At 38.9% G+C, this 575076-nt stretch overlaps 7 protein-coding genes and 1 pseudogene across 9 annotated transcripts; 5 read left to right on the forward strand and 3 right to left on the reverse strand.

The window, feature by feature from the left end:
• Nucleotides 1-3769: 3769 nt before the first annotated feature.
• Nucleotides 3770-22827, forward strand: PRDM12 (PR/SET domain 12). The gene is made up of 5 exons (XM_051973914.1): nucleotides 3770-4316; nucleotides 6019-6209; nucleotides 8337-8492; nucleotides 19659-19770; nucleotides 21873-22827. Exons 1-5 carry the CDS (start codon nucleotides 4094-4096, stop codon nucleotides 22256-22258), a joined length of 1068 nt encoding a protein of 355 aa, XP_051829874.1. The 5' UTR covers nucleotides 3770-4093; the 3' UTR covers nucleotides 22259-22827.
• Nucleotides 22828-33467: 10640 nt separating this feature from the next.
• Nucleotides 33468-48094, forward strand: EXOSC2 (exosome component 2). The gene is made up of 9 exons (XM_051980202.1): nucleotides 33468-33602; nucleotides 34380-34481; nucleotides 35553-35598; nucleotides 36694-36783; nucleotides 39131-39196; nucleotides 39759-39827; nucleotides 41170-41346; nucleotides 42713-42841; nucleotides 44402-48094. Exons 1-9 carry the CDS (start codon nucleotides 33481-33483, stop codon nucleotides 44480-44482), a joined length of 882 nt encoding a protein of 293 aa, XP_051836162.1. The 5' UTR covers nucleotides 33468-33480; the 3' UTR covers nucleotides 44483-48094.
• Nucleotides 48095-56359: 8265 nt separating this feature from the next.
• On the forward strand, nucleotides 56360-247193 carry ABL1 (ABL proto-oncogene 1, non-receptor tyrosine kinase). Of its 2 annotated transcripts, none has more exons than XM_051980219.1 (11): nucleotides 56360-58102; nucleotides 203082-203258; nucleotides 203799-204094; nucleotides 213814-214086; nucleotides 233123-233207; nucleotides 233827-234004; nucleotides 235440-235624; nucleotides 236644-236796; nucleotides 237624-237713; nucleotides 237966-238127; nucleotides 241044-247193. In XM_051980219.1, exons 1-11 carry the CDS (start codon nucleotides 57967-57969, stop codon nucleotides 242750-242752), a joined length of 3444 nt encoding a protein of 1147 aa, XP_051836179.1. In that variant the 5' UTR covers nucleotides 56360-57966; the 3' UTR covers nucleotides 242753-247193. The 2 variants fall into 2 exon arrangements, with proteins under 2 accessions (XP_051836179.1, XP_051836180.1); XM_051980220.1 differs by lacking the exon at nucleotides 56360-58102 and adding an exon at nucleotides 190841-191212.
• LOC127550916 (ADP-ribosylation factor-binding protein GGA2-like) lies at nucleotides 153360-157350 on the reverse strand (annotated as a pseudogene).
• Nucleotides 247194-250344: 3151 nt separating the features above from the next.
• On the reverse strand, nucleotides 250345-251877 carry QRFP (pyroglutamylated RFamide peptide). Its single transcript, XM_051980235.1, has one exon. It carries the CDS (start codon nucleotides 251767-251769, stop codon nucleotides 251317-251319), a length of 453 nt encoding a protein of 150 aa, XP_051836195.1. The 5' UTR covers nucleotides 251770-251877; the 3' UTR covers nucleotides 250345-251316.
• A 14588-nt stretch (nucleotides 251878-266465) lies between these two features.
• On the reverse strand, nucleotides 266466-321131 carry FIBCD1 (fibrinogen C domain containing 1). The gene is made up of 7 exons (XM_051980224.1): nucleotides 320882-321131; nucleotides 303091-303570; nucleotides 295918-296077; nucleotides 295010-295146; nucleotides 279856-279952; nucleotides 269673-269852; nucleotides 266466-267029 (listed from the first exon to the last, which is right to left on the reverse strand). Exons 1-7 carry the CDS (start codon nucleotides 320951-320953, stop codon nucleotides 266770-266772), a joined length of 1386 nt encoding a protein of 461 aa, XP_051836184.1. The 5' UTR covers nucleotides 320954-321131; the 3' UTR covers nucleotides 266466-266769.
• A 123251-nt stretch (nucleotides 321132-444382) lies between these two features.
• On the forward strand, nucleotides 444383-523041 carry LAMC3 (laminin subunit gamma 3). The gene is made up of 28 exons (XM_051980216.1): nucleotides 444383-444779; nucleotides 462468-462772; nucleotides 465123-465253; nucleotides 471600-471766; nucleotides 478224-478412; nucleotides 478865-478982; nucleotides 481386-481484; nucleotides 482447-482583; nucleotides 485629-485745; nucleotides 485964-486156; nucleotides 487462-487583; nucleotides 490526-490744; nucleotides 491970-492158; nucleotides 494958-495203; nucleotides 495437-495590; nucleotides 497171-497313; nucleotides 498432-498610; nucleotides 500381-500519; nucleotides 501234-501439; nucleotides 502538-502614; nucleotides 503272-503406; nucleotides 504562-504709; nucleotides 505007-505156; nucleotides 505912-506014; nucleotides 517107-517306; nucleotides 517791-517937; nucleotides 521108-521207; nucleotides 522422-523041. The coding sequence occupies exons 1-28, from the start codon at nucleotides 444407-444409 to the stop codon at nucleotides 522670-522672; spliced, it is 4737 nt and encodes a 1578-aa protein (XP_051836176.1). The 5' UTR covers nucleotides 444383-444406; the 3' UTR covers nucleotides 522673-523041.
• Nucleotides 523042-530360: 7319 nt separating this feature from the next.
• AIF1L (allograft inflammatory factor 1 like) lies at nucleotides 530361-567489 on the forward strand. Of its 2 annotated transcripts, XM_051980233.1 has the most exons (6): nucleotides 530361-530561; nucleotides 530814-530875; nucleotides 547585-547651; nucleotides 551807-551848; nucleotides 562360-562522; nucleotides 564401-567489. In XM_051980233.1, exons 1-6 carry the CDS (start codon nucleotides 530519-530521, stop codon nucleotides 564486-564488), a joined length of 465 nt encoding a protein of 154 aa, XP_051836193.1. In that variant the 5' UTR covers nucleotides 530361-530518; the 3' UTR covers nucleotides 564489-567489. The 2 variants fall into 2 exon arrangements, with proteins under 2 accessions (XP_051836193.1, XP_051836194.1); XM_051980234.1 differs by lacking the exons at nucleotides 562360-562522; nucleotides 564401-567489 and adding an exon at nucleotides 561679-562152 and having other exon boundaries at nucleotides 530408-530561.
• The last annotated feature ends 7587 nt before the right edge of the window (nucleotides 567490-575076 follow it).

Genomic DNA, 575076 nt, shown 5'->3' on the forward strand with positions numbered 1-575076 from the left:
GCCAGCTCGGTTCCTTCTAACTTCCCACCCTCCCTCTCTCCGTTTCTTTCTCTTCTACCTTTCCTTTCCCTGGCCAAATCCTGGCCCCTATGGGTGCGGCAGGGACCAAATAGGTGCCACAGAGGAGACAAGGGGTTCCCTACCCCCATCCACCCAATCTATACAAGGAAACCGGGTATTTCTTCTTCTTTTCATTCTCAAGTATGTTTCAAGTTGTCTCTGGGGCTATAAGCTGGATAATGTGCAAATCTTAATAAGGAGACACAAACAAGTGTCTAACTGTAAGCTCCCTAAGCATTGTGGTTATCTATTTACTTGATAATATTTTAACCTTCCTCCATCTCCCGTATCTACCTGCCGAAGGTACCACCACTACCACCACCCGTGTAGCCTAACAGGAAAGGGTTTCTCATACTTCTCCAGGTCCTAAATTCTTCACTTCTGAAAGATGGAGGAAAAGAGAAAGTATAAAATGACCCGGCGTTGTTCGTTTTTACTGGAAAAAGCAGACGCACAAGCACGCTGATTCGACTCGGCAGGATTAGAACGGATGGTTTCCATCATTTCTCCTTTGCTATCTTTCCCAGTTTTTGCCTCTCTTTTCCCACCCCGTGACTGTCTGCAGGAGAAGTCGGAAGGTTTAGAGACTAGCAAGGGCGTGGCTGTGTACTTAGAGCCTCGCGCCGTTTACTACGCTGACGGGCAAATAGGTAAACACTATAGAGATCCAGACCGAGACTTTCTCCGTGGTGCATTTTTCCCTCGCCTGCATCCTGGGATACAGACAATTTACCCATTGTGTTCCTCTTTCCAGGAAAGTTGGGGCGCTTCCCACGCGGCATCCTTTTTGATGATGGCAATAGTCTATGTTTTCAAAACAAAATAATGGACCAGTTTGAATAACAGGGACAACCACAACCCAGGTCGTGTAAAAATCTTCCAATATCTAGAAAAGAAAAGGTTCCTTAGCCTTAATGCTGGGGTGAGGAGCATAGATGACATTTTTTTTCCGGTGGCAATAACTTGATTGAGAGTGGTGTTGGTGTGAGTGGGGTAGAACTGTAGTCGCTTCCACCTTCACTTCACTCCTGTGTCCCCGAGTACTAAGGATTGTCCCAAGTGGAGATAGTAAATAGTCTCGATGGAAGGAAGGAGTGACTAGGACTTTGGAGATGGCAGAAGAAAGATGACAGGGCCTCCTGATTCTGCTCTGGACAAAATAGTCATTACTTTAAGGGCAACTACTAGTCTAAAGGCTTTCCGAACTGGCCTAATTTTGTGGGGGAGAGTAGAGGGATGTTGTTTTAAATCAGATACTCTTGATCTGAAGAGCAGTATTCAGAAATAATGACATATGGAGACCCTGAGAGCATGGCTTGCTTCGCTCCAACTTCCCATTTGAAAAAGTTATGCTGAAGGAGTTAAAATAATCAGGTTCAGATTCCGTGTTGTACTGCCTTAAGCCAGCACAGAGAGAACTGTTTGGTGTCACTTAACTTTCCCAGGCTCATTGGATCTGCCCTCTCTTCTGTTTCTCCTAGTCCACTTCTATTTGAGGTCCAGTAGCTCCCTAACTAGGAAAGCCAATGGTAAAAGCTTAGGGCTCCCCAAGATCCCGAGAGGCCAGAAACCTTAGATTGAAGGCATTTGAGGCATCAGGAGTCGCTGACCAACTGAACGTCCATAGAGTAAGTTGGTAGTGATGCTCATGACCACCTGTTAGCAAGGACTCGAGCTTGTAACCAAATCTAATGGGGAAGAGAGAGAGGGAGGGGATAAACTGAGAGGTAGTTTATCCTGTTCTTGGCTAATGGGGAAAGGATTTGGGAAGGCTCTTTGGCTCTAGCTTTACTATTCAAATTTAGCAAAGCTTCTTTCTTCTCTTCTTTCCAGGACAGAGGGATCCTTTCCCTATGGGATGTCAGCCCTTATCTGACAGCCTACGGGGATACATACAGTGGTTAGAATTCTTGTTTTACTTTCGGGGTCTCCCGGTAAGCAGAGAGAGATCCAGATCGACAGAAGAGGGAGAAACGGGAGAAAGAAAGAAAAGGGAGAAAAATGAAAGGATAGCGGGAGAGACTGAAAAGGGAAGAAAGGAAGAGGCAGAAAACGAGAATGATAAAAGAATAGGAGGCACAGAAGCTGTAAAGGCAGAAGGGTGATGGGTTGGAGAGACAGAGACAGACGGAGAAAAGGGAGGCAGGCAGAAATAAACGGTGAGAAAATTTCTTTTGGATACGCTGGTCCTAAGTCGGAGCACCTGAAATGGGAGGCTTTCCTTGGCCTCCCAAAACTAAGAGATTTGGAATTAAGGTAGGCCTTAGAGAGCTAAAGATAGTCCAGGGCTTTCCTCAGGTTGGGTGGGATTGCGATCTCGGTCTGCCAGACCGTGGAAGTTCTGTTTTAAGCTTTGGTTTGGGGTTTGGAGCGAGTTAGCAATCCTGCGTACTTGTGTTTTTGGAGAACCACTCTGGATCACACCTGAACGCCTTTCCCCTGGATCTTATCACCAGGACGACAGTCTGGACCCGTGGCAGGGAGGAAGAGAGGGAAGCGAGACCAGCTTGTTCCGGTCCGGTTTGGTTCGGACTCTGACCAAGCCCGCGGCTGAAAGGAAAAGGGACAGAGGTCGACCCTGTAGCTTGGATCCGATTGAGGAGTCTGAAGAAACATCCCGGATTTAGTGTGTAATAACCCCGACAAAACTGGAAGGCAGAGATAGGTCGGGAAAGGGGATTCAATCGGTGAGAAGTATCTCAAGCAGGTGAGATCTCGGGCGCCAACGTCCACAGCTTTCTCCTTGTCCCAGCCCTCCAGCCCTTAGGTCTCCGTCTTGGCTGAAATAGCCCCCGACGGCCTTGCAGCGATTGTGGCTCCACACACTGACTGCAGGCCTGGATTTCGTTTCCCCGGAGGTTCGGATCCTGGCGGCCCGCTTAATTCGAACTACCCGATCAGTGTCCAAAAGAGGAGTTGTACCTCGGCGGCCCCAGAGGGAAGCATTGGGAGAGCTGAACTCTGGCTGGGAACCTGAAGAAGAGGGGAAATGGAATATAGGGCTATATCAGGTCGGGAAACTGAGATTGGAAGACTCCTTAACTAAGATCACAAAGCAGCCGGCTCCCAGTTTCTCAAAATTTCTCAAAACTGAGACATGAGCTGGGGAGAGGAGAAACGGGAGACCCGGGAGTGCAACCCTGTCTAGCCCTGTCAGGTCCCGAGACTAGAAATATTTTGACTGGATAGTGGTAATAGACTTCTGTCATCCGATGCCTACTGGGGCAATCGGAGGCAACAGTCAACCTAGGAAGAGTGTGTGTGTTATCTGTTTGTCTGTCTTCCGGTTTGCCTCTCCGTTTGTACCTATCTCCCACTTCTCATCCCCGCCGCCCCCCCCCCACTCAGTCCCACCTCCCCACTCCCTCGCCTCAACTAAGAAGTGCAGACTTGTAGCAGGTTTCAAGAGCAGTCTCTTTTCTCCAGCCCCTCTCCCAGATTTCTATGCTGGGATAAACCTAGCCTGTGGTCCTGCCTCTCCCTCTGCCCTTCCCACAAGGGGAGGGGGAAGAGGGGAGAGGGAGGAGGACGACGACAACGACGAAGGTGAGGAGGGGGCTCCTTCTCCCCCCCCCTCTCTCCTCGCTCTCTCCCTCTAGGTTTGTCGCTCCCTGGTAGAACAAGTCTATCTTACAACGTCAGGGGGGTCATTAATAACCAATTAGGAGGGTCACTGCGGCTCCTATAAAGGGGCTGAGAATTTGCCAAGTGGCAGACTGTTAGGTGTAGAGTAGCAAAAGACGAAAGCTCGCTTGAAAGCCCATCTCCAAACACTGATAAGCTCCATATATATTTATATCTCTCTCTATATATCATATATTTTACTCAGACTTGGCTATCGACGCTATTTTTTCTTACACACTCTTTTCTTGCCCTCTTTTTTCTCGGCCACCTCCCTCCCTCCTCTTTCTCCTCCTCCTCTTCCTCCACCTCCTTCTTTTCCTCCTCCTCCTTCTCTTCTCTTGCTCTTCCCTCTCTTGCTCTCCCCCGAGCCCATTGCCGTCTCGAGTGGCCAGAGAGGACGGGGTGGTTCATGATGGGCTCGGTGCTCCCCGCGGAAGCCCTGGTGCTGAAGACTGGCCTGAAGCCGCAAGGGCTATCTCTGGCCGAAGTGATCACCTCCGACATCCTGCACAGCTTCCTATATGGTCGCTGGCGGAACGTGCTGGGAGAACAGCTCTTCGAAGAAAAGTCTCACCACGCCAATCCCAAGACTGCCTTCACCGCAGAGGTCCTGGCGCAGTCCTTCTCCGGAGGTGAGTGGGCCCTGCTCCCCGGGGTGGTTTTAAGACTAGACGTCTATCGCCTACGCCCTCACCCCGCTTCAAGCTAGAGGGTCCCCGCTAGCTCGGGCCCTGATACCTACATACCTCGATGCCCTCTTGGACGGCGCTTTGCCCAGCCCACCTCAACCCAACCCATCGCACGCACAGAAGCCCAGGCAGCCGAGGGAACCAGCTCAGGCAGCTCTTTGTCCCGGAGTTCACTCAGAGGTGGGGTGGGAGCGAAGGGGACACTAGCCGTCCTTGGGCGCAGGAGCTGAGGGTGGAATGGGAGGGGGAACAACTTTCTGAAAACCCAGCTCTTGGAGCTCTCCAAAATCCACAATCCTCGGAATTCCTCTTCCATTGACTTCCTCACTCCGGGTCCCACCGTCTCTCCCCGCCTCTCCCCTCTCTCTCTCCCCACTCTGCCATTGATTCCCTTCCACCACCACCCCCTCGGGCTCCCGCCCCTTTTGAGCCCAAGTCCCTGGCGTTTAAGGCCTTACTAGGCGTGTAATAGCAGTTGACTCAAAAAGAAGGGTTTTAAATTCATTTAGTTAACTTGGGCTTGACCTGCGAAAGTTCCCACTTAAACCCAGAAACTTTAAAGGGGGAGAAGAGAGACTGGGGAGGGTTGGGGAGAGGGAGAGAAAAAAAGTTTCTTTTCTTTAAGATGTCTCAAGTTCTTATTCCTCATTCATCAACCCGCAAACAATATCTCTCCCTTTCGCTGGCATTTCTGGGCGTCCCCCTCTCTTTCCCCCCTTTAAGATTTCTGTTCCTCTCTTAATTTACCGTGAAGACTAATTCCAGTTCCATTCACACTATGTCAACCATCTAATCTCCCCATTTTGTAAGGGGAATTCCTCGGCCCCTTTTAAACAAGTCTTCTCCGCAGTGAGGCCGAATTTACTGCTACAGCATTCTTAAAGGGCTAATGAATTTAGAATTAGCAATTTCTTTCTAGTTGATCCTAATGAATGCAGATCACTTTAACAGCGTGACAAATTGCTGGATGGGCTGAAATAGACACCATTTAACCCCCCTTTTCAGGCTCTACGCTCTCATATTTTTTTCCCAGGTAGCTTAGAGGGGAACCTTGTAACACATTGTAGGATCCGGAATGTGCATTAGCAGCTCCCATCCCAGCCGGGGGTCAGGTCCGCCTGAGGCTGGAAGATCGACCCTGAAGAGGCCGCGGCACCATCCATCCCCACCCCTACCCGGGCCTAGTCAGGTTGGGACTTCCCAATCCTGGTGCGCAATGGGGCAGCCTCCGCCCAGGGAAAGGTAGCTGCTGTGTATTGTATGAGAGTGCTGCTGAGGTGTCTTTCTCCCTCTCTTCGTGTCCTGAAATTCCGTTATGGCACCCCCAAAAGTGGTTTCCAAAGATCTGCCTGATCCCTAACCTCTCCTATTTGCAACTGCGTGCAGGAAAAGGCAGCCCTTTGGAAGATGGTTTACTTTTTACTTAATATTCCTTGCCTGACTATACCGGAGCTCTAAGAATAGGATCTCGATTCTGTTTCTTCATTCTGTAATCTAGTTCTTATGTCCTTCGGCAAATCCAATGGGGAGATGAAGGAAATAAGGCTGGGGTCTGGGGAGGGAAGGGGACTGGGAAGTTGTGTTGGGAGCCTGTGCTATCCTCCCTTTTCACTGCCCCGGCTCATCTCCTCTCTCCACCCAGCAGAGGTGCAGAAGCTGTCGAGTCTGGTGCTGCCATCTGAAGTGATCATCGCTCAGAGCTCCATCCCCGGGGAGGGTCTGGGTATCTTCTCCAAGACTTGGATCAAAGCAGGCACTGAGATGGGTCCCTTCACAGGGAGGGTCATTTCTCCGGAGCATGTGGACATCTGCAAGAATAACAACTTGATGTGGGAGGTAAATGGAAAGGGTTTTCACCTGGGGAGGGCCTGGGGTCAATGCTCTACTGGAGAGCAGGTCTACCAGCTTCTGCCCTCCAAGCAACCTACCTCCCTGGGCAGGGACTTTGCAAGAAGAGTCCCAAACTGCTACCAGAGTCATCCTCTTACAAGGCAAGGGTATCTGTGAAGTCAGAACTGGAGGGTTAGTCATTTCCCAGAGCAGGGTACCATCAGGAACTGAAAAGGTTTTGTGCTACAAACTGGACTCCTAGTTCTTCTCCTCTTAGATGGAGAGCAATGGGTGTCCTTCAAATTAATGGTGAGAAATGCATACAGTACTCCACCTGCCCAGTTCAGTGTAAGCAAAAACTGATTCAAAAATTACCATTCTCCACTTTAACTTCTGCTATTTTATAAACATGTAACAGGTAGCCTTAATGGGAATGGAGGGGAGCAAAGAGGACATAACCATGAGGTCAATAACTCACTAAACTTTCCTCCTTTCTCCACCCCCTTCAAGGACACACCTCAGACTGAGCTCATCTCCATCTTTTTTGGAAAATCCATAAAACCTGCCTTCTCTGAAACAAAAGATCTGTCACTTCAGCCTCTCCCTCTTCTTCTTCCACAGGCCTAAAGACAAAATTGTACTAAAAGCCAGGGAAAGATGTACATAGAGGTATTGAGGAACCAAGTGAATCTGTGGCTTTAAATGTCACACACACACACACACACACACACACACACACACTCCTTTGGAGGAGTCTGAAGACCTAAATTCTAGATCTAGTCTACTACTAACTGGATGACCTTGAGACAAATAATTTTCTCTCTCTGGGCCTCATGTTCTTCATCTATAAAATGAGGAAATTGCACTAGATTATTTCTTAGGTTTCTTCCAACTCTAACATTGTGTTCTTAAGGTCTCTTTTATCTCTGGCATTTTATATGCTAAGATCCCTTCTGGTTCTGACAATCTGTGTTCTCTCTCCAAATTTATATAGATGTACATGGTACACAGTTAGTGACAAATGTGTAGTCAAAGAAAGCCATCCTAGGCCTTTTCATCATGGAGCCTCCTGGATTTTTCATCACATTCTTAAATTGAATGAGATCTGTCTAGGAAAACCACTTGCTTTATGGGTACTTTATTTTCTAGATCTCTTTCTCCCAGGGTGATGAAGTTTCTTCTCTAGATTGCTGGCCCAAAACACTATTCAACCTGTCCAAATCAGATGAATTAAGGAAGCTTCTAGTTTTCAGAAGGAGCAGCTAGAATTAAAAACCAGGATTGGCAGCAGAAAGGGAAAGTTTCTTTTTTTCCTTCTCCACTTCCTACACAGGGGGAGGCAAGGCTACATAGTAGCAACCAAGAAATTACTATTGAACATTTTAGAGCATCTTAAGAAAGGAGATTAAAATTACTCTTCTCCGTTTCACAGAGAAGCAAAGATAGGTATCTGGAACCAAGCTCTCTTAGAAAGTCTATAATAAAGCCTGGAAGAGAACTCAGAGGCTTTACTTCTCTAAACTCGTGGAAACTGCCCACTGATTATTTTGGAAAGGAGGAAGAGGAGTTAGTCTTGTTCTACTTTAGTCTAGAGAAAACCAAGAAAGTAGATGAAAGTTGAAGAGAGTTGGGTTATAGCTTTATAAGGAAACAATTCTATTAGAGATGTCCACAAGCTAGCTATCTTAAAAAATAGTGAATTTCCCATCTCTGCAGGTCTTGAAGTAGAAGTTGGATGACTACCTGTTGGAGGTGTTGTGAAGAGGATTCCTATTCATATATAAATCGGGCAAAATGCTTTCTGAAGTTTTTTTCAGCTTCAAGATATGTATGAACCATCACCACTGGCTTTGTTCATTTAGCAGTTATGGAATCACAGTATGGTTGATCAGGAAAGGACATTAGAGGCAGTCCACTTTACCTCATTTCACAGATGAGAAAGTTGAGGCTCAGAGAGGTGATACCTTAGTTGAAGTCACATACTTCATAAGTGGAAAGGCCAGAATTGAATTAAGGTCTTCTGACTTCCAAGTCCCTTGCTTTTCCCACTATGTAATATATGCAACAAGCCTCCAATGCACTGTTTCTCAGGCTTCTTATTTCTTAGCTTGGGTTCCTTTCTTCCCATGCCAGGTATTCAATGAAGATGGCACAGTTAGATATTTCATTGACGCAAGCCAAGAAGATCATCGAAGTTGGATGACTTATATCAAATGTGCCCGAAATGAGCAAGAGCAAAATCTGGAGGTGGTACAAATTGGCAACAGTATCTTCTACAAGGCAATTGAGGTGAGAAGATGTGGGGTGACAGAGCTTCCTGCCCAAGGGGTATGTGTATGCATGTGTGTGTGTGTGTGTGTGTATGTGTATGTGTATGTGTTGGGATGGGGGGTGCCTTTAGGGATTCTGAGTAGCAGAGCTCTTCATGCCTATATTTGGATGTATATGTGTGTACTTTAAGAGAAGACCAAATATAATCTCTCTTTTATAAGAGAGAAAATCAGCAAGAATTTTCTTTATAATTTATTTTTTTAAAATGGTGATCAAAGGAAGTTCAAAAGGGAATGCCTGATATTTATTCCCTCTAGACAAGTAGTCCACAGGATAAATTTGAAGGATGTTCCTTTAGGGATGTAGAGGACTAGAAAAAAAATAACAACTAGGGAGTTTTGAATTTGGAGTCATTTGTTTTTTCATAGTGTATTAAGCTGTGTATTCATATTAATTAAAATTAAAAAAAACAATTTATTCAAACCCTATTCAATGAAGGGCACTGTGCTAAGCATTGAAATGATGAGTAACACATCATCCCTGTCTACTAAGAGTTTCCAGTCTAGGAGAAGAGTCAAATAATTATAATAAAACCAGCAATGACAGGAATGACATGCAAAAAGAGAATTTCATCTAGAATCTATGTTAGGAAGCATCCAAAGCCACAGGCTATGATATTCATTCGTTCAACAAACACTTATTAAGTGCTTAAGTGTACAACATTATGGGAGGTAGGTGCTAGGGGACTCCAAAATTTAAATGCCTCTATTTTTGTTCCTACAGAGCTTATAACTAGTGAAGGTGTGAGTTGTTTGTTTTTGTTTATCTATAAGAAAGCCATTGCTTCTGTGTCACTGATAGTCCTAGAAATCTTTCATATCCAGATACCTCATGAGCAGGACCCAGCAGTTCCCTCAATTGGCAACATATTCCCTCCTGACCAACCAATGCACTCAAAACCCATTTCCTAGAGAGGAAACAGGATTGGCCTTTGCCCTTGACAGATCTTGCCACTAACAGATTCTGGGCGGCTTAAGGGAATGATAAACACCATTGCAATGAGACCTAAGGGAAAAGCTCTTTCTGGGACCCTCAGCTCTGAAGCTTATAGAAGGGAAAAGACTACTGGGCCATTTAAATGCTATGTTTTGAGTGAAGACTAAGGGATAGTATGAAATACTCTCAGTAGAGGGTGGATAATCTGATATTGAGAGAACACTTGCTAGCCAGCCGATGACCCAGTGCAATCTCTATGTATAATTTGAGGACTCTCCCCACCACCAAATGATCTTAAATTAGCTTCAATTTGAAGTTCACTTCATGAATATTCTTATATCTTGACATTCACGAATTTTCTCTTTTAATTTTGAATCCCCATCCTGACTCCCCAGTATGTATCTACTCATCTTATCTTCACAGTATTTTCACTCTCACCAACACATACATGCCCTTACCTCTCTCATTTCTTCTTCCCCATATCTTCACAGATTTTTAATTTTGGGGAGTGGGTGGGAGGAGGATGGAAACTATGATTTTACTGGTATCAGGAGCTCCTAGGAAAGAAATTCTTCAAGCCAAAGCATTTTGGTAATTACTTGGCAATTTATATGGTCTTAGAGAATTATCTGGGAGCACTAAGAGATTAAATGATCTATCCAGGATCACACAGACAAATATGTATCAGAGATGGGCCTTGAACACAGGTCTTTCTGATTCTGAGGCCAGTTCTCTATAAACTATGACTAACTGGCTAAACTCCTCATATACATTTATACCTTCTGCAAGTCTTTTTGTTTTATTTTTGGAAGTTAAGTAGGTTTAAGTGACTTATCCAGAATATACTGCTAATAAGCAAGTTTCTGAGGTTAGATTTGAACTCTGCTCCAGGGCTAGTGCTCTATCCACTGTGCCATCTAACTGCCCTCATATACTTTTATTTAATCTTTTTTTCCCTTTTTTTGTGTGTTTGAGGTAATTGGAGTTAAGTGACTTGCCCAGAGTCATACAGCTAGGAAATATTAAGTGTCTGAGAAACATTTGAACTCAGATCCTCCTGACTCCAGGGCTGGTGCTCTATTCACTATGCCATATAGTTGTTCCCCTCATATATTTTTATACCAAGACACATATACTCTCATTCCCTTCTCCCACTTCTACAAAGTTCCCCTTACATCATATATACTTACATTAGAATACTCAGACATACAGACCCTTAAACTCTCTCTCTTTCAGAAATATCTTAATGCAATCCAATTGAACTCAACAGGTATATTATACCCGCTATTTTCCTGACATTGTGCAAGGCATTGAGGAAGATGAAATATGATATGATTCTTACCCACAAGGAGCTCCTATTTAGTCACAAATTTCACTACAAACACAAACATGTTTTCACATTTAAGTTGGAAATTAGAACCAAAAATATAAATTGTCACTGCGTCTGGGATCTTATCTAAATATTCCTACCTAGAGCCAACTTACAGCTCTAGGTATGTTTCACTGTGTGTGCCAGAGCACTGTAAAGTGGAATAGAGCCAAGGAATGAGCCTGGGAGATTCCAAGGTAAGAATTCAAAGCCTGAAGTTAATACTAGGAATAATTAGAGTGACTAATTTTTCAAAGATTTAAAAATAGAAATCAGCTTGCAGTCTCCTACTCTTGGCCAGAGACTTGAAATTCTAAAAATTGAGAGAAACAAATAATATAATTTCACCAAATTATTATCTTTTCAATAGCACTGTACAAATCAGTACCTATTGTTTTGATTTTATTTTGCAGTGCTTATTATTTTGACTTTATTTTTTCATTTTTTGCTTAAATAAGTTTAGTTTCAAAATATATGCAAAGATAAGTTTTCAGCATTCATCCTTACAAAACCTTGTGTTCCAAATTTTTTCTCCCTTCCTTTTCCTACCCCTTCCCTAGATAGCAAGTAATCCAATATATGTTAAATATGTGTAATTCTTTTGTTTTGACTTTATTCTGCAGTACTTATTGTTTTAGATTGTTATTTGGGGGTGGGGTCAAGATTTGTAAGGCAACTTCCAGAATAGAAATTTCCTCCAACCACATAAATGGGGAATGTATATAGTCTTAGAAAGCTACCTAGAGGCAAAATGTTTAAGTTTTTGGTTAAAGTTAAAATCTATGGTCACACATCAGCTGTTCTTGTTTAAATACTTAAATACTTTAAATACTAAATACTTAGCCCAAATACTTGGTGTTAGAAATGCCATACAGTATTATAACTATCATATTTCAGAATATTACATATCATACCAGCCCTATCCCAATGCGTAAAATGGAAAGGAATTGCTAGTAGGTCCTTTCTTCTTGAAGAGGACCAATGATACCATGAAGCTAGAATCAAGGTACAGTGTGTTTGACTCGCTGATCAGTCCAATATGAGCTTGAAAGGCTCTATTATAGGTTAGGCACAAATAGTCCATTTAAACATTTGGGATGAAGATGTGTCTAGATTTGTGCATCTCATCTTTCCTCTGTGCTACTGCAATTCTGTTTTGCTCTTGGAGAACAGTGCCTTCTTTGATTTGGGCATTCTATGCCTGCCATGACAATATCTTCCATATCTTTCAATTGATGTTAAAGTTGTTAAGAAAGACCTTGAGAGTATATGTGAGAGGAAAGACATGACCCCAAATTTTCTTGACTCCAAGGATTACTCTTTATCAAATTGCTGGCAAAACAAGGAAAAAAGAAAAATTTAAATATCCCAGAGTTTGCTTTAATAAAAGAAGTTTAAGACATTAGAGAAGGCAGCCATTTTCTCAAAATCAACTGAGCAGATTTGAGTTAGGATAGATATAATTGTCATGGGAAAACCTACTATTGGATATTAGAAAATGGATGTATATAGCTCTGACTACACACACACACACACACACACACACACAGAGAGAGAGAGAGAGAGAGAGAGAGAGAGAGAGAGAGAGAGAGAGAGAGAGAGAAGATCCAAACTTCCTTCTTCAAACAACCTATCTGTTATGTGATGATTAGTTGCACATGACTTTTTGCAAGTTATTGTTCTGGATGTCTTTGAAATGAATTGGCTTTTTGTGCTGCCTAAACATAAGCTGGCAAAGGAAAAAATCTTTAAGTCCAATTTTTTTTTAACTTGTTGCCCATCTATATTTTCAACATTTCAATATGTTAAATATAATCTCTGAGAAATTCTGTCAACATTATCTATACAAGCTATTTTGTGAGATTATTCATGCAATCCTAGCCCTACCCCCCATTCTCACAGTATATAAATATCTGGTTCCCAATAATAAACAACTGAATGAATTAGGCTAAAATTCTGTGAGATGCCAAAAAGAGAATTTTATTATCTGAGTAAATCTTGCAGCATTTTCCCCTTCCATACTCATTTTTACCTCAGAAAATAACTTTAGTGGGAATTTTCTCCAGCTTCATGATATACTTAGATATTTTAAAAATACAAACAAAAAATGCCCTGAAGGCTCTGATTTCTGGATTATTCTAATTTCTACTTCTGGATTATTCCAATAGGAATATATCATATACCAACAAACTAGGTAATTGAAAGAAGTGAAAAATCATTTGGACCTAAAAGTGAAAGCTGAAGGAGAATTTATAAATTATTCTATTTTGAGACTTAAGATACAAGTTTTTCCTGAAAATCATTCCTGTAATCATATCTTTGTTGTTTTTTCCTCAATCTCTCTCCTTCCTTTTTCCTGTTTCTATCTCTCTTTTTCTGTCTCTGTCTGCCTGTCTCTCTTTACTCTTTGTCTCTTTTTGTTGCTTTCTTTCTCTGCATGTCTCTTTCCGATCACATAAGTGATTTTCTTCCCCTCTCTACCACTTCCTTTTCTTTTTGGTAATTGCTGAGCTCACTATTAATGGAACTGATCATCACTAGCTCCCTTTCTTTCCCTTCTTTATATGAGTTCTGCGATCATCATTCAAATATGTACACCAGGATATCTGTGATGTTTGTTCTCTTATCCAACAACCTCTTACCCAGAACTTTCCACAGCCAGCTATATATAGATGGCTATGATTCATGGACAACTGATGTTCATAAGAAATCATCAAGTAACAAATGATGCGCATTCAAATTTTAAAGTTTTAAAGTTAAATATACTCTCATTCATCCAAATCATCCATGTTTTAGTTATTCAAGCTCTCAGATATATCAGAAGTCCTTATTCCGTAGACCATATGTAGATGACACAGTGTTTACTTAATGGTGATAATCATAATAATTGCTGACATTTATATAGCACTTTATAACAAACGAACACCATCTCAGACATTATATTTGTAACAGAGGCATGCTGAGATAAAGACGGAAGAGTTCTGAATTTGGCTGAATTCTTCTTTATCAGACAAGATTTGCTAGTGTTGACATGACTTTAAGCTTGAGAAAATAAAATCCTTATGTGAAATGTACAGTGAGGGAAAGAGGAAGAAAAATTCCTATATCAATTCTGAATGCTCATCAATGCATCTCTCCAGTTAGAATATACCATAGGTGATCAGAGTGGAGGAGAGACATTCAGGAAGGATTATGGATACTTCTTCCTTGATTCTGAGATATGCTCAAAATCCTCCTTTTTTATACTGTTTATCTTCTGAAAGCCTGGCCAGAAGCAGTTCCAGGTGATATTTTCAGTTCCTTTCTAAAGACTGATCATGTCTTCTTTGAGAAAAATGTATTGCTTCTCAATTGTGATGTAATTGGTTTTTTTTCCTACTGGCTTTTACATCTGTCTTTCTATATATACACACACACATGCACCCTCCCCCCTCCACCTGTGTATATATACATATGCATATTTGTATTTTTCAAAATGTCAGAGGACTGCCCCTGGCTTCTAGATATTTTCTCTCTAAGATGGTCTTCTATTTCTATTTATTTTATAGATATTGATTTAAGTATGTTGTCTCCACCACTACCATCATCCCCAAAATAATATAAGCTTCTTAAAGAAAAAAGTAGTTTTCCATCTTTTCTCTCTCTTTCTCTTTGCATCCACAGTGACTGGCACATAGGTAGCATTTACTAAATGCTTATTGATCGATTGATGTTAAATATCATAAATCCCATATTTACTTAAAATTTCTTCTAATATAATTGAGATAGGAAATAAAAGATTCATCTGGGAGCCATCTAAAATATCGCCATCATCATCATGGTTATCAATGATAATATTGTGGCTTTCCATGAAAACAGAAAGAGTTAATATTGAATTGGAAATTTTCCCAAAATAAACCCCTCCACTCATAGTTGAAGCCCTGAAGGAATCTAGTAAACTAATAACAGATCCCTGGAACCCATCTCTGTCTCTGAAATAAAGACCTCTTGGGAATGATCCAGGCAGATGTATAGACATCAGAACAGAACTGTGTCTCATTTAGGAACCATGGGCCTTCCTGACTTTGGAGCACACCTAGCTAAATACTCAGCCCAAATACTTGGTCTTAGAAATGCCAGACAGTATTATAACTATCATATTTTAGAACATCACATATTATATCTGTCCTATATCACTGGGTAAAATGGCAAGAGATTGCTGGTAGGAAGCTTAGAAGAGAGAAGAGAGAAAATGTTTTTAACAGGTGATCAGCACAAATCACCTTACAAGGAAAATTATGGGATTTGGACTTGCCTTCTTAGCTACAGGACCAACAGGGATGGACTCACCATTGTTATTTAGAGGATATGGTTGGTTGGTTGGTTGGTTGTTGTCCTTCCTTCTCAAATACATTGCTGGCATTTTATTACTGTTACTGTTACTGTGTCCAGCTGGTTGATCAGACTAATACCAGCTCAGAATGCTTTGTTACTGGTCTGATAAGAATAGTCCATGTGAACATTTAGGGTGGATGGTCTAACTTTGCACATCCTGTGTTTTTTCTGAAATTATTCAAGTCTGCTTTGCTCATAAAACACAGCACCTTGTCTGATAAGGGCACATCATGCTGGGTGGTCTAGGCCAGTATCTCCCATGTCATACAATCAGTTCTAAAATTCTTAAGAGAGACCTTGAGTGTATCCTTATATGGCTTTTTCTGGTCACCTTGTGAGCACTTGCTCTGTGTGAGTTCTCCATAAAATAGTCTTTTTTGGCAAGTGTATATTTGGCATTCAAACAATGGAATTGGCTTAGCGGAGTTGGCTCTCTGAAAGCTAAAAGGAGTTTACATTATATAATAGCTGAGTAGAAAGGGATCTTAGAACATGGAATATTTGAACATAGGATTATAGAATGCTAGAAGATAATGTAACTTTGAGTTATTGAGTTTGATCGATTGATGTTAAATATCATAAATCCCGTATTTCCTTAAAATTTCTTCTAATATAATTGAGATAGGAAATAAAAGATTCATCTGGGAGCCATCTAAAATATCGCCATCATCATGGTTATCAATGATAATATTGTGGCTTTCCATGAAAACAGAAAGAGTTAATATTGAATTGGAAATTTTCCCAAAATAAACCCCTCCACTCATAGTTGAAGCCCTGAAGGAATCTAGTAAACTAATAACAGATCCCTGGAACCCATCTCTGTCTCTGAAATAAAGACCTCTCTTTATCTCTCTCCACTTCCCATTCCCAATACCATATTTTATAGATGAGGAATCTAAAAATTAGAAAGATGAAATTATTTGTAAGTTCACATCACATACATGATAGAATAAAGATCTTGAATATCATTTCTGAGAGAGAAATAATTAAAAGAGAAGGCTTTTATGTCATTTTGAGTTATAATAAGATGCTGAGAAATTTTGTTCCATGTTACAGTGGGAGAAATGAAAAACGGGACTCTTGTTCAAATTCTGGTTCTATCATTTCAATCTTTGTTGACTGATAGATTGACAGCCACATGACCTTGGCAAGTCGTGTTTTCCCTTCCTTATCTGTAAAATGAAAAAAAAAATGGTCTAGATGATTTCTAAGGTCTCTTCTATCACATTCTCTCTTTCTCTCCTCTTCCTCTCTCTCTGTCTCTCTGTCTCTCTCTCTCCATCTGTCTGATTCCTTTTCTCCCTCCTCCCCATCTATCTCTATCTTTCTGCATTCTCCTTTTACCCTGTCCTCCCAACCTGTCCTTCTCCCTCTACTCCCCCATTAGACAACTCTGCTAAAATTTCAGACATAGGAAGGAAGTAGAGGTTAATCATCTCATCTCTTCTATGGCTTCATTTCCCTCCTAATTCCAGTGCTATATACAAAACTTTCAGAACAAATGTCTCCTTTGCTCCAGGAAGGTCTGATAATATCTAGGAAAGAAAGGTGTAGGAGATTCATACTAGGACAAAACTATTTGCCTTCTTTAGTTAAAGTGTTTGTAGGCCCAAGTTAAAGGCCCTTTGTAAAAGCAGAATTAATTTTTTTTTCCTGGCCAGATTGCCTGGCCTTTCGCCTTTGGTTAAATCCAGGCTCTGATACTCCATTCATCTTGCTACTAGGTAGCTATCAAAGGCGACAGAAGAAGATGGCATAGTGAATAGAATGCCAAACTTGGAATTAGGCAGACATGGGTTTGTTTTATGTGACCTTAGTGAAGTCACAATGATTTTATCTTCTATAAAAGAGGTATCATATATTATCTGCCTCAGAGGGCTGTTAAGAAGTTAATAGATAATGGATATAAAGTGCTATGCATCTCATCCTTGAAGTGCTAAAGAAATTCCAGCTATTATTATCTAATCCCAAATCATCTCTCCAAACTAAGCAATAGGACAAATCCATCATTATCCTCAGGTGTCTAAGTATCTGAATCTTCCAGCTTCAGAGCTATCCAACTAGACCAGATCCAAGATTGTCAGTGTTCTGGGAAACAAGATTCTCATAACATCAGCCTTTTCCTTAAGGCAGATTGTTTAATAGGAAAGTACTTGGACCTAGGATATCTGCCTTTCAGACTCCCTTATCTCAAATTCTCAAATTCTATGGGTATGATTAAAATAATTCATTCCTCTCTCAATCAGTCTGCAAATCCAATGGGTTAAAGAGTCCTGCTTCAATGAGACTGATCAAATATTGATAAAGAGCTTGGCACACCTTTTAGGATTATCGGTAAAGTCCAGGGTTTTCTTGTTATTCACAGCCTGAAAGAGCTGCCCGTGGAAAATTCCTCCAGCCCTTCCTTGTTGCATAACTATCCTTTCCCTATTCTCTTGGACAACGTCTTCCTATACTTATGATTCTATTTGGAAAAACACTTCTTTTTCTGTCCTTTCTCCCTCCCTTCCTCTGTTCCTTCCTTCTTTCCTTCCTTCCTTCTTTCTCCCTCATTCTCTCCCCTCTCTCCTTTTCTTCCTTCTCTCCATTCTTTCTCTTTTTTCCTTTCTTTCTTCCATCCTTCTTACTTTTTTTCTTGTACCAATTGGGAACTTTGTGATGATCCTGATTTTCTTCATTCTATTTTTGAACTCTTTTCATTTTTTTCTTGATAATTTGTTCTTCTCATATAGTCTTAAGTCTTGGAAGGCTGCTTTTGGGGGTGTTTTTTTCTTTGCACAATCACAAGAATCATAAATTTTTTCAAGGCCTTGACTTAATTTTGTTGTTGTTGTTGCCACCAAAGTGAATTTGGGATCCTAAGACAAAAATGACATCTGGTGTTGCTGTGTACATTTTGGTCAATTGTTCCTGAGTTTCAGTCTTGAGCACTTCAGTTTTCTTAAGATCTATGACCATCTGTTTACATTGAGTAAATCTGTGTGCCATGAACTCCCAGGCTCTGATGATTGCCTAATTCATAATGGAAGCTCTTTTATCAAGCATCTGGGGAAGAAAAGGTCATTTGCATGATGTATCAGTGTATTTCCTCCCCTTAAATTTTTTGTCACATATATTTTCAATAATTCAAAAAGAACTTGAATTTGTAATTTTTGTTCTTTCTTAGGGAAAGGGTGAATTTCATTGCTTTTCTTGAGATCCATAGAGGATGCCCATCACTATAGCCAGAGATAAAAATTAACTAACCAATCAACAAGTACCTCTCTGAATCTCAGTTTCTCCATTTGTAAAATGAAGGTATTTACCTAGATGATTACTAAAGTCCCTTCTGTTTCTAAATCCTGTGATCCTAGAGGAGAGAGCTACAGAGAACTTGAAAGCAATTGAACAAAAAAGACAAAGAAAGAGTTAAAGAGATTCATATATTATTGAGCCCACTATATATTTTGCTCTGTAAAAGATGATAAATGGCTTAAATTTACATAATATTTTGAAGTCAGTAAAGCACTTTATATATAATAATCTTATTTGAGAGACTAATTCCACTTTATTATTATGTTCATGATATAAATGAGTAAACTGAGTCTCAGCGATATGGAATGATTTGCTCAAGGTCACATATTTATAAGGATTCAGTTCCTAGTCTGAGGAGCAGGAATTCATTAAGAGGAGAGAAATATTAAATATGGGCTTTACATTTGAGAAAAATTTGTTGAAAAACTCAACATCTGGTTGAACAACTCATACATAGGAGAAATGATGAGAGAATACTATAAACAGCCTAAGCTCAACACTTTGATCTACATCATGCGATGCAGTCTTAGGAAACATCTGGATGATTGCAATTTGGGACTGTCCTTCTTTTTGGGCCAGAGTTTGAATGAAGATGATTTTCTTTCATTATATGCCCTATTATTCATGTACTGGGCTGATGAAGCTTTGGAAATCCATTTTATTGATTCTGTTACAGGGCCTCCTGCTTCCCAATCACAACTTTCAGAAATGGAGTTTTCTAGGTCATGGAAAGGAAAACAAGCCCTCTGTTTTTCAGACATCCTTTTTATAAAAGTATCTAAGATTCCCTCTGCATGTTACATATTTAAGGGTTAGGTGAAGAGAATTCCAGAGTGCTACACTGAATCGCCACTGTGGTAGAACTACAGATATGGCCACATTAAAATTCTGAGTCTAGTTCAGATTTTCAGAGAATTTAGAACTAGAAATGACCTAAGAAATCACTTAATTCAACTTCTTCATTTTAAAATGGAGAAAATAGGTTCAGAGAGTGAGTTGCTCAATGCTACACAGCTAGTACAGGGATATGAATCTAGGTCTTCTGACTGAATCTAACAGCCTTTCTCCTATTTGAGGGGATACAGTCAGAAGCTTGATCTTCCTCTCCCCCTCTGATTGCCTAACTACTCGTGGTCTCTTTTTTTCTGCAGATGATTCCTCCGGATCAAGAGCTGCTAGTTTGGTATGGGAACTCCCACAATACTTTCCTGGGAATTCCTGGTGTCCCAGGGTTGGAAGAAGAACAGAAGAAGAACAAACATGGTAGGTAGTCCTTAACCAGCCAGGGCTATCTTTCTTTACAGGTGGCCCTTTGTATTTATCTGCTTCCTTTTTAACCTCAGGGCACTAATAGTCATTAGTTTCTAATTGGAGAGGAAGAAAGAAAACCAAATGGTTCTTCCTGCACAGCTTATGTGATACATCCTTTTCTCATTCTTTCCCCCCTATCCTTCCACCCCCCCCAAAAAAAAAAAAAACGAGAAAGCATCAGGAGTCTCTTTTGATGGATTTTCCACTGTTTCTATGGTTCAAATAGGGGTTTGTTTTGCTTGGTTGATCCTGTAACCCCAAGCTGGGGCTGATCAATAAGATTTAATTTACTCTGCCCCAAGATGCCAGACAATTAGGCAGAGCTTTCAAGGATGATAGTTAGCCAAAAAATATTTGTTAAGGATCTACTACTACATGCCAGATACTGTGCTAAGGGCTCAGGATTGAGAAGAAAAAAACAAAACCAGTTCCTGCTCTCCAGGAACTCAATGTTCAATAAGGGAAACTCTGTTCAAATAGCTAATTACAAATAAGATATAGATGTGATAAGCTGGAGATAGTTTCGTAGGAAGGCACTAAGGAAGGACTGAGAAAGATTTCTTGCTGCAGTAGAACTTTAAGAAGCAGGACTTTACAGAAGCTGAGATTTCAGTGTCAGAGGAGAGAAGGGGGCTCATAAGAAAGATGTTATAAAGGTTAAAATAACAAGATTTGACAGCTGATTTGATATAGGGAACAAAAGAGAGTGAGAAGTTGAGGATTACATTTAGGTTTCCAGTCTGGATGATTGGAAGCATAGTAATGTCCTCAGTAGTAATAAGGAAGTTAGGAAGAGGGGAAAGTTTGGCAGGAGTGGGAGAAGAGATGGGGAGGAGCTGTGGCAGGGGGAGGGGGAAGGGAAGACAATGAGTTCAGTTTTAGACCTATTTAGACCTATCTAAGATGACTAAGGGATACACAGTTTAACATGTCCAATAGATAGTTGAAAATGCAGGATTGGAGGACAGATGTAAAGTTAGGGCAGGCTAATAGATCTTAGAATCATCTTCAGAAAAATAATAATTGCACCAAAAGGTGCTGTTATTAAGGAAAATAGTATAAAGGAAAAGAATAATAGGATAGAGTCTTGGGGAACACCTATGTATGGTTAGCTTCTGCTAAAGTACATAAAGTATAAATTACCTGGAATATTCATTGGCATCTAAGATGGTAGCTCCTCCAAGGGAGGCAGTGACTTGTGGTGGAAACAGTGCTGTGAAAAAATTTTTCTGGCCCTGAATTTCCCTGTCCAAAAAAAAAAAAGCACTGAGCTAGACTAGATCATTATGATGATTCCTTCTGTAATTCTAAATAATTCATAAAAGTCATAGAATCTCAGACATGATTGAGATCTCAAAGGCCACCAAATCCAGCCTGCACCAAACAGGAACTTCCCTTTACAACATCTTTGACAAATGGTCATTTACTTGAAGGCCTACAGTATCCACACACCAGTTTCCCAGGGCTAATGCCCCAGTTCTTTGCAACTCCATCATCCCTTAGAAGTCCAGGGCCCTGGGGAAACGACTCAAAGCCCTTTGAGGTGGTCAGTCTCTAGCTGAGGCAGGATGACAGTGTCTACATTAAAGTGCAAATCAATCGATGAATAAACAAGCATTCGCTTTTACTGTCTAAATTTTAAAATATTTATTGTCGACATCATCGTCATTATCAAATTATCCTCCCACTTCTTCCCAGAATTACCTCTTGTAATAAATAATTTTTAAAAAAGAAAAACAGAGAAAAAAAAACCATCTCAGTAAAACTAACCAACATTATTAGCTGAGTCTTATAGTACCCATAGAGAAAAGGGAGCAGTTTTCTTTCTCTTCGTCAGGCTTCAACAAGCCTATATTTAGGCCACTTTGGATTAGGGATTTTGTTAGGCTCTGGGCACACCAACCATTACCTGGCCTCATGGAGCTTACATTTTATCTACACATAAGAGACTAAGTTGCAGGCTAAAGTCTACTTAGTGACTGAAGCCATCTGTCTAACCCGGCTGCTCCGTTCTTCTTTCCTTGCCCCGCTCTTTGTCCCGCTGCCCTGGCCAGAGGACTTTCATCCAGTGGACACTGCCACCAACACTGCGGGCCGCATGCGCTGCGTCATCTGCCACCGGGGCTTCAACTCCCGCAGCAACCTGCGCTCCCACATGCGCATCCACACCCTGGACAAACCCTTCGTCTGCCGCTTTTGCAACCGGCGCTTCAGCCAGTCCTCTACCCTCCGCAACCACGTCCGCCTGCACACTGGCGAGCGCCCGTACAAGTGCCAGGTGTGCCAGAGCGCCTACTCCCAGCTGGCGGGGTTGCGGGCGCACCAGAAGAGCGCCCGCCATCGACCCCCCAATGCCTCGCTGCAGGCCCACTCCCCCGCTCTGCCCGTGCCCCATCCCACCTCCCTGGCAGCGCACCACATCCCCACCATGGTGCTGTGAGATACCCTGGCTGGCCTGCGGCGGGAGGCATTGGAAACTGGCATCGCGGCGCAGCATTCCCTCCCATCCTCTCCATTCCTTCCTTCCCGAGATCTGTGAAAGCTGACCTCTTGGAATGGGAAGGGGAGTGCAGAGGAGGGGCAGGTTTCGTGATTTGGTTTTAAGGCAGCTGAGTAAGTCCCTTCTCCCACTCAGCTTGCATAGTTTGCATACTGCCTCCTTCTCCGGGGAGCTTGGGGTGGAGGGGCAGAAGGCAGCGCCCTCAGTATATATACATATATGTTTTCTTCTTACATCACCTTGGCCCTTCTTACATCACTTTGGCCCTCGTAAGTCAGTCTGTATCCTCTGCCCCTCACCTACCTATCCCCAGATTGCCAACCTGTAAGCCTTTTCCCTTCTCAGGAAGGGGGTCAGGAAGTGGGTGGGGGAATGAGCGAGGGAACGAAAAGGAGCGGCCTTGCGCAATCAAACTTATCTGTTCCACTTCCCTCGGAACCCCCAGCTCTAAAAAGTTGTGATCCCACGAAAATGGACAGCTTGGTGGCGGGAGGGGGGGCGGGGGCGATAAAGAGGGCGTTCTATGATTTCCCGGTGGCTTATATTCAGTCTGGAGGCCAAAGCAATGCAGGTTGGGATGGAAATGGGGGTGGGAGTGGGTTTGGAATCAGGAATTTCTCCTTTCCCAAAACAAGGGATGCCTCTGGTGTCTTTGAACTAGATCTCTTCCTTCCCCTATTTCTTCCCACCTTCAAGATTATTCTCAGGAAACAGAGATGCAGAGAACAGTTGGTTTTCGTTCAAAAACAGTATACTTGCTAAAACTGCTCCCTGATGAGGCCCAGATCTGGTTGGGGCAAAGATGTTGGGTAGAAGCTGGGGGGGCGGGGAGGGAGGAGACAGGCTTAAGATCATTAGACTTTCTGGACAAGACTGGATTTCAGGGTCCATTGTCAGAACGATCTGATGTTAGGCTGTATTCTCCCCTGACCTGGACTACTAGAAACTGGAAGTCTAAAGGGATTATGGTAGATCAGGCCAACTATGTATGAACAGATTTGGGAGGGGTAAGGTCAAGAGGTGTCCACGCTGCTGAATTTCCTCCTGCCCCCAAAGCCTCATCTGAATTATCCTCGGGAGAGAAACGAGGGGGACTGGCAACAGTGCTTTTGAGTCTCACCCCCTCCCTGGAAACACTTCCAAACAGCTGTGAAATCCCTTGGGAAAACTAGGAGACCACTTCACCTGATTCAGCAGTCCCAGCTCTCCTGAGACCCAACCACATCTTTTCCCCTTTCTGCACCATCCTCCTCCCCAATTGCTCCTAAACTCCAGTAATGAGCGCCCTCTAGTGTCTCCCACCCTACCCATAGTCATTAACAAGTGGCAAGTCCCTTAGGGTGTTTTGTAAAATGAAGAAGCTATAATAATATTAATGAAAAGTATAAAGTGTATAGAATTTTCGCAAACTGTGTTCTACTTCCAGGAAATGGTCACTTTAACTTTGTAAATATTTATCTAAAATGATATTTACAAAACTTTGATATATATTATTTGATTGTATATGTATGACTGTAAATACATTTGTATTCTAAAATAAAAAAAAATTACTTGGAACATTTATCATTTAGCAAATGAATAGTTTGGCATTTTATGTATATGACAGCCTTGGAGAAGTAGAAGTAAAGTTATTCTTTGTTAAGATATGTTTAAAGTCAATGCCTTGCTATGAGGTAGGGAAATTATGTTTATTTCCTGTCCTGTTAAGGCATGTAGATTGTGTTAGATTTCTTGGTCCCTCACTCCAACTCTTTAACATGCTTCACTATAACCATCAAGGATCCACCATACATATATTAAGTGATTAATTCAGTTTGAAAAACATGTACATGCTTCCTAGGCACCTATCACTGTAGTACCACCATTAGCATGGTACATCTATCTATAATCTGTAGTGATATTGCCCCTCACTCTTCCTACTCCTATCTCAGGTCACAGTGGTCCTAGCTCCGCTGCAAAGCAATAGGTGATGTTCAAAAGCTCACAGGACATGTTGCTTCCAGAAGAAGTAATGCCCTTTTCCGTTTGCCCTTTTCCAAAGAGAACCAATGGCACCACTAGGTGATGTCTTGAGCATTGGATTAAATGAGGCAGCCTTGTGCAGTCTCTCTGAGAGGCCTGAGGTCTGCTAGTTTCACTTATTTTACCATTACAGCCTATATCCCTAATCAAGGCCAGAACTCCTCAAAAGTCAGAGGCTAGGTCCTGTATCTATAGCTTCTGTACCTAGCTAGCATTGTGTCTTAAGCCTTGTGTGATCACAGCTCCTGTTTCTATTGTGTTTTAAGACTGAGGATGCTTTGACTCATTAGTCCCATTTTATAAATGAAAAAACTAAAGCTCCAAGAGAATCGAAAAGACATTTGTCCAAAGCCCCATAGTGCGTAAAAGTGAAATTAGAATTGGAAGTCAGGTCTTTTTTTCTGCACCATACTGCTTTTCCAGGTAGTGAGTTGTCAGTAATTTTTTGTTACTATTGATAATGATGATGATGAAATACATTCTTGCAAAAAGGAGCTTGAAGGCAGCTTGGTGATATAATACATAGAGTCAGGAGTACCTGAGTTCAAATAAAGCCTTAGAGTTACCTCTGTGACTCTAGGCAAATCACTTTGCCTTTGTTGGCATCAGTTTACTCAACTGTAAAATGGACATCATAATAATACCTTTCCCCTAGGGTTGTTATGAGGATCAAATGAGATAATATTTGAAAAATGCTTAGAATAGCCAGGGTAGGTGGTACAATAAGTAGAACATTGGGCCTAGAATAAGGCCCAACTTTATGAGTTCAAATCTGGCATCAGAAACTTGTGGCCCTGGGTAAGTCACTTAACCCTGTTTTCCTCCTTATCTGAAAAATGAGCTGAAGAAGAAATGGCAAACCATTCCAATGTCTTTGCCATGAAAATCCCAAATGGGGTCACAAAGAGTCATACATGACTCAAAAATAACACATAACAGGCACTTAATAAATATTTATTTTTTTCCACAAAGGAAAAAAAATTTCCACTGATCAGAAGCAGCATAAATTCTAGCTGAATGACCAATCATCTGTCATGTCACTGTAGTAGCAAGGGATTCCTTTATAGGTTTGGTCAAGGTTAGACTACATGGCCCTAAAGGTTTTTGATTCCACCTGGCTCTGAGAGTCTGTGATTCTATGATCCTAACCTGGGAGATTCCTCCCTTTTTCAGTCTAACTTTATCAGTCAAACATTAATCAATTGACAAACATGTATTTATAATAATATTTTATAGCTGTACTTTTAACTTCCCCAGGTATACCTCTAACAACTTATTTTTTCTTGTTTTTCTAGTTTCTTAGGTGTACGACATGTCTTTGCATGGCTGAAAAAAAATTCATAAATGATCAGGTTTGAGCCTTTATGACCATTGGATATCAGAGATATTCATGGAATGTTAAAACACAAAAAAAGAGAATGTTAAAATTGGAAGGGATATTAGAGATCATCTAGATCAATTTTCACTTGCAGAGGCCAGGAGAGAAGCCTGAGGTCATGCTTGTGACCAAAGCCAGATTCCTCAATCTCAGCAATATTAGTTTCGCTGATGTCTCTTTTTAAAAACAGATTTTATTGCTCTTTTATCTTTAAATGGCATGGGTTTTCCCCTTCATATTTCCCACTACAAGAGAATTATCTCTTATCTTAACAAGAAAGAAAAAAGAACAAATGAAATAAATTCAGCAAAACTGATCACCCCATATTAAAAAAAAAAAAAATCTGACATTATGTGCAAATGTCCACACCTATACACCCAAACCTCCGAAAAGAAGCAAAGGGAATTGTCTTCTAGCTTTTCTTTATGGGGTGGGAGCAACCTTCTGATTGGTATATCCTAGTACCTTGCATTTAATAGTTGTTCAAAATAGCTTGATTGATTTTGAGTGATAGAAAATTCACCCCAGTCAATATGGTATTTACTTATATTCTTGTAAAACCACAAAGGCTATTTTCTATTGACTTTCTAGGGACGCCCTGTTCTCTCTGACTGATATCAGCTGTCACCTGCTTCTCTTCCCACGGCACCACAGAAGTCTATGTTGTACCACTGCCCTCTTTTGGCCATTGATATTCATAAACTTCCTGGTTCAAATCTACCTGATTAAAGATGAAAAGGCACTTTCTGCTCTATTACCTCTAGCAATAAATATAAAATGCTCTTTTTGGCTTTTAAAGTCTTTTTATAACCAAATCCCTTCTTATTTTTCCATTCTTATACTTTATACCTTCCGTGGACTTACTCTATCATGCAATGACTGGTTTCTTCCTTGCTCTTCAAATAACACAATTCATCTCTCAACTCTCTATATTTTTCACCGACTGTCTCCCCATGCCTGGAATTCTCTCCCTTCTCATCTTCTGACTTCCCTTAGCTCCTAATTAAAATTCACCTTCTACAAGAAGCTTTCCCAGTCTTCCTTAATATTAGTGCCTACCCTCTGAGCCAATTTCAATTTATCCTGTGTATATTAAGTTTGAATGTAAGTTTTTTCTTGTCTCTTTCTCCCATCAAATGGTGAGCTCTTTGAGGGTAGAGACTATATATATATATATATATATATATATATATATACAGTATCTTCAGTTTAGTACAGTGCATGGCACATAAGAAGCACTTAAATGCTTATTAATTAGTTTTGATTTCTCCAAACTAACTCTGCAGAAGACAAAGCTCAGTCACACATCCTGGGAAAAGTAAGGTAATCGTATATATGTATGTTTCAATAGGTGCACAAAAATTTAGTTTTCATCCTTCAAAGCCCAACTCAATACCCTCTCTTTTGTGAAGTGCCTCCCTGCTTTTTAAAAAAAATTAAAACAGAGAAAATCTTTACTAAATTAATTTAACATCCGATTATTACTTAATTATTCTGTACTAGGTACAGGAAACTGGGCTCTGCCAGGAGAAATATCACAATTTGGTTCTGACAGTTTCATTTCTCCTTTGTTCTGCTTTCCTAGATAAGTTGCCTCAGAGCTCTTTGTGGTTAGTGGTAATTCAATTCAATCTGATGATCTTTTATTAAATGACTACTATGGACAAGGCTGCAGTTATCTTGGAAACCAGCCATCTACCACAGATACACTGCCATTTCTGATTAACCTTATGGACAGAGCTTAGTGGGTCAGGAATCAGTTTTTATTCCTGGTAATGACTTAATCAATCGACCTTATAGGATGTATTAAGTGTTTAATATGCATCACACATTGTTCTAGGGTCTACAGGACCTGGGAATACAAAGAACCATTTTGAATTGCCTGTTGGACATCTTACTAGATGTCCTGTAGTTATCTTAAATTCAACTTGCTAAAAACTGAACTCTTTACCTTTCCCTCCAAGCCCTTTCCTCTTCCTAGATTGGAAACCTGGATGTCACCCTTGCTCCCTAACTTTTTCTCATCCATCTCTATACTGCAGTCAGGTCTTCTCAATACCACGTTTGCAATAATTTTCAAATAACTCCCTTTTCCTCTCTGACCTTGCCACCACCCTGGTGCAGGCTCCTATCACCTCATGTCTACTGATTATCTTCCCTGTTTGACTTCTCTTCCTTACCAGTCTATAAGCACAGTTCTTACCTATTTAATAAGTCACTCCTCATTTTAATAAACTCTTGTTCTTGATGTTGGTTCAGTCAAATCTGACTCTTCTGGACCCATTTGGGTTTGTGTTTTGTTTTGTTTTGGTTGTTGTTGTTGTTGTTGTTGTTGTTGTTGTTTGTGCAAAGATAAAGAAGTAGTTTGCCATTTCCTTCTCCAGCTTATTTTACAGAAGAGGAAAAACGATGAAGTGACTTGCCCGGGGTCACATAGCTGATAAGTGTCTGAGGTCAGATTTGAACTCAGGAAGAGTTTTCCTAATTCCAAGCCCAGACTTCTATCCAATGAGACCCCTGGCTGCTACAAACTATAGTAATTCCCAGTTACCTCAAGGATCAACTATGAAATCCTTTATTTGGCTTTTCAATTCCTTCATCACCTGGTCCCTCCTACCTTTCCAATTTTCTTACACCCCAGTGATATTGACTTCTTTTTCTAGTCACCTACAAGATACCCCATCTCTCCACTTTGTGTCTAATATGTCTAAAGTGCTCTTCCTCCTTACCTGTCTTCCAGATTCTTTCAAATCTCAATTAAAATACTAAATTCAGCAAGAAGCTTTTTAGTCTCATTTGTATTCTCTCTAAATTACTATTTACATAATATATATATCTTGTACATTCATCCTTGATAGTACATTGTCTCCCCCGTTGCAATGTCAGTTCTTTAAAGACAGGGTCACCATTTTAAGGGTTTAGCATAGTTCTTGATCTTTAGTGAGTGTTTTTAAATACTTATGGATTTGGTAGTCCTTGTCCTTGAGGAGTTTATAAGCTAGCAAGAAGAAACAACATGTAGGAACTTAGTTATAAACAGAATATATACAAAATAGAGATTGAGTACTCTCTTAGCAGCTTCTTCTTCTTTTTTTTTTTTTTCCTTGAAAACCCACTCCCCAGATTCCTGAGAATATGTTTCTCCTGGGAAAGAGCCTAGTGAAGAAAAGAGAGAAAGAAGATTTTAGGTGCTAGATGTAGCTTTGCAAAGATTTAAATTGGATTTTAATTGGTAGGTCCTATTTTAGTTTCTATTAATGGAATGGACAGGAATAGAATCCAATTTTCCCACTGACTTGTCACTTAGGAACCTTTCATCTTTACTCCTGATTGATCTTCAAGTGGCTGTGGTTCTTTGTACTTTGCTACTGATTTTTTCCTCTTTTGGTCTACTTTGTAGGATTCAAAGACTCATAAACAAACACTTAAAGATAGAGGCTGTAATTTAAGAGCACCCTGAGGGGTTGAATCTTTATGTAAATAAGACACTCCTTTTAAAGCTTGAAGAATCCCTCACACTCATTTACCTGTTTTGTAAATTCGGCTCTGTTTTCTTAAGGGAGGGGGGGAGATTGGTGGAGCAGAAATACCTATCTATTTTCTGGCATCTTGTTGCTTTAAAGAACTCTCAGTAGTTTTAACTTAACCAGTCCAATAGAGAATAGTTTCAGGAAAGAGTCTAGCCAGTAGCCATTGGGAGAACTATTTTAAAGAGATTTGGGGATGGTTGACTTTGTAGTGAAGGAATAATTTTGACATTCTAGAAAGAGGAAAGATGGAAAACTGGGCTAAACTTAATATTATGCAACCAAACACTGCTTTCTGAAGAATCTTTTCTTTAGAGTCCATTGGTTTTGGGGTGTGAGCTTTCTCAAAGCCTCCAACCATATAATCATAGAGTTCCTGAACTAGAAAGGGTCTCAGCTCAGAAATCCCTTCTACTAAATTCCTAATATTTAAAAACATTTTCGTGTTCCACTTAAAGCCCTCCAATGATGGGGAACCCTTATTACGCAAATTATATCATTTTTAGACAGCTCTAATCATTAGGAAATTATTCCTTATATTCAGTAGAAATCTTGATCTATTCTTTCCCTTCCCACTTTCTGCCAATTCGTACCAGTTCTTCTCACTTGGAGTAGTCAGAATAAATCTAATCTCTCTCTCAAAAAACAGCCCTTTGTATGTTTGAACTGTCATGTCTTCACCACTATCATCCCCACCCCCTTCTTTTCTTCTCCAGGTTAAATATAATCTCTTATGGTTTTGAGCCCTGTCATTTTCATTACCCTTTTTATGTATGTTAACTTATTAGTATCTTTCCCAAAACATGATGCCAGGCCTGCATCCAGATATGTTTTGAGCTGGGAGTGCCATCTCTCTTGTTTGGAACACCAGTAGCCTAAAATCTCATTTCGCTTTGTTGTTAAAGTACAACTGAATTCAAAGTCTTCTTTACTCCCAGTTAGAAGTTTTAAAGATTGTTAGTTTGTTAGTGTCATAGACCCCCTTGGCAGTAGTCCTGTTATTACAGTTATACTAAAAATATGGTTCAAAAGCTGACTACAAATAGCAGGGTTGGTGTTGTTGATAATAGGTAGCACAGTGGTCCAGTAATTCAGCCCTCATCAGCTGCCAGAACCAGAAATAATTGTTTTGTTGGGTTCAATCAAAATTTATAGAACTGGAACTCCTAGCCATTGATATTGATGCTCTGCATTTAAATAATGGTAACAAAGCCAAGTATAGAAGTTGCTTCCTTCCCAAGTTTCTGTATCTGTAAAGTAAGGATAATGATAATCTCCTCATTGATATCCTCATAAAGATGGAAGCTTGAGCTCTGGATTGGTAGTCAGAAGACTAGGGAACTTTTATTACTTTATAATTTTATTACTTATTTAATGTCAGACTTTGGACTCTCCTTGGATCTCAGTTTTTTCATGTAGAAAATTAAGAAATTAGATTTAAAAGAAATCATTTCCACAAATGTCAGATATGTGCTGCATTCATTTGAAAAAGATTTAAGGATTTTAATGTAATGAAAGCTTAATATGAGTTCACTGTGTAACATAGCTAATGCAGTCTTGGGCTGCATAAGAAAAGGCATAATGTCCAAGTCTAAGGATGTGATAATTCTATTTTACCTTGCCCTAATCAGATATGGAATTTTATGGAATATTATATTTAATTATAAATATATAATCATATTTAATTATATAAATGCATAATCATATTTATATATAATTTATAAATGATAGCTATCACATTTTTAGAAGGCCCTTACTAAGATAGTATTTCTTTTTGTGTGTTTTCTTTCTTCTTTTTTAAACTTTTTGTTTTCAAAATATATGCATAGTTTTTTAACATTCACCTTTGCAAAATCTTGTTTCAAATTTTTTTCTCCCTCCCCCCACCTCCTCCCTTAGATAATAAGTAATCCAATATAGGTTGAACATGTACACTTCTTGTATACATATTTTCACAATTATCATGCTGCATAAGAAAAATCAGATCCAAAAGGGAAAAAAAAATGAGAAAGAAAACAAAGAGCAAGCAAACAACAACAACAAAAACTGAAAATACTATGTTGTGATCTACAACTCTGTACAGTCCTCTCTCTGGGAGCAGATGGCTCTCTCCATCACAAGTCCATTGGAACTGACCTGAATCACCTCATTGTTGAAAAGAGCCACATCAGATAGGTAATATAGATTGGATTCAGGAAGATCTGAGTTTGACTCTGGACAAGTCATCTCACTTACCTCAGCCTCAGTTTCCTCATCTGTAAAATAGGAATAACAATAGCATTTACCTCACAGGATTGTTGTGAGGATCAGATGAAATAACCCAAGTCAAATACTTTGAAAATCTTAAAGGAAAGATAATGCCAACTATTATTGCTCAGAGGAGGCAAAGTAGAGCCATAAAAAGTTTGAAATTTATGTATTATGTATAGCCAATAAAGGAATGAGAGATTTAAGCTTTAAGTAGACTTTGGGGCTACATGACAGCTTTTTTTTCCCAAGTATAGAATGATCAGGCTGATTTATGAGAGCCAGACCTTTGAGTACATAGTGATATTTCTACCTGATTTCAGTCCAAAGGATCATGTTCTTGTGAAAACTTGTGGGGAGCAGTTCTCTGGTTGTAGCCCAGCAAGGGACTGAGGGTGTTTGATAATGGAAAGTTTTATAATTGGCTATAGAATTGAATGTGAATACAAAAGAAGCAATTTACCCATCTTTCATTCTCTTTCTTTTGCAGGTTCTAAGAGACAGGACCATTTTGAAGTTGAATGTCCTTTCTGTTATACTGCTATGGTGCTTGTGAATATATATAACCTCTATTTTTGCTCTTTTCTGATCTTAGGCAAATCTACGTCTAGACCTTGTGAGGGCAGGAGATCTAGAGATCTTAGTGGTAGCACTAAGTAATAGAAGCTTTAAGCATTGTGCTCCTATGTAGTGGATGGGAATGCTCACTAGGAATTATAGAAATGCACTGATTCTTTGAGCTGAGGGGAAAAGCGACATCCAGGGGGAGTTTCATGAAGACTTCATGAGGGGATAAAAAGACTTCTAGGGCCGGAGTGGGGTGGTACTTCACTACTACAAGTATTCTCCTTGAAGAAAGCTGATTTACACTTAGAAGCAGTGGGCTTAAGAAATGGCCACGAAGCAAAGTGTAGACAGAGAACTATTGTGTGTGAATGTATACTTAGTTCCTTTAAAGGAATTGAGTTCTAAATTCTCTCCTTCCTCTCGCCATTCCCCACTATTTGAGAAGGCAAGAAATATGGTATTGCTTATATGTGTGTAGTTGTGCAAAATATATTTCCATATTAGTCGTGTTGCAAAAAAAGTGAACACACACAAAAATCCCAAGAAAAATAAAGTAAGAAAAGTATGCTTCAAACTACACCCAGAATTTGTCAGCTCCCTCTGGAGGTGGATAGCATTTTTCAACATTGTTTTGATCAGGAGTAGCTGAGTCTTTCCCAGTATATTGTTCTTAAACTATTGCCATTACCGTATAGGATGCTCTGTTTTGCTCACTTTACTTTGCATCAGTTCCTAACAGTCTTCCCAGGTTTTTCTTATAGCACACTACAATCACAAATCGTCACTTGTCCAATCATTGATGGGTTTCCCCTCAATTTCCAAACCTTTGCCACCACAAAAAAGCTGCTACAAATACTTTTGCATAAATAGGGTCTTTTCCCTTTTCTTTATTTTCTTTTTCACACAGACCTAATAGTCTAATAATGGCATTACCAGGCCAACGGATTCAAAACAGTCCTAGCGACCCGGGGCAGTTACAAACTGTACTCCGGAATGGTTGGATTAGTTCACCAGCAGTGCTTCGGTGTTCCAATTTCCCCACATTCTCGCCAACATCTGTAACTTTCTTTTTCTGTCATATTAGCTTGAAGATTCTCCATCCATATACCCTTTCACCATTGTAATGAAGTCATTGTACTGAAACCACATTGGTGGGGTAGGGGTCGCCAGTTGTACACAGTGGAACTTTACTTTTCCTTGCCCCTTCATTTTCAGTACTTGAACGATCCCTACTCCTTCACGCCAATAACAAACAGGGCCGTCTAGTAGCGGATCCCCGTTGAGTTACTTAAGTGCCGCCCCCCTCCGTCCCGCCTCCCGCTTTGCTCCGCCCTATTCCGTTTTCTGGCTGCCAGTAGTTATGGAACCGGAAGCAGCTTCTCTAGGGCCAGGCGCGCTTGCGCGGTCCTGTGAGCGTCAAGATGGCGATGGAGATTCGGCTTCCTGTGGCCCGCCAGCGGCTACCTGAGAGCTTGGACAGGGACACGCAAAAGCACTTGGTGGTTCCCGGGGACACGATTACCACAGATACCGGCTTCATGCGGTGCGTGGCAGGGCTGCGGGTGGGCGTTCTTAAAGCTCGCCTTAACTTGCCTCTTGGGCTTTTGCTTTCCCTTCCCTAAGACTCACGAGTCCCCTACTGTCTCCTCCGTTCCTAACTATTCCTCCATATCCCTGGTCCCTTGTGGCTCTTCGTGTGCCAACACATCCTGTATCTTTGGTCTTGTGTGTCTCTACATGTCTGGGGGCCTGTGACATGTCCTTGTGTCTCTGATCCTCCGTGTCCCTCTCCTGCAGGTCCCCACGTGTCCCCACGTATCCCTGTGTGCGCCTACAAGTCCCATTGTTGTTCCTGTGCCACTTCGTATTCCTGCATGTCCCCTTTTCTCTCTTGTCCATTTGGCTCTGTGTGTCCAACATGTCCCTGTGTTCCGGGTCTCTGTTCCTACGGGCCCCTCATGTCCGTGGCTCTCGTGTGCCCCTACGTGTCCCTGTCTTTTTCCGTGTGCCTTTTTTCTCTGAGTGTCCTTGCATGTGCCCAGGTTTCTTCAAACCTGTTCCTGTATAGCCTTGTGTTTCTATTCCTTGACCCTACACGTGCCCTCCTGTCCATCTTCCCAGTGTCCATGCATCTACCACTCAGTCAGCAAACATTTATTAAGCACCTCCTGTGTGCCAGGAACTGTGCTAAATGATATGGGGGCAAAGAAATGCAAAAACAGTTGGTGCCCTCAAATAGCAAGGGCTGTTTTATCCTGATGGAGAGAGTGGAGTGCCCTTGGGTCTTGAATAATAATTATGTTGTGTTTTTTTTCCACAGGGGCCATGGTACCTATATGGGAGATGAGAAGCTTATAGCATCTGTGGCAGGCTCTGTGGAGAGAGTAAACAAGCTGATTTGTGTGAAAGCTTTGAAAACAAGGTGTGTTTACTCATTCTTCCAGCTGGCAGGTTACAGAAGCTGTGCCTTTGGAGGGAGGGCCCATCCATGTAGATTTGTAAGTCATTAGGACCAGAGATACAATTGGAGGAAATGTGGAAATGTGGAGAGAGCCTAAATCTTTTGTTTGAATATAGTTAAGTGCAAATGACATTAGCAGAAACTTCTAGAGAAGTATAATTGTGACAGGAATGGGAATAGACCAAAACTTTTATTTGGTTCTTGAGGTTGTTCTTGGTTTCTTTAACTTCAGATGAACACATCTCTTGTATAGCTATAATTTTCTTTGTTAGGTTATGTAGAGGTTTCACATTTGTGCTTGTTAGTTCTGTAGTAAATTCCAGAAAAAATAAACCACTCTCTAATTGGTATATTTATGGAGCATCCACTGTGTTCAAGGTATTCTTGTTGTTATAGGAAAGTAAAATATACCCAAAGACCTCAAGGGACTTGTAGTCTCATTGGGCTTAAATGCATAAAAAACTCAGTGATACAGAAGAGTTAAATGAAACAATACAAGAGAGGTCATAAAGAAATATGTAGTTAATTATTAGTCAAAATAATTACAAACTTTGATCAATGCATTGAACAATTGTGACTTTAGAAAACTGATGAAGAAATGTGCCATACACTTCTTGTCAAGAAAATGATGGTCTAGAAATACAGGATAAGATATATATTTTCAAATATGGCTAGTATATTGAATTGTTTTGCTTAACTATATTAATTTGTCATGGAGGCTTTTTATTGGTTTTGAGAGTAGGCAATAATAGATTTATAGAAAAAAAGAAAAGAACATTGACAATTTTTTTTTAAAGTGCATAGAAAAAACTTCCAGTTGAGATACCTAGAACAGTTTTGCTACCACCATCTTAAATTTAATATATGCTTTGAAAACCCCAAACTGTTACAGAAATTTAAACTTTTATATAGACCTTGTTTTTAGTCATTTCTATGCTGAAATATACATGTATGTTCATGATTATTAAATTCATAGTAAAGGAAATTGAAAAAATTCAAATTTTCTAATGATTGACTTGTTGTCTCTTTCAGGTATAATGGTGAAGTGGGAGACATTGTGGTGGGGAGAATCACAGAGGTAAAGTTTCAGTGAAGTAGTTTGTCTTTTTTTTCCCCCTATTAATATTATTTTATTTTTAAAATTATATATAAGATAATTTTCAACATTTATTTATGTAAGAAAATCATTTTTTTTTCTCCCTCTCTTTTCAACCTTCTCCTTCTCCAAGACAGTAAGCAATCTGATATAGGTTATATGTGATCAATCATTTTAAACATATTTTCATATTAGTCATGTTGTGAAAGAAAAATCAGAACAGGCAGTTTGCTTTAGAAAAAGATCATTCTAAATTTCACAAGCAAAGTAAGGGAATATATATACATATATATATATAGTAGAAAATGATTATGTGTGAAACCATAAATTTCTTACATATTTCAGTCATCATGTTAACTTTTAAAGCTATTTTGCTTGTGCAAGTAAGTATAGTCAGGGCATTTGCCAAGCCCTAAAATGTATATATGATTCTGTATCTTGGACTTATCACCCTTCTGTCAGGAGGTAGGTATCATGTTTCATTGCTGGTGAACTTCTCTAGACTTGTGTGTGGTTAGTGGTGAAACAAGTCTTTTGAGTTGAATTTTTTTTTTTAAAGTTCACTTCATTCATCCTCAGTTCACACAAGTCTTTCTAACTTGCTCTGAAATATTTTCTTTCATCCTTTCTTACAGTTCAGTCTTCACTACTTTCCTATACTATAGGCTGTTTGGTGGTTCCCCAGTCATTTGAATGCCCCTTTCATTTCCAATTCTTTGCTACAACAGAGAGAACTGCTATAACTATTTTCATACATAGGGATTTTTCTCCTTTTCTTTGATGTCTTTGGTTTATAGGCTTAGACGTGTCATTGGTGGTTCAAATAATATATATAAACAATATGAGTGACATTTGGGGCAAAGATCCAAACTGTTTTTCAGAATGGCTGGACTAGTTCATAGAGATTATGTGCTTTAAAAAAAAGAAAAAATAGTCAAACTTGTGACACAATCTTTGGTAAAGGGCTGTCTTGTATTGTTTAACACATGATGAGTTAAATTATATTTTACTTTGTTTTTGCTGCAGGAATTCAGACTGTAATTTTTGGGGCCACAACCTTACTTTCTTACTTTGTAGGTTCAGCAGAAGCGGTGGAAGGTAGAGACCAATTCTAGGCTGGATTCAGTCTTGCTTCTCTCATCCATGAATCTTCCTGGAGGAGAGCTGGTAAGTGCTTCCAGCTAAATTCCATTTTCCTGCTCACCAACCATAGCTGCCAAAGCTTAGGATTAAAACATTCTGTTTTATATGATCAAAGGAAGGGCTTAATTTTTCCAACAAAGGCATTGTTTATTCTGACTTTAATGTAATAGCAAGGACATCCTTGAGATGGAAGACTAATGGAATATTATCTGGGAGGCTAGGAACAACAGGAACTCAGACCCCTGCTTCTGTTTATTTCCATATTCCAAGTCTATAGTGCTCTACACAGACAAATATGTTTTTGGAAATTAAATTTTAGTATATAGACTCATGATGTAAGTTTATTACGAGAAGCTTTCTTTAAAAGAATCATATAACAAGCCTTTTAAAAAGTTGTTTAAAATCCTAATTTTTCTATCTTTATGTAGCGGGATTTTCATATCTGGGTGCTCTTATGCAGAGTTCCTTTGGATAGTCATTGGCAGTCTTAGGGTAGAGTAGAAGAAAGAGGAGGAGGATTTCAAAATCTCTGTTGCAAGAGAGCTCAGAAATCATCAAATTCATCCTGTATCTGAACAGAAGTACTTTCTACCTCTTCTCTGACAAATGGTCACCTATCCTGTGCTTGATGACTTCCATTAATGGGGAACTAACAAGTTCCTGAGGCAGCCCGTGCCATCACAAGCAGCATGTTCCTATCCTGAGCGCCAGATCTGTGTCTCTGCTACTTTACAGTTACGACAGTGATGGCCACAGCCATTGTGCTCAGGTAGTGGTTACTTGTGACTCAGGCATTTTAAGTCATATTGTCATTTTGTAGATTAGAAAACAAGCTCAAGAGGTGTAGTCTAGATAAGTTAGCATCAGAGATGGAATTCAACCCGACTGCTTCCCTTTTCCATTGAGGCATGATAACTTCAACCTGTTGTTCATGGTGTTCCCCTCTGAGGCTGAATAGGACAAATCTAAATCTTTTTTGTGCCAGTCCAGGCTACAAGTATGTATTAAGTGACTTGTATGTACCACAAACTTGTTAAGTGCTGGTGACAGCCATATGAAGACTGCTGATATGTCTCTTCCCTCAAAGTCTCTTTTCCTTCAGATATTTGCTAGTCATTCAATCCTCTAGCTTCTTCAGCATCTGGGTCTCCCCCCTCTGCCAACTTTGTGTCCTTAAAAATACTTAATAACAAAAAAACTTAATAACAATAATAATTCACTCTTAATATAACCAGCAAAGAATATATCGTGACTATTACCTCCTATTTATTGGACACTGGACCACTCACTTTGTTCAATCCAAAATTAGATTAACTTTTTTGACTTGCTTTGCCTTACTGTAGTTGACTCCTTGAAATTAGAACCTCATTAAAACTTCCCAAACTATTGTCTTTGTAGAATTTTCCCATCCTACACTTGTGAATTTTTTTTGTATAGGATTTTATATTTCTATTAAATTTCCATCCCAAGAAGCCTGGCTGTGACCTTCTTTAAGCCCATCACCTCTTGTTGCTCTATGCCAGGCCTGAGACCAAAAGTTGCAGAACAAATGCTGATCTTTCTTGGTTTAGAGGAGTTTCCTCTAGGAGTTCCCTATACCAACAAAATCCAACATTTGGTTCTCAGCCAAATGAAAACAAGATAAAACAAACATCAGCTTATTAGATGTACCTCTCTGTTCCATCCTGGCTAGATCCTTTTGTGTCCTAATTGTGCTAGGTTTCCCTTCCAACTTTGTGTTATCTGAAAATTGGACATGAAAGGAAGGGGGGTGGAGAAACAAGAGACAGAAAGACAGAGAGGTGGCTACTTTTGATTGATTGAGGTATCATAATTCTGCTGCTGTGCTTAAGAAATGAAAGAGGCCCCTCTGAATAATATAATACAGACCTCTTTATTTTTTATAGATGGGTAGACTAGCATACAGAGAGGGACAAAGCAACAAGATTAGACTAGGATTCTTAAGATCCTTCTGATTCTTCCATTGCCACAGTTATTTTGGGGGATTATAGGATTCTAGATTTAGGGCCGGGAAGGACCTTATAGGCCATCTCATTTTATAGATAAGGAACTGAGAAGCTTGCCCAGGGTCATCCACATAGCCAGTGTCTATTCAAGATTCAAATTTGAATCTTCCAGAATTTTGGATACTGCCATCTTCACTGTGATCCCAAGATGCCTAAGACAGTTCAGGGCATCCTGGCATCTTGGTAGTTGATGTTATTTGATTATTAAGCTACCCTAAGACTTTTGGGATACCTTGTATAGCTCTAGTATATATCTTCAGAAGGAGAAAAAAGAAATAAGATCTGGGGAAATTTGTTTCTGTGAGTTGATGTAAATAATAGTTTTGTTTCTTTGTGTATTTCAGAGAAGAAGATCTGCAGAAGATGAACTTGCAATGAGGGACTTCTTACGGGAAGGGGACCTTATCAGTGTATCCTTAGATTTTGTAGTTTGGCACCTTCCTAGTTCTGTACAGAGTGACAAAAATATAGTTGAAATTGAATTTAAGTGATGTGATAAGCCTAAGAATTTTCACAGTCACGTGTGAACTTAAAACCAAGGTTATGGATGCTGATGAATCATTTCTTCACTTTTCTCATGAATTCTGTCATCTCTTTTATATACCACCTAGTCTGGCTCAGCTATTTCTTTGTGACAAGTTCGTGGTAACCTGAACTTTAGGTTAGATGGGAAAATTCACTTTAACTACAAGGTGGCCATTTATCCCCATGAAAAAGCGTGGTTTTTTCAGAACAAGATGTCAATTATGGCTAAAGGAGAATGGGTAGGTCATAGTATTCCTAATTAGTGTGGTTAGAACCAGAACAAGTTTTCAGGGAGGGAATGTTGAAAATGGAAAATAAATCAAACCAAGGTGAGGTTTGTATATGAGGGAAGGGAATGTGGGATGGGGGTGATGAGAAAGTATTTTAAAATGAGAATGGAGAGGTATAAGTTGCAGACTACAGTTACTTCCTTCATCACTAGGCTAGGCTGAAGTCCAGGCTGTATTTTCTGATGGTGCTGTGTCTCTACATACCCGGAGTCTAAAGTATGGAAAAGTGAGTAGTATTTTTAAAGCCTTCTTACTGCCATTTTCATCCTCTTTATGATAGGGCCTGCAAGACTTTCTGAATCCCTGGTACAATCTGTAACCCTCTGAGCCTTTTAGAAATGGGAATTTGGGCTTGGTACCACACATATCATTTTGACCCCAGTGTTCTGTGGCTTAAGATCAGAAGAGGTCAGAAGCAACATGTGTGGAATATCCTTGAAACTATGATATTGGAGAAACTGAAAAAAATCTTGCTTCTCTGACAGAAGAATGATTCTCCCTTGAACTTGCTTTAGTGAAATTGGAGCCACTGTAGTCCATAAAACATTGTTAATGCCATTCCTTCTTAGGGAAAATAAATTCACAGTGCCACCTAATCTAGGTTGGATAAAATAGAGGGCTTTAAGATAATATAAATATTTAAAAATATAAATAATATTGCTTGTGGTAAGATTAATTTTGTTACTTGAACTCTCAAAATGGTATTCTGTGCAGGAGTAGAGATCTCTAGGAGGTTCAAGTTATTATCAGGCTATATTATTAAAATGTCTTTTTTTTAAAAAAACATTTTCTTTAAAAAAACAAAACCTATGATATAGTAGGGTTTATATGTTTTTAATTTTTTGAAGTAGAACAAAGAAATCTTTCCTTGGGAAAGTTGTTACATCTCCCAGTATTCCAAAATCTTCAAATATGGAACGAAACTCTGTTTTACATTGTGGGCTGCCATCCTCTTTGTTGAAGATAATGCTACCAAAATCTTTGTTGTGAGGGCTGGATTTGCCATTATCTTCTTCCTTGGGCAGGGAATGACAAGGGAATGGGACAAAACCAACTGGTGATAAAAGCCTTAACTTTAGCTGAATTGCATCAGGGATTTAATTGCACTAAAGTGATACAGACTGTTGAATGATTCTGATTTTAAAAAGTTTTCAATAGCCAGCAGATATTAAACATGTATAATGTTTATACAATATATGAACGTGATGTAGAAATTGAATTTTAAGCCATCATATAGATTCTATTGTACAAAAATTTAGCTTTTGATATATATAATATATATAATGTGTATATATATATGCATAATATATATACATACATACACACAAAAATTTACACTTAAATAATCACACATGTTTGTATTTGCATGTATATACATGTGAGATAATAGTTGCTTTTGGGCAGGCAAATCTGGAATGGGAAAGGACTTCCGATTATACCTAGTCTATAATCAACTTCAACTCTGAATGAAATTTTTATTTTAATTTTCACTTGTATATGATATATACAAGGACAACCTCTGCTGATTTATTAATAATAAATTCATTATTTATTTATTTATATCTTAGCTTGGGCAGGGAGTTCTTGTCCAGGTTTCCCCTTCTCTGGTGAAACGACAGAAGACCCATTTCCATGACTTGCCTTGTGGTGCCTCTGTGATTTTGGGCAATAATGGCTTCATCTGGATCTACCCAACTCCTGAGCAGAGAGAAGAAGAAGTAGGGGGTTTTATTGCCAATCTAGAGGTGAGAAGTCAGATTATTACCAGTGTGTAAATAACTGATAACTGAAAGAATTCTGACACAATTAGTTCTTTCTCTGGGTGTGGATAACATTTTTCATTATAAGTTCTTTAGAGTTGTCTTGGATCATTGTATTGCTAAGAATTGCAGTCATTTACAGCTGATCATCTTGTTGCTGTTAATTTGTACATAGTACATTTCACTTTGCATAAGCTCATGGAGGACTTTCCATATTTTTATGAAAGCATCCTGCTCATCATTTCCATAGAACAATAATATTCCATCATAATCACATATCTCAATTTGTTCAGCCATTCCCTAATTGATGGGCATCCCCTCAATTTCTAGTTCTTTGCCCAGAGAAAAGAGCTGTGTAACTATTTTTATACCAAAAGTCCTTTTCCTGTTTTGTTTTGTTTTTAATCTCTTTTGGGATATGTGCCTATTAGTGGCATTGTTAGGTGAAAGGATATGTGTGGTTTATAGCCCTTTGTGCAGAGTTCCAAATTGCTCTCCAGAATGGTTGAAACTGAAAGAATTTTGGGTGTGTGTGGCTTGTTTCTAACCTGCCTATTGATGGATATGTTCTGAATTGCCTTGAGAGCTATATATCCCACATCATTCTTTGTTCAGAAAAGATTTACATTTTTGACCAGTTGATTGTTAGCCAAAAATAATAGGCAGGCCTAGGGTGGTATCCAAATATTTTACTTCATAATGAATGAGATGAACACATCCTTATTCATCTCTTTTGGATCATTCTCTTCAATGTAATTAATTTAGACTCGACTCATTCAGCCATTGTTTATCAAGTGCTTACTATGTACAAAGTCTTGTGGCGAATCTAAATGATAGTTGAGAATAGATTTGACATGTGCTATCTCATTGGATCCCCACAAGAACTCTGTGAGGGGGGTAATGAAAATATTATTCTCACTTTGCAGATAAAGAAATATTTAGGGTGATTAAATGAGCCCTTATGGATCTTATAGTTAAGTTGATAAGATGAGACATTTACATGAATATGTAATGAGATAGATTCTTTGATATGTAGAAATTGCTATGTGAGTGTAAAAGAGAGTATAGCTTCTGCATGGGGGCATTTAGGGAATACTTCATGAACAAGTTGTCTGAGTTGGGGCTTGAATGATGGGTCAGAATTAAAGCTGGTGGGAGTGCAAGATCAGGGGGTAGCATGAGGAAATTGGAACTATCAGATCTGTCCTTTTTTTCTAATGTATGGTTTAAGTTTTGATCTTGTCACTTTTTGGGGGGGTCATTTTTGTCCTGTGTCTTTATGTGGTTGACACTGAGTGCATTTTTCTTTTTTTTTTTTTTTTCCCCCAACTTCTTCTTCCTTTATCTTTAGCCAGTACCACTCTCTGATCGGGAGGTGATTTCTCGACTCCGAAATTGTATTGTTGCCCTGGTGGCTCAGAAGATGATGTTATTTGACACTAGCCTTTTGTACTGCTATGAAGCATCTCTTTCCCATCAGGTATTCAGTTGGGTTGTTCTCCATATTTCACTATCTGCTCTAAACAGTTTTATAGCAAAAATGAGATAAGGTTCTCTCTCTTAATCACATCAAAGGCATTGAGCAGTTTTCCCAAATGTACTTCTGTATATTAGTGTGAAAACATATGGTGAAAATCTGACTCACACAGCTGCCTCCTTATTAAATGTTTTGTATTATCCTCCTTATTTATAAATGAGCAAATTTTTGGGATTTTTTTCATCATCTGGCAATTACAAGATCAGGTAGGATAAATGTTTATTAGTTCCGGGGGGACAGCTTAGTGGCAGAATGTCAGAGTCTGGGCCCGAATCAGGAGATCCCAGTTCAAATCTGGTCTCAAACACTAACTGTGTGTGACCTTGGACAAATCACTTAATTCTGTTTATCTCACTTTCCTCCTCTGTAAAACGTGCCAGAAAGGGAAATGGCAAATCACTTCATTATCTTTGTCAAGAAAAGCCCAAATGGGGTCATAAAGTGTTGGGCATGACTGAAAAATGATTCCATAACAGATTAGTTCCAGGTTTTACTGCTTAGGTTTCTTAATTTCTCATAAAATAGTATCTTTATACTGGTCAACAGAGAGAATCCTTCTGGTTTATTAAGCTAATGCTGTAATTTCAGCAATTTCTGTCCATCCCTTACCCCTCATATCCAGTCAAATACCAAATCTTGCTGTTTCTACCTTACCATATCTCCTGTATTTATCTGATTCTCTCTAGTTCCTGAGCTACCTTCCTAGTTCAGCCGTTTATCATCTTTTACCTGAATTATTGTAACAGTTTCTCAACTGAAAGCTCTGTCTTAAATCTCTGCCTTGTCCAAATCATCCTCCTTCCACACAGCTGCTAATATGACTTTGCTAACATGCAGATTTGACGATCACTCCCTGTGAAACTACAGTTATTCCCTTTTATTTTTAGAATAAAATAAAGTGTTTGATTTTCAAATACTTTCACAACTTGGCCCCAACCTATCTGTTTAACTTTATTTTGCATTATTTTGTTTCAAGTACTCCACAGTCCAAACTGAATGAGAAACTCAGTTTCTCACATATATAACTCCATCTCCCACCTCCACATCTTTGTATCAGCTGTTCCACATACTTAGAATGTAATCCCTTATCATATTTAACTCTTAGGACCCTGTATTTCCTTCAAAACTGCTCAATGTATTACAATGAAACTTTTTGTGTTCTTTTCTATATTCCCAAGGCCTCCTCTCTTCAAAAATTTGCCTTATATTTATATTGTGAATACTTATATTGACTTTCCAGTTCAGAATTCTTTAAGAGCAAGAGATGTTTCATTTTTGTCTTTGTATCTCTGTTTTCAACCACAATGCTTAGTGCATAGTAGGAATTTAATAAAAGTTTGTTATTGTAACTTATAGCCTATTCTGTTTTCTGGGCCAGTTTCTTTTATTTCTTCCTTTTGTATTAGTTTGTTTTCTTTGTGTTAGGTGTAATTTATAAAACTTGATTGTATGCTTCATTTTGGTTTCTTATCTGTATGAGCAATTTTCTCTTTTCTCTTTTAGATCAAGGACATTTTAAAACCAGAGATAATGGAAGAAATTGTAATGGAAACTCGACAGAGACTTTTGGAACAGGAGGGATAAGGAAAGGAATCTGGAGATCAAGAATGCTATATGTTTTTGGCTGATGCAGTTCTTGGGTAGAGCTTAGTTCTGTGTCTGGTTCTTAGTTGGAACATGGCAGTTTTTTAGATAGAAATTTTGATCAATAAATGCAAAGAATACACTGTGATGGACACCTAGCATTAAGCTAAATGAGGAGCCAAGAAAAGAATCATTTCATCAACACTGACAGGCATCCTTCTCTTACCTATAGCTATTCTATCCTTTTTATCAGGGTGTTAAGAACATAAGTGGAAAATTGTGCCTTTGGACTCTTTAGTTATAGTTTGAGTCCAAGCACTAGATGGCAGTTTCAACTGATTAAAATTATGTGATATTCCCTGTCAGACTGTGTTTCACTTCTTGGAATAGTAAAGAGAATCCTTTGTTTTCCACCCACCATCATTCAAACATAACAATGTAAATAAACCCAGTGACCCATGAAATTGGCCCTATAAAAGACATAGCAACTCTGACCCCAAATGTTACTTTTCAGGCTTGCTTTTTTAAGCAAAAACATCACATTCCACTTGTATTTTAATCAGTTTTTTTTATATTTAAATCTAAATAGTGGCAACTTACCCAATTGGAATTTTGCATTCCATTTAATGGACTACTTTAAAAGTATAGATTTAACTTTGATGAACATTGCCTTACAACTCTGAGATTGGATTTTAGATTCATCTTTTAAAGAGTGGAATTCTCTTCATCAAATATCTTAGTTCTGCCCAGAAAGAGATTATTTATATAGACTCTGCTGGATACTTGAATTGCCGTCATTGATTTACAGTCACCTTCGAATGATGTTAGAATGAATTAATTGAGTGATAAAGGGGAACAAAATGAAGCAGAGACAATAATTTTGATACAGCTTTTTGGGGGGACTTAGGAATTCCTGTGCAGTGTTTTTAATGTGCTTTTGGTTACGTTGTTGAAAGCTGTTTTTAAAAGTTTTCTAGGGGCAGCTAGATGGGGCAGTGGATAGAGCACTGGCCTGGAGTCAGGAAGACCTGAGTTCAAATCTGCCCTCAGACACTTAATACTTCCTATCCCTGTGATCCTGGACAAGTCACTTAATACCAATTGCCTCAGCAAAAAAAAAAAAGAAAGAAAGAAAGAAAGAAAAAGTCTATATGTGTACATTATGTTTTGTTACACTGGTGGAAATCCTAGAATTTGGTTTCTGCTTTTTTGTTGGGGGCTAATATGAGTGAAGGGTGGCTGCTGACAGTTTTGTCACATCACACCCTACCTGAATAATTTGAAAGAAAAATGCAATAGCCTTTTATTTGTTCTTTGGGTTACATTTTCCCACACTGAATTTGACTATACATTGGATAAATTTTCTTGGAAGAATACATTAGTTTTCCTTATATAGTTTCTCATGATCTCAAACATGTCACTCTTGTCCCTAGTTTCTGGCACTCAGTCTGTTTTGAGTGAGTTTTCATAGTGAAATGATTTCTGTAGCTGTGTTTTCAACTTCTACTTAATAGTTCTCTGTATTTTTAAAGAATAATTTTCTAAGGGGCAGCTAGGTGGCACAGTAGATAGAACACCAGCCCTGAAGTTAGAAGGACCTGAGTTCAAATGTGAGCTCAGATACTTAACTTTTTCTAGCTGTGTGACCCTGGGCAAGTCACTTAACCTAAATTGCCTCAGGGGGAAAAAAAAGAATTTTCTAGCTCATAATATGAGAGAAATGAAAGGAAGCTTGCTTGTGGTCTAACAGGCCTGATTGAGGGGTTTTGTTTGGGACTAGATTGTAAGCCCCTTAAGGGCAGGGACCATGTTATGTTGCTGTGCATACATTGATATTCAGTAAATATTTGTTGAAAAAAATTTTTTTGCCATTAAAACATGAGATTTTATTAGCACAAAGAACTTCTGATATGGAAACTCACTTCACAAAACAAATTCCTTAAAAATGCAGATTTGTAATGTAACAAGTCTTAAGAGGATTGCTTGAAGTACTAAGAAATTAATTAATTAATACAAATAATATGTTTTAGAGGCAGACCTTGAATCCAAGTCTTTCTCAAATGCCAAATAAATTTTAGTTAACTATTACATAGAAATAGCTGGTAACTTTTTTATTGACATTTATTTTTAGATTATGTTCAGTACGGAACATATCCCTTTCTCCTCCCTTCCCCAGTGAACCATAACAGAATTTTTAAAATGGAAAAAAAAAAAGTACTTTAGCAAAACTAAGATCAAATGAGTCTAACATGATATGTAGTGTCCCACACTCATGGCTTCTGTTTCTGTGAAGAAGCTAGCAAGATACCTTTCTCAACTCTTAAGTCAAAGCATTGTTACTATAATTACAAGCCATATGCTTTATCCTTTTATTCTTTCCTTTTACATTATAATGGAATGTATTTTTTCTTTGATCTTGCTTTCTTTACCTACCTCCTGTCTTTACATGCTCCTCTGAATTCTTCATATTCCTTGTCTCTTGCAATGCAGCACCCCAGTGGTTATCAAGCTTTTTTTGTTCACAGCACAGTATTCTTTGCTTGTGGGTATCTGTAGCTCACTGAACATTTAAGTTGGCAGCACAATGGAAGATTTGAACATGCATAGTTTCCCCTCAATAAGAGTAGTCATTTTTGTTGAATTCTTTGTAAATTCTTCGAAAGGTCTACTGTGTTTTTATTGGGTAAAGCAAGTTTTATTTTGCGAGTACTATATTTATTATACTGTGCTGTGTAAGTAAAATACATATATCAGTAATAACATGACATCCAAAATTTCATGACCCACTCAGTAAATATGAGCCAGTCCCTTTATTTTGCCATTCCTAAATCAGTGGACAGCATTTTATTTTTCTACAATAAAAGTGCTGCTATGAATATTTTGATGTACATGACACCTTTCTAACTGATCTTCTTGGGATATATACATGCCTAGAAGTGGGATCTCTAAGTCAAAAGATATGAACATTTTTGTTACTTTTTAAGTATAATTCCAAATTGCTTTCCAGATGGATCAGTTCACAGTTCTACCAGCAATATATTACCATGCCTGTCTTTCCAGAATGTTTGAGTCTTGATTATCCCCATTTTTATCTTTACCAATTTGTGAGGTGTGAGATAAAACCTCTGAATTGTTTTGATTTACATTCTTCTTATTGGTGGTTTGGAGAAGTCTTTTGTTTGATTACTTTAGTTGAAATTCTTCTTTTGAGAATTGTATATGTCCTTTGGAGGATGGCAGTATTTAATCTATGTTACTAAATCACTATAACCATAATTATTTTACAATTTAGTTACTGTCTGTGGCCACGAGAGGGGGATGTTGTTCAGTGAATCAACTAGATAAGTATTTATTGGGAAAAATCCACAAAGTTTTTGTTTTTGTTTTTTAAAAATATCGACAGTTTTCTATTTTGGATTTGACAATAAACAAATGTGAATGTTTCTATATGCAAAGAGGAAGAAAAAAATCTGAATATTATGTATAGTGTTTTTAAAAAGGTGTACATTAAATTTAACAGTATCAGTACTACTGCCCTTTCTGAACTTTATTCTGTGTATCTTTTTTAAAATAAATTTTTATTGATGTCTTTTGTTTTTTAAAAAAACAGAATTTTCCTTGTGTATCTTATATTTTTTCTCCCAGAGAGCCATTCTACATAGCAAATATTTTTAAATCGGTAAAACTGAGCAGTATATTGCAAAAGTATGACTATATTTTCAACATGTTACATTTGTGGACCTGCTGCCTCTGTAAAGGGGTAAGGTAGGAAATATCTTTAAATCTTTTGTTTGGAGCCATTCTTGTTCTTTGTAATTTTGCTACATTTACTTGTTTTAGTGGTGGTTCCCATTTACATTGTTCAAATTATTGTTTATATTGTTATTTTGGCTTTGTTTACTTCATTCTGCATCATTTCAAATAGATATTTCCATGTATCCCTGCATTCATCTTATTCTTAGTTTTCTTGTTTATCCCCCTTTAAGCTTCTAATGTTTATTTTTGCTTTGTCTTTCAGATAGGGATTACAAATCCTGCTCTTTTAGATTCCGTTGATGCAGTTAATTTTGCTTCAGTCTCTCATTTTTATTCTATGTATATCTTTGTTTTTTAAGATGTGTTTCTTGTAAGCAACAGAATGTGAGGGTTTGTTTTCTCATTCAACCTGTCATTTTTCCATTTTATTGGATTGTTTAATTCATCCACATTTAAAAAGACAGGAGTAGTTTATATTTTCCTCCATTTGTCTCTAATATTTTTCTTCCCCAAGTTAGAATTTTTTTCTCCTTCCTCTATAAGGACAATACTTTATCTCTTAATTTATTTTGGCTTAATTGACTTTATAAGCTACGTAATTTCTGTCAGTTTTTCCCTCACTCTTAAACCTTTCTGCTTTTCTACACGTCACCCTTTTCCCCAGTTTTAGATATTTGCTTTATTACTTTATTTTTCTTTTATCTATTTTTCTGATTTTCCATCTTTTTCCCTAATAAGTACCCAATTCTTCTTTCTCTTCTTCAGCTTGTTTTTGTTTTTCTGTGCCTTTTTTCTAAAAAAAAAAAAAAAAAAATCTCTTGTTCTCTTCATGGTTTCTTTTCCATTTCTATTTATTTATCCTAGACTTTTATTTTTTGATTCATGGACTACACATTGATTTAAACTGGCCTTAAGTCTTTGAGCTCCTCATCTGAACTGTTTCTATGTTATTACCTTGTAGATCTTGACTCCTGGCCCTCTTATGTCGTGCTTCATTCTTAAAAACACTGATTCCTGCAGGTAATAAAAGTATTTCCTGTAGTAGTAATTTTCACTTCCCTGCTTCTGCAGTTTATTATTACCTTTTGTCTTCTTCCACAACAATTTTTTCCCATTTGCTATGAAATCTCTCAAGATCATTGCCCCCCCACTCTTCTGGGTACCACTTTCCCCCCCACTTTGGAGCTGTCATCCTCTTCTCCTGAAATTGGATGAATGGTGTCTCTAAGCACCAAATCCCTGCAAATTATACCTATCATAAGAATTCTATCTCCTATTTCTTGTACAGCATGATAATTGTGGAAATATGTATAGAAGAATTGCACATGTTTAACATATTTCGAATAATTTGCCATCTAGGGGAAGGGGAGGTTAAAAAATTTGGAACACAAGGTTTTGCAAGGGTGAATGTTGAAAATTATGCATATGTTTTGAAAATCAAAAGCTTTAATTTAAAAAAAAGATGATCAGTGGAATGATTTCAGAAAGGTCTAGTGAGACATACATAAACTGATGCTAAGGAAAATGAGCAGAATGAGGAGATCATTGTACATGGTAACAACAAGATTGTATGATGATGATCAATTCTGATGGATGTGGCTCTTCATAGCAAAGATGATTCAGGCCCATTCCAATGATTTTGTGATGAAGAGAGGCATCTACACCCAAAGAGTGGAGCACAACATAGCATTTTACCTTTTTAAAAAACTTGGTTTTTACTTGCTTTTTCTTCTTTTTCACTTTTCCCTTTTTGATCTGAATTTTTTTGTGCAACATGATAATTGTGAAAATATGTTTAGAAGAATTGCATATATTTAACATATATTGGATTGCTTGCTGTCGGGGGAAGGAGATGAGGGAGGGAAGGTAGAAAAAATTTGGAATACAAGATTTTGCAAGTTGAATGTTGATAACTATCTTTGCATATATTTTGAAAATAAAAAGCTATTTAAAAGGGTGTGCTCCTTTCTGTCTCCATTTTGCTTTCTTTAGAGGTCTAAAAGTCTATCATGTCTGATTTTTCTGAGATTTTATTCATTACCTTTATTTGCTATTTTATAGTTAGGTTTATCTAGTTCTGAGAAAAGGATTAAAGCCCCTCACTACATTAGTTTTGTTGTCTATTTTCTCCTATAATTCATTTTTCCTTTGGGAGTTGGGGTGCTTTGCTATTTGGTGTATGTTTGTTTGGTATTGATATTACTTAATTGTCTCTGGTGCCTTTTGGCAAGGCTTAGTTTACCTACTTCTATTTTTAGTATTTTCTTTGTCTGATTTAAAAAAAAAAAATTTCTATCTTCAATCAAAAGAAATCTCCACTGTGTTCTTCAGTGATATTTCCCTCCCAACACTGAAACGACATTGCCTTCTCTCCCTTCGGTCTCCCCTCTCCTTTTTTTTTTTTTTTTTTTTTTTTTTTGCTGAGGCAATTGGGGTAAAGTGACTTCCCAGGGTCACACAGCTAGGAAGTGTTAAGTGTCTGTGACCAGATTTGAACTCAGGTTCTCCTGACTAAAGGGCTAGTGTAATATCCATTGCACCAACTAGCTGCCCCCTTCTCCCCTATTCTTTCCCTCCCACTCCCTTCCCCCAGTTTCAATCCCTCTTTTTGTCTCCTTGCCCATATTCTTCTGAGAGCATATAAAAGTTATTTTCTCTTTACTGTTTATGACTACCTTGATCAGAGTACAGGATTCTCTCTTTATCTTCTTTCCTCCTTTTATCTGACTTTAAGAATATTGATTTACCTATAGATGGTAGTATTGAAGTTTAGTCTATGATGCTTCAAACTTTCTTCACCATCACTATTTGACTTCTAATTTTGCCTTTGTTTTGTTTTGTAATTTTAGACAGTTTTAATGTTATTATTATTTTTGTTATTTTGTTGTTTTGTTAACTCTATTGGTACCTTTATTTTAGTGCTCCTCCGCCTCCCTGGGATAATTTTTTTTTTAACCTGTGCCTTCCTTGGTTGCTACATGTATTTGTCTTTCTTGTATTTTTGTTGCCTGAATGTTTGAAAAACAAACAATCTGCTCAAGTCTGGGTGTTTTTTATTTTCTGCTAGGAATATTTCAGGTGCTTCTAGGTTTTGTAATTTTTTTATAGGAGTAGCTTTAGTAAATGGGTAGGTTGTCTACAATTTATAGGGATGGAAGAGAATTAGGTAGAGTGAACCAAATGGTTGTATTGAGGATTTTACATAAGTTGGCAAAGCATGCTACTTGAGAGAAGTCCTAAGAGCAGCCTTGTTATATGGTTTACAGAAAGTTTAAAAACAAACAAAACCTCCCTCTTCAAACAATTATATCTCCAGGCCCATGTGTGGGTTAATGAGAAATGTGGATTATTTTTAAAAGAGTAAGCATAGCTTGTACATTAGATTTTAGTGTTTGCAATAGGAAGGATCTGATTATACACCACCACACTGTCTTAGGTTCTTCCATAAACTGTCCAAATAGTTCCTTAGTTCCTCTTTTATTACCTGCAGGAATCAGTGTTTCTAAAAATGAAGCACAACATAAATTTATTAAAGAAATTTTACTGCCTGCCTAGGTCCTGGACCACTTAAAATTAGAAAAAGAAAACATGTGTACAAAAAAAATCATAATTACATGATTCAAGATAAGGAATAGAAGGGGAAATGATAACAGATCGGTATTAGAGGAATTAATAGAGACTGAAGGGAACACTGAAGATCAAATGCCACTTATGTATGCACATTGCACATGAGTTCAAAGACAAGTTTATGGGTTGTGATGCTTACTTTGATGATCCTGGACAAAGTAAAAAAAATTTCTGAGTCTTAGTTTCTGGGGTTGTAAGGAAAATGCTACATAATTTTTATAACCCATTTTGTTAGTTTAAAAAGTCCTTTCACATGCATTATCTCATTTATTTCTCACAACCATAATCTCTCAGTTTTACAAAGGAGTTTTACAAAGTTTACACATCTAAACTAGAGGATGTGACCTCTTGATCACATGGAGTTGGAGCCAGAACTAGAGCTGTTGCCTAAGTTGTCACAAAATGGAAAAAGGAGAGTATGCAGGAATGAAGAAGTATTCCAAGGCTGCCACAGCATTACAACTAAGCCAGTGGTGAGATCCAACTGCGCATGTTGGGTTATAGATCTGGAAGAGACAAAAAGCCATGGCCAGTTTTGAAATGGAATTTGAGTTTGAGCTGTTGCAGATTATAGGGAATGAGGTCAGCCTGGTTGTGCATTTTGGAATGAGAGCTGGCCTGACTACAACATTTTTCGTTAAAATAGAGATTGAAGAAGGCTTGCAAAGCAATCGCTGGACTTGAGAGAGGAAGTGATTAAGGCATGAAGAAAAAACAGGAGAAGCAAGGTCAGCCTAAGGATAAGATGGATATTTGACCAGGTTACACAGTTACACTGGAATTTTTATCAAGGTCTTCTGACTACAAGTTCATTTGCTCTTTGGCAATTTAAGGAAACAAGATAGCTGCCAGAACATGAGGGCAGAGAGTTATCAGTCCAACTGTGCAGATTTGGTAACAAGTATAAGGAGTACAGTTGTTATCCCCTCTATACTGGGGGGTTAGGGAGGCAGCACCTCCACAATGTGGAAAATTCTAATTTTTTTGGCCCTCCATATTAGAGAAATCAGATTTTTTTTTCTTTTTCTTTTATGGGATGTTCACAGTGCCTATTTGTAAAATTTGGGTTGATATAATACTGATGAGGTCCTGAATGGTGTTGGACAAAGAAAAACTAAAGAATTGATGTTAGGCAAGGAGGGAGAAAGCTCTGAAAAAGACCAGTTTAGCTTCATGATCTTCCATTACCTGGGAAGTCTAATTTGAAATCCAAGTTATTTCAAACTCCTGAGACCCACCCTCTGTAGAGGTCTTGAACGGTTTCATCTTGCCATGCCCTGTCAGATATACCAGTCATATTCCTCAAGTTAAATTTCCCTATAAAATCTACTTATGAGCCATTGAAGGACTGCTGTCCTCCTTTGGGTCAGTCTGCCAGGGCACTCTGCCTCCCGGTATCTTTCCCCTTCCCCCATGCCACATGTTATCTCTCCTAATCCACTATGCTTCCCAACCCCACTTCTCTTCTTTATAGCTAACTAACTCTTAGGGTGCTAAGTCCCTTTCAGGATTTAGCCGGCCAGTTAAGGGCATGCTTCAACCTCATGGGGGGTGCTCTCTTTCTACTTGGATAATTGTGAGTTCCACTGAGGAACTTGTGCTCTTCCACTCTATTTCATATTTACTATTCCTGGTGTCTATTATATCCCTTCATTTTGTCTGTAACTCTTTCCTAAATAAATCTTATCTTTTGCCAAAGAGAATGGTCACTGTGAATACTTCATATACCCAAACTCCAACTTTTGGTGCCTACTATCTCTGGTGTCTACATCACCCACATTATTTTGGAGTCAAACCCTACATTAATACTATACATATATTTTATGCATTCTGAGTTCCTAAATTTTTTGTGTCATTTGCTAGTCTTCTTGTGTTGTCCACAGCTTCCCCCCAAAAAATCCCATTTATTTTCTTATGACTAGAAAAACAGCAAAATCTCATGGGGAAAATTGTGATGTGGGAAAAAATTTTGGATGCTTTTCAGTTGCATTCTACATCATCACAGAATATATTCTGAACTAAAAGTCTGCCTTGTTTCATAGTCATTGATCATCCCTAAACTACTTGATATGCGACTGTTAAAAATTAAGATGTCCTTTGAGATCCCCAAAAGTCTTGGATTGAAACTGTTCTAGCAAAATTAGAAACCTAATTACTCTTGACGCTTTGCAGATGAATTTGTAAGATGGAGTTTGAAGGGAAGTTAAATAAGTGTTGTAGTAGATTTGAAGTCAGAACACCTGACTCCTATTTATTATCTTGTGTGACATTAAGCAAATCTACTAACTTCAGACCTCAGTTTTCTCATCTATATGAAGAAAGTGAGTTAAATAATTGTGTCTGTTATGGGCCAGAATTCTTACAAGTACTAAGTCAGTGGAATTGATAGAGACAATAGTTATCTGATTTAGCATGGTTCAGTATGATTGATTTAATCCTACAAGGCGATGTTATGGGCCAGAACTTGAAACAAGGTACTAAGTGGAATTGAGAAGACAGTGGTTAAATCTAGTTTAGCATTGATTTTATCCTACAACAATTATTGGTTTCCTAGTGATAAAATGATTGGTGTATACTCAGTGTGGAGCATATAAGGAAGAAACTCTCAGGCCTAGAAAGGACAAGCGTACTAGAAGCTCTCAGAGGCTGAAACTGATTCATTCCATTGCTCACTTTTGTGGAGGCTGGAGGCTGGAGGCTGAAGAGCACAAGCCCTTGGACTCAGACAGATTCATCCCATCTCACACCACTTTGGTGGCAGGCTCTCCTTCTTCACCTCTCTCCTGAAACCAAGACTACAGAAGGCCTCCAGAAAACTAGTGGAGCCCCAAGTGAAGGAGATAAGACTTTTGAAAGAGACAATAAAGGATTTGGACTTTAACACCTAGCTGCACTTGTGGTGATTACTGAACTGAAAGGAAGGCTGCCTCAGAGACCCCAAGAAAATCTCAACAGAGAACATTACATTTTAAAGAGAATATATTAGTGTCCTTCCAGCAACAAATCTGTTATATGTCCATATTTAGAATTGAAGTTTATTCTGCTCCTTTCCCATGTCCCATGTAAACTCCTTGAGAAATATCATAGAATTTTAGGACTGGAAGGAGCTTGGCAATAGGGAAGGAAGCTCAAGACATCCATTTTGATCAATCCATTCATTTTACAAATGGGGAAATGGGCTGTGGAAAAAATGCCATTAAATAATCATTATCTGCCTACTATATGCCTGGCACTTAGATTCTACTGATAGAAAACAATTCTTAAATACATTATTACATGTATGCAAAATAATTATAAGGTATCATTATTATTATTTTGGATAGAAGAATAAAGATTGGGGAAATAGGAAAAGTCTTGTATCAAGTACACTTAAATTGAACTCTGAAGTGAGGTAGGAGGGAAGTGAAGAAGAAATTGTACCAGAGAGGGCACAATTGTGCAAAGGCCCAGATACATCATCCTTCCCATAAATATGTTTAACATGGTGTGTCTCATGATTGATGAGATCTGTTGAACATACCAAGTAATGGATGAGCCCCTCATCCTAAATTGTCTTCCACCTTGTTTCCTTCCGCGATGCACAAGGTCACAAAGTAAAGTGACCTTGTTTCAATCTTTTTCACATGCTCCAGTATTTGTTGTATAAATCACCTAATATAAAGAAGAAAGCAAAATTCCAATACATGCTGTGTTTTAAATTTGGTTAACAAAGGTTAGATTTCCCAGATATATTTTTCCTTCCATAATTCCAATGCTTTAGTTCTTGAGCAGAACTCAACAAAGACTGGAAAGGAAAAGACACTACTATATGGCCAGCGGGAGTGGGGGTGGGGTACAGGTGGATGCGCGAAAGGTATCTCAGGAAAAACATCCTATTCCAGCTCTGAGAAAATCCCGTCCGTGGTTTATGTCTTGTTCCAGACCTTCGCCTGCTAGGGCACTATGGCTGGGAAGACCCATGCTTGCTCTCCAAGGGACCGGGAAGCCCGCAGAATCCTGGAAGGAAGGACTGAAGAACCGGTTGGAACAAGAGGGTACAAAGTCGGGTGGCTTGGAGTAAATCACGGAAAAACTACGGCTCCCAGCAGCCTTCAGGACGGTGCCCAAGGCGAGTGGTTAGAAACTTCAGTACTAAAAGGTTCACCAGCCAATGGAGAAGAAAGATTTGTCCCAGCCTGATTTCTTTGAGACCAATACAGGCGGGCGTTTCCTTCTTGTTTGAAAAAAAAAAAAAAAACCGACAAAAAAGAGGCGGTTTTTAGTTGTTTCTTTTTAAGCTTATTAATGCGCGAGGATTGGGATTGGAAAATACACCTGACTCATAAAAAGGAAATCGTCTTAAAAAAAACAAACAAAAAATCAAAAACCACCTCCCCTCGGATGTACGCCCCTCCTTATTACCCTCTCCTCCTCCCACAGCTTCCGCTACGTCCCGTACGTAGCGGCGGGCGGGGTCATGAGGGGCGGGGCGCAGGGAGCCTGGGGCGGAGCTCAACCTCGTTGTGGAGCGGGTTGTAATCCATCATGGCGGCCGAGGGGGTTGGTGTCTTTGCCTGAGCAGCAACGCCGGACCCTGTGGCCGTGTACCCGCAGCTAAGGCGCCCTCCTCCCCGCCCCGGCCCCCGCCCCAGCCGCTGCAGCCCCGCGCCCCAGCTGGGAGGGGGAGAGACAGAGAGAGTGAGACAGAGAAAGGCAGGCATAAGGGGAGGCAGGTTGGAAAGGAGGGAGCGGGTGGACGCTCGGGAGCTCGGGGGATGTGACTGACTGACCATTGGCTGGGGTGGGAGACCCAAGGGAGGAAGGACCGCCGGGCTGGGGGCGGCGGATGTCTCTGGCCTGAGTTCCTTCCCCCTCCACCCTGAAGACTGGGCAGCGCCTCCCCTCCCCCTCCCCGCCCCAAAGGCTTCTTGCTGACTTCTTCCCGACCTCAGCTTTTGGGGTATCTGGGGAGCTAGGACTCTTCGGCGAAGTTGTGCCTTCATCCCCGGTGCCTGGAGCTCCTCCACCGATCCCTCCCACTGTGAGAGAACCAGCCTCTTTCCCCTGCTGACCCCTCTGCACCCCCAGACTCTCCTGTTCCACTGCTTCAGAGGTTCCCCAACTCTGCCACTCACTTATTCCCCTCCTCCTTTTCTCCCACCTTCTATTCTTTTCCCCAAAGGCTGCCAAGTTTTCCCTTCTGCCCAGGTTCAACTTCTTGGTGCCACCCATTCAAACACTTCCTCGTCCACTTGCTTCGCTCCCCCTTTTCCCCTGCCCCCCACCTTGGCAACCTCTTATGCCCTGAGTCTTTTTCTATGTCACCTAAAGTCTTTTTAGGCTCTCGGCAGCCCCAAACTTTAATGCTTAGGAAAAACCTGGGTTGGTTCCACAGGCCCTTTAAAAAAGCTGACTTGAAATTGCTGGCAATGCATTCCTTGAGTGACTGCTAGTGTAAATCTATTTGTGAAGTCTGGGTGACCCTGCTCAGTTTTCCGGAGAAGTAGCAGCCAGATTGGCAGGAAATTTGTGAAAGATGAAGAAACCAAGATAGGGTTTGGGCAACTTCCACAGGAAAAGTTTCAGAGCAGGGATCCAGATCCTTCTGTCAAAGAGCATTCCTGATTTTTTCTGATAAGCAGAGACCCAGAAACTTCAACACTTTGTCCTTGTTTTGAAATCTTAAATGACACCGGCATACCTGACTCTTTTAGGCTGAAGTAATACTTCATGCAAATACCTTACTCTCAAGAGGGATGCAAAAATTACAGTGGGGAAACTGCATTCTTTGTGAATGTCTTTTAAATGGCTTCACTTTTGGAAAGAAACTAATTCCTGTTCAACAAGTAAAAGACATTCAAGTCAAAGAAGTTGACATTTTGATAACATTGTAGTTGTACTGATCAAACTGATAATTTGTAAAATTGGAGCTCTTCTTTACCTGAGTGTAGAAATCTTGTCTACACTGGGTTTTAGGAGAATTCTCTTCTGATTGGCTTCAATGAGTGATTTTTCTGGGATGTGAATGTGAAACCCAAATTACACTATTGTCATTCTAAGCTATTGGACTACTCTGGAAGATCTGGAACCTTCTTCTGGAAAGGGTTGTCCATTATTCCTTTATGGGGCAGCAGCCTGGAAAAGTCCTTGGGGACCAGAGAAGGCCAAGTTTGCCTGCCCTGCACTTTATCAAAGGAGCAGGAAAGAAGGAGTCATCAAGGCATGGGGGTCCACACTGCAATGTTTTTGTGGAGCATGGTAAGTACTTATTAGTATTGCTCAAATTAATGTTTATTATATGGGCTTTGTTAGAATTAGAGCATAACAGATTTTTCTGATTCAAATTTCACATTTAAAAATTTAGAAAGCTCATGTGTATATATTCCTCTTAATAGATTCTTGGATTCCATATGAGGAAAAGTTTCTTTATGACTTGATGTTATGCAGAAAATCTCATAATTTTATTTATTTCTTATCCCAGTTTTTCAGATAACTTGCTGTGTTAAGCTGGGGAAGTCATTTCCCCAAAATATGGGCCTTAGTTTTTCTATGTAAAATGAGAGGATTGGACGAAGTGATTGTTAAATAAAGTCCAGTTTATTTCTAATAAATTTTTGATTATATAATTGAGCACATACTTTGCACAAATGTGACTTGCAGAGAGTGTTTATTAAGTGCTGGTTGAATGGACAGAAAATATAAATTCTTTTATCTAACACAAGTGCTGATCATTTTCTCTTAAAAATGTTTTTCTAATTTTAATTTTTTGAAATGACATTTATGAAAAGTTGTCATTGAAATTTTTAACATGTTGCTATTTTGTTGTCCTGTTGTCTCTGCTTATAGCTTCTTGTAGTAAAGCTTTTTGGTTAAATTAAAGCAAACAACTTAGACTGATATCTCTCATTAGGGAACATTTATTAACTTAAAGAACTCAGGGTCCTATTCATAGTTCTATTATAAGGAAAAATATTTGTAAAGTCCTATGACCTGATGTGACCTATTAAAATAATTCGGGATCTGGGCTCTAGTCATCAAAATGTGTTCAACTCATACATTTACAAAATTCAAGTAAGGATTTCTCATCTGTAATATTAGGAGGTTTGACTAAATGACTTTTGTGGTCCCATTAGCTTCAAATCTTTAATTGCTGACTTAATTAGGAACTTAAATTTTAATTCTTAAGCGTCTTGAAATTGCCCTGAAATCTAATTAAATTTTAGTTCAGTTTGACAGACAAATTTGGTGATAGTTAAAATAATCACTTATTACGATTTCTCCTTTCTTCTTTTACTTTTTGTACCTTCTCCATCCTTTTAAAAGTTCATTTAAAATACATATGAATTTAAAATTCATATTAAATACATTTATGTAAAATACATTTTACATTTACAGTAAAAATACTGTATTATTACATTAATAAGGGATTACACCTTAGCTGACTAATCACTGTTGTAACAGCTTTTCTTTCTTTCTTTCTTTTTTTTTTTTTTAAATAATTTTTTTTCACTCAACAAAAATCCTCCTTTTCCTTTCCCTTCTTCTCCCCCAGTGGAAAAAGAAAGAAAAGTAATTAAGAAAAACAACTTGACTATAAATATTAAATACATCTGTAATCAAGCAAAACAAATTTCCACTTTAGCCATGTCTAAATCATACACATATATATGTATACATACATACAAATATGCACACACATAGATGTATATATATAAATCTGCACTCTGAATCTGTCACTGTTCAGGAGTAGAGAGCATGTTTCATCATGAGCCCTTTGGAATAATGGTTGGTCATTCTGTTGGTTAGAGTTCCTTTCCTTCAAAGTTGTTTGCCTTTACAATGTGCTGTTTTCATTCTGCCTTTTTGCTGCTTCAGTTCTTCTAAGTCTTTCCAGGTTTTTATGAAACTTATTTCCTTCATTATTTATTAGAAAACAATGGTATTCTATCCTGTTTTGTTTGTGGACTCAATGCAGCCTCTGAGGCTGAAGTGCAACAGAGAGTATGGATTGATTCTCTGCTATTTGTGCTAATTTTAATCCAACAATACCAAGAAAACAGATTCTTCACCAGTCAGCACCACTCCATTTATACGTGGAACCATCAGTTAATGGAAATGGAGAAATTTTTAATGCTATGGATAAGTTTACTTACCTTGGAAGTACAATTTCCAGGGATGTCCAATAGATGATGAGGTTGACACACCCATTGCCAGAGTTAGCTTTGTGTTTGAGTGACTCCAAAGGAAAGCATGTGGCAGAAGTGATATTAGACTGCCCATCAAATTGAAGGTCTATGGAGCCGTGTTCTGACCTCTTATGCCTGTGAAAAGTTGGACAGTCTACCAGCGCCATACCAGGAAACTGAATTGCTTCCATTTGAATTGTCTTAGGAAGATTCTGAAGATCTCCTGGCAAGATAAGGTATGGACACTGAGGTCTTTTCTTGAGTTGAACTGCCAGACATTCAAGCTCTACTTCAGAGAGTGCAGCTCTGATGGGCTAGCCATGTTGTATGAATGCCAAACATATGTTTGCCTAAAAGACTGTTTTATGGACAATTCACACAAGGTAAGTGCTCACATGGAGGTCAGAAGAAGTGACACAAGGACACTCTCAAGGTCTCTCTGCAAAACTTTGTAATCCATTGTGAGATAGAGATACTGTCCTAGGACTGTCCAGCATGAAGTTCTTAAACCAAAGAAGGCGCTGTGTTCTTTAAAACAGAATTGTACTAGTTCACAAGAAATGTGAGGTGTGCAAATTTAGAGACATTTCCATTCCATATGTTCACATGGACTGTTGGTACCTGACCTGTTGCTGAGCCTTCCAAACTCATATTGGTTTGATCAGCTACAATTGGACATAATGTACTTTGATCCAAACATGGTGATATCATTTTAGTTCTATTTGAGAACGGAGGACAACCACCAACCAACCATTTTGTCCTATTTATATAGCTTATTTAATCAGTCCTCATTTGGTTTGTACCCCTCAGTATCTAATTCTTTGTTGCTCCAAGAAGAGCTGCTCCAAATATTTTTGTACATCCTAAGAGTTTGTTTTGCTTAGAACATTTCCCTCTTTTAATTTACCCTCTTTCTTACCCTTCTTTCCCTCCTGTTTCTTTTTTTGAATAAAATATTTCTGTATCCAACTATATGTGTCAGTTAATAAGTAAGCATTTATTAAGGGCTTACTATAAGTTCATAAATGTAGCACAAGGCACTGTGCTAATTACTGAGGACACAAAGAAAGTGTACATTTCCCTTCTCTGAACAGTTCAGATAGTATGAGAATCAAATACCTATTCCTTATTCCCCCCATTCCTTCCTCCTTGTTTGTATAGACTTGTGTGATTATATGAGATTATTTCCCTCATTCTTCCTCTACTCTTTCCCCTACTATCGTATTCTTCTACTTTTACTTTTCCATTCTTTTTTTTTTTTAATTAAAGCTTTTTATTTTCAAAACATGCGTTGATAATTTTTCAACACTGACCCTTGCATAGCCTTCTGTTCCAAATTTCCCCCTTCTTCCCCTCCCCCCCTCCCCTAGATGGCACACAATCCAATATATGTTATAAAGTTAAAATATATGTTAAATCCAATATATGTAAACATGTTTATACAATTATATTGCTGCACAAGAAAAATCAGATCAAAAAGGAAAGAAAATGAGTTAAGAAAACAAAATGTAAGTGAACAACAACAAAAAGAATGAAAATGCTATGTTGTGAATCCACCCTCAGTTCCTACAGTCCTCTCTCTGGGTGTAGATGGTTCTCTTCATCACAAGTTCATTGGAACTGGCCACAATCTCATGTGTTTTTCCATTCTTAAGATCATTAAAACATAGCAAAACAGCCTCCTAGGTCCTCTGTTTAATTAGACTTCTCCATGATGACTTTTGACAGGATTGTGAAGGCACATGTGGTACATTTCTCTATTTCTCTCTTTCCCTCTCCCCCTTAAGAAAGTAAACACTTTATTCCGGGAAGCAGCTGTTTGGTGGACAAGCCCTGGGCCTAGGGTCATGAAGCTGTGAAGTTCAAATATAGCTTGAGACATTTGCTAGTTGTATGACCCTGGGCAAATCACTTAACTGTTATTTGCCTTAGTTTCCCCAACTGTAAAAGTTCAAGTACCTACCTAGCAGGCTTGTTGTGAGAATCAAATAAGATAATATTTGTAAAGTATTTTATATAATGCCTGGCACATGGTAGGTTCTTAATCTTTTCCTTCTCCTTTCTTTCCTTCCCTCCCTCATCATTTGCTTGGTTATGTTTACCTTTTTGTTTCTTTTCATTCTTATTTCTGTACTTCATAATTTCTATGCTGCTTTGGTCGCTTCATCAGGAATGCTAGGAAGCCTTCTATTTCATTAGTGTTTCATTCCCCCCCCCAATATGATACTCGATTTTGTAGGGGAAGTTATCTGGACTATAAACCTATGTATTTCATCTTCTGTTATAATCATATTGCTAAATCATGTATGATTCTTACTGTAGCTCTTCAGTACAGTACTTGAATTCTTTCCAGCTGCTTGTGGTAGTTTTCATTTGACCTGGAAGGTTTGGATTTTAGTTGCCTGTAATGTACTGTGAGTTTTTGTTTTAGGCTTTCAGGAGAAAACCAATAGATTCTTTATGTTTCCATTTTTCTATTTGGTTCCAAGAGATTTGGATAATTTTCTTTTATGACTTTTTGAAGTATAATGTTTAGGCCTTTTTTCTTGGTAGTCATGGCTTTCAGGTGATCCTTAAATTATTTCTATCCAGTCTGTTATCCTGATCAGTTTTTGATATGAACTACCTTAGATTTCTTTTTTCCCAGTCTTTTTATTTTGTTTGAATTTTTCTTGTCTCCTGGCATTTTATCTCTTATTTGGTACATTCTAATTTGCAGGAAATTTGTTTCTTGGTTAATGTTTTCTACCTCTTGTACCAAGATATTCTCTATTCCATTCTTTCTTCCATAGCTTTCACTTCTTTTCCACTTTTTCTTTAGTGTTCTCATTTCATTTATTAAAAAAAAAATTATCTTTTAACTTGCTTCATTTCTTTCAGATCTCCTAGTTAAAATTGTGCATTCTTTTGAGGCTTGTAGATATTTTGGAAATATTCTTTTGTTCTGGATTTGTTTCTTTGAATGTCCCTGTTACCATAAGGTTTTGTTTTTTTTAATAGTGCTACTTTTTTGTTTGTTCATCCTTTCAACCTACTTTTTTACTACATACTTCATATTAAGGCCAAGCTTTGCATACTTTTGGAGGGAAAGATTGGGCTTGTCCTGTTGCTACTTTTTTAGGGTAGTATTAGGCATTGTGTTATTCCAATATCTCAGGGAGAACTTTGGTTGGGCATTTCTAAGTTTTCAGTATTTCCAAAGTATTCTGATCCAAGGCAAAGTCTAATTTCTGTCCTCTGGTTGAGCTTTTCAAGTTCATGATCTGAGCTTAAGTCTGTATAATAGATTTGTAGACTGGCTCTGGTGGTAATTGCAGTAGATTTCTGCTGGACTCAACCAATATCATCTAGCTGGAAAGCTCTTCTTGGACAGAGTGACAGAATGCAGAATTCCTTTTAGGAATTCTGGGATTCCTGCCCTTGTTATTCCATAATAGACTTCAGGAAGCTAGAACTGAGAGCTTGAGGATCTCCAGAATCAGCTGAAACCTGGAACTTTATTCTTGGGATCAGAACCATGCAGAGACTGCTTGCTTCTGTATATGCTCTGAGCAATTATACAGCCTCAGGCCCAAGATTGCTTCTGGAATGCTGTCCCTACACACTGGTCCTATCCTCAGTCGCCCTGGATCTGAGACCCAGAACTTGATAGTGAGTAGTAAAGCTGCCAGTTGGCATCTATTCCTGTACCTTGCACGAGTTTGGATCCCTCTTTGCTGGATTTGAAATGTTTTCTTGCCCTGATGCATAGACTCTTCCTGTGATGGAATGCTCTGTAGGACATTTCCTGGATAGACACTATCCTCCCTGTCTATAGGCTTCTTTGTCTCCTTGTCCCACTTGGGTTAGAAAAATGAGTCATGATTTTTTTTCTCCTTAGATTTCCTGATCAGAATTTGGTCTAGTGCTGTTTTCTAGATCTTTTTGAAGGTGTCAAAGGTGATAGAGCTTGACTACTTCTTTCTATACTGCCATCTTGGCTCTATAGCACTTTTTCTTTAGTACTGTTATTTTGTTGGCCAAAGTTATATTTTCTTTGGGTTGAGATATAGTATTTTTAAAGATTTTTTTCCTGTGATCTTTTAAATGCTACTGTTTGATAGGATAGGCTGGAGTTAGACATCAGCATGTTGAAATAGTGTTACTGAACTAGCTGGAATCTGTGAACTAGAATTAGACAAATGATCATAAAGCAGTAACTGGAAAGGTTAGATGACAATATTTTTAGGATGATTTGGGGTTTGGAATGTTAGTTAAATTTACAAGGATAAATAGAAATCAACAGTGTTATCTTTTTGCTCTATATGTCTACCAGAGAATTCAGCATCTTAACTGTTTTTGAAATATTAGTAAGAATAGTATTTTGTTAGTAGAAATTCATTCTTATTCTCACTTTTGAAAACTCTTTTGGTAAGTGCTTCCTTTACATGTTTAAAATGGTATAAAGTTAGGATTTAACATTTCTTGTTTTATAAAATTGAACTCTTTGTAAGGGCAGTGGTTTAAAAAAGTTATAATTCAAATTTTTTATGAATGAAATCTTACATATTATTATCTTTAAGCTAATGTTCTTCTGGATTTGGGTGAATAATGATATGGGGAAAGAATGATGGATTTGGAATTGAAAAATAGGTTTTAAATTCCAGCTTTGCTTTTTATTATTTGAGACCTTGAAAAAGTCTCGTTAATTTCACCTGGATCTTCATTTCTTTATCTGTATAAGTGAGTGAGTTGTACTAGATAACTTCTGAGGTCTCTTTCACATTTAAAGCTATGAGGCTATGATTCTGTGACTTTTTGTTAATCAGCCAATTAATAAAAAGCAATTGTTATGTGCCAGGCACTGGGCTTGGTAGTGAAAGTTCAAGTACAAAGAGTGATATCATTATTCTTAAGAAACTTATATTGAAATTAAAAATCAACAAGTGCATATGTAAGCATATATAAAATAGATGTTGAAGAAAAAAGACAAATAAGTAGTTTGATAAGAAGGATATTAGTAGTTGGGATAAGCAGGAAAGATGTTCTGTAGAAGTTGGTGCTTGAGCTGAGTCTTGGAGGAGGAAAAATTCTTTCAGCTAAGAGTGATGAGGGAGTATATTCAGAGCATAAGTGGTGGTTAGAAATATCTTGTTATGTGAGGGAGAGGGAACATAAAAGAGGAGAGAGAAAAAGATAGAGGGGAAAGGAAGAGGGAGAGGGAAGATAAAATATTTTGGTTGAGTTGCAGAATGAAGGAGAAATAATCTGTAATGAGGCAGGAAAGACTGATTGAGACCAAGTTGCAAAAGTCTAAATAACCTAATGATTTATATTTTAATCTAGAGGCAATAGGGAGCAAGTGGAGTTGAGAGAGGGTGATTCTATGGAAGAATGAGTTAGGAGAGACTGGAGGCAGGGAGGCCAATTGGGAGGGTTTTACAATATGTGATGCAAGATGTGATGGAAACCTGAGCTAAGGTGGTCTGTATAATTAGACAGAGAGGACCTTATATAACAAAAGTTGTGGAGATAGAAATGGTTTGACTTGGCAATTGATTGAATATATGGTTTGAGAGAGAGTCGAGGATGACATCAAGATTATGGACCAGGCTGACTGAAAGAATGGTGATATTTTTAAGAGAAATAGGGATGTTCAGAAGAGGATGAATTTTGGAAGAAAATAATGAGTTCATTTTTAGGTATGTTGATGTTTTAAATATTCAATATTTAATTGATGTGGGATTGAAGCTCAGGGAAGATATTGTGGCTAGATATGTAAATGCAGAAATTATCTGCAGAAAAAAGATAAGGTTAACAAGTGTAGAGAGAGAAGGGAAGATGATCCAAATCAGAGCCTTTGGGGAGTTATATGGATTATGAACCAGCCAGGGAGACCATTTAAAGGAATGTCAGAAAGGTAAGAGAAGAAGAAGGAGAGAGTAGTAATAGACAAACCAAGAGAGGAAAGAATATTCAGGAAGAGAGGATGATCAACATTGTCACATACAGAAGAGATCAAGAATAGTACTGAGAAAAGACCATTAGATTTGGTCATTGAAGGCTTATTGGTAACTTTGGAGAGCTATTTCAGTTGAGGTTAGAAACCAGATTACAAATTAAGCCAAGTCAGTTAGCAATGATTAAGTCCCTATTATGTGCCAGGAATGATACTAAGTCTTAGGGATAAAAGAAAGGCAAAAAACAATATCTGATCTCAAGTAGTTCATAGTTTAAAGGATTAGACAATGTGTAAAAAGGATTATATATAAGATAAACTGGAATTGATCTCAGAAGGAAGGCACTAGCAGCAAAGATTTGAGGAGTGGGAGGAGAGAAAGATGAGACAATGAATGGAGACAGCTTTTATGCTTGAAAATATTATTCAATGACATTTTCCCCCAATCCTGATGAAATTGTCAGTACAATACTGCGGTGTTTCTTTTTCTTCTTTAAAATAATGGTTCTCTCTGGGGGAGAAGGTTTCTCGAGGAGCTTTTCTTGGAGGCAGCCTTAGTATCAGTTGAAAGTAATAATCACCCAAAACGCAGCCAGGTGATAAAAGTTCAGATCTTTTATTGTCTCTAATATAGCCCGGTTAGCTTAGAGCCCTCCGAATGTCTCCAAATCCAAAGGTCTGGCCTTCAGCCTCTGCCTCTGCTTTCTTCAGCCTCCAGCCAGCACAAAGATGGAATGAATCTCTTGTCTCCTTCACTTGGGGCTCGGCTAGCTTTCTGGTGAGTCTTTCAGACCAGCTTGGTCTTAGTGGGGGAAGTGCAGGAGCCCAGCCACCATAGTGGTGTGAGAGGAAGATGAATCTGGATCTGGTTGTGCCTCTGAGAGAGTCCTCTCAATCTTCCACTGAACTCTCGACTCGTAGCTTCTTCCTCTGAAAACTCTTCTTCCACCACCAGCCGGCCAAGTGGAAAATATTCCAATGAATCTCTCTTGCCTCAGAGAGAAGGCTTCTGTCGTAATTCCGCTGAAAACTGACCGAGAGCCTCTGTCTCTTTTATACAAGAGGGAGGAATTGTGGGATACGAGAGAGAGGGATTATGGGTTTTCTCTCATAGTGCTCTCTGGCCCTAAGAGCTTCAAGGGAGGTGTGAATTCACAAGGTTACAAAGTTTACTTTGTGAAACTCCCATACTTGTGAACTCCAATGAGTAAAGGTGTGAACACAAGCCTTGTATTAATTAGTTCTACTTAGTATATTAATTAGTTCTACTTAGTACCTTGTTTCAGGTTCTGGCCCAAAACATCTTCTTGTAAGATCAGATCAATAATCTATCAACTCTAATGAGTTAGCAGTTTGTAAAGATTCCAACACAATACAGCTCTAACTAAAACATATCTTTTATTTCAACTTAGCAAAATCAATAACTACATTTCTTCTTTTTTTTCTTTTTAAAAATTTTAACAGTATTTTATTTTTTCCAAATACATGAAAAGATCATTTTCAGCATTCACCTTTGTAAATGCTTGTATTCCAAATTTTTCTCTCCCTCCTTCCCCTCTCCACAACAGCAAGCAATTCGATATAGTTGTTATTAAACATGTGCAATTGTCCTAAACATATTTCCATATTCATCATGCTGCTAAAAAAAAAAAAAAAATTAGATCAAAAGGGGAAAAAACCCTCAAGAAAGGAAAAAAAAAAAAGCAAACAAACAGTAACAAAGATAAAAATACTATCCTTTGAACCACATTCAATTTCCATAGTTCTTTCTTTATCTGTGGTTGGCACTTTCCGTCACAGGTCCATTGTAATTGCCTTGAATCACTTCATTGTTGAAAAATAGCCAAGTCCATCATAATTGATCATTACATAGTCTTGTTATTACTGTGTACAGTGTTCTTTTGGTTCTACTCACTTCACTTAGCATCAGTTCCTGTAAATCTTTCCCGGCTTTTCTGAAATCAGCCTGCTCATCATTTCTAATAGAACAATAATATTCCATTACATTAATATACCATATGGAGTTGTGAACGAATCCAACCATTCTGGAGAGCAATCTGGAATTATGCCCAAAAAATTATCAAATTGTGCATACCCTTTGATCCAGCAGTGTTTCTATTGGGCTTATATCCCAAAGAAATACTAAAGAAGGGAAAGGGACCTGTATGTGCCAAAATGTTGTAGCAGCCCTGTTTGTAGTGGCTAGAAACTGGAAAATGAATGGATGCCCATCAATTGGAGAATGGCTGGGTAAATTATGGTATATGAATGTTATGGAATATTATTGTTCTGTAAGAAATGACCAGCAGGATGAATACAGAGAGGACTGGCGAGACTTACATGAACTGATGCTAAGTGAGATGAGCAGAACCAGGAGATCATTATACACTTCGACAACGATATTGTATGAGGACATATTTTGATGGAAGGGGATTTCTTTGACAAAGAGACCTGAGTTTCAATTGATAAATGACGGACAAAAGCAGCTACACCCAAAGAAAGAACACTGGGAAACAAATGTGAACTATCTGCATTTTTGTTTTTCTTCCCGGGTTATTTATACCTTCTGAATCCAATTCTCCCTATGCAACAAGAGAACTGTTCGGTTCTGCAAACATATATTGTATCTAGGATATACTGCAACATATCCAACATATAAAGGACTGCTTGCCATCTAGGGGAGGGGGTGGAGGGAGGAAGGGAAAAAAAATTGGAACAGAAACGAGTGTCAATATAAAGTAATTATTAAATAAAAATTAAAAAAAAAATTAATATACCATACCTTATTCAGCCATTTCCTGACTGATGAGCATCCATTCAATTTCGAGTTTCTTGCCAATACAAAAAGGGCTTCCACAAATATTTTTGCACATGTGGGTCCCTTTCTCTCCTTTAAGATCTCTTTGGGATATAAGCCCAGTAGTAATACTGCTGGATCAAAGAGTATGCGCAGTTTTATTTCCCTTGGACATAGTTCTAAGTTGCTCTCCAGAATGATTGCATCATTTCACAACTCCATCAAGAGTGCATTAGTGTTCCATTTTCTCACATCCGTCCAGCATTTATCATAATCTTTCCTATCATTTCAGCTAATCTGAGAGGTGTAAAGTGGTAGTACACAGTTGTATTACTTTGCATTTCTCTAATTAATAGTGATTTGAATTTTTTTTAATGTGACTAGAAATGATTTTAATTTCTTATCTAAAAATTGTCTGTTTATATCCTTTAACCACTTATTAATTGGGGAATAGCTTGTATTCTTAGAAATTTGAACAATAACTACATTTCTGGCGTAACTGAAAATGATTTTGGGTGTCTTATAGACATTTCAAACTATACATATCCAAAATAAACTATCTCTTCCCAAAACCTAACCTTTTTTTTTTTTTTTGTCTACTGTCCACGTCACCACCATTCTTCTTGTCACTCATTTTGCATCCTTGTTATCATCTTAATTCTTTCTTCCCTCCTAATATTTATTCAATTGCTAAATCTTGTTTCTATTTCAATAGTATCTCATGCATTTATCCCCTTTTTCTTTGAAAATAAAATTGTCAAGCATTTGTTTTTTCTCCTCTTCTTTCTCCCCCAAAGGAAAAAGTATAATGAATAAACATAGTCAAGCAAAATAAATTCCCACATTGGCCATGTCCAAAAATGTGTATCTTATTTCACATATTAGTACATCATCATCTTGTTAGAAGGTAGATAGATAACATTCTTTATCTTTGGTCTTCTAGAATTATGATTGATCATTGTATTTATTAGAGTTCTTAAGTTTTTTAAAATTGTTCATTTTTGCTCTGTATTGTAGTTTATGCCTTGCTGTGGTGGGAACTGAAGCTAGTGAATTTTTCATTTTGGTTTTTGAGTTGCAGTAGGACAGAAGCTGAGCAAATGTCCCTAGTAAGTCTGGAATCAACATAGTGTAGCACTCAGAAGTAGATGACCACCAGGTTGCCTGAGGAGAAGTTAACTGATCTTTGCCAGAAAAAATGGCAATTTAAAATTTCTCTGCTGAACAGTATTAGGATTGAGTTCATTTGTGATCTTTACATTTCCAACCTGAGTGAGATAAGGAGACCTACTTTTTCTCCTCTCTTCCTCAAATTTGTTTTTTACAATTTTGATATAGTATAAATTGTTGTCATTCAGCTGACTTTGCATCAGTTCATACAAATCTTGCCAAGTTTCTTTGAAACCATCCCATTCCTTATTTCTTATTGTATAATACTTTTCATTACATTCATATACCATAATTTATCTAGCCATTGCCCCCTTGATATCGAATACCTTTAATTTCTAATTTTTGCCAATGCAAAAAAAAAAAAGAAAACTGCTATAGATATTTTTGTACATAAGAATCCCTTTTTCCTTTCTTTGATTTCTTTGGGGTATAAACCTAGTAATAATATGACTAGATCAAAAAGTATACAGTTTAGTAATTTTTTGGTCATCATTTAAATTGCTTTCTGGGATGGCTGTATCAGTTCCTAGCTCTCTACCATAGTGTATCAGTTTGCTCTTTTTCATTACAGCTCTTTTGGCATTTGTAATTTTACTTTTTTAGGTCAACTTTGCAAATCTTAACATTGTGAGAATTGCTTTAACTTGCATTTCTCTAACAGTGATTTATAGCAATGATGTCGAATTCAAATAGAAATTAAACTATACCTAAGAATTTTTGTGGGTAGCATTTTGATTTAGAAAACCACATATTATACATTATCTATGTTCTATTGCATTTTTACTTTGTGAAATATTTTCCAGTTACATTTCAGTTTGTTCTAGCTGTGCTCAGTGGCTGGACCATGTTTGACATATCCGATTTAGAGCATTTTTTCATGTGACTTTACATAATTCAGATTTCATTCTCTGAAAACTGCTTCTTTGTATCTTTTGACTATATTAATTGGCAAATGATACTGATTCCTACAAAAGTGAATCAGATTCATATGCATTTTGTAAACAAGAGAAATTTCCCTCAGTTAACTTTCCCTCTCCATCTTAACTATATTGGATTTGTTTATGCAAAAACTTTTAATTGTATGTAGTTTGAATTGTCCTTTTTAATCTTCTCATATCCTCTTCATATCACCTTATTCTCTGCCACATATTCTGTGATCAGTGACACTGATCTTTTTGTTGTTCTTTACACAAAGTACTCATCTCCTGTCTGCATTTTCAGTGTCTGTCCCTGAGAACTGGACCTCTCTTCATCTTATGACTTTTCTAGTTCCCCAAGTCTTTCTTTCTTTTTTAAAAATTATTTTTTTATTATAGCTTTTTATTTACAAGATATATGCATGGGTAATTTTTCAGCAAAACCTTTTATTACAATTTTTCCCCTCCTTCTGCCTCCCTCCTCCCCCAGATGGCAGGTTGACCAATACATGTTATATATGTTAAAGTATATGTTAGATACAATATATGTATACATGTCCATATAGTAATTTTGCTGTACAAAAAGAATCGGACTTTGAAATAGTGTACAATTAACCCATGAAGGAAATCAAAAATTCAACTGGACAAAAATAGAAGGATTGAGAATTCTATGTAATGGTTCATACTCATTTCCTAGAGTTCTTTTGCTGGGTGTAGCTGACTCAATTCATTACTGCTCTATTAGAACTGATTTGGTTGATCTCATTGTTGAAGAGGGCCACATCCATCAGAATTGATCATCATATAGTATTGTTGTTGAAGTATATAATGATCTCCTGGTCCTGCTCATTTCATTCAGCATCACTTCATGTAAGTCTCTCCAGGCCTTTTTGAAATCATGCTGCTGGTTGTTTCTTAACCAAACAATAATATTCCATAATATTCATATACTACAACTTATTCAGCCATTCTCCAACTGATGGGCATCCATTCAGTTTCCAGTTTCTGGCCACTACAACGAGGGCTGCCACAAACATGCTTACACATACGGGTCTCTTTTCCCTCTTTAAGATCTCTTTGGGATATAAGCCCAATAGAAACACTCCTGGATCAAAGGATATAAACAGTTTGATAATTTTTTGAGCATAATTCCAAATTGCTCTCCAGAATGGTTGGATTCATTCACAATTCCAACAACAATGTATCAGTGTCCCAGTTATCCCACATTCCCTCTAACATTTGTCATAATCTTTTTCTGCCATCTTAGCCAATCTGAGAGGTGTGTAGTGGTATCTCAGAGTTGTATTAATTTGCATTTCTCTGATTAATAATGCCAAGTCTTACTTTCTTCAAGAAGCCTTTTCCTCTCCTCCTTAATATCAGTGCCTTCTCTGAAATCATCTCAGGCAATTGGGATTAAGTGACTTGCCCAAGGTCACACAGCTAGGAAGTTTTAAGTATCTGAGGCCAGATTTGAATTCATGTCCTCCTGACTTCAGGGCTGGTGCTCTATCCACTGTACAATCTAGCTGCCCCCCAAAAATATTAAGATTACCTGTGCTCTTTTGGGTTTTTATTTATTTTATTAAGTATTTATGTAATATAAGTATTACATTTAATTGGTTTGAGGTACTAGAAGGTATGGAAAGGTATTTAACACCTCTGCACTACTCCATAATGCTTCTCCTGATCATAATAAATACTACTTTTTTGGATATGATTGTCCTTCTTTTCAGGCTGGGCAGAATAGCCAAAAGAAAGAAGAGGACTGCAAGGTTTCAATTCAATATTTATTAATTATATGTATTAACTTCTTACAAATCTCTTTATTGTCTTACAATTCCTTGTGAAAATAAACATATATAAAGGCAGAAAAACTCTGAACTGTTAAAAAAAATTCTTCCTCTAACAGTCCTTTGTTATGTGATTTTTGACAACTCATTTAACATAAGAACCTTTTCTTACCTGTAAAATAGGAATAATTTACCTGCAGATTTTTTTTTTTAGCATCCAAATTCTTTTTTTAATTAAAGTTTTTTGTTTTCAAAACATATGCATAGATAATTTTCAGCAATCACCCTTGCAAAACCCTGTGTTCCAAATTTGTTTTCCGTTCCCCCTCCCCGACTCCATCCTCTAGATGGCAAGTAATCCGATATATGTTAAACATATTAATTCTTTTATGCATATTTCCACAATTATCATGATGCACAAGAAAAATCAGATCAAAAAGGAAAAAAATTAGAAAGAAAACAAAATGCAAGCAAACAACAATAACAAAAAAGTGAAAATACTCAGTTCCCACAGTCCTCTCTCTTGGTATAGATGGCTCTCTCCATCACAAGACCATTGGAACTGGCCTGAATCACCTCCCTGCCACATCCATCAGAATTGATTATCATATAGTCTTGCTGTTACTATGTACAGTGTTCTCCTGGTTCTACCCATTTCACTTAGCTTCTGTTCATGTAAGTCTCTCTAGGCCTCTCTGAAACCATCCTGCTAATCATTGCTTAAAGAACAATAATATTCTATAACATTCATATACCAAAACTTATTCAGCCTTTCTCCAACCAATGGGTATCCACTCAGTTTCCAGTTTCTTGCTACTACAAAAAGGGTGCAGTTTTTTAAATTGGGTTATTTTTAGGATCAAATGAGATAATGTGGATAAAGTGCTAGGTAAACCTTAAGGTGTTACATGTCAGTCTTTAATATTACTACTCTGGCTGTGGCTCAAGCAGAGAAAGCAACATTAGATGGGATATATACTCCACGACTGAATACCATTGGATGGACTTTTTATGAAGTTTTCTAAGCTTTATTGTACAGTAAAACTGTCTCCATTTTAAATGAAAATTAAACTTTGTGTCAGAGAGCTTATTTCTTAAGTGCATAAACAGTGTTTCACAGTTTTATTTTGAAGTAAATGATTAACTGGGCAAATGCCTCCTTTTTATATATCATTTATCATACTTGTCTTTAAGAGTCTCAACCTGTTTAGCAATGAATGTTAATCATTAAGAATTATGACTGGCACTTGATTGTAAACTTGATCTGTTTACAGAATTGTAAATAGAATTATTGCATGGTAAAATTTTATTGAATATTTTCAGAAACATTTTTTCTCCTTTTTAAAAAACAGCTGAGGTATCATAATGTCAATAAAAATATATCATCACTTTTGCATAAAGACAGTAAATTGTTTTGCCTGAGGTTCAAGTAGCATATAGTTACAAAACATTTTATGAGATCCTCAGGTGAAAAGTTTAAATGAAAAATACTGTATTAATTTAGGATCTGATAATACTTTAGTTTCATCTTTTCTATCCCTTCATATTAGGTTATCTAGCTTTATTTGGTTTGCATCTTGACCTAATTATTAGGTTAATATGAGTTACTATTTTAGGTCCAAATTTGCATCTTTTTAACTTTATAAACATTTCTTGATTTTTTTTTTTTTTGCTGAGGCAATTGGGGTTAAGTGACTTGCCCAGGGTCACACACCTAGGAAGTGTTAAGTGTCTGAGTTAAGTGAACAAAGGTCCTCCTGACTTTAGGGCTGGGACTCTATCCCCTGTGTTACTTAGCTGCCCCTGGTAATTTTTTTATTTTTATTTCTTTCTGTTATATAATTGGGGAAAAGTTTCTGTTCATTTATGGTGCATCAACTAATTGCACATTGTTCCCCTTTAAAATAATTGTGTAAAATTAGAATGGAGCAAATAATATGTGATTCAGTGGAATGAGGCATAGAATCAGGAGACCTGGGTGTTATAGTTCTGGCCCTGCCACTAACTAAATGGTCTGATTTGGGGGGATGTATTTATCCTCTTTGGGCTTCAGTTTCTCCATCAGGAAGTTGTAAACAGCCCTAGAATCCTTATAACAATATAAGATGCTATGATTTTCTTTTATTATATAAATTATTTTACTTTTTTAAATAGCATAGTATTAGATATTAATACATTATAATGTGCCATTTTACAAAATAGTATTCGAGAAGTTTTAGAATTGGAACAGATCTTTACAAATGAGCACATTAAGGTTTAGAAGAAAAATTTAAACAAGGTCACGTAGATTGTGACATTGCCAGGACTAGAACTAGTTTCTTGATCTTTAGGCTAGGGCTTTGGGATTTTTTTGTTTAAGAAAAAAAAAGAGCAAGCTATCTGAAAATGCATAATATGAAGACAATCTTCTTCATGGATTCTTTTCAGACCATAAAATCCCATGCTATAACATTTCACCCAAAGCAATAGTAGGGATAGCTCAATTGTAGGAGCTTTGGAATGTATCAAGGGAGTGAAGTTTCATGCTCAGTAACTGTATAGCTATTTATCTAAATGTATACAAATGAAGGTTTTAGAAGATGGTTTCTAAAAGATGAAATTTCAGGCTACTATAACAAGTTGTAATTCAAATCTCTGTGAACTTTTAACAGCTGAAAGACTAGAATAAATTACAATATTCTTTCATGTTAGTTAATTGCTGCTAGAAGACAGAATTGAAATAGGCTTTTTCTGCTGGCACAAAAATGGAATATAGCACACTGATACAGTCAGTGTTATTTATTATTGTTAGACATAAGCTCTTTGAAGATTGTTTCATTCTTTGTATTTCTACTTCCTAGAACAGTGCCTGATACCTAATAAGTGCTTAATAAGTGCTTGTTGATTTTTTTTAATAGTTTACAATAATTATTCACATACAACAAGATAGCCCTGAACATCAAATTTAATCCAAATAATTTATATGTTAGAATTTAAATAAGACTGAACTAGAGCTTAACAGTAGCCAGCAAATAACCTTATATGAGAATAAAAATACAAAAATATATATCCTAATATTGTTGCATTATTTGCTTCTGTTTTCATAAGTTCTTTATTATTATTATTATTACTATTATTATTATTATTTTGCTTTGCCTGTACATCAGTTATAGCTGCAAACAAGGTAAAGATGTTCTAACATGCTTGCTGATTTATTGAAAGTCAATATAACTGATCTCCTTTAGTGTCAAGTCATAGATGAAGAATCTATGGAGCTCTTGACCAATTGTCAGGTATATAATCAGCTGGAAAAAATATAGATTCTCTTTATAAAGACAATTTCAGTTACTCTATTACATATGGTAATAAAATAAAAATATCTATTCTAATAGGCAACTAATAATTTAAAAAAATGCCATTCCAACATCTGTACTATATTCTCATCTACTTTCATGACCCTCGATAAGAACATTAATTTGAAAAAGAAAGCTTTGATGTTTTCTGTTTTTTTTTTCCTCAGAAATTTTGAGTGGAAAGAGTACTGGGTTTCTAGTCAGAAGACCTGGGTTCAAGTTCCTTTTCTACCATTTACTAGCTAGTGACCTTGGGTTAATCACTTAACTTCTCAATTTGAGTTTTCTTATTTGTAAAATGAGCATGATATTTGCACTATTCACAGAGTTGCTATAAGAAACAAAAGAGACAATGTATGTAAAGTCACTGGTAAGCTGAATAAAAATAATTTTATTTTCTTATTATGTCCTAATGAAGTTCTAAAGTTTGTGTCCTTGTACTGAATGAAGACATAGATGAATCCTCTTTGAAATAAATTCATATTTTGGAACTCCAATAAGTTACTTTATCTTAAAATCTCCCCAAAACTATTGTCTTACTCTGATTTTTAGTTTACTTCCTTTACATTGAAGGCAAATAATGGACAGGGGTAGATTCTTATGGATGGATTTTAGTGGTACCTTATTTCCTGACTATTGATAATAAAGGTTTTTTTGTGTGTGTGATTTTCAGGATAGCAAAACATACTCATATTTGCCAAGATTCTTTTTTCTTTGACCTGCTTTTAATTTTCTCTTCTGTCTTTTTGTCATATCAGATGAAATAACTGCTTCTAAGGTTCTTGATATTAGCCACTGGTTCAATTTGTGACATCTAACTGCTTATATAATTTACTATATAGTATACTTCTAACTCTAGATCTTTATTCTCTGTTTTCTCTCTAAACTCATAGCTACTGATCGATTCCTTCCAGACTATGGCTTGAATGTTTCTGTTTCTTAGTGTTCCTTGTAACTTATTTCTTGACCTTTCCCTTTCCTTATAGTATTTTCTGGTCCTGAAAACCCATAGCCAAAATGCAACAAAATCCCAGGAGTCTCTGGAATGTTACAATAGGGAAATTTTCTTTAGCCTATCCATCTGTTATCCAGAGTCACAAAGTTCAAATTGGTCATTAAACTTGTGGCAAAACTGCCGGAGGTTAAACCTGCTTCTAATATATAACAAGTAAAGAAAAAGAATTAGATAAACTGGTATTGACATTATTAGGAATCATTTTGGAAAGACCTCAGTTAAAGAATTCTTAGAGTTTGATTTTTGAAGATGAAAAAAAGATGTAGAAAAATTAATAGGAAAATTATATTAGAATAATAAAATAAGCCAATGCTTTGGAAAGGTTTTTGGTTGCTGTTTAGGTGAGAAGACCTGTCTGTATTGGTATGATAATCTTTTAAGTTGTTATAAATTGTAAGTAAATGAAGTCCAGATTATAATAAAATATAATGATAAAATTCTAATCTTAAAATTCTAAGCTAGAATTTCTCTTTGGTATTCTGCTTTTGTAATATGATTGGTAAGGCTTCCTTTCTCCCCTCCTCCTTCCCTCCCTTCTTTCCTCCCTTCCTTTTTTCTTTCCTTTTTCTCTTCCTCCTTCTTTTTCCTCCCTCCCTCCCTTCTTTCTTTCTTTTTTCCTTTCTTCCTTCCTCCCTCCCACAATTGGGGTTAAATGACTTGCCCAGAGTCACACAGAGCTAGGAAATGTTTGAGGCCAGATTTGAATAGGGTTTTCTTTTCATCAATGCAGATTGCCACCCCTTGATCTTGAATAGATCATTCATTAAAATCCTGTTCTAAAGCTCATTTCGGTATGCAGTTGATCCTCTTCTCAATATGTTTGCTAGCAGTATACAAAGCTCTGGCTAGTCCTACAGAGCTAGAAAATATGAGCTGATGATGGACTCTATCTGTTTATGGATCAGTTTAGTTTTGTTTGTAGAGGTACATTAGTAGAAATTTGTCAATAACAAGTCAAGGTAAAAAAAAAGCATAAAATTTATAGAACAGAAGTATCATACTCATCTCTATGCTGAAATCAGAAATATATTCTGAAAATGTTTAAAAAATAAATTAAAATACAATATAAATAGAATATTAATTTATAGTTGTCTATATCAGTATGTGTCCCAAGATTGACTTCTGTTTGAGTTTGACACCACTGTTGTAAAGTATGGCCTGCAATAGGTTCAACCAATATCCTATATTTTATACAACTGTGGTTTGTAATGATCATCAGTATTAATTGTGATGGCCCTGAGATACTGAAATACTAAGACTCAATAAGTATTTATACTTATTACAGAGCTTTATGTCATTTAAAAACTTTCCATGTTCAATACCTCAGTTCTTACACCTCAATTCAATTCTGTGAGATAATAAAATAATAATGATGATACTGGTAATAATACAGTTAATATTTATATAGCACTTTAAGATTTCCAAATTTGCTTACACATATCCCTTTTGATGGAGGAGACATTGTAATAATACAGTTAATATTAATTAATATAATATACTATTAATATAACACTTTAAGGTTTCCAAATTTGCTTACACATATCCCTTTTGAAGGAGGAGACATTTTAATTTCTATTTTATAGATGGAGAAACTGAAGCTTAAAGAAAATATGTATAGGATGAATTTTAGAGGGGGAAGATTGAAAACGAGGGAAAAAGATCAGTTTGGGGGCTACTGTCTTAGTCAGCTAAGGGCTCAGATAAAGGCCTGAACCTAGTTGGAGAGCAAAAGACTGGTAGAGATAAACTGTAGTAGCTGCAATAGTCCTTTTTGTGGAATCATATCAACAGGATAAGTACGAATCTTATGACTGAGTCTTAGAGTCCAGGGTCTCCAGCATTCACTAGAGTGTACTCACAGTTGGTCAGATATTGATTTGTCATTTTTGAATCCTCTGCTTCCATATGATACTTTTATCATAAATCCTGTTATCCCTATGCCATTTCTTAATGATGCAACTGCAAGCTGTATTACAAGCTCCCAGTGGGAATTGGGAAATGAAAAAAGTCCTTAAAATATATTTTGAATCTTTAACATCAGTTGTAAGCTTAAGACTACTACCACTAATATTTTAATAGATAGTTACATATGCAATAATGATAGATTTTCAGGATGTAGGAAGGTATTAGTTTTAATCAAGTATTTCTATTTGGTTCTAGAGGATAGAACGAAGAGTAAAGTGTTGATATTGCTAATGGATAAATTTAGATTTCATGTATGAAAAAAAACTTCTTAAAAATTAGAACTACTTAGAATTGGAAAGGTCTGCTTCAGGAAGCAATGAAGGATTCCCCTTCATTGGAGGTTTTTAAGCAGAGGGTATCATAGCATAAAAGCTCTAGAGCTAGAAATAACCTTTGAGGTTATCTTTCATTCTGCTGCTGACAAAACAAGATACTATATTAGACATTGTAGCTTGGGTATGAGCTAAATGAGCATTTGGATCTCTTCCATTTCTGAGATTCTGTGATTCTTCATAAGCCATGGCCACATAGGTTTGTTAACAGGTGTTCAGAAATTCTAGTGTACTGGAAAGAGTATGGACCCTGTTCACCCTGTGTTCAAATCCTGGCTCTGTCATTTAATAGTTGTTACCTCCGACTCATTATATCTTGCTCTTTGAACCTCAGTTACATACTATTAAAATGAGTATAATAATAGTTGTATTTCCTGCCTCACAAAATGTGAGTAAGGTGCTTTATAAATAGTCTAGTGCTTACATAAATGTGAACTACTGTATTGTTTGAATATAGGCCATACTTTTGTACTCCTTTGCTGTCTCTTTCTCCTCCATTATATCTAATTTGTATGAAATTTGAGTGAAGACTATATTTGTGTTCCTTACCACCTATTATAGGAAACTAATGATAAAGAGAAAGAAAATGAAAGTAGAGAAATTAATGTAGGCGCAATGATTAACCAGTAAGTTTTTATTAAATGCCTACTCTGCTAGCTGCTATGAGACATTGTCCAAAGACAAAGATAAAACAGTTCCTACCCCTCAAGGTAAGCTCCTCAAGGAGCTTATATTATTTCATGAGATAAAATATATCTAAGTAAATATATACAAAGGCATTTTGGGGGATGGGACAGAGTTAGCAACTGGGGAAATTAGAAAGATAGTGCTTGAGCAGAGTTTTAAAAGAAACAAATAATTCTAAGAGGCAGAAATGAAGTAGGAGTTACATTCCAGGCATGTGTGATATAGCCATTATTAGCAAGGAGGCAGGAGATATAGTTGTTGTGAGAAGAAGACTAATTTGACTGTAAGACTACAGAGTGTCGAAGGGAAGTAATGTACAATAAGAAGTTGATGTGAATAATAAAAATATCATTTGAATTGAAAGAAATTAAAATTTTTCATAGTAAATATTTTATATAGTATTATATGTTATAAGCAATAGACATTGCTCCTGATTATAATCCAATTATTCTTTTAAAAGAATCTCACTTTAGGAATGTAGTCTATGTTCAGGTGAAAATAAATACATTATAAAAGATCATAATATTATTTGTGCATCAAATGAAGGACATTAAATCTTTTCATTTTCTCTTTGAAACACTACCACCAGCATCACTATTCCAGAATTAGTTTAGGATGGAATGAATCACCACCAGTAGGTTTGATTCAACAAGTTTTTAGGTTGGCCAGTGGGTGATAAATTGACTTGTCCAGTATCGCACAAGCTGGGAAGTGTCTGAGGTCATTTTTGAACTTAGGAAGATGAATCTTCTTGACTCTATGCCTAGCATTCTATCCACTGTGCCATAGCTGCCAGCATATTTAATAATTTCTCTAAATCTTGGCACTTCAATGAAATATTTATTAAACACTGATCTCAGCCTTGTTTTCCTCATCTGTAAGATGGACTATCACCCAACCCTCAGGGTTGTTGTGAGAATAAAACTAAATAACTTATATAAAATTTTATAAACCTTAACATTCAATATAAATATTAGCTGCTATAGTTGTTGTTATTATTACTATTATTATCATTACCTATTTATGTTCAAGGCACTATACTGGGTGCTTCAAACTTAAAAGAAATTTATAGATCTTGTTAGACATTGCTCCTGATTATAATCCAATCACTGTCTAATAGTAAAAATGAGTAAGTTCACACTGAGGACAGTTATAATTTGTGTACTGAATCATAAGGTCACATGACACCTGAACATTTTAAAATTCTATTGCCATTCCATTTATAGATGTCAGCAAAAAATAAAATGCCTAAGATTCTAAGTACACATTTGTGGGAGTTTCTGAAAAGCAAATTTGAGATGGTGACTCAAAATGAGGTGGCATGTGAATAAAAATTTTTGTGAGATGCATAAGGGAATAGGATTGTAAACAGTAGTAACAATCTTAAAAGTGTTTTTATTTTTTGCTTTTCAAAACTCTTTCATTGCCTAATGAATAAGGTTTTAAGGTGGTAAGTTTTCTCAGGAAAATTTTGTGATATCTGAGCCTTTTCAGTGTAACAGTGAGATTTTAAAATATAGAAATTTATTGCTTATTAGTTTTTATTGGTTGTAAATTAGTTTAATTGGTTATAACTAACTTGCATAAGATTTGTTTAAATGGCTGAGAAATAGCATTTGTTTGATTATGTAGCATTTTAGTAAGCAGCTATTATTCTCCAGGTTAACTATCTTAACCCTTCAGCTGAGTTTCGCATAACAAAATCTTTTTTTCCTTCATTTAATAAAATTTGTTTTCCAATTACATGTAAAGATCGTTTTCAACTTTCATTTTTGTAAGATTTTGAGTTCCAATTTTTTCCCCATTTTCTTTTCCCTCCCTCCTCTCCAAGACAGCAAGTAATATGATAAGTTATGCCTTTATGGTCATATTAAACATATTTCCATATTATTCATGTTGTGAAAAAACAAACCAGAACAAAAGGAAAAAACTACAAGGAAGAAAAAAACAAAATAAAACCCAACAAAATAGTGTGATTTGATCCACATTCAGTTTCCAGAGTTCTTTCTCTGGATGTGGATGGCATTTTCCATCACAAGTCTATTGGAATTGTCTTGAGTCATTGTATTGCTGAGAAGAGACAAATCTATCGTAGATAGTTATCACACGATGTTGCTGTTACTGTGTACAATATTCTGGTTCTGGTCATTTCACTTAACATTAGTTCATGTAAATCTTTCAGGCTTTTCTGAAATCTGCTTATCATTTCTTATAGAACAATAATATTCCTTACATTCATTTACCAACAACTTTGCATGGCAAAATTTTGATGCTTTTCATGTACTGAGGAGGATAATAAGAATGGGAAAGGACATCAAGATTTTATTAATATACTTCCTGATAGGTTGTGCCCAGAACACAACATATTATTGCATTTGGGATCTGACAGGATAGACTGCAGTGGGACTATGACCTTCTTAGTCCTGGAACATTATACCTCTCAGTATAGCTTAAGGCTGCAGATGCTTTTTTGGCTGTTAAAGCATTCCAAGAGAGTTCAGTAATAGCTTGCATTCATTAATACACATATTCCTGATAGAGCTTTTTTTAGATTGGCAGCCGTTACCCAACCACGTCTTTTCCATCTTGTAATTGCAACATGAATTTTTTTTTTACCCAAATTTTAAACTTCACATTGACCCTTTTAAATTTTATCTTCATAGCTTTGGCTCAATATTATAGGTTTTCTGGATCTTTTGGGGGACCAGAACAGGAGGTAGGAGACTTGGATTTCCATAGAACTAGAGTCCTTCACTAATGCATTGTTGGTGAAGTTGTGAAATGATCCAACCATTCTGGAAAACTATCTGGACCTATGGCCAAAGAGCTCTAAAACTGCATATCCTTTGACCCAGCAGTGCTGTTACTGAATATGTATCCCAAGGAAATCATAAAGGAGGGAAAAGGACCCACATGTTCAAAAATGTTTGTAGTAGCTCTTTTTGTGGTAGCAAAGAATTTGAAAAGGATTGGATGCCCATCAATTGGGGAATGGCTGAACAAGTTGTGGTATAATGAAGGCAATGGAATATCATTATTATATAAAAAATGGTGAACGAGCTGGTTATAGAAAGGCCTGGAAAGATTTACATGAACGGATGCTGAGCGAAACAAGTGAATCAGGAATTCGTTGCACACAGTAACAGCAAGAATATGCAATGATCAACTATGAAAGACTTGGTTCTCAGTATTTCAATCCCAATGAACTTTGGACAGAAAATGCCATCTGTAGTCACAGAAAGAACTAAGGAGACTGAATGTAAATTAACATGATGGGATTCTAGTGGCAGTCAGAGAGTTGTGGAAATCTCCTTTTGGTCAATGCAAGTCCTTTGTGAAAGAATTCATGAACCTGAAGAGTTAGTGTTAACTAAAGTGAGTGCTAAACTAAACTAAACTAAACTAAAAATGAAAGTTTATTGTTGGATGAAAAGTCAGCTTTGCTAGGAGACTGATTCTGATTCTGTAGTATACTCTTTTAGGGGGTGGGGATGGGGAAATCAATCAGGCTTAAGTTATTTACCCAGGATCATACAGCTAGTAGGACTGTATTTGAACTCAGATCTCCTGACTTCAGGGTCACTGCTCTCCACTGTGTTTTTGTAGTCATTAAAAAAAATATATATATATATATATATATATATGTATATGTATATGTGTATGTATATATATATATAATATATATATAGTCAATAAAAAGTTATTAAAAATATATATGTATATAATTTATATAAATATATATAAATATAATTTATATAAAATATAAATAATAATATATATTATGTAAGGAATTATGTAAGGAAATATGTAAGGAATATATATATTATATATATAATATAAATAAAAAAATAATATATATATATATATATATATATTATATATATATATATATATATATATATATTATATATATATATATCTCCTCAGGAATAGTATGATGAGTATTAACAAGTATGTATCCAGGTTTTTTAAAAAGTAAATTTTGTATTTTAAAGTTATAGCAATTGATAACCTCTAGGATTGCTTTCCCCAGATCCACGAATTTCTAGTACTTGTACTTTAGTTACTGAAGGCAATACATGTTTTTCTAGATTTGCCTCTTTGGAACTTGTCATGCCAAATATAACATAATTTGAGGTTTCAAAAGGTTTTTTAGCTTTAGTCTAGATCAGATTTACTCTAAATATAAAAGGCTTATTTTTTTTCCCTCAAGACATATTGATCTTTTTTTTTTTTAAAACATATAATGCTGGCTTAATGTTAAATAATTACTTAAATTCTGGTTATGGCAGAGTGTTGAATTCTGTTGTCTCGTTTGACCAGAAAAATATTCTTAGTAGGAATCTGTATCAAACAAGTAAGAAGGAGAAAGTAAGATAGTGAAAGGTATTTGTGTAGGATTTTGGTTTTTTTCCCAAAACTTTTCTCAGTTTTTGCATTGTGTGTGTGACTATGCATAGGTCTGTATGACAGGGTTCCCAATTAATTTGATTCTCAGTGTTCCATAGATTAAAAAAAAAAAAAAATTAGCAAGGTCTTTGGTGCCTTCTTCACACAGAATCCCCACCCCCTATCCGGTTCTGCTCATGCTTTCTAAACTATGATAGGAAATGGAAACTGCCGGGAGAGGGGAAAATAAAACAACCCAGCAACATGTCACTTTCACATTTAGATCTCATTCTTAGATCTCTTTCCCCTGATTTTAGACTGAGTTCTGCTTAATAATGTTGTTATGACTTTTTTATTCTTTTGATTTATGACGTAAAAAAATATATCCTTTATGTCCTTTGCCATTGTTATTACCCTTATATTGTCTCATATCTGGACTGTTGGCAGTAGCCTGCTGGTGGGTTTACTTGCCTCTAGTCTTTCCTTACTTTGGTCAGTTCTCCACTCAGTTCTCTAATTTATCTTCCTATAGCATAAGTCTGACCATGTCACCCTTGAAACCCCTTGTGCCATATGGTGGTTCCTTGACATATTCAGAATTAAATATTAAATTCTCTAACATTTAAACTATTTTGTAATTTCTCTCCTCCTATATTTCTAGTCTTGTTCACTAATCTTGGCCGCCTTGTTTTTTGAGCAAGACACTATAGTCTCTTGACTCTGGACACTTTCATTAGCTGTCCTTTATCTCTGGCACATAATAGAGTGCTTAGCATGTAGCTAGTACTTAATTGATGCTTTCTGAATTGAATTGCTCTAAAGGGGAGATGTACCACACTGTTCCCAAACTGGAAAAGGTAAAGGTAAAACGAACAAGAGAAAGAAGATAAAAGTAATTCAAGAAACTTTGGATTGGGTGGGGAAGTGGGTGCAGATCTCCGTCTCCTGTGCTCACTTAATCTCCAGACTGGTACCATCTATTAATATACCCTTCATTGCCTACTGTTTGCATGTTCCCTGACACAAGAGGAAAAGGAAAGACTGTATGGGGTGGGGCGTCTGTCTCTGACCTGATCTCCAGCCTTCAGAAAGAAGACAAAATGAAGCCTTTCCATCTTACTGACTAAAAAATTCAGTAAATTGGAGATTTTAAAGTGCCTATTAAGTGTCTAGATAATAGGCAAGTGTTGGGAGCACAAAGCAAAAAAAGAAAAATAGTCTCTGCCTCAAAGAACTTGTATTTTACTTGTAGGATATAACATATAAACAGATGAAAACATACATAATGATTTAAGAAGGAAAAAAGCACTAATAATAAAGAGTGAATAATCAGTAAATAATTATTAAGCACCTACTGTGTGTCAAACACCATGATAAATGCTGGAGGTACAAAGAAAGGCAAAAGACTATTCCTGTTCTCAAGAGGAACAATCTAATGTGTGAAAATAATACCAAAAAAGTATCTGAAAAAGTAGGGCAGAGAAGGTACCTTACTATACTGGGGAAGATGAGCATAGAATATGAAGTGACTGCTCTAGTAACCTCTTTAAGAAAATGGAGCATTTGGGAGGAAGTTTCTAATGTCTTTACTCTCTCCTCTCCAAACAGAGGATCAGGTTTATGCTAAAGAGGGGTTAGTTTTATGGTTGAGAAAGTATCAGGAGTTTACAGTATCAAAAAAGGTGGTAAGGAACTGGAAATTGAATGGATGCCCATGAATTGCAGAATGACTGAATGAGTTGTAGTATTAGATTTAATGCATTACTTTTGTTCTATAAGAAATGGAGAGCAGGCAGATTTCAGAAAAGCCTGAAAAGACTTACATGAACTGATGCTGTAAGACGTGCATGTAGGTTGAACTTTGAAGCTTAGGGATTTTAAGAAAATGTATTCTGGTCATGAGAGTCTATATAAAGTACTTGATTTTGGGAATCAGCAAATAAATCCATTTGGCATTGGTGTTGAGTACATGAAGAGAAATTATATATATCTATGTATGTGTATATATATACATATGTGAGTACATGAAGAGAAATTATATATATGTGTGTGTATGTATATATGCAGAAAGGTTAGAAAGGCTGGTTAGAGCCAGACTTTGAAAGGTTTTAAAAGCCAAATTAAGAATTGATATTTTATAGCACCATAATCATAAATGTGAATATAATGAACTTATAAAATGGAAGAGGATAACAGGATAGATTAGAAAGCAGAATCCAATAAGATATTATTTACAAGATATACATTTGAAACATAAAGACTTGCACAGAGTTAAAATAATGGGCTTGAGCAAAATTTATTATGCTTCACCTGAATTTAAAGATGCTCAGGTGATAATAATTATGATCTCAGACAAAACAGTAAAAATAGACTTGATTAAAAGGTGTAAACAGGGAAATTGCGTTTTTCTAAAAGGTATCATAGATAGTGCATTAGCATTAATACATAAAGTGTTCTAAAAATCTTAATACAGTTTTGAGTTTTAATAGATTAACACTATATATTAAAACACTCAGTGGTATATAGAGTTAATAAGATGCAGGTCCTGGGTAGTGATTAAGAAGATTTAACAAACATTTTTTTCTGGTTATACATGTTTATTAATTTTTTACAATACACATTTCTTTGTAAATCATGTTGGGAGAGAAATCAGAACAAAAGGGAAAAACCACGAGAGAGAAAAAAAAGCAAGGGAACATAGCATGTATTGATTTGCATTCAGTCTCCATAGTTCTTTCTTGGGATGCAGAAGATTATTTTTAAAATTATTTTTTGTAACACAATTTATTTTTTAAATTAATAGTATTTTATTTTTCCAAATGCATACAAAGATAGTTTTTAATATTCTCCTTTGCAAAACCTTTTGTTCTATATTTTTCTCCCTCATTCCATCCCCTTGACAGCAAGCAGTCTGATATAGGTTAAACATGTGCAGTTCTTCTAAACATATTTATATGTTAATCATACTGTGCAAGAAAAATCAGATAAAAAGGGAAGATACAAGAAGGAAAAAAACAACAACAAGCAAACAATAATAACAACAAAAGGTGAAAATACGATGCTTTGATCCATATTCAGTCTCCATAGTTCTCTCTGGATACAGATGGTTCTTTCTATCACAAATCTATTGAAATCACTTCATTGTTGAAAAGAGTCAAGTTCATCATTGTTGATCATAGGAAGATTATTTTTGCAGCATCATAAAAGCTAATTGGGGAGAGGGAGAGAGACTTAACTTGGTGAGGGCTCTAAGTAGGAGGCCATTGCAATAATCTAAGCAAAAACTGGGACACTTTTAATGCTTTGTGAACAGATTTAGCTATTTTGGAGAGTGATTTAGAACTATGCCCAAAGGGCTATAAAACTGTGCTCTTTTTTTTTCCTTAAGTCTTTTTATTTATGTTAAACATAGAAATATATGTTAAATCCAATATATGCATACGTATTTATACAATTATTGTGCTGCACAAGAAAAATCAAATCAAACTAGTTAAAAAAAAAAAAGAAGCAGCAGCAGAATAAAATGTAAGCAAGCAACAACAAAAAGAGTGAAAATGCTATATTGTGAACCACATTCAGTTTCCATGGTCGTCTCTCTGGGTGTAGATGGCTCTCTTCATCACTGAACAATTGGAAGTGGTTTGATCCACGTCCATCAGAATTGATTATTGTAAAGTCTTGTTGTTGCTGTGTATAATGATCTCCTGGTTCTGCTCACTTCATTTAGTATCACTTCGTGTAAGTCTGTCTAAGCCTCTCTGAAGTCATCCTGCTGGTCGTTTCTTACAGAACAATAATATTCCATAGCATTCATATACCATAACTTATTCAGCCATTCCCCAACTGATGGATATCTACTCAGTTTCCAGTTCCTTGCCACTACAAAAAGGGCTGCCACAAACATTTTTGCACATGGGGTCCTTTAATATCTCCCTCCTTTAATATCTCTTTGGGGTATAAGCCCAGTAGAAACACTGATGGGTCAAAGGGTATGCACAGTTTGATAGCCCTTTGGGCATACTTCTAAATTGCTCTCCAGAATAGTTGGATCTGTTCATAGTTCCATCAACAATGTATCAGTGTCCCAGTTTTCCCACATCCCCTCCAACATTCATCATTATCTTTTCCTGTCATCTAAGCCAATCTGACAGGTATGTAGTCATATCTTAGAGTTGTCTTAATTTGCATTTTTCTGATCAGTAGTGATTTGAAGCATCTTTTCATATGACTAGAAATAAAAACTATTCTCTTCTTAGCAATACAGTGATTTAAGACAATTCCAGTAAACTTTTGATGGAAAATGCCATCCTTATCCAAAGAAGAGAACTATGAAGATGGATAAAAGCATAGTTTTCATTTTTTTTTCATTTCTCATATTTTTTTCCCTTTTCAGATTTTTCTTTCAGAACATAACTAATATGAAACTATGTTTAAAATGTTTGAACATGCTTAACATCAGATTGCTTGCTGTTTGGGAGAGGGGAGAGGTAAGGGAAAGAGGGAGAAAAAAATTTGGAACTCAAAATCTTACAAAAATGAATCTTGAAAACTATCTTTACATGTAATAACTACTAAGTGAAATAGTACTAAGTGAAAAAAAATAAGGTAGACAAGAGTTTTTGAAGGCCTGAAATAGGGTGGTATTTGTGTGAAAGGAGAGAAGGGAGAAGAGGTAAGAGAGATGTAGTATAGGCAAAATTAACAAGACCTAGTAGTATTACCCTCAAGTAGTGTTCCCCTCAACAGAAATAGAGAAGTTAAAAAGGGAAATGAATTTATGAGGAAAAATAGTGATTTCTGTTTTGGATATGTTGAATTTGCGATACTGGATGGTACTTTTATTAAGTTCTATATGCTCAAGCTTTTATGAAATTAACAAGAATTAATTGAGTGCTGGTGATCATTAACAATAAATATTTTTAGAAAATTATAGTGGAATGGAATAAAATAAATGAAATAGCAAATTTTTGTAATAATTTTCACCTATTTTTAAATGGCTTTCGTTGGTGTTAATAAAAGTAAAAAGTACTTACTAAGAAATTTGTGGAGTTTAATGTTCTACCCTCCAGCATCCAGTGGGCAATTAGGGATATGGGACCAGGAATTCAGGACAGAGACTAGGGTGTTAGTTTTTAGTACTTTGCTTAATTTATAGTAAGTGCTTAATAAATGGCATTGAGTTGAATTGAGAGTTACCCTTATAAAGATGAGCATTAAAAATAATAATAGAAAAAATAATAGAAAAATTAGAATGATAGAAAAACAAAAGACATGATTTTATAAGATAAAAATTATATGAAATTATAAGAATATTATTTCTGATTAGTTTGAAAGATTTTTAAAAAAATTATTCTAGTCCTTGTTCTTTCTTCTTTTCTAGAAGACTTAGACTTATGGTTTGTTAGGAATGGAAAGGGTCCTTAGAGGTCTTTTAGTCCAAATTTATTTTATCAATGAGGAAGTTGAAGCCTAGGGAAAGTTGCATGCTTAAAATTATACAAGCTGATGTTAAATCTGGAATTTGAAACCAAGCCTTCTGATTCCTGGTTCAGTGCTTTTTTTTTTACTATTTCTTGTCAACTTGTCAACAGAATCTCTTCATTTATAATTGTCTTCCTGTTCTACTCAGTTTTCTCTGGCAGCCTACTCTCTTTACCATCCCTATCCTTTCACTTACTTTCAATCTCTCCCTATCACCTGCATCTTTCCTATGGCCTACGGTGATGTCCAAAAGTGAATTAATTATATTTATTCCCAAAACTATCTCTACTTCCTAACTTCTTCTTAGGTGGAGAGTATCATCTTCTCAGTCATCAAAACTCTTGATCTAGGTTTTATCCTTAATTTCTGACTTTGATTCCCATAGAAGCATTAAATTTGAAATTGACCCTCAGGAGATCACTACTCACCAGTTTTTATTGGTTCCATGAGGGATAGGGTCAGTAAGTAAACAAGGAGTTTGGAGACAAAACAGAAAAGTCTTTTTTTTTTTTTTTTTTTTTTGTCTTAGCCAGATGATCATTCAAAGCATGTCTCATGAGCATAAGGTAAAAGCATATTTTTATATACCTATTTTAAGGCAATATTCTGTAATGTTAGCAAGAATAATTTAAATCAATCATGACAAAAATTAGCTTTAACATCAGTTGGATATCACAAAGACATGGATACAATTTATCTCAGGGACATATTTTCAGAACAAAATATCCTACCCCATCAATGGAATTGGATGTGTGCATATTTCAACTTATAGAATAAAATAACAAAAATTATTTCTTTAACTGTGATTTATAATGTTGCATTTTTTCCTAGACTCCCTATAGCCAATCAGCTGCCCAAATCTACCGTTTTTTCTTTCATAATATCTTTTGTTTGTCCCTTAACCATTTTTAAACACTGCCATGGTATAAGCAAAACTTCATCTTTTGCCTGGACTACTACAATAGATTTCTGGTTATTCTCTCTGCCTCAAGTTTCTCCTTAAAAACAGGGTGTTGGAGTTCAAATGTTGGAGTTCTTGTTCTTCTCAAAACACAGCCGGTTTAGCTTAGAGCCCTCCGAATATCTCCAAATCCAAAGGTTCTGATCCTTCAGCCTCTGCCTCTGCTTTCTTCAGCTTTCAACCAGCACAGAGATGGAATAAATCTCTTGTTTCCTTCTCTTGGGGCTTGGCTAGCTTTCTGGTGAGTCTTTCAGACCAGCTTGGTCTCAGTGGGGGGCGTGCAGGAGCCTAGCCACCTACCACAGTGGTGTGAGGTGAAGATGAATCTGGTTGTCCACTGAACTCTCACTCGTAGCTTTATCCTCTGAAAACTCTTCGTCTGCCACCAGAGTCACTCCTCTCCAGTCCAGCTGAACTCTCCTCTGCGACCAGCCAGCCAAGTGGAAAATGTATTCTGCCTTGCCTCGGAGAGAGGGCTTCTGGCGTAATTCCGCTGAAATTTCAACTTGTAGCTTCTTCACTCTGAAGAACTTCTTTGACTGGCCCATTGAAGCTCTATTTATGCTCCTTCAACAGAGGGATTGTGGGTTTTCTCCCATAGTGCTCTCTGGCCCAAAGAGCTTCAAGGGAGGTGTGAACTCATAAAGTTACAAAGTTTACTTTGTGAAACTCCCATACTTGTGAACTCCAATGAGTAAAGGTGTGAACACAAGCCTTGTATTAATTAGTTCTACTTAGTACCTTGTTTCAGGTTCTGGCCCAAAACATCTTCTTGTAAGATTAGATCAACTCTAATTAGTTAGCAGTTTGTAAAGATTCCAACAACAGGGTTTGTCTCTACCTGGCTTTTAGATTGATTTTCCTAAAGCACAACTCTTAAACCATTATACCCTTTTTATTCTGTTAACTCCAGTGGCTCCCAGTTGCCTTTAGGATCAAATAAAAATTTTGATTGGCTTTTAGTTTTTCATAATCTGATCTATTCCTACTTTTCCAGTCTTTTTACACCTTACTCACTTCCATGTATCCTATAATTCAGTGACTACTGATCTTGCTGTTCTTTGTTCTGAACACTCCATTTCCTAACTGCATATTTGCTGGCTACGCTCATTCACAAAATGCCCTCCCACCTAATCTCTACCTCCTAGCTTTCCTGGCTTCCTTCAAGACTCAGCTAAAGTCTCACTTTCTTCAAGAAGCCTTTTCTGATTCCCTTAAATACTAATGATTTTCTTCTGAAATTATTTCCAATTAATCTTGTATATATCTTGGTTCTAGGTAGTTGTTTGTATATTGCCTGTCCAGTTACACTGTGAATTCTTTGATAGTAGCACTGTTTTTTGCCTTTTTTTTTTTTTTTTTTGTATTTTCTAGGATTTGACACATTGCCTGATACATTTTTTGTCAGTCAGCCAACAAGATTTATTTAACACTTACTGTGTGCCAAGTCCTGTACTAAATACTGGAAGTATAAATATAAGCAAAAAGGAAGATAGTCTCAGTTTTCAAGGAGCTTCTTCTAATGGGAGGACAACATAAAAAAAGCTAAAATAGGGAATAGGAATACTGATGGAATTCCTTAAATACAAGTTCTTTGAAGAGCAGATCAGAGGAAAGAGCCCTAGGATATGTATGAGAATGCATGTGAAGTAAGTGGTTTTTAAGGCTTTGATGAATAGGCTTCTTCAGCTGTGATAAAGAAGTCCATAGGAGGAACAGCTTAATGGCGGAAAAGAAACCGCTTAGTAGTAGGTATTTAAAGGCTTGTTGACTGACAAATAATATGATTCAGTCTTCAGAAGATATATATATAATATTTTTATGAGATTTAAAAAAATTTGAGATCATAGTTATTTTCTGGTAAATATTAAAACTTTTTTTTTCTTTTAAATTTCCCCCTTAAACACAAAGAGGGTTTGCCATTTTGTTGTTGTGAACTTTTAATTCATAGTGGTTTAATGTTGTATATCACATTTAGGAACATTTAATCATCTTGCATGTGATATTCTAAGTAGTAGACACTTATTTTATCTTTAGGAAGCCACCCATAGTAATATATTTTATTAATCCTCCCTATTCCCCTTTTATTAAATTCTACATGCTCAAGCTTTTATGGGATTAAGAATTAATTGAGTGCTGGTGGCCCATTAGCAATGAATAAATAATCTGTTCAGAAAAGTACAGCAGAGTGGAATAAATGAACAGAAATTTGAAAAAGGAAACATATAATTATGTAATAATTAATTTTCACATCTTAAAATGGATTTTTTTTAGTTTTTAATAAAAGTAAAAAAAAGTTTTAAAAAATTTCTAGTATTTGATGTACCCCACCTTACTCTCCCCCATCCTTTAATCATAAAGTGATACAGTGAGCAGAGCATTATATTTGAAATCAAAACTCAGAAGAGCTGCATTTTTAAGTTCTGGTTCTGATACTTATTAGTTGTTTTGGAACCTTAGTTTTATATCCTCAAAATGAAGAGGTTTAATTAGGTAATCTCTGGGATGTTTTCTAGCTTTATCTACTGTGTGAGAAGATAGTCATAGCTCAGACAAGTATATTGCACATCTTTTCTACATTCACCCTTTTTCTGTTCATCTTACTTTATAAAGACCAGAGGAAATTTGAATTTTTGATCATATCAGTCCAGCTTATTGTTCTCCAGAGAGTCCAGTAATAGGTTAATCATACTCATCATCCCAAATGCATTTTTAACTACTTGAATTTTATTAAAATTTCCTTGATTATATCAGTGATTGCTTAATAAATTATACGAAACTGCTGGTAAGTCCAAATTTTTTGGAACGACAAGAACTCTTTGTACTAATGTAGCATTCTGTATCTTTTCATCCAACTTGAAAATATTGACATGAAAAATTTAACATCTCTGATTGGTTTATCAAGTTTTTTAGTGTTCACCTTTTAGTAACCCTTCTCTTTCCCTCTTCTCCATTTTTTTTTTTTTTTTTGGTAGAAAAGCATTGTAGATGCCAGGAACTTAATAATATTGTTATATCTTTTCTTCCTCTGTAGATTTAGGGTTGAGATAAAAATAGTATTTTTGTAGAAATTGCAAATTCACATAGTATGATGATTTCTATAAGACAAGAATATGCATTTTTAATTATTCATGTTAGAGAGTTTGCAAAAAAGAAAATAAAATTAAAAACCAAAAAACAAATTAGCAGTCATTTATTTCAGAAGGTAATTGATTTTTAAAACAATGCACTATGTTCCTAAATATTTGCTTAGTTATGGGAATGTATTCCATGTAAAATTAGTTGCATTATCATATCACTTAATCTATTGAGGACTTAAAAATGGGACTGATTTTAGGGTTCATATTTTAATTAAACAAATATTTGACATGTTAATGTTTATCTAAAAGAGGGCAGCCAGAATGGTGAAATATCTGGAGTCCATATTTAAAGGAACTTTTAAAGAATGTAGAAATGAAGAGTGGTATTTGGCTCTGGAAAAATAAGACTACCTTCAAATATTTAGTGACTAATGTCATGTTGAACTTGAAATAGGCTGATTTTGTGGTACTCTAGAAGGCAGACTTAAGAGCAAATGGATAGAAATTATGAGGAGACAGACTTTAGATTAATTCAATAAACATTTATTAATGGGGAAAAGGTGCTGTGATATGTACAAAGTATAAAAACAAAAGAAAACGAGGCAGAGTCTCTGCCCTCAAGAAATTTACAATTTATTCTGTGTGAGAATTTGATGGTGGTAAGAACTTGCCACTAGTAGAGTTGTTTATCTCTGCTTGTTTAAATAAATGAATCAAAAAGCATTGATTAAGCCTTTATGCAGTATGTCAAAATGTGAGGCTACAAATAGAAAAAAAAACAAGGCAGGTTCCACTCTCAAGAAGCTCACATTCTAATTGGGAAACAATTTGACATGTTTGGCTACAAGATTTATGGAATGACCAGATAGTCTGGATAGTACAATAGTAGGGCATATGGAAATGCTTGAAGGGCCTGTAGGTTGCAATTGCAGGGCAGATGGTATGGTGCCATAGCAGGGATGGTGCTAAGATTTGCCATTTTACAAGGAAGTTGGTGACTTCTATTTCTTGCAAGCAATTTGAGGCGCTTGACCCATAGCCCAGGGCTGGAAGATCCCAAGTGAGTGAATCTGATACCAGTGTAGGAAGGATACCCAAGCTTCTTCCCATGGGAGTATGGATGATAAATGACTAAAAGAGTGAAAAAAGAGATTTTATTAATTTGTTAACAACTTAGATACAAAAAAAGCAAGAGACTCCCAGCTCAGATGCTCATGGGGAGATAGTACTCAACTGCAGAGTAAATGGGAAAATGCCATTCTCCCTGTAGTTGAAATTTCTTTTATGTGTTCAAAGGATGCAACGTTGGGATAGCCAAGTTTTTAATGAAGTGAAGAATAGCACTGCAGAAGCTAAAAAAGATAATTTTGATTATGGAAAATTAAAGTTTTTGCATTGACAAATCTAATAAAGATAAAATCAAAAAGAAAACAAATAGGGAAAAACTTTGCAGCAAATTTCTCTAATGTTTAATTTCCAAGATATATGAGAACCTGATTCAAACTTATAATAAAAAAAGCCATTTTCCAATTGATAAATGACCTTAGCATATGAACATAGAGTTCTCAAGGGAGAAACTTCTCCAAATTATTATGCCAAATCACTACTAATTAGAGAAATGCAAATTAAGGCAATTCTGAGATTCCTCTTCACACTTATCATACTAACAAAGATGACCAAAAAAAAAAAAAAAAAAAGAAAATAATAAATGTTAGAAGAATTATGGGAAAATAGTACACATTGGTATACTTTTGTTGGACCTGTTAATAGGTACAACATGATGGAAAAGCATTTTGGAATTAGGAACAAAAAATTACTGAATAGTATATGCCTTTTGGTTCAGCTAAAACCACGGTTAGGCTTAAATCCAAGAGAGAGATCCATGAAAAGGAAAACATCTTTTATGTAAAAAATATTTGTAGCACTTTTTTTTTTTTTTTTTTTTTTGGTGGTAGACTGGAAAATAATGGAACATGCATCAATTGGAAAATGACTGAATAAGTTGTAGCAGAAGAATGTATTGTAGTACTGTTGTTCTTTAAGGAATAAGTAAATAGATGATTTTAAAAAGACATGAAAAACATGAATTGATACAAAGTGAAGTAAGCAGACCAGAAGAACAATTTATTTTATGACATAAAATTTATAAAACTGAACAATTTTGTAGATTTTTATAAACTGATGAAGGATAAAATAAGCAGAACCCGGAGAACAATTTTTATAATAACCACCACAGTATAAAAATAAACTTTGAAAGTTGTAAGAACTATAATCAGTACGCGACCATTCATGATTCCAGACAATTGATGTAAAACATGGAGAAGTAATGGGTTTAGGGTGTAGAATGAAACATATATGTGTTTTTGTATAAACCATTAAAGTAATTTTTTTTCCTCTCTCTACACAAATATAGTGTTGCAAGAATTTTTTTTTTTTGTGGCAATTAAAAAAGTTTCAAGAGACATAGTTTCTAGATAATTTAGACATTTTATTGCTAAAAATAAGGCTGGCATGTTATTAATAAAAGGATGGTCATTTGGCTCTTAGACCAAAGACTATCATGCCTTATATATAGTCTTTATTTTTTCCTGTTTTAAAAATTTTTCCCATCATATTATCTTTTATGCAAAGGCTTTGACAGTACTAGAAGAAGAAAGAGCACTTAGTAATTACAAATAATTATTTTAGAAATAAAAATACATTCCCAATGAGCTTACATGACAAAAGGAAGATTTAGCAGCAACAGATATATACCATCTGGTATTCCAATCTCTTTGAGGAAAAAAATAATGTGTGTAGTAGTATGAATTCTCCTAGGATTTCACTGGATGAGAAATAGAGATATAGGAGACCACAACCTTGAAGAAAATATAATCTCTTTCAGTATTGCATTTTCTTGTGTGTTATCTTCCATTTAGAAGAGTCTTCCAACATTAACCTGATCTTGGATAGAAATGCATCATTTGTTTTTGTTTTTTTTAATAACTTTTTATTGATAGAACCCATGCCATTATCCCTTGCATTCACTTCTGTTCCGATTTTTCCCCTCCTTTCCTCCACCCCCTCCCCCAGATGGCAAGCAGTCCTTTACATGTTGAATAGGTTATAGTATATCCTAGATACAATATATGTGTGCAGAATATATAGTCTTTTAAAAGAGAAGTGCCAATCAACTCTGATTGGTTAACACAGTGGCTGATAATGACATCATGTCACTCTTAGACTGAGAAAATATCTCTTTATTCAGACTACCTCCCTTTTGTTTAGACAAAAAGATGTCTCCCTCCATTTAAACTAGATTGAGTGGAATTTACCTGAGATTAGAGATTCCTTGTAGGATTGGGTTGGGTTGGGTGGGATAGAGAAGTTTAACTGAGAGGTTTTGGGAATAGAAAAGAAATCGTTCCGAATTAGTTACCAATAATAATTTCCCTCATTTTTCTTTCTTTCTTTTTTTTTTTTTTAAATCAAAAGGAGGGTGAAAGAAAGTGAAAATAGGTTTTTCTTAATTGAAAAAAAAAGATGTAGGGGAGTGACACAATTGTGAAATGTTACTTGCACTTTCAAATGATGTCACTGTGTTAGTAATTTTATTTTAAGTTATATTTTATTAAAAGAAACCTTTTGGAAAATGGAAATAATATGTATTTGTAATGTAAAAATAAAACACATTAATAAAACTTAATAAAGGGTCACAAGGATAGGGAATAGGTGTCTATCTGGAAGTAGGAAAGGGGAAGGAGATATGAAACAGAAGGTGTGGGGAAAGGCAAGAAACCAGAGGTGAGCTTGAGTAGGGAAGGATTCCAAAGTCTTAACTCCTTTCATTCCTCTAGATTAGGAAAAGTATTCAACTAGAGGCTTACTGACCACCTATTAGAGATGCAATGGAGGGAATTTTTGAGGTAGTAAGTTAAAGAGGTTGGACCATATGATCTCAAAAGAGTTTTTAATTCTAATATTCTAACATTTAATTTTAATTTTTCTGATCCTGCAGCTTGATTATTGTATATACATCATAATGTAAACTTGTAGGAAACATATATAAGACATAACTAAAGGAAAATTCATATAATGTGACAACCTTTAATTAAATGGTACTGTGGTATAGATTTGAGGAGGCTTATCACCAAAATATTTATGATGAAGCGACAAGTTTTCTGGACAGAGCAACTTATAAAACTTTTTCTAAATGTGGAGGAGAGCTTATTTTCACAGTTGTCTCATCATAATGCTTGGTATAGCCTAAGTTTTTAATAAATGACCGACTGCAGCTGTAGTAATAAAATCACAGATATTTGAAATATAGAAATATAAATACTATCACAATAAAGGTTTTGGGAGTTGAATGGGAGAAATCAAAATGGGCTCAAGTAGTTTGGGGGACTGACCTTTGGCTTACACACACATACACACAAACACACACACACACACACACACACACACACCCACATACACATACACATACCTCTTGCATGCATATATGTGTATCTTTGACAATCTGATTAACTGAATAAAATATGAGTGAAATACAGCTATCTTTCTGTTAAGATAGAAGGTGATTTATGTTAAAAGACAAGGGAATTTTGTGAGAATGTTAAAAGTACAGTCATCTAATTTTTGCTTTAAAATGAAAATACCACATTGGTTCAGCTCTCCCATTAACTTCAAGTCTGCAGCAAAAATAATTTGAATGTTTGTAGCTTCCTGGGTGAACTCTCCTTTATTCCTTTTTTCGATTCTTTAAGATGTACCCCCTTTTTGTGTACATTTCTTTTCATAGGTTTTTATGATGAATTGGCTATAAAAGTTAGTAATTTTTAAACCCTTCCTATTAATTAATTTTCATTTTAAAAAAAATATTATAGCTTTCTATTTACAAGAAATATACATGGATAATTTTTCAGCATTGACCCTTGCAAAACCTTTTGTTCCAATTTTCCCCCTCTTTTTCCCTCCCCCAGAGGGCAGTTAGACTAATACATGTTAAATATGTTAAAATATATGTTAAATACAATATATGTATACATATCCATACAGTTATTTTGCTGCACAAGAAGAATCAGACTTTGAAATAATGTACAATTAACCTGTGAAGGAAATGAAAAATGCAAGTGGATAAAAACAGAGGGATTGGAAATGCTATGTAGTGGTTCACACTCATTTCCCAGAGTTCTTTTGCTGGGTGTAGCTGGTTCTATTCATTATTGAACAAATGGTACTGATTTGGTTCATCTCATTGTTGAGAGGGCCACGTCCATCAGAATTGATCATCATATAGTATTGTTGTTGAAGTATATAATGATCTCCTGGTCCTGCTCATTTCACTCAACATCAGTTCATTTAAGTCTCTCCAGGCTTTTCTGAAATCATCCTGCCAGCCATTAATACTAAAAGCTGCTGTGAGTTTGTTGCAGCACAGTGATGCAGAGTTTGGGAACCTTGTTCTTTTGGGCAAAATAGATACACAGAAAACTAAATGTCTGGAAAGAAAGTACTGGCATCTAGAGAAGATGAGGATTGATTTCCTATTGAAGGTGACATGTGTACTGATCTTTAAAGGTGAAAGGGAGGAAGGGAGTATCCTGTAGGCTGGGGGACAGTGTGCAAAAGGTACAATTTACTAGGCCTCAGTATCTTAGTAAAATGAGAGTATTAAAGCAGCTGACCCCAAGAGCTTTTTCCTATGTATTTGGAGATTTGGAATCCTTTGAATAGGTTGGGCTGCTATAGGTATTTTTGTGATCTTAATAGTGAAGGGAAGGGGGACCACTTGGAAGAGGGAGAATTATAAGAGGATTATGAGGGGGAATGTGATCAGAGTATTTTATATCCTTTTCAAAAAAAAAAAAAGCTTCATCTAACTTTTCTTTTTGCAAATGCTTTGATTTGATTTGATATTTTTAGAAATCAGATTCTTTGTTACTAACTTGACAAAAAAGACAAGGGAAGGATTTATTAAGCAGTAATTATTATCATTATCAGTGATTTAAGCTTCAGACCAGGGAGGACTTTTTTTTAAAGTGATATAAACGACAATAATAATTAACAATATTATTGAAATATAGGATTCATTACCTCAAGACAGCTATATATAGATTTAATAATTCCTGTTCAAAAAGAGAAAAAGTATTTGTAGATGTTCTTAAAGTATAGAATAAGCAGATTAAAAATGTAAAGAAATACTTTGAGAATAAACAGAATTTACTTTAGAAAGCATTAATAAAGGCATTTGCAACAAAAACTGTAACAATAGGATCTAGCATTTATATGATATCATAAAGTTTGCAAAGTGCTTTACAGTGTTACCTTATTTGATCTCTGTAACAACTTTGTAAAGTGGAAAACTGACTTAAAGGCTGTTGTTTCATTATAGATGGTTTTATTCTTGACTCTCAGTTATGCCTTTCTTGACTGACTGTGCTTCTACTACTGCCTTTACTTTTCTGAGTTTGCTAATTTGCTGTTTAAATTCTACAAGGATATGGCAGATTTTTTTCAAACAAGCCAGTTATTTTAATTATTATGGCAATGTTATGTAAAAATTGTGAGCAACAGTTCTATCTATAATGATGCTCCAATTTTAATACAATTTAGTTACTTGGTTCTCTAAGATATTTTGGCGTTAATTTGTATTTGGTTTATAAATGTTTTTATAAGGTTTATCATTCTAGTCACCTATGGTGCCTTTCTAGTTATCCCTGTAGAGGATAGTTTATGTGAGAGGCCATCAAGAGATCACTGTTCAACTGAATATTCCAGTAACACAGACAATGATTTGACAGAAAGTTTTACTTCCTTTCTGACTTTCAATGAATAAATTCACTTACATAAGATGTGAAACTTTAAGTCTCATAGACAAAATAATCTATTTGAAAATTAAGCTTTATAACTTGTAAATTAAATATAAAGGAGTATTTATAATTCTTTGCTCCATTAGGAGAAGGAAGTTCTTCAATCATAACTTGATGGAATTATAACCCTCTACCCACTGGCTTGTTTGAAAAAAATCTGCCATACCCTTGTCCTTGTTAAGTTTCAGGTTTCTGATTTACGTTTCATTTCTCCAGTTTAATTTTCATAACTGAAAAAACAAATGCCCACCCATTCCTCACAAAGGAAAAAAAAATCAGCAAAATTAATCTATACATTGAAAAAGCTTGAAAATATTTAATGTTTTATACTTATACTTACCATCTCTGCAAAGGATTCATATGGGATCATTTTCTCATATCTCTTCTCTGGGGCCATGTTTGTTTTCGGTAATTTTATAACATTCACTTTTAATTGTTTCATCTTTTTTCTTCTCCATTTACATTTGTAGTCATTATGTATGTTGGGTTTGTTGTTGTAATTTTTTTTTTTTTTTTTTGCTCTGCTTACTTTACTTTTTATCAGTTCATGTAAATGTTTCCATGCTTTTCTGTATTCTTACAGCATTAGCATTCTATTTCATCTGTATATTTATTTGACTGTTTGCAATTGGGAGACATATGCTTACTTTGTTTGCTCTTACAAATGATTACTACAAATATTTTGCTATCTCTGGGAACTTTCTTATCAGTAGTATTTACTCTTTGCATATTTTATCGTTTTGTCATTTTGTTGTGAATTCTTTTCATTTACATTTTTCTTAATTTGATTAGAAGCATCTTTTCCTATTTTTAGTAGTTTACAAATATTGAGAAATATATCAAATAACAAAGAGTGGACATTCTTGCTTTATTTCTGTGTGTATTGGGAAAGGTTCTAGAATATTTTAGTTGCATATGATGTTTGTTGTTGGTTTTAGATACTTTTTAGTATGATTAAAGGATACTTTTTAATATGATAAAAGGTCTCTCAGTTTCTATACTTCTCAGGGCTTTTAGAATAAATGGATGTTGGGCTTCTGTTGTCTAGATTGTTTTCCAGGTATAATATACTTATGCCTGTTTATATTGACTCACAATTTCTCCAACAATACACTGAAGATGAGATTTTTACTTGGGATTTAAAGGAAGTCAGGAAGCAGAGATAAAGAAGTAGAACATTCCAGACATGAAGGATTGTAATGTCCTTCTCTAAAATGTAATATTCTTTGGGAGCAGGTTTCTTGGGGAGCTTCTGGGAGCAGCCTTAGTTTCAGTTCAATGTAATCACCCTGAATGCAGCCAGAAGTTAAAAGTCCAAATCCTTTATTGTCTCCTTCAAAGTCTTATCTCCTTCACTTGAGGCTCAGCTAGTTTTCTGGAGGCCTTCCAGATTTTGGTTTCAGTGTTCTCCACAGGACAGCTTGCCACCACTTCTCTGTCTTCCTTAGTTCTGCCCGACTGCCTTCTCTGGCTTCTGAATCTCCTTAACTTCCAAAGGTTTGTGCTTGAGCCTCCAGCCACAACAAAGGTGGATGATGGAATTAATCTGTTTCAGCCTCAGAAAGCTTCTAGTGCGCTTGTCCTTTCTGGCTTGACAGCTCCTCCTTATATGTTCTACACTGAGTATACATCAATCATTATATCACTAGGAAACCATTATTTGTTGTAGGATTAAATCAATGCTAAGCTAGATTTAACCACTGTCTCCTTAATTCCACTTACTTAGCACCTTGTAAGAATCCTAACAAAGGATAGTTAGAGAAAATTTCCAGAGCCAAGATATGGACTGTCTTCTTTGTGGACCAGGAAGGAAGATGATATCACTGCATCAAAGAGTACAAGTTGGGAAATAAGATATAAAAAACTGGAAAGGTAGAGTGACTACTAGATTATGAAGGGCTTTGAATGTGAAATAGAGGAATTTGTATTTTTTTTTAATTATAGCTTTTTATTTACAAGTTATATGCATGGGTAATTTTACAGCATTAACAATTGCCAAACCTTTTGTTCCAATTTTCCCCTCCCTCTCCCAGATGGCAGGTTGACCAATACATGTTAAATATGTTAAAGTATAAATTAAATACAATATAAGTATACATGTCCAGTTATTTTGTTTTAAAAAAAGAATATGACTTTGAAATAGTGTAGTGTGAAGGAAATAAAAAATGTAGGCAGACAAAAATATAGGGATTAGGAATTCTATGTAATGGTTCATAGTCATCTCCCAGAGTTCTTTTGCTCAGAACTCTTTACAGAGTTCTGTAGCTGATTCAATTCATTACTGCTCTATTGGAACTGATTTGGTTCATCTCATTGTTGGAGATGGCCACGTCCATCAGAATTGATCATCATATAGTATTGTTGTTGAAGTATGCAATGATCTCCTGGTCCTGCTCATTTCACTCAGCATCAGTTCATGTAAGTCTCTCCAGGCCTTTCTGAAATCATCCTGTTAGTCATTTCTTACTGAACAACAATATTCCATAATATTCATATACCATAATTTATTCAGCCATTCTCCAATTGATGGGCATCCACTCAGTTTTCAGTTTCTGGCCACTACAAAGAGGGCTGCCACAAACATTCTTGCATATACAGGTCCCTTTCCCCTCTTTAAAATCTCTTTGGGATATAAGCCAATACTGCTGGATCGAAGGATATGCACAGTTTGATAACTTTTTGAACATAGTTTCAAATTGCTCTCCATAATGGCTGGATGTATTCACAATTCCCCTAACAATGTATTAGTGTCCCTGTTTTCCCACATCCTCTCCAACATTCTGCATTATCTTTCCCTATCATTCTAGCCAATCTGACAGGTGTATAGTAGTATCTCAGAGTTGTCTTAATTTGCATTTCTCTGATTAATAATGACTTGGAGCATCTTTTCATATGGCTACAAATAGTTTCATTTTCTTCGTCTGAGAATTGTCTGTTCATAGAGGAATTTGTATTTGATCCTAGAAATGATATCCTTTGAATAGAGGGAGGGTGATATAGTTGGAGCAGCATTTTAGGAAAATCATTTTGGTGATTATATGGGGGATAGAGTGAAGAGACAGGAGACTTGAAAGCAGGTCAATTCACCAGCAGGCTAAGGCCTGTCTATGCCAGGATAGGGGCAGTGCCAGAGGAGAAAAAGGGGCATATTAGATGTTGCAGAGGTGAGATTGACAGGTCTTAATAATAGATTGGTTATGATGAAGGATGAGAGGGTGATAGATAGTGTGAGGACTTGCGGATGACATCTAAGTTGAAGTGTGAGAAACTAGGAGGATGGTATTGCTTTTTAGTAATAGGGAAGTAACAAGCAGAAGTTTTATGGGGAAAGATGATGAATTTAGTTTCTGACACTGAGTTTAAGCTGTCTATTGGACATATAGTTTGAGCTATCCAAAAAGCCATTGCAAGTGAGTGAGTAGAGGTCAGCAGAGATGTTAGGTCAGGATAGGTAAATTTGAGAATCATCAGCATGGGGGAGGGGGGAAATCAGATTTATGAAAACTGATGAGGTCATCAAAAGAAAGTAATATAAAAGGAGAAGAAAAGAGGCTTCAGGACAAAACTGTGAGATGCCTATACTTAGAGAGCATAACCTGGATGAGAATCCAACAAAAGAAACAAAAGAAGGGTCTGATAAGTAGGAGGAGAACCAGGAGAAAAGGCTATTCCAAAAACTATAGAGAGGAGAGTATAAAGAAGAGGATGATCATCAATGTCAAAGGCCTCAGTAAGGTCAAGAAAGATGAGAATTGAGAAAAGGCCATTAAATTTGGCAGCTAAAAGATCATTGGTAACTTTAGATAAAGTGGAATGTTGAGGTTTAGATTGTAATAAGAGATTAAGAAGTAAATGAGAGGAATGTGTAGATACCTATTGTAAATGGCCTTTTCAAGGAGTTTGGCCACAAAGCTCAGAAGAGATAGTAGGGTGATAATTAGCAGAGAAGTGAAGGTTTTCTGAGGATGGGGGAGATAAAATATGTTTATAAGAAAGTGCTGAAGAAGCCATTAAATAGTAAGAGATCAAAGATAAATGATTGAGGATGATAGCGGAGGCAACCTATTGGAGGAGATGGAGTGGAATAGGATCACAAGTGCTGGTGGAAAAGTGGATTTTGGTGATGAGCAAGGCCACCTCTTTCTGTGACTGAGGAAGGAAGAAGGAGTTAGTGGCAGAAAACATGTGAGTAGTAGGAGTTGAGGAAGTGGGGAAAAGAGGGAGCTCATGGTGAATGGCCTCAGTAGCATATGAGGCAAGATAACCAGATAGTTAGAATGTTGAGTTGAGCGTCAGGTAGACCTGAATTCTGATGCCCTCTCAAACACTTACTAGCTGTTTGATTCCGAGCAATTGTTATCTCTAGTGCTTAACTTAGAATCTGGCATAGTAGGTGCAGCCAGTACTAGATAAGGGTATCTAGGAAGTCTGTGTCAGCAAGAAGGATCCAGGTTTTAATAATTCCTAGAAGATGAAAAAAATGGAAGAGGAAAAATTTTAGGATGAAGGGAAGTTTATTGTCTATGGAATAGACATTCCTAAGTGGAAAGAGTGGATGGCATTTAATTGGGATTTTGGGTCCGGTAGTTGAATGGAGTGGGAATGAGGAATTGAGAGGTGGGGGAGTTGAGCAGTGTGCTTTGACTGATGACTTATAGAAAATGTAAAATCATTGGCATGTATAAGGTATTACCAAGTGTAAGAATATTTGTTATTGAGTAGAAGTTACCACTCCTTTTACCATGCTGGTGATCAGGCAGGAGACAAGTTTAGCACAAAATACCCTTTTGAGAATTTACTGTGGTTCTCTTCTCTTTTGGAACTCCATAGGATCCTCTGCCTCATTATATGTTGATTCATTTTCCTGTGCCTTAAAATATTTATTGAGGGGGAGTATGGCCAAGATGACAAAGAGCAGACAGGACATTGCCTGAGCTCTCCATAGCTTCCTCAGAATCAATACTAAATCAAGTTTCTGAAGCCTCTGAATGAATTTTAGAGTGACTGAACCCACAAATATTCGGAATGTAATAATTTTCCAGTTTAAAATATTTTGGAAAGTCTCATTGGGCAGGGGGCAACATGGCCCAGAGCAAGCTTGATGTGGGGAGGCCCAGCATGGAGAATCTAGCAGAAGGCTCTTAGCCAAAATATAGCCGTGTGGATTACTCAGTTTTGGTTTGGAAGGCCGGATCAGCAGACAAGCTATGAGACCTTCAATGCAACCACAGACGACAAATTATAGCCCATGAGCCCCAGCATAACAGGCAGGACTTTACCAGGCCACTCAGTGCAGTGGAGAAGCCTGTAGCCCCAGCCCCAGCCCCAGCCCCAGCATAATAAGTGTGAAGCCTCTGTCACCCTGCAGAGAAAGCTTGGGACAATCTTCCCTGGACCCTAAGAGCAGACCTCAACTTTTAAAAATGAACAAAAAAGCAAAAAGAACTCTTGACCAAAGAGAGCTACTATGGAGACAAAAAAACAGAACACAAACCCAGAAGATCAGCAAAGGCAAAATGCCTTGAAGTGAAATATCAAAGGCGGTGAATATGAATTTTATGTTCAATTCAAAAGCCTCAATGAGAACTCAAGAATCAGTCTAACAAATTTTTTTTTAAATGAAAAAAAAAATAGAAGAAAATGTAAAATATCTCATTGGAAAAACAACTGACATGGAAAATAGATCTAGGAGAGAGAATTTAAGAATTATTGGAGTAGGGGCAGCTAGATAGCACAGTGGATAGAGCACTGGCCCTGAAGTCAGGAGGACCTGAGTTCAAATTCGACCTCAGACACTTAATACTTCCTAGCTGTATGACCCTGGGCAAGTCACTTAACTCCAATTGCCTTCCGGGGGGAAAAGGGGGAGATTTATTGGACTCCCTGAAAACCACAATGAAAAAAAGAGCTTAGACAGCATCTTTCAAAAAATCATCAAAGAAAACTGCCCTGATATCCTAGAATCAGGGATTAAAATAGTCATTGAAATGATCCACTAATCTATTCCTGAAAGAGATCCCAAAATGAAAACTCCAAAGAATATTGTAGCTAAATTCCAGAATTACTGAAAATACTTCAAGCAGCCAGAAAAAAGCAATTTATATATCAAGGAACCAGAATCAGGATTACCCAGGACACTAGCAGCTTCTCCATTAAAAGATCAGAAGCTTGAAATACGATATTTCAAAAGGGAAAGGAGCTTGTATTACAACCTGTAATAATCAACTACCCAGCACAATTAAGTATTGTCTTTCAGGGGAAAAGATGGACAGTCAATGAAATAGGGCATTTTCAATAATTTCTGATGAAAAGACCAGAGTTGAACATAAAATTTGATCTCCAAATACAAGACTCAACTGAAGCATAAAAAGGTAAATGGAAGAAAAAAATGTTTTTTTAAAGATTAAAATGTTTACATCTCAGTACAGGAAGAAAATATGTGTTAACTCTTGAGAATTGTATCTCTGTCAGGGCAATTAGAAGGAGTATATTTAGAGGGTGTAGTTATAAGTTCACTTTAATGTGATTAATGTGTAATTAATTTCTTTAATAAAAAAGAAATTAGGAGTGGAAAAGGAAATGTACTGGGAGAAGAGGAAAGGGGAAGTAAAAGGGTAAATTATGTCACATAAAGAGGCACAAAAGGCCTATTGTAGTTGAGGGAAAGAAGGGAGGGGGATGAGCATTGTTTGAAACTTAATCTCTTCAGATTTGACTCAAAGAAGGGATAACACACATACATTACTTACTTACATACTTAGTTTGGTATAGAAATTTGTCTCACCCTATAGGAAGAAGGAGGAGGAAGGGGAAAGAAAAGAGGTGGCCAATAGAAGGGAGGACAGAAGTAAACTGGGGGGGGGGGGAGAGGAGGGAGAAGAATAAGAAAGGTGGGGTTGAAAAAAGGGAGAGCAGAATGAGGGAAATGGTAGGCACAAGCAATACATTGGTGAGGAGGGAAAGAGTGAAAGGAGAGAGAAAAGTATAATTTGGGAAAAATAGAATGATGGGAAATACAGAATTAGTAATCTTAATTGTGAATGTCAATGAGATGAACTCTCCCATAAAAGGGAAGTAGATAGTAGAGTGGATGAAAAGCCAGAATTCTACAATTATGTTATTTACAAGAAACACATTTAAAGCAGAGAGATGCATGCAGAGTAAAAGGTAAAAGGATAGAACAGAATCTATTATGCTTCAGCTGAAGTACAAAAAATCATGGGTAGCAATCCTGATCTCAGATCAAACAAAAGCAAAAATAGATCTAATTTAAAAAGATAAGGAAAGAAGTGACATCTTGCTAAAGGATACATAGATAATGAAAGAATATCAATACTAAACATATGTGCAGCAAGTGGTTTGGCATCCATATTCTTAGAAGAGAAGTTAAATGAATTGCAAGAAGAAATAGATAACAAAAGAATACTAGTGGGAGATTTCAGATGCCATCTTTCAGAACTAGATAAATCTAACCACAATATAATCAAGAACTAAGTTAAGGAAGTAAATAAAATTTTAGAAAAGTTAGGTATGATAGACCTTTGAATAAAATTGAATGGGGATAGAAAGAAATATACTGTTTTCTCAGTAATACATGGCACCTATACAAAAATTAATCTCATATTAGGGCATAAAAACTTCATAATCAAATGCAGAAAGACAGAAATAGTAAATGTATCCTTTTCAGATCATGATGCAATAAAAATTACATATAATAAAGGGCCATGGAAAAATTGACGTAAAATTCATTGGAAATGAAATAATCTAAGAATGAGTGGTTAAATAACAAACCACAATCAATAATTTCATCCAAGAGAATGACAATGATGAGACAACATAACCAAATTTATGGGATGCAGCCAAAGCAGGTCATAGGGGACATTTTATATCACTAGATGTTTATTTGAATAAGATAAAGAGAAGATCAATGAATTGGGTATGCAATTAAAAAAGCTAGGAAAAAAACAAATTAAAGACCTTCAATTAAATACCAAATTAGAAATTCTGAAAACCAAAGGACAGATTAATAAAATTAAAAGAAAACTATTGAACTAACAAACAAAACTAAGAATTATTTTTTAATGGAAAAACCAACAAAATAGATAAATCTTTTGTTAATTTGATTAGAAAAAAGAAAGATAAAAACCAAATTACCAATATAAAAAATGGAAAGGGTGAATTTACCGCCAATGAACAGGAAATTAAAGTAATGATTAGAAGCTATTTTGCCCAATTGAATACCCATAAGTCTGATAATCTTAAATGAAATGATAAATTCTTACAAAAATATAGATTGCCTAGATTAAAAAATGAGGAAATAAATTACTTAAGTATTCCCATTTTAGAAAAATAATTTGAACAAGCCATTAATAAACTCCCTAAGAATATGTCCAGGGCCAGATGAATTTACAAGTGAATTCTACCAAACATTTGAAGAGTGATTAATTCCAATACTACATAAACTATTTGGAAAAATAGGGGAAGAAGGAATCCTACTAAATTCTTTTTGTGACACAGATATGGATCAGATATGGAATCAGAAAGGATCAAAACAGAGATGGATCAGTTTCCCTAATGGAAATTGATGCAAAAAAAATTTTTCCCCCTAGATTTTTATTTTTAAATAACTTTTTATTGACAAAACCCATGCCAGGGTAATTTTTTTCAACATTATCCCTTACACTCACTTCTATTCCGATTTTTCCCCTCTGTCCCTCCACCCCTTCCCCCAGATGGCAAGCAGATGCAAAAATCTTAAATAAAATATTAGAAAAGAGATTATAACAACTTATCTCCAGGATTATTCACTATGGCTAAATAGGATTTATACAGGAATGCAGGACTGGTTCAACATCAGGAAAACTATCAGCATAATTGACTATATCAACAACTAAACCAAGAGAAATCACACGATTATCTTAATTGATGCAGAAAAAGCATTTGGCAAAATATGTCACCTATTCCTGTTAAAAAGAGAGCACAGGAATAAATGGAGTTTTCCTTAAAATCTTAAGTAGGATCTATTCTAAAACTATCTGCAAGCATTATATGGAATGGAGATAAACTAGAAATATTCCTAATAAGATCAGGGATGAAACAAGGTTGTCCATTATCACTATTATCCAGTATTGTACTAGAAATGTTAGCTTTAACAATGAGAAGAAAAAGAAATTCCTTCCTTCACAGAGAAATGCAAATTAAGACAACTCTGAGGTACTACTACAACCTCTCAGATTGGCAAAGATGACAGGAAAAGATAATGATAAATGTTGAAGGGGATGTGGGAAAACTGGAACACTAATACATTGTGAGTGGAGTTGTGAAATGATCTAGCCACTTTGGAGACAATTTGGAACCATGTCCAAAGGACTATATCCTTTGATCTAGCAGTGTTTCTACATTAAAAAGGGGAAAGGACCCAAATGTGCAAAATGTTTGTAGCAACCCTTTTTGTAATGGCAAAGAACTGGAAATTGAATGGATGCCCATCCGTTGGGGAATGGCTGAATAAGTTATGATACATGAATGTAGAGGAATATTATTCTATAAGAAATGATGAGCAGGTTGATTTCAAAAAAGCCTGGAAAGAAGATGTACCTGAATTGATACAAGAGAACATTTGTACACAGCAATAAGATTACATGATAATCAACTATGATAATCAACAAATAGACTTGTGATGGAAAGAACCAGCTGGATCTAAAGACAAAACTATGCAGACTGAGTGTGAATCAAAGCATAATATTTTCACTTTTTTTTTTTTTTGGTTGTTGCTGTTTGCTTATTTTTTCCCTCATTTTTTTTTCTTTCATCTTTTGATCTGATTTTCCCGGTGCAGCTTGATGAATATGGAAATATATTTATTTCCCCCCAATTTTATTTTGTTTAAAGAAACTAATAAAAAAGAAAAACAGAAAAGAAATACAAAACAAAATGAAACAAAACAAAAGAGAACATTGTCATGTGCCCAGCAGAACATCATGGAGGATTCAAAATATATAACAACAAATACCAGTTCAAGGAAGTATATATGTATATATATTAGTAGAAAAAACTATATTCATAAATGTCCATCTTTTCTTTTCTTCCTTGTAAATTGTTCTTTGTTCTCTGCTGTGCGTTTTACTTTATTTTTTTTTCCTCTTTAATCCTCATCTTCGCCCCCAAGTAGGCTATAGTTAAGAAAGGATATGTTTATATATATCTATGTAGATATATACATATACATACATACAGATACACACATACTTCCACTCATAGACACACACATATCTTTCCTATCTCTGCTGTCCTTTTGCTTTAATTCTGCTTCTAACTTGCCTTTTTATTACTTAACCTCACCCGCCCATGAATCCCTCCCTTGTCTTCTCTCACCCTTTGCTTCCCTGTCTGAATATGATATTTTTGGCTATAGGCTGTTCTTTTGATTGTTGGTAGATATGATTCCAGGACCTGTGGTTTCTTATTGTGGCTGCTGATAAATCCTTTACAACTCTAATTGTAGCTTCAGTGTATTTGAATTGTTTTTTTTTTTTTTTTCCTTGTTTCCTATAAAATGTTCTCTTTGATCTGGGGTTTTCAGAATTTGGCAGTAATGTTCCTATATGTTTTCCACAAAGGATCTTGTTAGGGTAGATTTTTTTTTTTCCTCTATTTCTACTTTCCCCTCATGTGTTTTCACTCCAGAACAATTTTTTTGGATTATTTCTTGAATTATTCTTTCAAGGTCCTTTTTTTGGTCACAACTTTCAGACAGTCCAGTTATTCTTACATTTTCTCTTCTTGATCTGTTTTCCAGATCTGTCGGTTTGTCTTATAAGATGTTTCACATCCGTTCTATTTTTTCATTCTTTATAATCTGTTTTGTTATTTCTTGGTTTCTCATGGTTTCACTGGCTTCCCCTTGCCCAATTCTAACTTTCAAAGAGTTATTTTCATTTTTGAGACTCTGTATCTCTTTTTCTAGCTGATTAACTTTTTTTCATAATCTTGTTTTTATTGGATGGTTTTTATTTTTATTTTTAAAATTTTTTCCTCAGTGTCTCTCATTTGGCTTTTAAACTCTCTTTTGAGTTTTTTGATGAATTCTCTTTGATAAATACTAGATAAATGAAAATGGCAGGAAGCCATTTCATGTTACTCTTTGGGATGGAAGCTTTTTTAACTTTGGGTCCTCCTCTGAAGATTAACCCTACTCTTCCATGTTTCCATAGTGTATTTCTATGATGTGATTGTTTCTTCTTTACAGGCTCATTTTTTTCAATAAGAGTTATTAGTGTAAGCATCTCTAATTCTGGGGTAATGGGAGTGATGGTGTATGGCTTCACTTCAGCTCTCTTCTCTGACCAGGAACCCCAAACTGTAAAGCTCCACTCTCTAGCAAGTTCTGGCAGCCAGCAGGGTCCTTACCGATTGCCCTTGCACTCATGGCTGTGCTGGTTCCTTGTTGCCCAGGGTCTGGCATTGTTAATCAGCTGAGATTCACTCAGGTTTCCCAGATTCAAGCCAACCATCCTGGAGGTGAAAGTTTCTTTGGTTCCTGCAGAGGTTTCATCTTTACTCTACACCGGGAGGCTCCCTGCTTAGTGTTTCTGTGGAGCTAGCCTGGAGGTGTTTGCACTTCACAAGGTTTAATCCTGACACCAAGTCTTTTTTTCAAATCTTCTTGGGTTGTATTTAGAGTTCTATCTGAGTTTTGATTTTTCACGTGTCTGTTTCCCTTGAGGCACAAATTTGTTCGGATTTGTGGAAGAAATCAGGAGAGCTTGAAATTTACCAATCTACTCCACCATTTTCTTAGAATCCTTCCCCTCTGGAAATATATCAAGAAGAATTGCATGTGTTTAACCAAAAAAAATATAATTGCTCAGGGATATCTGAACTAATTTAGATTTTTCCGGAGGCCAGCTATTTGTTTTCTAATATTTCAATCTTTTTGTTCTCTGGTTTTTAAACTTTTTCTTAAAAAAATTTTTTTTTTTAGTATTTCCCCCAATTACAAAACAGATTTTTACATTTGTTTTTTAAAACTTTTGAGTTCTGGATTCTCTCCCATATCCCCATTTTCAACCCCATTAAGAAACTACTTGTGAAGTTATGCAAAACATTTCCACAACCCCATTAAGAAACTACTTGTGAAGTTATGCAAAACATTTCCATAAGTCATGTTATGAAAGAAAACATAGATCTCCCACTCTAAAAAACTCTCAAGAAAAAGAGAGACAGAGAGACAGACAGAGACACAGACACAGAAAGACACACAGAGACAGAGAGAGAGATAGAGGGAGGGAGAGACAGAGAGAGAAAATATGAGATTGCCTAGAACATTGCAATTGCTTTGTATATAGTACATTTCACTTTGCTTGAGTTCAGGTTTTTTCTGAGAGCATTCTGTTCATCATTTCCCATAGTACAATAATATTCCATCATAATACCATACCATAATTTATTCAGCCATTCCCCAGTTGATGGGCATTTCCTTGATTTCTGATTTTTTGCTTTGAGAAGAGAGCTGCTATAAATATTTTTGTAAATATAGGTCCTTTTCCTTTTTTATATATTTCTTTTGGGAATCATGCCTAGTATAATCTTTTTCTATTTGAGATCTTTGTTCATTTTAGCCTTTTGTCCTTATGTTTTCTTTTCTCCCCATTGCTCACTTCTTTCTGTCTTCTTTGTTGGCAGCTTTCCCAGGACTATACCTCAAAGTTGTCTCGGTATCCTCTAACAAAAGAGAGTTTACTGTTCTCCAACTTTGATTTTGTCATCAAGTAACTTTTCGGGAGACAGAATTCATCTTAGATGTATGCTGGTCATCTTTCCCTTAGGCATAATGTAACCACTCCCATCTACTATCCCCAATTCTCTCCACATTAGCACTTTGCTTCATTTTGTTTGGGGCAATTGCACTTACCCAAACTGACTATTCAGGAGTTGCTCCAAATGATGTACAGAAATAATTTATTAGAATCTCTAGAAGCGGACCGTCCTGGCCTGTGGGCCCAAAAGGATAGCAAGGATACCTACAGGAGGAGAGTCATTCACTTGAAGATGCTTACAATTTTTATACATTTCAGACAAAGAACCCCCAAAATCCCCTCCTTTACAGGCTGTGATTGGTTACATAAACCTTTATCCCCCTATTTAGTCAGTGGAGTGCAGTGAAAAAGGTGATGTACAGTTTCGGCCACTTAATTCCTTCTTTGGACAATGGAATGCAGTCCAGGTCTCATCTAAAATCACGTGACTGGGGCATATAGGCCTGATCCACTTTAGTTAACAGTCTCTGATCAATATGTGCTTAATCTGTAAGTTCTTCACCTTTCCACACAATTTTCTTTTTTAGTTTTTAATTTGGGTTAGCCCAATGCAAGAATACTGTTGCTCCAGACAGAGCAGAATTTTGTTTTTTTGTGCTTCCAACCTACCAGATGAGATTGGGCAGAATTTAGACATGGTGAGGTGAGGTGAAATGGTGAGGTGAAAACCAGAGTAGATTATGCTGGCAGAGACTGCAGCTGCAGCAAGTGAATTGCTGAGTGAATCCCAGACCATAAATAAGCCCATGGGGTCCTGTTTATCTTCTCTTCCACAGTTTGGCAGAGGAGGGAGGGGCTGATAGGTAAGGGATGTTAAATAAGTATTTTAGGAATTAGGAATTTAGGAATTTTCAGTTATTAATTCACTAGGTTGTTATTCCATTAGATTTCTTGGTGCATTAGGCTGTGGAATCGGCTATAGTTACTTTCTCTCTTGTGTGTAATTTTTATTTTGAGAAGTTTTAAGAGATTGTAAGGATTATAGAAAATTTCTGCTGCTTCATTTTTTGGTCATTTGACTGGGAAGTCTACTTTTATTAAATTATTAAAAAAGTCATCTTATCCACATGTCTAGTATCCTATAGAAGGTTGATTATGTAAATATAACATGACCTTAGACCATTTCTATTAAAAAAAAAAAAAAGATGAGAACTATGAGATAAAAGGGATGATGATAATGTCATGTTTTACTAATTATATAGAGTTTAAAAGTGCAAAGCACTTTGTACATATGATAATTAGTTGTCTGTTCATTTACCCTTTAGAAAGAATCCTAGAGGCAAGAGGGAGTTGTTGCAGTTTATTGAGTAGAAGAGTAGTTTGATTAGCTCTGCAATTTAGGAAATTACTTTAGCAACTGTATGGAAGAGGAATAAAAAGGAGAGACACTTGAGTAGAGAGATCAGTTAGGAGGCTACTGTATAGAGCAGGCAATAAGTAAGGAAGACCTAAACTGGAGTGATTTATGTGTAGAGAAGAGAAAAATGTAAGATATTGTGGAGGTAAAAATAACGAAGATTTGGTGATTGACAGGTGATGTTGAGTAAAGAAAGTGAGAAATGAAGTAATGCTAAGTTTGTAAAGATCATTTCTGCTTCTTTGTGTATGTATCACACATGATTTCTTATGGCACAGCAAATATTGCATCCACATTTTATTTAGCCATTCCCCAGTTGATGGGCATCTTCTTTGATTCCACTATGTTTTTGTTTGGTTTTTTGCTGTCACAAAAAATGCTGGTATAGTTTGTGAACATGGGAATTTTCTTTATCAGTGGCATTCTTGGGGTATAAGTCCGATAATGGAATCTATGAACCAAAGGATATGGGTATTTTGTTAATTGCTTTTCTGTTGTGAGCTTGTTCATTTAAAATAAGTAGAATAGTTCTCTCTGGGGAGAAGGTAGGTTTCTTGGGGGAGGTTTTCTTGGAGGCAGTCTTAGTATCAGTTCAGATCAATAATTACCCCAAAACGCAGCCAGGTGATAAAAGTTCAGATCTTTTATTGTCTTCAATATAGCCCGGTTAGCTTAAAGTCCTCTCTCTCTGCTTGGTTCCAAGAGCTCCCTCCGAATGTCTCCAAATCCAAAGGTTTTATCCTTCAGCCTCTGTCTCTGCTTTCTTCAGCCTCCAGCCAGCACAAAGATGGAATGAATCTCTTGTTTCCTTGCCTGGGGCTGGGCGGCTTTCTGGCCAGTCTTTCAGACCAGCTTGGTCTCAGTGGGGAAAGTGCAGGAGCCCAGCCACCACAGTGGTGTGAGATGAAGATGAATCTGGTTGTGCCTCTGAGAGAGCCTTCTCAGTCTTCAGTTCAGCTCCAACTCGTGTCTTCTTCTGACTTGACACTCTTCTATTCATGTAATTTGGCTGAATTCTGTCTGAAAGCCTCTGTCTGTATCTTATATATGAGAGAGAGGAATTGTGGGATATGAGAGAGAGGGATTATGGGTTTGCTCCCAAAGTGCTCTCTGGCCCTAAGAGCTTCAAGGGAGGTGTGAATTCACAAAGTTAAAAAGTTTACTTTGTGAATCCCCCATACTTGTGAACTCCAATGAGTAAAGGTGTGAACACAAGCATTGTATCAGTTAGTTCTACTTAGTACCTTGTTTCAGGTTCTGGTCCAAAACATCTTCTTGTAAGATCAGATCAATAATCTATCAACTCTAATGAGTTAGCAGTTTGTAAAGATTCCAAAACTTTTCAAAATATTTGTACCATTTCATAGCTCCACTAATAATGCATTAGTGTGTCTATTATTTTACAACTACCCACATACCCACATTGAACATTGCCAGTTTTTTATCATTTTGGCCAATATGCAGGATATGAGGTTTTGATCAGGATTATTTTGATGGGCATTTGTTTTATTATTAATGATTGGGAGCATTTTTTTCATATGGTTGGGAGCATTTTTTTCATGTGGTTGTGAATACTTGGCAATTTTTTGAGAAATGTTCATATCCTTTGACCACTTATCTTTTTTATATATAGTTATATAGATATAGACGTATATGTATATATAATAATATTGTTTTTATATCTTAAATATCAAACCCTTGTCAGAGAAATTTGATAACAAAGATTATTTTCCCCCTATTCATCTACTTCTCTTTTTATCCTAAGTACATTTTTTTTTCCTATGCAGAAGCATTTGTTTTATTTTTTGTAATTGCCTCTATCTCTTGGTTGGTTAAAAATACATCAATTAACTATAGATGTGAGAGATTAGATTAATTTTTCATAAATGGTTATTTTTAATAGACTTCCCATTCTTTTTTTCTCCTTTTTTTTCAAAAAGAATATCTCAAACTTTAAAGAGGAAACTTTTTTCTTTTTAAAAATTAAAAAACATATTTAAAGTTTTGCGTTCCAAATTTTATCCCTTCTTCTCTTTTTTCCCTTCCCCCTTTCCCTGAGAAAGTATCTGAGATAGGTTATACATGTGCAATCATGTAAAACATTTCTATATATATATATAGTGATGACTTGTAAATCTTGTGTGATCTTGACTTGTATGATCAGTATTTGATTTTTTTGTTTTTGGATGCTTGTAGTATTTTTTCTTTTGACTTGGACTTGGTTGTAATATTTTTGGATGTTTTCATTTTTAGGTTTTCTTGCAAGAAATGAATGGTGAATTCTTTCAATTTCTATTTCCCTTTTGGTTTTAAGGTATCTGGGCAGTTTTTCTTTAAGGTATATTGAAATATGATGTCTAGGGCTTTTATTATTATTGTTCATGACTTTCAGGTAATCTAGTGTTTTTTAAGTTATTTATCTTTGATCTGTTTTCCTGATCAGTTGTTTTTACTAAGAGCTATTTTAATTTTCTTCTTTTTTTCCTTTTAGTCTCTTGACTTTGTCTTAATATTTCTTGATTTCTCATGGAGTCATTAACTTATACTTAATCTATTCTGATTTCCAAATGGTTATTAACTTGTATGAACTTTTTTGTACCTATTGCTCCAAGCTTTTAATTCTCTTATATCTTTCTTCCATTGCTCTCAATCCTTTTGATCTCTAAAATCTTTTTTAAAGCTCTTTTTAAAACTCTTGCATTAGCTTTTCAGAAATTCTAGTTGTATTTATGCCCAAGCTGCATTTTTCTTTGAGGCTTTGATTATATATATTTTCTAAATCATTCTTTTCATCTAAGTTGCCTTGAAATTTCCTGTTGGGATAATAGCTCTTTATGGTGCAGTTTCTTTTATTTGTTTGCTTACTCTTCTAACCTGCTTTTTGACTTTGACCTTTGTAGTAAGACTGGATTCTATGTGTTTCTCTGTGGAAAGGGCTGAGCCTTTAAGGTCTTCGTGAGTCTTTCTGCTGCTTTCTTGAAGAATTGAATATTCTATTATTTTAGGATCTCAAGGACAGCTCAGGCTGTTAATCCACAAAATTTCATTACTTCCCAGAGGGATGTGATCAGGAGTAGTCTTCTCACTAACGTCCTGGTTTGAGTTTTACTAATTTCTGATTCAGATTTGGATTTGAACAGAAACTTTGTTAACTCGTTCTAAATTGGAAGTTTTAGTAGATTACTGTTTCATTCAGCCACTGTTAACCCACTAGAAGTTTCTGTTGGTTCAGAGTGACTGAAAACTGCACATACTCCTTTGGTTTGGGATTCCTATCCTGGTTCTTCCACTGGAAGTTTTAGTTTAGGCTAGATGCTTCAATTGAATCCTGTTCTACTTCTGAGATCAAGAAACACAATTACTTTTTACTTCTGAACTTGTTCCTTGCTAATAAGAGTCCCAGCCATTTTTCTTCATCATTTCTGAGAACACATACTCTCCTTAGCCTGTTTTGGTCTGTGGTCTGAGACTGCATAGTGAATGACAGAGCTTCCATATAGTACCCATTTCTGTATCCTGCACTGATTCAGGGATATCTTGGGACCTCTTATTGTTCTTGTACTTTCTGCTTTAGTACCCAATCTTGTCCCTGTTTCTGTCCCTGAGTGTTAGAATGCTCTGTGCATGATGTATTTCTGGGTAGACACCATCTCTAGTGTTCACAGACTTCTCTGTTTTCCGAAGCTGACCTACCTGAGCAGAAAAAATAACTTATGATTTTTTTTCCCCTTGGATTTTCTGATAAATTCTTTCTAGTCTTCTAGATATATGTAGAGAAGATGTAACTGGAGGAGGGGAGGGTCAAGCTGTACTTTTTGTTGTTCCACCAGCTTGACTTTTCCTCTTGCAATTGTTACATTTAGCCACTAGATTTCTTGGAGTTTGCAGTATAAAGTTTTTTCTCCTCTAGAATTCTTTCTGGAGGTGATCTATGGATTCTTTTGATTGGTACTTTATTTTCTGTGTTCAGAAGTTCTCCCAATCATTTGTTCTTCCTTTGTATCTTTAGTGAGACTTGTCATTATAGATTCTAGTTTTTCCATTCTGTCAATTATTATTGTTGTAAAGGTTCTAAGTTCTCCTTTCACAGTTCTTTTCTTTCCCTTGAATTATTTGGGAACAACCTGCTGTAGTTCCATAGTCTCATGGGAAGTCATGGGTTTTCTGCCTCATTAGACACTGATTTGTTTTCATTTTCTTACAATATTTATTTGTAGATGTCTGGACTCAGATGATCTGGAGGCCATATTTCCTTTTTTTATAAATATCTTATTGTTTTATTTGCTTTTGCTCAGGGTCTTTAATTGAATTTCCTTCCGTATGAAATCTTTGGTAATTTTTTTTTCTTCTTCTCCTTCACATTCACTTTTAAAATAAATTTTATTTTTATTCACTTTTTAACTTCTTCTCTTTTGGTAGCCAGTTTCCTAAGGCTGTACATCAAAGCTATCTCAGTCTCTTCCCAACTAGTCAGTTTATAATTCACCGGCTTCAGTTTTCTGTCCTAGGTGACTGGGTGGGGACAAGACTGAACTGAGCTGGATGCCAGTCCCCTTTGCTTCAGATGTGATGAAACCTCATAAAACTTCCTATTTCATTTCCCTCTATAATTCAATTCCTGCATTATTAGTGCCACAGTATCAAATGCTTCAATATTGCCATTCTAGATAGAGCAAACCTCTGATTTTTGATTTTCCACAGAGGAAGATAGCAGAGTTGAATTGTTTTAAGTCCTGCTTAGATCAACTTGTACATCCCTTTTGGAGAGGGACAAGTGGTATGGAAGAAGTGGCTGATTGAGTGAATCAGTTCAGAAGTAGGGCTTAGTTTTTTCTGCTGTTAGTTTATCATGATGTCTTAAATCAATCGTGTTCTACTCAAAAAGAAAATGGGGCCTACTAAGTCAAACATAAGGATGCTATTGTATTTGTATTTATTTTGTTAAATATTTCCCAATTATATTTTAATCTGGTTTAGCCATATTTGGGGATTTTGTGGGCTATGTGTTTGACACGTCTGTCTTATACCACAGAACTAGCTGAAAATGCTTTATCCCTTGTGCATAATTCCTTTCTTGGGGATGTTTGCAATATTAAAGAATTGAGTAAAATGTTTAATTCTCCATCTCAATGGTTCTATGACCAGTGTCACTAAAGATTAGGGGGATAATGGCTTAGCAACTTGTCAGAATATTTGTATTAATTGCTAATTTTGTTTCTACTAGAGTCACAGAAAAACTGTTTGCCAGTAGAATTACATAAAAAGAGTCACAAGCATGGGATGCCATTGACATTGTAAGGCTTTTGTTGTTGTTGTTGCAGGAAAAAAAATAGGTATAACAAATAATTGGATTAATTCATCTACTTATATTTGGCAGAATGAGAACTAAGTGGGTGTGGGTCATCGCCTACTCCAAGTTTCCCAGGGTTTGGGAAGAACCTAACTTCAGGAGTTTTAGAATGTGAAGGAACTGGAACGTGTGGCATGTGTTGGTGCTCACTAAGGAATGTGACCTCTCTTGCATTCTTTAGACACATAACAAATACCCATGGCTTTTCTCTTTTTGCCCAGTTTGCTCTTATATTCATGCTTCAGAACAGCAGCAACCTGTATTACTATAACATGTAAAATGATTACTAGTGTGATAGAACAGATGTTTTACTTATTTCCTAAGTAGGATATAATTGATGAGTTTCTGAGTAGGACCCCGAGGAGAAAAACATTTAAATAAGTAGCTAAACCCATAAAAAATAATGACTAGTTTTGACTGATCATTGTAAAGTTTTGAGGGCATTAGGGATGCTGCATGGTACATTGGAAAGAGAATTGGTTCTGAAGGCAGAAGACCTAAGTTCAAATATTGCCTCTGATATGTATTTCTTATTTTGTCTTGGAAAAGTTACAGCTTCTTTGGGTCTCAGTTTTCTCATCTGTAAAATGAAGATGTTAGACTAGTGGGCTTCTGAAGTTTCTTTCTATTCTAGATTTATTATTCTGAGAAAAATCTCTGGAGTCCAGTCAGAATTCACTCTGTAGATATAGAATTCTAAAAATGGTAATGCTGTACTTATAGCTTTATTGGCCTACCATTGATAAGCCATGTGCTTCCTTCTTCCCTCCCTCCTTCCTTCCCTCCTTTTTTTCCTTCCCTTCCTCTTTCCCTCCTTCTTTCCCTTTCTCCCTTCTTCCCTTCCTCCCTTCTTTCCCTCTATTTTTCTCCCTCCTTCCTTCTTTTCTTCCTCCCTCCCTTCTTTCTCCCTCCCTCCTTTTCTTCTACCTCTCATTCTCTCTTTTTTCCTCCCTCTGTCCCTCCCTCCTTTCCTTTCTCCCTCTCTCCTTCTCTTCTACCTCTCATTCTCCCTTTTTTCCTCCCTCTTTCCCTCCTTCCTTCCTTCCATTTCTCCCTCTCCACCTTCTTTCCTCCCTCCTTTCCTTCTTTCATTTTATTTTATTTTTATCTCCTTTCCATTTCTCTGTTCTTTTTTCCTTCCATCCTTCTCTCCTTTTCTTTCTTTTTTTTTCTTTTTTGAATTTTTAATTAACATTTGCAAGATGACTTTTTTAGATTAAGGTTATAAGCAATGACTGAAGAAAGCTAAAAGGTTATAGACCAATGATACTCAGTTCTATGAATGTGGGACTACCTTTTTGATCATCATTGACCAAGAGTTACTTGACTCTTGTCCTGTGGAGTCTAGCATAATAGAATACTCCAATACAGAAAATAGAAGCTTGGAAGAGCCAATTTTCTGAAGAACAGTGACCTGAGTATAACCACATATTTATAGCATTGTGACCTGAGCTAACTAGCCACAGATCTTCAAGATAAAATAGAAACAAATTAGGACAATTATTTGAAAATTTATAAGTTTTAAAAAACACTTTCTGAACCAAAGGTGTTCAGAAACAATGGACAATTTAAGGAAGTTTTTCAAATTAAAGACATTGAAATTTATATTAAAAGTGATGATTTTATGTTTTAGCAAGTGTTTGACTTGAAATTGGGACCATTCAAGTTTTTAGCATATTATTTTTACTCTATAGTAATGATAATTTGAAGAATCTGCATTTTTGTTAAGAAAAAAATCAGAGGGCTAAAATGGGTCTCAAAGCACCCATTATGTATTCCTCTACTTTCACCCAGGACTCTGTTTAAATTAAGACAGGCAGATGGTTGTCTTCCTACTTTGTAAATATTTCCATGGAAAAGATTTCTCTAACTTTCCTTGAACAGCTGGGGATACTATTATGTGGTAAGTGAAATGCCTTATACAATTATGTAATGATAGTACTACATTTTTCTGTGTCTTCCATACTGGAAGATTGGGCAGGGAAGAATATAGTCATTAGGATTCTTCATGATAAGGTTTAATAGGGATTGACATTTATTAACATCCTTAGGAAGATTAGGAAGTACAATTTAGTGAATGGAAAAAAAAAGCCTTGGAACTGTTTTGATGCCTGGACTAAGCCATTGATTCTCTCATTTGGTTGTCTTTGGGTATGTTCTCTGCATTCTAGAAAAGTATATAATGGGTAGCAAATGCTTAAACAGTCAAAGTTATAATGAGAGTAGGCATATTATGGTGCTTTATGCTATTTTTGTCTGAAATTAAAAGTAAATCACTTGGCTAATATCTCTTTGAAAATGATAGCAAACTTCTATTGGAAAACACAAATTGTTGATTCAGTCATTTTTGCAAATTGACTGTTATTATTTGGTTTACCCTCTGCAAAGCAAAAGTGTCCTTATCTCCTTCCTATCCCCAAATATTTTGAATGTTGAAGTAATATATAATACTTCAGAATTCTCATAGAAAAGCTTATGTGAATATAGAAATTTGAAGGCAGAAGCAGAATGGTGTGCTGAAAAGAGCATGATATAGGAGTCAAGAGATGAGTTCCTCAGATCTTTACATCTTGTGATTTCATGCTCAAGTTCTTTAACCTCCTTGCTTCATTTGTTTTATCTGTAAAATGGAATTACAATAATAGCTATTTACACTTATATATAATTTTAAACTTTGTGAATTTTTTATAATATAAAAAATGTGTTAAATACCTTTAATGTTCACAATGCTGTACTAGATGCCAAGGAAGATATCAAAATTTAACTAAGTATGGTAACTGCTTTCAAGGAACTTCGTCTTGACTTAGTTTAATACAGATAGCTATAATACTCATTGTTAAATAGGCTCATTCAGTAATTATGAAACAAAATAATATGTGAAAATGAAAAATAACTTTAGTTAAAACAATTCCTAGTCATTTTTTACTTGAATTAAATGCAAGGGCCTAGAATAGTTGATCTCTTATAATCTTTTTCATTTCTAAAAACTATATTCTAAGAATTAATAGGATGCAGCAGAAAGACTACTGAAATTAGAGACATAAGAACTGGCCTTTGATCTTGGCTTTATCTTTTATTAATTGTGTAAAGTAGGACAATGATGTAGAATTGTGGAATGTTAGAACTGAAAGGGACTTTAAAAGATCATCAGGTCAATGTTATATGCAGTATTTAAATAGATCTTAACAGTATTGGTACTCCTTCCAAAAATGCAGATCATAATTTACTTTTGACTGCCTATCCTATGTGTTTCTTGTCTTTGCTCTCCATAAGTTATATCTGGGGTTTTTCCTCACTTTCTCCTAATATCATAAGGATTGGATACTAGTAGAGTACAGGGCGTTTACATTGACTGTACATCTATTATCCCTTGTTCTTTTCATGTGACTATCCCCTATTTTTTTTGCTTATATGCATCTTGATGATATCTTTTAGTCACGTTTTCCATTGTAATTGCTTGCTTTTCATAGAATTTCTCCACTTTTTTATCCTTTGCAATATTTGTTGATGCATTAAATTGAAACTATTTTTGTCATAGTCTTTATTGCAAACATTTATGAGTAGTTTAACATGAGAAGATTAAAAGCCAATCATTCAGTTCTTTAGCATTTGTTACATTCCTATTGTGTTTCAGGTATAGTGCTAAGCACTGGATAAAAAAGCAAAGCAAAACAAAACCATAGTGAAAAAGGTAGTCCCTACTGTCAAGAAGCTCACAGTCTAAGGGGAGAACATGCAACCAGCTGTACATGAACTAGGTATATACAGTATAAATTGAGTGTAATCTCAGAGGAAACACACTAAGAACAAAAAAATCTGGAAAGGCTTCTTGCAGAAGATGAGAATTTAGTTGATACTTAAATAAAGCCAGAAGGATAACATAGTATTATTACTTAGTATATAGTATAGTCAAGACTATGGTTTATCCCACTAGCAGTATATGGCTATGAGAGCTGGACTATATGTAAACTGAATGCCACAGAAATGACACTTTCAGATTGTGTTGGAGAAGACTTTTTAGAGTTCCTTGGACAGCAAGAAGATAATTAATTTCTTTAAATTATTTCAGGCTGTTCACTGGAAGGTCATATACTGAAGCTGAAGCTTTGAATATTTTGGCTACATAATGAAAATATCAGACTCATTGGAGAAGACCCTGATGCTGGGAAAGACTGAAGGCACAAGGAGAAAGGGAAGGCAGAGGATGGGAGGGATAGATAGTGTCATGGAAACAATGAATGTGAACTTGGACAGACTTTGAGAGAGAGTGCAGGATAGAAGAGCCTGATGGGTTTTGATCCTTGGGATTACAACTGAACTACCAATAGTGCTAACACAAAAGAAGTAAGTGGTAGAGTTCTAGGCACTGTGAACAGCCAGTGAAAATTCCTGAAGTTGGGAGATTGAGTAGCTGAAGGAACAGCAAAGAGATTATTGTAAACTGGATTGTAGAGTATTTGGAGGGTAAATTAAGGTATAAAAGACCAGAAAGGTAGGAAGGGCACAAGTTATGAAAGTTTTAAAAAGCCAAACCAAGGATTTTCTATTTGATCCTGGAGGTAATAGGAGCCATAAGAGTGTGTGTCTATATGTGTGTAGTCGGGGGAAGTGGGAAAAAGGAGAGATGGTTAAATCTGTGCTTCAGGATGATCAATTTGGGATCTCAGTGGAGTGGGGGGAAAACCTGAGGCAGGGAAACCAGCCAAAAAACTATAGTAATAGTCCAGATATGACATGATGAAGGCCTGTACCAGCAATATGATTGGAAAGAAGGGGGCATTTGTGATGTATGAGGTAAAGTTAGAAATCATAGGACTTATCGATTGATTGGATATAGAGGAAAAGAGAGGAGGGAGTCAAGGATGATAGCTAGTTTTGGAGACTGGTTGTCTGTGAGGATGGTGGCACCCTTGACAGTAATGGAGAAGTTAGCTAGAGGGGAAGATTTGGGGAGGAAAGATAAGAATTCAGTTTTGAACAGGTTGAGTTTAAGATGTCTGTAGAACATTTAGTTCTTGAAATGATTTATTTGTTGTCTTTGGGTGCAGGAGAGGACCAATTCTTCTTTTTTTTAAATAGCTTTTTATTTACAAATAAATGCATAGGTAATTTTTCAGCATTGGCAGCTGCAAATCCTTTTGTTACAACTTTTTCCCTCTTTCCCCCCACCACTTCCCCCAGATGGCAGGTTGACCAATACATGTTAAATATATTAAGGTATAAGTTAAATATATATATACACACACACACACACACACACACATACATATATATCCAAACAGTTATTTTGCTGTATAAAAAGAGTCAAACTTTGAAATAGTGTACAATTAGCCTGTGAAGGAAATCAAAAATGCAGGCGGACAAAAATAGAGGGATTGGGAATTCTATGTAGTGGTTCATAGTCATCTCCCAGAGTTCTTTCACTGGTTCAGTTCATTACTGCTCTGTTGAACTGATTTGGTTCATCTCATTGTTGAAGATGGCCAGGTCCATCAAAATTGATCATCATATAGTATTGTTGTTGAAGTAAATATCTGGTCTTGCTCATTTCACTCAGCATCAGTTCATGTAAGTCTCTCCAGGCCTTTCTGAAATCGATAGGACCAATTCTGCAAAGTCCTTTATTTGCCTCTTTCCTGACAATCTGTGATCAATCTTTTAATTTAGTTATGGCTTCCTTCTATATTTAAAGCAAGAATGTCAAGATTGACAAAATGTAATTCCTCCAGCAGTATATCTACTCATCGGTCATTGGATAAGAATCTTATATGTAGAATGTCAGCCCCTAAGTTAAATTTTATAGACTAGCAAAAAATACCCTTTGATCCTTACCACTCTTTGCTCCTTTTTCTTCACTTTACCACCATCAATCAAGACACATAGTAAATATTGAGTATTGAGGAGACAAATGTTTTTTGCCATAACCAAAGAATTTATCAGTTTGCTGCTGATAAATCTCTCTGTTTTCACCTAGATTGCTCTTCAGAAAACAGACAAGGAGGAATCATACTAGAACCTTTTCAGATGACATTGCCATCAAAAACTCAGGGTCCCCTTCATCTCAGGATAAGGTCAGAAACAATACTCTGTGGTCAGTTCAGTTAAACAATTATTAAGTGCCACCGATGTGCAATGAACTGAGATAGGTTCTAGGAATACAAAGAAAAAGTTAAACATTTTCTACCTTCAAGGATCTTACTTTTTGAAAAATGATAGCATGAAGTCTGAGAAATAAATTAACTTTGTCCAGTACCACAAACAAGTTAGGAGTAGAGAACATGTTTTCTATAAGTTCCTGCTGTGGATTGGGGGTGGTCATGGTAGTAGAAAGTCTTCTTCACTTATTCTAAAATTACTAAAGATTAGGTGCTAATGGAGCATAGGTGCTAACTAATCAGTTCTTTTACTATTTTTCCTTGCTTATTCTTGGAGGATGTCTCATCCCCTTTCTGATAGTTTTCCTTATAAGTAAAATAGAGCACCTACTTCAGAGGCTTCTGTTGACTCAAATGAGAAAATTTATGGAAACTGAAGTAGTGAGGGAGAAGGGACTAGGCATTTATTAATTGCCTACTATATGCTAGGCATTATACTAAGTGCTTTACAAATATTATTTCATTTGATCCTCACAGTAGCTCTGTGAGATAGCTATTATTTCTGTCCCACTTTACAGTTGAAGAAACTGAGGCAAGCAGAATCAACCAGTCAGTATCTCAGATCAAATTTGAACTTATTTCTTTTTCCAAGCCCACCTAGCTACCTATAGCTGTGAAATATACTATACAAATTAAAGTACTGCTATTATAAAAAACAATTTGTGGAATAAAATGTTTCATATTAGTTGTTTATATGGATTATACATTATATTAAGATAAACAAATTTTTAAAAAATTATCTTCTTTGCTGTAAACTCCCTGGATTATTTAGTATCTTTCTCTGTTTTGCAAAGAATAAATTCTTCTCATTTATTTATTTGCTAATTTATTTCTTTTTATTTTAGAGGAATTGTTAACAAAATTTCTCTGCTGATTATCAACTGCTTATAAAGAGACTTAGGAACATTAGACTTTATATAAATACAGCAGTAGTATATCATAGAGAGAATATCATCAGAATATCATAGAGATAATAAGCATGTACCTGGACTCAGGAAAAGTAAGTCTGAAAGCTCTTTCTAGTGCTCATTTGCTCTGGGAAATCTTGGAAAATCCTTTTGAATCTTATTTAGTTTCCTTTTTTTTTTTTTTTTTTAAGGAAAACAATAATAATTGAACGGTCATGAGACTTTTTGTTGGGCACCCAAGTGGTATAGTTCATAGAGTGTAGACATGGCTCACAGGAATATGAGAAAACATGGACAATATACAATTTTAAGGTTTATATTTAAAATTGCAATTCTACCACCAGATGGCGCTTGTAGAAAAAAATGAAAGTGAAAATCACAGATCAACATTGAATGTTACATAATGCTTGATTGAATTATGTCAGCTGCCTTCTATGTTTAAGTGCTTTGAGTATTGTGGGAAAAGTAGCGAAAATAAGTTGTCATAAATTCATAGATCCAAGACCTGGTAAATAATATGACTATACTTCTTAGTGATCATGAAAAGTTCATGGTTGAACTTTGAAAAAGTTTATTTTAAATATTTTTCTCTTCAGAAACAAGATATTTCTAGTCATAGTTAACATACCTTAAAATCAGGATTTGATACCTGAGATATATTGCGATAATTGTGAATTACTATAAGGTATTTTTAAATGTTCATTTGAATTTCATTTATGAAGAAGAGATGAAGTAAAACTGTGATTTCATTAGTGTACAAAGGAGCTTCATATGAAAAGACCCTCTATTGATGCAAATGGACATTAAGAATAACTTAAAATCTTAGAGAATTGCCTGGGCACTAGAAAATTAAATGCTTTATCATGATCAGTCAGGACAGATCTTCCCAACATTGATGTTGGTCCATTATTTACTATTGCTACCTGTTGTCTCTGTTTATTAGATGTGAAATTCATAATTTTGAGCAGGCATATATTCTAATTTGAAATAATTTTTATCAAAATTTATTTAATCAGTCTTTTGGTCCCCAATTTATCATCCTCCCCCAAAAAATTACTGCTTCAAGAACCTCTTAATTTTGCTAGTCATATTAATAGCAGCAGTATCATGTCATTCATCAAGGCTCCAAACCTGGTCTCATCCTATGATCCCTCTTTCCATCAGTAAACACATGAGTTAATTAACAAACATTTATTAAACATTTTTGTCGTAGGTACTGTAGTAGATGCTGGAAGCCATGAAAACAACAAATCAGTATGTATCTTCAAATTTTCATTCTCTTAGGGAAAAATAATTAGATATAAAATACAGAGAGAATAGATACAAGGTAATTAATGCCCATGTACTTTACAAGAACTTTCAGCTCATGGGATTGGGAAGTAGTTTTTGAATTGAACTTTGAAAAAAATTAAAGAATCTAAGAGGAAAAAGTGAGGAGAAAGAATAATCCAGACAAAAGAGAGACAGATGTGTTAATAAGTATTGTTGGTTTTGACCTCAATTTTTACAGTGACTTCCTTCAATAATAGAGATCTACATCTTATATTTATCTTTCTTTCACCTATGTCAGTCAATTTTTCCTTGTAGTAGGTATCTGGTAAAATGTTGAATAAATGTGTTGAATGATTAGCTATTCAGGGTGGGAAAGATCACTTCTGATTGAAGGGAGGGAACCTAGAAAGGAAAGTCTTATGGAAGAAATGACATTTAATCTAGGTCTTGAAGGATGGGTAAATTATAGTTTCATATAGCTTCTCCTTAGAGAGAAGGGGAAATCTTGGTGCATAAAGGTGGAAGGGTGCAAAGGAAGAAATTGGAGTTTTCTAGGTATGAAATAAGAACTTGGACTACCTTATTGTAGAAATAGGAAAGAGTAAGGATCTTTCATCTCCAAATTTTTAAAATATTTTGGAACTATTTATATTTTTAGCTTCTACCACTTTCTTAAATGAAGGTGTCAACCTCTTAAGGAGATCGACATCAAAGTAAAGGAATGTTACTTCAAGATACATAAATAGGAAATCTTGCTTCATGCTTTTGCTTGACATGTTCCTTGTACCTCTTCTCAACTTTTGTAATTTGCTATAATGTTGAGAAGAAAAATCAGTTCTGTGAACTACAGACTGCTGTTTTGTGGTAATGGCAGTGACTGCTAGAGATAAATCATGGTCTAGTCTTTTATGTCACTATAGAGTAGAAGTCATAAGATGTTTTCAGTGGGTACAGAATCATGAAAAGACTGACAAGTCACTAATCTAGAGTTTGTTTTCTTTTTCACATAGATAGTAATCTTCTCCAGGTTCCTCAAAATATACTAGACTCTGGATTCTAATGTAACTTGTCTAAAAGTTCAGGGTACAAAATATTTCTCCATCCTTAACCACTTTTACCAGCTAGAAAATACTCTTTCTTTCTTGATAGCTACATTAACTCTGTCGTGTTCTTCTATGAGAGAACATAGATACCGATGGACAGCCATCTTTCTTTTCAAATGCAAAAAGCTAACATAAATGCTAAGTTTTAATGTTTCTTTTTGATAGGTTGCCTGGTTTTCTTTTTGTTGCTAGTATGCATTGATTTGTATAACAGCCTCCTTCTTATAATAGGCTAATAGAGATATTTAATGTTTATTGAGTTCTAGTTCATAGAATATTTAAGCAGTAAGGAACTTTGAAATCATCTAGTAAACTATTAATTTTTTGTTCAAAGTTACACAGTTCATTAGTGGCAATCTGGACTTGAATCATATCTTCTGACTACTTTTCATTTCCTTGCCTGTAGTTAAAAAGAGTTTGTGCCTAAATGACAATAGCTGTAATCCGTATATTATAAATCTCAAAAAAAAAAAAAAAAAAAAGATCACATTGAGAAACATATCTTAATTCAGATTTCCTTTTCTCTTTGCTATTTTTTAAGTGGGATTCACAGAAACTAATTAAATTCCATCATTATAATTTCTTCTTCATAATTACTCCCAACTTGAAATAGCATTGTATTCTTTTGGTATTGTATTTATTGTCTATTATCACATAGTGAATGTGAGTAATAGCTAACAGATTAATTTGTTCTGATAATTTCAATCTTTGAAATGTCAAGAGAATATGAGAAATTCTCATAGCACAGATCCAGATCCAGTGGATCCTTAAATATTAGAATTCTGGTTAATTGCCTTAGGAGTGATGTAGGTAAGCAACAGTCAATTTTTTTGTAAGTGAAAACTCTTCCTAATTTAATTTTTTTAATGGTTGATACATGTGCAAAATTTGGAGGAAGTATTTGAGTTTGAAATTCCATGGGCCTCAGTTTCCCATCTGTAAAATTCAGGGTTGAAATTAGATTATCCCTTAGTTTCCTTCATACTCTGAATTATCATCTTATGATTATTATGTTGGGAAGAGGGAAGACATCTAGTTAATTAAATAATCAGTTTTAAAATATTGTCAAATATCCAGAGAGATCCTTAAAATGTCATATCAGAATAGATTTCTAATTATTTTGTTCATAAAACAGTCCTCATTGTCAAGACATGATGACGGCATTTGGCCTGAGCAGCTGCCAGGTGAATGAAAACTGATCTGGAGTCACTGAGTGGAAATAACATTGCTGGAGATGTGTGTATGCAATTTATTAAGATGATTCAAATGGTAGCTATGGTAACAGAGATAAACAGAAAAAGATACTGGAAAAGCAGCAGTCCATTTTAATAACATAATCATTATTCACAACAGCAAAGCTGTTTACTATAAAATTCCATTTTTCTTTTACCTCTCTACTATATGTGTGTTAGAGTTGGTTGGTTTATGGGATATACTCTGTTTTCACCTTTTAGACAAATTCTGTGAAATTTTGTAATGTTTTTAAGACCTTAGTCCTCAATTTAAGGCATGAAAGGACTTCATATGATTTGGCATCATTTCCTCCTAGTACTCAGAAGAGAACCAGAAGACTGTTAATAATGGAGAGTATGGCATTTATGTATTGGAGAAAGTTTTTTTTTTTTTTTTTTAAAGCTAGTCCTTTAGCCAAAATGATTAAGAAAGCCAAAATTTATTTATTCATTCATTCAGCCAGCATTTAAATGCTTATTGAGTGCTAGATATTGTTTTGAACACTGGGGATATTAGGACAAAGACCTAACAGTCCTTTTCTTTCTGGAATTTGCTTTCTTGGGAGTGATGATGAAGAGCAGTGGTAATGAACTTAAACACAGACAAATAAATATAAAATATATACAAAGTAAATGCAAATTAATTTCTGAAAGAATGTGATGCTATAGGTCTTGTAGGAGTGACATGTGATCTGAAGCCTGAGGAAGTTAGAGATTCTCTCAGGCAGAAGCCAGGAGAGAATTCATTTTGGAGATGAAGGACATTGTGTACAAAGGTATAGAGAAATGAGATGGGATGTTGTGTACCAGGAACTACAAGTAGGCCAGCTTGGTTGGAACAGAGTGAGAGTAAATACATAGTAACTTAAAAGTGTCAGCTTGAAGCAGGTTGTGCAAGTTTTAAATGAAAAAATAAGTTTGGGTTTTTTATTAAAGGTAAGTGGAACTACTAGAGCTTCTTTAGCAGGAGAAAAGACATCACATTTCTGTTAGAAATATACATTTGGCAGCTTTTGGAAGATGTATTGCAGAGGCAAGATGGAGATAGTTTTCTAGAAGAGAGATGATAAAAACCTGAACAAGGCTCAGTAAGTAAAGGAAGAGGAAGTGAGAGATTGTGGAGAATTGATAAGTATCTAATAGTATGAGGATAAAGGAGAGGGAAGAGTTGAAAATAATCTATGGTTACCACCCTGATTAAATAGAAAAATGGTGGTAACTGCAACACAAATAGGATAATTAGGAAGAGGGAAAGTGAATATGGAAAAAGATGATGAGTTTTGTTTTTGACTTGTTGAATCTCAGCTGCTTAAGGGACAGTTAGTTGGAACTGTCCAGTAGGCATTTGATGATGGAGAAAGATTGATTGGCCAGATAGAGAACTATGAGTGAGCAATGTCAACAAAACTAAGGAAGAAATTGAGCATCTAGAAATTTTCAATGTGTCACATGCTGCAGAGAATTAAAAAGCATGAAAAGATCATTGGATTTGGCAATTATGAAATCCTCCTGGGTAATTTTTTTTTCTTTTCTATATCATGGCTTGCCTTTTTTTTTTTTTAATCTTTTTATTTTCAAAACATATACACAGATAATTTGACAACATTGACCCTTGCATAGCCTTGTGTTTCAGATTTTCTCCTTCACCCTCATCCCTTCCCCTAGATGGCAAGCAATCCAATATATGTTAAACATGTTAAAGTATCTATAAATCCAATATGTATAAACATTTATACAATTCTCTTGCTGCACGAGAGAAATCAGATTTAAAAAAAAAGAAAATAAATGAGTAAGGAAACAAAATGCAAGGGAACAACAACAAAAAGAGTGAGAATGTTATGTTGTGATCCAATTCAGTTCCCATAGTCCTCTCTGTGTGTAGATGGCTCTCATCATCACTAGATCATTGGAACTGGCCTCAGTTATCTCATTGTTGAAAAGAGTCACGTTGATCGGAATTGATCATTGTATAATATTGATGTTGTCATGTACAATGATCTCCTGGTTCTGCTCATTTCACTTAGCATCAGTTCATGTAAGTCTCTCCAGATCTTTCTAAAATCATCCTCCTGATAATTTCTTATAGAACAATAATATTCCATAACTCATATACCATAAATTATTCAGCCATTCTCCAACTGATGGGCATTCACTCAGTTTCTAGTTTCTTGCTACTACAAAAAGGGCTGCCACAAACATTTTTGCACATGTGTGTCCCTTTCCCTCCTTTAAGATCTCTTTGGGGTATAAGCCCAATAGAAACACTGCTGGATCAAAGGGTATGCACAATATGATAACTTTTTGAGCATAGTTCCAAATTGCTCTCCAGAATGACTAGATCCATTCACAACACCAACAATGGATTACTGTCCCAGTTTTCTCACATACCCTCCAGCATTCATCCTTGTCTTTTCCTGTCATTTTAGCCAATCTGAGAAGTGTGTAATGGTATCTCAGAGTTGTCTTAATTTGCATTTCTCTGAGCAATATTGATTTAAAGCACCTTCTTATATAATTAGAAATAGTTTTAATTTCTTCATCTGAAAATTGTTCATATCCTTTGATCATTTATCAATTGGGGAATGGCTTGAATTCTTATAAATTTGAGTCAGTTCTCTATATATTTTAGAAATGAGGCCTTTATCAGAACTCTTAAATGTAAAAATGTTTTCCCAGTTTATTACTTTTTCTGATCTTTTCTGTATTAGTTTTGTTTGTACAAAAAATTTTTAACTTAATATAATCAAAATTATCTGGTGTTCAATTATGAGTTCCAATTCTTCTTTGGACACAAATTCCTTCCTTCTCCACAGATCTGAGAGGTAAAACTATCCTATGTTCCTCTAATTTGCTTATAATATCACTCTTTATGTCTACTCATGAACCCATTTAGATCTTATCTTGATATGTGGTGTTAAGTGTGGGTTGAGCCCTAATTTCTTTCATACTAGTTTCTAATTTTCCCAGTAGTTTTTGTCAAATAGTGAATTCTTATCCCCAAAGCTGGGGTCTTTGGGTTTGTCAAACACTAGATTGCTATAGTTATTGCCTGTTTTGTCTTGTGAACTTAACCTATTCCACTGATCAACTAGTCTATTTCTTAGCCAATACCAAATGGTTTTGATGACTGCTGCTTTATAATATAGTTTTAGATGTTACAACTAGGCCACGTTCATTTGCATTTTTTTCATTAATTCCTCCTGGGTAACTTTGGAGAGAATGATTTAAATTGAGTTCAATTCATTGAGCCTTAATTGACTACCTTGTATAAAGCTCTGTACTAAGTGCTGGGGATAGAAAAACAAAAGTCTTTACTCTTAGCTCGTATTCTGCTGGGCAACACAACATGTGAACAGGTAATGATGCAATAATATAATGATATGAGATAATTTGAAGAAGGAGAGAGCATAACAATTTGGAGGATCAGAAAATAATTTCCTGGAGTGAAGTAGGAGGTAAGGTCTAAAGTCAGAGTTTGAAGAGATTGAGGATTGAAAGGACCCAAGGAGGGGATGTGGGAAAACATTATCTTCCTCATTCCCACCGTTCTCATTTTCAGCCTCTCTGTAAGTGATGGTTCATTCCATGTTGACTACAAACATGGCAAGTCTTCTCTATCATAGAAACCCTTCCTAATATCCTTTCAGTATTCTTGGCCCCTCCTCCGTTTTACTATCAGAAAAACAACAACAAAAACCTGTCATACAACCTGTATCTTGGGTCCTTCCTTTTTTTTTTTTTTTTAAATAACTTTTTATTGACAGAAATACTGTCAATAAACTGATACATTATTGGTGGAATTGTGAACACATCCAGCCATTCTGGAGAACAATTTGGAATTATGCTCAAAAAGTTATCAAACTGAGCATACCCTTTGATCCAGCAGTATTTCTACTGGGCTTATACCCCAAAGAGATACTAAAGAAGAGAATGGGACCTGTATGTGCCAAAATGTTTGTGGCAGCCCTGTTTATAGTGGCTAGAAGCTGGAAAATGAATGGATGCCCATCAATTGGAGAATGGTTGAGTAAATTGTGGTATATGAACATTATGGAATATTATTGTTCTGTAAGGAATGACCAGCAGGATGAATACAGAGAGGACTGGCGAGACTTACATGAACTGATGCTAAGTGAAATGAGCAGAACCAGGAGATCATTATATACCTCAACAACGATATTGTTTGAGGATGTATTCTGATGGAAGTGGATCTCTTCGATAAAGAGAGCTAATTTAGTTTCAGTTGATCAAGGATGGACAGAAGCAGCTACACCCAAAGAAAGAACACTGGGAAATGAATATAAACTGCTTGCATTTTTGTTTTTCTTCCCTGGTTATTTATACCTTCTGAATCCAATTCTCCCTGTGCAACAAGAAAACTGTTCGGTTCTGCACACATATGTTGTATCTAGAATATACTGTAACCTATTCAACATGTAAAGGACTGCTTGCCATCTGGGGGAGGGGGTGGAGGGAGGGAGGGGAAAAATCGGAACAGAAGTGAATGCAAGGGATAATGTTGTAAAAAAAAATTACCCTGGCATGGGTTCTGTCAATAAAAAGTTATTTAAAAAAAAAAAAAAAAGGAAGGACCCAAGATACAGGTTGTATGACAGGTTTTTGTTGTTGTTTTTCTGATAGTAAAACGGAGGAGGGGCCAAGAATACTGAAAGGATATTAGGAAGGGTTTCTATGATAGAGAAGACTTGCCATGTTTGTAGTCAACATGGAATGAACCATCACTTATAGAGAGGCTGAAAATGAGAATGGTGGGAATGAGGAAGATAATGTGATTATATCTTAGAGGAGATGGGAGGAAGATTACAAAAAGAGGAGTTGGCCTTGGTAAGGAGAAAGACCACTTCTTCATCAGAAACTGGTGTAAAGGAGGAATTGATAGAAGGGGATTTTGAGATATAGAAGAGAATAGAAAAGTGAGCTCAAGGTGAATAGCCTGCCTTTATTTGCTCTATGAAGTTTAGTGCCATATCCTCTGCTGATAAGGGAGTGTGATTGTTAGTTATACCCTGTTATACAGATTTACCGATTTTTAATAAATTTAGGTGTTTAATAAATTTGATGGTGATGAAATACTAAACAGATTTGATAAATTTTTAGAAAAGTTTTTTGTTGACATGTTGAAGATATGCTTTTGACTTAAAATATCTGTATCTTGGGCACAAAATAGCTGCCTTGCAGTAACTTTATAGGAGTGGATGGAAAATGTATTGGACTTAATCTTGAAGGACAAACTACAAAGCATGACATATAATTTGATGGCTAAATATTTAATTATCCATAGTTGTTCATTGTATTCATAATTTTCTAATGCTGTAGTTCTAAAAATTTTGAAATTGATCAACTCCAATTTCTACTTGTCTTTAAAAAATACACTTTATTTTCAGTTTTGTCACTTGCTTATTATTCCTTCTTAGTAAGGAAGCTCAGAAATTTTTTTTGGATAAGTGGCTTAGTTTGTTATGTGGACATATCTCATAGAGAAAGAAAAGAAGATTAAAAGGCATCCCGAGTTAGTTTCATTTCAGTGAGCTCTTTATCTCTGTTGTGGTATTAGAATTCTAGTTTTTTGAAAATTCTTTGCAACTTGAGATCATAGATTTAGATCAGGTAGGCTGGGTAAATCCCATGCCCTCATTTAACAGCTGGGGCAACTAGCTAAGATGTCAGATGACTTACTCAAGATTCCATAGGTAGTAAATTGAAGAGAGATAGAACTTAGGCCCTTTGATCAGCTCCTTTCCTCTGTATCATGTTAGTTTTTTTTGTTCCTTGTAGGTCTATGAAATTTAATGATATAGGCTGATAGAAATGTAGTGTATGCCAATTCTGATGTGATAGCTGGAATTTATTAATGTGTAAACTAGTTTGACTATTATGAATATACATGAATATATATCTAAAGTATACATATATACATATAATATCTCAGTGAATTCAAAGAAACATATGTAAATATTTTGCAAATGTGAAAATTTTTAATCAGCATTTGATTGTATTATTAATGTTCTGTGCATGGCATTACCTGTTGACAGTGTTTTTTACTTCCACTGAGGATTAGAATAGATTTAACCTTTAAGTTTCTGATCATTACTCATTTCTGCAGTTTACAAAGGAAGATTATTCACTCCTGGAAAAAAATAATGTGCTACAGCCAGCTTTCAGTTATTTCTGGTAATGGAGTAGAAGAATAGCATGGTAATTGAAATTGATTTACTCACTCCCTTTAAGCAGTGCTGCCTGTGTTCATACTTTTGAACAACCAGATAATAGAGCAGTGCTCCAGATGTGTGGGATATTCATCACAAATGAAACTTGAACTAAATTCCTTTTTCTTTCCTTGCCATATGACTGAATTTGAGAAAGATGATTAGACCTTGAACATTGAAATAGACTCTGGAATAGGTAGATGTGAGGTCACAAGAGGAAGATGGAACAAGTTATTCAAGGTATTGGAAAAGTTGGTAAAACAACTTTGAAATTAAGTTAGCCTCTAAAAGTCCCTAAAAAGTCCTGATGTATTTGAAGAACAGAAAAATATTTCTTGCCACCTGTCCTGATATTGAGCCTATTTGCTAATGTTGGTTTGGTTTATCCAGGTTGCTCAGTAGCCAACTTTTGCCTGGAAATGTTCATAGCTTGTTTTGAAGCTGTGCAGAAGAGCACACTTGCGTCATTCTGAAAATGCAGTGAGTCAACTCAGTCCCAAGGGAGCAGTAACGGCCTCAAACAGAAACTTGGAATGGAAAATAGTATGAATTTAAAGACATAGTACTTTTAGTGTAGGAATTTATTTAGTAATATGATGAATTCACAGAAAGCAGTACCATTAATCACGAACCTAAAAAATACTTAGGGAATGATACTTTTGCTCTTTCCAGTTGTTATTCAGTAAGCATTTATTAAGCTTCTACTGTTTGTCAGTACTATGTTAAGCACTAGGGATACAGATTAAAAAAACAAAAACAAAACCAAGACAGTCTCTTCCCTTAAAGAGTTTTTGCACTTGATGGAAGATGTTTGTCCTTAGTTCTTGAAGAAGACCGTGACCATGATGTTATGGCTTGTAAGTGAATTGGATTTAAATTTGGCAGAGTTGTGCAAAATCACCAGCCTCAATCTCTCTTCCAGAGCCATCTGAATCCAGAGGCAAGCTGTAGATCAGGATAACTGAAGATGGTCTCCTGATACAGGGAGATCTTCAGAGGTATGGGAGACCCTGGCCTTTTTAAGTGAAGATCATTTCCAGGTTTCAGTTTGTCTGAAGCAACATCCCTTCAGTGATTAAATTTAGGTAAGAAGAAATGAGGCAAAAATGGCCTCTTACCTAATCAAAAAAAAAAAAAAATCATTCTGGAAAAGGAAGAAATCTCAAGGTTTCTGGCCAAAACAGCAACAGTTTTGCTATTTATACTCATTATACTCATTCTGAGCCATCAATGCCCAAACAGTGATCAAATGAGGCTTGGGCTGGAACCTGTTGTAAGCTCAGTCAATAAGAGCAAGAGTGATTTGGGTTTAAGGCATGGTCCCTAAAAAAGAAATTTAGCCTGACCTGATGATATCTTGTGAGGTTTCAGTGATCTAAATTAATAATCTTTTGGGCAGAACACTCACAGATAATTATGATTCCTTAGGTGCACAGAAGGAGAAAAGGGGGGGAAGGAAAAGAAGGAAGGAAGGAAAGAGTGAGTGAGTTGTGTTGCCTAACCGAAACTGCCAATTGGATCCCCAATGGGGCAGTTGCCATTACTCATTACTTTTTGTCCTTCATTCTCAAAGAGGATCATGACATCAAGAAAGTGATATCAAGGCTTGCAAGTGCAAAGTCACCAGCCTCACTCTCTCCTCCAGAGCTATCAGGGTCCAAAGGCAAGATATAGATTGGGATGACTAGAAAAAAATGGAAGAAGATATATACACAAAAGGAAGCTGAAAAGGGTAGGGGAGGATAAAAAGGCGTTCATTGTGGTGGTATGATGGAAAATTACAAAGAAGACCTGTTAGAGCTATGTGGGAAATGAGGCCATGTGGTTGGTTTCAGCATCCTATTTCTGAGGTTTTAAGAGTTCCTGGTGTCATCTTCCAGTGAGAAGAGCGGGGATTAATGTTGAAGTTTGAGTACTGAGTCTGATTGGATTTTGTAGGATGATAAGAATGAAATTCTTGGGGGCATGATAGAAGAATTCAAAGAAATGTAGTAAAGCTTTCTTGTTTGACATATGTTGTTAAATGGCAGAATATAGAAAGAATATTCTTTAAGTTAATTGTTTTTTCATTATTGTTCTAATTGCTGCAATAATTGGACTTTACAGATGGTTCTCCTTAGGACCTTTAGTGTAGATATTGGTATTGTTGCATTTTGCCGAAGTTTGATGTAATCAAGAAAACATTTTAGATTTTTAGTAGAATCCTGTTTGGGAAAGATTTTTCTCTTTTATTTTTAATTACTGACCACTTTACTGCCTATTCTTAGTTTTAATTCTCAGTTGTATCTGTTAGTAGAATTACATGTCATATCTTTGCTTTATTAATATTATTTTCCAAATTGCATGTCCAAGTTTATCTTTCATGTTAGATGCTGCTTGTGACAGGTATTAATAATTCTTCATATTATATATGTTGATACGCTGTTTGGTTTTATTCTAGAATTAGGGTGGGAGATATTCTTAGTGGAATTTAGTGACTCAGTTTCCAAATTGTATTGCAGTTTTTGTACTAGACTTTTAGTTATTGAGTTTCTTGCCAAGAATATATCAGAAATTTGTAGAAGGTTCTGATGGCCTCACAGTCTTTCTAGATAAAAAGAAGAACCTGCTGATGGAATAATTTTGAGAAACTTCAGCCTGAGAGTTTGAAGCATCTCTTTCCCTGAATTTACTCATTCATCCATTGTTCATCCACTCAGTCAATAAGCACTCATGAACTAAACAGTGTACTAGGCTCTGGGGTTAAAAAATACAAAAATGAAATAGTTTTTCCTAGCTAGGACAGATTGTGGGTATTATCAATTGTTTAGAAGTAAACTTTCTTACACATTTTAGGATGGATTAAATGATTTGTGGAATTCCCAATAATTCAAGGCTTCTGGAACTCTAAAATGTCTACAAAATCAGGTCTTAAAACTGTGATATATTTATTGATAATAGAATCATAGATGCCTTGATAATAGAATCACAGAGTTGGAAAAGACCTGAGAGATCATTTCATCCAGGTGTTCTTTTTAAAAAATAATTAGTTCTGTTTGTTTCAAATGATAAAAATTTGCTTTCTTACCTTGCCCCTTCTCCATATTGGGGAAAAAATACACTCTCCCTTTCCCATATAAACATGTATGTTCAAGCAAAATAAATTCCTAGTGTCCAATGTCCAAAAAATTGCCTCAGTTTGCATTTGAGTCCATTACTCTCTCAAGAGGTGGATAGTATTTCATTATTGCTTTTCTATAACTGTGGTTTGTAATTCTGTTGACCAGAACTCTGTTTGTCTTTACATCATTGTTATTGTATAAATTGTTCTCTCTGTATTACTTTATACAAGTCTTCAAATGATTTCGCTTGAAACAATCCTATCATCATTTCTTATAGTAAATATGCTTCATCACAGTCATGCTGTAACTTGTTTAACTATTCTCCAATTAATGGATAATCTCTTAATTTTCTATTTCTTAATCACCCCCACTCCCACACATCTATAAAATATTTTTGTGCAGATGAGTCCTTATCTTCTTTTGTCTCCTTGTACTATAGTATTGCTGGGTCAAGGAGTACATACAGTTTAATAACTTTTGGGGGCATAGTTCCAAGTTGATTTCTGGAATGGCAAAGGTCCAAGGGATCTTAACTTTTTTTAAAAATTGTTTTGGGCATGGAAACTTTGTGGCAGTCTGGTGAAGTCTATGGATTCCATCTCACAATAATGTTAAAAAATGAAGCTGTTACTTTTTCTTAAATTCAAGTTCATAAAATCCCTGAAAGCTCTCTAAAGATCTCTTGAGGGCTGTGAGGTCTGTGGACTACAGATTAAGAACTCCATCTTTAGTCAACCAATCAATAGATCAATAGACATTTATTAAATGCCTACTGTGTGTACTAAATACTAGAGAGATAAAAAAAGGCAAGACAGTTCTTGTCCTTAAGAAAATGTTACAATCCCCTTTCCATCTCTAGTTTCTTTTTTATATTATAACAGTAAAGTCAGATTATATATGTACTCTCAATGTGTACCCATAACAGAAATACAGTTTTCAAGATTTTTTTTCCTTTTTACCTTTTTATGCTTCTCTTGAGTTCTATATTTGGAGGTCAAATTTTTTGTTTAATTCTAGTCTTTTCATCAAAAATAAATGGAATTCACCAGTTTCATTGAATGTCCATCTTCTTTCCTGAAAGAAACAGTTTAGCGGGTAATTTATTCTTGGCTACTGGCTTGAAATCAGGGCAGAGTGGCCAACACTGCTGTAGCTTCCTGTGGATTCCTCCCTGTAGATTCTCTGCTATGCAGAGTGAGCAGTGCTCTGGGGCTCTGTGCTGTCTGCACTGGCATTTGTGGTCAGTTGTTTGTATTAGGCTGCTTCCCTCCTGTTTCCAATTGAAACAGAACTTCTAATCTATTTCCTCCCTGTAGATTCTCCGCCCTGTAGAGTCTGCACCACCCTGTGGTACAGTGGAGTCCACACTGTCTGTGTTGGCGTTTGTGCTCAGCTGCTTGTGTTGGCTACCTCCCTCCCATTTCCAGTTGAAACAGACCTTTTCTGATGATCTTTGAAATTATCTTCTGCTGATAATTTGTTGCACTCCCAATATTTGTGGGTTCTGCCCATCCAGAGGCTGGATTTTGTAATTAGTGTGAGGATTGTAGAGAAGGTCAGAGAGAAATGTTTTCTCTGCCATCTTGGCTCCGCCCCTAGAAGTTCTGCCTTTAAGGAAATTATAATCTAATTTAATTCTTTTGCAGATGGGAAAATTGAGACTGAGAAAAGGAAAGTCACTTGCTAATGGTCTACATTTGGGAGTTTGATCCACTTGACATATCTATGGAAATTATAGATAGAAGTACTACAACTAACTCATGAGATTAAGGATGTAAATTTATTGCAGTTAGCACTTTGTTAAAATATCCTTGCACAAACTACACTCTTTACTAGTGGTCTCATAGACATATTATTTTAATAAGATGAACCAGAAGATCATGTAGAAATGTATCTCTTGCCGTTATTATAGATTAAAACTACATATTACATAGGTCCCAATCAGTAACGATAAATCATTAGTTTCCTTTGTATTTGATTGGATGCCTTTTCTTTCTTAGCAGAAAAAGTTACCTCTGTGTTGAGTAAATCCATCTATAATCTATAATCCATCCTTTTTTATGTTGTTCTAGTTTCAGAGAAACTAATTTCATATTGCTATCCTCTTCTATTTTCTTCTGGAACTTATTCCAGTAATACTTAGACTTTCTTTCCTGTCATCAATTTCTTCTGGTCTGTAGGCTCATTCCTTATTGCCAAGAAACATATATAAGTATCCTTATCCTTAAAACAGCTTACTTGATCTTACTATCTCCTCAATCTTGTCATAGTTTTTTTTTCCTCCCATAATTGGTTAGTTTATTGATTTGGGGGTGATCAGAAGATACACCCTCAAGGATCAAATATCTGAATGTAGACTTTAGACATGCCATTTCCCCAGTTATTAAGAAGGTAGCCACACATAATGGGGAAGCATGGTTAAGGCCTGCCTGAAATAGTTATATTAGACAAGGCACATGTTATTCAGGGCAGCATGACTTCTTATTTATTAAATAATGAGTCCTTTCCCCAATTTTTATTTTCTATAGAGTAACCTATCAATGATACAATCTGTGTCTCTTTATTTTGCCCAGTACCCGATATTTTTAAATGATAATTGCTTTGTTATAAGTTTTAAAGTTTTTTATTGCAGGATCACTTCCACTGACTTTGTTTCATAATACTCTTTTTTTTTCAGATTGTTCTTTAATATGAATGTTATTATAATTTTAATCGATTAATTGAAGAAACCTTTCTGTTCTTTTGATTGTTACAATATATGTGTAAATTAATTTAAATAGTATGTATTAACATTTTTATTGTGTCAGTTTGACCCCTCTAAATAATGTTTAAGATGTCTTTTATTTCACTTGTAGTTTTATAGTTGTCCCTATATAGAATGTGTTTACTTAGGTTATTTTCCAAATATCTAATAATTTTTTTTTGTTATTTTAAGTAGTTTCTTTTAAAATCATATTTTCTTAGTCTTTATTTTTAGCAAGTTAAGAATAAAAATGGGTTTTTGCAGATTAACCTTGAATTCTGTCACCTTATTAAGCTCATTGTCTAATTTTTTATTGCAACAATTGAATTTTATAAATAGACTATCATAAGTAAATTTTTTTTTGAAATAAATATTATCTTAGCCTCTTCATTTCCATTGTTAGCTTTTCCAGTATTTTTTCTCATTGTTGTAATTGCTAGAATGTATATTAAATAAAAGCAGAAAACTGGACATCTTTGTCGTCATTTTTTAAAAATACAAACATTGCCTTAACTATTAAATCCCAAAGTGTTTTTTTGACTTTTGTGCTGGTTTTGCATTATTGATCAGTGCCTGCTGGATACTCTTTGTCTTCCAGTGACTTTCATGACAGCATTATCTCCTGACTTACCTGTTTGACTGGTCTTTCTTAATCTTTTTAAAAAAAATTTGTCAGCTTATCAGCTTTTTTCCATCTTCTGAGTTTAAGTCCAATTTCAGACTCTTAGGATTCTGGGTAAGTCACTCACTCTCCATTTGCCTCAGTTTCATCATGTGGAAAACAGGGATAATAATAGTATTTCTAAGAATGTTGTAAGGATTAAATGAGATAATATTGTAAAATACTTAGCACAGTGGCAGGCACACAATAAATGCTATATATGTGTTAGTTAATTGTTTTATTAAGTATAGATTTTCCCTAAAACTCTAGTTATTGTCTCTTTTGCCCTTTTTAATGAGATTTTCTAATTATAATTTATATGAAAATCTTTCCAATATCCTTAATCCTTCTCCAAACTTGAATCACCACCACTTCTGCATCTTGAACATCACTACATGGAATTTTCTGTTGGTGTTTAATTCAAACTCAGCATGTCCAAATTAAAACCAATATTCTTCCTTCTTAAACTCAGTTTTTCTCTAGACCTTATTTCTAATGATAGGGCCACTGATCTTTTAAGTAACTCAAATATAACTCAAGTTATTTTTCCTTTATGCCCCCTCCCTCTGAAATCATTTTCCAAAACTTGTTGATTCTTCCTTTGCAACATCTGTCTATTCCTTCCGATTCACATGGCTACTCCTTTATTTCAGCCCTCATCATTTTTCACCAATTTGATTGCAATAGCATTCTTATTGGTCTCTTAGTTTGCAGTCTTCTCTTTAATCCAAATTTTCTCCACAGCAGCTAAAATAAACTTCCTAAAACACAGGTCTGATGATATCATTCCTTTCTCAAAAGCCTTTGGGATTTACTGTTGGTTGCTTCTAGGACAAAATGCAAATTCCTCAGAAGAGTAGTAAAGTCTCTACACATTCTGGCCTCTGCCTACCTATTTGTTTTTGAGTTCATAGGATTCTTGGCTAAGAATGAATGCACTAGATCAGAGATATCAAAATAGATTGCTTGTGACATTTCTATGGTAGCTATGTGGATAGAGTGCTGCCTTATTTCTCACTACTCCCTTTCATGCAGATATTGTATACATACTGGACTACTTGCTGTTCACAGAATTTCACATTCCATTCTCCACTTGTCTTTTTGTCCCCTGCGACATGCAGAAACATATAGCTCCTTAGACCTTAGACACCTCATTTTGCTTTAAGTCTTGGGTTTGTTCCTCCAGGTAGGCTGCTTCAGTGAGCGTTCAGGTTGTTAGTATTCTCTCTACCTTTTAACTTACTTTATTTATTTATTTGTCCTTGAGGTCAGGGACTAATTTTTTTTTTTTGGGGGGGGGGGGTCTTTGTAGCTTTGTATTTTTCTTCTAGACTAGACTAGAACTGTGCCTTTTCTGTGGTAGATATTTAATAAATACTTTTTTGAATTGAATGTTGTGGCCCTCAGTAAAACTGAAAACTCCTTGAGGTATGAGGACTTTCATTTTTGTCTTTACATTCCTTAATGTTCTGCAGGACAAACTTGATAGTTAGCACTTAGATAAATGTTGAAGAGCATGAAATTATCTCTTCAATCATGAGTAGTATGGGTAAAAGGAAAAAATACTTAACAAAAATAAGTTATTAAATGAAATTGATAGAAGTTCAAAACATTGGAATTTATGTACTAATTTCATAAATAGATTTTTTTTTTTAAATAACCTTACTAAGTAAGACCAATTTGTGCAGAAAGGAAGGAAGTGTCCTGTTGGAATAACAACATTTGCAAACACAAAATCCCTTTTCTTCAGTTTCCTTCTTTCAAATATATGGATTAGTTATGTAATTTTTAGATTCTATGTGGACCTATGAAATTTGCTAATGTAAACTTTTAAATACTAAATATAATAGGGGAAACTACTTCCCAGGAACTAGACCTTCTTTACATGTTTGATATAGAAGATTTTTTAAAATAGAGTATTCTTCAACTGATATCTAAATTATCATGGATTTGAACTTACTGTAATTCACATTAATTTTTGTTATATGCCACTTTCCCATCTAGATTGATATATTGTTTTAATGCTAGAACTTGAAATTTTTCTTCTGAGAAAGCTTTCAAAGCCCATTTAAAAAACTAATAATTTTAATTCAAATTTACCATTGACATCTGTATGCCTCTAATTTTGATAGCCTTGAACGTAAATCATCTATAGATGACATTGATTCATTGGCAAGTTGCCATCTTGTTAGTAGAAGTTCCTTAAATTGGGACTGTAACTTCCTTTTGGCTTTCTCTCACCTATGATCTCATGTCCATAAAATTATGAGAATGTGCTCTTGCCAAGAGATTTTGATCTGTGAACCAGCTGATGTATTTATTCGAGTGAGTTCATGCAGATACTTTTAAAAATGATTAAGTTTGAGATCCCTTAGACTATAAAAAATATGGGTGTTTTCTGACCAGATTTGCCCTCGAGAAGCAAAATTTCATGAAAACATTGTTTTTCTTTAATAATTTTCCCTTAATTGATTTCCAAAATAAAATGATAAATAACTTTGGCATTCTTTCTTTCATTTTCATAGCTGATAGTGTTTTAATTATATCCCTGTTGCCTATACTAGTGATCTAATATTCAGATATTCAGAAATGTCCCCAGAGATAATTGACCATATCTGGAAAGATTCACCAGATAATTGATATCTGTAGGAAATGATCCTCAAAGGAAAAACAAAATTGCCTCAACTCACTAATCTTATTAAATAAATGATGTTAACTTAGGTCCTTTGTAGCTATTGAAAGACACAGCATATCTTGGTGAAAAAAGAATTAGAAATTTTGGATTCAGAGCCTGCTTTATTATATATTATTTGTGACTCTGTGACTAACAGTTTTCCTATCTATAAAATGAGGTAGTTTTGCAAAATCAGGAAATCTTAAATTTCTCCATGTCTCAGATATTTGATGAGGATATCTGGTAAAGCCTATGAATCCTTTATCAGAGTATGTTTTTAAATGCATAAAATGGAATACATAGAATTACAAAACTAATTATATTGAAATAGATATTTTAAAATTTGTTTTTGAGTTCATACATTCTTGATTAAGAATGAATGCACTAGATCAGAGATCAAAATAGATTATTTGTGACATTCCTATGGCAGCTATGTGGTACAGTGGATAGAGTGCTGGGCCTGAAGTATGGAAGACTCATTTTCTTAAGCCATCTTTGCCAAGACAGCCCCAGATAGGGTCACAAAGAATGAGACACAACTGCAAAATACTGAACAAAAAAAAAAAAAATTACATTTCTGAGGGTAGCCAGAACCAAATTAAGATGTAATTGGGAAATACTTAACAAAATGAATGCAACTACAGTAAAACATAGAAAACATTATATTTTAAATGTTATTCTATGGCTTACCAAGATCTTTAGGTCTGGATTAGTGGTCCTTCTTTTTATTTGAGTTTGAATTGTTTAGTCATTTCAATCATGTCTGACTTTTCCTGACCCCATATCTTGGTGAACATACTAGAGTGGTTTGCTATTTCCTTTTCCAGCTCATTTTACAGATGAAGAAACTGGGGCAAACAGAGCTAGGTGATTTGCCCAGGGTTATACAGTTAGTGTCTGAGACTGAATTTGAATTTATGTCTTTCTGATTCTAGGCCTGGTATTCCATCCACTAAACCACCTGGCTGTCCTTATTTGAGTTTGATACTACTTAATTAAATGATGGATTTTAAAATTCTTTTATTCCAAAATTTTATGATTTTATAATTTTAAAAATTATAATAGTTGCTATAAAGACCTTACAGGTATGGAACCTCATTTTACTAAGAGAGATCGACAATATTAAAGTTGCCTGGGTTACTTGAGAATTTAACTGATTTGTCCCTGGCCACATAGCTAGTGTGTCAGGCAGGACTTGAATTGATTTAATTCTGATTCTAAAGTTGATCGTTTTTCTAGTTTCCTCCCATCAGAATGTGAGTTTTTTGAAATGCTATAATTATTGAAGGCAGATAACTACTTTCATTTTGATCATCTTACCTCAGTGGTTAAGCATGGGTCTTTATGGCATCAATCATAATAGATGTATAATAATTGCTATTTCAATTGAATTGATTAGTGTTATGGTATCCAAATTAAATATTACAAATAAGGGTCTTTAAATTTGAGTTGCTTCTTTGAGTTTCCTTTTTCTCCTTTTTCCTTCCTTCTCTCTTTCTCCCCTGCTATCTTTTTCTTTTCCCTTTTTCTTCCAAACTTTTTGTTCCTTTTCCTCCTCATCCTCCCCTTGCCCCTCTTCCTTCTCTTCCTCTTCCCCCTTTCTTCTTTCTTCTCCTCCTTTTTCTCCCCTTATTTTTTATAAACTAAGTTAAGAAGCATTCAGTTTTTCAGAGCTTCCCACTCCCCTTGAGTATATTTTTAATTACTAGAGTTTTCTATGCCAGCAACTCTTATGAAAGTGTCATCCACATGATGCATATCAACTGACCTTCTGGCAGAATATGTTGATTGTCCCCTCTGTGGGGACTACCCCTCCCACTATTCTGGCCAGAAAACTAGCAAATATCTGATTAACTTCCATCCTGTTCCTAGGAACTTTTGTAGATTGCTTGATAGATGGAATATGAAAAGCATAAACAAGCTGGTAGTCTTCATAACAATATAACATTCTTGAGTAGTTTTATTTGAACAGTGACTAGCTGAACAATTAGATTTTTGTACCTCAGGAAAAAATTAAATGTCATGCTATATCTTATAGCCATTCTTCCACAGAGTTTATGCTTCATGCTACACAGAAGGAGTGATATTATGAAGTGGGTGGTTTTTAGTGTTCTGCTTCAAATGGCATTGGCCCTTAATGCAGCTGGTTTCACTTAATTTATTTTGTTTAAACAAACCCTGTTCCTGGAAATGGCTTCAGCATAGTGTGTTCCTTGTAGCTATTCATTTGCCTTTTTTTTTAAAAAAATGATACTGCAAAGTATAAGTGCATGGCAGAAGCCAAAGTATGCACTCTGAGGTTGCTATCATCATTTAGGAAAAAATATGGTGTTTCCAGATAAACTTCTATTGGGTAGTTTTAAAGGAAGAAGTTGATGTTTTTATTTATAGCATAAAATTAGCCAAGGTCCTTTGTTGTTTAGATGTACTCCTATTTTCAGAAAAGTTAATTTAAAAAAAATCCAGCTTAAATAAGGTGAAATTAGGAGATGATTAGGTTTTTCTTTGAAAATATGAAGTACTCTTTACTTTATAGAAAGTTATGGCTGGTTTTAAAAAAAATACATTTGTATTGATATCTTTTGTTTTTATATTACTTATATTTCCTCCTGTATCTCTTCCATAAATTCTCTCCCAGAGAGTCATCTCATAAAGCAAAAAAATATTTTTAAAGAAAAAAAAAATCAGCAAAACTATTCAATACATTGAAAATCTGAAAATAAATAACAGTATTTCAAAACTATAGGCCTAAAGAGTTGTGGGGAGGTGTCTTCACATATCTCTTTCTTTGGGGCCATGATTGGTTTTTTTTTTTTTTTTTTGACAATTTTGCAGCATTTACTTCTTTTTTCAGTGCATCTTTTCATTTATGTTGTAATCATTGTCTATATTGTCTATATTTCCTTGGCTCTACTTTACTCTGTATCAGTTCATATAATTCTTTTCATGCTTCTCTGTGTTCATCTTACTTTTCATTTCTAACAGCACAGTACTATTTCAATACATTTGTATACATTAGTGTACCACAATTTGTTTAGACATTCTCTACTCAGTAGAAATGCATTTAGTTTCCTGTTCTTTGATAATGTAAACCACAAACTAGGTTCAGGAAATGCTAAAATGAATCCATCCCGCTCCCTATTATCAACCATAATCAGTACAAAAAGTTCAGCTTTCCCAGACTATCTCATTACCATAGTTAAGACAGTCATAATGTGATTGCATACAATAAGGAAATGAACTTTCCTAGACTGTCTTGATTGGCATATCTTTAGAGAGATCTGAGGCCTGATCAGCTACTTGGCTTCTCCTTGATCTCTCCCAGGCCTATCCTCAACTCTTCTCTGATTTCTTCCTTTACTTCCTAGATCCTGCCCCTGATCCCCTGAAACTTTTAACCTCAAAAGCAAGTTGCTTATTCATTTATGACACTGCCTTGTTTAGTCATATTTGTATCCATGTACTATTCACATAATAAATAGAAAATCTGTTATGTGTGATAGATGTTTCTGACATAATTTCTTTATGCCACAAACAAAATCTTTGTTAAACTATTTTTATGATATTCTTTTTACACTTATATTCTTCCAAATTTACTTCATATTTCTATTCCATATTGCCACTTATAGTAATTTTATTAACACTTGAAATTCAGATAGAAATATGTTGCTGAAGCAGAAAAACACAGGGTTTTATTTTTTTTCCCCCAGCTCCTTATCTCTACCATTCAGATTCTCTTCAATAGCTAATTTTAAATCTTTGGTGTTGTAGTAGTGGTGGTGATGGTGTACTTCTAATACAACTCAAGATTGATCTCATGGGAGTAGATAAGCTATTATCAAAAGACCCCATAGAAATTAGCAAGCTTGGGGAGTAAGCCTAGGATGGAGGAGCTACCACTGTCCACTACTTTCCCATTTGCAAGCTTATCTAGGAGTAATGTTATAACTAAAGCTCTTTTAGAGTGAGAAGAATCCTTTATTCCGCCCTTCTTTTGAGAAATGGGTGTGCTCACTTGAAAAACACACCCCAAATGATAAACTTTATACTGTAAGTTTGGTTCCTTACCCCTCCCTTCAAGGTTCGGATTGGTCAGATTTACAATCAGAGTTAGTTACAATTGATTGGATTTACAATCAGAGTTACAATTGATCAGATTTATAATTCTCTTTATTTGTCCATTCCATATGTCAAAAAGCTTGTGCCTTGTCATTGATCATAGCCATTTTGGGCCAATTTCAGCTTGGACTCTTTTGTCAGGAACTTTGTTGTTTATCCAGTTGATTCACACGGTAATTGGTTGGAGATATAACAAGTTATTTCACCCCTCCCTTCATTCTGTTTTGACAATATCTGTGGAAACCTAACTTCTTATACTTTTCACATGAGCTTTATATTCTGAAATTCTGGCCTATTTTGACAGATTTTTTAAAAAAGCAACTGCCTCCTTTAGTTGATTTCATCTAGTAATCTTTACATTTGAATTTTTTGAACCTCTTTTTGACACTGAAAAAGCATCCTTTTTCATCTAGGAAAATATGGACAGAAAAGAACAGATTCTTGTTAGAAGGGAAGAGGAAGAAATCACAAATGCATTTATTTATAGTTTACGGTTTGTCATGCACGGTTCAGTATTTTTACAAAGACTGTATCATTTGATCTATTGATGATGTTTGTGTCTAGCCTATACTCAAAGATTTGTCTCTGATTCTTTCTGTCTCTCACTATCTGTCTCTCTGTCTCTTCCTCTCTCTATTTCCCTTCTCTTCCCTCCACCCCTACCCCCTCTGATCCTGAATAATGATTTAGAGCATTTTTTAATATGACTACATGGCTTTAATTTCTTCACCCGAAAATGGTTTGTCATATCCTTTAATCATTAAATCAAACAAGATTTTCCAAACATCTGAAACTCAACATGTCTAAAACTGAACTTATTATCTTTCACCCCAAACCCTACTCATTTCCACTATAATCGCTTTCTGTGGAAAGTACCACTTGGGCATTATTCTCTGTTCTTCTTTTTACTCTATTCCTCACCCAGCATATCCATTCAGTTATAGGATCTTGCTGTTGACACTTTTACAACATCTCTCATACTCAGTCTTTTCTCTCCCCTCACAGAATTGTCACTTTAGTTCAAAATCTCACCAACTCTAGCTTCGATTATTACAATGATTTTGTAATTGGCTTTCCAACTTTAAATTTCTCCATGACTGCCAAACTAATTTTTTTCTCTTTTGTATTTGTTTATTAAATGAATTTATTAAAACTAAATACAAAATAAGAAAAAAATTAGGAAAAAAAACAAAAAAGGGGAAAAAATAATCATGTGCCCAATCCTCCCATCAAGGAGGATTTAAAATATGTAATAGTAAATTTCCATTTCAAGAAAGCTTATATAATAATAGTAGACATTATATTCATGACCGTCTAACTTTCCTTTGCTTCCTTGTAGGATATTCTTTTGTTTTCTGCTGTATACTTTTTACTTTATTCTTTTTTTTCCCTTTTTATTTTCCCCATTTTCCCTAAGCAAGCTACACTTAACACATAGATATTTTATATTTATATATACATGTGTGTATATGTATGTATGTGTACACATATCCCATATATATCTATGTACACAAAGGCATACATTTATATGCATACACATAACATACACACATAAACACATGCATCTTGCAAGTTCATTGAATGCCCTTTTTTTCCTATTCAATATTATGTTTAGTTTTGTTGGGTATGATATTTTTGGCTGCAGACCTAGTTATTTTGATTGTTCATATGAAATATTCCAGGACCTGAGATCTTTTATTGTACCTGCTGATAAGTTCTGTACAATTCTAATTGTAACTCTGGCATATTCGATTTTGTTTTGTTTGTTTCCTGTACAATTTTCTCTTTGATCTGGGGTTTTGAAATTTAGCAATAATGTTTCTATGTTTCCAAGTAGGATCTCTTTGAGGTAGTTATTTGTGAATTTTTTGTATTGCAACTTTTCTCTCTTCTATCACTTTAAAACTTTTTTCTTTTTTGATTATTTCTTGTATTATTGTAGTACATTTCTTTCTGTTTTTTGGGTCACAGTTTTCTAGTAGTCCAATTCTTATAGTTTTTCTTTTTAATCTATTTTCCAAGTCTGTTGTTTTTCTTATTTTTTTCCTATTTTATTTATTTAATGTAAATGATTTACATATCAGTCAAAGCTTTTCGTTAAGTATCTTTTATGTCTTTCTGCATCAATAAACCATCTAAAAAACGAGAATCAAGTTTATCTTAATTGTGTTGTACAATGAAGAGAATGGTACGCTCAAGTAAGCAAGTAAAAAAAAGCTTTCAATGAGGATAAAAAGGAAAGTGGAAGTATTAGGAAACTAATTTCTTCTTCTCCTTTACCTGAAGACCGTCTACCTAGAGAAGGTATAAGGCATAATGGTGGAAAATACTGTGGGTAGAAGCTAGCTACTGTGTTCCTCTAATCTACAGGTATGTGCAATGAACATTCCATTTGGAACATTTCTTCAATAAATTGTAAGCTGTCTATATAAAAAGAGACAAGGATTCTCTTTAAAGATGTCAGTTGGGCAGAGATCTTCTAAACAAAGAGGTATCCAAGACCAAACAAGACTTCTGAAAAAGGAGCAGCCTGGGTGCCCTAACAAACACATTTGAGGGATGACAAGACACAAAAGTGAGAACAATGAGGCAACATTCATAAAAGATCATTCCACTTTGAAATGATTCCCTGAAACATGGGCCTCTGCTGTGAGCTTTGGCTTATAAAATTCCAGTGACACCAGAGAATCCGTCACCATACAGATAGCAGAGATGATGGCAGACTGTCATGTTGAAGAGTGATGTCAGGTGCATTTCACAAATGGCTCATAATGCTATTCAAACAGCAGTACCCACCCATACATTTCATATCAAAACCCCTAGTCAGTCCTGGGCAAAAATGAGCAACAGAGATAGGCTCAGGCTTGATGGTAAAGTCCAGAAGAGTGCATCATGAGGTTAGACAGTAGTCCAGAGAGCTGGATCTGGAAAATCACTCACTTCTCCTACTTCACTGAAGGGCTTCCCACCTTGAGTGAATGTCAACTTCTACTTTAGCCTGACAGGCTCTTTGTGTGGATTTGCAAGCAGCAGAACCTGAGAGATCACAGCGGGTGGCAGCGTGGACTAAATGCAGGAAACTTAGAACTAGAGACTGGTTGCAATTTCACTTTCATTGCCTTTGGCCAGCCACCTGAAACACAATATCCCAGACAGATTGTGGCGCTGTGCTCAGCATGGACAGCAACAGTACCTGTACCTCTGGGAAACCAGGGGGCCCAGCCTGGGGAAAATGGAGCAAGACTTTGAAACCATTTCATTCATACATGGTGATAGGAAGCAAGTCATTGGGCTTAATTGATTCTAGTGGAACAAAAACTTGAGCTAGAGATTTATTCAGGGGTGTTGACAGGAAAGAAGTGTCTCCTGATTTTCTCTCCCAAGACTGTTCCGGGAAGGAATCGTTGCTCATTGGTGAATCTTTGGGAAGTGTTTTCTGATGAAGGAAATTCATTGTGCTCGATGGGTCAGGGAGTAGAGATGTCTAGGGAGCAGATAAGTCCAATAACAATTTCTTCTCCTAAGAGCTTCTTTGGGAGCCATTAATCTGGTCAGTCCTGCCAGGCAAGGGCTTCTTGGCCACTGCATTGGGAGAGAAATTCCCTTCCTCCAGGCAACCATTCTCTGGGACAGTCTAAAGAGAATCAAAGTCTAAGGATGTCTTGTATATTTCTGGGGCATCATTGAGACACTGCTGGGAAGGGACGCCAGATCCAGAGTCCAGTTCAGAAAAGTCCATCAAGGAGTAGGTTTTGATGCTGGCTTCTTTATCCTTTAAGGCTTCGGAGGCAAGCAGCTCTCCCTAGGTACTTCAGGTGACTGTGCTGGGCACTACGTTCCCAGCATTGACTTGCCCCTCCACCACCTACTTATAGAGGAGAACACCCTGAGTAAGAATGTCATTGGCCTGGAGAATCTCTGCTAGTGCCTCATCACCATCCACAGTGTCACTGGCAAGCCGGAATAGAGCGGGCCTCAGCTTTTCACACTTCTTGTACAGGCCCTGTAGGCTTTTCAGGTCCAGTTGCTTCTGCTTTGGCCCTTGATGGTTGCTTAGCATCTCCTTTATCAGTTTTACATTACTGTAGACTTGCTATATGGTGTTGATTCTTTTTTTTATTTTTAATATTTTATTTTATTTTATAATAACTTTATATTGACAGAATCCATGCCAGGGTTATTTTTTTTTACATTATCCGTTGCACTCGTTTCTGTTCCGATTTTTCCCCTCCCTCCCCTAGATGGCAAACAGTCCTATATATATTAGATATGTTGCAGTATATCCTAGATACAGCATATGTTTGCAGAACCAAACAGTTCTCTTGTTGCACAGGGAGAATTGGATTCAGAAGGTAAAAATAATCCGGGAAGAAAAACAAAAATGCAAATAGTTCACATTCATTTCCCAGGGTTCTTTCTTTGGGTGTAGCTGCTTCTGTCCATCATTTATCAATTGAAACTCAGTTAGGTCTCTTTGTCAAAGAAATCCACTTCCATCAGAATACATCCTCATACAGTATCGTTGTCGAAGTGTATAATGATCACCTGATTCTGCTCATTTCACTTAGCATCAGTTCATGTAAGTCTCTCCAAGCCTCTCTGTATTCATCCTGCTGGTCATTTCTTACAGAACAATACTATTCCATAACATTCATATACTACAATTTACCCAGCCATTCTCCAATGGATGGGCATCCGTTCAATTTCCAGTTTCTAGCCACTACAAACAGGGCTGCCACAAACATTTTGGCACATACAGGTCCCTTTCCCTTCTTTAGTATCTCTTTGGGGTATAAGCCTAATAGTAGCACTGCTGGATCAAAGGGTATGCACAATTTGATAACTTTTTGGGCATAATTCCAGATTGCTCTCCAGAATGGTTGGATTCGTTCACAACTCCACCAACAATGCATCAGTGTCCCAGTTTTCCCGCACCCCCTCCAACATTCATCATTATTTTTTCCTGTCATCTTAGCCAATCTGACAGGTGTGTAGTGGTATCTCAGAGTTGTCTTAATTTGCATTTCTCTGATCAATAATGATTTGGAATACTCTTTCATATGAGTGGTAATAGTTTCAATTTCATCATCTGAAGACTGTTCATATCCTTTGACCATTTATCAATTGGAGAATGGTTTGATTTCTTATAAATTAGAGTCAGTTCTCTATATATTTTGGAAATGAGGCCTTTATCAGAACCTTTAACTGTAAAGATGTTTTTCCAGTTTGTTGCTTCCCTTCTAATCTTGTTTGCATTAGTTTTGTTTGTACAAAGGCTTTTTAATTTGATATAGTCAAAATTTTCTATTTTGTGATCGGTAATAGTCTCTAGTTCATCTTTGGTCACAAATTTCTTTCTCCTCCACAAGTCTGAGAGATAAACTATCCTATGTTCTTCTAATTTATTTATAATCTCGTTCTTTATGCCTAGGTCATGGACCCATTTTGATCTTATCTTGGTATATGGTGTTAAGTGTGGGTCCATGCCTAATTTCTGCCATACTAATTTCCAGTTATCCCAGCAGTTTTTATCAAATAATGAATTCTTATCCCAAAAGTTAGGACCTTTAGGTTTGTCAAACACCAGATTGCTATAGTTGACTATTCTGTCTTGTGAACCTATCCTTTTCCACTGATCAATTAATCTATTTCTTAGCCAATACCAAATGGTTTTGGTGACTGCTGCTTTATGATATAATTTTAGATCAGGTACAGCTAGGCCACCTTCATTTGATTTTTTTTTTCATTAATTCCCTTGAGATTCTTGACTTTTTATTGTTCCATATGAATTTTGTTGTTATTTTTTCTAGATCATTAAAATATTTTCTTGGAAGTCTGATTGGTATAGCACTAAATAAATAGATTAGTTTAGGGAGTATTGTCATCTTTATTATATTCGCTCGGCCTATCCAAGAGCACTTAATATTTTTCCAATTATTTAAGTCTGACTTTGTGTGAAAATTTTTTTGTAATTTTGCTCATATAATTCCTGACTTTCCTTTGGCAGATAGATTCCCAAATATTTTATGCTATCAGCAGTTATTTTGAATGGAATTTCTCTTTGTATCTCTTGCTGTTGGATTTTGTTGGTGATGTGTAAAAATGCTGAGGATTTATGGGGATTTATTTTGTATCCAGCTACTTTGCTAAAATTATGAATTATTTCTAATATCTTTTTAGTAGAATCTCTGGCATTCTCTAGGTATACCATCATAATGGTGTTGATTTTCTTGGAGATCTTCTCAGATTTCTCTTGTTCCTCCTTGATAAGGGTCTTGATCAATCTGTTGGCTGCCTGTAAATCTTCAGGATGGTTACTTTTCAGAAGCCTTGTCAAGAGCTTTGATTTTTTTTCATCGGCATCAAAGATGGAGCTCTTGGGCCTGGTAGAAGGTGGGGGTAAGATTTTGTCCACTGGTAATTTGGGTTCTTGTTTAATGATTCCTTGTTTCTTCAGCATCTGATAAGCATCTCATATTTTGATATCCTCAGGAAACCAAACTGTCCAATTGAACATTATTTCAATAATTCTTGATTTGACTTTGTCTGTGGTCCAGGATCCAAGATACTTTGGAGAAAGCACTTTGATCAGCTCTTTCAGAAAGCGGAACTTGGCCACCTCATCATGGAATTTCTCTCCACAATAGTTCATGCACCCCTCCAGTACTGTTAAGGCATGAAGAGCTTCCCTCTCCTGTGGGGATTGGATCTTGTGGGCCAACAGCCAAGTTGCATGGGATGGGCCATCGGGGTCAGTGTTCACCTGATCGCAGAAACATTGGATACAAGACCAGTTCTCCTCAGACATGCTTGAATCTGTGGCTTTATTGAGCCATAGCTCCAGCGCTGCCACCTCTTTGGGCCCCGATGTAGCCTCGGCCACCGCCATGTAGCTGTGCTCCTCGGGTTCATCCTGTTGTTTTTCTTATAAGATGTTATATATTCTATTCTATTTTTTCACTCTTCATATTTTGTCTTGTTATTTCTTGGTCTTTTATAGCTTCACTGGCTTCTCCTTACCCAATTCTAATTTTCAAAGAATTGTTTTCTTCTTTAAGACTCTGGATCTCTTTTTCTAATTGGTTGACATTGCTTTTCATAATATTTTTTTGGATGGTTCTTATTTATTTGCTCATTTATTCATTCATTTTAGTTATTTTTCCTCATCTCTCATTTGATTTTTAAAGTCTTTTTCATTGTTCAATAAATTCTTTACTTTATGTTTTCTTATCAAGATGAATCCTGGTCTTCCCTAATCCCATAGTAAGTTTCTGTGGTTGGGTTCTTTCTTCTTTGCTGGCTCATTTTTTTATTTTTAATGAGAACTATAGTACAAGCCCCTCTAACTTTGGAGTGAGGGAGATGATGCCTCTAGGTTCACTTCAGCTCTTTCCTCTGACTTGGAATCCTAAACCAAGACCTCTAATGTTCAAGTGCCCACAATCAGCAACGTCCCTGCTCTGCTGCTTCTGCACTCATTAGGTGTGTACTGGTTTCTTCTCACCCAGGGCCACATCTCAGCAGCACAATTGGACCTGGTCCTCCTTATCAACAGAGGTTTTTTCAATACTTCCTGGACTTAGATCCCTGACTTCTCAGAGTATCTGGGAGGCAAAAGTTCTGTGGTTCAGGCTGAGACTACCTTGGAACCCAGCTTCTCCTGGGTTCCCCACTTGTTTCTGTGGAGTTAATCTTGAGATGTTTACATTCCATACTGGTTAAAGTTCAGCCCTGGGGTCTTTCTTATGATCTTCTCTGATTATTCCTAGAGGACCTCTGTTTTGACCCAAGTCTTAGTTATTTTTCGAAGTCTGCATTCTACCTGAGGTGTAATTTTGTTTCGTTTGTGGTAGAAATCTGGAGAGCTTGAAATTTTCTGATGCACTCAGTCATCTTCCTAAAGTTCTCCCCCAAATCCAAAGAAAATTTCATTGGTACAGATCTAAGTTTATGACTCTTCTGCTCAGCCAAATTCAATGACTTCTTGTTGCCACTAGGATAAAATATGAGCTCCTCTGTTTAGCTTTTAAAATCTTTTACCACCTAGCCCTAGGTCTTTCCAGCATCATTGTAAATTATTCCCCCTTTCTGTACTTTGATTCACTAAAACTGATGAGTTTTCTCTGTCCTCAGAAAGGATATTCCACATCCCATCTCTTTGCTTCTGCACTGGCCATCCCCTATATCTGAAAAGAACTCACTCCTTACCTCTGATTCAGTTCTTCTCTCTCTCTTTTTTTTTTTTTCCCATTATATCCAAGTACATTCTTCTGAATGAAATCTTTGTTCAACCTTTGACTTTTTGTGTCCTTTCTTCCAAACTAAATTTTGTATGGATTTGTATATACTTATATACTTTATTTATTGCTAAACTTCTTGTGAGGAAATATCATTTAATGCTTTGTACTTGTATGCCTAGGGTCTAGCAAAGTTCCTGGCACATAGTAGATCCTCAACAAATACTTATTGATTGATTGTGATGTTGGCCAAGTAAATTAATTCCTTTGAGCCATACTTTTCTCCTTTGCAAAATAATATTTGTCCAGATGATGTCAAAACTTTGTACATTTTGAACATTTTCATATTCTTTGACCTTTGCAATTAAAATCTAATTAATCCTTCTAGAATATGATTAAATGCTTTTGAAATTGCACTGGAAATTCATTAGTTGCTTTAGAATGGAATTCCTTCTATGGTATTAGATCCTATCAAAAGGTTTTAGTTATTGAAGGATGAAAAAAAAAAAGATTATAAGATGACCTTTACGTATAAAGCCTGAACCTTTAGTAAGATTCTTACTAGTAAGAACCTTAGTAAGATAATAGCAGTTTTCAAACTTTTGATTTAAACCATGCAAACCATTGCTGTATATGCATTTGTATATCCTCTTTCCCTTATGGTGTGAGTGTGCAGATATGTGTACACATATGCACATGTGTGCATGTTCATACCTGCATTTTAATGCAAAGGATACTGGGTTGTATAGATGTGTATAATATATAGATATTTAATATATAGTATTCTGATATGTATAATACAAAGTTTAAAACCACTTTGTAATTTTAAACATTCATCTAGGGAGTTAATTGGGTTGCCTTTTCTTTTCTTAAATCCTGGAAAAGCTTGAGAAAACTGACATTCTCTTTTTAATTTAGTGGCAAAAACATAGCCATATAGTATAGTATATTTTCCACAATGTTTTATGTCTTGTTCATCTTGAAGGGATGAGATATGAGTCAAAATTCAAAAGCAGCAATGTTCTTTATGGAAGCCAGTGTTTATTTTCCATTTTCTTGTTGTGGTTTAACTGAACCCTGCTTGTTGGACTCTTGTGGCCTAAACTTTCCTAAGCTATATTGTGAACATTTCAGATGCTTGGCAGTGGACAAGAACTTGATAAGAAGAATCCAATACTTCTGTATTTTTTTGGTGTAGAATGGCTAATTTGTAGGCTTGAAAGCTTGTTCTTTCCAGTCAAGAAGATTTCAGTAAAGATTCTGTTTTTAATTCCTGACAGTGAAAAGTTTAAAATATTTTGCATGAAACTTAGAATATGTTAGAAACTGAGATCTAGAAAGGCAAATAATTTAACTTATATTAGGATTGTACCCAGGTTTCCTAATTCTCATCCTGTTTTTCTCTGATTCTGTTAAACTTTCCATCTTTATGACTTTAATTGGAAAATACATATGCTTTCTTTCTTTGTGGATAGAGTTTTACCTAATATAGTATAATTAAAATAAACAGTGGAGAGGGCCCAGTAATTCGCATGAGATATTATTTGGGAAGACCTATAGTACTTAAGGGTCCAGAAGTCTATGTACAAAGGCTTAGTATGAGTGAGGTAGATCTTAACACAAAAGAAGTAACTTTGCCATGAAGTACTGTTGAGACCTATGGGATATAGCTAGTGACTAGGATGTAGAAATAGAAGATTTTACCATATTTGAGAAGAACTTTGAGACACCAGTGATCTCGTTTATGTGGGTGCTATTTCTAGTGAATCTAGAGATTGCAACTTATTAATCATGCTTGTCCATTCTGTGCAATTCTTCTCTGTATTCTCCGATACAGTCTGGTCAACATTCTTCAAAGAACCTTTCTTTGAATTTCTTGGCATGTGCGGATAGTTCTGGAGCCCATAGTTCTGCTATGTAACTGGCTTATCTTTTTTTCTGGTCATATAGTTTCTGGATGACATCCTTTACAACGATTATAAAATATCCCAGTTGTATTTTAATCTGGTGTAGAGGCTGGCTTGGTCCAAGAGTTTGCATTCTGGCCCGAATATCAAGCATTCTTTTTTTTTTTTTTTTTTAAAATTTTTTTTATTATAGCTTTTTATTTACAAATTATATGCATGGGTAATTTTACAGTATTGACAATTGCCAAACCTTTTTTTCCAATTTTTCCCCTCCTTCCCCTCATCCCCTCCCGTGGATGGCAGGCTGACCAATACATGTTAAATATGTTAAAGTATAAATTAAATACAATATATGTATACATGTCCAAACTTATTTTGCTGTACAAAAAGAATCGGACTTTGAAATAGTGTACTATTAGCCTGTGAAGGAAATAAAAATGCAGGTGGGCAAAAATATAGGGATTGGAATTCTATATAATGATTCCTAGTCATCTCCCAGAATTTTTTTTGCTGGGCATAGCTGGTTTAGTTTATTACTGCTCTATTAGAACTGATTTGGTTCATCTCATTGCTGGAGATGGCCACGGCCATCAGAATTGATATCATATAATATTGTTGTTGAAGTATATAATGTCAAGCATTCTTTAACCACCTTATTATTCCTATTGTGATATAGTATGATTAAATTATTTTGTGTAATTGTTGATCTCATTTAGTAGTCTCTGTAGTGTTCCAGAGCTTGAGGCAATCTGCATAATTCAAAAGGAGCATATTAGATAGAAAGGATAATAGCATTTCATTTTTTGTCAAGGTAGCATAGTGTAGTACAATGGCATCAAATTCAAATAGAAGTGGTATTAATTTAGAAAACTTCAACTTAACAATTTCTGTGTTGTATTTTTATTTATTTTGTTAAATATTTCCCAATTACATTTTAATCTTGTTTAGAGTGCACTGAAAAGTTTTTCTGGATTTTAAGTTTGACACCTCTCACACAGTGAATGAGGTACTGGATTTGGATTCAAATTCTACTTCAGACACTCACTGTGTGATTCTAGACAAGTCACTTAACCTCTCTGTACTTTAATCAACTTATCTGTAAAATGAGAGGATTGGATTCAATGGCTTCTAAATCCTCTTCTATTTCTAAATCCAATGATATACTTCTGTGATTGATGAACCAGAGTGGAAAGTTACTTGAGTAAAGACCAATGGAGAGAGAAAACAAGGTATAGTGTGGTAGAAATATATAGATCAGTGGTTCTCAAAGTGTGGTTCTGGGACCCCTAAGATCTTGAGACTATGAAGTTAAAATTATTTTCATAATAATACAAAGGAAGACATTTTAGTTTTTAATACAATAGCTACAACCCATATAAACAAAAATGCCTTGAGGAGATCTCAGTAATTTTTTAAGAGTGTAAAAGGCTTACAACATTGCAAAGTTTGAGAACTTTGCTGCTATAGATTATCTAGTCAAAAGGAGAAAATGAATAACGAGTTCTGAGTCCCCAAATTGATAAAGCCTCTTTCCTTTCCACTCTTCTTTTTTTTCTCTCTCCTCTTTTCTCTTTCCTTTCTTCTTCTTCTCTCATCTCTTTTTACAAAAAGTAAAATGGCTAATAAATCCTGGACTTGCCTTGATAATAATCTTATTTTTTAAAAGGTAAAGAATGAAGCAGAACTTTCTTGGCACCTAATTCTGCCCAATTGTGAGGAACTGGTTGTTTAGTACAAATATTGAGAACTTTGGGAGGAAGTGACTATGCCATTTTAAATTTTATAGTAAACAAGAGAGGTATGTCTAGATTTTAGAAACATTTTTCAAAAAGTTCAGAGAAAGGATAAATAGAAGAGAGGACTGGTGAAACTTACATGAACTAATGCTAAGTGAAATGAGCAGAACCAGGAGATCATTATATACCTCAACAATGATACTGTTTGAGGATTTATTCTGATGGAAGTGGATCTCTTCGATAAAGAGAGCTAATTCAGTTTCAATTGATCAAGGATGGATAGAAGCAGCTACACTCAAAGAAAGAACACTGGGAAATGAATATAAACTGCTTGCATTTCTGTTTTTCTTCTTGGGCTATTTATACTTTCTGAATCCAATTCTCCCTGTGCAACAAGAAAACTGTTTGGTTCTGCACACATATGTTGTATCTAGGATATACTGTAACCTATTTAACATATAAAGGACTGTTTGCCATCTGGGGGAGGGGATAGAGGGAGGGAGGGGAAAAATCGGAACAGGAGTGCAAGGGATAATGCTATAAAAAATTACCCTGGCATGGATTCTGTCAATAGAAAGTTTAAAAAAAAAAAAAAAAAAGATAGGTAGAATCATAGAGAACTTGGCTGAAAAATCTAATGATACACAAATGGGTGCCATTTGTCACAGTTCCACTGCTTTTGAACTTCTTCAGACCTTTCCATTCTTCCTTTCTTCCTCAGTAAAATTATCATTAAGAAGTCTCATTATGCTTTAAGTCTGAATCTGCCTGGTCCTCACATCTCATCAGTATCCTCTGCTCCTGGACCTCTATTTAATGAGTGGCCCAGCCCAAGTTTCCCCCTTGCCCCCCATCAGCTACACTGCTTTTGTTCTTTCTTGGAATTTTCTATCATGTCCCTATCAAGTACCTTCTTTCCTTTTTCTCTCTACCCCCTTCTCCCACTCCATCAGCAACCTTTTACATGTTGTCTTCCCCAACTAGATTGTAAGCTCCTTGAGGGCGAAATCCATTTTTGTTTTTGTGTTCACACCCCCAGTGCTTTTATTATGCGTGGCACCTAATCAGGGCTATAGCATGGGTTCTTCAAAAACATGTGCATATGACATATGCTATCAGACATATGCTGAATCCCATCTATTTACCAAGAGGAGTGGACTAACTCATTAAAAATGTGAAATTAGAACAAGGGCAGAATTAAGGATGAATATGAGAATTTTATGGTCACATAAGAATGATTTTAGTGCAACAAACCTAGACTGACCTAAGGATTCTGATGAATGCTAATGACAATAAAAGCCTTTTTAGATCAGAGAAAGTATAGAAACTATCAAGTTGGAGTATAACAGGGTGATAAGATAGTTGAATTCTCACCCCCCTCCCCCATATCCAATTCACTGCCAAGGCCTGTCAGTTTCATCTTTTTTTTTTTTTCCCTTTGAGGCAATTGGGGTTAAGTGACTTGCCCAGGGTCACACAGGAAGTGTCTGAGGCCAGATTTGAACTCAGGTCCTCCTGACTTCAGGATTGGTGCTCTATCCACTGTGCTACCTAGCTGCCTCTGTCAATTTCATCTTTGCAACATCTTTTGAATACATCCCTTTCTTTTCTGACACTGTGACTACTCTGATGCAGGCCATCATCATCTCATCCTTATATTATTGCAATAGCCAGTTGGTAGAACTGTCTGCGTCGAGTCTCCATTCAGGCACCAGGGTGATCTTCCCAGAGTGTACATCTGACAACATTATCTGCCTTTTCAGTAAACTTTAATTACCCTCTATTACCTTCAGGATCAACTACAAAATCCTTCATAATGTAGCTCCTTCCTCCGTTTCCAATCTTCTTGTATCTTAATCTTTTGTTATGTACTCTTCAATCAGTGACACTGACTTTCATCTCTGTTCCTAATATTTTCTCTGGCTGTTCCTATCCCCAGAATTTACTCCTTCCTCAAATCTGTCTATTGGCTTCCTTCAAGTCCCAACAAAAATTTCATCTTCTTTGGGAAACCTTTTCAACCTCTGATTTCTAGAACCTTCTTTTTTGTAATTATATTATTATTGGTTCTAATTATTAATTATTATTTCTTTTAATTATGTCTTATTTATCCTATATGCAGTTTGTTTATAAATTTTTATTTGCTTATTTTCTCCCCTGCTATATTGTGAATTTTTCAGAGTCACCTTCTGTCTTTTGTCTCATTTGGTATCTTTAGCACTTAGTCTAGTTCCTATGTTTAATAAATATTTATTGACCATCTGGTTATTGAAATAATTTGTTTTTATTTACTATACCAGGAGGAAAGCTATAACAAAAATGATTAACAGGAATAAACACAAGATAAGTGGAAAAGATGACAAGAAAGCGTCTAACTGCCAGAAAGGTCCTCTTTGTCACCTTCACCTCTTAGATTCCCATGTTTCTTTGAATATTCATCTCAAGTACCATTTTCTACATGAAACCTTCTATGGTCGTTCAAGGTGATAGTACTCAGCCTTCCAAAACTATATTTTATATATTCTTTATGGACACTGAGATATATATCTATTCTCCTTCAATGAACTATTGAGTTCCTTGTTATGCCTCATATGCAGCTAGCATAGGGCTTAACAGTGGCCATTTAATAAAAACTTATTGGTTGATTCTGTTCATATGTAATGACCGTTTAGTAACTTTAAGGAGGGGAGAATGTTTTTGCCTTTTTTTAATCCCAAGAAAAAAACCTGGCAAAATATGATTAGTAACTTCTTTTAAGTTTTTCCACAGAATCTTTTAATGCCATTTAGGAGGTAATTTGTGACAATACTTTGGGTATCCATTTGAGTTTGTGAACCTATAAAGAGATCATATGTCAAGACCTGAGTTTTGTGCCTGGATCTGTCATTAAACTGACATTGTTACCTTAGGTAAGAAAGGCACTTAACTTTCCAATGCCTGTTTCATCATCTGTAAAATGACAGAATTGGACCAAATGACTTCTAAGGCCCCTTCGTGATAAAATATTTTATAATACTTTGTTCTGATATAATCCTTTGTTTTATACGTAACATATTGGTTTTTCTTTGCTTGAAATCTGAAAATTGGTTTGATCTTTAAATTTGAGCAGTGGCTCTTGATCCAAAGAAAATATGTTGAGCCCATTTTAAAGAAGGATTCATGGAGAATAACTAAATGCAAATGTTCATTTAGGCTGTTAGTATTTCCTACTCAGCCTAATCATTTAAAATCATGTAGTACTCTGGTATCCTGTTTCTCCCACTGGAAATTCCCAGGCGTTGTTGTCTATCCGGAAATGCAAAGACTGATTACTGGCACTTGTAGCCTTCTAGAATTAAGTTTTCAGGAAGGCAAACTCAGTGTTCCATTTGTACTCTTAATTTATTTGCAAATCAGGAAAGGAGGATAGTGAAGAGGAAAAATCTTCCACTGATCTGTGTATTATAATCCCTAAACATGTAATTAAAATATCATGGATTCTTAACAAAATAACATGGATTCACACTATAGACAAAATGGGGAGAGAATGAAAAAAAGAATGAATAGATGTCCTTTTCATGATAGGAATCATGAATATTTTTGCATTTTAAATTTCCATTGTGCCTGGTACAGTATGAACACTCAGTGATTTTTACAATTGTTAACTTGGTTTATTGAACTAGAACTTTTGAAATTTCCTTGTTTTTATGAAGCTTTTTTTTTTCTCTTAAAAAATTAAATTTTATTTTTTTCACTCCACAAAAATCTATCTTCTCTCCTTCCCACATCCTCCATCTCCCTAGGGGAGGGCTGAACTCTTGTAACAAATATGAATAATCAAGCAAAACTAATTTCGTATTGGCCATGTCCAAAAAATATATATGCCTCTGAGTCCATTGCTTCTTTGTCAGGAAGGAAGCAAATAATATTTTTTATTGAATCCTTTAAAAATTGTTTTAGTTATTGTGTTGATCAGAGTTCTTAAGAAAAACTCTTAAGAGTTTCTTAATTGTTTTTTCAAAATTGTTTTTCTTTACAATATTGTTATAAATTGTACTACTTCTCACTTTACTCTGCACCAATTTGATGCTTATAATTCACCAACTGTGGTTATTGATAAACAAGTTATCTAGGTTATTTTCTTTAAGTGTTATCTTAGATCTTAACTCTAAGCACCTGAAAATTATAGAAATTGAAAGATTCTAAAAATTCTATCATACCTTAAATATATCTCTTGCTAAAATTCAGTCCTGATTTAGGACTGCCAACTGCCTCCTTGGCTATTATTCATTGTTGAGTTGGAGCTGCATTCATTTAATCAATTAACATTTATTAAGCACTTACTATGTACCAGTCATTGTGCTAAGCACTGAAGAAAGTCATACAACTTTACTGACTGGGTTACATTATAAATTCATATTATCCAACTTCATCTGAGCCCTTTCGGCTATAAAGTAGTCCAAACTAATTGGTTTCCTATTTCACGTCCCACAGAAAATTTTCAACGCTTTTCTTCCCTCCTGAAGTCTGTTCTATCCTTTTTCTTGCAGCTAAGAACTCTACCTCTTTATTCTGAAAAAATGAAAGTTATATTGGTGAACTTTTCTCTTCTCTTTATCTTAAAATCCCTTGACATTTTGTTTCACTCTTGCTTTTCTAGTGATTGTCAAAATGTTGGCCCTTCTTTTCATGGCCAACTCTTCTACATCTTCATTTGATGCCATTCCCTCAAGTTTTCTTGAGGAGATTAATTGTTTACTCAGTCATCATTCCCTCTCAAATTTTCACTCTTTCCCCATCTGCTGGTTCCTTTTCTGTTGCTTTCAAAGGCAAATTCATCCTTTTACCACCATCCATTTAAAAAAAAAAAAAAAAAAAGAAAGGAAAAAAAAAAAAAACAACTTCACCAGACCTTCCCATTTATTCAAGTTCAGTATCTTTCTTTCCTTTCTCAAATTCTAAGGAAAAAAACTGCATATATCTGCTGTCTCTATTCAATCTTCTGTCCTTTGCTGTCTGCCTTTTGACTTCGTCACTTAACTGAAAATGCTCTCTCCAAAGTTATCTATGATTTTTTGATAGGCAAGTTTTGTAAGCTTTTCTTCATTCTTAACATCTCTCCTTATTTGCTATATTTAACCTTGGTGACCACTTTCTTCCTCTGGATACTCTGTTCTCTCTGAGGGCCATACATAATATACTACTTTCTCTGGTTCCCCTCTCACCTGTTTAACTCTTGAGTCTCTTTTGTTTCTCTGTCACCCACATTCTACCTCATTGCTGTAATTGTTTTCTAGTTGTCCTTGAGTGTCCTAGCTCTTCTTTCCTCTTTCTACAGATTGTCTCAGAAACTTCATTAGCTCCCATGGAATTAATAACCATCTCTTTTGCAGATGGCTCATATATATGTATGTGTGTCCGTATAAATGCACACACACATATATATCTGTACATATTGATACATAAATATTCATGTCAAGTCTCTCTCTAGACCTTCATTCTTGACTCACTAATTGCATACTGTATATTTCAAACTAGGTATTTAGGAAGCATTTTAAACTCAAAATGAACAAAATCTCCTCTTTATCTTCCCCCTCCCCCCAAAACCTCCTACTTCCAAAATTCTTCATTTCTGTTGAAGGAACCACCATCCTTCAGTCTTTCAAGTTAATCCAGACATCATTCTCCATGATTCAGATCTTCACCCAGTATATACAATTAGTTGCCAAAGCGTGCCATTTTCAACCACCACAACATCTGTCACATTGGCCTCTTATTTGTATGCTTAACACCTTAGTTCAGGCCTTCATCACCTCTCATAAAAATCATTAGATCATTTCAAAAGTGTCATAATTTCTCTGTCTCAGGTCTTTCCTCATTCCAGCCCCTGTTACTTCCCAGCATAGATTTAATCATGTGACTCTCCTACTCTCCTATTCAGTCAATTCTAGTGACTTCTCCTGGATCTAGGAAAATATGTAAACTCCTCTGTTTCGTTTTAAAAACCCTTCATAACCTGATCTCAAACTATCTTTCTAGCCACATTGAGCATTACTTTCTCATCTGTACTTTACAATCCAGACAAACTGGCCATCTTTGAGTTCCTCACCTAAGATTCCCCTTCCTTGATTCTCTATCCCCTAAGCCTTCACCTCCTCCTTAAAAAATCCCTCTTTTCAGACCATAGGGACATCTTTAGGACACTTTCCTCCTAAAACCTTTCCCCATTTCCTCCAGCTGCAAGTACTTTTCCACCTAAATATCTTTCTTTGGGTGTAACTATTTTATACTTATTAGCTTTATGTATATCCTGTGTTTATACTTACATAGATACCATTTTTCCCTTTAAAATGTGAGTTGCTTGCAAGTAGGAATAATTTTATTCTTGTATATCTTATTAAATATTTGTTGATTGTTAGGTCTCCCTACCATTTGAATCCTACCATTCTGTTTCACTACTATTCATTAATATTGTAACAACATTGATCTCACCTCACATTAAATTAGAAAACATAAAAAACCATAAACCAGTATTATTGAATGAGTTATAGAAGACAGGAAGTAATGTTTTTAATAATAGCTTTTTATTTTCAAAATACATACAAAGGGGCAGTTATAGAAGACAGGAAGTAATGTTTTTAATAATAGCTTTTTATTTTCAAAATACATACAAAGGGGTGCAGTGGATAGAGCACCAGCACTGAAGTCAGGAGGACCTGAGTTCAAATTTGGCTTTAGATACTTAACACTTCCTAGCTATGTGACTCTAGACAAGTCACTTAATCCCAGTTGCCTTACTAAAACAACAATAACAATATATATATATATATATATATATATATATGCAAAGATAATTTTCAATACTTACCCCTGCAAAACTTTGTGTTTTAAATTTTTCTCCCTTTCTCCCCACCTCTCCCTCTCTTAGACAGCAAATAATCCAATATAGGTTAAACATGTGCAATTCTTCTACACATATTTCCACATTTATCATGATGGACAAGAAAAATCAGATCAAAAAGGGAAAAAAATTAGAAAAAAAAAAGCAAGCAAGCAAATCAACAAGAAAAGTGAAAATACTATGTTGTAAACCACATTCAATTCCCATAGTCCTCTTTCTGGATACAATGGCTCTTTCCATCCCAAATCTTTGGAATTGTCCTGAGTCACCTCATTATTGAAAAGAACCAAGTTCATCACAGTTGATCATAACATGATCTTGTTGCCTTGACAGTGTTCTTTTGATTCTACTCACTTCGCTTAGCATCAGTTCATGCAAGTCTACCCATACCTTTCTGAAATCATCCTGCTGATCATTTCTTAGAGAACAATAATATTTCATCACATTCATATAACATAACTTACTTAGCCATTCTCCAATTGATGGTCATCCACTCAGTTTCTTGCCATTATAAAAAGTTCTGCTATAAACATTTTTGCACATGTAGATTCTTTCCCCTTTTTTATGATCCCTTTGGAATACAGACCCAGTAGAAACACTGCTGGATCAAAGGGCATACAGAGTTTGATAGTCCTTTAGGTATAATTCCAAACTGCTTTCCAAAATGGTTGAGTCAGTTCACAACTCTACCAACAATGTCTTAGAAGACAGGAATTTTTTTTTTTTTAATTAAAGCTTTTTATTTACAAAGCACATGCATGGGTAATTTTTTTTTTAACATTGACCCTTGCAAAACCTTTTGTTCCAAATTTTCCCCTCCTTTCCCCCATCTCCTCCTCTAGCTGGCAGGTAGTCCAATACATGTTAAATATATTGAAATACATGTTAGATCCAATATATGTATATATATTTATATAGTTATTTTGTTGCACAAGAAAAATCAGATCAAAAAGGAAGAAAAAGAAAAACTGAGAAAAAACATAATACAAGCAAATAACAGCAGAAAGTGTGAGAATGCTATGTTGTGTTCCACATTCAGTTCCCACAGTCCTCTCTCTGGGTATAGATAGCTTTCTTCTTTGCTGAGCAAGCGGAACGGGTTTGAATCATCTCATTGTTGAAGAGAGCCACGGAATACAGGAATTCTTAATGCATATTGGTGGTAGAACTTTGCACTGGTCCAACTTATCCAACAATTTGGAATTTTTCAAGAAAAGTTATTAAACTGTGTGAATCCTTTGACCTAGCTGTCCATCTACACAAGGCATATAACAAAAATGAGGTCAAAGAGGGATTGAGTTGAAGGTGAGTTCTGTATTACTAATTATACTTTTTGTGAAAGAAACAACAAATCTGAGAAAAACTAGGGAAGATTTGTATGAGCTTATGTAAAGAAAGCAGAATCAAGCAACACATTTATTGGAAAGAAAATACTAAAAAATAAAAATTCAGGTTAAGGTAGATAATAATCAGAAGACTGATTCATGTTTTCATTGATTTTTTTTTGGGGGGGAGGGTAGGATAGAATAGTGTGTCAACATAAAAATTTAGGTTAAGGTAGATAATAATCAGAACACTGATTAATGTTTTCATTGATTTTTTGGAGGGGTGATAGTGTTTCAACAGTGTGTCAATTTCAGTTATTTATGTATAAATTTTTTTAAAGCAATACATTAAAAATAAGAATGCTTGATTTGGTCAATTTTTAGCTGTGCCATTTATTAGTTTGTGATCTTTAGTAAGACATTTCATTCACTTCTCTGTGCCTCAGTTTCTTTTTCTATAAAACAAGGGAATTGGATTTAGGTTAAAATGATGTTTTAGGACATGTTTTATTAAGTTGTGTTATAGAAACCACTTGTAGTTATTATCAACAAGGAAAGAAAGATCTTTAGACTATTGGATAGATCATCTAGATTAGAGAGGATGAAATATTGAAATAAGTGAAGATTTGTAGTTAGGTCCTTTAAAGCTTGGACTCCTTTCTTAATGACAAAAAGAAAATTGAGTCACACTCATATCAGGCTCCCTGGACTTTGTAGAAATAGGCATTGGACATTTTTATATTTGTTTTGCAAAGTTTCTATTTTCTGATATTTTTTCTTTTTAGTCAGATACTTTTTAGACTGAAAACCATATTTCTTGTCTCTGCAATATATATTCTCAATATATGGAATATATATTCTCAGCTTGAATTTTGTTAGATATTTATATAGTTAATATATTTATTATATTATATATAATTATATAGTTAATATTTAAGTGTTAACTTATGTTAGTAACTCAGTGAGAGCTTTGAAGGTCAAAATTTGAATGAAGACATTGTAGATGTTCTTAACCAGATAGGTAGGTACTTTTGCAAACGATATTCTTTTGACAATTTCAAGAATTATCCATTGGCCAAAAACAGTTTTTCTTTAACACTTACTTATCTGTTGCCTGTTTTAGAAAATCATTTTGAAAATGTTTTGAACTAACTTATAAGAATTTTATTGTATGCCTGTTCTTTTTGGTACTTGATTTTTTATCTTCTTCATTTTATCTATATCACTATTAGGTGATGGTTCAACACCAGAAAATTTGAAGAACAAGGAAACTAATTTCAATTTATCTACAAAGGATAATGATAGATATTTTTCCAATAAAGATTTGCCAAAATTTTTTAATGAAAGTTACTTATGATGATAACCTTAATTCAGAATAAACAACAAGAGAACACTTTCAGCATTAGATAGATAGAAGGGAAAATAGTAGAAGAGAGAAGAAAAGGAGACAGATGAAAAGAGAGGGACAAAGGAAAGAGACATTGATACAAGAAATAGTTGTTGGTGAAACAAGAAAAGGACAGTAATAGGAGAGGATGATGGGATTTTACAAGTCACTATTATGACAACAAGGGATTAATTTATTATCCTTGGATTAATTTAGCATGTCACAGATCCTAGCACCTTCAAGAAGGAAAATTTCCTTCAAGAATAAAAATTCTTGAAGAGCAGCATTCTAGGTAAATAGTTCATTTGTACTTTGATGCCATGGCAATAGATGACTTTCATTATTGTTGAAACCCAAACATTGGAAATGAGCAGAAAATAAACTTACTGTTAGACAGTGGTGTGGGACAATATATGTTTCTTGTACTAAACCAAGAAAAACCATGAAGGAAAGTTTGAGATCTTCCTGAATAGCAAATCCAAAGTTCAAATGTTTTTCTGAGATGCTTTTCTCAAAATTTCACCCTTCTTCTTTTTTTTTTTTTAAATAACTTTTTATTGATAGAACCCATGCCAGGGTAATTTTTTACAGCATTATTCCATGCACTCACTTCTGTTCCGATTTTTCCCCTTCCTCCCTCCACCTCCTCCCAAGATGGCAAGCAGTCCTTTACATGTTGAATAGGTTACAGTATATCCTAGATACAATATATATGTGCAAAACTGAACAGTTTTCTTGTTGCACAGGGAGAATTGGATTCAGAAGATATAAATAACCCGGGAAGAAAAACAAAAATGCAAGCAGTTTATATTCATTTCCCAGTGTTCTTTCTTTGGGTGTAGCTGCTTCTGTCTGTCATTTATCAATTGAAACTCAGTTAGGTCTCTTTATCGAAGAGATCCACTTCCATCAGAATACATCCTCAAACAGTATCGTTGTTGAGGTATATAATGATCTCCTGGTTCTGCTCATTTCACTTAGCATCAGTTCATGTAAGTCTCTCCAAGCCTCTCTATATTCATCCTGCTGGTCATTCCTTACAGAACAATAATATTCTATAACGTTCATATACCACAATTTACTCAACCATTCTCCAATTGATGGGCATCCATTCATTTTCCAGCTTCTAGCCACTACAAACAGGGCTGCCACAAACATTTTGGCACATACAGGTCCCTTTCCCTTCTTTAATATCTCTTTGGGGTATAAGCTGAGTAGAAACACTGCTGGATCAAAGGGTATGCACAGTTTGATAACTTTTTGAGCATAGTTCCAAATTGTTCTCCAGAATGGCTGAATATGTTCACAATTCCACCAACAATGTATCAGTGTCCCTGTTTTCCCACATCCCCTCCAACATTCATCATTATTTTTTCCTGTCATCTTAGCCAATCTGACAGGTGTGTAGTGGTATCTCAGAGTTGTCTTAATTTGCATTTCTCTGATTAATAATGATTTGGAGCATATTTTCATATGTCTATAAATAGTTTCAATTTCTTCATCTGAGAATAAAATTTCACACTTCCAGTAGACTCTTGAATAATGAGAAATACAAGAATAAAATTAGGGATTAGGGTTTGAATTCTGGCTCTGTGGCTGTTACCTGTGGCCAAGTTCTGGGAATCTGTGAGTTGATTAGTACTCAGCTTAATACTCATAAACATGTAAACAATGAAAATGTTGATTTTTATATTCTCTCATTTGAATTTTTTCTGGCTAAAATGACTGGTTTCCCAATTCTGGTGATTATGAACATGAAACAATTTCAGATTCATCTCTGAGTTCTATTAATATCATTTGTTTTTACACCATAATAGCTTTCTGATATCTATTGCTGTCCCTTTATCCTCTCAGAACAAAGCTAGCTTTCCCTTGTAACAAAGCAAAACAGGTAAAATTAAACCATAAAGTTTAATTTTACCAGACAATTTCACTTGCATTTCACAATCATAGACTCTCCTCCTCTACCGCCTAATCTCCAGTGAAAAGAGGAGTGTTTTCTTATGTATTCTCCTGGATCAAGATTGCTCATTACGAACTGTTCAGTTCTGCACACATATATTGTATCTAGAATATACTGTGACATATTTAACATATATAGGACTGCTTGCCATCTGGGGGAGGAGGTGGAGGGAGGGAGGAGAAGAGTCAGAACAGAAGGGAGTGCAAGGGATAATGTTGTAAAAAATTACCCAGACATGGGTTCTGTCAATAAAAAGTTATAATTAAAAATAAAGAAATAAAAGTAACAGCAATATTGTAAGAAAAAAGATTGCTCATTACATTTTATTGGAATTGATACTTTTCACTGTTGTTTTAGACATTGTGTATGTTCTCAATTAGTTTAATTCATGATATATTATTAGTTCACTTTGTATTGAGCAATAATATTCCATTATATTCACATGCCATAATTTATTCAAGCATTTCTCAATTGGTAAGTACCCTCTTATTCTAGTTCATATTTTTGGAGGTGACACTGCAACGATGCCTTACATATTTTGGTGAATGTGAAGACTTTGTGTTTTTGTCCTCCTTGGAGACATAATGCCCAATAGAGGGGATAGTGATTACCCTGAGTCAAAAAATATGATTTAGTGATTCTTCCCTTCTCCCCCTCCCCAATTAAAAATTGCTTTTCCAGAACAGACCCCCAGCAGTGTTAGTATCATTCATTATTTGTTTTTTGTTTTTTCAACTTTACCAATTTGATAATTGTCAGGTAAAGCTTCAGAATAGTTTTAATGTTCATTTCTCTTATTAGAGATTTGGAGAAATACTTCAAATGGTGATTGATAATTTGCAATTCATCTTTTGAAAAATTTTTATTCTTATCCTTTTAGTACTTGTCTATTAAAGAATGACTTTAAATAGGTTTATCCTTCTTGATTGTGGAAACTCTCTACAACTGGTTGAGGTGTTTGGTCCTTGGCTCATACTTGTAAAAGAAAAAATTCTTAATGTGATGGAACAGATTACATGAATTATTGTAGGAACATAGATTTTGGTTTCCTTTCCCCAGCTCTCAGGAGATTTTCTGTTTGTTCTTATCAAAGAAAGTGTAATTGAGATGAAATTGCTTACCTAGCACTTACTAAGTTCATTTTAATTCTGCATTAAAGTTGCACTAGATTATTTTTAGATGATACAGCTTTAAATAGTAATCATTACTGCTTTAAGGAATGTAAAATATGCCTTAAATTAGATTAAATCCTATTTTGTGATTGTTGTGTTAGATGAGTATATTGTATACCACAGTTGATGATGAAGAGTACCAATTGAGAAGATTGTTTTTGCTAAAGTATTAGTAATAAATGCTACAAGTATGTATTGTGTTTACTATATGCCAGGCAACGAGCTAAGCTCTAGGGAAACAGAAAAGCAAAAACAGTTCCTTTTTTTAGTAGCTACAATCTAGTAGAGATGACAATATGCAATCAACTCTGTAGAAGTGTGACATATGCAAGACAAACTGGAGATCATTCTCAGAGAGAAATCACTAATACCAAAGAGGACCAGAAAAAGTTTCTTGCAGTTCTTAATTATGTAGTTTTTTCCTAAGTCGCTCAAGGACTGTTTCCTCCCTTAACTAAAGTTAAACCTAATAAACAATTTCTCTTAATGGTAAGCATATCATGCTCATTGTAGTGTTATGAAGCCAGATATCTCATTTTAAACTTAAAATATAGCAGCCTGTTGTCATCTGTGACATTGCTTCTCTTAGGCTAATACTACTGTTGAACATGTTAAGGGCAGACCAACGAGGTCTTTTGCCTTATGTGTATTTGTTTTAAATCTTGACAACAAAAACAAATTCGGATTGAATATTTTGAAGATACAGATCTTTTTTAAAAAATCTGTAAAATTGTCATGCTTTATTTCTCAAAATCTTTTACAGTTAATCAAGATACTTATTTAATTCTGTTGCTGAGAATATTTGAATAAAAAAAGAACATGCATAGATACTTTTTCAGGCCATTTCAATTGCCCTGGAGATAACTTGGATAAATATTGGCTCCTCCATGTCCCTCCTAATCCCTGCTGGGTCTTTCAGTGTGCTGAGGTTCAGAATACTTGTTTTCTTTTCCTTTTCAGACCTTCTCCCTGCACCCCATTCCCCTCCTCCAGTGTAATGTGATCTCTTAGGCCTGGTCTTCTGCTTTGGCAGATTCTTTTAGTATTGAATGGAAAAAAAAATTAACCATTTTCTTACCAGTTCTAAGTCAACTGAACTTTAAAAGTCAGATACCATAAATTTATATGCTAGGGTTTTAGGGGGTTGTTGTGGAGGGAGGATTCTAATGAGATATTTGTTTTGAAAAATATGCCTTTTCACCATTTTTCCTTTTGAAGTCCTTTACAATGTGACTTTTCTTTCTTTCTTTCTTTTTTTCTTTCTTTTCTTCCTCCCTTCCTTCCTCTTTTCTTTCCTCCCTCCCTTCGTCTCTCCTCCCTCCCTCCCTCCCTTTCTTCCTCCCTTCCTCCCTCCCTTTCTTCCTCCCTTCCTCTCTCCCTTCCTCCCTTTCTTCCCTTTCCCACCCCTATATTCTACAGTCTTACTATACTAATCTTCTTACATTTTTTTTTTTTTTTTTTGCACAGGACACTTCATCTTTTTATTCTGCCTTTTCCTTTACTGTCTCCCATGCCCAAAATGTTTTCTCTTTTTACCTGAACCGCTTGACATCTTTTAAGACTAAGATTAAATACCACCTTCTACAAAATAGCTTTTCTATCCATTTCCTCTCTTATGTTCCCCAAGTGCTTTTCCTGTGAAATTATCTTTTATTTGCACTGTTTTTGGCATGTTGTTTCCCATTAGAATATGAACTTTTGAGGGCAAGGATTGTATTTTTTAACCTTTTTTTCTGTATTTCATAGTGCTTAGCATACTACCTGTCACAGAGTAAGTACATAATAAATACTTGTTGACTCTTGTTGACTACTTAGCTTTTTTAAAATATCAGTTTTGTTGCTAAAATTATGTATTTCATTTTCTAGGTTTTTCCAAGTAACAGTGTAATAAAAAATTCTTTATTTTGTGGACTTTGGGGTCTTAATTTAACAACAACAACAAAAATCATTTCACAGATTTCTTGAAATTCTTTGACATACATTTCAAAATTTGCTTGAAGTGAAAAGATCAAGAAACTAGATGTATACATGACCCATCTCCTTATTTTTACATTGCTTTAATGTGGATATTATAATGACCATTAAAAAGTTACCACTTTATATCTTTTCTAATTTCATGCCATATTAGGGTGATTTTATTTAGAAGGTAGAGGCTAGTTATGACTTCCTTTACCACTACGAATGTCAGGATTTGGGACCTGTACTATTTTACAAATATTAGAGTGCATTCTGTAATATCTAGAAAAGACTTAGGAAAACATAGATATGATACCTTTAAGAAATTTTGCAATTTAGTAGTAGTCTCAGTGATTGCAAGGCAAAGAAATGTACTTTAGCTACATAGTACAAAAATCAACCCTAGAGATGAAATTTATTAAAGATAAATGTAAAGTCCTGGTTAAATTTTTTTTTAAAAGATCAATTTAGCAAATACACACTAGCAGAGTTGTATCTGGATGAAAGTTTGTATCAGGTAATTCAAGGACATTTTGTAGAATGAAAGCTAATTATGAGTCAGTGCTATATATGACACCAGTCAGAAAAAGCCAGAGCATAACCCAGCAATTAGCATTAATAGCATAGACCTATATCTTAATAGCATCTATATCTTTTTTTTTATTTAATTTTTTTTATAATAACTTTTTATTGACAGAACCCATGCCAGGGTAATTTTTTTACAACATTATTCCTTGCACTCACTTCTGTTCCGATTTTTCCCCTCCCTCCCTCCACCCCCTCCCCTAGATTGCAAGCAGTCCTATATATGTTAAATATGTTGCAGTATATCCTAGATACAATATATGTTTGCAGAACCGAACAGTTCTCTTGTTGCACAGGGAGAATTGGATTCAGAAGGTAAAAATAACCCAGGAAGAAAAACAAAAATAGCATCTACATCTTAATTAATAGCATTAGACCTACATCTCCAAGAGATTAAAGATGGAAGTAAGGAATTCCATCTTTTTATACCACAGGTATAAAAATATAGCAGCTCTTTTTATAGTGACAAAATTAATCAGGTTTTCCATTTATTGGAGAATGACTAAACAATTTGTAGTATATAAATTCAATGAAATACTATTATTCTGTCAAAAAAAAAAAAGAAATGATTTTAGAGAACTTGGAAAGATTTGTGTGAACTAATCAGGCAGAACCAAGAGAACTATTTATATAACAATACTGTACAATTTTGAAAGACTTAAGAATCTGATTGACCAATTATGATTCTAGATAACTGGTCTTGAAGAATGCCACCCATCCTCTAACAGAGAGGTAATGGACTTAAGGTGCAGAATGAGATATTTTTTGGCTCTATCCAATGTGAGAATTTATTTCTCTTGACCATGCATATTTATTTAAAGGAATTTGTTTTTCTTTTCAATTTGAGTGGAATTTAGGAATGAAAGAAAATAGATTTTTGTTAGTGAAATTTTTTATCTTTATTTTTTAGAAATTATCATTTGTGAGGTGTCTATAAGAAAACTGGAAGTTTAAATGTCATTCCTGTTAACTGATAGTTGGAGTGACACTATGTGAGAATACAGAGAACTAAGAAAACTTATCTAAAAAGTAAACTTATCTAAAAGAATAAAAATAATAATAACTAACATTTATGTAGTACTTATATAGCATAGTGTGCTAAGCACTTTGCAGTTATGTCATTTGATCCTCACAAAACCCTAATGTACATGCTATTATCCCCATTTTACAGATTAGGAAATTGAGGCAGACAGCAGTCAAGTGACTTGCCCAGGGTCATACACCTGGTAAGTGTCTGAGGCTGGATTTAAATTCAGGTAGAGGAATCCTTTGTACTGGTGGAAGTAAAATGTTACCCAATTGCATATTTGCATATTGAGTAACTCTGTAGTAAAATGCATTGTAATAAAAGAACGTTGTTCAAATTTCGACTCTTTTTTTTAACATTAGCAATAATTCACTTGAAATTCAACTTGTTATCTTGCTTGTCATGTTAGGGCTGGCAAAGACAGGGCACAGAAAAAATAGAGAAATACCAGCTAAGCTTGTAGATAGCAGGGGTTAACGTTTTATGTTTTGAGATTGTTAGGTAGCTGTGAAAGCATGGCAGGAGGCCTGAAATGCCATCAAATTAGACTTCAGTGAAGCCACCAATTGGGCTAATTTCTATTCACAATAGTATCTCTGTTTCTGAGAGTCAGAGAAGGAGGAGAGGTGACATAGTGCTGCAGGCTAGCCCTATAAAGACTGCTGTGATAATTAGCTTGAAGAACAGGTGCTGCTACTTTATGTATTTATATCATAAGAAGGCAAAATACACTGGAACAAATCAGATATATCAATACCCTGATTGATATAAATGTTTTCATGCCAATGGAGCTGAATACTAAAGAAGACAGATCATGAATTCACATGAAATGGACTGAGGCTATGAGGACTAAGGGCTTATATTTCAAGTATTTTATCATAATAAAATGGATACAAACATTAACAGTTATGATCAGTGCTTCCTCTTGTAGTTTGTCAGGGAAATAGACAATAAAGTATTTTTAACCAAATAAGGTTAATCATAAAAAATCATAAAAAAATTTCCCTAAGATCAGATTAAATGAAAGATTAAATTGAACTAGAATCTGAAGAAAGAAAAATTGAGGAACCTGAGATAATTGAAAATCTTTTCCTAATACAGAACTTCAAAAACCATTCTTAATAATAAACTAGATAACAAAATAGTATCTTTCTCTCACATGATTGAAAAGGAGATGGACACGTTTGTACTAGGATTTATTAAATGCCTTTTTAAATTTGATAGCACCAACTGTGCCAAAAGAAGATTAAAAAAAAAAAAACTTCAATAGTATTTTATTTTTCCAAGTGTATGCAAAAATATTTTTCAACAACCACTTTTGTAAAAACTTTGTTCCAGATTTTTCTTTCTCCTCCCTCCCCAACAACAAGCACAAATTGATTTGTAAAAGCTGATATTGCTATAACCATTAGGAACAAATGTATTATCCCATAATTCTCCCATAATATTTGACACAGAGTATGAAAATATTCAGGACATGCTCTCAGAAGTCTATGCTGTGATTTCCATATGCCATGGAAAGAACCATAAAAGATGTTGGTGCGATCAAGGAATAGTCTTAAGAACAGGTATCAGATATTACTATGGCAAAAACTAATTGAAAGATCTATTGAAGATCTGTGGAAAGGTGTTAGAACAATACCTCAATATCTTTCTGGAACATGCAGGAGAAAATGTGAATGTATATTGGCTCAATTAAAGGAAACAAAAGAAGAAATATGTGGAATAGAATTTGGAAAATAAAAATATATGAGAAATTATTGATTCCTTTTATCAGCAATTGAAAGCAAAAATCAGAAAGTTATGGCAACACTGGAAGTCAAAACAATGCAAACAACAATAAATTAAACACTTCGCTTAAAAAGCAAAGAGATTCAGTTAAGACAGAAAATTCTCAAGGAGGAGGATATGGAAATTCTTGTCATCCATATGCTTGTAAGAATTCTAATATAACAAAAATGCAAGTTGGATCAAACAAAAAACAGGAGTGTGTGCCATTAATATAATGAACCACAAACCATTTTTGTCAAGGGAAGTAACTGAAGAACTACTTTGTAAAGTAGCTTCTCTGTAAAACTAAAAAGGGGTGAGTCTGAATAAGATCCAGAATTATTACCATGAGTTCATGGTATCCTGTTAATTATTAGCAAAGCACTTACCATCTTCCTTTCAAATGCAATGCTAATCTCATCTTTTCCTTACTGAAGATAGCATATATCTATACTAAACGATGAGAATGCCAGTGATCTTCCAAATATGGATGAAAGTACATGTTTATATACTTTTTACAAAACATTTACAACTTTTTTTAAAGTCTGTAAATATAAGAAAGCAATATATTGACTGAAGAGGAGAAAGACTGTGCCAAAAAGTCCCTGGGTTACTTATAAAGGACAACTTATTAATAATTTGGTGATCATTGAACAAGCTACTGAAAGGCATCATAATATTTACATTATTTATTGATGACATTTTATTACATTGCAACATTATTACAACATTTATTAATTGCTGCTTTGACTCAATTCCACATTCCTGGCTTAGTTACATACCACAGATATATTAACTAGAGCTAAGAATTAGTGTATTTAATATCCATATTGGAAATTGTTGTAGATTTTAAAATTGCCACCAACACAACATCAGGAACAGTTCATATAAAATGAAGCCGAATAGTACAATGGAAAGTGCTATGAGTTCAAATGTTGGAGTTCTTGTTCTTCTCAAAGCACAGGGCTTAGAGGCTTAGAGCCCTCCGAATATCTCCAAATCCAAAGGTTCTGTCCTTCAGCCTCTGCCTCTGCTTTCTTCAGCCTCCAACCAACACAGAGATGGAATGTCTCTCTTGTCTCCTTCTGGGGAGCCCAGCCACCAACTTGCCGCGGAGAGAGGGCTTCTGGAGTAGCTCCACTGAAATCCGTCAAAGTGTTCTCTGCACCAGAGTCGCTCCTCTCGAGTCCAGCTGAACTCTCTTCTGCGACCAGCCAGCCAAGAGGAAAAAATGTATTCTGGAATGGCTGTCTCGCCTTATATGTGAATCTTCTGAGAGAATGGGATTGTGGGTTTTCTCCCATAGTGCTCTCTGGCCCAAAGAGCTTTAAGGGAGGTGTGGACTCCCTTGAAGTTAGAAAGTGTACTTTGTGAAGCTAGCATACTTGTGGACTCCAATGAGTAAAGGTATGAACACAAGCCTTGTATTAATTAGTTCTTCTTAGTACCTTGTTTCAGGTTCTGGCCAAAATCTTCTTGTAAGATTAGATCAACTCTAATTAGTTAGCAGTTAGTAAGGATTCCAACAGAAAGAGCTTCGGCATCAAAGGACCTGAGTTCAGTTCTTATCTCTGACACTTGCTAACTGTATGATCCTGGGCAGATTACTTCACCAGCCAGATATTTCTTTATCTGTAAAATTAGCTTATTGGAATAAATAGCCATTGAGGTCCCTTCATGGAGTAAATCTGTGATCCTGTCATCTTCCACGGAAACCATTTAAATCCAGTGAGATTCTGCCTAACTTTAAATCCATCATCATTATGATTTCTGAATAAAACTAAGTATGGCTTTCAAGTCAAAGAGGGATCTCTAGAAAATAGCATATTAGTCACCTCGTGTAATTTCACTGATGTCAAGTTATACACATTTCTGAAAAGCACATTAAAGTTACTGCATTTCAAAGAAACTTTTAAAAACATTATCAAAATATTATTTGGACTCAATAAATAAAAAATTCTTAATGTGTAGCAAAGGAAAACAAAACTAAAAAGCTTTGAGTTTAAATCTGAAGGTCAAATTAAACCATAAGTGAAAATGGTTACAGATACCTTGGTCTTCTCCAGATAAAATACATTAAGCATGAAACTTTCTAGGAGAAAACTAAGGTTTTTTGTGTTGAGATACTGACATTCTGAAAAAAAGCTTTTATAGAAGGAAGACATTTAGCACAATTAACCTTTATCAAAAAATAATCTTGACCATTTATTTTTGGCACAATAAAAAAGGCTCATTGGATCTAGATGTCTGAGCAAAAACCCATGAAATTTTAATGAAACCCAGGGCTCATTACTTTACATTACTTTAGGGCTATAATAGAGTAACAGTTCATCAGAAAGGAAGAAAAGGATTAAAGGATGCTCTCAGAACATGTAATAAATAGGTTAAAATATTTTTACAGAAGTTGGTTTTGGGACCAACAGATCTCACTTCATAAAAGAATAATAAAGACAGATAATAGATGTATGCCATTGGGTTTGTGAAATGGAACCAAAAGTGAATTATCTTTGGATAGCATCTTGAAAAGACTAAGTTCCATGAATGTTACATAGTAACATTCACATAAATGCAACCCACGGTATATTGGGAAAAAAGTATTGAATGACTATCTAAGTCATACATATTTGTTAACGATATGAAAGATAACTTTCCGTTGTCATTCTTTTCTCTGATACTGCCACCACTTTGGTGCAGGCCTTCATCAGTTCATGCCTGGACCATTGCAATAACCTGCTGGTTGTTCTGCCTATCACAAGTTTCTCCCCACTCCAGTCCATCTTCCATTCATCTGCCAAAAGCTCAGGTCCAGCTACTTCACTCTCTTTGTTCAGTAAAGTCATTTGACTCCCTATTACCTCCAGGATTAAACGTAAACTCCTCTACTTTGCTTTCAAAGACCTTTATAGTCGTATCCTCCCACCCCTTCTTGTCTTCTAAAACCTTAATCTTTACTATGCTCTTGAGTTTTCCTAATCACCAATGGAGTAGAACAAGGTCGTGTGCTTGTTCCCATGCTTTTTGTTTGTTTTGTTCCCCATTCTTTGTTCCCATGATGTTTTTACCTATGTTGTCAAATGCCTTCAATGAGGACAAATATGGAATCAGTCAGCTACTGTCCTGATAGTAAATTTTTTAACTTGAAAAGGTGACAGCCCAAAATTAAAGTGGAGGGAGTGTTGGTGCATGATTTTTTGTTTGCAGATAATCGTGTACTCAATGCAGTCTCCAAAGCATAAATGTAACAAAATATGGATCAGTTCTCTCCTTCTTGTACTAATTTTGGTCTAACAATTAACACCAAGAAAACACAGATCCTCCATCAGCCAGTACTATACCATGCATAAGTGGAACCATCAGTTACAGTAAATGGAGAAGTTTTGAATGCTGTGGGCAAGCTTTTTTACCTTGACAGTACACTTTCTAGGGGTGTCCACATTGATAATGAGATTGACACATGCATTGCCAGAGTTAGCTCAGTGTTTAGGAGGCTCAGAAGGAAGATATGGGAGAGGAGAAGCATTAGAGTGATTCCCAAATTGAAGGTCTGCAGAACTGTTGTGCTGATTTCATGGTTGTACGCCTGTGTAACCTGGACAGTGTGTATCAGCACCATCACAGGAAATGGAATCACTTCCATTTGAAATGTCTTAGGAAGATCCTGAAGATCACCCTGCAGGATAAAATACCAAACACTGAAGTCCTTTCTCAAACTAAACTACCAAGCATTCCAACTCTACTGCCACATGCTTTTCAGCTCAGTGATACCGGCCTTCATTTTGTCTGAATGTCCCTCATATCTGAAATATTCTTCTTCCTCATTTCTGCTTACTGGCTTCCCTGCCTTCCTTCAAAATTCTATCTTCTACAAGAAGTCTTTCCCAATTCCTTTTAATTTCAGTGTTTTCTTTCTGTTAATCATTTTTATATATCTTGTACATACTTATCCCTTAAATTTGTATAGATAATACTGTAGTTACTTAGAGCCCTAACAATTCTTATCTCAGTTGATACTCAAAAAATCCTGTGAGATTTGTAGTGCAATTATAATTGTGCCCATTTTACAGATGAATGAGTGAATCATTCAACAAAAATCAGTTAAGTACTAAGGTGTCAGGCTCTGTACCAGATGCTGGTGATACAAAGACAAAAATGAAACAATTCCTACCCAAAGGGGCTTATATTAAGTGATGTAAAATGTATATTATACAAAGATAATAGTTGTGCCAGGAGCAGGTAGGTGATACAGTGGATAGAGTGCCATGCCTAGAGTGAGGAAGACTCATCTTCCTGAGTTGAAATCTGATATCAGACATGAATTATCTGTGAGACCCTGGGCCAGTCACTAAACCTTCTTTGCTTCAGTTCTTCATCTGTAAAATGAGCTGAAGATGGAAATGGCAAGCTACTTCATTGAATTTGCCAAGAAAACCCCAAATAGGGTCACAAAAAGTCAAATACAACTGAAAAAAAATGTTCTAGATTCTATGCTAAGCACTTCACAATTATTATCTCACTTGATCCTCCCAATAACCCTGAGAAATAAGCTCTAATATTACCCTCATTTTACAGGTGGGGAAACTGAAACAAAACAGGATTAAGTGATTGCCTAGGCTTACGTAGCTAGTAAGTGTTTAAAACTGAATTTACACTCAAGTCTTCCTCACTCCAATCTTGGCATTCTATTTACTCTGTACCATATGCTTTTGGGTTACTCTGTAAAAATCATGCAGAATATATATAAAATACAAAGTGTATGTAAAATACAGTGCATTTTAAGGAAAGGAGAGCAGTGAGATAGAGGTGGGGGAAGAAGAGGAGTACCTTGTGTCCCTTGTGCCATGATATGCATCTAGATATTGCATATCTCCATTTCCATATCTCCTGGATCCTTTTCCATTGATTTTTCTACTGCACTGCATAATTCTTCATTAAACTGGGGGAGGCTATAAATGGGATTTCTCTTTGAACCATATTGGAATAGATGACCTCTGTGCTTTAAGTTCAGATTAGGACTCTGTTATCTAGAGTGGTATACATCTGTAAGTTTCTCCTAAATCTTCTTATCCCTAGATCCGGTAGTCTCAGTTCTTCCAGTCTTTTCTCTGAAAGCCTATTTTCCTACTCTTCATTAATTTTGATGCCTTTCTCTGGGCTCCTTTTGAATTATCCATATATTATTTAAAGTTATTATTTAAGTTATTATTATTATTATTATTTAAGTTATTATTTAAAATAATGGAATTCAGTAACCCGGTATTTGATAAGGTTGAAAAGATAAGTTACGAAAGTATGAACACCTTATTTGATAAGAACTGCTTTGATAAGAATTCTGTATTGTTGGTCTATCACTATTCTGTTAGATGGGTAGCCTGCCTCATTAGCAGTCTTCTAGAACTGTGGTTGCTCATTGCTCTCATCATAGTTCTCAAGTCTTTCAAAGTTATTTTTTTAATAGTGTTCTGGTTACATTATTCTCTGCTTCTGCACACTTCACACTGTGTCAGTTCATACATGTCTTTAGGGGATAAACTATCAAACAAGTGATAGAAGTTATTGTAAAATAGATAGTTTGATTACCTGGCATTGAAAATCTTTTGTATGAATAAAATTCAATTAGGAAAGAAGGAAAGTAGTCTACTTGGAGAAACGGGATGACATCTGATATTCAAGATATAGAGACACTTAACAGAAAAATGCAAGAACAAAAAAAGCCTTTACCTTTATGTCAGTGGTCAAAGGATATGAACAAATTGTTCTCAAAATGATTGTAAACTATTAACAACTATATGAAAGAATACGCTAAAGAAGCAGCATGGATTAGTAGAGAAAATTCTGGACCTAGAATGGGAAACCTGAGTTCAAAATCCACCTCAGATAATTTGAATGCTATTATCAGTAGGGGCAAATCACTTAATGTTTCTGTGCTTTTGTAAAATGAGGGGTTGGACTTCATGGACTTTAAGGTCTCTTCTAGCTCCAAATCCATGATCTTATGAATCTATGAAATTATTAACAATTTTTTAAAAAAACGGAAACCAAAACAACCCTGAGATCTCAACAAATATGTATCAGATTGTCAAGGATATAAAAAAAATGGATAGTCTTTGTTGTGGAATCATAGAAATACAAACAATTCTAGTGCATTACTGGTGAAAGTGAATTTACACAATTGTATGGAAAGCAGTTTATAATTGTGTAAAAAAAGAAAATGGTTGCAGTGTTCGTAAGCTTTGACTGAGAGACTGTTAGGCATCTACTCCAAAGAAATCAGTGGCAAAAAGGGGAAAATCCTGCAAACACCAAAGGTTTATTTTTTGTTTTTTTAAATAACAGTGTTCTTTGTGGTTACAAAGAACTAGAAAAAGTAGATGACCTATTGGGGAATTGTTAAACCAATTGTGATACATGAATATTATGGAATATCACTTTGTAGTAAGAAACTATGAACCTAGTCAATGCAGAATATGGGAAGACTTATGAATGAAGGCAAAGAGAAGTAAGTAGAACCAGGAAAGATAGATGTGTCTGTCTGTCTGTCTGTCTATCTGTTCTTGTGAGAGAATAGATAGTAAATTGAAAAAACAAAGCAATTCAAACTGAATATAATAAAATTGTAATGACCCAATTTGGCTCTAAAGAAGAAAGATAACATTTCTGCCCACTTCCTTTGCAGAAATGTATGGAGCTAGAGGGGGATGGGTTGGAATAGTAGGTTGAGTTGAGGAGGTGGAATTCAGCATTAAAAAAAATCAGATTTTTAAATATGTTGGTTTGTTTTGTCAAACTTTTTTTCTTCCTTTTAAAAAATTATTTATTATAAGCAATGACTCTTTGAGAGAGGGTTTGGGAATATATAGCCAAAAAATGCTATATAAAAAGAAATGATATAAATAAAAATTTATTTTTAAAAGTGGCTTCTCCATATGTTATGGTATCAAGATATTATTAATGTATAAAAACAAAAGATTTAATAAAATTTACTTTTAAAGAAAATGTAGCTTCCAAACTAGATACAGCATAACATCAGCAGGATATTCATGATGGTCCATGACAATTTTGTCTGGCTTTATTTGAAAGAAATCCTTTTTAGATGTGCCTTCATACTTAGGAAGAGATTAGAGGTAGCTGTTTGCCTTCAGTTCATCAGTGATTTGTAGATGACCTGCAGAAGATCAAAATAGTTAGACCTGGAGTGGAATGTGTTGGCTTGATTTGGTAGTGGGAAGTATGTGAAGAGTTTGAATATTTCTTGACAGTACATTGAATGATTTTTCAGACTAATTAATCAGATAAGCAACAAACATGTATTTTGTGCCCTGATGTGTGCTAAGTGCTAGGGAATACAAAGAAAGGCAGTTGATAGTTTTATGACTTAACCTGAAAAGATCCGAGCATAAAGATACATAAGTATTCGTTTGAATAATAGAATATTGACTATAGCTTTTCATATTAGGCATTGAAGACTGGATTTTAGTAATTTAAGTTATTTTTTGTTACTAGAAATAATAGCTAGCATCCATTTAGTGATTTAAGGTTTACAGAGCATTTTACATATTTTATATCAGTTGATCCTTAAACCAACCCTGGAAGGGAGGTACTATTTTTTGTCCCCATTTTTCAGATGAGGAAACTAGAGCCTTGAAAGAGATAAAGTGAATTGCCAGCTATACAGCCAGGAAGTATCTGAGGCAAGATTCAAACTCAGTTGTTTTGGATTCTAAGTCTAGCACTTTCTCTGCTTCCCTGAGGGGTGTCATATACAGGGTTCATGAGCCAATGCCAAATGGCAAGTTATAAAGGCCCCAAATCAAATTAAAATATTATTGTGAAATCTTTAACAAAATAAATAAAAATTCAGAATAACATAGATGATGTTAATATGTGGTTTTCTCAGGCAGCATATACCACATGCTGGAATCCTTAAATAGTTTAGTGGCTCCAATTTCTATTTGAGTTTGACACGTCTGCACTATACTATCTGCCCATATCTGCAAGTGTAATATGTAATATGTCAGCAGAACATTTAGGTCCATTTTTTGTATCTTCAAAGATATGCATTAATATTGTAATGAATGCCATTAATGAGCACTATCAGCATTAGCCCTATGATTTGAGATATAGCACTTTAAATCTAAAATGGTATGTAATAATAGGTTACATGATATACACTAGTGTTAACCCTCCAAACCATATCCAGTCCAATCTTGAATTCTTGTGTGCTTTTTTTGGCAGGCATAACTGAAGATCTTGTTACTTAATATACACGATGCCCTGAAGATTTATCCAAGTTTGAGTCATTACAAGATAGGCTAAAAAATGCACTCAGCAGCAAGCATTACTTTGCTTCATGAGACTAGTGCTGCTGTCAATTTTTCTTGACCCTGGTAGCTGTTGAAAAGCTACCCCCTTTCCTCATCCCTGGTATCTAACCAGAGTAATTAATGGAATTTACCAAAAGAGAAGGGTATGATGAGCTTTTTGTTCTGATATATAGTGAATGGCATTTAGAAAGAAAAATATATTATTAGAGAAAAGGAAATTTGAAGTCTATCAAGAATTTTGCTGTTGTTAATGTTAATATTTCTATCTATACTCTTTATAATCGCAAATTTTTTTTGCATGTATACTACTGCTGTACATTATCTTTTTTTAGTTTTTTATGAAAGCTTTTTATTTTCAAAACATATGCATAGATAATTTTCAACATTCACCCTTGAAAAATCTTGTGTTCCAAATTTTTTCCCTGTCTTTCCCCATCCCCCTCCCTTAAACGGCAAGTAATCCAGTATGTGTTAAACATGTGCATTTCTTCTATATTTCTATAATGATCACAGCATTATCTTTTAACACAAAAATTCCCCAAAGAGTTAGAATGAGGAGGCAGCTTATTGTTGTGACAAGGCCACTATAAATGGAATTGTGAGATTTGGGCTTAAGTCTTGACTCCCACTTGTGTAGCTGTGTGATCTTAAACAAGTCATTAATCTTTCTGAACCTCAGTTTCAGATGAATTAATCAGACAAATAAATAAAACTCAGTGCATCTGTAAAATGGGGATATATAACTATATCCCTTCCTAGGTGGTTGTTTATGTGTGTAATTATTTTTAAATTTTATTCTGCAGAATAGAAATTACATTATTTATTATTTGATGCTGATGGTTGTGTTGATAGTAGCAGTAATATTGGGGCAAATTTTTATCCATTTGACCATACAAAAATCCAAAATGTGATAAAAGTACTCAAAAATCTGACATCATATGATGGCAGATTCCTTCTCATGTGTCTTATTACTGTTTTGAATAGTATATAAACCTATCGTAGGTATGAGAAGAATAAAATAATTTAGTGCCTAGATGTAAAGTATTAAAGCATTGTTCCTTTAATAAAATAAGCATAAATAGAATAAACATGTTTATTCATTCCTCTGATATTCATTGAATTAGCTTTTGTTGATGGCACTAGTAGAGGTAATTCCACTGGAATTTCTACATTATTCAACAGCATTCTTGAGACATAGGATGTATCTTGGCATAAGATTTTGAGTGGAATTCTTTCTTATGCAGCAGCATTCCCAAGCCAGAGATTTGGAGAAACCTCAAGATGACATGAAGACAATTTAAGAAGTAAAGTGTTTCAGATTTATTGAGAAAGCAGACACTCCACAGCATGAATTACTGCATTAATGAGAATGCTATGATCAGTATTTTTAAACTAAAGAATTGGTTTTCATTTTTAAGTTAACAGATTGCCATTTTAGCTTTAAGTTTTCATAAAAGGGAAATATTCTAACATATGCTAGAAATCTGTTACATCAGAGATGAGGCAAACGAGAGGCACTGGATTAGTGGAAGGAATTTGGGATTTGAAATCAGAATGCTTGAGTTAAAATCCTGGCTAAGATAGTACTTACCTGTGTGATCTTTTTGGCCCTCAAGTTCTTTATAAAATGAAGAATTTGGACTAAATTATAAATATTGGTATTACTTACTGGCCTGAAGTCATTCAGCATATTTCTCACAAAAGCAAGCACAACATATCAAGTTTTAGGGCAAGCATATGGTTAGAAAATCTAGGTTTGATTTTTTTAGAATTGTTGGTTTTGGAGTGTGGTCTTCTTAAGGTACTAAGACAATTTTGATTGCTTCATTTTGTCTTAGAAGTTTGTCTCTAATTACAACTGAATATTTCACCATGGGAAAAATAACACTGGGCAGCAAATTTTGAGAAGTTGGAGGACAGCTGGAAAGCTAAGCAAAGTCTGGTGGTTTTCTGACTTTCCCTATGTGTTAGGTAATGAAGGAGTTAAGAATCCATCCACTTGAGCTTCTGTGGGCGTTGCTAGCCTGCCTGATGTCATGAAGTCAGACAGCCCCAGCCTGAAGGGGGCCCTTTGTTGGCAGTTTAACCCAGCACTTCTTTCTGGCTTTACTGAGTGCTCAACGGCTTGAGAATGAGGGGCGGATGGCAGTTTGGGAGCTGCCATAAGGAATAACTGCCTTAACTTTGTTAGAGTGTTTTTTTTTTTTCCTCCCGCCAAAAGAGGGACCGCAAAGGAACAAGAAGCTGTTCCACTTAAATTACAGGCAACATGGGCACAATGGAGGAAGAGTGCTGGATTGTTTAGCCTTCTCAAAAGGATTTTTATGTGAGAGACTAGTCCAAGAAAAAGGACAGGGAGGGGAGGGAGGAAAAACACATACCAAGGACGCTCTCTAACAAATGAAAATGTTGGAGATCTGTTTGAAGTTGGTGGGTTGCAAGTCAAAGAAGGGACTTTCCTCTTCCTCCAGCTGTTATTTGGAAGGTAAGTTCAAGGCTCTAACAGCTTTTAATTGTGTTCAAAAGACAGGCTCAGGTCCTGAAGGCCTTGGGGGCTGGATTCCTGAAGTCTGGAATCCGTTTGCTTAGGCCTCTCCCTAGGCAGTCCATGCTTTGTGAGAAGAGCAACTTCATTGTGTGGATATAGCCTCTCAGGATATAAAGTAAGAAGGGATTTTAGTTCCTATAATCGTTTCAGTTAAATAAGAATTGTAATTTGTGATGTGATAGCTGTTTTAGAGGAGTTTCTGGCAAAGATTTTTAAATTTCGAAAGAAAGTTTTGCTAACGTATACATGATAATCGACTTGTCAAATTGCCAAACTTGAGTGATTTTAACTATTCATAGAGAATTGCCTGTTAAAAGTGTGAATCCATGTTTGTGAAAACATGTGATTTGCATTAAGCTTCCTCTACCAGGAAGACATGGCTATACCATTTATGGTTGCAGAATTTGAAGTGCTCTTTCTGATCATTCAAGAGTAGATGAGGAAAACCTCATCCTAATCTTATCTACAGGCTGTGAATTTGGTTGGAAGAATAACTTTCTTATGCTAGAAAGGAATTCTAAATGAGTCAAAGTACTTGGGGGAAAATATTTGTTCATATTTCTTTCAATAACAAGGCCTAGTAGCAGGAACATTTCACTTTTGTCTTTCTCTCACCTTTGTTTCTCCCCTCCTTCCCCAATTATCCCTTGCTCACTTCTTTTCACTTTCTTTTTTGTCTTTTAGCTTTAAAAAGCCATAGTAAATATTAGCTAGTATGGTGTTAACATTTGTGTGAAACTTGATGACCATATTATGACCGTTAGTAATCATTTCATTATCACAGGATTTTGGAAATAACAATACTGTATCATCCATTAAGTCAGGAGTTTGGATAGAGAATGTATTTATTTGAGGTGTCTTTCAGCTCTTAGACGTAATCTTAGGATTTTAATTTTGTTGAGTGTTAATGATCTGTGGAGGTGGAATTTTTCATCTTTGTATCTCCAAAGAATATTACAATGTCCAGAATATATTGTTTAATAAATGATTATTGATTAAAACAGAATTAAGTAGCAAAGAAAACAGCTTTTTGTAAAAGTGGAATTTTGTTAGAGCCTATGAAGTTTTCTAATTTTTAGATGTATTTGTATTAAATTTCTGATGAAAATTAAGGCTTCATTTATTTGCTAGACCTAGTTTTTTTTTTTTTTTCTTAATGCTTGCCTTCCGGAGGTCTATTCTATGGAGTCTAGGTATATTGTTTCAGATTCTAAATACTGATGAAATAGGTGAAAAATGTTTATTTTTATTTAAAAAAAAATAAAAGATGAGCATAGCTGTTTCATTTATTAGGTTGATGTTTTTGTAAGCATGCTATATTATAAGAAGGAGTTTGCAGATCAGACAAATAGAAAAATCACAGCATTTTAAGATGATGATCTATTTGGGTCTAAGAGTTTGTTCTGAGTGATTATGGTTATTCTCAATAAAGTTAGATGAAGCTTAGAATTAAAATCGTATTTGTATTCCAAATAGCAGGAAACTTTTTTACTCATTCTTATTTACTCAATAATCTTTTGAGACAGTATTATTTCATCAAAAAAAAATTTTCATAGATGAGCCAGAAGTTCATTTATTTATCAATGAACTTATAAATGGAAATGAAGTAAAACTGAAGTCTTCTGACACTCATCTTCTGTATAACTTGAAAATTTCTCTGTATAATAATTAAACAATGCTGTCCAGATTTCCTGATTTGGAAATTTTAGTATCATAGAAATTCTCATTTATAGAAACTTTGGAATTTGAAAATATCTTACTGATATTCAATAAGTACCATAATTTAAAAAAGAAAAAAGAAAAGAAAAACATTCTCTCAAAAAAAAAAAAAAAAACACAAAACATCTTATGGGTGACATATTGCTTTAGACCTAAGTAAATATTAAGTTTGTGATGTGGGAAAGATTCCTTTCTAGATTCCCATCCTCTCCTAATTAATAATGTAAATTGCCTTTAACTCACAAATCCTGGTGCCTTTGAATTCCAATAGAAGATCCGGACCTGTCCCAGCCCCACCCGGATCTCAGTCAACTTTGGGGTTACACCTAAAAGCCCCTTGAGCTAAATCTCCCATTATAAAAGGGAGACACTGGGACCCCCTCTTTGCAGAGATTCCAAACATGGCTGCCATGTGAGGACCCTTTGTCCAGTGCCCTCCTTATCTCTATCTTCACCTAATAATAAACCTCTTTTATCAATCTAGCTCTCCGGACCAATAAATGCTTTTATTGGGAACTCACGCGCTACTAGATCCCATTTGCGCCGAATCCTAGGGGGTTGCAGGGGAGTTTTGCTTGACTCCCTGTACCCCAAACCTGCCACTAGACCTTAATTAAACCCTAATCTCATTTAGGTACCCCAACTCTAGACCTCAACATTTGCTTCATCTGTAATTCAGGTATCTAAAAATTGATTCTCAAGAGATACTCATATTTTAGTACTGTGTTTAGATAGGGAACTGGAACTCATGTCTTTGTAGTTGATTTGAGACTTTAAATTTCAGTGATAATAAGTTAAGAAATGTTAAGGTCATTAGTTACTTTGAAAAAACAGTTGCCAACAGCTAAGTAAGTATTTTACCTTTGCATTTTCACCAGTCAGTCATATAATTATTCTTACAGTGAATATGTTTTCATGCATGTTCAAACAGTGAACAAGTATTGGTTGAACTTTTTATTCTCTGCTTGGCCCAGAAGTATTTTTAAGTTTACTGATTGATAAAGTTGAGCATAATCAAATCTTTCACTTCTTCTCTGTGACAGGTAAAGCAAATACCACCTATCGAAACAAAATATTTTTTCCAAAATAAAAATGTTCTTTTGAGCTATTATTATTATTATTATTGTCAATCACTTTTCCTCAGAAATGGACTGATGCCAAAAAATGCCACCTTTAGCAATTGATTTGTGTTGCTCAACTTCATGGCATCTAGGATTGGTTTTATCTTTGTGTCATTTAAGCCTTGTTAAGTTCTGGCCACTTTTCTAGTGAAATTTAGAGATTTTTTCTTTTCACACTTTGAATAATTTTCACCATTTAAATTTGTTAAATTTGTTGAACATGAACTTGAGTGGCTATTGTGATATATTTATATTATGTAAATCAGTAATTAATAGCAATTCAACTAACTGAGAACATAGCAAACACTTTTACAAAGCACCACTTTAAACTCAACTTTTTTTACAAGTAACTGCTATTGTCATATTGCAGCAGCATAATCACATTTCTCAAAATAAAACAAGAACTTACTAAGTATTTACTGTTTGCTAAACACTGCTTAGTATCTCTTTCTAAATTATGTTGTCTTTTTAATTAAAGGAAATTCCCATATAATATCAGAGAAAATTAGGGAAATTGCCTGATTTTGCTAGTGAAAAAACCAGTTGTTGATCTGTCAGTCAGTCAACAAACATTTGTTAAGTCTCTGCTATTTGCTAGGAATTCTTGACATCATCACAAGGATATGAAGTCTTAGAATATTAAAGCTCGAATGGTTCTTAGAACTGTTGGAGATCTGTAGAGAACATTTAGCCTAGTCCTATCACTTTTTAGATGAGAAAATAGTCCCCAAAGGGGAAATGCTCAAGGTTTCTTGACTAGCTAGTTTGTTGGTAAACTGGGACCTAAACCCAGGCTTCCTTATGCTTCTCACTGTTCCTTCCACCCACATGGTCCTGGAACACTTGGATTTCTTTTCCCAAGAACACACCATCTCCCTGGGAGCGTTAAGGAGAGTGGAAGGAGTGCTTGAGTTGGAAGTGAGCAAGCTGTGTTCCCCCACTTCTCCTTTACTTACTGTCACTGTTATCTTGGACAAATCATTTCCCCTTTGGGGGTCTCAGTTTCCTTATCTGTCAAATCTTGATATTATCTGTTCTGTTTCCCAAATTAGGCTGTTGAGGATATCAAACATTGCTTGTGAAAATGTTTTTTAAAACCATAAAGCTATACAGATTTTAAGGTGATATATAGTATTGTAGCTCCTCGGGTTTTTAAACATATAGTAGGATTTTTTTTTTTTTAACTTTTTATTTAGCCAGTATTGACATTAAAATTTTCACTTTTCAAGTTACTCAGAATTGAGCTAAATTGTTCATATGGCATTCAATAGAAATGATTTCAGACTAGTTTTGATGTATATAATTAACACTTCCTGTCCTTGCTTTTAAGCTGGAAAGTTTCCTACCTTTCCTGATCCTCACTTTTCCCCATGGTAAATATTTTAGTTGGGGATGGGAAAAATATCACATCGGTCTACATTTCACATTTTAGATACTCCCTTCTTCCTTACTTAAGACACTTCCACAAACCTCAAACATTTGAAAGGGTAATTCAAACAAACTGCTTTCCTAGTATGAAATTAAAGCACTCCAATGTGGAAAATGCAGCCTTTAAAATTGGAATAAGCAGAAGGGGGGAAAAAATTTCAATCCCTGAGTTAAACAATAAATTGAGTGTCCTTGAATTAATAAATTGCATTTTTAATCCTAAACCTTTAGGAATAACAGACTGAAGAGCTTAAGGTCTATTTTTTTGGACTAGAGAAGAATGAGTCTTTTCTGAGTTGTTACTGTTATTCAAATTACTTTAAAATTTTATTTTCTCAACTCAAAAAGTAAAATATTTTTGTTGTTCTCTATGTGAGAGAGAGAGAGTCTTTCTTCCCTCCCTCTCTTCTGACCTCTGGTCTGGTTCTTTGCCTTTTAATATGCCTTAGCTGGTGTTTATGTTCAGGCTCTGTGATGGTCTGCTCTTTAAAATGAAGCCACTAAAACCATAGTTACTGCCTGTTGGCTTTTCTTTTTAGGATTGTGATAAAGGAAAGTTGTGTGGTTTCAATCTAAGTGCAGATCTTAGTCCACAAGTCAGATGGGGGCTAACAATCTTCTATATAACCAGAAATCATGGATTTTCTTTTCCCTTTATCATTGTATTGCATTTATGGTTGTCCCATTACTTAAAAGACTGGGTCCTCACCAGAGTCAAGGCCAAAATCTAAGAAACAAAACTTATATTGAGCATCATGGCATTTTATAATTGTATTTCAAAGTGGATTTTGAGACAGTTTTGCCTAATATAAATAGAGAATCCAGAAGACCTGGTTCAGGTTTCACCTGTAACAGACTGACTGTGTGAACCTGAACAAGTTACTTAACCAGTATCTCAGGTAACCCCCTAAGAGTAGAGGCTGAAGAACAGTTACTCATTCTCACTGTTTCCTGTCTCCTGAGGTAGGAACTTCACATGGTTGAAGTTGCAGTTTCTGGTTTTTTGTTGTTGTAGTTTTATTTTAAAGCAAAACCATGTATTGACAAGTTGTCAATTTGACAAGTTGTTCATTTGTGTCAGACTCTTGATCACCCTGTGGACCATACCAAAACCATGGAGTTTTCTTGACAAAGAGAGCGGAGTGGTTTTGTCATTTCCTTTTCTAGCAGATTAAGGCAACTAGAGGTTAAGTGACTCACCCAGGATCACATGGTTAGTAAAGGTCAGAGGTCAGATTTGAACTTGAATATTCCTGGTTACAGGCCTAGTACTCTAGTCACTAAGCTACTCTGCTGCCCCAATTGACAAGTTACAGTGTCTGAAATGCTTACTACTATGGAAATTTAGTTGAATTAGGCAAATGAGTCTAACTGAGTATTAATAAGTAACAGCACACACTAGAAATTGAAAACAAGGTAATCACTGACTTTGGTACCCCAGTGTATAAAATCCCAAATGACTACAGTCCACATTGAAAGAGCAGGAAATATGTAATACATGCTTTCAAACTATCATATGGCTAACATAAGGGAGAACTGACTTTAATCCTTTGCAAATGGTTTATGGCAGAATGAAAATATTTTCATATATTTCATGAAATAACAGCCAGAATTTACAAACTGGTGGCTAGATAAGGACTATTTCAACTTGACTCCAGCTCAAGCTCTAATTGGGTCATCTCAATAAAATAGTCATGTTTTAAGGGTCTTTTCTCACATCCTGCATTATGTCCTCCATAGAGCAGCTAAAGATCACAGCTGGAATGGATGAACCCAAAATGTCATTTAATCTCCTTTCTTCACATTACAGATGAAGAACTGAGGTTAGGAGAGGTTACATCACTTGGTGAGGATCACACAGATATTAAATGGCAGAGCCAGGATTTCAACTCTGTCTTCATATCCACTGCTTTTTCTGATGTTTATATATAAGTACCTAACTTAAAAGCATATTAGAATGGGTTTACATAGTGTGGTTTAGTTTTAGTTTTATGGTAAAATATTGGGAATTTTTTGAATAACTGCATAATCTTTTTGAAACAAGTGAAAATTTATTTTTCTTTTACAAGTCTCATTTTTAAGTGTTTTATTGTGGTACCAAAGATAACTTTAGAGTTCCCTTCACATATTCAGTAGATATTTGGTGACGTACCGTTCTGTCTTTTGTTTTTGTTTATAGCTCCTAGTAATTATTGACTGCTTTACTAGTGAGTTTTATGCTGTGGTGGATGGGTAGCTTGGCTAGTTTTAGAAATGATTTTTAAAGATTATGTTATAATTGTATATCACTTTTCTTATGTTGTTTTATTTCATCTTCACAATGGAATTAGGCAAGGATTATTATCTCTGTTTAGCAGATGAGGAAACTTGAATTTCATTGAGTGACTCACCTAAAGTCATAGAGCTAATAAGTAGCAGAGTAGAGAGACATGATGACCTGGTTTGATGCTCTTTCTAATACATGGCATTGTGTTATCTTGATTAAGTATACTAATTGCTCCTGAATAAACATAGTACATTATCATCTCCATCTCTAATAATACAGATTTATTTTTTCCATGGAACTAGGATGATATGTAAGCCAAAAAGTTTAATTTAATTAATAAATACAGTAAACAAAACTCCTGGGTTAAGTTAATCTGCTTAAGGAAGGAGAAATTTAAAGGTTTTAACAAGTATTGGTTTATATACCAAAAAAGAAGAGGCTAATTTGAAATAATTAAATCTTTTACATCGAAGCAGATTTGTCAAACCCTCTGCCTCATAAAGTATTTTTCAGCCAGGTGTAATTATTACATGTATTAGAGAAAAACAAACTATATCTCTTAAACGTTCTGTAGGTTTTCATATTCAATATGGCTTATTTTCTCTTTCCTAATTTCCCATTCTCACCCCAAAAAATCAAGGTTAGATATTATTGTTCTAAATACTTCTGACTATTTTAGATTGCTAAGTGCTGTTTGAACCAATCTTAGAATCCTTTTCTCTATCCGAAAAAAAAAAAAAAGTGAAATTTGTTTTTCAAGCTCAAGTTCTTAAATCCTTCATGAAGTCTTCTCAGTTCTCAGTGTACTTCCTTCTTCCCTTCTCCCTTTTAACTTTTTATGGCTATACCACTCATGTCCTACCTTGTGACTTCCTTGTTACTGTTGTATTGTTATTTAGTTTTTTTATACTAATCTTATCTTCCTAATATCTAGATTTCAGGCTCCAGAACTGGAATTATACCATCTTTTTTCCTTTCCTTCTAACACTCAGCAAAATGCCTTATATGTTTAGGAAGGAATCAGCCAAGTAATAGTTTTAAAAGAGTAGTTAAGGATATGACTAGGTTTAGTTAGGAGTATTTAGTTTGAGACACTTTAGATATGTTTGCCGTTTTAAAAAATGTAAAATTAATTGACTGGACAGAATGTACATAAATGATCTCTTCATATGGTCCAGGCATAAAGAGATTGGCTAAATAAATTCAAATGATGGAAAATGCTGTTTTTACTCTAAGCTCATATTATAAAAATTTATACAGATACTTATAAACTGATTTGAGAATAGTCTAAGCATGATCTCACCGACTGGAACAGAGTATTAAATAAAACACAAAACCTTCTTCCTTTTGGAAGGATCTGTTTTATAGATTTTAAAATACAGATATTTGATGAAGTGAAGGAAAACAGTGAGCTGCCCATGAGGAACTAACAAGGGCAAAGTGGTGTTTAAATAACTGAATGTGAGCAAAACTAAAGGGAATGTGACCTTATTCATTCAGTGCTTGTATCTTCCTTACTCCCATGCTGAAATGTTGCAAGGAGTAATCAGATGGATAACATGAGAATAGGTACGAAGTACAGCTGACAAGTCCCATTATTTAGCAGAAACTGACTTTGCATAAAGTGCCAGTAGAAAATTTGGAGCTTTTCTAGGATATTTTTCCTGCAGTTAGAGGACTTTTCTCCCTCCTGGGATTGTGAAGTAGCTAGCCATTGATGTTTATAAGAAGGTTACTTCCCTTGTTGTTCTTTAGTATTTGCTTAAATAGCAAGTCTTGGAAGTCTAGACCAAAAGTATTCTTCTGAGAACTTTTTATAAACATCTCTGATCACTGACTGACTCACAAAACAACCTTAGAGAAGCATTTATTATGTCGTATGGGAGGATTGCTTTTAAAAAGAAAAAAAAACTCCAAACCCAACCAACATGTTCTTTTAGAATGGGACTCAGATTGTCCACCTCCAGAAATAGTCAATTGATGGGATACTTACGAATAGCAAGAAGAAGTACAGTTGGATTCATTGAACTATTAGAGGGCTTTGGGACTATTTTGTCACAGATATAGTTTGTGTGTCTTTGATGATTCAGGTTTATAGTTTTGTTGGCAGATGAAAGCCATTATACTGCAAGAATGAAAATTTGAAAATAATTTTAAATGTGATTAGAGAAATCTAACTTTTTTTAAAACCTGCAACTTCTCAGAGGAACACAGATGAGAAATTTCTTTTCTTGTAGCTGGTGTCTTTGCATTTTAAAGGCTTAAAGGGTTGTCTGGTGCCACTGAGAGGCCCATTGTATGCCAGAGGCAGAACTTGAACCCAGGTTTTTCTGATTCATTTAGGCTGTCTATCCACTTTGCTGTTCTGCCCTCAAAGTCAGGCTCCTTGAAAAATATGATAATGATGTACATGAAAATATGGGGTTCAAGGAGACTGCAAACTATTTATTAACTAGAAATCATTAATAAATGTGTTGTTCACTCCTTTTAGTTACTTCTGACTCTGTGACCCAATTTGGGATTTTTTTGACAATGATTCAGAAGTGCTTTGCCATTTTCTTCTCCAGCTCATTGTACAGATGAGGAAACTAAGGCAAACAAGGTTAAGTGATTTGTCTAGGGTCACACTGCTAGTAAGTGTCTGAGGCCAGATTTGAACTTGAGCAGATGAATCTTCATGACTCCAGGACTGGTACTATAAGCACTGTCCTACCTAGCTACCCTTTTTGTTCTTAGGGACTTCCACAATATTTCAACATCTAGTAGAAGAAGAAAAGAGAAAATTTTTTTCTGTTTCTGCTGTTTTCTCAAATGTACAAGGGTAATAATGAACATTTAAAGACTTTTTTTTGTGGTATAGTAACTTACCAGCTATACTAACATATTAGTATTAATAAGCAAGCAACAAGGTTTCTGTATATTTTGTTTAACTTTTATTTTGTAAGTGGTGATCATTTTTAAGCTTTCACAATGGAGTTTGTTATGAAATGAAGCAAGAAACTTGGCGTTTGTACATTGTGAGTCAGTTTTGACATCAGTCTGGACTGGGAATTAAATGGAGGATTCTTGTGTTGGATTATGGCTCTATTCCAGTATTCTGATTCAAAGGCAGTCAAAAGCTTTCCCACTAGGTTTCAGTCATTAATTTGTGGATTAAGGAAGAATCTGAGAAGGAAAATTGGGGGACTGCCTTGGATTTCCTGTTTTCCTGTTGAATCAGAAAGCAGTGGGAGGCTCTTTCCTTCCTATGAAATGCCATATCCTATTGCCTAAAATTCTCAGCATCTCTCTCCATTTTGGGGGTAGCCCCTCAGAGCACTTCTCTCTTCAGCACTTTGAAGTGTCAGCTGTTCTCTGGCTATCATTTACATTTTGCTGACTCCAGGTGTTTTTCAATCATTTCCTTATCTGCCCCTCCCCCCTTATGGAATTTCTTTTATAAAATCCAGACACCTTCAGTGTTGTGTAAAGAGGTTACTAGTATCATTTGAGGAAAACAAAAATATAAACAAAAGCCATTTCTCCTGTCAGGGTTTTAGTTTGATTTCAATAGAATACACAAGTCTTCCTAGACTGAATCTATATGTATGTTCCACCCACGATGCTATGGGGGTGCCAGGATCATAAATTTAGATCTGGAAAGGATTTGAGAGTCATTTAATTCATCACCATATTCTACAAAGGAGGGGTCTGAGGTCTGGGATCTTTCCTAGGATCACCCAGAGAACACATGTTTTGAACCCAGGTCTACCTGACTGTAAATGTTCTGCAATTCTGCAATAGTGATGTTTGTGTTTCTTAAAATAGGAAATGAGACTTTGTGTATGTTTATCTTTTTATCAACTTCAGGAGCAAACTTTTCTATTTCATTGCTTATATTTTCTCTAATATAAATATCTAATTTTGGCTAACATTTATCTTTTAATATAAATATTACTTAGTTAACTTTGTATTTAATATTTCAAATCCTATAACATATATTAAAGGAACAATTACTTCATAGTCATTGGGACTATTCTGTAATTTAGAAAATGTTTCTTTTCAACTTCTCATCTTCATGATTTATAAAGTGAGATGACAAAATCTGGGGAGAATATAAACTGAGAATTTTTTTATTCTTAAAAAAAAAAAAAGCCATCTTTGAAGATTCGCTTAATAGAAGAGTCCAGAATCCAAAACTAAGACTTCCCTTCCCATGTCCCCACCCCCATCTCTGTTCCTTTGCATTCTAAAGAGTCCCAACTTGTTTCAGAGTAATGGGTGTGAAGGTTTAGTCCTATTCTGAAATAAGCTTGGGTCAGAGTTGAGCATATCCAGCAGTCTGTAGAATAAAATATAAAAATTAGAATTATTCCTCAGCAGGTGATATTTTGGTGCAAAGAAACGAAAAATTTGAATATGGTTTCTTTTTTATGACAAAAGAAATATTTTGTTTCTGTATAGGATCCTAGAAATGTATAGCGCTAGAGCTGAAAGCACTCAGAAGCCATCATTTTGCAGATGATAAGACTAAAGCCCTGAGCAGGAAAGAGATTTGCCTGTGGGATATACCAATAATGAGTATCAGAGGGGAAATTTGAACTGAAACTCTCTAACTCCAGAATCAAGAAGTTCTCTGTTCATGGTGTCACACTGCCTTTTGTCCTTGATTCTGGCAGGATTCCTTCTGCTTCTTTAGATTCAGATGTACATTTCAGATTTTGTTGGTGTTGGTTTGAATTTATAAAAACTTCTCATAGAGCAATCAAAAGATTGCAAATGTCAATGGAGAGGAAATGATCAATATATATTACAGGGAGCTATGCTGATGTTTCTTTGGAAGCATCTTGGAGTATAAGCAGGATATCTTTCTCAGACAGATGGCCTCACTCTATGTAAGTGATAGCAGAGGCTTATGAGGATCGATTATTTGGATTTTGAACTAATTAATTTTGAAATTGTGAATTTGAAAATAAACTATTTCAGAAATAGAATCTAAATAGTTTCACCAAAGCATCTAGGAATGAAAGTACTTAGTATTTTACTATAAAAATAAATTAAGGGATTTTTTTTTTTTTTTTACCATCTTACTCCAAATGCATAAGGAACACAGATGTTGAGAGAGGAGATCTTATTTGAACTCAAATGTGTTGGAAAAGTAAATGATTTTTATTTTCACACCTGAGGGTAACACTAGCTTTGTTTTCCCTCTATTTTCCAATTTTTCTGCTTCTCATCTTTTCTTTCCTCTCTTTTTCTTTCCTTCCCCACCTCCTCCCCTTTTCTCTTTCAGAAGCTCTTCAGAGGCCAGTAACTGCATCCGATTTTGAGCCACAAGGTCTGAGTGAAGCAGCTCGTTGGAACTCCAAAGAAAACCTTCTTGCTGGTCCCAGTGAAAATGACCCTAACCTTTTTGTTGCACTGTATGATTTTGTGGCCAGTGGGGATAACACTCTAAGTATAACTAAAGGTAAGAGAACGTGAGTTGCTAAATGTGATTTTAAGAGACAAAATTCAGAGAAATTTCAGCTTTTAAATTTAAATAATAGATTTAAAGTTTGGAATAGTAGAAACTATTAGGGAAAAAAATAAAGGAAATCATTTTAGTAAAAGCCTTCTTTAAAAAATTCATGCCACATTAATGCTTAAAAAATACAACTGTTAATATGCAAAGTGAAGTTTCTTTTATAATACACAAAGTAAAACTGGTCTAGCTATAGAGTTTTTTTATGTCTGTATTCCAATGTTTTCTCCATATCTATGATAAAAACATTTTGAATAAATGGGTAATATTAGAAATGGACCATATTAGTCATGTTTCTATACATGTTTCTATAAATATATGCACATATGTACCTAAGAGTAGATTTTGCACAAGTGAAATAAGATATATATTTTGGAAACTAAAGAAATCATCATAGTAACTGCATAAGATTAATTAGATATAAAATAGAATACTGATGTGAAATCCTATAGATGATGACATATCTAACTTGTTTTTCTTCTAAAGGTGAAAAGCTCCGTGTCTTGGGCTATAATCACAATGGAGAATGGTGTGAAGCACAAACCAAAAATGGACAAGGGTGGGTTCCGAGCAACTATATCACCCCAGTCAACAGTTTGGAGAAACATTCCTGGTACCATGGGCCTGTGTCACGAAATGCTGCTGAATACCTGCTGAGCAGTGGAATCAATGGCAGCTTTCTTGTTCGAGAGAGTGAGAGCAGCCCAGGCCAGCGGTCCATTTCACTAAGATATGAAGGAAGGGTGTACCACTACAGGATAAATACAGCATCTGATGGAAAGGTAGGATTTCCAGAGAAGATTGAGATGGAGCCATAGGAACAAAAAGTGTTTAAAAGTTCAAATCTGGCCTCATATACTTACTATCTGTATGACTCTAGACAAAGTACTTAACCTTTTTCTGCCTCAGTTTTCTTGTCTATGAGATGGAAATAATAATAGCACACACATCCCCATCCCCACCCTCAGTGTTGTTAAGAGTGGTTCCATGACTTACTGGATAGAGCTCTGGACTTGGAGGAAGACCTGAATTCAGATCTAGCCTCAGATACTTACTAATAAGTATGTGATTCTGGGCACATCACTTAACCACTGTTTGTCTTAATCCATTGGAGAAGAAAATGGCAAACCACTCTAGTATATTTGTCAAACCCTCTTCCTACCCTTCTTCCCTCCAAAAAAAAACCCCCAAACCCCTTCAAACAGACCCATATATAGTATGTTCTACAAAGTCATAAAGGGTTGGGCACAACTAAACAATGGCAATAGCCTAGTGTTGTTGTACCTTAAAAATTTTAATGTGTATTTATACATGTAATATGCATGCATATGTGTGCATATGTATGAGAATGTATGCATATATATGTTTTTATGATAGGATAATAAATTTATCATAGCTACAAAGAAACTAGAGACTTTACATAGGCATCTCCCTCAGTTTACAGATAAAGAAAACAAAGTCAGAGAAGGAGTGCCTTGTCTGAGGTCTCACAGTTAGTTTTTAACAAATTTAGAATTCAGTCTCAGGTCTCTTGTCAGGTCAAAGCAATGTCTTCACCAGACTGAAGGACAGAAATAGGGTAAAAGCCCTAAACTAGAGAAATCCTCTTTTTTGCATCATACATAATGTCCAGTTAGGAGTACATTTCAGCTTTCATTTTGTGGATGGTAGCAAAAATTTCCATTCTTTTTAAAAATTAATTTATATTTTTAATCTGAATTTAAACATCAAATAAAATGGACATCCAGATAGATAGGTAGGACTATGTATATGTAGTCTGTTAGATACTATAATTGACAGAGTACTGGGCTAGAATCTGGAAAAACTGAGTTCAAGTGCAGTCTCAGACTCTTATTAGCTGTATGACTCTGGGCAAATTTCCTAAGCCCAGTTTCCTCAATTGTAAAATGAGAATAATTATAGCACTTATCCTGTAGGTTTCCTGTGAAAATCAAATGATAATGTTTGTGAAAATGCTTAGCACAATGCCTGGTACAAAGTAGATTCTATATAAATGTTAACTATGATTTTAGAGATAGTTATTTCTCCCTCTCTTTCTTTCCTCTTTCTCTTCCTCTCTCTCCCTTCCTCCCTCCCTCCATATACATAGACACACACACACACACACACACACACCCCATACCCCACACAGAAAAAGAGGGGTTGTACATGAAACTCTAGGCTTCTGTTTTTATAGGCTGCTTTTCTTTTTGAATATATAATGAGAACAACCTGCAACTTTCACAGTGATTCTGTTAGTCTGGACTTCTTTCTGACGTTCCTTTTATTCTTTTCACTTAATTTAGGAAGCCAAAAAAAAAAATACTCTGCAATGACAGTCTTTTTTTCTTTTCTCTTCCTCCTCTAGTCATCCTCTTTTTCCTCCTTTGTCCTCTTTTCTATTCCCTTTTCTGTTCCCTTATCCTTACATCATCTTGCTCCATCTCCACACATTCCAGTCCCATGGGGGAAGGGAAAGAATAACAAAGCCCTTTTAACTCATATCCGTAGTCAAGCAAAACAAATTCTTACATTGGCTGTATAGCTGAAAATTTATAATTTATTCTTCATCTTTAGTCCTCCGTCTTTCTATTAAATTTCATCACCACCTCTCTGGAATCATGTTTACTCATTACATTGGTCAGCATTCTTAAGTCTTTTAAAGTTTTTTTCTTTATAATGTTATTAGATATAAATCATTGTCCTAGCTTTGCTGATTTCATTCTGTATCACTTCACTTAGGCCTTCCCAAGTATTTTTGAAACTGTCAATTTCATAGTTTCTTACAGAGTAGTACTCTATTCTAGGGTCTGACCCATGGGCCAGGTCCATCACATTGCTTGTTTTTGTATGACCTATGATCTAGGAATCTTTTTCATATTTTTAACTTAGCTTGTATGCCATATGCCATATAAAAATAGATTTGTCCAGATTTGCTGACTCCTGCTATATTCTGTTATATTTATATAACATAGAAGCATACCCATTTATTTTCCATTTCTCTGCTACTATTAAAAAAAATCTGCTATGAATATTTTTATACAAAAGGATCTTTTTCCTCTTTAATTTTTTTAGGCAATAGGTCTAGTAGGGGAATATTTTGATAAAAGGATAGATTGTTTAATAACTTTAGGGACATTGTTCTAAATTATTTTCTAGAATTTTACAACCATTCATAGTTCCACAAACAATGCATTAATGTGCCTTTTCTCCCACAATCAATTGTAATTTTTCTTTCTTTTTTTTTTTTTTTTTTTGGTCAACTTCACCAATCTGTTGGCTTTGAGGTGGAATATCAGCTGTTTTAATTTGTGTTTTTCTAATTATCTGTTATTTGGAGCATTTTTTTTCACATGGTTGTTGACAGTTCATATTTCTTCCTTTGGAAAAGTGACAGTTCATTTATTAGAAAAGGATTTTCATTCTTTATGAAAGTGCTGACTACAATCATTATCTCATTACAGTTCCCAAAAAATTGTACTAATGCTCTGCTATATTGGACTTTTGTTCATTTAGATAATTCTTGAAATATATGGTTTATTATCTGGGTCTCTAAAACTGCTTTTATGTATTTACTTTTATCCCAGTGGTTTATTTGTAAGAGATTTGGACCTGGAAAACTTAACTGGGATAATTAAAACCTCAAGAGTCAGTGTATAATTTCTCTAGGCTAACCTAACTAGTATTTTATTTTTTAACAACTTGCTAATTTGAAATGTTAGGCTGGAGTCCTGCTTTTTTTTTTTTAAACTAAGAGATGATGAATAAATTCCTTAAGTTCTTCTCTTTCCAGTTTTCAGCCTCATTTAATACAGTTCCTTTGTGCACTAGACTTTGGTGAATTTTAATACATGATATGATTCTATATAGTAGTCCTTAACTCATCACTTTCTGAAATGTAGAGCTAGGCTTTTCTATCTAGGTGCTCCTTTGGAGGTGTTGACACTTTGGGAAATATATCCAATTTCTTTGTAGAGTTTACTAGCCAAGAAACCAACTAAGATAAAAAGTACAGCAATGTACAATAGAAAATCATCAGTTTAAAAATATAATAATAACAAAAACTAAGATGAAACCATAAGGGAAAATGCATCAAAAATAACTATAAACTGCAAAGATATGTGGTAGTTAACCAGTCAACACACAGAAAGTTTATATGAATGCAATGATAAAACATTCTGCAGAAAGAAAGACAAATAATTGACGAAACATTCACTCTCTTTTGGGCAATGTCAATGTAGTAAAAATGGCAATACTGCCCACTTGAAGGGTTAATGTTACACCACTCAAATTACTGACATCAAAATGATAAAATTCACATGGAAGAACTGCTGGGTATGAGAGGAATCTTCAGAGTCATTTTGATTTATATTTCTCTCAGTGATTTGGAGCAGTCTTTCCAAAGTATAATAGTTTACAATTCTTTTAAGGTCATTTTATTCCTCTCTTTTGATCAATTGGGAAATGACTCTTCATTTTACATATAAGCAATTATCTTCCATAAATTACATTCTACATGGGGCCAGATCAGTGGTAGGGGGTCACGCTCTGGGCACTGAAGCCTCTGATTGAGGGTTTCCAGAGCTGCCAGGCGCTGTGAAATGGCTACTTACGCAAAGCAAGTACAGGCTGTATTTGTGTTCATTCCTTGTAAATCTTGGATCACAGATTCCTTGTGCAACCATAGTTTTCCCATTCAGCAGTTTCTCTTCACATCCATATTGCATTGATTTTGTTCACTCAAAAGCTTTTCTGTTTCATAGAATAGAAACTGCCTATCTTATCTTTTATGGCCTCTGCTTCCCTCCTAGCCTAAAATGCAAAAGGCATTTTATTTCATCTTCTTACAGTTTTCTTAGTGGTTTGATTTTGTATATTCAGTTCAGGCCTCCATTCTGAGCTTTGTTTCGGCAAGTGGATATTAGTCTAATTACTATCAGACTATTTCAGTTGGCCATTCTTCCCAAGGCAGGGCCATTTCCATTGGTCCTGATCTATATCTGGCCACTGGACCCAGGTGGCTTTGGAAGAGAAAGAAAGCTTTACACAGCCCTCCCTCACTTAAATCTAGTTCACTTGCATGTCATGGTATTACCTCGCTGATATTATGGTCCTTTTGGAGAAGGAAGAATAAACAACAAGGATTTACTGCTCCAAGGAGCACTAGCTTTGAGTTGTTCTGACTCATCCACCTCAGGGTAACTTTCTGAAGGGGAATATCTAGATCCCATTACTGATATTTATCCAGGGCAGCACTCAGTTTGGGTTTGTCCTAAGCAAACTTGCATATTAGTTTAGGAAATTAGGAAAGAAAATGTTCTGCATCACCACTACCCTTAACCATCCTCCTCTACCCCGAAATGTTTGATTAGCATTGTTAAGAATGGATGCAAAAAATTGTGACATATTATGACAATCTATTATTTGATGGGTGATTTAAAATATTGGTCAGAGAAAAAAGAATTTAAAAAATAACTGCCAAAGACTGAGAATCATAGAAGATGGTACCTAATTCCGTGGCCTCCTCCATATAAAAGCTAGTAGTATTCCAAGCAGATTCCTTTTGTTCCAGACTCCTTACAGGGGATTACTTTTGTCTGATTATATTCACCCCTGTGTAACAGATTGAATTTCTAGGTACTCATCTTTGCCCTTCTTCCCCCAAATAAGGATTTTTTCCCCTCATCTGTCTGAGCACCTGGAAACACCTCAGCCTTTAGTGTCATTAGTTAGCTCCTCTGCGGAATTTAGTAACCACAGTTGGGATGAATGGCTTTGGTAGAATCACATCCTGTGAGTGAGTGAAAACAGCATAGAAAGGGAGAGGTATTACAAAAATGTGTGGAACTGCTGCTTGGCATTAAAAGTATGCCTAACATAGCAGAGCTTTGATACAGTCTTTTGCAAGTTTCCAAAGGGAAATTTTTAAGGGTGATTAGGAAGGATAGGCTGAGTTTGACTATGCTTAATTATTCTTTTTTTTCATATTAGCTAATCTTTTAAAAATGTTTTAGGGTAAAGCAAATTTGCAATTAAGTTCCCTAAGGATTTTTCTTTTTGCCTCCACCCTCTTGGCTCATCTCTCTCTGTGTTCCTGGGCTTTCATAAAGTAGTTTATAAATTTCCATTTCCAACCATCTGATCCAAAGCTGCCAGTCCTGGGCCACTAGTCTATTCCAAAAAAGCTTTTTGTTGTTTTGAATTAGAAGCTTTTATTCTTCTGTTCACTAACCAAGTTGAGCAATCATTATTTCTGGCTGGCATTAAAATATCTTCAGTTTTCATAACAAAGATTACTGAGATTTTATCACAGTTCTTAGGATGTTTTTGAAGTTTAGGACCAGCATGAGAATAATCTTGAAACTTGTGTTTTGATTGGTTTGTTCATTTTTTTAAATATTCTGGTTCCTCTGTACTATATTTTCACTTATTCAAGTTCATTATAGTTCTCAATTTTTCAGCACTTCCTTGTAGTGTTAATTTAGAATTTTTATTCCTCTTTCCTAGGAATTGAATTTCTGAACTTTACCTATCTTAAAATTCTTAGCAGATGTAGTAGAACTAGAGCAAAGCTTACTAAAGTACAATTGAATCTTCCCATGCAGAAAAACCTGGAAAATTAGTGTAAGAATTGAATTTATAACATTGATATGCTGGTAAATTTTAACAACTGTCTCTCTTGGGAGGGCAAATGTATATATGTTACACTTTAAAAGTTAATTCTAGTCCTGATTTGTTCTTTGCCAATTTTTGAGGTGAAAATGTTCTCATTGAAAATTTAACAGTTGACTTTTTTTTTTTTCCCCCCGTGGGTTCTCGTTTATTGTAAATATATCAACAAATATTTCCATGCATAGACATATGCATATATAAACATACACATGTTTAAAATATAACAGTTGACTCTTAAGAACTGTCCACTGGCTTCAGTACACCATTAGAGCTTTCCTAATAGTATATAGAAGATCCCAAGGGAGCATTAGCTCTGGGACAAAGCAGCCTATAAACTTTGTATGGAAAAAGTGTGACAGCAGTATTCTGTTTTGCACAATACTGCACAAGTTAAGCTCATTTAAGCTTCTGGATCTGGTTGTAAAGTGTAGTTTTGATTTTTTTTTTTTTTTTTACAAGGACAGCTTTTAGATTACTGGAATGATTAGAAAGAAATAGTCCTGAAAATGTGTTGTATGTATGGAATATTCAAAGTCAAAGAAACAGGTCATTCATAGTTGCTAATTTCACTTCCTTCTCTGAATATACCATGAATTACTATTACAGATAGCAGATCATCAGCAAAATTCTTCCCCAGAGAGCATAATACGAATTGAAGAAGGGGAGGATACCAGACTGGAGTATTAGGAAATGGTCATGAACAGAATATACAATGTAAGACGGTAGTTTTAATATTTAATGAGTTTTAGGATATCAATTTTATAGTGGAAGAGGAAATAAGTCACAGAAACTATAAATTTAATTATTGAAAAGGATAATGTTGATCTTCTCTGTGGAACTTGCCGTAACTCAGAAATCTCTTAAACAAAGTAGCCTATGAGGAAAGAAAAGAGGTCTAAGAACAAAATCTGTATATACATATAAGGATTTAAGGGAACTATAAAAAGGATTCTGTGCCACAGAAAGAATGTATTAGGTAGAATTTCTTGTATATAGATTCTGTGCTCCATACTATAACCAGGAGAAACTAGACAATGAGCATTCTTCCCATCTCTTATAGCCATATGCATGCATGTTCTGTCCCCTGTGGTTCCATGTAGCTTACTACCAGGGATTTGTTTATTCTAAAGAATATCTTGTGGAATTTGTATATCCTTGCCTTTTCTCCATAATGTTGAAAATTACAATATGAGCTAACTGAAGAGGAAGAATTGGGAGTATTATTAGCCCTTTCGTGAAATAATTAGATGTTTCTTGGTTTTTTCTGAGAGAAGAAGGGATTATAAATGTCCATTATCTTTCACTTAATTTTCTGCATAAACCATGGTAATATTGTTAGTACCTAATATGGAAGGGAACATTATATGTCTGTCTGTATGTGTCTGTGTGTGTGCACGTTAATCAAACTACAAATTTCAGAAATCCAACATATCAATTTTTTCTCTTTCAGATTGTCAGGTTTTGGATGTCTGTGTTTATATGTGATTCATGTTATCACTAGAACAATTCACTTTGTGGTTTCTTTTTATGTGCTTTGAAGAAATCTAGTGGTATATATGCTTGGGTTTCACTTCCCCCTTCTAAGCAATTCAAAGAGTATTATCATTTAACAGAAATAGCATGTTAGAATGGTATATTCATGTCTATAAATGTTATTTAGTGACTTATGTCTGTAAATGTTAGTGACTTGTTCCTGTCTTTTTTTGAGAAACATACTTTCTGGCCGAAAATTTTATGTTTTGGAATTTAGACGGATTGATTCAAAAAAGACACTGAAGTCTATAATTCATTTGTAATTCATTTAACTTGAACAAAAGCATAAAACTATCCTTGCCATCATAACTAATTTTTATCTTCTTGTGGTTTTAAGTCTAGATTGACTCGAACATTTTGCTGTTACTTCTTTTTGAATATTATGCAAGCCTTGCCACCTTCTACTTATTGTAAAGTTAATTGCTATCAGTAAGCAGGTAGTCAAAAGTAGTTAGATATATCTTTGGTCTTGTATATATATTATGAGGAATTTTTAAATAGTCATTTTTTTCTTAAATTAGGAAGCAATACTTTTACTCATTTTAAATTAAGAGACACAGAACTATCATCACTCAAGTAATTGCTTTTCTTAACCCCTTGCCTTCTTTCTTCCTTCTTCTTTTCTTTTCATTCTTTTTCCTTTCCATCCCCCACACCCTGTTTTTCCTTCTAATCTGCATAGACTTTTTTTTTACCCTATAGCAGTCTTATAATGTTAGAGATTCTAAATAGAGAAAGTGATATGAGTTTTGCATTATAAATTTCTGTGCTTTCCCATGATCAGTTTAATTGGAAGGGAACTTAATACTTCTCCCACTTTCTTTATAGAAATACTTTTGATTCCTGGACAATCCTGTTTCTTATTGCTTTATTTTTTGAGGGTCCAGACCTCTGGGATTTGTAAACTTTGGAGCCATACTGTTTGATGTATGACCCAAAGAGCAAAAAAAAATGAGTCATTGGGGATTTCATATATTTCATAACTCTTAGCATTATTATCTTTTCTTGCCATTTTAGCCAATCTGAATGATGTGAAGAGTCATATCAGAGTTGTCTTAATTTACATTTCTCTAATCAGTAGTGATTTCAGGTATTTTTAAATATGGCTAGAAACAGCTTTAATTTCTTTATTTGAAAATTGTCTGTTCATATCCTTTGACCATTTATCAATTGGGAAATGATTTGCATTCTTATACATTTGAATCAGTTCTCAGTATATTTTAGAAATGAGGTCTTTATCAGAAACACTGGCTATAAAAATTATTTCCCAACTTTCTGCTTCCCTTCTAATCTTGATTGCACTGGCTTTGTGAAAAACTTTTTTAATTTAATGTAATCAGAATTATCCATGTTACATTTCATAATGTTCTCTAGTTCTTCTTTGGCCATAAATTTCTCTAGAAAGTGGAATTTTAGTTAGGACTTGAAGGAAGCCAGAAGATAGAGTTAAGGAGGGAGTATATATCTGATGTAGGGAATGGCTACTGAAAATGCCTGGAGATGGGAGGTGTGGAGTATCTTGTTTGAGAAACAACTAGGAAGCCAATATCACAGCACATGAAGGAGATGGGAAATGTAAGAAGACTGGCAAGGTGGGGGTGGGAGTAGTATCTGTTGTAAAGGCTTTGAACCCCAGGCAGAGGATTTTCTATTTGCATACCTCTTTATGTTACCCATAATGCAATTTGAACTCTTCAGGGTAAGACAAGATAGTTGTTTTTGTGGATCTCTCATTTATGGGTGTATTCTCCATCATTATCCTCCTCTCATAAACTTTGCATCCTATACAATATCTTTTTCAACTATTCTTCAGTAGAGATATACCCATCTGTATACTCATTGTGATAAAGATAGAAGACTGAGTATTTATTAAGTGATTACTATGTTCAAGGCATTGGGAATACAGTACAAGCAAGTATCCTTAACCTTAAGGAACTTAACACATAGAAGGGAGCTTTAAGGAGCAGGAAACATCCTGGTAGTTTAGGTCCCAGTAAGGCAAGGCAAAAATTTACTTCTCTGATCTGAGGGACCAGGAATCTTTGCCCATACAAATGAGAAGAAAGCTACAGCAAAGGTTTTAGTAAAAGAGGCATGGTGGGCTTGTGAAAGTGGGGTAGGAAGTGATACTCCCCCAAATACACACACACACACACACACACACACACACACACACACACACACACACACACACCAGCCTGATCGTAAAAGTAATAGTATTAAATTGAGGCTTATTAGGATCTTTTTATTTTGTGTCTATGTTGTCTGACAGACTGCCATTTTCTGCTTGCTTTAGCTATACGTCTCTTCAGAAAGCCGCTTTAATACTTTGGCAGAGTTGGTTCATCACCATTCAACGGTGGCAGATGGATTGATCACTACTCTGCATTACCCAGCTCCCAAAAGAAACAAACCCACCATATATGGAGTGTCTCCTAACTACGATAAGTGGGAAATTGAGCGGACAGACATCACCATGAAACACAAACTTGGAGGAGGGCAGTATGGAGAAGTGTATGAAGGTGTATGGAAAAAATATAGCTTAACTGTAGCTGTGAAAACCCTGAAGGTAAGTACAAAAAATACTTTTATTATATGTTTTATACTTATTGTGAGTAGAATGGCTGCTGATGTGTAACTTAAACATAGTTACTTTATTAAATAATGAAAAACAGCACAGCCAGAAATTGTCCCATCTTGAATAAGCCCAAACTTTAAGTTAAGTCTGTGCCAGTTTATTCATTTCAGTTCTTCTAGTTATTATGTTTCTTTCTAAGGATTGAATTATCCAATTTTAATGTGTTGGCACACATGGGTAGAGGTAAGAATGGCTAAGATTCTTGGGTATAATAGGATTAATCATTTCAGGCAGTTGGTTAGCAAACATTAAACTTCTACCATTCTCATTATTGTGCTAAATGCTGGGAATTTAAAGAAAGATAAAAAGGAAAAATCTGTCCTGCTCTCAAGGAATTGACAGTCTTGTGGGAAAACAAAATATAAACAAGATGTAGACAGGATAATTTGGAGGTATTCTCTAAGGTAAGGTAGACACTAATGTTGAGGAGGACTGGGAAAAACTTCTTGCAAGTGAGCTTTTAGCTGAAACTTGGAGGAAGCAATGGAAGCCAAGAGGCAGAGATAAGAAAGGAAAATGTTTCAGACATGGACACATCCAGTGAAAACAATCAGAGTTGGATAGTATCATGTTTGAGGAGCAGGAAGAAGGTCAGTGTCACTGGATTACAGATTGCAGAGAACTCGCAATAGTTAAACTGTGACATGATGAGGGCCTGCACCAGGATGTTTTTTGTGTCAGAGACTACCAGGATAGCAGGGGCATCAGGATGGATCCAGACTCTAGTTAAGTGCAAGAAGATGAAAGGAGCAAGAAAGGAAAAGCTTTAAGAATAGTTATCTTTTGACCAGGTAGTCTAGAGAGCTATGCTTTAAACTGGGAATTTAAAGTTGGGGTTTGGGTTGAGAAAGGAATAAGGAGGTCAGTGAAAATTGGAGAATGGAGTTTGAACAGTAGCAATCAGAAGTTCAGATATTCTGGGACTGGATAATTTTACAGGGTGAAAGTATGTTAATCACTGAGGAATAAGTTTGGGTGTTTATCTTTATCCATAGAGGTTTGGCTTTCAGTGGAGTTTTACCAGGTCTTAAGTTTGCAACTGTGTGTTTGTCAGTCAACCTTAAAAAGTTTTTAGAAAGACATATTTACTAAGGTGGTACAATAATAACTATTAGTATAAAATATACCCCCCAGAAGTCTGTGGCATATTCTCTCACAAGTATATATAGAGTCCAGGGGAAAGGGAGCTAAGGTTAGAGAACACTTACAGCAGAGAGGTCACAACTCTTAGTTGATGAATGCCCTTTTCTCTTATTTGTGGCGGGACTGAGAATTTCCCCATTAAGCATGGGGAATCTTCATTGTATTCTTGGCTACAAGTTCTGCCACTGCTATCAATTGGTACTGGAGACTATCAAGTTTTGAAAAGTTCTTTAGCAGTTATAAATTTCAGTTAAATGCAGGTATTAGGTAACTGGTTTTTATGCTTGAGATTTCAAAGAAGGAAAAACTTTTCAGAGTTAGGATCTTTTAAGAGTTATTCCAAGTGGCTTGTGTTACCTTCTTTGAAAGTGAGCTGCATAAGATATCTCCAAATATTGTCTCTCTTCCTTAGAGACACGGCAAGATTATATTAAAGCCATGTGATACAAGAGACTTTGTGACTGATCCTCACACTTTATTACTGGCCATGATTTCAACTTATTAGAAAAATGCTCTGCATTTGTGATTTTCAGAGAGTAATGCTTTCTTTTGAAGTTCTTTTAACTGTCAGGCCCTCAAGGAAAGGTTTTTAATTTTCAATTTAACTCCTTAAAAGTGTGGAACTCTGAAGTCCTTTCCACTTCTAAATCTTGTGATTATATGGCTTTATTTGGGAGTAGAGTGTCCCCTAGTGTCCGCCAACATTATTTTCTGATTCCTTTAGCTGAATTGTGATTATGTTGAATTGCCAAGAAAATGGAGATTCAGTTCTTTTTATAGAAAACTACAAGTGGAAAAAAGAAGAAATATCTTACTACTCACTCATGAAAAAGAAAGAAATTAAAGTAGAAGTTAGAGTCATTGAAAATCAGAATTAAAAGAACCACATATATAATCTAAACCTTTTTATATGAGGAAACTGAGACTTTGTGGGCAAGAAAACTTGGAAATAGAATGTAGGTTTCTTGACTGGAACTACCACACTCTGTGCCTCCCAGGGTTGTTAATCCTTTTCAAAAGAATTTTTGACCCATTCTCTATAATTAGCAATTCAGATATTTTTCTTTCTAGAGATTATGCTAATGTAACTGGAATTTTCCTTTAATAGCATCACTAGAAAGCTGGGAAACTGTTATTCCTACTGGTTAAAATGAGTAGTAGATGTACCGGAAAGAAATCATTGAGTTCAACCCCTTCAATTTATAATGAGGAAACCAAGGCCCAGAAAGATTAAATAACTTGCCCAAGTTGATAGCAGCAGGGAGTAGTAGATCAGAATTTTAACCCAGGCCCTCTGACTCATGCTCTTGAGGGAAGCTTCCATTTTATTAGACTATCACAGACTAAACAACAGAGTACAGGTTATCAAGGGAGACTAGGTTTTAGAATAGAAGTAGAAGCTCTTGGATGTTGCCCCTCTTTCTGGAAATGGACACAATAATGTATCACCTACACAGTGAAATTGGCTTTTATGTTATCAGCAGGAAATTTCAACAGGGAATTTCCTAACTAACTTCAGCTGACAAATCCAAAGTAGGAGATAATACTATTCTGCTATTCCTCTTTACTTTTCATGAACCTCAGTTTACTAAACTAAATTGGAGGCTGCCAGAGGTATATAACAAGAATAATGGGAGGACCATACCACATGAGAATCATCTCAAGGAACTGAGGAAAACTAGAGTAGAAAAGATTGGGGAGTATGAGTCCTTGAAATAAGATTATTATTGTTGTTTGTCCTTTTTTGCAAAGGACCAATGACATTAAAAAGATGTTGCCTTGACTTAGAAGTGAACTGGATTTAAATGAGATAGAACCATGTAAAATTAGAAGCCTTACTCTCCTCCGGAGTCATTGGAATCCAGTCATAAGACATAAATCAGGGCCACTGGCAATATCCCTGGGTGCAATGAAATAGAAGAGATGGGGTGGAGGCAGTTAGAATTCTTTGTCCCTGTCCCTGACAGGGGATTTGAGGTATGTCTATCCTGAAAAAGTGGTTTTCAATAGAGAGATAATGTTAGACAATGATGTGCTAAGGTAGAGTAGCAGACTATGCGTAGAATCATGTTGGGATGAAGAGATGAAAAGATGTATGACTTTTCAGGAGGGGAATGATCTTGGTAACAAGGATTGATTCTTATGTAGAAGGCATCTTAAGATGAAAATTCTCTGGGCTTGGTTTAAGAATGACGTCCCCTTAGGGCAGGGTTGACTTAATGCCAGTTTATAGTCTCTGTTTATCCACTGTACTTATATATCTTTCCCACTGAAAAACTAGTCTTTGATTTTGGGTGGTCAATCTTAAATCCTAAATCATGATCTTAAATTTTGGCTGTCTTAAGATATAGAAGGAAGCTGGGAAATCTTACTAACAAGGAATTCTCAGAGAAAGGGGTGTTCTGTGTTGTACAGGGTGGGGACCGCTGTTGAGGCAGTGGGGTAGGGCAGTTACTAAGCAGGAGTGGGTCTTGGAAAACCCACTTGGTCCACAAATCCCATTATGAGAAATGGGGACATCTAATGTATACATTCCTATGTGTAATGACATATACTCCTGTGTATAGTTGAAGAAAACTGGAGATGAGGAATGGTGGGAGACTTAAGATCTTTAAAAGGGCCAGGAATTGGAATAAAAGGGGAAGGAGACAAGCATTTATTTAGCATTTAATATGTGCCAGGCCTTGTGCTAAGTGCTTTACAAAATATCTCATTTGATCTTCACAACTTCATAATGCAGGTGTCACTATGATCTCCATTTTAGTTGGAGAACCAGAAGCAGACAAATTGACTTACTTAGGATCACACATCTAATAAGTATATAAGGCAGGATTTGAACCCGGGTCTTCTTGGGTTCAGGCCTAGTGTTTTCTCCACTGAGCCACCTGGCTGCTTGTAATAGCCAGGTACTAAATTTATTGTGGATAAGAAAGAGTGAGTTAGAAGTCCTTAGACAATAGTGACAAGGATTTTGTAGGAAAGATGAAAGTATGAAACAACTTAACCTGGTGGGTAGATTATGAATAAATGAGTGAATGAGCATTTATTAAATTTCCTGTGTTCTAGTTTCTATGCTAGAAACACCAGGGATAAAAATACGAACAAGGAAAACAGTCTTTGCCCTCTAGATTATAATTCTTCTTACATTCTAATAGAGAAAGAAAGCATGTACTAGACAATGGTAGCTCTGGAGTAGGATTTGGGACAGGAAGTCCTGGAGAATTGTAACTGTAGCAACAGAGAATTAATTGACATAGACTTACTAGGAACTGTAGTATTAATTTTATTACCATTAACAGTTAGAATTAGAAGGGAGGGGAGGATAGAAGGAGAGGACCTCTGTGTTTGCAGCATAGCATGGAGATGGTCAGAAAGTATCATTAAGAATCTGATCCCAGGTAGGATAAGGTAAGATGCTGGCTCATCAGAGCTCAGAGTCGCAGGAGTGGGATCTTCAGTCTCAAATGAGTATGGAGTACTGGACATAGATTCTAGAAGGCTTCAACCCTCAGACATTGGTTGTATGAACACAGATAAAACATTTAGCCCTTCTGAGGCCCTCAGACTCCTCATCTGTAAAAGGAGGATAATAATTGTACCATCTTTACAGAGTTATAAAGATCAAATAGAAAGCACTCTGAAAAGCTTAAATTGCTATATAAAAGTTATCATCTTTGTGTCATTGCTGAGTGATGCTATCGGCGGGGAGGGGGAGGTCGGGTTCCTGAAAGTGGTAAAGACTATACTCACCTCCTTTTTAATATCTTTTGTCAGTATAAGAGAAAAACACTCTACCTTGTGAGGGTACCAAAAATGTGGTTACTTCAGGGAAAAAAAGCTGAGTTTCAGTGAAGAGCAGAGAGTGGATGTAATGTGAGAATAGAGCTATGATAAATGGGAATTTAGTAGTAGAAGACACATTGTGGAAAAAGAGACCAGAGACAATAGGGATGGAGAGTGCAAAGGCTGAATTAAGTAGGATTGAAAGAGTGGGGAGAGGTAAGAGGAAAAGAGATTGTTCAGTTTGGTAAAAGGCAGTTCTAAAAATAACAGGAATTAAAGAAATAAGAGTTAGGACTTATTAGCCATATCATATAGGATGTAGTTCCAAATGTGGAGAAGCTAACTCGTTCAGGACTCTAATTAGAATGATATGTAAACATTTCTACTGATTGGAAACCCTTTCAGTTCCAAAGGGTATAAGAGTGGGAAATGAAGGAAACAGGCATTTATTAAGTGTCTATAAGGTACCAGGCACTATAAACATTTTTATAAATATTATCTTGTTTGTACCTCATAATCCTGGGAGATAGGTATTATTATTACCTACATTTTGCAGTTGAGGGAACTGAAAACAAATAGAATTTGTTTTTTAAGTGACTTGTCAGCAGTCACACAGCTAGTAAGATTCCATCTTCCTGACTCCAGGCCCAGAAAACTTTTCCTTTCTACCACCTAACTATCTCAGTATATTGTTAGGAAATATAGCAAGTTATAATCATGGATAAAGCTTTATTGAGTGCTTAATCTATACAATATTATCACATAATCTTCTTGTTACTGTGTTCTTTTGGTTTCACTCACTTCACTTAGTATTAGTTCCTGTAAATCTTTCTATTCTTTTTTGAAATCAGTCTGCTCATTGTTTCTATATATAGAACAATAATATTCTGTTACATTCATATAACATAACTTATTCAGCTACGTCCCAATTGATTGGCATCACTCATTTTCCAGTTCCTTGCCATTACCAAAAAAAACTGTTACCAACATTTTTGCACAAATAGTCTTTTTCCCTCTTTTATAATCTCTTTGAGATACAGATCCAGTCAACAGAAAAACAGTACTGTTTTTCTACAGAAAACAGTAGACTGTTTTCCAATCTATTTCTTGATTTTAACTTCATGTTAAAATTGTTCTTTGTTCTTGGGGTAGAAGGTGCACTGTCCCAAGTTTCAGGTTTTTCATGCTATGTTTTCAGAGCTAATTCAATGAGTGTCTAAGTTTTTAGTTCTTTGAAAGTGGTATGTTCTAAAAAGATATGTGATCATTGCTCTCCTGGACTGTGTTCTGGTCTGTGAGTGATCATAAGCACTCTTTTTTTTGCCCTAGAACCATGTCCAAGGACCCCACTCCTGTTACCACTGCTCTTCCTTACCTTGGGACTGTGATCCTATACCCAGTGCCAGAAATATATCCCCTATAATATCCTTTTGACCAGTTTTATTTAACTCTTTTACAGTCTGTGAGTTGAGAGTTCTGGACATTATTGTTGTTGCTGTTGCTGCTGTTGATTCAATCTCTTTTTCTCCCCAACTCCCAACCAAATCACTGCTGTTTTGTCAGGGCTTGAGCCTGTATTAGACAATGCTCCACTTTCACCTCAATGAGATCTTTCTTTTTAACCTGCTAAGTTGTTTTGGACTGGAAAATTTCTTCATTTCATCTTTTTGTTGGTTCTACTGGTCCAGAATTCACTTTGAGGTATTATTTTGAAGTTTTTTGAAGGGAATTTGGGAGAGTTCTGAGGAATTTATGCTTTAAGATCCCTAAGAGATGGATCCTTATCCAAAAAAGAGATAGCTGCAATTATAAAAGATAAATATGAATATTTATATGAGATATAATATATAATAAATTATTATGTGAAATATGCTACATATAGTTATATGAAATATAATATATAATAAATTAACTTTGGTTAGATGAAATTTAAAAACTTATGTATAGAAAAAAATTAATGTACCTTTTATAAGAAGGGGAGTGTTCAAAAGGGCAAAAGTCTTTATATCGAATTTATTTGATAAGCTCTATCTTAATTATAGTAATTAATTATGAATACACACAAGACAAACAATTTCAGAGTCTTTTAATGTTAAAAAATTTGTTTTTATTTTTTATTTTCAGTTCCAAGTTCTTTTTCTTCTTTTTTACCCTTCTTCCTACCCACTAGAAGGCAAGAAATGTAATATTCATTTATATATATATACACACACACACATATACACGAAGTCATGAGAAATATATTTTTACTCACCAACCATTTTATAAAGCAATTTGCAATTATACAAATAAAGTGACAAAAATGTCTATACCCTGTTACTGCCTTTTACCCCAAAGAAGCCATGGATAAGAAGAAAATCTTCACATGCTTCATTTCATTCAAACACTTTTTCCAGTGATAAAACTTAGTGATTAAGTTCTTAGGCTGGCTTATGAAAGTCTAGTTAGCATAAAATGTAACGAAACTGTACATTTATAGTGAATAATGGTGGAAAATACTATTGTTATAGGATTAGTAATTGAACAAAATAGAAAAAACAGTGAGATTGAATAAATAATTTTAAAATGTATCTTGAATGGAAAGATAGGCTTAGAGGAGGAATTAAGGAGTCATTAGAATAATAAAAGTTCTTTCCAGGGGCAGCTAGATGGTCCTAAAATCAGGAAGACCTGAGTTCAAATGTGGCCTCAGACACTTACCACTTCCTAGCTGTGTGACTCTAGCAAGTCACTTCCCTAGTTCTGTTCTCACATGCTACTTTCAAATGAATGTCTTTCCTTTTTATTTAAAAAAAATTATTGATACTTTTTATTTTTATATTACATTTATTTCTGAATATATCCCTCTAGTACTTTGTGAGATTTTGAGACAAAAAACTGAATTCAGAAATACCAGCACATGCAATATAGCTGATAATATATGCAGAATTTCACATCTATTTTTTAAAGCATCTCTCCATTATTACTACCTTTGTGTTCTTGAGCAAGTTATTTATATCTTCTGAGCCTCAGTATCCTCATCTGTAAAATGAGGTGATTGCATTATGTGATCTTTAAGGTTCCTTAATCCACAAAGAGAATGAAAAGGAGAAGAAAGGGAAAATGTTAAAGAAGAGTTCTTTAGTGAGAAAGAGATTGTCTGAAGTATAATAATTTGAATAGTAAAAAAAGAAGAAGGTTGGGGGTAGAAGTGAAAACATGACAGATAGACTTTTTCTTCCTTTCTTTTCCAAAAGGACAATAGAGTTTGAGATCAGGCAATTCTACACATTGAACATCAGGTGGCACCATCAGGTTAGGACATCTTGGTTTCAGGCAAAGAGGAAAAAGGGTTTGGATATGGCTATTTAGCACATTCTGAACATGGTGTTTTTATATCTTTTTGAAGACTCAAATTTTCATTCAAATGAACATGCTAAAGCAGATAATTATTTTCTTTTTGTTTTTGTTTTTTCTTTTTTTTTTATTAGAGCTTTTTATTTACAAGTTATATGCATGGGTAATTTTACAGTATTGACAATTGCCAAACCTTTTGTTCCAGTTTTTCCCCTCCTTCCCCCCATGCCCTCCCCCAGATGGCAGGTTGACCAATACATGTTAAATATGTTAAAGTATAAATTAAATACAATATATGTATACCTGTCCAAACAGTTATTTTGTTGGACAAAAAGAATCGGGCTTTGAAATAGTGTACTATTAGCCTGTGAAGGAAATCAAAAATGTAGGCGGACAAAAATAGAGGGATTGGGAATTCTATGTAATGGTTTATAGTCACCTCCCAGAGTTTAAAGTAGATAATTCTCATGTGTTCATAGGATCATAGATTTAAAATTGGAAGGAATATTAGTAGTTACTAAGCTCCTCACTTTATAGAAGAAACTGAAGTCCAGAGAAGTTGTGACTTCTCAGAATCACACAGGTTGGAAGTAATAGAGTTATAGCACCAGGATTCTCTAATTCCAAATCCTTTGTTCTTTCCACAGCATCACAATATCTTATCATTAACAGATTCCTTTCTGTTCCTTACTTTGATATCATTTTTTAAATCCACTTCATCTATGTAATGAATTGTGGCCCTTAGTAGAAATTATCCTGTTCACAGACTGTTCAAATAGGAGGTAATATGATAGGAGTATCATTAAGAGCTATTCAAAAACAGCTGAAATACCACACCACTTTGAAATAGATCTGTTATGATAAAGTAAGAAAAGAAACCTATTAAAAGATACTTGTGAAACACTTAATAGTTGGTCAATAACCATTTATTAATCATCTAATATGTATCAGGCATTGTACAAAGTCCCAGAGATTCAGAGAGGCAAAAACTAGTCCTGCTTTAAGGAGTTTAAAGTCTAAAGAGGGAAATAATATGTAAACATTACATACAAGTAAGATATATACAGGATAAATTGGAAATAATTATTGGAAGGTACTAACATTAAGAGAACTCTTATAGAAAATGAGAGTTTATAAATCCAGAGGGCCAAACTTTGGGAGTAAAAACTCAACATTTGACAAAATTGCTGAGAAAATGAGAAAGCACTTTGGCAGAAACTAGGCATAGACCAACTTCTTATACGATATACAGATAACGATCAAAATGAATAAATGATTTAGAGATAAAGGATAATATAAAAAGGAAATTAAGGAAGTAAAAAAAAGGTACCTATCAAATCTGTGGGTAAGGGAAAACAAAAGATAGAAAATATCTTGGGATGTAAAATAGATAATTTTGATTGCATGAATTTAAAAGAGTTTTGTGTAAATAAAAAACGAATGCAAATAAAATTAGAACAAAAACAAAGATGGAGGAAATTTTTTCAGCAAATTTCTTTGATGATGGCTTTAATTCTCAAATATTTAGGGAACTGAGCAAAATTTATTTATTTAAAATAAACAAACAAAAAAATCCAAAACTCATTCCCTAATAGATTAAATGGTCAAAGGGTATGAACAGGAAGTTTTCAGAAAAAGAAATTAGTCCTATCAATAGCTACATTAAAAAAGTAGTCTCAGTCACTAATGATTAGAGAAATGTATATTAAAGCAACTCTGAGAGATTAGCTCACACCTGTCATATTAGTTAACATGACTGAAAAGAAAAATGACAAATGCTGGAGGAATATAGAAAGATTGGGTCTCTGTTGGTGGAGTTGTGAATTAGTCCAACCATTTTAGAGAACAATTTGGAACTATGCCTCAAAGGCCATATATACTTTTTGATTTAGCAATACCAGTAGTAGGTCTGTATTCCTTATTTTTTTGTTCCCGAGCCAGATTTTTTTTTTTTAATTTAAGAGAACATATATTGAATATAGGGGATTTATTTTAAAACTTATTTTAAGTTTTAAGTAATCATTCCAACTTTCTCTCTTGAAGTTCAAAACCAGTTTTGGTTTTTTTTTTTTTTATTAAAGCTGTTCATTTTCAAAACATGCATAGATTATTTTTAATAATCATTTTTTTCCCCTTCCTTTCCCCTCCTCCCCAGATGGCAAGTTATCCAACATGTTAAACATGTGCAATTCTTCTATACATATTTCCTCAATTATCATGATATACAAGAAAAATCAGATCAAAAATGAAAAAAATGAGAAAGAAAACAAAATGCAAGCAAACAACAATAAAAAAGGTGAAAATACTATGTTGTGATCCACAGTCAGTCCCCACAGTCCTCTCTCAGGATGGAGATGACTCTCTTCATCACAAGACCATTGGAACTGGTCTGAATCAGTAGGTCTATATTCCAAAGAGATCAAAGGAAAAGGAAAAAGATCTATTTGTGCAAAAATATTTATAATGATTGTTTTTTTTGTGGTGACAAAGAATTAAAAATTGAGATGATGCCTTTTAATTGAGGAATGGCTGAACAAGTAGTAGTATAATTATCATGATGAAATAGATACATTGTGCTATAAGAAAAGATGAGCAGCAAAAAGTTATCAAATTGTGCATACCCTTTGATCCAGTAGTGTTACTACTGAGCTTATATCCCAAAGAGATTTTTAAAAAGGGAAAGGGACCTGTATGTGCAAAAATGTTTGTGGCAGTCCTTTTGTAGTGGCTAGAAACTGGAAATTGAATGGATGCCCATCAATTGGAGAATGGCTGGAATAAATTGTGGTATATGAATGTTATAGAATATTATTGTTCGGTAAGAAATGGCCAGCAGGAAGATTTCAGAAAGGCCTGGAGAAACTCACATGAATGGATGCTAAGTAAAATGAGCAGGACCAGGGGATCATTATGTACTTTAACAACAATACTATATGATGATCAATTCTGATGAATGTGGTACTTTTTAACAATGAGATGACCCAAATCAGTTCCATTTGTTCAATAGTGAATAGAACCAGCCACACCCAGAGATAGAACTCTGGGAAATGAGTGTGAACCATTACATAGCATCTCCAATCCCTCTGTTTTTATCCGCTTGCAGTTTTTATTTCTTTCTCAGGTTAATCTTACCTTATTTAAAAGTCCTATTCTTCTTGTGCAGCAAAATAACTGTATGGATATGTATACATATATTGTATTTAACATGTATTGGTCTATCTGCCATCTTGGGGAGGGGTTGAGGGGAAGGAGGGTGAAAGTTGGAACAGAAGGTTTTGCAAAGGTCAATACTGAAAAATTACCCATGCATATATCTTGTGAATAAAAAGCTATTTAAAAAAAAAAAGAAAGAAAGAAATGATGAGCAGAATGGTTTCAGAAAAATTTGAAAAGATATATGAATTCATGGAAAGTGATGTGAATAGAACCAGGAAAACATTGTACATAGTAATAGCAATATTGTTAGTATGAATAGCTGTAAAAGAGTTAGCTACTCTGATCAATGCACTTCCAAAGAATTCATGATGGAAAGTGCTATCCACCTCTAGATAGAGAATTGATGAACTCTGAATGCAGATTGAAACATACTTTTTCAAAATTCTCTTTATTTTTATTGTTTTATTTTATATTTTCTTATATAAAATGGTTAATATGGAAATATGTTTTGTATGACTTCCCATGTATAATTGATATTAAATTGCTTGCCTTCTCAAAGGGAGAAAGGACAGGAAGGAGGGAGAGATTTTTGAACTCAAAATTTTAAAAATATAAATTTTTTACATGTAATTGGGAAATATTTAATGAAATAAAATATTTATTTTTCAAAAGGTGAGATTTTAGCTGGGACTTGAATAAAGTTAGAGAATAGAAGTGAGGGGGGAGAGAATTCTAGACATGGAGACAATTGTTGAAAATGCTCAGTTTGAAGTTGGAAGGAAAAGCAAGGAGGCCAGCTAGGGTCACTGGATCACAGAGGACATGGAGGAGAATAAGATGTAATAAGACTAGAATGGGATGAGGGTTCTAGGGGTTTTGAAATGCTTTGAATGCCTGAATGCCAGATAGAGAATTTTATATTTATTGACAATGTTTATAGGGAATTATTGGATTTATTGAATAGGGGAGGTGATGTGCTCAGTCCTGTACTTTAAGATCAGTTTAAGAATTGAGTGGAGGGTGAGCTGGAGTGGGGAGTAACTGGAAGTAGATAACAAGAAGATATGAGGTGATGAGGGCCTGTGTGGTAGTAATGTCAGAAGAGAAATGCCATGAAGATAGAATTAATAGAACTTTAGGTGATTGGTGATAAGAGTCAGAGAGAGTAAGTAGTCAGAAAACTTCACTCTGGTCTCAAAAGGGAGAAAACTAGATCTTAACTGAAGGACTACTATTTCTTTCCTTTTTAGATGGGTATTTATGTTGCTTAATTGAAATCCAAGTTTTTAATAGACACATAGAACTTTACACATAAATTATCTCATTTAATTCTTGCTACATAAAATCAGGCTTGTGTACGTACTGCAGAAATTATTAATCCCTTTTTGTAAATGGGGACTTGGAAAGATTCAGTGATTTAGTCATGGTCACTTAGCTAGTAGGTATTGGCAGGATTCAAACTCAGGTCTCCTGACTCCCAAGACAAATACTCTTTCCACAGCATCATGCTGTCCTTTTTTTAAGTCAGTATCAACTTTAGCATTGTAGTACCAGCACTGCCTATATCACCTTTGCCCCCTTTGGAATATCTTTCTGCACTTTTGGGTACTTTTTTTTCCTTTTTTATATTTTATTAACTTTTTTCTGCATTATTATCATTCTCCTCCACTACCTGCATCATATTCCCTCCTCCCTCATTAAGAAGCCTCCCTTAGAACAAAGATAGTAAAACAGAAGAAATTTTCATTGCATTGGTCTTGTCCAAAAACTTATGCCTTATTCTATACCTGTAATCCATCACCAAGAGATGCTTTATCATCAGTCTTCTAGAATTATGTTTGGTCATTGTATTGATCAGGTTTCTTTGAATCTTCACCTTTCTTTTCTTATAGCACAGTAATATTTTATTGATGTAACATAGTTTATTCAACCATACCCCAATTTTGGGGTACTCACTTTGTGTTTTATTTTTTCGCTATTAAAAAAAAAAAAACTACTTCTGTAAATATCTTTCTGCATCTGAGTCCTTTCCATCTCTTTGATCTCTGTTGGGGTATAATCTTTGTAAGTGGTATTGCTGTTTCAGCGGCTATGTATAGTTTAGTTTATTTTCAGTGTAATTCCAAATTGCTTTCCAGAACTGTTGAACTTCTTAACAAGTTTAACTTAACCAACTTTACCAATCAACATTCCTATCTTCCTCTTTACATTCCTACAGTCAATAATTGTCATTTTTCTTTTTTGTCCTCTGCCAGTCTGATGTGCCTGAGTTGTGATCTCATAAGTGGTTTTTTTCCCCAGATACTTGTTAATAAGCTTGCACTTCTTCTTTTAAAAACAATGTTTGCATCTTTTAACCATTTTCTATATATCTATCTACTTATTTACATACATATTTAATAAATATGTGTTAAAGCATCAAAGCTTAAAACTGCACTAAGATTTTTTGGAACACCTTGTATCTTGGATAGCATATCTTTATCAGAAGAATATCCTAGAAATATTTTTTCCCAGTTAACTGTTTAAATTCTACTTTTTACTTTACTGATTTTGTTTGTACTAAAAGTCTCCAACTTTATGTAATTAAGATTGTCTTAATTATCTCTTGTGGGCCTCTCTTCCTTATTTGATCAGGAACTCTTTACATGACCATAGTTGTAAAAGATAATGTCTATAAAAGTATCTATATTTCAGCTTTGTATCCATTTGGAATATGTTTTGGTACATAATATGAAACATTGATCTAAACCTAATTTCTCCTAGATTGTTTTCTGATTTTCCTAACAGTTTTTGTCGGACTTTTGTTTCATGTTTGACATGAAGACAGTTTGACAAAAGTTTTGACAAACTTTGTCAAACAGTAGTTGGTGTTCTTGGGTTTATCAAACATAATATTATTATTTATGGTTGTTTCTGGATGGAGTGTGTGCATGTGTGTGTGTGCACATGTGCACTTGTGTCATTGTTCAAGTCTTCTCTAGTAACAAATAATTTTGATTATTTTTGCATTGTTATGTATATATTGCCAAGGCCAGGCCCCCTTTCTTCATACTTTTCATTATTTCCCAAAAGATTCTTGACCCTTTGTGCTGCAAATGAATTTTGTTAATGTTTTGTCTAGTTCTTGAAAGTAGTTTGGTATGTCACTGAATTTAGATAGCATTATAATTTTCATCATAGTAATATAGGCCAACTATGAGTGATTAATTTTTCTCCAATTATTAGAATTTAACTTTGTTTCTATTTTTATAGTTTTTCTTCCAGATACTTTATGGAGTCTGTGGTTATTTTGAGTGGAAATTTATTTTTCAGCTGGATTTATTTAATTATACTGACTAATATGTACTTGAAAAGGATAAAATGACATTCCTTTAAAATACTCTATGATACAAAGATTTTATTCAGATTATTTTCCCTTAATGAGTTTGAATTGCTAGTTTTACTTTATGAATGAACAATTTCTTCAAAAGGATTAAATAATTTTAAAAAATGAATATTGATAAAAATAATTAAACAAAAACAAAGGTGTCTCCAATACAAAATGAAGTTTGCTGTCTTACAAGTTTAAAATACTAAGTGAACTTATTCTGACTCCAGAAGGGGGAGACAAGTTCACATTGATTTAAACAAAGGATCACTTTAATTTTTTAATGAATGGAATTACTTGTCATAGTATGCTCTTTATCTTTCTCAAATCTGTGTTATAGATGTTTAAGAAAGGAAAGGAATTAGAAGAAGTAATGATGTACATGAAATTATTACACTGTAGCCTATTATTTTGTTTTTTAAAGGAATAGAAATGTTTCATTTCAGAATCACTTTTAGAGCGTAATGTTGACCTAGCAAGATTTTTAAATCCCCACTTCATTTCGTGAATAGCATTAACTTCCAGAATTGCAGCAAGCATTAGCTCTTATGCCTTTGACATTAGTGTCACCCTGGTAAATCAAAGCACTCTGGGCCAAAAACTATATGGTCTACTGAGCATTTTAAGGAACATAAAGGACTCAGAAGAATTAAACAGCCAGTGGTATTGAGCCTGGAAATAATTCTTTCCCATTGTGATCTGACACAGAGACTACCAACTATGTCTAATTGACATTAGGTATATAGCACCATTTTTTACAGAGTAATAAGTTGTTTTTAAGTTTTAGTCTCTCAGTGTCCTCCACTAAGTTACAGAAGATTGACAAGTCTCTAGTTATGCTTCACTTTTAAGCACAATTAAAGTTAATGTAATTTTGTAGAAGAAAGAAGTGTCATTAATAATAAAGGAAAAGAAGAGTATCTAGAGGGGATGAGAATCAACCGTGTCAAAAACAGCAGAGAGGTCATAGAAATTGAAGAATTTGCTTACCTTGGAGAAAATTTTAAGTGGCCAGGACTTGAGAAATGAATGGAAAGTAAGGAAATGGAAATGATAATAAACATTTTCTAGAAGTCTAGTTGTGAAAGGAAAGAGATTGAAGATGATAGCCTGAGGGAATGGCAGTGTCGAGAGATTTTTTTTCCTTAATAAATGGAAAGATTTAGGCTTATTTTTCCCCAAGAAAGAACCTAGTGGATAAGGCCAGTGAAAATTACAAAGAGGGCGAAGATACTTGAAGGGAACAAGCATCCAAAAGAGATGAAGGGTATGGGATTAGGGACACAAGTAAAAGGATTGGCCTTGGCAAGGAGAACCATTTCCTCATCAGAAAATAGAATAAAAGAGAGAATGAAAAATGATGGTGAAAGGATCTCTGGGCATAAAATAGGGGAGGAGAAGTAATTTTCATGGATAGTATTTTTCAAGGTAAAGTCCTCTGTTAAAAGGATTGGGGGGGGGGTTTGGGAGGTGGAGGGGATTGTGCAGGTGAGTTGATAGAAGGAAAGTTTTGGGACAGTCATAGTGGGGTTGAGGGTTTGAAACTGAAAAGAATCAAAGAATTGCCTTATACAATGAGTATATATTTGAAATTACTATTAAGTTAAGCAAGATAATTATATAAAATACTTTGTAAATGTTAAAGTGCTCGGTAAATGTGAGCTGCTCTCATTATTGTCATCAAAAATGTATAATAGCTCCACTGACTTGTTCATGTGACTTCTTCCAGGCGTGTTCTGTAGCATGAAAATAGAAACAGATAAAGTAGAGAGTCGGGGTAATCCAGAAATTGACTTTACAAAAGTAGAGGACTGGCAACTGTAATATCTTGGGATAGAGCAAGTGGGGTCAGAATCAGATTGATGGGATTGCAAAGTGAATGATGAGATAGGGATAGAGACAGAAGGAAGAAAAGAGAGGAAAAGGAAGGTGAGAAGGAGGAGAAGAAATGATATATTAAGGAAGTTGAACTGCTACCCCAAATTATTTGGAGGGACTTCAGCATGGGGAGGGACCCCAGCTGTGAGGACAGCAGCTTGAGGTAGAAAGACTATCAACCAAATAATAAAGTGCTTGAGAAAGAAGGAAGACTGACTGAGGTAACCATTCACAATTGTGACAGAGGTCAGGATAGGATGGAAACAGAAATGTGGAGTAAACCTCAAAGGAAGGAAAAGTGCTGATTGGCAGTAGAGAAAAAGACCCAATGACATTGATAATAAGAAGCATGAAGTGAGTCTCTTTTTAGTTGCAGCTTGATGGTGCAAGTGAATAGAGTGCTAAGCTAAATCAGGAAAACCTGACTTCAGATTCAGCCTCTGATACTTCCAAGCTGATGTGTGATCATGCCAAGTTACTTAGCCCCTGTCCACCCCAGTTTCCTCGACCATGAAATAGGGATGATGCTAATAGCACCTATCTCACAGAGTTATTATGAGTTTCAACTGAGATGTTTGTAATATGCTTAGCACAACACTTAGTACATAGTAGGCACTTAATAAAGATTTATTCCTTCCTTCATGGACAGTATGTTAATTGAATGAGAGAATTATACTAGTACTATTGAAAACAGTCAGGGATGCAGCATCTTCCAAAGCTAACCCAAACTCCATGAGGAAAAGAAGGTCAAAGGAACATAAGAAGAAGGGTTTAAAGTGAAGAAAAGTTTGTTAATGATACAATCAAGGATTCCAAAGGTACAATGTAAGGGAAAGGCACAGCAGAATAGGAGCACAGAGAAAGAAGGGCTGAATAATGATGAAGGTTTGAGAGAATAGGAATGTGGTAATGGGAAAATAGTTTCTTCTAGGAAGCTTATAACTCTGTAGCACAGGTATTCAAAGAGGAAGAGAAAGAAGTTTGTGAATATAGAATGGTTGGTGTTCTGGCTTTTCCCAATAAGAGTATCAGCTCCTCAGTCCAGGGTAGGCTTGGAAGTGGAGGAGCCTATGACATCATTGCCTTATTCATTGTATCCACAGCTATTTTTAGTTCTATGCAAGTTCAAGGGAGGCTTCATGTCCTAGGCCCTGGTGTTTAGAGGAGGGCCCTTGTTGATTTTGGAGGCTTGAGGCATTGTCACCTTTTCTCATCCTCCTTGGTGGCTGAGTCTCTGATCCTGGCCTGAATCTGGTTTGTTAGAGACTTGGTATCTGGGCTGGAAGACTGAGGCAAAGATCTCTGTTATACTCATGAACTGTCTATGTGCTTTCTCAAGCACATCATTATTTGTTTCAAAGTGTTTCTCTCTACCTCAACCTACTGTAATAACCTGCTGGACTTCCCTCATATAATTTAGATGACTGGTCCATCTTCTTCAGCATATCTCCTCTCTGTGTCAGTAAGCAATGGCTAGCATGCCCTCGGCCCTCTGTTCTGTAGCTAACCTCACTTCTTTGAGGAAATGTAGGAATGAGGAAGCATCCTGAACTTGGAAGAAAAGGGCTGGGCTTCAGTCCCAGAGCTGCTCCTTCCCACTTAACTCTATCTTAGGTTAGCTGTCTCCCTACTCCGGTCTCTGTTTTCCACATCTGTAAAATGAGGAAGTTGGACTTTCACATTCCTTCCAGTTTTCAGTCCTGTGACAGATGATTGTGGCTTCTTCGTTAAGAATCCCGTGATGCATCCTAGCACGTTCCGTGTATGTCATCTTTTCCTTTTGTATGCAGTACCACTTTGTGTCCCTGAGAATAGACTGCTTTTTTCCCTTCAAGGGAATTGCATGTCAGATTCTTTCAATTGATTTTTATTTTAAGTCCATTATTTCTTGGTTGATTTGATCTTGTATCTGATTCCATTTTTACCATGACCTTACATCTTAGCAAAATGCCATACAGTTGTGGAAACATTTTGCATAGTGGTCATAGAAAGCAAGTCACCAAGCATGCAGACACTAACTTGTATTTGTTGCATAGGTGAATAGGGGAAACTCAGTGTCACAGGGAGGGAGGGGGAAGCATTCATGCTAAGAGTGAGCCCTGGGAAAGGAAGTAAAATAGATTGGCAGGCACAGTGCACATCTAGTAGCAAATCAATGTAATGTGCTTGTGAAGAATAGAAGTCCCAGGACAGCTGCAACTCAGAGCTCCAATTTACACTAACTGTGAAGCTAGCTCAGATTCCCAACCCCTTTTCTCTCCTGTACATTTTCCTTGTTGAAACTTTTTCTCTTTGTCTCTGCAGGAAGATACTATGGAGGTGGAAGAGTTCTTGAAAGAAGCTGCAGTAATGAAAGAGATCAAACACCCTAACTTAGTACAATTACTAGGTAAGTGAGAGAAGTACCAAGCAGAGGAACTTTTAATTAAACCCTCTGGGGTGATACAGGTGCCATAAAAGAAGAGATAAGCTGCTTACCGTGTTAAGGTTTCAGATCCAGACAGCTATTCTCTACCAACATTCAACACTTGAAAGCAAGGGGTATTTTTTTGGTTGCTAATCTGTTATTACTTGCGCTAGTATCTGAAAGTAATCAGGGAATGCAAATCTAAAAATTGACTGTTGAAAAATTAGAGTTTTTCAGTTCTCTCCTCTCTTACAAAGTGATTCTGAGGGTCAAAGCAATCTTCTGATAAAAGTAATTATGGTTTCTATCCTTATGTGGGGAGGCTTGAGTTAAGGTTAGCTTTTTACTGCTGTTTCTTTTTTTTTTTTTTAATGCTACTTCTTCCATTCTGAACTTTGTGGTATCTTTCATTTCCAAGATCTTTTAGAGAAAGAAAGAAGGTAGAAACACTCATCTCATTAGAGATGAACTTGCAGTCACAATATGGATATGACGTGAAAAAGTTTCTCAGAAGTCAGTTTCCCTAAAGCCAGGCATTTTTTATGTTTTCTAAGAAGTAGATAAAGCAATAGCCTGAAGTACTTCATGTCTTACTTCACAGGGGTTTGTACTCGGGAACCCCCATTTTATATAATCACAGAGTTCATGACCTATGGGAATCTGTTAGATTATCTACGAGAGTGTAATCGGCAGGAGGTGAATGCAGTTGTGCTGCTATACATGGCCACTCAGATCTCATCAGCTATGGAGTACCTGGAGAAGAAAAACTTCATCCACAGGTAGGAGCTGGACCACTTAGAATCTCATCATGAGAGCCAGAACTTTCCTTTCCAAAGCTTCTCACTCTCTTGGTGTTAAGAATCAGGCTCTAACTTTGTCACTGGCAGATTATTGAACCTTGAAATAAAGGCATATGGAAATTTTTTGATTTTACAATCTTTAGGGGCACATAACCAGGATTTAGTACAGAAAAGGAGTGGATCCTAGTGGTTAGTCACAGGGGCATAGATAATTCAATCTGAGCCATTTTGGATTAAGTGGTATGCTAAGTAAGATTCATAAAAAGCTTGACTCCTAATAATCATAGTTCTCTATGAAATAAAGTACACGTTGTTCCTTTGCATAGCTTTCATCAGTAATGACTTCTTCTTGGGAGCTACCAGCATTGCTTTTAAACAAACTCATGTTAGTGGCCAGTGTTTATGTTTTTTCCCTTTTATTATAAATCCAATCACCTTACTCTCATCTAGTTCAGGAGTGTTTTGCTGTGGTCTGAATTGTATGTATCTTTGAATTAAGCTTCTTTGCTGTTTTAAAGGCTGGAGTGTTTTGACCTTCAAATGTGCTGTAATTATGTTAGTGCTTTGCATTCTTTCCCAGTAGAAATGACTTCCTAGCAAAGTGATGACACAACCTGAATTGGGGCCTGATGGGCTTTGCTAGCTCTGTTTTATTCAAGATGTTCTTCCCGCCACATTTTCAACCGCTCTTATCCAATTAACTCAAGTATGAAAATTACATGAGATTCATAGTGAGGAATAAGAGTATCATGTGTGAAATACTAGCATTCCTTATAAGACATATTTTCTATGCTACGTGGGAATTTGATTCAAATGCTTCTGTCATTCAGGAAAGTGAACTCTCTGATGCTGCAAATTGAGATTTCTTGACTTTTGATTTTGCTTGCACTGCTAAGTTTGTACCCTCTGCATTCAGGCACACCTAAAATGTTTTACCAAAATCCTATTAAACTAAACTATTCTGCATTTAATTTCTCTGTGATTGCTGATGACCATGCTATCTTAAACAGTTATCTTCATAAGCTGCTGCTTTTCATCCCTCTATTTTGATAGCTGTATGATTTTGTGGCTAATGTCTATAAACCACCATGTTAGACTGAAATTTCTCTGGTTGAATCAGGAGGCAAGATGAGACAGATTGCAAATGAGAAAGATTTTGAGATTACCTGGGCAAGCATTACTGAAGAAGAGAAAATTGACAAATGCAGTTTGAATAAAATATATTTAAAATGTATAGGGCAAGGGAAGTCTCAACAGGAATTTTCTCTAATATTAGTCAGAGTTAATAAGATAATACAGGTTTCAAAGAAAACAAATGGTTTTTGATCACCATTATTAAACTTTTTTATTCAACTGTTACCAAAACTGAAATTATGTTCAGGACTTCTAATGGATTGATTTTGGTATTCTCTAGGGATCTTGCTGCTCGAAACTGCCTTGTAGGAGAAAACCACTTGGTGAAGGTGGCTGATTTTGGCTTGAGCAGGTTAATGACAGGAGATACCTATACAGCCCATGCTGGAGCTAAGTTCCCAATCAAATGGACAGCACCTGAAAGCCTGGCTTATAATAAATTTTCCATTAAGTCAGATGTCTGGGGTAAGAACTCATATATTTACTTTAAAAATAAATCCATTCTTATTCTTTCCATCTTACCTTCTGGATGGCATTCTCTTTCTTACTACCTCATTTCTTTTCTATTACATACCTTGTATTCTTCCTTTCCCTCTCTTTATTCTTCATTCTTTTTTTTCCCTTTCTCTTTTCTTCCAAAGAGAAGTTCTTCCTGTTATTTGATATCAATGAATTTATTTTCCCAAAGTAATTTGAACATAAATTGCATTCTTTTCTCTTACCAGCTTTTTGTTTTTATTCAAAATATGGTATTCAGACTAGGCGTGATAGTTGTGACATGCATGACTTTAGGCCTCATGACCAGTGCGTCTGTGCTTGTCAGTGTTTTTCTTGGATGTTGCTTTTCAGCTTGTCATGTGGCAGATCTTGACTGGCTTATCTATAAGTTGCCACTAATAGGAGGTTTGATTTGCAGCTTCTTATTTTATGTAGGCATAGATGTCCATAGGATAGAGTGATCTCCACTACTTTCTTTGACTAAGTCTTGGACTTAAATATTTCAGAACTTGATCTTGGAATTTTTTAACTAGACAGAACCTTAAGAGGTTTCAATTGAAATCTAGAGCCTGCTTTGCCCAGGATCACAAAGGTCCTTGACTTGTTTGTAGAAATAAGACTAGAACACTGATTCCCAGTGCAGGTGAATATCCACTGTAGTGTAGTGCCAAAATGATTATATTTATATAGACTATATAATGGTTAATCCATTGTGACTTTCCTTAATTATGTCTTTAATAAAACTTGAAAGATCCTAATTCTTTCAGAGCATTCAAGTCTGAGATGTTGAGTAAATTGAAAAGTAGTCTGATTTTATCCTGTTGTGTCACAGGTCTTAGTTAACAAAGAAGCTTATTAAAGTTTGTTAAGCATCTGAACTGCTTTTGAGCATAGTCCTTGCCTCTCCTGTACAGTTTTAATGTACAGATTATAGTCACAGCTAACTCTTAAGAATTTTAGCTTGTTTTCCTTTTTCTGTCTTTTAGCATTTGGTGTTTTGCTTTGGGAAATTGCTACATATGGTATGTCCCCTTATCCTGGAATTGATCTGTCACAAGTATATGAATTATTGGAAAAAAACTATCGCATGGAGCGTCCCGAAGGCTGTCCAGAAAAAGTCTATGAACTCATGAGAGCATGTGAGTTTTCTACAAACTTAGCAAGAAAGATTTTGTTTAACCAAACAGACAAACTGAAATTTTTTCTTGAAGGGATATATGTGAAAGGTTAGAAGCAGAGTCCTTTGGCCATGTTATTTCCAGGGAATTTTGTTCTTAGTAATAAAAATATTTCTATTTTTATATATTAATATATCTTTATTGTATATGTATTACATGTGAATCACAAATTATCAAGCACTATCTGAGATCTTAAAAGTATATATTTCTCCCTATTTATATCAGTTTCAAGTTTTCAATTAATGTGGCAACATAAAATTAGTCCTTTTTTTTTTTTTTTTTTTTTTTTTAAAGAAACTAGTCTTAGCAATTAGAGCTAAAAACAATCCAGAGATCCTCTAGTTTAATCCTTTCTTTTTATGAGTGAGGAAGTTTTCCAGAAAGGAAGTGACTTGTCCAAGGTATCTCAGTGAGTTTTTGGCAGAGTCAGGACAACATCCCTCTCCTGTGACATTGTGCTAAATAGGGCTCGACTCTTCACAAACCCATCTGGGATTTTCTTCTCAGAGATTCTGGAGGGTCTGCCACTTCCTTTTCCAGCTCATTTTACAGATGAGGGAACTGAGGCAAATGGGGTCATAAACTAGGAAGTGTCTGAGGCAGGATTCGAACTTAGAGGAGTCTTCCTGACTCCAGGTCTGACCCCCCTATGCAGTTCAGCGCCCTCTGGGTGCCTGAAAATGGGAATAGACTATTCCTTTCAAGTTCCCACTCTTCATTTAGAATGCTCAGTAATAGGCTAGAGTTTGCTTCTTAAAGTTTATTTAACTTGGGGTTTGTTTGTCCAGGTTGGCAGTGGAGTCCTTCTGACCGGCCCTCCTTTGCTGAAATCCACCAAGCCTTTGAAACGATGTTTCAGGAGTCTAGCATCTCAGATGGTAACGGGTGGCGCTGTGCCAGGGTCACTGGGAGGCTGGGGGGCAGTGCGCAGGCTGGGGGTGTGTGGCAGCGTTCTCTGTGTGCCCTGTGGTGATGCTGTCTGAGACCTACAAGGGCACTTGAGTTTTACTGGGCAGTGTGAGAGATTAAGTTCTTCAGCGTTCAGTTTTTTCCATAATAATTCATAAGTAAACACTGCTGATTTAAAAAACAAAAATAAGACCAATAACAGTTCTTTCATGTATTTTTAGAGGTGGAAAAAGAGTTGGGGAAGAAAGTTGTGCGAAATGTTATCAGTACGTTACTCCAGGCACCAGAATTGCCAACTAAGACCAGAACATCTAGGAGAGCTGCTGAAAATAAAGATGCCAGCGAGCTGCTTGACACTTCTCATCTGAGGAGTCAGGGAGAAGGTAGTATGTGTTATGAGCCTTTGTACCTTTCCTGGTGTGTGCTGATCCCAAGCTCCTAGAAGCTTCCAAAGTCACATGTTTAGAGATGAAAAGTAAAAGGGGGAATCTGTTCTTCTCTTTTAAATTTCCAGTAGGTGCTGGAGAGAGAAGCAAGTCCTGAAATATAGAGAGTCTACTCTTTTTGAAAGTGGAAGGATCCCCATTGAAAACAGAAAGCTAATCACCCCACAGCACCCCTATCTCCCTTTGGGAATCATTAAAGAGCAATTGGCTTTGGCAGTTAGTTCGGTCAAAGAGGCAGAGATGCTTATAAAATCTGCTGAGAAACTAATCCACCTTTTCATCTATTATTCAAAGCATTTGTGGTTCCCATTCCAGGGCAGATAAAACAATAATAAATATTGAACCCAAATGAAAGGGGGATTGTAGGTAGAACATTGACATGAAAAGCTCACTCAAAGAAAACCAAATCAACTCCCTACTCCTTTTCCAGCCCCCCCCCAAAAAAAAAAAAAAAAAAAACATTCTAGTACAGAACTAGTGATGTGAAAAAACTCATTTGTATAGTGTTTTGTGGTTTATGGAGGGCTTTCCCCATGACAGCCTTTTGAAATAGGTAGTGTAAGTAACAGTAGTCCCCGTTTAATAGGTGAGAAAACAAGTTGGGGGGGGGGGGAATTAAATAATTTGCCAGTGTTACAAAGCTAGTAAATGTCAGACCTGTGATTTGAGCTTGGTTCCCCAGAATCATTGTCCTTTCCACTACATCAGGGCTCTCAGTACTGTACCATTCTGCCCCTCATAGTATTTTGTGGTTCCTGGAAAAAAGTACCTTTCTGTTGTAATTCCTTAGGGCATTATAGGAGGTTGGATTGGGATATTAGAGAGTCTCATGATTTTGAGTATGTCTGTGATTTAAATCACTAGAGTAGATAAGGAATTTTCTGTCTGAATATTAATAAGCAAAGCAGATCTTGAATGGTCATTCTTAGCATCCCTCACTGCCAGCTTTTATCCTTTTAGGATCATGATATGAGGTGTTAAGCAAAATGCATGTATTTAGTAGGAACCTAATAAATATGTGTTTATTTATTAATTTTGAATTTGATTGAGAATGGCTTTTGGAAAAAAAATTAATGAAAACTCTTAACCAATTACTATGTCAAGGATTTCAGATTTTGTTGATATGAATATTTGTGGATATACATTATCTCCAAGTCATAGTAGACAATTTAATAAATGAGTATAACCAAAAATTATATATCTCTTAGTGACCATCCCTTTGGACAGTAACTTAGCCAAGTTGATCCTCCCATTGACAGATCTACAAGCCTTCAAGAAACCCAAACATACTCAAGCCTTTTTAACTTGACACTGGATCTGTGTTCTATTGACATCAGTTGAGCTTCCTCCATGCCATGATGAAACAATGTATTAGAACTTTAGTTCAAGATGAAAAGCAACATAATAAGAAATGTGGTTCATTAAAGTGGTGCACTTAAAGATAAAGGTCAAATGGAAGGATAGTGTGAAAGCCAAGCACATCAAGTATCAGCATTGAAAATATTTTATTTGAATTTTTCCCTTCTTCATTGATTCTATGTCAGACTAAAGTTAATTAGATTCTCCACTTAGATTCTCCTGATTCTTTTCCTGACATGCTGCCTGGCTTATGGTAAATGAGTATATAAGCAACTCCATTTAGATTTAGCAAGTGCTAGCAGTTGGGCTATTCTAGTAGTTGACCTGTTGGTTGAGTATATCTGTATTCAAAATGGAGGACACTGAAAACTCCAGATACATCTATTATAAACCATTATTCATATTTAAAGCATGCCAATTTGAAGATTTAAAAAGGTCATCCTCTCTGTCTTTAGAGCATAATAGCTCATTGTCAGTGTGTTTCTATGGCAAGAAGCACCTTCCCTTCCAAATTATGCCACTTAGAACATTCGGATGGTTGACTGATCTGAGGGTAATAGGTTCTGAGTTTCTGTTTTGGCTCTGTCATTGTTTTCACTTGACCAGGTAATGATGTCAGAAGGGGACTCTTGTCTCCAGTGTCACCCCTACTTTTTATTATGTCTTCAGTGCCTCAGTGAGTAAGAGGCCTTTTTAGAGGAGAAAACAGTTACATATTTGATAGAGTGAGTAATTACACCAGAATGCAGATCTCTGAATACAAAAGAACTAACTTGTCAAAATTAGATAGAAATCTCTACTCTGAAAAAAAAAGTTTATTGATGATCATTTTAGGAAATAGTGTGTTAATTTGTGCCCCAGTGGCCTCCTATGCTGCAGAATCTGATTTCATATGAAGGAAGTCTTTTTTTTTTTTTAAACTTTTTATTGACAGAATCCATGCCAGGATAATTTTTTACAGCATTATCCCTTGCACTCACTTCTGTTCCGATTTTTCCCCTCCCTCCCTCCACCCTCTCCCCCAGATGGCAAGCAGTCCTTTACATGTTGAATATGTTGCAGTATATCCTAGATACAATATATGTTTGCAGAACCAAACAGTTCTCTTGTTGCACAGGGAGAATTGGATTCAGAAGGTATAAATAACCCAGGAAGAAAAACAAAAATGCAAGCAGTTTATATTCATTTCCCAGTGTTCTTTCTTTGGGTGTAGCTGCTTCTGTCCATCCTTGATCAATTGAAACTGAGTTAGATCTCTTTATTGAAGAGATCCACTTCCATCAGAATACATCCTCAAACACTATCGTTGTTGAGGTATATAATGATCTCCTGGTTCTGCTCATTTCACTCAATATCAGTTCATGTAAGTCTCGCCAGTCCTCTCTGTATTCATCCTGCTGGTCATTATGAAGGAAGTCTTAATGGAATGATCACAAAAAGTGACATGGAAATGCTTTCTCTTGATTTATTCAAACACTCCTAATTTTGTTTCAGATTTTTTGGATCACGAACCTGCTGTTTCTCCACTGCTCCCAAGGAAAGAAAGAGTTCCCCAGGACAGTAATCTGAACGAAGATGAACGTCTTCTCCCCAAAGACAAGAAAACCAACCTTTTCAGTGCTCTTATCAAGAAGAAGAAGAAAACAGCTCCAACCCCACCCAAACGCAGCAGTTCTTTTCGGGAGATGGATGGCCATTCAGACCGCAGGATGGGTGGAGAGGATGAGACCCGAGATATCCTCAATGGCACTTTTATCACAGCTCCCTCAGATGCAGCCGAGCCATCCAAGTTCCCAAGTCCAAGCAATGGGTTGAATGTTAGCAATGGAGCTGTGTCAGGATCCTCAGGCTTCCGGTCTCCCCACGTGTGGAAAAAATCCATTGCATCAGCGAGTAGCCGCCTGGCAGCCAATGAAGAAGAAAGTAGTTCCAACTCCAGCAAGCGCTTCCTGCGGTCATGCTCTGCTTCTTGCGTACCCCACGGGGCCAAGGACACAGAATGGAGGTCAGTAACATTGCCTCGGGACCTGCAGTCCACTGGGAGGCAATTTGATTCTTCTACCTTTGGTGGGCACAAGAGTGAAAAGCCAGCTTTGCCTAGGAAACGGGCAAGTGAGAATAAATCTGATGTGACTTCTAGGGGCACGGTGACCCCACCACCCCGGCTACTGAAGCAAAACGAGGAGGGAGTTGACGATGTTTTCAAAGATACAGAGTCCAGTCCTGGTTCCAGCCCCCCAAGTCTGACGCCAAAACTTGTCCGTAAGCAAGTCACAGTGACAGCTTCCTCTGGCCTGTCCCACAAAGAAGAAACTGGGAAAACTAGTGCCTTAGGAGCTCCTGCTGCACTGGAACAAGTCCCTGTTAGCAAAGCTGCCTCCAGTGCATTTATGGGAACCAATAAGGTCTCCAGTGAAGATCCCAGAGGGAGGAGGCACAAACATTCTTCTGAATCATTAGGGAAGGACAAGGGAAAGCTCTCCAGACTTAAACCTGCCCCTCCTCCCCCACCGTCATCCTCTGCTGGGAAGTCCACCAAGCCTTCTCATGGCCCTGGCCATGACGCAGCGGGGGATGTAGGACCTAATCTTAAAGCAAAACAGTTGACTATGGTAGCAGATGCTGGGAACAGTGATGCTGCCAAATCAAACCAGTTAGGAGAGGGTGTCAAAAAGGCGGCACTCTCCTCTGCACCAAAGCCCCCATCATCCAACAAACCGTCAGCGGCCCCACTAACCACTCCAGCCACCTCCCCCTCTACTTTGCCATCTGCTTCATCAGCCCTGGGAGGGGAACAACTTTCATCCACTGCTTTTGTCCCTCTCATATCCACCCGAGTGTCCCTGCGGAAAACTCGCCAGCCTCCAGAGAGGCTTGCTAGCGGTGCTATCACAAAAGGTGTGGTCCTAGACAGCACTGAAGCCTTGTGCCTGGCTATCTCCAAAAACTCAGAACAGATGGTCAGCCATAGTGCTGTGCTGGAAGCAGGGAAAAACCTTTACACTTTCTGCGTGAGCTACGTGGACTCCATCCAGCAGATGCGGAACAAGTTTGCTTTCAGGGAGGCCATCAACAAGTTGGAAAACAACCTCCGTGAGCTTCAGATCTGCCCCGCGACGGCGGGCAGCGGCCCTGCTGCCACCCAGGACTTTAGCAAGCTTCTCAACTCAGTGAAAGAAATCAGCGATATTGTTCAGAGGTAGCAGAAGCCGGTGCTCAACCAGCCAGAGCTGGCTGCTAATAGCTGTAGCCTGAGAGCTATGATAGACTGACAAAAAGACCGGTGAACCAGTGCCACCGGGACAGGAAAAGGCACACAAGGTGCTGCTGGAGAGCACACGTGGCCTGATTGCCTAGGCCATGGAATGTCAAACACCATATGTTTTTCTGTCTTTCAGCCCAAGTTCTTTACTGTTCTGAAACTCATCTGTGGAGTTCCATCTCTGTGGACTGAAGCCAAAATACCAAGGCCCTTCTGTCCCTTTTTACTAATGTTGTTTTAAAATGAGCTTTAAGTTGGAAGTGGAAATGGAAGACATGGGATTTTGTTTTCTTCCTTTCTAGAAACACTCCTGTGTCCTTCTCTTGCCATTTCCCCAAAGGAAAAATCTTCTGAACACTTACCATATTTGAGCCTTTCCAGTAAAGTATTGCTAACACTCACCTCTCCTTGTTCTATGAAGAGAGTAGTCCTATTTGATTTTCTTAAGTCTCCTAAGCTAAAAAATACATTTGAGGAAAGTATTCAGAAGGGTGCCCTGGTCAAGGTTGGCCTTCTGATTCACCTGTAGGCTAAAGGCTGAGTTTTCTCTCCTGTTTTCTTATATGACAGAGAACCAACGATTATTGAGTTAGTAAGTTGTGATAAGGGAAGCAACTGACTGTCTCATCTAGTGAGCATTGAAGACCAAGTGGTTTGTGGTTAAGGTCATCCAGCCTTTCCTTTCCTGGAGAAGAAATTGCCTTCCTTTTGTGATGTGTAGTGCCAAACTGGAGCCAGCAGACTTTGGTTTCTAAAGAAAATGGGATTGATGTTGCTGCCATAACATAGAGAAGGAGCAGGACAGGAAAGCAGGGATTCAACAGCATAAGTTGTTCACTTGCCTACAGCAATCAGAGTCTGTGCCCTTGGCAGATCTGGTACTGTTCTTTTATAACCCTAGTCACTGGATGACATACTGAGAACAGAAGTCTGGGTCCAGTCATGTATTCATTCATTTCTTCCTCATGCACTCCTCTAAGCAAAGCACATTCTCACAGCCCCTTTCTGAGACAGTAGACTGTTTAGTTTCCTGGCATTCTTGAAGGCTCCCTGAGCAAGCTCCTCTGTTACCTGCAAATCTATGAGTATCATCATGGTTCTTATATAGAAACTAGCAGTCAGTGAGCACAGAGTTCATTGCACCAAAGAGAAAGGAAAAAAAGTGTTGACACCCAAAGGCCCTGGCCACATTTGGCCACACGTTTGGAGTTTGGAGAATGTCTTTTATTTAATTACAATGACCAACACTTATCAATCTAATGTTTCTCTAGGGGTTCTGTCAGAGACTGCTAAGGGGGAAGGGAGAACCCGCAGAAAGTATTTCAGACAGCAGGCAGCCATTTTTTGTCTTGCTCATTTTTCCCCAGGGACTCCCCAGGAGTGCTGAAGGTACAGGGACCATGACTCATGGGGGCAGCTGCTCATAGTTTTCCTTGACCTCTCCATGTCAGTATCCAGGCTGTTTAAGAGGCAGGAAGCAATAGGCAGGGGACTAAAAAGAGGCTCACAGCACTACCCAGGAAACAAGGGTTATGACTATTAATGGTGCAATTTAACCCCTTAACAGTTAGAGAAAGCAGAGAAAAACCACATTCCTTTCCCCTTTCCTCTAACTCCTGTGACCCTTTTGCATTACACTATTTTTACACTAATCACCTTAACTTGTATTTTATTTTTCTGCTAGAAATGGTTTTTAAAATTATTTCCTTTCAATACCTTTTTATATTCTCATGTCACCTCTTTGCCCTCACAGACTGCTGTGATTTACAAACAGAAGGAGATGTTAAAACACCACCAGCTGCCTTTTAAACAGACAAAACAAAACAAACCACACAATACAAAAATCTTTGGACTGTTTTTATGAGGTACTGTTTTTGTTTTGTTAACATAATGTGCCACTATATTATGCATTTTTATCTTGCTATTACACTCTTTTATAGACTTACTCTTTTATAAATGTGTAAATAGTTTTTCAACTGTCCTTTCTGTAATACCTATGGTGCCATTTTCTTTCTTTTTTTTTGGTCCAATACATTTTGTTCAATATGTGACTCTCGATGTTTTTTGAGTCCAAGTCTGTCTTCCTTAGTATTTTTTAAATAAATCAATGTTGACGAAAATAAGAATCTCTTCATCTATTGTTTCAAAGCTTAACTCTTCATTTTGCATGAACCATCCAGTATGGTTCCAGTCGTATGGTAAAAGGCACATAAAGACTTTGTATGCATGTTGTCTGTTAGAGCTTGGGAAGAAGTATGAAAATCTTGAGTTTTGATGTTCCATTTTGCTGAGAGGAGGGGTGGGAGAGGGGAGAGGGGCTGGATAAGTGAATGATTATTGCAGAAAACAAATCCATTTCCTTTGGCTATTTCATTTCCAAGGTTTTTAAAGTAAGGTTTACTGCCTCTTCCCAGAGTGGTTACCAGCACACAGAAACTGCAGCTATCATGTGTGTCTTGTGTCATTACCTGCAATGTCAGGAACAATTTCCTTGTCCCTCTTTTCACACCTTTCCTGCATCATAAGAAACTTTCTAGCAACCTGGACTGCTTGTGATTCAGAAACTAAGGTGGGGCTAAACAGCAATGAATTGGCCCCACTTGATAGTGACAGGCAGAAAGGAATAAATGATTTTCTTTGTGAAGCTGCATTAACTTTGGTGCTATTGGACTTTTATTTAGTGTGCAGAAAGAGATAGTTTCCTGAATAGCTGCTTCTTGTTCTGAAAGAGTTAACACTTCCAGAAAGACATTTCTTCTTATTTTTGCCTTTGAACCCTCTCTGCCACCACCCATCAGCCTTAAAGCACCCCTCATTTACTTGTCTTTGACATGCCTAGTGTCATTTCTTTGTGGGAATGATGAATAGCTGTGGAATGCTGGCCTATGTGGTGTTATAAGACTATAATGGTAACCCTTTACAGAGACCTGTTCTAGCCACCCACTGAGCACAGGTTGTCAAGAGGGACTCTCTTTCTTCATGGGTTTGGTCTCCATTTAACGCCGGCTGACAGCTTGGAAAGTTGAAGTTGGGGAAGTAAGTAGAACCCTCTGATAATAATACTTATTAAGCCAGTAGACTTGTCAAAGGAATACATGTCATGCTCACCAAAGCATATTGAAAAGTACGGTTCACAAAAATCCTGTGCAAGGAACTCTGTTGCAACAAGGTATGTTGAGCATCATTGAAGGAACAAAATAATCTAGATAAAAATTTGCATGAACCAAGGACTAATCGATTTCCACCTCTAGAATTGCATCATTTTAGAGCTATAAGGTACTTAAGCCATCATCTATTCCAGTTCCTTTATTTTGTATGTAGAAAAGTGAGAATCAGAGATATGAATCCACTACCCAGATTCATTCATATTGGATAAAGGCACCGAATGTAGAATTAAAAGACCTGCATTCAAATTCCTCTTCCATCACCTAAGATGGTGCAAATTGTGCAACCTTACTCTTAGTTCAAGTTGCCAAGTATTACAGAGCTTCACTGTCCATCCTTAAACTTCCAGGAAACTGGTCCACACAATCTCATAATTTCCTTCTAGCTGAAACATTTATGGGAAAGATTTAGCTAATGATAAAGCCAGTGCTAGAAACAGGTCTCCTGACTGTTTCCTCCCCAACTAACTAAATACTCCTTTTCATTTGACATCTAGTTTCAAATCTAGAAGTTGACTCATCTTCCCAAGAATTTCCCAAGCACCCTCACAAAGGTTAACCCTGCCCCAATCCCAGTTCATTCATATCACTCTATGGCACTACTTCTTATCTTTCATTTGGAGAATTCTAGGGATCTTGCCAGCACCATAATAAAATAATATGGGATATCCCTGAGATAAGAAAAGTAGACTTAAAATGATCTTTTTATAAACATCTCACTATAAACCTGTGTGGGGAATAGATAAGGTGAAGAACTTACAGGGATGTATGAATTCTTTTTCTGTATTTTATTATTTCTGTGTCTCCCCTATGACCTGTATAATATGTGCAGGCTCATATCTACTTGAGCCTTGGCCAGCTAGAATCATATTTACTTAACCTGAACTGATGACATTTATTGGTATTTGACATTTATCAATATTTAGTCTATTAGCTGGACCACTGTCTGCTTGATTAAGCCTGAAGGCCTGACTTTGTTTCCCAGAAATCAGGAGATTTCAGGGAAAAAGAAACCTTCCATTCCAATCTCCCCAAATAGCAACAACCAATTAGCTGCCTCCCCCTCCCCTTCTCAATGCTCTCTTACTTGTGATGTAATTTCTTGTATAAAAGCTATGTATCTTTACTACTTCTTTAGCCCTCCTACCGCGAGCTTATCTTGCGATGGGACAGCTCATCCTCCGGAGGTTTTTCAATAAACAACTTTTCTGCCTTCTACTGAGGGATCTCTGAGTAGTCATTTTGGGTAAGGGTCTTCTACATCCCTCACACCTGTGACATCTCATGGGTCTTCACATCACTTGAAAATCTATGATAAATTGCATTGAGACCAGTTTCCCCAGGTGTCATGGAGATTCTTGTGGTATTGCTCTCTTGAGTCAAAACTAATGATGGATAGATTTCTAATTCACATCATGATAAAAAAACAAAACCAAAGCACATACTTGTGAATTAATCTTTTCTTATCAATTTGGAAGGTTAATTTCTTAAAAAGAGAAGGGGTCAAGTTCTCCTACTTATTTGAATTCTTATACTTAGCAGCAAATGCTTCACCAAGTGAATGATTTTTTGGTAAGTCAGCACCAACATTAATAAGGGAAAAAACCTATACCCCAAACTTTACATATTTACATGAAATTTATTGCATGATATTTTTTACAGCTAACTGAAACTGAGGCCTCATGAGGGCTGGAGATAGGGGGAATGCTACATATTTTCAAGAATGCATCAAATCAATTCATCTTTGGCTGGATATTGGGGGTTGAAAGCTTCCAGCTTTCTCCTTTGGATCAGAGAGGTCCTCTGTCCAATGTCTGTCAGTTTTCCTCAATGTACAGGGTTCTAAAGCACTGATCAGGAAGCAAGATATTATCAGTTAGCTCTGCTCCCATATTTAGGATCTTTGAACAATATAACTGTTTGAGGGAGAAAAGGAGTTGGGAAAAATAGAATCTGAACTATCCTATAACTAACTTGCTTAGTTTAACCAAGAATGTTCTCAGAGGATTAGAGATCTCCTTTCGTTGCCTTGGCAAAATTCCGAGACTCTTTGCCAGGGCCTAGGTGCATTCCTTTCTGATATCCTTAGCTTAGAAGGTAAGAGAACATTTGAACTTCAACAGCATGGGGACACATAAACTAAAATTCATTCATGGTTGTTATATTTGAGAAAGATGGTTTGTGAATTTAGAAAGAAAAAAGCTGCATTTTGTATATATCACAAAATATGGATTTATTTAGGGATCTGAAAGAACCAATTGTAAAAGCTCAGGAGTAAGAATGTATTTCATTAGCATTGTTTATTTACCTCCACCTTCAGTTTTAATAGCCGAAATCCTTTAGATCTACACACCCAAAATGGAGACTTTTTTGTGTATTAGATAAATACAATTAACAGATGCAAACAGTCATGGAGATGCTTCAGTGACCTTGATTTGAAAAAGTAAGGGAATGAGAATGAATTGCTCAGGGGAGCCTAATCTGTTTCCAAAATAAATGCTTTCCAAAGACCTTCACCTTTACTAATCTAGAGACTAATGTATACTGCGAAGGAGAACTGAGGGTAACTGCGTAGTATAGGATGGTTGGTTGACATCAGGAAGAAGCAGACCTTTAACCAGGAAATAGTGGGGTTGGCATGAAGGAGGGCAGGGGGGTTAAAAACTAAATTTAGCCAAATACAGTGGGAGGTGATTTAACAGATCAATGCATTTAACAATTTGATTGCTCCAATTTTCAGGATTATTGAGCCTGAATGTGCAAGTAAACTGGAAGACTAGCTTTATTTGTTGTTGAGTGTTGGATGTTTTTGTGTAATTTTTTTTTTGAGATGAAAACTTAATGTCAGTATTTTCATTCCTCTGAAACCATATTCTCTGTGATCTCATGCTTTTCTGGCAAAAGGAGATAAATCAAAATATTACAGTCAAAAACTACTCACCATATTTACTAGTGGCCCAACTCTTAATATCTTGCTGTGATATTAGTTAGTGACCATGAAAGTGACTCTCTAGAAAAAGGAACAAAAACTTAATAAGGAGAATTGATTTTAGGTATCCTGCATAGGTCTTATGATTTTTTTTTTTTTTTTTTGCCTTTCGGATTTACTGTTTTATTCAGTGTTAATACAGCTAAATGCTTTCCGGATGTTTGTTAAAACCCAGAGGGAAAGCGACCCAAATTATCTTTTATTTAAGAACATATGTATATAGAGCTTCCTGAAAGTCAATTGTGAACATGGGTAAAGCTATTAAAGCTGAAAACTGCACTGGGACTTTTGGAATGTTCTGTATACTGAAGACACCTGGTATGAGAGAATATTGGCTGAATTAATATAAAACTTTACGGCAGAAATTCAAAAAAGTGTGTCCTGGGAATTCAATTCAAAAAAATTTGATCAAAAAGAATTTTTGCTTAAGAATTGTAGAATTGGTTCATCTGTGATTTTAGTGTTAATTCAAAGTCCGCTGCTTCCTTGCAGGAAACATTCTGAACTGTCTTTTCCCTCAAATGATGACACACATTCTTTCTGATCCATCATTATATTCCTTTGATTAGTCCCATCATCTGATCTTTTTTGCCACTGTCCCAAGTCATTGAAAGTAGACCATATGCCCCAGACCCAGAGATTAAATCTGTCTTTGTTAGTGTCCAGTTTAGAGTTAAGTGAAAAGCTCCAGTGGAAAGAGACTAGCCCTAATGGAAAGTAAATTATTAAATCCAGTATTCCTTTTCCATCTTATTACCCTTGTTTCTCTATTCTAAATCAGTTTGGTTCTATTGTAGCGTCAATATGTTTCTCCATAATGAAGCAGCTCTTTGACTATTGAAGATTGAGGACTGTTGCTAGAGAATGCAAGTCCCTCACAAAATGAGAAAGGACTGTTGAATGCTACATGCCGCCAAGCTGGGCTCAGCCCAGTGTGGTTCTTAAAAGGCTAATAAAAATCCACCAATTAATTGTGACAGTTCAATGGAAAATTATTCAATTGTGAACATGGGTAAAGTACAGCTTTAAAAGAGGAGGGGAAATGTTGCTATAGTTACATCAATATAAGCTCCTTGTCTTAGCAGTTGAAGCAGACCAGCGTGTGAGCGGCATCCGATCACTATATCTGACATGGGATAGCATCTAAGAAGACACCAAAGCTGTGTTTGAAATAACCAGGGGGCCCAGTCCCAGGTCTGAAACCGCTGCAAGCTTAGCTCCCGTTTTTCCTGGAGTGGGGTGGGGTGAGGAGCTGTTTTTCGTATGTTGTCTCTAAAGAAAGTCAAATAGAATAAGAAAACATCCTCTGTGCTATCTTTATCTTTTGGCCACTGATATTTCCTAAACAATTAGAGGAATGTCAAGACATATGTGGGTATATTTAAGACACTTTCAGTCTTCAGAGTGTCCATACATTCATTGCATAGTAAAATTAAGTTCCAACATACTAACTGCCTGTAGTTAAGAGTCTGTAGTTTGCAAGGGTTGTAACTTTTATTTAAAAAGAAATACATATGTTGAAAATTTGAAATACAGCCTTATTAAACAGCAGCATCAAACACCTTTTCATGCATGGCTCATTCAGTTCCCACGAGATCCCTGGCCCAGTAAAAGCATGGTACTGGGAAGATGGTTTATCTGAATAGCTTGGGCAGCCACTCTGTCCAAAATGGCATCTTGACACTGAGTAGTGTTTTCTGCCATTCCAATGGGTTGGAGAATAAGAATATTTGGTAAGTCTTTTTTATTTGTTTGTTTTACTTTGACTTTTTTAACCTTTGCGTGGTGCCCAGTAGAATCTACTCCTCATTCACAGCCACCTTTTGGATGTCAGCTTACAGGCATCCCTGTGGAGACTGTCAACACTTTGATTATCCCACTATAATCACTCAGTCCTCCTGCCTTCAACTTAGAGCATGGCATGCAAGCTCTCCCAATTCTTATTCATTGCATTGCATCTTTCTCAGCTCAGTACCACTGAGGCCAAGGGATTGCTTTAAAACCATCAGAAATAGACCGCTGGGGGAGGGAAAGAGTGATACAGACAGAGCATTGTTGCTTTTCAGGGAGTTTAAACAAAGGCTTTGTTTTTCCTTGCCAGAATACACTATTTCTCTCATTCTGTTAATGAGCAAAGTTTGGGATTGAAGGGTCACCGAACTCACACATCAGCCCACCCAACCTCCCAGAATAACATACAGAAAGCCCAAATAATAATGTTCTGAGTTTCTTGGTGATTTATGTTGGTAATTAGGGTAAGTGGGAATTAAAAGGAGACAGAACGAGGGATAGCCATTTAACTTGGAGGAAACAGATGGCAGAAAGTCCCCAGACAGACTCCTTTCCATGGTATTATCCTAGCCACCCACAGCCCTTCATCGCCCGGCCAAAGCGAAAGCTGAAACCACCTTTCTTTCTACTGTAGCCACTCAGTTCCTCAGCCAGGCTCCCCAACAGACCATTCCGTTTTTCTTCACTTCCTAGGTAGATGTTGGTAGCTTTTTTGTCCACCTCTTGCCTCCCAAACCTGAATCTGAAACCAGCTCGCTCTTTACCAAGTCCTTGTAGCTTCTTAGCTATGACGAAGAGGGAGGCTGGGTCTTGGGATCTCCTGCGCCGAGCTGCTCCCCCTGGGAAGCCATGCTGGTGACCTCCGGCTGTCTCTGGGCCCCTCGTTTGAACCTCGCCAGGGCTGTCTGCTGGATCTCCCATTTCTCTTCTGTCACTTGGAGGAAAGCAGGCACCCAGAGTCAGGAGGAGGAGACAGGAGAGGGAGTGAGGTGCTTTCATCTGGTTTGTTGGCATTTGGGAAGCAGAGGGAGAAAGTTACAGACTGCACACACTCAGTGTTTCAAAACAACTTGTCAACAGTAACATCTCAAAGTCTGGGCAAACACTGTGGAGCTGAGCTGGAGATCCTCAGCTGAGCCCAACTTCCAAGAAGCATTAGTTAGTGTCACTAGGCTGGGTATTTGGGCTTTTATTTTCTTAGCAGGCTTGGGAGTTGATTGTACCAATTAGGCTGGTTTTCAGTCTACTGAAATCCCCTGGATTTGGCTGCTTTGGCAGCTTAGTGCTATAATACTGCAGCTGCTTGAATGGTTTACAGCAGTGCAGTTTTGCCCTGCTAGGGTTGAATGAATTTGGTCTCATTAGTCTTTTATTATAATTATTGACTCTTGGGCTTTTTTATCTCAGAAGCACTGGGTGGAAAGTTATGAGCATCCACTTCTAATAAGTCTCAACTTGATCATAGAAGTGGCTAAGCTGTTTAGTTTGGTTGCTTACTAATGTCCTCTTAGCATTTAAATTCAATGCTCCTAGAATTTAGAACCATCACTGTAGTAATCGCCATACTTGAAGACCTATGAGAAACAGGCTAAGTAGTCCTGTCAGCCTGGCTCATGGAGTCACTCAAAGAATGGCCCACGGTAGGCTTTGAAGCACAAATAAAGCTTCTCTAAACACATCACCTCTACTATAATTACTCTCCCTCTATAGCTGAGAGGTTCCACTATGAGTGGCTATAGAGTTTAGGATTCCCATTCTGCCCCCTAAGGAGTACAACTATGATTTAGATAAAGACTTTATGCCCTTATGACTACAAAACTATGTTCTCCAGGACTTTTCAGCTCTTTCCAAAAATCAGTTCATTTGAAAACATTTTACAGAAGCAACCTCAGCCACAAAGCATGAAAGGAGAAAAACAAAAACAAAAAAAGCCTCTCTTCTTAAACCTACCCCTGTTTTTAAAGACCCACGGGGAACTAACAGCTTTCTCCTAGGAAATCCTTTGCAGCAGGATCCTGCACAAGTTGAAGGAGATCGGGCTTAATGAAATGGTTGCTAAATGGAGGTGGGGAAGGTGATGACTTTTCAAAGAAACTGTCTCATCCCCAATAATGAAAATCATTTCATCAGCACCTTGAAAAAAATAGCTTCAAGCTTTTTAGGATTTGGAATTACTCGGTTCTCATCCTACAATCTTGTCCAATCTCCTCATTTAATCTGGACCCTGGTTCAGATTTGCCGCTGTCTAAGCTGAGCATCATTTGTTAATTGCAGTAGACAGGACCTGAGTCTGAGCTGCAACCATCTTCAGGGATGAGCCAAGATGTGTATTGGAGTAAGCTATTTCATGACAAGGAGTCGAATCTACTTACATTATTTCTTGTGGATCTTCTTTCCCCAGGAGGTTGCTGGGTTTCTTAGTTCCAGTGAATGGCCTAGAAAGAGCCAGCCCGAGCTTCTCAAGGCTCCTGAGCTCTCCCTGCTTTAAATAGGCCTTCAGGGGATGCATCAATTTCTGAGTGTAACTAGCCCTTTGTAGGCTGATTGCCACACATTCCAGAGTCTGGGATTCCATTGGGAACACGAGTGGCCATGGAGAGCAAGAAGGCACTGATCAAACTTAATAGAGATTCTGATTAGAGGGCAGAATGGGGCATAATTCTGCCACCCACCCATCCCCAAACACTGTCCAATCATTTCATTTAGCCAGGAGTTGATGGGATCATTAAGGGCGAGTTGAATGAGTTGAACGTAGTTGTTTCCTGTTTTTCCTCACTGTTATCAATTGCCACTAGTATTAAGAATGGCCTCAGTCTTTTATTCTCCTCTTTTTTTGCTCCCCTCTTGTTCTGTTATTGATGTCTCACTTTCTCTTAGAGTACTGGGGAGGGGAAAGGTAGGAAGGGAAGGGGGCAAGTGTTAGGTGGGAAAAGAAAGTATTTCTTCTACACATGGCATCTCTTTCTAGTTCCTTGTTGTCTTGAGTTAATCCTTTCAAAGCTAGCCGAATTTGCCAGCTTTTCTAGTGACTGGGAAAAGCCATATTCTTGATAAAGCTTACAGATACACAGCTTTACAGTACAATCCTGCTACTGGTCTACAGAACTGGGAAGTACTGTGGACGGCAATTTATCATAGCATCGGCATTAACTGCTACAGTGGAGGACTTAGTCATGAGCTACATGAAACAGAATAGGTCCGTTTGAAATGGTCCACACCAATATATGTGGAGAAGGGGAAGGGAATTACCTTTTATTAAGCACCTATAATATCCTGGACACAAACTGTATCTCATTTGATTTTTATAATCATCCTGTGAGATGATGATGCTATTGTCATGGCCATTTTACAGTTGAGGAAACAGACAGCCAGAGGTTAAGTGATGATTTGCAGCCAAGTGTCCAAGGCTGAATTTGAACTCAGATAAAGACACAATCACCGCTGATCTCAAGCTATTTCTTTTCAGACAGTTTGAGGAATGGAATTTTAAAAAACTCTGGTTTGTACCTTTGGGTAATGTCTGATAGTGCACAGTGAGTGCTTTAACGATTTTGAAAACTGCTCTCACATTCACGGTCTCCCTTGCTCCACAGAGCATTCTTGGGAGAGGCTTGGTCAGGGATTTTCATCTGCATTTTATGAATGAAGAGGAACCACAGAGGTCTTCTAAATCCTAGTCTGGCACCTGTTTCACCATGCCATAGCTAACCAACGCTTTCTTGTCTCGGAATCACTAGCCTCCTCAGTTGCTCGTGGCAACTGTGTCTAATTCTTGGGGGAAGTCTGCTTGCCGTAGATAGAAAAGTGTGTGTTCCCAGAACATACCTTTGGAAAACAAATTATATAAGTTGACCTTGACAGCTGAACAGCTAGCATGTGGCTTGGTTTTTGTTTAGCCTCGGTGGTTTGGGCACACGAGAAAAAAAAAGGATGAAATAGCTTTTAGGCAAATCACTTTGGAAGTGGCACTGCTAGGGTTGTTTAATCTCAGCTGGAAGCTGATGAGGGAATTTTATTTCTCTGTTTAGCTATAAGAGACCTGAAGGAAAGGTCCTCTTCCCTCCAGAATGATATTTTTAAAGTAAAACTTTCCAAGTCGCTCCTTTGCACAGTGGTTCTCCATAAAGTCCAACTTCAGACCAATAATCACAGTCAGTTCCCACCTACCTTTCTAGCCGTATCCCCTCCTACTTATAGATTGGGCTTTATTCAAGTTGGGCTGCTTGCTGTCCTTTGAACAAGCCCCAAACTACCTGTGCCATTCCCTGTGGTTGAAATACCCTCTTTCCATATCTCTGCATTCATTAAAGAAATCCAGGTCTAGCTTCTCTGTGAAGCTTCCACCCTGACTGAAAGTGGTCTCTCCTTTCTCCGAGTTCATCTCCTATTTCGTAATTTTCAAGAAGTTTTCTGACTCAACTTTGGACTAGACTCTCATTTCCAAGGACAGAAACTCTCTATATCTTTAGGCTGTCTGTCAAGAGGCTTGTAACTTGGGGCACTTCCCTGCAAGTCCTATTTAACCCCATTGAGAGGTGTCTGAGAATAGCTTTCACCACCTCTGCTGGATTCTCTCATGACCTTTGTTAGCTCGTCAATCCCAAACATTGTTATCTTGCAGTTTAGCTCTCAAAAGGAAACAACAGAGTGGGTCCGGCCACAAACTGTGTCCTTGCAGGGTCAGCCCTGAGGTTTGTGCTCCCTGAGAACTCAGAAGCCAACCATAGTCACCCATATACCAAGGTCAGCATGAGACTGGAGACCTAGTCAGAGCCCAGTGGAGGATTTAGAGACCTGAGAAGGGATAGCCTAGCTGAGACCCAATACTGAGCCTAGTTCAATGTTCTGGGTTTTTCTTCTCCAAGAGAGGGGAGAGTTTGTCTAAGTTTTGTAAAACCTTAGTCCCCTTTGTCTTCATTACTGAGAGTCTAAGCAAAGGGGGTGGGCAAAGAGCAGGCTGAGGAGATTCCTCTCACCTTGGACCAAGTGACCATTAAATTTCCCAAGTTGAGGAGAAGTCCTGGATGGTTTGAGACGGTCTCAACTCCATTTTCTCTGGAGTCAGGGTCAGACTAGGTGAGTTCTCTGAAGTTTTCCTTTTGGCTTTGTCTAGAGGGAGCTAGGGTCAAACTAAGACCAAACAGCCCTGAAGGGTTTTGTTCTGGAAAGCCCAGAGTTCCCAGCTGATCACAACAAACTCTGAACATATAAAGTTGAGAGGCTTGGAGGAGAGCAGAAAGATTATTTTAAGATTACCTCAGTGGCCTGCTAGTGTACCAAACTTCTCTCTTTTTGCACTGACATTTCAGAGACCTCCCTTATTTAAAGTATTATGTTAGCTAGAAGAAGTGATTATAGAGGTTAATGTTTGAGCTTAGTTATCTGTCCCCTAATAAAGACCAATGCCTTAAGAGAATGGAACACTAGGCAGACAAGTTTTAACTTAGAGGGGAGGAGGAAATCTAGAGCTATTCTGTAAATACTCCTTATGGAGAAGAACTCTTTACAGAGAAAGGCCACTGACATAGAAGGACAAACCAAGATAAGGACAATTGGGTGGCTTAGTGAATAGAGTGCTGAGCCTGAAATCAGGAAGACTGAAGCTCTCAAACATTGACAAACTGCATGACCCTGAGCAATTAGTAATCTCTGCCTCAGTTTCCTAATCTGTAAAATGAGGATAAGAGCATTCACCTTGCAAGATTATTGTAAGGATGAGATAATTGGGATTAGGTTATGCTTTATAAACATGAAGGCATTTTCTAAATGCTACTTTTTATTATTATTTTATTTTTCTAACAACTCTATGAAATAAATACCATAGACTTTATTATCGCTACTTTACAATTAAGAAAGCTGAAGCTGAGGGAAATGAGGTGACTTGCTATAAATCTTATTAGGTTTAGAGCAGGATTAGAAACAAGGATTCTCTTCATTCAAGCCCAACGTACTTTTCCTTACTCCTCCCTGCTTCTCCTCCCTTGGAAATGGCACTAAAGAAAAATGCAGGCATCTCACCAACCACAGTGTCCCTCTCTGTATCCTATCAGCCACCTCTGGGGGAATATACTGTAGTTTTGAAGATGCAGATGTGGGGATTTTGTGCCAATCCTCTGAATCCCGAATATGTCAGCTTATACTCAATAAGCATGTCACCAGAGCATGAGGGCTGAAAACTGTTTTTTCCATTTTTTTTCTGTGATCATCTAAATACTCCCTGCCTGCTTTCAGGGACTGAGGCCAGTCCCTGGGAAGTGTGGACCAGGCATAATATAGGCAAGACCTGAGCTTGCTACTTTTGCCTCTGAGAAGGTGGCCTTCCAGGAACAGTTGACAGGTAAGGTTTGGGTTCTGAGACAATTCATCAGAGAGAAAAGGCACACGTCAGTCACAAAACTGCAGGGGTTAATTCCACGCTAACTTCTGAGCAAAAAGCCTCTTAATGTTGCCAAGATAAATTCAGAGGAGAATTGATTGCTTGGATTGATGAGTTGGGCAGTAAAAGCAGACTTTTAAGGAAATGAGCCAGTGGAGCCAACCTTTGGGCAAGCTGCAAACATCATGGTTCTATGGGCTCATGATTGTTTATCTGACCCTTGGACTTTGGGCCCAGAGAGAATTTCAAGATGGCCCTCTGTCAATCTCCTCTACTCCCATTTTTGTGGATGGTACCACTGAGGCCCAGAGAAGAGACATTTTTTGAACAAGGTATTTGCAAAGTATTTGCAACATTGGCATGAAAACCCTGGTCTCCTGGACTCTTAAACCTTATTAACTCTTAGCACTTTAGCAACAATGAGTGCATCGGATCCTTTCTGGGCTAGCAGCTAAATAAGATCCTCCCTGAAGGGTGCAGAGCACACGATAAGTAAGAGGTGACAGGGCTTGGGGGAGGGCAGAGCCCTGCCCGGCACACGCTGCCCTGGGTGTGACAGCAGGGTCTCAGTCATGAGGGCACTTGGTATCTCTGGATGAGAGGTAGACATAATAAATAGAACAACTCTGACGGGCTAGATTCAGCATATTCTCACTACTTCCCCGTTTTGCTTTGGACTTGTATACACAGGCAAACCACTGAGCCTGGAGTCATGTGGGCAGTTACAAAGATTAAGACCTGCAGTGGTGTCTGCCCAGTCTTCGCAGGCCGCGTAAAAGAACTTGATCTCACTTTAGCCTTTTCAATCCATCCATAGATCCAGAGGATGATCCCTGGTGGGAGATTTATGCTGATTTGAAAGAACAACCAAAAAAAAAAAAATACATGCATGGGTCAAGCCTGTTATGACCAACTCAAGGAAATGGTGAGTTCTTGTGGACTGAAATTTTCTTGCATCAAATAATAATCACTCCCATTTCTGTAGTATTCTGAAATATGCAAACCATATTCCCCATAACAACCTTAAGACACAGGCAACGCAAATATTATTACCTCCATTTTACAGATGGGAATATTGTCATTTTAATAATTTATCCACAGTCTAACAGCTAGTAATTTTTGGATCAGTAATTCTAATCCAGGTCCCTTGCGTGCAAGGCCAATGAGCAACGTCACCCCTCATAAGGGCCATTGATATCTTCTATTACATATAGACTTTAAAAAGATGTTATTTGTTGTAAAAGGATTTGACCTGAGTGTATATCCTTGGCTATATACATACATATATATGAAGTGTGCGTTCATAGATTCAGATCCTGGGACTGTTACATCGTTAACCTCTGGTGGCTGTTGTTATTTTTTTAATGACTAGACACTAGAGGCTTTTAGTTCTTATTAAGGAGTATTAACACATCAGAACAGTGGTTAAGAAAACAATTAGTCTCAGTAACAAAAGAGGGCCCACAAGGACAATTTGTTACTGGACAGCCCACAGCATAGAATCCCTCTATAATGTACCATTATTCCCAAGATAACAACATCTCAGTCATAGAACTCTGACTGGTCCAGGAAACACTTGCTATAATGTGGATCATCTCTGAGTAAGGCAGAGCTTAGCTTGCCTTCAGTCCTGGGAGCCTAGGTGCCCTATAATAATTCCTGTACTGTGAGAGTTCTACAGCTACCCATGGAAATGGACTCTCTCCGGAAAACCCAAAGACACAGTCAGTGAAGAAAGAGAGGTCAGAATGAGTTCCTTTATTTTAAGGAGATTGGAAATCCATGTGAAGTGAGAGACACCAGTCACATACTACTTAACACGTAATGGACCTTTAAACATCACATCTGCTCCAGCAGCTTCAGCCAACAGCTAGACACAGACTTCTGAAGGGCCGCGGGGCCCATGGACCAAGAGGAGTCGCTAGGAAAGGGCTCATTCCGTCTAGAATCTAAGCAGATTTGGGAGAGAGCTTGGAGGGACTTTAGAACAGGATGTTTGAACCAGAAGGGACTTCGCAGAAGGTCTGCACAAAAGGTGGCTACATTTCGACTTGGGCGGGACCTCAGAGACCACCTAATGTAGCTCCCTCCCCCCAATCTGAACAAAGACGGCGACCTGTTCAAGGCCATACCCTCAGGAAGCATCAGAGTTGGCGTCTGACCGTCCTTTGACTGGAATCAGTCACCTTTCCCTGCTGTTCATCTCCTCCATTCCATGACCAGGAGAGGTGTTTTCCAGTCCAGTGGGTTTCCGTGGCTCCTCGCTGCTCCCCCCTCGGTCAGGGGCCGGGAAGTCCCCTTCTCCCGCACGTGGCCCCTGGCTCCCTGCTTCAGGCCCCAGAACCAGGATACCCCTGCCCGGTAGTATCACCCTGTCACGTCGGGAATGCCCGGGAGAGGCCCCAGCCCCTTGTCAGGAGCTGACTTCTGTCGTGGGGAAACTGCCGTGATCAGCGCAGAGACTGGGGCTGCCCCAGCTTGTGCCGTGCCCCGGAAACATGCTGCTCCCTGCTGTGGGCCGGGAGGGAGAAGCTCACTTAACACAGCTCCAAATGTGGCTGGGAAATGTGCAGGCGTGCAGCGGAGGGGGAAAGGGCAGGGTCATCCGGGGATGAGTGCAAGCACATATGTCCATATGCATATCTATCACCTAACTCTCAAACCACATTTTCAAATATATACATTATTTAGGAAGGGCTTGACAATAACTCCACAGGGCACACAAACAAAGTACTCCTTCCCACCTCACAGATGAGGAAGTCGAGTTGGGGTGAGAGGGGACTGACTTGCCCACTGTCACACAAGTTTGTGACAATTAAAACTGGGTCTCCCAACCCTTCCCGGGAACGTAAACTCCTCTTGAAACCTCAGCACAACTGTCTCTGCTGCAGTGATCCCCATCATGGGATCCCCCGGGCACTCCGACTCCCTCTCACCTCCTCCGTTTCCTGCTCATGACTCCCTCTGCAGACAGTGCCCTCTGGGGCAGATTCAATGCAGTCCAAGATGGTGGGACTTGTTTACACATCCCCCTAATCCCCCCAAATCCCCGCATCCTTAGACTGTATTAAATACCTTCTTGGCAGTTCCGAACCGACTCTCTTAGAGATTCTTATGGGGCGATGTGGGGATTCAACTGCTTCTGGCTCAAAAGCAAGCTCACTTTTTTGGCCCCAAAGCAAAGCCAAGCAGGGCAGAAACCAGAGGAGGAAAGCCCCTGGGAGGATGGAGGAGGCTCCTTCCAATATTACATGTGCGGACTCCGCCTGGGGCAGGTGAGGGAGGAGGGGGAGGAAAGGGGAGAGGGGGAGGAGGAGGATGGGAGGAATAGCAGAAACAAACTCACATTCATGCCCAAGTGTAGGTTCTATCAAAAGTATTTATATGTGGTGCAAGAGGGAAAATAATGTGAAAAAATTTTGCAATCCAACCTTTGTTTTTCTCCTGGGGTTCCTGCTGGGGAGTTCCCAGGCTGGTGATGCTTGGGGCAAAAGGTGGAAGAAAGTGGAGAACAATTTTATGTAAGCCTTAGTGTCCCGCAAGCACATTTGGGTTTTTAGAATAGAGGAAAGGAGTGCTTGGAGAAGGAAGGAGGTAGAACTAGACGAACAGATAAACACATACAAATATATATATGTTTATATATATATATATATATATATATATATAAAACAAATATGTTATATATTCTGATGTTCTGGGGGGAGGCAGGGCAGGACTAGAGAATTAAATTGCTGATTTTTTAAAAGAATTTTTTGTTTTGTTTTGTTAAAACTGCTGATTGAAATGCAACCTTTCTGCTTGTTCTCAGGAAGAAAATATTAACAATTTCATTTTTATAGCACTTTAACATTTATATGCATGATTTCATTTGTTCCCTTATATGAGAGGTACTAACTACTATTACTACCAACTATTATTCCCATTTTATAAATGAGTAAACTGAGAACTAAAGAAGCAAAATATCTTCTTACAGGTCATACAACTAGTAAAGTGTGAGGGCTAGAACTCAAACAAATTTACATCTTTTATTTCAAACCCAAGATTTCATGATCTAAAGGGACCTCTCTCTAAAAATGCAAGAAAATTTCTAATACAGATTCTAGCTAATCCATCCTGCATCGAGCATGCAGACAGGGTCCATGAAAGGGGAGGAACGTCACCACTGGCCCTTTCCTTGCTGTGTTCCCTAGGTGCTAGAAAAACCAGGAGACAAGTTCTAGAATGGAACCCTACCAAAGTCCTCCTGGAAGCTAGGGGCGCTATAGAGTTTAGAGTGCCAGACTTCAAGTCAACAAGACTCATCTCCGTGAGTTCAAATCCAGCCTCAGACACTTACTAGCCGTGTGACTCTGGGCAAGTCACTTAACCTTGTTTGCCTTAGTCTCTCCATCTGTAAAATGAGCTGGAGAAGAAAATGTCAGACCACTCCAGTATCTCTGCCAAGAAAACCCCAAATGGAGTTGTGAAGAGTTGGACGTGCTTGAGATGACTCAGTAAAAACAAAAAGTCCTCACTAGCCCCTGGCAGGATGTAGCAGATCTCTGTGGGCTTTGACAGGCTGAAATTTTCTACTTTATTGTGTGAAAGGGATAGCAGGGTGGGGAGGGGATCTGTCAGGGACTTACACATGGCATGAACCAGCCCCCATCCCCAGAGGGCACACGGATGCCAGTTTTATAAAGAGATTGCCCTGAAGTGGCGGCTTGGGGTGGGAACCCTGGCTACCATGGCCCCGGTCGGTCCTTTGCCTCAGGGTGCTGAATGGAAGGCTTGCCTGTGGTATGTGTCTGCCTTCAGGAGCACAGAAATCACAGAGGTTAGCACCTACTTAGCAAGAATAATTAGTCAAAACAGAAAGCTTCCATATGGCAGGCCCCCACCTGCCACTCCCTCCCTCTTCTTCCCTGGGGAAAACAAATGGACCACTTATTGAAGCTTGCTCTTTGGAGGCTTGAAGTACTTGCCCTAGGTGCAAAAATTCCTAGATCTGGCTCTGCCAGGTACATTGAAGAGCCTGGGGACACCTTTACTATTCAGGCTTCCCGGGGGAATAAGTGTTCAGCCTTAATTTGACAGTCAGAGTTATTGAAGTCAGAACAGGTATCATGGCTGGATAGAAGCTGCTGAGCCGCAAAAATTTGGAGCTCATAGCTGCCTTTCCTTGGCTCTAACCACTAGACTTTGCTCTTCCTCCACCCTCTTGCCTCTCATCTGTGTGACAGCCAAAAAAAAAGGGCAAATTGCCTTCTGTGCCTTCTGATTCATGTGCATCTGTGAATCAATTAACATCTCACCGGGAGTTTGTTTGGTGACAGATCAGAAAATGCTTGGCACTTCCCACGCAAGTTTCACAGAGAGGGAAGTCGGCTCACCCAGGTCCTAGGGGAGGGGAGGCTTTGGACGTCCTGGCTCTCGGGCCACCTCTAGCTTCACAGCCTTCCAATCCCCAGAGGACTCTACCGGCCTCAGTTCTAAATGATGGAAACCTAAGTTCCACAACTGGAGATATGGAAACTCCTTTTCCAGGTCCTTTAATTTAAAACCAATCAGTAAATACATTTGGGCACAGAGAGAGAAGCACAGAACCTGAGGTAAATAGTCAGAGTCGTAAAGTCTTCTGAAGGCTAACTGGGGGGCAAAGGGGATCCTGCGCTCTTAAAGAGAATGCTGCTATACAAGCTCCAGAAGGTTCTGCCAAATGATTCCAGTACACTTGGGGAGGACCAGCCTAGCTATGAGCAGAAAGGCTTTTGTCCAAACAACTGGCCACTGGCTTATCAATCTATCATCTATCTATCATCTACCCACCCCCTACCTACCTATTATTTCTCATGAAATTGGCTATCAAGGGAAGGAGAGATTTAGCATCTGTGACTATAGGGACTGCCCACACTGACAAAGGTGCAGATCTTTGAGGTATGAAGTAGGTGGGGTTGACTTTAGAACTCCTGACTTGACAGTTACCAGACCAATGAAAATCTACCCTTTGGATGAAAATCTACCCAAGCCTTCATAAAGACCTCCCTGGAGTGGAGGGAAAAGCCAGGTCAGGGAGAACAAGGGTAACTTGGCCCTTCTATTTTTGCTCATCATCCAGTTTTGACTTGGATCAGAAAGGTGGTATGTTTAAGATAAGCAATGTGGCTAGCCTGTACTCCCTGGAAAAGGGTCCAGCCATGATCTGTGTTTTGAAATATATCCATGCATCCTTCCTACCTGGAGGTAAAACTTTCCTCAATGTCCCTTTGGTCTTTGCTAGATTTCCAACAGAGAGAAGCTTCCTTATTTTCTATGTTTCCTGGAAATGCAAAGGGTTTTGTGGGAGTAGGGTGGGGGTACCTAAATAATGGCTGTCAGGGCAAGAAAACCCCTTCTTTCATGAACCTTCATGCCTTCGTGGAGTGCAGAGCTGAAAGGACTTCAGCAATCCTCTCATCCAAGACTTCTTAATCTGAGGCCCATGAAGAGATATCAAGGGATCCGTTAAATTAATGGGAGAAAAAATTTATACCTTTATTTTCACTAACTTCAAACTGAAATTTAGCATTTCCTCCAATAATTTAAAAACATTATTCCAAGGAGTCCCTTGGCTGTTCCAAATTTCCAAAGGGGGACATGACACAAATAATGGTTTGCTAGTCCCTTTACTAATCCATCCATAGTTTGATGATAAAGAACTGCTACCTAGAAAAGTAATATAATTTATCCAAGGTCATGTAGCAAGTTAGTAGCAGAGGCCAGGACAGAAATGCAAGCTCTCCTGCCTCCCAGCTGAAGGCTTTCCCTCAATACCTTGCTAGCCATTTTTATCTGATTACAACATTTTCCAGGGAATGGCATGTGTGTGGTGTGCATGCCCATGTAATGTGTGTATGAAGAGGTTGGTACTTAGGATGCAGTGTCTGAGCTCGAGTGAAAGTTTGAAATGACAGTTCCGTTCCTTCCAGCCTCCTCCTTCACACTTTGGTTCACTGTCCTTTTGAGATACTTTTTAACTACGACCTGAGTTCTCTGTGTCAGGTAATTTTTTCACTCATCCCTGCAAAATGAGCCTCATCCTGTGTGGAAGATGCTGTGTCTCCTTTCTACTTCTGCTGCTCCCTTCTCTAGGGTCCTTCTGGATCCCTGCCCTTGGTCAGTTTGACAAAATTAGGCCCTCCCCTGACCTCTCTGCCCCTGGTGGTCAGCAGCTCATATCTCACCTGGGATGAAGATATGCCTTTAGACAGAGAGCAGAAAAAAGAGGGCAGATGGAAAAGTTGACAGAATTTTAAGTCGGAGGCGATAGGTTCTAGTTGTGGCTCTAGCATTTCTGAGGCACGAGACCTTCAGTAAGTAGTTTCATTTTATCGCATCTCAGGCTGTGCTGTAAGCGAAGGGGTTGGACTGGGTGATCTCTGAAGACCTTGAAGACCTATCCCCGAAATCCTAGGAACAAGGAAGGCCGCCTCCCCTTCTTTCGGAGGCCTGCTGGTGCTAATCCCTGTGAGCAGGGGGCAGGGCTTGCTGCACTTTCAGGGAAGGTGACTTCAAAAGAAGCAGAGGAAAAAAATACCCACCATCCCTGACAACCGAACCATGACTACTTCTGCCTGCTAATGAGGGTTAGGATGCCGGAGGGAAGTTCCTGACTGAGGGAATTTCTGTCAACCTGGACCCACAGTCTGCAATCACAGCAGGAAGGGTTGGGTTGGGGCTGCCTCCTCCCCTTTTTAAATGAGGAACACGAGGCTAGGAGGGCTACAGGTTCCTCTCGGGAGCTCTCTCTGTGGCCTAGGAGCCTGGCCCACGGAGGCAGAGACTACAGGGGACAGGAAAGGAGGCATGGAGCTCGCCGAGCCGGGGAAGGAGGGCACCTGCCCGAGACGGGTCATGCTCGTCCAGCAGCACCCAATCAGGGGCAGGTCCAAATGCCTTCCGACCCCGAGGCCAAAGCTCCCCACCACAAGCGGGAGGGAAGAGATGGGCACACGGCCCATTCAGGAACATCTGGGCTTGGCCCCAAACAGCTTGTGTGGATAACCACCTCCTTGGCGCAGAAGAAAGAGAACTTGCCGAGACTGCAGGGTGGGGACGGAGCAGTGGGCATGAAAATAGCCGGCTCGATCTGCTTCTGCTGTGTGCTTCTGGGGGCAACAGAAGCAGCTTTCCTGGCTCGCTCTCCAGCCCGCTCCAGCCCACCTTTGTGCTCCCTTCTCCAGCTCTCTCCCATTGGGTAACGTTCTCCCAGAGGACAGACCAGTGCGGGGAGCTCCATGCCAGGGTTGGCCCGAATAAATGGCCCACGTGAGAGAGGTGCCAGAGCGGAACAAAGAGGGGCTCTCTGAGGCCCGGCCTTCTTAAAGGAGTCAGGTTCTGCCGTCTGAGACCGAAGGGGACTTCTGCAAGGCTGGGGCAGGCCTGCCACAGTCCAGCCTGGCCCAACCTCCCAGGCCCTGGGGTCAGTCTGAGAGCCGGCCAGTCCACACAGGCAAGAAGAGAAAGAAGCTACCAGATCAGTGCCCAGCTCTGGGCTACTCAGCAGCTGGGTCTTCTCAGCTACAAGATCAGCAACAAGGCTGGAGGTGAATTTCTGGGCGAGGATGTTGAGAGAGGGTCCAGCTTGGGAATCCTGCCCGTGGAGAAGACTGGGGTGGACAGAGGAGCTAGAGACTTGCATGACGCCTGAAGGTTTGGAAGTCCACACCGGTCTCAGGGTGCACAGCAAAAGACCCTCTCCCTGCCTCTCTGCCCAGTCCCTCACCACCTCGTGCAACCCACCCTGCTTCCTGATCTGCCTCATCACCCTTGCCTAGGTGCTTGGGAACCCTCTCGACCTCTGGTCCAGCCTGAGCCAATCTCCTGGCCCCAGGGACATTACTTTAAGTACAACCCCAGGCCAACCTCTATTCACCATTGTTAAGTCAGAAAGCAGATGAGGGGGAGAACTTTTGAAGGCTGACCTGGCTGGATTCAGGTCCCAACAGAAGAGATCCAAATAAAAACATCCCTATTCCTTACTTCATGACTCCTTTCCTGGGTCCCTTCAGACTTCTCCCCTCAAACATCATCTGAGATACCCACTCTTTCTCACTGCCCCCCCATATCCCATCTTCTCTTCTTTCTGTACCTCCAACTCTGGTGGAATCTATTATTACCATGGCATCTATACAGGAAGACAGAATTTTGACAAATCCAATTAGATCCAAACCTGGCAAAAATACCAATTGGATGAGTAAAAATCTAGGGCATGTATAAAATATGGATCTTAAAGTCATCTTCATAGTTTTGTCTATACCTAGATATAGCTACCAGTGTGTGAATATATGTGTATATGTGTGTATATATATATATATATATAAACACACTGATATGTATATATATATCTAATTTTTTTCCACCTCCAAAATTTACCTCCATTCCAGAGGAATGTTTTAGAGTTCTGAAACTGAAAAAGTCTTTGTTTCTGGCTTTTCTCAACTCTTTGCCTGCAGGGACCACTGTGTATCACACTATCATCACCTTTGGGAGGACATCACCCTGACTCATGGACAAAACAACACAAGAGTTTGGGGGAAAATGGAGGGCAGAGTAGCAAGGGCAGGAGAAGAAAGAGGGAGCTGAGGGAGGATGGGGCCGGAGCTGGCGGTCCCGCTCTAATTTTCCTCTCGGACTGGTCGGATCTTCATCTCAGTGAATTTGAGCGAATATTGCCATCCCGTCCAGGACGACCACTCGATACCATCTGCATAGGAAGAATGGTGACCCCTGAGGTACTGACCGTTGAGGTTGGAGGTGTGGCAGTTGCGGTACCACCAGGCCCCATGGTAGAAAGCGGCACAGTTATTCTCTGAGTGATCGTTGTCCTGGTCCTTGGTGGTGAACTTCATACCATTGTGTTTCAGGAAGGAATCGCCTGTATCCCAACACACACACATACACACAAATAAAACCCAGATAAAAGTAGTAGTTCACATTTCTCTGGTGCTTCAAGGTTTTCAAAGCTATTTTCCACAGAAACTCTATGGAATGGAAGACCATAAATGTTATTATCTACATTTTATGGTGGAAAATACTTCTGTTCAAAGGGTAGTGAATAGAATATTTAACCTGGAATTCAGAAAAAATGGGTTCAGATATTATGTCCTATTAGTTATCTTGGTGATCTTAGTCAAGTGACAATCTAAGCATAATAAATAGAGTTGGACTAAGTTCCCTTTTGACACTAAATTTGTCACTTGTGATTTACCCATGAACCTATCCTACCATCTCCCCTACCCAACATCTCATTTGGTTTCTACAGTGATGTGATGGGCTGAGCTAGAACAGGCACTGGAATGTAAATCACAGAACTTCAGATCTATAAAGAAACCTTAGTCATCATCTCATCCATCCTCTCCCTTCACCTGACTGAGAAGCTCAGTGAGGGCCAAAGAAGGAAGGAAGCATTTAGTTTACTAAACTGTAAGGTCTATTAAGACAGGGACTTCATTGAAAATTTAATTTTCCTTATTTCTTTTCAGATATTAAAAATGACAATTTTTCTATACCCAAGAACTCACACAAAATGCTAAACACATAAGATTCCCAAGGACTCACTGACAGAAAACCTTAAAGAATCAGCAATAATAATGTGTAACTTTGGTTATACTGTCTCAGGCAGTGGAGATAAAACAAGCAAAGCCCAAGTCAGTTTGTGGGATGGCTAACATTTTGTCTAAGTCCCATACATTCCCTTACAATTTCATCCAGGTGTGTGTCATTTGACAAGCTAAACCAGGGATTAGGTTTATCCTCTCCTGCAGGAAGTAGTGCAGTGGATGTCTAGAAGCAATTTCTCTAGTATATCCAACACCAGTTGAGGACCCTAGCTCTCTTAATCCCTCCAACTCTCTCCAAGCCTGGACATAACCATCTCAGGATCACAATTCAATCACCTTCAATCAGACAAAGAAGCAAAGCAGTAGCAGTAGCCAGAGAACTAGACTTAAGTTGACCTCACCCTTTCTAAGAAATTTCATTTCCTTCCAAACCTTACATGGTGCTCTATATATTGGTGGTTTCATCCTTTCTAAAATGCAATTAAATTCATATTTATCAAGTATCAAGTGCTACATGCAAGGGACTCTGATAGCACTGGGGAATTCCAAGAGAAAGAAGAAAAACAGATCTTGCCTTCAGATACAACATGTGCATCTTGTGCCAAATCATCTGAGGAACAAAGAATACTAACATCTAAGGTGACCATGAAGAGCTTGTGTAGGAGAAGACACCCAAAATGATAAATGATTTGACTTCCTCAGATAAAGATCAGTGTGTAGTGTTCTTTCTACACAAGGTTCTTCTGGTAAAGCCTTACATTTTTCTTCTTAGCTCCTACTCCCTGTACCTTATACCAGATAAATCCTATCAAGACAGTCCCCAGAATTCTCACCCTAGACAGCCAGGATCCACCAACAGTCTTCATGATTATTTGCATTCAGGAGGGTGGCCAGATGTGACACTGAGATCCAGTCTTAGCCCATCCATCCATAGTCACCTCTGAACTGGCTTGATGGACTTGTTTCCATTTGTAATACAGTTCTGAAATAGCTCACTGGACAAGCTTTAACTCTAGGTCATCATCAGGACTAAAGAAACCTTGGTGGGGAGAGGGTATGAGTGTGTGTGGACTAATAGCCTTCATCCCCAGGGAAGGGAAAGGAGGAGAGAAATAATCCAGGGGACAATGGAAAGAAGTATGCATGGCTGGCAATGGTCTAGAGCAGTGGTCCTCAAAGTGTAGTCCAAAGAATTGTTGGGGTCTCGGAAACCCTTTCAGAGGGTCTACAAATTCAAAATTATTTTTTATTTCTAATATAGTAAATAGCTATAAATATAACCCATGTAAACAAAAACTCTTTGGATCCTCTATGGTTTTTTAACAACATAAAGATACTGAGAACAAAAGTTTGAGAACCACTGGTCTAGAGCAACTCTTCATGCTCATGGGGTCAGCCTTCCTAGGGGAATTCAGAGGGTGGTCTCATCACAGTATACAGCTAAAAATGGGTGAAAATGAACTTATAGGTCAGATTAAGAGTAAGTAGGTAGCCTAAGAGGAAAAGGGAGGGTCAGGACTAAGTAGCCTTAGCCCCATAGAAATGGCAGAAAGGAAATAGAAGGGACTAAAGCCCCTGAGTAGAGAAGTCTTTTCTACCAGCTTCCCCTCCTTCATCCATTGCTTTTTTGAACTACTGCCCATCCCTACTTAGTCTCCTACTTGGTGATTATCTTGATTTGCTCCTGTACCCTTAGCATAATTCTGCCTTTGTGCTTATGTTTCTTCTTCCTAGGGTCTAGATTTAGAAAAGAGCTTTTAGCTCAAGCACCAAAGCATAACACCACAGAACTCTGTTGACGGGGAGAACATCTATCCAAAATACATCTATTTCTGCCTGAATACTCTCTTCAACTTCTTCACATCCAACATCCATCACTGGATGATTCTGATGCAAATTTCTTGCTCCAAAAATATCCAAACTGGATCCTGCTGAGCTAGCCCATCACTAAACCATACCCGCAGTGCCAGAGTAATCAGCGATGGTGATTGGGTAGCCATCTTCCTCTGGATCCACAGAGAATAATCCCACAGCAAAGTTTCCATAGTGGGCATAGGCTGTGCCATTGTCAAAGTCCTCCAAATCTATGTGTAGCTCATAGGTGGCCTGCATGGTTAGAGCATGAATCCTTTTGAGCCCTAAGAACAAGGGAGACAAAGGAAGGAGAGAGTTGGGAATCTGTGAGGGAGTTGAGCACATCATGGGAATTAAGGAACAATACAAACCAAGCTCTATAGCTAGAAAGAACACAGCTCTGCTCTCGAGTGGAAATGGGTACTGTAGCCATTCCTTTCCTACTTCCTTCTGCCTATATGTTGCTGTTCGGTCAACTGAAGGTTTACAATGCTATTGTGCCGACTTCATTGTTGTATGTCTGAAACTTAGACACTCTGCCAGTGCCTTGCCAAGAATCTGAATTGCTCCTATTGAATTGTCTTAGGACAATTCTGAAGATCACTTGGAAAGATAAAGTACCGTCATGGAGGTCCTTTCTGTGGCTGAATTGCTAAGCATTCAAACCCTGACGGGCTGGACACATAGTCTGAATGCCAAAAATACATTTCCCTAAAAAGACTATTTTACTGGGAGCTCACACAAGGCAAGCACACATTTGGAGAGAGAAGGACGTTCTCAAGATCTCTCTAAAGAACTTCAGTGTTAATGATGATTCATGGGAGATGCTGACACCGGATGGCCCAGCATGGGGTGTCCCCTTTAAACTGCTTTATGAGCAATGCAGAATCACAGAAGCACAAAGAAAATGTGAGATGTTCAAATCTAGAGACATCTCCATCCCAAGTGTTCAAATAGACTATTTGTGGCTGACCTGTGGCCTTTTGAACTTGTATGGGTCTGATTAACCAAAACCAAAACATAGCATATCTTGGCCCCGGCATCATGATGTCATTTTGTTCCTCTTCGAGCATGATGGAACAACAAACAATACATTTTTCAATCATTTTTCAGTTGTGATTGATTCCTCATGAACCTATTCAGATTTTTCTTGGCAAAGATAATGGAGGGGTTTGCCATTTCCTTCTCCAAGTCATTTTATAGGCAAACAGGCAAATGGACAAACAGGGCTTGGGATCTTGCTCAGGGTCACACAGCTGAGTGTCAGAGGCCAGATCTGGACTCAGGAAAATGAGTCCTCCTGACTCCTGCCAAGCACTCTGTGCACTGCACTCCCCAGCCGCCCACTTCTTCCTGTGTGTGTCCATTTATAATGGATATGTTGCCAGGGAGAAGAAAATAATCTCTGGGCCCTCCTCCTTCAGTTTCCTCTCTTCCTTGAAGATTCTTGTTAAATGGCAATTATGAAAGAAAGGTAGCATGGATGGAACACTGGTTTTAGAGTCAGGAAGACCTGGTTCAGGGCTCAAGCTTTCCCTTCGAGGCACACTCACCTGTGGCCAGGTGCAAACCGATAACCTCTCAATCCCGAGGCCTAAAAGTTACAGGTGAGTAACAGGTAACTCCACTGGCTGGTGGAGAGTTCTGTACTCCTAGGAAACCCCAAGCCTATGCCCAAAACCAAAACCAAACCCTTACCAGAAATTTTTTATTTGTTTTGAAAGGCAATTGGGGTTAACTGGTTTGCTAGGAAGTGTTAAGTATCTGAGGCCACATTTGAACTCAGGTCCTACTTCCTCTATCCACTTGGCCATCTAGCTGCCCCTATAAAACTATTTTAGAATGGATTTATAGGATTATAAAATGATAGAGCTGAAAGTAACCTTAAACCCTACAATTCTAGAGTGCAATGGGGCCATAGACCATAGATCATTAGAGCTGGAGGGGGCCTTAAAACATAGAATGGTAGAGGTAGAAGAGATAGCAAAATGAAATGTTAGAAACTTTAAACTATTTATTGGAATTATTAGAGTAGAATTATTATATTATCTGTAATATATTATATTAGAATAGAATTAATAGAATATTTGAATATTAGAACTGAAAGGGACTTTAGAACACAGAACAGCAGAGCTAGAAGGAACTTTAGAGGTCCACTTTTCAAATCCCTTTCCTCATTTTACCCCTACTTTATATATAGGAAAATTGAGATCTGGAGAGAGGAAGTAACTTCTTTAAGTTAATACAACTGTCATCATTAATAGTACAAATAGGACTAAAACCTCTTACCCCTGCTTCCATATAGCCAAATCACAACAAATTATTTTTAGGTAGGCACTTGGTTAGGAGTTATTCTCTAAATTTATCAGTGTTAAGATAGTGACAATGGAGAGGGTTGCTCATAATTGCTCACAGTTGCTATGGTCTTGCAATAACTCAATTCCTTTCCAAATGTTTCCAGGGCAGCAGAATAGTGGACAATCTAATGTCCCTTCTGTGTCCTCAGGTCCCCTTTAGCTCTGATATTCTACATTCTATAGTCCTTGATGTCCTCGGGTTTAAAACTCCTTCAAGCTCTAATATTCCATTTAAAAGTCTCTTTCAGCTCTAAAATTTATCTCCTTTCCTCATTCTGTCTTTCCCTCCCTTCTTTCTTTTAGCATGCTTCACATCAGCATAGGACTGACTTCATCAGTAACTGCATGCGTGAGCACACACACATGCACACATAACTACCCCCCACATACAGCTTTCCTGCTGGTTTGATTAGCTCTTGATTAAGAGGGCATTTAATTAAACATCTCATGAGTTATCAGCAGCGAGTGACATTTCATCAGTGAGGTTTACATCTCTCTCAGTCTCTCCCTCCTGTCTGTCTTTCTAGAACCCTAAGCCCTGTGCTTTTAATGTGTGCGTTTTAATGGAAAGAGAAGAAAGCAAGAATCTTCACCACTTAAGCTTCAGTGAGGAACCTGCCACCTTTTACTTACAACTGAAAGAGACAAAATGTCTAGGTTAGTAGTTCCCAATTCTTTGTCACCACTGATAACCTGCTGATTTTGACCTCCAATCTGTTAAACCCCTGCTATACATGGTTCTCTCTCCCATGATGCTTTGGGCTATGTGGTAGTCTCGGGTCCAAAGAGAGGTATTTTCAGGAGGAGCGAGCTACATTTTATAAATAAATATTCCCTAAGAATGCTATGTGACTGTGACTCACGGAAGCTAATAAACTCTCTGAAGAGTTAAAGTTACAGGTCATCTAAAGAACAATGGACAGGCAACAACATGTGACTAATGAAGAAATATGAAAGAGAAAGGCTATGATCAAAAATAAGTATAAGTATTAAAAGAGATAGGCCAGTCATGGGAGGTGGAGAAAGATCCAAAGACAGAGAGACAGAAGAGAGACGAGAGAGAGAGACAGAGAGAGACAGAGAGAGACAGAGAGAGACAGAGAGAGACAGAGAGGAGGAGGAAGAAGAAGAAGAGAGAGAAGAAGAAGAAGAAGAAGAAGAAGAGGAGGAGGAAGAAGAAGAAGAAGAAGAAGAAGAAGAAGAAGAAGAAGAAGAAGAAGAAGAGAAGGAGGAGGAGGAGGAAGAAAGGGAGGGAGGGAGAGAAAGAGAAAGAGAGAGAGAGAGAGAGAGAGAGAGAGAGAATGCATTGGATTGGATAGCCCATATGCTATCCATATGGTTTCCATGAAATGTTCTTTCCTAGAGGAAGGCTACCAGCATCTTAGATGGATTCTTTTCTGGAGGATTTATGGAAGATCATGAATGAGAGTGGCAAAGCAGGGGAAGGCATAGTTGATCACAACTGGAAACATCGGGAATAAATACATCAGTAAAATCACAGAGTCTTCAAAGTATCAAAGAAATAGAAATAAATGTACTGGTCACTAATCACAATTCTGATATTAATTCATGACAGCACATAGCTTAATGAGCCAACTGTTCAAAATGTTTGCCATCAGTGCCTATGCATTTCTGAGATTGATGTAGCATAAGCTGACCCACATGCATATACATTTCTCTATTTCCTCTTCATTCTCCCCATCTTGTGGGTCAGGTGTCCTCAAAACCATTAACTTAAACTCATTATGTGCCCAGCAGTAGCTTATACATGCTTTTTGGTTATTTGTTTCAAATATACTTCTCCAATGACTGAATTTTCCGTTTTCCAGCAAATCTTTAAAAATTACTTATATAACACAAATGTCAGTTGCTTTTCACAGACTCACTGAATTTTAGAGTTAGAAGGGACCTCAATGACCTGCTAGACCAATCCATGACCAACAGGAATCTCCACTCTCATATATTTGACAAATGATCACTTCCTTAGCCTAAAGGCCTCCAGTGAGAGGGACCTCAGTGTTTCCTATGGCAGTTCATTATACTTTGGGACAGTTCCACTTATTAAGAGGTTTGTCCTGACATGGAGCCTGCTTTTTTTTTTAATCTTGTAATATTTATCCTTTACTCCTAATTCTTTTCTCTGGAGCCAAGAAAAATAAGTCTGTCCTTCTCCATGTCAGCCCTTCAAATAATTGAAAGCAAATAAAATTCCACAATTTTAACTTTTGTCATGAATATGATTACATGATAATGACTAAATTGTTCCCTAATTGCTCTTAGTTGGGGCAGCTAGATAGTGGAATGAATAAAAAGTACCAGGCCAAGAGTCAGGAAGACTCATCTTCCTGAATTAAATCTGGCCTCAGACACTTACTAGCTTTGTGACTCTGGCAGAGGCACTTATCCCTGTTTACCTCAGTTTCCTCATCTGTAAAATGAACCAGAGAAGGAAATGGCAAACCACCCTAGTATCTCTGCCAACAAAACCTCAAATGGGGTCTTGAAGTTGGATAGGACTGAATTAAACAAACAACAAAAAAATAGCTCTTATCATAAAATAATATTATTTGATGATTGTTCTTGCACTTGGGTTTTAAGCATCTCAGGATAAAAATTGCATCTTTTTTTCAAAAACTAAAACAAGCTGTATGACTTTCTAGTTGTCCTCTTGCTTTTGCTGAGAGGCTGCCTGACTATAGAAAGAGACGGGAGAAGAAAGTTTGTGACCACATTTCTCCATCTGGTCACAAACCCACATAGACTATATCCCTTTGTTTTCACTACTTCAACCACTTAAAGTTCGGTGCCATTCTTTACAAGGTTAGCTCCAGAATCCCTTTCAGAAGCACACTTCAGTTCCTCCTCCTGGCTTTGCCCTAGCTTCATGCTTTTCCAACATCCAAATCCCCTTTTCTTCCACAGAGTTGCTACATTCTGCCAGCATTCATTCATTCTTTCATTTAGTAAGAATTGACTAAGAGCCAATTGTGTTCAGGGCACTGTGAAGGGCTGCAGAAATAAACACACACACACATCCTCTCCCTCCTCTCCATCCCCCCAACCCAACACACACACTTTAAGGAGCTTACTAATTTGGACAGGGATAGGACATAATAATATAAAGAATGTGATAAGTATGTAACACTAGGCAAGTCCTTTGACCTTTCCCAGTTTCAGTTTCCTCATCTCCAAATCACTCTAAGTGACCAGAAGGGAATTCAGGGGACCAGGGGAAGGCCCCATCTCCTCCTGAAACATCTCCCCCATTAGCCTGTCCCTGATGCCCGGAAATCTACTTTTAATGAGTCAATCTTTTGGGTTGAACATTGCTCACTCCCTTGAGCCTCTCAAAATGCAAATTCTCATGTTGCAAACTCCTGAATGTGAATGAATTTATTATATGCTTTAGTCCCAAGGATGCAGGAGCAAGAAAGCTCTGGGTGTCTTGTGGGGAAGTGAGGAGGTTTGCTGAAAACGAAAATGATTAATGCTGAGTACAAACTTGGAAGGCAGTGTAGTGTAGTGGAAAGAGCATTAGTTTAAGGGGTCAGAGGACCTCATTTTAAAATCCTACCCTGCCCACTACTACCTGGGTGACCAAGCCACTTCTTATCTCTGGAGTTCAGCTTCTTAATCTATAAAGATTAAATCTCCTTGCTATCTGTGTGACTCTGGGCAAGTCACTTTGGACCCTGAGCCCAATTTCCTCATCAGTGAAACAAGAGGATTGGACTCTGTCACCTTGAAGGGCTCTTCCATCTTTAAATATTCGATACCACAATTCTTCCAGCTCTGAATCTATGATCCAGCTAGCTCTAAGTTCAAGGGACCTTAGGGACCACGGCTCTAAGAGATCGGGAGCTATAAATCTGTCCTATCTTGCTCGCAGATTTTCCAAGGGTTGAGGTGCCCCTTGGATTCCTGGAGTGATAGCTCTGTTCTGCAGGAGTTAAGAAATTATTTTAAATATTATTTTCTTCCCTGGTCATACCAACTTCTTCCTCCCCCCCCCCCCATCCTTTTACTTCTTAAGAAGGGAAAAAAAAGAAGAAGGGGAGGAGGGAAGGGAAGAAAGGGCTGATTTCTCCACTCTCCATGCTTGCTCTCTCTTCTCTCCAGCCCCTTATTGATTTGTCCTTACTGCTTCCCACCCTGGTCCCCCGTCACCTTTACATGGTTTAATTAACTGCTCCTTCATTCACTTGCTCCCAGCCCCTCCTCTGGGCTTGGTGTTCCAGCCATCCCCTAGCTTCCCAGGAGCTCAAATTAAAAGACGCTGGGCGAGGGAGAGGTGGGGGGCGGGGGGGGGGGGAATGAGGAGAGATGGGTGGGCTTAAAAATAAATAGCCCACCGCACACCGATGGGAAGTTTGCGGGGGTTTGTGTGGCGGAGCTGCCGCCCCTCTCGCTTTGACATTCACATCAGGGCTCCCAGCGCCTGCCAAGAGCTAATCAGGGCCCGACTAAACGGCTCCTTCCCGCACCTTTTCGAAGCTGCGGATAGATTTCAATTAAGATGCCTTAATACCGGCGCTGCAGCCAGAACAGCTCCAATCTGCTGCAAAGGGAGATGGGGGAAGGAGATGCCGGGGAGCGCCGTACCTTGTCTTCCCTCCCTCCCCGCTTTCCCCCTCCCCTCCCCCCTCCTTTTTTCTCTCCCCTTCTCAGCACACCGCTTCCCTCAAGGACCTTTTGTCCCCTCCCTGGGAGTGCAGAGAAGTGAAGAGCCCTGAGCTGCAGCTGCCACCTCAGCTGCTATTATCTCCTCCTCTCTTCTCCTGGGCCCCGGGGTGTTCCGCACAACTACTACTCGGGCCGACCATCCCAGCTCTAACCCACTCTGGTCCCAAGCCGCCTCTCCATCCTTATCTCCCACAGTCCCCCGTGGGGAGTCTTCCCGCCACACTCAGCCAGGTCTCTCTCCATGTTTCCCTCTCCCTCTCTCGTGACCGCGGCTCTCCTGCCTGCAGGACTTTGCTTCTACCAGAGGTTCAGAACCTGAGATTCATAGATTTCAGGGGTTCGTGAACTCAGAGTGAAAAAAAATTCACATTTTAATTTTTACTACCTTGTAACTGAAAGGTACCGTTTCATTCAATTATGAGCAAAAGGCAACAAACCACAGGAGCGACAGTGATAACTGTGGCACTCACCAATAGAAATCACAGATGTTTTCTTTTTTCTTTTTCTTTTTTGCTGAGTTAAATGGCTTGCCCAGGGTCACACAGCTAGGAAATCTTAAGTGTCTCAGGTCAAATTTGAACTCAGATCCTCCTGACTTCAGGGCTCAGATATTTTCATATCATGTTACAGTTGTTGCAGATATTTTCTGCAACTTTAGTTATCAGACCCACTTCTATTAGACCCAGATGGCTCTGGAGGGGAAAGTGAGGCAGGTGACCCTCACTTACATCCAATTCACTTGCGTGTCATGGCATCAACTCCCTGATGTCATGGTCTTCTTCAAGAACCACAAACAAATAACTATAACAGAAATGTGTGGGTTTTAAAAAAAATTTTATAACTAGATTCTTAAATAATTACTTTCCAGTAATTCTATATATTGTATTTTATGTATTTAAAAGCATTATTCAGAAATGAGGTCCTTAAGCTTCACCAATCTGCCCAAGGGGCCCATGATATTAAAAAAAAAAAAAAAAAAAAAAAAGGTTAAGATCCCTTGACCTATACCCTGAGACTGGCAAAGCCCAGTTTCCTTCTCTTGCCCTCTCCAAAGACTACCCTTTCTTGGAGGTCTGGGTCACAGTCTACCTCCAAAAAGTCACCATTCCAGCTCACAGACAGATCCTATTCTCTTCCAACTTATTTGAGTTTGTGTTCTGCATTGTGACCTGGACTCCATGTTTCCTTAGAGAATTAAACTTCAGAGAAAGAAACTTTTCTCCTAATGCAGATAAACAATGTTCTAGGACTTAAAAATCTCAGATGATCATCTTGCGGTGGAACTAAAAAAATAAGTGCCTTATTCAGGGCCACACAGTCAGTCTGAATCAGAGACAGGACTTGAACCCAGGTCTCCCTGACTTTATTCACTCTACCATACTACCTGTCACACAGGATCATAGAATCATATCTCTAGAGGCCTTCTAGTCCCACCTCAGCATGAGGAAACAGGTGGTTAAATGACTCGCCTAAAGTAACATGAGTAATACATATCAAAGGGAAGATTTGAATCTAGATCCTCCTCAATTCCAGACCAGCTCCCTATCCATTGCAGCCATACTGCCTGTCATGGCCTTTGTCTGATTAGGACATTACCTAGGTATGGCCCTGTGATCATTCATTTTATTATCTAGTTTCTCAGACGTCATCCTGTAATGGGCTGAGGCTTGAGTTGATGCACTGAGGTCCCAAGCACATGAGGCTAAATAGTAATTGGACCATACTCTATTAATATATAATCTTGGAGAAAGAATGGCCCCCACCCACTCTTTGTGCAAGTCCTGATGTGTTGTATAGGAAATGACGATTCTGGTGGGTGGAGGCAGGGGAGTGGAAAAGGAAGGGGAAAGAGAGACTTTTGGCATTGCCGTTGCGATGGTTTGCTCAGCTCAGATCGCTCTCTGTTAGCTGGCTTCCTGTCGCAGCTGCCCATATTGTTATCGCAATCTTTATTCACCTCTTCACTTCAATAAATATTGAAGATTTTTCCCTTAACCTGAATTCCTGACTCCGGCTGATTTTAAATACGCGGTCATTACATCATCCCGTTTTCCTAAGCGGACTATTCACTTTTTGAAGGCAGGAATTGTTTCATACTGATGGATCCCACGTTGGGCACTTAGTGGAGGCTTAACAAGTACTTTTGGGGCAGCTGGGAAGTCTTGAGTTTATATCTGGCCTCAGACACTTCCTAGTTGTGTGATCCTGGGCAAAACCCCAGTTTGCCTCAGTTTGCTTATCTATGAAATGAGCTGGAGAAAGAAATGGCAAATCACTGTAGCATCGCTGTCAAGGCAACCCCAAAGAGTCCTAAAGAGTGAGACATAATGAAACAGCCAAAATAAACAACCACCACACATAGTTGGGGGTGAATATAGGAGTCTGAGCATTTTAGGAGCCTCCTCCCATAAGAAAGCCCTTTCCTACCTGCTTACAGCCACCACCTTCTCTCAGAGGTCTCAGTTTCCTGAGGCTGCTCCCATTAGGGATGAAGGCAAGATAGCAACTGAAGCAAAGATTCTCCTCTTTCACCTAGTCCAAAAAAATCTAAATAAATGAGTAAAGGTAGGAAGGAGATGTCTGGAGCCCGTGCTGTGAGTGCACAATTCTTTCTCTTTGGTTCTTTTGGTCACTGTCTCCTCCCTCCTTCCTTTCATATCATTAGCTTTCATGAGTTCTTCCCTTTACATCTAAATATTATTAAATTAAATTTACTAAATTTATTTTATTAAATATTAAATACATTAAATTTATTTTATTAAATGTTAAATAACATTTGACATAAAGTGCTTTACAAACTTTAAAGGGGCTATATAAACGCTAGTTATTAATGTTATTAGTATTCCACAAAAAGGAGATTTCAGGCCCACACATACAATAGGGGGACAGCAAGGGAAAGCCCTAGTTGGGAGTTAGGAGATCATTGGATTGTAGCTGGGAGAAATTTTGGAAACTATCTCTGGCTTCTTATCCTGGTTCTGCTACAAACTCAACTTAGTTTCTTTATCTTTCAATTGCAGATAACAACACCTATCCACCGTATTTCATAACATACTTGAAGATACCATTTGAAATTATATTCACGAAAACATTTTGAAAATGAGAAAGCCTTGTATAAATGCAGATTTTTATCACTCTCTCATTTACGTTTTCAGCTATTAAGTGAATCCCCCCCCAATGCAGAGTGGACAAGACCCCTCAGAGTGAAATGATCAGGGGGCCACCGCGGGTCCACGGGGATGCGTACCTAACCAGTGTTCTCCAGTGAGTTTGCCGAAGCCATCCCTGTAGGCCTCCCAGCCTCGGAAGAAGTTGACGGAACCATCCTCCCGACGCTGAAAGACCTGTGAAAGAGAATCCAGTGAGGAGGAGAATGAAATGCTGGGATCTGAGAGAAGACATGAAAGCCCCCCTCCCCCGTATCCAAATGACAAGCCAGGAGAGCTGCCATTAGCCTGTGGGCTATGGGGTCTCGGCTGACACAGCTTGATGTGGGCTCCAGCTAAGCTCCACTCTCTCAAACTTCTTTCTCTAATGAAGGTTTGTTTATTGGCAAGTGTTCCTGGAAAGGCTTTGAGCTGGCTGCATCTGCTCTATCTGGTTAACTTGTAAATCACAGCTGAATCTCTATTCTGGGCTCCTTGGGAAAGGACCTGAGTTCAAATTCTACCTCTAACATTTGCTCCCCCTGGGACTTTGGATAAGTCAGTCACTTCATCCCCTTACATCCCATCTTCCTTATCTATAAAATATATTGGATTCAATGGCATTCGAGATCTATGTAGAACAATACGCTGGCCTTATGGTCACTTATAGTTTCATTTAAGAAAAATCCAGAGACCTGATTCTGCTATTGACTCATTGGAGACTCTCTTTGAGCCTCAGTTTTTCCATATGTAAAATAAGGGAGAGGAATGAAATGTTCTCAAGGCCTCTTCTTGCTTTCAGAAAAAGAAAAGAGGAAAAAATAGGCTGTTAAAAATATATATATATTCTCTCCTTTGACAAATAACAAGAGGTTAAAATCTCGAAATCTCCTCTCACGTCTCCTGACTCCCAAAGGGCCCCATCTAATTACCTGACATACCAACAGCCAAATTGCTGTCATGCCTTGGCAAAGGTGCCAATGGTCACCAAGGGAGCCAGGGATGGAGATCTCCCTGGGAAAAATGAGAGAAGAGAGGAAAAGGGAAGCCCAAGTCTCTAGCCAAGGTGTGCCTGGAGTGCCAACGAGCCCCTCTGGTACCTGCAGAGCTTCCTTTTAATAATATCCTTGATTTGGGACTTGGGAATCCCAGTGGCTAAATTGCTTTAAAATAAATGCCATGTCGGTTTGTGCCAGAGTTGAGTTGAGTATTTACAAGATTCACTGACAATTCTGTTCTTTTACTTGTTACACACACACACATACACATGTGCACGCTCCAAATCTTTCCCATTACCCAATGTTTTCCTTCTTGTGTTACTTTGCCATTTATTTGTCAGAGGCAGGATAAGTATTAGTTAGCATTCCTCACTGAGATCCCGTCTACATACAGGTATGTCCAATGATTCCGAGAGTCACAGCATCTGAGCTGAAAGAGACCTTAAAGTAATCTAATTTTACAAATGAGGAAACTGAGGCCTTGTGAGGAGAAAAGAATGACCCCAGTTAATGTTAACTCCCCATTCTTATCAAATGAACTGATTTGGGTCTGATTTTGTAACCTCAAACACTATTCTTTTTTGCAGACTGGCGCTTCCCAGACTCGCTTGCTCCTGGACTGCTAATTTCTTTTGGGAAATGTCAAATTCCATTGTTTGGGCAGCTTTTACATGAGGAAAATGGAAGAAGATGACACATCTTTTTCTTGCTCTGGTACCTCAGATCCAATGAGACATTGAATTTTAAAAATCCTCAGAAAGGGCTGGTTCAGCATGGAAGAAAATCCGATAAGATTTGAAAAGATCTGAGATGTGAGTGGGAAAGGTATTGATAGTTGGAGATTTGAACCCTAAGCACGTGCATTTTTTTTTTTAAAGTCCTAATCTTTGGCAGAAACACAGGGACCCAAAGGAGGCTCTGGGTCCAAGTTTCTATTTGTAAAATGAGGGCATTGAAGTAGATCAGAGGTTCTTTCCCTTTTTAGTGCCAGTCTAGTGAAGCCTGAGGGCCCCTTCCCAAAATCACATTTGTTGCCTACATTCATAATTGAAGGAAATTCTAAATTACAATTAGAGGTTAATAAAAAAAAGATTTAATTTTTTTTCCCATCCAACTTTATGGATTGCCTGAAATTTATCCATTTAACCTCAGGTTAAGAACCCTTGGACTGATAATTTACAAAGTCCCTTTCAGCTCTAACATTCTGTTCTGTGTTCTGATATTGTATGTTCTAACATTCTATGTTTTCTGCTCGGGGGCCCTTCTAGCTCCAACAGACATTCTATGTCCTAAAACATCATACAATTATATCATTCTTCGACCTTATGATACCTAGCTTATTCTCTTAGCTCTAGGTATATGGAAAGAGAATGTCTGATAATTAATTTTTTTGTTTTTTTAAATTTAATTTTATTTAATAATAACTTTATATTGACAGAATCCATGCCAGGGTAATTTTTTACAACATTATCCCTTGCATTTGCTTCTGTTTCAATTTTTCCCCTCCCTCTCTCCACCCCCTCCTAGATGGGGTGCAAGTCCTAATTAATTTTTTAAAGATGAAATTGAACAAATATTTATTAAGTGCCATGTTAAGCACTGGGAATGCAAGTAAGAAAGGACACATAGTCCCTGTCCTCAAGGAGTTTATAATCTAGTGGAATTAATCTAATGGATTACAAACTAATGGAAATAATCTAAATGGAATTAATCTAAAAGGAAGCTAAGGTGATAATGATGGAGTGGAATCCAAAATACAAATAATAGGAAAGGGAGAGTTGGCTGTGCTTCTGATTTGTCCTACATCTAATCATTTCTAAGACTTATTAAACATATCTCAATTATCTCTTGAATCTTCCCCTTCTCTCCACCCACACTATTCCCACCTTGATTCTACTTCCTTCACTTCTCTTCTATACTATTATAGTAATTATCTTTCAAAAATTATTTTTTATTTTTAACATCTTTTAATTTGGAGTTCCAAATTCTGATTCTATTTTTATTAGTATTTAGTTTTTCCAAATACATGTAAAGATAGTTTTCAGCATTAATTTTTATTAAAACTTTGGGTTCCAAATTGTTCTTCCTTCATCCCTTACCTCCCTCCTCCCTAAGACATGAAGCAATCTGATATAGGTTAAATATATGCAGTTCTTTTAAACATATTTTTGTATTTGTCATGTTGTGCAAGAAAAAGCAGACCAAAAGGGAAAAAAACACAAGAAAGAAAAACGAATAAAAAAGGTGAAAATACTATGTTTTGATCCACATTCAGTCCCCATAGTTTTCTCTCTTACTTGTTATATACACACATATACAACGCACACACATATGTGTGAATTGCCTTGAATCACTGCATTTTGGGGAAGAGTCAGGTCCATCACAGTTGATTACCACATAATCTTGTTTTTACTGTGTACAATGTTCTCTTGCTCTCTTTATTCAGCATCAGTTCATGTAAGTCTTTCCAGACTTTTCTGAAATCTGATTCTATTCTTAAGCAGGGAAGAAGATTCTATATATCAAGCACTTCCTTTTTTATACCAGAGAGGAAAATTCTATAAGACAGGCATTTTTAAGGTATCTAACTATATGCTGAGTATTCTAGGTACTGTGAGAGACATTGAAAGAGGTCTTAGTCAGTGATGCTCTCAAAAAACTTACTCTCTGGATGATCAAGAGAAATCACATTTGTTCCTACTGTTTATTCAAACATTAAATTCTAAGTCCTTTGTTTAGCATTTAAAACCCTTCACAACCTATTTCCAATCTACCTTTCCAGTCTTACTGTATATCACTCATCCTTATACATTGTACAGGTCAGCTAGTTAATGCAGTGGATAGAGTGCTGGGCTTATCCTCCTGAGTTCAAATCTAGCTTCATCTCTTGCTAGCTGTATGACATGGGATCATTCACTTAATCCTATTTGCCTCAGTTTCCTCATCTGTAAAATGATCTAGAGAAGGAAACAGCAAACAACTCCAGTATCTTTGCCAAGAAAACCCCAGATGGGGTAACAAAGAAGTGGATGTGACTGAAAATGACCGAACAACAACCCATTCTACAAATCCGGCCAAACTGATCTGCTTGTCATTGTTCTTTACTCATAGCCCACCTCTCCCATCTCCTTACCTTTGCACAGGCCTAGAATCACTCTTTTTTCACCCTCATCTCTGAGATTTTCTTTGAGGTTTAGTCCAAATGCTACCTTTTACATGAGTCCTTTCCTAACTCTCTCTCCCCAATTGAAAACTCTTTTCCCTCTCCCAAACTCCCCAACTTTTATTTGTTTTGAATTCATAGATTTTCTATATGGGAGAAAAATAAATTAATTAAGTACATAGGGAAAAAATTCTGGATTCATTGTTTGGGGCACAAGCCTGCCAGAAACAGATTTGTTAATTAAGTAATTCTAAGCATCTCTGCTTAGAGACAAAACCCAAAGGAACAGGCATCCATCATGCCTTTGAAAATCTCTCTGACATAAGCCATTTCAACTCACAATTCATAGTATTAACAAACAAAAAGATAACATTTTGCAATAGGATAAAAAGTAGTAACAAAATCAAAATGAAAGTTAAGATAACAGTTTTAATTCACGAAACAAAACAATAACCACTTAGCTTTGGGTGATCTTTCAGGATCATTTTCTTAAAACAATTCAATCCCTTTTTAACTATTCCCTCAAAGTATTCTCCTTTTAATCTGGTCGAAAGTGAAACTATTAATTTAATTAATCCAATACTATTTTCTTCTCTTAGTCTGATCTTAATCACTTAGGAAGGAGTGCTTTCTAGGCTGAATATGTATGTGTGTATATATACATACAAACATATATACATACATACGACTCTGCCACTAACTAGTTGTGTGAATGTAAATCACTTAACCTCAAGGGGCCTCCATTTCCTTGTTTGTAAAATAAGAAGATTCAATTAGATATGATTTCTCCTAAGAGCTCTTTTAGTTCTAGCATTTTGTAGGTTTTTTCCCCCCAAGGTCATTGAGGTTGAGTAATTTGCCCAAACAAAAGCAAAATCATTCAGCTTTTGATCTCAGATCCTCTTGTCTCCAGGACTGGTGCTCTATCCAGTGTACTATCTAGCTGACCCTTCTTTTTCTTTATCTTTCCTCTGTCTTTGTTCAGCTCAAATTTTAAAAAGTGCTTTCTCTATGTACTGCTCTATGGAGGAATACAGAAATAAATTAGACCTGCCCTCATAGAGCTCATATTCCAGTTGGAAGAGAGAGCAGACAATAGGTAAGTAGCATATGCCTAGAATAGATTCAGTTGTTGTTCAGTCACATCCATTTGGGGTTTTCTTGGCAAAGATATTGGAATGGTTCTCCATTTCCTTCTTTTTACAGATGAGGAAAATGAGAAGAGTTAAGTGACTGGCCCAGGGTCACACAGCTGGGAAGGATCTGAGGTTGCATTTGAACTCAGTTCCTCCTGATTCCAGGATCAGTGCTCTATCCACTGTACTATCCAGATCACATTCTTTCTTGCTTGGTGCCTGTGAATGGAAATGACCAGCAACAGAATTCTTGAGATAAGGAATAAAAGAGAGGTGAAGGAAGTGGAGTTTTCTATGCCATGGTGACACTAATAGGTCAGTCAGAAGAATAGGAGTCCCAAGGGCAGCCAGGAGATGATCAGAAGCAATAGACCTTGGCAGAGAGGAAAAGAGAGGAAAGAATTGGACCAGGGATTAATGGGGTTTCTTTCTCTTTCTTGCTCATAAAATATGAATTTCTCTCTTAGGATAAAAAAAATACAAAATAAAAAATAGTTTTTTATTTATTTAAAACTAAAATATTAATTTGCCCTGTTCCTGTAGTTTCTCCTTTTCAGTTCCAACTGTAAAGTTATTGATGCACAGAAAATCTGGGCTGTTTCCCGATGTTCCTTTTGGGCTAGAGCCACGTGCAGGAAGTCAGAATTTTTTTTCCTTGGTTAAAGATTTCAAAAGCAAAGCAAAAGCAGGCAGACTTTGGTCCCATCTCTTTCTCACACAGCCTGGAAGAGGGTTGTGTTTGCCAAGGGATTAGCTCTGATCCAAATGGCCCTGCATATGGTGGCTGATGTTTTCAAAAGAAGGGAAAAAAAGCTTAACTTGAGGCAGGGGAGAGAAAAAAAACCCAACTGCACACAAACCTGGGGCCAGATCATCTAATTGTTTTGTGTGTTTGTCAGACACAGCCCCAGGTGGGTTGGGAAAATACACAAGATGCTGAGCTTCGACTCCAATCCTCTGACAGTCAACCTGGAGCTTCATGGGCCTGGATGCTGAGCCAGTAGGCGTGAAAAGGGTTCTGTCAGAAGCTGGCAATTGTTTGCCATAGCAGAAGAGACACGGATTGCGTTTCCTGGGGTGGTGCTGTTCTCACGAAATGGGGATTTGAGCCCCCTCCTAAATCCTGACTGCTCTTCTCCTAGACCCACTGTCCTCTTGTCTAGGTGTTTACTTTGGGGACAGAAGGTGAGGATGAATTCTTTTTACGTTCATTATCCCACCCTTTGCCCATTGCTTACAGAGGCTTCTTTGGAGAGAGCTCCAGGGACTACTGAAATCCATGGTAGTCTGAATGTCCCCCGTGCTCCAGCTCCCTGAACTTTTGTGCACGCGGCACAAATCTCAGCATTGGAAAGGACCTCAGAGGTTGTCCCCCTAACACACACCTGAACAAATATTCTCTGTACTTAGTACCCAACAAATGGTTATGAACTTTCCCCTGAAAACCTCTAATGATAGGGAATCCATGACTCCATGAAATAATCCAATCTACATCTAGAAATTCTTACTGTTCAAGAGTTTTTTCTTACTCTGAATTAAATCTGTCCCTCCATAACTTCCACCCATTAATCCTTGTTCTGTTAGGTAGAACCAGTCTATTCCTCTTCCTCTCAACAACCCTTAAAATACTAGAAAAACAGTAATGATGGCCCTATCCCAATGCCCCATCACTATTATTCTGCAGGTTAAGCACTGCCAGTTCCTTGAACTGATCCTTGATCACAGACTCCTACAACCATCCCTATCCATGGTGCCTTCTTCAAGACAATTTCTTATCAATATCTTTCCCAAAATTTAGGGTCCCAGGTGTGGTCTGGCCAAGTACCAGTTCGTGGTAAACAGTAGGCACTTAATAAATACTTATTCTCTCCTTCCCCTTTCTCATGGTATTTTGTAGGATTCCAAAGTTAAGAAAAGCAGCCTGGAATAGTGGATAGAGAGCTGGTTTTGAAAAAAGACATGGCATCAAGACATAACCATACATGTGTAATCCCAACCAAGTCTCTGAATCTGTGTTCTAAGTACCTAAAACTGTAAGTGACAGAGAAGATGTGGAATTACACTGACATAAATATCCTTATTCCAGAAAATTCACAAGTCTAGTCTCTGTCCCTATATTTCAATAACATTCCTATTTTAAACAATATAGTGATAATAGTACCTTAGTCCCAGTGTGGTTGTGAAGATAAAATGAAATAATATTTAAAAAGTGCTTTACAAACCATAAAAATGAAATATAAGTGTTAACTATTTGCTTATATTATTAAAACTGGCAAAGACCTTATGGATAAACTAGGCTAACTTCATTTTTAAACAAATGAGGAAATCGAGGCTCGTAAAAATTAAAAGATTTAGTTAAGTTCACTCAGGTTGATGGAAGCAGGATCTGCACTGGGTCCCCGGCATTGAAGTTCAGTGCTCTTTCTACCTTTGTGTAATTATTCTTTGGGACTTCACTTCAAGCTCACTTTGCAAGGGACCCAAAGTTTTTTGAGCGACCTTCATTTTTTAAGTGACCACTCACTCTAGCTTTTAATTGGTTCCAAAAAATGGGGCCATCCTCAAAGGACAAAGGTTGTCCATGAAGAAGATTTCAAACCATGGACCAGAGGCTTTGGCCCATCGAAGAGCTAGATCCCAAGATGGTTGGGATTAGAGTTCTGGCACTGGGAGAGAGGCTTAGTATCTTCATCTGAGTGGGTTGAACTTGCTTTCTCCTAGACCTCTGAGGTCTTGCTTGACTTGCTTATAGGTCACAAGGGGTGGGCTGGTAGAGCTAGAACCCTTTCCCTATACCTCATTGTTAGATTGGCGATCTTACTGGAACAAGTCCTGAAGTAGTGGGGACTATTTCAAAGGATAATAATCATTGGCTGATCATTTCTGTTCAGCTGTTACTGCTATTTATTATTAATTATGGTGTTTATTATTTGTTATAATAGATGGTCTCTTGATGTTATTGTCCAGATGTGTCTCTCTGCTGGCCTAGGGGTGAGGCAGCTTCAACTACCTAATTGGGCAATCTCTTTCCTACTTCCTAGCAATCTGGCAGACAGAGCTGGGCTTCTGGGAAGGGGGCTGTAGCCCCTGTGGGTGACAAATCCAATCTCAGTGTCCAGCCCAGTCTGCCTCTTATCTCTCACAGAGACAGGTCCCCCGGCAGTAGGGGATCAGCTTGGAAGCAGTTTCTTTGATGTGTTCAAAGAGGAAAGAATTTTTCCTCCCTCTTTGAGAGCTGCAGGTAGAAGGAGGGTAGGGGGAGAAAGAAGGAGGAGGAAAAAAAATTGCTTGCAGGAGAGCCAATTAGAAGCAATTCTGAACTGGTTGACCTGATATGGCATTAAATGCCTCAGAGAACTTGCAGCTCATTGACAAGGTGAACTTTTTTTTTCTTCTCTGCACTTCTCTGATGGAGGAAGTTGCCAGAGTCGTGATTGCAAGAGGAGTAGGTCTACAAATGGATTGATTCTGGCAGTCAGATTCTGTTGTGATACGTGCAGAACTAGCCCTCGGTTCCCATGACTCCATGTGATGACCATGCTCCTCTTAGCTTTACAATTTGGAGTCAGGTGTGAAGTCTTTGGGAGAACCCCCTCCTAGAAAGGAAAAAGCTCCTCCTGGGGAGGGCAAGAAGAAAAAGGGTTCCTTGGACAGGAGGCTTAGTGATAGTTATTGAAGGTGGGGGGAAGAGGGAAGGGAAAGGTTGAAGGAGCAATGATTATAGGATTATACATTAAGTACTGAAAGGGACCTAGTCTGACCCTATCATTTTACAGAGAAATCCCTTGTGAAGTGACTTGTCCAGGATCATATGACCAGTAACATTTGAATCCAGATCCTCAGCCTCCTAATGCAGTTCTTTTTCCTCTGCACCACCAACTCTATTTAAGAGTTTGCAGAATGAAATCCTAGGCTTTAAAGATGGAAAAGAAGTTATAGGTCATTTAATGCAACTCTTTTATTTTTCAGATCAAGAAATTTAGGGTTGAAGAAACTGTAAAGTGGAAAGGGGATTTTAATTATTCTGCTTATTCCTCACTAATTGAAAGTTAGAGGGAAAGATTAAAGATCAACATGGGAGGGGAAGAGTCCTTATAATTAGGACTGCCTTGAGAGAAATGAATTCCCTTTCACAGAAGGTCTTCAAATAGAAGCTGAATGACAGGGTGTTGGACTACTGTAGTAGGGTTTTCAGTTTGGTATTAGGTTGAATAGACAACCTAATGTAAGGTATTGCAGTGTAAGATGTGTTTCCCATCCTGAAATTTGAGATTCTATGATTTCACCTAGGTCAGAAATGAGGCAATTCCTTCCAGCTAGTGCTGTCACTTGCCTGGATCCCAGCTAATCACGTAGAGATCGTTTATGGTAAGTTTAAAAAACGTAAAAAAAGGCAAACCCAAAAGGTCACTGTATTGGGCTGTTAGGTCTCGCCTGTTGCACGAGCCTCGTCTGAGTCATTCAGGACACTTTTCCAGGTGCTGAATCACTATGAGAAATACCAGGAGAACTGGTCCTGAGCCCTGGCCCTGCTCTCCCAAGGGGGACCTCTCAGCTAGACTGTCGGGGAGCTAGCAGTCACTTAGGACCAGCCTGGAACACCATATTTTCATGCCCCACTCCAGACCTGGCCACAAGCTCTCTCTTGGCTTCCTGGCTCCCTTTTCCCCGCTTTCACTCGGGTGTGAGGTTAGGATAAGATCTCCCAGTCAGCCTCTCTGGGGAGCTACAGCTCCAGCCCGGCTGGTCTGCCTGGGAGGGCAATCAGGAGGTGAAATTTGAGGACAGGCAGTTTGGACATGGGCCATAATGAGAATGGATGGTAACTGGTGGCAGGAGGGGCTTCCGTCTTCTTCCCAAACAACAATTGAGTTTCTAAGCGATTCGCTTTGGCAGGGCACTGATCTTAACAGATGCCTGTAGGTATCTTGAGAGAGATTGGTTTTGATGGAAGCCAGAATGGATATTAATGTTTATTTGCTGTGGGTAGCGCTATTCACATGATAACTGCTTTTTCTGAGGGTTTTTTCTCTCTCATGCCCAAGCTTTAGATCCCAGCCCCTGAGTGAAGATTGGTGTCCTAGCAGAGTTCCTTATTGACTGCCCTGGTAACCTTCCCTTACTAACTCAGTTGAAATTACCTGCCTCCCAGCCCAAATCCTGAATGACTTCCCCTGAGACTAGGCCCAAGTCCAATAGAGGGGGGAAGATCCATCGCTTCTGCTGATGTCTCAGTCTTTTATTAAGATTGTCCTAACCCTTAACTCTGATTTCTGGGCTACGATGGCAGCTTTCTCCTCTGTGTCTCACTCCTATGAACCTCTGAAGACAGAGATGTGCCATAATTCAGTTCCTCTGTGCACTCGGAGAACAAAAAGCTTTCAGCCTCCAGACGGGCAGTGAGTGCGTTCAAGATCTCTCCTTTGGAGCCCGGAGACATGATTGGTGACTTTTTCTCTTTTAATTCTTCTGAGAAGCAGAGATTCTGTATCACTCGCTCTAACACCTGCCCTCCATCAAACACTACTTCTCCCTCTCTGACCCTTCTTCTCCACTGATGACATAGGGATGATCTCTTCCTTTCAGTTTTCACTAAGCCTTCACCATCCCTCCCCCAATCACTCTCTTATTCCCCTGGCTAACCCTCTTCCTTCTTCTTTTTGGTCACTTATTTTATTTGAAGCCAAACTTCTCCCTAGATATCTCTTGGCTTGGAAATCAATACTTTAAAAATAGTCAGCATTAACTTCCTCTGTGAGGAAAGATGTGCTGGGGTTGGTGGCTCTGTGCATCCATCATGGATGTCTTTTTTTAGGCATCAGAGACTGCCCTTTGCCCAACATATCCCAGCCCTCACAGCATGATCAGGCAAATGGACCTAATTAATTGACTTAAATTTGGACCCATATTCGACCAGAAGTTGGAAGACTTGAGAAAGTCAGGCTTGAGCTGCCACTCCTGCTGCCATTGCTGCTGTGATCCCTGGCTATGGCCAATTCATATTCCTTCTTATCCCTCACCCTTCAGGAATGGGGGTTTCTGAGGTTTAGGAGCCAATCAGCTCTGGAGGTTGTTGGTACAAGGTGGTTAAAGACATGGTTTTCCAACCACAATCTATCAATGAATCTCAAAGTCTTATCCAACTGATATCCAGGCTGTTTGTCGCCATCTCCTACCCCTTTCCATGGCGTACTGCGTATCCTAACTGGAAGGGGAGAACTGTGTCAATGGACATGGCACGTTTGCATGTACTAGAGAGAGTAAAATGAAATTTTTTATTTCAAAGTAATATAATTCTAATAATTATTATTTAAATTGCATTTGCAGATTTGTGAGAAAATATAGTAAAATTATAAATGAAAATATAGCAAAATTATTTTAAAATTCAGGTTTCACTTGATATAATTGATATGCCTGGAACTTGTAGTCCTGCTCTATAGCCCTTATCAGCAACTAACCTCTTGATCATAACATCCATATACAATCCATTAGTGATTGGTACATTTACCATCCTCTTGATCTTCTCTCTCCCTCCACCTTCCCCCTTACTCCCTCAAGCCTTGAGGAAATCAGAAGTAACCTCTCATCAGAAAAACACAGGGTTCATATAGTCAAGAATGCTCACAAGAATTTTAAGGGCAAAGAGAGTAAACTTTTTTTGTGTGGTTGTGACCCTACTTAATACAGTTTACTCAATGGGACTAACTTTGAGCCAACTTAGAATCTGGTTGGCAATAAAGTAGAAGAGAACATAAAATTTGGAGTTAAAAATCCTAGCTCTACAATCAAGCTAGCTATACAATAAAGGGCAAGTTACTGTCTTTCTCTGGATCTTAGTTTCTCCATTTATACAATGAAGGAATTAGACACAGTAATAACCAAGGTCACTCTAAATTCCTACTATCCTGCAAATTCCTCCTTTCTCCCTTTGAAAAACTATGGCCAGATCTCTGTTTCTTGTAGACTGTGGATAGGTTTAGATTAGTAGAAAAAAAGGGCACACATCAATAGAAGGGTTCCAGGCTCCAAACTATGGAAATGTCTCCTAGACAGGAGAAAAAAGAAGATAGAGGCAGAAGACATCTGAGTTATATGAGATGAAGAGGAAGAGAAAAGAAAGCATTCAGCAAATGGTTCCAATTTTTTCCGGTAAAATATGAGATAAAGTTCTCAACAGAAAGGGTGATGAAAGGGGGAGCTGTGGGAAGCTTGACAAGGTTTGGAGGAGCAACTACAAAGAGTAGAATAGTGAGGTAATTAAGAAGGAATAAAAGAATTGCCTAACAGCAATGAGGGCCCAGTTGAGGTTATATAACATAAATTTATTATAAATTTGAAATTATAGTAAAATTATAAAAAATTATAAATTAAAATATAGTAAAATAATTTTTAAATTCAGGTTTCAATTGATATAATTGATGTGCTCTGTCCTTTCATTTGTAGTACTGCTTCACTGCCCTTATCAGCAATTAACCTCTTGATCATAACACGTTTACCCCTGTCTCACATGATGAGATTGCCTTTATCCATGCCATGGCCAATCCCTCTGGACCTGCACAAGGATCTCATACCATTCTGTCTTCTCCAGCAACCCCATTCTCAATCCTATTCTCTCATTAACCTTTGGTCTTTCTCTGTTTATTGGTTGCTTCCTTACTGCCTACAAACATACCTATTTCTTCCCCATCCTCAAAATACCTTGGCCTGACCCATCCATCCCTTCTGGCTATCCTCTCATATCTTTCCTCTTTGACAAAACTGCCTACATCTTTCATCTCATTCTTTTCTTAACTCTCTACAGTCTGGCTTCTGATCTAATCAGTCAACCAAATCATCTTTTTCCAATTACTTTTGATCTTTTAATTGCCAAATCAACAGTCTTTTCTCAAGCTTTCATCCTCCTTAACATCTCCGCAACCTTTGACACTGTCGATCACTCCCTATTCTTTTTTTCTTCTTTCTAGGTTTTCACGGCACTCTTGTACCTAGTTTTCCTCTTAAGCATGTGACTGTTCTTGTTGTCTCCTTTTCTATTGCCCCTATCCCCCCTAACTATGGTGTCCCATAGGGTTTGCTCTCAGACCATCTTTTCCCCCCTCTACACTATTTCATCTGGTGACCTCATCAGCTCATTGAATCATCAGATGATTCAATTAACATCTCTATATTGATTCTCAAATCTACTTATCTAGCTCTAACTTCTTTGCTGACCTCCAGTCTCACATCTCCAACAGACTATTGAATATATCAAACTTGGATATCCTGTAAACATTTTAAGTTCAACATGTCTAAAATAGAATACATTTTATTCCTTCTCCCCAAGCCCCACACCTACAAGCCTCCTCCTCTTCCTGGTTTCTCTATATACCTGAGGATACTTCTCTGGTCACTTCGTCTCATAACTTAGGTGTCATCCTTGTTCTCCCATATCCTATGTCTCATTAGTAGCCAAGTCCTGTTGATTCCATCTTTGTAGCATCTCCTACATTTCTCCCCTCTCTCCCCTGACACTGCCATCATCTTGGGGCAGCTCCTCTTCACCTTATGTCTAGACTATTGAAATAACCTGTTAGTTGGTCTACCTCCCACAAATCCTTTCCCATGTCAGTCCATCCTCCACTTGGCTGTCTTTTTGTTTTGTTTTTATGTATTATTTTATTTTATTTTTCTTCACTTGGTTGTCAAAGTGATCTAAGTGCTGAATCTGACCAGATCTCTTTGTCTCTGTTTCTCTTCTCTGTCTGTCTCCCTCTATGTAGTGTCTCTGTTTCTCTCTCTCTCTCTCTCTCTCTCTCTCTCTCTCTCTCTCTCTCTCTCTCACACACACACACACACACACACACTCACAAACACACACTTCAATGGCACCCAATCCCCTCCAGGATGAAATAGAAAATCCTTTGTTTAAACTCCACAGCTCTTCATAACCTGTCCCTCTCCACCTTTACAGTCTTTCTTTACCTTCTGCTGTTTGTTGAATTGAGTTCTTTGCTACCCCAGGGGTCTTTTCCATTAAGAGGTACAACAAGGTATAGGAACCAGGAAAAGAAAATAAGCAAAAAGCACAAGTAGTGTTAGAGCTCCCAAGAGTCACCAAACTAGTCAATGCTGCGGAAGTTCCCAGATGGTGCAGACATCCAGGTACACTGAGATCCAGAATGGAACACTGGCTTCCTTGCTGTTCAGAGAACACCACACTCCACTGCCTGACTCAAGGCACTTTCCTATGCCAAAAATGCTCCCCCTTCTCAGCTTCTACACCCCGCTTTCCTACCTTCCTTTGAGTCCCATCTAAAATCCCACCTTCCCAGGTCAACTAGGTAGCGCCACAGAGAGCTTAGCTGGGAGTCAGGAAGACACCAGCTGTGTGACCTTGGACAAGTCACTCAACCCTGTTTTTTAAAAAAAAGCTTTTACAAGAATTCTTTCCTAGTCACTTTTTAACTCTATTCTTTTCCCTCTCTTGATTTCCTTCAGTTTTTCCTAGGTTTATCTCCCATTAGAGCTATGTGTCTCCTATTAGATTGAACTCTTAAAATGAAACTGTCTTTAGCCCTTAGTACAGTGTCTGGCACATGATAGACACTTAATCAATCTTTATGTATTTACTGATTGACACTCCGATACTCTTTTTATTATCCCCCTTTCCTCTATTCAGCATTTGGAAAACAAACAAGTTCAGACTGATCTCAGCTAACACAACAGTCACCCACTTGAGGCATGTAATTTGTGGTGCCAAAGGAGTAACAAAGGGCATGGATCCCCATCTCAGACACAAGAGTGATACTTGTTTTTACTACCTCAGGGAGGATGGAGTGGTCAAAGAAGGCTGTAGGCTAGCATGTCATGAATTTATCTGCAAGCCTTCCTTAGTCATATGTCAGACGCATCACGGACCACAGGGAACCAGAGAGTGGTTTTGTCTGGAAGAGTTTGCCTCTGGGGCAGGGGGACTCACCGTCCATCCCCCTCCATCAGTACTCATGTCGCAGTAGACCTGGAAGCCTGAGGGGTAATGAGTGGGGAAAACAGAATAAATCCCATCTTCCTGCTGACCACTGGCATAGATGTCCAGACAATCTCTTGGGCGGGAGCCTGGAAGAAGAGATGGAGCCAGAAGCATTAGGATGGAGAGAAAAATAACTGGGCAAGTTATGAAGTTTTATGACATAGCTTCCTGCCTAGTTTGTTCCATTTGCTAGAAAGCAACTAAATTAAATGTCTGGGCCTTCTTTTGTCTGTGTCAGTATTTCTGTCTGGGGGATTGTGTGTGTGTGTGTGTGTGTGTGTGTGTGTGTGTGAAAGACCAAGAAGGCAAGGTTGAGTAATCTTGTGTGTGGAACTAAGAGTGAATCGTTTTGAGAGGCAAGGAAGATTAGTTCCCCTGGAAAACAGTTCTCAGCCCTTTGTCCTTATTACAGGGCTATGCAGCTGCTGCTACATCTGGGAAACGAGAGCTGATTTGTCCTCTGGGACAGCCAGTCTGTAAACATTTTTAGTCGTTTTTCAATTGTATCTGACTCTTCATGACCCTATTTTGGATTTTCTTAGCAAAGATCCTGGAATGGTTTGCCATTTCCTTCTCTGGCTCATTTTACAAATAAAGAAACTGAGGCAAACAGAGTTAAGTGATATGTTCAGTATCACACGGCTAGTAAGTGTCTGAGGCCAGATTTCAATTCAGGAAGATGAGCACTATTCTATAGTAAGCTTTTATTAAGTGCCTACTGTGTGCCAGACACTGTTCTAAACACCGGACATACAAAGGAAGGCAAAAAAAAAAAAGACGTTCCATGCCTTTGATTTGCGTATAGTCTAGTGGATGGAGATGGGATGAGAAAAAGAGAAAGGAACAGGCTCACTCACCATTGGAACAGCCCCTCGGTCTGGCCCCCCTGGAAGGGACTTTCTGTAGGTCAGCCTTGATTCGAGGACGCGGCGCCCCGCGGTCTTTCTGCAGAGTGTCCAGGACGTCACTGACGGAGCTCACCAAGTGGGCCATGTTGCTCTGGCTCTCGGACAGGAGCTGTAGCACGGGGCGGAAGGAAAGGAAGGGCAGCTATTCAGCTTGGGAAGGGGGCGGCCAGGGAGCGCCCACCCAATCTCTTAGGCAGGGCGGTCTGGTGGAAAGGGTGCGGGTGGAGGATCTGGGCTTAACGCTGCCTCTGCCTCTGGGATCTCGGTTCTCTCACAAGTCTCCATAGGATTTAATCCCTTCCCAACTCACAATCGATGATCTCATGATTCCCTCTCTAACTTTGTCCTTTTCTTTTATACTTAGCCTGAGATCTAAGATTCTTCCTTTGTAGATGGCAAAATTGAGGAAAGCCCAGAGGGATCCAAGATCCCACAAGTAAATAAGTAGAATTAGAAACTTATATATCCCGACCCAGAATTTGGTGCTATTTTCACCAATATCGGTCTACCTTGCTTTGTGCTACTAGGATACATGTTGTGTCCCTCTATAAGAAAAGGCAAAGGAAATGGCAGGCAGTTCCAGTGTCTTTGCCAAAAAAACCCCAAAGGGGGTCACAAAGAGATGAACACGATGGGACAACAGCAACATCAGATTTTAAGTTTGTGGAGGGCAGGTATTATTTCTTTCCCCCATCTTTATATCAAAGTATAAGACAGAAAAGTGATTAATAAATGTTCAATTGCAGATGAGCCAATGGCTTTCTTCATCCTTCCTAGACTTTGCTGTCCTATTCTACCCCAATTAATCACCCAATAAGCATTTATTAAATAGTACCTACTCTTCGCCAGAGGGCAAAAGTGAAAGTCGGTCCTCAAGGAACTTACATTCTATGAGGAAAATCAACATATTAATGCATTCCCTATGGCAAGGAGTCCCTTTACTAAAGACCCTCCCTACAAGAAAGCAGAAAAATCCCTAGACTGAGTTAACTGCTTAGGATTATAGATCTGGTATTAGAAAGTCTCTGAAATCTCTGAGATCATCCAGGGGACCTCAACCTACGGCCCGCCAGCCAGATATGGCAGCTAAGGACGTTTATCCCCCTCACCCAGGGCTATGAAGTTTCTTTATTTAAAGGCCCACAAAACAAAGTTTTTGTTTTTACTATAGTCCGGCCCTCCAACAGTCTGAGGGACAGTGAACTGGCCTCCTATTTAAATAGTTTGCAGACCCCTGAAGCCCAACCTCCTCCTTCGATAGATGAGAAAAGTATAGGTCTGGAAGGGTTAAGTGGCTTACCTAAAGTCACAAAGTTTTTAAACCTAGCTCCTTTGACTCCAGAGTCAGAACTTTCTCCCTTCACCACACTGGCTTTTTATTATAAATGTGTAGTTAAATTCAAGGGAGGGGCCGAGGGGTGAAGTATCAGTCTGTGGTTATAACAGAGCGAGAGCCATGTCAAGCCCTCCACTGGATTTTGGAGTCTCAGGATTTTAATATTGCCCTCTGAACTTCTCAGAATGCTTTTATCTTTACTAACTCATTGAAATCTCACAATATAGCCAGGAAGCAAGGAGGATTTGTCACTAACTGTGGACTTTGGACAGGTCCCTTCTTTCTAGGGCAAGCATAATTATGCCCATGTTACAGATAGGGTAACTGAGACCTAAACAGAAGAAAAGACTTGCCTAAATTTCCATAGAAAATTAATAGCAGGGCTAAAATATGAATAAAGGTCCTTTTACTTTCCTTCTGGGATTATTTCCATTATTCCATGTGGAGTGTAATAACTAACAGATGTGGCAGTTTGTAAATCTCGAGGGAACATAATATTTATGTAGCCATGGGCAAGTCACTTAACTTGTCAGAACACCAGACAACCCTCTAAGAATAAGTTGCCTGATCAGTATAAATGGAGGGAATTTCCAACCCTGGAGTTTGTCCAGCCAATAAAATCACAGATTTGAATAAGAAAATAATTTTATAGTTCTGTAATAAGTGATCCATTATTATTGTTATAAATGATGCCCACCCTACCACTTTACCTCTATGGCCGTAGCCAATTCACTCAACTTTTCTGGACCTGACCTTCTTCATCTGTGAAATGGAATGATGGGGACAGACTTAGATGATTTCTAAAATATCTGGCCATCCATGATCCTATGATGATTTTAATTGTTCCTAGAAAGAGAAAACCTTTTCTTTCCATGGCATTTCTTCAAATGTCTTTGCCCCTGTCTTTAACTCATACTGTAGGACCCTGGGTGAATCCTTTTGTTCCATTAAGCCTCAGTTTCCTCCCCTGTAAAGTGAGGGAAAGGATTTTCACTAGCTGGTCTCTAAGTTCCCTTTCCAGACGTAGGTCTGTGATTCTATGACCAACAGGAGCAATGAGCAAACTTAAAGGATCTAGGTTTTGTCTTCTATTCTTCTAGGCAGAGGAGGGTATAACACACTCAGCAGAACCAAGACTAAAGAGACTCAGCCCTCAATTCTGAATGTGGAAGAAGAAATCACAATGAAACCTCAATCTGCTGGAGAGTTCAAGAGGAGCTTGCCACAGCTTTAGACTTGGTGTCCGTCATCTGGAAGATAATAGCTTACTTGAGAAAGGGAAGTAGAAATGCACTTGGGCTTGAAAATTTTTTTTTAAATGTTTCTCTAGTTTGTCCAAAGGCAATAAGGCTACAATTCTTTCAGTTCCCCTGCTGATTTAACCTTAGTGAAGGAGGTTATTCAGCACTGTGCTCAGCATTTAGGGGACACATAGAACCATGTGGAAAGAGGGAGGAGGAAGTGGAGGAAGACAGCCGAATTCCTCATTGTGTTTCATTGCTGTGTCTCTGACTGTCCTCATCTAAAGACACCAGTGGAGAGGGCTGCAGAGGGAGAGGGCAGGAGTTCAGGCAGGCAGAGTTGGGAAGAGCTTAGAAAGTTGGCCAGCTGTTTTTGCAAATAGCTGGGGGACCGTGGGCAAGGAGACAGGATGTTGGCTGAAAACCAACTTGCTTGGGTTAACATCTACACAGTTATCTGTATGGCTGTTAATGAGGCTTTTGTTATGAAGAACATCAGGTGTGTTTTGCCTTAAAATTTACAAAGCTTCCTACAATGACTATCTAAACTCAAAAAAAAAAAAAAAAACCTATGAGATAAATGCTCTCAGGTCATTGCAGATAGCAGATGAGGAAACTCAGGCACATAAAAACTAAGTGACTTGTCCCTACTTGTACAGTAAGTGTCTGAGGTAGGATCTGAATTCAGAACTTTCTGAGTGCTGCCCTTGGACTCAAATCACTAAGCACTTATTAAGCACTTACTCTGTGCCAGCTGTGTGCTGAGTATTGAGTATACAGAGAAAAGCAAAAACAGTCATCCTTAAGGAGCTTACATTCTGATGGGGGAATGAGGTGGGACCAAATGTACTAACTAAGTAGACATAAACAGGATACATACAGAATAGGTGGAAGGGATTTCACTGGCAGGTAGGGGGACTGTGAAAGAGCCTCCTGCAGAAGGTAGGTTTCAATCAAGGGGAATTAGGAAGACTGGAAACATGGGAAGGAAGCAAGTTTTAAAAGTCAAGCAGAAAATGTTATATTTGAACCAAGAGGTACAAGAGAGCCACTGGCATTACTGAGTGCTAGGGAGAGGGAGTGACGTGGCCAGACCTATACTTTAGAACAGTCTTTTTGGTGACTTTGGGGGAGGGTGGATTGAGATGGGGAGCAGCAGGAAGATGAGTTAGAAGGTTGTTGCAATAATCCAGGTAAGACGTAATGAGGACGTGGACTGGACTGGCTATTCTGGGAGTAAAGAGAAGAAATCTAGTGTGAGAAGTATAGTGAAGGTAGAAATGACACGATTTGGCAACAGGAGGGAGTGAAAAGATACTAGCTGCGTGACCTTAAACAAGTCACTTAACTTCAGTTAAGTACCCAGTCTCCAATGCTGCAGATAACTTTTCAAGACTCAAATTGCAGAGAAGATGGTAGCCCTGTGTTGGGAGAAGTTTCTCACCTGAAATTCCCTGCTAGTTGCTACTGATCATACACGTTGGCCAAGAAATATGCAAACACAAATACCTGCAGTATTCTGACCAAGATTGCTTTGGGGTTTAAATGAAATGGGTTTGTTAGATGATCAGCAAATCTAAAAGCACTTCATAAAAGTCAGTGATGATTAACATTGCTAATTTAAATCAAACCCTGGACCCTAATATATGCAATTAACACATGCTTGTGACATTCACACCGTTTCTCTAATGAGCAGTAATAGTTTAATAGTTGGGAGGGGCTTCCAAACAAAGCTAGGGAGTGTATACAATTTTGTTATTGATTCGTTTTCTCAGTCCTGTCTGATGACTCTTTGTGACTTCATTTGAGGTTTTCTTGGATACTGGAGTGGTTTGCCCCTTCCTTCTCCAGCTCATTTCACAGATGAGGAAACTGAGGCAAACAGGGTTAAGTGACTTGCCCAGGGTCACACGGTTACTAAGGGTCTGAGACTGGATTTGAACTCAGTAAGCTCTGGACTCCAAGCATTCTATGCTCTCTGGCGCCACCTAGCTGTCTTGAAGGAGTCCACAGACTTCATCAAACTGCCAAAGGCAGCTCATGACACAAAATTAAGAACTCCTGGACTAGATGGACTCCTAACTCTTAAATACTTTGATTTGCGCAATCCCATAACCCCTTGTCTCCACTTCCATCCCACTGTACAAACCATAGAGCCTTCAGCTGGGAACTCTTACTTGCCTCTGGATGCCCACCCTTGCCATGATCTCCTCCCTCCCACTTTGGGCTTTCTTTTTTGGTTCCTCCTTCCTCCCGCACCCCTCCCCGGCCACATCTTAACCTCTCAGGCCGGCTTCCCCTTCTTTACTCCGTTAGAGCCATTGTCCTAATGCACAAATGGCGGAAGGCTATGGGAACTCCGGAGAGACATCCCTTTAAGTTCTTATGTATATTAAGATGAGGGTCTTTTGGAGGTGGTCCTAATCTGAACTTCCCATCATAACAGTTTGTACAATTCAGATAAAATGATAAAGATATCATTAAAGTCTCCCATGCATTGAAACTTTTGAAGCCCATGTCAGTGAGGTGGCAGTAAGCTGGAAAGCTGAGTGTCCACCTGCCCGTGGCGTTCTGGCGGTCCGGGGAAAGTCTCACTGAGGGTGGTGAGGCTCAGAACTAGAAGGCTGCCATTAAGTAATGAGTTTTTTTCAATCACAGAGACCCACAATGGCCATCTAATAGGGTAGAAGAGGGGCTGTGGTCTTCACGAAGGGAAGAAGCATCCATACTGATAAAGTACTGAAAATAAGTACTTAAAAATATAGGACAGATTAGGTTAGTGTAAAATCTTGTATCAAATTAAAAAAACATGTCTATAATGTAGCTTGATGGTGCAGTGGTTAGGGTGCTGGCCCTGGAATCAGGAAGTCCTGAATTCAAATACAGTCTCAGTCAACTTACTAGATATGTGACCATAGACAATTTACTTAACTGTGAGGATCAAATAAGAGAATATTTGGGATGCATTTAACAGTGTTTAGAGCTTAACAAGTACTTATTCCCTTCCTCCCACCTTCCCTTTTCTTCAAATGAATAATGTCACAAAATAATGTTATCTCTTTAAGATGTTGCCAACACCCAAACTAGCAAGATCTCAGTTTAAACTAACAAATTACTACAGTTGACACAAATAGTGTAAACATGACTCTAATTAGTTTGAGAATCAATTATGCCATTTTAGCTAAAAATAGTGATACGCTGTCAGGGGCTTTTAAGCACGAGCTGACAGTACAAGTGTGTCCCCTTTAAGGAAGTCCATGAAAGAAAATTCAAACTTGCAAACCTGAAAACACCGGGGAGTGATTACTTGTATTATAAAAGGATTCAGAACATTAGAAGTCACTGCCAACTGACAGTCCACCAGAAATAAAGATAAAGCTTCTTTGAGATCAGAATATGAGTCAGTGGGGAAAATAGGATCTGATTTACCAAACAAATATGAGTTTTCTGAAGAACATAATTGATGTATAAGGCGAGGCCCACCTGTATTCACAAAGAAGGGAACCAGCTTAGATTCACTGACTGGGGCCGGCGAATGGACCATGCCCATGCTTTGGTTACTTGGTTATTATGCACAGTTCTGTCCATATGACCTGTTCAAAGTTCAAGGGAGCTGGTAATAGGTGGGGAGATTCCCGCTAAGAATCTTGGGGCATTTTCAGAGACTGGGTCTCCATCACCCTTATCAGCCACTCCAGGCGGGGGGATAATGAGCATCATTTCTCCAAGTGCAGCTTTTTTACAGAAAGGAAAACAAGCTCATCCTCCACAAATTGTTGGGTAATGAGACATCGTAGTATATCATGGCTGTCTCTGCCCACGGGATGGAGGGGCAAGAAAATGGACAGAACAGGAGCATGATGAGGGCAAGGGCCTTACGACCCTGCGAGTCACAGAATCCAGTCACCCAAGAGACAGTCTCCTACAATGGAAAGTACACAGGACTGGGGATCCGAAGCCCTGGATTTAGGGACTTCCTACTTGAAGCAGTGAGGTGGATCTTGAGTTAGGAAGACCTGCGTTAAAATCCAGCTTCAGACACTTATTAGCAATGTAACCTATCTGCCTCAGTTTCCTCAACTGTAGTATGGGGATAATAATAGTGCCTAAATCCCGGGATCATTCTGAGGATCAAATGAGATAATATTGGGAAAGCCGCACAGTGTCTGGCACACAATAGGCGCCTAATAAATGCTTCCTTCCAGGGCAGCTAGGGGGCGCAGGGGATAGAGCGCCAGCCCTGGAGTCAGAAGGACTTGAGTTCAAATGTAACCTCGGACACTGAACACTTCCTGGCTGTGGGACCCTGGGCAAGTCACTTAACCCCAACTGCCTCAATAAAAAAAGAAGAAGAAAGCTTCCTCCCTCCCTTCCTTTCCATTCATAAAACAGAAGAATTTTACACCTAGCGGGGATGTTGGCAGTCCGGCCCCTTTGTTTTTCAGAGGGGAGAACCAGGGGCGGACTCGGCCAGGGTCACCGAGCGGCCGCGCCGTTTCCGCCTGCCCTGGAAGAGGCTGAGCGCAGGGAGGCTTCCCCTCCTACCTGAATGAGTCGGCCCTGTTCGTTCTGCAGGGCGCTCAGCCCCTGGCCCAGGGTGCCGTGGCCCCTCCTGAGGCCCTCGCAGTCCTCCTGGAGCTCGGCGGCCTGCGCCAGAAGCTTGGGCACCTCGTCAGCCAGCGTGGCCAGCAGGGCCTGCTCCCGACCGCCGGCAGCCCTGAGCTCCGAGTCGCGGTCCGTGAGCGCCCGCAGCACCGAGGCCTGGGCACCCTCGAGGCGGGCAAAGTTGTCGGCGTGGTCGGGGCAGCGCGGGTCGATGAAGATGTTGATGCGGGAGCTGTCGGCCTTCTCGATGGTGACCAGCGCGCTGTTGTCTTCGTCGGGGCTGGTGCTGATGACCGGCGGCGGCTCGGTTCCCGGCGTGTGGTAATGGTTCATGAAGAGGATGGCCCCCGTGACCGTCACAGCCAGCAGGACGGCGACAGAGAGCAGCACGGTGCACAGCACGTACCCGCAGCTCATGCGCTGTGGGAGAGACACGGACGGGGGAGGGGCAGAGAGCAAGAGAGCGTTAGACAGGGCCCCCTCCGCGCCCGGGAGCCCACCCAGAAGTTCCGCCGGTTCCCGCTTCCGGTCAGGCTCCTTGCAAAGCCCTCCAGCAAGGAGAGCGGCTTAGACCGTATTTGCCCGGAAGAGAAAGGAGGCCACCGGGAGTAAGCGCTTCCTCCTGCCCCTGAGAAGCGGCGCTGCCTTTGAGCGCCTTCCCGTGGAGCTTCGGCAAACACGGGAGAAGAATTGGGGGCAGGGACAGACCCCCGGATCAGAAGGGCTCCTTAGGCTTTGTGGGACCCGGGCAAGCCCCTTCTCGTATGTGCCCCTCGGGGTTCTCATCTCGGAAACGAGGAGGTCCGATCTGCTCACCCTGAGGGGCTCCTCCAGCCTTTAACTCTGTGACCCGGTGAAATGCTTTTAAATCACATAAAACCAACCTGATTAGTGGCAACTGTGGGCAGGGGCTCGGAGGAGGGAGAGTTGGTTGTGTCTGAGGAGTCTCAGAGGCTTCCTGGAGGAGAAGGACTGGAGGCCTGTCCTGGAGAAGGGCTAGCATCCCAACAGGTGTGAAGGAAAAGAAGGGCCCTCCCAGGTGCGGAGCGGAAGCCGCGTGGCTCTGAGAGAGGTGGGACTACAGACACCCAAGAGTTCCCACAAACGCGCTATAACGGCCTTCACTGAATTAGTAAACACTGCGGGAAACCCAAAGCGGATGGGAAGCTTCAGATGTCTGGTTTGGGGGTCGATCTCTTAAAGACTTTTCAAGGACTTTTATTCCCTAAATTGATTAATCAGACTCCAGAGATTAGGGAATAGAAATACAACTACACCAGTCACCTCCAATTTCTAATCTGAGTTTTGTTCTGATTCTGGGAAATAAAGCTACTCGCCTGGAAAATTGCTCAATCCAGAATTGTGGACAGAATGGCCTACGGAAGTTAGGGTCTCTGGCAAGGAGAAGCTAAAGATTTCAACAAATGTATAAATGTAAGGCGAGAAGAACCTATGTTTTAATGCACTAATGATGAATAGGCCAGAGAAGTTCTAAACATTGGAAGAATGTGTCATGTGTTGCTTTTCTCCTCAATGGAGGGAAGGGTCTGGAGGGAAGGAGACAATTTTCAACTCAAAATTTTTTTTAAATGTTAAAATTTTTAAAATAAAAAAAATAAGTTTAAAAAACCTAACTTCTGTTTCAGGAGCTATACCCATGAGATTCATTTATTCCTCTTCTGTTTCAGTCCTTCTTCCTCCCTCTGAAAGAATGGAATTTTGCCTGATATACACCAGTTTTTTCAAACACAAGTAGAAATAGAAGCCACAAATACATACATATATTGATTTAATTTTAAAATGTAATATTATTTATATCTATTGTATTTTTATTTTTCTAAATATTTCCCAATTATATTTTAATATGGTTCAGGCTGCCCTACAGGTATAGCAGCCTACAGGCTATGTATTTGACACCTCTGTCATTCATATGCAGTGTGTATATATATATATGTATATTTATATTTGTATGCACACATATTTACATATATGTACACACATACACACACATAGATATATGTATTATGATAAACTATTCCACTGTCTTTGCCAAGAAAACCCCAAATGGGATCATGAAGAGCTGGGCATGACTAAAAAACAACTGAAATAGTGGAATAAGCTCTGGGCTTGATGTTGGGAAATATAAATTTAAATCCTGGCTCCAACATTTACTAGTTCACTGATCTTTCCTAAGCCTCGGTTTCCTCATATATAAAATGAAAACAACACTAAATAATAACAATACGTTCTATCTAACTCACAAAGTTATTGAGAAACCATTTTATAAACCCTAATATATACTGTTGTCTCAGTTTTTATCTATAAAGCAGATATAGAAGAATTTAACAATTAGAAATTATCTAAGAGAGCTTCTAGTCCTAATCCCTTATAGGTGAGTAAACTGAGACCCAAGAAATAGTTAAGTGGAGGCAGTGGATACACTGGGCCCTGGGTTAAATTCCTCTTTCTGAGTTCAAATTTGACCTCAGAATCTTACTGGCTGTGTGATTCTGGGTGAGTCACTTAATTATGTTTGTCTCAGTTTCCTCATCTATAAAATGAACTGAAGAAGGAAATGGCAAACCATTCCAGTATCCTTGTCAAATGGGGTCAAAAAAGAGTTGAATACAGCTAAAATGGCTGAATAATAAAACTGTGAGTCGTTCCCACAAAGTGGCCCAGCATGTCTATCAAACATTGTTCTAAAGTTAGTGAGTTCCATATTCTAAGCCAGGGTGTCTCCTTTGAATTCAAATCTTGGCTCTGACAGTGTATGACCTTGAACAAACTATTTGGTATCCATGAGTTTTTGCGATTATTTTTGGAGGAAAAACCCATTTTGTAACCCTTAAAACACTCCATAAATGTATCTTCCACATAGTAAGTACTTAATAAATGTTAGACTATAATATGAATTCCTTCACAAAAGCAGAGGAAACTGTATACCAGTCTGGTTTTGGTGCAAAAGTGTCAAAGCCACTAGGTAGAGTCTAGCTTCCCTGGAGAGCCTAAAAGATAGTTTCAAGTGCATTCTCTCTTTCTCTCTCTGTCTCTCTCTGTCTCTCTCTCTCTCTCTGTCTTTCCATCCCTCTTTTGCATGTTCTCTCAGTCCCTCTCTCCCTGTCTCTCTCCCTATCCCCCTCCCTCTCCTTCCCTCCTTTCCCTTCCCCCGCTCCCCCCTTCCTCTCTCTTCCCTCCCTCCCTCTCTTCCCTCCAAATTGTGAACTCCAAAGTACCTTTTCCATCTGCCTTCTTTCATCCCTCTTTCCCTCCCCCTTTCCTTTCCATTTCCATAAAGCTGACATAGTCAAGGGCTCCAGAGGTTAACATTCCCAATCAAATCATCCAGAAGGCTAGGAAGACAAGTCACCTAATAGTTTGTGGAAGAAAAGAACCCAGAGAGACAGGACTATAAGAGAGCCATCATCCTGGCAAAAGAAACATCCCTTTCACCACTTGGCTCTATGTCTGCTGATACAGCTTAGGGCAAGGACCTGGCAATATGGAAAAGGCATAGTCAGATTTATGGATTGTTTCTCTGGAGATCTCAATACCTGACATGACCAGAACCTAGCAAGCCAGAGTTTTTGACTCACAGAATAGGGTAAAAGTTTTTAGAGTGAGAAATAGTCTTGGAGATTATTTACTCTCATCTCCATTTTACAGATGGTGAAACTGAGGTCAAGATAAAAGAAGTCCCATTCTCCAGGTCACAATTTAATTCAATTCAACATTTATTAGTGCCTACTATACTCAAGGTTATATTATATGCTGGTTACAAAGGCAAAAAAGGAAAATGATCTCTGCCCTCAAGATGTTTACATTCTACTTGGGAGATAAAACATTGACACAAATAAGTAAATAATTTCATGATATAATTTCAGTGAACACTAGCAATTGGGGTGGATGGGATGGGAGCCTATTTAGGACATTTGACTCTAAATTCTTTCCATTATTATGCCATTGGGCCTCTCTCTGAGTAATATGAATTAAAACTATTTAATAAGTACCTATGAGAGGCAGCCCAATATAGTGAAAGGGCCAGGGTATCTGTAGTTAGGGAAACCCTATAAAATGAGTGTACTCCATAGGGTTGTGATGAGGCTTGAATGAGATGGAAACTTTAAATGTCGGTTATTACTACATGATTAGCATTGTGCTCAGTGCTATGGGGGATGGAAAGAAGCACAAGACAATGTGCCTGGTGCTAGGAAGCTTAGGGTTTTATCGAGGAGGAGAAGCACAGTAAAGGATGGCACAGAATTAAGTATCCACAGTGAGGTTACAGGAGGGATTTTCTGGCTGTAAGCTCCAGACTCAGACACCAGATACCAAGTTGGAAGGTTTTACAATGGCCTTGCCACCAACCTAGCCCTCTCTTCCAACCTCTTCTGGGTTCCATGGTGTGGAAGAGAGGCCAGGGCTGCTTCGGGCAATGTATTCACATCTGATTGTGGAAATGAGTCACCCTCCCCATCCCGCCCCTCTGCACACACCAAACAAGTTAACCAGCTCCCATAGTGCCAATCATTTGCCGAGGAATCTGCCCTGTCCTTTCCTGCAACCTCATCTAGATGCCCGGCAGCCTAGGCAGGTGCTGTCCATGGTCCTTCCTTCCTCCTCCCATTCCATGGAAGGCAGGGTTCCCTGACCACGATCAGAGCAACGCTCTCCAAAACCCCCAGGGAGCCCGAGGCTGGGAGACCCCCGTTTGTTCAGAGACAAAGAACAACTTGGATCTGAGAGCCGGATCCCCAGTGCTTGTGTCAGCGAAGCCTCCCTGTCCGCCTCCCTGCCTTTTGGCCCTTTCCCCTCAGCACAGGGTTGGAGAGCCCCCTCTGACTTGCCACCCTTTATGTTCTGTAGTCCGAGAGCCCTGCCTCCTCACTCCTGATACCTGGCCCCTTGATAAAGAAAGAGGCAAATAAGGGGGTTCTGCAGAAATAGGTAGGAGTGGGATGATGGGAATTAAGCAGGCAGGAGGGGGTAGTGCTGGGGACTAGAGATGAAAGAGGCTACTCAGCTTATAGAAGAATTAGTCTTCAGGGACCACCTTAAAGATAAAGTGCCATTCACTTTTATAGGCTGCCTTTTACGTGCGTTGCAAAGAAATCTGTCCAAGATAATAAGAGGGGCTTTTGCCAGAGAGCTACCTTTCCTGAGTTTGCTTTGGGCTTATAGTATATTAATTGAGGCCTTTGCCAATCCTTGCTGAGCTGAGCACACAGGCTGGGGGCGTTCTAAGCAGAGCAGCCCTTTGCAAATCTGGGCTCCCTGAGTCGGCGAGGGGGTGGGCTTATGGAGAAGCAGGAATTTCAAACAAAGTGTTAAGAGGCAGTATGGTACAGGGGAAAGAACACTGGGGTGGGAAACAAAAAATCAAGGCCTTAATCCTGGCTTTGTTACCTGCTTGGAATCAGACTCAGTTATCTCATCTGTAAAATGAGGCATTTGAATACCGAGGTTCCCTTTTAGCTTTGGCATTCTACCCTTTTATAAAAGGGTTTCTGATGGGGAGTTTTCTGGAACTCTGACATGTGTGAAGGAGAGATGTTTTAGAGTGAGGAATATTTCTGTGGCACTCTGCAGCACAACCTGGAATACCCCTCTGTTACAAGGCCTGCCTCACTGGAGATGTCTCAGGAAGAAGGAACAATGCCCGAGTTCCCAGGTTTGAGTTTGTCAACGAGACTGGAGCTACTGGTTAAGGAGAACTACCCTATACTGTATCTTTTGGGGTCAGTGCCCCCCCATTAGGCAACAGCCTGATCCCAGCTAGAAGTCCCCTTCTATCACTGAGTGCTTCCAAGACATCGAGGAAGACTATGGGCAGCATCTTGGGAATTCAGTAACATCTACTGTTGTTCAAATGTTTCCAGAGTCACAGAGACTTTGGCAACCAACTAGGGGACCTTCTTATATTGGATCTGCAGAGGGGAAGGAGAAATAGAGGAGGAGAAGGAGAGTTCTGTGGTATCCCTGTGTCCCCTTCTTACTGGCTGACTGAGCTGTCAATCAGCATCATACTCTGTCCAATTAAATCTGGCATTGGCTGGACTGATGATGATTGACGGCTCAGTCAGCTGGTGACCCTGGTAGAAGGAAAGAACGGTGTTTTCTCCTGACATTTGAATGTGCCCCATAAACATTTCTGAAGTCCCATTAGTACAAAATTCTTGCATTTTATCTGGTGACTAAGGTGGCTGGGGGAGGGGGAGGACACAATGAGGCTGGGCTACCTCGGGTGGGGAGCACACAACAGGGGTACCTAAGCCTCCTAGGTGCTTAAACCTATGCAGAAGGACACTTTAAGGTGCAGCCCGAACTGTCCACAAGTGGGGAGAGCAGGGAAGAAAGGGAGGGTTTGGGCTCAGAGTCAAAAAGTCTGGGATGGTGAAGGCCTTGTTTAACCCTCATCCCCTTAAAAATGGGTAACCAGCCTGAAAGTGCGCACATCAATGGGACTTTGCACAGGCCTCTTTTGTGCTTTATCTTCCTCTGGAAGCCTCCCCAGGCCTAGCCCAGGGCTGGGCCCACAAGAGGTACTAAGTCGCTATTTGTTGATTGTTAGTGAAGATGGACGTGGTTCCAGATCCTAGGAGGAGAAAATCAAAGCTTGGGCTAGTTTGGGGTCAAGGGGAAACAAGAGTGTGTGCTCCTGTTAGAGATCCACAGAGGATAGGCCCCGAGAACCTGCTGGGGGACAGTAAAGAGCTGCCAGGACCTCGAGGACTCAGGGGCCTTGAGGGGTTGGGTAACCCTCTCCATAACCCCTCTAAACAGTGAAATCCAGGCTCACGTCTATCCTGTTCCTTTTTTAGCCATGTCTGGGAGCTGAGCCCATCTATTCCCAAGGCTAGCCTAAGAGCTGGGCCAGCGGCCTCCTTTCTTCCCTGGTGCTCCCTTCTCATCGCCCCTGCAAAGGATCTGACTCTTGTCCTGATTGACAGATTACATCCCTTGAATGAAAGGCTCATGAGGAGAAAACCTGTCTCCCTGTTCAGGGATGGAGCTCAAGTGACGGCAGACAAATTGTGTCACCAAACAGAGAAGGAAAAGAGGAAAGAACAGGGGGTTTGAGCCCACACTAACTTTTCCTCAAAATGCTGGAGCCAAAGGAGAGAACAACTGTGCCTTCTGACAGAAAATTTGTCTTGGCTTGGGAAGAACCAAAAGGCAGAGCAAGGATGGACCTGTGGGAAGTGCCCTCGAGACCAGCCAGGGTGGATTCTCATGGACTCCAAGGAGAGGACAGGGATAGAGGAAGGGAGATAGGCTGTGAAGACTTCTCCCCTAAGACTTCTGGCCTGAACATACTTTCCATCCTGGAAGTTGCCCCTCTTGGGGCTGTAAACAGTTCCAAGCTCATGAATTGTTCCTGAAGTCAAGCAAATGGCTCAGCTGTATCACTGTAAGACCTCACAACAGAAGAGAGTATGAGGGACCCATTTTCCCTGTCCCCTGTGACACCAGCCACATAAAGGATAAAACTATGGATCATCCCTTAAGTAAGAAAAATTGATCCTTGCCCCATTATTAAAAACCAAAAGGATGATTCCTCCTGTCATATCATCCCCTTCTCTCCCCAGCCGTCTATTGTCATTGTCACCACTATCACCACCATCACCATCATTACTGTCATCTTAGCTATTCTAAATAGCACTTAAAGATTTACAAAGCACTTTACAGATATAAACCCATTTGATTCCCACAAGTGTGTGAGGTAGGTATAATTATCACCCCCATTTTACAGATGAAGAAACTGAGGCTCAGAAAGATCAAGTGACTTACCCAGAGACACACAGCTAGTAAGTGTCTGAGGCAGGATTTTAACCCAGTGCTTCTTGACTCCAGGTCCAACGTTCTATCCACTACACCACACTGTCTCTGTTAATGGAGAAAGTCATTTGGAATACCACATTTGGGCTCAGAAAGAAAACTGACCACCTAACATGTGTTAACTTAACGTGTTAACCCTCCTGGGTGACATGTCTATGACAAGCTGTGGGATCTTGTGTTAAATCTTTTCCCTTCTCTGGACTTCAATATCCCCTATCAGAAAAATGAAAGGTCTTGATTTAGTAATATTTAGAATTCTATGTTCAAAGCTTAAAACAGAGCTGAATGAATTAATAAATGAATATTCTAAGGTCTCTTCCAACTCTAACATTCTATGATTCAACTTCCGTCAGCAACCAACACAGTGTTAGGGATATGGGTTGTATTTCAATAAAGACAGGGTGAATTAAGTCAAAACTCCCCTAATAATAGAACAAAGAGAAACAGATTCATATTGGAGCATAAGAGATTTAGTCATGACCTCAGAAATGACTCATGAATGACAAATGGAGAGAGGTAGCATGATACCAAAGGAAGTTCTGAATTCTCTAGGCCTGGGGGTTCAAACAACATGGCCTGTAGCTTGCCTGTGATCCACCACACTTCCATCTGTGGCCAAAACCAGATTAAAAAGTAATTAGGAAACATTTAACAAAAGAAATAAAGATATAGCAAATTATAGATAATATTATATTTTAAAACTAAGTTAAAATGCTGCCTGAAGGGATCGTTATATACAGTCTAGTAGTCCCTGCTTCTTTTTGAGTTTCACCTTGCTGCTCTAGAGCAGTCAGTGACTAGAGCACAGGACTCGGAATCAAGAAGACTCATTCTTATGGGTTCAAATCCCACCTCAGACACTCACTAGCTGTGTCACCCTGGACAAGTCACTTAGCCATATTTGTTTCAGCTTCCTCATCTGTAAAATGAGCAGGAGAAGGAAATGGCAAAGTAGTCTATTATTTTTGCCAAGAAAATTCCAAATGAGGTCATGAAGAATTGGACATGACTGAAATGACTGAACAGGAAAGGGGGTAGGGAATTCTTCCACAAAGGATAGATAAAAGAGGATCTTGTCCTGAAATTGGGGGTGGACAGAAGGTCAGTCAGAGGACTAGGCTTACAAGAGCTACTTTTCTTGCTAGGGCCCTTCTTTCCTCCCATTCTTTCCTTCTCCCTGAGAAATAGGTAGAAAACAGAAATCCTTTCATATTTTAGATGGAGAAGCTGACATATCAGTTAAACAACTGGTCCAAGGTCACATAGTAAATGAGTAACAGAGTGGAGAACAGAGCCCAGGTCCCCTGCCACCCACACTAGTGTTCCAGCCATTAGAGCCCAACATGCTTATTGGCAGTGGAAGGAGACTGGGGAGTACCTTGAAAACCACATGACTTGAGTCTATTGTGCTTTCCTTATAAATTACATAACTTAGCTTGCTGACCCAAACCAGAGAGGCTCTTTTTTTTTTTTTTTTGAAGATTCATCGTTACTTTCCCTCATGTTTCTACAAAAGCTGATTAGTGGGAGACAAGATATGTGAAAGTGTTTTATAAATTTTAAAATTCTCTATATAATGTGGGCACTTGCTATTATTAATAAAGTAACATGGGTTGGAGGCATCAAGGTAGAGTAGAGAACACTGGATTGGCAGTCAGAAGGAAGGAAAGAAACACTGAGCTAAGCACCTTATAAATATTATCTCATTTGATCTTCTCATCAATCCTAGGAGGTTCTAGTTTTGTCTCCATTTTACAATTGAGGAAACCAAGGTATTCCAAGACTGTGATTTGCCCAGGATCACACAGCTAGTAAATATCTAAAACTGAATTTGAACTGAGGTTTTCCTGACTCCAGGCTCGGCACTCTTATTGTATTACCCAGCTGTCTCTGCTGAGGTCAGAAGACTTAGATTGTCATCTTGGATTTGCCACTTACAAATTATGTGCAGTCTTAAGCAAATCACTTTATTCCTTCAGGCCTTGATTTCTCCATCTGCAAAATGAGAATGTTGAGACAGAGACAGAGAAAAGAAAAAAATGATAAAACCAAAAGAAGAAAGAAAAGAGGCGAGAATAACAGAGAGAGATGAGGAGACAAAGAGAGACAGAAGAGACAAAAAGAGACAATGATAAGTTGACAGAGAGAGAGAAAGAGGGATAGAGGGAGAGAGACTGAAAGGAGAGAGAGACAGAGACAAACAGAGACAGAGAGACAAAGGGAAACAGAGAAGGGGAGGGAGAAAGGAGGGAGAGACAGACAGAGACAGAGAGACAGAATAACAGAGAGAGACAGAGATAGAAGAGAGTGAGGAGAGAGAAAGAACGCATTTGCTAAATATTTAATCATATGCCTATGCTGATGATGTCTAAGGTCACTTGTACCTTTAACACTCTGCTCTATATTCTAACATATTCTAGGACCCTCCTATCTTTAATATTTCGTGGCAAGGAAATGTAAATAGGAAGTTAATGAAGTCAATGCCCACTGGTGTTAAAGCTGGAATATTTGAGAGCTTTACAATAGCCCAGGAATAAATATGAGAGGGGGGGAGACAGAGAGAGAGAGAGAGAGAGAGAGAGAGAGAGAGAGAGAGAGAGAGAGAGAGAGAGAATGAGAATGAATAGCTACTAGATTTCCTACCTACAAAACCCATTTTGGCTAAATCAGGGTTCCTAGAATCCTAACATCTAAGGATGGTAGCATTAGAAGCTCAGAGGCCATCAAGTCTAACTTATATTTAATCAGGAATCCTCACTGCAAGACTCCCAGTGAATGGTTATCAGCCAGTCTCTATTTGAAGCTTTTTAGAAATGGGGAAGTGGGCCATCTTCATTTCTAAACAGCTCTAATTTCCCCCCTACCTTTAAACTAAATTTGTCTCTCAGAATCTTCCAGAATTGCCCCTGTCTCATGACAAGGTTTCCTGTCCTGTGAGGAGGAGACCTTGACCCTTCCAGTTATGCGCCTTCTTTAGCAGGGTTCCTACAATCCATTAACACTCCACTTGGAATCCTTCACCAGCTGTTTGCATATTCCTGCCCCTTCACCAAGTCCCAGTGATATTGAAGCTTCAACTTCCCATTTTTAACCCCTGTTTCCCATTCTACCATTCCCAGTCACCTCAACCTTATACTTTGAAGGTTCCACTCCACATGTACCTACTCCTTCCTGGCACTCTTGCTCTATGATTAACAAACTTCCTTCCTGGATTACTGCCACCACCTCCCACCTCTTGTTGAATATCACTAGGATAGGGTTAAAAAGATGGGCAAACAACTGATTGAAGATGTGCAGGTTGAGGAATTATTGGATTCCTGCTGAAGAAGGCAGATGATTAGAAGGTTCAAGGTCTCCTTCCCAATCCTCATCTTCAAGGTCAGTATTGGGGAGCTGCTGTTTTCCTACTTACATGCTGTTGAGCAGATCTGGAGGAAGTCACACAACCATGCCGACTTGGCCCACTACACATTTACGTTACAAAATCACATCTGGGTCCTCACTACAGCATGATAATTCTTCTACTCCTCTCTAATTGATTCTCTATTTCACTAACTACAGCAGCTTTTCTAAATTTTATCCTTTTTTTCCCCTCAGTGATACTATAGTACTTTCTTCTCCCACTCTTACAGCTGAGTACATACCTATATTCCCTAATAGTTCACTGAAAGGGCATTAATCTGTGAGCTCCTTCTTCTCCTTTCTCTTTATAAGACATTCCACTAATAACTCTCCCATTATCTCTTCCTTTGAGGGGGCCTTTCTCCTTTCTAAAGTCAAACTTTCTATATGTATCATTAATCCTATCCCTTCCCATCTTCTCTAGGAGAACCTCAACCTCTCTTTTTTTCTCTAATTTTCAAACTCTCTCTATCTACTACTTACTTTCATTTAACCTATAAAGAGGTCCAAGTATCTGCCATTCTAAAATTAAAATACTCTTCCTAGGTAGCTAGGAAACTACTATCTCTGCTAGCTACTGTTCTATATCTCTCTTCCCCTTCTTATCTAAACTCTATGGGGAAAAAATCTATATTTAATATCTCCACTACCTCTCTTCTCACTCTCTTCTTAATCCTATGCAATCAGCTTCCAACTTCATCATTCAACTGAAACTGCCTTCTCCAAAGATATCAGTAGTCTTTTAATTGCCAAATTTAATGACTACTCCCTCTCTCCCTCTCCTGTCTCCCTCTTTTCTCTTCTTTACCTCTTCCCTGCTTCTCTCTTCTTCCCAATCCTCATCCTTCTCTAACTAGGCAATATTTGATGCTGTGGACTGCCTTCTTCCACTAGGAATTTTCTTCTCTTCAGGTTTTTGTAACACTTCTCTCCTGGTTTTCTCCCAGTTACCTTATTCAGTCTCCTTTTACTGGATCTTCATCTATATCATACTCACTAATTATGGATATGACCTAAGTTCTGTCTTGGCTCTCTTCTCTTTTCTTTCTATGTTCTCACTTGGTGATCTCAACTCCCATTATCAGCCAACATCTCAAGCAAATTATTTCCAGATCTATTTATCCAATTTTAGTCTTTCTCCAGAGTCCTAAGACAGGTGTCACAAATCACCAAACTCATCCGGCCCAAAACAGAATTCATTGTCTTCCACCCGAACTCTCCAAACCTATCCCTTATTTCTATTGAGGGTCCCTCTATCCTCTCAGTCACCCAGGTTTGCAACCTTGGTATCATCTTCAATTCTTCCCTCTCATTCATTCCCCCCTTTTTGATGATTTATTAAGTCATGTCATTTATGTCTTCACAGCATCTCTTACACATGCATCTCCACTTATATAAGCAGCAGCCTAACAGCCTCACTCCTATGAAATGGGCTAATTGCAGTAGCCTCTAATTGGTCTCCCTGCCTCAAGTCTCTCCCCACTTCAATCTGTCAGCTACTTTTATGCCCAAGTGATTTTTCTGAAGCACAAGAATAACTCCCAGTATCCAGTAAACTCTTGTGGCCCCCAATTACCTCTGGGAGTAAATCTAGCCTCCTTCAGCATTTAAAGCCCTTCATGACCCGTTCCTATCTTTCTGGTCTTCCCATAGAGGGACATCTCCAGTTATCCTGATCTATATCTGGTCACAAGACCCAGATGGCTCTGGAAGGGAAACTAAGGCAGGTGACTTTGCCCAGCCTTTCTCACATAAATCCAATTCACTTGCATGTTATGGCATCAGCTCCCCACCCATATCCACCCTCTCCTGCCCAATATCCTCAGTGCTTAAGGGAATGCCTGACACTTCATAAATATTGATTGATTGCTTGCTTGCATTTGGGCTCTCTATGTAAGTCTTTCAAATACCTTAAGACAGTCCCTCCTAAATCTTCCCTTCTCCAATTCTTTTCATTGATCTGCATGTGGAATAGACTAAAGGAATAGACCTTTGGGTCCAGAGGTAGAAGAGAAATGTGCCATAAATAAAAATAAGATGGATCAAATGCAAAAACTGGTTCCAGCAAGAACTTTTTGGCCATTGGGGGAGCAAACAAAGGAATAAGTCACCTGAAGGTTTGAAGAAGTTTTGCCCTGAATTGTTTAACCTATTTCTGATAAGGAGGTACTTTAGATTTTCCTAAAGTCTTATGACCATTGGTGAGAGTTTGGATAGATAGTTCAGGTCAGTTAAAATTTTTTCTCTGATGTTTTCCATTCCAAACACATTGATCTAGGTCTGGACATACTGTCACAAGCCTTCTCCTCTCCTAACTAGCTTAGTCATACAGTGGATAGAGTTTTGAGCCTGGAGTCAGGAAGTTGTTGCATCATGTTACTTGAAGAAACTAAGGCAAACAAGGGACAGTGACTTGTCCAGGGTCACAGAGCTAGTGTGTATGGCTGGATTTGAACTCAGGTCTTCCTTATTCAAAGCCCAGTGTTCTATCCACTGTGCTACCTTACCATTCTAGAAATCAGGAAAACCTGAGTTCAAATTTAACCTCTTACACTTATTAGCTATAGGACCTTGAACAAGTTATTTAAGCTCAGTTTACCTCAATTTCTTCTGTTGTAAAATGGAGCTACTAATAGCATCTACCTCCCAGAGTTGTGAGGATCAAATAATATATCTGTATATGATAAATAATAGAATAATACCTTTCCTCCCTTACTTCTTCCTCCCTTCCCCCTCCCTTCTTTCATCTTTCCCTCTCTTCCTCTCTCCCTCCCTCCTTTCTCTCTTTTCCTTCCTTCTTTTTTCCTTCCTTCCTTCCTTCCTTCCTTCCTTCCTTCCTTCCTTCCTTCCTTCCTTCCTCCCTCCCTCCCTCCCTCCCTCTTTTCAGCTTTCCCTCTCTTCCTCTCTCCCTCCCTCCCTCTTACCTTCTTTCCTTCCTTTCTTCCTTCCTCCCTTCCTTCCTCCCTTCCTCCCTTCCTTCCTCTCTTCCTTCCTCCCTTTCTTCCTCCCTTCCTCCCTTCCTTCCTCCCTTCCTCCCTTCCTTCCTCCCTTCCTTCCTCTCTTCCTTCCTCCCTTTCTTCCTCCCTTCCTCCCTTCCTACCTCCCTCCCTTCCTTCCTTCCTTGAGTTTCAGAGTCAGCTAGTGAGATGCCAAGGGAAGGCAATATGTAGACAGATGTAGATATAGAACTTAGAGGGGAAAGTGGCTTGGATGAGACCAAGTAGCTGGTGAATGGCAGAGTCAAGACTCTGACATGCATCCCAGAGGCTCCTGGTTCAGTCCTCTTTCCCCTGCATCTTTGGACTCCTCTGCACTGTCTGTTGGAGAAGACAAGGAAGCTGGGGATGGTGGCCGAAGCTCAGGCCCCCAGAGAGAGCGCAAGCCTGGCTGTGCTCATTTGCCAGGGGGAAGACAGCTGGGCTTCTGCTTTTGAGAGCAGCTGGAGCCTGCACCCCCAGGGAACAGCCGTAGGAGGCCTCAACCCCTTCCCCCCCCAAGGTCTGGGGAACTGAATTTCAAACAGCACAACCACCAAAGTCACCCAACTCAGAAAGAAAGACCATAAAAAGGACCCTTGATGTTCTTCTTTATGTATTTTGTGTCTTTACAATGTTCCTGACCCCTGGAATAAGTCCCCCCAGGGAGGATGTGGGTTCTCAGAAGGAGATCCTCATCAGTCTGGGATGGTTTTGTGGTGGCTCTGCCTAAAGGTCAGAGGATGGACCTCATTAGCTTTCTCTGTCTAGTTCCAATGGAGACAAGCTAGGAGCAACCCATGAAAGTTACAGGAAGGCAGATTTAGTGTCGTGGAAGTAAGCCTTTACTCACAGTGAAAGCTGTCTAATGGGATGGATGATATGGCTGATAAAGATCTAGACTGGGCTCCAATGTTTACCTTTCTGAGTCTCAGTTTCCTCATCTGTAAAATAGGATAATAATAACATTCCCCTCCCACTCCCCCCAGGGCTATTGCCTGGTTTGATTGAGTGTGAAAAGCATAAGTCTTAATAGCTCTCTAAATATGGCAACTCTTATTGGAAATATCCAAATCAAAACTAGATAACTACTTATCAGGACTTCTCTGGGATGGGGGCTGTACTTGATGATCTCTAAGGTCCCTTCTAGCTCCAGGATTCTGTGATTCCTCTGCTCTGGCCCAGAGACATAAAAGAAAAATATAGGGAAAATACAGGAATAATTAGAGTTCACAGCAAGGACTGCTGACCATTAGCTTCTCCTCCACTCCTTCTTTGGATGGGGGTATGCCATGTACAGAGGATAAATCTGAGTCAGAAAACGTGGTTTGGGGGCAGCTAGACGGTGACCCTGAAATCAGGAGGACATGAGTTAAAATGTGGCCTCAGATGCTTAATGCGTCCTAGCTGTGTGACCCCGGGCAAGTCATTTGACCCAATTGCTTCAGCAAAAAAGAAAAAAGAAAAAAAGAAAAAGGAAGAAATCTGGGTTTTAGTCCTAGTTCTAACAGTAAATAAGCTCTATGACCTTAGGTCGATCACTTAATTTTCTATGCCTCAGTTTCCTTATCTGTAAAATGGGATCAAGGATCTTTGCCCACTTCTCTCACAGGGCTTTGGTGATAATGAGATGGAGAAGATACATGTGGCAGCCCATGTACAAAGTACATTGTAACTAAAAACCCCAGAAGGAGCCCAAACCAACAGCCTGTAGCAACGAGCTGCAACCCCCATCTTCCTGTGTGTGTGCCGTTTCCACGCAGGGGCTGTGTCTCCCCTCCCTCTGCTTCCCTTCCCTCTCCCTTTCCCCATGTGCATATGTCTATGAGATTTTTAAAATGTTAAAATCTTGGCTGTTTTTCTTTTCTTTGTCAAACTGGGCACCTTGTGCAGAAGCCCGTTTGAGGTAGCACCAGGCTTACCGAGCGCATGGACAGTACTTGGTCAGGGGTGAGCAGGACTGGCTCCAAGGCAGCTGCTAATGATCCCTCTCCGAGAGAGGCCCCTGAGCCTCTGACCAAGACCTCTGGGATGGCAGCAGTGACGGGGAAGTTCTGTCTGAGGGAAGGGAAGATGACCTTCTGGCCACCCCGTCCTCAGGATGAGCCCAATTCAAGGACAGAGAAATAGATGATAAAAATGGATCATAAATTTAGTCTGAAGGAACATTACAAGGCATTGGTCCTCATTTCACAGTTGAGGAAACTGAGGCCCCAAAGGGCTGAATGAGTTGCCCAAGATCATGCAGGTAGTAATAGGATAAAGATTCGAACCCAAGCCCTCTGCCTCCGACCTCGACCCTCCTGTCAGCGCCATGCTGTTTCACCATTGCAAGGTTCTAACCCTGGAGATGGAAGGGTTCTTGACTAGAGGGTTATTTCTCAACCTCAGCCCCAGGTAGGTGGGTTAGGAGGGGAGCCTTAGAGGCTGTAGTCGGACTTCCCAGCCCTCCAGCCGTTGCTCCCTGACCTTAGCACAGGTGGGATCACAGCCTCGGCCACCTGGCTCTCCTGGACCAAAGCTGGTCTCCATCTTTCTCATCTCATTCATTCTCCCTTCTCAGCCCCGGCCACGTCACCAGCGCCAGCCCCGTGTTCGCTGCTGACCCTGGTCCCTAACGAGTGCTAGAGCAGCCAGAGCGCAGCCTTGGGGAGGGCTGGGCGGCGGTACGGGTCAGGTCCTGGCTTTGCCAGTCGCACCACGCTGCCAGCTCCGTCCAAGCTCGGTCGGGGACACGGCCCGTGTAGCTCCCCCACCAAGCACAGCAGCCCCACGTTTCCGCGTGCCAGCCCTCCGTACAACTCCATCCCCAATGGGGCGGGTACTGCCCTCTGTCCCACCCCTTCTTTCCCAGCCGTCCCCCCCTAATAAGTAAGTCCAAGCAAGCCCCTGAATTATTTCAGTAGATGGGACAAAGGCAGCAAAGATTGCAAATAACCAGACAGAACTCACTGCAGCAAGGAGTCAACATGCAAAATCCTATTTAAAAGGTTCTTTAAGCATTTACAATGTGCTCCAGTTACTCCGAGGTGGCTGTGCAGGGCTTATTTACCTGTTTGCCGCTGCCTCCCCCTCAGCCAGCCCGCCACAGACCCAAGGTGCTACACTCGGAAAAATAAAGAAACTCAATAATTCAGTGCCAATTTGCCGACAGCCACCGCTGCCCTCCCAGATCCCCTCGAGCGGTGACAGGGGGACGATGAAAGGACCCTCCCAGGGGCGAGAAGTCTGGCAGTCTGGGAAGAAACCTGGGACTGCATCTCAACTCCGCCGCCGCGGTGCCCCGGACCTAGCCCCCCTCGCTCGCGTGCCTGTCAAAAGCCAACCATGCACTCCACGGTCTCTCACTCTCCAGCTGCTGCCTGGCTGGTAGGAGGGGAGGGGAAAATAAGAGAGATCTTTGCCAGAGACTTCTGTTTATCTCCTTAATACCATGCCTCTGGATGGTGATGGATTCTACCTTCCACACGCCCGCCCTCCTTCACCCTGATCCTTTTTTCATTCTTTCCCTTTACCTGGGATTTCTCCTGCTGTCCGTCTTCAAGTTGAGGGGCTCCACCCATGGCTTTCCATCTGTCATTTACCATCTTCTAGGAGGACTCAGTGTTAAAAAATGTTTAAAATGGATCTAGATGCACAGAGATGCAGAAGAGGAAACCACCTGAATCTTGCAAAGGGATTTGAGCTTTCTTCTCCCTGCCCTTCTTCCTGGCTGGCTCTAATGCAACCCTGTGGCATGTCAGCCTCCCTCTGTCACTCCCTCTCCGTCACCCTCTCCCTCGCTCCATCTCTCTCTCTCTCTCTCTCTCTCTCTCTCTCTCTCTCTCTCTCTCTCTCTCTCTCTCTCTTTCTTTTTCCCCCTCCTTCTTTTCCTCCCTCCCTCCTTCCCTCCCTCCACCCCCAGCTTTCTCTGCTGCCCTAGGTGGTCAAAACCAGAGAAACTCAGGTTAAAAAACAAAACAAAACAAAACAAATAAGCCCCAAACAAAGACAAGGCCAGCAAACAAACCACCCACCAAAAATCCTCAGAAAGAACATTTAAAAGAAAAGGGCAGCTGTGGAGAGCTCGAGCCCCGTCTTTTTGGAGAGAGGAGAAAAAAGAAAATCTCAGCCCAAATATTTGCAAAAACTTAAGCCAGAGCTACCAGCTCAAGTCACCTTAAAAGAAATGGGGTCTAAGCTCCAGGAAGGGGAGCTGCGTCGTGAGGCAGCTTCTGATGAGCTGTGGACAATCTCTCTCCAGTGCTCCCTGTCACCTCTTCCCCGCTTGACACTCTCTCCCCAGCAGAGATGGGCTATTAAGCCCAGAAACCCAGAAATGAGGGGAGCGAAGGGGCAGGAGATTTCTAACACAGCACCACTCCCCAGAGGAGGGAGATCTCCGAGGGCTTGGTCCAGGTCGGGCGGGAATATCTCCAGGTGTGGCTGACCCCAGCCTTTGGGTCAAGCAAGGGGACTTCTCCCTAAGGATGCCCTGGCTCAGAGCCACATCCTCTTCCCTCCCTCCCTCTCCCCGGGGGAATGGCCAAGCTAGTCTCAAACTAGAGGCTCCACTCTCTCTTGGGTCCAGGTGATCCAGGGATTGGGGAGGAGGGGGTGGAAGGGGGAAGAGGAGAAGGAGGAGAAGGAGGAGGAGGAGGAAGAGGAGGAGGAGGAGGGAGGAGAACAAACCGAAGCCAGCCTACTTCTCGGATGGCGACAGCTGCCAGCATGTAGGAGCTGATCCTCTTCTGAGCTCTCCCGGGCTAATTACCCACCTCGCTCCCGGCTGCTGTTCACGAGAAATGCACAGCACACTTCCCTGTGCCTGGGAGGAGAGGGATTTGTGGCGGGGGTTTCTGCTCCCCCCCTTAATCGCCCCCTCCCATCACCACTACTTTTAAAAAACATTTTAATCTGCCCAAAGCAGCCTTTAGTGGTAATTTACAAAGTCCTTAATCTGCTCTTCTAATGAGTTGCAACTGTGGGTTCTCTCTGAGCGAGGCAGGCCGCCCATATTAAGCAGGAGCCCCAACCTGTCCCCCTCCCCTCTGCTGGGGGGGCCCCTGGAGAAAGCCAGGACTTTCTTCTGCCCCTTTCCTCCCTGTGTCTCCTTCCCGCCTCCCAGCCCTGCCCCCATTTATCATCCTTCCCTATTAGAGTGCTATAGCCTTCTCTGCGCTCTCTCCCCCTTTTCGTATTCTACTGTAATGTGCTTTGGGAAAATATTTCCCCTGACCCCTGCCCCCTCTGGCCCGCCTGCCTTCATGCCTTAATGCTTACCAGAATCCCCACTGAAATCTACGGCTTCTCTCCCTCTCCCCCTGGGTTCCCTCCCGGCGTGCAGGAGCAGCAACTCGGGGCCAGGGAGTGGGCCATGCGGGGGCCTGAGGGAAGGAAGCTGGTGGGACTGCGTGGGGAGATCCCGGACTGACCCCAAGTGGGGAGGTCCTGGGGAAAAACCAGGGAGCCTTTCTGCTCAGCCAAGCTCCCCAGGCAGGGAGCTGTCAATCACCTCGAGATGCTAAGTTCAGATCTCTGCCAGCTGTTTCCCCTGGAGCCACGGCATCCCCTCCTCCTTGTGGGCCCAGCTTTGTGGCTGCAGGGGCCTGCCCCGGGTGCGCCCGTCCCCACCCCAAGTGGGCATTATCACCTTTTAGAGCACCTTCCCAGCTCCCCTTCCCTCCCAGCTGGTCCCAGAGAAATGGGGACAAGGAGGGACAGGCCGGGGCGGGGGGAGGGCTAGGGAAGGTGCAGAAGGGAGGGAGCAGCTTGAACAAAGGTCGGGAAGAGAGAAGGGCTTGGCGGGAAGCAGGGGAGGGCTAGGAGACCGGCCTGGTGGAAAGGCAGGTGAGGCTGGGGAAGCAGAGGGAGCCCAGCTCCGGGCTCCTTTGCAGCAGAAATTGCTATCTTAGCCATTCCTATGGAAAGCTGGCCCTCCTCAAAGGGGGGACCCACAAGATCAGTGACCCAGGCAAGTCTCCCTATAAGTTACGGAGAAAAACCTGCATCGGGAGAGGGCTTTTCTTCCTCCAGGACTTGCTCATATCAAAGGATTCCCAGGTCCTGTCGCTCTCCTTATTTTCTCCCTTCCCCTTTCTTTGCTTGTGTCTCAGTTTTCCTACCTATTTAATGGGGACAAGCATCACAGGAAAACCATGCTCCTCCACCAATTCAGACTGTTCTTTGTTCTGTGTTGCTGCTTCTAGTCTCGTGGATGCTATTTCTCTTGTTTCTTACTCCCGACGATCTTTATTTTTCAACAAGATGTGTCCAGTTTCCCGACTTAGGGCTAGAAGAGCCTAGAAGTCAGAGGATGGATTCCTCATTTTACAGGCAGAAAAGCCTGGGTCTTTAGACTCGGGGCTGGCACTCATTCTAGGCACCCCCTGGTTCAGAACCCCCTGGAAGGCTGGTGCCATTTCTTTGGCTCTCTTGTAGGTCTCTCCCTGGGTACCCCCCTGTGATGAGCCGTGCCATGCTGTACTCACAGAGGATGTTCTCAGTCCTGGCTCTGCCCAAGTCAGTTAACTTTCCTGGGCCTGTTTCCTCACCTGCAAAAATGGAAACAGTAATACTTGGCACTACGTTCCATTGTGAAAAATCCTTTGTGAGGTGCTGGGTGAATGTTAGTTAAGATTTTTTTTTATTTCCATAGGATACTTCAGGAAAAGGTAGTCAGAATTTGTAATATTGGGTGAGGGGAGGCGGATAGGTTTGGAGGTAAGGCCGTAACAAGAAAAATACATCAGAATGCAGTTCCAGGACAACCTGGCCCCTCCAATAAATGATACGTGAGTGATCCAGCAGTAGTAAGAGATAGATTTTAAAGAATAGGAAGCTCTGTTATCTATGTCAAGAAGGGAAAGCGTCATAGATAATTCTAAAACCCCAAATGATCCCAAAGTGGATAATTCTAATTTTATCTTTGGAATACATTGAAGGGTTCCCTTTCCATCTCCATCCCTACTGCTGTTGATATAACTTCTTAATTAATTCTGTTTTAGGTAGATTGATACTTAGCGGTCAGGACTTGCACTGGGGCCCTGAGACAAATTGGCGGGGACCACAGCTAAGTAGCAGAGAGAAGTGTCACTGTGGGATGACTAGGATGGCTCAGCTGAGAGCACTTACCTGGGTAATTTCAAGCCCCAGATCTCTCACTTCTTAACTGTGTGACCTTCAATACATTCATGGGTTCGTAGCTGTTAGAAATGGGAGAGATTATTTCTTGTTCATTCATGACCCACTCTTCCTGATTCCATTGGGGATTTTCTTGGCAGAGGTACTGGAGTAGTTTGACATTTTCCTCTCTAGTTCATTTTACAGATGAGGAAACTGAGGCAGACAGGGCTAAGTGACTTGCTCAGCGTCAGCCAGCTGGTAGGTTACTGAGGCCAGATTTGAACTCAATTTCTATCCTGATTCCAGGCCTGCCATTCCATCTTCTGTTCCACTAACTGCCCTGAAAGAGAAAATCGTCTCATCTAATCCTCTCATTTGACATTTGAGAAAACGGACTCAGACAGATTGTGACTTGTCCAAAGTCATGCTACCACAAATTTGTTGCTACAAATTGCTTGACCTTGGTTTCCTCATCTGTGAAATATGAAGTTAAGGGCAATTAGGTGGTGCAGTGGATAGAGCACCAGCCTGAAGTCAGGAGGACCTGAGTTCAAATCTGATATCAGACACTTCTTAGCTACGTGACCCTGGATAAGTCACTTAGCCCCAATCGCCTCAGGGGGGAAAACCCTTTCTGAAATGTGAGGTTAGACTGAATCAGGAATTCTTAGCATTCTTTGTGTGCCGGATACCTTTGGCAATCTGGTGAAATCTACGTATTCCTTCTTAGAATAATATTTTTAATGCATAAAATAAAATATATAGAATTACAAGGGAAACCAATTATATTGAAATATCGTCTGTAGACAGAAAGACTGCAATCATGCAGTCTTGCAGAGGGTCTAATAACTACAGTAATTTCAAAGTAGTGAAATGATATTTCAAGATATGTGCAACAACTATAACATGAGATAAAAACATCTGTGATTTCTATTGGAGACAAAATCACAAGTGGAAAGTCACAGTTTTTGCCTAGACTCATAATGGAAGGAAATGTTAAATTTCATTTAGAGGTTAATGGGAGGAAGAGAACAAGTATTTATTAAGCACCTACTACATGCCAGGCACTGTCCTAAGCAGTTTACAAATACTATAGCATTTGATCCTCCAGTGTTTTGTTCTGAGATGTTCTATTCTCATTCCCATTTTACATGAGGGAATTGAGGCAGACATGTCCAGGGCCACACAGCTAGTAAATGTCTGCGTTTTTGTTTATTTAGGCAATGGAATTAAGTGACTTGCCCAGGGTCACATAGCCAGGAAGTGCTAAGTGTCTAAGGCTGGATTTGAACTCAGTTCTTCCTGACTCCAGGGCCCGTGCTTTATCTATTGCATCATCTAGCTGTCCTGCTGGCAAATATCTGAGGCTGAATTGGAACTCAGGGTCAGTGTACCATCCAAGCTCATGGACAACCCGGACTCTCTCCACAGACCCTCGGGGGTCCTAACTCCCGGCCTCAGGATCCGTGGATGGCTGGTCCGTGAGGTCCTTCCGGCTCTAACGTTCTGCGTTCTGTGACCACGCACTGGGCGAGCTTGTGAAGAGCGAAACTTTTGTGGCCTGGTAGTTGGGGGGGAGGGAGAGAGGGGGGTGGCTGGAGGTAGAGCAGCCAGGACCCCGTGGGAGGAAAAGAGGCCCCTGACCATCGGGGCTCGTTCTCAGCAGCGCAGCGCGCTCTCGGTCCTGGGTGGGACACAGATCCAGAGCGGGGCTTGCAGGACCCTCACTCCCTTCTCGCTCTCCGCTCGGTGGGCTCTGTGCCAGCCACGACACCAGCCTCGCCCTTCGCCCCCGCTGTCCCGGAGCGCCTTCCCTCACCCACGTTCCACACAGGCCAGCGTGCTTCCCTTCAAGGCTCGGAATCCACCTCCTCCAGGACGCCGGCCCCGACTGCAGTCACGGAGCCTTTGTGTTCTCCCCGGACGAGGGGAGAGTCGGTTTGGGAAGATTGCCTGGGAAGAGCCCGCCTGACCCGGGATGTGTCGCCTTGGTGTGTCTGCCCGGAGCGGGAAGGAGCCTGAGCCCCGTTCCCACTCTGGGTGTGACGCGGGGTTTGGATGTGTTCTGCCATCCTCCATCCGTGTCACTGTGGGAGAAACCCGTCGCTTCTCCGGGTCTCAGGTTCCTTCTCTGTAAAGAGAGACGGCCTCCAAAACCTTCAGGCCTCCAGATCCCTGCCTGAAGTCCCACAGGAAGACAGCCTGGCCCTACAGCCGTTGTGGGACCGTGCTGCTGCCTCTCACGCGAGGACATTTCGCCTCCATCTTCCAGGCCTTTGCCTGGGCTGCTCCTCATGCGGAGAACGCAGCGGCTCCTCACCTTTGGCCCTGCAGACCCCTAGCTTCTCCCCAAGCCAGACCTTTCCTCAGCCGCCCGTGTCCCCCACCGCCATCCCCAAACTAGCTCGCATTTACTTTGCTGGTTGTTACTGTTCAGCCATTTCAGACCGACTCTTCTTGTCCCACCTGGAGTTTTCTTGGCAGAGATACCGGAGCAGTTTGCCATTTCCTGCTCCAGTCCATTCCACAGATGAGGGAACTGAGGCAAACTAGGTTTAGTGACTTGTCCAGGGTCACACAGCTAGTCAGTGCCTGAGATCAGATTTGACTCAGAAAGTGAGTCTTCCTGACCCCAGACACAGCACCCTCCCCCAAAATGTGGCACCCAGCTGCCCATTTACTTTGTATACATTTCCTAATGACTTCTAAGTGTGCGTGTGGTTTCTCACAACAGAATTTAAGGTTCTTTAGAATGAAGATTGTTTTATTTTTCTCTTTGACTCGCCTGAGTCTAAAACACTGCCTTGTAAGTAGCAATAGCAGTCACTAGATGGATGTTGATTGGATGATAGATATCAGAAAGAGCCCTGGACTGATGGTTAGAAAGCTTGGTCAGTGGGAAGAGGAAAAAGGCATCGTGGCCTAGCTGAAAGAGCTGCTCTGGAGGCAGCAAGACCAGGCTTCAAGTCTTACCTTTTGACCCAGATTGACTATATAATTCTGGGCAAGTCTCAGGACAACATTTTATGCTGGAAAATTATAAGATGCATTCCAGGGTTGGTTGGTAGAGGAAGTTTCCTCACCAGGATTTCCCTCTATTATAAGGTTAGAGAGAGGGAGAGAGACAGAGCAAAGTTAGATGAAGAAGAAAAAGAAGAAAGAGGGGAAAATGGGAAGGGTTGGAAGGAAGAAGGAAGGAAGGAAGGGAGGGAGGAAGAAAAGGAGGGAAGGAAGGAAGAAGAAAGGAAGGAAGGAAGGAAGGAAGGAAAGAAGGAAAGAAGGAACTAGATTTGGAGTAAAATCCCAGCTTTGCCATTTATTTATTACCTATATAACCTTAGGCAAGTTATTTTTATCTTTCTATACCCCAGTTTCTCAATTTATAAATTAAGGAACTGAACTAGATGACCCAAGTTCCCCTCCTTATTTTATGATCTTACTGGGTTTGAGTCAAACAGTTAGTTACTCTCTGAACTTTAATTTCCTTATCTGTAAAATGGGCTCAAAAGATCTTCTCTGCCTCAGAAGATTAAATGAGAAAACACCTGTGAAAAATCACTTCAGCTTTACAGACCTAGATAAATGTCAGTGATTCTTACCAGGTATCTGCATGCCCAGCCTTCTGTGGCCTCTGCCTAGTTCAGAGACTTAAAGTTCCGACTTTATCGATAAGGACCCCCACCCTCCACCTCCTAATCCCCCTAGGGTTTCTGAGGGCAGTCAGCTCTGAGTGTAAAGCTGTTTCAACTTAACTCCGACAGTCAAATTTATCATTAAAAATAAATTTATTGTGGCTTCACGTGGCATGGAAGGCTGCCTCATGGTGATTCAATGCGCTTGTCATACCTCAGTGTTAGGCACGGTGAGCTGAACAACTGGAGAGTGTCCAAGTCCGGCAGCTCATTTTCTGCAGCTGGAGCCAGAAATGTACAGTGGGCTGACATTTAATTTAGAATCCAACATACCTTGACATAAACTCGTAATACAATAGTGAGGGGTGGGAGGGGGTGCTGCCAAATGGGAGTGGGGAGAGCCCAAATGACAGGATGGATTTTTATTTTTTTTATTATTTTTTTAATATTTTGCTTTGTCAACAGTGATGAGAGATGACAGAAGAGAGCTTGCAATCAAAGGCTGAGTCCAGACAAGAAATTAGCCCAGAACAAATGGATTTGGGTCCAGGGATGAGGGAGATGTTGGAGTTGGGGGAGGGGCACAGCTGGGGAGGGGGATCGCTTTGATTCAGTCTCACTCAGAGGCTGATCTTGGGCCTCCACTGGAATGATGGACAGCTCTAACTTGCAGACCCAACTCTTCAGAAACTTAAACACCAGGAGCAATGAGACCACAAGACAAACTGTTCCCATCAGGAAGTCCAGTCCATGGCTCACATCCCGAGTCAGGGACGGGCAACCTTTCCAAGGTGGCCTGCCTAATTGCTGGTTCCTAGCTCTCTGGCTTGCCAAAGAAAGTCCTTTCCCATATACTAATTTCCCTTTTTAAAAAAATAATATTTTTCTCCAATGACATATAAAGACAATTTTTGACATTCATTAAAAAAATTTTTTTTCTCCCTCCTTTCCTCACCTCCCCCTTCCCAGAGACAGTAAGCAATTTGATTCAGATTGTACATGTTCAGTCACCATGCACTGCGCATTCAAAGATTGTCTTTACTATTTGCATGTAATAGGCTGCTGGTGCCTGTCCCAGGCACACCTGAGTGGCTGGACTTTGTAAAGCTTTGAGCACTTTGGAGAATACTTTCTCTCTGTTTTAATGGCCACCCAACACTCCCCCCACCATCATCTCCACTATCTAGCTTAATGACTGTTTAGTATGGGATGAATCAAAGTCTGGTATAGCACAGCCCTGCCACGGGCTACCTCTGTGGACAAGCCACCAAAGGAAAGCCTTTGGTCTCCAGTTTCCTCACCAATAAGAAAAGAAGTTGGCTAAGTGACCACCAGAGTTCCTTCTAAGTCTAAATTTGATGCACCTCTGACCCGCCTCTAGGAAAAAGCTATTAAAATCCAGGCAGCAGCTGGGGAGGGCAGTTAGTTAATGAAGCAGACAGAGGACCAGGAACACTCCTCCTCTTCCTGAGTTCAAATCCAGCCTCAGATACTTAACTCGCTCTGGACCCTGGGCAGTCACTTAACCCCATTTCCCTTAGTTTCCTAATTTGTAAAATGAACGGGAGAAGGAAAGATGGAAAATCCTTCTAGTGTCTTTGCCAAGAAAACCCCAAATGGGGTCACAGACAGTTGGACGCGACAGAAATGACTCGACAATAAAAATTGCTTCCCAACCTCTGACTTATAAAAGGTGTTTTGCTTTGGGCTCCTGTAGATCTGGGTTTGCCGAATTGAACTGAATCATAAGCTTTGCCCCCTTTTCCTAGAGTGACCAGAAAGAAGAAAGGAACAGAAATGATGCCAAAAAGTCCACTTTGCTGGGTTTCCTTAGCTTAGTTTGGATTCACTGTGATGAAATGAGAGGGCTAATGTCCTACACTTTTCTTGCTGTTTGCTGTGGGCTTTTCTTGAGAGAGATTACTAAGAGAAGAGCTATGCTTCTTGCAAGCCACTGTGACCCTGATCCTAGCTGCTAAATATGCATTTTCTGGCTTTGGGAGACATTATCACTTTCTTCTCTCACCCTGTCCCTTGCCACTCAAGTAGACTTTTTGCATAACACAACTTAATAAGCTTGGGGTGGGGTGGGGTGGAAGCATAGTATAGACTGCATACATCTGAGGAAAACTTTAATATAGTTTCTGTCAGTTTAACTAAGGATTTATTGTTTAATTCTTTCAGTCAAGACTATCTCTTCATCACACATTTGGGGTTTTCTGGATAAAGATACTGGAATGGTTCGTCATTTTCTCCTCCAGCTCATTTCACAGATGAGGAAACTGAGGCAAACAGAATTAAGTGACTTGTCCAAAATAACATAGCTAGTAAGTGTCTGAAGCAGGTCTTCCTGACTTTAAGATTGGCTCTCCATTCACTGAGCCACCTATCTGCCCTTAACTAAGAGATAATAAGCACTGAAGAGTTTTCTCAAGTACTCACCTGTCCCGAATATTGGTCTTTGAATTTTTATTTCTTTCTTCTTTCCCTCCCCATCCTTCTCCTATACCAGTTGCATTAAACTTGAGAAAACACTGAATCTAGACCTAGAAAAACTAGGCTTAAATTCTAGCTCTGCCGCTTATTAGCTATGTGACCAAGGACAAGAAGCCAAGTGAAATCCAGTTCCCTTATCTGAAAAAATGGGAATCAAAGGCTCATCGATTGAGAGTTGGAAGGAACGTTAGAGATCATGGCCTCCAATTCTCTTCTTTTTGTAGACAAGGAAACTGACACTGAAGAGGAAGAATGATTTGTCCAAAACCACATGGGGATGTAAGTGGCAAGACCAGGATTTAAACTCACACCCTCTGACTTCACTTTCTTTTTACTATACCATACAATATACCTCAGAAGATTGTTGTGACAATCAAATGAAATGTTGTATGTAAAGTGCTTTGCAAAAGTAAAAAAGTATAATGTAAAAGTCAGCTCCTTTTCCTATGCCTTTACTGCCATATGAAAGTATTTGTGAAATACTATGTAATAGGTTTTGTGCTAAATGCTAAAGATATATACAGATCTAGATGTGAGATCACTCTTGCCCTCAAAAAGCTGACATTCTTTTTTTTATTCAAGCTTTTATTTTCAAAACATATATATGGATAATTTTTCAACATTAACCTTGCAAAACCCTGTGTTCCAATTCTCCTCTTTCCCCACTGCCTCCCCCAAATGGCAAATAATCCAATATATGTTAAACATGGTAAAAATATATGTTAAATCCAATATATGCGTACATATTTATATAATTATCTTAATGCACAAGAAAAATCAAATCAAAAAGGGAAAAATGAGAAAGAAAATAAAATGCAAGCAAACAACAACAAAAAGAGTAAGAATGCTATGCTGTGAACCAAACTCAGTTCCAACAGTCTGCTCTCTGGGTATAGATGACTCTCTTTATCACAAAACCATTGGAACTGGCCTGAATCATCTCATCATTCAAAAGAGCCACATCCATCAGAAATGATCATCACATAATCTTGTTGTTGCCGTGTATAATGATCTCCTGGTTCTGCTCACTTCACTTAGCATAAGTTCATGTGAGTCTCTCCAGGCCTCTCTGAAATCATCCTGCTGTTATATTCTTTGTAAAAAAATTTCTATTCAAAATTCTCTTCCTTTTTCTAGTTCCGCCTCCACTCATTGCCAAGGTAAGAAATGTACCAAGCATTATTATGAACAGGTGAAATCATGTAAACCTTTTTCTGCATTAGCCACATGCCAGGGGGGAAAGATGAGAATAAGTAAAGAAAGGGGAAAAATGTTTCATTCTGTATTCTGAGTCCATCAATTCTCTATCTGAAGAAGGATAGCATTTTTCATTATGATTCCTTTGAAACTGCAGTGGATCATTGTATTAATCAGTTATTGAGTCTTCCACAGTTGATTATCATTATAATATTGCTAATCCTATATGCACATGTAGGTTCTGCTTCTTTTTAATTTAATTTTTATTTATTTTTAACACACATTGCTTTATGAATCATGTTAGAAGAAAAAAATCTGAGCAAAAAGGAAAAACCATGAGAGAGATTTTAAAAAACCAGAAAAAAGAAGTGAACATACTATGTATTGACTTATATTCAGTTTCCTTAGTACTTTTTCTGCATGTACATTGCATTTTCTGTCTAAAGTCTATTGGGATTGCTTTAGATCACTGAACTACTGAGAACCAAATCTTTCATAGTTGATCATCACATATTCTTGCTGTTATTGTGTACAGCGTATTCCTGGTTCTGCTTGTTTCACTCAGCATCATTTCATGTAAATCTTTCCAGACCTTTCTAAAATCAGCTTGTTCATCATTTTTTATAGAACAAAAATATTCCCTTACCTTCATATATCACAACTTGTTCAGCCATTTCCCAGTTGTTGGGCATCCATTCATTTTCCAGTTCTTTGCTACCATAAAAAGAACTGCTACAAACATTTTTGCACATGTAGGTCCTTTTCCCTCCTTTATAATTTCCTTGGGATACATACCTAGCAATGGCACTGATGAGTCAAAGGGTATACAGAGTTTTATAGTACTTTGATCATAGTTCCAGATTACTCTCCAGAATGGTTGGATGTTCTCCTGCTTCTGCTCACATTACATAGTATCTTCCATTTAAGTCTTCCTAGTTTTTCTGAAATCATCTCTGTCATCACTTTTACAGCACAATGGCATTCCAACACTATCATATCCCACAACTTGTTCAGTCATTCTATTTTATGAGCATTCCCCTAGTTTCTGATTCTTTGCTATCACAAAAAAAGTGCTGAAACAAATAGTTTTCTACATATAAGTTCTTTTTTTTCCCCTTAGTCTCTTTGGAGTATAGACCTTGTCATGATATTGCTAGGTCAAAGAATGGACACATTTTTTTTAGCTCTTTCAGTATAGTTTCAAAATGTTCTTCAGAATGATTGGACCAGTTCACAGCTTTACCAAGAGGTTTTCCATTTCCCCTCCAGCATTTGTCATTTTGCTTTTTTGGTGTTTTAGTCAATCTGATGGGTAGGAGGTGGTATCTTAGAATAATTTTAATTTGCAGTCATCTAATTATTAGTAAGTTAGAAAAAATTTAATATGATTATAAATGGCTTAGTTTTTTTTTCTTTCTGAAAACTCCTCATATCCTTTGACCTTTTATTAAATGGAAAATGCCTCTTATTTTTTATAAATTTGGCTTCGATGATTTTGGCTTTGAGAAATGAGACCTTTATCAGATAAACTTCCTGTAATTTTTCCTCCATTTCCTTCTTTCCTTCTTATTTTGGCTGCATTGGTTTTGTTTGTACAATTTTAAAACTTTATGTAATTAAAATTCTCCATTTTGCCTCCTATGAACTTATTCATCTCTTATTTGGTTATGAAGTCTACTCCTACCCATAGATCTAACAGTTATTTTTCCCCATGCTTTCCTACTTTGCTTATAACAATACTCTTTATGTCTAAATCATGTACCCATTTGAAACTTATCTTGGTATATATTATGAAATATTGGTTAATGCCTAACTATCAAATTTCTTTCTACTTTTCCCAACAGTTATGTGTCAACAGGTTGGATCATGCTAATGTGGCCAGAGTGGATGACTGGATGGGATATAGAGGACAGTCTGGGATCTGAAGTTGGCTATGTATAATGGGGACATGTAAGTGTGAGTTTGCACTCACTTACCATTCATGACTCCTACAAGTGTCATCATTATTCATAGTAGTAGTATAGAATTCTCTATACATGAAAATTTTTTCATAGACATGATTTTATAGACTGATATCTCTTCTATGTAATCAATATTGTATTCATCCCTGTGTGCAAGAGAAATTTTAAATAGATAAATTGTGTAGTGTTATAAGAGTTCAGAATAATATATTTTAAATGGATGCATGATCTTAATATTAAGGACAATATCCTAAAAAATTAGAAGTAGATCATATACATTTTATACCTATGAGTAGGAGTTGTTTTCTTAACTAAACAAAGAATAGAGGCAACTGCAAAAAATAAAACAGAAAACTTTGATTACTTGAAACTTGAAAACCTTCTACCCAAATAAAATTAATGCATCTTGGATAATAAAGGAAGGAGTCAAGCAGTAAAAAATCTTGTACTCAAATTTCTCTGATAAGGGTTTGCTATCTAAGATATATAATTACTATATCTCATCTATAAATAATTATTATATTTCATTATTAATTACTCAAATCTCATATATCTCATACACACACACATATATACATATAAAACCAAAAGTCATTTTCCAATAGCTGTGACTAAAGAATATGAACCAACAGTTCTCAAAAGAAGAATTGCAAATTATTAACAACCACATAAGAGAAATTTCCAAATCAACAATAATGAGGAAAATGCAAATCAAAACAAATCCTAGGTTTTACTTCACAACCTCCAAATGGCAAAGATGACAAAAGATGGGAACGGTCAATGGTGAAAAAACTGTGAGAAGATACGTATAGTGGTATATTGTTGATAGACTGTAAATCAATACAACTATTTTGAAAAGCAATTTGGATTTATGCAAATAAATATACTAAAATGCCTATATATTTTGATCCAGATATTCTACTATTAGGGCCCTAGGAAGCAATCGATAAAAAAATTTTTTTAATTAATTAAATTAATTATTAATTAAATTAAAAAAATCATAAATTTGCATAAAAGCAAATCATAATTTGCTTATGATAGCAAAGAAGTGGAGACAAAATAGATGCCTATTGATTGGGAATTTAGCATATGAATATTATTATACTTTAGACTATATAGAATAATTCTATAAAATAGACTATTGTGGTACTATAAAAAATGACAAATGTGCTAAATACAGAAAAGCAAGGGAAAATACATGAACTAATGCAGAATGAAGTAAGCAGAACTAAAAAAAAATGCAATGCTTGCAACAATGTAAGGAGAAAGACCACAAAATAACCAAAAGAACAAGCATAACTTCAAATAAAAAAATACCCTTATCCCTTTGTAGAGAACGCTACAATATTTTCAGATCTTTTCTATGTATTGCTAGGGATAGAAATAGATGGTATAGTGAATAGAGTACAAGATTTGGAAGATCTGAGTTCAAATCAAGCCTTTGATTCTTACTAATGACCTTAGACAAGTCTCTTAACCTTGTTTGCCTCAGTTTCCTCATTTATAAAATGGAGATAATGGCACTTATCTCCCATGATTGTTGTGGGGATCAAATGAGGTATTTGTGAAGAGTTTAGAACAGTCCCTGGCACATAGTAAGTACTACATAAATGTTAGCTATTATTATTTATTAATTTTGCTGATTCCTTTTTTATTTAAAAATATATAAGGTGGCCTTCTGAGAGGAGGAGAAGGTTTTTTGGGGGAAATTCGGTGATGTAAGCAACAAAAATACATGAAAAAATATTTTTAAGAGTTCAGAGGAAATAAAGACTTCTTGAAGAAGATGAGGATTGAGCAAGGCTTTGATTCTCTGCCACTTGGGAACCCATTGAGGATGGTTCTGATCCACCTTAGAGTCATTTTAATATGGTCAAGACCAGCTCTTCCCCTGTCCTTTTACGTCATTCCCCATTTTACTCTTGGCTGAGCTAAGTGTGGCTAAGCTGCCTCTGAAAGGAATGAAGCTGCTCAGCCTCCCTGTTGGATACAAGGCATGGGCTAGTTTGAAAAGGGGCCCATGCCATCAATTGGAGAATGGCTGGGTAAATTGTGGTATATGAACGTTATGGAATATTATTGTTCTGTAAGAAATGATCAGCAGGATGAATACAGAGAGGCTTAGAGAGACTTACCTGAACTGATGCTAAGTGAAATGAGCAGGACCAGGAGATCATTGTACACTTCAACAACGATACTGTATGAGAATGTATTCTGATAGAAGTGGATTTCTTCAACAAAGAGATTTAACTCAGTTTCAACTGATCAATGATGGACAGAAGCAGCTACACCCAAAGAATGAACACTGGGAAATGGATGTAAACTGTTTGCATTTTTGTTTTTCTTCCCGGGTTATTTCTACCTTCTGTATCTAGGATATACTGTGACATATTTAACATGTATAGGACTGCTTGCCGTCTGGGGAAGGGAATGGAAGGAGGGAGGGTAAAAATCAGAATAGAACTGAGTTCAAGGGATAATGTTGTAAAAAAAACTACCCTGGCATGGGTTCTGTCAATAAAAAGTTATTAAAAAAAAAAAAAAGAAAGAAAGAAAGAAAGAAAAAGGGCCTGTGCACATGTTTAGACAAATACTTGGATTATGAGCTATTTAATGAGGTGTCTGACCTATTTTAGAGCAGTGAAAAGACCCTAGATAGCCTTATCAATTCAACCTCTTCATTTTGACAATTGAAGAAACCAAGGTACAGAGAAATGAAGTGATTTGTCCAAAGTTAAAAGTAGCAGAGTCAGTGTTCAAATTCAGATCTTCTCACTCAAATCCATGGCTTTTTCTACTTCATTGAGAGTTACCCAGGGAGAATGACTAGACAACACTCAAGCTGAAAGTAAAAGGTTTGTTGGATTAGGAGGCAATGCCTGGGTGCTGCTAGCTCTGAAATAACTTCAATTAATTAAGGTTCAGGAGTCACAGAGAAGACTGTGCATCATGTACCTGGTTCCAAATTCTAAAGAGCCTTGCTTCTGTTTATGTTGTTGTTGTTGAGTCATTTCAATAGTGTCTGACTCCAAGACCCACTCAGGGTTTTCTTGGCAAAGATATTGGAGGGGTTTGCCATTTCCTTCTCCAGCATATTTTACAGATGAGGAAACTGAGGCAAAGGGGTTACGTGATTTGTCCAGGTCCACACAGCTGGTAAATCTCTGAGATTGAACTTGAACTCTGGTCTTTTTGATTCCAGGCCCAGCATTCCACTGTACCATCTATCTGCCCTTTTTGTTTGCTTACTTATTCATTCACTCATTCATTTATTTTGAATAGAGGTTCCGTAGTCAGGGAATGGAATTGGAATTCTTTATTACCTCTAGGGTCAAATTACACACTCCTCTGTTTGGCATTTTAAAGTCCTTCACACCCTGTCCCTATTTATCTTTGCAGGCTTATTTTATATCACTCCCATCATATATTCTATGATCAAACAAAACTGGATTTCTTGTTGTTCTTCAAACTTAAAATACCATCTTCCAACCATATGCTTTTGCTCTGGTTATAACTCAAGATGGGGAATTACTTCCTTCCCCTCCTCACCCTTTTAGAACTCCTCACCTCCCTCAAAGCTAGATGAGGTCTTTTCCAATCCTTGCAAAAAAAAAAAAAACTTACATTTATATTGCACATCCTAATTTATTTATATACATTTCCCACAATCCCATGTAAACTCCCTGAAGACAAGGATTGTTTGGGTTTTATCTTAGTATCTATAGCACCTAGGATTGTGCGTGGTACATAGTAGCTGTTTTACAAATGCTTACTGCTTGATAGGTCATAAGATCATAGATTTAGAGATGGAAGGGATAGTTGAGGTCATCTAGTCCAACTTTTTTTAATAGATAAGGAAACTGAGACCCAAAGGATTATTTGCCCAAGATCACACAGGAGTACAACAAAGCTAGGATTTGAACTCATATTTTTCTCCAAAGTCAACACTCTTTCCACTGTACATGATTGGAAAGTAGAAATAATCAAAGTAACTCTCTTGTAATTACTCATGAGGAAACTGAGGTCCAGGGATGAGACCTTTGTAAGGTCTCACTGTGAGGTTTCCAGTGTTTTCTTCTGCCAGACTCTCAGATTCCTTACTTGGGAGAATCCTTACTTGGGACACCTGATTAGATCAAGTTACAACTAGTGGAAAATACACAGAGGAAAGCTAGCTGAACGATGAATCCCCCTTTCTTCCTCCTCTCATGCTCCCTGAATGCAGCGCCCAGGGACCACCAACCTCCCTTGCCACCAGCTCACCCTTCTATCTCCATCTGCAGAACTGGTGCATCCCAGATTCCCAGAGCACAAGATGCCAGAGCTGGAAATGATTCCCAAGGTTATCTCAGCCAACTTCTCCCTTCACTTCCAAACTTTTTGCCTATAGCCTTTTGACTTATGCCTTCCCATATCTTTGACCTCTTTCCCCATTCTTGTTACCCCCCATGGAATTCCGGGCCACTTGTGTTTGTCTCTCCTTCTGATACATACACCAACATCCCTGACCCCCGGGCCCCAAGAAACTCCCTGTCCCCTTTACCTTCTTGATTGGGCTTGTTAGTCGATTGTTCATTGGCGTGTGTGGGCTGTCATACTTTGTTTCCTGGGAACCCCTGTGTCAAAGAATTTCGCTTCAGGGCAGGCAATGCTAACAGGATCACCGTTCTTTCACTAAGTCGCCCTGGGCCAGCAGCTTTATTCTTGGCAGGAGGCATGACTGGCATCATTAGGCATGTCAAATGGTGTTTTCTTTGCTCCTGAGAGGCTTGTGGCAGAGCTGGCTAAGGAGATAGCCCTGCCCTGAAGATGCTTGCCCTCTTAAACCAGTGACCCCCCACCCCCATCCCATATTACCTGGACAGAGGTACAGACATATACTACACAAGCAATCTGCCCCAGGTTTATCTCCCATTTACACCTTCCAGAGTTGTTGTGAGGAGCAAATGAGATCTTTGGAGGGAACTTGCCTGGAACACAGCAAGCATTATATAGATGTTAGCTATCATCATCATCTTTTTCTTCATCATTACTATTGTCCCCCAGATATTTCCACACACATTGCACTCCAATCTAGGCAAACATATCCTTGATGTTCCCAAAATACACAGATTACTTTTCCATATCAGTACCCTTTCTTCTTCTTTCCTTCCTTCCTTCTTTCTACTTTCTTTTCTCCTTCTTTCCTTTCCTCCCTTCCTCCTTCCTTCCTTTCTTCTCTCCTTCCTTCCTTCTTCCTTCCTTCCTTCCTTCCTTCCTTCCTCCCTCCTTCCCTCAATCCTTCCCTGCCTTCTTTCCATCCACCCATCCTTCCCCTTTCCCTTCTTCTTTTCTTCCTTCCTTCCTTCCTTCTTCCTTCCTTCCTTTTATCCTCTCATCCTCCCATCCTTCCCCCTTCCCTCCTTCCTTCCATCATTCCCCTTTCCCTTCTTCTTTCCTTCCTTCCATCCTCCCATCCTTCCTCCCTTCTTTCCTTCCTTCCTTTCTTCCATCCTTCATTACTCTCTTTTCTCCTTCCTTCTTTTTTCCTTTTTTCCTTCTCTCCTTCCTTCCTTCCCTGCTTGCTTTCTTCCTTCCCTCCCTCCCTCTCTCCCTTCCTTCCTCCCTCCCGCTATTCTTTCCTTCCTTCCTTCTTTTTTTTCCGTCCTTCCTTTCTTCCATCTTTCTCTCCCTCCTTCCCTTCTACATGCATTTACTTTCTATCCCTTTTACTGCCCTTCCAATTAAACTATTTTAAAAATGAAAAATAAGACCCTCATAACAAATATGCATAGTCCAGCTAAATAAATTCCCATGTTGGCCATAATCAACAATATATGTTTTGTTCTGTATTTTAAGTCCTTCACCCCCCTGGCAGGAGGTAGGTAGCATGTTTCATCTTCAGTCCTCTGGACCTGTGCATTATCATTGCATTGATCAGAGTTCTAAAGGCTTCCAAATTTATTTTTCTCTTTAATGTTGTTGTCATTATATAAATTGTTCCTCTAGTTCTGTTCACTGTACCCTGTATCATTTCATAGAGATCTTCCCAGTTTCCTCTGAAACTATCCATTTCATCATTGCTTATGGCAGAATAATACTCCATTGCATTCATATACCATAATTTGTTTAGTCATTCCCCAATAGATGGCCACCCTCTTTGTCTCCAGGTCTGGGCTACGATGAAAAGTGCTGCTATAAATATTTTTGTACATATGGGTCCTTTCCCTCTTTTTTTTAATCTATTCAGTGTACAGGCCTACTAGTGGAATTGTATTGTTGGGTCAAAAAGTACACATAGGTTTGTGACTTTGGGGCACAGCTCCAAACTGCTTTCCAGAATGGTTGGAGCAATTTTCATAGCTCCACTAAGGAGTTTGTTATTCTCGGTGCCTTCTCTTATAGTGTTGCTCCTTGCTTTCCCCTCACTTTTACCTATCAAAACCCTGTTATCCCTCCAGGCACATTTTGAATCCCACCCCTGTTGTGGAACCTTCCTTAAGCAGTCAGCCTCCAGTTCTCTCTCCTCATATTCCTTCTACCACTTATTTCTGATACCCCTCTCATCAAATTCTCACATCCTCTATTATAGCGATCTGTGTATATAACTACAGGCACTATTATTCCTATTTTATTGATAAGGAAATTGAGGTGCAGAGAGGTTAAAAATTTTATCTACTGGTTCAAAGCTTAGATATGTGAATATAGGGCATTAAAAAGGGAAATGAACAGCAACCACAGACACAGTTTCAATAATTGTTTCAAGGAGAGGGCCTCTAGTACAGGGATTCTCAATCTGGAAACTGTGGAAAGTTTCAAGGCATCCATGAATTTGGAAGGGAAAAAATTACAACTTTATGTTCATCAACTTCCAACTGAAATTTATTATTTCCTTTATTTAAAAACATTATTTTGAGAAAGGGTTCATAGGTTTTTCTAGATTGCCAAAGGGATCCATAAGATAAAAAAGGTTAAAGACCCCTCCTGGTCTAATAAGACAAATCTTTCTCTTAACTCATTACAACTTAGGTCCCTGAATTAGTCAAAAGAGGATCTTACACAGACTCCTCCTGAGGGGATAGAGAAGAACACACAGAGTAGCAGTAAGGGTAGTACTAGAAGCTTCCTAGTCTTTCCTTCTCATTAATGGACAAATTAGTCCATGTTGGACTATGCTGAGTTTGCTCAGTAAGTCTTCCTTATGCAAAATTTCAAAGAACAAAACTGAGAATGGAGGGTTTCCAGTTAATTCTAGTTCTGGTCTTCTAGTATATGCCCCAGTCTAGATGCTCTACTGCCTACCAGTCTTCTGCCGACCTTTCCGATCCTTTTCCCTCTACTTCCATATTGGCCTATAGTCCCAAACCCCATGCTTGCCTTTGGGGGCAGTAGAAGGTATTTCCAACCATTAAGGTCCCTTTTGCTTTCCAATTAATGGCTTTCTGGGCACCCATCCCAAAGTTTGGAATGATGGACATCCCACCCCCCACTCAGGCCCAGGAAGATGAGGAGAGCCCTGAGTTAAATGCAGACTTTGCTTCAAGGGAAGCAGACAAGGAAGGAAAGAGGGACAAAAAGTGGCTCCAAGAGCTAAGAAGCCAAGAACCACAAACCTGGAGTAGAGAGGGGGAAGGAAGCAAGAGACCTTGAAGTAGCTGCATCTCATTCTAATCAAGGAAGTCAGCAGGGAGCTGATCCAGGCGACAGCATGGATCGAGCACCTACTGCAGGTAGATCCCCATGGGAAATCACTAAGCAAGGAAAAGATGGAGTCCCTGACCTTGGGGATTCTGTACTTTGATGGGCAAATAGACATAGAAAATATATAACCCAAACACAGAAGTAAAAACTCTTCAGCTTGGCATTCAAGGGCCTTCACTATCTCTCTTCTCTATATTTCCATAAATGAACCTGCCCTTTAACCAACCAATCGAATATTTAGCTAACATTTACTAAAAGCCTGCTATATAGTAGGCACTGTTCTAAGTTCTAGAGCTACAAGACCAAAGTGCCCACAGGGAGCTTCTGTTCTAAATGGGAAGCCATATGCAGATAACATATCTGCATAACATGAATACAAGGGGGGCAGCTGGTAGTGCAGTGGATAGAGCACCAGCCCTGGAGCCAGGAGGACCTGAGTTCAAATGCGACCTCAGATACTAAATACGTCTAGCTGTGTGACCCTGAGCAAGTCACTTAACCCCAATTGCCTCAGGGGGGAAAAAAGAATACAAGGTAGTTTTGAAAGAGAGGGTACCAGTAAGCGGTGGGGGAATCAGTAAAGCCTTCACATAGAAATTTCAACTGAATTTTAAGGGAAACCAGGAATTTCAAGAGGCAGAATTGCCCACCCATCCTGCTTTCCAGTTAGACCAGAGGTAAGGTAGTTCTTAATACTCCTTGCACAGCCTGAACTAGATAAAAATGTAATTGAGAAAGGGGACCCTTGGATGCACCTAGTGGTCCCCAATTCTATTTGAGTTTGACATCAATGAGCTATACTATAAATGTTTTTTAAGTTTATTTTTAATGCACATTGTTTTATGAATTATGTTGGGAGAGAAAAATCCAAGCAAATAGGAAAAGCCATGGGAGAGACTTTAAAAATAGAAAAAAGAAGTGAACATAGTATATACTGATTTACATTCAGCTCTTAGTTCTTTCTCTAGTTGCAGATAGCATTTTCTGTCCAAAGTCTGTTGGGATTCCTTTGGATCACGGCACTACTTATGTCTTTCATAAGTGATCATAGCACATTCTTGCTGTTATTGTATACAATGTATTCCTGGTTCTGCTTGTTTCACTCAGCATCAATTCAGGTAAATCTTTCCAGACCTTTCTATAAGAAGCTTCTTCATAATTTTTTATTAAAGATAATATTCCATTATCTTCATGTCACCACAACTTGTTCAGCCTTCCCCAACTGATGGGCATCTACTCCCTTTTCAATTCTTTGCTACCACAAAAAGAGCTGGCACAAACATTTTTTGTACATGTGGGTCCTTTTACCTCCTTTATGATTTTATTAGGATACAAACCCAGTAATGGCATTGCTAGGTCAAGGGGTATTCAGTTTTATAGCCCTTTGGGTATAGTTCCAGATTGCTCTCCAGAATGGTTGGATTGGCTCCACCAACAATGTATCAGTGTCCCAGTTTTCCCACATCCTCTCCAACATTTATCATTATCCTTTCCTATTATCTTAGCCAATCTGAGAGATGTGAAGTAGTACCTCAGAATTGTTTTAATTTGCATTTCGCTAATCAATTGTGATTTAGAGCGTTTTTTACATATAACTGTAAATGGCTTTAATTTCATCATCTTAAAATTGTTCATATCCTTTGACCATTTATCAATTGAGGAATGATTATACTATAAACTCTTAAGGGTAAGACCTAATACATTGTAGGCAATAAATAAATGTTCAAGAATGCTGATAATAGAAAAAAAGATATGTTTCAGTAGGAAATACTCCTCAAATTAATTCTAAGACTGTATTTATTCACTTCTCTCCCCAAATCTTTAGTAGCTTCTGGTTATCATTATTTAGTAGAGTAAAATCTAAACTCATTTGCCTTCTGTGGTCTCTCCCTACTGTCACTAATGCAACTTTTCCTCTCCTGAATCCTTACCCTTTGACTTTAGTTGTCTCTCCATCTACTGCTAAAGTATATCCAATGGACACATGAAGTTCCTGTTGGGAAGGCCCCCAAGTTTAGGCAGAAATGAATAGCCTAAGGACCTTTCCTTCTGATATTGTAGCATTTTTCTTCCTCCTCCACAGTCCCCAAAGAATCTGAAAGCCCAAAAATTGATAGATTCGACATATGACTGAATAGTAAGGGCCCCTAGGGAGGTAGGAGTAAGAGAATGAACACAGATCTTCTGTAACCCTTATAAGAGCCAGGACTAATGGGAATATTATGGATAAATTTAAATAGAAACATCCCATTTTAGGGGCCCTTATGAGATACTCTTGGTAACTTATTCATCTTAAAATACACATTTAAAATTTTAAAACAACATGTAAAAGCTCATCTTACTGAGTTCAAAGCTGGCCTCAGGCACACACAGCTGTGTGACATTGGACAAATCACTTAACAATGTTTGTCTCATGGTTCAAGCTCAGCTCAAAATGAGCTGAAGAAAGAAATGACAGACCACTCTAGTATCTTTGCCAAGAACACCCAAATAAGGTCATGAAGAGTTGGACAAAACTGAAAAACGACTGAACAATTCTAAATGAAATATTAAGAGGTTGAGTTTTTTTTTTTTTAATGTTCAATATGATACCACAGTTTTATCTTAAAACATTACAAATTCTATAGAGAAGGCCCTTTGGTCATGCTATCCAGTAGTGCCAATAGGTTTTACTCTACCACTGGTCCTCTGAATATATTATAATCATTCCCTAGCCTTTACCTTTTCTCCTGATGTTTGTTACCTCCTTCACCATTTCTGAAAAGCTGGATGCCCTTCCCCTCCTTTCTGCCTATCCAAATTCTTCAAAAATAACATCAGTTTCCACCTCCTCTAAGAAGACTTCCTTAACTATCCTCAGTTCTCACCTTCTTTGGAAACTCACATCCACTTCAGAAAAATATGGCAAGAACTATATGAACTGATGCAGAGTGAAGTGAGAAAAACTAGTAACAATAACAATAATGTTGATCAATTGTGAAAGACTTGGCTATTCTGTCAATATAATGATCCAGTTCAAAGAACCATAATGAAAGATTCTGTTTACCTTTAGAGAGAGAACTGATGAACTCTGAGGAAAAATTGAAGTATAATTGTCTCCTTTCTTTTTTTTTTTCTTGCTTTTAAAAAAAATTATGGCTAATGTGGAAATATGTTTTTCATGATTTCTCATGTTTGTTTGATGCCGTGTTAATTACCTTCTCAGTGGTCAGAAGGGGTCAGAAGAAGGGAAAGAATTTGGAACTCAAAATTTAAAAAGGAAAGAAGTTTAAAAATAATAAATCAAAGTGTTTATTAAAAAGTCTCACCACCATTAATAAACTGTGCTTTTCATTTTCATACTTAATCAAATATTCTGACTATTATTGAGTTATTTCATATGTATTCCTGCAACCTCAACAAGTGTTGAGCTGTTTCTTCTCATCATCATTAAACATTTACTGAGTGGAGGCAGCTGTAAGATAGTGGAAAGAACATTGTATTTGGAGTAAGAGAAACAAAAAACCAAAAACACAACTTAGTTTCAAAGTTTATCTCTGATCTATCTGTGTGACCTTCGAAAGAGAATCTCCCTGTGAGTCTATCTTTTTGTCTGTAAAGCAAGGAGATTGAACTAGGTAATCCTGAACGTACCAATTCTTAATTTAGAGTCCAATTTCTTTTAATTCTATTAAATGTTATTGTCTTATTTTAAGAATGGGCTTCACTAGACTATCAAAGGAATTCATGTGTCAAATGTCACATGCACAAACACACACACAAAAGCCTCAGGATCTTTGCTCTAAAAACTCTTTAAGAGCTAATTCTATGCCTCCTTCTCTAGGATCCATGTATGTGGTGCTAAGGGGACCAGAAAAACAAATAAACAAAAGAAAGCTAGTCCTATCCTCAAGCTAGTATGCCTGGAAAATTATACTTGCCTCCCTCATGTCTTACATACAGAATATATGCACAATATATAAAATGTATGTATGTGGGGAGAGAGAGAGAGAGAGAGAGAGAGAGAGAGAGAGAGAGAGAGAGAGAGAGAGAGAACGAACACTGTATTTAAAGAAAGAGGACTGTGGTTTGAATCCTAGCCCTGCCACTTCATTGCTATGTGACCTTGGACAAATCATTTGTTCTGGGGCAGGTGGATGCAATGGAGAGTATGCCAGGTTTGAAGTTAGGAAGATGAGTTCAAATATTTGCTCACACTTACTTGGACAAGTCACTTAAACTCTATTTACCTTTATTTCCTCATCTATAAAATGAGGATAATAATAGCATTTGCCAGGGGTGTTGTGAAAATCAAAGGAGATAATAATTGTAAAGAATTTAGCACGTTATTTAGCATGTTATTAACGGCATCTACTTCATAGGGTTGTTGTGAAGATCGAGTGAGATCATGTTTATAAAGTACTTTGCAAACCTATTTTAGCCTCTCTGGGACTCAGTTTCCTTAATTGTAAAAATGAATAGGTATGGTGGCCCAACTAACTTCTGCCATCCCTTTCAGCTGTAAATCTATAGGGATTTGGGCTTAATAATAGCTGGGCATTTAATAGATGCTCAGTGAATGATTGTGGAATTGAATTTAGCTGAACACATTGGTGCTGGGAAGGAGATGCTGCCATGACTGTATCAGTGCTCTTTGTAGGGTTCCTCTGGGAGGCTTCTCTGGAAGAAGGGAGTCTTTAGGCAGGTTGGTTCTGGAGAGGAAGCAATCATATCACATTCATTATCTCTTTTAAACCTCTCAGTAGATAGTGTTATCAAGTTCCCCTCCACCCCCGCGCCTTAAAAAAAAATACAGATGAAGGAATTCATCTGTTAAGGTTAAGTGACTTTTCCATACAAACATCAGAACTCCAATTGGATCCCAGGTCCCCCTCATTCCAAACCCGGCATTCTCTCCACTGTAGCACACTGCTTCCCAGAAGGCCTCGCGCCGTTGAAATCTCCCAGTAAGTTTCTGGACGAGACCCGTTCCCCTCTCAGAACTTCAAAGGGTGGTCTGGAGCTGGGGGCGGGGCGAGGTTGGAGGCGCCGGGCGACTCTCGGCTAACCAGAACAGCCTCGGTTCTGCTTGGAAATCACAGCCTGGGACTGTTAGCGCGCCTGTCACAGCCAGAAGCACTAATTCTTATCTTGGGGATGATAGCGGCCTTCCCCAGCTGGGGAGGGGGCGGAAAAAAGCCCTTCTGCAAAGCCGGTTTCCAGCGCCTGTTAGTCTTGGATGATGTCGCCGCGGTGCCACCCGAGAGATTATCTACATTCCTCCTGAGCCGTGCGCCACGAATCTCGCCATTAAAAGCAGCTATTAAAGAGATTCATGGGGTGGGGAAGGAGGGGGGGAGCTAATCGCCCCGGTCCTGATTGTAATTGTCCAGAGGTGTTGGCCCGGCTAATAAATACCCCTGTTTGCCCGGTGTGGCTCGGCTCACGCGGTAGGACTTCTCCCTGCTGGGACCGTGCTGTGTAATGTTCTTTCAACATAACTCTATTTAAATTCACATTTCCATCATTCCCCAGAGTAGCCAGCAAGAGAGCTCACAGCATGATATAAACTTAAAAAGGATTAGATGAGGTGGGTTTTTCCCCCCTTTTATTTTCCCTCCAATGGTGGCTTGGGGGGAAGGGGACAGTGGAAAGGGAGAATGCGTCAGAACAACAAAGTTTTGGAACTGGAAGCAGCCTCAAGAGACCATCTGGTCCAAACCTGTCATTTTGTAGGTAGAGAAACTGAGGCCCAGAGAGAAGGGATTTGGCCGGATTACACAACTAGTCGGCAATCAATCTGGGACTCCTGGCTGACAGTTCGGGGCTTGTTATTACAGAGGGGTGAGTGTGTGTGTGTGTGTGTGTGTGTGTGTGTCTGAGATAGACAGAAGTGAAAGATGGATGAGAGGAGATGATGGAGAAGAGGTGTGGAGAATATCAAGAACTGAGACATGATCCCTGGAACAGAGATTTTAAGCTGCCAGCCACCTTAGAGTTCATGACTAAGCCAAATTGCTCACTATACAGTTGATGAACTGAGGCTAGAGAGGGAAGTAGTCACAGAGGTAGTAAGGCGACAGAATTGGGATTTGAACCTGAGTCCTCAGTGAGCTTTCTGTTGTATCCCACTCTCTCAGCCATTCCAGTCCATTCCAGTCTCAACCTGCCCTCATGGATTTGTAAATCCAATACCTCCTCCAGGCTCCTTCTTAGCCTCCACCTCCCCCCAATCTAGCATCAAGGAAGATCAACTAGCAGGAGGGAGTAGGGGATGAGCTTTATGGGAGTGTGGGGGGATGGCTTTCCCAAGAAGAGACGGGAATACCAGCAGGGTTGAAGCCCCTGTTGCTCCAGAATAACTTTCATCATGCTCAGTGTCATGAATATGTCCAGGCACTGCTTGAATAATGGAGACTTTGTTCTAGCATTGATAATGACTCTTTTTTTACATATATAGTCACAGAATCATGGAATTTGGAAGTTGGCAGGACTACTGACCAATTAGTTCAATTCAATGCATCTATGAAAAGTCTATCCACTATAACAGAGCTTCTTAAACTTTTTCTACTAGCAACTCCTTTTCATTCAAGAAAAAGTGAATATTTGGTATTTTGGTATATAAAGTATACAAATCAAACATTTACTGATAATAAATCATAAAGAAATTTTTAAAAAATAATTGCTTGTCACAAATATAAGGTTATCATTTATTAAAGAAAGCAACCCTCCCCAAATTCAGTTACATGATTTCGACCCACAGTGGCTTTGCATTATGACCTAGACAACAAGTGATCTTTTATTGAAGACCTCCAAAGAGGGAGGATTCATTACTTCTCAAGGTATCTCAGGAGCTCTAATTGTTAGAAATTTTTTCCTGATATTGAGCCTACATTTTCTTCTTTGCAACTCCCTCCAAAACCCTTGCTTCTGGTTCTGTCCTCTGGCCCAAAACAGAACAAATCTAATCTCTCCTGTCCACAACAGCCCTTAAAATACTTGAAGACAGCTATCATGTTCTTCGGAGGCTTCTTTTCTCTAGTCTAAACATGTCTGACTCCTTCAACAAATCCTTACATTATTAGACTCAAGGACCTTCCTCATCCTGGTTGCTCTTCTCTGGACATATTCCAGTTTATCAATGTCCTTCTAAACAGTGATGCCCAAAACTGAACACAATACTCCAGATTAAGCCTGACAAAAACTGAATACTCTGGAGGTCATTTTTTCCCTGTTCCTGGAAGCTCTGCCCCTCTGAAAGCAGTTCAAGCTTGAATTAGTTCATGAGCAACAAACTCCCAGATCTTTTTCATAACAACTGTTATCTAACTATGATTATCTAACCATGATAGCCCCTCCTTTGTACCCAAGTAAAATAATTTACATTTATTCCTATTGAATTTCATCTCATTATATTGTATCCAATATTCTACCTGGTCAAGATCCTTTTGGATCCTCTCTCTGTCATCCTTGGCTATCTCTTCCGGTTTTGTGTCTTCTGCAGATCCAAAAGGCATTCCTCCTATATCTTTTTCTAAGTCACTGATAAAAACATTAAATAGCGCAGAGCCAAGCACAGATCCCTATGATACTCCACTGGAGACCTCCCATATTGACATTGAACCATTGAGTCTGACCCTTCAACCAGTTTTTAATCCATTTAAGTCTTAGACCATCAATTTATACTACTCCATCTTCTCTCAAAGAATCATGTGTGGTTCTTTATCAAAACATTCCCTACTGACAAAGTTCTCTACTGACACTCTGGAATTGATGTATACCTATTTTGGGACTGAGATGAGAAAGAGAATGAATTAGGACCTATGATAGAATTATGAGGAATTCTCTGTATAGAAACTCCTTCCCTCCATTCAGCTCAGCAATTTGTGGTCATGGATTTGTAAATCCAATACCTCCTCCAATCTCCTTATTACCCTCCATCTCTCCCCAGTCTAGCATTAAGGAATGAGATCAAACTAGTAGGAGGGAGTAGGGGGTGAGTATAATGAGAGAGTGGGGGGGGGGGGGAATAGCTTGCTCAAGAAGCCTTAGAGTTGCCTAGGGCACCGAGAAATTCTGAATTGTCCAAGATCACATAGCCGATATGCAGAACTTGGACCCAGGTTTTGTAATTCCAAGCCTGGTGCCATCTGTCCACTACAGAACTCTGTCATGCTGATTCCCCATCCCACATGTAAAAGTCCTTCTTGATCCATGAATGAGGACTTTGTCCTGATATTGCAGATGTCTTTGACCAAGTATTTTATTCTCTTAAGAAAATTAACTCTTTCATATGATATGAATCCCTTGCCAATCCTGGATCCTTGTTGTCTCCACTGGCAACATAATGATGTTAATTGACTCTCCTCTAGCTTGTAGACCTGAACTACAGCCTTGGGATTGGCCTCTAATAGGAGGCTGAAGCTTTGGAAAGAGAAAGAGAACTAGTTAGACACATTGACTTGATTCCCTGGAAGGAAGCTGGAACATCCATGAAGTCTTTATAGGGGAATATGCACCTGGGAATAATGTGCATCCAAGAATCAGTGGCAGGAAAAAGATCCAAGCAGAGGAGTTCCTGGACCATGGTTCCAGGACCCAGTGAAGCAGTTGTCAGAAGAAACAGGAGCTAGAACAGAGGGAGAGAACAAAGAGAATGTCGCAATATGGAGTAATACTTCCAGATGTTGTCCTTTATTTGTACTCTGAGTTATGTGTACTGTGCAGGGCCAGAGTAGGAATATCAACTTTCTACAAATCCGGAGTGTTTTCCCCCAGAATTTGTAAAGGAATTCCACCCAGGACTCTATAGGCTCCCAGGAGGTGGGACTCCTGGTAGAGGGAAGGAGTCATCTTGACTATTTTTGAGCTCAAAGTTAAGTCTTTGCTTATTTTTTTTAGTTGGATTTAATAAAAAAAAAAAAACCTGTCCTATATTTGATGTCATGTTAATGTGAGTGCCTGCATAATAACTTAGGCCCTTTTCATTTTTTATGTGGAGATCCGGATATGAGTCAAATCCTGCTGTTCCTAGGTGAAACTCCGAGTAAAGACGGAACCAATGAGATTTCCATGATAAAGCCCTGAAGACTGACCCCAGTCTGGGAAAATCTAGATCTTCAGTAATAGACTATGGATTACATTATGATCAGGTAAGATCCAGAACTGTCAGGTAAAGACATATGGGAACAAGTTAAATAACTGGTCAAATCACATCACATCCCTTTCACACGGGTCCTTGATGGGAACCTTGGTTGGATTTACCCAGTAAGGTCCTTCCAAGGGATAGGAGAAGGGGTTTTTTTAAGACTAAGTTTTCTATGGGGGGAAAGCAAGAGAGCAGATTTGACTGTCTGGTCTGAGACCATGGCCAAACCATATAGCTGGCTTACCGTGCTCAGGGGATGTGAAAACCCAGATCTGAGATCTTGCCAATTCCACTAGCCCTAGCCTGACTCTGGGAAGAGCAAGAGAAACTAAAAGGAGTCTTCTCTCTGAATGTTAATCCTGGCTTCTGAAGGTTTGGGTCAGCCCTCATCAACCAAGACTAGTGTTTACGCAAAGTCAACCGGTTATTTTTCCTGGGTTGGGTCAGCAAGAAAGGAATGGAGGAGGGAGTGGTATCTGTGCTTTTTCAGAGGAGACAGTGTGCCAATTGTATGCCAGAAATATGCAAATTAGCATCTGGGATTTGGGAGTCAACAGCTTGGGCACTGATTGAAATAAGGCTATCACACCACTCCTGAAATCCCCTCCCCTGTCATTTCTAATCAGATGGCCTTTGTGGGGGGGAATGATTTTCACTGATCCAGCGAGGCAGAGTCATGGGCTGCCAGGGCCTTGGCCATCCTCCAGGAATGGCGAACCACTGGGCAGTATTATGGACAGACTATAAAGCAGGAGGTAGGTTTGCTGGGAGGGCTCCCCGACACTGGGAAGAAGGTAGACATGAGGGGGGAGGGAGGGTGAAGAAAGCAGCCTCCGATAGGAGGGTAAGTCTAGGGACAGACAAGACTTTCGGCTGATTTCCCCCACTCCCAGTCCGCCCCCATTTTACAGAAGAATCTGAAGTCCAAGAAGCCTGAATCTCTTTTCTCACACTAACCTGCCTAACAGCTGGCCTTCCTGTAGATTCCTCCACAGCTCTCCAGGCTGCTTAGATTCGGGGGCTGGGAAACCCTGGGAGGCAGGGCAGCTCCAGGTACCACTGAGTCCTGAGCAGGAAGGAGTCTGTCCCGGGGCCTGACTCTATGAAAAGGGCTTCTGCCTGGCCACGAGGATTGCTTTGTAGGAACTCTAGGATGACAAGGAATTCTAAAAACAGGCCAGTCTGCTCTGGGTCCCAGCCCCACAGGGACTTCCACCACTTACCTGCACATGAGGCTCCTTCCCCTCTCCCAGTCTTTGGGCAGCACATTCCCAAGGATGGGTGCCAGATCCAAGGGGGTACTCAAGCAGTAGGTAAAAGGGTTAAAAAAAATTCTCCTCCAACCTATCCCTTAAAGCCCTAAACCCCAGGGTGTACTGGCCTGTTAATTCCTTGATTATTAGGCACTCGAAACAGGACTATCCAGGCTCTCTCCCTGCAGTGACTGATTACGAGGTAGGTCGCTCATTTTATACCCAGATTTGACGCTGCTCCCCGCCAACCTGATGCTCGGCTCTCCCACCGAGTTCCTCCATCAATTATTGACGTCAGAACCGAGAGGACTGACAATGAAGACGGGGCTGAAAAAAGTCATTGTAATCACCACCTAGAATGGATGCGGGCTGGTTTACCCGGCACTCGGCACCCAGCATGGGGGTTGCCGCCCAGCTCAGGGTGGGATAAGGGGTGGTGGGGAGGGGGCGTGATTACTGTAGGGAAAAGGAGAAGGGATTTGTGCATCAGAAAGGAGATTGGGTAAGGTGATGTCCAAGCTTCTTTCCAGCTCTGGGATTCTAGAATGCTCTTAAGTCATACCCTTAAATTTCCAGCCTCAAGGCTTCGGGTCTAGTTCCCACTTCCTGCTGGTAAAAGGGGTTTGTGTGAAAGCCAGCATCTGGAGACCTAATCCTGCTTTTGATGTAGACCACAAGTCATGAAAACTCTCTAGGCTTCTGTAAAATATGGAGAATAATCTCTACCTGCCTGAACTCCTGGGACTTTGGAAAGGATGTAAGAAAATAAAAGAATAACTCTAAAGTGTGATACCAAAGGAGAGATGCCAGTCTGTTGTAATTTTTTCTGTGCTGTCTTAAAAAAAAGTGGGTGTCGGAAGTCTGAGCCCTGGGTGGGGGTGGTAGTTTGAAGGATGCCAATTCTTTTAATATCTGTTTTGAAGAAATTACCCATAGAAGGGATAGTTAGTTCTCTGCCTCCAATAAGGTCCCATTTTGCTTCCAACAATACAGAATGAGAAAAGAAGTAGAGGCAAGTCATTCCCCATAGACCATAGCCCCTGGAGTCCGGCCAGCATCCTTCCATACCTCGGCTGAGAAATCCTCAGTTTTCTTGAAGAGATCATGAAGCTTTCTTTCTACTTCCTTGGGATTGAGCTTATAGGGAAGGAGCAGGAGAATAGGAACACAATGGTAATAGGACCTCTTCCCAGTAAGCAGGCTGTTCAGTACTTTAAGCTGTCCAACTCTTCATAACCCCATTTGGGGTTTTCTTGGCAAAGATACTGGAGTGATTTACCATTGTTTCTTTAGCTCAATTTAACACTTGTGGAAACTGAGGCAAATAGGGTTAAGTGACTTGCCCAGAGTCACACAGCTAGTATCTGAAGCTAGATTTGAACTCAGAAACATTAGTCTCTATCTCTTGGGCCAGCTAGGTGCCTCAAGAGGCAACATATAAACATAAATACAGAGCATGGGAAGAGGGGAAGTAACAAGATGGGTGAATGTGTCTGAGAGACTTCAATCTGTTTCTAAGCTATGTCACACTGAGGTGGATGACTGACTCAAGTTTTATGTTCTAGGAAGCAAATTTTCCAATTCAGTAAGCATTTATTAAGCACCAACTATGTGTAGGGTACCACACAAGACACAAAACAATCACTGATTACAAGGAGCACTTATTCAGAGGCATTGAGTGCACCTGGGAATCAGGAATAACAATAATATTAACTAGCATTTTTATAACACTTGAGGGTTTATAAAGTGATTTACAAAGTGATTTAATCCTCATAACAATTCTGAAAGGTAGATATTATTATTATCCCCATTTTACAGATGAGGAAACTGAGGTAGACCCAGTTGAAGTGACTTTTGAAGGATCATACAATTCCTGACTTCAGGTGCAGTACTCTATCCATTCTATCCAATATTTCCACACTCACTAACTATATGGCCCTAGGCCAATCAATTTCTCAGCTTCAGTTTCTGTAAAATGAAGGACTTGGTTCTGATGATTTCCAAGGTTCTTTCTAACACAAACTCCACAATTCTATGAGAGACAGCCAGGTGGCTCACTGGATAGTGCACTGAATCTTGAGTCAGAAAAACCCAAGTTTAATCCAACCTCAGATACTTACTATCTATGTGACCCTGGTGAGTCTTTTAGCCACTGTCTGCCTCAATTTCCTCAACTGTAAAATGGGGATCTGATAATAGTCCCTCTACCTCCCAGAGTTCTTGTGAGGCTCAAATGAGATAATAGTAAAAGCATTTAGCATAGTACCTGGTACATAGTAGGTAATTAATATATTTGTGTTCCTTTCCTTCTCCTCCTCCTTCAAAATGTATATAAATAAAACAAAACTGATTTTTTTGGAGGAATAAGGCACTCACAGTTTGCCAGAATCAAGAAAAGCCTCAGGAAGGAAGTGATACCTGATCTGGATTTTTAAAACAAGCTAGGGATTCTAAGAGGTAGAGGTGAGGAGGAGGGCATTTTAGGCAGAAGATTCCAAGCTCTGAGGTGAGATGTTACATATGTTACATATGAAGTATCTCAGTTTGGCTGGAATGAAATGCTATCCATGCTGCTCAGATATCCAGGTGGGTAAGTAGAACTCTGGGAAACAGGTAAGGGAGGGAAACAGAGGAGAAGGAGTTGATGATGACCTTGCTGCTGTCAAAGAGACAACCCTGAGGTCATAGTCCATCACTTTCCAGCATCGCCAAGACTGGGATGGGCAGTCTCATAAGCAGGCCCGTTCCTTTTTCTACATCACCTCTCACTTTTGTGAACAAAGATGAAGCAATGAGGAAGACTGACTTGGAAATCCTATGTTTGTGCAATGGCAGAGGACAGTGAAGATTTGTGGCCGAGGATTTTTCAATTTTAGTTCCAGTGTCCCTGGGGGAACAGGGAATCACTGATAGGGAGACTGATGCGGATGGAGGGGAAGTTGAGTATGTTACTTATCTTTGGGGAGCTAAATATGGCTAAGCCAGGTTCCTCAGCTCTGGAACTAGAGTATGTTTCTCTGGGCAAAATGCTTTTTCCTCCCAGCTATGGTTTCTATTTCAGCACCAAGTGTGTGCCCCGGGCAAAGACAAGTTGTGGTTCTACCACTGACCAGCTGGGTGATTTTGGATGAATCACTTCCAGCTGTGAAAAGCTGTAAAAATAGGAGGAGCAAGATGATTTCTAGGGTCCTTTCAGCTCTGACACTTGATGATTCTAAGGTATAATCTATTGGTAAGCCTTTCCTTAGGTTCAAATCCTGATTCCACTACTTAACTCCTTGTATGACTTTGGGGGACTCAGTTTCCTCATTTGTAAACTGAAGGGACTGAGTGGATGGTGTCTGAGGTTCCCTCTGCCTCTGGGTCTTTAATCCTCTGATCCTCTTGGGATCCCCCCCTCGGTTCCCAGTCCCTTTCAGTCTCAGCTTTTTAGGGAGCTCCTGATGGAAATGCCAGATGGAAAGGGGGAGCAGAGCAGGGCCAAAGGGAGGTGAGACAAAGGGAAAAAAAGCCAGTCACTGGCAGCTCTGCATCTAGCCCCTGAGTAGCCAGGCTGCGGAGTTTTTGGAAGCAGGCCATTAAAATCAGAGAATAGGCCCTCCACACACAGATCTTCAGACATCATCATCATATTAATAATGAAAGGGCAGCGCTCTCAAAGATCTTAGACCCTGGCGCTCCGCAGCAGGCAGGAGAGCAGAATGCAAAGTTGTCGTGGGGATGTCACTGCAAACAGATGAGGGAGGCCGCCATGCTGGGGCGGGCCTGCCAGGTGGGTGGGAGCTGGGCTCAGGTGTCTCTCCAGTCCTGGGGGGAGGAGGGGAGGGAAGCAAGGAGAGAGAAGGACTCTGCTTGGTTGTCTTTTAAGATGCTTTGCTAAGTTTCATTAAATATGCATCTACCTCTGTTAAACTTTAATTTCCCACTTTGAGATGTCACATTTTTCATGACCGCCTGGGACCTAGGAGAGCTGAGCTTGGAAGGGCCAGCCATCAGGGACAAAGGAGTAGCTATGGGGTAGCATGGGATTGTCCATCAGAGCTGGGCTCCTTTCAGCAGGGTGAGTAGAACTGACTGCCTGTCCTCCCTCATTGCCATCGTAGAGCTGGTGCTGGCCTTGGGCTCAGGGACCAGCCCTGGTGTTCCTGGGATGTGGGAAAGAACGGGAGCATGGGATAAGGAGAGAGAACACAGTACTGGGAGTTAAGAAATCCCCGGCTCCTCTGCCGCTAACTTGCTTTGAGAGAAGTTACATTTTAGGTCTGCTTCCTCATCTGTGAAATGGGAACAATGATAACTATCGTGTCTAATTCATGGAAGTCTTGGGGATCCAGTGAGATTTGGGATGTAAAAATATTAGAAACCACTAAATGTCAGGGACCCTGTCGGTATTGGGAAGCCATGACTCCGTTGCTCTAGCATCAGACCTAGAATTCCCACCACCACAGCAGTATTATCTTGGGTTATATAATTCTCACTTGGAAGCCCTTGATTGTAGGAATTTTATTCTAACAAGGCCCCAAAAATAGTTGTGGGACACATACAAATGTGCATGTCAGAGGGGGAGGGGACTTTCAATGGAGAATTCTGAACTGGACTAGAAGGTGAGGGAGGCTTGCCTAAGGCAAAAGCCTAAAAAAGTCTCTGCCACTTGCTTTTTCATTTATGTCTTCTAGGACTAAAGAGGCAGTGTCAGATACTGGAAAGAACAATGGGCTCCTTGAGTCGGGAGAGACTTGCTTTCATATCCTACTTCTGACCATTGCTGGCCTTGTGACCAGTTTATCTCTTGGAGCCTCAGTTTTCCCAACTTGAAAATGGGGCTAATAATCGCTGTGGACCCTCCCTTACAGGGTTATATTTTTAAAATACTTTGTAAATTTTAAAAGGTTTATTTATTATACCTCTCATAACTGGTTCATTCGCCAAATGCTTATCCCTCAACAATAATAATTAACACATATAACAATTTTCCATTTACAAAGCATTTTACATGTTATGTGAGACAGGAGAGGCACTGGCACAGGACCACCAGCGTGACATGCCTGCATCAAAGAATGTGTTGTGCTCTAGGAGCAAAGGAGCTCAAAAGGCATGTTGGATGTACAGATGTAGAGACATCTCTACTCCAAATATTCATGTGGATTATTTGTGCCTGATCTGTTATAGAGTCTTCCAAGCTTGTATTGTTCTGATCAGCCCCAGTGAGACATACTGTTCTTTGATCTGACAGAGTGATGTCATTTTGGTTCTCTTCAAGAATACAGGACAACAATCAAACAACCAACAGACCTTCCCCATTTTACAGAGGAGAAAATTGAAACTTATCCTCTTGGGATTCCCCCCATGATCCCAGTCCCCTTCGGCCCCAGCTTTGTAGGAAAGTCCCAGCTAGAAGGTCAGTCCTGGCAGGAAATGTCAGATGGAAAAGTTATGTGACTTGTTCTTAGCCATTCCCAAATGGGGTTATGAAGAGTAGGACATGATTGAACAACAAATGGCCTGAACATCATACTCAGGTTAGTAGTAACAGAGATAGAACTTGAATCCAAGACTTCCCAGAACCAAGGGCAGCAATCTACCCATCATACTGTGCTACCTTTCAAGACAATTCTCTCTTGTCACTGTCTCTCTGGCAATAAAATGCCCCAAGCTACAAGAGAAAGGCAACTTTTTTTGGGGGGGGCGGGGACTACACAAGGAATATTTGTCTCTTAAAGACCAGAACATGAGAAAACTTTAAGTACTGTGATGATAATACCCCTGGGAGGCTGGCAAGGCAACCATTGCTAAGGGTAAATAAGACACCCTGTTTTCTGCCTTGCCTATTTCAGCACCTTGGCTAAGGCTCATCAACCTCTGCTCCAAAAGAGTAAAAAGGCAGTAAGTTCTTTGATATGTCAGATTTAACTCTGGAGAATGGGTTGAGGGATACAATTCAATTCAATTCAATTCACCAAGCACTTCTTAAAGTTACCATGAGGCAACTGGGTAGCACAGTGGCTAGAGTGCCAGGCCTGGAATCAAAAAGATGAGACTTCCTGTGATCAAATCTGGTCTCAGATACTTACTTATTTGAATGACACTGGGCAAACCACTTACTTCTGTTTGCCTCAGTTTCCTTATCTGTTAAAAAAAATGAGCTGGAGAAGGAAATGGCAAACAATTCCAGTATCTTTGCCAAGACAACCCCAAATGGGGTTATGAAGAGTTGGACACGATTGAACAACAAATGGACTGAGCATCATGCTAGGCACTTGGGATTCAATCACAAAAATAGAAATAAATTTCTTCCATCAAGAAGCTCACATTCTACTGGAGAATACAACTTGAACTCAAATAAATGAATGTAAAGTAATTTGAAGAAAGAGAACACTGACAATGTAAGGATTACAAGCTGTAAGAGACCATCTAACCCATTTTAAAGATAGGATACCTGAGGCACTCCCCCCTAGCAATTTTATTAAATGAATGTTCCTCTATTGAATGAATGAAATTTTCTCTATTTAATTAGAAGGTAGGAATGTGAAGGGTTAATAAGTACATTGGCTTTGTGTATGAATTTTCAGCATAGATAGGACCCAGTGTTACTTGGCAGGTGGGACTAGGTCTTTAAGAATAAAATCCATTCTGAATGAGCAGCTTTGGGTTTGGAGAAATAAGGCGCAGGGAGCAGATACATCCCTGCAAAGATAGCAGGCCTGGGCTCCCTTGTACCTGAAGGGGATGTGTTAAGAATGCATAGGTATTGAAGGTGGCAAAGACCTATTAGCTCATGGAGGCCTGGCCCCTGAGGGCCAGGCACAGGAGACAGAATTGAAACAGTACCATCTGCTTTGCTCAGCTCGGAGGAAAAACACACTGATGTTGGCAGAGGAAAAATGGGCCTTTTGCCTTGTGGCAGGGCATCCTGTGCCGCTGAGGTAAACGGCCGTTGAGCAGAGGTGTGTGGTCCAGATGATCCAGGGAATACTGGGGCCAGCAAGAAGAGTCCAGGTCATCCCCCATGGCTTCTGCTCAAGGACCAGTGATGTGCCCCACTCTGGGAAGATCCAGACATGTCAGACAGGTTAAGGACCTTTATCATTGAGATCACCCAGCGCCCCCCCCCATCTGATAGTGAAGGAAACTGAGATCTAGAGGAGGGAAGGAAATGCTCCTTTAGCATTTAAATAGTACCTACTGTGTGCCAGGCACTGTGCTAAGCACTTTTTATGAGTATTATCTCATTTGATACTCCCAATATCTTGTGAGATATATGCTATTTTTATCCCCCATTTTACAATTGAATGAATTAAGGCAAACAGATTTTTCCATGATTTTCCCAGGGTCACTTCACTACTAAGATTTGAGATTGGATTTGAACTCCAGATCCACTGTCCCATCCACTGAGCAACCCAGCTGCTTCCAGCAGATGACCAGAAAGGAGCACAATTCTATGACAGTTCAGAAGTGAGAAAGACAAAAATAGAGAGCAAGAGACGATGTGAGAGACAGACAGAAACAGAGAAAGACAGAGAGACATACATAGAGGGATATAAAAAAAAGAGAAAGAGAGAGATACAAGAAAGAGAAAGAGAGACAAATAAAAGGACAGAGAGAGACAAAAAGACAGAGAAGGCAGAGAGACAAAGAAAGACAGAGATAGACAGAAATAGAGAGACAGACAAAGGGAGGAAAAGTTGAGAGAAGACTTTCTGGAAGAAGTAATATCTGAATTATACGTATTCAGGGAATAACAAAAGGCAGGACTTGGGTCATTCTAAAGATACTTAAATATCAGGCTAAGGATTTGGAATTTTATTAGGTAGGCAATGAGGAGCCATTGAAGACTTTTGAACAGGGAGATGACACAATTAGAAAGCTTTAGGAAATTTACCTGGCAGTGGAAATGAGATGAATTATTGGGAGGACAAAAAACTGGCAAGAAGACTGATGAGGATGTGGGATTGCCTCAGTGTCTTTGCATGTCTGGAGTTCTCTCCTCCACACATCCTCTTGGAAACCCTACCTCCTCTCCCTTCAAGGATCAGCTGAGATACCCTATCCTAAACAAGATCTTTCTTAATGCTCTCTGTTTTAAGTGATTCCCCCTCTCCCATTACTCTGGATATTCATTTGCTTGTTTATTTTTTATTGTTTCCTCTCGGTAAGTAGAATGTAGATAGTGACTATTACATTTGTGTCTTTTTAAGCCCTGGTCCCTAGCAGGTGTGTAGTAAGCACAAAATAAATGCTTTTTGAAGTAGCCAGACTAGTTAGAAAGTTTTTATTGTTGTCTGACTCTTCATGACCCCATCTGAGGTTTTCTTGACCAAGATACTGTAATGGTCTGCCATTTCCTTCTCCAGCTTATTTTACAGATGAAGAAACTGAGGCAAACAATTAATATGCCCAGGATCAGACAGCTAGAAAATATCTGAGTTCATATTCAAACTCAGTAAGAAGCTGAGTGTTCCTGACTGCAGGCCAGCCCTCGACCCACTGGGCAACTTGGCTGTCCCAGGTAAGAAAGTTCTGACAACGTGTAGTTAATCATCCAGGGGGAGACCTCCCACGTGGCTTTAGGGTCACACAAACCTTCTTAGAGGCAGATAGGCCCTGGATTCGGAAGCCTGTGGGCTATTTGGAGACCTTTTATCCCACCCCATTTCTCTTCAGATGGATTCTTTTTTCCTTTCTGGGCTTCTAGGAATAAGCTACCTAGTGGCCCCACCCCAAAAGCTGTCACCAAATGCCAGGGCCAGGACTCTGCTGAGGGTGCTGCTCTTGGGTACCTGCTGAATACCAATTAGTTATGGAAGAATTGGGCTGCCTCTTTCCAGGGAGGCATAGAACCATCTGTGAGGGGCTGGCGATCACAAAACATCAAAAGCATTCTTTCTCAGGCTTTCTGAGGAGGACAAACCAGTCTTGGGAGTTGCACAAAATATCTTTCATCCCTTCCCTTCTTCGGCCTGTTCCTCTCTTCACTCTCCTGCTACTACAGTGGAATATTGATTGGACTGACTTATTATATCCTATTGTTTCTAAGAAAATTTGGCTTTGAACAGCTCCAGATGGGCAGAGAGGAAGCAGACAGTGCCATTGCTGTCTGAATGGACCAGCATTTGTCAGGGACTGTAAAGGAGGGGGTGCTATCGGGTCCAAAAGAAAGCCTACGACTGGGTAGCAGGTCTTCACGGCGCTTCCTTGAGGGTCCCAGAAATGCTCCCCATCCCAGATCCAGATGATCCTTTTGCTTGAAATCAAATACACGAGCTGACTGTTTATCTGAAATAATATCAAATCAGGCTGGTTCCTGGGCTTTTGCAGGTTGTATTGGGCTGTGAGTGAAGTATCACCAAGGAAGGAGGAAGCAGTCTGGTTGGCAGGCGCTCACTTTGTGGTTGAGGATCTGACTCATGTTCTGGCTTTTGTTATAGGAATTTCTTCTGACTGGTTGAATCTATGTGCCCTCCCCTATGTTTTTTTAACTGGTTCTGCCCTGTTAGGGTCTTGTGAGCCAAGTCTAGAAAGTATACTGGATATGATGAAAAAAGGACAGTGAAAAGAATACAAGATTTAAATCAATGGGGCTTGGGTTCAGATCCCAGTTCTGTGACTCACTCTCTGTGACCACAGACAATTCAGTGGCCCTCTCTGTGCCTCGGTTTCCTTGACTGTAAAATGAGAGGATTGAAATAGATGATCTCTGAGGTTCTTTCTGGATCTAACTCCATAATCCCATGATTTGTTATAGAGAACCTGAGTGGTTCCTAAGTCTCCTACTCACTACATGAATTTTACCAGTCATTTAGCCAGATTAGGTTTCAGTTGCCTCCTCTGTAAGTAGAAGGTAATAACTTAGGCCTTTCTAACTCCTTTCAACTCTAAATCCGTGAATTTAAATAATGAGGGGAAATCCAGAGAAAAAAACACAGACTAGTCAAATGATCTGGAGGAAGAAAATCAGGGCTTATATTCTGTATTTTCCATTGTTCAGTGATGTTAATCGGGACTCTCTGAACCCATTTCCTCATCTGTAAAATGCTGCCCCTTCTAGCTCTCATTTCTTATGAACTTCCATCCGTAGAGGAATTGCATGGCTAAGCATTCGTTTTCTCAAGTACTCAGTATGAGAGTATAAGTCCTGAAGTCAATGGGGCATCCAGAGATGAATTTAGAATTAAAATTAAGAAATCTGTGTTCTAATACCAGCCATGTCATTCACTGACTATATAAGCTAGGGCAATTTTCCTTAGTTGTCCGAGTTTCTGGTTTTTTTCTCCTATGAAATGGAGATAATGAGAAGCCACTATTATGTATAGGTTAGGATAATAAACTTGGAATCAGGAAGAATGATGGATGTATTGGAGCCAGCTCAAGCCAGCTCAAGTCAGCCGACAAAAGCCAATTGTTAAATTTTCAGTGTGAGCTCGTACCTTTAAAAATCAGCCAATGCAACAGATCAGGGCTTGGTTTATTGATTTGTAGATTTCTAGACTGAAGAAAAGGATAGAACCTTAATAATGAAGATTAAACTTAAAAGCATGGTGTGTACTTACAGGAATCAGTTGTTAAAAATTCACCAGGAAACCCCTGGGCAGAATCCAGATTCAGATCCTACTATTGTCACTTACTATGTGACCATGAGGAGGTAATTCAATTTCTCTGAACCTTAGACAATTGTCTAAGATTGTAAATGAACAACGTGTCACCTTGATGAAGGGAGTTCTCACACCAATTAAATCACAGATTCTTTTGTACTGATGTATTATAAATAGGAATGATAATTCCTGCCTTTCCATTCCCTCTCCTTAGGAGAATCAAATAATAATAGCTCACACTGATATAAAGCTTGGAACTTTGCAAAGTGTTTTATATACATTATCTTATTTGATCCTCACATCAGCTCTGTGAGGTAGGAGCTGTTGTTGTCCCTCTCTGGATTGCTGACTGACAACTAACAAGTGATAATTGAAAGTCATCAACTCTATGCCTTCTGGTGAGATAGAGGACCACCAGGCTTTACCACATGACCCATCACTGCCTGCTAAAATTCTCAATTTTCTCTACCTCTATATCTCGAAGAGGCTTAGTATAGGAGCAGAAACTATCAAATGATTTTTTTTCTGTATCCTTAGCTTCCCTCATAGTAGTCACTTAATAAATACATTTTCATTCATTTTACTGATGTGAAAATAGGGGCTCAGAAAGGTTAGGGTCACACAGCCAGGGTGTCTAAGCATCTCAAAAACAGAGTTTTCCTACCATCAGAATCCATCACTCTACCCACCATCCCATGCTAATCATGAAAGAATATCTGCAAAAGTATTGTATTGAACCACTGTTGTTTCTTGGGGACAAAGATGAGGGCCCTCTTTGGATCCTGACATGATAGTAGGAAGGACTTCCAACAAGTGATTGCTGTGGGTCCCCTCCCTAAACCAGGATAACCATAAAAGTGGGATTATAGAGCATGTCTCTCCAAGGAGGCAGTGGGTGAGAGAGTGAGAGCATTTCTGTCTTCCCAAAATTTTTCTCTGAGTTTGGAACAGAAGAGCTTAGCTGACAAAAAATTCAAAAGGCAGCCTAGAAAAGAAAATCCCACAGGAGAAAGACCCCAGTTAAACAGTGTGCCTGCCTGGGCGACTAGCCCTAATTATTATGAGCAACTCCCACCTTCCTCTCCTCCAGGAGAAATTATCCCATCTATAGTTAATGACAGCAAATGGACTGCCATTCCAAACATACAGGAAAGACTTTTAACTTAAAATGTTGCTATGTATATTTCAAAAAATCTCTCTTGGCTAAGTAAGGGAAAGAACATGTACATTAATGGGAGCTTCCCTTGATCACACCGGGGAGGACAGTCAGCCACCCTTGTCAACCAAGCTTCAGGAAGATTTTGCTCATGGTAAACTGACCTCTGAGATTTCTTGGCTTTTCTGTGTCAGAGCCATCTACAATAACCATTAAGCTATGAGTTGTGTGTGTGTGTGTTTTTAAGCATTAATAATATGGTATCTAGCCTCAGATATAGATTGGCTGAAGATTGGGGAGATTTAATATGAAGGAAAGATTTAAGGTAGACATGATACCTGTCTTCAGGTATTTGAAGAGCTGTCATGTGGAAGAATGATTTAGCTTGCTGTGCCTGGCCCCAAAGGACAGAACAAAAAGGAGTGGGCACAAATTGTCAAGAAGTAGATTTGAATTTGGGGTAAAGGAAAAACCCAAGAGTTAATTCTGTGCAAAAATGGAACGGGTTGCCAGGAACAACTGTGGACTCCCCAATCCCTGGACATCTTTAAGTGGGAGAAAGATGAACACTTGTCATAGATATTGTGGAGAGAATTCCTGATCAGGTGTGGACTTTCTGACTGATCTCAGAGTCCACTTACAGCTCTGAGATCCTATTATTGCGTGATATTGGCTCAGGGAACAGATTAAAGAGATGCTCTCCAATAGGAGAATCCTCAAGTATCGACATATTCCACATAATATAATACTGGAAATTCAGGTGTGATTTATTCCATGAAAGCAGACTGTTTGGAAAAAAGATGATAGAGAGTATTCCTTAGAAGCAATATTAGAAATGAGTGATTGACTAAAACCAAGTTATAGTGAAATTTTGCAACTTTATAATGAAATTTGGCCAGAATGTATTAACTATATTATTTTGAAAAGAAAAAAAAAAATTAGTACTAGATACAATCTTATATGGAATATTTTTGATTTGCTCTCAATATGCATTATATCAAGTATCTTTCCTCCAAAGCTCTCTCTAATTCTAAGCTTTTTTGATTCTTTGAAGGCCTCAAATAAGTGATGATCCGCCTTTTCCAATAAAATTATGCTGATCTTTGCTGCATAAATTATTCTTGGTTATAAGCTATTTTCTTTTGTTTTTCTGGGTTTTTTTTTTTTTTGATATTATATATCCTAGCTTTTCCTTTCATTTCTTGTTATTTATGAATAGTCCTGTGTGATATGCATTGGAGTTGGTTGGCATGTGAACTGTTTGTTATTAGCTACTTTTTTTAAAGTAGTATTTTATTTTTCCAAACCTATGTAAATATAGTTTTCAATATTCATTTTTGTAAAACTTAGTGTTCTAAATTTTTCTCCCTTCCTTCATTACCTCCCCTCTCCTCGAGACAGCATGCAAACTGATATAGGTTAAATATGTGCCATCTTTTCAAACATATTTCCATATTTGTCACTTTGTACAAGGAAAAAAAATCAGACCAAAAAGGAAAAATAAACTCGAAAAAGAAAAAACAAGCAAACAATATTTTGCTTTAATCCATATTCAATTTCTATAGTTCTCTCTGGATGTGATCATCATTTACCATCCCAAGTCTATTGGAATTGTTGAGAGCCACTTTTAATGTTTCTTTTGGAATATGAAGGTCTGGAGTTTGGTAACCATATTTCCAAGTGACAAATTCAAATCTCTCTCTTAGCATCCTATAAATTCTATCAAGTTATACTTTATCCTTTAGTTTTAATACTTCTGGGCAATGTTCTGGTATGGCTCACTAAAATAGGATACTTAGAATTTTTTCTGAGTGTTCTTTAATTCTTAGACTATCTTTTTGAGATCTGACTTTCAAATGTTTATTCTTTGCCTATAAAGACCACATGTGTTTTGCTAACTTTGCTGACTTTTGTCTTTCCTTTGGTATTTCTTGTAACACTTCTATTTTGTTTTATTTCCTTAAATTCCTTCATTAATATGTCTACTACTTGGTTAAAATTTTCTATCTTTCATCCCAAATCACTGATTAACTTCTGAGTTTTTCTTTAAGAGCACTAAATTTTTATCCTTATCTTTTTTCCTTTTGTTAATTAGATTTTTCAAACATCTTGGAGATTCTTATGATTGATTCATTTTTTTCCCTGGGATTATGGTTGTACTTATTATAGAATTAATCTTCTCTTCTAGAGATTTTGTCTTTCATTTTCTTTTCTCACATTGTCTTCGATGTATTAAGAGGTCTTTTTCTTTACTCATTTCTTTAGTCTCAGCTGATTTTTCTGTGGTGATTTTCTTTGTGAAGATTTCTATACTTTCTCCTTCATTATTTTTGTTCTTCTATTTTATTTGGCACATTTGTTGCTATTTTGAGATGATGAAAGGGATCCAGGCTTAGATATAACCTCTAAAGGGGACATCTTTCTAGAAGTTCTCTGTTAATCTGTTTTGGTTGAATTGTAGATAAGCATAGGAAGAAAAACCCCAACAATTCAGAAAATGAATCTTTTTTTTTTCTACTTCATTTTGTGGCTGTTCGTCCCAGCTAGTATAAGTTATCTCTGATACCCTTGAAGAGATAGCATCCCCTTTTCCGAACTTGCATCATATTGGAGTTTTAGGTTTCTCTAAATCTTTTTTGTGGTTCAACTTCATTGTAATGGTTTCAAGGATCTCCTCTAATTCCTCTTTAGTTTGCATCCTTATCTAGGTTCCCAGAACTCTTCCTCTTCAAGCTGCATTTTCTGCCTGTGCTTCTGTCTAGATGTTGGGCATGGGAATAGTGTTTTAGGAATTAGAAATGTGTGACATGGGATAGTGCAGTCATAAAGAGCAGAGAGGGTGACTCCTCTACAAATCCCCTGCCTTGTTTCAAGAATTTTTCTGACCTCTATGCTTCCTTAGAGCTAAGGGTTCATGACTTGAGTTTGGGGGGAAAAGGAGAGGAAATCATAAGATCTGCTTTTTACTTTTATCCAGATCAAAGAAAGGGAATACATTTCCCCTCTGTTTCTGTCTGTCTTTCAAGGTGTCTTTTTGTCTTTCCTTGTCTCTTTCCATCTGTCTGTACATCCCTGTCTATCTTTCTCTATTTGTGGCTATCTCTGTCTACCTATCTCTACCTGTGTATCTGTATGCGTCTCTGTGTCTGTCTCTCTATCTCTTTCTTTACAGAAGAAAAAAATAGCAAAACGACTTACGTCAACTCAGTCTGAGTTACCAAGACAACCTTTTCTTTCTGTCACCGTCAGAAAAGAAAACAGAGACAAAGTGTGAAGGTGCTCCCCGAACCTTGTTACCAGCCATCTGAGGAATTTCTAAGTCGCCCAAGCTCTTCATTCTTCACCAGTGGTCTGTCCGGATTCTAGGAAAGTCTGATTGATAGGGGGAGAAATGAGTGTGTGTGCATGTGTGCGCGTGTATGCATACCTCAGCACCTTCACAATAGGCTTCCAGCTTTAATCTGAAAGATCCAAGCCCTGAGCAGTTATTTACATTTATTCAGGCTTTGGGTTGTAAGATAATAAAGGTAGGAGCAAAGTAGGCATGTGATAAACATATTAAGTCCCCCTGGGACAGGACATTACCTGGGACTGGACCTGTGGTTTCTTTGATATAGGAAACTCCTATCAATGCAGATTGTACCTTTATGTCAAGGTATAGTTTTAAAGAATTATCCAGAGCACTAACTCTTTGAGTGATCTGTCCAAAATCTCAAGGTCAGTAAATATCTGTTATAAACAGAACTTGAACTCAGGTCTTCATAGCATGCTGTGCTGGGAATATAAAGATAAAAACACTCCCTGCTATGTCAAGAAAACTATCAAAGGATTATTTAATAATGAAATTCATTTGGAGAAACAAAAGGTCAAGCATCTCAAGTGAAATAATGAAAAGGAAAGGGACCTGCCAGTACCAGATCTCAAACTATACTATGAAGCAATAATCATGAAAATGATTTGAAATGATTAAGAGAGAGATTGATGGATGACTAAAATGGTATACAACAAACAGAAGGCAAATGAATAACCATGCTCTGTCTTCACACAATACAGTATTCTTACAGTATACTATAAAATATCACTGTGTTCTAATGTTTGGTAAATTCAATTAATTATTAGAATTCATTATTGGGCAAAGACTTCTGTGAGAACTGGAAAGCAATCTGTCAGTAGAAACCAACCTCTCACATCATACACAAAGACAAATTCTCAATGCGTACATGTCAGACATAAATAGGATGCATCATAAACAAATAAAAGGAGTAATATGTTTATTACCTTTCAGATCTATTGATAGGGAAAGAGTTCATGACCAAGACTGATAGAATCACAATTTTAAAAGGTTTGCACAAACAAAACCAATGTAGCCAAAGTTAAAAGGAAAGCAAATATTTGGGGGAAGAGGGATTTTTTTTCTGCAACAGTTTCTCTAAAAAGAGCCTCATTTTCAAGATAACTCTGATAAGGAACTGATAAAAATTCATGAGAATAAGACCCTTACTCAAAGAATGGTCAAAGGATAGAACAGGCAATTGTCTAAGGAAGAAATGAAAACTATCAATAGCCATATGAAAAAAAGTTCTAAATCTCTAATATTAAGAAATGTAAATTAAAGCAACTAAAGTTCTACCCAAAGATGTGCTGGTAAATCTGTAAGAACCAACTTTGGGGGAGAAGGGAGAAAATGTATATATGACACATTTTTAAGTTTAATCTGTATTATTTACATTTTCTGCTTCACTTTCTTAAGTTTAGACAATCAACAAAACAATAAGTCAAGCCCTGATTATATAGAGTTTGTTGATTTCCAAGTTGTAAAAACTCACACTAAAATTTTAATCCTGGTTCTCCCTTCAGAGTGGCAAAACTGGCAAAAGAAAATAACAAATTTTGGAGGGACTGTGGGAAAACAGGCACATTAATATACTGCTAGAGTTATGAAATAGTCCAACCTATTTGAATCTATGCCCCCAAAATTTGGTAACCTATGCCTACACTTTGACCTAGCTATAGCACTACTAGACATATGCCCTCAAAGGGATTGAAGAAAGAGTAAAAGGACTTATATATACAAAAGTATTTATAGCAGGTTGTTTTTTTGTTTGGTTGGTTTTTTAGTGGTGGTGGCAAGAAACTAGAAACTAAAGAGTTGTCTATTACTTGGGGATAGCTGAACAAATTATGAATACTATTAAACATTAGTAATGATGAAAGAGAAATTTAATGATTAAATTTTGGAAGACTTGTATGACTAATACAGATTGAAATGAATAAGGAAAATGATTTATATATTAGTAATACATCATAAAGATAAATAAAATGGACTCCGATTAACGCAATGATCAGGTACAATTCCAGGCAGTCAATGATAAAACATGTCACACCTTCTGATAAAGAGGTAATGGACCAAGGGTGCAGAAAGAGACGTATTTTTTGGACATGGCCAGCATAAAAATTTTTTTATTCACTATACATATTTGTCACAAAGGTTATGTTTTTCTTTTTTTCTTTTCAAAGGAGATAGGAAAGGCAAGAAGACAAAATTTTTGTTAATTAAAAAAATAAAATGAAATTTAAAAATACAACATAAAACACATCTATCTTATATTCTTTTCCCTTAGGACCCTTCTCTGGATTTCCAAGATAAAATTAGCTAGCTACTTGTAAGCTAATTTGTTGTCTTTTCCAAACAACAAACTTGCACTGGGATCTTCTGAATATACCATACTTTAATCCAAAGATAAGACAAAAGCAAGCTAGTCAGTCTTTTTGTGGCAATCATGTCTGAGATGGCTAAACTGCAAAATCTTTCTAACAACTGATCCTTGGACTGTCAGTTAAAACTAGTTAGTGAGTGCTTGCTATGGGCAGGGCAGCACTGGAGACACCATAAACAAGATATAGTCCCAACCCTGAAATAGAACAGAAGTTCCTTGAGGGCAAAGACTGTCTCTTCTATTATATATATACACACACTATCTATTTTCTGGCTGCCACCTCTGCTGTCTCCGCAAAAGCTATCAACCAAAGGCCATCAGTTTACCTTTTCCTTACTATTGTCTACTTACTGTCTTACTATTACTGTCCCCCTCTAGTTATAGACCTGGAAACATGATTAAATCAACTTCTCCATTGTTCCCGGGCAGCATGTATCATCCTACTTCCCAGAGGCTTTACATATCATCTAAGCAAAATGGGAGGAAAGCCAAAGAGCCAGATTCTTAGCGCATGCTCACTGGTACCGGCATTTATATTCTTAGAGCTTAGAGGAGTGGCTTAGAACATAGTAAACTCTAAATAAATATTTTTTCATTAATTCATTTTTCTTTTTATCTCTAGTACCCAGTCCAGGGTTTACTATTTATGAACCCTATAAAACCATTGAGGATCCTTATCCTGCTTGCATTGATGAATCAGATCCCCCTGAGCATGACTATATCTAGAATCCTCTTCACCCCCACATGGAGATCTAGCAATACTCTTGAGGGATTATAGAGTTCTCTAATGCTATTGACTTAAGCCCTCATTCTGGTGTATCAATATACCAATATCAACTGACAAATACAGGTAGCATCTCCTTTTGTCAATACTTTCTGATGTGTAACATCCCAATTCCATTTAAACAATTAATAACAATTAGCTTTTATAAAGTGATAGCCCAAGAAGAAGAAAAATACAAGCATTCCATTAGTAAGCTCTCCACTCTCTCTTAGGTGCCTGGAGAAGGTAGGCTCAGATTTAAAGCAGCTTCTATAAGCACTCACAAATAAAAGAAGGAATTGGCAAATCATTCTAATCTTTGCCACCCCAAAATAAGTCACAAAGATTCAGATATGACCGAAAACATCTAAACAACAACTCCATCAAATTCATTTCTAAATTGGGTTTAGTCAATGGACAAAGTTGCTCTGGGAAACAATATCCCAGCTGCAAAGTCCATTTTTATGCTGGTCTGTGTCCCACAAGATCTCAGTGGTACTTTTCCTTGGACCTCTGGTACTCCAACCTTTGGAATAGTTTAACTTGCATTTCTGTACTCCTTTAAGTCTATATAAATGAAATTGAACCCTAGTATATTCACTCCCTCAATTCCTTTATTCCTAAGAGTGGGAAAGAAAAAAACCAACAAAAACAAGAGAAATAGTAAAAGCATAGAGCAGTGATAAAGGATCAAGACCCCCCCCCCCCCTCTCTACCTAGAGGCTTACAGCATTGCCTTCCTCCACACAGCACAACCAGGAAACATAAAAAGGGAAAGATTTTACTTGTTAGTAGCTTCTGAATGTACATTGTATTACATATGTGTGAATATATACATATATGTATATATACAAACAGATATATTCATACATATTATATATATACATATATATATGTACCTATTTGTGTCTAAAAGTAGCCATCTTTAGGAAGTGGGGGAAAATAAGAGAAAAAAGGAATCTACATCATAACTTTATTATATATTTAGAAGGAATAGCAAGTTGTACATACTAGATTTGTAGTTTCATGTACAATCATCTTTTTATTATATTGTTATAGAAATGCTCACTTTATTCCATAAATTAAAATTTTTAATTAATAATAAGTAAAATTTTTAATAAAATAGATACTTGAGGAAAAAAAAGAAAGCATTGCTCAAATACCACTACCCTTGTTGTTGCTCAGTTTTTTAGTCACATCAGTACTTAGTGATCCCATGAAGCATAGCATACCAATTAAGTCGATGGGTATTCTTGGCAAAGACATTGGAGGGATGTACCATTTTATTCTTCAGTGCATGAAGACAAACAGGGGTTAAATCGTTCACTCAGAGTCACACAATCAGTAAGTGTCTGAGGCTAGGTCTTTCTGAATGAGTCAACACCCCCTAAGCAAGGTTATATGTCTTCCCCTTTCCATCCCCAGTTCTTTCTGACTCCAGACCCAGAGCTCTAGCCACTGAATCATCTGGACACCTATTATACTTAATAGTCATTAATACATATTTTTGGTAGATTGACTGATTGAAGTTGCAATAAGAATAATCTCAAGCATTTATAGAATGCTGTGAAGTTTTAAAAGTGCTTTATAAACTCATTTGATTTTCACAACAATCCTGGGACATAGGTACTATTATTATCTCCATTTTCAGGGGAAGAAACTGAGGCTGAGAGAGGTTAAATAATTTTCCTGAAGTCAAACAGCTAGTAAGTATCTAAACTAGGATTTGAATTCAGGTCTTTCTGACTTCAAACTCAGCACTACATCCATTGCACCATCAATGAACTAGAGAAGCACACGAAAACATTACTAGTAAATTTATAGAGATCTGGTAAGTGTTAGAGAGTCTTGGAAAGACCTACATGAACTGATGCAAAGTGAAATGAGCAGAACCAGGAGATCATTATACACTTCAGCAATAAGATTATACAATGATCAATTCTGATGGACGTGATTCTTTTCAACAATGAGATGATTGAGGCCAGTTCCAATGATCTTTTATTGAAGAGAGCCATCCATCCCAGAGAGAGGCCCATGGGAACTGAGCACGGATCACAACATAACATTCTCACTCTTTTTGTTGTTTGCTTGCATTTTGTTTTCTTTCTCACTTTTTCTTTTTGATCTGATTTTTCTTGTGCAGCAAGATAATGGTATAAATAGCTATGCCTTTTTTGGATTTAACATATATTTTAGCATGTTTAAAATATATTGGATTACTTGCCATCTAGGGGAAGGGGGTGAGGGGAGAATTTGGAACATAAATATATAATTTACATTATATATTTGTAGTATATAATGACCCATTATATTGGGTCAGTGTTGAAAAATTATCCATGCATATGTTTTGAGAAAAAAAAAAAAGCTTTTTCAAAAAAAAGAGAGAGATCTGATAAATGCCCAATACACAACAAACATTAAATGCTTAAGGAACTCAGAGCAAAGGGAGCAAAACCCATTCAGACCTCAAATAGTACTTTGTACTTTTTTTTTATTATAACTTTTTATTGACAGAACCCATGCCAGGAGAAATTTTTACAACATTATCCCTTGCACTCATTTCTGTTCCGACTTTTCCCCTTCCTCCCTCCACCCCCTCCCCCAGATGGCAAGCAGTCCTTTACATGTTAAATAGGTTACAGTATGTCCTAGATACAATATATGTATGCAGAACCAAACAGTTCTCTTGTTGCACAGGGAGAATTGGATTCAGAAGGTATAAATAACTCGGGAAGAAAAACAAAAATATTCATTTCCCAGTGTTCCTTCTCTGGGTATAGCTGATTCTGTCCATCATTGATCAACTGGAACTGAATTAGATCTTCTCTTTATCAAAGAGATCCACTTCCATCAGAATACATCCTCAAACAGTATCGTTGTTGAGGTATATAATGATCTCCTGGTTCTGCTCATTTCACTTAGCATCAGTTCATGTAAGTCTCGCCAAGCCTCTCTGTATTCATCCTGCTGGTCATTCCTTACCAAACAATAATATTCCATAACGTTCATATACCACAGTTTACTCAACCATTCTCCAATTGATGGGCATTCATTCATTTTCCAGTTTCTAGCCACTACAAACAGGGCTGCCACACTTTGTGTTTTTAAAATGTATTTATTGTTCAGCCATGTCTGACCCTTTAGGACTCCATTTGGGATTTTCTTGGCGAAGATACTAGAGTAATTTTGCCATTTCCTACTTCAGCTCGTTTTACAGATGAGGAAACTGAAGTAAACAGGGTTAAGTGACTTGGCCAGGTCTGCTGAGTGAATGAATAAATGCAGAAATTGGGTTGGAACTTGAGGAATGGGAAGGGTTTAGATAAGAGAAGGAAGGAGAACGCTCCATAAGAATTTTCTTAAAAGATGCAGGAGTGAGAACAAGCATCTGGGAGATAGGAACGAAGGTCAATGGGAAGGGAATTCTGGAAATCATTTAAGCAGCTGATCTGCCTTGGTTTCTACCCTGAGCCCCCATCCCAGCAGCTCCTTCTGCCCAAGTGTCAGCATAGAGAGCTGTCCTAGCCCAGGGGTCCATGCTCAGGCAACACACCTGTCCCGGACGTATGGGGCCAGTTGGGCTCCTGTTGATCCTCCCCCTCGGACCTCAGTCAGATCTTCCCTGGCTGGCCCACAGTGACCTGGCCTCGACCTGAAGCGATTAACTCCTCCCTGGGGAAGGGAAGTAATTCAGTCTCCGTGTTTACTTCTCCAGTGTGTGCTTCTGAATCTTTCATCTTGACTGCTGACTGTATCAAAATCCCTGTGGTAATTGGATCAGGTGCACTATTTTCCATGAAGATATTAAATCAGCCCTTCTGCTGGAGTCCACAACGATACATTTCAGAATATAAAGACTCAGTAGATCACATTACCCAAGGTATTTTTCCTCCTTAAAACTTCTCCCCCGCCCTCTTCTTAATCACAACTGCTTCCTATTTGTTGCCAAATAAATTGGGTCGGTTTTCCCTCTTATTAGCCAAAGGAAAAAAGAGAGGGAGACAGGGAGAGGGAGACATGAGGGATGAGGGAGAGAGAGAGACAGATAGACAGAGGCAGAGACAGACACAGAGACAGACACAGACACAGAGACAGAGACACAGACAGAGACACAGACAGACAGAGACAGAGAGTCAGAGACAGAGACAGAGAAGGAGACAGAGACAGAATCAGAGACAAAGAAAGAGAGTCAGAGACAGAGACAGAGTCAGAGAGACAGAGAGTCAGAGACAGAGACAAAGAGTCAGAGACGAGAAACAGAGACACAGACAAAGAAAGAGACAGAGACAGGGAGACACAGAGATAAAGACAGAGACAGAGACAAAGACAGAGACAAAGAGACAGAGAGAGACAAACAGAGACAGAAAGAGAAATAGACCAAGAGAGGGAAGAGAGACAGAGACACAGAAAGGAGAGACAAACAGAGATGGGGAGAGACAGGGCCACTCTCATGGACATGATACGAGGGAGAGAGAGAAGTAAGGAAAGAAAGAAGGGCAGAAACGTGACATCCTGAGAGATGGAAGGGATTCATCTATTAGATGAATTACCCAGGTAATAAGGGAGGGACAAGGCCAAGTTTTGTGCCACGGTCACCATCCCAAGCCAGCTCTCTTAGAGAAGAGGTACCAGAAATGGGGGTGAGGAGCTATGGACAAGACATGAATCACCCTTCTGAGGAAAAGCGGAGATGAGACTCATTAAGTCAGCCCCAAAGATGTGGAGGGAAGCCCTCCTATCAGAAGGGATGGGAGGGGGCATTTCAAAGGGCACCCACTCATTCAGCAGGGGCACAGATGGGTACAATGCCTCTCACGTACTGTGACCACTTGGATTCCACAGCTGCTTGGAAATGGGAAACAGCCTTGGCCCCTTCTGTTCTCAACATGCCGGCTCTTAAACTTTGGGACAAGAGCCAAGACTCCAGTCGCCATTGTGGTCCAAGGCCTCTCTTTGTGGGTGAGAGATCATGTGTGCATCTGATTTCCACAAGGGACAAATCTGGTTGGAGCCCCGCTCAAGGAAGATGTGAGGAGGAGGAAATGGATAGGAGGTTTTGTGAAGTTATGATTTGCAAGATTTGGCAACTGCTTGAACATGTGAGGTGAGGGAGAATGAGGAGTTAAGCATGAATCAATGTTCTGAACTTGGGACCCCGGCTGACAGAAATAAGGAAGCTTATAAAGGGGTCTTGTTTTGAGGGAAGAAGATAATGAGCTCTGTTTTGAACAGATTTAGGATGAATTGGCAGGGGATGAAAGACAATAGGTTAAGGAAAGGATTGGCAGGATCACACAGCTTAGATGGATGCTCCATGCCTGTGGCTATTGAGAAGATCAACTAACAGTCTCAGGTGGGCCAAGCCTGGGCTCACCAGCTTTTGGGGGCACTCAATAGGGCAGAAGAGCTAGGGATTAGATGGCCTGGGAAAGCTTCTGTTGTCCTCTCACAAAAATCACAACAATGCCTTTTAAATAAAAAATATCATCTAGGGTGGTTCTAGTAAGATCCTTAAGCAGAACCAAGCCTGCTACTTCTATCCCCGCCTACTTCTTGATTTTGGGGGTATGGAGAAGGGGTCTTTGCCTAGTGGGTCAAGTTAGACTAACTGGACTTTAAATTTCTTTCTGCTTTATCATTCTGTAGCCCAACATTCCTGTAGCCTCCGACCCAGAGTCCCCAACAGAATAGGGATAGGCCAAATATCTTTAATATCACAGCCGTTTCCAGAGCCCGTGACACAGAATAATCACTGGCAAACCCTGCCCAGAGACAGATGCATGGGGACACAAACAGAGGCACAGAGAAAGTCACCCAGAAATGCCAATCATCTTTCCCCGCCACGATCTACTACAGAGGTAGCTCATCCCTCTCCGCCAAGGGCAGGTGGCAGTGGGATGGGGCAGCCTGCAACACCAGAGCCTCAGGCTCCCTTTCCCTTTATCTGCTGCCTTCAGACAATCTCCTCATGGGAGAGGCCGGTGCCCCCCTTAGGACCACTGAAGCAGTTCTTGTCCACAGCTCACTTGGGCTGGTGCCCTCGTCGTGCTCACATGGTCTCTATTCCAGGTCCTTTCCATCTCAGATTCTACGGAAATGGCCTGTCGTCTTTCACAGAACCAGGGAACGGAGGGTCCGGAACCCACTGCATTCCCTCTAGAACCTAGCTCCAGAACTTAACTTTCCTGGCGGCTGGGACCCGGTTTCTCTTTTCTTCTCCCTGGTCTGGAAAGTGGTGAAGCTGGTTCAGTGCTATGGGAATCTGGAGGAGGGATGGGTTGGGTGGAACCACAGAGCCTCAGGAGAGCCCAGTCCGGTTTTAGGTGCACCCAGCTCATTTATTTATCTTCTGTAGCATTATGTTTACAGCCCTAGTGGAGGGGGGAGGACTGGAGGCAATTGAATAGGGGACCAGCTTACTTATTATAACTTCATAACGGGCAGTGGCAATTCAGGAGGTACTGATATTTATGGAATAAATACAGTGCGATTTATGGCCATCTCTCTCTCTCTGATGCCCCATCTGATATGCAATTCAATTTCTTTTATTGTCTTTGGGCTTTTGCCATCATAGAGAATACATAAATAAATAAATATATGGGCAAATCAGAGCCAGCAGGCTAGGCCGGCCGCTGCCAGTGCGGTGCCTGGGATCCCATATTAGGCTCATCTATCATGGCTTATGAACACGATGTTTGTCACTGGGTTGAAATAGAAGGCGGGAGCTCCGGCCACTTGTGGTTATTTAATGCCCCCCACGGCAGGCCAAGCTGGTGTTCCGGCTGCTGCCCTCGGGCCACATTTGAGGTTGGGTCATTGCATCCTGCTTCCCCTCCCTTCCTCCAAGCCGAGTCCCCTCCCCCCACGCAGCTGCTCAATTTACTCGCCCCATCACCCACAAGGGAAGCTTCCTGTCCCCTGAAACCAGCTTACATCCCTGTCATTCAGCCTTTTCTAAACCTCCTTGGATGAGCGGGATCTGTCCAGGACATGGTTCTTCCCAGGGATGTATTGCTGTCTCTGGAAAATGAATAGAAAACGAATATTCCCCCTTCCCTCCCCAACCCACACCTGAGTTGGGCTTGTCATGTGCTCCCCAATAACAGTAGACTTGGAGACAAGGGGTCACTTGGCCTATGGAGGAGGGGGCACGTCTGAGGAGGAAACATAGGGCACCAGTCCATCTTAACACAGATGCATGATTCTTACAGGAATTTTACTCCCCAAGACTTTCCCATCCCTTTCCCATCCCCTCCCATCTTTTCTGCCCGGGGTCTAACGCCATCCTCCCTCAACCCTCTCTTCATCTCCCATCACATAACCTATCAGCTAAAATTTGGGCTCCAATTTGCTCTTGTCTCACTGTCAGGACTAGCTCAGTCAACAGCCAATAACGGAGGCAGGGAAGCCCCCTCCCAGAAGTTGTACCCGAGGAAAGCACATCTTAAGGAGATCCTCCTATTGACTTCCATGGTATAACGGGCTGCGAGAGGTTTTGTACAGAAGGGAGGTGGGTAGACAGAAGGAAATGTCTCTGGGCAGCAATGACTCCAGAATGGTCCCTGGTCACAACAATCCCGTTTGTACATTTCTCCACGACTGATGACGGATAAGATGCGAATTGATCTTCAGATACTTTGAGAAAAGGCAAAATAACTCTATATTCACCGGGTGTTGTTACTATTATTGCCATTATTTGTAAACAGCATTGCATTCTTTATTCACACTAAGAGGCAAAGGTCCGAGAAGATGCTTCCCAGCCTAAGGCCTGTTCTTGGGTGTGGATTCTCCAAAGCTCAGAGTACAGACTGAAAGCTGTGGGGACCGAAGTGGCTTCCCTCCATACCCCCTTGTCCCCCAGCTCCCTGGGCTCCCTCAGACCCATGATAGCAGCTCTTCCTGCGCTGGCCACTGAGAGGAGGTATCTTTTCCCTTTACAATGAACAGACCAACTGGTAACTACATCAAAATAATGCCCCATCTGATAAACAATTCAATTTCTTTTATTGATGTTTTTTCAGGCACATCGGACTCTCTGTGACCCCATTTGTTTTTTGTGTTTTTTTTTTTTCCTTTTGGCAAAGATACTGGATTGGTTTGACATTTCCTTCTTCAACTCACTTTACAAAGAGGGAAACTGAGGCCATCAGCATTAAGTGATTTGTCTAGGATCACATAGCTAGTAAGTTGAGACCGGATTTGAACTCAAGTCCTTCTGCCTCTAGGGCTGGCACTCTCCATTGTGCCACCTAGCTGCCCCCAAAAGAAAACAGTAGCGCTCAATTAAGAACCTCTAGACAGGATCCTGATAGTCAGTCTTCCTGCTCTACTAATACTCCTAGGGTGATAAAAGTAAAAAAAAAAACAGCAATGGTTTTGGAATGTGAGGTTCTGGGTTGGAATCCTGACTTTGCCACTTAAAATCTGTGTGACTGCTGAGTGAAATGAGCAGGACCAGGAGATCATTATATTCTTCAACAACGATACTGTATGAGGATGTATTCTGATGGACGTGGCCCTCTTCGGCAACGAGATGAACCAAATCAGTTCCATTTGTTCAATAATGAATAGAACCAGCTCCACCCAGCAAAAGAACTCTGGGAGATGAGTGTGAACCACTACATAGCATTTCCAATCCCTCTGTTTTTGTCCGCCTGCATTTTTCATTTCCTTCACAAGTTAATTGTACACTATTTCAAAGTCCGATTCGTTTTGTGTATGAACATGTATACATGTATTGTATTTAACACGTGCTTTAGAATATTTAACATGTATTGGTCAACCTGCCATCACGGGGAGAGTGTGGGGGGAAGGAGGGGAAAAATTGGAACAAAAGGTTTTGCAAATGTCAATGCTGAAAAATTACCCATGCATATATCTTGTAAATAAAAAGCTATAATAAAAAAAGTCAAAAAAAAATCTGTGTGACTTTGGGAATGTCATTTATAACTTTGGGTCTCAGTTTCCCTATCTTTAAAATGAATGGACTGGACTAGATGGTCCCTGAAGTCCCTTCCAGTTCTAAATCCATAGACCTTTACATCATCCTTTCAATAGCTCCACATGCTCTACCAACTGCTTTCTTCCCAACAATACTAAGGTCAGTTGTAGAAGTATGAATTTCTGAATTTACTCATGACTTTCCCTATGCCTGGAATGCCCGACCTTCTACTCTTCTTCCATGTAACAAAGAAAAACCCGTTATGTAAAACCATCTGACCCCATTACCTTATCAGCATATACAACATTTTGCATTTCTAGGACCCCAACTCTCAGGAGGTGCCTTTCATGCTCTGTTCTGAGAATAGGATTAATCATGATGATTACTTGAATTTGAGGGTTTTTTAAATGCTTTGGGGGATTTCTTTATATTTTGGTAATTATTGAGTAGATTGCTATCCTGTTTGGGATTTTTTTTTTGGTTTGTTTTTATTTCTCTTTGCATCAATTAAGCTCCCTGGAACTCAGTTTCTTTATTTGTAAAATGAAATCGTTGACTAGAAAGCCCCTGAGGTAGGAAATCAAAATTTATTAAGCATCTTCCTACTACATGCCAGGCTTTTTATAATTATCTCATTTGAGTTTCACAAAAATTCTGGGAGAAAGATACTTTTATTATCTCCATTTTACAATTGAGGAAACTGAGGCAGACACAACTACATGACTTGTCCAAGGTCACACAGCTAATAAATGAATCAGGCTAGATTTGAACTCAAATTTTCTTATCTCCAAACTGTATTCTGAGTCACCTGAGTTCCCTTTAAACTTTCAGTCTCTTTGATCTTGTGATCTAAGTGAAGCTTGTCCAGATTTTTGCAAATTATTCACAGTTTCCGTTTTAATAGTACAATGATACTGCATATATTCATATACCACAGTTTTGCAGACAGCCTTCCCAAGTGATTGGCACCTACTTGGCTTCTAGTTTTTTGCTACCACAAAAGTGCTCCCATTAACATTTTCTAACCTACTTTTAAAGCTCATTTCAACTGCCATCTCTTCCAAGAAAGTCTTCCCTGAGTCCCCACTAGTAAGGCTCTTCCCCCTCAAACCTCATTTAGCGTTTTACTGATGCAGTTACATAATGTGGCACATTTTAGGAGACTGTGCTAGTCTGTTTTGTTCCTCTACTAGAATGAAAGCTCTGTGTGGGCAGGGACTGTGCCTCTTCTAAATATTATTTTCACCCACTGCATAGTGTTTTGCACAAAATTCACAGGCTCATAGACTTAGAGCTGGAAAAAGTCCTTAGAGTGTTCATGCTTATTGAGTTGAGTTGAAGTTAATACCATTTTATTATCTGTATGATAAGAAATGTAAATGTAAATGTAAAGAAAATGAGACTCAGAAGAGGAATCTTTATAAAGTTTTTTTGGCTGGTGTGAGTCAAAATGATGATTATGGCATGGCCCTGTGATAGAAATCTCTAGTCTTGAGGCTCACATAACTTCCAGGGACCTAATTCAAGACGGAACCAAGCTAGGGAGGAAGAACCAAAGACAAGCTTTCTCTCGCCAGCCCTTTCCAAATGATCTCAGCTTTAACTCTGAGCTCCTCTGGTAACTGCATAGACAGAGATGGTCTATCCCACATCCGTTTGGAACAGAATCATGAGGAGCCAGGCATTATGCCTCAGGATTAGAAACACAGCTGGATGTTCTGCCAACACACTGGCTGATGCCGCAGCTAAAACTTTGCCTCCACAGGTAACGTGCTGGGCATTGCATCTCTCCAGCTATGCCAGTCTAACCATTTAATGTATTACGTGGCAATGAGCCCTTGGCTTAATGAGCAATAGCCCAAGTGGAATTGTCCCTTGAATCAAATTAAGATTCCTAATCATGAGTTTCAAGGAGCTCCCCCAATTAACCTAGCCACCTTCAGTTCTCATTACTTATCGCATTTCTCACTACAGTCAGGCAATGCCGCTTACCAATCATTCGGACATGACTATGATTCTCTGCACATGACAATGATCAGCAAAGAATCTTGACCTCTTAGAGAATTTAAAGTTAAATAGAACCTAAGAAAAAGCTCGAGCACGCACAGAACATAGATGTCAGAGCTGGAAGGGACCTTAAACCAGAGGCTGCAGAATCAAAAAGGTAGCTTAGAATCACCAACTTGAACCTCATCTTACAAAGAAGGGATTGGAGCCTCAGAGATGCACAGCCTGACTTGCGTGAGCTCACCTGGTAAGTTTACGTGGGAGAGCCAGGACTAGAATCCAGGCCTCTAAGCCATTCTTCCCCGTCCACCCCACCCACCCACACTGCTCTCCAGGAGTGTGTATGTGTATATATACCAGTGGGCATAGCCGAGCTGCTACCTGCCTCTTTTATTCCACCCTATCATGGTCACCCATTGGCCAGTAGAGCCAAGATGGCAGATTTGCATTAACAGCCCAAATGAATTTTCTCAACATTCCCCTCCCAACAACTTTAAAACAGAGCCTCAAAACTAGTTTTAGAGTAGTCGAGCCCACGAAAGGTCAGACAGACGTTTTCTCAGCCTCAGACAACTTAGCAGGTCTGTGGGAGAGATCTGTGACCCCCGTGAGGAGAACTATCAAGCGCGCGCATTTGCAGCTTTGGGAGCTCTCAGCCCAGAGATAGTAAAAAGATAAGATAACTGGCCAGAAAGAGATTGCAGGGGAGCAGTTGTTGTCGCTGGGCACAGCTGGTACTGAGGCAACTCTATTGTCCATACACAGTTCTATTAGTTCCAAGGTAGAGAGGAGCGTTTGTGGCTGGTGACAAGGGAACAAGAATCCTGGTCACTGTACCAGCTAAGGGGCTTACTAGTGCAGGGGCTGGGGCCTCTTCCAGGGTAAAGGCCAGAGCACAAACCAAGAGAGTAGTGAATGCACCTCTCCCAGGATAGCAGCCCCTTGGAAGCACTGAAAATTTTAGGTCCTCAGAGCTTGCTCTGAAAATGGCAACACAAAAAATCTAAAGCTTGGCACAAAGACCTTGTCACACACACCGAGGCAAGCAGAATCCAACTTTAACATAAAATTCAGAATAAAGAAATAGGCTGGGGAAATTAACAAACAAGAAAAAGAGAACTTGACCACAAAAAACTACACACTGGCAGAGAAGACCAAGGCACAAACTTGAAAGAAGACAACAATGTGAAAATATCTATGAACAAAGCCTCAAAAAAAGCTACAATTTGAACCCAAGCCCAATAAGAATTCCTAGAAGAGTTTAAAAAAAAATGAGAGTGATGTAAGAAAATTATGAAAAGAACAATTATGAAAATTGTTTAAAAGTAACATAAAACATATTGAAAAAATAACATTATTAAAAACAGAATTGACCTAATGATAAAAGAGGCACAAAAGTTCACTGGGGGAAAAAAAAAACTATTTAGAAAATAAAATAGGCCAAATAGAAAAAGAGGTACAAAAGCTTGATGAAAAAAAAATCATTCTGTAAAAATAGAAATGAGCAAGTGAAACAATAAAACAAAATCAAAAGGATTTTTAAAAAGTGTGAAATAGTTAATAAAAAAAAACTGACCAAGAATATAGATCAAGGAGGGATAATTTGATAATTATTGGATTATAGAAAGCCACAAAAAGGCCTAGATATCATATTTCAAGAAATTATAAAGGAGGAAGGCTCAGGCATGGGGACCATGGAGCCGCCACTATTGGCCACCCTGACAGGCCAGGGCTGCAATAAGGAAACCTGAGGTACCCCCAAAAAGAAGATCTAAAGCAACTCTGAAATAAAAATCACCTCACCCTCATGATTTTGGAAAAGATGACAAAAAAAAAAAAAAAAAAACATGCACGTTAATGTACCCTTGGTATGAATTGCTCCAGCTATTGTGGATAGTATTATGGAACTAGACTCAAAAAATCATGAAAGCACCCATACCCTTTGATGACATTTTTAATTAAATTTATTCCCCAGAAAAATAAAAAAGAGGAAAAGGAACCATGTGCACAAAATGAATTAAAGCAGCTCTTTCTATGGTAGCAAAGAACTGGGAACTAAGGGAGTATCCATCAGTTGGGGAACAGTTGAATAAAAATGAGTATGTATGAATGCAAGAGAATGCTATTTTCCATAAGAAACTAGGAAAGGGATGGATTCAGAGAAACCTATAGAAGACTTGTGTAAACTGAAGTAAACAGAACCAGTAGGTCAATTTATACAATAACAACAACATTGTAAAGACATAACTCTGATATATTTAGGAATTCTGATCCCTTGCAATAAATCTTGATTCTAGCGGACTCACAATGAAACATGTAATTCGCCTTCTGAAAAAGAAGTGATAGATTCAAGATGTGGAATGAGATATACATTTTTGGACATAAACAATGTGGGAATTTGTTCTGTTTGACTATGATATTTATCACAAGAATTTTGTTTTCTTTTAAATTGGGGTGGGTGAGCAGAAGAGGAAGTAAATGCTTCTTAATTGAAAACTAAATTTAATGCAAAAAAAAAAGATAATTGGGATCACAAGATTTAGAGATAAATGGAATTTTTTACTCTCTATTTACAGACAAGGAAAATGAAACTGGGAGAGGATAAAGTAATTTGCTCAAGCCTAAGGGTATAGAAAATTGTAGATTACTAGTGCCATTTGGTCAAAGTAAAAGATCATAATATTATGGTCTAGTTTATGGTCTGGTTTAGTTTGACAGCAATGGACAGAATGGTCCTCAGAGGAAGCACAGGGTCTTTCATGAAATTCTTAGAGAGCCTTTTTATTGAGGTCATTAGTATTTGATGTTGTGTTAGTCTACCAAAGACTATCTTTTGAAAATGAATTATTTTCGGGTAGTTCTCTATCAGCTTTCAACTTTTCAATTCTTATTGCTACCAATGATTCTCATTATCAGTGTTTTCTAGAAATACATCAAGCTGTCAACTAGTTTGGCAATTACTTGCAACTAAAATAACTAACATTTGCAAATGTTAGGCAATGAAAACTTGTGTTTTGGGGGGGGGGGGCAGGGGGAGAGGAAGGAAAGCCATTCTTATATCTTAGATCCAGAGTGTGAAAGAGAATTAGAAAAAAAAAAATCTACCTATCTCTGAAAGATGAAAGAGATCCCAAAATGAAAACTCCCAGGAATATTATAGTCAAGGAACAGAGTTCCCAAGCCAAGGAGAAATATTTTAAGCAGATAGAAAGAAACAATTCAAATATCATGGAGTACAGTCAGTCACACAATATTTAAATTCTTCCACATTAGAGGAAGAGAGTGCTTAGAATGTGAAATTCTGGAAAACAATGGAGCTAGCCTTTGAACCAAGATTGAACCAAGATTAAATTACCCAGCAAAATTGAGTATCCAGAAGGGAAAAAAATGGATATTTAATGAAATAGAGAATTTTTGAGCATTCCTAATGAAAATACCAGAGCTGAATAGAAAATTTGACCTTCAAATGCAAAATTCAAGAAAAGCATAAAAAGTAAACATGAAAGAGAAATCATAAAGGATTCAATTAAACTGTTTATTTTGTGAGAAGATGATAGCCATATAATTCCTAAGAATTTTATTATTATTAGGGCAGTTGAAAAGGAGTTTACATAGACAGAAGACATGGGTGTTAGCCAATTATTTTGGAATAATCTCCAAATAATAATAATGATAAGGATAAGGAGTGAAAAGAGAACTGCATTGGGAGAAAGGGGGAAAGAAGAAGTAAAATAGGGAAATTTTTCTCACATAAAAGAGGCAGGCAAGGAAGAGCTTTTGCAATGGAGAGGGAACTGGAGTGTGGTGGTTCAAGGCAATGCTTGAACTTCACTCATCAGAATTGGTTCTAAGAAGGAAGAATACACATACACACACACACACACACAGAGTTGTATATATATATATATATATATTAATCTAGCTTTCCAAATAGGGAAATGGGAGAGTAAGGAGTTAAGAGAAAGGGGAGAAGCAATAAATGGAAGGACAAATTAAGGAAGGCAGGAGGAGCGACAAGATAAAATAACACAGTAAAAATAAACAGAAAATTTAGTGATATCTTGTTTATGAGAGGCACACTTGAAACAGAAAGACATACATTGAGTTAAAATAAATGGCTGGATTAGAATCTATACTTTAGCTGAAGTAAAAAAAAAAGGCAAGGGGGGCCAATTATGATCCCAAACACTGCATGAACAATACTAGATTAACTTATTTTATATTGTCCTCCTTGTTATGGTCTTATTTGAAAGACTGTCTTTCAATTATCCATCAATTAATCTGCAAACATTGTCTGAACCTATACTATGTGCAAGACCCTATACTAATGCTTTTTAAGGCTTTAGATAGCTCTGGAAATTGGTGATGAGTATATTTGTTACAAGAGTTAGAAGAGGACTATGGATGTTGGGACATCACTTATTGGGGCCAGAAACAAGGGTTTGAGAAGTGTTTAAGCTCATCTAATCTTCATTAATTGAAAAAATCTTCAGCAACATCATCTCTCAGTGAAAGGAGACTAAGAGATAAGTTGCTAGAGCTTTTTCAAAATTCTTTTACATACATCATTTCATTTAGTCATCACTATGACTCAGGGAAGTAGATGTAAAAGTATTATTATTCCCATTTTATAGATGAAGAAACCAAGGCTTAGGGAAGATCAGCATAGTCACACAGCTAATAAATATCAGAAGCAGAATTTTCTGCCTCTGACTCAAAGTCCAAACTCATATGAAATTTAGGAATGTAGATCTAAAGCTAGAAAGGATCCTAGAGGCCACATAATTTAACATCATCGTTTTGAAGATGAAAAAAGTTCATTGACTTGCTCATAGTCACATAATTAGTAAGGAAAAATGTGCACCCAGACCTCTTCTAACTCAAAATTCAAACCAGTAAGAAATTTAGTATCCTAGAACTAAAACTGAAAAGAATCTCAAAGACCACCTTGTTCAATACCACTTTTATACAGATGAGGAACCTGAAGCAAACAAGATTATGTGTCACAGAGCTGGTAAGTATCTGAGCTCATATTTGAACTTAGGTTTTCCTGACTCAAGGCCTATTGTTTACTGGGCAAGTCATTTAATTTGGTTTAAAGAGAAAATGGACCAGAGAAGGAAATGGCAACTCATTCCAGTATCTTTGCCCAGAAAACCCTAAATGGATCATGAAGAATCAAAAATGACTGAAATGTCTGACAAACTATACATCATAAGGTCTGATCACCGTATAAAGTTTTGGGGTCCATGAGATGTTCAAGGAGGACCAGCACCTTTGCTGCGAGGACTTTCCAAGCCCTTCTCAGGGCTGCTCATCCACTTTTGGTGTCTACCTGGCACTCAACTCTCACCTGTGCATTGGCCACACTCCAATAAACCATCTCAGCAGATGAGCCAAACCAGTTTGAGGGGAAGTGGATTGGAGGGTGTCTACCCCAAGCATGTGAAGACTTCCCCACATGGAACGGGCAGCTGAGACCAATTTGTTTGAATGTCCATGAAGACAGCTCGAGGACATGCTGTGGAGGGCTTAGAGCCTGAGCATCCTGGTCACCCCCTGCATCCTGGGCCATCAGCACTTTGTCCTGCTACTGGACTTTGATGACTCAGGAAGAGAGTGAGGCTGATGAATTTGTGCAATTCTGCCTCATTTAAATCTGATTTACACACACATCAAGACATCACAGCTTGACATCATTGGTCCTTTTCAAAAACAAAGGACAAAACAGCAGATGAGAAAGTGGGACCCAGAGAGATGAGATTTGAACCCAGCTCTTCTGACTCCAAGCAGATCCCTTCTTCCACTCTACCTGGTACTGTTCTATCAGGGTTTTCTTGAGATAGGAAAGGGTTGTTATAGACAATACCATGTCCCAGCAACTGCTTCCAGTGGATCTGGCTAAGAGATACCTAAGGGGAAGGCTCCCTTCTCAGCCTAGAAGCTAAGGCAGAAAAGTCACATAAAATCAGTGTGATGGTACCATCCTCGGCCACCAGCTCCCTGCACTTGGGCCCTTCTCATTTCAAATGACTCATGTAATTCTGTTTCATCCTGTGGTTGGGAGTGCTTTCCTTAGGAAAGCAGAGGAAATTTTATCATTCTAGTGACCACATTTTTCTACATCTATTTTTCCCCTTGATACTGGCCCGATTTCTTCTTTGCCTTTTTCTTATCCAAGGCCCCTCCCTCTGTGTTCCCCACAGCTATTCTTCTCCCTCCTGGGTGTGGTATATTTTTGGCAACCTTACGGTTTTATTTACGAACCCTCAAGTTAAATACGGTGACTGCCCCAACAGGCAGCATAAATATTCGTGGCCTATTCAGAATGGGGTGGTGGCGGGCTATTATCCAGCCATAATGTTGCCATCAGAGGGAATTCTAATAGATCCTGAGTAGTCCCAGGCCAAGAATTCTGTTATTCCCTGACATTTGTAAAGTTCACATTTTCAAAATAAAACCACGTGAAGGGGAGAAGCTCACCAATAGATTATGTTCCCATTGTCAGGGTGGGGGCGGGATTTCTGGCTCCAATCTCTCTGTCCTTGGCTGAGCTATAACCAGGAATGTTTGCTCCTGGAAGAAGTTAGAAAACAAGGTATTATGAGGAGGAGGAATGCTAAATTGAGGCCACCAGGAAAGAAGTCTTTCTTGGGACAAGTTCAACTATGGCCAAAGGCAGGGCCTCAGAGGAAAGAACTCACCCTGTGATGCAGACACCCAGTAAAAGAAAAAGCATGCCTTTAGTCAGTGCTATCTCTGCCGTATATCACTTCAGTGCTGTGAGGCAAAGCCCAGTCGTCCTCCCTTAGTTATGGCTGAGGTCCTAAGCACATAGTGCCCCCATCATTTACAGGACTTGCAGAGATTCAAGAGATAAATGAAGAGGGCAATATTTTTTATGTTTGGTTTTTATAGCCTCCAGCTCTGTTTCTTTTCTTTCCTTTATTTGCTGGGGCAGTTGGGGTTAAGTGACTTGCCCAGGATCACACAGCTAGGATGTGTTAAGTGTCGGAGATAGATTTGAACTCAGGTCCTCCTGACTTCAGGGCTGGTGCTCTACCCACTGCACCACTTAGCAGTGCCAGCTTTGTTTCTTAGCAAGCATATTGCCTCATATGTTTCTCTGCCTATTGGCAAAGGGATAGCTCCTTTCTTTAGGTTTATCAAGTTGAGAGCAGACTTAAACGATAGGTAGTAGGTCAGTGGTTCCCAAACTTTTGTTTTCAGTATCTTTATCCTATTAAAAATTATTATTTTTATATATTATATATTATTATTATAATTGTTAATATATTATTATAATTATATATAAATTATTGTATTTATTCCTAAAAATTATTGAGGATCTCCCCAAAGTGTTTTTGCTTATCTGGGTTATATTTATAGACATTTACCATATTGGAAATAAAAACTATTTTTGAGTTTGTAGACCCTCTAAAAGGGTTTCAGAGATTCCCAGGATTCTCTAGATCATACTTTGAAAACCACTGTAATAGGTGGAGGAGAGGAAGGGAAAATGAGACACTTTGATCAAGAAAAAGATTCCAGTTCCTGCTTTGTCAGGGGTTCAGTGAGAAGGCAGCCCTGGTAGTAGAAACCACCTAAAGGTGGGGGCCCTGTAGGGATTTGTCCTACATGTACAAACACATTCCCACACCCACACACATGTCAGTATTCTATGGCATAGCCCTATTTGCATATAATGGCAAAGCCCTCTTTTAACTAACCTTACCCTGCAATGAGTGTCCAGGAACTGGCACAGATAATAAATGTTGCAAAAACTCAAGGGGATAGAATACCATAAAGTGGGATAGTCAAGGTAAAGAATTTGGGTTTTATCCTATAGACAATTGGAAACAATGGACAGTTCCTGAATAGTTGAGTCATATTAACATAATTGTGCATCAAAGAGATTAATCTGAAAACCTGTAAATGATGTGTTGCATGGGAAGAGAGAAGAGGTGGGAAGAGCAGTTAAGGACTGAACTAGGATGAAAATAGTGGCAGTAAAGAGGAGGACATGGATTCTGAAGACTTTGTGAAGAAAGAAGAAAGATTTAGTTGTGGGGGAGTAATGGGCGGTTATAGAATTGCAAAAGAACAAACAAAAGAAAGAAAAGGATGTCAAACTTTTTTTAAAAAACACGAGTGCAATAAAGTAATCAAGGATTTACTAAATACCTATTAGGCACTGTTCACTAGGGACACAAGTACAAAGAATAAAATAATCCCTATTTATAAGGAGCTTATATCCTAATAGGGGAGAGAAGTACATATATAAAACATATACAGCATAATTATAAGGGGAAAAATACCTGTGGTGAGTATTCTCTGAACTCATTCACCAGGAGCCAGACTGGCTATATCTGTCCCATGGAAGTCTAAGGGTGGTAGCTTGAGGATTTTAGGGAGTAACTCTTCTATATAGCTATTGATGTGGTTCCCCACCACCACTAAAATGTGTTTCCCTGTTAAGTGTCAGTGAGCAACTAGCGACCTAGTTCCATTTAACTACTTAACATCAACCTTTTACAAAGGCATATTGATTTCAAAGATAAAATAAAAATAAAAATAAAACATCTTCTCCTAACATCTTCTGGGCATTCTTTCCCCTATTCCTACTCAGTACCACCTTTGAGTAGGCTCAAACTTAGCTTTTTTTCTGCATAATACTGGTCCCACCAAATTCATGTAGAAATTTATCATTGCTTCTAGATGAACCCTGACCTCAGCTATCTCTGGTTGGGATCCTGAAAGTCACTCCTGAAGGTCAATTCCTTACTTCTCAGGGCATCAATGCTGGCTGGGCTGGCTGCAAAATCTTACATGGGCTTAGAATCCAGATTCCTAAAGATTCACTTTCTTGGCCTTTGAAAAATCAAAAAGTTGGAACATCCCAAATTAATTCCTTCTCCTAAAATGGAAAAAGGCATAGGACCATGTGGCTAGGAGGTGAAGAGAGGAGGAGAAAGTCTAAAGTCTCTCTTCTTATAGCATTTTCTGTCCTTAGTGACAGTCAGGAAGGGACTAAAGGAGCTCCACTAAGATCCAGCTGCTGAACAGAATAACAGGGGCCTCTGGTCACTAGTGCCTTTGGAAATCATCTCCAGTTCTGGTTACAAAATCAATCTAAGAGACATCTCCTTTCTATTTAGTTAGCAGATTGTAAGGAACTACAGAATATTTACTATGTTTGAATATCTCTCCAAAAGTGTCTGAGGCCAGATCAGAAGGTGAGTCTTTCTGATTCCTAGCCCAGTGCTCTATTGTACCACCTAGCTACTCCAGCAGTGTTGGTACTACTGTGCTAAATTTAAGATATACTGATATTAAGGGGAACAGGCCAATGAGGGCCCAGTCCTTAGAGCAGGCATGGATTTGCTCTTTGAAGATGGATTATATAAAGTTGGCACAATATTGTCTATTTGCTGTTGGTGGAATTTGTCCTCTGTTCTCAAAAAGGACCAATGGCATCATCAGGGTGATATATTTACTTGTATGTGAATCTGCTGCAATCAACATGGAGATTTAGTCTGTGTGTCCATAGTGGATACTAGGGGGGAGGGAGAGAATTTCATTCCATTTCAGAGCATGAGCAGGTGTTCTGTAACCATTAGTCTACTTCATGTTGACAAAAATCCTTTAAACTGGTTGCTGAGCTGAAACTAAACTTGCAGATAAAAGTTCCTTCTCATGAGAGGAAAGAAGAGGTAGCTGATGATTGTCTACCTCTCCCACTTGCCTGCCATGAGATCATAATTTTGTTTTATGTCTCTTAGGCTTATTCTTTTCAGAAAGAAAAGAAAAGGAAGGAAGGAAGGAAGGGAGGAAAGAAGGAAGGGAGGAAGGAAGGAAGGAAGGAAGGAAGGAAGGAAGGAAGGAAGGAAGGAAGGAAGGAAGGAAGGAAGGAAGGAGGAAGGAAGGAAGGAAGGAAGGAAGGAAAAAAGGAAGGAAGGAAGGAAGGAAGGAAAGAAGGAAGGGAGGAAGGAAGGAAGGAAGGAAGGAAGGAAGGAAGGAAGGAAGGAAGGAAGGAAGGAAGGAGGGAAGGGAGGGAAGGAAGGAAGGAAGGAAAAAAGGAAGGAAGGAAGGAAGGAAGGAGGGAAGGGAGGGAAGGAAGGAAGGAAGGAAGGAAGGAAGGAAGGAAGGAAGGAGGAAGGGAGGGAAGGAAGGAAGGAAGGAAGGAAGGAAGGAAGGAAGGAAGGAGGAAGGAAAAAAGGAAGGAAGGAGGGAGGGAAGGAAAAAAGGAAGGAAGGAAGGAGGGAGGGAGGAAGGAAGGAAGGAAGGAAGGAAAGAAGGAAGAAAGGGAGGGAGGGAGTGAGGAAGAAAGGAAGGAAGGAAGGAAGGAAGGAAGGAAGGAAGGAAGGAAGGAAGGAAGGAAGGAAGGAAGGGGCTCCAAGTCCAGGAGGTATCACTCCTATTTGGATCCTTACATACATATTTCTGTACCTTTAAGCTTTAAATTTGAGCCCACTCTCCCTAGGAACCCAATGTATGAAGGAGAGAGAGTATAGCCCTGATCCGATGAATGTTTCTGTACTTTTGTCCTTATATATCTTTTCATTAAATTATTGAATCATTAGATGTCAACTTATTGACATTATGAAGAAGGTGAATAGAACATACTACAGAACTAGAAAACTTGTTCCCTCCAAGAAACCCCCTAAACTCTTAGAGGAAAAGGAATCATGCACCTTTCAGCAGATCCAACCAATTAGTGTCAGGGAGGGCTGGGAGAGAGAGTTCAGTGGGGATTGCTAAAAAGAATCAAACTCATAATAGAGACTCACAGTTTCATATTCAATCTTCTTTTTCTCTCCTTTGTATAGGATGTCTCTTGATGAATGATGAAGGAATTATTTCAACAGGACTCATTGACTGATTGGAAGTGGGTTTTGAAAGAAAGGAATGAATCCAAAAGTCCAAGGCTGAATGGCAGAGAAAGTAATGGTGTTATTATTGTTAATGGTAGAATGAAAAGAATATTAGGGTGAATTCTGAGAAATAAAGTCAAGTCCTGGACTTCCTACTTATTTGATATATGACTTTGGATAAGTTACTTTGCTTCCCAAGGACTTAGTTTCCTCATTTTTTAAATGAAAGGATTAAAATTCAGGACTTTTAAAACCCTTATTGTGTTATGAATCTCTTTGGCAGATGGATAAAGTCTATGAACCCATTCTTTTAAAAAATAGTTTGTCATTTTTATTTTTCAAGTTATCTTTTTAAAAATCTTTTCTTACTTCCATACTCTATTCCTTTTCCCATTGAATAAATTTTAAAAGAAAAGAAAAAAGAAAATCCTTGTTACTTAACTGCCTAGATTGGCAAATCAAATTCTCACATTAGTCATGTTCACAAAGTATGTCTCTTTCTGGAACTTAAGTTCATTGCCTCTCTTTCAGGGAGCAAGTGGCCTTTTCATTCTCATTATTATGGATTTGTGGTTTATCATTGCCTTGATCAGAGTTCTAAAGTTTTTCATTTTTTTTATAATGTTATCATTGTACAAATTGTTCCCTTATTTCTGTTCACTTTGATCTGTACAAGTTCATAAAGATCTTTCCAGCTTCCTCTGATGTTGTCCATTTCATTATTTCTTATGGCACAATAATATTCCATTACATTCATATGCCACAATTTGTTTAGCTATTCCCAGTAGGAGGACATGCACTTAGTTTCCAATTTTTGACTACTACAAAAAGAGTTACTATAAATATGTAACAGTGATTATTCTGGCCCTCACTGCCTGGAAGTTATGTATGTTACATTTCACCTTCCCCAAGGTTTTCTGGTACCCTCAAAGATACTTAAGGGTATCTAATCTCTCTGTCATTGACTCAAGCTTCCCCCAGTTATGTTCCCACAATTTTAGGGATCCCTTTAACTTCCAATTAGTCGGTCAATCAATAAATATTTAATAAGTATATACTCTATGCCAGGCACTGTGCTAACCATGGGCATGCAAAAAGAGGCAAAAGACAGGAGCTCACAATCCAATGGGGAATACAACAAGCAAACATATGTACAAACAAGCTATATGTAAGATAAATAGAAAATAATTAAAAGGTGGAAGCCATTACAATTAAGAAAGATTGGGAAAGATTTCCTATAGAACCTAGTTTCTTAAATTGTGGATAATGACAGTATATGGGATCATGTAACTGCATGTGGAGGTCACGAAGTTATAACTTATTATCAGTAAATGTTTGATTTGTATACTTATTTTACCTACCTATAAACATGGATTCACATAAAAATTTCTCAGGAGAAAAGGGGTCACAAACAGAAAAAGTTTAAGAAGCCCTGCTATAGAAGATTAGATTTTAGTTGAGATGTTAAGGAAGTCAGAGAAGCCTGGAGGTAGAGATGAGAAGGAAGAGCATTTCAGTCATAAGAGACAGAAAGTTCCATTTAACCATTCCTTTTACAAAGAAATATTTACTTCAAAGATATAGCAAGAAGAAACATACAAACATTCAACCTCTAACACCTATGGGCATAATCCACCCCCACTGCACAGCCTCATTCTCTGGAGAGCAAAAAGGAGGGGGTTCCTAGCCTAACACAGCCATTATACAGGATAGTACTCCTAATTTCCAAGTTCAAAGCCTTCCTGAGTTTGTGTCCTGACATCCTGGCTTCTCAGGGCTTCCCTGCTGGATAGGCAGAAACATCTGTCTTGGCATCGTGCCTCCAAGGTCGCCATGGCAAATGCCCAGATTCAAGAACTCCACCACCTGGGCTTAGAACTGAAAAGAACAATCAAAACAGACTGAAACCCTGAACCTTTTTCTCAGGGCCATTGAGTCTAGAGGGGTAGGGTGGGAGGAGTAGGAGAAGTAACCTTCCTCCATCTTCAGCCCAGTGCATAGTGTCTAAACTTTGAATAAATAGGACCTCCACTCCAGGATGCTACTGGAAAGAAAGAACAGTCTTGTAGTTTTAAAGGTGCATCCTTTCCAGTTTTCACTGACCAATGGAAAGAGGTTGCTCCCATCCACATGGTAGGAAAACATGGGATGTTCACTTCCAGCAAGTGAAAAGGCCACTTGCTCCCTGAAAGAGAGGCAATGAACTTAATTTCCAGAAAGAGACATACTTTGTCTCTCCCTGCCATCTCTATGCACTTAAGTGTCTCTATCTTAGATGATATAGGAATGTACAATGTACAAGAAAGCGCCAGTAAAAATATTTTTGGTATATAAAGATTCGTTTCCTCTTTTTTTGATTTTTTTGGGGATAAAGGTTGAGTAGTGGTACAGCTGGGTCAAAGAGTATGATAGGACTAGCATTTCTCTGACAAGTTCTTTCTTCCCACCCACAACATCCAAGAGAAGACAAAGCTGACTGAAGAACTTAATTGACTTAAATGATTGGCCCTGGCTTCCCTGATGAAACTTCCTGGTCATCTAAAGAATAAAAAATCCCAGTCATATGGAATCTCAGCCAGTTGGATGCAGTGAATTTCTGAAGCCTGCACCAGATAGACTCTTTACCATATGGTGGCAAAAGGTTGGGGGTGAGGCCATGTTCAAAGGATCAAAGCCCCTATGTTCTTGTTGCATGGCTTTGCTTTGTTAGGTCAAAGTAGGCTTCCTTGTGTTAAATGTACGAGTGATGTACAAGCATCTCATTTTGTCCCAATATTGAAGCTGAACTAAGAGGACATTGGAGTTATGTTCTATCTCCAAAACACAGTTTAGAGACTTTCTGGGCATAGTTCCAAATTGCTTTCCACAATGGATAGACCAATTCATAGCTCTATCAACAGTATATAAGTGTACCTGTTTTCCCACAACCCCTCTAACATTTATTATTTTCCTCTTTTGTCGTCTTTGCCAATCTGAGAGATGTGAGGTTGGAATCTTAAAGTTGCCTTAATATGCATTTCTTTAAATTATTAATGATTTAGAACATTTTATCATGTGGAGTCCTTCTCAGAATAAAGTTTTTAAATGAATAAAATAAAATGCATAGAATTACAAAGGAAACTAATTATATTAAAATACAGTTATTAAAAAATTTTAGAAAACAAATAAATTCATAGACTTAAACATGGGATTACATGATTCCTAAACCCCCTTCCAACTCTGAAATTTTCTATCTTACTTTTGAAAGATTGAACCTATATACCTCCTACCTATGCCATATACTGTTTGTGGTAAGGATTCTCTTCTTAACAGGGGTGGATTTGAGAAACTCTGGTGTCCTAAGCTCCCATGATGTCTTGCATTGGGCCAATAAAGAGGAAGAAGTCAGATTTAGACATTTTTCTTGGCAAGAAACAATGAATCAATAAGTATTTATTAAGGAGCTACTATGTAACCAGGCACTATGCTAAGTGTTGGGGAGTTAAAGACAAAAGTGAAACAGTCACCATTCTCAGGGATTTTATAATCTACCAGAGCCCTCCAGGTTGAAGTTTGCACTCCGGGGAGGTAAGACTCTTGTTGTGTGTGTATCATAGGACAAAATCTTCATCAAGGGGCAACCCTGGATCCGATTGTAACTCCCAACTAAGAAGCAACAAGCAAGATGCTCAGAGGGGAGTTCTTGTTAGAATCTGGAATTTTGAAAAATGACAAGAGATTTTATTATTGCAGTTTCTCTTTTCCTTTCCTTACCCTTGGCTTGGTTTTGTTTGGTTACTTATAATTGCTTCCTTTGTCCTCAGCAGAAAGACAGCTCTGAAACGAAATTATTGTTTAAGCAAAAATTTCCTGCTGAGTGAAGCCCAGGCATCTGAGCTCAGCCAATAAACACCATCAGATTCCCTGTCCTCATAGCTTCTCTGTCCTTCCCCCAAGCTCTTCTGCTGAATTGCACAGGGTTGTCAAAGGTTTGAGGGAAGGGGCCTAGATTGAAAAAAAAAAAAAAAAAGGAGGGCTACATAGGGAAATGTTTGATATGGACATTCACTCAAAATGAAACTAAAAGAAGGGTGGGTTTTTTGAGGGGGATATAACATTAAATTATACAACATAATCCTTCCAGTCTGTCTCCCTACTGTTCTCAGTCAGTCAATAAATATCTGCCAAATTCTAAGCACTATGGTAAACACTGAGGTTACAAGTACCTGTGTTAGCTCCTTTTATGGTGGCAAATAATTGGAACCTGAGAGGCTGCCCATTAATTTGGGAAATGGCTGAACAAATTATGGTATAAGTATGTGATAGAATGCTATTATGTTGTGAGAAATGATGAAGTAGATGGTGTTAGGGAAAAACCTGGAAGAAAATCTACAAGAAAGCAAAGAAAAGATGGACAGCTCTGAACACGTGTTGTATTTATTATATAGGCTTTCTTGAAATGAAAATTTATTGCTTTATATTTTGAATTCTTTCTTATGTTATACTGTGTACATGGCAATTTTTTTTTCTTTTTCTATTTTGTATTTAAGTTTAAAATAAATAATTAAAAAAAAAAAAAACCTGGGGAGATTTATGCAAAGAGCAGAGAGCAGTTTATAGGCTAATAACAATTAAAGACAACAGTTTTGAATGACTTAGGAACTCTGATCATCAATGGAACTAACAATTCCAAAGGACTAATGATAAAGTTATTCAGCCTTCAGGTAAGGAGATGATGGAATCTAATAGTTTTGAAATTTTAAATAGTTTTATAATTTAGGGTGGGGTAAGTTTGTAGACTCAAGTCAGAATCTATCCCCAGATCTTCCTTTCCCTGCTTTGAGCCCCAGAAGAAGGAAGCAGGAGGATTGTTTTTTTCCCTAAGCCCCATGAACTTCAGATCTAGGGTTAGAGTAAATGATGATGGTAACCACATGCTTCCTGAGGTCTCTAACCTTTACCCTCTTCCTGCTTTCAAGATGAGTCTGTCCAAAACCTTGATTTTACTTGAGACTTAAAGATACAGGGCTTTAAGAGGCAGCTAAATGGTACAGTGGGTGAGGTACTTTACCTGAAGTTGGGATGATCTGAGTTCAAATCCATCCCTAGACATTTAGCAACTATGTGACCCTGGACCAGTACTTAACCTCTCTATGTCTCAATTTACTCATTTATAAAATGGAAATAATAACACCTATTGTCAGGGTTGTTATGGGAATTAAATGAGATAACAGTTATAAAGCACTTTGAAAACTTTAAAGAGCTACATAAATATGAACTATTATATTTTTAGGACAGCTAGATGGTTCAGTGGATAGAGCATCAGTCTCAGAGTGAAGAAGATCTGAGTTCAAATCCAGCCTCAGACATTTACTAGCTTTGTGATCCTGGGCAAAGTTACTTAGTTCCTATTTGCCTCCATTCCTTATCTGTGAAATGGAACACTAGAGAAGGAAATGGCAAACCACTCCATTATCTTTGCCAAGAAAACCTCACAAGTCATATAGAGTCAGACATGACTGAACTACTGAACAATAACAACAAGAGCTTCTGGGATTGGTTGTTGTCTTCCTTACTGGAAGGACTATTGTGTGGTAAAGAGTTTCTACTTGCTCTGCTTATCCTCAGAAGATAAAACAAACAGCAACAGAAGGTAATTTCAGAGAAACAGATTAAGACTCATGTAAGAAAAGCTTCTTGATGATATGATCTCCTGAGAAGTGGAATGGGCTGCTTTGCAAGATAGTAAGTGTCCCCACCCCATCCCAGCTATTGGAAGTTTTTAAGGAGACCACCCAGAGGTATAGCCCAGGGAATGTTGTAGGGAGATTTCTGTTTAGAAATAGATTATGTCAGTGTTGTCAAAGTCAAATAGAAAAGTGGGCCACTATGTAAGGATCCCTATGGCCACACACTAATTTGGAAAACCAAAAATTAGTATTTGTTTTTTTTTTTTGGGGGGGGTTGCCTTTTTATTTATTTTGCTAAATATTTCCCAATTACATTTTAATCCAGTTCTGACCACACTTGGGGATGTTGACGGGTGGGATATGCCATATTCCACTGGCCCCATGCTAGACTGAACAGTCTCCAAGTTTTTCTCTCAAATCTGAAGGGTTCCCAGACTCCTCAGGAGTTATATGGTGTTCCTGTATTCTACCTTGGTAGACTGAACCAGAGTTTACTTTTTCTGCACCATCCAGTTCCTCCAACACACACTGCCAAACTGACAGAGAGGTATTGTAATTAAGTATATAAATCACCAACTACAATTTGAAGACCTCACTCAAATCTTGCCTCTGTTGCTTAGTTCTCATGTAACCTGGACAAGTTATTTAATAATCTCCCTCAGCCACAGTTTCTTCATCTGTAAAATGGAGATCAACAAGGTGGCCTCTGATATCCTTTCTGGGTCTATTTCTATTACCTTAATATATTTCTAAAGTACAGGACTGACTGTGTCACTCCCTTATTCAAGAAGTTTTACTGGCTCCTTAATGTCTCTAGGATCAAATGCCAACTCTCCTGTATGCTGTTTAAAGCCATTCACAATGTTTCCAGACTAATTTTGTCCTATCTGCCTCCACATATGAGACATACACACACACACACACAGAGAGAGAGAGAGAGAGAGAGAGAGAGAGAGAGAGAAGGAAAGAGAGAGAGAGAGAGAGGGAGAGAGAGAGAGAGAGGGAGAGAGAGAGAGAGAGAGAGGGAAAGAGAGAGAGAGAGAGGGAGAGAAAGAGAGAGGGAGAGAGAGAGAGAGAGAGAGAGAGAGAGAGAGAGAGAGATAATATCATCTCTCTATTCCTTGTGCATGACATTCAAATTTGATCCCCTATCTCCAGGCCTTTGCATAAACTGCCCACCATATCTCTTTCCTCCCTCTCCTGAAATCCTTCTTTCTCACAATGGTTCCTCTTTAAAAAGGCCCTTTTTTTATTAAAACTTTTTATTTTCAAAACATATGCATGGATAATTTTTCAACATTGACTCTTGCAAAACCTTGTGTTCCAAATTTTCCCCTCCTTCCCTATACTCCCTCCCCTAGATGGCAAGTAATCCAATATATGTTAAACATGCTAAAATATATGTTAAATCCAATATATGTATTCATATTTATACATAATCAAATCAAAAAAGGAAAAAATGAGAAAGAAAACAAAATGCAAGCAAATAACAAAAAGAGTGAAAATGCTATGTTGTGACCCACACTCAGTTTCCAAGTCCTCTCTCTGGATGTAGATGGCTCAAAGAAGCCCTTCCTAATTAGCCCAGTTTTAGTTCTTCCTCATCCAGGAATTACCATATGTTTATTTTCTAAGTAGGTTATATTTCTTTATCTGTCCTTTCTCCCAACACCCTCAAGTCAAAATGGAAGATAGAAGATATTTGTATTTTTTGTGTGTTTTTGCCTTTGTATTCTCAGGGCCTACCACAGGACTTGACATCTAATAGACACAATATTTGCTTGATGAACTAAAAGCTTGTTCAATCTATGAGTGTGACAACAGCAGAGGAGACAGCTTGCTGGTGCTGGTCAGTCTGAAGAAAGTGACCCCATCTATGAAGGAATATTTTCCCTCCAGATTGTGCTTCCCAGGGCACAGCCGCCTCTGACTCCAACTCAGTAATGTTGGAAGTTGATCTGAACCCAGCTCAGTATCAAGTGGAGTTTGATATGAGGTCTGTCAGGCTTGAACCCATCCCAGGAAGGTCATTCATGGAAGTAGCTGATGCTCCTTGTTTCTGTGCTGTCCCATCTCAAACAGTCGCTGAAGAACGCTGAGATGTCCAAGCTTTAAAATACTCTTCTCCGCCAATTCTGTTTGAGCTATTAGGTCTGTATTCTTTGTAACCATTCTGTATATGATTGGAAGCTCCATGTGGGCAGGGATGAGATCCATGCTATTCTTTTTGCACAAAGCTTCATCTAAAATCTTATTCAGCTAAATTGTGTGTGTGTGTGTGTGTGTGTGCACGCATGCACTCTGAAAGAAAGGAGGAAAGTAGCATCTATCTATGGTTCTTCCTTTCTGTTTCTCTAAGCTTCATATCTAATGTTACCTCTCCCTAACTTGCTATGCTCCCAAATCCCAGATCCAAGAAAGAAAACCAAACCAAATCTGCCCCCTCTCCATTCTGGGATAGGGTCAGAAGGCTGTCCCCACCTTGGGCATCTTCAGTAGTTAGAGAGTACAAGAGCTCGCCTATGTTTTACTTTATTCAAACTCTGCCCGTGCCCTAAGATGAAAACTTGCCTATGATTTCCTCCATAATTCCCGAGGTAGCCACTGACTAAGGATGCTCTCAGACGTGAAAGAGTCAGCTCAAATCAGAGAAAACAGAAAGTGGGGAAAGAGGGAGAATCACGAAGGTTTCCTGGAATTTGGACCTTCCAGGATGAAGGGGGAAGGAGGGAAGCTGGAAGTTGGTGAGGAGGGGGAGACTGAGGGAGAAAGAAGTAACTCCATCCTTGTGAGCTTCAGAAGAAAGGTTCCCAGAGGCATGGAAACCAAAAGCCAGACAGCTGAGAGTGAAAGCTGCCTGGCTGAGGATATGGCAAAGAGGAGAGGAGTTGTTAGCAATCTCTTGGTGGCCCCTTAGGAGCCAGGTTTACAGCCAAAGAGCCCATTTTAATAAGGAGCTCCGGGAGATGGCCTGTCTACAGGAACGGGAATGTGAAAACAATTCAGGATGAGACAAGGGTTGGGATGGAGGCTGGGGACTCCTGGGGTTTCTCACTACCCACCTGCCCTAGCACCTCATACTCATCTCTCTGAAGGCGCACACATGTATATGCATATACATACACGCATGCAGTGTGCATATATACCCCCACACACAGCCTCAGGCAGGCTGTGCAGAGACTTCAGACAGACAGAGTGATAAGGTGGGAGGGAAGATGCCAAGGCTGGGTGGGCAGAGGCCCCAGAGGCCTGGTACAGTGCTCATGAAAGACCAATGGACAGAGAAGAGAGGGCTGGCAGGCAGCTGAGCTCGTCGAGACCACAGGGGCCAGTGTTTGGCTGTGGATCAAACAATACAAACCTGGCAGGCTCTTAGTGAAGGGGCAGGAAGAAGAGCAAGACAGTGTCTCTGAGTTAGTCCGTGATTCTTAAAGTAGAGGAGGGTTTTCTTTAACCCTGTCATCGAGAAAAGAACATTAAGGAAGTAAACATGGAGCTTGTTGTCCCTAGAAGTCCCTCGAGAATGCAAACAAAAAGCTGTGCCGTCTTAAGCAAGTTACCTCATTTCTTTGGGTCTCAGTTTGTCTTCCATGAAAAATGAAGCACTGGACTAGAAAGCCTGGAGGCAAGAAGACTCATCATGAATTCAAATCTGTCTTCTTACTAGCTCACTAGTGGAATGACTCTGATAAGTCACTTGACTCTGTTTGCCTCAGTTTCCTCATCTGTAAAATGAGCCTAGAAGGAAATGGTAAACCAATCTAGTATCAAGAAAATCTTAAATTCTGTCACAAAGAATCAGGCATGACTGAAATAATTTAACAAACAGCAAAAGCCTTTAGCACTTATATCAAGTTTGAATCCCACCTCTGGCAATCAATCATTAGCTGTAGGACCATGAATGGCAAGTTACTTAACCTCAAAGTCTCAATTTTTTACTAATAAAATGAGTGTTATCTCTATTATGTACCATACACAGGGTTATTGTGAGACTCAGATAAGATTATGTATGTATGTATATATGTATGTATAGCTATAGAAAAACCATGAAAATACTACAGAAATTACTGTATTAAAGTACTATAGAGAGGCAGCTAGGTGGTGCAGTGGATAGAGCACCAGCCCTGAAATCAGGAGGACCTGAGTTCAAATCTAGCCTCAGATACTTAGCACTTCCTAGCTGTGTGACCTTGGGCAAGTCACTTAACCCCAATTGCCTCAGCAAAAAAAAAAAAAAAAAATTATACAAAGTAGTATAGGAATTTTAGCTCTTGTAATGGTGCTGAAGGTGACATTTTAAAGTCCCATCCATTTCAGGTACTCAGTCAACTGGCATTTATTAAGTACCTACTATATACCAAATGTTGTATGAAGCCATACTAAAAAAAGAAAGGCAAAAAAAAGTTACTCGTCTCAATGAATTCACAGCCTAATGGGAGAGCAACATGCAAACCACATACAAACAAGCTTTCTACAGGATAATTTGGAGCTAACAACAAAAGGAAAGCCCCAGCATTGAGGGGGTTCAGGAAAGACTTTTTGTAAGAAGTAGAATTTTAGTTTGTTGTTGTTGTTGTTTGCCCTCTTCAGTTGTTCTGATCAACATCTGGCCACTGGACCCAGATGGCTCTGGAGAATGAGGCAGGTGACTTTACATAGTCCTCCCTCACTTAAACTCAATTCACTTTTACATTATGACATTACCTCCCTAATGATCACCTGACCACCTCCAATTTTAGTTGGGATTTACTTGAAGAAAATGAGGGAAACCAGGAGAGGAAAGAAATGGAGAGGTAGAAAGTTCTAAGCATGGGGGACAGCCAGGAAAAATGCTGGGCATTAGGGGATAAAGTGTCATGTTTGGGTAACAGAAAGAAGCAGCTAAGTGCAATGGATAGAATACTGAGCTTGGAATCAGGAAAACCTGAGTTCAAATCCAATTTCATTCATTTTCTAGCTGTGTGACCTTGGACAAGTCACTTAATCCCACTGGCCTCAGTTTCCTAATATGCAAAATGAGTTGGAGAAGGAGACAGAAAACCACTCCAGTGCCTCTGTCAAGAAAATCCCAAATGAAATCATGAAGAGTCAGATGCTACTAGAAAACAAAAAGAAAGCTAATGTCAGTCACTATATCTCAGAGTATTATTGGCAGGATGGGCTTTAAGGTATAAGAAACATTCTGTATTCTATGTTCCCATCCCATTCTGACATCATGCAATTTTGTGCTTCAGGGATGAGTGGAAGAAAGGTTTTGACAAATACCTAGATGCCTGGGTAATTGATAGAAATTGGGGTATCATAGGGGTGGTAACTTTTCAAGGGACATCCTGGAAGTCAGTTGTAACCTCTTCCAATGTTCCCATCCTTCATCTTCTTGGGCTGGAGAAGTCTTGGATATACTATTGGGGATATGATTGATGACTTAAGCATGATGGAGCTTTCTCTTGGAGATCTTAGCTCGGAAGGGCTAAGTTTTTTGGTAATTATTTATTATTTGGGTAGCCAGACCACACATAATTGGACAGAGAAAAATTAGAATGGGAGTGAGGGTGAGAGGGTAGAGAAAAATGATCTTAGTTTCTTTACTCAGCTTTTCTTCTTGTCCTGACTTTATTTTTATCCCAATCAAATATAATCTAGGGAGCAAGAATCATCTTAGTGCCCCAGATTCCATGCAGCTCCTGTGAGGCTTTTAAACAGAGTCCCCAAAATAGGTTTGGGAGAATCCAGGCTTACAATGTAACAGGACTTGAACAGGAATTACAAGGAATTTTCTGATATTGAGTCAGATGGTTATGTGGAAATCACCACCAGACACTGGCTGTTAAAAGAATAGACCCGGACTTAGCCTGGTACTTTCTTCTGCCTTCTGTTGACTGTTTGGTTAGGTGTGGGGATACAGTCCTCATCAATGTAATAAAAGAATTGTAGTCTTTTCTGCCATTAAGATCTGAGTTTAGGTCTAAGATTGACTGTATTTTGTTTTATGACGCTTGCTTTCAGTCACTGGACTCTCACAGGTAATACTAACAATGTTTGTTGTCATTTTTCTGTCATATCTGACTCTCATTTGAGCTTTTTTCACCGAATATACAGAAGCAGTTTCTTTTTTTCTATTTTATTCTATTTCTATTTTTCTCTGTTTTTTACATATTTTACAGATGAGGAAACTGATCCAAAGAAGGTTAAATGACTTATTCAGGATCTCATAGGGTATATTTGAACTCGGCTCTTCCTGACTCCAGGCCGAACACTCCATCTACTGAATCACTAGCTGCCACTAATAATATAGTCAGCATTTTTACAGCACTTTCAGGTTGGCAAAGCACTTTGTAAGTATTACAACATTTGATCCTCACAACAACCCTGAGAGGTAGGTACTATTATTATCCCTATATTTCAGATGAGGAAACTAAGTCTGAAAGAGCTTAACTGTTCATGCAAATAGTAAGCAATGAGATTTGAACTCAAGTCCTCCTGACCCCAGGGCAGCTAGGTGATGCAGTGGACAGAGTGCCAGACTTGCAGAAAGAAAGACTCATTTCCCAAGTTCAAATCCAGTCTCAGACACTTCCTAGCTGTGTGATCCTGCACAAATCACTTAATCCTGTTTGCCTCAGTTTCCTCATGTGTAAATGAATTAGAGAAGGAAATGACTACTGCAGTGTCTTTGCCAAGAAAACTCCAAATGGGGTCACCTCTCAGACAAGACTAAAATGGCCACATAACAACACGTTGGTGGAGTTTCATAAGCTACATAGTTTGGGATGATTGCTGTCTCAGCAGGTTCCTCAAAAATGAGGATAACTTTTTCAGGGTGGAGGCCTTTGTGGGGAGGGGGAAGTGGAGACTTCAGGGCCTATATCTGTCTCTTGCCTCTGTATGGCTCTGTGTTCTTTCTATAAGTCTGATCTTATATATAGGAGTACAGGACTTCATAAGTGTAAGCCTCCCATTTAGCCAAAGAGTGGAGATTGCCCAAAGGCAAGTTCATCTGGGTAAGAACTCAGGATTCCTAACAACCTGTTACTGTAGCCAGAATTCCAGAATTTCAAAGTTCTGTTCCAGAGACATGCGGGTAAATGTTTAACAACTGGCTTACCACCGGCTCCTCTGCTTCCTCCTTCTCTAGCAAACACATTTTTTACATTTTATCTGCCTTATTTATATTTCCTCCATCATTTTCTTAACTTCAGACAGTCAACAAAATAATAAAACAAACCCTGATGTGCTGATTACCGAAGGCTCACGTTGAAACTTTAACAAGCAGCTCTTAGGAGGTGGTTGGAGCTGGCTCCAGCACTTTCCTCACTACTGTGCACTAACCAGTTGCAGAATCTCATCAGTTGGCTCTTACAAACCACAACATTGGACAGATTTCCACCGAGTGCCTTCCAATCTCTCTGCCAAGTCTCTGGGTGAATCCTGTGTTTCTCCCCAGTCATGCTATTCCAGATTTCTCTGAGGGAACCCCTTTCCACTTCATCAGCCAAGCTCTCATGCAGACCAGCACAACCAGCTCAGAAAAATCCCTCTGCTCCTGTTGGAATCAGAGCTGGGACCTCCATGGAGCAAAGGAGACCACCGGGGAGTCCTTACTCTTGTGACCTTGTCTGCTCACTCTCTGAGTTCACTCTCCTTTCCCTTAGACGCTGCTGCTGCATCCAACATGGGCTCCTAAAATGGTGATAATACTCCCTCTCCCACCAAACGTGGCAAGAATGGATGGACAGAAACTAAGCTTTATGAATCCCTACTATGTGCCAGGCACTGTACTGAGCTCTTTATTTGATATTCACAAGTTCCCTAGGAAGGGGGATGCTATTATTATGACCACTGGCAGTCAAGAAAACTGGGGTAGATGGCGATTAAATGGCATGGGTCACAGACCTTGTAAGTGTCTGAGACCAACTTTGAACTTAGATCTTCTTGATTCCAGGCACAATGCTCTATCCACTGAGCAAACTAAATCAAGGTGGAAAGGTTGCAGGAGGAAGCACAGAATCTCAGAGGCTACTTAGTTGAACCTAGATCTCTATAATATTGCTCTTCAGTCATTTCAGTCATGTACAACTCGTTGTGACCCCATTTGGGGTTTTCTTGGCAGAGATATGGAATGGTTTGCCATTCCTTTCTCCAGCTCATTTTGCAGTTGAGGAAATTGAGGCAAACAGGGTTAAGTGACTTGACCAAGGTCACACAGCTAGTAAACGTCTGAGGCTGGATTTGAACTCAGTAAGATGAGTCTTCTAGTCATTAGACTCAGCAATCCATCCATTATGCTATCAAGCTGCCCATGCTCTAATAATATACCTGATATTAACTGCTTGAACACTTCTAGTAAGGGAGAACTCACTGCCTCCAGAGATAGCCCTTTCTCCTTGGAGAAAGCGGAAGCTCGCATTGTTAGGGAGTTTTTCTTTACAGCAAACCTATGTATGCCATGCCTAAGATGTTAGGGGGTGTGGTAGAGAGAGTGCCAGACCTGGCGTCACAAAGACTTGAGTTCTACCCTGTCGTGGGTATAACTGTGAGACTGGCTAAGCCATTTAATCTCTCTCAGACTCAGTTTCCTCATCTGTAAAATGGCAATAACAACAGCTTCCAAGAGGTTATTATTATTGAAAGACCTTCCAAGATCTTTGAGGTATCAAATGTCAAAGTCACTGAGACTTGAAGTTCTATCTCTAGACCAAGTAAAGTGATTGAAAAATGAAATAATTCTTCTTTAGGACAATCTTAAATAACTGAAGTCAGCTATCACATCTCTACCACAAACTGCCCCCATGTCCCCAGCCTTCACTCTTTAGTTAAATGTCTTTTGTTCCTTCTGTTGGCTGTCATTAGAACATGATCTCAAGGCTCTTCATCTCCCCAGTTGTTTCCTCTAAAAAAGAGAAAGCAAATCAAAAGTGATGGTGAACCCTTTGGCAGGAATGTCCAGTGCTCTCCCACAAAGCCTCAGAGAGTGAGAACAATTTTATCAGATCATAGATCTTAGAATTAGAATGATTCTATTTAACATATTGGATTAGTTGCTGTTCAGAGGAGGAAGGGAAAAAAGATTTGGAACACAAGGCTTTGCAAGAGTGAAGGTTGAAGATTATCTTTACATGTATTTTGAAAAATTAAAAGCTATTATTATTTTTTAAAAAGAATTAAAATGATTCGTAAGGAATCATGTGGTTTAGCCTTCAAACAAGTCTCAATATCACTTTTTGCAAATGAGGAAGGGAAAAGTCTAATGAACAGTTAAGTTTGCATTGGGTCTGGAGGTTATAGGGAGCATTGGATCCATTATTATATTTGATCCACACAACCTTCCCATGAAGCAAGAAGTGTCCCTCTTATCCTCACTTTGCAGATGAGCAAACTGAGGTCAAAAGCTGAGAAGTAGCTTGCTCAAGGTCTCATTACTAGCCCTTGGCAGAGATGGGACTGGAAATTGGTCCTCGGAATGCCCGTTCACCATCTTTACCACTCCCCCCAGGCTGGCATTCTGGGTATGTCTCTGGTGCCTCCCACAAAAGCCCAGTGTGAGCTCTCTTCTAAGCTCCTTGCTTTCAGCCAGCATTAGTGGGGGAAAGAGAAAGGCCGGAGGGCCTGCGGGGATGTGGGGATGCAGGGATGGTGAGGATGATTTTCTGCTCCTGCACCCCTGCTTGGCACTGATGCCTATATTGTCAAGTTTGATCAACTGGCGTATCAGTGGACCCTGCCCCTTCTCTCTCTCCAGATTTAATTAAAGGGCCTTTCATCTCTGCCCTGAAGCAATCGGCTATCTTCTGTCTTCTTAATTAACGTTCATTAAGCAAATCAGAACAAGGGTTGGTTTTTTCCCCCTTCCTCCTCTGTAGAAGGTTTTAACCCTTGGTGGGTGAGTGAAAGCAGCCAGTGTGGGCTGTGAGGATGGGCCCGGGGAGCCCCTGTTGTTTTGGCTAAGCACAAGGATGATGTGTGGAGAGAATGAAGTAATTTTATGGGAAATTGCTTGGAGGTCCAGCCATGCTCAAGCCCTGAATGAGTGGGCAAGGGAGCAGCAAGGAGAAGAGCAAGGGAGAAGAGGATATCCAAGGGGCAGATGCCCTGCTCTGAGCTAGGTCCTGTATTCCAGTGGGGAGGCTTCCTAAATAACAAAGATAAGAACAGAGATTCAAAAAACCCATGTTGCTCGGGGTGGTTCATTATTTTTTACCTGCTTACAGCAGCTCACAGGAAGCACTGAGGACATCTAATCCAATACCTTCATTTTACAGGGAAGGAAGCTAAGAGACAGAAGATGAGTGACTTGCATAGGATTCCACAGTAGCAAATAGCAAAGCTGAGATTTGAACCCATGTCCTTCTGACTCACATCCAATTCAATACCCATGCTAGGACTACATGACATCTAACAGAGACAGACCCAAGATTCACCCCCAGGTCCTTCTTTTAGTTGGTTTTCCCATTATATCACTTGTCTCACGAAATCATAAAATGACAGAATTTCAGAGTTGAAAAGCCTTAAAGTTTCTCTATTCCAATGTATACCAATAGGAATTCCCTCTATAATGTCCTCAAGAAGTGATTTTCCCATCCCCATTTGGAGAGCTCCAGAGATGAGGAATTCACTACTTCCTGAGGTGGTCCATCCTACTTTTGGCCAACTTTAATTATTAGAAAGCACATCCTAAAATTTATTTTTAAAAAAGCTGAATTATACCTCTCTGGAACTTCGATGTATTGTCCTTAGTCTTCCCATTTAGGGTTGAATAGAGTAAATTGAATCCTTCTTTCGTGTGATGGTCCTTCAAATACTTGAAGATAGATATCATGTTTCCCCCTTAGTCTTTTTTTTTATTTCTTTAAAAAAAAATCATTGTATGACATACTCTGCAATACTCTCACCATTCAGGTTGCTCTTCTCAGAATATTTGTCAGCCTCATCATTTGACAGATAAGGAGATGGATTGGCCCAAAAAATAACAGCAACCTGCCTATGGTCTCATTAATAAATGGTTCGGCCATGAGGAGAAGCTAGGTCACCTCAACTACCCTGTGAGTTCCTTTAGGGCAGGAAACATGTCTTCTATTCGTCTGTATGCCCTTTGGATCTAGACACTCAATATTTGTTGGATGGATTGGATGCCAAACCAGTCAATAAATACTGAGCTCCAAGGGAAGGAAAGATCATTGTAGGTGATTTTATAGAGTTCGAGTTTGAATTGGGTCCTGAAAGACAGTGAAGGATTGAATTAAGCCAAAAGGAGATGGATAGTGTGGAGGCTGAGTGTGGGACAGAGATAGAAAAAATATGGCACCTGGAAGGAATGGACAACAAGGAGGCTAATCTGGCTGAAAGGCTGGTGCAATGAGAGGGAAAAGTGAGGCCAGATTGTGGAAGGCCTTGGATATTGACTGATGACTTTAGTTCGTCAGCAAGAGGCTGAAGGATGTGAGCAGGAGATGTGATCTGGGATTTAAGAAGGGTAATCTGGCGGCTTATGTCAGATGGGTTGGAGAAGGGAAGCAGAAGAAACAGCAAGGCTGATTGGGATGCTGTGGCAGCAGTGCAGGGGTCTGGGGAGGAGGGCCGAGACTACAACAGGGGCTGTAGGAGTAAAGAGGAAGGACCAGAAAATAAACCGCTCACATTTACAGAAGATGTAAAGGTTGGAGGGCACTTCCTTCCTATCAGTCCTGAGAGCTAGGTCAGACAAGTCTGAGCTCTGTTTTACAAATGAGGAAAGCAAGGTTAATAGAGGCCGGGCGATCTCTGGGGTTGCCCGGACAGAAAGGGCCACTGACAGACGCAGGATTCGTTGGGGAGGAACGGCAGCCCCGGGGGAAGCTGCTACAGAGGAGACTCAGGCCCAGAACGGCCGGCTGCCCCGCCCACACCGGACGCGGCTGCTGGCTCTGCCCCCCACCCTTCTCCCTCCACACCCCCCCCAGCTCCCGGGCAGTGTGTGTTCAGTGAGAGGATGCATGGCCAAGGCTGATGGCCCTGGGGAGCCTGCACAGCACTACGTCTTGTGCCAGGTACTCGTCAGCCTCTGCCTGACACGGCCCATTCTGGGACATGTTGGAGATACGGAGCCAGCACGCTGGCCTCCGGGTGGCTGACAAATCATGCAACCGCTTCCAGGACACATCCAGGGCCCCTTGCCAAGGGTCATGCTGAACAGGTGGAGGGAGGAGCTGAGGAGCCGCCACATGCCCCCCTCCCACCGTGCCACGGTACTGAGGTGGGTCCTGATACCGGACAAGGCTGTGTGCCCGTCATTGCATCAGAGCATAACCAGGAAGGACCCTTCGTGTCACTGGCTCCGGGAAGGCCCTGAAATTCGGTGTATGAGGTACCTAAGGGATCCCTGATCGTAGCTGAACCTATTAGAGTTTGGAGTAGAAATCAGGAATTTTAGATTCTAATCTTAGTCAACAAATGAACCTGGACATCATCAAGTTCAAAGTTTCATTCCAGAATTAACCTTCTGCCATCATTCTTATTTTATTCAGTTATTACATAACATCAAAATAGTGTTATGTTATAACATGCAATAAATACAACAGCCGAGGGACGATGGTTGGGCCTGTGATCACATCGGTGTTGGAAATTCCCAGGGAGGACTCTGCCTTTATCAATGCAGATTGGTGTCTGCCTTGCAATTTACAGTTTTAGAGATTTGTTTGGATTTGGAGATTATGTGACTTGCCCAGAGTCACACCATTAGTAAGTGCCAAAGGCAATGCATAGTATTTATGTATAATCATTATATTATTAGCATAAGATCCAGTTCAACTCTACCCTTATAGAATTCTATGATTCTCAAATAGGGGTAAAAAGTGGGGGAGAAACTTGTGACTATTTAGATACAAACCTATATAGAATATTCCAATTCCCCCCCCCCCTTCTTCCCACACTCTTCTCTTAATCCCACCATTGAAACTTTCAATCAATAATGTTCCTTTGAAAAAGGGAACTAGCTCCACTGAATCTATCCATTTGCCTCTGGGACTGCTGTCTGCCCTTAGATCCCCAATTATAAATGAGGGCAAACTCAGGGGCAGTTTCTAAAGCAGTTAGAGCCCCAGGGCTTGCAGGGGTAGGGAAGAAGAGGGAAAGGTAACTGGAGAGACAACGATTGCTTCTTTTCTTCCCTCCTCAGCCTGAAAAAAACCAGGGAGAGGCACCTGGAGTCTCTCTTCTCTCCTGCCTTGGCATTGCAGCTAAAAATTAAAAAGTAAAGTAGTTCAAAGGGCAGCCTTTCCTTGGAAGGGAAATTATGGCAAATCTGGACAGCATACTAAAAAGTAGAGACATCACCATGCTGACAAAGGTTCATAGAGTCAAAGCTATGGTTTTCCCAGGAGCAATGTATGGCTGTGAGAGTTGAACTAGAAGCAAAGTTGAGTGCTTCAGAATTCACATTTTGGAATTAAGGTGCTGGAGAAGACTTTTGAGAGTCTCTTGGACATCAAGAAGGTCAAATCATTCAATATTTTTAAGAAATCATTCAGACTATTCACTGAAATGTCAAATATTAAATCTGAAGCTTAAATACTTTGGCCACATGAGAAACAGGATTCTTTGACAAAGACATTGAAGTTGTAAAAGATGGAAGACAAAAGGACCATAGCACATCAAGCCCTTCTACCTGCCACTATCTCTCCAAGTCTGTCCAAGTTCATGTTCATCATTTCCATGACACTATCTATCCATCTCATCCTCTGCTGCCCCCTTGTCCTTTTGCCTTCAATCTGTAGCAAGTGCCTTCTCCCCTTCTTTGGGTCTCAGTTTCCCTCTTTGTAAAATGAGGGGTTCACACTAAATAGTATCTAACGGCTCTTCTAGTTTTAACGACCTCAGATTCTAACTCAGCTCTTCCAATTACCAGTCCTTGCTTTCTTTTTACTATTCCTCAGTGTGCAGCCCCTTTGTAAGAGCTGGAAAAGGCCCTTGGTTGCCCTGTGGTGTTGTTGATGGTCCCTTGGATTTTTCCATTTTAGTATCACTGCTATCAGGTATCCTGAAGTAAGCCTGGCTTGGGAGAACTATATTTTAGCTTCAGCATGCCACGGACTCCCTGGGTGACCTCAAGCACATTGTTTTCCTTTTCTGTGCCTCAGTTTCCCCATCTGCCAAGTATAATCTTCTACCTTGCTTAGAGCCAGGATCTTTGAAAACTTCACCCCCAAAGCTGTTGAGTTGGACTGACCCAACTAAACTCAAGAAAGCTGGCTTCCTTTTGCTACCTCCTGGGAATAATCAACATGCCCAGAGCAGCTAAACATTCCTCTGGAGGATATTCAAAGCCAGGGAGAGCTCAGGCCTCACTCCTTGGAGCTGAGTCAAAAAGATAGTCGTTCTTCAGCAGCTTTTCCCCTTCCCCCAGAACCACTTTAGTTCAGGTCTGATGCACTCAAATCCCCAGCAATGGCTGACAGCTTGGGTCATCCATAGCAGGGCAGGCTGGCAAGTCACCTTGATTGTCTCTACCTCTTCATCCCCCTGAAGGGTCACTGGCCATGGGGGCTTTCCTTCTAGCTGGACTGCTCCTTCCCACGGCAGGATCCAGGAGGAGCAGGAGGCAGGAGCCCCTTTCTCTCTTCTTTGTCTCCTGGACAAACACCGATCTTTTCCTGTGCTCATTCCCACACCCCATCCTCCCAGTTCTTCTGCTCCAACTCTGCCCAGGCATTCAGAGGGAATTTTCTAGAGGACACAATTCCTGAGAGGGAAGTTCAGGACAAGGGCCAGTCAGGTCAGGGTTTCTCCTCCTTCTATTCTTGAAATAGGTAGAATCATCCTTCCTCTATTGTCCATCATGCCCAATGGTTAGAGCATGGGAGCTAGGGTCAGGAAAACCTAAGTCTGAATACAGATACTTCTTAGCTGTGTGAGTCTAAGCAAGTCTTTGAATCTTTCTTAGCCTCAGTTTACTCATATTTAAAATGGGAGTAATAATAGCACCTAATTCCTAGGATTATTGAGAGAATCAACTGAGATCATATATGTGAAGCAGGTTGTAAATCTTAAGGTGCTATAGAAATATTAGCTATCATTGTCCTCATCCTCTGTGATTGGAACACTCTTTCATGACATGGGGGTTAGGCTATTTTTTTTCCTGATGGATGACAAAGCAGTGTCTAGGATTTGATCAGGCTGGAGAGGTAAGATTTACCTTTGGAAATAGCTTCCTGGTGGCCTCTGTGCATACTGATGTGATTTTCTGGCCAGCTTAAGGGAATAAAAAAGTTCATCATGTGGAGTCCCAACCCTTCAGACTAAATGACCCATTAGGAGCCACCCTACCCTGCCCTGCTGACCGGGCTTATTTTCATGTCAACCCAAGCTAAGTGCTTCAGTACACTTGATGAATATCCTTTCTGTGGTACGGCTAAGTAAACCGATTAACTGTTTAAAGGAGAGTCTCAATCAGTTCTAACACCAAACCTAAGCTAACAAAGTCCTGTCCTGACTCAGGTCCACGATCATGTCCGTGTTACTCCCAGGCTATCCAGAGCGGAACTCTTTGTAGAATGTCAGAGCCGGCAAAGACCTTAGCACCTAGATTTTACAGAGAGAGAAACTGAGGCCCAGAAAAGGGAAATAGATTTGCTCCAAGTTTCCCAGGGTGTTCATCCGGGGGTAGAATTCTAGTCTAGCTCTCCTGACTTCCAAGCTAGACACGACACCCTGACATAACTATTGCTGAAACTGAAGGAGATCTAAGAGACTAAGCAGGAGACCATTGTACAAAAGACCGTGTAATAACCCCCATTGCTGCTAACCCAGCAGATGATAGTGATATGATCTCAGAGCCCTCTTGTGCTCCATCCAACGTGCTGGATGGTCTAGGAACAACCTCATCACCTGAAGACGCTAATCCCAGGAAGGGGCCCTCTGCCGGTGCGACCGTCCTCCGTGAACTCCATCCCCTAACATCTAAATAAGGAGAAAAATTATGGCAGCAGTTTCCCAGAAGTAACTGGAGAGTGAAGGGAGAACTTGGGCAGTATCTGCTAAGTCTAAGCAGTAGCTTCTAGGTAGCTGGGCGGAGAGAACAGGGGAATGGCTAACTAACTCTGTGGTCATAGAACTGGAGAAATGGGGAAACTCATGATGTGGAGGAGCAAACCTGCCCCTGAGCCTCCTGTTAGTTATTCTGAAAGGAAAGGGGTCACCTCTCCGCCAGCCCCAAGGACCGCCCCCTTCCTGGCACCGTCTAATGCAAGGTGACTCTGTGGCCCCTGAGGGAGGGAAGGATGCCTTGCATACTCATGGGCTCTTCCGAGGTGCCTCTTTATAGAATGCGTTCTGCACTCTTTCCACTAACTGAAAAGAAGGCCATTTCATCTCCAAAAATCGTCTTAACTCCGGCGCCAGCTTGGGAGCGGGAAGCCCTTTTGCTTTCATCTGTGGGCACCTAGAGGCCAGCTTTGTGCTGATATTCCCAGGAGAGAACTGGATGGGGCTAAGCCAGCCGAATCCTGGCCCCGAGAGGAAACACTGCTGAGGGGGGCCACGGGTATACATCTGTGGGAGTGGGCTGGAGGCCTGTCCCTGTTCCATGCACGCTTATGCGAGGACCCCAGAAAAGAAGGCCGGGGATGCAGGGGATGCTGGACCCCACAGGCACCAAGGGCAACGAAGCCCCCCTGGGGACTTGGGGATAGAAACTCGGGCCCAGCGGCTGATGGAGGAATAGCCTTGCTGGGACCTGCAGCGCCCCCTCCCCCACGTCAGCTCCAGGCCAAGCTGCCTCCCCACTCCCAGGGCCCGGGGCTGGGTAAGTGCCAGAAACATGCTCCTGTGCGCATTCAGCTGTGAACTAGGGGAAGATACGCGGCGCAAGGACATCCTGGGCAAAATTGCCATCTGGGGGTCTGGGTCTTGGATCGCTCTTTTCCAGTTACTGGAAGGACGGGTGGGGGAGGGAAGGCCGGCTCAGTGGGGTTTGGGGGCTGCGCGAATCGCAGGCCAGAGAAGACTCAGATCTTTTTCCTCCAGGCAGATGGACCTTTGGGGGCTAAGACAAGAGGAAGGGCATCCTGCAGCCGGCTTGCCTCCCTGCGACTCGTGGGAGCAGCCTCCAGGCTGGAGGAGACCCGCTCTGAGGTCTGCTTTCAGAAGATCAGGCCCCCTTTGTTCTCAGAGCCCCCAACGTTTTAGGGAGCCCCCTGCACTGACCTCTGGTACCCACATCAATGGCACCTTCCCCTGCCTGAAAACTTGTAGCTTGTGAAGGGTCAAATGACTTCTGGGGATAAAGTTTGTCCTAAGAAAGGGCAAAGTACCTCGGGGGAGCAAGTGAGGACCATAGCCTTTGGCAGCTGCCTCTTTTTTTCTTCCTCTCTCTTTGAGCTCTCAAATCACTTTGCATTTGTCTCTTCTCTTCTCCTCTTCCTTTGTCTTTTCCTCCCCTTCTTTCTCTTTCTGTCACTTTCTCTATCCCCCCTTCCTTCTGTCTCTGTGTCTCCCTTCTTTCCTCCCTTTCTTTCTTTTCTGGTGTTTTTCTCTTCTCTGTCTCTTTCTGTCTTTCTCTTCCTGTCTCCCCTCCCCCCACCTATTATTTTTCAATTTGGCTTAAAGTATTTTGCTTCTAGTCTCTCACTTTAGTTCTATTTTTTCCCCAAGTTGTGTGGATGTCTTTTGTTTTCCCATCTCATTCATTTCCAGAAACATCCATCAGTGAAATTTTCCTCGAAACAAAGAAAGTTAAAGCAAAAGCAAACTACACAGAGACTATGTTCACTTTCTGCCACTATTATCTTCCCACCTATCCACAGAAGGCAAGGAACTTGCATTTTCTAGTTTCTTCTCAGTATCAAGATTGTACTATTGCAGTGACAAATACTATCACAATTATTTTCCTTTCACAGTGTCATTATGCTTACTAATTTCCTGGTTCTTCTTCATTCTATATCAGTTCATAATTTAAGACTTCTGGTTTTCTAAATTTCCCATATTTGTAATTTCTAATGATACAATCCTATTCTGTTGCATTGATATATCAGAATTTGTCAGTCGCTCCCTAGTGAATGGGCACCAATTTTGTTCCCAGTTTTTTGCTCCATAGAAAGAGCTGCTCCAAATAATTTGGCATAAATGATGAGACCTTCCTGTCTTTGACATCCTTGGGGGAAATAAGTAAAGTGAAAGGATATGACCAGGTTAGTGACTTTTCTATCCAACTTCCAAAAAGTTGAATCTACCCCCAGCTCCAGCCAACAATGTATTACTATGTCTATCTTTGCATAGCTCTTCAAACCTCAACTATTTCCCATATTTCGTCATCTTTGCTAATTTTTTGGGTGCCAGGAGAAACTTGAGTTGTTTCAATTTGTTTCTCTTATTCATGATTTGAAAAAACCACTTATGTGGTTGTCAATAATTTGTAATTTTTCTTCTAGGAACTGTTTTATAAATCTTTTGACTACTTATCTATGGAGAATGGCTTTTGGTCTTTTACAAGATGTACCAAAAGTCTTATTGTGATTTTAAGCTTTAATAACTTCCAAAATATAAACATTACAAAATTTTTAGAAAATCATTTGAAACTTTATTTTTAATTTGCTTTATGTTTATTTAGTTTTGTGAACTTTGAATAATTTGTTATTCAGTCATGTCCAATTCTTTGTGACCCCGTAATACATTTTAAATTTTAATATGACAGGGCACTCTGTCATTATGTATTGTGTATTCAACAATTTCTGGATGACACTTTCCCAGACTGCTGGATTAATAGAGGAGTTTCTCTTGCTTAGCTAGTTTATTCACCTGATCCATTTCCATTAGACTTTTTTGAGTGGGGTCACATCAAAACTGTCACTAATGCATTAAAACTTTGTTCTTTGAATGATCTTAATGTTAGGGTTGTAAATGCAGTCCTTTAATCACTGAGCTATAGTTGCTGGAATTGTTTATATTGTTTGAAAATCAGCCAAAATGATATATAGCATAAGATTGGTTATGTTGAATTTTAGTAAGAAACGTATCAATAATTTTAAATATTTTAAACTTTTGAATTTTTAAATAAGTTTGTGGTATTTATACTTCAGAAGCTATCAGAGGTTAAATTGCATGGAGAATTTTAGGACATCCCATACTTTCTTCTTTTATTGCATATTCTCTGTTCTGACCAGAAACTCTGAGGGTCTTCTCCCCTCCTTTCCCCAGCCCCAATTGTAACTTTTGTAAGGCAAAGTAGGTCATATCCATCGCCTCAATTCTTACCTAGCCTTAGATACTGAATGGGGGTTGCTTCAGACAAACTGAGATGTGGGAAAGATCTTAGCTAAGAAAGGCCAAGGTCTCTCACTGCGTCCTGAGCCATCACTAGTCATCTGGATCTTTGTCTTCCCATTGGACTGCCATGATTCTGGAGGAGAGAGGGGGCTGACTTTGTACAGCTCCGCCTCACTTAAATCCAATTTATTGGCAAGTCAATAAACCTTATGACGTCATCAGTCCTCTTAAAGAACAAAGTATGAACAACAACAACAATACCTTCCCCTTGACTCAGATCTTTTGCTCATCTGGCTTTCCTCCTCTGTGAATCACACGTTACTGAAGAATAGAACACTATAAAGCCTGGGTGTGGGATCTGGAGGTGTGGATCCGAGTTTGAATCTTGCCTATAAATGGCAGGTCTAACAGAGAATAAGCACCCTCTTAGTTCAAATTCAGTTTTAAGATAAAATGAGGCATTTGAAAGACACTGACCAGGTAGCAAAAAGGTGGTTTGTTTTGCCCTTACACAGCAAGCATGAGGCAACAAGGTTACGTTGGCACTCAGCTTTAGCTCTGGTAGACATAACCTCCCTCTCGTCCTTGGGCACTGATTTGGTCAGGGAGGCAGGATTATGGTCAGCAGGGTCAGGTGTGGTGACTCTCGCGGTGTTAAGTACCCTCCAAGCCTGGGAGATCTGGACTGTAAGCGGGACTTTTTTTAATGTGTGAAGTGACCAGGAACCTCAGTCATAGGAAGCAGGGCCAATCAAGTCTCCTTTTAGGGAAAAATAATCTGTAATGGGGGAAAGAGGAGCTGGGGAAAAAGGGAGAGGATCAAGGGTAGAACCTATGCTGTGGGAAAACACTGGTAAATGTTAATGCTGTCATCCTGACTATACGACCTCTTAGCTGTGTGACTTTAGACAAGTTACTTAAGTGCTCTGGGACTCAGTCTCTTCATCATAAAACAAAGCATTGTTCTAAGGTCTTAGCCTTAAATGCATGATGCTATGAAAGGATTTTGTTCTTCTTGGTATTATTTCCAACCCCTATTCCCCTTCCAAGCACTTAGCATGTAGAAGATGCTCAAGAAACCAGATAACACAGCGTAGTAGATTGGCAGTCAGGAAGACCTGAGTTTGAATCCTCCTCCAGATTCTGGGTAAGTGATCCCACTGTGAGATTGACTGGCTATGTCATTACAGATGATTCATTTCACTCTCAGAGTCTAAATTTCAACGTCTGTAAAATTTTGGGGATTTGTAGTGCTGGTACTGCCTACCTTACCAGGTTAATAAAGGAGATTTTTTGTAAACCTTAAAATATTGTGAAAATAAAAGCTATTGTTAATATTTATTGTTGAATGGATAAATGCATCTTTCCCAATTAGTTCCTACATTTCGGGGAACCCAGAAAACTAATAGTTTCTGTAACTAAATAGGAAATATAGAGACTCTTCCTGAATTGTTTCCCTTGAGTCCCCAAATTTAAGGCTTTGTGCCTTTTTCAGAAATTGTAAGACTATGGCAAAAAGATTTAAACACACCTCTCTCCCCTCACTCCCCCCACCAGGGGGAGAGCAAAGAAAATGTCATGAGCACATTGGGCCAGGAGGTGGCGAGTTGGGGGCCAACCAAGGTGTGCTGGCAGAGAGCGCTATCTGGTGGTCCGAGGCATACATGAATGAGCCCTGGATTTGGAATGGAAGTCCCAGCCCGAGAATCTTAGGCTCCCAGCTTTGGAGTCGGATGGAACCTGAGAGGTCATTTCCTTTCCATCTGTCGCTCAAATTCTCTGGGCCTCAGGTCCCTCAGCTATAAAATGAGGGCCCTTAAATCTCCCAAATTTCATACATTCCATTCTAAATCTATAAAATGAGAGCAGGGTGAATCCTGGAGACCAGAGAGAAGGAAAGCTAAAAGGGAAGGACAGGAGCTCAAGGACCACGGCCACAATCCCACATCAGCCCTCAGAGGTTGGATAGGGAACCTTTGTTGTCAGAGCAATTCAAGTAAATATGCAAAATGAATACAAGGTAATTTGGGGGGAGGAGGAAGCTAGCAGCTGTGGGCATCAGGAGTTGAGGAGGGATAGCATTCCAGGCACTGAAAGGATGGCAGAAGCGGGAGAAGGAGCACACACCAGCAGCTGGCCTATATGGCAAGATTGAAAAGTGCATGAAGGGGCCAAAGTATAAGAAGACTGGAAAGAGAAAGGGGCCATATTGTGAAGAACTATAAATGCTGAATAAAGAAAATCCCTTTGGATCCTGGAGGTAATATGGAACTTCTGAAGTTTACTGAATAAATTTCCAAAACTACTATGTGACAAGCACTGGCTTATACAAAAATAGTCCCTGTCCTCAAGAAGCTTCCATTTCAATGGGGGCAACAACACACACAAAGGAATGGTGCCCAAGAAAGGTGATTTCTGTCTGAAGATTATAGAATGGTGAGAACAAGGGGGCTTATAGAAGAACAGATTGACAGAAACAATGCCCGTGATGGTTTAGGCATAAAGCCAGGGGCTACATGAAGGAGACGGGGAGATAAAGAGGCTGGGACTTTGCTGAAATAGTCTTGTAGGAGAGACAGTTACCAGTCAGTCTAGAACAGAAGTTCCTCCCTCCAGGGCTCGGTCTCAGAGAGAGAAGAAAGAAGGTAGTAAGAAGGAAGGAATGAAGTGGAATGACAAGATCAGATCTGTGCATTTGGAAAATCATTTTCACCCCATGGAGAATGGGTTGGTGTGGGGAAAGATTTAAAGTAGAGAGACCAAATAGGAGTTCCTTGTTTAGGTGAGCTGTGATAAGGACTTGAGCCAGGCTGCGAGCTGTGGGAATGGAGAGCGAGAGACATTAATGTGAGAAATGTTTGTGAGAGAGAAATGGCAAGATTGTCAGCTGACTGGATGTGTGGACAGAATAAGAATGAAGAGTGAAGGAAAGCACAAGGGTTGCTAATGTGGGGGACCTGAAGGATGGTGATGCCTTCAAGAGAAGTATAAAAGAGGAATCGTTTTAGGGGAAAATATTAAAAACAGTTTTATTTTGGATATGTTGAGTTTGGGATGCCTATGAGCCATCCACATCAAATTACCAGTTGGTAATTCAGAACTAGAGCTCAAGAGAAAGAATAGAACTGAACAGACAGATATGGGAGTCATCTACATAGGATCAGGAGGTAGGTTCTAGACATCTTTATTAGGAAATCCCCTTTACCAGTGCAATGCAATACCTTCTCTGCAGCTTGCAGTTTCAGAAAGTTGTTTGGAGCACTGAGAGGTTATGTGACTTGCCCAGAATCACAGAGCCAGGAGATATGAGAGGGAGGACCTGAGTACAGGTCTTCCTTGCGCCAAAGCTAGCTCCTCTATCCACTACGCTGCCCTTGGTGCACCAGTCGTCCCGATCTACATCTTACGGCTGGACCTGGATGGCTCTGGAGGGGAAAGTGAGGCAGGTGGTCTCCCCCAGACCCCCTCACTCAAATCCGATTCATTGGCACGTCATGGCCCAACCTCCCTGATGTCATGGTCCCCTTCAAGAACCCAGGACCAAACAGCAACCTTTGGGAGCCCACTGGAGTTGGAGAAGAGGGTCTAACCTTTGGGGTGGATATACAACACATCCTTTGTCGAGTATTAAGTTCTTCTCTTGCTGCCACCTTGTGGCCACAACCGGGGTTACATGCCCTGGGCTCAGGTTTTCAGAATTTCAAAGTCATAAGAATCACAGGAGTTAAAATTGAAAAAGACCTTAAGGTCTTCCTTAAGGGACGTCCGGAAAGCCTCTTTCTGAGGGTGAGGAAACCAAAGCCCAGAGAGCAGTGCAGTACAGGGGAAAGGCTGTCAGACTTGGAGCTTCTAGATCTGCAGTCAAAAAACCGCCTCGATGTTTCCTAGCTCCGTGACCTTGGATAAGTCACTGTCTCTCTAGACCTCAGTTTCTTTCCCTGCAGAATGAGGGGGTTCCCGTTTTAGATCTGGGCTCCTAAGTGTCTTCGAGGTCACTTAGATAGAAATAAGAGAGTGAGATCCGCTCTGTCCAATCCCTCTGGCTCTTCCAGTCAGTGAGGAAGCTAGCTTTCATTAGGCACTTACAGCTTTTTTAATTGCTTTGTTACATCATTACTTGGCAAATCCTGGGAAATGAAGCTTTTTTTTCGGTAAAAATAAATAAATAAATGAAATGAAATCTTTTGTTGTTCCGACAAATCTAATCACTCAAGAACAGTCAGTAAAAAAGCTTTTATTTATTTATTTATTATGTATCAAGTTCTGGAAAAACAAAGGTAAAAACATGATCCCTGCCCTTAGAGAGCTCACATTCTGAAGGGAGAGACAACGTGCAAAAAAAATTGCATGTATGAGATACACACAAAGCAAATAGAAAGTGATCTCAGAAAGAATGTACCTTTGGAGGATGGAAGCAGGAGGGGAAGCAGAAACTGGTGAGATTTAGCTTCAGTCTTGCTAATCAGGTAGAAAAAGTCTGTTGAGAAATGGAATAGAACAGAACTGTTCCTCTTGGAGAAGCAAAGGGTCAGGGGACCAGAAGGATCTCCATCCTTTTAGTTTATTTTGATCTCATCTGTTGGTTATGAGTCTGGCATAAGAACACAAGGGATAAAGCTATCTTCTGCTCCAGTGTGGATTAGATGGCCATACACATGTCAGAGAAGTGTACTCAAACCTCAGATGAAGACCTGATTGATAGGGAGTTCCTTCCCACAACATTCAGCCCTGGGATGGGGCCAGGGAAAGAGCCTACCTTGAATTCTGAAGATTGATACCAGACATTATCATCGGTTATTTTTAGTTTCATTCCATCTGGACTCATGGAACTTCACACTAAAGTGACTAGAGATAGATAATGTGGGAGGCCCTTTTCTGCTGGTCTTCTATTGTTGAGTCACTTAAATTGTGCCTGATTCATTATGAGTCCTTTTTGTGAGGTTTCTGGGCAAAGATACTGGAGTAGTTTGCCATTTCCCTGACCACCGCATTTTACAGATGGGGAAACCAAGAGAAACAGAGTTAAGTAACTTGCCCAGGATTACTCAGCTAATAAGCATTGGAAGTCATTTTTGAACTCAGGTTTTCTCGATTCCAAATCTAAAACTATCTTCTTTTCTATTTAGCTTCCTCACAGAGAGAAGTGAGGGCAGAAGAAACATAAGAGAACTAGTTTCATCAGCTTAGCCACTGATCCAGAAAACTTTGATTTTGGTGCCCCTGTAATTCCTGAAAAATGAAGGAGTTGATAGAAGTAGAAACTCAGCATGAGGACATGAAAGTTCTTGATACAGAGTGAGCAATATGCCCAGGGTTTTGCTGGTAAATGTTTAACAACTAACTTTCTATTCACGACATACTTTTAAGTTTAATTTACATTATTAACATTTTCTCCATCCCTTTCTTAAGTTTAGACAACCAACAAAACAATAAACCAAGCTCTGATTTGTAGTATTTGCCGATTTCCAACACATTACAATTTTAACAACTGGGTCTTGGAACTGGTATGAAATGGCTCCAACACATCCATGAATATGCCTAAGGAGTAACATACAAAATCTACCTGTTTCCTATCATTTTTGAAGATTCCCATATATGCCATGAAAGATCTGAGAAGATATCTGAAAGAATTAGTGTTGGTTGGGATCATCTGAGTCCAACAGTCTATAAACCTCCCATCTTCCTTTAAGATGTACCTCACATATCATCCCCTTGCACTGTTAGTTTTCTCCTTCCCAAACTATCCTTAACCATTTTACATGTTTGTATTTATTTACTTTATATTAATATCACATAATGATTTATGGACCTGCCTCCCTCATTAGAGAATAAGTTCTTTATGAGTAGGAATTGTTTCATTCTTTGTCCCTAGCACTTTAGCACTGTGCTTGGTAGATGCTAGGTGCTTAATAAATACTTGTTGATTAATGATCCGGCTGTATATTAACAATATCTTGTGCCAAGAGTTCAGGCTAACTGGGGTCATTTGTTAGACAGCCAGAGGTATTCTGTATTGGATTTAACTAATGGATAATACCAGATAGATCCTAATAAAAGAGGAAGGCAAAAAAGATATTCTTTATCATAGAACCCAGGGTTATACAATTATAGATTTAGACTAAAAGACTAAAAAAGATTCTTTAATACAACTCTTTATTCTATAGAAGAGAAAAAGTAAGGTCTGGAAAAGCTAAGTGACTTTTCTAAGTATACACAGGTAGTAAATATGGATCAGAGGAAGAACTAAAACCAGGGTTTTTCGACTCTAGAGCTGAAATCTTTTAACAATACCAAGCAGCCTCTTAAATGAACACCTTGATTCTAACCAGAATAAGCATAAGCTCCAGGGCAACTCGAGGGCCCCTGCAACTTTTCAACAGTTTATGGAGAAGGAAGTTAGAGCCAAGAAATATACTGAAATATTGGTTAACTTGAATGATCTCATTATCTTTGAAATGACATTGAAAAAACATAAGGAAAAATGGGTGAAAATTTTGGATTAGATGGAAGAAGCTGATCTGAATCCATCAGTTAACAAGGGGCAATTTTGAAGAAAATTTAAGTAGATGAGTTATATTGTATCTCAACAAGGAGTGCATATTGACTCAGAGAAAATAGAAATACTCATCAGCTAGCTATGTCCAAAGAACCTCTTAGAATTAAATACTTTTCTAGGATTTTGTGGCTGTTATCTCAAATATGCAAAGAACTATGCTGTTATTAATAAACCACTGAAAGTTCTCACTCATGAATATATATATACATATTCACATATACATATGAGGAACCAAAAGCAGAAAGACAAGAAAAGCCTGAACCCTTTGCCTCAAACTGAAGTTATTGACATTAGAAATATGAACAAGTCCAAAATGTTATTGATTAGAGAAATTCAAATTAAAACAACTCTGAGGTACCACCTCACATATCTCAGATTGACTAAGATGACAGGAAAAGATAATGATAAATGTTGGAGGGAATGTGGGAAAACTGGGACACTGATGCATTACTGATGGAGTTGCAAAATGATCCAGCCATTCTGGAAAACAATTTGGAATTGTGCCCAAAGGGCCATAAAACTAAGCATCGCCTTTGATCCAGCAGTCCCACTACTGGACCTGGATCCCAAGGAAATCATAAAAGAGGGAAAAGGACCCTCTTGTGCAAAAATGTTTATAACAGCTCTTTTTGTGGTGGCAAAGAATTGGAAAAGAGAGTAGATGCTCACCAATGGGCATTTATGAATAAGTATAGTATATGAAAGTAATGGAATATTATTGTTCTATTAAAAATGATGCACAAGTTGATTTTAGAAAGGCCTGGAAAGATTTGCACAAATTGATGTTGAGCAAAACAAGTAGAACCAGGAATACAGTGTACACAGTAACAGCAAGATTGTGTGATGATCAGTTGTGAAAAACTTGGTTCTTCTCACCAGTTCAATGATCCAAGACAATCCCAATAGACTTTGAATAAAAAACACTATCTGTATGCAGAGAGAAAACTATGGAGAATGAATGTAAATCAGCATGTGCTATGATCACTTTTTTTTCTTTTTCTTCTGTTTTTTTCTCTTGTGGTTTTTCCTTTTGTTGTGATTTTTCTCTCCCAATGTGATTCATAAAGAAATGTGTATTTTTTTTAAAAATTAATGTACATATATAAACAAAAAAATTTTAAAAAACAATAAAAAGACATCCTCCCCAAAAAAAGAAATATAAGCAAGTTTCTAAGGACATAGTCAATAGCTTCACTCATGTTCCAATATTGGTCTGTGCAGACCCATTCAAGTCTGGTGTACTGTATAAGTACTGGTCTGGAAGGCCTGAGGCAGTTCTGGCCCACTTATTGCATTAGCCTTTAGAGTACTTATTGCTAGTGAGACTCATGGTATCTCATACAAAAACTAGTTCCTGGCTTTGAAGCCAGCTGAACACTGAGAAGTTCAAAGAATGCTAATGGAGCAATGGAGTGAGAGGACAACAGTCTCTGGAATCACATTTTTGATCCGTATCAAGGTTGGACACTGCTTGACAAAGATGGGCGGCACTAAGATTCAGCCTGAGTCAGTGGCTAGACAAGGATGATGTGAATGAAGATGCATGTGACCCTGATTCTCTGGAGACAACCAAAGAAGCGGGGAGTGATGATTGTCTGTGATACCCAGTGAATTAGGATGCAGTTGAATAGAAGCGAAGAGGAAATAGGTCATCAGTGTACATTTGGTCACATTGAATCAGGCCCTTTTCCTTTTCCCTCAGTTGTCCTTGAAAGACTGGGTATTATGAGCAAATTATGAGCATGGTGGATGATCAAAAAGAGAGGGGAAGGCCCTTGGGAAATCAGACTCCACTCCCTAGAAGACACCCCACTTTTGAGACAATGACAGAAACAAGCCATTCAATTGTGCTTGACTGTAATTGATCCCACACATGCTATCGGGAAGCTACCCAAAGCATTTTGCCATGAAGGCTTTATATGATAATTTTATTGAGTTAAGACAGACTCCGTTTGAGCTAGAATTCAATTTTCCCAGTCCCCCAAATCGTGCTAGGTAGCTAAGAAAACTCGTGTAATTGAGTAGCTAGCTGAACACAGACCATACTGTACATTATATCCAGCCATCCATGAGCTGCTCAGTCTGGACTCCTTGCTAACTTTGCCCTGTCACCATGTCTACACCACATATTCCCACCACTCGCTTTTAGTCATTGCTACTGGAAAAGGCATAACAACCAACTAACCTGTGGTTTCACTCGCGACACTTTGGACTTGAAAGAGCACAATCCCCGTCCCTGGTCACCTCTCTCCTACCTGTGTTTGTCGTCCCCTTTTAGAACGTAAGCTTCCAGCCCAGGGTGGTAGAACACGTCTGTAATCCGTAGGGGAGGACTGGGGGAGGTAGTAGATTGCCTGAGTTCAGGAGTTCTGATCCGCAGTAGGGCTAAGTCTTCATGCTAAATCTGGCACCACTACTGTGAACTCTTGTCATCTGAAAGCCCCTAGATATTCAAGGGGTGCAGAACAAACTCAAGTCAGTAAAAGTGAATAGGTTAAGCTCCTATACAAGTCAGCATTGGGATAAGGTCTGTAGGGGCCACCACACTTTGGAAAGGAGAAAGAGAAAGAATGTAGGGTATCTTTCTATTTGTAGTTCTAGCACCTGGTACATTGCTGACATGTAGAAATCTCCAAAAGAAAGAATGTCATGATATTTATAGCTTTATCTCAAAAAATGAGATTTGAATAACTATTTGAAGCCCCAATATTTGAGAAGTATATCTAAAGAAAGAATGGGATGTAACATGGTAGAGTACTGTGGCATCAAATTCAAAGGGAAACATGGACTTCTAATCTGTTCATTAGAACACATATTGACTTAGAAAATCACATATTAGCATCATCTATGTTTTGTTGTATTTTTATTTATTTTCCCAGATATTTCGCAATTCTATTTTAATATGGTTTGAGCAACATTTGGGAGGGTTGAGGGCAGAGGACTATGAGTTTGATCTTTCTACTATTATGGTGCACGTGCTGGCTTGGGAGTCAAAGGACACAAATTCAAATCTCACCTCAGATACCTACTATCTGTGTGACCTTCAGCAAGATATTTAACCTCTCTCTACTCAATTTTCTCATTTGTTCAATATTGGGATTATCCCAGGTAGCCTCTGAAATCCTTTCCATTTCTAGCTCTATGATTCTAGGAAATTAGAGGTCTTTAAAGTTCTTGAAAAAAGCACAGATAATTTAGAAGAAAAGGTAGAGAACTTGAATAAAGCAGGTGGACAGGACTGACAGATGGACTAGAATAGAAGCTGCCTTCCCTGAGAAGCAGTACTGAAAGACAAATTCCTAAAACTGAACAAGTATTTCTAAGTAAAAGCTATTTTTCCCCTCTCATCAGCTATCATAGGGCCCTTTACAGTAGGATTGTCAAAATTCACAGTATATGATTTGTAGGTTTTATTATGATGTATATAAGGATAAGTTCATTTCCTAGAATTTTGGCATTGCAAGGTTCAGTAACAAAAGTAAATATAAAATGAAAGGTAATGTACATGTGCTGATATTGCCTGCCCCAAATATATATGTGCATATGGACATTATATAAAGTTATATTCAAGATGTTAGGATCCCACCATGTTAGGATCTTTGGTTATTACAGGTTTATAAAGAATCTCTCTTCTACAGAATTTGAGGTAATATTCACATATAGAATCCTTAGGGGGAAAAGGCAAAACATGAACACTTCCATCAGAGGACTTTTGATGCTCACTTGAAAGAGTAACCAGAGGCCGGCTTCCAGGCACTGACCAGTCAATACTTCCTAGGAACACTCACACTCAAAATAATCAACTCCTCCTTTATATGCATGTGTAATTATAATTGCTGCTGCTTTTTTTTTTTCTTTAGCCCTTAAAATAATTCAAGGGCTTTCTCTTCTTCCAGATCACACCTGCTCATGATGGTTGTACCACAGAGCTCTGTCCTGGGTCTTCCTCTCTTCTCCGTCTATATTACTTAGTTGGTGCTCTCATGCATTAAATTATGATCTCTATCCTGATGATCCTTATATCTACTTCTCCAGGCCTCATTTCTCTGCAGACCTTCCACTGGTCATCTCTAACTACTATACATCTTGAACTGGATGTCTTGTATTAAACCTAACAAGTCTTTCTCTCAAAACCTTTGTCCCCTCCAAATTTCCCTGTTGCAGTCAAAGCTACTGCCAGTCTCCCAGTCTCCCAGACTCAGGATCTATGTGTCAACCTAGACTCCTTATTCTCTCTGACCTCTCACATTCAACCTGTGGCTAAGGCTTGTGGTTCCCTTCATAATATCTCTTGCCCAGCCCCCCTTCTCTTCTCTGACTCTGCTGCCACCCTAGTGTAGGCCTTCATCACCTGACACCTATTCTAAATCAATAATAGCCTGATGGTTGATCTTCCTGCCACTGGACCTCCCACTCCAGTCCATCCTTCACTCATCTGTCAAATCAATCTTCCTATAAAGTACAGATTTGATCACATCACTCCTCAACTCAGTAAATTCCAGTGGCTCCCTGTAACCTCCAAGATCAAATAAAAAAATCTTTAATTTGGTATTCAAAGCCCTCTATGACCTGAAACACCGCCCCCCCACCAAGACCACCTTCTCAGTCTTCTCTTCTTACTCTCCTCAGATTCTTTGTGATTCAATGACACTAACTTCCTTGTTGTTCCTCAAAAAGATACCCCATTTCTCAACTCCAAGATTTTTACTGGCTGTTCCCCCATGCTTAAAATGTTCTCTCCTCATCTTCATTTCCTGGTTTCTTTGGCTTCTTTAAAGATTCAGCTAAAATCCCACCTTCCACAAGAAGCATTTCCCTATTCTCTTTTATTCTAATGCTTTTCTCCTATTGATTATTTCCAATTTAGTCCATATATAAGTTAATTGTATATAGTCATTTGTATATTATCTCCTCTATTAAGGTAGTATGTTGATAGAAGGAATAACAGATTGAGGGAGGTAGTAGTCAAAAGTAAATCACTTTTAAAGAGGGACTGGATGAAAGGAAAAAGAGAATAGAATAAAAGGAGACAGTGGTCATAAGTAAATCACTTTTGAGGACAGAGTAGATGAAAGGAGAGAGAGAATAGAATAAAAGGAGGGGGGAATAAGATGGAGGAAATAACAATTAGCAATTATAACAGTGAAAAAATTGAAACAAGTTTCTATGATAAAGACCTCATTTCTCTCTTTTTTTTCATTTTAGCAGTATATTATTTTTATTAAATAAATACATATTTATTTTCAACATTCACTATTGTAAAACTTCATATTCCAAATTTTTCTTCTTCACTTCCTTACCTCCCTCCTCCCCCCGACAGCAAGCAATCTGATATTTACATGCAATTCTTTTAAACATATTTGTCATGTTGTGCAAGAAATATCAGATCAAAAGGATAAAGACCATGAAAAAGAAACAAACAAAAGATAACAACAATTAAAAAACATGCTTTGATCTATATTCAGTCTCCATAGTTCTTTCTTGGATGAAGATGACATTTTTCATTCTAAATCTATTGGAATTAAAGGTGTCATTTCTCAAACATATAAAGAACCAAGTCAAATTTATAAAAATAAGAATCATAATCCAATTGATAAATGATATCAAGTTAAGATATGAAAAGTTTTCAAATGAAATAATCAAAGCTATCTGTAACCATATTTAAAAATGCTCTAAATCACTATTGATTAAAGAAAGGCAAGTTAAAACAATTATGAAGTACTACTTCATACCTATTAGATTGCCTAATAGGACAAAAAAAAAGGAAAATAACAACCGTTGGATGTTGGAGGGGGAAAAAATGACACTGTTGGTGAAGTTGTAGCCTAATTCAACCATTCTGTAGAGCAATTTGGAACTATATCCAAAGGGCTGTAAAAACATGCATACCCTTGACCTAGCAATACCGCTACTAGATCCATATCCCAAAAGAGATAAAAAAAACAGAAACAAAAAAGATCCATAGGTACAAAAATATTTATAGCAATTTTTTTCTGGTGACAAAGAATTGGAAATTGAGGGGATACCCATCACCTGGGAAATGGCTGAACAAAATGTGACATGTGATTATGATGGAAGACTACTGTGAGATAAGAAATGATAAGCAGGATGCTCTAAGAAAAACGTGGAAAGACTTACAGAAACTGATGCAAAGTGAATTGTATTGTGTACAAAACGACAACAATATTGTAAGATGACCAACTATCAGTGACTGAGCTATTCTGAGCAACACAATGATCCAACACAATTCTAAGGGACTTATGATGAAAAACACTATCCATCCCCAGAGAAAGATCTGATGATATTTGGATGCAGATTGAAATATACTTTTAAAACTCTATTTTTCTTGAGAGTTTTTTTTTTTGCCTGTTTTCTTCCACAGCACAACTAATATGGACTATACACGTATAACCTATATTGAAGTGCTTGCCTTCTCAGGAGGAGGGCAGGGAGGGAGAAGGGAGAGAACTGGAACTCAACTCTTAAAAACAAATGTTAAAAATTGTTTTTACGTATAATTGGGAAAAAAATAAAATACTAAAAAAAAAGGACTATCCTCTCATAAATCTCATTTGGACATATAAGCCTTGTGTGTGTGGGCTTTTCCTTTTTTCCATTACCTATTGCACATGCTGAGTTACTGCATAATGACTCATTTGGAGTCATTGTTGGCATTAAAATAGGGAGTAGAAGCGGATTAAGCTGCCTTCTCCTTTTGAAATTCTTTAAAGTTCAAACAGAATTCTTATGCAAATTTCTGCAATGACACCACAACATAAAAGACAAATATAATGTTTGTATTATTCAGTCCTGTGTGACCCTCTGTGACCCCGTTTGGGGTTTTCTTGGCAAAGATACTGGACTGGTTTGTCATTTTCTTCCCCAGCTCATTTTACAGATGAGGAAACTGAGGCAAACAGGATTAAGTGACTTGCCCAAGTTCACACAATTAGTAAGTGTCTGAGACCAGATCTGAACTCAGGAAGAGGATTTTGTGCACTGTGGTACCACCTAACTGCCCTATCAATACATAACATGTATATTATATAATAAATGATATATACATATCTACTAATCAATCAATAATCATTTATTAAGCCCTTGCTGTGTGCTAGGCTCTAGAAACACAAGTACAAAAGCAATAAATCCATCTTGCCTTGCAAAGAGCTCATTGCTTCCAGCTCTGTTGTACACAAATCCCCTGAATAAATTACATAATGTACACACTTGACGTTATATATGTGACCTGACTAAATTATCTCACTTTTCTTAGCCTCAGTTTCTTCCTCTCTAAAACAGGGGTGTTACTTAACACTGAATTTTGTTTTGAGTGACATGATGTTTGTAATATAAGTTTTTTTTTTTTTTTTTTTTAACGTCTTGCCTTCTCAGTGGGTGGGACTGGGAAAGGGAAAGGGAAAGGAAATATTCTGGAAATGAAAGTAAAATAAAATTGTATGGAAGGGGGAAAAAAAGAAAAATAGAGGTATGACAGACCCATTCAATTTTTATTTATTTTAAAATAATATTTTATTTTTGAAATCTTTTAATTTCCCACTGTATCCCTCCTTCCATTTCCTCCTAAGAGGAATTTCCTCCCTTATAATAAAGAAAAAAAAGAAAAAAGATGTGAAACTAAATCAGTAGATTAAACCAACCAACATATCAAAAAAGTCTGATGTTACATGGAGTTTTCCCTACCTGTGATCATCCACCTCAGCAAAGATAAAGGAGAGACGCCTTCTCATTTCTTCTGCAAAGCAAGCTCAATCGTTATGTTAGCTGCATTCTAGGTGTTTTGTTTCCTTGTAGAGATGACTGTTTTTCCATTTACAATGTTAAAAGTCACTGTGTACATTGTTTCCTAGCTTCTGCCTCCTTTGCTTTGCATCAAGATTTTTCAATAACAACTAGGGCAAGTGTCCTTGGGCCCTCCCCTGGCTAGTATGACCCAGTGGGAAAAAGAAAGCTGCTCAGATTTTCTCAGCAAGAAGTCTTTCAGTGTTAGAGAACTTTGAACTGGTACAGGAATTTTTAACTGTTTGGAAATATGTACCCCCAAATTACTCTATTAGATATATCCTTTTTTATGTAGCAAATTGCAAAGGCAAACAGCTTTAAATGACTTACCCTAATCAATGCAAGGACCAACCATAATTCCATGATAGACTATATCACTCATCCTGACATAGAGTTGATAGCCTCAGGATCAGAATGAGACATACGGTTTTGGACATTGACAACACATAAGTTTATTTTGCTGCAGTAGGGACTAAGCCATTCAGGAGTCTGCACTACATTTGATACCAACATAGAGAATCCAACAAGTGGACCATCAAGATACCCGAGGAGGTATACTCCTTGACTGGACTAGAGTCCACCATCATCATGTTTCCCCAAATTTCTTCACCAGGAAACTCATCATTCTTTGAAATTTTATCAATTTTGGTACTCATACCACTTCAATACCCACAGAACCCTCTATTCCCCTGACTGAAGATCAGGAGAGAATGAAGAAAAGAACTCCTTCCACAATCTCTATTTAAAAGGGACTTATACCAGCCAATTGTTCATTTCCCTTAACTGTAGTTCTTGGACTGGATTTTACCATGTCCATGCTCCTTACCATTCCCATCCTTTTTGACTTGTTTCTATGTATTGACTTCCTGTATTGGATTATAAAATCCTTGAGAGCCTCAGACACTTAACACTTACTAGCTATGTGACCCTGGGTAGATCACTTAATCCCAATTACCCTGGGGAAAAAAATCCAGGCTTCCAGGCTTTCCTTGTCACCAAAGATCCCTTCCTCTTAAAGTTCTCACACCCAACTTCCCTCCAGTCTTCAACTCACCTCATTCAACAAGCATATGGGATTCTAGGATCATAGATCTAGAAGGGATAGCAGAGGACATCTAATCCAACTGTCTCATTTTACAGATGAGGAAACTGAGGTCCAGGGAATGCCAAGAACATACCATATAACCAGTTCAGAGAATTTTTTTTATTTAAGTTTTTTTTTTTAATTTACAAAACATATGCATGGGTAATTTTTCCAACACTGATCTTTGCAAAACTTTTTGTTCCAAATTTTCTCCCCCCTCCCCTCACCCCCTCTCCTAGCTGGCAGGTAGTCTAATATATGTTAAATGTGTTCAAAAATACATGTTAGCAAGGGATAATGCTGTAAAACATTACCCTGGCATGGGTTCTATCAATAAAAAGTTTTTAAAAAATACATGTTAAATCCAATATATGTATACCTATTTATATAGTTATCTTGCTGAACAAGAAAAATCAGATCAAGAAAGAAGAAAAAGAAAAGCTGAGAAAGAAAACAAAATAAAAACAAAGAACAGCAGAGAGTGTGAAGATGTTATGTTGTAATCCACCCTCTGTTCCCATAGTTCTCTCTCTGGGTGTAGATGGCTCTCTTCATTGAACAAGTGGAATTGGTTCGAATCATCTCATTGTTGAAGAGGGCCACGTCCATCAGAATTGATCATCATATACTCTTGTTGTTGAAAAGTAAAATGATCTCTTGGTCCTACTCATTTCACTCAGCATCAGTTCATGTAAGTCTCTCCAATCCTCTCTGAAATCATCCCACTGGTAGTTTCTTATAGAACAATAATATTCCATAACATTCATATACCATAACTTATTCAGCCTTTCTCCAGTTGATGGGCATCCACTCAGTTTCCAGTTTCTAGCCACTACAAAGAGGGCTGTTACAAACATTTTGCACATACAAGTCCCTTTCCCTCCTTTAAGATCTCTTTGGGAGACAGGCAGGGTAGATAGTAAGGTGGAGCAGGGAACCACAGAACATCCAATCTTTTTTCCCACTGCCCAGTCTAGGCATTAGTCCAAATGGTCTGATGGCCAGGGACCTTAAGATTTAGAAAAGATGTGAGGGTGGGAAGGGATATGGGAGCTTTATGCTCAACCAGCAGGCAGCTGATTAGAAATTCTAGCAATGCTGAGAGAGAAGAGCCTTAAAGCTGCTATTACAATACCAGCATGGACCTATTCAAATGTTATATTTTCATTCTTCAATAGAACCATGCAATAGAGTTATCCCATCAATGAAGGCACTGCAAATTGCAATACATTCGTGCCTTCTTTCTCTGTGTGAGTTTTGTCTGTGTTCTCCCATAAATCCTTCTTAGAGGACATCTAGTGCCCTGGAGATTTTTTTACCGGATCTTTTAATATTCCATGGGCACTATGGAAGCACTTGGACTGCTTGTTTATTTTCCCTCACTTTTTAAACCAGCCCAGCCCATCTCCTTTTCCAATCATACTTTTATTATATTATGTCCCTTACATTATTTTTTGTATTCAAGTCATTGTTACTAATATACTATCATTTACTTGTACCTACTATCTAAGTCTTTATTATTCTTTGAAACATCCAATGAAAAGATGAAAAAGCATGTATTGAATGAATATACATATATGTGTGTGCATGGATATATAGGAGCAAACATATATGAAACACTCTGTGCCAATCACTGTACGAAGCATTTTGGACAGATATAGAAAATTAGACAGTCCTCAGTCTCAAGAAGATTATATTCCAATAGGGGGAGATTATGCTGTGGCAGAGTGGTGACCAGGGAGGGTTTTTTTTATTTGGAAAGTCAATGGCATGGTGAGTGAAGTCATAGGGGAGCAGATAGATGCACATATCCTTTCTAGTAGCAATGGTAATATTGATTTGATTATGTTCCCATAGCTGGGGGAAAACAGAGGGGAGGCTGATACAGACTCAGCAGCAGCAGCAGCAGCAGCCAAGATAGCTGAGATGCAAAGTGAAGCATAACTGAAGCTAGCTTGATAAAGTGGACCATGGGAGACTTTCACCAATCAGGACTGGGTGAGTCCCAAGGACCCACAAGCACAGTCTCTGATCCAGAGAGTGCAGCAAAATTCCATTTCTTCCAAACCTTCTATAGCTGTGTGATTCAGTCCCAAAGAATCACTGGAAGGATGTTGCTGTTAAAAAAAAAAAAAAAAAGATGGGGTTTTGTGTGTATCAGGAAGTAATTTAGGACCATCAAAAGTACTGATTTAAGATTTCCAAATACTATCTGGATCACCCTCTTCTTCCTAGCCAATTCTTTACATTCTTTGTTTCATTTGATTTTCACAATATACTTGTGAGGTCAATCAGTCAACATTTATTAAGTACTTACTACATGCTAAGTCAATCAGTCAGTATTTATTAACTGGTTATTAATGAGCTAACACTGGAGATACAAAAAAGGAGGGGAAAGTTCCTTCTCCCAAGGAGCTTGTAGTATAAATGGGAGAGACATCATTTAAAAATCTAGATACAAAGGTTTTACAAGGGTCAGTGTTGAAAAATTAGCCATGCATATGTTTTGAAAAAAAAGCTTTAATTAATTAATAATAATAATAAAGCTAGGTACATACAAGTTATAGACAGAATAGATGAAGGTAATCTCAAAGGAGAAAACATTAGCAGCTTGGGAGATGCCTCCTGCTAAAGGAGAAATTTGAACTGAGTCTTGAAAAAAGCTGCAGAAACTATGAGATGAAATGAAGGTGAAGGACATCCTAGACATAGGGAACAGCCTGAGAAGCCCAGAGACAGGATTTAGAGAGATCTGTCCAGTGAGTTGTAGAGTGGTACTGGTAGGCACTTCAGGCATTCAGGCATTATTAGCCCCATTTCACAGTTGAGGAATCTGAAGTTCAAAGAAGTGACTTATCCTTGTCACCAATTGTTTCTCCTGACTCATAGTTCAACAGTCAAGTCTTCACTGCCTCCACAACTTTCTACTATTGCTAGTGGGGACCACAGCACAAATGCTGGTACAGTGGTGGGAATAAACCTGGAATGCTTATGAGACACTGACTCAAAACTGAGTAGAGAATGGGGAAAAAAATTAGAGTCAATTAAGTTAGATCATGGAAGGCTTCAAAAAACTTATTGATGAATTCAATGCAAGATAATGATATTGAGTCACTCCAGGCTCTTGAGCAGGAGAGTAGCAAAATAAAAATGATATTTTAAAGATCCAGCAGCCTCAGTGTGTGAGTAGCAGGTATGTATCATATGCAGAAGTTGTTTTGAAAAACTAAGAAAATTCAATTTTTTGCATGCAGAAATCCCATTTGTAATTTTTACCTTGATCTTGCAACCCCCAAGTAGATCAAACTTTCATTTATCATCTTCTGTTTGCTAACAGGAAGGAATAGAAGTAAAATCACCTTGAAAAGTGAGGATCTCTCTCCCTGTGGAAAGTACCAAAGCAAGAAGTTGTCCTGATTCCTCCAGGAACTCAGAGGACAACTTTATCTTACTTCACCCCACCACCTTTTAAGAGACATCTTCAAATAGTAAAGTAAATCTGACATCAATACTCAGAAATGTAAATATTTTTTGCCTTACTGTACGCTAGGGATCCTTATTCATCTCCCACTCATAGCTGGTTATATTTCCTCTTCAGGATACAAGGGATACTACTGAGGAGAAAAGAGATTTCTTTCTAATTCTATTGGTCAAAATCATTCCAAATCTGTTTTCCTCAGTATCAATTACCAGTTACACTTAGTATCTCTCTAATATAATTAATTGACCCAGTGATTAGCTCACCATCATCATTAAACTAATTAAAATTAATTACCTTCTACAAAAGATAATATTTACTGAAGCTACAGCAAGAACAGAAAACAAGTACATTTTTCTAAAATAGAAACACATTTTTTCTTCAGTACTTTGGTCTCTGGGTAGAGTGGGCTCATACGTAAAGTAATTGCTAGAAAGCATTTGCTTGTCCAGTTAATAATAATAATAATAGCTTTCTACTTTTCAAAAAACATGCAAAGAGTTTTCAACATTCACCTTTGCAAAATCTTGTGTTCCATATTTTTCGTCCTCCCTCCCCACTCCACCCCTTCCTTACACAGCAAATAATCTAATATAGGGTAAATGTGCAATTCTTCTAAACATATTTCCACATTTATCGCACTACACAAGAAAAATCAGATCAAAAAGGGAAAAATAGGGGGCGCAGTGGATGGAGCACTGCCCTGAAGTCAGGAGGATCTGAGTTAAAATCTATCTTAGACACTTAACACTTCCTAGCTGTGTGACCCTGGGCAAGTCACCTAATTGCCTCATCAAAAAATAAACAAATAAATAAAAAGGGAAAGATAGAGGAAAAAAACAAGCAAATAACAACAACAAAGGTGAAAATACTATGTTGTGATCCACATTCAGTCCCACAGTCCTCTCTCTAGATGCAGATGGCTCTCTCCATCACAAGTCTACTGGAATCCTGCCAAGTTATTTTCCAAAAGAAGCATAGCAAAAACATTCAATCATCCTCTTGTTTTCAGAAACCAGTATCTCAATGCCTAGACACTACTGGGCTAGGTCCAAAAGGTCACTGGAGACTTCTCACCCAGCTTGGCTACCTATAAACTCTAGCATGGGCTTCAGGACTTGGACCCTTTAGCACTCTCCCAAGCTTTCTAAGCTCACAGAGGTTCAACTTCCATTACGCCTCCAATAATTCTTCTTCTGAGGCAGGGGAAGAATAAATATCATAGAAACAGGTAGCAGCAGAATACACGCCTATGGTTTCATGTCAACTGTAGCAGGAAGAGCAAACTGCTGGTAGTCTCCCCACCTGCAATATTGCAGTAGTTATTGCCTCCTTACTTGAACAATGCAGTCTTTTGTAGATATACCCAGTTTTTTTAAACCTTTTTTTCAGGGTTAATTTCCTCATTCATAAAATGGTGACAATAGCATCTACCTCACAGGGCTGTGAGGATGGAATGTCATAGTAGATGTGGAAAAAGAAAACCCTGCATTTTTTTAATAATTTTTAATTGACAGAACATATGCATGGGTAATTTTTTACAACATTATCCCTTGCACAATTAAGGCAACTCTGAGATACCACTACACACCTGTCAGATTAGCTAGAATGACAGGGAAAGATAATGTGAAATAATGGAGGGGATGTGGGAAAACAGGGACACTGATACATTGTTGGTGGAATTGGGAACACATCGAGCCATTCTGGAGAGCAATTTGGAACTATGCTCAAAAAGTTATCAAACTGTGCATACCCTTTGATCCAGCAGTGTTTCTACTGGGCTTATACCCCAAAGAAGTACTAAAGAAGGGAAAGGAACCTGTATGTGCCAAAATGTTTGTGTTAGCTCTGTTTGTAGTGGCTAGAAGCTGGAAAATGAATGGATGCCCATCAATTGGAGAATGGTTGAGTAAATTGTGGTATATGAATGTTATGGAATATTATTGTCCTGTAAGGAATGACCAGCAGGATGAATACAGAGAGGACTGGTGAGACTTACATGAACTGATGACAAGTGAAATGAACAGAACCAGGAGATCATTATATACCTCAACAACGATACTGTTTGAGGATGTATTCTGATGGAAGTGGATTTCTTCTACAAAGAGATCTAACTCAGTTTCAATTGATCAAGGATGGATAGAAGCAGCTACACCCAAAGAAAGAACACTGGGAAATGAATGTAAACTGCTTGCATTTTTGTCTTTCTTCCCGGGTTATTTATACCTTCTGAATCCAATTCTCCCTGTGCAACAAGAGAACTGTTCGGTTCTGCACACACATATTGTATCTAGGATAATGCTGTAAAAAAATTTACCCAGGCATGGACTCTGTCAATAAAGTTATTTTAAAAAAAATTTATCCCTTGCACTCACTTCTGTTCCAACTTTTCCCTTCCCTCCTTCTACCCCCTCCTTTAAATGGCAGGTAACCTAATACATGTTACATATGTTATAGTATATCCTAGATATAATGTATGTATGCAGAATCAAACAGTTCTCTTATTGCACAGGAAGAATTGGATTCAGAAGGTAAAAATAACCTGGGAAGAAAAATAAAAATGCAAGTAGTTTATATTCATTTCCCAGTGTTCCTTCTCTGGGTGTAACTGATTCTAGCCATCGTTGATCAATTGGAACTGAATTGGATCATCTGTCAAAGAAATCCACTTCCATCAGAATACATCCTCATACAATATCGTTGTTGAGGTATACAATGATTGCCTGGTTCTGCTCATTTCACTCAGCATCAGTTCATGTAAATCTCTCCAAGCCTCTCTGTATTCATCCTGCTGGTCATTTCTTACCAAACAATAATATTCCATAACATTCATATACCACAATTTACCCGACCATTCTCCAATTGATGGGCATCCATTCATTTTCCAGTTTTTAGCCACTACAAACAGGGCTGCCACAAACATTTTAGCACATACAGGTCCCTTTCCCTTCTTTAGTATCTCTTTGGGGTATAAGCCCAGTAGTAACACTGCTAGATCAAAGGTATGCACAGTTTGACAATTTTGGGAGTATAATTCCAGATTGCTCTCCAAAATGCTTGGATGTATTCACAATTCCACCAACAATGCATCAGTGTCCCAGTTTTCCCGCATTCCCTCCAACATTTATCATTATTTTTTCCTGTCATTTTAGCCAATCTGAGAGGTATGTAGTGGTATCTCAGAGTTGTCTTAATTTGCATTTCTCTGATCAATAGTGATTTGAAACACTCTTTCACATGAGTAGAAATAGTTTCAATTTCATCATCTGAAAATTGTCTTCATATCCTTTGACCATTTATCAATTGGAGAATGGTTTGATTTCTTATAAATTAGTCAATTCTCTATATATTTTGGAAATGAGGCCTTTATCAGAACTTTTAACTGTAAAAATATTTCCCCAGTTTATTGTTTCCCTTCTAATCTTGTCTGCATTAGTTTTGTTTGTACAAAAACTTTTCAATTTGATATAATCAAAATTTTCTATTTTGTGGTCAATAATGATCTCTAGTTCTTCTTTGGTCATAAATTCCTTCCTCTTTCATAGGAGTGAGAGGTAAACTATCCTATGTTCCTCTAATTTATTTATAATTTTGTTCTTTAAAGCATACCCAGTTTTGACTCAACAGCAAAACAAACAATCTGTCATTGTTATATGGAAAATGCAAAGAAAACAAATCATAAAATGCTGCTGTTGGATTATTTTTTCAGTCATGTATAATAACTCTTTGTGATCCCATTTGAGTTTTGAACGTTGGGAAGGGGCAAAGATACAAGAGCGGTTTGCTATTTCATTATCCAGTTCCTTTTACAGATGAGGAAACTGAGGCATCAAGGGTAAGTGACTTGCCGAGGGTCATACAACTGGTATTTGAAGCCAGATTTGAATTCGGGTCTTCCTGACTCCAAGCTCATCATTCTATCCACTGCCTATATCTAATCATTGTTAAATTAGACTGTTGAAGATAGACTGTTTCTAGATAGAGTGATGGATAGAACACCAGCTCTGAGGTCATGAGGACCTGAGTTCAAATCCAGCCTGAGATACATAATATGTGTGTGACCCTAGTCAAGTCATTTAACCCCAATTGCCTCACTAAAAAGAGAGAGAGAGAATGAGATCTCCTAGTTCAAATTAGACTGTCTAATTTCTTAAAAGATATTTGTTTATTTAAATCAAATGAAAAAAAAAAAAAACAGTGCATTAACATCTAATTGAGATTTTTCTCCCCAGTGAAATCAAAGGATTGGGAAGAACAATGAAAAAGAAAGTGTCCATGAAAGAAAGTCATCAGAATAATTATATTTAACATACATTTGTTCAAGAAACTTCTGTGAAAGCACTGTGCTAAAGACTGGGCTATAAAGATGAACTATATCTCAGTCCTTTCTCTCTTAAATGATGATTTAACAAAAAAGATATCCCATGTACACTAACAAGCTTAATAACAGACTATAATGGAAGAGGGGGGGAAAGGAAGAAAAGAAGCATTTATTTAGGTGCCTTGTTGTTCCATCATCTCAGACTCTTTGTGATCCCATGTATGATTTTTTTTTAGCAAATGCTGGAGTGGTTTGCCATTTTTTTTCCCAGCAAACAGGGGTAAGTGACTTGTCCAGGCTTACATAGCTAGTAAATGTCTGAGGCCAGATTTGAATTCTTTCTAAATCAGCCCATGCTCTATCCACTGTGTCACCTGGCTGTTTTAATAATAGGAACAAAGGAGAAATCCAGGCACAGTGTTCTTAGAAAATGTTAGGAGAAAAAAAAAGGGCGAGGGGGGGAAGAATTTGTTAGGAAGAAGACACTTTCAGCTAGGGGGAATCAAGGAAGTCTTCCTGGAGGAGGTAGCATTTGAATTGATCCTTGAAGGAAGAAAAAATGTTTTAATACTCAAGAGATGAGGAAGGAGGATGACCTGGGAAGAAAGATAGTGTGTACAAACACTAGATGACAGATTAGATAAAGGAAACCTCTTAGTGTTCTTATTCTGGTTGGAATGTCAAGTAAAGCATGATGTGAAATAAAGTCAGAAAGAGGTTGTAGAGGGCTTTCCAAACCAAAATGAAATCTTTGTATTTTCTGTAACAAGTGATGATTTTTGAGTAAGATATCAATGGTTTTTGAGTAAGAAGCTTTGAATTAGGAAGCTGCTTTGGGATGTTGGATGAAGAATGGGTAAGATTTGCACAGAACAAGCATTCAGGATTCCTGACTCTGGGTCCAGTATTTTATTCACTAAATCGTCTAGCTGCTTCTTTGGTAAGTGCCTACAATGTACTAAGTGCTTTATGAACATTATCGCATCCCTTGCAAGGTGGATATAAGGATCAAACAAGACAGCATTTGCAAAGCACTTGGCACAGTGCCTGGTGTGTAGTAGACCTATATAAATGTTCGTTATTATTATCATTATTATTATTATTATTATTATTATATCCATCACTGGAAGGAATATCTTTTATCAGTAAAATTATAAATTCACTGGAGTATTGGAGTAAAGGAGGAGTTGAGAGGAATTGTAATGGGAGACTAGGTAATAAGAGGGGATGACTGTGAGGCTCAAATAGACTGTGAGAATAAGAGTTCAGAAATAGTGATGCAAGGACACTATCAAGGACAATAACCGATCAGCTTCGAGGCAAGTGTGATATAGTGAAAGTCCAGAACAAAGACTGAGCAGGGAGGCAACAGGCTTTTTAATAAGCACTTACCATGTGCCAGGTGCTGAGCTAAGTGCTAGAGAGAAAAACACAAGCAAAGAGAGAACAGTACCTGCCCTCAAGGAGCTTGCATTCTAGCAGAGGAGACAATACCTAAAAAAAAAGAATTAAAGGAGGGAGAGGGGGCATATGAGCAGCCGTGGCCTCTCCCCAAAATGGAGTCTCTAGAAGGACACCAATGGGAGAAGAGCAGCCTAATGGAAGGATGTCGCGGGATGAAGAGACTCCAGACACTGAGAGAAGCCCCCAAAATGAGAAGGGAGCTGGGTCATGGTGGCAAAGACCAGAGTCAGAAGCCTCCCCAGAGAGGAATAAAGATGGGAGAAATATTGTGAAGGTAGATAAAACTGATTAACTATGACATACAGGAAGGAGTTAAAGATGACTTCAAGGTTTTGTTTGAGTTGGGTGAGTGACTGAGAGAATGATGACGATATTAGCAGTAATAAGGAATTCGAGAGAAGTAAACAGTTTTGAGGAGACAGTAAGAGGAGATGACCCCCCCTATTCAGTCAACTCCAAGGGCTTCCCATAGTCTCTAGGAAAAAAAATTAAATCCTCTGCTTAGTTTTTAAAGGACTAAATGACCTCATCCTACCTCTCTAACCTCCTTAGATATCATTCCTATTCCTATTACTCATTGGAAGACCAAACTGACTCTCCCTCTATTTATCATTCGTGACACTCCATTTCCTGTCCCTGTACTTTACAATGGACATTTCAGGTATCTGGGATTTCCTCCCTAATTACTTCTACCTCAGATCATCCCTCTCTCTCTTTAAGAGTGAAATCAAGCACCATCTTCTACATAAAGCTTTTCCTGATGCCTCCAGCTGCTAATTCTGTCCCCACCAAAACACCTTCAATTTAATCACCTTGTGTGTATACACATATATCTATATATTTATTAATTTTATCTTGTGCTATATATCACAGTGTACTTATTGTCTCCTTCATTAGAAGACATGTAGAAAATAATGTAGAGATTGTTTCATTCCTCATACTTATATCCCCCATACCTAGTACAGTACCTGGCCCATAGTAATGCTTAATGAATATTTGTTGATTGATTTTTCAGAGACTTCTAGATTTGCCTGTTGGAGGGTTTCTGGACCATGTTTCCTTGGGAATAGGAAGGACTTCTGTATCATTCATTTTATTATTTATCATTTTAGTTTCACTGTCTTTTTTATCTTAAACAGCTAAGATGGGAAAATTGGAAATTAGTATGGCAGAAACTAGACATTGACCCACACTTAACACCGTACACCAAGATAAGGTCAAAATGGGTTCATGACCTAGGCATAAAGAATGAGATGATAAATAAATTGGAAGAGCATAGGATAGTTTACCTCGCAGACCTGTGGAAGAGGGAGGAATTTATGACCAAAGAAGAACTAGAGATCACTATTGACCACAAAATAGAAAATTTTGATTATATCAAATTGAAAAGTTTTTGTACAAACAAAACAAATGCAGACAAGATTAGAAGGGAAACAATAAACTGGGAAAACATTTTTACAATCAAAGGTTCTGATAAAGGCCTCATTTCCAAAATATATAGAGAATTGACTCTAATTTATAAGAAATCAAACCATTCTCCAATTGATAAATGGTCAAAGGATATGAACAGACAATTCTCAGACGAAGAAATTGAAACTATTTATAGACATATGAAAATATGCTCCAAATCATTATTAATCAGAGAAATGCAAATTAAGACAACTCTGAGATACCACTACACACCTGTCAGATTGGCTAGAATAACAGGGAAAGATAATGTGGAATGTTGGAGGGGATGTGGGAAAACAGGGACACTGATACATTGTTGGTGGAATTGTGAACACATCCAGCCATTCTGGAGAGCAATTTGTAACTATGCTCAAAAAGTTATCAAACTGTGCATACCCTTTGATCCAGCAGTGTTTCTACTGGGCTTATATCCCAAAGAGATACTAAAGAAGGGAAAGGGATCTGTATGTGCCAAAATGTTTGTGGCAGCCCTGTTTGTAGTGGCTAGAAGCTGGAAAATGAATGGATGTCCATCCATTGGAGAATGGCTGAATAAATTGTGGTATATGAATGTTATGGAATATTATTGTTCTGTAAGGAATGACCAGCAGGATGAATACAGAGAGGCTTGGAGAGACTTACATGGACTGATGCTAAGTGAGATGAGCAGAACCAGGAGATCATTATACACCTCAACAACAATATTGTATGAGGATGTATTCTGATGGAAGTGGGTCTCTTCGATAAAGAGAGCTAATTCAGTTTCAATTGATCAATGAGGGATAGAAGCAGCTACACCCAAAGAAAGAACACTGGGAGATGAATATAAACTGCTTGCATTTTTGTTTTTCTTCCCGGGTTATTGATACCTTCTGAATTCAATTCTCCCTGTGCAACAAGAAAACTGTTCGGTTCTGCACACATATATTCTATCTAGAATATACTGTAACCTATTCAACATGTAAAGGACTGCTTGCCATCTGGGGGAGGTGGTGGAGGGAGAGAGGGGAAAAATCGGAACAGAAGTGAGTGCAAGGGATAATGCTGTAAAAAATTATCCTGGCATGGGTTCTGTCAATAAAAAGTTATTTAAAAAAAAAAAAAAAAGCTAAGATGCCAATAATCCCATCTAACATAAGATGGTTCAGGGAAGGAGAAGGAGATGATCTGTTCAGGATTTCCACAGCAAGCACAGGGCAGAAGGGGGATCTGAATTCTGAGCCCTGGAAAGACTGGCCAGCAACTTTCACTTTGTTTCAAGGTCAAGAAGCAAAAGAAAATTCACTCCAGTCTTTGAGCTAAGACCAGGGCTTTGGGCATTCCCAGGCACGTCCACAAGATGGAACTGAGCGCGAGGGAAAAGGCCCCTGTAGTAGGAGAAAAGGGGGCCTGTTCTTCAAGGGCGGCTGTCTTTCCTGGAGGAGGGACCTGGAGCCCAGTCCCAAGTGAGCAGAGAGAGCACAAGGAGAGGGCACTCTGAGAGCTCGCCATGGAGGAGTTCCTCAGGCTCTCTCTGGGGATCTTGCTCTGCCTGGCTCTGGCCCAGGGGGGCATGGATGCTTGCTATGATGAGCGAGGGCGCCCTCAGCGTTGCCTGCCTGTGTTTGAGAATGCAGCCTTTGGCCGCCAGGCCCAGGTGACCAACACCTGTGGCTCGCCACCCGAGGAGTACTGCCTCCAGATGGGCGCCCCTGGAGACACCCAGCTGTGCCATCGCTGCGACGCCCGCCACCCGGACCACAGCCACAATGCCTCCTACCTGACGGATTTCCACAGCCAGGAGGAGAGCACCTGGTGGCAGAGCCAGTCCATGGCCTTCGGGGTCCAGTACCCCAACTCGGTCAATATCACCCTGCAGCTGGGTAAGTGAATCCCAGGCCCCCTCCACTACCTTGACTGCAGTCCCCGGATCTCCCTTCTCCTTCCCTACAAATCCTGGGCACTCCTGGCCTTTGGGTCCAGGGAAAGTGAGGGCAGAAGCGCAAGATCTGGGCGAGAGAGGGTCATGGGGGAGCGGGTTGAAACTTAGATAAAAAGGTTGCTGTCACACTGAAATTGAGGGAGTTTTCCCTCTTTGACTCCCCCCTCTCCCCAATGCTTTCCATCCCTCTCATGGAAGCCAAAGTGGAGCATTTAACTGCTCAGAATGAAGAACAATGCTTTTACCCTCTGCTCCCATAGTACAGAAGTCAAAATGGATTTTTTTTTTTTACACTGGGGCATAAAGGTGAGAGTGAAGTCTCCTACTTCAGAGTAGGAATGAGAATATTTGCAGAGCATTGGTCCAGATGAAATTAAACTTTCTCTATAATGAGTGGTTCTCTTTGCCTGCACTCAGAATTTATGATGGCGCATGGGATATATATGATAGGATATCTGCATATATTTATATACATTTATGGGGAAGGATAGATGTGACATGAGGAAAGTAGGCGCTCATAACCTTTTTTGCTTCATGGACCCCTTTAGTAGGCTAGTGAAGTCTATGTACCTTTTCTCACAATAATGTTTTTAAATACATAAAATAAAATACATAGGATTAAATAATGAACCAATTATAATAATTATAAAAGTATTTCTTTAAAAAATAGATCCCAAATTAAAAATCTCTATGCTAAGGAAAAGAGTTAATCTTTTAGGAGCCAAGTAATTCAAATAATAGCCCATCTGGATGCTACCCTCACTACCAGAATCCCTCACCCCTCCACATCAACCCAGCAACATATCAAGAATCTATCTTTATTATTCTGGGGGGCCAAGAACAGTTTAATCCAGTGTGGTTCCAGATCTGACAGTTATCTCAAAGAAGGCTAAAGAGGACTCCCCAGATGGGACTGGGGTCTCTACAGGGTCAAGGCTGCCCGGAAGCAGGAGAGATATAAGTCCAGGGCCTGTGGAGGTGGGCAGCTGGGGAGAAAGCTGGCTACCCAGGGATAGGACTGGCCAGAGCCCAGAGCTAAGGGGGAAGGAATTTGGAATCTGGGACCGGGAATAGGGATAGGGATGGGGAGGGAAGCGGGGGAAGATGTATTGTTTTTGAGTCAAAGAGACTGGTTTGATTAAATGGGTTACATGTGTCTATGAGCCTAGGAACTTTATGACTGAGGCATGGAGCAAAAGCAATGGCATTCAAATTCCTGGACTCTGTCACATCACATATTTAGCCATGGCCTCTCTTGCCATGCTATTTATTTTGCAACATCCTATAGCTGATTGTCATATCCTGCTATATTGTGGAATATTTTGACCTATTATATGTTTGAAATCTTTGTTTTCCAATGAGTAAGGAAAATTAACACATTCACTGCAAGATGATTAAAAATCCCTAAAACTGGTAGCTGGGTGATTCTGTGGATAGATCACCAGCCCTGAAGTCAGGAGGACTTGCCTTTAAATCTGGCCTCAGGCACTTAACACTAACTAGCTGTGTGACCCTGGGCAAGTCACATAACCCCACGTGCATCAGAAAAAAAAAAAAAATCCCTAAAAATGTACTAAAGCAGGATTACAAAGCCCATGGATGGATATTCTCTACAGCCTGGACATGCTCATATATACACACAAAACAGAGCTAACCCCAGTCCCTGATATTAAGGAGAAATAATAGAATGTGGGGGCTATGTTGGCCTTGAGTGGGCGCCAATGGATTTCAACTTTAACTAGGAAGAGATGAGATTGAGTAACATCTGGGGAGAGGGGGGACCCATTTGTCATCCTGTTGATGTCAGAACTTCTACCCACTCTTTGGTCTTACTCCTAAGGATGGAGATCCATGTGCAAGGGTCAAGGCCAAGGCCGAGTTGAACAACATATCTGGAGTGAGACCTTAGGTCACATTCAGTAGGAAACAGTCCATGGCAGGGAGATGGACCCTTGTCTTTTTGCCTTGCATTATGTCCCAGAGGGAATTTCTGGAGGAGAATGGGATCAGGGACAGAAGTAAAGGCGTCAGGACAGCCAGAATGGGATGGAGGTCGCTGCTTTCCCAGCCCCCTGCAAGCTCATGGACATCTGTTCCAAATCCTCAAGTTGTTAGGCCTAGCCTTCCTGTCTGGAATGAAAGGCAATAATGTCTGGCCGGCTCCCAGCTTCTCCAATGAAGGGTGAGAGAAGCTTTTGCTTTGTGGAGGAGGGATGGATGGAGCAAGTTCGTTCATTCATTCTTTCATTCATTTGATAAATATTTAATGTGAACAGAGCACTGAATATTGATGGAGAAATAAAATTGGATAAAACATGACCTTTCCTTCAAGGAGGATACAATACAATAGGAATAGGTAATGTAATAGGAAAGGTAAAACAAATGCATAAATGATCATCATATTGAGATGTGAGTGATGACATAAGAGAGGTGTGAACAAAGACTTTAGGAGTGGGAGGAGACAAGATCGTTTCCATTGTGGAGATCAGGAGGGAAAGTTTCATGGAGGGGATGACATTTCAACTAGGACTTGAAGAATGGTCATTAGTTCAGAAGAATGTGATAAGAGAATATTCAGAAAGTTAGTGGGGGAAACAATATGAGCAAAGACACAGATTTGGGAAAACACACAGCATTCTCAGGCAATGGGAAATAAATTCATTTGGTACAAGCTTAGTGTTCTACATGTAGAGGGGAAATGATTCAGAACATTACAGCTAGAAGGGACATTAGGCCATCGAATACAAATAACTATTTATAAATAACTTTACAAATAAGGAAACTGAGGTCCCAGAGAGATGAAATCAAGTGCCTAAAATCATATAGGTAATAAGTTAATGACAGATTCACTAATTGAACTCACCTCTTCTGATGACCCAGATAGCACTCTATTGCACTTGCCTGAACAGGAGATAAAACTGCAAAGTCTGGGGCCAGATTGTGGGAGGCCTTGAATGCCAGACTGAAGAGTTTGTGGCGTGTGTGTGTGTGGTGTTTGTGTGTGTGTGTGTGTGTGTGTGTGTGTGTGTGTGTGTGTGTGTGTGTTGGGAGATTCTGATCAAAATGTTGTTTTAGGACTACTAATTTGGCAACCCATACACGATGACTTGTAGAGAGAAACTATAGAAATAGGATGATGAGTTTGGAGGTTATTGTAATAATCCCAGGGAGAGGTAATGAGGTCTGGATTTATTATGGCCATGGGAATAGAAAGGAAGAAAGAGAAATATTGCAAAGCTAGAATGACAGGATGAAGCAATTGATTGCCTGTGGAATGGGAAGAGGAAACATGGGTGAATGGGGATGCCACTGAGAAAAATACATAGGACCATCATGGGCTTCCCAGAGGATTGTGTCCTGGATGTTTCATTTTTGGAGGAAGGAGATCTGAAGTCTAGTAACTAATTCATTAGGTAAATAATTTAGCATCTCGAGGCTTCAGTTTGCTCACCTACAAAATGGGTATGATAATAAAATCACAAAATCACAGCAAAATAGAATTGTCAAATTTCAAAGTCAATGAGAACCTCAGGAGCATCTGCTCCAACCCATATTTGACACAAATCCCCTCACCACCAACCTCACAAGTGCTTGAAGACTTGTCCTTAGAGGGAACCCACCTCCCAATTCAGTCCATTCCCCCTTGGATAACTCATTAATTGGTGTCCTTGACTCGTCTCTCTCCACTCCAAGCCAGGTGCACACTACTGCTGAAGGAATTTTCCTAAAGAATAGCTCTATGTCACCACCTGTTACTCAGTAAATTCCAGGTCTCCTCCTATTCTGAGATCTGGTGCTTAAGGCTCTTCCCAATCTGACCTTTTCCTTTCTTTCACACCTGACACCCCTCCCTGCACCCAGTGGTCCAGCCATACTCCCCTTGCTAGGTCTCCCACATGACACTCTATCTTCTTGCACTGGCTGTTTCCCATGCCTAGACTACTCTTCTCCTTCATTTTCACCTCTACAATCTCTGATTTCAATGAAGATTCAGCTCAAATCCTCCTTCTAGAGGGAGGCCTTTCGCTAGTCCCGACAGCCCCACCCTGCAGTGCCTTTCCTTCCCTTCCCTTCCCTTGCATCTCTTCTGCAAGTTGGTCAGTTAGGTAGAACAGTGCATCCAGTACTGGGTCTGGACCTAGGAACTCTTCCTGAGTTCAAATCTGGCCTCAGACACTAACTAGCTAGGTCACCTGACACACTACTTAGCCTTAGTTTTCTGATCTGTAAAATCAAACCCTTCCGGTGTCTTTGCCAAGAAAACTCCAAATGGAGTCACAAAGAATCAGACACGACTGAACAGCTACTGCTTCCTTTCAGCTATCATCTGACTGCCCACCACCACCTCCTTCCTGGACCAGCCTTCACTATTCCGGGTCAACTTCAAATCCAGAAATCTATCTCTGTCTTTGTCAATTAAAATTTGGGGGCAGCTAGGTGGCAGAGTGCTGCTGGGCATAGAGTCAAAAAGACTCACTTTCCTGACTTCAAGTCAGGTCTCAGATACTAGCTTGGGCAGGTCAATTAACAATTGCCTCAGTTTCCTCATCTGTAAAATGAGCTGGAGAAGGAAATGATAAAGCACTCCAGGATATTTGCCAAGAAAACCCCAAATATGGTTACCAAAAGTAGAACAAGACGGAAATGATTGAACAACAGCAACAACAAACTGCCCTAGATTTCGGAGGTCAGCTCGAACCCTGCGCCTCTCCACCAAAGGCCCCCTGCTCCATCTGTTGGCCGAGTGGTGTGGGTGTTACAGCCTAAGCTAAATCTGCCAAATCTGTTGTTTTTGCGAAATCTGACCTTAAAGTGCCCCAAAATAACACAATCATAGCCCCATAGACCAAGAGCTAGAAGGAATTTTAAGGTCCATCTAATCCAACTCCCTCATTTTACAGAAGAGGAAAATAAGTCCAGAAAAATTAAGTGAGTCCAGAAAAATTGAAATCACCCAAGCAATAAACAGGATATAAACTCAGGGCCTCTGGGGCAGAACCAGTCTCTTTCTAGCATCCCATGTACCTTTGAAAAAGTTCTGACTCCCAAGCAGAGGTTTCCCCATCCCCTCATTATCCCAGTCTCCTCACCTTCCCCCACCCCCAGAAGGCCATGGAATGAAGTAAGACATGTTAGAAAAAGCAGTTAAACAGTGGAAAAACAATAGTGGATTATTGCTTTGCTCCTGGAACGGCTGGTCTCATTCCTCACAGTCCTAGGAGAAAGCCCAGGATACCCCAGGACAGGCAGTGGAGGATACTGCCAGTTCCTCCCGGTCCACCCCACCTGAAGTGGATGGCTCTACCTGGATCTGGGAAATGGAGTCCCAGCCACTGGGAGCTGGGAGCCTTAGGAAGTACTAGCCCTGATGCCTGGTAGAGACTCCATCCCCCTCTGCCTCCGCTCCCCCGCCCCAACTTTGTCTAGAATCTAGTTTTATTTGCTTTGGAAACTTGGTGGGGGTCCAGGAGGAAGAACTCCCTGCTCTGTGCTCCCTGCGGATTTGGTCTGGAATGCTGGGTCCAGGCAGGTCTATTGGGTCGGATCAGGGATTGTTTGTTGACATGACACCCCCAGTGGGCGGAAATAGCCCAGCCGCTTGTCCCCTGATTCCTCCTTTGTACTGGCCTTAGCAGAGACCCTTCCCAGGCTGGCGGCCCCTGCTCTTCCCTTCCTCCCCAGGCAGGAGGGCTCCAGGGGATTTGGGGTGTCTCCCAGAACAAGCCCACTGGCCTGCTGGGCCGAGAGACCCAGCTGGCTATGGATCTGTAGAGCAGGGGGACGTGATCCTGTAGGAGAACCACGAGGACCATCCCCAGAAAGAGAATCAGCCTGGGAAGAGTCAGCCAACTGCATGCATGAGGGGCTCTTCAAAACTCTGAGGGGAAGGAGAGCTCAGAGCTCGGTGCACAATAGCTCGAGGCACAAAGATGCAGAAGGAAAATCTGGGCTCTGACCCTTGTTATTTCACTGTAGGCAATAATGAGGGTAGCTCACATTCCGCTGAGGCTTCAGGGTTTATTATTATTAATTATATTTGATTATTGTATCATTATCATGTGAGGCTTATTATTACACTCTGTATGTTACACTTTGCCTCTGTCTCTGTCTTTGCAACAGACCGGATCTCTCTCAGGGCTTGGCTGAAGCTGTTCTGCCAGTATCTGGTGTTTTTATCCAAGTCCCACAGGATACGTGGGATTCAGCCAATCCCAATAGACTTCCTCTGCTAACACCTGGCTTGTGCTTCAGATTGACTCAGTCAGCACCGAGTCCCCCACATGTCCCCTAAGTCACACGGGTGATTGCTCCAACGTGGAGCTCAAAGATGGGTTCCAATATGGTGAGCATGTACCTTACATGTCAGTCAAACGCTCTTCTCAGGTAACGTGCATATTGCAGCTTTCTGGCTCATTCACACGTCCAGCTCTTCATGACTCCGCTGTGGAGTTTTCTTGCTATACTAGATACCCATTTCCTTCCCCAGCAGGTTTTGTGACTTGCCCAGAGTCACACAGCTAGTAAGTGTTTGAGGTCAGATTTGCCTTCTTGAGTCCAAGTCTACGCTCAATCCACCGAATCACCTAGCTGCCTCCTTTACCTTGTTTGCTCTCTCCCTAGTAGACTATGAGTTCTGGGAATAAAGCAGGGACTTTATCCTAGTAGACTATGAGCTCCCTGCAGGCAGGGACTTTATCCAATGGAAACTTTGTCTCCCTGAGCTCCTGACACATCTTCATAAAGCAGATGCTTAATGTTTCCAAAAATGAAATAAAAGACAAAGAGAATAAAGACATGGTCCTTGTTCTCAGGAAAGTTATGGTGCCATTGGGGAAACAGTCTGCAGTCAATCAACAAGCATTGATTAAGGGCCAACTAAGTGCAGGACTTGTGCTAAGTACTGAGCGTTTGAGCAGTTGGTGAAGCAGTGGAAAGAATACCGGCTCTAGTGTCAAGAAGACCTGAGTTTAAATCCAGCTTCAAATGCTTACCAGCTGTGTGACCCTAGACAAGTCATTTTAAAAATTCTCTGCCTCTATTTCTTGAAGTGGAAAATAGAGAAAACAACATTTATCTCACAGGTTTATTATAAAATCAAATGAGATAAATATTGTGAAGTGTTTAACATGGTGCCTGGTACATAGTAGGTGCAATATAAATGCTTGTTCCCTTCTCCTGGAGATACAGAAAAAAGGCAAAATCATGGCCACAGTTTACATTTTAATACACTATAATACTATATATTATATTTTATATATTATAATAATCATATATAATAAATATACTATAAATAAAATAAAAATAATACATGGAAAGGTAAGCAGAAAAAACTCTTCTATGAGTATGAGACCTAAGATACTGTAGAGAAGAAATGCTCAGAGTTCACTGGGTCCTAGCCCTAAAGCTGAAAAGGACTTAGAGATCATCTAGCCCAAATCATTTATTTTGCAGATGGGGAAACTGATGCTCAGAAAGTGACTTACCTGAGAGCACATCAGTAATAAATGGGGTAATGAATGATATTTGCAAAGCACATTTTCTGAGCCCTACAACAATCCTGTGAATTTACTCCATTAACAGATGAGAATAAATGAGGCCCAAATACTTGTGCAACTTCAGAGGAAATTAAAACTGAGCTGGGAAAAAACTGAAGTTGAGTAAGGGTGGGGTTCTTGAGGTCTAGCCAAGGAAGTGGAGGGAATTGGTACTTATTAACCAGGAAATTAAAATGGGAGAGTGAAAAGGGGACATGGTATTGGGAACCAGAAACACAGACTTTAGTCCTGGCTCCATCACTAATTAGCTATGGAATCTGGGCCCCAATTCTTATAAAATGGGGGTAGGGGTAAGACTAGATGATCTTGCAGCTCTAAGATTCTGAACTATGTGAGGACAGACTTTAGATCTGAAAGGTATCTCAGAAATCATCTATTCCAAACTCATTATATCATAGATAGAATAGAAGCTTCTTGAGGGCAGGATCTGTCTTGTATCCCTAGCACCTCACATGGTGCCAGATATCTTCTCTCTTTCTCTTTCCCTCCCTTCCTCCTTCTCTCTGTCTCTCTTTTGCTTCACTCTCTCCCTTTCTCTTTCTCTCCCTTCCTTCCTTCTTTTCTTTCTTTTTTAACTGCATCTATGATTTCATTCATTAAAAGGAGCTCTCTTCTAGGGAAATCCCCTTACCGATGTAGCTTGCCACCCACTTTGCAAGTTAAAGTCTTACAGAATGGCTTAACACACTGAAAGGTCATGTCCAAGGTCACACAACTAGTATGGATCAGTGATGGAACTTGAACCCATGGTCTTCTTGATTCTAAATTCCATATTATTCTAAATAATTAAAAAATAACAATTGAAGATTATGACAGACTATCATTTAACCTGGCATGTGGTAGGTGCCGAATTAATAAATGCTCATGGATGGGTTGGTGGAAACTGAGGCAGAAAGAGTTTAAGTAGTCAGTCTAAGTTGACACTGGTAATAAGCTGCAGATTCCATCTCAAGTCCTTTGACGTCAATTCTACTACCCTACAGCTGCAAGAAGAACACTACTTTGTGGGTGTACGGAGATGAATCAGCCCTCAAGAGATTGATAAAAAGATAATAAAACTGGATTTGGGTTTCTCCTATAAATTTAGCATGTTACAATTTGTACCATAGTTACTTAGAGGAATATTGCAGTTCAACTAAGAGTTGGTCTTAGAGCCAGAAAAAGCTGGTTCCCCTCTGATACATATGGATGAGAGTGTCTGTATAATTCACTTAATCGCATCTGAGTTCCAAGAAAGTAAGGGAGACAGTCAACCTGAGGTACATGGCTCAGTGGTAGCTAGGGTGGAGAAAAAATAGATTTTTATTTTTATTCATCTCTAATTGAAATTCAGTATTTTCTTCAGTTATTTAAAATCATTATTTTGAAAAGTGCAAAAACTCCATCCATAGGGGTCCATGACACAAAATAGATTAATACCCACCTGCTACAAGTTTCAGAAAAGGTTATAACCCTCATTGATAGTGAGAGTTCCCCATATCAATCACAGCTATAGTCTCTATGCCCAGACACAGAGACTTTACTTATAGCCATGCCTTGTCTTCTTGGGTAGATTGTAAGTGCCTTAAAGGCAAGGACCATATCTTATCCGTCTTTGTGGGTCCAGGACCCAGCTTCCTGTGCAGAACACAGGAGGCACTCAATAAGTGCTCACTAATGGGCAGCACATATAGTAAGGGTTGTAGGAGTTTGGAGAAAAGAGATGACTGAAGACTTGGTCTTTTTAGAGCTTGGACTATTATCTCCTGACCAGAGAGCTGAGCTCTCAGCTGGCACAGGAGAGACATTAGACAGTGAGCCTGTTAGGACCATGGAATTCCCAGTGCCGTACAGTCCATCACCTGTGTCCCAATCCAACTGAACTCCAAATAAGAGAATCAGATGGGCCAATAGCCATTTCCTTGGACCAGCTGGGAATGAAACTCATCTAAAATGACACTTGGGGCCGTTAATAAAAAACAAAGCCAGCCCCACTTCCTGGCTCTGTCCAAGCAAATAATGAGTTCAAAGTGGGAGAGGCTTATTTTGGGAAAAGGCAAACAAAACAAAGCTCTGTAATTAGACCCATCTGGGGAGCAGTCGCCTTGGGCCCAGGCTCTCTGGGAAGGGTGAGGGGGAGAGGAGAAGAAAACGAGAGAAGAGGGAAGTCTGAGCTTGGCTTTCCCCTCCCAGCTCCAGAACATGATTCTCCTCCTGCTGGGACCACCCAAACAAAGGGGATGTGAAGGCTGATGCTTGGGGACTGAGACTGGGTGGGGGCAGGTCTCTTGAGCCACCTGAGGACTTTAGAACTGGCCCCCATTCCACTATCTCTCATTTCTACTTCTTTCCACTTTCTCTCCCCCTCCTTCATCCTTTTTTCCCCCTGACTTCTTCTCACTTTCAAATCTGCCTGATATCTCCCAATGACAACCTAAGTTGCCAGAGGTCTCCCAGCTATGATCAAAATAGCCCTGAATTTAGAGGCAAGAGATATGATTTTGAGTTTCAGTCCATATTCTTACAAGCTGCGTGACTTCAGAGAAGGCACCTCACCTCTGGACTTCAACAAGTCTGGGATCTATCTCATCAATGCATTCAGTCCAACCACTGACACAGATCTGAAACCTATCCGCACCTTCTCTTTCTTTTCAACTTCTCCATGTCTTTCCATAAATCCTTCACAGAAGACATCCTAAGGCACTACAAGCCTTTGTTCACAAGCTACTCCCCGCTTAAGCTTCTGCCTCTCTGCTTGACTGACCAATGTCCTTTTTCTACTCACATGTCTCTGATCTCATCTCCACCTTCTGGCTTTCCTGGCTACCTTCAAGTCTGAGCTAAAATCCCATCTTCTTCAAGAAGCCTCTCCGGATCCTCCCTCATTTTAGTCTCTTTTCTTGATGTAGCAATGTCTTAGCTTTGAATCAGCTGTGTCCTCTGACTGATTAGTAAAGGTAAATACATCAATGGGGGCTTGTCGTCTATGGCTGAGCGGATGCACAGACACGGAGTCTGTTGAAACTAGGGTAGTCTTGTCCAAGAGACCTCCAGAGAGATCAGAGGAGATAATCCCCTCTGATGATATTTTCAATTTATAAATATATAGCTTGTTTATACATAGTGTTTTGCATATTGTCTCCCTGTTAGACAGGAACAGTTTTTTATCTTTCTTTATACCAAAGTTTCTTGAGAACAGGAACTGTCTTTTATCTTTCTTTATACCAAAGTTTCTTAAACTGTGGGTCACATCCCCCTATGAGAGTCACATAACTGAATAGGGAGTCGTGAAATTATGATTTATTATCAGTAAATGTTTGATTTGTATAACTTATTTTATACACAAAAATTTCTCCCATGAAAAGGGGTCACAAATGGAAAAAGTTTAAGAAGTTCTTCTTTATATTATATTTATATTAGTGCAATGACTGGCACTTAGTAGGTACTTAATAAATGTCTATTTACTGACTCACTGGAAGGGGTACACAGAATGTCAGGGTGGGAAACGAATTCTGAAGTCCATCTAATTCAAACTATACCTAAGCAAGATTCTACCTCACAAGTTGACATCTAACCTATTACTTAACTCCCTAAGGCCACACCTTCCACTTTGGAATAACTCTGATTATTTATAAATTTTCTCCTCTGTGGATCATGCATCTGAGGGTGTTTTGCCTTTCTTTGTATCCTCAGCACTTAACACAGTGCCTCAGGCATAGGAGATGCTTAAGAAATGCTAGTTAATTCACTTCAACTTTAACTCACTTTTCCTTTTTCTGTCTTCTGGAGCTAAACAGAAGAAAACTTATCTCTCAACTAAGTGATAGTTTGAAAAAACTTGAATACAACTATTATATCCTCCCACCCCAGATCTTCATTTTTCCAGCCTAAACAGCACCGGCTTCTTCAAGCAGTCTTCATATGGTATCAATCAACAAACACTTATTAATCACCTATTTGTTATTTGGCAGTCCTTGTGCTAGGGGCTGTATGTGCTCTCCAAGTCCTTCACTATTCCCAGATTAAATAATACATGGAAAGCATTTTGCAAACTTTAAAGTGTTAGTAGGTATTATTTATTATCAGAATTATGATGATGATTTCTAATTTCCCATCTATATAAAATGTTTATGAGAATTATCTATATGCTTATCAAGAATATCCTTGATGAGGGTATTAAAAGGGAAGAGAAAGGTGTTTTTTTTTTTTTTAAGATAAATGATATTCTCAAAGAGACTTCCTCATTATCATCCAATTGAATTACATGGAGAGAACAGAAGATTCTACTGTGATTATTGTTTATTGACTACATCTCCCAAAAAAACCTAATTTAGCACAGCAAAAGGATGCCGCAAAGGCTTTCCTTCATCTCCCTAAGTTTTAGTCTTCTTATAAAATTAGGATATATAAATATATAGTCTTCTATATAAAATGAGACTAATAACAGTATTTACTTCACAGTGTTGTTATGAGGATTAAATGAGATAAAATACGTAAAATGCCGTGCAAACCTTAAAGCATCTGTGCTCTTGTTGAAGCATAGAACAGGGAAACATAAGGTGCTAAGGGTGTTTATCACCATTAAGGAAGAAATCCAGCATATAGTCCAATTGAAGAAGGATTTTCTATGGGTTATGAGAACCTCTACATGCTCCTGCTTGCAGATGTTTTGACTGCATCAAGCTTTGGTGCACTGCAGATCGAAGGAGAAAGAAATAAACATTTATTAAGAGCCTACTATGTGCCAAGCACTTTACAAATATCTCATTTGACCAGCCTCCTACAGAACTTCTCAGATGGCATCCATAACTTTTCTTTTTTGTTGTGTTTTTTGGTTTGTTTGTTTTGAGACAATTGGGGGTTAAGTGACTTGCCCAAAGTCACACAGCTAGTATTATCTGAGACCAAATTTGAATTCAGATCCTCCTGACTCCAGAACCAGTATCTCTATCCACTGCACTACTTCTTTCTCCAAGAAGCACACCATTGATGAACATTTCTCCCTTTAGGAGCCACTCCTCCTGGCCTAAAGAACTTTTAAACCTGGGAACTTGCAAATTTAGGATAATTTCCAAGTCTGAGAAAGTTCACTCTAAGGTTCTCTCTTAGAAGGCCATGAAAGCCTTGGCCATATGCTCTTGCTGGAACTCTTTATCAATACCCTAGAGGCTTCCTTAACTGGAATCAGAGAAAGTCAATTCTCAGGAAATCTAATTTCTCATCTGCACTCAGAAAAGTAAATGCCAAAAAGCAGGGACAATTCCGGGACATTCAGGTAAGCTCATGCAGCTTGCCATGCCTACCAGAAGCTATTAAATGCTCCTAGAGGTGGAGGCAATAAAATCTCCTCTCCAAACCAACCCCTTGCTGCAATCCAAAAAAAGGAGCAAAGTCAAAAGGAGAAGCCTGAAAAAGGTCCGAGGCATCAAAGGCAGCTAGATGGCTCAATGGATAGAACGCCTGCTCTGGAGTTGGGAAGACCCAAGTTCAAATTTGACCGCAGATACTTAACGCTTATTGGCTGTCAGGGGCAAGTCAATTAACCTCAATTACCTTAAGAAAGGAAAAAAAAGAAAAGAAAGAAAGATGGAGGAGCCTCTGGCAAATTCAATCCACTAACTCTCAACTGCCAATCCTCTCAGAGGTTACGGTCAGTCACTAAGGACCAATCTGAGGGGCTACCTGTCTCAGCAACACTCAGGTGCATATGCCTACTCCCATGGAGGCACCCTCCAAATGATTCAGGACAGAGGTCCACATCTTGAATCTCATCAAGATGCTTGGAGATATGGATAGTCAAAGGATGTGTGAGCTAATAATTTTCAAAAGAATAAGGAACTATTAACCATATAAAAATTGCTCCAAATCTCTAACAGTAAGAAATGCAAATCAACATAAAACTGAAGTTTCACCTCATAACTGTTAAATTGCTAAAGATGATAAAAATGGAAATAGTGTTGGAGGGATTATGGAAAGATAAGTACATTAAGACTCTTTTGGTAGAGCTGTGAATTGGTCTAGTCATTCTAGCAAACAATTTGGAATAAATAATAATAGTTATTGATGTTATTAAGTTATTGATGATAGATATTATCTACATCGTGCTTAAGGCTTGCAAAGAGCTTTACAAATCTCTCATTTTATTCTCACAATAACCCTGGAAGTTTAGGTGCTATTATTATCATCTCTATGTTATAGAGGAGGAAACTGAGGAAAACCAGAGATCAGCAGAATCATTTGCCAAGGATGACACAGCTAATAGGTGTCAAGGGCCAAATTCAAATGCAGGTCTTATGGACTTTAGGTCCATCATTCTACTGGCTTATTGTTAAGGGCTTATTATATACCAGGCACAGTATAACCCTTTAATAAATGTTTTTTGACTGATTGATATCACCTCTAGTTACCATTATATTCCTCCATTCATCTTACCCAGAGGCAACCACTTGGCTGCCTGTACTAGAATTCCCATAGAGTTATGCTAAGAAAGTGACTAAAATTTCATCCCCTTTGACCCAGACATCCCCCTGCTAGGCACATATGCCATAGAAGTCAAAGATAATGAGAAGGGTCCCATATGCACCAAAATATTTATGACTGTACTTTTTGTAGTGATAAAAAAAACTGGAAACAAAACGAAGATACGTTGATTGGAGAGCAACTGAACCAATTGTGGTACGTGAATGTGATGGTTTTAGAAATTAAGTATAGGTAGTGTTTAGAATATAAGGCCTGCATCAGGAAGACCCATCTTTCTAAGTTCAAATATGACCTTAGACACTTACCAGCTGTGTGACTCTGAGCAAGTCACGTAACCCTGTTTGCCTCAGCTTCCCCATCTGCAAAATGAGCTTCAGAGGGAAATGACAAACCACTCTAGTACCTTTGCCAAGAAAACCCCCAATGGAACCATGAAGAGTTGGATATGACTAATTGACCAAAAAACAATAATATATGGAGGATGACATGAAGCATGGGAAGACACATTAACTGAAATAAAATGAAACAAACAGAACCAGGAGAACACTCTATACAATGATTGCAACAATAACATTTGAAAGAATAGTAACGACAAAAATGCTGGACTGAATATCATATAATTATAATGACTAAGTTTTCACCTCTCTCCTTTCTTTGCAAAGGTGGGGGAAGGACTTAGGTAAAGGACACTATATATGTCAGATTTGGTTGATGGATTGGATTAGTTTTATTAAATTATTGGGGAAGGAGTTATTCTTTAGTCCTTGTTATAAGAGACTGTTTTCTTAAGATGAACTAGAGTTGATATGAGTCAGTCAATAAACATTTATTAAGGAGTTATACTGTGCCTTGATATTTAGTAACTCCTCAAAAAATGTTTGTTGATAAGCTGGCATTACTTCCAGTATCCCCAAATTGGGCATACAAAGAAACAGAAGATAATGAAAAGTTTTAATAGATCAGAGAACTGATCAGATTACATGTTTTTACACTTACCCTGTATTGTTTTATGCATGAATGAATGATCAGTGAATAAGTAAAAAAATTACTGTCTCAAACAACATAGTCCAATTAGAGCCAAGTAAGGCTCTCTTTAGAAAAGGAAGAGAAAAGGGGAGGGACGGATGAAACTGAAAGGGTTAAGCAGCAAGGAGACTCAGATCTAAATCCTACTTCCCAACAGAGAGCTCTATCAATGCAGGAATCCCATCTTGCCTAAACTTTTCATTTTCCCCTGGGCTGAGAGTAGTACTCTGACGCTGCCTAAACACACTCTGTGGAGGTGAACTGTGGATAATGTGACGTGGGCTAGAGTCTGTCGGGGGATTCTAGTCTGTTTCTCTGCCATCTGGGTGCAGGCTGGAGCACCCCCTTGTTAGGTATCCCCAGAAGCTTAATCCAAAAGAGGGCCCAAGTGGAGACAGAACTTGGACCAGAACCACAAGCAGAACTAGTTAAAGTCTCGCCGTCACACCGGCACAGCCAGGAGTGACCCAAGGCCAGTGCTGAAGCCCTATCAGTCTGTGCCTTCTGACCCAGCTCAGTCGGGCCATCGCACTGGAGAAACACTGACCCTCAGGGGTCCCATCTCCCCCAAGCCAGGCTTCCCTTCTCCACCTTGCCTCAGGCTACCGGGCTGCTTCTCAGATCCCCAAAGCTTGTCTGAGTATCCTAACAAGCCAAGGAAATCAACCGCAGCTCTCCGAGCACAAAAGGAAAAACACAGAGAGGTGGTGGGGTGGGGCTCCTGCTCGGAGTTTTGGCAACTGCAGCCCTCCTTGTCTAGGCACGTCACCTCCATCCCAGCATGGGCAGGGACATCCTGGGCTCGGGGGCCTGTTAGCAGGCCACTACTGTCCTACAGGGCCTGGGCTTTTGCAGTCATGATCCCTGTCTCCTTCCAACTGCCCCCTCACCCCTAAAAGGACCATTAATCTTACTGTGGGGGTGGGGCAGAGAGAGTCAGTGAGACCCAGGGGAAGCAAGGAAGCTGGTCAAGGTCACACAGCAAGTCCAAAGCAAATGTGAAATTAGCAAATGTGGGATTAAAGTTCTAAAGCCCGGAGTTTGCTGCCTATGGCTCAGGCCAGATCTCCTCCCTCTTGCATTGTTCTCTGATTCATTAAAGCCTGCTGGCATTTTTACAGCAAGCACTGGTATGAATACAGTAAACAGCTATACCAGAATTTAGCTCAAATTCTTGGGATTTTAGATAGAACGCAGCAAGGTTTTTTTAAAACAAAGGTAGAGTGTTATTTTTCCATTTTACATAAGGGAGACATTATGAAATAGCAGAAAGAGACCTGACTTCAAATCCTTGCTTAATAAAAGCCAGCATTGATTTAAGGTTTATTAAACACTTTCTATAAATTATTTATAATTATAGCTATAGGTATCTATGGCTATACATAATCTATAGATTATCTCATTTGATTCTCACAATAATCTTATGAGGTAGGTCTTGTTATCATTCCCATTTTAGACATGAGGAAACTGAGAAAATAATTTTCCTAGGATCATATCTGTAATCTTTGTCTAAGGTAAAATTTGAGTTCAAGACTTCCTGCTCCAAGCTAGCCATTGAACAACCCATCTGGCTCCCAAAATATTCTAGTATTCATATAACTTTGGGAAAGGCACTTCCCTTTTGAGAATCTCAGTTTCTTCACTTGTAAAATGTGGAACTTAACAGTAAATGATTTCTAAGTTCCTTCTAGTCCTAAATTCTATGACTCTAATTTTTGGATTTTTTCTTTTTTTATAATAATAGTATAATATATAGTGTATATATATATATAGTATATATGTACTACATAATAACTGTATAATAATAGTATCCTCTGTGACCAAAAACCCTCAAATAGGAATAGATTAAATCTTCCTTTGGAGAAGGAAAACCACTCCAGACTCTTTGCCAAGAAAACCCCGTGAAAAGTATTGGTGTGTTATGGAGTCACAAAGAGTCAGGTACACATAACTTAATGACTGAACAATTCTCTCTTCTCCACCCCTTATATATTTGTTGGAATATATTTGTTCTCTCTTTGACTACAGAGACCATCTCCAGGATTAGTGGGTAGAAGTACAGGGTTTTAATAGGGAATTATTTCACCTGGAGCAAAAACAGTCGAGCAGGGCAATAGTGATGCAGAGGACAACCTGGCCATGGGCACAATTGTGCAGACCCAAGGGCAGCTGGGCTGCACTGTAATTTAGGTTGACAGAAGACCAAAAGGTGATGCTAGAGTTTGGTGATCTGTCCCCATAGGAAAGAGGTATGTCTTCCTGAAGAAGAAGCACAGCTGCCAGGAAGGCAGCATACTTCCACTATCCTAAAAGTCAACATCCTGGGGCAAATCCCTGCTTTCCCCATGCAAGCTACAGCTCTAGGGAGGCAGCTTTTAGCTCACTGTAAGAACTTTCTGACACTGGTAGCCAACAGTGGAATAGACTGCCTTATGTCTCCCCTTCCTGGAAGCGTTGAAGAAGCAGATAGATCAACAACTATTTAGATTGTTTAGAGCCACAAACTTGTGTGGGTGGAAGGGCTGGACTAGTTGACTCCCAGGTCCTGATACTCTGAACAAGAAGGGCTGATTTCTTCTTGACTGCAGGAAAAGCATATGAGATCACCTATGTGAGGCTGAAGTTCCACACCAGCCGTCCTGAGAGTTTTGCCATCTACAAACGCAGCTGGGCTGGGGGTCCCTGGGTGCCATATCAGTATTACAGTGCTTCCTGTGAGAAGACCTACGGCAAGCGGGAGGGCCAGTACCTCCGGCCCGGGGAGGATGAGAGGGTGGCCTTCTGCACTGATGAGTTCAGCGACATCTCTCCACTGAGTGGAGGCAACGTAGCCTTTTCCACCCTGGAAGGCCGGCCCAGTGCCTACAGCTTTGATGAGAGTCCCATCCTGCAGGTAAGAGAGGTCCAGCCTGGCTCAGGAGAAAGGGCTGAGTTGGGATTTCGCACACCAAGATGCTTCAGTCCAGACTTTTTGTCTGCTCCAGCAAATCACAGATCTAGAAGTCATGGAACCAGTATTAGTGGAAAAAGATCTGAGCCAAGAATCAAGAGACCCAGTTCTGCTCATGATATATTCACATAGGTAATTGTGTGAACTTGGGCAGATCAATTAACCACTGAGGCCTCAGTTTCCTCATCTATATATTTTTAAAGGATTACATTAGATAATCTCTCTAAATTTCCTTCTAGTTCTACATTTTGTGATTCTGGCATCTGACCAGCTGTTAAACAGGAAGATGGAGCCAATGTTTTGAATTCTATCACCTTAGTATTAAATTGCTAGTATGAACTAACAAGAATCTTGTTTCCATCTTTGCAAAAGAGGCAGAAATTTGTTCAGAGGGGTCCTATTTCACTAGCTGGGAACTGAGTTGGGATATAACCTCAGAGACCATCAGCAAATTCACTCTTTCAGAAAGCAAGGCACCATGAAATGACTCCCAGACCCAGTCAGCATCTCTGACCCTAATCATTTGTGCAGCCAGTATTGGCATTATTAATCACTCAACAAGAATGTATTAAGTGTTAATTATGTCCCAGGTATTGTGCTAGGCAGTAGACTAGAAAGACCTCCCCCCAAAAAAGGAAGAAAGGAAGGAAGGAAGGAAGGAAGGAAGGAAGAAAGGAAGGAAGGAAGGAAGGAAGGAAGGAAGGAAGGAAGAAAGAAAGAAACAAAGGAAAGAAGGAAGGAAGGAAGAAAAAAAGAAACAAAGGAAGGAAGGAAGGAAGAGAGGGTGAGAGGAAGAGAGGGAGGGAGGAAGGAAGGAAGGAAGGAAGGAAGGAAGGAAGGAAGGAAGGAAGGAAGGAAGGAAGGAAGCAAAAAAGAAAGGAAGGAAGGGAGGGAAGGAAGAAAGAAAGACACAAAGGAAGGAAGAAGAAAGAAAGGAAGGAAGGAAGAGAGAGAAGGAAGAAAGGAAGGAAGAAAGAAAGAAACAAAGGTAAGGAAGGAAGAGAGGGAGGAAGGAAACAATTTCTGTCCTCAAAGAGTTTGCATTTTATCTATACTTGCCATACTCACCCTCATCCCTTTTAGACTATCAGCTTTTTGAGGATCAGGGCTATGTCATTTTTTATCTCTATATCCTCAGTACCCATCACAGTGCCTTGTTCCATTCACAGTGTTTAATATTTTACTAAACTGAATATTTGGGGAATTAAAGAAGTTTCACATTGGATGAGCTTTGCCTCCTCAGTGGAGTCAGAGTTACAGTAATCAGCTAAGGGCAAATGGCCGAGTACTAGAGTGGGGCAATGGAGAAAAAAGGTTTTAAAAGTACCTCAGTATCAATAAGGAGTCAATTAGAGATGAGTAAAAGGTTTGCTGTGCAGCCAGAAGGACTCAGTTGGAGGTAGCTTTAATCTGTGGCAGAACCAGTCAGAAGGACGTCTTAACTACCTCCAGCAAGGTTTTATTCTGTGGAAGTAGATAAAATGGAGGAAGATCTGAGACCGCCCCAGGGGAAAAAGCATGATGGGAATGGAAGAAAATCTAGAGTATAAGGCATCAAAGTGAAGGAAAAGGCTAGGGAAATTTGCTAAGCTGAACATTGGTTCAAGATAAGGTATTGAAGAAGGTGCAGACACTTGAGTCATAGACAGGGTAAGGATATTGCTGAGTTTAGGGACTGTTGGTCATAGCAAGGGTGAACAATTATTGTTTGGACAGGGAAGAGAAATTTCTAAGGGCAGAATGCAAGCCAGCTGCCAGACCGGGTGAGGTAAGAAGCAATGGTGTCATGGGGACAGAGACTGTTTTAGTTTTGTCTTTGTATTTCCAGTGTCTAGAGCACTGCTTGACCTATAGTAGGCACTTAATCAATGCTTGCTAATAGGTTCATTGATCTGATTTTTAAAACTCCAGATTCAAATCTTGGTTCTGCCTCTTTTTTGTGACATTGGTCAAGCCAACTTCTATGAGACCTCAGTTTACTCATTTGTAAAATGAAGGGCTTGGACTATAATCTCAAGCATCTGTTCCAATGCTAAATCAATGATTTTATCGTGAATTTCGGGTTAAGCAGTCTCAGAGAAATCGATGGAAATGGTAAAATTGCACAGATAATCCAAAAGCAGAGTTCAAAAGCAGACAGAGGACCTCTCAGGTCACAGGATTCTCTGTGGCTGTCCTCAGCTGAAGCTGGAATGTAGAATGTCCTGGGGAGGAAAAGACTACCAAGGAATGGGGGAGGGGGGCGGATGCCCACATAACCACTGATGTGTGTGACCCTTCTCCCTTCCCACAGGAATGGGTAACCAGCACAGACCTACTCATCTCCCTGAACCGGCTCAACACATTTGGGGATGACATCTTTAAGGACCCTAAGGTGTTACAGTCCTACTATTACGCCATCACTGACTTTTCTGTGGGGGGCAGGTAAGTGAGTGATAGATTCCAGTGACCTAAAGTGAAAGGTAAGAGGTAGGAGCAGTCTCAGGCCACAGCTGAATGTAAAGAACACCTGAGCTCTGTGGCAGTTTTTGAAAGGCAGAATGAAAAGACTCATATGAACTGATGTAAAGTGAATTGAGCAGCACCAAAAGAACATTGTACATAGTAACAATAATACTGGAAAATGATTAAAGGTGAATCTCTCAGCTATTCTCAGCAATATGATGATTCAATACAGTTCCAAAAGACTTATGATGAAAAATGCTATCTACCTCCAGAAAAAGAACTGATGAAGTCTGAATGCAGATTAAAGCATACTGTTTTTTACTTTCTGCATTTTTTCATGTTTTTTGTTTTTGTTTTTGTTTTTGTTTTTTGCCTTTTGGGTCTGTCTTCTTTCACAATATGACTAACATGGTAATAAAAAGTCAGACTGAACTGGCTTAAGGGTTGACTCAAGATTCCACCAAGAATAAATTGCATGCTTTTCTCAATGATAATTAAATAAAGGTATTTTGGTCCAGTGCTGGTATTTCATCAGAGGAGGGAACACCCAGTTCCTTTTCTGAAAGTCTTTTTGTCCATGCAGTTTAGTACTTCATATGTAACAGTCTTTGAGAGTTACCTGGGCTGCTTTCCATAATTTCAAAAGTAGCATGTATCAGAGGCAGGACATGATCCCCCAACATCAAAGCTGACTTAATACCCACTCTCCCATAATGTCTCTGATAATAAATGCCCTCTAATTGACAATCTATTAAAAGGGTTTCTACTTACTATAGTTAATCACTTATCAACTCTGGCCTTTAATTTGTTCATCTGAAAAGTAGAAATAATCATATTTTCCCTATTTTTTGTCACCAAGCTGCAGGAAGAAAATTATTTTATAAATCTTTAAAAGAACTTAAAATAAAAAATGAGTTATTATTATTATTTAAAATCACAATATTGGAAAGGATCTTATCAACCATGCTATTGCTTTTGTATACTCATACAGCTCCCATCTCTAATTTTGATATCCTGACAAAAGAATGATAGAAGCCAAGTCATCTTTCTCATTATTATCATCAGTTATCTTTTTAGACTGAGAGACAAAAATCCAGGTGTCAAGTGCCAGTTCTACCAGGTCTAGCAATATGACATTGGCCACGTCACTTTTCTAAGACTCAGTTTCCTCCTTTATAAAAGGAGAAGGATGGACAAGATGCCATCTAAAACCCTTATCAACAGTAACATTCTTGGGCACTAAATGAAAGAGTACCACTTAGCAGGCTGGGAAAACTAATGAAGGGAAACAGTCTGTTCTGATCTCATTGATTTGATCTTCTCAGCAAGTCCCTTTGGCCCATTCCCTTCATCTCCTTCCTCTTCCCTTTCTGCATGCTCAGCACTTCTGCAAGTGAGGGAGTCTTGTCCACTAAGCACAACCGACTGCTATTGATTGACTGGGGAGGAAGTCAAGGCAGCTGAGGGGCAGAATGGAAGGTGACTAGTAGGAGGGAGTGGTTGGTGGAGAGAATGGGAAACAGAGTCTCATTAAAGAAAATTAAACAATGATTTTTGAACATCCTGTTAGGAATGATTTCAGGACAGAACAGAAAGGTGGAATGTAATGAGGGCTTACTAGACCCGTCCAGACTACCAAGTCCTCCCCAACTAACTCGGTAGCCCAGTAGGATCAGGCAATCGATCCCCCTTCCATCAATTCCCTTCTCCTTCCTGTACAGTCCTCCCCTGAGAATAGAGAAGAAGGGAAAACAACAGTTCTGGAAGTTAGTCAGACTTTCCTCATCTCCCCTCCCTACTCCTGTATTTGACTCCAAATGCCAACTTTTACACAAGTGGGCAGAATAAGAATTATCATAGCAGATGTTAGAACAGAAAAACTGTCTGAGCTAGGAAAAGCCTTACGATAGAGAATGTCAAAGCTGAAAGGAAGCTGAGATCATAGATTGTCCAAGGTAGAAAGAGCCTTAAGCCATAGACTATGACAGCTGGAAGGAACTGAAGATAGAGAAAGTCCACGCTAGAAAAGTACTTAAATCACAGAATGGCAGATCCGGAAGGCAAATGAGAACATAGGACATCTAAGCTGAAAGGGGCTTTAAAAGAGAGGTTATCAGAGCGGAAAAGAACATAGAACACAGAACATTAGAGAGAGGAGGGACCTTAGACATTTAATCCTACACACACACAGACACTCACACACACATTGCAGATGAATAAATTGAGTCTCAAAGAGGGAAAGCAATATGCCTTATGTCACATAGCAAATCAGTGGCAGAACCAAGACTAGATTACAGGTTTTCCAACATCATAATCCACAGACCAGAGTTAAATGGAGATGGTATGGAATGATAAAGAGGCCTAGAAGAGAAACAGCATCCTTACAGACCCAAAGGCTGCAACTGGACCCCGCTGGAGACCCTGTGGGGTGACTGCCTTAAATCACTTTTGATTTCCAGTCTGGGTTCTCCTAGGCCTCAGCCAGACCTGCCACTGGCAAAAAGCTGATCCTGCCAATTAGTAGCCCCAGCTTTATTTCCAATGGGGCTCTTGTGAAACTCAATCTGTTTCCACTTTGTCTAGATTTGCAACCTCCCTAGCTTGGGCTTGGAAGCTGCTGAAAGAACACTTCTCACCCCTGCCCCCACACAACTGAAAATGAATGGAAAAACTTCTCTGCATGACCCAGAATTATTCTAGAAGATAATATAACATGGGGCACAGGAAAGAGCCCAGGATGGAGAAATAGATTTTGGTCCTGGTTTTGCGACTAACTCCTTGTGTGCCTTTGGGCAAGAAATGTTCCTCCTCTTTGAGTCTCATTCTCCCTTCCAACTGTAATATTCCATAATGTGAGGGCCTTTCTTTCCTGTTCTAACCATCTGTGATGACAGTGGTGGGAACTCATCTAGGAAGAGATAGAAGGGACAATCATTTTGAGGTAGGGGCAGGTCTTTCAACTCCTGAACAACTAGGACACAGCTAAAGGCAATGTAGTTGGAAGAAGACAGGTGGGAGAAGGTAGAGACCGAAGAAGGAAGGTTGACCATAACCCAGTGGTGATAGAAGATGGTGCCAGTCACTCCTGTTCCTCCTATTGTTCCTTGGACCAAGATCAGTTCAGATCTAGAATAGCTCAGAGCTATTCTAGTACCCTAGCCACTCCACAAACTCCATGTACCGCATGGTACGGATCACACACAAAAAGCAGACAGAAAAGGAGACATTTTCCCCCTTTCTTTGAGTAGTTTACACTCTGGTTGAAGACCCAAAAAGGAGCCTATGTCAAACCATTAGAGAGCAATACAAGACAGGGCATTTCCCTGCCTTCTTCTCCCCCAACCACTCTCCATCCCCAGGATCTATGAAGGAAGGTGAGAAAGCTCCCGGAGGGCACTCTGGGAATGGGGTGGATGAGACCAGCTGCATTTCTCTGTCTCCCGCATCATCCCCACTGGGTCTTCACTTTGAAGCCTTTAGGGAGAGGGAGAGCAGCCTGGTGGGGTAGGGAGAGCAGAGGTCTCCGATTGCTCCTCCTCCCCACCCCACTCCGCTTTAGGGGGTTTGAGGCAGAGAACATCTGGATTCAATTACATCAGTCCAGACCACCCTCAGACCAGCAGCTGGCTTTAGAGAGTGGTGCTGGACAGGTGGTCCTGCAAGGAGGCGCCCTCTGGCTCTCTGCAGGGAGTCCATCCCTGTCCCCAGGACCAGCCTGACACCATGAAATAGACAAAGTTGTCCTTTGACTAAACCGTGCTGGTATATGGAGATCAAAGCAGACTATTGAGAGATCTGATGTCTTCTATTCCAGGAACTGCCCCTCCATCCCCTTGCTATTGCTTTAATGTGCCTTAAAGCAGCACAGCTCCTTTTTTATTTTATTTTATTTCTTCTTTCCCTTCCCTTTCCCCTGTCCACAGAGGGTATCCAATATCTGTGGGTGTTCTTCCTAAAGAAATGTAAATCTTGATCTTGCAAACCTCAAAAGATATCTTGGGGTTTATGGGCAAAGGCCACGCCTTAAACCTAAATCACTCTAGTTCTCATTGATTGGCCAACAATAGGTCCCAGGCCAAGCCCCACTTGGTTCCTGTTTGGGTCCTCACCATCTCTAAGTGAATGTAAACAGCAAATGTTTCTGTTTTGGCCAGATAACCCAAGGATTTTCTCTTCCCTGATTGATTTTTTCTTTTCTTTTCTTTCTTTCTTTTTTTAAAAACAGATTAAAAAGGCCATTCCTGCCTCATTTCTTACCCAGCCTTAGGGAATGGGTAGTTGTCTCAGTCAAAGTGAGATCTGTTAAACAGGCCTAAACACTCAAGCTTAAAAAGCCAAGGTCTCCCACTTCATTCAGGACCATCTCCAGTCGTCCTGATCTATCTCTGACCGCTGGACTTAGGTGCCCCTGGAGGAGAAGGTGAGGCTGGTGATTCTTCACAGTCGCCCCTCACTTTAATCCAAGTCATTTACCTACCATGGTGTCACCTCCCTGATGTTGGGGTTCTCTTCCTGAACACAGGATAAACCACAACAATCTTCAAATATGTCCCTCTCCAAATTTAAAGAACTAACCCATAGAATAATGACTCCCTAACTCCCAATTCCATTGAAATTAAAATGACTTTATATTCTTTTGAATTTGTTGAGTATTTATTGAGCACAAAATGAGGATAAGAAATTTAGTCAATCCTATGGGAGGAAAGAAGAGGACAGATAGGTACTGAGGGACCTAAAGGGAACTAGAAAAGACAGAATCCAAGTACCCAGGGAGAGTGTGATGGTAGTAAGAGTGGGTGGAGCTCATGTCAAAGGACAATGGCCTTCTTATTGAGGGTCAGGGAGTACCTGCTACAGCTGCTATTTTAACCCTGCTTAGTCATCCCCTAAATTTTTACTTCCATGTACTCAGGGTAGCTGCCAACTTTGGAAGTTAGGGAGAAATTCAGCAGTCAGATAAACAATAGGAATAGAATCTAGACTCTTGTCTCTGGCACAAAGGGTTTAGAACCATAGGCATAGACCCAGCTTTGGAGAGAGAAGACTTAGATTTGAATCTTATTTTTGATATTATGTCCACAAGGCTCTGGACAAATCACTTCATGTCTAGAAACCTCAGTTTCCTTATCTGCAAAATGAAAGAATTGCCCAAGATGGTCTAGAATCTATGATTCTATGGTTCTTTTTGTTGGCAGTTACTCCTAGGGTCATAGATTTAGAGCTGGAAAGAATCATAGAGATCATTAAGGCTATACCTCTGATTTTTTTTAATAGTATTTTATTTTTCCAAAAACATGTAAATAAAAATATATGTAAAGATACTTTTCAACATCAATCTTTGCAAAACCCCGTGTTCCAAGTTTTTCTCTCTCTCTCTCTCCTCCCTCCCCAATTCAGCAAGCAATATGTTATAAGTTAAACAGATGCAGTTCTTCTAAACATATTTCCATATTTGTCATGTTGTACAAGAAAAATAGATCAAGGGAGAAAAAAATCAAGAGAAAGAAAAACAAACAGACAAACAAACAGAAAGTGAAATACTATGCTTCAAAACACATTCAGTCTCCTTAGTCCTTTCTCTGGGTGTGATTGGCATTTTCTATTCCAAGTCTATTGGAATTGCCTTCGATCACCTCATTATTGGAAAGAAGCATGTCCATCACAGTTGATCATCACACAATCTAGCTATTACTACGTACAAAGTTTTTCTGGTTCTGTTCACTTCACTCAGCATCAATGCATGCATATTTTTCCAGGCTTTTCTGAAATCAGCCTGCTCTTCATTTCTTATAAAACAATAATATACCATTCATTTATATATCATAATTTAGTCAGTCATTCCCCAACAGATGGGCATCCACTCAATTTCCAGTTCCTTGCCACTACAAAAAGAGCTGCTGCAAACATATTTGCACATGCGGGTCCTTTTTTATGATCTTTTTGGAGTACAGACCCAGTAGTGAGACTGCTGGATTAAAGAGTTTTACAGCTCTTTGGGGGCATAGGTCCAAATTGCTCTCCAAAACAGTTGGATCATTTTACAACTCCATCAACAATGTATTACTGTTCCAGTTTTCCTGTATCCCCTCCAACATTTATCATTATCTTTTCCTTATTTCCACAACCATCTCAGCCAGTCAGAGCATACTTCTGATTTTACAAATGAAAATCATGACCCAGAAAAGATAAATGTTTTGCCCAATCACACAACTGAGTCAGAATTCAAACTCAGGTCATCAAACTATTATATCCATTACAGGATGCTGCCTCTACTACTGGTTTAGGGGGCTTCTGACCGGTCTCACCTCCTTGTTTTTCCCTCTAGGTGCAAGTGTAACGGGCATGCTAGTGAATGTGTACTTGATGAAGGAGGCCAGCTAGTCTGCAGTTGCCAGCACAACACTACAGGAACGGACTGTGAGAAATGCCTCCCCTTCTACCAAGATCGGCCCTGGGCTCGGGGCACAGCGGAGGCTGCCAATGAGTGTCTGCGTAGGTATCTTAGGGAGGAATCAGCCTTGAAGCTGTGGGAGGGGGAGGAAGATGATGAGCTGACAAGTGTCTATTTCTGCTGCTACACATGTTGGAAGATGGCATGGAGGCATAAATAGACTTGGGAAAATTAGCATGTTACCTGAGTTCTCGACAAAGCTCCAATTGGGAAAAAAAAAAAAAAACATGCCAATATCTTCTCTGACAGCTGGCTCTTAGGAAGGCCTTAATATCATAGATATTTCATAAAAAAAATTTAGAAATCAGAGGATAGTTATTTTAGACTTGGAAAGAACCTCAAAAGTCATTGAGTTCAACTCATTTATTTTATTTATAAGGATACTGAGGTCCAGAGAAGTCAAACAAGTTGCCTGAAATCACAAAGGTAGTTAATAGTAGAGGCAGAGGAACAACTAGATATTGCAGTAGATAGAGCACTGGCACTGAGGTTCAGGAGGACCTGAATTCAAATCTGACCTCCAACAATTACTTAGCTGTGTGACCCAAGGCAAATCACTTTACCTCAATTGCCTTATCAAAAAAAGAAAGTGAAGAAATAGTAGAAACAGAGTTCAAACTTGATTCCTCTAACTCAAAATCTGTTTCTTTCTATTGTACCATGCTAATTGATTCCTCACTATTTCTCACCTACTCCCAAAGGCAATCTGTCACCAAAACCCATTGATTTCACTTTGAACATCTCTAGAATATTGCCTCTTCTCTCCTCTGATATTGCTCTGAACTGCTATTGGTGCAGTCCCTCCTCACCTCACACTTGAAGTAGCCTGATGATGGGTCTACCTGCCTCAAGTCTCTCTCCTACTCCAGGCCACCCCCTATTCAGGCATCCAGATGATGTTCCTAAAGCACAGGTCCAACCAAGCCATCTCTTCTCCTACTCAACAAAATCCAGTGGCTTCTTATTGTTTCCAAGATCAAATAAAATTCCTGTTTGGCCTTCAAAGTCCTTCATACTCTAGGTCCTGCCCCTTTCCAGTCTTCATACATGGTACTTTCTCTTTTCCCCACATAGACTCTACACTCCAGTCACATTGACTCTCTTGCTGTTCCACAAACAAGACTATCTCTTGGCTCCTGGCATTTTCTTTGGTTATCCCCCATGCCTGGAACGCTCTCTCTCATCTATGTATCCTGGCTTCTTAGCTTCCTTCAAGTCCCACCTAAATCCCATCTTCTATAGGAAGTCTTTCACAACCATTCTTGATTCCAGGGCTTTCTCTCTCTTATTTCCTATTTATCCTGTATATATTTGTTGGCTTGTTGTCTTCCTTCTATGACAATATAGATATATAGATAACATATATATATAGAGAGAGACATATATACACAGATATTTGTGTGTATATACGTATGTTATATACACACATATTATACACATACACACACACACACATACACACACACAAATAGATACAAAGAACACCAAAAAAATGACTGGAGATATCATGCTGGCCCTGGAGTCAGGAAGACCCATCTTCCCAATTTCAAATCTGGCCTTAGACCTTTGCTAGCTGGGTGATCCTGAGCAAGTCTGTTTGCTTCAGTTTCCTCATCTGTAAAATGAGCTGAAGAAAGAACTGGCAGTATCTTTGCCAAGAAAACCCAAATGGGGATCACAAAGAGTAAAATATGACTGAACAACAGCACAATGAAGAGAGCCAGGACTATGTGGGGCAGCTAGATGGCTCAGCGGATAGAGTACTGGTCCTGAAGTCAAGAGGACCTGACTTCAAATCTGGCCTCAGACACATAATACTTCCTAGCTGTGTAACCCTGGGCAAGTCACTGAACCCCGATTGCCTCAGCAAAAACTAAAACAAACAAAAACCAATATGTACAATGATTACAACAATTTAAATGAAAAGAACAACAAAAAAAATCAAAAATGAATGCAGAAAAACTATAATGATAATCTTGCTTCCAAAGAAGATGTATCACAGCAGAGTCCTTTCACTCTTCTCTGCAGCCTTTGGGTGTGGAACTCTACTTATAATGTTGGAGGGTTTTTTTTTTTTAATATAAATTGGTTAGTTTTGCTGAACTATGAGTGTGGAACTCTGCATGTAATGTTAAATTTTTAAAAATCTATTGTTAGTTTTGCCGAATAATATTTTATTCCCTTTTTTATTCATTGTTATAAGAGATAGTTCTCTTCGGGATGGGGGCAAGGTAAAAATAAATGATAATTGACTAAAATCATTTTTAAAAAGATAAAAGCATTAATAAGCTGGAGAGCATCCAAAATGGAGTTATAACGATGTTGAAAGATTTAGAGACCATGCCCCATGAGGATCAAATGAAGGGACTTGGAATATTTCTCCTCTTGAAGAGAAAACTCAGGAGAGAGACAATTTCCATTTTCAAGCATTTGAAGGGCAGAAAAAGGATCAGGCTTGTTCTGTTTGGCCTCAAAGGGGAAAATTTAGAGCAAAGGGAAGAAGCTGCCAGAAGACAGATTCAGTCCCAAAAAACAGGACTGATCCAACAAAGAAGCTGCCTTTTGAGATGGCGACCCCCTCTTCCATTTTAAGTTTCCAATCTAAAGCTGGATGACCTTATTAGGCTGCCATGCCCCGGAAGCAATGCTTGGCCAAGTCCTAGTTTGTCCTAGCCGGCCTCCGAGGTCTTTTCCAAGTCTGTGAAATGTGTCAGTGATTGACTTCATTGGGGGGAAAAAAGCAAGACAGAAGTTAGGGAGAGGCTTTGTAGTTCCTTATGTGGATTTAACCATTCAAGTCCCAGCTGGTAATTAAACACGGGCTTTGCGAGGCAAAAGGATTAAGCCTCCCCACTCAATCTTTCCCAATAGGCCTGTGGCCAGGCTTTGATGTCCACCCTTTACCCCCTCATTTCTGAGTCTGGGCCCTGCTGTGGTTTTCCTAGTGTAACCTCAGAAACACAAAGGAAGCAAGGATGGCTCACTCTCCCGGAGAGCCGGGGCTGGCCGGGGAAAAGGACTGGCCAATCAGCACCAACATCATCCCCTGCCTGCCCCAAGCATAGCGTGAGATCCCTGCTGCCACCATCCTCCCACCTCCCTCTCTGGGCTCTGCCCTTTTCCTCTAGCCAGACAACCATCAGTTTGTATTTAAGTCTATCCTGCTCATTGCCAGCTGTTGTTGGGCTGTGGATGCTGAGCTGAAAAACTCCTTAGGACTCCCAAGCCAGACTGTCTCTGTGGACTTGGCCCGCAGCGGACTCTGGTTCTGGGAGAAGGATGGAGAACACTGTGTTCCCCAGGAGAGCTTTACAGAGACACCCCTGCAGAATCCTGGCCTTGCCCTAATGTGCTCCTGCTGGCCCAGTTGTGGGGCCTCTTTAAGGGAGTGCTCTCACCTTTCTCCTGGATAGCTCTGCTCTGAGTCTTGTGCTACACCTGGTTATTGCCAGGTGGACACGCTCATCCCACGACCATCTTTGCAAGTCCTGTTGATTTTGTGTGCCCCACACATCTCATCTCCAGCCCTCACCTCGGGCTTCATGACCTCTCATTCAGACTACTGGAATAGCCTCCCAACTAGTTTCCTTGTCTCCATTTGCTTGTGTCCCACAGTTGCCAAAATCATCTTCCTAATGCAAAGGCTTGACTATGCCCTTCCCCCTATAGTAGCTTCCTAATGTCTTTAGGATAACTTGAATACCGCAGTCTTGCTTTTAACCCAATTTTTCCTCAGACCAGTAGAATGTCAACTCCCTGAAGGTAGGCACTGTGCTCCAAAGACCATAGATCTAAACCTAGAAAGAAGTCAGAATACACCCAATCCAATCATTTCATTTTATAGGTGAAAAAAAATGAAAAAAAGTGATTTGTCCAAAATAATAGCAGTGTCAGAGTCGATTGTTTATAACTCCATTGTCAAGCATGATACCTGTTGTATAGTAGACATTTAATGAATGTTTGCTGAACTGATTCCAGACAAGATATCATGGAATCCTTCATGGACTAAAATCTCTAAAGGAACAAAATTTCAGATGACTCAGAAGACAATTACCATCAAATAGGCTATCTATTGTCACCCAACGGTGCTTAATCAGAAGAAGTATCATAAAAGATCACATTCAGAAGTTATTCATTGGGAAAGGAAATGGGCTGATCATGCAAGAACACAGAATGATCTCCTAAGAAGGATTCATGGGAAGACAAGGACAAAAGTTAAATAGCACGGGGGCTGGATGGGATGGGATCTATGCCACAGCAGACAGTAAGCTTACCAATGAACTGATAGAGTCATTGAAATCAAATGAACATTTATTAAGTACTTACTTTGTGCCTGGCAGTATACCTTCCACTGAATATACAAAATAGCCCCTCCCCCTAAGGGGCTTTTATTTTAATAGAGGAAGATGACACATAAAAAGCTGAAAGGTAGGAGGAAGAAAAAGGTCCCATATAGGGGGCATGATGGAGAAAGAAATATGAAAAATCAGAAATGGAGCCTGGAGAGGAATGAAGGAGGGAACATGACTGGCTAGGGCCTTTCCTTTAAATGGAAGAGAAGATTTGACCAATCAGAGAAAGGAGCTGCAGAGTGGAGGGTTCTTCCAGTCTGAGAAGACTCCTGGAGCCCGAATGTCAAAAGTATATTACAGGATGAGAAGGCTACAATAAATTGGGGGGAGGGGAGTCTAGAGAGCAGGTCCAAGAAAGGAATAAAAGAGTGAAATATTGTTGTCTGACTAGTGCAAAGGTCAAACCTAGCCTCAGATACTTACTCCCTATGTGACTGGGGGCAAGCCACTTAACTTCTAGGTTAAGTGATCTGTAAAAATAGTCGTAATAATAGCACCTACTTCACAGGGTTGTTAGGAGGATCAAAAGGGATAATGTATGTAAATTGTTCTGCAAACCTTAAACCTCCATATAAACGTGAGTTATTATTATTATTATCAAAGAAGAAAGAAAAGGAGGAGGCAAACCTGAAACATGATCAGAATTTTGAAGCCCAACCATCCTCCTCCTGGTCCTTGGGTTCCCTACTAGAAAGATAAAATGACATAAAATCTCCAGAGTAAGCCACAATGGCGTCAACCTGCCTTTCTAAAGTTATTTTATCTGTTTTAAATATATGAAATCATACGCTTTTTCATACATTTTAATATCCAGCCAAACTGGCCTACTAACTAATCTGCTCCAAAGCTCTGCACACCGTCTCCCGGCCCTGTACATTTGTTTAGGCTGCCTGACATGCCTGGAATGTGCTCCTTGTCTTGACTGAAAAATCCTTCTTTCCTTTTCAGTCACTCAAATGCTGCCCCTTCTCCCCACTCCTCCCCACCCCACCCTCTCCCACTCATGAATTCTGCCTCCTTTCCCCATTCTCCAGGTAGCAGAATTCTCTCCTCAGATTTTTCTAGAGTATTTTGACCGAATCCCTTCTTTGTCTGTTCCACTCTACCTAGTTGGATGTAGATATAATAAATAACTCCCCCAAATATCCCCGTAATGTGCAGGAGATCCTCTGTTCTCTGGCCACTTTCTAGAAGTCAAAAATGTAAAATACCTTGTGAGCAAAAACACAGTCAATCAATTGGTTACCTAGTTCAAGAATTGTTTACTGCAAAGTAAAGAAATTTTGTAGGTAAAGAAAATAGGGAAGAATCATACAGAAATGTCTTGGTGTGTTTTATGGCATCTCTGCAAAGGATTTTACTACTAGGACCATAGAATGTTAGAATTAGAATAGACTTGTGCAGAGATCAGTCTAATATCCTCTTACCATTTTACATATGAGAAAACTAAGATTTAAAGAGGTTATGTGACTTGCTTAAAACTGTATACCCTATAGGAAAGAGTGTTCCCTTATTGAGAGGAAGTCTTGCCTTCAACATTATTATGGCCAATATAGACAATGGTCAATAAACAATGAGAATAAAGGTGATGCAAACCCAAAATAAATCAATGAAAAGTTTTGGGATGAGGTTGGTAAAGTCATTTAAACTATTTGGTAATATTTAGGAATGAATGTTATGTAAAAACAAAAATATACCAATATATCAATATATATCAATGTAAAAACAAAAATGTATCAATATATCAATAAAAATATATCAATGAAAAGTTTTAGGAAGAGATTTTTTAAAATAAACTCCAAGCCTCAGTTTCCTCATCTGCAAAACGAAATGATAATATTAATAATACTTGCCTGATGAGGTTGTTGATAGGCCTGGTCATGGAGAGTCAGGCATGAGTGAATGAACAACAACAAAATATAATATTATTGTATTTAGATAGCAATAATATAACAGTATTGTTATATAGCTTGTAATCATATTATATATTAACAGATTGAATATATTACATTTGATTATATTATACTATTGAATATATTTTATATAATATCCCTATTATATAGCATGTTACAGAGAGAGACAGAAACATAGAGACAGAGGAACAGAGAGATAGAGAGAGATGAATAATATTGTTGTTTGTCCACAGCCTGCAATTGCAGTGGCCTCTCTGAAGAATGTTTTTATGATTGGGAGCTGTATCGGAGCACTGGTCATGGGGGTCACTGCCAGAACTGTCGGGACCACACTGCTGGACCCCACTGTGAGCATTGCCAAGAGAACTTCTATCGCTGGGATCAGCAGCAACCATGTCAGCCCTGTGATTGCCATCCAGCTGGTATGTAGAAACAGTTGAAGTGAGGTGGTAAGAGGACAAGCTGGCAATAATACAACTTGTACTATCTCCTCCCCAGAAGAGGGCTTGAAAAGCTTCAATTAGTCTAGAATATATTGAGTCTTAATGGGTGTGAGGTTCCTCCAGCTCAGCTCAGGCCATGTTTGTAGTTTGTAGTGTCCTAGTTGGATGCTTAGTTAGAGCCAGAAAGAGTGTTTTAGAGCATCAAGTCAAACTGTAGGATTTTCCCAAGTAAGGAAATTGAGACTCAAAAAATAAAGAGACTTGCCTGAAGCCATGTAGGCACTAAGTAGCAGAATCAGGATTTGGACCCAGATTTCCTAACTCCAAATTCCACATGTTTCCAATATTCCAATATTCCCATCCCCTCCTACTCGTCCTGTCCCCCACCCCCAATCCCGACTTCATGTTGCTCTCTCCTCATTCTGTCCCAGGATCTCTTAGCTTACAGTGTGACAACTCGGGCACCTGTGAGTGTAAACCCAGTGTAACTGGTTGGAAGTGTGATCGCTGCCTGACAGGATTCCATTCTCTTAGTGAAGGTGGATGCAGGTAAGTAGGGACAAGGGCTTGGGAATTTGTGTTGCTCAATCATTTTTCAGCTGGGTCCTATCCTTCAAGATACCGTTTGGGTTTTGGTGGAGGTTTTTAGCAAAGATGCTGAAATGGTTTGCCATTTTCTTCTCCAGTTCATTTTACATATGAGGAAACTGAGGCAGATAGGATGAACAAGTAGCTTAACCAGGGTTACACATCTAGTAATATCTGAGGTCAGATTTGAATTGGGTTTTCCTGACTCCAGGCTCAAAACTCTATCCAATGCACCACCTAATGGGTAGACATAAGTATACACATATGTGCATATGCCTTCATCTTTTTATATCATCTGTATGTGTGTGTGCATGTTTGTAAATGGGTTCAAATGATATGAATGAATTTGTATACATATATGTAAATAAACATTAATGGGGAGAGGTGTCTATGAGAAGCACATAGGTGTGAATAAATGTGCATATTTTATGATCTTTTATGTATTTTTCTGTGAGCATCATAATGTTGATTTGGATGGGAGGTGGGGGTGTTCAGACTTGAGATAATATTAGTATATAGAGCATAGAATTATACTTCCCCCTTTGATGCAGTCCACACCTCATTTGCAATTTGGCATAGTAGAAAGTTGCCACAAATAATAGGAATTGTGAGGAATTGGCTATTTGATGGTTTGTTAAAGCCTGTATTTTTAGTTTTGATTTAAATTCAGCAAATGCCATTTTATTTATTTGTTTGGCTGAGGCCATTGGGGTTAAGGGACTTGCCCAGGGTCACATAGCTGGGAAGTGTTAAGTGTCTGAGGCCAAATTTAAACTCAGATTCTCCTGACTTCAGGGCTGGTGCTCTATCCACCATACCAACTAGCTGCCACAATGCCATTTTATTAAAAAAAAAATTAGAGTTGCCAGAGAGATGCAAAGGGATACATTGATAAAACAAGAGCCCTTGCACTTCTTGATTTTACAATCTAGCAGCATAAATTCCTTGAGATTAAGAATTGTTTCCTTCTTTGTCCTTTTATCCCCAAGACCTCAAAAAGTGCCTGGTATACAGTAGGTACTTAATAAATACTTGTTGATTGCTTAATTGACAAACACAAGTAGCTCTAATATATGATATTATATGATACATGCGCTGGAGAGTTGAATCCAATACGCTAAAGTTAAGGGAAAATGGAGAATAGATAAGAGTTATTATAGCAATTGAGGGAATGTTTCAGGCAAGATAAGTCCTTGTTGATTGCTTAATTGACAAATACAATTAGCTCTAATATTCGATATTATATGATGCATGCACTAGAGAGTTGAAAACACTACGAAGTTAAGGGAGGATGGACAATAGATAAGTTATTGTAGCAGTTGAGGAAATGTTTCATGCAAGAGGTAACATATGAATTGAGCTTTAGAGGAAACATTGGGATTCAACAGACTAGGATGAAGAAGGGGAGGACACTGTAGGAAAAGTGAATAGAGCAGACAAAAATGTGTTTGTTGATGTATGTGGGTCTGTGTTTACATTGTAACATGCTCTCCAATCAAAAAACTCCCTCAAATTTAGAGATAAAAGGGACCTCAGAATCCATCTAATCTAATCCCCTCTATTTACAGACAAGGAAATTGAGTCTCAGAGAGGGTAAATTACTAATCCAAAATCATAGAGATAGTAAACATTAGATGTTATGCTTGAACCCACATCCTCTCACTCCAAGATTGTTGTTTTAATGATTTTTTAAAAAACAGAAATCTATTTTCTTTCCCATTCCATTAAACAAAAAAAAGAAGGAAAAACAAAATCCTTATAATAAATATGGATAGTCGAAAAAAACAAAACAAATTCCTTCATTGACCATGTCCAAAAAAAAGTCTCATTCTACAGATTATATCCATCACCACTCTGTCATGGATAATATGTTTCATCTATCCTCTGGAAACACAGATGGTCATTGCAGTCATAAGAATTCTTTTTTATTTTTATTTTTATTCATCACAATTCTTAATACTTTTCTAGTTGTTTCTTTCTAGTGTTGCTGTTATCATGTAAATTGTTTTCCTGATTCTGCTCATGCCGTTCTTCAGTATATTTAAATCTTCAAAAATGCTCATTTGTGAATAACAAAAAAAGCCAGTCCCTAACTAGCCCGAGCTAGTTCATCTCTGCTCCTGCTACCCTGTTGTATCTGACCTTGTATGCTTCTACCTGTAACTGAGTGGCCAAGTGGCCAGGAATGCTTCTCTATAGAAGAGATGGGAATGGGAAGTACAAGGGAAGGAACATTTATGATCTAAGATTTCGATCCTGAAACAGTCTGCCTCCTGATGCTCACAGAGACAAGAGGGAAAGATTTGTTTAAATCTGGCTATACAGGTGCTCACAGAAGCTTTGTTCTTTCCACTTTCTTGGCAGAGCCTGTGCCTGCAATGCTGCCGGCAGCTTAGGACCTTGTGATTCCAGAAACGGGAGATGCCCCTGCAAGGACAAGGTGGAAGGCTACTTATGTGATAGGTGAGAGAGCTGCAACCAATATAAGCCCATCAGTAATACCGATGTACTTCTGGCCCAAGATCCTCTCACTTCTAGATTCAAATAGAAACTCCTCTGTTGGGCATTTAGAGCTCTTCACATGCTGTCCCCATTCTTTTCCTACCTTTCTGGACTTAACTTTCTTCCTCTTTTTCAATTTAGTCATGCTAACCTACAAGTTGCACTGTAACCATGACCCTTAATTTCCAGCCTCCATACTTTTGCCCTGGCTCTTCTCCATGCCTGGAATATACTTCTTTTCACCTGGATCTCTCAGAATCTCTCAGAGTTTCCTTCACGTCTAAGCTGAAATACCATCTTCTACATGAAGTCTTCCCTGATTCCCATCTTGTAATCTATTCCTAGGACCCTTTGTCCCATAAATATTTTGTATATTTCATGGATATACTTTTTTATTGGTTTTCAAAATGAGATTTAATTAAATACTTGCATGGCCAGCTGGCAAAAGTGTACCAAAGAACCCAACCTGAGACCAGACTGGACATCTTAGGAGGGGAAAAATCCATACAATTAGAGAAGGAGAATTGTGGATAAAAACGGAATATCCATATATTCATACAATAAATTATTTTTTTAAATCCACCTACTTGTAGATTATACACACACACACTCAAGCATACATGGGCACACACCATGTATGTACTACATGAATATATGTTGGTTCTTCCATTAGAATGTAAGATTCTTGAAGGCAAGAATTGTTTCATTTTTATGTTTATATACCCAACTGTTAGGTTGGGGATATGTATCTGGCACATAGTAAGTGTTTTGTTAATGCTTATTGATTGGTCAATGGTTCTAGGAAAATAAAAGAGATGAAATGAAGAGGGATGAAACTAGCAGCGGCTGGACAGGTCTTCCCTTCCCTCCCATATCTGCTTGGTTAATCATTAACTGCTTGTTGTATCCTGCCTGTGTTTTAGATGCCAACCTGGGACATTTAACCTGCAGCCCCATAATCCTTCCGGTTGCACCAGCTGCTTCTGTTATGGCCACTCCATGGTGTGTGCAGCTTCCACCCATTATGGTATACGCTATATCATCTCTGACTTCTACCAGGGTAAGAGGTTCCCTTCCATTTGTGACAGATTTCCCCCAGTTTTCCACGTCTTTCTAGGCTCTGCTAATCCTAAATTGGGGAAATCGATTGGGTAAATATAGTTTTATGCCCATATTCAGATTTATGTGCTCATGTCTACTAAATAATGGTAATTATCTAGTAATGATAATTCCTGTGTAGAAAAAATCATTAAAGTTTACAAAGTACTTTCCTTTCCTTACTTAAACAAACTGTATTGCAAACTCCTCTGTTGGGCAAACTATATTGTATCAGCATGATCATTCCCAGTTTACAAATGAGAAAACTGAGTCTAAGTAACTTGTACTCAAACCTGACTCTAAGTTTAGGGTGCTTTCCCTAGCTGGCTGGGTGCAGAAACTCCCAATCTATTCCCTAGATGTTTAACTCACACATTTCCCTGCCTCTGAATGCTGAGTATAGGCATACTGTTCTTAATTTTTAAAATTGCTAAGGCAAAAGATTGTTGGATCACAAAACTGTAGATAGAAAGGGTGTAAGAGGCCATCTTGTTCAACTCTCTTAATTTTCAAATGAGAAAATGTGGGTGAAGTGAGGTTAATTGACTAGCCCAAGTTCCATAGGCAATAAACATCAGAGACAGGATTTGAAACCAGGTCCTCTAACTTAGGAAAATGAGAAATAATTTGGCTGTTATAGTGGAAAGGGTGCTGTATTTAGTGTAAAGGGATGTGGGTTCAAATCCTGTCTCTGATACTCACTGCCTATATGAGTTAATGTGTGAGTCACATTACCCACTATCCCAGTTTTTTCATTTGTAAAATGATAGAATTGAATAATCTGCCTTCTGAGGTTGAAGGGGGGGGGGTAGATATCTGACAGAGAATTATTAATGACAATTAGAATTGTCATACTAATGTGGAAATATGTCTAGTATAATTGTACATGTATAACCTATATCAGATTAATTGCCATCTTGGGGGAGGAGAAAGAGGAAGGAGAAAAAATAGAAATTAAAATATAAAAGTAAATGTTGAAAACTAATAAATATATTTAATAATAATAATAATAAAAGATTGTCGTAGATTTTAAGCTGCAGCTGTGAGATTCCCTATGGGTTACTGAGCTTCCTCAAGTTAATCAGGTGGGGAGAGATGTGAGGTTCAGCTCCATGAGTTACTCAATGTTCTGAGTCATACTTTGAAGCTGTCCCTCTCTCTGCATAGCTGTGAGCTATCCCTTATTTTCAATATTTGCCTGCCATCCTCTCTCTTACTACCTCACTCTCACCCAAGTCTATATCTTCATGACCCTTGGTCTAGCCTCAACCAACCAAGAACTGTTTCCCTCAAGACAAGATTCAGCTCTCAACTGGGACACTCATCTGAATGATGCTCCCTCCCCCTTGACCTTTCTATTCTTTTGAGATTTCCCTTGAGAATGAAGCACTCGGAAGTTGGAGCTGAGAGCTTCCAAATGTGGGAAAATGCTGCTCTCTGCTGGACATTTTGAGCAGCAGTTCAGTGTCTGGTATCTTAGCTCCCTTCAAAGTTCAGCTCTGATGAGCAAGCCTTGTAATGTAGGCAGCCTTTCCTGATGCCTTAGTGGCCATGACTGCCCTGCCTCCCATTTACTCTGTCCTGAGTCAGGGAACTAGAAATTGCAGGAGCAGATGGTGATCTGCATTGGTGGAGAACCATGGGCATGGTCCTTTATTGCTCTGAGACCCATTTGTACTGCCGACTTCATATGGTTTTTGTAATGAAATCTCTGTAAACTGCTGTGGGCAGCTAGATGGTATGATGCTAGATATGAGTCGGGAAGATCTGAGTTCAAATGCTCCATTTACCAGCTATGTGACCCTAAGCAAATTATTTAATTTCTTCCTGCCTCAGTTTTCTTTAAAATGGAGATCATAATCCCAAATGTGGTTGTGGAGATAAAATGAGATAATATTAGTAAACCACTTTATAAACCTTAAAACACTAATATAAATACTATTGTTATTATTAAATTGTCAAAAGCTATATATGTTGGGGGGGGCAGTTAGGTGGCACATAATAGAGCACTGGGTCCAGAGTTAGGAGCATCCAAATTCAAATCCAGCCTCAGACACTTGACACTTAACTAGCTATGGGATCCTGAGCAAGTAACCCTGATTGCCTTGGGCCCCTCCCCCCAAAAAAGCTGCATGTATGAAAGATTATTACAGTGGTTCCAGTACCTGTCCATTCAGCTCCGCACATGGTAGGTGTTTATTGAAAATGAGTGAATGAATGAACAGATAATAATTATGATTTGAGCACGGAAGAAAACAGATATAGGATATGTACAAGTCCAAAGAGATTCGTGGAACATTCATGCTCATTCTTCTCTCTCTGCCAGTATTCTAGGGAGTTGTCTCCATTGTTAGAAATAAAACCATTGTCTTCTATTGATTCAGTATGTTCCAATTAACTGCTGTAGGTCTGCCTTGGGGTGATACTCATTTAGGCTTGGGAAGCCAGTGCCATCTCCCCACACAGAGACTATGTCTGCGCTATTCCTGGAACTAAAGGGAGGGTGTGGGCTCCTGGAGACAAGCCAGACTCCATGCCCTTTGATGGGTTGTAGGATGAGGGCTCTACATATAGCAGGAATTTAATATGTATTTAATTTACCATACTATTTAGAGCTGGAAAGGAAGTTCATCTAGTACAATTTCATCATTTTACTGATAAGGAAACTGAAATCTGGAGAGGATAAGTGATTTGTCCAATGTCATACAGATAGAAAGATACTAAATCTTGTGATTTATTTACACCTGGCTGGATCTATTACATTTAACTGAAAGGTACCTTCAAGGCCATCAAGCCCAATCCTCTCATTTTACAGAAAGGAAAACTGAGGCACAGAGTGAACAAGTGACTTGCCCAAGTCATTCAGCTAGTGTTTAAGTAATATTTGAGCTTGTTTTCCCAACCCACCCTTGTGTTCTCTAGTGGCCTCTACCATCATCCATGCTTCCCTGACAGTCTCCCACGGCATTCTTCTTTCCTTGAGTTTATTTGTGTGCTTTCTGTAAAGGAGCTGAAGGCTGGCAAATCAGAGGTCCAGGGGGCAGAGAGAAGCCTGCACAGTGGAGCCAGCGTGGAATTTTCCTGGAACCACAGGGAGAGGAGCTATGGGACTTTGTTGCACCAGGTATTCCATAGACTACCAATAGAGATAGCCCCATGGTTTGCTGCCAAGACTTTCTTTTGATATTCCCTTTCCAAGAATTCCCACCAAGCTAGGAATCTCAAAGTATCTTTTTATCATCCCTCCAACTTCCCAAATAGCCCAGAGCAGGAACAACAGATTTGGGGGTCATTTACCCATTCATTCCTGCTAGCCTTTTCTTTCTTCCTCCTCTTCCTCAGAGAAATTCCTGGGAGACCAGCGCTTCAGCTATGGGCAGCCCCTTTCTCTGACCTTCCGGGTCCCACCTGGGGGCTCTCTCCTCCCTGTCCGGCTGAAGTTGGAAGGGGCAGGACTAACCCTGTTTCTGAAACCCTCCAGCCCAACAAGCTCCCAACAACCTGGCCGGCCTGAGGAATACCTGCTAGTGTTCAGGTAAGTGAGGATGATGAATGGCATGCCAAACACCTGGTCTGGGAGGGTCGGCTCCAGTGGACAGAACAAAGAGCAATGGTCCAGAATTACAAAGAGGAACATGTAATTTCCATTCCAGGAAAATCCTCCTAAAACGGTCCAAAAATGGAATAACTAGAATATTTCTAAAGTTGATGAGTTCTTCTTCCTTGAAAGTCTTTGAGTAGAGACTAGACAACCAACTACAATTAGTCAAAATTTATATATCAAGGGATTAATGTGTTCCAGACATGGTCAAGTAAGTCAGTATGATAAATATTTATTAAGCACCTACTAGGTGCTAAACACCAAGAATACTCTCATGGTGATTTCCAGCAAAGAACTACCAAAGAAGATATACTTGGACTTTCTTTCTGGGATCTTACTGGTTATAAAGAAACAAACAGGGGGTGACCCTCCTACTTTCTTCAAAAAGATTAATGTATTTTCTTATCCCCTATCTGATCAAAGCCAATGTGGAGCAATACTAATAAAAACATATAATGATAATAATAATAAATATCTAAAATTTATATAATGCTTTAAGATTTGCAAAATATTTTACGTTTCATTTTATACTTTATGATAGAGATATGTTGTTTTCATTCCCATTTTACAGATGAGAAAACTGAGGTCAAGAAAGGTTCCTTGCCCGGGATCACAGAGGTAGCCAATAGGATAATATTGTCCAAAACAGGATTTGAACTCAGATCTTTCTGAAGTGAAATCATATGCTATAGATTAGAGAATTGAATGAAGTTCCTTGTCCAGTCACCCAGCTAGGCAATAGGATAATATTGTCCAAAACAGGATTTGAACTCGGGTCCTTCTGATGTCAAATCCTATGCTCTACATTAGAGCATTGGGTCAAGAGACCTCTGTTTGAATGCCATCTCTGCCATAAACTGCTCTGTAACCATAGTTGAGTCACTTACTCACTTGTGACTCAATTTCTTCTTCTGTAAATCAGGAGGGTTAAAAGTTTCCTTTCAATTATGTTATCCCAAAATAGCCTAGGCCAATCTAGTCTAGTCTAATCTGAGACAATGGGATCCCAGTGCCATATCCTTGCATCCTATCAGAAAGTTTTCAACAATTGGTGGTCTTTCCACCAGTTCCTGAAGAAATCTCCCAGGCTCCCTCTTATCTTAGTGGGAACAAGCAAGCAACTCAGTCTGTTCTCTGCTCTGGCCCACCCAGATAGGGGCAAAGGCCCCATACATTTCAGATGCATGAAATGAAGCAGAGTGCCATTCCTCCCTTTATTTGTTCCATTCACCCTGACAGCTTGCAGGAGACCTCAGAGGACACAAATCTCCCGCTCCCTGCCTTTCACTTCCAGAGGCTCTTGGCCAACCTGACAGGACTCCAGATTGAAATCACAGGTCCTGGAGGCAGGCATCCCACAGGTGAGGAACAGGAGGGAAAATGTGGGGTCTAAGGAAGGGAAGCTGATTGGTGCTTAAAGAACTGCTCTGTACCCAAAGAAACTCTCTACAACAGATTTATGGATTAACTTTGGCATCCAGGGCTAGAAAGGTCTTTGGGAATTCCTCTGGCCCATCCCCTTGTGTCCAGACTCACCCTAAACAGATAAATCTAATTTTTAAGTTTTTCAAACAAGGAAATTCCACAGGGCTTTAAAAAAACTATCAGAGGTATTTACATATTTTCCCACAACCAAATTTAGTCATACATCAATTTCTTGTCAACACAATTAGCTCTTTTTTTCCTACAGTGGGCTTTACTTTCTAACTTAATCCTTCCTTTATTTTTAACATCTTTCCACTTCAGCATTCCTGATGTTCATAGTCTTTATACCCAAGGCTACAATCCTTTATTTTTTTTCTTGTTCCTCTCTTTTTAACAACTCCTTAGAAGCATCTCCTTCATAGTCAGATATCTCATTCTTTCTTTTCTAACTTTATAGTCTGTCAAAGTCTTTTGCTCCAACCAAACAGGATTATTCTTTGTTTCCTAAGTAAGCTCTATGCTATACTGCCTTTAAGTCTTTTTACAGATGAGGAAACAGAAGTCAAAAGAGGTTAAGTTCCTTACCCAGGGTCACCGAGGTAGCCAATAGGATAATATTGTCCAAAACAGGATTAAGCCTTTGTCCATCCATCCATCCATCTATCCACAAGCATTTTTAAGTGCCTATTAGTTATAATTAATTAATTTAGAGATTGCTAGGTAGAGAAAGAAAAACAAGTACAGTTCCTTCCAAAAGGAGTTTCATTCTAGTAGGGAATATCATATGACACTGAATTGGCAGAAGGGAATCTTAGAGAAGTGGGCTTTAGCAGTTCGGGGAGGGCTGGAAAAGGTCTTTCTGCAGAAGGTGATCTTTGAGCTAAAACTTCAAGAAAGCCAGGATTGTAGGAGGCAGAGAAGTGAAAAGGAAGAGGCTTCCCATAGGATAAGATTCTTCCTGCCACCTCTTACCTTTTGATTTTTTGTAAACACTTTAAATGAGTCAATTACCACCTTCTCCATAAAGTCTTCCCTGATAGACTTAATGCATTCATTTTGTAATATAATGTCTTATATTACTATACATTTATAGTATGTTTTTGCTTCTAATTCCCCTATTCCATGAGGAGAATATTCATATTTAATCTAATTTGCTAGCTTCTTTTATTGGTTCAACTGTGTCTAACTTCTCAGGATCCCATTTGGGGTTTTCTTGGCAAAAATACTGGAGTGGTTTGCCATTTCCTTCACCAATTCATTTTACAGATGAGGAAACTGAGGCAAACCCGGGTAAGTGATTTACCCAGGGTCACACAGCTGGTAAGTGTCTGAGGCTTGATTTGAACATATGAAGATGAGTTCTCCTGACTTCAGGTCCAATGTTCTGTCCACTGCCCCACTTAGCTACCCCCTCCTGGGGTCTAGCAGGAGCTTTACAGTTGTCGGAGGAAAGGAAAAGGGGAGGGTAGGAGGCAGAGAGGAAGATAAAGAAGGGAGGAAAGAGAGGAAGGAAAGTATCATCACAGAATAATGGCCAAACAGCCAACCTTAAAACCACAATAGCTTCCAGTCTTCAGATTTCTAGTCATAACTGAGAGGTAGCCACTTAGCTTCTTAGTACTTTAGGAAATTCTCTAAGACTATCCATTATAGAGAAGGTGCTGACCTGCCTTGCTAGGAGGGATTTCTTCCCCCAGGAATCCCCTGATTCTAGGGAACTCTCAAGCCTGGTTCCTATCTGTTGAATAAATGCTGCCTCTGGAGACTATGGTGGCAATCAATATCTCTTCCTCATTGCAACCTGACCCCTATAATCTCTCTTGAGCAGGTCCTCTCTGTCCTACATAAGACATTTTTATCTGCTTTTAGCAGTTCCCTCTGCTATTCTGCCTGGTGTGCCAAATTCTTCTCTATTAAAGATGGTTCTCATGTTAAAAAAAAAAAAAAATCCACTGAGCAAGAACATTCTGCTAGCAGCAGAGGAAAATGGAAATATGGACAATGCTCTCTCTATTAGGTCTAAGATTGAAACCAGCTAGATAACTAGGACACAAGTGATAAATTCCTGGAGAAAATTGAGTACATTTCTATTGTGGGAAGATACAAATGGAAAAATCTTGCACCTTCACAAAGGGAACATAAACTGCCAACATGAGTAGGGGAGAGACATGTGGGGAGAGGATAGGAAGGGGATAGAGAAGGGGATGGGGGAGGAGGCGAGGACCCTCAAAGTTTCTTGAAGGAGGGGCCTAAAGGAACAAGAGAAGGAAGCTTGCTTTATGGCAAGGATAGAAGGCTGGAGGGAGATTCTAAGAGAGTAAGCTCCCTTTCCACAAAGAATCCTACCCCCACCTCCACCCTCTAGCCCAGAGTGGGGCTACCTAGAAGGCAAGTGTTCTCAGATAGGAGGCAACTGATGTATTTGGTGTCAGAGAATCTGAGTTCAAATTCTGGTTCCGCTACTTACAACCTGTGTCAGCTTAGATAAATCATTTCCTCTATCTGAACCATAGTTTCCTCATTTGCAAAATGAAGGGAAATGGACTCGTCAGAGATATCAAACACAAGGCAAAGACACAAGCAGCCTACAACACTTCCAAGTGCTGTGAAAACTAGATTAAAATGTCATTGGGAAACATTTACCAAAATAATAAAGCCTGAATAATAACTGATATGTGGTTTTCTAAGTCAGTGTGCACTCCCTATATCTATTTGAGTTTGACACCACTGGCCTGGATGACCTCTCTAAATCTGTGATCTGTGATTCTTTGAGTATTAACTGGCTCTCGCCTGGAAGTGTCAATTCCAAAAGAATGATCTTATGAGGAATGAGCATGTGTTAACTCATTTTCTGTCTCTGTTTTCTCCCCCTCTGCAGGTCAAATGACCCTGACTGAGGTCCAGCTCACGTCAGCAGGCCCTGGTCTGTCCCCGCTAGCCCCCTGGGTAGAGGAGTGCACGTGTCCCAAGGGATACATGGGGCAGTTCTGTGAATCCTGCTCTCTGGGGTACAAGAGGGAAACACCATTGGGCGGGCCTTATGCCAGCTGTGTCCCCTGCACCTGTAATCAACATGGCACCTGTGATCCTGAAACAGGTTGGGATTTTTCCATAGCTCTTGACTGTTATCATTAGAATGATAAGTAGACCTTCATATGAACTTGGACTGGTTAGCCATTGGGTGTGGGGTCAGAGTAGATCCCTCTTCTCACCATCCTTCCTTCTCAGTGATCCAAGTCCCCTGAGTCCTAGGCTCCTGGTGACCAGGTAGCCTCTAAATGTTTCATAGATATAAATGGAAAAATCCTGAAAACATGGCTTCCAGCACCAGTCACATTTAATGGAGAGAGAATGTGGACTGACATCATCTTATGGGGGCTCTGCCCTTGTGAGAAACACCCACAGGAAATCCTGGGTTTGTAGAAAATGCAAATATGCAGGACCTACATATCTACTACACGAAGATCCAATGTTCTTCCCCATTCCCTGCTCTCTGCAGTTCAGAGAAAGCCCTGTGACTCAGCTCAACCCTGAAGGTCTCCTTCTAAGGCTGTATTTCCTCTTGTTCACCCCCTGGACTCTTTCTCCGGAATCCTATCAGTCCCAAATCCCAGCTGTGTGATGTCTGGGAGCTCTGGACACCCCCAGGAGTGATTTCACACAGGGAAATAAATCCTTGTTAGCCTTTCTTAGCCAGGCACGTCTTGATTATCTCCTTTGGACCCCAGGACAAACGCCATTTTGTCAAGTTTTGCCTTGATGCCCTAGGTTTGTGCGCTGATGTAAGTCTTGATGCTGATTCCTGGGGAAGAAAACTAAAGAATCCCTGCTCCCTTCCCCCTCCTGTTTCTGTGGAAAACTGAATATTTGGGGAAGAGTTGGTAATTTCTATATGGCAATTGTAATTTGGCAATGCCTCCAAATTAGAATGGAGGTATGGGGAGTGAGATTCCTGAGTTCTATTCACCTTGGGGCAAACCATATGTTACTGTGCTTTTCTTTCCCAAAATATGAGAGTAAGTGACCTAGCTGTTGTTACAACTTGCGAAAAGGAATATCATAAGAAATACTGAAGTCATATACTTACAAGATAATCCTTTGGTTGAAGTTAGACCACAATCATCATCTGGCCATATAAGGATATATGTCTTTTAGTCACTTCTTGCTTTTTTTCTGGATTTCTTTTTCTCTCTTTAAACTGAGGATATACTGTATTTCCTGCTTTTCTTACAAAGAAAATGAGAATATGCCATCACTAAAGTACGCTGGACTCCTCAGAGCCCAAGAACCCAAGGCATGACATAATTATTGTCTCCTCTTAGGGATTTGTCAGTGCCTGCACCACACAGAAGGCCCCTACTGTGAGCGATGCACACCTGGTTTCTACGGCAACCCCTTTTTGGGTCATGTGGATGACTGCAAGCCCTGTCCTTGTCCTGGTCAATCAGCTTGTACAACCATCCCAGAGAGTGGAGAGGTGGTGTGTACCCATTGCCCTAAGGGCCAGAGAGGTAAGTGGCTAAATCTGGGCAGCAACTGCTTGTTGGTTCTGACTTCATAAGAGAAATATGAAGATTTAAGGAGGAAAGGGTGGGATTGCTGTGACTCAAAGGGATGGATAAATTCCTAGGATGCTGCACCACTGGGGGAGGAGAGGAATGTCATGGGAGGAGGGTGGCTAGAGGAGTGACAAGGGAGTACACTAGTAGCAGATTGCTGTTTTCCCTGTCCCCCATAGGTAAGTAGATAGATAGATAAAAAGATAGGCAGATAGATTGATGATTGATGGATAAATAGATAAAGGACAGAGATAAGTAGATAGACATAGAACATTTATTAAGTGTGTCAGGCACTATGCTAAAGGTTGGTGATACAAATAAAAACAAACAAGATAGTCCTTACCCTAAAAGAGTTATATTCTAATTGAGGAAGATAACATATAAAGAGGACTTTAAAAATCATAGGATAGGCAGCTCACAAGGAGATATAAAGAATAAATAGATCAATTTTGATGGACGTGGCTCTCTTCAGCAATGAGATGAACCAAATCAGTTCCAATAGAGCAGTAATGAACTGAACCAGCTTCATCCAGCAAAAGAACTCTGGGAGATGAGTGTGAACCACTACATAGAATTCCCAATCCCTCTATTTTTGTCTGCCTGCATTTTTGATTTCCTTCACAGGCTAATTGTATACCATTTCAAAGTCTGACTCTTTTTGTACAGCAAAATAACTGTTAGGACATATATGCTTTAACATACTTAACATATATTGGTCAACCTGCCATTGGGGGGAGAGGATGGGGAGAAAGAAGGGAAAAATTAGAACAAAAGGTCTGGCAATTGTCAATGCTATAAAATTACCCATGCATATGCTTGTAAATATTTAAAAAAAAAAAAAAAGAATAAGTAGAGAGAGGAATCAAGTGAATATTGCATTCCAGGCTACAGCTTTCCCAATCCTGAGAATGGGCCTGGAGATAAGGTATTTCTAGTGTGGAAAGACTGCTTTAAAATATGCTATAGATAAGGAAAGTTAGATGGCACAATGGATAGAGTTTCCTAGTAGAGCCAAGGTGGACTCATCTTCTTGGGCTCAAATGTGGCTCAGAGATACTTACTAACTGTATAACCCTGGACGAGTCATTTAACCCTATTTGCCTTGGTTTTTTCATCTGTAAAATGATCTGGAGAAGAAAATGGCAAACTGCTCCAGAATCTTTGCCAAGAAAACCCCAAATGGGATCATGGAGACCGAAACACAAAACACCTACCTCACAGGGTTGTTATGAAATTCAAATGAGATCAAATGTGGAAAGCACTTGGTAAACCTTAAATAAAGCTTAGATATCACTGAGTGAGAATCTGAACCCCAAGTGACTAATAATAATAATAGTAAGCATTTATATCACACCTTAAAGAACTTCATCAGTGTCCATCAAAATTCACCATGAATCTCTCCTAACGGAGCTTACAATCTGACAGGGGAGACAACAAAGATGTACAAATTAATTATAGAATAAGTAGGAAATAATTAAGAGAGGCCAGACATTAGAATTAAGAGAAGTGAGGAAAAGCGTCCTTTAAAAGATAGAATTTTATTTGGAACTGGAAGGTTGGTTTGAATGGAACAGAGTGAATGAATTGGAATAATATGAAATCATCCTGGAAAGGTTAGGAAGAGCAGGCAAAGAATTATGTATTTTATCCTAGTTTTAGAAATATCAGTTTGGCAGCTATGTAGAGGCTGGATCTGACAGGAGAGAGACTGGAAGGAGGAAAACCAATTTGGAAATCATTGCAATAATCTTCAGGGTCAACCTGAGTATTTTGCATTATATTCAAGAGATAACAGGGAGCCACTGAAGATATTTTAAGAATAGGGAGGGGATTGACACTGTCAAGTCTGTGTTTTAGAAATATTAGGTGGGCATCTATTTGAATGATGGATTGTAGTGGGAGAGAATGGAAGAAGAAATGCCAATTTGGAAATTATAAAATAATATAGTCCAGGCAAGAGACCAAGAATTTGAACTTGAATAACATGAGAGTGTTAAAAGAGGGAGAGGTACAAGAGGCAGAATTGACAAGCTTCAGTGACTAAACTGAAATCGATGAATAGAAAAGGGTCAAGAATGACTCATGTTCTAAACCTGGACAATTGGAATAATGGCAATATCATCAAGAGAAATGGGAAAAGTTGGAGGAAGGATGATTTTAGAGCGGGAGATATGAAGTCAATTTTTAACAAAAAAAGTATAACAAATCATACCATTTCCCTTTTGAGTTTTAGAAGTTTGTTTTTTTGTTTGTCTTTTTAAATTTGGTTGTTTTTGTCCCAACCAAGCTAAGTAAAATTGATGACATTGCTTTGAGGAATCACCAGCTCTGGAAAAACAATGGACCCCTTTGGCTCCATATGAATAGTCTGTATATAAAATATGGAAAGAGAAATAAGAAGGTTCTAGTAGATGAAATAACAAAACTGAAAAGCAGAACTGGATTCTAGATTCAAAACACTTACTAGCATTTGGGCAAATCACTTCCCTCAACTACTTACTTTGTAAAGTAAAGAAGGAAAGCAGACATCCTATCTCAAAGAGGAATACAAGACAAATGCTGCAGAAACAATAGAAATGGTTAGATATCTCTCTACAGGCCATCTAAATGCCAGAGCCAGAATAAGAATTCAGGTTTTCCAGCTCCCAGGACTGTACTCTTTGTACCCCCCACACTGTTAGGAAATTTCCCATGTAGGCAGGGTATCCTCTGTAAACCCCTTTCTGATGTTCTCTCCCCCACCCCCTTCAGGACGTCTGTGTGAGATATGTGATGATGGCTTTTTCGGGGACCCCTTGGGAAGATCTGGCCCTCGCCAACCCTGCCAGCGATGCCAGTGCAATGGGAATGTGGACCCCAATGCTGTGGGCAACTGTGACCCCGCAACAGGCCACTGTTTGCGCTGCTTATACAACACGACAGGTGCCCACTGTGAGCAGTGCCAAGAGGGTTTCTACGGGAGTGCTCTGGCCCCACACCCTCTAGACAAATGCACCCGTGAGTATGGAGGGCCCTGGGAGATCCGGGAAAAGGGGAGGAGAGTGCAAGGATGGCACAGAGCTCTGCCCTCTCCCTCACTGGGATTCTCTCACTGTCTGTGCTATTGCTCCCAGAAGGGAAGGTCCCAAGAGGAAAACCCAAGGAGAAAGTCACGGTAGTTTCCCTTCTCTGCCTTTGGCTCATGAACCCAAACATTTCACATCTTCCTCCTTTTCCCTCTTGTCCCCCAGCCTGCAGCTGTAACCCATCAGGCTCAGCCAGAGAGCAGGGGGTTTGCGACCCCAGGACAGGCCAGTGTTCATGCCTCCCCCACGTGACCGGACGAGACTGTAGTCACTGTAGCCCTGGTTTCTATGATCTCCAGCCAGAGAGGGGCTGCCGGAGGTGGGTAGCGTCAGGTCAAGCTACTTCTAGAGTGCCTTTCATTTCCTGGCTCTCCTCGATGCCCCTGTTTGGGAGGGCTTGGTCATCCGGAGAAGGGAGTTGTGGTTGTGAATAAATCTGTCCCAGCTGCACTGTACCATCTGCCTGCCAGGCAGGTGGCACTTACTGAATAAGCACATGGGAATTGCACACTGAGTCAGACCCCTGGTCTAGCTGGCTACCAGCGGCGCCCACGGTTCAGTGAGTGGGTTGGCAGGGCTCGTGTTCTCCCTGGCAGCAGGCTTCCAGTTTTTGCCAGTGTGTGATTCTGCCATTCAAACATGCCTAAGCCCTCCTCCGTTCCATTTATCTCAGCTTCTTCTGCAATATCCTGCTTGGTTAGTGATGTTTTAAAAAAAAAAAAAGTATTTACATATGCTTGTTTATTCATCCATTTGTTTATATTTTCAACTTAATAAATACTGAGTCAAATGAACATTTTCATGTAAACAGTAGAGGAGTTTCTTAACCTAGGAACTTGGATGAGGAAACAATTGCATCTTTATTTTCATTACCCTCTACCTGAAATTTAAGCATTTTCTTCCATCATGAATTTTTAAAAATAATATCTAATCTGAGAAAAAATTTATAGGCTTGGGGTACCTAGATGGCGCAATGGATAGAGCACTGGTAATGGAGTTCAAATCCAGCTTCTGATACTTAGTAGTGTGACCTGGCAAGTCACTTAACCACAAAAGAAAAAATTGTATAGGTTTCACCAGATTGCCAGATGCACACAAGAAGAACCCCTGAAATAAAAAAAATAGAAAAAAAAAAAAGAATTATACACAAAGCTATGAATCTCTATCATATAGAAGAATAAGTTCTATATTCTATTTATTCTTCTTTTTAATAAAAAAAAATTCAACATGTAGTTTTCAAAAGTGTCCTGTTTGTGATTCCTTTTGATCTCTTTTCTGTTTTCATCTGTTGATTTTTTTTAAAGACACTCAGTAGTGATTCTGTGTGTGTGTCTCCTGCTTCTATCTCTGTCGCTATGTGTGTGTATCTCTGTCTCTGTGAGTATGTCTCTGTCTCTCTTCTCTTCTTTTCTTTTCTCTCTCTCTCTGTCTCTGTCTCTCTCTGTGTGTCTCTCTCTCTGTCTCTATGTCTCTCTCTTTCTCTTTCTATAAGAGAGAGGAAGGGAGGGAGATAGAGAGAAAAAAAAAAAAGAAAAAGTAACCAGCACAGAGCCAATCATCACATTAACTATGTCTAACAATGTATGTAATATTCCACACTCATTGTCTCTTAGCTCTGCAAAGAAGAGAAGGGATTAGACTCTAGTTTCAAAGGTGACCCTTCATTCTAGTATTTGTTCATCAAATCTGTCTCCATATCATATTAATTCACAAAAAAAAAAAAATATCTAAGCATCTTGTATTTTTTAGTAGCCTTAACCTTCTCCTGACTAGATTATATTCTTTCCCAGCTTGAGCATATGAAAAAGCTAGATTTAACATCTGTGCCCATCATGTGCTAGACTAAATAAGAGGGATAAAGACCTCAGTTCTGATGTCTAGCGTTCTTCTTTATCTCAGCTGCAAGTGCCATCCTGTAGGCTCTCAGGAGAACCAGTGCCACCCCGTGACTGGGCAGTGCCCTTGCCTTCCTGGGGTCAGTGGAGTGGCATGCACCCACTGCCAACCTGATTTCTTTGGCTTCTCTGCCAAGGGCTGCCGAGGTAAGGAAACATCACAGAACTGGAGGGTTGAGGCAAGCAGTTTTCAAAGCTATTTCACTAGGGCAGAGGAGTGGCAAGTCTCCTTGCACAGTGGGACATTGAGATTCTTGGGCAGAACATCCCTACATTAGTAGGTAATTCAGACAGAGCTGCCTTCCAAGAATGGATGCTAGAAACTGCAGGTGAGTACAAGAAATGATGGAGATCTATGACACTAGGTCATCTGTCTGAGCATGGAACTAGGTAGCAGGACAGTTGGGAGATCTTGGGCAGAATCTTTACCTCTCCAAGACTCAGTCCCCTCATCTACAACATGACGCATTTGGATTAGATGATGTTCAGTCCCTTCCAGATGTGACATTCTATGATCTCATGGGATGGTTTGAGAAACAGTGTCATATAGTGGTTAGAAAATTAGTTGTAGAGTCTCAAGTCCTACGTCTGATATGTTCTATCTAAGTGACTATATGTAAGCCATTTCATTTCCCAAACAACTACCAGGTAACTCTCTTAAGACTATAAGCTATAGACAAATTTGGTGGGCTGCATCAGTGGAGAAAGTTTTCCATTCTTGGAATTCTCCACATCAATAAAGGCATAATTCGGAGAAAAGGAAAGAAGGAAGGAAGGAAGGAAGGAAGGAAGGAAGGAAGGAAGGAAGGAAGAAGGAAGGAAGGAAGGAAGGAAGGAAGGAAGGAAGGAAGGAAGGAAAGATGGAAGGAAGGAAGGAAGATAGATTTAAAAAAATGACTTTGGTATGGCCCAGCACAGAGATGGAGCATTAATCTTGGTGACCTCCAAAGGACCAACCCAAATCTAAAACTCCAAGAGCATCAGGTCCTTTTCATTCCAAGGAGATTTTTAAAGTACTGACTAACTGCCTCAGGAACTTCCACAATAGGATAGCAACTTAGAGATCATTTAATCCACTGTGTTCATTTTAAAAGATGAGGAAACAGATCTTACAGGAAGCTAGGTGACTGTGTCAAAGGTCTCACAGTGAATTCACAGCACAGCCTACATTTCAATCCAAACTGAATGCTCTTTCTACTTCAATCTTTACACAAAAAGCAGTAGCTGATATGCACCTCCTGATAAACTCCATCTTTTGTCTCTAGCCTGTAACTGTTCCCCACTGGGCTCTGTCACCACCCAGTGCCACGAGAACAGCACTTGTGTGTGCAAGCCAGGCTTCGTGGGCTACAAGTGTGATCACTGCAAGGAGAACTTTTTCCTCACTGCTGAGGGATCTCAGTGCCAGGAGTGCCCCATTTGCTTCTCCCTAGTGAAGAAAGAGGTAATTCATCCTTGGACTCTTTCTTTTATTCTGCCTCAATCTATCTATCTTCTTTTGTGGTTTCACCCAATTATTTGAATAAAAGTCATTTTTAAAATTTATCTTCATCCTTCTAGTCTCAGGGACATGGAGGTTAGGCCATATATTTTTTAGCTGAATTAAATTCAATTCAACAAGCATTGATCATGCCCATTTAGTGTGCCACTCATTGTACTAGATACTCTGCTAGACACTGAGGATATAAAGGCAAATATGAATCATTCCTGCCCTCAAGGAGTTTGTATTCTTGTGGGGAGAGGGAGAGAAACTATACACAAATAAGAAAATACAGAACATAAGCAAAGTAATTTTAGAGTGGGTACTAATACATGGGGTGATGAGGAAAGGTCTTGGGTAGAAGGTAAAATTTGATCTGAGTCTTGAAAGGAGCTAGGGATTCCAGGTGGTAGAGGGAAGAGAGAGAACATTCCAGACCTGTGTAAAGATAAAGCATCAAGACATCCATTAACCTACTTGGCCTTAAATAGTTGAGGATAATAATTATATGAAGAGGAAAGACTGAAAATTTAGTGGGCTGAAGGACTTATGCAGGGGCCTACAAGAATGGGTAGCCCCTAAGTAGGCAAATCTATCAAACAAGCATTGACCAAGCCTTCAAATGCCAAAAAGACTATTTTATGAAGAACTCACACAGGGAAGCCCTGACAAGGTGGTCAGAAAAAGCCGTACAAGAAGGCTCTCAAGGTCTCTCTTAAGAGCTTTAGAATTGATTACATGGGAGACACTGGCACAGAATGCCCAGCATGGTATGAACTCATCTGAAAACATGATGTGTTCTATGGCAGAGCAGAATTAAATTAGCTCAAAAAAATACAAGACACATAAAGTTAGAGAATCCACCCCAACAGTTCATCTTTGTGACTGACCTGTGGCAGAATTCAGATTGGTCTGATTGGCCACAATCAGACACACTAATTTGATTCCAATATAATGATGTCATTTTGGTCCTCTTCAAAAACAAAGGACAACAACTATGAACAAGGTACTATGCTAATTGCAGAGTATACAAAGAAAAGCAAAAACACTCCCTGCCCTCAAGCAGCTTACATTTTAATGAGGGAAACAAAGAATTGGAAAAGGAGTGCATGTCTATCAATTGGGGAATGGCTAAACAAGTTGTGGTACATGAAGATAATGGAATATTATTGCTCTATGAAAAATGATGAACAAGCTGATTATAGAAAGGTCTGGAAAGATTTCCATGAATTGATACTGAGCGAAATAAGCAGAACCAGGAATGCATTGTACATAGTAACAGCAAGATTGTGTGATGATCAACTATGAAAGGCTGGGTTCTTCTCAGTAATTCAGTGATCCAAAGCAATATCAATAGACTTTAGACAGAAAATGCCATCTGCATTCAGAAAAAGAACTAAGGAAACTGAATGTAAATTAAAATATGCTATGTTCACTTCTTTTTCCTGGGTTTTTGTTTTCGTTTTTATCTTTCCTATGGTTTTTCCCTTTTGCTTTGATTTTTCTCTCCCAACACAATTCAAAAAGCAATATCTATTACAAATAAATAAACTTGCTACAAAAAAAAAAAAAAAAAGGAAACCAACCTACAAATACAAACTAGATATATCCAGAATAAATGGAATGTAAAGATTAGTGCAGGGGGGCATTTCAGTGAGCCAAGGCAAACTACTTCTGGATACCAATTTCTAAATTTCATCCCTTACTGGAACGCTGTTTCCATGTTGCTCCCAGGCCACCAAACTCAAGGCCACGCTAACAATGCTGGAACAGTGGCTGCAAAAATCTGACTGTGACAGTCCCTGGAGGAATTATATCTTGCTGGGAGAGTCAACAAGAGGAGATGCCTACCAGGGAAGTTATTTGCTTCAAGGTACTGCAAGGGAACTGGGTGTCCAGGGAATCCTTAGGAAGTCTACCAGGTCAGAGGCAGATTACTCTCAGGAAAAGAAAGTCCCCTTGGTCTTTTCCTTGTGTTTAGTATTTATTAGAGGTTAAGTATCATGACAATAGTGACAGGAACTCAAAGGCAGTATAGTATGATGGCTAGAGAGAGTATCTTAAAGGAAGGAGACTCTGGGTATGAGTCCTACCAAATGCTGACTATAACTCAGGTAACTCTCTAAGACCCTAAATTGTAGATCAGCATTGCTAAGAGGCATGCTCTTCTCCAGGAGGTTCTTCTATAAATTTGGACCCAAAAAAAGTTTTTAAAAAAAATAACATTTATGTAATAATAATATTAGCTAGCATTTGTATAGAATCTTCAGGTTTATGAAGAGTTTTACAAACATTATATTATTTGTTCCTCAAAATAACATTGGAGAATAGGTGCTATTTTCCTGGTAAGAAAACTAGGGCAAACGGATACTAAGTAACTTGCCTAGTGTCATGTAGCTAGTAAGTATCTGAGCTCAAATTTGAATTCAGGTCTTGATTCCAGGCCCAGTGCTACACCCATTTAACCACCCAGCTGCCTTCACTTAGACTGCAATTCAGTGGATAAGTGGGAAGACCCGATGGGTAGGGCAGGTGGGAGAAGGATGGTAGAGAGCCTTCTTTAATTCTTTGATCACTGGCCACACAGGCACCAGAGAAGCCTTCCTGGAGCAAATGGAAGAACTGGAAAGTTCCATGAGGGCTGCCCGGCATCAGCTGGGGACAGCAAGCGAGAGCGTGAACTGTGCCAAAAATAGTTTGGAGAAGACCTGCATCCAACTGGCGGATATCGAGGCTCTGCTGCTATCAACCGAGCTGGAGATTCAGCAGGCATCTGGAGCCCTCAGGACGATGGTATCTCCGGGGATCAGGCTTCTAGGTTAAAGGGCAGTAACATGGCTTAGTAGATGAGACATTGAACTGCAAACCAGGATATGAGTTCTAGTTCCAGCCATGTAACTGTAAGCAAATCACTTCTCTTTAAAGCTCAGGTTTCCTCTCTGAAATGGAAAGATACCTGAACTAGATGGTCTCTAAGGTTCCTTCCAATTCTGACATTCTGTACTGTAAGACCTCCCAGCTCTGACACTTCTGCCTTCTAAAGCACTTGTGACATACTCTTTCCCAAAGCCCCTTCTAGCTCTGACATTCTGTGTTCTAAAGTCCCTTCCAACTCTGACACTCTTTCCCAAAGCCCCTTCTAGCTCTGACATTCTGTGTTCTAAAGTCCCTTCCGACTCTGACACGCTCTTTCCCAAAGCCCCTTCTAGCTCTGACATTCTGTGTTCTAAAGCCCCTTCCGACTCTGACACGCTCTTTCCCAAAGCCCCTTCTAGCTCTGACATTCGTGTTCTAAAGTCCCTTCCAACTCTGACACTCTTTCCCAAAGCCCCTTCTAGCTCTGACATTCTGTGTTCTAAAGCCCCTTCCGACTCTGACACGCTCTTTCCCAAAGCCCCTTCTAGCTCTGACATTCTGTGTTCTAAAGTCCCTTCCGACTCTGACACTCTTTCCCAAAGCCCCGTCTAACTCTGACATTCTGTGTTCTAAAGTCCCTTCCGACTCTGACACGCTCTTTCCCAAAGCCCCTTCTAGCTCTGACATTCGGTGTTCTAAAGCCCCTTCCGACTCTGACACGCTCTTTCCCAAAGCCCCGTCTAGCTCTGACATTCTGTGTTCTAAAGCCCCTTCCAACTCTGACACTCTTTCCCAAAGCTCCTTCTAGCTCTGACATTCTGTGTTCTAAAGTCCCTTCCGACTCTGACACTCTTTCCCAAAGCCCCTTCGAGCTCTGACATTCTGTGTTCTAAAGTCCCTTCCAATTCTGACATTATATGATTCATTCAACACTCAGCACCTCTAGAATTTAGGGCAACTTGGACAAAACCAAAGCCTTTAAATGTGTGCAATTTATTTCTTCCTTTGATCCTTTTCAAAAAAAATAAAACAAAGGTAATTCCTCAAGAAGTACCCCACCAGCTCACCAATTGGAGTCGTCTAAGCTCTGAGTCTCAGGCTCTGGCCAAGAGGTAACTTGCCTTGCTCTTCCTGACACACTGTACACACACTCCCAGATCACAGTTAGATTGTCCTCGCCTTGGAGGAGTGATCATATCTATTTGTATTGGGGGACAAGAAATAGGAGGAGTGAGGTGGAAGCTGTAGAAACTTTATAGAAGCTGGTAAATCTGCTTATAATAAATATTAATTAAACCTGACACTGACCAGCTGTGTGCATATGAGAAGAGAGAGGTATTTTCCAATTCATAGGCTCCAAGTTTTTGGAGGCATTAGGGTGGGAGATTGTGGGCTGACTGGATGTTTGGTAGGAGGAGAGGGAACGTCTGAGCCAGTTTTTTCATTTGTAAAATGAGGGTATGGGATGAGGTGATGGCTAGTGTCCTTTCCAGCTTTAAATCTAGGAGCCGAAGACATTTTAGAACTTGGAGAAACCTTGGAGAACCTGAGACCACTCTTTTAAAGATAAAGAAACTTAGGCCCAGGGAGGGGGAATGACTAGCTTTAAGTCACCTATGTTGAACTCTGGTGATGATTTAAAAGAAATATGCAGCCTAATCCCAACCTTCACAGAGCTTAGTTTTGTTGGGATGACCAGAGGACCATGTGGATTTGGGGGTCAATCCATCTTGCTGATGTGGACTGGTTGGAGTGTTTTCTTTCCACAGTCATAGAGACACAGCCACTAAGATAGAGGCAGCTGCACAGAAGGCTCTGCTGGCTTCCAATACCAGTTACACTCTTCTATGGAGTCTTGTGGAGGGAACGGATGCCCAGAAGATCCAGCGTGAGCTAGAGGACAGGTAAGTCTTCTCCAAGGAGGCTGTGGATTTAATAGGAAGAGAGAAAAAAATATAAATTATTGGTTAAAGATTTTATCAACCCCTAGATCATTTTCTTAACCAGGAGCTATGACAGTATTCTATTGCAAAGACATCCTTATTATTTCATGATATTCTGAAATATCTTGATTTCCTATACTAACCTGGAAACAAGAAGACCCCAAATGAGGTGGGAAATGTCCATAAAGAGAGAAAGGTGCACACATAGAATGCAATCAGGAGTTATGGGCATGAAAAGTCAAAGAGCTAAGCCAGTGAATGATTGCACAGGGACTGGAACATAACAACAAGCATGTAGAATCATAGAACTTAAGATCTAAAATGGATTTTAGAACTCATCTAGCTATGTAATTATCAAGCAACCCAACCAAAATGCCATCTAATCTACGAAGCCCTCATTGAACCTCAAGTTGGTATACATATTTCATCTTGGTCTTCTCATATCACTTTATTTCATACAGCTCTGAAAACATTAGTGATTCCATTTTGCCTTTATCCACAATTTTATGAAGCTATGTTTCATCTACTTATAAATCACTTCATTTTGAAGAAGTTACAGAATTACTTCCCCTCCCAAAGTTCATCCAACTTAAGGAATGCCACAAAACTATCCAACTCCCTTGCACCTCAAATCAAATATACTCCATCAAAGAGAAACCAGGTATCTCAGTGCTTATAATCCTATTTTTCACTCCTCCAAATTGTCTATCATTTGTGTAGAAATTGAATTTTGGAGTCCTTGGCTACCAAGAGCCTTGGACCCAATTTGTTTTGTAATCACATGCATTACTAAATAAATTATTTGTCTGGATGAAACTAGGTCTTCTCCCCCCCCCCCCCCCCAATCTAAAGGAGTAGACAATATGCAAGCAATTGTGTATTTGTAAGATTTATACAGAGTAAATTGGAGGTAATCTCATATGGCGGACGCTAACATTGAGGAGGGAAGCCAAGACAGCAAGGTAAGGAAAGAGAGCATTCAAGGAAAGGAGGCAATTCTCCAGCAATTCCAGGCACAAGATCAAATAATTCCAAAATATTAATTAGAAAGGAGCTTGGGAGATGGAAATATGGGCATCCCAGGTTCATGATTTGTGTTGGTTTCGTTTTCATTAGATACCAGGAGGTGCAGAGGGCCCAGGAGGAGCTCAGAACATCCACAGTCCAGGCAGTCAAAGAAGCCAAGAGCGTATTAGCATCTGTTCAGCATGTCAGCTCTGAGAGGGCTCAGCACCTAGCAAAGCTCTCCACTCCTGAAATACTGGTCAGAGCACGTTTCCTTCCTGGCTCTGGTGGGTGGGAGTTAGATACTGGGCTTCCTTTAAAAAGGGAATGTGCAAGATTCTAGCTAAAAGCCCACTAGGCATGCGCGCACACACACACACACACACACACACACACACACACACACACTCCTTGTTACCCCAGTACTACAAATGTGTCAGTTTGCTTGGCAAAACCCCCCATTAAATTTACTTACCCTTATCCTTATTCTTATTTTTACCTTTCCTTGGAAATCCTCATCAAGGAATTAAGTTCTTGTCTCTGCCTCCTCCTCTAGCCTCTCACACACCTTGCCAGGGACCTGGACAGAAAATTACAGGATCTAGAGAAGACAGTGGCTTCTAGGGAGCAAGTGTTCACCAGAGCAGCCCAGGATCTCTTGGCTACTTCCCAGGGAGAGTTCCAGAAGATCCAGCCCTTTCAGCAGGTGAGATCCTTATCACCTCATTTATCCTGGCCCAGAAAGTCAAGGGACCTTACATCACCCCCGGGGTTAAGAGGGAAGAAGATGGAAAGGCATTGTTTTCATTCTCAACTCTTCCAGAGTCATTATTTTTACAAAATCATTAAAAAATTTGAACTCAAAAAAAAATTTTTTTTTCAGTTAAAGTTGCAAGAACACAGGATGTCAAAATCGAGAGGACCTTTGGAAACCTCTAATTCATGTTACAATTGAGGAAACAGGCTCTCCAAGGGGAAGTCACTTGCCCAGGGTCACAAAAGAATTAGTGCTAGAATTAATAATAGAACCAAAGTTGCCTAACGCCATGACTATTTCTTTTTCTTTTTAAAATGTTTTTATCAATGCTGTTTTTAAACTGCCATCACCTCATAATACCCCTCCATAGAGTTTTCTTTGTAATTAAAAAAATTTAAGTTAAGCAGAACAAACACACAGGGGCACACACACACACACAAAAGATATGCTTTCCTCACCCACAGGTTACTACCTCTCTTTCTCTAACGAGAGGAGTGAAGATCTTCTGAAACTGAGATCTGTCATTACATTTCCCTATTTTTTATAGAACCTTTGAGTTTTTTCATGACTCCAATCTGCCCCTTTCCAGAAGAAGATCTGAGGTTCCTCTTGGCTGTCTCTCTGCCTGTGGTCTGAATCAAACAACAATTCTATGAGATGTGGTTCGATAAAATGTTCTTTCCCTTTCTTGCCTCTCTCCACAGCTCCACGACAGGGCTGATGCTGCCCTCACCCTGGCCACCTCATCCATTGCCAAAGCCAGAGTCACGGCCAGGGATTCCAAGACTTTGCTGGCCGATCTGGAAGGTACAGCTACCCTCTGAGATAGGAACTCCTTCACTAGGGGACACCTAGTTCTTTCATTTAAATTCGTATCCGTTCTGGTCTTTACCCAAGCTGCTCCCTCTGGCTTTGGGCACATTAAACATAGAATCCCAGATCTGCAGATGAGAAAAATGAGCTGTAAACAGGAAAGGAATTGATACATGAGCACAGAGCCACAATAGAGCTGGAATAGGAAGCCGGGAGACCTGTACCTATTAGTACTAGGCAACCGGTTCCTTTCTTGGGGAAGAGGTTTCCTGAGAAAACCTCTCCTCCAGGTCCCTTCCTCTGTAGTGATGTATTAAGAATGTAGCACTCTGAGGCACCACGCCTTATCCCACTTACATATAGTCCCCAGAAAGAGCCATGTTGGAGTCACAGAATCCTAGAGATCTTAACAGCTCAAAACCATACCTTTCCTAATCAAGTAGAAGACACAATTAACTAAGTAAAGACAATGAAATAGCATAGCAAGGACAGTAGCAATAAAACATTTTTTCCCTATAAATCTGGGATACTCTCTAAGATTACACATAACCCTTGGGGGAAGAGTGGATATACAATAGGAGTCTATGTGAAGAAGAATACACATAAGGTAGATGTGTATACAGGATGCACACACCGAGGAGTATATATATGGCTCATAGGTAGACAAGGGCTATCTCATAAAGTGTGATACTGCTGAATCTGCCCCTTCCCCCCATATCTCCAGGATATCACTATATTGCATCCTCTGATTTTGTTCCCTGGGTATCATCTTTACAGAAAATGTAGTGACAGTCCAACTTGTCATCTCTACTACTGTAATGCTGGAGAAACTGAGGCAGGAGAGAGATTAGAGAGTTTTAATATTTTTATTAATGGGAGAGTAAGATTGACTGGACAGGACTCTCGTCTCAGATTATCCAGTCAGACAGAGATAAGTATACTGGGACCAAGGAATCCATATTGGTCCCAGGGCTGGAGGACCCAAAGAATCCAGCGTCCAGCATCCAGCTGCCAGACGCCATTCTCCAGCCATGAATGGAAGAACAACAACTTCTTAAATACCTTTTTGGAGACAAAGAAGAGAAAGGGAGGGAAAGTTTTTTTATCAGGGAGGGGAAGCCATAAAACCTAAAAATTCCAGAGACAAAGAAGTAAAGATATCATGGGTTGGTCTTGGAATATTCTAAAGGAATATTGTAAATCCATAAAAGAGTCAGGAGAGCTACTCTTTTATCTTGCTAATTTACAACCCGAGAGCGAATAATCCTTAGTTTTACTGGGTCAGAGACAGAACAGTTAAGGAAACTGAGACAGGGAAACTGAGTCAGGACAGTTAAAGAAAACTGTGGCATAACACTACATGTATGACCCTTCTGATTACACATAGATACTGTTCATAACTTCCCAAAGTTCTGTGATTCCTGCTAGTTGCTGCTAAGCAAGATTCTCTGGGCATAAAATTCTTAATATCTCTTCCTTTTAGGAAGAATGGCTAAGACTTCTGCTACCATACTTTTTTTTTTTTTTTTAACTATTTCTTTAAATTTTTTTCAATAAAAATCCTCTTCTCCTTCACACTTTCTCCCCCTGTCTTCCTTCCTGGGAACTTTCAAATTTTCCTTTCAGTGGAAAAAAAGAAAAACCCCTTTAATGAAACAGAGGACTTCCAAGAATTCTTGATGGAAAGATCAGAGCTGAGTAGAAAAATCTTAAGTCAAATACAGGAATCAAGAGAAATATACAAAAAAAAAAAAAAAAAAGTAAACATGAACCAGGAACTAAACATAGATAAATTATTCTAATATGAGGGGATATGTCCCTTCCAAACGCTATAATCATTAGACGTCAAAGTAAGAGTCTAATTAAACAGAGGACTTCTGCTGAAAAAGAAAAGAAAACAAAATCTCTGTAACAAACATATGTAGTCAAGCAAAACAAATTCCCACATTGGCCATGTTCAAAAAAGCCCTCTCAAACTATACTCTGAGTCCAATCAAAACATAATCTGTAGCATTTTCTAGAGTGTTGTGGAGATATTGTGGGATGGAGTTCAGTTATATTTCTTTGATCTACATCTTGGCTCTGCTTGTTGCAGCTTTTTTATAAAAACAAAAGCACTAATAACCCAATCACTAGCTAGGAAAAATCTCCAGTGGCCTTGTCCCTCTAGTTCTCAGTGAATGATTTTATGATCCTCTGACCCTTCCCATAAAATGTTGTTTTCTCAGAGCTTAGACTTGCCAGAAAGATCTTTTTCTCTCTGGAAAATAATTCCTTGTCCCAGGTGCCAAGGTTTACCTAGTATCTTCAATCTTAAATGTGCTTTTTGAACTGTATACACTGTAATGCCGGAGAAACTGAGGCAGGAGAGAGATTAGAGAGTTTTAATATTTTTATTAATGGGAGAGTAAGATTGACTGGACAGGACTCTCGTCTCAGATTATCCAGTCAGACAGAGATAAGTATACTGGGACCAAGGAATCCATATTGGTCCCAGGGCTGGAGGACCCAAAGAATCCAGCGTCCAGCATACAGCTGCCAGACGCCATTCTCCAGCATGAATGGAGGAACCCCAACTTCTTAAATACCTTTTTGGAGACAAAGAAGAGAAAGGGAGGGAAAGTTTTTATCAGGGAGGGGAAGCCATAAAACCCTAAAAAATCCAGAGACAAAGAAGCAAAGATATCGTGGGTTATCTTGGAATATTCTAAAAGAATATTGTAAATCCTTGAGGACACAAAACAGTCAGGAATCTACTCTCTTATCTTGCTAATTTATAAGAGATTGAGACAGAACAGTTAAGGAAACTGAGACAGGGAAACTGAGTCAGGACAGTTAAAGATTACTGTGGCATAACAACACTATTTCACTTAGAGTCAATCAACCAAAAAGTGTTTAATAAGCCTCTACTTTGTGTTAGGCTCTAAGGATACAAGTACCAAAAATGAAACAAATCCTATTCTCCAAGGATTTATATTCTAGTGAAGGAAACAAAACCATCTATATACAGCATAAATATAAAGCAGATACAAAGCAATTAAATAAATATTATTATAGAAGAGAAGACACAAAATTCCATGTAATTTCAAGGTTAATTTCCTCTTACTAATCTCTCATTTGCATCTATTTAGCATATATTTACAATGGAATCCCTGAGTTTTTAAATTAAAATATCTTAATAATTGTATTTCAACATAATAGGTTTCCTTTGTAATTTTATGTATATATATATATATTTTAATCTGGAAAGAGACTTGGGACAAAAAAAAAAAAAAAGATTAAGATCTATTCTAGATTATAATTACAACAAATTACCCAGCATTTTCCTGGTCCTGGGCAAACCACTTTCTCTTTTCTAAATCTGTTTTGCTCTTCCATGTAAATTGGGGGTGGGGGAGAGAAGGGCGGGGCAGGGGGGGGGTGGGGAGGGGGAGAGTGTAAAGAAAAGAGAAAGTGGAGGACAAAATTAAGTCCAGGGGGCATAGTTATTTTTCTCCCCTTCCCTTTCCCCCTCCACCTAACCACATTCCAGGCTTTTCATATGTATATACAGCTCTTTTGATGCTTTGAGCCAGTTCTGAGTGAGTGAAGGGGGTTGAAGGAGGTCCAGACTTGTTCCATCTGTGATAAAATCACTGTGGAAGAACTTTAAAATCAGAAGATAAAAAAACAAGACCTTTCTTTCTCAGTTTTCTTAAACCAAAAGGAGCATTTATTAAACCAACACTTGGCTAAGGCCTAGGAATACAAAGAAATGCAAAAATGCTGTCCTTGTCCTCAAAAGAGCTAAGTTAGTTCTAAATTAGACCTATGGGAGAATAACTAGATTTGTGCAAGAGATATACATATTGAAGGAAAGTGATATCCTAGGAGAAGACCTTAGCTGCAGAAGAGATCAGGAAAGGCCGCCTGAAGAAAGCACATTCTAGCTAATTTGTTTGTGTTTACAAGGCAATTAGGGTTAAGTGACTTGCCCAGGGTCACACACACACACACACACACACACACACACACACATATTTAACTAGTGTTACGTGTCTGTGTCATATTTGAGCTCAGTTCCTAGATTGTTGTCCCTAGATTTGTATTAATTTTTTAAGGAATTCAGAGAAACCAAGAAGTGAGGAGGGAGAGCAAGTATACCAGGCCTGGCGGACAGTTAGGTTTCTTCATATCACAAAATTTTTTGCTACAAGGAACTATTAAAACACACAAAAGAGAATAGTGTTGTGGGTTAGTTCTAAATTGGAATCCAAAAGGAATTCAAAACTCAAAACTAGTTTTGTGACTATGGATGAGCAAGTCAAAGAAAAGTAATGCAAAAAAGGTTTTTTGGGGGCTTCAGTGCCTCCTCTGTAAGGATAAGTCTAGTAAGTCAATTAGCATTTATTAAACATTTTCTTCTTAATTAAATTAATTTTATTCTACATATTAATTTTATATTTATGGCATATTAACTTTATTGGAAATTAATTAATTAAGCATTTTTTAAATTAGCATTTATTACACATTCACTTTATGCCAAAAATGGTACTAAACCCTAGGGATACAAAGAAAGGCCAAAAGAAAAAAAATCTCAGCTCTCCAACCAGTCACCAACCAGTTAGAGACATGTAAACACTCTGTATACACAAAGATATATATAGTATAAATCCAGGGTAGTTTTGGTAGGAAGGAACCAAGATTAAGAAAGACTAGGAAAGTACTAACACTTTTAGTATTTTTCTCAGACAGTCATGGGGATCAAATGAAATAAATTATCTCAAGTTCTTTGTAAACCTTGAGGTGTTATATAAATGTCAGTTTTTATTGCTTCCAAGTACATTTTCTAGGAAAAGGGACCTTTGTTCTTAATAAACATCATTCCAAGCTTACATTTCTGAATTCTTAGCTTGCTTCTGTGACCTTCCTTTACTACTAGTTGATGTTTGGTTATAGAGTTCAAATCCAACCTCAAAAACTTTCTACTTTGTAACCTAAGGCAAATCTCTAAGTGCCTCAGTGTCCTCACTTGTAAAATTGTAATGCCGGAGAAACTGAGGCAGGAGAGAGATTAGAGAGTTTTAATATTTTATTAATTGGAGAGTAAGATTGACTGGACAGGACTCTCGTCTCAGATTATCCAGTCAGACAGAGATAAGTATACTGGGACCAAGGAATCCATATTGGTCCCAGGGCTGGAGGACCCAAAGAATCCAGTGTCCAGCATCCAGCTGCCAGACGCCATTCTCCAGCAATGAATGGAGGAACCCCAACTTCTTAAATACCTTTTTGGAGACAAAGAGAAAGGGAGGGAAAGTTTTTTATCAGGGAGGGGAAGCCATAAAACCTAAAAATTCCAGAGACAAAGAAGTAAAGATATCATGGGTTAATCTTGGACTATTCTAAAGGAATATTGTAAATCCCTAAAAGAGTCAGGAGATCTACTCTTTTATCTTGCTAATTCATAACCCGAGAGCGAATAATCCTTAGTTTTACTGGGTCAGAGACAGAACAGTTAAGGAAACTGAGACAGGGAAACTGAGTCAGAACAGTTAAAGAAAACTGTGGATAACATTCCACACTCTTTCTCCTAAATATTCAAACCTTTGAATCTTAGCACCTTCCTCTAGATACCCAGGAGGTCTTTGACCCACCTTATGTAAAGCAAATGAGCCAAAAATAAAACTAGAAAAATGTAAGGACTCATATGGCAAGAGCAAGTCTCTCCCTGATAACCCCAGAGTTAACAGCTGTACAAAGGCTCCCTTGTTGCAAGCATGTCAGGCCCTCTCCAGTTCTGGAGCACCACCTCAGCCAGAGAATCCAGTTTGAGATGGACAGTTAGGTCTGTGGTCATTTGTGCACTTAACTCAGTCTCTGCTTACAAAGCAGCAGGGTCCAAGGCCCATTCAGAGAGGCAGCCCTCTCCATGGGGGAAGGATGAGGCTTGTAGTACTCCACCCGTCTCCACCCAGAGAAACAGGACTGCTATTAGAATACAGATTTCTGAGCAGATTATGCAGTTAGACCATCAAGGCAGGCAAACTCCAAACTTTTTAGGTGCCTCATGCCAAACTTCAAGGTCCTTTGAAATGCTGAAATACTTAATGAACTGGGGTTACAGGAATGGAAAAACAGATCAGAGAGACTGCCAGTGTCACGACAGGTGTCTGATTTCTAAAACTTTTCTAAAAAAAATAATCTCAAAAACTGAGTCTGCCAGGGAAATTTTAACAAAATAAGGGATTCTAAAACTAAAGCATCCAAATTCAATCTGAACTAGTGAGATAGGGAGTGGGGCAGAAATGCCTAAGGCAAAGTGAATAGGAGCTAGGGGTTCCCATTCTTTCAGGTATTTTGAAAAAAATATACCAATTTCCCCAATGTTCTATCTCTACCTCCCCCCTTTTTTTTTTCTCACGGAAAGGAATTATCAAATGACCATTCCCCATATAAATCCCAAGAGCAAATCAAAATCCCTACACATAACAGACTAATACAGTAGCATTTCCTAAAAAGCCCTCAAAACATATCAGCAATAATTACATAGTTTTAACAAATCCATATCAAATCTTAAACACACAGAAATAGATAATCCAGGTAAAGTTTAACAGTCAGTCATCAACCATTCCCAAGGTCCCTCATATCAGTCCAAAGTACAGTCGATGCAGGGTCCAGTCCATGGTCTCATTTTAAAACTGCTGCTTCAGGCTATGAAATGACAGGAGGCTCTCATTCCTTGCATAGTGGGTGTGCGCCGTGGTGACAATCAAAGCTGATCCAAGCTGATCCAGGTTCCAGGAGCAAGCCAATATCTGTAATTTGACCAAAATCTAGAACAAAAACACAAATCTAGCACATAAAGATTGGATCAGTCTCAGATAGAAAGACTCAGTTCAGACTGTTGCAAAACATGAGGAGGCCAAAATAAATTGGCCAGCAGTTTCCTATGTGATGAGACGAGTTTGCTTTACAGGCCAAGCAAACGGCTGCACTTATCATGTAGAAACCTTAAAGAAACGAAACACAAATATCCAGTAACAGACAGATGACCAGGCGAAATACTTAGTTGCCCAAGCATTTAGGATACAATGATTACATATGACCAGACTGAAAATAGCAAGGCATGACATAATTGAATTGCATTAACAGTTCTATTGACCATTGCTCTGATCAGAGAGAGATCAGTTACAAAAGGAAAAATGCAAGAACATAACTATAACATAACATAAGCAATTGAGTTTTAACAGCTTATCAATCAATTGTCCCAGTAACTGTCACAGGGTGGAGCTTTAAAACTCCCAAATAGCATTAGCTAATTAACCCTAAGCCCAAAAATTTCTGATAAATCTTAAAGAGTTACCATAACCTTACAGTAATAACAGAAAGAAATTTCGCCTCAGTAAGTTCACAACTTAGAACAATTATCATATCTAGGTAGATGTTACATGAGTGAACATTATACATACAAATCAGTTTGCTTTTAAAATACCCAATACATAGAAAAACATCCCAAATTGCATATTGTCCATAACAAACATTTTCAAAAGGACAAAGAAAAAAAACTATTATGTTCAGAGGTCCTTTAAATAACCTCAGAATGACCCAAGACAATCAATTTAAACTAATACAAAAGACCCAATTCCACATAAAAGAATTCAAGAAGTTTTTTTTTTTTTAACATAGCAATTAAACTTTTAGAAATACTCAGACCAAAGTATGGATCACATTTATGACCATATCTCTTAACCAAGAAAACCTTTATGTATTAAAAAAAAAACCCCAAATATTCAATCAATTAACCTAAAAGTAAGCATGTCCTTAAAAATCACACTATGCTGCACTGCCGCAATCAGATAAGAAAAAAAGCGGCAGGAACATACTTAGAGAGGAGAGGGGAGGAGAGGATTCCACGTGGCCACCCTTCCCCCACTCCTGACCCCTAGGAAAAAACTTCCCTCAGGTTCCCCACTCAATTTCCTACATGGGGATCCTTTTCAAGATTTAGCCCATCAGTTTCCCAACATCAGGTTTCTTCCCAAATCCACCCATTTCCAACTTTCTCTTTCTCCCTGACCAATCTATTTTTTTTTCCCTTTTTTTCTTCCTTTCCCTTTTCTCCCTTTTTCTCACAGGTTGCTGCAGTCAGCCAGAGACAGAAAGAGAGAGAGAAAGATTTTTCAAACTTCTTGATATTTTCTAAGCCTGCAACACAGAGGCTGAATCCTTATCTCTTACAAGCTTATTTTAACTTTTAACACAGACACACACAAACAAACATGGAGCTCCAATTTACTATGCACAGTTGCAACTTTGTTTTCCAACCAACAACATAACAGACAAACCACACAGAACATAGAACATATATCACACAGACTACACAGTTACAACATTAAGCAAACATATAACATACCCAGAGGATATTTTCCAGCTTCCCAGAAAATACCCGTCTCAGAATTTTTAAACCCGTCGGTATTTATTCTGAGACCACAGGTTGCTAGCAACAGAACAGACCAGAACCAGAACCAAAACCAGATGGTACCCCAAAAGGTACCCAGACAGACTTACTCTCCCGAATGCCGAATCAAATGCCAAAGAGATTTCGTTGTCCACTGTAGGCCGGACTGAGGCTGAAGAAACGCTTCCTTTTCCTAGGAGTGCTGGTCTTTTCTCAAGGAACAGACCCAGGTCCTGAGCCCCCCTCAGGCCTAGGTGGAGACCAGGAGGTCTCTAATCTCTAATCCAGTTCTCAGTTTCTATTATCTCGGTGGGACCTCCAAATTGTAATGCCGGAGAAACTGAGGCAGGAGAGAGATTAGAGAGTTTTTAATATTTTATTAATGGGAGAGTAAGATTGACTGGACAGGACTCTCGTCTCAGATTATCCAGTCAGACAGAGATAAGTATACTGGGACCAAGGAATCCATATTGGTCCCAGGGCTGGAGGACCCAAAGAATCCAGTGTCCAGCATCCACCTGCCAGACGCCATTCTCCAGCAATGAATGGAGGAACCCCAACTTCTTAAATACCTTTTTGGAGACAAAGAGAAAGGGAGGGAAAGTTTTTTATCAGGGAGGGGAAGCCATAAAACCTAAAAATTCCAGAGACAAAGAAGTAAAGATATCATGGGTTAATCTTGGACTATTCTAAAGGAATATTGTAAATCCCTAAAAGAGTCAGGAGATCTACTCTTTTATCTTGCTAATTCATAACCCGAGAGCGAATAATCCTTAGTTTTACTGGGTCAGAGACAGAACAGTTAAGGAAACTGAGACAGGGAAACTGAGTCAGGACACTTAAAGAAAACTGTGGCATAACAAAATGGAGTCAATAAATTCACTTACCTGTTTTGAGGATAAAATATTTATACAGTGCTTTGCAAACCTTTAAGTGCTATATAAATGCTCATTTATTTTTTCTTGTTCTAAGATGAGCTAAAAAAAAAAAGCCTCACTTTGTTCCAAGGGAAATGATTTTTTAACATTTTATTAATAACTCTTATTGAGAGACTTCAAACACAGATCCTGGGCATGATTTGTACAAGCAGATACTATATGGTGTTTGATTTTATTTTAAAGGAATAATCTCTCTTTTCCATAGATTTGGGGTAATTGGGCAGAAAGCTTGAATTTGAACTTTGTGTCACACAATAGTAACTGTATGACCCGTTGATAGATCATTTAGCCTGATTCAGCTTTAGTTTCTTCATCTGTAAAATAGGAATAATAGTTGCAACTACCTCAGAGCTTGTATGGATCGAGTCAAATCAACAGAATTTATTGAGCATCTATGATGTGCCAAGCACTGTATAAAGTATGGGGATACAAAGAAAGGCAAAATGAAGGTTAAATTTAGAACAACATTACCAACTTAAAAATGCTATATAAATGCTGGACATAATTATTATTTAATCATGCCATTCCTCTGCTCAAATGTCTTCTAAGATGGGGCAGTGAGGTGGCGCAGTGTATAGAGCACCAGCCCTGAAGTCAGGAGGACCTGAGTTCAAATCTGACCTCAGACACTTAACACTTCCTGGCTGTGTGACCCTGGGCAAGTCACTTAACCCCAATTGCCTCAGGGGGAAAAAAAAATCTTCAAAGGCTATTTACTAACTAAACTTCAAATTTCTCTATATACCAAAGTCGTCCACAATCTGGGACTACTCTATTTTTCCGGCTTTTTTAAATACCAGTCCCCTTCTTTATCATTGTAGCTCAGCCAAAATGGACTCTGTCTCACCAAACTCAAGCTATAATCTCATGCCTCCTTGCCTTTGCTCATGTTCCTTTAATACCTTCCACTGCTCTCTTTGCTTGTTGATTAATCAGTGCCCATATGCCACATTCTCCATGAAGCTTTCTCTGAGCTTTCTTTCATGAATCTTAAATAGATTTTTTTAAACAACTTTCTGATATATCTATTTCATCTATTATTAGGTATTATCAGACTAAAAACTTCTTGGAAGCAGAACCTATGTCAATTTAAACTTTACATCTGTTTCAGTACCTGAAATACAATGCATGCAGTGGGCATGTTAATAGTAACTCACATTCCCCATCCCTTTATGCTGAACACTTTCAAGAAGAGTTGAATTTTATCACTTTCACTAAATTACACAGTAAATGACGGAGCAGTCTTGTTCCCCCACCCTTACATTCCTGAGAAATCTGAGAATTTTTGGGAGACTCTCTACTCTGTGGTTGTATTTGTTCTCTTGGGTTTCCTCCCACCTCAAGTTTCTGTGTTTTCAAAAGAACATGAAATGAATAAAAAGGTTTTTATGGAAAATAATAATGATTTCATAAGAAAAATATAGTTCTCTAAGGTTTGCAAAATATCTTCCTCACAAAAATCTTGAAAGGTAGGAAGTACAAGTACTTTTATCTTCATTTTACAAATAAGGAAACTGAGGCAAATAGCTTTTAAGGCACTTGCCCCGAGTCACACAACTAATAACCAGATCTCCCTAGTCCGGGGTCAAGGCTTCTTCTACTCTCCAATGATGCTTTTGTTGAATGAATGAATGAATGAATGAATGAACAAATAACATCTAAAGCCAAAAGTTCTAAGGGTATTATCTGTCCCACTGTTGTTTTGTAGAAATGAGAAAAACATTTCCACAGCCAAAGGACCAGGCTTCTCTAAGAAGAAAGGCAAGGATCATTCAAGACAGACTCATTGGTGACAGCCAGAAGAAGACTAAGCAGGCAGAAAGGATGCTAGGAAATGCTGCTTCTGTCTCTGCCACAGCTAAGAAGAAGGCCACGGAAGCTGAACTACTGGCTAAAGAGAGTACAAAGGTCAGAACAGCTAATGGTTCCCTTGAGCTGCTTCTCCTTCTCACCCAGTAGAAGGGTATTAGGTCAAATCAGATCTTTCTGCTTAAACTGGAACCCAGTTCCAAGAGGAGTTTCTTCCTTTGAGTTGTTCTGTAACTAACGTTATTTTCCACTCAGGAGAATTCTGGTTGGGTAAAGAACTTTTGGCTAATGGAAAAAGCTATGGACTAGGAATGCTATTCATAGATCCAGAGCTGGAAGGTTAAATAACTAGTCCAGAGTCACAGAACCAAAATGTGTTGGAGATGGGACTGAATCCAGGTTAGCTCTCTCCCTAGGACACAACACTGCCCTTCAGTTATCATTCATAGAGTGGGACAATTGAGTGAGATCTTGTTCATGTGGTGCTTTGGGTTCCTAGGCCTTGTTCACATAAATCATCTTCCATCAAATGGGGGTGATTAATTCAGGTTATTCTTTAGCTTTTCCTATTCTCCTCCTCCAGCATTCCAAAGCCTTGCTGAGGGAAAGTAAACAGCAATACCGACAAGCAGTCAAACTTGCCAACCAAGCACAAGGAACCCTGCGAGACATCTCCAGGCAGGTGATGGTGTCCAAGGAACGAAGGAAGGAGATGGAGAAACTTGAATGGGTAAGTTGGTCCTCTCAAAGTCCATTTAATTTCTTCCTGGTTGGTGGTTTCTCTGTAATTAGTTGTACATGTATATCTTAAACTCAACATATCCAAAACAGAATTCATCTTTCCCCTAAACCTTTCCTTCTACCTTCCCGATTACTGTTGAGGGCATTCAATCCTCCCAGTCCCTGAGGTTCTCATTCTAGGTGTCACTTTCGACTTCTCACTATCCCTCCCACCTCGTATCCAATCTGTTGCCAAGAACTATTGATTTCACCAATGCAATATCTTTTCAATAAGCTTTCTTCTCTCTTCTCACACTGCCATCATCCCAGTGCATGCCATCTTCCTCTCTTGCTTGGACTATTGCAATACTCTGCTGGTGGGTCTGCTTATCTCATCTTTCCCAACTCTAATCCCTCCTCCATTCTGCTGTCAAAATTATTTTCCTTAAGTACAAGTTCAACCATGTCATTCTTCTACTCAATCAACTACAGAGACTCCCTATTACTTCTAAGATCAAATACAAAATTCTCCATTTGACATTCAAAACCCTTCATAAACCAGCCATCCCTTCCCTCCCAGCCCTCACACACCTTTACAGTTTTCTTACACATATTTCCTCTTCCTCCCCCTCTCCCCCACTAATATTGTCTTCCTTGCTGTTCTTTGAACAAAATACTATATTTCCACTGACCTCTTTAAGATCCAATTAAAATTCCACCTTCTTTCTTTCCAATAGTATTTTATTTTTCCAAATTCAGGTAAAGATAGTTTTCAACATTCATTTTTATAAGATTTTGTGTTTCTGGCAGTATGTAGAGTACCAGCCCTGAAGTCAGGAGGACCTGAGTTCAAATTCGGCCTCAGATACTTCACATTTACTAGCTGTGTGATCCTGGGCAATTTACTTAACTCCAAACGCCAAGTCAAAAAAAAAAAAAAATTGTGTTCTGATTTTTTTTTTTCTCTCTGTCCCTTACCTCTCCCTTTCCCAAGACTGCAGATAATCTGATAGAGGCTAAACATGTACAATCCTTCTAAACATATTTCCACATTTATCATTTTGTACAAGAAAAATCAGACCAAAAGGGAAGAAAATACAAGAAAGAAAAAGAGTATATTTATTTATTTTTTAATTTTTATTAAAGCTTTTTATTTTTCAAAACATATGCATGGACAATTCTTCAACATTAGCCCTTGCAAAACCTTGTGTTTCAATTTTCCCCCTTTCTCCTATACTCTTCCCTAGATGGCAAATAGTCCGATATATACTCAACATGGTAGAAATATATGTTAAATCCAATACATGCATACATATTTATACAATTATCCTGCTACACAAGAAAAATCAAATCAAACCAGTAAAAAGAAAAAAGAAAAAAAAAGAGAGAAGCAAAATAAAAAGCAAACAATAAACAAAAAGTGAAAATGCTCTGTTGTGAACCACACTCAGTTTCCACGGTCCTCTCTCTGGGTATTAGAATTAGAATTAGAACAATTAGAACTGGTTTGAATCATCTCATTGTTGAAGAGAGCTGGTCTTTTTGTAATAACAAGGAATTAGAAATTGAGAGCATGCCCATCAGTTGGGGAATGAGTGAATAAGTTATGGCATATGAATGTAATAGAATATTATTGTTCTATAAGAAATGATGAGCAGGCTGGTTTCAGAAAAGCCTAGGAAGACATATAAACTGATTCTGAGGGAAGAGAGAAGAACTAGGAGAACATTGTACACAGTAAGATTATGTGATGGTCAATGATATGATAGACTTAGCTCTTAGCAATGCAATAATCCAGGACAATTTCCACTGACTTCTGATGGAAAATGCTATGAGAGACCTATGGAGACTAATTAGAAAAATCTAAATTCATCCTGCTGATTGTTTCTTACAGAACAATAATATTCCATAACATTCATATACCACAATTTAGTTAGCCATTCTCCAATTGATGGGCATCCCCTCAGTTTTCAGTTTCTTGCCACTACAAAATAGGCTGCCATGATCATTCTTGCACATACAGGTCCCTTCTCTTTGGGGTATAAGCCCAGTAGAAACACTGCTGGATCAAAGGGTATGCACAGTTGGATAACTTTTTGAGCATAGTTCCAAATTGCTCTCCACAATGGCTGGATCCATTCACAACTCCACCAACAATGTATCAGTGTCCCAGTTTTCCCACATCCCCTTCAACATTCGTCATTATCGTTTCCTATCATCTTAGCCAATCTGACAAGTGTGTAGTGGTATCTCAGAGTTGTCTTAATTTGTATTTCTCTGATAGAAAAGAGAGTATTTTTTAAAAGTAGTATTTTTTTTAAAAGGTGAAAATAGTATTCTTTGATACACATTTAGCTCCATAGGTCTCTCATAGCATTTTCCATCAGAAATCAGTGGAAATTGTCCTGGATTATTGCATTGCTAAGAGCTAAGTCTATCATATCATTGACCATCACATAATCTTACTGTGTACAATGTTCTCCTAGTTCTTCTCTCTTCCCTCAGAATCAGTTTATATGTCTTCCTAGGCTTTTCTGAAATCAGCCTGCTCATCATTTCTTATAGAACAATAATATTCTATTACATTCATATGCCATAACTTATTCACTCATTCCCCAACTGATGGGTATGCTCTCAATTTCCAATTCCTTGTTATTACAAAAAGACCTGCTACAAATATTTTTTGCACATGAGTCCTTTTCTCTCTTTTATGATTTCTTTGGGATACAGACCCAGTAGTGATATTGGTAGATTAAAAGGTATGCACAATTTATAGCTCTTTGGGTATAGTTCCAAATTTCTCTTTAGAATTATTGGATCATTCCACAACTCATCCAACAGTGCATTAATGTCCCAGTTTTTCCACATCCCCTCTAACATTTGTCATTATCATTATATTTTCTAAGATCTCATCTTTTACAGGAAGCTTTTCACAACCTCTTCCAATTTGAATGCCTTCCCTCTGTTAATTACTTCCTATTTATCCCATTTATAGCTTGTTTGTATAAATTTGTGTGCCTATTATCTTCCCAAGTAAATTATAAGCTTCTTAATGGTAAGGATTGTCTTTTGCTTCTTTTTGTAGCTGTATCACCTAGCACAGGGCCTGACACAGAGTAGGAGCTTAATAAATGTTTATTGACTAGCTGACTGATGTACCTCATCTGTCTCTTTTGGAAGGTAGGGACTGGGTTGAACAAGGTGGAAAGAAACATAAGGGAAGCTCGGATCTCCTTGGAGATGGACATCAAGACCTTGTCTGTCCTGCTTACTAGATTGGGTAAGAATTGTGTCTTCCAGGGTACTTTCTCCTCTGTCTCCCATGGAAGGCTTTGTCACCACCAACAAATCTATCCAGGAACTTTGCTTAATGCTGTTGGGGATGCAAATAGATGAGATTCAATCCCTGCCCACCCTGAGATTACAGTTTAGAGGAAATGTGGGATAAGACTCATGACAAAATCATTCACAAAGTGTGGTATGTGCCATGTAAGTGCCCAGTGGCTGGTATAAATTGTGAAGGAGACAGGGAGGGAGATGTCTGCTGGGTGGCACAAAGGATGGATGCCCAGCCTGGAGCCAGGAAGACTCATTTCCCTGAATTCAAATCTGGCCTCAGACTTATTAACTGTAAGTCCTCAGGCAAGTCATTTGACTCTATTTGCCTCAAGTTCCTCTTCTATAAAGGGAACTAGAGAAGGAAATGGCAAACTATTCCAGTACCTTTGCCAAGAAAACCCCAGATGGGGTTATGAAGGGTGGGACGTCACTGAAAAAAGCCTGAACAACAGCATCAACAACAGAGCAGTGAGAAAGAGATCCCAGGGGGCTGGGGTGTTCGGGAAAGACATCATAGAGAGAGAGGACGATGGGGAAAGTAACCCAGGAACTCCAGGTGAAGAAGCTGTCTCCCCATGTGGATCTGAGAGTTGAATAGAGCCATGACAAGTACATTGACTGCCCCAGGGTCCCACAGTTCAAATCCACCCAATTTAGAGGCCAGCTCTTATTCCCGACCCCACTTGTCTCTTGCCTAGCAATCTTTTTTCAGGATTGAATTTCTTTCCATTGTATTCCATCCGTTCATATTTAGCATCCTGTGCTGGGAACTAGGAGAGTGTGTGTGTGTGTGTGTGTGTGTGTGTGTGTGTGTGTGTGTGTGAGATACACATGCAAGGTTGAATGTGATTTTCTGGAAAGAAAGATCCAAAGGAACAATTGAGGAAGAAGAGAGTACTTTCTGCTGGGGAAGGGATAGGGACCGGAGAAGGGCTCCTGGAAGGAGATGGCAGCTGAGCTGGAGAAGGTCTTTCATGAAGCACACTAGGCTGAAGATGGACCCCGGCCAAAGAATACCTGGCTCTGAAGGAGGATGGTTTGGCCATCCTGGAGCTGCTGACCCCACAGAACGATAAGCAGGGACAACTGGGGCTCTGGGTTGGGAAAACTGAGAGACAGTATCTGTTCTTCCCTCTTCTTCCCTCCTCATCCCAGGAAAGCTGGATACCCACCAAGCTCTAGCTTCAGCCCTGAATGAGACTGAGCAGAAGCTGGAGCCACTGAGGCAGCGCCTGGACGGGCAGGGGCCCCTGCAGGATAAACTGAGCCTGCTAGAGCAGGAGGCAGAGCAGCAGGAACTCCAGATCCAAGACTTGGAGAGCGACCTCAGGGAAATCCAGGCAGACAAGCAGAACCTGGAGGACATTCTGCACAGCCTGCCTGAGGGCTGTGCCAGCTGGCAGTGAGAAGCCAGCCCCGGGGGGGCCACACCACGCCCAAACCCCTGAGGGCACACGCAGCTTCAGTGCATGCACAGGGGACCCCAATGTGTGTACACGGCCATGCCGGCACGCGGGCACCATGCCCACCCTCACCACACTGCGCACACACGCTGACATCTGTACAACCATCCCCGTCCACAAGGGTCTCTCCAGCCCACCGCCATGTGGGCAGGCCAAAACTCAGAGAAATGGGTGGTGCACCCATAGCAACACGTCACGGGCCCATCCTGCTGAGTACATTCACTGCCATACTACTGCGTGCATGTATATGTACTTTTTGGTGTACAGACAGACACCAACATGTGCTTCTATAAATAATCAGCCGTGCACACATTCCTATTCCATGAATGTTTCCTGTTTTCTCCTCCCTTTCACAATCTGTGTGTACACAACCACGTGTGCTCATGCTCATTCATGGGGGCTCACACTCATGCCAGTGTGGGCACACACGCCCCCGTGGCACATCCCCACAGACAGGCCCCTCCCCGTACTATTGCTTGCATGCACATGCCCATCCACACACAGGGATCCATTTCTGCTGCCAGGTGAGCTGTAGGTGCTCCTTTTGCTTGCCAGCCTCAGATGCCCAAGGAGAGTTGTTCCCAACTCTCAAGAGTCCAGTGATGAGTTGACAGAGTTCTTGACTCCCTTGGGCTGGGAGCCCTGGATGATCACTGGAAAAACTGGACAACTGGGGCCGCAGTACTTAGAGGGATCTGTGTGTTCCCCCACCTTATCCCTTTCCATTTTTTCACCTCCTGGTTCTCTAGCTCCCATCCAGATTAAGATCAGTGTCTCCTCTACACCCATACCCCTCCCCACCACCCACATCCATTTTACAGATTGAGAAACAAAGTAGGAACACAGGGTTTCTCAATGGTATAACTTGAAATCAAAGGAATTGGGAGTCCACTGCTTGACCAGTTAGGCAGGTCTGCAGGGTCTTTTCCCTCCCTTCTTCCCTTCCTCCTTCTCTCTCTCTGCCTCTCTCTGTCTCTGTTTCTCTCTCTCACTCTCTCTGTCTCTGTCTGTCTGTCTCTCTCTCTCTCTCTCTTCTCTCTTCTCTCTCTCTCTCTGTCTCTCTCTGTCTCTCATATTATACTGGTGCTTAATTCCTACTTCTTGGAAATAATTACAATCTCCTAAGGAATTCTCCCCATTAGCCCTTTCCATTGCACTGAGGCCCTCTTACTATTTGATGCCACATGGAAATCATTTCTAAATTGCCTGCACCTTGGAGGGAACAAGGCTGCAGGTCTGGGTCAGAGTAAACAGGAGCACAGATATTTCTGTCAGCTAAAGTTATTCTGACTCAGCAGCTCAGTTTCCTGTTGGACTTTATTAGCCACCCTCTGCAGCCCCCCACAGGGAAGCAATCAAAGAAATGGAGTCCACAAAAAACTGCCTTCTGCATCTCCTTAATCTAGAGGACATCTCATTGGTTCACCTCTTCTACCCAAGTGCTTACTCCTCCAACTCTGGCCTCTAGGTTTAGAATAGATAACAGCATGGATGCAGGAAGGGTCATAGAGAGGTAGGGGAGGAAGGGGGTGAGTAAAAAGGAGGAATAGAAAGAAGGGATTTACAGAGTAGGAGAGAGCAGAGAGATAAGGTGTTGGGGCACCTTTCTGGAAGCTGCCACTTCCTTCCCTCTCTCACCAGCCCATTGCATAGATTCCTGGCTGTAAACAAGGATATGGAGAAAAGGGTTCCCAGATCTCCAAAGGTTTTTCAAGTAGGAGCTAACACTTTAGAATCTGGTCTGGAAGCAGAGCAATAGTGTAAAGCCCTTCTGTTTACTCTACAAATAAAAGGCCTTAGTAGTATGGTTGAGTTTTATTTTGATATTGCCGCTTTGTGGGGTAATGGAAGAATATACATATTTGCATACATTAACCTTTCAATCAAGTAATCAATCAATGTATTAAGCATCTTTTATGTACAAGGCATTGTTCTGGGCAATATGGATACCAAGACAAAAATGAAACGTTGCCCTCCCTCAAAGAGTTATATTCAAGGGGAACAGGGAGCGGTACGTGTACATATAAATATATAAAATACATAAAAAGTAAATAAAAGGATACAAGATAATTTGTTGGAAGCCATGTCACTGGAAAGCCAGAGAAAAAGCTTAAATTGATCTGATAAGGAACAGCCCACAAGCATTTATTACATGCCCACTGTATGCCAGGTACCATGCTCTGGGGAGATTAAGAACCCCCCCCCCCAAAAAAAATAGTCCCTGCTCTCAAGAACCCCACAGTCTATTGGGAATAAATTGGGAATAATCACCAGAAGGAAGGTAATATTAGCATTAAGGTAGATCATAAAGATTTCTTGTAGAGGTGAGATTTTAGCTGGGACTTGGAGGAAATTAGATGAGCCATGACACAGAAATGAGGAATTGTAGGCATGGGAGACACCCCATAAAAATGCAGGAAGTTTTCAGTCAGAGAGCATCGTGATAAAAATGGTATTTAAATCTAACAGCATATGTGGGATTAGAATGAGAAAAAAAACAAGAATCAGGAAGACCAATTAGGAAACTGCTTGCAATTTAGTCTGGTACTGCTAATAGACTGTGGAGCAGGAGTAATAATTAAGTTATGGGATGTATTTTATAGAAAATACTGGACTTGGAGTCATCTTGAGATCCCTGAGTTCATATTTAGCCTTCAATACTTACTAGCTGTGTGAACCTGGGTGAATCACTTAATAACATGCGTGCCTCAGTTTCCTTATCTGTAAAAGGGAGATAAAGAATAGCACCTACCTCCCAATATTATGAGGAACAAATGAGATATTTGTAAAGTGCTACACAAATGTTAGTCATTACTGTGAATACTGATGTATGAGATATATAATGTTCTTTTGGATTTGGCCACCAAGTAGGCCTCCCATTCATTCATTCAGTCAATCAAAAAGCATTTATTATTCACCTATTAATCACCAAGCCCTGATGATACACATAGTACAGATCGTACAAATGCTAAGAATGAGATGATCCTGACTCTCCAACATTCTAATATAGCTAATGTGGTTCCAGTGGTGACGCTGTTCTCCAGGCTACATCTTTTTTTATCAGCTCAAATCCCACTTAATTCCCTCTACACATTCAATAAGATGGAAAGCTATGTTCTGTTTTTAGCTTAGAGTTATGGGGAACCTTGAAGTTCCATGACTTTCTGCTGTTGATCTGATTTTCTTCAAGAAATCATTGACCCTGTCACCCCAGGATGAAGCAGGCAACTGATCAACATCTGGTTGGTGACACTGCACAATTGTTGAGATCAGGAAATGAAGAAGGAGCTCCTTACTGCCATTGAATGGCAATAAGATTTAGGAAAGCTGGGCATAAATATACAGCAGTCCTGCCAGGAAGAGGCAGAATTTCCAGATTTTGAGAATCTGAATTTTACTGTGATATTATTGTTTTGTTTGCTTCCACTGCCTTCCTCTTGCCATCTTATATAACCCTTAGATATAATTGCTTCTACTAATACCGATGATTAGAAATCACCTTCCTCCCTCTCCCCCAAGTCCCATCCCTTCCCAAACAGTGACCTGTTCACCATTGGCCTCCAATGTTTCTATGAGGAAAAGAACCTAAGAACCCATCTCCAGAGGACCATGAAGTTTATAAAAGTATCCCTATGAAGTAGAAAAAGCAATGAATCTGGAATCAGAGGATTTGAGTTGCCATTAGCTCATACCTTCCACCAACAGTGTGGCTTGAAAAGCAAGTCTTAGCTGGACCTCAATTTCCTCATCTGTAGAATGAAGGAATTGAATTCGATGACTACTAAAGTACCTTTCATAACTTTAGAAAAGTGAGTTTTCTATCAAATATTAATATTTCATTTTCTTCATGTCCAACTCTCTGTGACCCGGTTTGGGCTTTTCTTGGCAAAGATATTGGTGCAGTTTGCCATTTCCTTCTCCAAATATCTCATACTTCTTTAATAATAGATCATTTCTATAAAACTTGAAGGTTAACAAAGCTTTTTCCTTTTTTTTTTTTTTTTTTTTTTTAACTTTTTATTGATAGAACATATGCCAGGGTAATTTTTTACAGCATTATCCCTTGCATTCACTTCTGTTCCGATTTTTCCCTTCCCTCCCTCTACCCCCTCCCCCAGATGGCAAGCAGTCCTTTACATGTTAAATAGTTTACAGTATATCCTAGATACAATATATGTGTGCAGAACCGAACAGTTCTCTTGTTGCACAGGAAGAATTGGATTCAGAAGATACAAATAACCCGAGAAGAAAACCAGAAATGCAAGCAGTTTATATTCATTTCCCAGTATTCTTTCTTTGAGTGTAGCTGCTTCTGTCCATCCTTGATCAATTGAAACTGAATTAGCTCTCTTTATCGAAGAGATCCACTTGCATCAGAATACATCCTCAAACAGTATCGTTGTTGAGGTATATAATGATCTCCTGGTTCTGCTCATTTCACTCAGCATCAGTTCATGTAAGTCTCGCCAGTCCTCTCTGTATTCATCCTGCTGGTCATTTCTTACAGAACAATAATATTCCATAACATTCATATACCACAATTTACTCAACCATTCTCCAATTGATGGGCATCCATTCATTTTCCAGCTTCTAGCCACTACAAACAGAGCTGCCACAAACATTTTGGCACATACAGGTCCCTTTCCCTTCTTTAGTATCTCTTTGGGGTATAAGCCCAGTAGAAACACTGCCTTTATCAAAGGGTATGCACAGTTTGATAACTTTTTGAGCATAGTTACAAATCACTCTCCAGAATGGGTGGATGTATTAACAATTCCACCAACAATGTATCAGTGTCCCTGTTTTCCCACATCCCCTCCAACATTCCGCATTGTCTTTCCCTGTCATTCTAGCCAATCTGACAGGTGTGTAGTGGTATCTCAGAGTTGTCTTAATTTGCATTTCTCTGATTAATAATGATTTGGAGCATATTTTCATATGGCTATAAACAGTTTCAATTTCTTTGTCTGAGAATTGTCTGTTCATATCTTTTGACCATTTTATCAATTGGAGAATGGCTTGATTTCTTATAAATTAGAGTCAATTCTCTCTATATTTTGGAAATGAGGCCTTTATCAGAACCTTTGACTATAAAAATGTTTTCCCAGTTTATTGTTTCCCTTCTAATCTTGTCTGCATTTGTTTTGTTTGTACAGAAACTTTTTAATTTTATATAATCAAAATTTTCTATTTTGTGGTCAATAGTGATCTCTAGTTCTTCTTTGGTCATAAATTCCTCCCTCTTCCACAGGTCTGAGAGGTAAACTATCCTATGCTCTTCCAATTTATTTATAATCTCATTCTTTATGCCTAGGTCATGAACCCATTTTGACCTTATCTTGGTGTACGGTGTTAAGTGTGGGTCAGTGCCTAGTTTCTGCCATACTAATTTCCAATTTTCCCAGCAATTTTTGTCAAATACTGCGTTCTTTTCCCAAAAACTGGGGTCACAAAGCTTTTTCCTTAAACAACCCTGTGAGGTAAGCATTGCAGGCATTAGCAACATCATTTTGGAGATAAATAAATTGAAATTCACCTTGTTCAAAGAAGTCAAATGAAGCAAATAATGAAAGGATCACCCTCATTTTAGAAATAAAGAAATAGGCTCATCTCACTCAGAAAGCAGGGAAATGACTAAGCTATTCAGATATCAGAATCAGTATTTGAACACAGTTCTTTCCTGATTTCAAATTCAACATTCTTTCCCCTTTACTAGGCTGTCTCTTATCAACCCTCTTTTTGTCTCAAAAAAGAATTCAAGTATATTTTGCACATATTGTTTTATTCATTCTCAAGGCTTCTCTAAGAGCTAGGCTAGACAAGCATGGATTTGTTGGTGAAACAGGCTCAGAAAAGTGATCAATAAACACTAATTTTTTTTAAATAATAGCTTTTTATTTTTCAAAATACATGCAAAGATAGTTTTCAACGTTCACCCTTGCATTGTTGGTGGAGTTGTGAATGAATCCAACCATTCTGGAGAGCAATCTGGAATTATGCCCCATAAGTTATCAAACTGTGCATACCCTTTGATCCAGCAGTGTTTCTACTGGGCTTATACCCCAAAGAGATACTAAAGAAGGGAAAGGGACCTGAATGTGCCAAAACGTTTGTAGCAGCCCTGTTTGTAGTGGCTAGAAACTGGAAAATGAATGGATGTCCATCAATTGGAGAATGGCTGGGTAAATTGTGGTATATGAATGTTATGGAATATTATTGTTCTGTAAGAAATGACCAGCAGGATGAATACAGAGAGGCTTGGAGAGACTTACATGAACTGATGCTGAGTGAAATGAGCAGAACCAGGAGATCATTATATACTTCAACAACAATACTGTATGAGGATGTATTCTGATGGAAGTGGATCTCTTCAACAAAGAAAGCTCTAATTCAGTTCCTGTTGATCAAGATGGCTAGAATCAGCTACACCCAGAGAAGGAACACTGGGAAATGAGTGTAAATTGTTTCTATTTTTGTTTTTCTTCCCAGGTTATTTTTACCTTGTGAATCCAATTCTTCCTGTGCAACAAAAGAACTGTTCAGTTCTGCTCATATATATTGTATCTAGGATATACTATAATATATTTAACATGTATAAGACTGGTTGCCATCTAGGGGAGGGGATGGAGGGAGGGAAGGGAAAAATCAGGACAGAAGTGAATGCAAGGGATAATGTTTTAAAAATTACACATGCATATATGTACTGTCAATAAAAAGTTATAATTATTTAAAATAAAAATAAAAACCATTCACCCTTGCAAAATCCTGTGTTCCAAATTTTTCTTCCTCCCTCTCCACCTCCTTCCTTCTTCCCCTACAGCAAGTAATCTAATATAGGTTAAACAAGTACAATTCTTCTAAATCCATTTCCACATTTATCATGCTGCACAAGAAAAATAAAATCAAAAAGAAAAAAAAGCAAGCAAACAACAACAAAGGTGAAACTACTATGTTGTGATCCACTTTCAGTCCCCATAATCCTCTCTTTAGATGCAGATGGCTTTCTCCATCACAAGTCTATTGGAATTGGCCTGAATCACACCTCTTAATAAATATTTATTAAGTACTTTTTATAGGTCAAGTCTGCGCTAAACACCGGAAATACAAAAAGAGATAAAAGACATTCCTTGATCTCCAGGAATCTATATTCTAATGGGGAAGACAACTAGCAAATGGAGACCAAAAAGAAAGCAAGCTATGTACGGAATAAATAGGAAGTAGTTAATAGAGGAAAAGCACTGGAATTGAGAGATTAAGGAAAAGATTTCCTATAGATGGGATTGAGAAAATGCTCCTGAGAAATAGAGGGTCTTGACTCGCCCTCTCCCACACACCAGCATACCATCCTAGACTTACTAGACTCTGCGGACTCTCGGGCAGGCACACCTTATTCTTTCAGGGAATCTGTGCCCTTAAAACTCTCGTTACATATTGGGAATTTCCGCAGGGGATTCTGATGGAAGAGGCGAAAGGGTGGGAGTTCCAACTTGTGGGCAAACGAGGGTTAAAATTTCCCTCGGGCTAGGAGGACAGCAACAGGTTGAGGCGGGCTGGGCTGTTTTCTGCATATTTCCTTTTTCTCCAGCAGAGGGTCTGGGCTCTCTCAGTTGTCCTACATAATAGTTGCATTGAAGAGAGGCTGGGCTGTCTTGGGAGGGGGGTGTGACCGGAGCTCTGCCGGTCCCTCCCCCCTACTGCTGCCCCCAGCCACTGGCGCCTCTGGCCAGAGCACTCCACAGCCCACTTCTCTGATTCTCCTCAGGAGGTTTCACCGCAGAGAGCCAGAAAGATGGACTTCGGCATGTCTGTTACCCTGAGCAAGAGATTCCAAGGTAAAACGATCTTTCTGTCTTCCCGTTGCCCTTACGCCTCCATCCTTAGCCCCCACCCCCACCCCCTCCTGCTTCGGACACCTGCCTATCCCCAAACCACTTCCCATAGTCCTCCAACTTTCAATCCTGCAGAGGATTTTCCAAGTTAACTTTTTACAGCCTAGAATGTCTGGGGGAGAGATTGTCATGCCTCTTGGAAGAGATGAGCACCTTCCTTGCTCGCTTCAAAACTACCCTCTTTGTTTTCTACAGGAGGGAAAGCATTCGGCTTGCTGAAAGCCCGGCAGGGGAGGAGGCTGGAGGAAATTAACAGGGTAAGAGAGCCATTGGCTGCCTCTAGGTGGCTGGAAAAACTTCCCCCTGATCGATCTGTAGTTTCGCACGATTTACGTCGGGAGATGGTAGCTTTGTTTCTCTCCTTTTCCACACTAGAGTGAACTGGAGTCTATTTGGCTTCCCCCACCTCATTTAGTATCTTTCTTTGGGAAATATTTGTGTCTTCTCTAAAACGAACTTTTGGAATCTGCCTCCGTCCACATTTGCAACCTAAAAGTTCATTGATCTCTCTCTTTTTCCCTTTTTCCTCTTTTTTATTCTTCTTTTCCTCGGGACTATGATTGTGATAGACCTGTATTTTGCCCACCCCTTACTAAACTCTTGTCTTCCATAACTTCACCTTTTCTAAATGCATGTCCTAATTAACCCTTTTTCCTCCCTCCACTAAACAAGTTAGATCTTTCTCCCAATTTGCTCAAGATTACTGAAGTTTCAGGTTGCAAATTGTTAATCCCTAACCCAGAAATGTGGGGTAGGGACAGATCATTCTTGGTGAGTATGGTTCTGTCTTTCTCATGATCAGCGAATTTAGGATTGCTTAAGAAAAACTCAATCTGAGAACAAATGATATAAAGGCCAGTTTGGAAGTCTTAAAATCATAGAAAATTAGATCATTTAGGACTTCAGAACAAAGAAGATGAGAGGTAAACTGGAGTTTACATATCCAGTTTAATTCCTTTAACAGATGGAGAAACAGAGGTCCAGAGAGACAAGTCAAATGACTTGATTAAGATCTCCCAGACTTGGGTCAAGAACTTAGATCTCCTTACTTTGAGATCTTTGCTCTTTTCACTACGTTTTATGGATTAAATGCATATTTTGGTTCCTAGATGTTAGGAGTCCTTTCTGTTCCCTTTTCCCCCCATCTCATCCACAAGTTGGGTTCAGGAGTATTACTGATATCTCCCCATTCCTAAGCTTCCCACTTCTATGCTTTATTTATAGCTCTTAAAAGAACTTCCTGAGAAGGCAAAGAACTTTTCTCTCTGTTAGGACAGAGAGAAAAGAGATTTTTTTTAAAAATCAGTTTATATAAGCAATTCTTTTAGCTCTAAAGAAGACAAGGGAATTTAGTCTTGGGAGAAGTATGCCTGCATAATTTCAGTGAAATAATAAGGTTTTTATTTTGGACTAGGTAACCTCCACTCCCAAGGGAGAAAATTTCAAACTCTTCCTGAAAGACAATAAGGGCAATAAGAACAATAAAGAGAATTTATATAGTGCTTTAAGATTTGCAAAGTGCTTTCTAAGTCAGAATCTTCTAGGGCTGGTAGTACAATGGCTATTTACATCTCCCTTTTAGAGATAAGCTTTATCTTAACCATGTGAATTGACTTGCTTAGGACCACCTACTCAGTAGTTTTTAGAGAAAGTATTTCTAGTTCCAGGTCTATTCCAGATCTATTATCACAGACTTTCCATCTCTATCCCCAAGACCTGACCCTCTCTCAGTATATGCTTTATTCTTCTGAATTATAGTGCCTATTTCCCATGGTCTGTCCTTCTAGTACTATACTATGGGGATTGGACTTGGGCAGTATGTGCTGAGGCAGGAGTGTGGGATATGCAGTGGCAGGCTTTCTAATCTACCTGGCTATTTGTTTTGGTTTGTCTAGTAGTATGGGATTCTTCTTCCAGACATTGGAAATTTGGGGAAGTAGGGGAGCTTCTAGGATTTCCATGCACATCTTGTGTCTTTCAGGTCTCCCAAATGAGTTGACTCACCCTATGCTCTCTGCCCCTCAAAGCCCTTGGAAAGGAAAATAAGATAGGGTGCTCAGGGCCTTCTGGAAGATGCTTCCTGTTCATTCTCAGGTCAGCTCTGATGTGGAACTGCCTGGCAGGTCATCAGGAAGATACTGCCAGATTCATACTCAATTCTTGGCTCTTCATGAGGCCACTGGACAAGATCCTGGTACTTTAACCTCTTCCAGGTCCCAGTGGGGCCGCTCCAGCCCAGGGTTGAGTTACATGCTGGATGAGTTCACCCAAAGCCAGCAGGACCCTGAGTATTTGGCTGTTGAAGTCAGGACTGGGGAACGTAGTCAGACTGGAGAAACAATGGAGGGGGGCCGGCTTAGCCGGCTGTTTCCTCATCCAGCCACACCCTCAAGAGATCAGGGGTGAGCTAGAATGAGATGGAATGGGGTGGGAATCTTAGAAGCAATAAATCTTATGGTAGAATGACTAAGAGATCATCTATTAACTCCCCCTTGGAATCTTAGGGATGAGGAAACTGAGGTTAAAATCATTTGCTCAAGGATAAACCAAGATGTAGTAGGGAACTAACTTTGGGAGGGACTGAGGCTGTTTTGGGAAGAGGGAGCTTTGAATTTGAATTAACAGAGGATCTACCTCGAATGAGGTCTAGATGAGGAAATTTAATTGGGCCTCTGGAGCTAGTCCCATTCCATGTTTATTTGTCTCTTTTCTCTCTGACCCTAGGGCGGGGCTGGTCTCAACCTAACCTGGAGCTATCTGGTTTTGTTAATTCTAGGGCCAAGCCCTCATCACCTGAGCTCTAAACATACCCACAAGCAATAGCAGCTCTCTGCCCCCAACAGTAGCCACTGTGTTAGGAATGTAGGCTAGGAGGTCTCTGTGTACCTTGTAGTACTTGACTGGGATGAGTTGATAAGTCAAGGGCCAAGTGTGAGCTGCAAGACAGGCTCAGGATTGGTGAGATGAGTTTCCCCCCCCAAGGGATTTTGTATTTTGCACTGTGCTTAGAGACAAATTGAGCAGTTGCAGCATTTAGAAGTCTAGAATTTGAACAAGATGTTTGTACAAAAGCCTGGCCCACAGGTTAAAATCTCTGATATGCTTGTGAACAGTTGGAATGATATGGGAGATCATCAAAGAATAGACTGCGGCCAGAAACAAAAAACAAAAATGAAGCAAACCTTTTCTTTTTTTCTTTTCTTTCTTTCTCTCTTTCTCCCTCTCTCTCTTTCTCTCTTCCTTCCTTCCTTCCTTCCTTCCTTCCTTCCTTCCTTCCTTCCTTCCTTCCTTCCTTTCTTTCTTTCTTTCTTTCTTTCTTCTTTCTTTCTTTCTTCTTTCTTTCTTTTTTTCTTTTCTTTCTTTCTTTCTTTCTTTCTTTCTTTCTTTCTTTCTTTCTTTCTTTCTTTCTTGCCTTCTTGCCAAGGACCATTTGGATATTTATAACATCATTCACAGGTCATACAGAATTATCAGCTTCTAGAACTTAAGTAGTGGAAAGTTATTGCATGTAACTTTCAGTTCATCTTTGCCTGTGGTGTCTTGTGGGCTGGACAGTAGTCATCTCTGAATTAGGGCTTTGTCTCAAGGTACCAAAGTTTATTTTAAAAGTTTTTATTGATGTTCTTCCCATTACAATCATTTCTTGGGGGTTAAAAATACCTACTCCTGGATCTTTCCTAATAATGAAGAAAAAATAATAAAGAAAACATCTAACATAGTGACTGGTCACATCTGACTATCTGCGTATGCGTGTGTATCTGTGTGTGTATGTATGATATGTATACAATTTCATCTTGGCAGTCTCCTCTCTGCTTGGGAACAGGAGTTATGGCTCATTATCCATTTTCTAGAACATTTATATTTTTAGAGTCATTGCCTATATCCTTTTGGGTCTGCTGATTTCATTCTATATCAGGATATATTCTATGTTTATATACTCTATATCAGTCCATAAAAATTTCCCCATATTACTTTGAATTTGTTGAATTTGCTATTCACAATCTATTACATTCATTCATTCATGTACCATAGTTATTTTCACTCATTCTTCCCCTGGTGAATATTTAGGTTATCAAAAGCACTACAATGGGGAACAAATCTTTCAGTAGCGCATAACTAAGAAAATTTAGCAATTAGGGAGCAAAAAGAATTGACTTGCTCTCCACCCCTAGATACTAGGAAAGCCCCTCTTGGACCTGTCCACCAGCACCCTTGAGTTGATGATTTAAGGCCATGTTTTCTGCCAGTTACCCCAGAAACAGTTTGTGCTGTCATGGCCCCATTATCACTTGCTATGGCGCTGGAGGGTTGCCCAAAAGAGTTTGGAGGCAATTTCCCAAAGAGGAGCATGCATAGTCCTCAGGGGATTCTGTGTAAGAGATTTGCATTCAAGGTCAAATGCCCCTCAGTGACTTCCCCTCCCAACTCTCCTGAGAGTCTGGGAATGTGTAAACTTCTTTCCTTCCCTCCTCTGCACTTTTCCCATCACATTGGTGGTGCAACTGCTGGTACAGAATATGTGTGTGTACACCAAGCCAGTGGCCTGCTGAAAGTGGCAGTCAGCCACCTTTGCCCGCTCTGGAGAAGAATAGAGGTCATTGTGAGAGGAAGCACCTTCAGTTCTGATGTGCAGCCTCTGTTTGGTACCAAACATGTTGCACTTGGAGACACTAGTTGTTCTGTACCATGGAAGGGAAGCCTGGTGTTGGGGTCCTAAAGAACCTTTCCTTGTGGAGTTCTTTGGTGTCAGTACTAGGTCCTTAGGGATTTCAGTGACGCAGGGCTCCAGGTCAAAAACTGATAACCAGATAGAGAAAAATAGAAACGTTCCCCATGGGAACATTCGAGTTGGATAATTTGGCCCATAATTTGGAGGATGGCATCAGAAAAAGAGCCATTCGATCTGCTTCTATTCTACAGCTCTTTCCTCTTTTCTTCTGAGCAAACTAGAAACCTTCCCATCTGCTGTCTGGGCTGGGGCAGTCCAGCTCTAGACTTCTGTTTTTGTTTTTTCACTGTGTGTATTTTGTCTAAAAAACTATGGAGATTAAGGCCTGAGCACTGCCCCCCACTCTTCCCGCATAGTTGACATTCTCCACAGCCCAGATGACAGGACAAGGGCCACCCCAGGCCAGCCAGGTCCAGCCTTATATGGGAAAGGGAGAAAATTGCTCAGACTTCCCACAGGGGCCAGGAGGCCCAGGATTGTGTGGGCAGAGCTTTAGAATGCCCAGGCTGCCTCTGTCTGCCTAGTCTGGAAAGATTGTAGGAGAATGGAAAGAGTAATTGGATCAGCATCCAAGGATATGGATTCTAATTCCAATTCTGTTCTTTATTGACTGGGTGTCCTCTGGCCGGTCACTTCTTTATTTGCAAAAGAAAGGGAAGTGGGGAAGAGAAGAGAGATTGGATCTCTAAAGTCTCTGCCAGCTCTAAATCTGGGATTTTGTAAGGTCTTATGAATTCAGGAATTACCTTCAGAGTAATATTTGACTCACTTTTGTAGAGACACAGTCTGCCCGGGCTCTGGTTCACCAGCTTATTGCAGTCTTGCTCTTACACAGTGCTCTCTTGCTTGGAGGGATAAGGATCTCTGGTCCAAAGCCAGCCCCATTCTCATACGCCCTCCCAAGTGGTTTAAAGAACTTTTAAAGTTTTACATCCACCTTATTTCAGAAGAGTCACTTTAGAATGAAAGTAATACACATACTGTAAAATACTAGGCACAAATCATCTGAGTGTGTAACCCCTCTGAGTGTCTGCATGTCCATTCACAAGAGAGGACAGGGGTCTGCAACTGTACCTGGGAAGGCTGTGTGCCTCTCAGTGCCACCAATATATGTGCCTAGGTGAATGTGCTCAATTGGCATTGCAAAAACACCCTTCTCTCTTGCTCTTCCTTAATATATTATAAGGGAGATGGCTGATAAGCTGCCACGTGAGCCCCAGATATGGTATCACCACCAAAGGTTCAGCCGGCCTTGGCTGCTTTGGGACCGGAGTCATGGGGAGCTGAAGATGGAATTTCTTTGGGGTTTGATCATTTGCGTAATTGGTTGTTTTTCTCTCATTCTGATCATTGGCAAGAGGGTTAAGTCCTCTCAAGGAAAGAGCTTCCACGGGGAATGTGAGATCTTGGTCTTGAGGATCACCTTTACAGAGCTACTGCCCAGATCACAAGTAATACAGTCCTGACCTTGTAGAAGCTATACTGTGCTATACCAATAAAGACACTGGAACCTTTCTGTAAGGCTGAATTTGGGCCCAAGCCTTATACTCAAATTCACTTTGGTCTTTTGAGACATTGGACCCCTTTGGATGAGAGCCAGGGCATAACTGGCTTTCATCCTGTTCTTCCATTCATGGCCCTCCACAGGATAAAACAAGACCAAACAGGGTAGGGAAGGTGCAGGCAGGCAAGAGTTAGAGTTCAGAAAAGGCAGCTAAGTCAAGAAGGAACAGTCAGCTAGGCTGGCAGGGTCTAGTAATAAATAGATCAAGCTCTGATGCCCAATGTCATATATTGGATCCTTAAATGTTCTTCAGGCTGAAATCAGAGGATCATAGCTAAAACCTAGAAAGAAGCAAGATTGGTAGAATCCTCAGAAGGTCTTTATAGGACATTCTATTTCAAATAATGTCATCCTAGAACTCTAGGAAATTACGTCAAAAGTCAAAGTAATCCAACTCTTGCCTAGAGTTTGAATGTCTTCAGTGACTTTCCAACAAGTAGTTAATTGATCCCTTTTGGAAATTAAAATAGCAATAATAATAATTATTAAAATAGCTAGCATTTATGTTGTTGTTTGGTTGTTTTCAGTTGTGTCTAATTCTTTGTGACCCCAACTGTAGTTTAAAAAGATATTAGAGTGTTTTACCATTTTCTGCTAATTTTACAGAAGAGGAAACTGAGGCAAACTAGGCTAATTGACTTGCCTAGGGACACACATAGTAAGCATCTAAGGCTGAATTTGAATTTAGAAAAATGAGTCTTCCTGGCTCCAGGCCTAGTATTCTAGACACTGCCCCAGTTAGCATTTATATTTCGTTTATTACTGGTGTAGGCTATGTCTGATTCTATTCCACAGTCCTAGAAACCAGAGCCAGGGTTTAAATCCAGACCCGTCTTGTCTCTAGGTCCTGTGTTCTTTTTACTGTGCCACAGTGATTTATAATCTCTGGACCTCAGGTTCCTCTTCAGTAAAATCAGAGGATTGGACTGCATGATCTCTGTGGTTCCTTCCACAGTTAACTTCACTCCAAATCTCTCAGACAGGCTGTAGTAAGTCTTTTTTGCTCCTAAAATTCTCCCTGGCTACTTTGAGAATGGTCGTATACTACTCCTTTCAGGAAACTGTAGAGATAGAGGTGCAACCTTCCTGTATTCTAATACCAACTTTTTGTTCTGTCAGTGGAAGTGAAAATCCTCTGTTTCTTCCTTTTCAATTTGGAGGTAGATCCTGAAACAGGACTGGAAGCAGCAGTCTCTCTAGGACAAGTGAGGATTCTTCTTTCCAGGGTTCTCACAGCATCACCCTGATTAACTAATCCCTAATAAGATGGCTGCTATAGCAATGATGAAATAATGGGAATGGAGACTACCTGGGGAAACCACACTGGTTTAGATAATCAGGACTTTTGGTATAGGTTAAGTTGGACTGGACTTGTGGACAGATTCAGACTCTGCCAGAGTACAAGTGGTGAATAATTTCCCAGTGTCAGAGTTGTAGCTAGACCACTTTACATAAACTAGCTCATTCAGTCTTTCCAACTACCCCAGAAGATGTTGTTTCAGAACTTCCCTAATCTTCGTAAGCCTATTTGGGGGTTTTCTTGGCAAATATGCTGATGTGGTTGGCCCTTTCCTTCTCCAATTTATTTTTTAAAACTTTATAAACGGAGATAAATAGGGTTAAGTGATTTGCCTAGGATCACATAGCTTAATTGTAAGTTATCTGAGTCAGGATTTGCAGTTAGGAAAGGAGAATCTTCCTGGTTCCAAACCCTGTGTTCTACTTTATTACTTAGCTTCCCAATAAGGAAGATGCTATCATTCTCATTTTACAACTTGAGAGAAGTTTAGTGACTTGCTCAGGATCACTCAACTAAGTGACTGAGACAGGATTTAAACTCAATTCTTCAAGGAAGACTAATTTTTCAATCTGCTAAATCATTTTGTCCCCACTAAGCCGTTTATTTATGTTTATGCATTTCCCTTTTTTTTTTAAAAGCATCACTGTCCTTTCTCAGTAACTCCACCTCTACTACAACATTTTCTTTTGTAATATTCAAGTGGAATGAATAACATATGGATAGAACATGTTCTATCTGCACAACATCTACATGAGATAAGAAGGGCAGGGATTATTAGCCCTGTAGAAACATAATGAAAATCTTTTTACTTTCTTAAAAATTATATTTCTGTAAAAAATAAAGGCCTTTCCAGACTTTTGGGAAAAACTCCTTGGAAAAGATCAGGGCAAAAGACCACAATGGTTATTTTTAGGAAAATGAAGTAAAAGTGATAACCAAATTTAACTACACCTTCCTCAAACTTTAAAGGATTTGATTATTGACCTAAGAGAAATATCTCTTTACCTCGCCTTAATCACTGATTAGTAACAAACTGATAGCTGCTAGAGATCTTAAGCTTAAGAAGGCCTAGATCTCCACTGCATCCAGGGCCATTTCCAGTCATTTTGATCTATATCTGGCCACTGGACCCAGATGTCTCTGGAGGGGAAAATGAGGCAGGTGACCTGGCACAACTCTCCCTCACTTAAATCCAACTCACTTGCATGTCATGGCATCACATCCCTAATGTCATAGTCCTCTTCATTTATCCACTTGAAGTCTTTGTTAGGCTGGCCTTCTATACTGAGAAAGGATTAAGATATCTGTTGGAGGTGGGAAGTCCCTTTGTTGAACTTCAAAAGTAAGACCCACTAGTCCTGGAAAAAATAAGGTAATAATTTAGATGCTCCTTTATGAAACATTAACCCAGAGGTATTTTAAGATATCTTTTCTTTATTTAAGATTCCTCTAAGTGTTACCAAAAAATCTTTTGGGGGCAGAGAGTCATGTCCAGAGGCATGGGAGACTATTGCCAGTTTGGACATCTCTTTAAGTTAGAAATAGCTTAGATATGAAATGATAAATTGTTTCTAGCAGACTTGAATCTAAAATTACAGAGTATTAGTATTTTTTTTAAATAACTTTTTATTGACAGAACCCATGCCAGGGTAATTTTTTGCAGCATTATCCCTTGCACAGAGTATTAGTATTAATCTTTTTTTCTTTCAACTTCCTTAGTTTATAGATAAGAAAACTGATTCTACTTAAGGTTAAGTCACTTGCCCCACATCACATAGCAAGGTCTATGACAGTGCATACTGTGAGCTCAGCTGAGGCTTCTGAATACAGGTTCAAAGTTCTTTTTGCCATGCCATGCTGACTATTTAGAAAGAGTTCAAGACCAGGGCAAGTCACACTATGTGATGGCCTTACCCTGACACAAGAAACCATCTCTATTCCTGGGAAATCCGATTAAAATGTACTCCATGAGTGGTCTTCAAGGAGAAAGTAAGTCAGGGATTCTTAACATGGGGTATGTGAACTTTTTTTTTAAATAACTACTTTTAAATATAATTTTTAAAAAAATATTTTAATATAATTTTTATATTTTAAATATAATTGGTTTCCTTTGTAATTCAATGTATTTTATGCATTTTAAAACGTCATTCTGAGAAAGAGTCCTAGGCTTCACCATACGGCCAAAACAGGTTAAGAATCCTTTGCAATAACGTAATTTGAAGCCTTAAGTGTGTGTGTCTCTCTGTGTGTGTTTTATGTATATATATGTGTAAAGGTGAGGTGATAAAGTGAAGTAAATTTGACCTTGATGGTAGCTGAGTATTGTTGAGCTGAGCAAGCTATTGATATAGAATGAGAGAGAGAACATGGAGCTTGGGCTTTTTTAAAAAAATATGTTTTTACTGATATCTTCTGTTTCTTACATTATCAGTTTTCCAAATATCCCTCTAAATTCCCTTTCCAGAGACATCACAGAACAAATAGAATTTTTTAGAAAAGAAAAATTATCACAACAGATCAGTACATTGAAAAAGTCTGAAAATGTATATAATAAGCTCTTTGTCAACTTCCCACTTCCACAAAGGAATAGGTTGGGGATATTTTCTAATACTTCTTCATTCAACTTCTGAAGAATCTTTATAATTTTGTTACATTTACTTTTAACTTTTGTGGTTTGTGGTTGGTTATTCTTTCTATTTAGATTGTTGTAGTAACTGTGTATATTGTTTTCTTTGCTCAGCTCATTTCACCTTGCATCAGTTCATATAGATTCCATATTTCTCTATTCTTTGTACATCATTTCTTACAGCACAGTAGTATTCCACAACATTCACATATCACAATTTGTTAGCCTTTGCCCAATTTATGGGTACCTATTTTATTTCTAATTCTTAACTATCCTGTCTCTTCCAAAATATTTTGGAGTATATGGAGAATTTCTTCTTATTAATAACTTTCTTGGGGTATAAACCCAGCACAGGATTCTCGGGTTCAAAGGGTATAGACATTTTAATCACCTTATTTCCATAATTCCAAATTGATTTTCAAAATAATTGAGCATTATACTGCTCCACCAACAATGTATTAGTGTGCCTATTACTCCATAGCCCCTCCAACATTGCTGTTTACAATTTTCTTGTCATTTTTACCAATTTGCAGGTTTGTTTTGATTCACATTTCTCAAATTATTAGCTGTTTGAAGTACTTTTTCATATGGCTGTGAATACTTTGCAATTCTTTTGAGCACTGTTAACATCCTTTGACCAGTTATCTCTTGGGGAATGATATAAATGTATGTCTATAGCTATATATATCTGTATTTATACACATATGATTGGTAAATGTGTGTGGTTGTTTTTTGTACATATTTCTTGGATACCAAATCCTTGGAGAAATTTGATAAAATGTTTTTTCCCATTCCACCACTTCCTTTCTATCTCAGTGCATTGTTGTTTGTGCTGAAGCTTTTCAGTTTCAAGTAATCAGTTATCTGTTTTATCTTTTGTAATTGCTTTTATCTCCTATCCATAGGTGTGAAGCCCTTAAAATTTTTTTTGATTTTTATTTTTCTCAGTTACATGTAAAAACCAACATTTTTGGGGGATTGCGCATGTACCTTTTAAAAAACATATTTCCTTATGAATTGTGTTGGGAGAGAAAAATCGGAACAGAAAAAAAAAAAAGAAAACTGGGGGAAAGTCAATATAGCATGTGTTGATTTACATTCAGTCTCCATAGTTCTCTCTCTGAATGCAGATGGCATTTTCTATCCAAAGTTTACTGGGATTGCCTTGGATCATTGAACCATTGAAAAGAACCCAGTCCATCACAGTTGGTCCTCGAATAATCTTGCTATTGCTGTGTACAATGTTTTCCTGGTTCTGCTTGTTTTGCTCAGCAACAGTTCATGTACATCTTTCCAGGGCAGGGCCTTTTTTTCTTTAAGCTTTTCATTTTCCACTGGGGGAACCATTTCTTTCCATCCCAGTCACTTTCCCAAGTCACAACCCAAAGCACTATTATCAGAGTTCTGGGCCAAGGACAATGGCTCCCTCTTTAGTATATACGTTTGAATCAGTCCCAAGAAGAGCAAGGAAATCTAGGGAGGGCACTGAATGGAATTCTTGGACTGGAGTCAGGAAGGAAGTCAGGAGTTAAAATCCAACCTCAAATGCTTACTAACTGTGTGACCCTGTCAGTTTCCTCAAATGTAAAATGAGAATAACTTGACCACACAGGGATGTTGTGAAGAGCCAGCGAGGTAATGATTATAAAGTGCCTGTTACAGAGTGAATGCTTAATAAATGCTTATTCCCTTTGCACACTTTTAAGAAAGAAGCTGTGGACAGGACAGGATGAGAGGCAGGCAGTCCAAATGGCTGGAGTCAGACATGAAGCCAAGAAGGCTGTACTGGCCATTCAGCTGCCCAAGAGCCCCTGCTTGCTGTGTTCTCTCCTTCCGCTGTGTGTCTCTTGTGAGAGGGTGGAGGAGGTGGAGGGAGGGGAGTTCTGTCAGCAGCAGCTGCTGTGAGCCGTGGGCCAGCTCTGAGGACCATCTGGAGGAGATATGGAGGAGGGTCAGCCTCTCTCTCTTGCAGTTTGAACTCAGCTGCTTCTTCCTTTACTGGGCCCTCTGTTAGCTAAGGCATTTGGCTTTTTGGGCCGTAGGAGAAAAGAGGCTACTTTAACCTCCCTTCTCATGACTCTTCTTACCCCAACCCATATGCCTAAGAAAGCCTTATGGGTACTAGAGAAATAAGGGGTAGTGACTAGTGACTTCTAGACTTAGCAGGAAAGAAGTGCAGAAAACCCAGAGCTTTGCACAAATAGAATTCTAAAGAAACAATGGATCTAGAATGGACTTTAGAGATCCTCTAATTCAACTCCTCCATTTTACAGATGCAAAAGGACTTGACCAAGATCCCACAACTAAGTAGTAAAGCCGATGGCATGGTACAGTAAGAATATAGAATGTGCATGGTGGAAGAGGCTCAACCTTCTTATTTTAAAGATGAGAAAACTGAGGCCCAAATTCAAACAGCAAGTTAGTGACAAAAGTGGGATTTGAAATTGGAGGACTGGGTACAAATCCTGGCCTTCTGCTAATTACCTTTGTGACTGTGGGTAAGTTATTTCCTCTCTCTGAATCTCAGTTTCCCCATCTGTAAAATGGGATAGGGATGATAAAACTAGATATTGCAAGTCCCTCCCATTTTATGAGATTGGAAGCCAGGTATTCTGATTCCCAATGTGTGATTATTTTCTCTTCACCATATTTGCAACTTTTCTGTTTTTTTCTTTTTGGTGAGGCATTTGGGGTTAACTGACTTGCCCAGGATCATACAGCTAGGAAGTGTTGTGTCTGGGGACGGATTTGAATTCAGGTCCTCCAGACTTCAAGGCCAGTACTCTATATACTATACTATCTATCTCCCTCTGCATCTTCTTTTTTCAAAGGAATTTGTTTAAGGGGATCAAAATGAAAATATTTTTATCAGATGTAATTGAAAACTTACCACTTACCCTGATTAGCTCTGCCCTGCATTTAGGAATATAGTTTATATTTCTTCTACTTATGTTCAGCTCTGAAATTTTTCCCATTGTTTCTTAGGTAGGGGTTTTACTTTTGAGAAAATTGGTTTTTGAGACCTGATTTTGGCCCCATTCCCTAAATAGGGAATTATTGTATATACTAATGGTACTCAGTAAATGTTTGTTGAATGAATACATGAATTAATAAATCAATCCATCCATTTTCAAGATAGCATCAGGAGCTGTTACAAGTTTTCACAGAAATTTTGAGCTGGAAGGAACTGTCAAATATCAGATCTAGAAGGGGCATTAGAATATGATATGTTAGAAGTAGGAAAATGGTAGGCTAGAGATGACTTATTCCAACCTCTTCATTTTGGAGAGGAAGTAACTAAGACTCAGAGGAAAGCCCTGGAGGGTAAAAAGGCCTGGAAGAGAAGAAGTCAAGTAGAGAATCTTGAAAGAGAGGGGCCTTAGAGAAGAGAGACTTTGAAGTCCTGGAAGACTAGATTCAGTTTACAGTAAAATGAATATAAAAGAGAAGGCCCAGGCTGCATACAAATCAGGCCCATGTGTGATTACTGGGATTCTGTAGCCTGCTAAGTAAGCTGAGGTTTGTCTTAGGATAGGGCCAGCAGTGCCTGAATGGCCAAGCCAGGGAATTATAGCTGCCAAACTCCAATACCCCAATCAGGGTGGTCACCTTTGCTTCCTCCTTTACAAAGGGTACGTAATACAGACTATTGTTTTGGGAGGATCCATCAGATCCCCTACTCCAGGATCTCTGAACAATTATCTTACACTAGGCCCCTTTGGCAATCCCATGAAGCCTAATAAAACTTTCTCAGAATGATGTATGTGTATATGCATTTGGGTTTATAAACATATATATGTGTATGTCTATCCACATACACACGTGTAAAAATACATGATACAAAGGAAATCAGTTATATTAAAATAAAATTTCAAGATATTAAAATTTTTTTTAAAAAAAGTCACAAGCCCCAGACTAAAACCTCCTGAACTCTAAGGCAGCCCTCTAATTTTACAGAGGTCCAAAGTTACCTGCAGTCAGTGGCAGAAGCAGGACTCTCAATGCTTGCTTTACTGTTCAGATAACTGATTGCATGTGAAAGTGTCAGAGATTTTCACCCCTTCTTGTGTTGACTTGCTCTTTTCATTTAATCTCATTGGCTTCTGGCTGGTTGATTAATGCAATATGGATAATCTGGGAAGAGAGAAGAATTCATAGAGGGGATTTTCTTCCTCCCTTTCTCCCTCCCTTTCTTCCTTCCTTCCTCCCTCCCTCCCTTCCTTCCTTTTTTCCTTTCTTCCCTCACCTAGCCAGAATTATGTAACTTACCCAGAGTCACACAACTAGTAAGTATTTGAGGTCATATTTGCACCCAGATCCTCATAACTTCAAGGCCATTGCTCTATTTATTGTGCTTCCTAGCTGCCCCATATGTCCTTCTCTTGACTGATGAACTATATATGGTAAATGGGAAGTAATCTTAGAGGAAAAACATCAACAGTTAGGGGGATAGGGACCAGGAAAGATTTCTTACAGAAGGTGGGATCTGCCAGCAGGCAGAGTTAAAGAGGAAGAACATTCTAGTCATGGAAGACAGCTGGTGATAAGACACAGAGCAAGAGGTGAAGTGTTATATGGGAAGGAACTGTATGGTCACTAGGCCATACAGTATGTGGAAAGGAATATGAAGGCTACAAAGGAAGGAAGGGATCAAGCTATATAGCACTTTAAAAGCCAAACTGAAGGTTTTATTTTTGATTTTTGTTGTTGTTTGTTGTTCATTCTTGAAGAGCACCATGACATCAGGAAGCTAATACTGTGACATGATTTCAGTCAGGGAGGACTGGGCAAGGTCACCTGCCTCACTTTCCCCTGCAGAGCCTTCTGGGTCCAGGGTCCAGGTATAGATCAGAACGACTGGAGGTGATTCTGGATGCAGTGGAAGATCTGAGCCTTTTTAAGCTAAGGTCTTCAACAGGTCTCACTTTGACTGAGCCAATACCCAATAAGGCTGGATGAGAAATGAGACATAGAGTAGCCTCTTTAGAGTTCATAGGAAGCCACTGGAGTTTATTTGGTGAAAGGATAACATGGTGAGACCTGCATTTTAGAAGATTACTTTAGCAACTGATTGGAGAATAGATTGGAATGGGGAGAGACTCAAGGTGGACACATCAGTCAGCAGACTAAAGCAATCATCCAGGCGTGAGATATTGAAGGTCTGTACCAGGCTGATGGCAGTGTCAGAGGAGAGAAGGGGGTGTATATGAGGGGTTAGAAAAGATGTTTCTAATGATAGGACTTGATATCATTACTTCCTGCTATCCTTGCTACTTATATTCTGAAATCTTCAGCATATAGTTCTGCCACAATGCTGTTTCAAAAACATAAATTTGTTCCAATGTGACTGAAATATCAGGGAACATTTTGAGCATAACTCAAATTTCAAGTTTGCTTATATTTGATTTCTTTCAAGAGGAACATTGAAAAAACAGAAAACTGCATTACATCATAATAATTCACAAGGGCAATGCCTTCATCCACAAGCAAACTTTTGGTCTTTTTCAAGGAAAAGTGTCATGGTTGATGTGTCACTAAGTTTTTGAGCATTGTGCCCCAATCCTATGTTTTACCACAAGCCTTGTAATTTTCATTGCATAATTTTTGCTAAGGCCTATCCTTTTTTTGGAAGGGAATGTGTATGTTCCACTAGGGGAGAACTGATTGTATTCTCCTTCACATTCCCCAGGTAGACCCAAAGTCACTTTTCCCAATCTTCGTACCCCCCCATTCAGATTCTGAAGAAAAAAAAAAAAATAGAAGTTTGAGGAAGTGTGAGAAAGAAAACAAACAAATGTCCCTAAAGAATATTAATCCTTTATATATACATATGACTTCATATTTTTTCCAACACATTTGTATTTATTTAAGGAGATTTATGCCTGATCTGTAAAACTGAATTACTCATACTTTGCTTGCTTAAAGGCAGGGGGTTGAACCAGATGATCTTAAGAGTCCTAAGTTCTGAGATTTACATTCCTCCTTACTTCTGAAAAATTCAAAGTGGCAGTTCTTTACTATAAATTATTCGAAGACTTAAAGGGTTACATAAAGGTTTATATCCCATCTCTGAGGCTTTTTGTATGACCTCTCTAGGTCTCATTTTCTTCATCTGTAAAAATGGGAGGCAGAGGGCCCTGAGCTTCCTTTTAATTCTAGGTCTACGATTCTGGGTTGTTGTTTGACCCTCACAGTAATCTTCAGAGAATAAGGATAGATAGGTCATATATTTATAGTCCCATTTTACAGATGAACAAACTGTGGCTCTGAAACCTCAATTTGCTCAGGATTACAACAAGAAGTGCTTGAAGCTTAGACCTGAACTCAGGTGTACTCTTAGCACCACTTCAGGTGGCCTTGGGAAGGGGAGTCACAGGAGCCATGATGTGTCTGGCCAGGTACCTTGAAGGTATTCAAATCTTACTGAAAGACACTCCTCTCCCCCATTTTGCATCCATCTCCATCTCTAGACTTCAGAGAGCAAGTGTGAACTCACTGTTGCACTGAGCACATCCCTAACACATAGTAGGTGCTTATCTTGTGTTTGTTGAATGAATGCATTAGTGAGGAGCGTATCCAACCAATATCTATTGTCTAAGAAGATAGTAGAGTTCTGGTGCCACCTTGGATTATACCCAGGCTCGTTGACTGGTGGAGGGAGTCTATAGACAAATGAACTTTTGCGTCAGTGAATCCCCCTTCCCTTGTCTTCCCCACCCTTGAGGACTGTTCCTCTCTGTCTCTCAGGAATTTCTCTGTGACCAGAAGTACAGTGATGAAGAAAACCTGGAGGAAAAGCTCACAGCCTTCAAGGGTAAGCCTGGGCTGGTGGCCCCCGGGACTCCCCTGGGAGGGCTTCCCGACGAAGCCCTCTGTCCTGGGAAAGCGCAGAGCCAGTTGCTGTCCCTTGTTCCCTTTGGATGACAGACAATGCAGTCAGACAGATCTCTGTCCCATGGGTCTGGGCCATGACCCTAGATCCATTTTGGAACTCACCCTGTCCCTTTTCCTTTTGTGTTTTTTTCTGGAATCCAGGGCAGAGACGCTGGGTGTGGAATTCTCAGTGAACCTCATTGAGGGGAGAGTTCTTCCCCCCATTCCTTTCTTGGTCCCTCAGCCTGGCGCTCACTTTGGCCTTTCCTGCCCAGAAGGTGCTTGCCACACCTTTAGGGCTTCCTGCCCACAGGACATCCTAGGCAGGAGCCTTTCTCCTTTTCCTGTCCTACCCTGCCTCAGGTCTGCAGGACTGGCTTTTTTCTGCCTTGCTACCCGAGCCCCACTGGCTCTCTGTAGCCTTGTACAATCAGTCCATTGTGAGCGGCCCTCTCCCCCTCCAAGCAGAGAGTCTCAGGAGCCCCTGTGGAGAATGGGCATTTGTGTAGCTGCACTGGGGCAGGGGAGCAGGGGAGCAGGATTTCTGCCCATTGAATCCCAGCAGCACGGGATGAAAAGAAAACACGAACATGGAGCCCATGTTGGAAAAGAGGCAGCATAAAGGCTGCTCTGTCTCACACCATGCCTTCCAGCTTCCAGCTAGCAATCCCCCTCAAAGAAGAAATATATATGTAAGGAGGGTGAGTGGGTAGATTTTTTTTTTTTTTTTGGATGGACCCATACTTACGGGGCAGAGGGAGCTTTGTCCTTGGGCAGGAGATAAGCAGTAATATACAACTTTGTGACCCTAAGCAAACAAACTTTATGCTATGTTAATCAGTCAACAAATATTTACTATACACTGACAAAGTGCCAGCACAGTGTTAAGTATTGGAGTTAACTAAGAAAGGCTAAAAAAAACTTAGTTCCTGCCCTCAAGGAGTTCACTGTCTAAAAGGGGAGAGAATAAGCAAATAACTGGATATAAACAAGAGGAAGACAGTCAGAGAAAAAGTGCTTGCCAACCAAGAAAGGCTTCTTGCAGAAAGTTGAATTTTAGATAACTCTTCTAGGAAATAAGGAACACTTAAGAGATGTGGAGTGAGCAGGCAAAGCTTTCCAGGCCCAAGAGACAGTTAGTGTAAAAGGTTTGGCATGGATTAGAAATTGAGCATCTTGGGGTATAAATACAAGCAAAAACAAAGATAATTTTTGTCCTTAAAGAGCTTACACTAAAGAGGGAGGAGATGATAATTTTTTTTTTTTAAAAAGGAAGATGAAAAAGGAAGGGTTGAGGGAAAGGGAAGTTGGAAAAGATATCGTGTGAAGAGACATGGTGGTGAGTCCAGAAATTCAGAAGCACAGAGGGGAGAGAATGAGGCAGATGTTTGTACCCATTTCCCAAATGAAGGCACACACCAGTGAATAAGAAAGGCCTGAATGGAGGAGGGATGTTCCAGGTGAAAAGGCAGCTGGGTCATAGTGGCAAAATCCAGAAATCTAAGAAAATAGGAAAAGTAGGAAGGGAACAGGTTATGAAGAGTTTAATCCAAACAGACTAGTTCATATTTGATCCTAGAAGTAATAGGGAGCCTTTGGAATTTTATTAATAGGATATAAAATGATCAGTTTCTCCTTTAGGAAAATAATTTTGGCTGCTGAGCAGGGGAGAGACACGCAGCAACTTTAACAGTAATAGTAAAGTTCAGAAGGTGGGAGAATGTTGACTTATAGGGTCTTTGTTTGGAGATGTCCAAAAGGCAATTGGAGTTTTGTGATCGTAGCTCAGTAGAGAGACTAGGACTGGATGTGAAAGTCTGGAAATTGGATGCATAAAGATGGCACCTGAGTTCTTGACAGCTGAGGCATTCACCAAGTAAGAGAGTTTAGAGTGAAAAGAGAAAGCTCAAGACAGAACCTTGGAGAACATCCATGATTAGCTATTGACACAACACAGGTGAAAACCTAGCAAAGGAGATTGAGGAGGAAAGATTGGACGATGTTTCCTTTCATGACATTTCTTTTATTCCCTCGGTCTCATAAATCACTAGGCTACCTTTCTTCTAAGTGGTTCAAAGAATGTCCCATGTGCCATCTTAGTGATTTTTTTTTTTGTGGAAAATTTAAAGTTTTATTAAAAACGTTATTAAAATCAATATAACCAACTTAACTTGATTTGCAAATATTTGCATCTGAATTAATTTCAGTACTCTTTAAATTAACTTAGCCTCCTCAACTCCATCTCTTAAATGTTCCTGACTTCCTTCAAGATTCAGAAAAAGGGGAAAAATTTTATACAACTTTATTATATATTTAAAAGGAATAACATGTTGTACATAATAAATTTGCAGTTTCTTTTTTTATACTTTGTTTTGGAGATGTTTATTTTATAAATAAAAATTAAATAAGTAAAAAATTAAAAAGATTCAGCTCAAATCTCACTTTCTGCAAAAGACCTTTTAGTCCTGAAGTCCACATCAGGATTGTTTCTTTTCTCATTTTTTTTACTCTTATATAGTCATAGTGTATTCTATCCTAGTGCTGTTTTTTCCCCCCCTTTACATTATTCTATAAAGGTGTTAGGGTTATAGAATCATAGATCTGGAGCTGGAAGGTACTTAGCAGCCATTGGTCCAACCCCATAATTTTACAGATAAGGATCCAGAAGCTGAGAAGTCAAGATTTGCCTAAGATCACAGATAGTAAGCAGCAGAAGTAAGATTCAAACCTAGGACTTCAAACTCCAAATCCAGGACTCTTTCCACCTGACCATCTAAATTCCTTATTGTTGTTTTTTAATTCCTCCAATTTATTGGTCTCAAATGCATAATACTATTCTATTATATTGATGTATCATAATTTAACCTTTAATACCCTTATTTTTAAATATTTGAGTTGTTTTTAAGTTTTTGTTTATTTTTGGAAATACACACACACACCACACATATGAAATGCTGCTTTGAGATTTTTTTTTTTTAATAGATTGCTCCTTCTAAAAATGAGTCTTTAAGGGTATATTCCCAATGACTGTAATGGGTAGAAGGATGTGATTATTTTTGTAACTTTTACTACACATTGCCAGACTATTCCCTAAAAAGATTCTGCAAGTTTGCAATTCCACTTGTAATGAATGAATGCACTTGTTTCTCCATGATTTCTTATTTATTTTCATACTATTACTGAGAGAGAGGGAAGAAGCAGGTAATAATATCACCTCCACTTTCCTGAAAGGAAAACTAAAGTCTCGGAGAGGTTGAATGCCTCATTTCAAGATAAACTGGATGTCAATGGAAGAATGTAACTAAGGATGAAAGAAAATGCAGATTCTCTTAGTAGGAAATAATAGTTCAAATTTATGTAATTATTGAGATTTATAATGTTTTCTTCACAATCCTATGAAGTAGATGGAGGAGCATCCTCATTATCCCTATTTTATAGATGAGAAAATTGAGATTCAGGATTAAATGACTTGCCTTTTGGCATACAGCTAAAACGTCTTAAAGTCAGGACTTGAACTCAAGTCTTCTGACTCAGGTATTTCCAGACTTTTGGGGAAAATCCTTCGAAAAAGAGAATGATAGATCAGGACAAAAGAACACAATGGTTTTTTTTAAGGAAAACAGAGTAAAGATGATAACTTTCCCCAAACTTGAAGTGATTTGATTATTGACCCATCTGAGGGAGGTCTGTTTACATAAGCCTTATTCATTGATTTGGCATTGCTTCGGGCAAACTGAATCTGTTAAAGACTTTAACTTAAAGGAGCCTCGGTCTCCCACTGCCTCCAGGGCTATCTCCTTGTCCTGATTCTCCATCCTGCCACTGGACCCAGATGGGCTCTGGAGAGGAAAATGAGGCTGGTGACTTTGCAACAGCCCCCCTCACTTAAATCCAATTCACTTGCATGTGTTGGCATCTTGTCTCTGATGTCAAGGTCCACTTCAAAATGGAAGAACAAACACTGACTCAGTTCAGTGCTCTTTTCTCTCCCCTTTCCTGTTCTCCTGAGCCAACTAACGTTAATCTGGTCCTTTGATGAAGTTCTTGACACGGTCCCTGGTTTCTAGCTAACGTAGACTCTTACTCTGTCTTACAGAGAAGTATATGGAATTTGACCTGAACAACGAAGGAGAAATTGGTAAGTCAATGCACTAAGGACTAAGTGGAGCTGAGAAATTCCATGGAGGTGGGTGAGGGAGAGGGAAGGTGGTAAGGAAAATGCATGCATACAGGGGTCATACCCATGGGTGATGGGTAAGAGTCCACAATGACCTGTGCATATGATTGGGAGAGAATCACAGAATTTAGAGGGGAAAGGGATCTCATTAACTAACTCAGTCAGCTCATGTCCGAATAAGTGATCATCCAGCCTTTGCTTGAAGACATTCAAGGAGTAGGGACCCACTGCCTCAGAAAGAAGACTGACATTCCATTTTAAATAACTCAATTCTTTGGAAGTTTTTCCTGATGTCAAGCCTTTATAACTTTTCTTCCTTTCCCCACCTCCCATGCCCCCATTTGGCTGTTTTTTTTTTAATTTATTATTATTATAGCTTTTTATTTAAAAGATGGGTAATTTTTCAGCATTGACAATTGCAAAATCTTTTGTTCCAACATTTCCCCTCTTTCCCCCCACCCCCTCCCCAGATGGCAGGTTGACCACTACATGTTAAATATGTTAAAATATAAGTTAAATACAATATATGTATACATGTCCATACAGTTATTTTGCTATACAAAAAGAATTGGATTTTGAAATAGTGTACATTTAACCCATTAATTGGAGAATGGCTGAATAAATTGTGATATATGAAATCAAAGAAATAAATGCAGGTGGACAAAAATAGAGGGATTGGGAATGCTATGTAATGGTTCACAGTCATCTCCCAGAGTTCTTTCCCTGGGTGTAGCTGGTTCAATTCATTACTGCTCTATTGGAACTGATTTGGTTCATCTCATTGTTGAAGAGGGTCACATCCATCAGAATTGATCATCATACAGTATTATTGTTGAAGTATATAATGATCTCCTGGTCCTGCTCATTTCACTCAGCATCAGTTTATATAAGTCTCTTGAGGCCTTTTTGAAATCATCCTGCTGGTCATTTCTTATAAAACAATAATATTCCATAATATTCATATACTACAATTTATTTACCCATTCTCCAATTGATGGGCATCCACTCAGTTTCCAGTTTCTGGCCACTACAAACAGGGCTGCCACAAACATTCTTGCACATACAGATCCCTTTCCCATCTTTAAAATCTCTTTGGGATATAAGCCCAGTAGTAACACTGCTGGATCAAAGGGTATGCACAGTTTGATAACTTTTTGAGCATAGTTCCAAATCTCTCTCCAGAATGGCTGGATGTATTCACAATTCCACCAACAGTGTATCAGTGTCCCAGTTTTCCCACATCCCCTCCAACATTCCCCATTATCTTTCCCTGTCATTCTAGCCAATCTGACAGGTGTTTAGTGGTACCTCAGAGCTGTCTTAATTTGCATTTCTCTGATTAATAATGACTTGGAGCATCTTTTCATATGGCTAGAAATAGTTTCAATTTCTTCGTCTGAGAATTGTCTGTTCATATCCTTTGACCATTTATCAATTGGAGAATGACTTGCTTTCTTATAAATTAAATTCTCCATATATTTTGGAAATGAGGCCTTTATCAGAACCTTTGACTGTAAAAATGTTTTCCCAGTTTATTGCTTCCCTTCTAATCTTGTCTGCATTAGTTTTGTTTGTACAAAAACTTTTCAATTTGATATAATCAAAATTTTCTACTTTGTGATCAGTAATGGTCTCTAGTTCTTCTTTGGTCATAAATTCCTTCCTCTTCCATAGGAGTGAGAGGTAAACTATCCTATGTTCTTCTAATTTATTTATAATCTCATTCTTTATGCCTAGGTCATGAACCCATTTTGACCTTATCTTGGTGTACGGTGTTAAGTGTAGGTCAATGCCTGGCTTCTGCCATATTAATTTCCAATTTTCCCAACAGTTTTTGTCAGTGAGTTCTTATCCCAAAAGCTGGGGTCTTTGTGTCTGTCAAACACCAGATTATTGAAGTTATCGACTATTTTGTCTTTTGAACCTAACCTATTCCACTGATCAACTAGTCTATTTCTTAGCCAATACCAAATGGTTTTGGTGACTGCTGCTTTATAATATAATTTTAGATCTGGTACAGCTAGGCCACCTTCATTTGGTTTTTTTTTCATTAATTCCCTTGAAATTCTTGACCTTTTGTTCTGATAAAGGCCTCATTTCCAAAATATATAGAGAACTGACCCTAATTTATAAGAAATCAAGCCATTCTCCAATTGATAAATGGTCAAAGGATAGGAACAGACAATTTTCAGATGATGAAATGAAACTATTACCACTCATATGAAAGTGTTCCAAATCACTATTGATCAAAGAAATGCAAATTAAGACAACTCTGAGATACACTACACACCTGTCAGATTGGCTAAGATGACAGGAAAAAATAACGATGAATGTTGGAGGGGATGCGGGAAAACTGGTTCACTGATGCATTGTTGGTGGAGTTGTGAAGGAACCCAACCATTCTGGAGAGCAATCTGGAATTATGCCCAAAAAGTTATCAAACTGTGCATACCCTTTGATCCAACAGTGTTACTTCTGGGCTTATATCCCAAAGAGATACTAAAAAAGGGAAAGGGACCTGTATGTGCCAAAATGTTTGTAGCAGCCCTGTTTGTAGTGGCTAGAAACTGGAAAATGAATGGATGCCCATCAACTGGAGAATGGCTGGGTAAATTGTGGTATATGAATGTTATGGAATATTATTGCTCTGTAAGGAATGACCAGCAGGATGAATAGAGAGAGGCTTGGAGAGACCTACATGAACTGATGCTGAATGAAATGAGCTGAACCAGGAAATCATTATACACTTCGACATATTGTATGAGGATGTATTCTGATGGAAGTGGATTTCTTTGACAAAGAGACCTAACTGAGTTTCAATTGATAAATGATGGACAGAAGCAACTACACCCAAAGAAAGAACATTGGGAAATGAATGTGTACTATCTGCATTTTTGATTTTTTTCCCGAGCTATTTTTACCTTCTGAATCCAATTCTCCCTGTGCAAGAAGAGAACTGTTCGGTTCTGCAAGCATATATTGTATCTAGGATATACTGCAACATAATCTAATATATATATAGGATTGCTTGCCATCTAGGGGAGGGGGTGGAGGGAGGGAGGGGAAAAATTGAAACAGAAGCGAGTGCAAGGGATAATGTTGTAAAAAATTACCCTGGCATGGATTCTGTCAATATAAAGTTATTATTAAATAAAATAAAATTAAAAAAAAAAAAAGAAATTCTTGACCTTTTGTTTTTCCATATGAACTTGGTTGTTATTTTTTTCTAGGTCATTAAAATGGTTTTTTGGGAGTCTGATTGGTATAGCGCTAAATAGATTGGTTTAGGTAGTATTGTCATCTTTATTATATTTGCTCATCCTATCCAAGAGTATTTGCTCATCCTATCCAATATCTAGAAATTCAAATATGGGCCATGCCAGACTAAAGTTAGTTCTTTTTTGGACAACTTTTTTATACCTCAGATGAGATATAGATCAGATAGTAGTACAATCAGATGGGTTCAGAACTGATTGAGTGGCTGAATTCAAAAAGTGGTTGTTACTATTTCAAAGTCAAGATGGGAATTGGTTAGATCTGACTTTATTTGTGTGGAAAGTGTTTTGTAGTTTTGCTCATATAGTTCCTGATTTTCCCTTGGCAGATACCCTCACCCCTATTTGTAACATTTCAAGTGAAGTTTGGGTTTCTAGGAAGTGTATTCATTGTTTTTTTTTTTTTTAATTTAATTTTATTTAATAATAATTTTATATTGACAGAATCCATGCCAGGGTAATTTTTTTACAACATTATCCCTTGCACTCGCTTCTGTTTCGATTTTTCCCCTCCCTCCCTCCACCCCCTCCCCTAGATGGCAAGCAGTCCTATATGTTAGATATGTTGCAGTATATCCTAGATACAATATATGTTTGCAGAACCGAACAGTTCTCTTGTTGCACAGGGAGAATTGGATTCAGAAGGTAAAAATAACCCGGGAAGAAAATCAAAAATGCAAATAGTTCACATTCGGTTCCCAGTGTTCTTTCTTTGGGTGTAGTCCATCACTTATCCATTGATGATAATGGATCAATTAGATCTCTTTGTCAAAGAAATCCACTTCCATGAGGTATTCATTGTTTTAGGATTTTTCCCAACTCCTGGACTCCAAGGTAAAAAGCCTTTTACTGGAGTTAATTGTCTACCACTGAAGTCAAACCTAGCCTCTGGCATTGCTAATACCCTTCACTTCTCACTCCTTTTAGAGTCTTTCATTTCTTCCAAACTCCACCTCATATTCAGCAATTGCCTGAAATTTTAGATCTGAGAGGGACCTATGGGATATTGGATATTGAACTGTATCTTGGCCCCAGAAACATTTCTGCTATTTTAACAGCAGACAAGAAGTCAAATGCCTTTAAAATGCCTTAGGTTTCTGTTCTTAAACTGTTTCCCTCAATTTTCTTTTTAAATAATCAAATAGGGGCAGTTAGGTGGTATAGTAAATAGATTATCAGGCCTGGAGTCAGAAGGAACTGAGTTTAAATCTGGCCTCATGCATTTACTAGCTGTGTGATCCTGGGCAAGTCACTTAACTCCAATCGCCTCCTCCTCCTCCCCCAAAGTAATCATACATAGACATGTTAAAAAAAACAGTTTTGAAAAATTAAGCAGCTTGAGCTTGAGCATGGTGGATAGAGAGTAGGCCTTGGACTTAGAATGTTCTGTCTCCAACATACCTGTTCCTCTGGGCAACCCTCTATGCTAATAACCTGTAAACTTACAGGCCAGGAAACGAATACTGGGAAAATTTTAGAATGGATCACAAAAAAAGATGATTAACAAATATCTAGAAATTCAAATATGGGCCATGCCAGACTAAAGTTAGTTCTTTTTTGGACAACTTTTTTATACCTCAGATGAGATATAGATCAGATAGTAGTACAATCAGATGGGTTCAGAACTGATTGAGTGGCTGAATTCAAAAAGTGGTTGTTACTATTTCAAAGTCAAGATGGGAAATATCTTGGCCCCTTTATCATGAATTGGGTAAAAGCAGATACTATGCTTATCAAATTTTATCAAATTTGAAGATGACACAAAACTGAGAGCCTACTGGCTTTCCTGGCTTTTCTCATGTCCCAGCTAAAATCCTGTCTTTCATAGGAAGCCTTTCCCAATCCCTCTTTAATTCCTCTTTTAATTAATTTAATTGATTTAATTTAATTAATTGCCTTCCCTCTTTTAATTATTTCCTATTTTTCCCGAATAATTTATTTATATATTTATATTAGGTTGCTTGCACAATCTCCCATTGAATTGTGAAGTCCTTAAAGAAAAGGACTATTTTTTGGCCTCTTTTTGTTTTCCAAGTGCTTAGCACATATTAGCTGGTTAATAAATGTTTATTGACTGACCACTTCCCATAATCCAATCTGTTACCAAGGCCTATTGATTTCACCTCTGTAATATCTCTTGAATATACCCCCTTCTTTCAAAATCTGTCACTACTCTAGTACAAACCCTCAAGTCTAGACTATTGCAATAGACTGCTGATATATTGGCCTACCTCATGTCTATTCTCATTCCAATTCTTGCTCCATTCAGTCATTAAAATGATTTTTTTTCAAAGTCCTTTACAACCCAGCTCCTTCTACTCTTCCAGTCTTCTTGTATCTTCCAGACAAGTATTCTTCAGTCCACTGGCTTCTGGGTTGTTTCAGGAAGAATACACTCCATCTTTCAGCTCTGAGCATTTTTTTGTGTTTTCTTTTTTTTTAATTTTATTTTAATAGTATTTTTTTTTTCCAATTACATGTAAAGATGGTTTTCAACATTGATTTTTTTGAGATTTTGGGGTCCAAATTTTTCTCCCTCCTTCCCTTACCTTCCCCTCTCCAAAACAGCAAACCTGATATAGGTGGTACATGTACAATCATTTAATCATGTTGTGAAAAAAAAATCAGAATAAAAGGGAAAAAAACACAAGAAAGAAAAAAACAAAACAAAAAGGTAAAAATAGTATGTTTCACTCCATATCCACATTTTCTATCTTACTACCATTGGAATTGTCTCGGTTCACTATATTGCTGAAGAGTTAAATCTATCATAGTTGATCATTACGTAATCTTGCTTTTACCATGTACAATATTCTCCTGGTTCTGCTCAACTTCAGTCAGCATCAGTTCCTGTAAGTGCCTCTAAGCTTTTCTGAAATCAGCCTGCTCATCTTTTAATAGATCAGTAATATTCCATTGTATTTATATACCAGAACTTGTTCAGCCATTCTCCACTGGATGAGCATCCACTCAATTTCTAATTCTTTGCTACCACAAAAAGCTGCTACAAATATTTTTGCACATGTAGATCCTTTCCCCTCTTTTATGATCTCTTTGGGATACAGATGCAATAGTGACACTGCTAGATTAAAGAATGTACACCATTTTTATAGCCATTTGAGCATAGTTCCAAATTTGAACATTTTCTCGGGCTGGTTTTCCTTTCTTTGTTCTAACTACTGACCTCCCTGACTTCCTTTTAAGTCCCAACTAAAATCTCACCTTCCACAGGAAGCCTTCTTGCACCCCTTTTAATTCCAATACCTTCTCTCTTTCTATTTATCCTAGTTTGCTTTGTGCAACTTTGCTTTCTATCCTTCCCATTAGATTGTAACCTTTTTGAAGGCAAAGACTTGTCTTTTGTCTCTTTGTATTTCCAGTGCTTAGTACAATACCTTGTACACAGTAGATACTTAATGTTTATTGATTGATTACTTAGATAGCTTAACATAACAGAGTTGACAGAGTTAGGATCCAAAAGGACCTTAGCATGCTAGACTACTGGACTAATCTAATCTAATAAGTGACAAATATAAATTGTTGTGCCTGGCTACAAAAAAATCAACAAAAGTTGGTCAATAAAATCAACAAAAATCATTAGTGTAAGATGGAGGAGGATCAAATAATTCTGAAAAAGATCTGGGAGTTTTAATGTGAATACAGGGTCAATGAGAGTCAGTGGTAATCCCCTAACGCAATCTTGGATTGAGTCATGAGGGGCATAGCTTCTAGTAATAGAAAGGTGTACTTTGTTGTCATCAGATCTCATACAGAATATTATATTTATTTCTTGGAATCTTTGTTTAAGAAGTGTCTAGAAGAAGGCAGTTGAGGGAAATGAACATGTTTGTCTTAGAGAAGAAAAAACATAAGGGAGACAATGATAGCTACCTTTAAATATTTGGAGAGCTGTAATTTGGAGAAGCCACTAGTTTTGGTTGGAGTAATCCAGAGCAAAATCACGAGCAATGGTTGAATGTCTTGAAAGGAGGAGAAATTTCAGCTCATCATCAGGAAAAATCTTCTTAACATTTAAAGCTGTCCAAAAGTAGAATGGCACAGAGAAGTTGTAGTCTCCCTGTCTTTGGAAATCTTCAAGGAAAGACAGCTTAATAGGAAAGCTACAGTGGGGATTCTTTCATATATGGACTGAAATAGGTGGTTTCTGAGATTCTTACCATCCCCAAATTCTTTAATTCTATAAAGTTATAAAGCAGATGTCAGTATACATTAATTAAGAGAATTCCTTTTCTGAGAGTTCACCATGTTGATGAAATCACAGGTCCTGACCATGTACATACATACATACATATTTATACATACACACATTTATTATATATGAAATATGTATTTTGAGGAGAGCAATGTGACATTTCTCCATTGGTTTTTTGGTACACAACTGGGTAGGCAGAGTGTCACTAAAATCTTTTTTGTAAAATGCAAGGGAAGGGAATTAAGGGATAGATAGAGAAAAGTGATTTTTGAAAAAAAAAACAACAAACATTTAGAAAAACATATCATTTGCCATATAGGATGGCTTCTGAGAGGTAGAAAGGTTAATTCTAGAGGTGTAAGGTGTAATTCTAGAGGTAGAAAGAAATTCTAAAGGTGTAAAAACCAAAATATATCAATAAAATTTTATATTGAAAAGAAAGAATAAGCACTGGTCTCACTCCCGTTTACTCTTTCATCCTAAAGCCTTGAAACTAGCTTGGCAGTCTCCGCCCCTGATTGCTGATAATGCATTGTTTCAAAGGAGAGCAAGGGTGGTGGAGGGGAAGGGGTTGAGGATGGGGTGGGGATCTGTCCAAAGCACCAACTCCGCAGGGGTGGGGGTTCTTTGCCTGTGTGTGCTTTCTTTGTTTTTCTTGCATTTTTTTCGTGTTTGTTTTCCTGCTCTGCGTGGTATTTTTGGCATCTCAGTTCCTCCCAGCTGGGGAGGTGCCCCTTCATTTCCCCATGGGGGGGGCATTGTGAGGAGCTGGCACCTGCTGTTCTGCTGAATTGCAAAAAGTACATGTCGGCTTGCCAACTTGCTACCCCCACCCTATCATGAAGTTAAAAAAGAAGCTACAACCAATAGAGACATGACTATTTCAGGAAGGGGCAACAGGAGACAGAAATGAACTCTACTTTAACTTCCTTCAAAAATCCAGCAAACATTTATTAAGAACCTACTGGATGACTGTTCTGGGGATATAAAGATACAATCTCATCCTGTGATGAATTTATGTTTTAATAGGAGTTCATGCATATAAAATAAGTATCAATCAATTAGCATGCACTTATCAAGGTCTTTTTAATGTGTCAAGCATGGTCCTAGGCACTGGGAATACAAACATAAAGAATGAAACAAGGGGACAGTGAGGTTGTACAGTAGATAGAGCTCTGGCTCTGTCAGGAGGACCCAAGTTCAAATCTAGCCTCAGATACTTACTATCTGTGTAACCCTGGGCAAGACACTTAACCCTGATTGCCTCAAATTAAAAAAAGAAAAAGAAAACTAATGTTTTTTGTTTGTTGTTTTGGTTTTTTTAATGAAGTAAGCAGTCTACTCTAAGGTTCACATTCTCACTGGTATATTTCAAGGTAAACTGTGATTTAAAATAAAGAAAATTCAAAGAAATTTTGAGATGAATGAAATCATTTGCAGTAGGATATCAGAGAAAACTTAATAGAGAATGTGGCACCTGAGCTGGATCTTGAAGGGAAAGAAGAATTTCATCAAGTGGAAATATGAAGGGTGTGCATCTCAAACATGGAAGCAACAGAGTGCAGGACAAGATTAAAGAGTAATTTAGCTGGAATATAAAGTAATTAAAGGAGAGTAAGATGAAATGAGGCCAGAAAAGGAGGTTGGAGCCAGATTGTAGAGAATTTCAAATTCCAGATCAAGAAATCTGTAATTTATCCTAAAAGCAAAAGTGAGCCCTAGAAGATTCTTGAGTAGGTAACAATATAGTCAGATCCACTCTGATCCCATGTAGTTATTAATACATTTTATAATATTTTTATTATATCTTTTATATCTTCATTTCCAAATATATCTTTCTCCCTTCCCTACCCAAAGAACTATCCTTTGTGACAAAGAGCAAAACAGGTAGAACAAAAAGGCACTTCTGTATAACTAATTAGTACATCAATTAAGACCAACAGTAACATTCTACAACCAGAGTCTCCCTTCTCTACATAGAAAGGAGGGAAGGAGTTCTATTTTCTCATCTATCCTTCAGTCCAAGCTTTGACATTCTTTAGTGTCTCCTCAGAAGAGAGTCCCCACTGATGGGTATTAAAACCTCGCTTTGAGTGCCATATCACTTTTTCCCACTCCTCAGTACTTTCATAGAGAAAACATTAGAAACATAAAATCTTTTTTTTTTAATCTGAGCAAGATAACATCTTTTTCTTTAATAGCTTTCTTTCCAAATACATGCAAAGACAATTCTCAACATGCATCCCTGCAAAACCTTGTATTCCAAACTTTTCTTCCTTCTTTCTCCCCACCTCTTCCTATAGGCAGCAAGCAATCCAAGATAGGCCAAACATGTTCAATTCTTCCAAACACATTTCCAAGTTCATCATACTGCAAAAGAAAAAGAAACGAGGGGGAAAAAGCAAACAATAAAAATAAAAAGGTGAAAACAACATGTTTTGATCCACATTTACTCTTCACAGTTCTCTCTCTAGATGTAGATGGCATTTTCCATCACAGGTCTATTGGACTTGTTTTGAATCACCTCATCAAGTTGAGAAGAGCCAAGTCCATCACAGTTGATCATCACATAATCTTGTTGCAGTGTACAAGAATCATAAAATCACAGATCTGGAAAGGAACTTAAAAAACACAATGAGCATCAGAACAGAACTGGAAAGACTGTTAAATATCATCCAGTCCAATGATGTCAAATTCAAATAGAAAGGATCTCTGCAGATCACATTTTGACTTAGAAAACCATAATTTAACATTGTGTTGCACTGTATTTTTATTTATTTTGTTAAATACTCCCCAATTATATTTGAATCTGATTTGAGCTGCAATGGGAAGTGGCTTTGAGTTTAACTCCTCTGGTCTAGCCTAACCATGTTAATGTTCATAAGAGTAAATTGGGAAAAGAGGAAGATATATATTTTAGATGAACAGTCTTCCTTGTAAATATAGTCTATCCCAGTTTAGTGAATTTGCTTTTTCCCTAATAGATCTGATGTCCCTGAAGAGAATGATGGAAAAGTTAGGTGTCCCAAAGACCCATCTGGAGATGAAAAAGATGATCTCTGAAGTGACAGGTGGAGTCAGTGATACCATCTCCTATCGAGACTTTGTGAATATGATGCTTGGAAAACGTTCAGCCGTCCTTAAGCTGTGAGTAGCATTCTCTAAATCCACCTCCCCAATCCTCTAAAACCAAAGCCGTTCTGTGCAAATATATTTCCCAAATTGGGAGCTTACATTTATCCCCAGCATTGGAGCTAGATTCCTTGCTCTCCTGTCTTCTTTTTTACCTCTTTACTGGAATAATCATTCTATGGAGTCCCCAGTTTCTCATCCTTGAAGAGGTGTGTATATATGTTCTTTGGAGACATCACAGAATGGAGAGATGTTAGATCTAAGAGAATCTTAGAAATTATTTACTTCAATCCCTTTCTTATGGAGAAGAAAAAGGCCTAGATAGGGGAAGCAATTTACTCAGAATCATATAAGAACTTTCAGGCAGAGTTGGGATGAGAATTCCATGAGATGGTGCTCTCAAAACTCTAAATACCCCTTCAAGGTCCTAAAAACTTTCATACATAATATATATAGGAATTACTATAATTTAGGCCTTTTGATTCCCAAGTTCTGTACCTCCTAATCTGCTAACATCTATATTTGAGAAGAAGTATGGCATGGTAGGCTGCTAAGTCGCACAATGGATAGTGCCAGGCCTAGTGTCAGGAAGACTCACCATCCTGAGTTCAAATCTGCCCTCAGACATTACTGTGCTATGTGATCCTGGACACCCTGTTTGTCTTAGTTTCCTTATCTGTAAAATGAGCTGGAGAAGAAAATGGCAAACCACCCCAGTATCTTTTCTTGGCAAAGAAAAATCCAAATGGGGTCACAGAGAGGCAAGATACAACTGAAAAATGACCAAATAACAAAAAGTCATAGTGGATAGAGTAAGAAAATGATTGGTCCAAAACCTGCTTCAGATGTTCTAAAGCTGTATAGCAGCCCATTTAATCTCTAGGAGCCTCAGTTTCCTTATTTGTAAAATAGGATTGGACCAGAATCTCTTCCAAATCCGGTATTGTGCTCTTTCCATTCAAGCTATGTCCTTTGTACTCTAGCAGAATCTCACTATCTTTCCATGGACAGTAATGATTCTACTCTGTTCTCAAAGGTTAATTAATTCTTAATAGGGGAGAAGAACTGGACCTTCTTTAAAAAAATAAAAAAAATTATAATCATTTTAGTAAAATTACTATTCCTAATCATTACCAATTTTGGTTTCTTTAAATCTCTGTGTAAAGCAGCTAAGGCTGGGAATTGTTGATATTTTATTACCAGAAGGTAATAACTTAAGTACTATTTATATTTCCATTCCTCCCTACCCTTCACTCAGGTAACCCCAGGCTGTCCCAGCTAGAACCAGACATGAATTGCTCCTAGTCTCATGATCACTGGAAATAAAGAACAGAGCCAGAGGTTTCATTCCCCACAGACCAGTGGTTCTTAAAGGTGTGCAGTGTACTTTGAAGCTTGCTAGATGATCCATGGAACTCAAAATTGCATGCTATGCCTGAATACCCCAGGAATTTCATGGAACTGAACTAGCATGCCATAGCTAGGAATCTCCCAAGAACTGCATTATCCCCCTTTTACAGATGAGGAACCTTGACACTGGTAATGATTAAAGGGATCACATGTTTAATAAGTGCCCAAGGTGGGTATTTGAACCCAAGTTCTCTTGACTCCAATTGCAATGCTCCACCTACCATGAAACCTGGCTGTAAGTTATGTTATACCAATTACTAGCCATGTGAGGATGTTTCTTTACTACTTTGAGACTCCGTTTATTTCCCTGTAAAATGGTGATAGTAATTCCCATCCTGCCCTGCCTTATTCATAATGTTGTTAGAAGGTTCTGATGAGATCGCATGTAAAAGTCTGTAAATAAAAGGCATGTTCCCGGCTCAGGAGAACACACATACCATCTAACCCAGTTTTTCTTTTCTTTTTGTTCTCCTACCTCAACAGAGTCATGATGTTTGAAGGAAAAGCCAACGAGAATGCCCCCAAACCTGTTGGCCCCCCTCCTGAGAGAGACATTGCCAGCCTGCCCTGAACATAACTGCTCTGCCTGCCTGCCTGCTTCCCTGGCCCGCATTCAGCTGGGCTTTTTGTGTCTCCTTATGACTTTTCTTGTTTGTTCCTTATTGCTTTGTATTTTTTGTTTGCTTCTTATTTTTCTTTTTTTACATTAGAAAGTTTTAGTGATTATTTTTTTTTAAGGCACAAACTAATCTGCCTTAGGGAAATTAGAAATGGGAAGAATCCAATGCCTTTGATCCCCTCCCTTCTTTTGTAGAAGAGCTCATCTGACTTGAGATGAGGGTTGGGGTATCACTGATGTCAAACCAAATACTCATCCTTGGAGACCACTATCTTCTTTTCTTTCATGAGGTCTCTGAGTGAGATTAGGTACACTCCATAGTGAGATAAAGGACTTAGATTTAGGACTTGTAGATATCTTCCTACTTCTGCTAGTAGCTTTTGGGGTGATATGAGCCAGAATTTCACTTTACCTGCCTCTTAATTTCCCCATCAGGACTCTGACTTCCTGATAATGTAGATGCCTTCTCCATAAATAGGCAAAACAGCTGACTACCATTAAGGTTTTCCCCATCTGCTCTATGGTCCCAGCTGTCCCTAGAGTTTCTACCAGTCAATGTTTTCATTTGTTAAGATCTAGGTGTCCTATAATCTTTTGCTAGTTCTAAATCCCAACTGCTGTTATCATGAGTAAAAGAAGGTGAATGTGCTGAAATCAAACCTCTAGTACTGAAAAGGCAGGAGAGTATGGAAGAAAGAGCTAAAAAGTTGGGCCCAACAGAGTATCATGAAAAAGTTACCTTTGAGACCAATGATGACCCTGAGTGGAGTAGCAAGCTAACTCCTAGATGGCTGAGAAATGAAGGTTGGACCAGGCTGCATGCTATCTCTTCCAGGGATAAGAAAGATATGACAAAAAGATGAACAGACTTTTGGACTTTTAACTCCAGACATGTGAGCATCATAAGGAGTCAGCACAGTTTCAGTCCCATTTCAAGGGACAGCATCAGAGGCCCGTGGGGAACTGAGAAACCTCAGTACCAAAAAGTTACACCTGACTTTTATGAAGAACCAGCTTTGGAACTCTTAAGAGACAGGAGCTTAGCCTTTCTGGCCATAAAAGTGGCTGGTTATTTTTTATTCCCTGCAGAAAGCTTTAATACTTCTTGATAGCAAAAGCCTAGTGTCTACAAACTTTATCTGGCCTTTGTTTTCAAATTGTCCTTCTGATTTCTCTGAATGGGATATCTGTGGTGCATCCCCAAGATGTATTATAAAAGTAGAATATTAGAGCTAGAAGGGATTTGGAACATGGAATATTAGAACTGGAGAACTTCTGGTTCAACTTTATTGTTAGTAAATAGCTGAAACTAGAACTATCTCTTGTGGCAGAAAAGGAGAGAGAGAGAGAGAGGTAGCCAGAAAGAAATTCTAAGTATATGCTTTGTGTAAATCCTGTACTAAGTGATTAGTACTTAAGGTCATACCTTTCAAGTATAGCATTTGCAAGAGAAATCCATTTGCCTGGGCTATCTCTAAGGATTGCACTCCTCAAAGGACTCTCTGCTTCCTGAGCTCCCAAATCTGGAAAACTAAACCTTTGAAATTCTTGTAGGAAGTTGTAAAATGAGTTTTGATCCATAGTTAACAGACTATGCCCTTAAGTCTGAGCTGTCTGGCCTCATGGAGGAGGAGGTGCTTCCTCCTGGAAGCAGCATTCCAGTGGGCCTGTGGAAGGTGCTTATTATATAGAACTGACTCACCATCAACAGTCCATGGGCTATCTGAGTCCCAGGGCAGCAGATGGTCTAGGAATGCCAACATGGATGTCATTACCAAGAAAAGAGTAATCAGAGTTCTGCAAAAAAGGTGGCAAAGATAGACTTTGGTACTGACCAGATCCCCTTGGTGGGGTTATTTGGTGGTGTAAATAACAGCTTTTGGAGGAGGAGGAATTCTGAAAAATATAAGTAATTATGTCTGAATGTTATAGGATATCCCCCATTCTGAGCAGGGTTTAAGCCTATATTGTACCTTGCTCCAATATTAATTGTGAAAGATGCTGCTAAGCAAAGAACTTTCTGAATTAGCTTGGAAGCAGAGTGAATAAGCTAAGAGATAGAGAGCCATGTCATTGTTGCATGTGAGCCTACTTGGTCCTGACAGGTTCAGGAGCAAGTAAACTTTTTTGCCTATAAATGGTTAAATTTTGGCCTAAATAGCTGCCAATATGTGCACACACAGTTGAAGTTTAACCTTTGAAACATTCTTCCTTATAAATTCTACCCTTATTATTTCCTTAAGATAATCAACAGAGCTAGCAACTGACCTGAAATACCCCTATCCCCCTACCCCTGCCCTTTAAACTGCTATCTTTTTTGCCCTGGGATGCACTCTGAGCAACATGAAGTCTGTTTTGGCATCTGAATCAGATATAGTGCAAATGATTCTCCCTTAGAAATAAAGAAAGAAGGAGCTGGGCTTCTTTCAGTGGGTTTTTTGGCTTTCTATGACCCCAGGAAAGCCTTGGGGATCATTTCCTTCTACTTCTCCAAGAAATGGGAGCAAGTGATTTGCTCACAAGCTCTGAGAAGAGGCAGAGAAGGAAGTATTACTCTTTGAAAAGAATCATCTCTGATAAAACTCATCAACATCTTCCCCTTGGCTCTTTTGAGACTCAGAACTTATTAGACTGCCCCTCACACAGAGCCTATTTCTGGGAAAGGTGATACCTTGGATGGATCCAAAGAGCTGCCTCTTGCCTCTGGGGCTCACCCTTTCTGCCTGGGACTTACAAGCTCTGGACTTTCATATCCTGACTTTTTACTTTTGAATGACCAAGTTATGAGACAACCAGATTCCATCAAGGGCTTGGACCCTTTCTTGTGATGGAAAAGAAAGAGTTCAACAGAGCCGAGTGAAGTATCTGTTTATATGCTTGTGTGTCTGGGCAGGGGGAAGCAACAGAGGGGAGGGTCACTTCCATGGACTGAAAATAAACTGGACAAAATGGTCATTGGACTGTTTATTTCATAGTTTCTGGGCCCACTGACATGGGGCTGTGATTATATACCCTTTTTTGCAAGCATACCTGCAAACTTGCCATCTGGGGATGCCTTATCACTCTGTCATCATTACTTGGCAGTCTCCAGTCACGTTCACTTCACTTCACTTCCAGCTCAACTCATTCTGTCTCATTCTGTCTCACCAGCAACCTTGATGTTCCTGTCCCTTTGGAGTAGGAAGTATAAATGTTGTGCCCATTAAGGAAATGGGAGCTCACCAAGGTGAGAATTGCCGGTGATCATATTCAATTCTGTAAGCGGATTACAAAGCAATGTAAGGCACTGAGTTAGGTGCTGAGTAAACTGAACGTACAGAAATACTGGGGTGGAAATTTCACCATACCATTTCAGCAATTCTTCCCTAACATAAGTATTAGAGAGTTAACTGGGCCACTGAGGTATAATGATTTGTCTTTGATCACATGGCTACATATAGTAAAAACAAGATTTGAAATCAGGTCTTCCTGACTCCAAAACTGATCTTGATTCACATTATGTGGCATCTTTATATCATGGTGAGGGTGGAAGACAAAAGCAAAAACCAGACATTGTTCTGAAGGAGCTCACATTTTCCTGGGGGTTATTAAATGAATGCAGAGGAATAAATGCCCGATATTATGAAGAATGAGAAAACTGGTGAAAACGGGAAAGGCTTCCTGGAAGAGGTAGTACCTGAGATGAGACTTGAAGGAAACTAAGAAGTCTAAAACGGAGGGAGGTAAGGAAAGAAATCATTGCAGCAGGGAGATGGGATGGGAGGAGGCCAGCCAGGTCAAAGGTAAAAAAAAATGGTTCACCATAGGAACACTAGTTCTATTTTATTGGGAGTGTGTGAAAGGAACTCATATGAAATAGCTAAAAAGGGAGGTTGGAGTCAAATTATGAAGGAGTTTGTATTTTATCCTAGAAGCAAAGTGATATGGTCAGACCTTTAGGAAGACTTTTGGCAATTGGGAGGAGAATAACTAGAAGGGAAAAAAATGCTCCTTAGAAGCAGGGAGACTGAAAAGGAGGCTACTGCACCAGTCGAGAAAAGGGATTGTGAAGGTCTGAATGAATATGGCCACTTTGAATTGAGAGGAAGGAATGTGGAAAATGTGGCTTGTGTAGAATTGATAAGACCTTTCAATTGATTGGATATGGGGAGATGGAGAATCCAAAGTTGCCAACCTCAGTGATGAGAAAGATGGTGGTACCTATAAGAGAAGTAGGCAATTTTGGAAGACGGATAGTTTTATGGGGGAAGATTGTAACTGCTTTGGACATAACGAATTTGAGTTACCCAACTGTTAGATTGGTTATTTAAGATTGGATCTCAGGTAAAAAATTAAAGCTAGAAATATAGATTTGGGAAATTAAATCACTGAGAGAAGAGGGCCTGGACAATTTCACTAGACATTTATGGTTAAGGTTTGGGACATAGGTGACCCAGCAAAAGAAGGTACAGTTACAATGAGAGCTGGGAGAGAGCAGTGTCACAAGTGCTGGGACTGGAGAGAATATTTGGGAGTGGTTAGCAATGTCAAAAGCTGCTGAGACACTTGAATTGAGGAAAAGGTATTTGTATTTAACCCTTAAGAGATCATATAAAATGTAAAAATAAACATGTAAAATAAAATAAAATATATATGTGGGGGAAAAAATAAAAGGCGATGATCAGGAAAAAAACCATTAAATACACAATACCTTTTATGAGCTAGGCACTTATTACAACTATTACCTCATCTGATCTGTGGACCAGTTCTGTAAGGTAGGTGCTATTATTACCCCCATTTTACAGTTGTAGAAACTGAAGCAAACAAGGCTTAAATGGCTTGTCCAAAGTCACATAGCTAGTGGATGTCCATGTCCATTTTTAAAGTCAGGTCTTGACTTCAGGTTTGGCATTCTACCTGCTGTACTACCTAGCTGCCTCTTACTAAAGAAGGTAACACATTAAGACTTTATTAATAATTAACATCTTAATGTGAACTAGTGGATCATAGCTATTTCAAATCATAATTACTTCACCTTGGCTACAACTAAGGTTGAATGAAGGTTTTAAGGGAGGAGGGAAAGAGGAAGAGAAAACTGCAGGGAATTAGGTCCAAATGTGAATACTAGGGACTCAAGGCACCTAAGAGGTATCATGAGACCTCTGGACATTGAGGGAAGAGATGATAGGAGGAAAGAGAAAGCAATGGAAAAGGTTGCTTGTTCAAACTCTTTGTGACCCTATTTGAGGTTTTCTTGGCAAAGACACTGGAATGGTTCACCATCTTCAGTTCGTTTTACACATAAGGAAACTGAGGCAAATGGGAGTGAGTGACTTGTTAATAACACACACAGTAATAAGTGTCTAGGGTGAGATTTGAATGCAAGAAGATGAATCTTTTTGACTCCAGGCCTAGCACTGTTATTTACTGTGTCACCTAAGTGCCCTATGGAAAGGCACCAGGGTTCAATGTTCTCTTTGCATGTATTTTGAAAAATAAAAAGCTATTATAAAAAATAAAAAAGAAGCTAAATTTGTAAATCACTACTGCCTTAAAAGCTTTAAGCTCAAACATTTGTGAGACAATCTATTGGTGTTAATGAACAGAATTTTAAAATTCAAACAATGTTGCTCATTTTTTTTACAATTAGCTATATTTTGAAATTCCTACATCAAATTTTCTATCTGTGGCTAGTTTTAATTGAAAAAGTGAAAATAGACAGTCACATTTTAAAATAAATTGTTTTCTACATATAGGTACCAATATAAAAACTCCTCCAAAACAAATATACTTTCTTAATTTTCCTCCCCTGGGGGGGGGGGGCATTTCCTTTTTCATTAAAGTATTAGTTTCCTGAGGACAAGAACCTAAGTATTTCTCACTTGACATAATATGTAGAAGAAAAGCTATGTGTAAATTAAACTATAAATTGTCATACTTCAAAATTCAATAAAAATGTTCTCAGGCATTAACTCTTTTTTTAAATTTTTAATAGCTTTTTATTTACAAGTTATATGCATGGGAAATTTTACAGCATTGACAATTGCTAAACCTTTTGTTCCAATTTTTCCCCTCCTTCACTCCATCTTCTCCCCTAGATGGCAGGATGACCAATACATATTAAATATGTTAAAGTATAAATTAAATACAAAATAAGTATACATGTTCAAAGTGTTATTTTGCTGTACAAAAAGAATCGGACTTCAAAATATTATACAGTTAGCCTATGAAGGAAATAAAAAATTCAGGTGGGCAAAAATATAGGGATTGGGAATTCTATGTAATGGTCCTTAGTCATCTCCCAGAGTTCCTTCACTCGGTGTAGCTAGTAAAATTCATTACTGCTCTATTGGAACTGATTTGGTTCATCTCATTGCTGGAGATGGTCAGGTCCAAAACAATAATATTCCATAATATTTTTCACCAATTTTTCATCCATTCTCTAATTGATGGGCATCTACTCAATTTCCAGTTTCTGGCCACTACAAAGAGAGCTGCCACAAACATTTGTGCACATACAGATCCCTTTCCCTTCTTTATCCCCTTCTATATCTGCTCTTTGGGATATAAGCCCAGTAGAAACACTGCTGGGTCAAAGGATATTATTCACAGTTTGATAACTTTTTGAGCATAGTTCCAAATTGTTCTCCAGAATGGCTGAATGTATTCACAATTCCACCAGCAATGTATCAGTGTCCCAGTTTTCCCACATTCCTTCCAACATTCCGCATTATCTTTCCCTATCATTCTAGCCAGTCTGACAGGTGTGTAGTGGTAGCTCAGAGTTGTCTTAATTTGCATTTCTCTGATTAATAATGATTTGGAGCATCTTTTCATATGGCTAGAAATAGTTTCAATTTCTTCATCTGAGAATTGTCTTTTCATATCCTTTGACCATTTATCAATTGGAGAATGACTTGCTTTCTTATAAATTAGAGTAAATTCTCCATATATTTTGGAAATGAGGCTTTTATCAGAACCTTTGACTGTAAAAATGTTTTCCCAGTTTATTGCTTCCCTTCTAATCTTGTGTGCATTAGTTTTGTTTGTACAAAAACTTTTCAATTTGATATAATCAAAACTTTCTATTTTGTGATCAGTAATGATCTCTAGTTCTTCTTTGGTCATAAATTACTTTCTCTTCCACAGGTCTGAGAAGTAAACTATCTTATGTTCCTCTAATTCATTTATAATCTCATTCTTTATGTTAGGCATTAATTCTTAACAAGATTGGGGATATGAATTTTTAAATTTAATTTACATATGTGCTGCACAAGAAAAATCTGATCAAAAAGGAAAAAAAATGATATAGAAAATAAAATTCAAGCAAATAACCACAAAAGAAGTAAAAATGCAATATTGTGATCCACACTCAATTCCTACAATCCTTTTTCTGGGTGTAGATGGCTTTCATCATCACAAGATTATTGGAACTAGCCTGAATCATCTCAATGTTAAGAAGAACCACATCCATCAGAATTGATCATCATATATTCTTGCTGTTGCTGTATACAATGATCTCCTGATTCTGCCTATTTCACATAGCATTAGTTCATGTAAGTCTCCCCAGGCCTCTCTAAAATCATCCTTCTGATCCTTTCTTATAGAACAATAATTCCATAACATTCATATGCCATAACTTATTCAGACATTCTCTAATTGATGGGCAGCCACTCAGTTTCCAGTTTCTTGCCACTACAAAGAGGACTGCCACAAACATTTTTGTGGTCCCTCTCCTTTCTTTAGTATCTCTGAGATATAAGCTCAGTAGAAACACTGCTGGATCAAAGGTTATGCACAATCTTATAGCCCTTTATAGTTTTAAATTACTCTCCAGAATGGTTGGATCAGTTCACAATTCCACAACAATGCATTAGTGTCCCAGTTTTCCCACATCCCCTCCAACATTCATCATTATCTTTTTCTGTCATCTTAGCCAATCTGAGAGATGTGTAGTGATACCTTAGAGTTGTCTTAATTTCATGCATATGTTTTGAAAATTAAAAAGCTTTAATTAAAAAAAATTTCCCCCCATTCCACCTTCCCTATTACCATAAATCTCTCAGGCTCATAACTTAGTAACCATCCTAGATTTTTCAGTATTTCTTACCTCCCAAATGAAGTCCAAAGCCTGTCAATTTCACTTTTGTAAAAATCTCCCGTATGACCCACTGGGTAATAGATGTTTAACAAATATTGATTCATTGATTAAGAGTGGGAGATAGAAGAGACAGGCATTCTGAAAGATAAAACTAAGAAAAAACCCCACCAAACCCTGTGTTCTAAATTTTCCCCCTTCTCCCCTTCCCCATCCCAAAGACAGCAAGCAATCTGATATAGGTTAAATGTGTGCAATTCTTCTAAAGATGTTTTATATTCGTCATACTGAGCCAAAAAACCAATTCAAAAGGGGGGGGGGGAACATGAGATAGGAAAAAAAAAAACAAGAAAAGCAACAACAACAAAAATTGAAAATACTATTCTTTGATCCATATTCAATCTTCATGATTCTTTCTTTGGATGTGGATGGCACTTTCCATTAAAGTCTATTGGAATGGCCTCTTACATAACCTATTAAGAAAATTAATTTTTCTAATATATTCCAAAATGATGTCCCTTTCCTTCTGAAAAATCTTCAAGGATTCTTTACTATTCACAGAATAAAGTTGTAGTCAGAATTTTAGAGCTACAAGGGCTCTTAGAAACCATTTAGTCCAAAAGTTCCTAACCTTTTTTGTATCATGCATCTCTTTGGCAATCTGATGAAGTCTATGAACCCTTTCTCAGAGGAATAGTTTTAAGTGCCTAAAATAAGATATAAAGTATTATACGTAGGAAAACTAAGGTTAATGAAAATAAAGATATATTTTTCCCATTCAAATTCACAATCCATGCTCTCTCCCCCAGTCTATCTATTGATCCCCTTGGATGTCCATAGACTAGAGGTTAAGAACTCTTAATTAAATCCAATTCTTTATTTTTCAGATGGAAAAATGAAACCAAAGAATGTGAGCTAATTTGACCAGTTACATAATTACCAGACAATTCTAACATTCAAAGTTCTGCGCAATGTAGTTTTAACTCATGTTCCCATCATATCTACTGTTACTCTTGTCTGCACAAAGACAAAACTAATCAATTCATTATCCTTTAATCTTGCTTTGTACCTTTTGTATACCTTACTTTGCTTACAGTTTCTCTCACTAAGATTAGTCTCCTTTCCCCCTTTCCTTCTGTCCACTCCCCACCTTTTATGGAAACTCAAATCAAGATTAAGTCCCGATCTTCTCTAATCCCTCTTCCATATCCAATCCATCCCAATTGCTGGACATCTTCCTTATACAAATATATGCTCATATTCTACCACTGTTCAAAACCTTGCAAAGGTTGCTAGCTTCTAAATTCAATCTCAGCTTTACATTTTATGTCATCCACAAGCTAGCCACACCATCTTTCCAGTCTTACCTCTTATTCTATTCTTTTACTGCTCTACTATCCCATCAGAGCTACTTGGTATGTTGGTGCAGTAGGAAAAGTACTAGATTTGGATTTAAAGACCTGGGTTTTAAGTCCAGTAGTGCTGATTTCTACCACATCATCTTGGGAATGACAAACTCTTTCACTCTAGTTAGAATATATGACCTATATGTCCCTGAATGGGGCAGCTAGGTGGTAAAGTAGGTAAAGTGCCAGGCCTAGAGTCAGAAAGACATTTCCTATGTTTGAATTTGGACTCAAATACTTTATTAGCTATATGACCTTGGGCAAGTCACTTGGTCCTATTTGTCTCAGTTTTCTCATTTGTAAATGAGCTGGAGAAGGAAATGGTAAACCATTTTGATAACTTTGCCAAGAAAATCCCCAAAGCAGGTAATAAAGAGAAAGATATAATTGGGGGGAAAAGACTGGACAACAACAACAAAAAGACAAGGACTTAAATACAATCTATACTTTTTTTTTTTTTCCTACATGCATTTGGTTGTGCCCTTACCCAGATTTTGTCTCATCTGAAACAAGATAATGTAGATAAAGGATTTTGCAAATTTGAATCCTCTATAGAAATGTCAGTTATTATTTTTATCTTCACTTTCTTTACTTTAAAATCCAACTCATATTCCACTTCTTTCATTGTGTCTTTATTGAGGCCATCAATAACTGAATAGTTTGCTTGCAGCTCTTGAACACTTATGCTTAATTTGTAGTCTGAATTAGACTGAATTCCCTGAAACTTTCCCTTAGCACCAGAGGACAGTGATATACTTATTCCTTTCAATTCTCACTACACTTCTTATTTTTCTAATGAAGTTATCACTGCTGGCTCCCAAGCCATTATCTGAATCCTGTGTTATCTCCTCTCCCAACCAAGAAGCTGGAATGCGGGAAGGGATTTTAGTCCTTTCTTTATCCCCCCAAGATAGAAACCTGGCAGAATCTGTGGAAGGCCTGCAACCAGTTTTGTAGAATGAACGAATGCAATTCATTCAAAAGCACAGGGCAGGAAGAATTTAACGGAGGAGATGATTGGTCCATGGCTTCTAGGGGAAATGTGGCAGTAGCCCTG

This window comes from Antechinus flavipes, chromosome 2 (assembly GCF_016432865.1).
Source record: "Antechinus flavipes isolate AdamAnt ecotype Samford, QLD, Australia chromosome 2, AdamAnt_v2, whole genome shotgun sequence".
NCBI lineage: Eukaryota > Metazoa > Chordata > Mammalia > Dasyuromorphia > Dasyuridae > Antechinus > Antechinus flavipes.

Excerpts from the sequence above, each read along its gene's own strand:
- EXOSC2 (XM_051980202.1), top strand. The coding sequence starts at position 33,481 with ATGGCGATGGAGATTCGGCTTCCTGTGGCCCGCCAGCGGCTACCTGAG. Across the intron at positions 36,784-39,130 it reads ATCTTCCTGGAGGAGAGCTG|AGAAGAAGATCTGCAGAAGA; the intron begins GTAAGTGCTTCC and ends TGTGTATTTCAG. Across the intron at positions 41,347-42,712 it reads GTTTTATTGCCAATCTAGAG|CCAGTACCACTCTCTGATCG; the intron begins GTGAGAAGTCAG and ends CTTTATCTTTAG.
- QRFP (XM_051980235.1), bottom strand. The coding sequence starts at position 251,769 with ATGCCAACAAACCAGATGAAAGCACCTCACTCCCTCTCCTGTCTCCTC.
- ABL1 (XM_051980219.1), top strand. The coding sequence starts at position 57,967 with ATGGGGCAGCAGCCTGGAAAAGTCCTTGGGGACCAGAGAAGGCCAAGT. Across the intron at positions 204,095-213,813 it reads ATACAGCATCTGATGGAAAG|CTATACGTCTCTTCAGAAAG; the intron begins GTAGGATTTCCA and ends TGCTTGCTTTAG. Across the intron at positions 214,087-233,122 it reads TAGCTGTGAAAACCCTGAAG|GAAGATACTATGGAGGTGGA; the intron begins GTAAGTACAAAA and ends TTGTCTCTGCAG.
- PRDM12 (XM_051973914.1), top strand. The coding sequence starts at position 4,094 with ATGATGGGCTCGGTGCTCCCCGCGGAAGCCCTGGTGCTGAAGACTGGC. Across the intron at positions 4,317-6,018 it reads GGCGCAGTCCTTCTCCGGAG|AGGTGCAGAAGCTGTCGAGT; the intron begins GTGAGTGGGCCC and ends TCCACCCAGCAG. Across the intron at positions 19,771-21,872 it reads ACAGAAGAAGAACAAACATG|AGGACTTTCATCCAGTGGAC; the intron begins GTAGGTAGTCCT and ends TGCCCTGGCCAG.
- AIF1L (XM_051980234.1), top strand. The coding sequence starts at position 530,519 with ATGGACTTCGGCATGTCTGTTACCCTGAGCAAGAGATTCCAAG. Across the intron at positions 530,562-530,813 it reads CCTGAGCAAGAGATTCCAAG|GAGGGAAAGCATTCGGCTTG; the intron begins GTAAAACGATCT and ends TGTTTTCTACAG. Across the intron at positions 551,849-561,678 it reads GAACAACGAAGGAGAAATTG|GCAGCAAGCAATCCAAGATA; the intron begins GTAAGTCAATGC and ends CTCTTCCTATAG.
- FIBCD1 (XM_051980224.1), bottom strand. The coding sequence starts at position 320,953 with ATGGTAAATGACAGATGGAAAGCCATGGGTGGAGCCCCTCAACTTGAA. Across the intron at positions 303,571-320,881 it reads GACAGCAGGAGAAATCCCAG|CGCATGAGCTGCGGGTACGT; the intron begins GTAAAGGGAAAG and ends TCTCTCCCACAG. Across the intron at positions 269,853-279,855 it reads CACTGGAGAACACTGGTTAG|GGCTCAAAAGGATTCATGCT; the intron begins GTACGCATCCCC and ends CCTTGTTCTTAG.
- LAMC3 (XM_051980216.1), top strand. The coding sequence starts at position 444,407 with ATGGAGGAGTTCCTCAGGCTCTCTCTGGGGATCTTGCTCTGCCTGGCT. Across the intron at positions 485,746-485,963 it reads ATGGGACTTTGTTGCACCAG|AGAAATTCCTGGGAGACCAG; the intron begins GTATTCCATAGA and ends CCTCTTCCTCAG. Across the intron at positions 503,407-504,561 it reads CAGCGTGAGCTAGAGGACAG|ATACCAGGAGGTGCAGAGGG; the intron begins GTAAGTCTTCTC and ends CGTTTTCATTAG.